The sequence below is a fragment of the Lissotriton vulgaris genome, chromosome 2_1, assembly GCF_964263255.1.
Source record: "Lissotriton vulgaris chromosome 2_1, aLisVul1.2, whole genome shotgun sequence".
Classification (NCBI taxonomy): Eukaryota; Metazoa; Chordata; class Amphibia; order Caudata; family Salamandridae; genus Lissotriton; species Lissotriton vulgaris.
The window spans coordinates 696,159,782-696,649,965 of record NC_141687.1 but is presented as its reverse complement, the minus strand read 5'-3'; the positions used below and the strand labels follow the sequence as shown (position 1 = coordinate 696,649,965).

The window sequence follows — 490,184 nt, the reverse complement described above, 5'->3', positions numbered from 1 at the left end:
TTTTGTACAGAGAAAACATTGTCTCAAGCAATTGCTAGCCGACTACTGAACAACAGGCCATAAATAATTGCTGTAGGTCTGTAAAGTTGCCTCTTGTCAGTGGTTTATGCTGTAGCTGAATTTATTTTGAAATGTGTTTGTCTTGATTCGAATCCCAAATTCACAATTTACACTTTCACCCACCTTTTTAAATATGTTATGCTCCTGTGTCTTTCCCCATCCTATTTCTGTTAGTTTGAGGTTACCCACATACACAGAACTGCCTTGCTTATCTAAGACAAATATCTAAGTTAACTAGGATAATGTGATTCCTTTAACGTTAAAACGTAACACCACCAATTTTACTTCAGTTTTGTTTTCTTTTGTGTAAGACGGTTGTTTACCTAGTGGCAGGTAACGCATGTTTTTCCATTTATTTCTTAAATGTTGAAATATAAAGGGATACATTCTCTAGTGGTATCGTTTATTGTTCATACATTGTTTTGTGGAAATGAATCCCTGTATCGAATTCTGTTTCAGTGGCCCCGGCATACATTTAAAGTTCCCCATGTACTCCGAGCAGGGTTCGGTTCAACCATTCATGCTACAAATACTGCTTTACCAGATTAAATATAGGTATATTTTTCTTTTTGGATATTTTCCTCCATCTTGCTTCACCATCTTCATTTACACGTTTCTGCCAGATGTGACTATTCTCCTTACTCTGTAACATGTAAGTTGTGGAATTATATGTATGGTACAGTGTTGATGGTTGTCAGCGTGACTTCATTTCCACAGGTTACAACTTCTTAATCAACCCCTCCTTCTTAAATCCTGAAGACACTGATTCTACTTAGAAAGTTGGTTGCCAGTTAAAATATTGTTGTGAGATTTGGAGCTCAACTATTTCAGACAATGGGGTACAGTCAGGATATGACCGAGAACGTGTGTGGCCCTTCACAGCGGCACACACTTCATTGTGTAATTCAGGATCTCTTAGAAAAAGCGGCTGTATTTCCAGTTCCGTAATAACAGAAAAAGCAAAGGGATTTACTCTATACTCTTTCTAATGCAGCAAAAGGGGGGTTTCAGCCCGTTCTCAAGCTAAAGAGGGACAGTTCTTAATGACAACTTTAAAATCCATTACAACAATGATCAAACCAGGGATACGTTTTGAGGTCCATTTATCTCCTGGATGTCTACCTTTATGTGTCAGTACTTCCCAGAGGTTTCTCAGATCTTGGTTTTGGGATGAACATTGCCAGTTTGAAGTACTTCTCTTCAGCATAATCTCTCTTCACAGGGTGTTTGTCAAATATTCTAGCTCTGTTAATAAGTATATTTCATTTTAAAGGGTTTCAGGTCTTCCTGAATCTTGATGATTAGTTACTTTGTTCTACCTCGTTTTCTAAGGATTGAGAGGATGTTGTGGAAGTTTGAAACATTTTCCAAATGCAACAATATCTATTGAGCAAGTGTTCCTACCTAATGAAAGACAACAGAACCTCAGGAGATGCCTATGGTAGTTGCAAAATCAGAGCCCTCAGTGAGGAAATAGTTAACTGTTCAAGATCACACAGGTGTTATGTGAGGACTGTTCCTTGAGCCAGCTTACATCTTCTTCTCTTAAAGCATCATCTCCTTCATTGGTGAATTCATGTGTCAGAGAATTACGATGCATTAGCCCTTCAAAGGAGGTTGAGACAGAAGACTTTTCTTCAGAGATGTCCATTAAACCCCCACCCCCACTCCAATATTGATGACAACAGATTTGAGTGCCAGGTTTTGGAGGAAACCCTGGAGGAGAGATTAGCAAAGTGTTGTTGGTCCAGGGAGGTAAAGCACAATTCCTTCCATTGGAAAGAACTGTCATTTAAACTAATTCAGAGAATCATTGGGATACAACATGTTTCAATTGCGGAAATTGAAAGGCAAAGGTTGAAAGCTTTAGGAAATTCTCGTATGGTAGTAGTCAGCATTCAACTCTCTTGCTATCCAACTACCCTTTTGATCTATGCTAGACACTGGAAAACTTCCAAAATTGCAAGCTTCTATTTAAAATTTAGATTTTTTGTAGGACTGATTTGCTTTAGCCCTCTCAACTTCAATTTTACGCAGCCTGTGAGCAGCAATTCAAGCAATCAGAGGAGCAGAGGTTCAGCCAGTCTCGGATTTAATTACCAGGGGCCAGATGTAGGTAGCCCTTTACCGATCGGAATCGGCCGAAAATACCGATTTTCGGCCGTTTCCGATCGGTAAAGGGCTATTGAGATGTAGGGGCACATTTTCGGTAATTTTACCGAATCGGTATCATTACCGAATCGGTAAATTTACCGATTCGGTAATATGTACCGAATCGGTAAAATAATTACCGATTCGGTAATATTTACCGATTCGGTAAAATTACCGAAAATGCAATGTAGGTAGGCAATGTACCTCCTGCACATGGCTTACAGAATCGGTATTTTACCATGGAAAACAAATCCATGGTAAAATACCGATTCCGGTGTGCATGCACATGTGTGCATGCACACCTATGCCATGTGACAGGCAGACCTGCCCTTAGGGCAGGTATGCCTGCCACATGGCACCCACGCCTGTTTAGGGGGTGCCAGGGGGTGTCAAAGTGACACCCCCTGCACCCTTGTGAAATTCGGTATTTACCGATTCGGTAAATACCGAATCGGTAAAGCCTATTGATTCCTATGGGCTTTGAAGCCCATAGGAATCAATAGGCTTTACCGATTCGGTATTTACCGAATCGGTAAATACCGAATTTTACCGATTCGGTAAAAGGGAACATCTGGATTCCCTACATACCAACCCCTCACATTTACCGAATCTTAATTACCGAATCGGTAAAATTCGGTAATTTTCGGTAATTAAGATTCGGTAAATGTTACTTACCTACATCTGGCCCCAGGTTCTTACTAAGGGGGTCATTAGGATCGCGGACGGACTTGAGTCCGTCCGCGACCCCTGAGGAGGAGGGAATGTCCGCAGGGGCTGCGGCGTTCCCTCCGAGTAGATTAGGATGTGACCGCCAGGGTGGCGGTCACATCCTCTATCTTTAACATTGCGGCGGGTGCAGCTTCAAGCTGCACCCGCCGCAAGGTTAAAAATGCATGCATCCAATAAAACAAATTTGTAACTAAAAATGCATGCATAGCATTTGCATTCACAAAGCAGCAGGCACTGCGCAGTGCCTGCCGCTTTGTGCACGCAAATGCAGGGGGGTACCATAGGTACCCCCCATGTGCACCCCGCACCCCCTCCTTCACCCAGGGGGCCCGCAACGGGCCCCCGAAGTGAAAGTCCGTATGCTTTTCCTACGGCGGAAAAGCCGCCGTGGAAAAGCATGTATTCACCACCATCCTAATATGGCTGGTTATACCGTCAGCCACGTTAGAGCTTTTCCGACGCGGTGGGAAGGCGACCGCGGCGGAAAAGCTGCGGACGGAATTCCAGACCCACCAGCCATCCTAATTTGGCGGTGGGTCTTTGGAGGCTCCGCAGCGGTTTTTCCTCATCCTCCGGGCCGGCGGTGGCTTCCGCCGGCCCGGAGGATGCGGAAAAACCGCTATAATAATCGGCCCCTAAGTTTCTTCTTGAATCCCATCTTGGAACCTCCAGGTTGTACTTCAACTTCTTGGAACCTGTGGAGCACTTGTCAGACAACATGTTTTTTTAGGGGTTATCTGGTCTTGTCGGCATTAAGGTGAGTTAAGACCCTTAATATCCATCTGACAATTCTCATGTTTTTTAAGAACAAAGTGGTCAAGACCCTTCTTTTTTACGCAAAATTCCCTCCTAGTTTCATTCTGAACCAGAACTGGTGGTGACAGCCTTTGTTCCATCTCCTGCATCGGAAGAGGAACAACTTATTCACACATTTTCATTCCATCTTGCACTTTCTATGTACTTGAATCACACTGCTTCTTTTTGCAAGATTTTCTCTTTGGTTTTGGATCTTCAAACCTGGACTCTACTGAACGAAATTGACTTTGAGTAGATGGTTGTGCTTTGCATGAAATTATACTCTTGTTTAATTGAAGTGCTTCTAGTCCTAGTCCAGGGCAGGCCAACAAGGGTGGGTAGCACTTTCCAGGAATGTGTTTAAGGTAGCTTCAATTAAGGAAATTTGTTTGGCAACTTCATTAGTACTAGTGATACACATGCATGTTTTGCTATGCACAGCAAACTGTTGGTGGTTGTTTAGAAAACCTTGGAATACGTGTGTTAGCAGCAGTGAGCATTTCTGTTTAATTCAGATTAAATACCACTGGGTGCAGAAGTATTATATTTCTGTTTTTTCTGTTTTGTTTAGGTTTTGTGGCTGCCTGTTTATAAGTTTCGTTATATTCTCAAATGGTTAGGAATGGGACGAAAAAGATGAACGAGGAGTTAATATCCTGGATACCTACAAGTAATATTCATTGTCACACTCCAAATTCCCACCAGACCCTCTTCAATGATGGGATCTGAGGTATCCACAAGTTGACAAATTGGTTTTATATTCTTGGAGAAAACAGGAAGTAAAATTGTATGGCTCCCCTTTATGAGGATGGCCATAATATTTTGGTTATTGAACTTATATATTTGACTTGGATATGCAAGGCAGTTTTTATACAAGCAAAACGAAATACATTTAGGACTCTGATGAGGAAGACTAGAACTAAGAGCAATGAAAATTATTGGTAACTAGCTGGGACATTATTCCACACCCTTTTAGCAAAACTGGAATAATGTTTTGGAGGACATGTAATTAATTTTAGAAGTGTGCTAATTTTAGAAGTATTATTTTTACGTATTTTATGATGTGTACCCTTTTATAGGCATCCTTGCCTGAAATAAAATATATTTTATATGTTGAGCTCCTTATTTCAGCGGATAAATACATTTCTTGTAAAATCATCATGTCTTGCTTGCCAATGTGCATGTTTAGAAGTCACCGTCCAAATTTGGGAATGGAACATTGGGTTCTTGCAAATCAGGCGTTTCTGAAACATCTTTTTCCAAGTCTTCCAATTCATTATTCATTGCTTCAATGATCTTGCTCTTATCATAATCATTAACAGCTTCTATGGGTATTTCACTGAATATTGGTAGATCCTCCATTTCAAAAGTATCTTCCTTGCCATTGCTTCTAGTTTCTTCGCTGATTGATGGTTTCTGGCAAACAGACGCCAGATCATCACTGGAGGCCAAATAGAAAAGGCAAAACGTAAGTTACTTGTTACCATACACACAACTATTTACTTGAAATTAGTGTCAACTCTAAATATTTTTTCCTCATCTTATCAAAGTTTCCCGTGATTATAACAATACAAAAAGTAAATACTGACTTTAAAACATCACAAAAACATTACTTGCACATAATCAATTGAAATAGCGCTTTAGGCATTTCAAATAATACACATCCCTCTTACACAGGTATGTTAAGTTTCACAATACTGTTATGTTACAACAACAATCCACATAATTTCAGAGCTAAAGTCAAACATCTGTTAAGGTTGGTGCTAATAATGTGAGCCCAGATATTTTGTTTCACTGTGGCAACATAAGATCATTGTACCGCAGTTCATAATAATGTGATGCTGTGTTTGTCTCAGTTCTTCAGAGGCGGCCACTTTCTCGCCTGCCCAAGCCCCCACAGTTAAAACAAGTTCTGGCATTGGCTGTAGGCCTTTTGGCAATTCTTGCAATTTTTGCAAAACGATGTCTGGAAAGCTGCCAGGACCTCATAAAATCGAGAAAAAAAACATTAACTAAATACAAATGTGTTTTTTGTGGTCTCATAACAGTGCACATTACCTTGGTACACCCAGCACTGAACGGAACTACCTTGTGCATAGATGTGCACTTTGTGAAAGGGCAGCATGTCATAACTCAAAGTGAAGTCAGTCAATGGTTGAAATGGGCTAACACTGCCCCTTGATGCATGCTGGAGCGGGTGGAAGAAAAATGTGAATGACACAATCATGGACTAATAAATGAAGTCTGGTTGAAAACCCCTATAAGTAACTATGTTTTATGTACTTTTGGTAAAAGCAAAAGGCCTCGGCTAACCTAAAACAGTCAATGGTCTGGAATTGACTGCTAGCCTCTCCTTTGAGAAAGAAGGCAAACAAGAAAATAAGGAATAAAGGAAAGAAGCAAAACAGGAAGGAAGGCAGACAAAAAAAGGAAGGCAGGCAGAAAAAAAGGAAGAAAGAAAGGAAAAGAAGGAAGGAAGGCAAGAAACAAGGAATGGAGGGACAAAAAAGGGAAGGAAGACAAAGAGGAGGAAAGAAGGCAAAAAGAGGGAAAAAGAAGGAAAAAAGGAAATGAAAGAAGAGGGCAAAATAAAGAAGGAAAGAAAGCAAGAAAGAAGGTAAAACAAGGAAAGAAGAAGCAAAAGAAGGAAAAGAAAGCCGGTAAAAAGAAAGAATAACAGAAAGAAAACAAAAAGAAAAAGGACAGAAAGTAAAAAGAAGGAAAGAGCAAAAAAGAAGGAAGGCAAAAAATAAAGAAGGAAAGAAAGGGAAACTAGCATAGAAGCCAAGAATTAAAGATGCAAGGAAAGAAAAAGCAATGAAGGCAAAAAAGAAAAGAATAAAGGAAATAAGGAAAGAACGCAAAAGAAGGGAAAGAAATGGAATGTAGGCAAAAAAGAAAAAAGAAGGAGCAAAAGAATAAAAGAATGCAAAAGCGAAAAAGAAAGAATGATAAAAAAGAAAGCAAGAAAACCAAAAATAAAATGAAAGAAGGCAAAAGAAAGAATGATAGGTGGAAAGAAGGTTAAACAAGAAAAAGGAAAAGGAAAAACAGTAAGAAGGAACAAAAGAAGTAAATAAGCCAAGAAAGTAAGAAAAGAAAAAAGGAAAGAAGAAGGGAAGGAGTCAAAAAAGGGAAGGAAAGAAAGAAAAAAGTAACAAAAGACAGGAAGAAGGCAAAAAAGAAAGGAAAATTGCAGAAATTAAAGAAGGAAAGAAAAAGTAATAGAATTAAAGTAAAAAGGAAAGTAAGAAGATGGAACAACGTGAGGAAAGAGGGTTTGCACTATAAAATATTGGATACTAAAACCCAAATTACAACCCACCCATGTTTAAATAAAACTGTTACAAGAGTGAGGCAAATTAAGCACCATCAAGTTTGGATTTCTTCCTGGGCAAAGTTTATAAAAGAACAATTGGTGAAACCGAATCCATGAACACAATAAGGTATTGTGTGAAATAGCACAAAATCCTCTTCAAAAGGAATATACAACAGCATTGGAAGCAGACTGGAACTGATAAAAGTGAAATGTGCCACGTCCTCACTTCAGATGTTTTCTACTATCACATCAGACAACACTGGCACTAAAGAGAACTCCTGGTGTGCACCTTGTGAAATAGCAAAATGCAATGACTCAAAGTGGCATTAACCAGAGGCTTAAGTAGACTGATCTATTACTCTATGCTCTATGCTGTATAGGCAGATGCAATTTGGGAAGGATACAGCAAAAGACAAATGGGTGTCAAGAGGTGGCTGAAAGTCTCTTTGGGTAGCTATGCTACACATAGTATTTTAGTGAAAGCAAAAGGTCTTGGCTAACGCTAGACCAAAAAAGGAGAACCCCAAGACTAAACATCATAAGTGTACATCTAAACGTGGGTTTGCTTTCCAGAAGGTACAGAGGTGGAGCAGTGTGGCTCAATGGTTAGAGCGGCAGACCCTGATGCAGAGGTCTGGCCTGGACCAGGGTTCAATTCCTGCCTTGGCAGGTCTTGGGCTCAATTTTCCCGGACCTGATATTCTCGCCTCGGTGCCTATTCTAATCATGGGTCCCACTCTGCAACTCTGGGCAATAGCTTGCTTAATCTCCACAACGGCCCCAACAGCGCTAGGATGCCTGGCTTCACCTTAAGGGTACCCAGGAGTGGGCACGTCACAGGGAAAGGCCAGGAAGGGTTCCACAGCGGTATGTGCACAGCGCCTTGAGACCCCTTCGGGGGTGATACGTGCGCTATATAAAAGCACTACGTTTACATTTACATTTACAGAGGTGCAATCCTGGATACTTTACTTGAGATGACAATCACAGGGGAGTTACTTGTCTCTTAGACATACTAGCTGTAAAAAAAAAAGTCCCTTAAACAAAGGACTTGATTGTTAAATCACATCTCTGCTATTGATTACAGCGGAATTTCTTGAATTCATTTTCTCAGCTTTAACTGGAGAGAAGTGTAACAAAAGATACCTGTGAAACACTTTAATGTCCATTCAAGTGGGAAGCCAAAGAGCTTTCCAAGGCGGATTTACAAGACAATTCCAGTGTAATTGTCTCAGAGGAAGCAGAATTTCACCTCCACATCGGTGCCTAGAGTACGCCATGATATATATTGCAGAGGGGAAAAAATTAGCAGCCCCATAAACTATGGTAGCCAAGATCTAAGTCAAAGCTGCCCTCCTATAGGCAACGACCGAATAACCTCCATGATGCCCAATTAAACCTTACAAACATCACATATCCTCTCCACAGAGCAACTTTTTTTCAAAACAGATTTTGTTAGTGTTACAATTCTCAAACATCAGCATAACGTACATTTAACGTATTTTGGATGTGATTAAGCAAGGATGGTCAGGGCATAGTGTAACGATCTTTATAGAGAACTAAAGGCCCCGTCTAATCATTAGTGAAAACAGCAATAGTGCTTAAACCCCCTGCCCTGGTGAGCAAATACAATCCCATGCCCTTCCCACCAGATGCTTCCGTTCAGCGCCTACTATGGCCGGTTACAAGCCAACACTCAATCTCATCAGCATCCTGGAACCTTAAAAACAGGTTTATGCAACTTACTAAACTAATCCAGCCATTCTGGAGAGGTTTTCAGGGGTGAACATATAAGTCAAGATTTATGAGGAGCTTGGTGCAGCAGATTATCAGTTTCACGGATTGTAAATCTCACGCATTGCTCCGTATCCTAGATATTATTGTATTTGCTGCCCCAGTAAAGAAAACAGAAGCTAGGTGTTGGAATAATGTTGCAGGAGTACCCTGCGAGTCGAGAGCTATCTCAGCGTGCTGCCTTATAGCCGTTTTGCCCCCAAGTGGAGAGAGGATCTGTGGGATTCTTGGGGAATCAGCCGTGCTTCTTACACCTTCTTTATGCTCTCTTAATGTGGTCATAATTGTCTCCCAGTATCTAGCAATATCCGTTTTGCCCCTGCCCCTTTTTGTTTCTTTCAGTAGCAGCATGCCTTATGGACTGCCCAGCAACTCTCTGTTTTTCTAGCAGCTAATGCTAGGTCCTACAGTCGTTTTCCATATTATGGTAATTTGATGTTTGGCTAGCAACAACGCCAGTTCTATTTTGATTTGATTTTTATTCGTTTGTAGAGCACGAAAAAAGCCCGAAGGCATCTTGGCGCTAGTGTCTAATAAGGTGGTAATGCTGAGAAGCCTAGGTTCTATGAACTTACTTGTCACTTTATTAGCGGCAGCGCGCATGCGTTGCTCGCTCTGCGGGGCATGCAGTAGTAGAGTATGGGATACAAGCTACCCTCACTCTCCGCCAATATTTTTCATTGGCTTCTGTCTTTGTCCTTCGTAAATTCTGTCTTCTGATTGATTAAGAGGCTCAGTAGTCCCGCCTTATTATGGCTTGTCGTCAATTGTACCCTCCCATGGCTATTGGCCCCTTTACTTGGGGTGTTACACTGTAAGGTACGTGTTATTTATAGAACTGTTTTTCCCCCTCCCCGCCGCACTTCCGCTGTCCGTGCCTTCTCGCACCCCCCCGCACTCCCGATGTCCCTGCTTTCTCAGCCCCTGTTACCCCGCCCACCCGTTTGCAATGCAATAGGTCGTGCATAAATGCGTGTCTTATTGCATTACAAATGCATGTTTTTTATAACGGTTGCTTTAATTCTGTTTGAGTGATGGAGTTTGTCACTTTCCACTTGTATGCTTCTTTAAATGCTGTGCTTAAATTAATCCCTCAGTTTCTCTCTCTGCAAGAAAAGGGGTGTACTTGGAACCTGTTTAGGAGTAAAAGACCTGCACCATTTGCTACTTACAAATTTTGTGTGACAAACGCGTCACGTACCTTGAAAAGTAGTGGCGGGTGGGAACACAGGCTGGCAACTTTACGGCAGACAGAGGAGGATATTTGAACTGTTACTGGTTGGTTGAAAATGGAAGCAAGCAACGGGGGAAAATGTCTGTCTGGCAAGAAAAAAGCGGGTGACATGCTGCAGGCTGAAGAAGAAGCCCTGGCTGGCAGCGATGAATGGCGTACATTCACGAGTCATGCACAACAATTCACCAATGTGCTAGGCATAGTGAAAATTATACCATGCGCCCTTTGAACTGTGATGACATCACAGACTTGACCTCTGAGCATCACAGCAGTCCCATCCATATTTTGCTGGTTAAGATTTATGGGGAGAGAAAGAGAGGAAACTACAGAAAGCTAATAGAGCCCTAAGATCTAAGGTTTAGATTATGTTCCTGAAACTGCTTGCCTGACCGTTGAATCAAGGGGTAGCAAAGGTAGTGGGGTGCCATTGGCAAGGCAGATAGAAGATGCAACCCCTGGAGGCCACTCACCTCCTTGGATATTGGCAAATGAAAGCAGTGACATGTGGGTGGTGGATGTGGGGAGGGGAGAAGCAACTTGTGAGGATGAGGTTGTGGATGTGGTAGGGGTGGGGTAGGTGAGTGAAAGGAAGGTTGGAAGGATCCAGAAGTCTAGCTCTGAGGTGGTCAGATGACAGTGAAGGGAGTGTAGAGCGCCAGACAGGCAGTGGGTGGGCAAGAAAGCTGTGGCCAGGAGCGGGTGGAAAGGCATTTGTGATAAGATAGTGGAAAGGGCAAACGATAGCAAGTGCATGAAAAAGGCCAGTTGCAGGGGATATGTGGAGAGCGATCACAGTGAAAGAAAGATGCTGAAGTGCACATTGTGATGGGTAAAAGGCCGGGCAGTTTACCAGGGGTTCAAGATAGGCCATAACAAGAGGGAACAGTAGTGTTAAGAGGAAGGGAGTAGAAAGAGCAGTGAGAGAAAAGTAGGAAGGAGTTTTGGGGTATGGTGAGCCACATGTAAGGGCAAAGAGAAACGGTGCAAAATAAAATGGCTCTAGGTGAAACGATCATTGCAAAATGACACAAGGTCTGGTGGGGATAGCACCAAGAAGCAGGACAATCCTGAAGTTCTAAGCGCTTTCTAAAAAATATGGGCATTTAAAATTAGGATTTGAAAATGTGTAAATTGGTGGCAGCCACGTAATCATGCTTTACTTTAGAGTAGACTACTACTGTAAAAGATAACAAGTTTAGGTGTAAGCAGCTTGTTTCAGACAGGAAGGAAAGCAGTGAAGAAGATGATGTAAAGGACAATTCCATCACATCGAAGATACCCCATAGCGCATTGTTTGTAGGTACTGTAGGATGGATACACCGGGAAGCATGGCCAGAGCTATAGGCAGTCCTGGAGAAGTTTTATTACTAATCCCAAACTGGACCAAGTTTGGGGTATTCCACTGAAAAAAATGTTTTAGGTCAAGCCTGGGCAGTGCATGTGCTGCTCTGCGAGGCATGCTGTATTCAGGTAGGGTCTTCAAGCTCACTCTAAGCCCATATTTTTCATTGGCTTGTGTCATTGTCCACTGTAAACTGTGGCTGTTCATTGGTCAATAGGCTTAGTAGTCTCTTCTTAGTACTGCCTTGTCTCATTTTGTATCCTCCGATGACAACAGCCCCTGTTACAAGTGGTGTAACTCGGTAGGCTTTAATTACATCCTCCGAGCACTATTTTCTCAAATAGCAATAGGTCTCGAATTTGCAAGAATTTAAGCTATTGGCATGTAAATTTTATTTATCTTTTTTAAAAACAACACATAAATAAAAGTCATTGCCATTTACAATGTTAATAGCTCAAACTCTCGTAAATGCAAGACCTATTGAATTGCAAATGCTTGTTTTTCTTGGCACTGTGGAATATTCCCAGTATACAACTACCAGGCCTCAAGGTGAGGTGTCCGTCTGTGGCTGTCGCAATGCGCTGGTTTATTTCCTGTCAATATTGTGCTAAGTTGGGACAGGGCCAAACCATATGAAACAGGCTTGCTCCCTTTTCATTACACCTAGTGCATTGCGCCGGGGCACCAGTAAAGTATAATTTTTTTCTGGGGTGTGATGTATCAACTTTGCATATGGTAAAGGTCAATCAGTTTGACTCAGACCAACTAATCGCTCTATATCCTCCACCCATATTTCTATCAACCCATCTTTTGTAGTTTTTGCCTATTGTAGATTTCACCTGACTTACAAGTATTTTGTATACCTTGTATCGTGCATGACTCACCTGTGTAATTGTTTAATGTCGACTATTAACAGAGTACATTAATTTCACACCTTAGTATGTGCTGGGTTCACTATTTCCTTCCTTCCATGTATGTGTTAAAGTAGCTGTCACAGACAAGTAAGGGGAAAGATTCTCGGGGGTAACTCAAAGTAATCCATTGATTTATGGTACTCCAGTAGCGTGCCCCCCCTCCATAGGTCCCTTATTGCCTGTATGCCTTTATCCCAACAGGTCTTAGTGCATCTTGAACAGTGTGCATGATGCAAGCCTGCACACTTCTCACCCCTAGTTTGGCTAACGTTGAATGTGCTGGATTTTCTCCAGTTTACCCGAAGCCCTAAATAATCCCCAAATTAGTTGAAGGCATTAATTGCATATCTGGCCTTTGCATTCAAATCCCGTAAGAATAACAGCATATCATCGGTGTACAGGGAGTTGTAATGCGTTCTACTGTGTTCTAGAGTACCCTTGAACAGGGTCCCCTGCCTGGCTGTACCAGCTAGTGATTCCATCACTAGTCCCAAGAGAAGCGGGGAGACAGCCAACACCCTGTCTTATTCCCCTCTCCATCTCATATAAGTACAGGCCATCTCAAGCTGTGGGATGCATATATACTAATTGCACCCATTTCTTAAGTCCCCTTCTATCACAAGTATTCCATGCAGAAATTCCAACCTCAGAATATCGAAGGCTTTTTCTATGTTCACTGTTAGAGTCAGGGCGTCTGGGCAAGTGCCATCTGGGTAAACAAGAATGTTTGCTGCCTTTCCGATGGCAATGGTTTCTCCAGAGTATAAAGCCATCCATGTAGATCGTTGCTGCAATTAGGGTAATGGCCTAGTCACAAGCACCCTACTCGATGTCTATTAGTCAACATTGAGTATTAACAGAGCTCTATAGACTGTGACGTTCTCTTGATCTCTGCCTTGTTTATGCAGTACATCTACCAGAGCCTCCCTAGTGAAGGGGGTAGGGCACATCCTGTTTGCACTATTAAACATCTCTACCACAATGGGGGCCAACTAAGTAATGTAGGTGTTTGAAAATTCTACTGGCAAACCATTGGAGCCTGGAGTTTTTCTTGCAGCCATCCCCCTCACAATTGTCTTAATCTCCCTTTCTGATATATCTTCCCCAGCATGTCCGCTTCATCTTCATCTGGGAGTAAAGCATGAAGATCCACCTCTCACAGAAAGGAAGGGCTAAGCCTGTTTCAGAGTTCAGAACCTCATAGTAAGTTTGGAATACTTCATTTATTTCATCTTGTGACTGCACCAATATCCTTCGTTCTGTGTGGATTCCCTGTATCTGGTTATACCTCTGGTGGGATTAGCTATCCATACTAACACCCTCCCTGCCTTGTTCCGCTTGTCGTGTGACTAAATTCTGTACTCTTGGTAGCCGTAACTGTGTAGCTGTTCTAATAATTCTAAAAGCATCTCTTTCTGGGTAGCGTATGCAGTGTGTGATTCTGGGAAGTCTCTGACTACCTATTCCTGTTTACCTATATCCTGTAGTAGCAAGGACCTCATTCCGTAGGCTGTATTAATACATTGGCCACAGGTTACGACTTTAAAGGCTTCAAACTCTATTAATCCAGAAGAGGTTGAGACCTTATTCTCAGCAACATATAGTTGTATACCCTCCCCAAAAGTCTGACGAAAGGCTGGACCCTCCACTGACTTTAAATTTCCAGGTGGGAATTGCTGTCTACAATCACCCTCATTTCAAGGCCAGAAGTGAGAGGTTGTGTCAACTCAGACTGCCTTTGGAACTATCTGCCAGTATTGGCAAAAGATGGCGGCCGTGTAGAACGGCTGTGTGCGATGAGGTGGTGGAGATGAGCGTCTAAGCCCTGGCCGTAACCGTAAATGCCGAACACCGAAGGGAACCACAACACCGAACGGAACGGAATACATGACTGAGAATAAATCTACACTTTGGTGAACTTGTCTACAAAGCTCCGTGAATTAATTGCAGAAAAAACGGTGCAGTACGGCGAGATCAGTAATCGACTAATGATCCTGCCTCATACCTGCCGCGGTCCATCGGACGTCTGCTCCAAGAGCTAACGCTAGCGGTGAGAGCAGTGAGAGGCAAGCTCTACGCAGAGGGGAGGTACTCGGAGCCTCAAAGTCCGCGGAGTTCGTGGAGCCAGCTACGCAGGCAAGAGATCCCTGCATCTGCAAAAAGTGAAGTCTACCGGGAGGTAAGGAGCACGGAGGCACGAAATCCTGCACCGAGAGAAGGCTTCCAAAACCGGAGCGTAAGCAGGATCAAAAACCGGAGAGGAGCTACGGCGCCGAAACTGAATACCACTTCAAAAGCTGCCACGAAAAGGAAAGCAGCTGCTGAAGCCGCAGCTGAGAATCAGGAAGAGGACATACTTCAGGCGAAACAGACTCCCCCGGTAAGGAGACATCAACATGGGGGTAAAATTAAAAAGGCAACCACCCTAATTATCGACATGTTAGCTAAAATGGGCAAAGAGAAAGACTTTAAAGATGGTGCGGCAGATGTGGAAAAGGGGCAGGAAAAGGCGGCCGCGGAATCCATAACAGGAGCGATTGCTGAGTGGAGGGGGGGAGCAGTCATACCCCCCAATTGTCCAGAATCAAGTGTGGAACCTCTCATTAGCACAGCAGACACCAGTGGCCCTGTCTCAAAAAAGAAAACATTTGAGGTTCAGGAAGAGGAAGGTGAAAATACGGAGGCTGGAATTTCGATCTCAAATAAAACAATGGTAATGAAATCCGCAGTTACTCAAGATGGTTTGGCGGATAATATTGATAACATGGTGAACCATCCTGGTCACGAAAAGCTAATTGATAAGGATAAGGACAAGGAGAAGCCCCCTAGCGAATGTTTCTTTTCTGTCTCAGAGGGTGGTGAGTGGTCAGAGGAGGATAGTTCAATACAGGAAGGAAGCTTTTTGGATTCAGAAAGTGAGCCTGAACACGATCCTGACCCTCATATTTCCACAGCTAGACCACCTGCGGGGATTAAAATCCAGGAGCTTAGTTGGGACCACTCGTCAGACTCTCCTTTACTCGGGAGCCCACACGAGGAAGCTGCGCAGATGTCCCTATTAGAGGTGATACACAAGGAGATCCTTGCTCATAGAGAAGAAACTCGCCAGGACAGCCGCAAGGCTCAGACAGCTGTTAGGAAAATGCAAGGCGCTGTAAGGAAATTGTCTAAAGTGTGCGTCAACCTAGGCGATCGAATTTCAAACTTAGAAGAAAGAGTAGTCTCAACGGAGGCTGAGTCAGCTGCAGCCACTACCAAGGTGGACGCCCAAAGTGCCCAGCTAACGGATATACAATGGAAGCTGGAGGATTTGGAAAACCGGCAAAGGCGGAATAACCTTCGAGTCCTAGGAGTACAGGAGGGGGCTTAAGGGTCTGATGTGAGAGCTTTTGTTATCAGGCTTTTCGAGCAATCTTTAGTCGATCTACCAGGTTGGAACTGGGCTGAGGAAATTCAACGAGCACATCGCACCCCGTTTAAACCAAAAAAACATGCAAAGGAAACGGATAAGCCTAGAGGTATATTGATATTCTTGGGCAATTTTTTATTGAGACAAGCAATATCGGAAAAAGCGAGACCAGATGCAAGAAAAATAGTTGGTGAGATATCGTTTTTTGTCAGACCAGATTTCTGCCATATAACAGTTGAGAGACGTTGGAGATTGAGACAGTTGATTGTACCTTTTCAAGCTAAAAAGATGCAGGCTTTTCTGATCAATCCGGTGCAATTAAAAATAATTAACGCTGGCAGAACCTTGTATTTCACATCGGAGGTGAAAGCTAAAGAGTATCTGGACTCTCAAGGGACATGAGAATGATAAGTTAATGTGGTTGGATATATTGATAAGTCTCGTTAAGTTGGTCAACAGGCTAATCTACTATTTCCTCTGTATGATACTATTGTTATTTGAAGTGTGGTATGGTGTGTGGTTATCTTAAGGTATTCGGCTATCAAGCTACAAAGCATTGGTAGTATATTATTCAGGGTATGGATCTTTTGAATGACTATGAGAAAAATTAATCTCCACCACTTCAATCGACTTTCCATCACGTGCACAGACCAGGTCTGAGCGCCCTAATTGAGTGGGTGTGTGGGTGGTGGGCGGTGTTGGGGGTGGGTGGGGGGGGGCGAGTGGGGGCTGGGTGGGAGATTGCTGGGAAGGGAGGGGGAGGGCGGGGAGGGAGCAAAAAGAAAAATTAAAAATTGAGAAGTTTCGGTATGTAAAGGTTTTTGGCTTCAGTCAGAGAGTAATAATAATCTTAGTCAATAAATCAAGGTTGTGTCTTCTATATTATCAGGAAAAGAAAACACTAGATTATGTCACACATTAAAATCTGTTCTATGAATGTCGCTGGGCTAAATGATTGGAGGAAGCGTCAGAGAGTGGGTCACTTCGCGAGATATAACAACTTTGACATCCTATGTCTGCAAGAGACACACTTACCCTGGGCTAGTAAAAATCTATTAAATATTAGGGGTTATGAGATACTGGCCTGCTCTTCACAAACCTCAATGGTTAGGGGGGTGGCTATTCTCGCCAAATAAAATCTAGGAGGGGCAAAGAGAGTGAAGGCAGATAGGTCAGGAAGATGGGCTATAGTGGAATTGAACCTAGGCTATACACTGTGTACAGTGTACGGCTCAAATTTTGACGACCCGGAAGTCTTCGATATCCTAGAGGAAGAGCTGGTAGATTGGCCAACACCGATAATAATGTGTGGGGATATGAATGTCTCTGTCGATTGGAATAGGACAGGTAGTTACGCGGGATCTAAGCCAAAAGTGTTCAGGGCGCTTACCTCACTTATGAGATCACATGGGCTTGAAGATGTGTGGAATGTGAAACATCCAGTAGAACCGTGTTTTACTTACTTCTCTTTTCCGCATATGAAATACTCTAAACTAGACTATTTCCTCTCTCCTCAGATAAGCTCTGTAAAGCTAATATAACAAAACTACCCAAATATATCTCTGACCATAACCCTCTGATTTTAACCTGTGTAGTAAATAATGTTAAAAGGCGGCAAACGAATTGGTCATTCGAAAGAAAGCTTCTCGCTGATGATAGGTTTGTGAGACATATAAAGCAATGGACAAAGGAATTTTATGAGATGAATCGGTGCAGTGCCTCTCGCAACACAGTCTGGGATACATTCAAGGCGTCTCTGAGGGGGGAGACAATTAGTCGCTCAGCCAGATTGAGGAAGGAAGATAGGTTGAAGGTTGAAACTCTGATCGGGGAGTTGAGCATAGTGGAAACACAACATATTAAAGAGATCGGGCACGGGGCTGATGGTCAGGCAAGTTTAAATAGAATGATTACCATCAAAGCGGACCTTCAGGGGATAGCGACACAGAAGGAGTCTAGGGAATACCAGTCCTCAAGGGCGAATCGATATGAGATGGGGTAGCAGGCAGGAAGAGTGTTGGCACTCCGGATTAGGCAGGAGAGATCTAACAATCTGATCTCCAACATACATGAAAATGGGATCGAATATACCGAACCGGAGGAGATTTTGAAAGTCTTTCAGACCTTCTATCAAAAATTATATGATGAAGAGGGTGGGGGGCCTGTACAGAGCCCAACACTTAAAGATGATGGCCCAAAAGTGGATGAAAGAAGTAGGGAAATATTGGAATGTGATCTGACTCTAACGGAGGTAAAGATAGCGCTTCGGGAACTAGCTGCTTGTAAAGCAGCGGGACCTGATGGGATTCCCCTTGAGGTCTATAAGTGTCTAGAGGAGGAAATTACCCCAATTCTGCTGGATTTATTCAATGGTGTAGTATGTTCAGGGTTAATCCCTGAAACGTGGAAGGAGACAAACATCGTCATATTTCATAAAAAGGTTAAACCCAAGGATAATCCAGGATCCTACCGTCCGATTTCCCTCATCAACTCAGACACAAAACTATATTCTAAGGTTTGGGCAAAAAGATTGGGAGGGATCATCGGCCGGTTGGTTTCCCCGTGGCAACATGGGTTTGTACCAGGCCGTGGCACCACAGACCATATAAGACGTGCTATAGCCCTCTTTGATGCCCATGCTGCCACGGGTGAAAATATGGCCATGATCCTTCTTGATGCTGAGAAAGCATTCGACCGTGTGACATGGGAATGCTTGTGGGGGATCATGGCCGGAAGAGGGCTTGGAAAGAAGAGTTTGAAGGCAATCAAGGCAATGTATAGTGACCCGATCGCGAGGGTTATGGTTATGGGTCAAAGCTCGGATAAGATAATAATCAGAAGGGGAACCCGACAAGGTTGCCCCTGCTCCCCGATATTATTCTCGCTGTATATAGATCCTTTGATCCAAAAAATCCTGAACTCGGAACAGATCATTCCGGTGATACTCAATGGCCACACTACCAAACTCCTGGCATATGCTGACGATCTGGCAATAATCACAACCGCCCCCCAACAAGCAATGGTTGAGATATGTCAGTTGGCTAAGGATTTCGGGGCACGGTCAGGGTATCGCCTGAATGAGGGAAAAACACAGATCATTTGTACGACTAATATCATCAAATCAGATCAAAGATATGTCGACTCAGCAGTATACCTGGGGATAAGGGTGAGCGCCAATATGAATAAGATCATATCTGATACCTATTCCCCATTGATAGAGTCAATTGAAAAGGAGCTTAAGAGGATTGACGTGTTACATCTATCATTGATCGGTAGGGTAAACGTTCTGAAAATGACTATGTTCCCGAAGCTGCTCTACTTGTTTCATGCCATACCGCTGTTATTGGAAGAGGGGACAATTAGGAAAATTGAAGGAACATTTATCCATTTTATCTGGCAGTATGGGAAAGTCAGAAGGTCGATTGCACGTATGTCTCTACCACTTGAAAGGGGTGGCCTGGCGATGCCCAATATCAGGTTATATCACTGGACTTGTTTGTTAGTACATATGAATATATTGTTTCAACATGATTCAGGAACAGCAGAACCCCCGCTTGACGCTCAAGCTCTCCCCACTATATATGAGCTTTTAGTAGGGAGGAAGGCAGTGGGATTGCTGATGCGCGAGGTTGAAAGAAGATACTATAAAAGAGCCAGATATAAGATTTTGATGGGTGCATGGGGAACTTGGAAGTTGGTAATGAAATTCTTAAACATTCCAAAAATTCATGCTAATATTGATTTATGGAAATCGAACATCTTTTCCCATCTAGGCCAAAACATAAATAGCTGTCGTTGGAGGGAGCTGGGAGTTAAGTGCCTGGGTGATGTTATATTAGTTGACGAGATACTTGGCTTTAATACACTGCAACAAAAATTCGGGCTCCCATCTAGTCAATGGCTATTATATGCACAATTGGCTCAAACAATTAGATCACTTAGGCCTAGGCTATCACCTTTGTCGAGCTCTCCAATAGTGGAATATCTGAAAAAAGGAGGTAGCAAAATTAAAATATGCTACAATAATCTTCTGCAGGAACTAGAGGATGATATGGAAAAAACAGAAACCATCTTAGCTCAAAAACTTGGTGACCCAGATGTGGACCTAGATCGAGCCCTAGTATTAAATAAAAAGATCTTCCGCTCCTCAAATTTAAGGGCTCAGCATTATAAGACACTTTTTAACTTGTATTTTACCCCATCAAAATTGTTCGCCTGGAGAGTAAGGGATAATGATAGATGCCCTAGGTGTAATTCAGGCCCTGCAGACTTACTCCATATGTTTTATAATTGCCCAAATTTAACACCAGTTAATAAGGAGATACAGGTATTTCTGGAGGGGTTGCTAGGACAAAACATTGTTCTATCCCCTTCGGTGGTCTTAGTGGGCATGGATGGGAAACTGAAGGCAGAAGGTGGGGCGGAAGCCCTAGTTTTTATATCTGCGGCTATATTACGTCTATTAATTTCAGCCGGATGGAAAGATATCTCTGCTCCCACCTTCCAACAATGCATCTCAAGGTTCTTATGAATGCACAATAATGAGGAGGGTTTATATGATTTTAAGGGGAAGAAAAAACGGGAATGGGGTAGGAATATATGGGCACCAGTCAGAAATAGGAGGGAATCTAGACACTGAAAATATAAGACGAATGTGTATAGGGTGGTCTGGTTCTCACGTATCCGCCAGTCTATTGCAGTCTATTGTAGTATATGTTTTAATCTTGTTTGTATCCCCTTTTAGTCAAGTCGATTTTTCTACAGTTTTTTCTACTGCCTATGTATAGTTGATGATGTCTATATTTATTTTGATCATTTATTCTGATTGTGTAATGATTATGTAATGAACTATTATATGTAACAAATTTTTTATACCTTAAATGCCTGAAACTTCTCAATAAAAAAAAGGGAAAAAAAACAGAAGTGAGAGGTTGTGATCAAACAGTATTGTAGTCAGACGTTCTATATATCTACACGGTATTGTAGTCAGACGTTCTATATATCTGCACAGTATATCCACTTACCCATGTATTTGTGGAGAATACATAAACATATTCACTGGCATACAAGTCATGCATTCCAGAGTAGAACGGACAGTCTTTATCCTTGGTATGATGTACCCTCCAGGAGTCAATCAATCCACACAGGGACGGTCATCTCCTTAGTGCTTTTGCAGCCTTAGTTACAGGTGATTCATATAATGGAGGGTGAGATCTGTCCAGGGTTAAGTGTTATGATAGTTGGATTTGTACCACGCACAATTGCCCGGGCCAGGAGTTCCCTGCGCTCACTAACACCAAACTAATGCCAACAAACATATACGTTCACTACTCAAAAGAGCTAGGTTTTCATGAGTTTGAGAAAGGTAAACCAATTTGGACTGGAGTACAATTGAAAGGGAAGATAATTCCAAAGTTTGGAAGCTAAATAACTGAAGGCCCACCCTCCGGGTCTGCTTCTTTTTAGTGGAATAATTACAACTAATTTGAGATGTGATGATCTTGCGAGAACGTGGGTGGGGAATAGGATTGAATGAATTGTCTGATGTACCCAGACCCCAAATTACTGAGAGCTTGGCAGACAAATAAAAGAGATCTGAATTGTATTCTCTTTTCAATTGGAAGCCATTGTAGCTGAGTATTTGTAACATCGAATCATTGTAACTTCTGGTTGCATTGTGCTTTCTTATGGAATATTTCTTATCTTTCTGTACCCTTTGCAATTTTTGGCTAATATAAATAAATTCTTTAATTACATATACCTGTGCTAAAAAAAATCTTTAAAGATTTGTTCAAATGTAAACAAGCAGAATTGTATCTGAAGGAACTGAATTGCAAGGCCTTTTCGAGGAAGGAAGCCGTTTTTGCGTGGTGCAGTACAAAGAAGGAGGATGCGGGGAGTCTAAAAACTTTATCAAGAGTTATCCCTGATGGAACATCTATCCTCCTGTCCATCCTCCTTTGAAAATTAATCTATATTACAACCTAAGAGGACTACTCATAGAAATCTTGAAACATTATTGAGGACGAAACACATTGTGACAACTTGTCTGTATATACAGACGTCCTTGTGGCTTCCCAATACTTCCTACTAAGAAATCGTTTGGAAACGATCATCCGCAAAGAAATTTTCCATCATTCACTACGACTGCATACATTCAAAAGACTTTGTCCTGAAGAAGTCCCTTGAGGACGAAACGCGTCGGCTGCGAGCACCCGTGTTTTGACTGTACACCCTCTTTTTGGAATAAAGAAAATCACAATTAAGAAAGACATACGTCTGTGATTATTGATATTGTATTTTTGGAATTGTGTGGTGCACCTTTGCTTTTATGTACTAATTCACTGAGTTCTTGGATGAACTATCACTGTGCCAGTGGGTGTTAACCAGTGTGCACACACCTCGCCCATACAAACTATCTAGGGCGTGTTAAAGAATTTTGGGGGTGATTTGGATTAGGTGCTGTAATTAGGAAGTTTCCACTGTCTCTTCTGTCCTTTAGAAATTGCAAGCTACATGATAGAGTTTGCCAACATTGAATGCAGAAATTAATGTGAATATATGGTTTAGCAAATCCCTTGTAGGCACTCATACCTGCTAATGATTGCAATCTTGGCGGATCTGAATCTCCGGCACAAATGCGGCAGATATCCTGTCCTCCGTAGTACAAGTTCCAAAGGATATAATGGAATTGTAATTTGGCGAATGGGATAACAGTCATGTTGTGATTGAATATCCCATCTGCCAAGATCGTAATCAGGCACTAAGTTGAGCAATAAAACAGCAACTACACTCACTGCTCAACTTGTACTCTTTTTGGACTGCCAGGTCAATACTAAAAATAAAAAGAAGGCATACACGTGGTGCATGTAACACTCTGGCCGACCACTAGACCATCCAATATTTGCACAGCAATTAAAATCTAAAGGTGGCAGGACATCGTTTGTTCTAGGCTCTGCATGTTTGGTAAGTTGCCTGATTATGCAGTTATTCGGGGTTCCTACATAATTTCATCTACTGTGATTGGGGTGAACCTGGGCATCTGTTCCTCTTTACGTTCTGACAACAAGTCAGAGTCTGAGCCTTACCCATTCTGGGGTATTGGCTTGCTACCCTATTAGACATAATCACTTTAAGGCCAGCTGCTACCGCCATAACGTCACTTTCTCTGTCGACTTCAAGCTGACGTCAAGATGGGCGTTTAAGATATCACTTTTCCCTGCTCCGTTTTTATTGTTTGGGGATCAGGAATCCTGTGACTCTGACTTAGAGTGCCTCTTTGTTGTGTTGTCCTTTTATTCAGTTCCATACCTCCTGGGTGTCTGTGAACAATCTCCAACCGAAAGCTGTCAGGATCTTTAGTTTAGCCAGAAAAAGGAGGGCATATTTCACTCCTCTTCACCCGAGTCTGCATTATGCTTCACTGAAAAAGGTCCCCTTGCTGCTCCACAGCCCGTAAATAACTTTACTTTATTATTGTCACACCTATAGGACCCATATATCGTAATTGCAGTTATGTGTAGTCCCAATTCCTGAAATGTAGAAGCATAGAAACCTCATGTCGGGGGGATATTCTAGGTGGGGGTGCAATCACCAGGACCCTGTTCACCCTCTTCAGTGAAAAGAAGGCTGACAGCCCCCCCAGGCCCACACCTGCTTCAGGCATACTTCCAGAAATGTAACCATGCATTTCCCTTTAATGCATTCAGGTATCCCCCCCAACCCAGTTGATACTTGCCCCTCTGAGTCTTCAGCCCTGTATTCTAAATATCAAGTTTTTTTAGTCAAATCTTGCATCTGTGTTTGAAGGTCCTCGTGGCTGGTTTAAGTTCTGCCACTACATGCTCGGCTTTTGTGAGGTGTTCTGACATCCTTCAATTTTCATCTCGAAGAAGCCCCAGGAAAAACATCATCATGGTGTCTTTTTCTGCTCCTGTGCATCCCTAGTCACCGATGCAGCCACAAGAATGTTGACTGGTTTGTCAGTGTTTTCCATTTCTATCTGATGGTTAGAAGGGGGTGTTGGTGAATCTGCAACTATCAGGTGTTCTACTTCGGCCAATATTTTAAGCCTGATGGGCCTGTCCATGACGGCTGAGATCACTCCGCGTGAGTCCCTCCAGTTTTCGTATTGTGGTGACTCTCCGAACCTGACACTTTACCATGAGGGACATTTCTGCTCCTTCCTCTGTAATCTATGGGTTCTTTTTCAGTGACCGTCTAGTAATTTATTTTCCACCAGTAGAGCATGGTGTGATTGCCCCCCTCTTGCTCTGTGGTTTTGAGCCATTTTATTTCTTCTGAAGCAACACCCAATAGAACTTCCTGCAATTTATTTGTTCTACACATCGCACCGAGTTGGCTTTTCTTCATGTAACCATCTTTTCAGAGTAGACAAGACTTAGAACCAAAACTTATTATAAACCAACTGATAAGAACAGCCAATCATGCTTTGACAGCTTCCATTCATATCCTCTCAGGGAGCATCTTCCATATAGTCATTTTTTGAGATTTTGCCTTAATTGTAGCAATCTCCAAGAATACAACAAACATTGGAAATGCAATAGGGCTCGCATTAGGAAAGTTTGAGCTATTGGTCTTATAAATGAAATTTTTTTTATGTGTTATTTTTTAAAATAGCTAAATTAATAGCTTTGTTATTTACAATGCCAATAGTTATAACTTTCGCAAACACTTATAGCATTTGTAATGCAACATGTTTTGTATTTACGTGACTTAGATGTATTGATATTACAAATAACAATGGCTTTTAATTTTTAAAAATAATTAATACTTAAATAATTTATTTAATTTGTAATGGCAATAGCTTAAACTTTTGTAAATAACTTTTGTGAAGATTATGTTCAGTGTTTTTTATTGTGACGAAAATCCAAGAACAGAAGTGAAATATTAACATCTTTTTGTGATTTGTAATAAAGCATGAACGCTTGAAAACAGCTTGAAACATTGAAAGAACATATTTGAACCAGTGATGCTGTGGTTGCGCTGAGTGATGCTGTGGTTGCGCTGAGTGATGCTGTGGTTGCGCTGAGTAAGGCTGTGGTTGCGCTGAGTGATGCTGTGGTGGTGCTGAGTGATGCTGTGGTTGCGCTGAGTAATGCTGTGGTTGCGCTGAGTGGTGTGTGCATCAGTGGAGCTTAGTGGGTGCATTGGTGGAGCTGTGTGGTGGGTGTATTGGTGGAGCTTAGTTGGAGCATCGGTGTAGCTGTGTGGTGGGTGCATTGGTGGAGCTGTGTGGTGGGTGCCTCGGCGGAGCAGTGTGGTGGGTGCATCGGTGGAGCTAGGTGGTGGGTGCATCTGTGGAGCTGTGTGGTGGGTGCATCGGTGGAGCTGTGTGGTGGGTGCATCGGTGGAGCTGTGTGGTGGGTGCATCTGTGGAGCTGTGTGGTGGGTGCATTTGTGGAGCTTTGTGGTGGGTGCCTCGGTGGAGCTGTGTGGTGGGTGCATCGGTTGAGCTGTGTGGTGGGTGCCTTTGTGGAGCTGTATGGTGGGTGCCTCGGTGGAGCTGTGTGGTGGGTGCATCAGTGGAGCTGTGTGGTGGGTGCATCAGTGGAGCTGTGTCGGTGGAGCTGGGTGGTGGGTGCATCGGTGGAGCTGGGTGGTGGGTGCCTCGGTGGAGCTGTGTGGTGGGTGCATCGGTGGAGCTGTGTGGTGGGTGCCTTGGTGGAGCTGTATGGTGGGTGCCTCGGTGGAGCTGTGTGGTGGGTGCATCGGTGGAGCTGTGTGATGGGTGCATCGGTGGAGCTGTGTCGGTGGAGCTGGGTGGTGGGTGCATCGGTGGAGCTGGGTGGTGGGTGCATCGGTGGAGCTGTGTTGGTGGAGCTGTGCGGTGGGTGCATCGGTGGAGCTGTGTGGTGGGTGCATCGGTGAAGATGTGTGGTGGGTCGTTCGGTGGAGCTGTGTGGTGGGTGCCTCGGTGGAGCTGTGTGGTGGGTGCATCGGTGGAGCTGTGTAGGTGGAGCTGTGTGGTGGGTGCATCGGTGAAGCTGTGAGTTGGGTGCTTCTGTGGAGCTTAGTGGGTGCATTGGTGGAGCTGTGTGGTGGGTGCATTGGTGGAGCTTAGTTGGAGCTTCGGTGGAGCTGTGTGGTGGGTGCATCGGTGGAGCTGTGTGGTGGGTGCCTCGGCGGAGATGTGTGGTGGGTGCATCGGTGGAGCTGGGTGGTGGGTGCATCTGTGGAGCTGTGTGGTGGGTGCATCTGTGGAGCTGTGTGGTGGGTGCTTCGGTGGAGCTGTGTGGTGGGTGCATCTGTGGAGCTGTGTGGTGGGTGCCTCGGTGGAGCTGTGTGGTGGGTGCCTTAGTGGAGTTGTATGGTGGGTGCCTCAGTGGAGCTGTGTGGTGTGTGCATCGGTGGAGCTGTGTGGTGGGTGCATCGGTGGAGCTGTCGTGGAGCTGGGTGGTGGGTGCATCGGTGGACCTGGGTGGTGGGTGCATCGGTGGAGCTTTGCCAGTGGAGCTGTGTGGTGGCTGCATCGGTGGAGCTGTGTGGTGGGTGCATCGGTGGAGCTGTGTGGTGGGTCGTTCGGTGGAGCTGTGTAGGTGGAGCTGTGTGGTGGGTGCATCGGTGGAGCTGTGTGGTGGGTGCATCTGTGGAGCTGTGTGGTGGGTGCCTCGGTGGAGCTGTGTTGTGGGTGCATCGGTGGAGCTGTGTGGTGGGTGCCTTGGTGGAGCTGTATGGTGCGTGCCTCAGTGGAGCTGTGTGGTGGGTGCATCAGTGGACCTGTGTGGTGGGTGCATCGGTGGAGCCGTGTCGGTGGAGCTGTGTGGTTGGTGCATTGGTGGAGCTCTGTGGTGGGTGCATCAGTGAAGCTGTGTGGTGGCTGCATCGGTGGAGCTGTGTGGTGGGTGCATCGGTGGAGCTGTGTGGTGGGTCGTTCGGTGGAGCTGTGTGGTGGGTGCCTCGGTGGAGCTGTGTGGTGGGTGCATCGGTGGAGCTGTGTGGTGGGTGCATCGGTGGAGCTGTGTGGTGGGTGCATCGGTGGAGCTGTGTGGTGGGTGCATTGGTGGAGCTGTGTGGTGGGTGCATCTGTGGAGCTGTGTGGTGGGTGCCTTGGTGGAGCTGTATGGTGGGTGCCTCGGTGGAGCTGTGTGGGAAGTGCATCGGTGGAGCTGTGTGGTGGGTGCATCGGTGGAGCTGTGTCTGTGGAGCTGGGTGGTGGGTGCATCGGTGGAGCTGGGTGGTGGGTGCCTCGGTGGAGCTGTGTGGTGGGTGCATCGGTGGAGCTGTGTTGTGGGTGCCTCAGTGGAGCTGTATGGTGGGTGCCTCGGTGGAGCTGTGTGGTGGGTGCATCGGTGGAGCTGTGTGGTGGGTGCATCGGTGGAGCTGTGTCGGTGGAGCTGGGTGGTGGGTGCATCGGTGGAGCTGGGTGGTGGTTGCATCGGTGGAGCTGTGTCGGTGGAGCTGGGTAGTGGGTGCATCGGTGGAGCTGGGTGGTGGGTGCATCGGTGGAGCTGGGTGGTGGGTGCATCAGTGGAGCTGTGTGGTGGGTGCATCGGTGGAGCTGTGTAGGTGGAGCTGTGTGGTGGGTGCATCGGTGGAGCTGTGTGGTAGGTGCATTGGTGGAGCTGTGTGGTGGGTGCATCGGTGGAACTGTGTGGTGGGTGCCTCGGTGGAGCTCTGTGGTGGGTGCATCGGTGAAGCTGTGTGGTGGGTGCATCGGTGGAGCTTAGTTGGAGCATCGGTGGAGCTGTGTGGTGGGTGCATCAGTGGAGCTATGTGGTGGGTGCATCAGTGGAGCTGTGTGGTGGGTGCATCGGTGGAGCTGTGTCGGTGGAGCTCTGTGCTGGATGCATCGGTGGAGCTGGGTGGTGGGTGCATCGGTGGAGCTGTGTGGTGGGTGCATTAGTGGAGCTTAGTTGGAGCATCGGTGGAGCTGTGTGGTGGGTGCATCAGTGGAGCTATGTGGTGGGTGCATCAGTGGAGCTGTGTGGTGGGTGCATCGGTGGAGCTGTGTCGGTGGAGCTCTGTGCTGGATGCATCGGTGGAGCTGGGTGATGGGTGCATCGGTGGAGCTGTGTGGTGGGTGCATCGGTGGAGCTGTGTAGGTGGAGCTGTGTAGTGGGTGCATCTGTTGAGCTGTGTGGTGGGTGCATCTGTGGAGCTGTGTGCTGGGTGCCTCGGTGGAGCTGTGTGGTGGGTGCATCTGTGGAGCTGTGTGGTGGGTGCCTCGGTGGAGCTGTATGGTGGGTGCCCCGGTGGAGCTGTGTAGGTGGAGCTGTGTGGTGGGTGGAGCTGTGTGGTGGGTGCATTGGTGGAGCTGTGTGGTGGGTGCATCGGTGGAGCTGTGTCGGTGGAGCTGTGTGGGGAGTGCATCGGTGGAGCTGTGTGGTGGGTGCCTTGGTGGAACTGTATGGCGGGTGCCTTGGTGGAGCTGTGTGGTGGGTGCATTGGTGGAGCTGTGTGGTGGGTGCATCGTAGGAGCTGTGTCGGTGGAGCTGTGTGGTGGGTGCATTGGTGGAGCTGGGTGGTGGGTGCATCGCTGGAGCTGTGTCGGTGGAGCTGTGTGGTGGCTGCATTGGTGGAGCTGTGTGGTGGGTGCATCGGTGGAGCTGTGTGGTGGGTCGTTCTGTGGAGCTGTGTGGTGGGTGCCTCGGTGGAGCAGTGTGGTGGGTGCATCGGTGGAGCTGTGTAGGTGGAGCTGTGTGGTGGGTGGAGCTGTCTGGTGGGTGCATTGGTGGAGCTGTGTGGTGGGTGCATTGGTGGAGCTGTGTGGTGGGTGCCTCGGTGGAGCTCTGTGGTGGGTGCATCGGTGAAGCTGTGCAGTGGGTGCATCGGTGGAGCTTAGTGGGTCCATTGGTGGAGCTGTGTGGTGGGTGCATTGGTGGAGCTTAGTTGGAGCATCGGTGGAGCTGTGTGGTGGGTGCATCGGTGGAGCTGTGTGGTGGGTGCCTCGGCGGAGATGTGTGGTGGGTGCATCGGTGGAGCTGGGTGGTGGGTGCATCGGTGGAGCTGTGTGGTGGGTGCATCAGTGGAGCTGTGTGGTGGGTGCATCGGTGGAGCTGTGTCGGTGGAGCTGTGTGCTGGGTGCATCGGTGGAGCTGGGTGGTGGGTGCATCGGTGGAGCTGTGTGGTGGGTGCATCGGTGGAACTGTGCAGTGGGTGCATAGGTGGAGCTGTGTGGTGGGTGCATCTGTTGAGCTGTGTGGTGGGTGCCTCGGTGGAGCTGTGTGGTGGGTGCATAGGTGGAGCTGTGTGGTCGGTGCATCGGTGGAGCTGTGTGGTGGGTGCATCGGTGGAGCTGTATGGTGGGTGACTTGGTGTCCTGGTATCTGACTACAGAGTTCGTTACTAGAGGTCTTTCCTGCAATTATATGATTTCAGAGAGACTAGATACTAACTAGTGCACCAATTAAAGGCAACTTTTAAGTTCAGTATTCTTGTTTAGGTTTTGATGGAAATAAATGACAAAAACATTTCTGACTATACAAACATAAAAGCTGCCATGTTAAAATAAACGGGAGACACGGCCTGGCGGCCGTGTAAAGTGAAAGTACGACCGGCCTGGGCAGTGAAAGGGGAGGAGGGAGGAGAAATGCGAGTCACCGCAGCAGCAGCCTTTGATGTTGCCGCCGGCCGTGCATTGAATAATTAGGGGAGGAGAAATGCAGGCTGGGGGAAGCTGAGATACCTGTGGGAGGGAGGCTTTGATGTGCTGGTGGCTTTGATGTGCACGCGCTTTTTGCCAATGCGCTTGCGCATTGAGCTTTTTTTCTCGGGCACTGCAACAAATCGCCGAGGTGGTTAAGCTCTGTTTAAGCCACAATATAGCTCGCCAGCTATGCGCAAGCGCATCAGCAGGCGAGCCCTAAAAAAGAAGCCTGTGCCCTGACGGGAAAAGTAGCAGAGAGGAACTGCCCAATTCAGATCATAAAAAATGCAACAAATATGCAAGGAATCAAAACAGAAGAAGCCTCCTGAAACAGACAAACAGATTCACAAACAAAATCATCCTGACCTGCGCTACCACCTACTGCACAGCATCCAACCAGGTTAAGAAAGGGATCAGTAAAAATTGGAACATTATCACCTACAGAGCTTTAGCCTGGGCCAAACCCAGGTTTGCCCACACATGTGGAAAACATACAGGACTACCTGGTTCACACTAGACCCACATCACACCCACAGCAGAGAAGCACAGTGTCTACAGCTTGGGTTTTACAACCTGTCAAGGGACATTTTCCATGTGGAAAATGCTCAGAATGCCACCTCACAAAAAGAACCAAACCCATTGACTTGGATACAATAAGAAAACATACCAACTGTAACACCATGCACGTTATTTATATAATCACCTGCCCTTGCCAGCTTAAGTACATAGGAATGACCTTCAGGAAGGCAAAAGTACGGAGAGGGGAACACCTCAGTAATGTCCGATGCTGCAAGATAACCACACGGATGAGTAATCATTTCTGCCTGGAGAAACATACAAAGGATGACCTGGAATGGATTGTTCTGGAAACACTTCACAAGATCGATACAAACGCAGAGAGAATACTCTTTCAAAAAGAGTAGGAATGGGCTTATCGACTCAGAACCTTTGATAGAGGCCTGAATGACAACATTTTCTGGTTAGCATTCAGCAAATGGATCATAAGTCATCAACAAACAATGGGCTCCCACATGAAAACATGAATACACTAGAGAGATAGTACTGCAAAGGGCTACATGATCTGTTGATATATCAAGCCAAATGTTCTACCCAAACCTACATATTGTACCCCATTACAATATACAGACCATGTGATAGTCTTCATATACCCTAGAATGTTAATGACCACAGAGGAGTCACACGTAGTCAGTAATAAGCAAACAGCACACAACCACAAGTGGATCTAGAACCTACAAAAACGTAATCAAACTTGATATATATACAAGTCTCACTTTTACTGTTTAAGCCATAGCCTGGGAATTTTATGGTAACTGTTCCCACCACCAAACATCTGCCCCTTATTGGGAACTTCTATGTCCATTACTACTCACTGAACTATTTTCTGTAACCCATTAGTGCCATTACTGAATAAAGGGAACTTTATCTACCGACGATCCTCTACCTGACATCACTTCAGTAATTTGAAAGTGATCTACTAGTGCAGGGGCTTTCAGGTCATCCCAGGGAGGGGGGGGGGGAGGGGGGTTCCACCAGGCTCTGGCCAAAAGAAACTTCATTTTGATAGCAGTGCTTTGTTTCAAGTGGGGGAAAAATTGCAGCAGTAAACCTCTCTGTAATGGACCATCATTAATATCTTTTGTCATTTATAGCTTAGCAGGGAGTATGTGTCAAAAGGGAAGGGACTCCAACTGTACTTCAAAACCCCCACACCCCAATTCTAAAAATCACACTGTGGATTCTTATACACATTAGTAAGGCCTGTCTGACCAGAACATTATGTTTGGCAATCAGGTATTTGATTGTATTTTTAAAACAGAACTTAACTGCAATGTTTACAGTATTTGAGACATATTTAAACATTGCCAACTTAACAGAATAAGTATGAAAAACCTAAGGAGGGCCAGATGAATTTTATTTATTTATTTTTGTTTATTTATTTATTTATGTGTTTTTATATATCGCGGACTTCACCCGAAGGCGTCAGAGCGCTTCACAATAGGAACAGAAAATTACAAATGAACAAAATTACAAAAGCAGACGATAAGTTACATGAGGTAAAAGTGACAATTGTGAGCAAACAAAATACATGAGGTAGCAAACAGTGCAATACAGGAGGAAAAAGTGACAATTGTGCAGGTTACAAGAGAAAACAAAGTACTATTAGAGGTATAATACTGCAATATATGCTAGACACAGAGAGCCTAGACGCTGTTCTAGGCTTAGGGTTTAAAAACCGCTCCTTCACAACAACTCATCCTCCCTTCAGGACAGTTGAGAATTTCCTAGGTGGGGACAACCGGGGGGCCTTAAAGTGACAAGTAAGTTACGAGCCTGTAGAGACTTTTTCTCTTTCACCATGTCATGTAAATTAGCCATCACGCACCATTTTGTATATTTTTACTACACGGAATGCAATTTATTTTAGTGGTTCCTCGTTACTGTAGATTTACATTGGTGCCCTGCTAGATGGCATGGTGATTTGCCACACCCTCTATGTGCATAGCAATTGGCACTTCTCTAACCGGAGTTGAAAATCGGCACGGAGTACACTTTGATTAGTCATAATATATGGCCCCTGGTGATCTTTGACCCCCCCATGCCCCCCTATGAGCACAGCAGTTGCAGCTACCAGAACTGAAATTAACAAGATTTGCAATGCAAAATGTCTCGCATTTGCGAGCGTTTAAGCAATTGACATTGTAAATGACTAGGGGCCCGATGTAGGTAAATCCCATTTACCGATTTTGAAATACCGAATCTTACCGATTCGGTATTTCAAAATCGGTAAATGGGATGTAGGTCCCAACATCTGGATTCTTTACCGAATCCTTAAAATTCGGTATTTACCGATTCGGTAAATACCGAATCGGTATTTGCTATCGAATCCTATGGGCCTTGAAGCCCATAGGATTCAATATCAAATACCGATTCGGTATTTACCGAATCGGTAAATACCGAATTTTGCAAGGATGCAGGGGGTGTCACTTTGACACCCTCTGGCACCCCTGTTTTAGGCTTGTGTGCCATGTGGCACACATACATGCCCTTAGGGCATGTATGTGCGCCACATGGCACAGGTGTACATGCACAGATGTGCATGTACACCTGAATCGGTATTTTACCATGCAATTGTATTGCATGGTAAAATACCGATTTTCAAAGCCCTGTGTCAATGTTAAAATTGGCACCTACATACCAAACATGCATTTTCGGTAATTTTACCGACCGGTATATTTACCGATTCGGTAAAATATACAGAATCGGTAATTTTAACGATTCTGTAATTTTACCGATTCGGTAAAATTACCGAAAATGCATGTTTTTTACCCCCTACATCTCCATTTACCGGTCGGTAACGGCCGAATTCGGCCGTTACCGGCCGGTAAATGGCCAAAATCTCCCACCTACATCTGGCCCTATGCCTTTTATTTATGTTTTAAAAATCAACCCATAAATAAAAGGCATTGTCATTTACAATGCAAATAGTTCAAACTCACGTAAGTGCGAGATTTATTGCATTGCAAATGCTTATTGTGCCCTGAGTAATGGGGACTGAATATGAAAGCTCCAGCAAACCATGTGACTGTTGGATGAGCTCCGAACACTCTTGTCTTTCTGTAGGGCCGCTGCCTATCCTCTCTCATGTTTACATTGCTGTTCTTCCTCCAGTATCTCAGTGCACTTTATAAATAAAACTGATATTAATAGCTCCTGGCACACTTTGGGTATGTTCACTTCACTGAAGAGCTCCCTCCTCTTTGCTTCGTTTCATGCACTTCGAGGTGTTGGGCGGGTAACATTAGGGGGCACTTTGCTTTGTGTGAAAGAAATGCAGGATTTCTTATAAACCCTTCTGCTGTCTAAGGACTGACATTCAACAAGCTTCAGCTGGTGACGAGAGCTGCATAAAGCACATCACGGAGCCTCTCTGTAAATGAGAGGTGATCCTATATGTGCTTTACAACACCTCTCTGCTGTTTCTATTTTATTTTATTTATTTATTTTGAAAGTTTTATATAGCGCGAACAAGATCTTTGCAGATATCAGAGCGCTTTACAAAGCAGGGAATACCAACAAGCGAGTGAAAAGCAGGTCATCAGGGAGTAAAGTGGAACAGGTACATCAATAATGCAAGTATTACAGATAAATGTGTGCATAGATAGTCAGGTAAGTCAATAATACAGGTAAAACACATAATCATAGGGATCGAGCAAAAAAAATTCATATCGGTGCAGAGGCTTACAGATCCACATTAATAGGTCAAGTGTATTTGGCCATGAGAATAGCTTTTACTTCTTTCTTAAAAAGTGTGATGGAGGAGATGAGCCTGGTTTCAGGAGGGAGTGAGTTCCAGATCCTGGGTGCCATTCCTGAGAAAGAGCGTTTATACGTTTTTTCCTTCCGGAATCTACGAGGTTTTAGCAGAAGATTGTTAGTGCCTCTAGTGTTTCTAGAGCCGCCAGAGATTGACAGTTTCTGAGTGATGTATCCGGGAGAGCTCAGGTGTACAGCCTTGTGTGTCATGCAGGCGATTTTCAGATGTATTCTGGCTTCAAATGGCAGCCAGTTCAAGGATTTCAAGTCAGGGGAGATATGCGAGTGTTTTTTTGACCCAGTGATGAGTCTCGCTGCAGCGTTTAGAGAAGCTCTTAAGGGTGCAGTAGTCATTAAAGGAAGACCGCAGAGGGTGATGCTGCCGTATTCAATTCGCAGGATTACTAGTGCTTGTACTGCAGTTTGGAAGTCTTTGGCTGGCAGGAAGGGTTTAAGTTTCCTCAAGGTATTGATTTGGAAGTTTGCTCCCTTAGTAGCCTTGCTGATGTGATGCTGCATGTTGAGATTGGAGTCGAGAGTTATGCCTAGAGATTTTGCTGAATCCACTATGGTGGGTTGGACATTGAGTGCAGTTAGCCGTTTAAGCCAGGTTTGAGTGGTAGAGATCTTCGCGGGAGGTGAAATCAGAAGGAACTCTGTTTTCAGAGCATTGAGTTTGAGATGATTATCGGCAAGCCAGGATTGTGTGCTTCTGATCGTTGAGTTCAGGAGTAAAATGTAATTGGGGGATTGTAATTTGAGATATAGTTGGGTATCATCTGCGTACATGTGAAAAAGTACTTTGGATGCTTGTAGCAAGGTGGTGAGAGGTTCCATAACTAGGTTGAACAAAGTTGGTGATAGGGAAGATCCTTGGGGGACGCCTAACGAAACAGGTATTGGCGAGGACATCAGGTTGTTACTCTTGAATTTCTGCGACCTGTTGTGTAAAATGGAGGTGAACCACTTGAGAACAGTCACAGATATACCCATTCTTGTGTTCAAAAGTTCGAGTAAATTCTCATGTTTAACAGTGTCGAATGCTGAAGAGAGATCAAGAAGGATGAGGAGGCAGGTATCATTTTGATCTAGTATTTGAAGGGCGTCGTCAATTATGTGAGTCATAGCAGTTTCAGTACTGTGTCCTGCTCGGAAGCCTGATTGATGAGGGTTGAGGAGATCAAACTGATCAATGTGTTTAGTCAGTTGTAGTTGTGCGCATTTTTCCAATAGTTTGGCGAGAGTGGGAATATTGGTAATGGGGCGGTAGTTGTTTAGGTCGGATGGGTCAGCGGTAGGTTTCTTTAGTAAAGGTGTGACTTGTCCAACTTTGAGGGAGTCTGGGATGGTTCCTTGTTGGAGCGAGCTGTTGATAATTTTAGTCCAGAGTGGAAGGAGCAATGGAGAGAAATATTTGACAGCGTTAGCAGGGAGGGGATCCGTGAGGTGATTGGAAGGTTTCAAGGTGCTGAGCAGTTTGCCTATTTCTTCTTCGGAGTAGGTGTCAAAGGAAGACCATGTAGCATTGTTTTTTGGTTCGGTGGGTGTTATGCAGTTGGGTGTGGCGAAGAGGCTTGCATCAGTGCGGAGATCACTCTTTATGTTGGCAGTTTTTTGGGTAAAGAAAGCGGCGAAGTCTTCACAGGAGGGTGCTTTGCATAAAGTACTTAGAGGTTGGGGTTGTTCCTTGGCTAGTGTTCTGATTAGCTCAAACAGTTTTCTTGGACGGTTTTTTGCTTGGTCGAGCTGGAGGCTGAAGAAGTTTGCTTTTGAGCGCTTTATTTTCCTGAAGTAGGCGTTTCTCTTTTTCTTCAGGATTTTCAGGTGCAGTGCAGAGGGAGCTGTTCTCCAGGTGCGCTCTGCCATTCGCCTGGCTCGTCTATCTTCATTGAGACTCCCGTCGTACCATGAATTGGAGATTTTAGCGGAGACTCTTTTTAGCTGCATGGGAGCCGCCTCATTAATTATTGAGGTCATGGCGTTGAGATAGTGGTCAGTCAAGGATTGGACATCTGTAGCGCCCGTAGGAGGGAGTAAGAGGTCGCGGCTGTTCGGGGGTAGGGAGTATGGGTTGAGTTTTTTCAGATCTCTTTTCCAGACTTTAGGTCTGGAGGATTGACCCGTATTGAGTTTGACTTTTTCATTGATGAAGAACGTGACAATATGATGGTCTGACCAGTCACATGGTTGGATAGACTCAAGTTGGATAGCGTCCTCTTTGGCGATGATAAGGTCGAGGATAGAGCCTTTCTCGTGGGTCGGGCTGTTGCATATTTGGGTGAGGTCCAGGGCGTCGAGGAGGTTTTTAAGACTATTTACCACCGCATCATTGTAATCGTTCCAGTGGAGGTTGAAGTCACCAAGGTATATTTGGGTGGGCTGTCGTCCGGCGTTGGTTGACATCATGTCCATGATTTGTTGGACAAAGGAGAGGTTGTCTCTGGGTGGGTGGTAAATGCTGTGAAGAGAGCATATCGGTTTGCCCTCACTGATAATATCGAAGCAGATGCATTCGTAGGAAGTTGGGGAGGGTAGGGACGATGCAGAGATTTTCAGAACAGAAAGGTTGTTCCTGTATATGCATGCGATTCCACCACCTATCTTGCCAGACCTGTCATGCCTAATGATGTGGTAGTTGGGGGAACCAGAATGTCCATTATAGGTGTAGAAGATTCGGTTAGCCAGGTTTCAGTCAAGATGATTAGGTCAAGGTCCAATGTTAGGATTAGGTCAGCGATGGCGGAGGAGTGTCTAGAAGCCGATCTGCAGTTTAGGAGAGTGCATTTGAGACGGGGTGTGTCAGGGGAGGTAGAGGGTACTAGAGAGAGGGGGACTTTTCTAAGGTTATTCGCGACGGAGAGTCTGTTGTTTAGTGTGAGGGGTCTACGGGGATTTGAGTGTATCGTGGGGAGGTGCAAGGCTGTTGGGTGGTTTAGGGCAGCTGGGTCGTAGGAGCGGAGGAGGGTGAGAGTGTCGAGATCCGAAAGAGGGTTGCATGTGCGACGGGGGCGGTTGTTGCGATTGTGGGCAGGGATCGCTGTCCAGTGTGGGCGACGGGTGCGGTTGTTGCGATTGTGGGCGTGGGTCGCGGTCCTGTGTGAAGGATGTAGCTTGGAAGCGCCAACAGGACGGGTGGAGAGCAGGTTGAGAGAGGGGGTGGTGGTGAGTGAGGTGTGTCTGGGGGGTGTGATGAGTAGCTCTTTGATGGTGTAAATGTCTTCTTTGATGGTGTGAATGTCTTCTTTGAGCTGGAGGAGGGAGGACATAATCTTGTCCAGCGTGGGATAAGTGTGAGTGCTGGGGGTGGGAGTCATGGGTGAGTGGCTGACCTGGGGATTATCGTGCAAGTGGGGGGTGGGTTGGTGTTCACGCAGGGCTCCGTGGTGTCGGCGTTCGGGATGGTGTTAGGGAGGAGAGAGGGTATGGGGGCGATGGGAGTGAATGAGGTACGGGGAAGGTTGGTGGCGCAGAGGAGGGCATTGGTAGCGGGCGGAGAGAGCGGGGTGGAAGTGGAGTGTATGTTGGTGGTGATGGGGGAGCCTGAAGGGTAGTGAGGGCTGAGAATGGGGGGGAGATGGGGTTGGGGATGGTCCTGTCGTGGGGAGGGGGAGTTATAATAATAGGTGTGGTGTGCTCTGCGTGGTTAATTAGCGGGTGGTAGTGGGGACTGAGAGTGGGGGGACAAAGGGTAGGATTTGTCGTTATGTGTGTCGTTCTGGTGTTGATCTAGGTTGGAGGGGTTGTGGGTGGGGGTTGTTATGTCAGGGGAGTGAGGAATGGGAGTGGTATGTGTGGGGGTCAAAGGGTTAGTGTTAGAGGGGCGGCTAGTGTAAGAGGGGGAGAGGTTTGTGACTGTGATTGAGGAGTGTGGGGTGGTAACAGCAGGTGGGTGATTGACTAGGGTGCTGGGGGTAGAGGTGAGGTGCATGTCAATCTGATGCTGAGCTAGGTTAGACAGGTTGTGGGTGGGGGCTGTGACGTCAGGAGTGATAGTGCTGAAGGAGTTATGGGTGGAGGTCCGCAGCTTGGAAAGGTGTTCTTTGAACTTGGGGAACAGGTTGTCTAGTAGTTCCAGGTTCTTGTCTGTGGATTGAATTAGGACAATCCCGTTATTGTAGATAGTAATGGTGATTTTGCCAGGGAAGAGTTGGGATGGTGTGATGGAGAGAGTTAGGCCATGAGCGGTTTTCCTGGTGGTGGAGACGGTGAGTAGGGGGAGGAACGTTTTTCTCCATTGAGCTCTGCGTGAGGTGTGGAAGATGAAATCAATGTTCAGGGCTCCATTGACCGGTGAGAAGTAGGTGTCGGCAAAGGGGGTTTCAGGGTGGGACCTCAGGAAGTTGTGTTTAAAGCATTTAGCAGCTTTTTTGGTGAGAGTGGATGGGTAGTTGATTCTATATGTGTGCTTGCCGATGAGATCCATGTTGGGATGGCTGTATAGGTGGGTATGGGAGGAAGAACGATAGTAATACACATATGCAAAGAACAACTGCCAATTGTAGGTTACATAGCACAAGAGTGACACTAGTGAGTGGCCAAAAATAGCCAAAAATATAGGAGGTAGCAATCGGTGCCGTCCAGGAAAAAACAGTGAGTGGGTGCAGCTTACAAAAAATGTACAAGATATATGAGGTAGCAATCAATTAAATGGAACCAAAGTGACACTAGTGAATGGCCAAAAATAACCAGAATGTAAGAGGTAGCATCGGTGTAATCCAGGAATAGAAAGTGATTGGGTGCAGCTTACAAGAATGAACAAAATATATGAGGTAGCAATCAGTGCATAATAGGGATAAAAGTGAGATGGGTGCAGCTTACAAAATATACAGTAGACAAATAGGAATAAAATACTAAAGAAATACTGGAACCAATATAGGTGCAAACAAAAGGCTACAAAAGACAAATAAGACACTAGTGAGCAACTGGTAAAATATGAGGTAGCGATCAGTGCACCACCGGTGAGGAAAAAGTGAAAATGGGTGCAGGCTACACAAATGTACAAAATACCAGCAAAAGTATAATACTGCAACAAAAGGCAGACACTCAATCGCATGAAGATTTAGATACAGAGCGATGTAAAGTCTGTGGTAGATGAGATTGGTCTAAAAGGCCAGTTCTTAGGGTATGTTCAGATAGTGGGAATGACTAGTCCATGATGGCCGCCAAAGCGAGAGAGAGTCTAGCCCAAGATGGCCACCAAATAGGGGAGATCGAGATGATAGTTCTCTTTTAGGTGTTGTTGCTTTTAGAGCAGGGGAGGACAGTTTCAGTTTCTATATGAGCAAGTCCAGTTCCTAGCTTGCTGGGAGGGAGTCCTATCTCTGCTTTGCTGATCCCTGACCGCGTTGGTATGCAGCCTCATGGTCAACTGTTGGGCAGGAGGGCGATTTATGACTCCAGTTTATGGCCCCAGCCATATTGGCCAATGGTGAGTGAGGAGACCGCAAAGCCCGCGAAAATGCAAAGCCTACAGTGCATTCCGGGCATAAAATGAAAGACCGGCATGAGTGTTTGAATTAGTAGTTTTGCGTGCAAAAAAATTCCGGGCAGAAAGTGAGAAACCGGCATGCGTATATATTGAAAAAACGTTTTGAAATAGTTTAGCGTTCAGTTACCTTCTGGGTCATCAGGCTGCACTAACGCTGCTTCAAGTCAGGCATCTCCAGAGCAGAGCTGCGCAGTGGCCGCCCAGACACGCAAACAGGGCACACCGGAGACGCTCTAACAGCCGGTTGCTCCGTTTTCGATGTTCAACTGGGAGGGGGGAAGGGGGGTGGCCCTTTCCTGCAGATCCCCTGCCCAGCTCGCCTGTGCAGAAGCGGGCAGTAGGGGGCCGCCTCAATTTCCACATCTCCTTTATTGGGGAATCCTCAGGCTTGGGGAGAGCTGGCAAGAACTGTTCTCCGCGAGTACCCAGGTTTGCAAAAAGAAGAAATGCAGGGTCGACTCCGCCCGCCACCTACACTGTCTGCCTCCTCCGGCGTCGCCGTGATGCGCGGGACTCAGCTCGCAGCGAGCAGCCAGGCGCAGGGCCCAACGGGCGGGGACGCCCTTGCTCGCCCGCGTTCGGCTAGTCCGCCATGCCTCTCACCTCCTCTGCCTCCACGACCGCGGGGCGCCTACTTCCTCTGATGTCGTGATGCGCAGGAATCAGTCCCGGAGCAAGCAGCCAGGCACAGAGCTCAGCGGGCGGGACAGGGTGCACAGCTACCAGCGCGAGCATGACACCAGGGGTCTCGGCAGTAAATGCAAGGCATTGTAAATGCATTGTAAATGCAAGGGTTACTCTTACCCCATATATTGTTTCTTTGTGGGCACACAGGTTTATTTAGAAATGGCTCGTTGTTCAGGGAAATATAAAACCAATTGCAAGTATACACAAAGAATGTGGGTGGCAGTATGAACTGTTTTTGATGCCTACGGAGGCAGGTAGCCTTCCAGCCTCGTTGTGTTAGCCGTCTAAATACATAAAAGCCCGAGCCCTAATGGTAACACAGAGAACAAAACACAGCCTAACAACAAATCACTCCCAAGAGCAGAGTTTAATGCCTGGCAGAGACCGGTTCTTCAGTGAAAGTAGATGCCTTTCCTGCCTTAGCTCCCCTCAGCGAATGGGTTTTGATTTTGGAAGTGTGCCAGGCACATGTGAATTACGAGTGGGAGTCAAGTCTGACAAGCACGAGCGTCGGGTGAGGGGGCGGGATTAGTAATTAGATCTGTCCAATCGCGTGCGCTTCTGGTTAGTGTCTAAAAGCTGTGCACGCCTGAGATAGAAGAGTGCTGATAAAGGCTGCAGTGAATAAGAAAATAGTTCTCCCCAAAAAATATAAAGCAGCAAACGGTAAGGAGACTAATCAGCCGGTGCTGCTGAGTCTTGAACGGAAGTGAACTATCAGCTGGTAGAACAAGTGGGGACGCACCATTTAAGAGGGGCACTGGAGGGAACCTATCACAAGCAGCAGGCGGGAATAACGTTGTGTTAAAGCACAGCTTTCCAAACTTTTCATGTTGGTGACACACCTTTTAGACAATGCTCATCTTGCGGCACGGTTCGGGGGAGTTGTCCCCCGAGAAAATCTTGAAAAAAAAGTGGGCAAATGGTGCATTTTCAAGCAAATTTGAGAAAGCAGGAAGGTTAATAAAGCAATTGCGAATCTGTTCTAACAAAGACAGTGACTGGCACAACTGGGTGTAAGCAAGGTATGGTTGGTGCCTGTCCCTTCTGGGGGTGGCACAAAGACTACTATAAAACCCACCATGCAACATAGAGGCGCACGGGAGCCTTGTTGTAAAAAGTTTCCGGATCCTGCCTGGCCCCTGAGGAATATTATCAAGCTAAGAAATATATGTTTAGAATTATCCACCAGAAGTAAGGGGCTTGTAAATTAAAATCTTGCCCCCCCTCTCGTCATTTTAAATAGCAGAACAAACAAAAAAACATTATATTAATGTGACAAATCCCCAAAGCTTTGTAACATTCTATTTTAAAGGCATTTTCAAATGTTAACCAATGTATTTATACAACACCATTCTGGATTTTCTGTCAGTTGTGTCACCATGGCATATGTCTGTGCAAAAAATGATGAGAAGATACTCAACGCCCTGGCGTCCCGGTGTCAGGTTTAGCATACCAAGCCATATTAATCTCTACCCAAAGGTGGAACGGTAAGGGAAAGATGGGAATCGGTGGAACGGAGGCACAGTAAAGTAAGTGGACCACATGAAAGCAAAACTAAACCAGTCAACAACAGAATTACAATCAACACAATGCAGCAGTATGAGTGATTGGCTGAACTATAAGCCATGGAGCGAACAGGCTAGAAAAGTAGATTGGATACATCACAAACTGCTTCCAAAGATATGGAAGGAGCAGAATGCAGTCAGGCAGCTTGGAAGCTCTCTAATATGCATCACAAAATAATTATAGGTACTGAACAGAAAGTGATAAAACTTCAGTCTCTCTGTCTCTCTCTATCTCCCTCCCTCTGTCTGTCTCCCTCTCCTTCCCTCTGTCTCCCCCTGTCTCCCCCTGTCTGTCTCCCTCTGCCTCCCTCCCTCTGACTCCCTCTCTCTCTGTCTCCCTCCCTCTATCACCCTCTGTCCCCCCCCCTTTCTCTCTCCCTCTGTCTCCCTCTCTGTCTCACTGCCTCGCTGTCTCGGTCTGTCTCAGTCTCTGTCAGTCACTGTCTCTGCCTCTATCTGTCTGTCCCTGTCTCTGTCTGTCTCTGTCTGTCCCTGTCTCCCTCCCGCTGTCTCCCTCTCGGTCTGTCTGTCTCTGCCTCTATCTGTCTGCCCCTGTCCCTGCCTCTATCTGTCTTTGTCTGTCCCTGTCTTTGTCTGTCTCTATCTCTGTCTGTCTCTATCTCTGTCTGTCTCTGTCTCTCTCCCTCTCTCTCTCTGTCTCCCTTCCTCTCTCTCCCTAAGTCTACCTCCGTCTGTCTCCCTTTGTCTCTCTACCTCCCTCTGTCTCCCTTTGTCTGTCTACCTCACTCTGTCTCCATCTGTCTGTCTACCTCCCTCTGTCTCTCTCAGTCTGTCTCTCTCCATCTGTCTTTCTCTCTCTCTGTCTCCCTCCCTATGTCTTCCTCCCTCTATCTGTCTCCCTGTCTGTCACCCTCTGTCACCTCACCCCAGCTTTGAGGAAGATGTAAAGGGCTTTTCCGAGAAGACCATGCCACATTAGTACTCAAGTGCAGCATTATCTGAACTCATCAGTGCCCCTTTGTTTAAAAATCTAATACTTTCGGATATGATTACATTTGTCATCACAGGGTGAACTCTAGCAGGTGTGGATGTCGGCATCCTTTGCTATCTGCAGGGGGAGTTATAAATACTGAGCAGTTTATTTGATACTTTCAATTATGTAGTACTTACCACACCACACTATCTTTTATACAAGGCGTACGATCTTATTACCAAGCTATTTCATACTGTTCGAACAGTAAATATCTAGATCTGCAGCTTATGGAGGTCGTTAGGAGCAAGCTTTACACCTGTAATGAAATCCTTGGAGCTGCGAACAAAGATGCAGTGCAAATATAGATTCTTTAAAATAAAAAGCTATGAATTTATTGTAATTTATGAGGAACCGTTCGTGCATGCATTGTGTTGGTTACAACCATGTCATTGTTCATCATGCCACTTTACTTGTGACTAATGTTACTTATAGATTCTACTGTGGAGGGCAGGACAAGTGTTGCATGGGTGTTTGTAGCTTAGTCATTTTAATTATTTATACAGTAAAGAATTGACGTAAATAGCTTCTTTGATTTTTCACGGGTGGTCTGCAGGAGCACTGTCGCTGTGCCAGGGCTCCTCTATTAGATTACCTTGTGACGCATTGCCCAAAGGGTCTATGACACGGTTAACCTTCACAGTCTGTTGAGTAGTCAACGGCCACGATATATACGGCAGCTTCCCGGGCACACACACAGACGCACCCGAGTACTTCACAGGTCTTTAAAAGACCTTTTACTTGTTAATGAGGCTTTCTTGTGAATCGCCCGGCCCCTATAGAGCAGACTGTCTCGGAGTCCACGCTGCTGCGGCGGACTCCGAGACACTCTTTCACTCTCACTCTTACACTCTCTTAATTAGCAGCAGTTATGTACTAAGTGCCCGTTAATACCAGTGTCATCCCGCGACACACCCACACTTTGCAGGCGACACAGTACTGTGTCGGGACACACAGTTTGGAAAGCTCTGTGTTAAGGGATCACAAAAGGTCTTGCAGACAATGCATGCATGCTGGTGCGCGACCTAAAAACCAACTCAGAGGAACACCTTGTAACACTGTGATTAGTTAACATTCGGCCCCTCTTGAAAAAAAGATTACAATACACCTTAATCACAACAGGAGTGTTATGTTATGTTATGTTAAAAAGATTTGTAGTGCGCACAGCTACTCAGGAGTGTCCCGGCGCGAAAACAAAATAGCAGGAGGAGCTGAAATGGGAGACAGTGAGTTAAGAGAAAAGCCAAGTTTTGAGTTGCTTCTTGAAGAGCCTGTGGTCTTGGTTTCGCCTCAGATAAAGAGGTAGAGTGTTCCAGGTAGATGCGGCCTTAACCGAGAGGGAGCAGCCTCCCATCCTAGAGAGCCGGAAACGAGGAATGGTTGCCAAAAACTGGTTGGAAGATCTCAGATATCTGCTAGGGGCATAACAATTAAAACGTGTTCTCAGATAAGATGGGCCCTCATCAAAAAGAGCTCTGTGAGCAATTGTGAAAGCTTTGAATTTAATGCGTTGGGCAACGGGGAGCCAGTGAAGCTCTCTCAGAAGAGGGGAAGCGCTGCAGGATCTGAGTGCCTAACAGGAGTAGGGCAGCTGTGTTTTGGACAACCTTCAGCTTTTGGATTTGATAGGCAGGAAGGCCCACATAAAGGGCGTTAGCGTAATCCAGGCATGAAAGTACAAGTGCTCTGGTCACCATCTCTCTTGCGCCTTTTGGAAGAAGCGGCAAGAAGGTCCTGAGTGATTTCAAGATTCCAAAGCAGGAACCTACAAGCTTGGTTATCTGGGTAGGGAAACGAAGATCCTCATTAAACCAGACACCCAGATTGTTTGCAGAATAGCTAGCGGCATCTGGGTAGGGAATATTGGGGGGTCAGAGATCTTGCCTGAAGTTGTCAGGAAATGACCCATAAAGGAGGACTTCAGATTTAACCTTGTTGCATTTAAGTTGGGCTGCCGTTAACCAAGCAAAGACAGTCGAGAGGCAGAGCCTCGCAGCGACTGGGGAGAGATCTTGTTTTCTCCATGTGAACAGAAGCTGAGTGTCATCAGCATAGGCCACTATCTTCGCCCCTAAGGCTTCTGCAATATAAATAAGTGGAGTAATATAAACATTGAATAGAAGGGGACTTAGGGACGAGCCTTGGGGAACTCCTGTTTCCACAATTTTAGGGTCAGAGCAGTACGGTGGTATCCAGACCTGTTGAGATCTATTGTTGAGAAAGGATCTGCACCAGCACAGTACCTGATCTGAAATGCCGATCTCCATCAGCCGCTTTAGAAGAAGGAGGTGAGGAGCCGTATCAAAAGCGGCTGAGAGATCCAAGAGAATCAGGGCTGCTCTTCCACCACCGTCAAGACATTCTCTTATACCGGTCATGCCAGAGACACTGGGACCACAACATTATAGTAGATCTGAGCACCTTAGGTTATACAGCATATAGATGTGTTTTATTTTTTACTACATCCATGTCACAATATACAGTCATAAGGGCAGAGTGTCCATGCAGGGTTCACATTTCAATGGTGAAAAATACACATATACTATTTATCAAAGCCTCATTATGTACAACATATAAATTCCCAACTTAACATCAGCGACTCTTTGGGATTTAGTCTCACTGCTTAAAATCCATACTACTAAGTCGTACCATTTGTGGGCACATCCAAGCTTGGTACTCATGTATATGAAAACCTCTATTCAGATTGATGCATCCATGGTCATACTCACTTTTTAGGTTGCCACAACGCCACCTGCCTCACACAATACCTATGAGGCAGATCTATGAATATGAGAAGGTACTTAAGATAATTTCTACATCTAACTAATATACTTTTTTCATAATGTATTATTCATTTGTTAATAGCACAATACCTGTACATAACAAGCGTGTATCTGTAATCACATTGGCTCTGTACTGAAACTGAAGAAATATATTCTCTCCCTCTTTGCTTTTCCACCTCTGTTCACCTTATTCCCTCACCAGTCATAAGAGGACTGTTTTAATTAAAACCCCACATCCCCCACATGTATGGGTAGCTGTTTTCAAAGTACCGCAATGAACACTGTTTGATTGGATGCACAACCTGAATACAGGTGCCTGTTGTAATATGTTTACTTAAACACACAAGATTGATGTATGGCACACTAATAGGGTGCCACTCACTCTCTCCAACTGCAATTCTCTTTTTCCTCTAAGTCATTGACTCAATGAAAGCCGACATATCTTTTCGACTTAATTAGTCAGAATAAAGACATGTAAGTAAAGACTTATGAGTCCACAATATTCAACAAATAGGGACCCGTTAATTTGGTCCTCACAAATGCCTAGACCCTCATGGGCACCAGAGGATAAAACATGTTGAGGGTTCACATGTGATGCTAAGGACAAATAACTTGTCTGAATAACATCACTAATTCACATGTAATCTTACCCCTGTATACTTCACCTATATTAAAACGTAAAGTTTTAGACATAGAAGGTAATTTCATGCACCACCACATGGATCCCACCAGTACTTTCCTTCGGAAGGAGGTGGTACTCACCTGTGGAAGCGAGTACCTAGGAGCAAAAACCAAAGATGACGTCACCCAACAAGACACCATAGTGGTGATTACTTACAGCAGCAGTGGCAAAGATTGGTTGACAGTTTTGCGTTGACACATGAGACACCTAGACTCCTGAAAACCAGCAGAGCTCACTTTCCTTTGATTACAGATATTACCCATGTTTATTTATGTCATGTTAGGGTGGGCCCTCCCTCTACACATGACTAGTTCAGCACTCAGCTCATTGACTAGACACGCTTATCTTTCTCTCAGTTCCACCTTTCTTGTTAGTGATAGTAGGGTGAGCAGGCTTCACAGCATTACCAGTGGGTCCCATGTGCTACAGGGCTACATCCTCCTCAGTCCTGCCTAGGACGGCTGTAATTAATAGTACAAGGTCAGGAAGGAGTCTTACCCACCTAGGACAACCAGTATGAAGGCTAGGTAGTTCCTTGGTTCTCACATGTATGGCCTTGTGAAAACTACAGATCAACTTAAATAAGTGCCTGACCTCAATGGGGAGCCATTTTAAGGCGACAAGGATCAGATCAATGTGCTCTGATTTCCTGGCGACAGATATTACTCTAGCTGTAGCATTAAGGGCTGAGTTTATTTGTGCCAGGAGTTTTGTGGGGTATTCCACACAGTAAAAAGTTGATGTAGTCGCATCTTCAGAATATCAGTGATTGGACAACTGTTTAAAAGTGTTCTAAAGGGATAAGGGACTTGATTCTCTAAAGAAGTCTGATCTGATGTTGTCCCCATGATCTAATGTGTTAATGAGGGTATTTAGGTTCAAATTTTTGTCTACGGTCAAGCTCAGGGATTTCACATTTTTGACAAAGGAAGGAGTTAGAGTTATTTGAGTAGAATTATTTGAGAAAGCCAGTCTTGAACATGCAGTGCAGTGCAGAGGGGAGAACATGAAGACATTTGTTTTCTGAGGGTTCAGATTGAATTTACCTACAGACTTCAATGTCTAGAGATCTCCTGGTCCATGCTTTGTAATGATAGGTGAGTGCTTTAAAATCAATTCAGCGATTTTCACAGGGGACCTTTTTTTGTAAGTGTCCACTGCTGAAAGCAGCAGAACTCTGCATGAAAGTCTGGCAAAAATGAATAAATACCTTTGGAATTGTATGAAAATTACCAATTCCCATAGTAATTCCTAATTTCTTATGGAAACCTTAAGGTTCCACTGTAATGCTCATTATCTCTGCCCCATTGGAGTTACTGATTCCGCTTGGAGTTACTGGTGACCCAGGGTGGCGTAATTAAGTTGCAGAAAATCTGCTTACCTTCTAATAAGGCCCAGTGAGGTAAGTTTAGTGATTTCTGTCTGCTTTCAGATGATTCACTCAAAAGAGCAAAGACATGTGAAGTCCATTTAGAGATGGCTGTGCTGAACACAGTACTGAGACATCATGCTTATATACCGTTCTACAAGATGCGACAGGTTTTGTGAACATTTAACATTCTGGATAAAAAGCTGCTCACAAATTAAATACTACATTAATATTAAATATAATCGCTTACCTTTGAAGCTGACAGGTCAGTCCAGCAGCACAGGGGCATCTATCCAGCACACTCTCCAATTCCATTTCCCACGTGATCACATCCAGGAGTTTGCTTGAGGGATCATGACACTTTTCTCCCTCTGTGGGCCAGGGGGTGCACATAGGAAATAGACTATCTGCAGTAAAAGAATACAAGGCATGTCATGAAAATACATTTTAATCTATTTATATACTCGAGGTCTAACCCTCCAACAGATGTCAGACTGCCACATGCACATCGCCACGGCATCCCTGTATAGTATAAATGTATACTAACACTACTTACACAGGTATGCTACAGCGGCCAGTATCCTACAGTGCCCACAGCACATCACTTTACGGCAATCAGCTCACAGTTTAATCCTCGAGTCTTCAGACAAGTACCAGTGAGTATTTTGCTTCCCACTCCCGCGATAGTCTAAATGCATACTAACACTACCTGCACAGCTATGCTACAGCGGACAGTATGCTACAGCGCCCAGAGCACATCAGTTTACAGCACTCAGCTCACAGTTTAGGCACACGCTTTCATCCCCGAGTGTACCAGCACCTCTCCTCAGCACAATCTCACTGTGGGCAAAACAACACTTTCACACCATTAGGGGTAAATACTTCGCTTCACACTCCTTGTATAGCACACCCTAACCACCCACCAGAGCTCACAGCGCTCCTACCCTCCTCTTTCCTACTTTTTTCACCTTACTTGCTTCAACGGAAACACAAAATGGCTGCCAACACTTCCTAGTTGCAACCGTTCGCAGCCAATAACCAGCAAGCTCGTGCTCGTAATGCCTCAGCCAATCAGATGGCAGAATTCCCAAATATCAATATCTGTAAATTTCGATATTTCTCCAAAACTACAGAACGAATTTACACCTAATAAAAAATGATTGCTTTCTAGACCAAGACCCTTCTCCCTGCCGAATTTGGGGTAATTCCGTTCACCCGTTCAACCTGTAGCCTTGTCTAAAGTTTCCCATGGAAATTGCATAGAGAAAACATGTTTTGGGACCCCCTTTTTTTCTCGACCCCCCTTTGCGAATCACTCCCAAACTTTCAAAATAGGTGCTGATAAGGACAAAGAATTAGTTTGGAAAATTTCATGAAGATTCATCAAACGACGTCAAAGTTATAAGCAAAACAAAAAATGTTCTTCCTATGGAAACTTGGTCCTAACTATAACTACCTACTATACCTACTATATATATATATAACAGCTCTCATTAACTGTATACTTGTAATAGTGATTTTATAACACACTTAGTATGAGTTACTATCTATATGAATAAATAAAGTGGTTTTTGTATAAGTATTTAGCTAAGTAAAAGTAAGTATGATCAATTGTTTGCATAAGTGAGTAGGATGACTGCATAAGTGAATAGGATGTGTGCTGATGTGCTGATGTGTAATGTCGATGTAGGTGTATAAGTAAATTTTTTATTTTTTTTGGTGTTCAAACTGCTTTATTGCATTGCATATTCAGTACACTGCTATTACGCCTACAACCCGGAGGCCGGCAGCGTCGTGTGCAATCAGTAGGAAGCGATCTTCATGGGTACACAGCCTTGGAACCGGCATCCCGGGGGCCCGGTGGCGCAACCAATGATGTTGAAGGGGCGCTTGTCAGCACATGTAGTGAAACAGGAAATATTTGGCAGGATGCAGTGCAGTAGAACAGGGTTTTTTGTTTTGCAACCCCCAACAATCAACAACCCCCCCCCTCCCCCCCCCCTGTCAGGTATGAGAATAAGGTGGTCAGTGAGTTGCGTCAGACTCGAGTCTGTTCAACACCAGAAATACTTTGCAAGGCACAGTGCAGGTATGTAACGCTCAACAGGGAAAGAAAAACGGATTAGTCTATGTCTTCGGGGCCATCCCGTGGGACTTGGGGAGGCTCACATATATAACCCCTAAATTCGTTCCAGTTTGACCAGATTTCCCCCCATTTACGGGGGCATCCTCTTGCTGTGTATACCGTCTTTTCTTGCAGCATGCACCAATCCATATCGCTTTGCCAATCCCTCAGTTTTGGTGGAGTGTGGGCACCCCACAGTCTCGCAATATTTCTCTTTGCCACCATTTGCCCAAGAGTCACCCAAATTCTACCTCTGGACGACAGGTCTGTGGGTTCCCAAATGTTCAGGAGACATCTCTTGGCCTCCAGACGGATTTCAACGTCCCAAACCTCCTGCATGCAGTGTACCACCCGTCTCCAGTACCCTTGCACTTTTGAACATTCCCAGAGTGTGTGGAAGAAGGTACCTGTCCCTCCACAGCCCCGTCTACAGAGACCCTCTCCCCCTCTCCCCATCGCTGCCAGCCTGGTACTTGAGACGTAAACCCTGTGAAAAATTTTCAGCTGGATTAACCTTAATCGGGCCGAGATCGCTACTTCCCGCGGTGAGGCGAGAGCATACAACCATTCTTCCTCATCTATCTCTAGCCCGTCTGCGACCCACTTTGCTTTCAGGGGAAGGAGGGTGTCTGGGGGATTGTTTATTAACTTTTTGTATGTGAGGGAGATAGCATGTTCTGTGATGTGACCGTCTAGCAATCTGTCCTCCAGTGGGGAGGCCTGAGGAAGAACAGTATCTGATGGAATGTTCGCCAGTAGGGAGTGCCGCACCTGTAGGTATCGGAAGTGTTCGGTGTGTGCCAAATCGTATGTTTCTTGTAAGTGTGCAAACGAGTGGATTCCCTTCGGTCCCAAGAGGTCCCTGACTTGCGAGATTCCTATCAGGTCCCAGTTGCGGAAACCCTTGGTACGCCCTAGGGTACCAAGCTTTTCGGAGGCCCATAGAGGTGTGGACATAGTGAGGACATCAGACCATCCTAGCTTTTTCTGGGCAATGTGCCATACTTGCACTGAGTGTTGGGTCGGTCCGGTGAGGTGGTGTCTTCCCGACTTAGAGTAAAGCGCCATCTCGTAGTTCCCCCCTGGGAGTAGCCATCTGTCCATGTTGTACCCGGGGTCATCCGGGTACAACATGGTGAGTGAATCGCAATTCATAGTTCGGCTGATTTTAGAGGAATATTTGTAAGTTTCAAAAATCGACAGAAACTTTTTCAGCAAAAAGCAGGCAATGATAACCTATGAAGGAGATTCAAGTTACTGGTAAGCACAGTTAGAATTACTTTTAAGGATCAGTACTGTGCTCAAAGATGCAGCACTGAGGTCTCTCCTGATAACAGGTGAGTAAATCGGAATTCGTAGTTTGGCTGATTTTACTTTGGTCCAGTATATATAGAGCCACTTTCTTACACCATCCCCTCCCTTCACCACTGTGCAAACACACCCTGTGGCACCTTTTAAGTTGGGGAAATAATTCCCCTGCAATCCTGAGGGTCCCTAGGGTTGTACTAGCCCACTAGGTACATCCAGTTAGCGCCATAGACCTGCGTAGCAGAGAGATGTAAAAAGGGGCAGGGCCTAGACCACCTCTCTGCAACGCAGCGCAGTGGTGCTTACTGGAAGCATCTGATGGGCTAGTTGGCGCCCAGGGTCCACCAGGATTGCAGGGGAATTATTTCCCCAACTTAAAACGCGCCACAGGGCACACATCACCTCAGGCCCTGTCCACTCCCTTCACCACTATGTAAACGAACACTGTGGCCGTTCTAAGTTGGGAGATCAAGTCCCCTTGAATTCTGAGGGTCCCTAGGGTCAGACTAGCCTACTGGGTACCTCCAATAAGCGCCACAGAGCTGCATAGCGGAGAAGTGTAAAAAGAGGCGTGGCCTCAGAACACCTCTCTGCAACGCAGCACCCTGGCGCAGACTGGAGGTTCCTAGTGGGCTAGTTGGCCCCCAGGGACCACCAGTATTTAAGGAGAATTAGTTCACCGTTTTCAAACGCGCCTGGGGCGCGCTTGCAGAGTGCTACAAGAAGGGGGCATGGCCTCCGGCCCCCCTCCCAAGGCCATAATCAGCCCCGGGGACCCCATCCCCTGGGGCCTGGCCTTTTTAGGTCTTGCCTCTCAATGGGCATGCGCATTGAGCAGAGCGAGACTATAGGCACTTAAACAGACTTTACCCAACTGGCGATTTGGTGCTGTACCCGTGCGCTTTTAGGTCAATGCGCAAGCGCATTGACCTAAAATGCGCGTGCACAGCATCAAATTGTCAGCCATCTATAGCCCAGCTTGGTGCCCCTCCACCCCCTGCGGCATCAAAGGCTTTCACGGCCGGCCGGCCGTGCTTTCAGTTTCACGGCCGCCCGGCCGTGTGAAGTGCACTTCAAAGGCCGCTCTCCCTGCTCCGCCCCCTGCTGCGGCCGTGTCGCATTTCTCCTCCCCCCTCCCCACAGCAATGCCCTCCGTCTTGTTGAATGTTTCTTGGTGACGCTCGTGTTTCTCCTCGCATACCTGCCTGTGCGCGCCACGTTGTGCGACTATTGCCCCCTGTCCTCTTCATACCTCTGTGCCGTCCTGTCTCTTTCTCTGCCGCTGTTCTCACAGGTACCCTGACTCTCTGCATGTCTCTTCAACACTATGTCTCCCCGTCAGTTTCAGCCTGTTTCTCTGTGTGGGCGTGTGCGTCTCGGGGTTTTTACCACCTGTCTCTTTCGAACAGTGTCCCACTGCGTTTTCCACTGAGTGCCACTGTGACCCACATTGTGTCACTTTGGCCCGCTCCTCTGTTTTGTTCAACAACTTTCTTTCTATCTTTCCCCGTCTCCCCGTTAATCTCAGCCTCTTTCCTGTCATTTGTCAAGTTCCATGTCTCTTAGCTTCATGCAGACTTCTCGCAAAAAAGCACGCGTGAGCACACTCCCACTCTTTCTCACATTGTCCGTTTCGCTTTCCATCACTTGTGTTTCTCTCAGTCCTTCATCCCAGGCCTCCCCTGCCCCGACTCCTACACATGCCTTGCGTAACAGTCCTGGTTTTATACTGGGTTCCTTAAGACTACAAGTCCCAGAATTCAACGGGGGAAAAAATCTAGACTGGCCTGACTAATTACTGAGGGGACTTGGGAAACTTGACAGCTATGCAAGTTTCCCAGGTTCACGTGTGAGTAGTTCTTTCAGTTCAGTGCTTCTCTTTCCATTCTGGGTGCTGTAGTCTTCATTTTAGAAACGGAATCTGCAGAACTACGAATCCCGTAAGCAAAACGGGATGGGGGTGGGGGATGGGCTCTTCATTCATAGACCTCAAGAGCTCATCGTCTGCCTTTTCATGACAATGCGAATAACCTGTTACTATCCCCAGTTAAATTTTACAACCTTGTTCACTCTTTAAGGATGAAGAGCTGAGTTGACCCTACCAGGATTCGCACCATTCACTGGCAGGTATCACACAGGTTTCAGCAGGGAGCGCTTACCTGAAGATGCGATCAGTCGATATGAACAGATAGTTTTTAGACATGTGCCCCTCCCTCGCCCCCTCCCCCTTTAATCCACTAGTATGGAAGTGTTCTTCCCAGCCCACCGAGAGGATGAAGAAACCGAGTCCTTCCTCAATACAAACAGTTGTTTTAAAGAGCAACACTCTTGAAAGCACTCTCTTGTGCCGAGAGAACTCGTGTTTGCACATGTGATGGCGCACGAGCGTGTGCACGGGAAGGTTCGACCGCTGGCACTAATGCACAAGTGTTCTGAATCACTTCTGAAGCTCAGACGTGCAAGAGCAGCAGTCTTTAAATCATGCGGCCAGGAACCCACACCGTGACGTCAGCAGAGAGTGAAAAAACACTCCGAGAAGCCAGCCGAGGAGCACTGCAGCACTAGTCATACCCACCAACCCGCCAGTTAACCCTAGGAGGCCCTTCCGCCGTGACCAACCTCTGTTCCACATTTCTCTCTGGAACAAGCTGTAGCAGCAGAGTCAGCAGACTGCGGGCACCACAACGTGACATAGGCTTTCCTTGCCACTTTTGGCTAGTGTGCAAAATCTGAAGGCACTTTTGAGAACAACAGCGCCAAAAGCCTTTCTTTCTGCTTCACCATTCCCCCTCCGCCCCACACACACACCACGGCCGAGAGATAAGCTTGCACTGTTCCAGTCCATATGCTTGCTAAACTTATGACTGCCTTTTGCAGATGATGGAAGCTTGCACTGCTACAGCCCATGTGCTTTCTGAACCTACATCTGCCTCTTACAGGTGTTGGGAGCTTGCACTGCTACAGCTCATGTGCTTTCTGAACCTACATCTGCCTCTTACAGGTGTTGGGAGCTTGCACTGCTACAGCCCATGTGCTTTCTGAAACTACATCTGCCTCTTACAGGTGTTGGGAGCTTGCACTGCTACAGCCCATGTGCTTTCTGAACCTACATCTGCCTCTTACAGGTGTTGGGAGCTTGCACTGCTACAGCTCATGTGCTTTCTGAACCTACATCTGCCTCTTACAGGTGTTGGGAGCTTGTTAAAGTTTCTTGTTTGTTGCAAGGGCATTAAATATGTAGGCACAAAGAAAATTCAACGCTGCCTATGTGGAGCTTACACCGGGAAGGCTTTGGCAAGGGGCTGGGAAGATGGTAAAACTCAGTTTCATGCCGAACAAACATGGGGGCTCCATAACGGAAGTTTCCAGCAACTGATGAAAGACGCAATAACATGGCTATCAAGTCAAGCACAAATACCTCATAAATCATATGCTTGTCTCCAGGAAGTGCATACCTTAGCTGCCCTCGATCCAAGGACTGGTTAGAAAGGTGCAAATAAAAAAAGGTTTAGAGATTTTTTTAAAAGGCTTTTTGAAAAGTGAAAAATAACTCTCCCCCCTCCCATCTTCCCTCTCTCCTCAACCTCCCCTTCCCCTCTCTCTTCTCACTCACCCCTCATTCTCTCCCCTTTCTCCCCTCGCCTCTCCCCTCTCACCACTCTCTCCTCCCTCTCTCAAATCCCACTCTCTCCTCACTCACTCCTCTCTCCCCTCTCCTCACTCACCCCTCTCCTCACCCACTCCTCTCCCCATCTCCCCTCTCACCACTCACTACTACACTCCCTCTCCAATCCCTCTCTCTCTCCTCACTCACCCCTCTCTCGCCTCTCTCCCCTCTCCTCACTCACCCCTCTCCTCACTCTCTCCAGGCCTGACTCTCTCCTCCCCTCTCACCACTCTCCCCCTTCACCACCACTCTCCCCTTTCAACACCACTCTCCTCACCACTCTCCCCACCACTCTCCCCTCTCACCACCACTCTCCCCTCCCTTCTCTTTTTCCCCTCACTCCTCACTCTCCCATCACTTTCACCTCCCCCTCTATTCCCACTCTACCCTCCCTCTCACCACTCTCCTCCCTCTTACCACTCTCCACCCTCTCACCACTCTCCCCTCACAACTCTCCTCTCTCCTGTCTCCTCTCTCTCCCCCCACTCCTCACTCTCCCCTCCCCTCTACCATCTCCCATCTCTCTGCACACTCTTCCTTCTCTCTCCTCTACCCTCTCTCCTCTCTCTCCACACTCTCCTCCCTTTCTCCCCTCTTTCCTCACTCTCCCTTCTCTCCCCTCCCCTCTCCCATCTCTCCTCAAGGTACACACGATTGTCAATGAGCACTAACACAGCATCATTTATACCATTTCGGCATTAGTCAACACCACTAGTTTTTCCCTGTTGTTCTCATTTTCATCTCCCCCATGGTTACTCCTTTCCCAGGTCTATCTCCATTGCTCTGCCTTCCACCTCTCATGCCTCTCTCCCAAACTCATCTTCTCCCTTTCTATACTCAACTCTCTCCCTTTCTATAATCTCAGACTCCCTCTCCATGCTTCTGTCCCCTGCTGCACTCTCAGGCTCCCTGTCCGTGCATCTCACCCTTGCTTCACTCTTGGGCTCCCTCTCCATGCTTCTCTTCCTTGCTGCACTCTGTGCTCCCTCTCTGTGCTTCTCTCCCCTGCTGCACTCTCGTGCTCTCTAGAGATGTGGCCTAACGACCAGAGCTGCCATCTAAGTCACGTAAATACAAAACATGTTGCATTCCAAATGCTATAGGTGTCACATTCGCGAAAGTTATAACTATTGGCATTGTAAATGACAAAGCTATCCATTTAGCTATTTTAAAAACCAACACATAAATAAAATATTTGTCATTTACAAGACCAATAGCTCCAACTTTTCTAATGCGAGAGCTATTGCATTTCCAATGCTTGTTTTTTTATAATTTACATATAGGAGGGGGGCTGCCTTGCTCCCCTCCTTAGGCCATTTAAGGCCGCGGGGACCCCATCCCCTGGGGCCGGCCTTTTTAAATTATTTAATTTTTATTTTTACATTTTGGGGAGGGGGGCGCATGGCCCCCCTCCTGGGTCACTTGTAGCCCCGGGAACCCCATCACCCGGGGCTGGTCCTCTTCGTGGGGCACCGTGGCGGGGTTCCCAATCCTCCCACGGTCCCAGCTGGCTCCCCACCTCCTGCGGGAGCCAGTCATTGCTTTTCCACATGGGGAGCAGCTAACATGCTGCTCCCCATGTGGAAAAACAATCTGCTTTGCTTCATTGAAGCGAGAGCAGGTTTCCCTGCTCTTGCTTCAATGAAGCAAAGCAGTTTGCAATGACAGGGTGAGAGCCGCGAGACATGGCTTGGCAGTTCGGGCTGGACTGTTCCCATGAGGCACAGGGTCAGACTGATTTGCATATAGCCATGTCTGAACTGGATGGCAGAGTGGGATAAAGAACGGTGATGGATTAAACCCAGATCTTTTGACTGGGTGTGAGTGTTTGATTGATTCAGATGCTCCGTCCATCACCACCCCCTTTTGTACCGCTTTTGGCCGCCATAAGTGTAGCAGGGTATGCTCAGATGTGAGTCCCTTGCTCACTTTGCCACTGTATTCAAGCAAGTCGGGCTGAGGACGGCTGGAATGCCAGAAACCGGTCCTCGGAAGATTGTTTCCGGTCCAGGGAAGACATAGCTTGGCAGTTCGGGCTAGACTGTTCCCAAGAGGCACAGGGTCAGACTGATTTGCATATAGCCATGTCTGAACTGGGGTGGCAGAGTGGGCTAAAGAACGGCGATGGATTAAACCCAGATCATTTGACTGGGTGTGAGTGTTTGATTGATTCAGATGCTCTGTCCATCACCACACCCTTTTATACCGCTTTTGGCCGCCATAAGTGTGGCAGGGTATGCTCAGACGTGAGTCCCTTGCTCACGTTGCCACCGAATTCAAGCAAGCCGGGCTGAAGACGGCTGGAATGCCAGAAACCGGTCCTCGGAAGATTGTTTCCAGTCCAGGGAAGACATGGCTTGGCAGTTCGGGCTGGACTGTTCGCATGAGGCACAGGGTCAGACTGATTTGCATATAGCCATGTCTGAACTGGGGTGGAAGAGTGGGCTAAAGAACGGTGATGGATTAAACCCAGATCTTTTGACTGGGTGTGAGTGTTTGATTGATTCAGATGCTCCGTCCATCACCACCCCCTTTTGTACCGCTTTTGGCCGCCATAAGTGTAGCAGGGTATGCTCAGACGTGAGTCCCTTCCTCACTTTGCCACTGGATTCAAGCAAGCCGGGCTGAAGACGGCTGGAATGCCAGAAACCGGTCCTCGGAAGATTGTTTCCGGTCCAGGGAAGACATGGCTTGGCAGTTCGGGCTGGACTGTTCCCATGAGGCACAGGGTCAGACTGATTTGCATATAGCCATGTCTGAACTAGGGTGGCAGAGTGTGCTAAAGAACGGTGATGGATTAAACCCAGATCTTTTGACTGGGTGTGAGTGTTTGATTGATTCAGATGCTCCGTCCATCACCACCCCCTTTTGTACCGCTTTTTGGCCGCCATATGTGTGGCAGGGTATGCTCAGACGTGAGTCCCTTGCTCACTTTGCCACTGGATTCAAGCAAGCCGGGCTGAAGACGGCTGGAATGCCAGAAACCGGTCCTCGGAAGATTGTTTCCAGTCCAGGGAAGACATGGCTTGGCAGTTCGGGCTGGACTGTTCCCATGAGGCACAGGGTCAGACTGATTTGCATATAGCCATGTCTGAACTGGGGTGGAAGAGTGGGCTAAAGAACGGTGATGGATTAAACCCAGATCTTTTGACTGGGTGTGAGTGTTTGATTGATTCAGATGCTCCGTCCATCACCACCCCCTTTTGTACCGCTTTTGGCCGCCATAAGTGTGGCAGGGTATGCTCAGACGTGAGTCCCTTGCTCACTTTGCCACCGGATTCAAGCAAGCAGGGCTGAAGACAGCTGGAATGCCAGAAACCGGTCCTCGAAGATTGTTTCCGGTCCAGGGAAGACATGGCTTGGCAGTTCGGGCTGGACTGTTCCCATGAGGCACAGGGTCAGACTGATTTGCATATAGCCATGTCTGAACTGGGGTGGCAGAGTGGGCTAAAGAACGGTGATGGATTAAACCCAGATCTTTTGACTGGGTGTGAGCGTTTGATTGATTCAGATGTTCTGTCCATCACCACTCCCTTTTGTACCGCTTTTGGCCGCCTTAAGTGTGGCAGGGTATGCTCAGACGTGAGTCCCTTGCTCACTTTGCCACCGGATTCAAGCAAGCCGGGCTGAAGACGGCTGGAATGCCAGAAACCGGTCCTCAGAAGATTGTTTCCAGTCCAGGGAATACATGGCTTGGCGGTTCGGGCTGGACTGTTCCCATGAGGCACAGGGTCAGACTGATTTGCATATAGCCATGTCTGAACTGGGGTGGCAGAGTGGGCTAAAGAACGGTGATGGATTAAACCCAGATCTTTTGACTGGGTGTGAGTGTTTGATTGATTCAGATGCTCCGTCCATCACCACCCCCTTTTGTACCGCTTTTGGCCGCCATAAGTGTGGCAGGGTATGCTCAGACGTGAGTCCCTTGCTCACTTTGCCACTGGATTCAAGCAAGCCGGACTGAAGACGGCTGGAATGCCAGAAACCGGTCCTCGGAAGATTGTTTCCGGTCCAGGGAAGACATGGCTTAGCAGATCGGGCTGGACTGTTCCCATGAGGCACAGGGTAAGACTGATTTGCATATAGCTATGTCTGAACTGGGGTGGCAGAGTGGGCTAAAGAACGGTGATGGATTAAACCCAGATCTTTTGACTGGGTGTGAGTGTTTGATTGATTCAGATGCTCTGTCCATCACTACCCCCTTTTGTACCGCTTTTGGCCGCCATAAGTGTGGCAGGGTAAGCTCAGACGTGAGTCCCTTGCTCACTTTGCCACTGGATTCAAGCAAGCCGGGCTGAAGACGGCTGGAATGCCAGAAACCGGTCCTCGGAAGATTGTTTCCAGTCCAGGGAAGACATGGCTTGGCAGTTTGGGCTGGACTGTTCCCATGAGGCACAGGGTCAGACTGATTTGCATATAGCCATGTCTGAACTGGGGTGGAAGAGTGGGCTAAAGAACGGTGATGAATTAAACCCAGATCTTTTGACTGGGTGTGAGTGTTTGATTGATTCAGATGCTCCGTCCATCACCACCCCCTTTTGTACCGCTTTTGGCCGCCATAAGTGTGGCAGGGTATGCTCAGACCTGAGTCCCTTGCTCACTTTGCCACTGGATTCAAGCAAGCCGGGCTGAAGATGGCTGGAATGCCAGAAACCGGTCCTCGAAGATTGTTTCCGGTCCAGGGAAGACATGGCTTGGCAGTTCGGGCTGGACTGTTCCCATGAGGCACAGGGTCAGACTGATTTGCATATAGCCATGTCTGAACTGGGGTGGCAGAGTGGGCTAAAGAACGGTGATGGATTAAACCCAGATCTTTTGACTGGGTGTGAGTGTTTGATTGATTCAGATGCTCTGTCCTTCACCACCCCCTTTTGTACCGCTTTTGGCCGCCATAAGTGTGGCAGGGTATGCTCAGACGTGAGTCCCTTGCTCACTTTGCCACCGGATTCAAGCAAGCCTGGCTGAAGACGGCTGGAATGCCAGAAACCGGTCCTCAGAAGATTGTTTCCAGTCCAGGGAAGACATGGCTTGGCGGTTCGGGCTGGACTGTTCCCATGAGGCACAGGGTCAGACTGATTTGCATTTAGCTATGTCTGAACTGGGGTGGCAGAGTGGGCTAAAGAACGGTGATGGATTAAACCCAGATCTTTTGACTGGGTGTGAGTGTTTGATTGATTCAGATGCTCCGTCCATCACCACCCCCTTTTGTACCGCTTTTGGCCGCCATAAGTGCGGCAGGGTATGCTCAGACGTGAGCCCCTTCCTCACTTTGCCACTGGATTCAAGCAAGCCGGGCTGAAGACGGATGGAATGCCAGAAAACGGTCCTCGGAAGATTGTTTACGGTCCAGGGAAGACATGGCTTGGCAGTTCGGGCTGGACTGTTCCCATGAGGCACAGGGTCAGACTGATTTGCATATAGCCATGTCTGAACTGGGGTGGCAGAGTGGGCTAAAGAACGGTGATGGATTAAACCCAGATCTTTTGACTGGGTGTGAGTGTTTGATTGATTCAGATGCTCTGTCCATCACCACCCCCTTTTGTACCGCTTTTGGCTGCCATAAGTGTGGCAGGGTATGCTCAGACGTGAGTCCCTTGCTCACTTTGCCACTGGATTCAAGCAAGCCGGGCTGAAGACAGCTGGAATGCCAGAAACCGGTCCTCTGAAGATTGTTTCCAGTCCAGGGAAGACATGGCTTGGCAGTTCGGGCTGGACTGTTCCCATGAGGCACAGGGTCAGACTGATTTGCATATAGCCATGTCTGAACTGAGGTGGAAGAGTGGGCTAAAGAACAGTGATGGATTAAACCCAGATCTTTTGACTGGGTGTGAGTGTTTGATTGATTCAGATGCTCCGTCCATCACCACCCCCTTTTGTACCGCTTTTGGCCGCCATAAGTGTGGCAGGGTATGCTCAGACTTGAGTCCCTTGCTCACTTTGCCACTGGATTCAAGCAAGCCGGGCTGAAGACGGCTGGAATGCCAGAAACCGGTCCTCGGAAGATTGTTTCCGGTCCAGGGAAGACATGGCTTAGCAGTTCGGGCTGGACTGTTCCCATGAGGCACAGGGTAAGACTGATTTGCATATAGCTATGTCTGAACTGGGGTGGCAGAGTGGGCTAAAGAACGGTGATGGATTTAACCCAGATCTTTTGACTGGGTGTGAGTGTTTGATTGATTCAGATGCTCTGTCCATCACTACCCCCTTTTGTACCGCTTTTGGCCGCCATAGGTGTGGCAGGGTATGCTCAGACGTGAGTCCCTTGCTCACTTTGCCACTGGATTCAAGCAAGCCGGGCTGAAGACGGCTGGAATGCCAGAAACCGGTCCTCGGAAGATTGTTTCCAGTCCAGGGAAGACATGGCTTGGCAGTTTGGGCTGGACTGTTCCCATGAGGCACAGGGTCAGACTGATTTGCATATAGCCATGTCTGAACTGGGGTGGAAGAGTGGGCTAAAGAACGGTGATGAATTAAACCCAGATCTTTTGACTGGGTGTGAGTGTTTGATTGATTCAGATGCTCCGTCCATCACCACCCCCTTTTGTACCGCTTTTGGCCGCCATAAGTGTGGCAGGGTATGCTCAGACGTGAGTCTCTTGCTCACTTTGCCACTGGATTCAAGCAAGCCGGGCTGAAGACGGCTGGAATGCCAGAAACCGGTCCTCGAAGATTGTTTCCGGTCCAGGGAAGACATGGCTTGGCAGTTCGGGCTGGACTGTTCCCATGAGGCACAGGGTCAGACTGATTTGCATATAGCCATGTCTGAACTGGGGTGGCAGAGTGGGCTAAAGAACGGTGATGGATTAAACCCAGATCTTTTGACTGGGTGTGAGTGTTTGATTGATTCAGATGCTCTGTCCATCACCACCCCCTTTTGTACCGCTTTTGGCCGCCATAAGTGTGGCAGGGTATGCTCAGACGTGAGTCCCTTGCCCACTTTGCCACCGGATTCAAGCAAGCCTGGCTGAAGACGGCTGGAATGCCAGAAACCGGTCCTCAGAAGATTGTTTCCAGTCCAGGGAAGACATGGCTTGGCGGTTCGGGCTGGACTGTTCCCATGAGGCACAGGGTCAGACTGATTTGCATTTAGCTATGTCTGAACTGGGGTGGCAGAGTGGGCTAAAGAACGGTGATGGATTAAACCCAGATCTTTTGACTGGGTGTGAGTGTTTGATTGATTCAGATGCTCTGTCCATCACCACCCCCTTTTGTACCGCTTTTGGCCGCCCTAAGTGTGGCAGGGTATAATCAGACGTGAGTCCCTTGCTCACTTTGCAACTGGATTCAAGCAAGCCGGGCTGAAGACGGCTGGAATGCCAGAAAACGGTCCTCGGAAGATTGTTTCCAGTCCAGGGAAGACATGGCTTGGCAGTTCGGGCTGGACTGTTCCCATGAGGCACAGGGTCAGACTGATTTGCATATAGCCATGTCTGAACTGGGGTGGCAGAGTGGGCTAAAGAACGGTGATGGATTAAACCCAGATCTTTTGACTGGGTGTGAGTGTTTGATTGATTCAGATGCTCCGTCCATCACCACCCCCTTTTGTACCGCTTTTGGCCGCCATAAGTGTGCCAGGGTATGCTCAGACGTGAGTTCCTTGCTCACTTTGCCACTGGATTCAAGCAAGCCGGGCTGAAGACGGCTGGAATGCCAGAAAGCGGTCCTCGAAGATTGTTTCCGGTCCAGGGAAGACATGGCTTGGCAGTTAAGGCTGGACTGTTCCCATGAGGCACAGGGTCAGACTGATTTGCATATAACCATGTCTGAACTGGGGTGGCAGAGTGGGCTAAAGAACTGTGATGGATTAAACCCAGATCTTTTGACTGGGTGTGAGTGTTTGATTGATTCAGATGCTCTGTCCATCACTACCCCCTTTTGTACCGCTTTTGGCCGCCATAAGTGTGGCAGGGTATGCTCAGACGTGAGTCCCTTGCTCACTTTGCCACTGGATTCAAGCAAGCCGGGCTGAAGACGGCTGGAATGCCAGAAACCGGTCCTCAGAAGATTGTTTCCAGTCCAGGGAAGACATGGCTTGGCAGTTTGGGCTGGACTGTTCCCATGAGGCACAGGGTCAGACTGATTTGTATATAGCCATGTCTAAACTGGGGTGGAAGAGTGGGCTAAAGAACGGTGATGAATTAAACCCAGATCTTTTGACTGGGTGTGAGTGTTTGATTGATTCAGATGCTCCGTCCATCACCACCCCCTTTTGTACCGCTTTTGGCCGCCATAAGTGTGGCAGGGTATGCTCAGACGTGAGTCCCTTGCTCACTTTGCCACTGGATTCAAGCAAGCCGGGCTGAAGACGGCTGGAATGCCAGAAACCGGTCCTCGAAGATTGTTTCCGGTCCAGGGAAGACATGGCTTGGCAGTTCGGGCTGGACTGTTCCCATGAGGCACAGGGTCAACTGATTTGCATATAGCCATGTCTGAACTGGGGTGGCAGAGTGGGCTAAAGAACGGTGATGGATTAAACCCAGATCTTTTGACTGGGTGTGAGTGTTTGATTGATTCAGATGCTCTGTCCATCACCACCCCCTTTTGTACCGCTTTTGGCCGCCATAAGTGTGGCAGGGTATGCTCAGACGTGAGTCCCTTGCTCACTTTGCCACCGGATTCAAGCAAGCCTGGCTGAAGACGGCTGGAATGCCAGAAACCGGTCCTCAGAAGATTGTTTCCAGTCCAGGGAAGACATGGCTTGGCGGTTCGGGCTGGACTGTTCCCATGAGGCACAGGGTCAGACTGATTTGCATTTAGCTATGTCTGAACTGGGGTGGCAGAGTGGGCTAAAGAACGGTGATGGATTAAACCCAGATCTTTTCACTGGGTGTGAGTGTTTGATTGATTCAGATGCTCCGTCCATCACCACCCCCTTTTGTACCACTTTTGGCCGCCATAAGTGTGGCAGGGTATGCTCAGACGTGAGCCCCTTCCTCACTTTGCCACTGGATTCAAGCAAGCCGGGCTGAAGACGGCTGGAATGCCAGAAAACGGTCCTCGGAAGATTGTTTCCGGTCCAGGGAAGACATGGCTTGGCAGTTCGGGCTGGACTGTTCCCATGAGGCACAGGGTCAGACTGATTTGCATATAGCCATGTCTGAACTGGGGTGGCAGAGTGGGCTAAAGAACGGTGATGGATTAAACCCAGATCTTTTGACTGGGTGTGAGTGTTTGATTGATTCAGATGCTCTGTCCATCACCACCCCCTTTTGTACCACTTTTGGCTGCCATAAGTGTGGCAGGGTATGCTCAGACGTGAGTCCCTCGCTCACTTTGCCACTGGGTTCAAGCAAGCCGGGCTGAAGACAGCTAGAATGCCAGAAACCGGTCCTCGGAAGATTGTTTCCAGTCCAGGGAAGACATGGCTTGGCAGTTCGGGCTAGACTGTTCCCATGAGGCACAGGGTCAGACTGATTTGCATATAGCCATGTCTGAACTGAGGTGGAAGAGTGGGCTAAAGAACAGTGATGGATTAAACCCAGATCTTTTGACTGGGTGTGAGTGTTTTGATTGATTCAGATGCTCCGTCCATCACCACCCCCATTTGTACCGCTTTTGGCCGCCATAAGTGTGGCAGGGTATGCTCAGACGTGAGTCCCTTGCTCACTTTGCCACTGGATTCAAGCAAGCCGGGCTGAAGACGGCTGGAATGCCAGAAACCAGTCCTCGGAAGATTGTTTCCGGTCCAGGGAAGACATGGCTTAGCAGTTCGGGCTGGACTGTTCCCATGAGGCACAGGGTAAGACTGATTTGCATATAGCTATGTCTGAACTGGGTTGGCAGAGTGGGCTAAAGAACGGTGATGGATTAAACCCAGATCTTTTGACTGGGTGTGAGTGTTTGATTGATTCAGATGCTCTGTCCATCACTACCCCCTTTTGTACCGCTTTTGGCCGCCATAAGTCTGGCAGGGTATGCTCAGACGTGAGTCCCTTGCTCACTTTGCCACTGGATTCAAGCAAGCCGGGCTGAAGACGGCTGGAATGCCAGAAACCGGTCCTCGGAAGATTGTTTCCAGTCCAGGGAAGACATGGCTTGGCAGTTTGGGCTGGACTGTTCCCATGAGGCACAGGGTCAGACTGATTTGCATATAGCCATGTCTGAACTGGGGTGGAAGAGTGGGCTAAAGAACGGTGATGAATTAAACCCAGATCTTTTGACTGGGTGTGAGTGTTTGATTGATTCAGATGCTCCGTCCATCACCACCCCCTTTTGTACCGCTTTTGGCCGCCATAAGTGCGGCAGGATATGCTCAGACGTGAGTCCCTTGCTCACTTTGCCACTGGATTCAAGCAAGCCGGGCTGAAGACGGCTGGAATGCCAGAAACCGGTCCTCGAAGATCGTTTCCGGTCCAGGGAAGACATGGCTTGGCAGTTCGGGCTGGACTGTTCCCATGAGGCACAGGGTCAGACTGATTTGCATATAGCCATGTCTGAACTGGGGTGGCAGAGTGGGCTAAAGAACGGTGATGGATTAAACCCAGATCTTTTGACTGGGTGTGAGTGTTTGATTGATTCAGATGCTCTGTCCATCACCACCCCCTTTTGTACCGCTTTTGGCCGCCATAAGTGTGGCAGGGTATGCTCAGACGTGAGTCCCTTGCTCACTTTGCCACCGGATTCAAGCAAGCCTGGCTGAAGATGGCTGGAATGCCAGAAACCGGTCCTCAGAAGATTGTTTCCAGTCCAGGGAAGACATGGCTTGGCGGTTCGGGCTGGACTGTTCCCATGAGGCACAGGGTCAGACTGATTTGCATTTAGCTATGTCTGAACTGGGGTGGCAGAGTGGGCTAAAGAACGGTGATGGATTAAACCCAGATCTTTTGACTGGGTGTGAGTGTTTGATTGATTCAGATGCTCTGTCCATCACCACACCCTTTTGTACAGCTTTTGGCCGCCCTAAGTGTGGCAGGGTATGCTCAGACGTGAGTCCCTTGCTCACTTTGCCACTGGATTCAAGCAAGCCGGGCTGAAGACGGCTGGAATGCCAGAAAACGGTCCTCGGAAGATTGTTTCCGGTCCAGGGAAGACATGGCTTGGCAGTTCGGGCTGGACTGTTCCCATGAGGCACAGGGTCAGACTGATTTGCATATAGCCATGTCTGAACTGGGGTGGAAGAGTGGGCTAAAGAACGGTGATGGATTAAACCCAGATCTTTTGACTGGGTGTGAGTGTTTGATTGATTCAGATGCTCCGTCCATCACCACCCCCTTTTGTACCGCTTTTGGCCGCCATAAGTGTGGCAGGGTATGCTCAGACGTGAGCCCCTTTCTCACTTTGCCACTGGATTCAAGCAAGCCGGGCTGAAGACGGCTGGAATGCCAGAAACCGGTCTTCGGAAGATTGTTTCCGGTCCAGGGAAGACATGGCTTGGCAGTTCGGGCTGGACTGTTCCCATGAGGCACAGGGTCAGACTGATTTGCATATAGCCATGTCTGAACTGGGGTGGCAGAGTGGGCTAAAGAACGGTGATGGATTAAACCCAGATCTTTTGACTGGGTGTGAGTGTTTGATTGATTCAGATGCTCTGTCCATCACCACCCCCTTTTGTACCGCTTTTGGCCGCCATAAGTGTGGCAGGGTATGCTCAGACGTGAGTCCCTTGCTCACTTTGCCACCGGATTCAAGCAAGCCTGGCTGAAGATGGCTGGAATGCCAGAAACCGGTCCTCAGAAGATTGTTTCCAGTCCAGGGAAGACATGGCTTGGCGGTTCGGGCTGGACTGTTCCCATGAGGCACAGGGTCAGACTGATTTGCATTTAGCTATGTCTGAACTGGGGTGGCAGAGTGGGCTAAAGAACGGTGATGGATTAAACCCAGATCTTTTGACTGGGTGTGAGTGTTTGATTGATTCAGATGCTCTGTCCATCACCACACCCTTTTGTACAGCTTTTGGCCGCCCTAAGTGTGGCAGGGTATGCTCAGACGTGAGTCCCTTGCTCACTTTGCCACTGGATTCAAGCAAGCCGGGCTGAAGACGGCTGGAATGCCAGAAAACGGTCCTCGGAAGATTGTTTCCGGTCCAGGGAAGACATGGCTTGGCAGTTCGGGCTGGACTGTTCCCATGAGGCACAGGGTCAGACTGATTTGCATATAGCCATGTCTGAACTGGGGTGGAAGAGTGGGCTAAAGAACGGTGATGGATTAAACCCAGATCTTTTGACTGGGTGTGAGTGTTTGATTGATTCAGATGCTCCGTCCATCACCACCCCCTTTTGTACCGCTTTTGGCCGCCATAAGTGTGGCAGGGTATGCTCAGACGTGAGCCCCTTTCTCACTTTGCCACTGGATTCAAGCAAGCCGGGCTGAAGACGGCTGGAATGCCAGAAACCGGTCTTCGGAAGATTGTTTCCGGTCCAGGGAAGACATGGCTTGGCAGTTCGGGCTGGACTGTTCCCATGAGGCACAGGGTCAGACTGATTTGCATATAGCCATGTCTGAACTGGGGTGGCAGAGTGGGCTCAAGAACGGTGATGCATTAAACCCAGATCTTTTGACTGGGTGTGAGTGTTTGATTGATTCAGATGCTCCGTCCATCACCACCCCCTTTTGTACCGCTTTTTGGCCGCCATAAGTGTGGCAGGGTATGCTCAGACGTGAGTCCCTTGCTCACTTTGCCACTGGATTCAAGCAAGCCGGGCTGAAGACGGCTGGAATGCCAGAAACCGGTCCTCGAAGATTGTTTCCGGTCCAGGGAAGACATGGCTTGGCAGTTCGGGCTGGACTGTTCCCATGAGTCACAGGGTCAGACTGATTTGCATATAGCCATGTCTGAACTGGGGTGGCAGAGTGGGCTAAAGAACGGTGATGGATTAAACCCAGATCTTTTGACTGGGTGTGAGTGTTTGATTGATTCAGATGCTCTGTCCATCACCACCCCCTTTTGTACCGCTTTTGGCCGCCATAAGTGTGGCAGGGTATGCTCAGACGTGAGTCCCTTGCTCACTTTGCCACCGGATTCAAGCAAGCCGGGCTGAAGACGGCTGGAATGCCAGAAACCGGTCCTCGGAAGATTGTTTCCAGTCCAGGGAAGACATGGCTTGGCAGTTCGGGCTGGACTGTTCCCATGAGGCACAGGGTCAGACTGATTTGCATATAGCCATGTCTGAACTGGGGTGGAAGAGTGGGCTAAAGAACGGTGATGGATTAAACCCAGATCTTTTGACTGGGTGTGAGTGTTTGATTGATTCAGATGCTCCGTCCATCACCACCCCCTTTTGTACCGCTTTTGGCCGCCATAAGTGTAGCAGGGTATGCTCAGACGTGAGTCCCTTCCTCACTTTGCCACTGGATTCAAGCAAGCCGGGCTGAAGACGGCTGGAATGCCAGAAACCGGTCCTCGGAAGATTGTTTCCGGTCCAGGGAAGACATGGCTTGGCAGTTCGGGCTGGACTGTTCCCATGAGGCACAGGGTCAGACTGATTTGCATATAGCCATGTCTGAACTAGGGTGGCAGAGTGTGCTAAAGAACGGTGATGGATTAAACCCAGATCTTTTGACTGGGTGTGAGTGTTTGATTGATTCAGATGCTCCGTCCATCACCACCCCCTTTTGTACCGCTTTTTGGCCGCCATATGTGTGGCAGGGTATGCTCAGACGTGAGTCCCTTGCTAACTTTGCCACTGGATTCAAGCAAGCCGGGCTGAAGACGGCTGGAATGCCAGAAACCGGTCCTCGGAAGATTGTTTCCAGTCCAGGGAAGACATGGCTTGGCAGTTCGGGCTGGACTGTTCCCATGAGGCACAGGGTCAGACTGATTTGCATATAGCCATGTCTGAACTGGGGTGGAAGAGTGGGCTAAAGAACGGTGATGGATTAAACCCAGATCTTTTGACTGGGTGTGAGTGTTTGATTGATTCAGATGCTCCGTCCATCACCACCCCCTTTTGTACCGCTTTTGGCCGCCATAAGTGTGGCAGGGTATGCTCAGACGTGAGTCCCTTGCTCACTTTGCCACCGGATTCAAGCAAGCAGGGCTGAAGACGGCTGGAATGCCAGAAACCGGTCCTCGAAGATTGTTTCCGGTCCAGGGAAGACATGGCTTGGCAGTTCGGGCTGGACTGTTCCCATGAGGCACAGGGTCAGACTGATTTGCATATAGCCATGTCTGAACTGGGGTGGCAGAGTGGGCTAAAGAACGGTGATGGATTAAACCCAGATCTTTTGACTGGGTGTGAGCATTTGATTGATTCAGATGTTCTGTCCATCACCACTCCCTTTTGTACCGCTTTTGGCCGCCATAAGTGTGGCAGGGTATGCTCAGACGTGAGTCCCTTGCTCACTTTGCCACCGGATTCAAGCAAGCCGGGCTGAAGACGGCTGGAATGCCAGAAACCGGTCCTCAGAAGATTGTTTCCAGTCCAGGGAATACATGGCTTGGCGGTTCGGGCTGGACTGTTCCCATGAGGCACAGGGTCAGACTGATTTGCATATAGCCATGTCTGAACTGGGGTGGCAGAGTGGGCTAAAGAACGGTGATGGATTAAACCCAGATCTTTTGACTGGGTGTGAGTGTTTGATTGATTCAGATGCTCCGTCCATCACCACCCCCTTTTGTACCGCTTTTGGCCGCCATAAGTGTGGCAGGGTATGCTCAGACGTGAGTCCCTTGCTCACTTTGCCACTGGATTCAAGCAAGCCGGACTGAAGACGGCTGGAATGCCAGAAACCGGTCCTCGGAAGATTGTTTCCGGTCCAGGGAAGACATGGCTTAGCAGATCGGGCTGGACTGTTCCCATGAGGCACAGGGTAAGACTGATTTGCATATAGCTATGTCTGAACTGGGGTGGAAGAGTGGGCTAAAGAACGGTGATGGATTAAACCCAGATCTTTTGACTGGGTGTGAGTGTTTGATTGATTCAGATGCTCTGTCCATCACTACCCCCTTTTGTACCGCTTTTGGCCGCCATAAGTGTGGCAGGGTATGCTCAGACGTGAGTCCCTTGCTCACTTTGCCACTGGATTCAAGCAAGCCGGGCTGAAGACGGCTGGAATGCCAGAAACCGGTCCTCGGAAGATTGTTTCCAGTCCAGGGAAGACATGGCTTGGCAGTTTGGGCTGGACTGTTCCCATGAGGCACAGGGTCAGACTGATTTGCATATAGCCATGTCTGAACTGGGGTGGAAGAGTGGGCTAAAGAACGGTGATGAATTAAACCCAGATCTTTTGACTGGGTGTGAGTGTTTGATTGATTCAGATGCTCCGTCCATCACCACCCCCTTTTGTACCGCTTTTGGCCGCCATAAGTGTGGCAGGGTATGCTCAGACGTGAGTCCCTTGCTCACTTTGCCACTGGATTCAAGCAAGCCGGGCTGAAGATGGCTGGAATGCCAGAAACCGGTCCTCGAAGATTGTTTCCGGTCCAGGGAAGACATGGCTTGGCAGTTCGGGCTGGACTGTTCCCATGAGGCACAGGGTCAGACTGATTTGCATATAGCCATGTCTGAACTGGGGTGGCAGAGTGGGCTAAAGAACGGTGATGGATTAAACCCAGATCTTTTGACTGGGTGTGAGTGTTTGATTGATTCAGATGCTCTGTCCTTCACCACCCCCTTTTGTACCGCTTTTGGCCGCCATAAGTGTGGCAGGGTATGCTCAGACGTGAGTCCCTTGCTCACTTTGCCACCGGATTCAAGCAAGCCTGGCTGAAGACGGCTGGAATGCCAGAAACCGGTCCTCAGAAGATTGTTTCCAGTCCAGGGAAGACATGGCTTGGCGGTTCGGGCTGGACTGTTCCCATGAGGCACAGGGTCAGACTGATTTGCATTTAGCTATGTCTGAACTGGGGTGGCAGAGTGGGCTAAAGAACGGTGATGGATTAAACCCAGATCTTTTGACTGGGTGTGAGTGTTTGATTGATTCAGATGCTCCGTCCATCACCACCCCCTTTTGTACCGCTTTTGGCCGCCATAAGTGCGGCAGGGTATGCTCAGACGTGAGCCCCTTCCTCACTTTGCCACTGGATTCAAGCAAGCCGGGCTGAAGACGGATGGAATGCCAGAAAACGGTCCTCGGAAGATTGTTTCCGGTCCAGGGAAGACATGGCTTGGCAGTTCGGGCTGGACTGTTCCCATGAGGCACAGGGTCAGACTGATTTGCATATAGCCATGTCTGAACTGGGGTGGCAGAGTGGGCTAAAGAACGGTGATGGATTAAACCCAGATCTTTTGACTGGGTGTGAGTGTTTGATTGATTCAGATGCTCTGTCCATCACCACCCCCTTTTGTACCGCTTTTGGCTGCCATAAGTGTGGCAGGGTATGCTCAGACGTGAGTCCCTTGCTCACTTTGCCACTGGATTCAAGCAAGCCGGGCTGAAGACAGCTGGAATGCCAGAAACCGGTCCTCTGAAGATTGTTTCCAGTCCAGGGAAGACATGGCTTGGCAGTTCGGGCTGGACTGTTCCCATGAGGCACAGGGTCAGACTGATTTGCATATAGCCATGTCTGAACTGAGGTGGAAGAGTGGGCTAAAGAACAGTGATGGATTAAACCCAGATCTTTTGACTGGGTGTGAGTGTTTGATTGATTCAGATGCTCCGTCCATCACCACCCCCTTTTGTACCGCTTTTGGCCGCCATAAGTGTGGCAGGGTATGCTCAGACTTGAGTCCCTTGCTCACTTTGCCACTGGATTCAAGCAAGCCGGGCTGAAGACGGCTGGAATGCCAGAAACCGGTCCTCGGAAGATTGTTTCCGGTCCAGGGAAGACATGGCTTAGCAGTTCGGGCTGGACTGTTCCCATGAGGCACAGGGTAAGACTGATTTGCATATAGCTATGTCTGAACTGGGGTGGCAGAGTGGGCTAAAGAACGGTGATGGATTAAACCCAGATCTTTTGACTGGGTGTGAGTGTTTGATTGATTCAGATGCTCTGTCCATCACTACCCCCTTTTGTACCGCTTTTGGCCGCCATAAGTGTGGCAGGGTATGCTCAGACGTGAGTCCCTTGCTCACTTTGCCACTGGATTCAAGCAAGCCGGGCTGAAGACGGCTGGAATGCCAGAAACCGGTCCTCGGAAGATTGTTTCCAGTCCAGGGAAGACATGGCTTGGCAGTTTGGGCTGGACTGTTCCCATGAGGCACAGGGTCAGACTGATTTGCATATAGCCATGTCTGAACTGGGGTGGAAGAGTGGGCTAAAGAACGGTGATGAATTAAACCCAGATCTTTTGACTGGGTGTGAGTGTTTGATTGATTCAGATGCTCCGTCCATCACCACCCCCTTTTGTACCGCTTTTGGCCGCCATAAGTGTGGCAGGGTATGCTCAGACGTGAGTCTCTTGCTCACTTTGCCACTGGATTCAAGCAAGCCGGGCTGAAGACGGCTGGAATGCCAGAAACCGGTCCTCGAAGATTGTTTCCGGTCCAGGGAAGACATGGCTTGGCAGTTCGGGCTGGACTGTTCCCATGAGGCACAGGGTCAGACTGATTTGCATATAGCCATGTCTGAACTGGGGTGGCAGAGTGGGCTAAAGAACGGTGATGGATTAAACCCAGATCTTTTGACTGGGTGTGAGTGTTTGATTGATTCAGATGCTCTGTCCATCACCACCCCCTTTTGTACCGCTTTTGGCCGCCATAAGTGTGGCAGGGTATGCTCAGACGTGAGTCCCTTGCCCACTTTGCCACCGGATTCAAGCAAGCCTGGCTGAAGACGGCTGGAATGCCAGAAACCGGTCCTCAGAAGATTGTTTCCAGTCCAGGGAAGACATGGCTTGGCGGTTCGGGCTGGACTGTTCCCATGAGGCACAGGGTCAGACTGATTTGCATTTAGCTATGTCTGAACTGGGGTGGCAGAGTGGGCTAAAGAACGGTGATGGATTAAACCCAGATCTTTTGACTGGGTGTGAGTGTTTGATTGATTCAGATGCTCTGTCCATCACCACCCCCTTTTGTACCGCTTTTGGCCGCCCTAAGTGTGGCAGGGTATAATCAGACGTGAGTCCCTTGCTCACTTTGCAACTGGATTCAAGCAAGCCGGGCTGAAGACGGCTGGAATGCCAGAAAACGGTCCTCGGAAGATTGTTTCCAGTCCAGGGAAGACATGGCTTGGCAGTTCGGGCTGGACTGTTCCCATGAGGCACAGGGTCAGACTGATTTGCATATAGCCATGTCTGAACTGGGGTGGCAGAGTGGGCTAAAGAACGGTGATGGATTAAACCCAGATCTTTTGACTGGGTGTGAGTGTTTGATTGATTCAGATGCTCCGTCCATCACCACCCCCTTTTGTACCGCTTTTGGCCGCCATAAGTGTGCCAGGGTATGCTCAGACGTGAGTTCCTTGCTCACTTTGCCACTGGATTCAAGCAAGCCGGGCTGAAGACGGCTGGAATGCCAGAAAGCGGTCCTCGAAGATTGTTTCCGGTCCAGGGAAGACATGGCTTGGCAGTTAAGGCTGGACTGTTCCCATGAGGCACAGGGTCAGACTGATTTGCATATAACCATGTCTGAACTGGGGTGGCAGAGTGGGCTAAAGAACTGTGATGGATTAAACCCAGATCTTTTGACTGGGTGTGAGTGTTTGATTGATTCAGATGCTCTGTCCATCACTACCCCCTTTTGTACCGCTTTTGGCCGCCATAAGTGTGGCAGGGTATGCTCAGACGTGAGTCCCTTGCTCACTTTGCCACTGGATTCAAGCAAGCCGGGCTGAAGACGGCTGGAATGCCAGAAACCGGTCCTCGGAAGATTGTTTCCAGTCCAGGGAAGACATGGCTTGGCAGTTTGGGCTGGACTGTTCCCATGAGGCACAGGGTCAGACTGATTTGTATATAGCCATGTCTGAACTGGGGTGGAAGAGTGGGCTAAAGAACGGTGATGAATTAAACCCAGATCTTTTGACTGGGTGTGAGTGTTTGATTGATTCAGATGCTCCGTCCATCACCACCCCCTTTTGTACCGCTTTTGGCCGCCATAAGTGTGGCAGGGTATGCTCAGACGTGAGTCCCTTGCTCACTTTGCCACTGGATTCAAGCAAGCCGGGCTAAAGACGGCTGGAATGCCAGAAACCGGTCCTCGAAGATTGTTTCCGGTCCAGGGAAGACATGGCTTGGCAGTTCGGGCTGGACTGTTCCCATGAGGCACAGGGTCAACTGATTTGCATATAGCCATGTCTGAACTGGGGTGGCAGAGTGGGCTAAAGAACGGTGATGGATTAAACCCAGATCTTTTGACTGGGTGTGAGTGTTTGATTGATTCAGATGCTCTGTCCATCACCACCCCCTTTTGTACCGCTTTTGGCCGCCATAAGTGTGGCAGGGTATGCTCAGACGTGAGTCCCTTGCTCACTTTGCCACCGGATTCAAGCAAGCCTGGCTGAAGACGGCTGGAATGCCAGAAACCGGTCCTCAGAAGATTGTTTCCAGTCCAGGGAAGACATGGCTTGGCGGTTCGGGCTGGACTGTTCCCATGAGGCACAGGGTCAGACTGATTTGCATTTAGCTATGTCTGAACTGGGGTGGCAGAGTGGGCTAAAGAACGGTGATGGATTAAACCCAGATCTTTTCACTGGGTGTGAGTGTTTGATTGATTCAGATGCTCCGTCCATCACCACCCCCTTTTGTACCACTTTTGGCCGCCATAAGTGTGGCAGGGTATGCTCAGACGTGAGCCCCTTCCTCACTTTGCCACTGGATTCAAGCAAGCCGGGCTGAAGACGGCTGGAATGCCAGAAAACGGTCCTCGGAAGATTGTTTCCGGTCCAGGGAAGACATGGCTTGGCAGTTCGGGCTGGACTGTTCCCATGAGGCACAGGGTCAGACTGATTTGCATATAGCCATGTCTGAACTGGTGTGGCAGAGTGGGCTAAAGAACGGTGATGGATTAAACCCAGATCTTTTGACTGGGTGTGAGTGTTTGATTGATTCAGATGCTCTGTCCATCACCACCCCCTTTTGTACCTCTTTTGGCTGCCATAAGTGTGGCAGGGTATGCTCAGACGTGAGTCCCTCGCTCACTTTGCCACTGGGTTCAAGCAAGCCGGGCTGAAGACAGCTAGAATGCCAGAAACCGGTCCTCGGAAGATTGTTTCCAGTCCAGGGAAGACATGGCTTGGCAGTTCGGGCTAGACTGTTCCCATGAGGCACAGGGTCAGACTGATTTGCATATAGCCATGTCTGAACTGAGGTGGAAGAGTGGGCTAAAGAACAGTGATGGATTAAACCCAGATCTTTTGACTGGGTGTGAGTGTTTTGATTGATTCAGATGCTCCGTCCATCACCACCCCCTTTTGTACCGCTTTTGGCCGCCATAAGTGTGGCAGGGTATGCTCAGACGTGAGTCCCTTGCTCACTTTGCCACTGGATTCAAGCAAGCCGGGCTGAAGACGGCTGGAATGCCAGAAACCAGTCCTCTGAAGATTGTTTCCGGTCCAGGGAAGACATGGCTTAGCAGTTCGGGCTGGACTGTTCCCATGAGGCACAGGGTAAGACTGATTTGCATATAGCTATGTCTGAACTGGGTTGGCAGAGTGGGCTAAAGAACGGTGATGGATTAAACCCAGATCTTTTGACTGGGTGTGAGTGTTTGATTGATTCAGATGCTCTGTCCATCACTACCCCCTTTTGTACCGCTTTTGGCCGCCATAAGTGTGGCAGGGTATGCTCAGACGTGAGTCCCTTGCTCACTTTGCCACTGGATTCAAGCAAGCCGGGCTGAAGACGGCTGGAATGCCAGAAACCGGTCCTCGGAAGATTGTTTCCAGTCCAGGGAAGACATGGCTTGGCAGTTTGGGCTGGACTGTTCCCATGAGGCACAGGGTCAGACTGATTTGCATATAGCCATGTCTGAACTGGGGTGGAAGAGTGGGCTAAAGAACGGTGATGAATTAAACCCAGATCTTTTGACTGGGTGTGAGTGTTTGATTGATTCAGATGCTCCGTCCATCACCACCCCCTTTTGTACCGCTTTTGGCCGCCATAAGTGCGGCAGGATATGCTCAGACGTGAGTCCCTTGCTCACTTTGCCACTGGATTCAAGCAAGCCGGGCTGAAGACGGCTGGAATGCCAGAAACCGGTCCTCGAAGATCGTTTCCGGTCCAGGGAAGACATGGCTTGGCAGTTCGGGCTGGACTGTTCCCATGAGGCACAGGGTCAGACTGATTTGCATATAGCCATGTCTGAACTGGGGTGGCAGAGTGGGCTAAAGAACGGTGATGGATTAAACCCAGATCTTTTGACTGGGTGTGAGTGTTTGATTGATTCAGATGCTCTGTCCATCACCACCCCCTTTTGTACCGCTTTTGGCCGCCATAAGTGTGGCAGGGTATGCTCAGACGTGAGTCCCTTGCTCACTTTGCCACCGGATTCAAGCAAGCCTGGCTGAAGATGGCTGGAATGCCAGAAACCGGTCCTCAGAAGATTGTTTCCAGTCCAGGGAAGACATGGCTTGGCGGTTCGGGCTGGACTGTTCCCATGAGGCACAGGGTCAGACTGATTTGCATTTAGCTATGTCTGAACTGGGGTGGCAGAGTGGGCTAAAGAACGGTGATGGATTAAACCCAGATCTTTTGACTGGGTGTGAGTGTTTGATTGATTCAGATGCTCTGTCCATCACCACCCCCTTTTGTACAGCTTTTGGCCGCCCTAAGTGTGGCAGGGTATGCTCAGACGTGAGTCCCTTGCTCACTTTGCCACTGGATTCAAGCAAGCCGGGCTGAAGACGGCTGGAATGCCAGAAAACGGTCCTCGGAAGATTGTTTCCGGTCCAGGGAAGACATGGCTTGGCAGTTCGGGCTGGACTGTTCCCATGAGGCACAGGGTCAGACTGATTTGCATATAGCCATGTCTGAACTGGGGTGGAAGAGTGGGCTAAAGAACGGTGATGGATTAAACCCAGATCTTTTGACTGGGTGTGAGTGTTTGATTGATTCAGATGCTCCGTCCATCACCACCCCCTTTTGTACCGCTTTTGGCCGCCATAAGTGTGGCAGGGTATGCTCAGACGTGAGCCCCTTTCTCACTTTGCCACTGGATTCAAGCAAGCCGGGCTGAAGACGGCTGGAATGCCAGAAACCGGTCTTCGGAAGATTGTTTCCGGTCCAGGGAAGACATGGCTTGGCAGTTCGGGCTGGACTGTTCCCATGAGGCACAGGGTCAGACTGATTTGCATATAGCCATGTCTGAACTGGGGTGGCAGAGTGGGCTCAAGAACGGTGATGCATTAAACCCAGATCTTTTGACTGGGTGTGAGTGTTTGATTGATTCAGATGCTCCGTCCATCACCACCCCCTTTTGTACCGCTTTTTGGCCGCCATAAGTGTGGCAGGGTATGCTCAGACGTGAGTCCCTTGCTCACTTTGCCACTGGATTCAAGCAAGCCGGGCTGAAGACGGCTGGAATGCCAGAAACCGGTCCTCGAAGATTGTTTCTGGTCCAGGGAAGACATGGCTTGGCAGTTCGGGCTGGACTGTTCCCATGAGGCACAGGGTCAGACTGATTTGCATATAGCCATGTCTGAACTGGGGTGGCAGAGTGGGCTAAAGAACGGTGATGGATTAAACCCAGATCTTTTGACTGGGTGTGAGTGTTTGATTGATTCAGATGCTCTGTCCATCACCACCCCCTTTTGTACCGCTTTTGGCCGCCATAAGTGTGGCAGGGTATGCTCAGACGTGAGTCCCTTGCTCACTTTGCCACCGGATTCAAGCAAGCCGGGCTGAAGACGGCTGGAATGCCAGAAACCGGTCCTCGGAAGATTGTTTCCAGTCCAGGGAAGACATGGCTTGGCAGTTCGGGCTGGACTGTTCCCATGAGGCACAGGGTCAGACTGATTTGCATATAGCCATGTCTGAACTGGGGTGGAAGAGTGGGCTAAAGAACGGTGATGGATTAAACCCAGATCTTTTGACTGGGTGTGAGTGTTTGATTGATTCAGATGCTCCGTCCATCACCACCCCCTTTTGTACCGCTTTTGGCCGCCATAAGTGTGCCAGGGTATGCTCAGACGTGAGTTCCTTGCTCACTTTGCCACTGGATTCAAGCAAGCCGGGCCGAAGACGGCTGGAATGCCAGAAACCGGTCCTCGAAGATTGTTTCCGGTCCAGGGAAGACATGGCTTGGCAGTTAAGGCTGGACTGTTCCCATGAGGGAAAGGGTCAGACTGATTTGCATATAACCATGTCTGAACTGGGGTGGCAGAGTGGGCTAAAGAACTGTGATGGATTAAACCCAGATCTTTTGACTGGGTGTGAGTGTTTGATTGATTCAGATGCTCTGTCCATCACTACCCCCTTTTGTACCGCTTTTGGCCGCCATAAGTGTGGCAGGGTATGCTCAGACGTGAGTCCCTTGCTCACTTTGCCACTGGATTCAAGCAAGCCGGGCTGAAGACGGCTGGAATGCCAGAAACCGGTCCTCGGAAGATTGTTTCCAGTCCAGGGAAGACATGGCTTGGCAGTTTGGGCTGGACTGTTCCCATGAGGCACAGGGTCAGACTGATTTGTATATAGCCATGTCTGAACTGGGGTGGAAGAGTGGGCTAAAGAACGGTGATGAATTAAACCCAGATCTTTTGACTGGGTGTGAGTGTTTGATTGATTCAGATGCTCCGTCCATCACCACCCCCTTTGGTACCGCTTTTGGCCGCCATAAGTGTGGCAGGGTATGCTCAGACGTGAGTCCCTTGCTCACTTTGCCACTGGATTCAAGCAAGCCGGCTGAAGACGGCTGGAATGCCAGAAACCGGTCCTCGAAGATTGTTTCCGGTCCAGGGAAGACATGGCTTGGCAGTTCGGGCTGGACTGTTCCCATGAGGCACAGGGTGAGACTGATTTGCATATAGCCATGTCTGAACTGGGGTGGCAGAGTGGGCTAAAGAACGGTGATGGATTAAACCCAGATCTTTTGACTGGGTGTGAGTGTTTGATTGATTCAGATGCTCTGTCCATCACCACCCCCTTTTGTACCGCTTTTGGCCGCCATAAGTGTGGCAGGGTATGCTCAGACGTGAGTCCCTTGCTCACTTTGCCACCGGATTCAAGCAAGCCTGGCTGAAGACGGCTGGAATGCCAGAAACCGGTCCTCAGAAGATTGTTTCCAGTCCAGGGAAGACATGGCTTGGCGGTTCGGGCTGGACTGTTCCCATGAGGCACAGGGTCAGACTGATTTGCATTTAGCTATGTCTGAACTGGGGTGGCAGAGTGGGCTAAAGAACGGTGATGGATTAAACCCAGATCTTTTGACTGGGTGTGAGTGTTTGATTGATTCAGATGCTCCGTCCATCACCACCCCCTTTTGTACCGCTTTTGGCCGCCATAAGTGTGGCAGGGTATGCTCAGACGTGAGCCCCTTCCTCACTTTGCCACTGGATTCAAGCAAGCCGGGCTGAAGACGGCTGGAATGCCAGAAACCGGTCCTCGGAAGATTGTTTCCAGTCCAGGGAAGACATGGCTTGGCAGTTCGGGCTGGACTGTTCCCATGAGGCACAGGGTCAGACTGATTTGCATATAGCCATGTCTGAACTGAGGTGGAAGAGTGGGCTAAAGAACAGTGATGGATTAAACCCAGATCTTTTGACTGGGTGTGAGTGTTTTGATTGATTCAGATGCTCCGTCCATCACCACCCCCTTTTGTACCGCTTTTGGCCGCCATAAGTGTGGCAGGGTATGCTCAGACGTGAGTCCCTTGCTCACTTTGCCACTGGATTCAAGCAAGCTGGGCTGAAGACGGCTGGAATGCCAGAAACCGGTCCTCGGAAGATTGTTTCCGGTCCAGGGAAGACATGGCTTAGCAGTTCGGGCTGGACTGTTCCCATGAGGCACAGGGTAAGACTGATTTGCATATAGCTATGTCTGAACTGGGGTGGCAGAGTGGGCTAAAGAACGGTGATGGATTAAACCCAGATCTTTTGACTGGGTGTGAGTGTTTGATTGATTCAGATGCTCTGTCCATCACTACCCCCTTTTGTACCGCTTTTGGCCGCCATAAGTGTGGCAGGGTATGCTCAGACGTGAGTCCCTTGCTCACTTTGCCACCGGATTCAAGCAAGCCTGGCTGAAGATGGCTGGAATGCCAGAAACCGGTCCTCAGAAGATTGTTTTCAGTCCAGGGAAGACATGGCTTGGCGGTTCGGGCTGGACTGTTCCCATGAGGCACAGGGTCAGACTGATTTGCATTTAGCTATGTCTGAACTGGGGTGGCAGAGTGGGCTAAAGAACGTTGATGGATTAAACCCAGATCTTTTGACTGGGTGTGAGTGTTTGATTGATTCAGATGCTCTGTCCATCACCACCCCCTTTTGTACCGCTTTTGGCCGCCCTAAGTGTGGCAGGGTATGCTCAGACGTGAGTCCCTTGCTCACTTTGCCACTGGATTCAAGCAAGCCGGGCTGAAGACGGCTGGAATGCCAGAAAACGGTCCTCGGAAGATTGTTTCCAGTCCAGGGAAGACATGGCTTGGCAGTTCGGGCTGGACTGTTCCCATGAGGCACAGGGTCAGACTGATTTGCATATAGCCATGTCTGAACTGGGGTGGAAGAGTGGGCTAAAGAACGGTGATGGATTAAACCCAGATCTTTTGACTGGGTGTGAGTGTTTGATTGATTCAGATGCTCCGTCCATCACCACCCCCTTTTGTACCGCTTTTGGCCGCCATAAGTGTGGCAGGGTATGCTCAGACGTGACCCCCTTTCTCACTTTGCCACTGGATTCAAGCAAGCCGGGCTGAAGACGGCTGGAATGCCAGAAACCGGTCTTCGGAAGATTGTTTCCGGTCCAGGGAAGACATGGCTTGGCAGTTCGGGCTGGACTGTTCCCATGAGGCACAGGGTCAGACTGATTTGCATATAGCCATGTCTGAACTGGGGTGGCAGAGTGGGCTCAAGAACGGTGATGGATTAAACCCAGATCTTTTGACTGGGTGTGAGTGTTTGATTGATTCAGATGCTCCGTCCATCACCACCCCCTTTTGTACTGCTGTCATTGCAAACAGCAGTGTCCTGAGGTTGAGCACCCTGGGACACTGCAGGAGCCAGCCCTGGGGGGTGGCGGTCCCCACTGCCATCAATGGCTCCAGGAGGGGGGCCTCATGGCCCCCCTTTTCACATTTCAAAGACCTTGGGGGTGGTGGTCCCTGGGGCTGGGCGGTCGCGGGGAGGTAGCGGTCCCCGGGATGAGCGGGGGTGCTTGAGACCCCCACACATGGTTTTTTTTTAAAAGCCCCGGGGGTGGCAGTCCCCGGTGGCTGCGGGGGGCAGTGTGCCCCACGCAATGTTAATTAAGTCGAGCCTCAGGGGGTGGCGTTCCCTGGGGCTCGGGGGGGCCTTAGATGCCCCCCAAAATTAAATTATTAAGTGCCGGGGGTGGCGGTCCGCGGGGCTGTGGAGGGGCAGTGTACCCCCCCGCAATGCTAATTAAGTTGAGCCCCAGGGGGTGGCTGTCCCCGGGGCTCGGGGGGACCCTAGAGGCCCCCCCAACATTAAATTATTAAGTCCCGGGGGTTGCGGTCCCTGGGGCTGCTTGGGGCCGTGTGCCCCCCCGCAATTGTTCATACTTTGCCCCGGGGGTGGCAGGTGTGGGGCAGTGTGGGGGGGGAATTGGGTCCGCCACACTTTTTTTTCAATAAGGCCCCAGGATTTGGCCCCCGTGGGGGCTAATTAGCATTGAAGCACGGGAGCCCGCACTTCGTGTTTTTTTTTTTTTCGGCAAGATCCACGCACCCTGTGCGGATTTTGCTGATTAAAATTTTTTTTTTATAACTTTTTGGCCTTGGGGGTCCTTGTGGGACCCCCTGAGCAGGCCTAGGGGGTCAGGGTGTTTCTACCCTGCCCCCTTTTCGTGTCTTCTGCTTGTCTTATTAGGTTTCTTGTGCCTCAGTTCTACCAAGGCACAAGATGGCTGCCAACACTTTCTGATTTGGAGTGTTGACAGCGAATTAGTATACAGCTCGTGCAGGGCAGGGTGCGCGCAGGGTCTGCGGATCCACCGTGGCCATAGATATGTATGTGATTTTGATTTTGATTCTCTCAGGAACTACTGAACAGATTTACACCATCTAAGCAAAAGGCACAAGTCTAAACCAATGTCTACCTTTCTGCCAAATTCGGTGTAATTCCGGCCAGCAGTTCGGGCTGTAGCGATGAAAGGTTCCTATGGAAAATTGCATGGGGAAAACACATTTTGGGACCCCCTTTTTTCTCGGCCCCCGCTTCACGAATCACCCCGAGACTTTCAGAATAGGAGCAGACCGGAGCGCCCCACCAGTTTTTAAAATTTCGCGAAGATTCGTCAACTGCCGCCAAAGTTATTCCAAATAGAATGTTGCGGATTTCCTATGGATAATAGGTCCTTACTATAACTATATATATATATATATATATATATATATAGATATATATATCTATATATTTATATATATATATAGATATATATATATATAGATGTATATATATATTTATATATATATATAGATATATAGTTATAGTATATATATATATATTTATATATACATATATATAGATATATAGTTATAGTAAGGACCTATATATATATATATATATATATATATATATATATATATATATATATATATATATATATATATATATATTTATATATATTTATATATATATATATATAGATATGATTAAGCAAAATGCCCAAAGAGCTATATATATATATATAGATATATATATATATATATATATATATATATATATATATATTTATATATATATATTGCTTTGAATCTTCTAGCCCTCGGGTTCCCTTCTGGCAGAAGTCACGGCGCAGCAGCAAGTAAGATTTACAAAAACTTTATTTTTCACACACCATATGCAAGATTCCGTGCAAGATAGGACGGCCTACGCCTTTCAGCTTCTGCATCCTTCCACTGGACCATAGAGTCCCTGATGTCTAGACCTTCTTAAAAATACTTAGTGAGCGTGCCCTTTTTCCCTTTCTGTTGATCCTCTAGACAGTCAACCTTGATTACAGATTACGGCCAAAAGATGGGCGCCATTTTTTTGGGTGAAAAGATTCTAACTCCAATTTCAAACAATATTTACAGTAAAGTACACACATATTAATTGAATTTGAATTAGATCATACTGCAGCATGCATCAGCACTCTAATTTGAGTTATTGCATTCATAGTAAAGTACTTAATGATCAGCATTTTAAATTGAAATTATTAGCTATTGTCCATGCTGTCACTTCTTTTTCTCTTTTGATAAATGAAAAATGTGTTTTTTCATTGTCAGTTCCACTATGTACACTATTTACAATCATTTACAGAACTTCCCAAATTCTCAATCCATTCATGTACTTTTTGTACCTTATTTTTTTATATATATATTTCTCTTGTACTTCCTAGTACGATCTCATTATATTAGTCATTTATTCCTTTCTGTAAAGTACCACAGATTTCATGTTGTAACACGTGTATGGATTGAGTTATTCTTTTATATTTATCTATTATGAGTACATAGTTTATGGTGTTCAAAAGAGAAACTAGTGATGTTAACTTTTGCTATCTATCATTTTTGCAGCTGTTTATTTTTCATATCCACTCAAGTTTACCGGGTTAGTTAAGTCACTCATTTCTATGAAATTTACACCTATATACATTAATCTAATTGATTTTGGAAATTCATATCTCACTTTTCTGAATTGTTCATTTTTAAAGTCTTATAGTCTATTTACAGATGTACATACAGTTCCACATCTTGGTTATGCCCATAAGGATACTCCGTTCCCATTGCCAGGATCATCCTTGATTCGAGTTTACGAAGTTACATAGTGCGGTCACCTCCTCTTTGTGATTGTTTACTAATCTTTATCCCCGAGTATTGTAATTGGCTGCAATCACTTAGATGGTGTTCCTCAAAGGGTTTTGCCATCGGGTAATTTGGTTCCTTTTTATTAATCGCATGTAGGTGTTGCAATATCCTTAGTTTCCGTTTATTGATGGTACTTCCTATGTAGGACTTCCCACACGGGCATGAAAGTCTGTAGACTACATATTTCGATTCACATGTAATGTGGTCCATGATTTTTTCAGACCTGCCATTCTGCAATTTATACTCTGTGATATTAAGACCGTGTTCACAGGCCTTGCACTTTGCGCACTTCCAAAATCCAGGAGTTGTAAGCCAAGTTGACTTAGTTTGTAGTTTAATCTCCAAATGACTTTTGGTTAGGATATCTTGTAGTGAGGATGTTTTCCTGTAGGTGACATTTGGGAATGATGTTAAATTCTCCTTTAAGGTTTCATCCAGTAATAGAATCTTCCAATGTTTCTTTAGTGCCCTCCTCAGATCATCACTTTGATTGTGGAAATCCATGATTAGGCGAGTTTTTTCCATTTTCTCTCCTGATCCATGTTTCATTTCTCTTGTTGTGTTGGTTGTTGGTGTTAGGAGATCTGTTCTCTCTTTCAAGTTCATTCTTAATACTGCTGTTTCAACCACTTCTAATGAGTAATGCATAATTGTTTGTTCAAAATGAAGATTTCTACATCTAAGAAAACCAAGTTAGTTTCACTTATGGCTGTCGTGAAGATGAGATTGTAGTTGTTGTTTTCTAATGAATGTATGAAAGTTTGGAGTTCCGATTCGTTCCCGTCCCACACGACAAACAAGTCGTCGATGAAACGACACCATGCTTTGATTTTTGAGTGTTTCTCCTTCTCTTGTTCCACAACTTCATTCTCCCAGACGGCCATCAGGAGGTTCTCATATGTTGGAGCGAAAGATGTTCCCATTGCAGTACCCTGCTTCTGTAAATACAGGTTTCCTAAAAACAGAAAGATGTTGTGGTTTAAGCAATAGGTCAAAATATCAATCAGCATTGCGGAGTGTTCCAGTTGGCTGGTTGATCGCGTCTCTAGTATCTTCCTGATGGCCCTTATTCCATCCTCATGGCGTATCGAGATTTATAGTGATGATACGTCTATAGTTGTCATTAGATATCCTGTTCTCCATTCCATACTTGGCATTTTATTGAGAAAGTCCATTGTGTCCCTCAGATATGAAGGTTGTGATGTTACATAATTCATTAGGAATATGTCGATAAACCTTGAAGTTGTTTCCAGCAATGATCCTATAGAGCTCACTATTGGTCTGCCAGGTGGATTTTTCATTGCCTTATTCACTTTCGGCAGAAAATATATAGTGGCTATGATGGGACTTTCGGTTTTCAAGTATGAGTATTCGTTGAAATCAATCTATCCTCGATCTTTCCAGCCCAATAATAAGGCATGATATTCCTCCGTCCAAATATCCATTGGGTTGTTCTTGAGTATTGTATAATGATCTTGATTGTTTAGTTGTCGTTTTGCCTCATTGATGTAGTCCGTCATTTTTTGCACCACAATGTTTGCCCCTTTATCCTAGGATTTTATTATCATGGTGGGATCATTCTTAAGTTCTGACATCGCCTGATATTCTTTTGGAGAAAGATTGCTTGATTTGCTATTCCATGTTTCGGTTTTGTTACTGACGGATTTGCTCGATAGTCTTGATATTTCTTCCACTATTATTTCTTGGAATAGATCGACTTTATTCCCAGGTGGTAGTTGTGGACAGAATTATGATTGTTTCCGCAGACCACTGTCCCCTCCTTTGTTTGTGGCTAAACCAGATTTCTTACAAAAGTCTATATCTGATAGAAATGAATCCTCATTTTCATTTTCCTCCATTGAAATTGAGTTCTTCTCTAGATGTGTCAGAGCCCTCATGGTTGGTAGATCTTTTTGAGTAATGGATGATAGACTTCTATCTTCGTTCATTTCTCTGAGGTTTTCTCTCTGAGAACTATTTCCTTAGTTTACTTTCCGGCAAAGTTTGTATATTTCAATTTGTGCATTGGGAACATCCATATTTTTGTTTGGGCAATAGGACAATCCTCTATTTAAAAGTTTCAAGTGTGTCTCAGATAGTGTTTTGCTCGATAGATTGATAACTATGTTATCAGTTGTTTTCCTCTTCTTTTTTAGGATTACTTTTGCTTTCCTCTGCCTCTCTTTGGTTTTGCTCCTTCTACTCTCCCTTCTGGTTGTGGCTTTGGCTGGGGTTTTGGGATTTCTCTCCCCCATGTGTTCATCCTGCCTCGCCCTCTTTGCCGCGTTATTATCGGACTAGTTGGATTTCCCCACGAAAATCCAGAGGGGTGATTGTTGCATCCTCATCAGTTGAGGTGACTTCTGAGCTGTCAACCGTGTCTATGTGTTCTGTCCCTGCGCATTTATCCATCACAACTCGATTTCTCAATGTGTCATATTTACGAGCGAATGTGTAAACACGCCCATTAGCATAATCCAATCTGTCTCTTGTGAACTTGCTAGCTTTTCATTTTTCCACCTCTGCTTCATGTTTGGCGATTTTTTTTCTCCATATTCTCAATTAGTTCATTAGACTCATCTGATGGAGGGATGTTGGCTAATTCTGACTCCAGGGCTTCAATCACGCTTGTGATTTTTTCCAATTTTCTTTCCGCATGTATTATAAGTGTCCTCATAAGCTTGTAGGAACATTCAGTGGTATCTGTTTGCCATAGTTTAATCAAATCTGGGTCCGGGTCATTTAGGGTGGGCATAATGAGTATCCTTAGTCCTCGAGGGATTCTTTTGAACTCTATATATTTTTCTAATGTTGTTTTCTCCCACCATTTATTGATCTCTGATATTTTATTCTGCTGTAATACCCTCACAATATTCAGGGTATTTCTGTTGTCTTTTTCCTTTCCCCCTGTGGTTCCTCTTGTGCTTGTGTTCATTATGAGAGTGTTCTCATCATTGAGTAACTCACTCGCCCTTTGTTGGCGATTTCTTGACTTATCTGCCATCTGTGTAACCATGGTTTTAATATTTTTCTTATTTTTTTCGTTTTCTTGTTAACAGGTGTGTTAATTTATTCTGTTTCATGTTTTTCCTTTGTCTGCTCTTAAGACTTGACGGATTCACCCGTTTGTCTGCTGCTTCTTATGATCGCTCTCGCGCTCCTCGTAATCACAAGAATGCTGTTCTGTCCCTTTAACCTTTGTGCCCCTCGGAGAAAGTTCTTCCGGGCTTTGGGTTGTTTAGTTTGTATTCGTGCTTCGTTGCGCTTATCTTATCTGATTGTTCTGAATGCGCGGCGTTCCTGTATTTTCCATGTAGAAATTGCATCCAATGTATTCATAATGTATGCAGACGCTCTTGTGCTCCGCTACCTTTCCCGCATGGTTTGGTAACAGGCGGTAGTCACGGGACCCCGCTGCTCGTACGCCGCCTCCGCTGCGTTAACGAGCAGTGCAGACACCGCCCACCCTGTATCACTTGCCTGATATATATATTAACTACATTTTCGTTTTACAGGCATGTGTGGTAAAGGCATTGGGTAGTAAAGACTGTGTGGTAATGGTAATGCGTGGTAAAGGTTATTTCCCTCCAACAAGAACTCGAGCAGAGCCAGGCTTCAGGCTTGAGCCTGGTCTGAGTTTTCTGCGACTCGCCCACCTCTAAATTTAACCAACGGTAAAGGGAGCCAGGATCCCATAAGTGCTGTTAGTGTACAAGCAGCTGTTGCTAATGTGCTATTCAGTGGTTAATTTGTAAAAAATAAGTGCTCAGACTCTTGTCAGGAGGCAGCTTGCAGCAGCACATTTCTCCTGTTAGTGCCACCTAAAACAGAACCAACTACTAACCACGAAACTGGGGAGAGGATGTGGCATAATGGACAGAGCTGCCAACTTCGGAGCTGGGGAACCTGGTTCAAGTCCGGCATCGGCTCAACATCTTGTGATTCTGGGCAAATCACTTAATCTGCCCGTAAATTATTGTGTCCTTAACTGGTGCTCATAAAAAGTACCGGTGTTGATGACTAAGTGCCCATGCTGAGCACCGGAAACCACCGCCTCAAATTATGCTCTGGTGTTATTGAAATGCATATAGCATACACAAAAGGCTAGTGGAGTGAAGAGCTGTCAGTGTTTCTAAAACACAATAGAATAGTTCACTGAGTAGGAAGAGCGGACGTGACATCACACACGCCTAGTAATGATATCCAGTGATATGTTGTTTCAGCCCAGTAGTAAACCAGTGTACATTTTTGTGTACACTCTTTTGGGAATATGTCGAAGAAGCATGTTAGTTAACAATCAATTATAACATGTACAAGAACAGCAACTAAACTTGCAGTAGCTAAAGGTATACTTATTTTAAAGGGTCAAGATTAATCTGGTCGGTTCAAGCAAGGGTAATAAATCAGTCTTCATGTGCGGTAGGAACCAACATACAATTTAGCAATGCTAACTCAATTTAATCTCCCTCCATTTAATGTCCCTGGCCTTTACCCAGCCATTAACTTTCACTCATATAATGAATTCAATGGACAGCATCAGTGGCAGTGCGATGTAACAAGGCATCTGAGCGTCAAACCAATTGAAAATCTACAATGCAATCTAGTATTGTACCCTTCTACAAACATTAGCGAATATGAGAGGTATCCTGATGTGGTACCAAGAATGATGTGCTTCAGAATGTACATAATATATATTACGAGGACATCTGACACAAAGCACTTTACGAACTTGGACCCGAATGCCTCAACACACGACTTTCCTTCTACAACCCCCCCCCCAACTCACTTCCCACCCACCTTCGCCTCACTCAGAACCACCTAGCATTCAGAAAGCAACTTAAAACATGGATATTCGACAAGTAACTCCCCACCCTTCTCCAAGCGCCTTGAGACCCTCTGGGTATGTAGCGCGCTATACAAATTAACTGAATTGAATTGAATTGAATTGAAGGCCACTAGCACTCTTAAAGGTCCCATGCAGTGCAAAGAAAAAACACAAGGCTCTCTTTGATCAGTCCTGCATCTCTAACACGTAGCAACAAGAGGCACTCTAGAATGTTTGTTTGATGATGTCATTTAGGTTTTTGAAATCTATTGTGACATCCTTCAGCGGGTTGGCCCCTTTAAAACCGTTTCGATGGGGATATGTTGTTCTATATGATACAACAGCAACAATGGTATTCTGCGGTTCAGAAAGGCATTCTTTGGAAACGGCGGTTGTATGCAAGTTACAGGGACAAAGCAGCAGGCAATATTCTAGTGAGAAGTTTGAATGTCTTTTATCACAGTGGTGTGGTAGAGAGAGAGTTCTTGTGAGCAGTTGCCCAATGCTCTCCTTGAGCGCAAGAGAGAGTTATCAAAAATGAAGGGTTACCTGGGGTCCGGTCGTGTAAGGGATGATTTGAGATGCAGTCCACTTCTTTAGCGTGCGTTGTTGGTGACAGTTACAAAAGTGTAAAGTAACAATTGGCGTCATTACAGTGTATGGGGTATATTTACATGAAAATGGTGCAGTGCGGTGCCGCAAGCAATTCTGCAGTGCCGAGCTGAGTAATTTTAAAAACTAAGGGATGTGCCATATTAACAAGAATGTGGCGCATCCATGCGCTCACCCCTGCACCATAAAAGTTCCCTAGTGCCAATGCAGGCATTTTTGCACCATGGTGAAAGGGTGTCTGCGTTTCAGGGATGATTGTGTTTGTGCAGGAAAGGACACCTTCCTGTACAAAAGCAATCATTAAGGTCGTTTTGCTCCTTCTATGTGTGCTGGAGAATGCAGCACACATAGAAAGATCAAATATACGAACAGAAATACAAGTATTTTACCTCACTGTGTGACATTGATTCCTCCTGTTGAAAGGCGTTAGTGTTTAGGCTGCCTCAGATTTACAGATCCTTGTGAATTTAGAGCAGTGTCAAAAAGCCATTGGTGTTGCTGGGACCGCCCACAGCAATACCCATTGCATGCCCCGTTGTGGCAGAAAACTGAGTTACAGAGGGCCATATTTACAAGGCTGTGTTAAGCCACACAAAGTGGCTTAGCACGGCCTTGTAAATATAGGTTAGCATAGAGCGCAACTGGAACGTCGAAAAAAGTGACATTCCAGTGGCACAAGGTGCTTGTAAACATGCTACTATGTTTGAAATGCGAGCAAGTGTATGCCAGTACTAGAATGTTGAATTCCTATTGGATTTATAATGTGGATGTTAAATGTAGTCTTCCTTTTCGGTTGAGTCACTCAGACTGCCCACGCTCAAGTTGCTAGAACAAGAAAACCATAAGCGACGGTAAATGATGACTGGTACAGCTGAAGATAGCTGTGGTCTCATGGACTGGTCCTAGAGGAGACCCAGGGGGAATAAAGCCACGGGGAAAGACAGTGGAGCGGAATATATGTGTTAGTTGAACATGAAAGAGTTATAGAGTTGTTCTGAAAGAGAGTGGTGTCGGGTGGGATGCAATGTTGCCTGCGTTCTTGTCACTGGTGTAACGAAACTTGAGGTGGCCCCCCTGAAAGGTATGGGGAGGGGTACCCGTCGGACTAAATCGGGAGCTCTCCGGCCAGAGTTCCTTGCTGAGGGGGCCCTTAGAGCTTGGGGGCCCCCTGCACCGCAGGGCTGCGGGGGCCTGTGTTATGCCACTGGTTCTTGGTGCCTTTAGCAGCTTTGGCAGAGAAGCATCTTGCGCCCTTTTCTTGGAATTGTTTTTTAAATTAAAGCTTTTTTATTGGTTAAACGACTTATGATGCCATCACAAAAGACAGTACATTACAAATACATAAAAGGTTCCAGTTTCACACCATATCTGAATTTTCTAGTGTCCATGTCCAACTCCCTCGTAATCGCCACTAATCATTTCCCTGGTTTTTATCACCGTTGTACTTCAATTGTCGTCTGACAAAGGATCTCCCGGTGCGTGCAGACATTTCCTCTAAGTTTGTTCCACCTTCCCCACATTCGTTTCCATTTTTTAGGACACCCCCTATTTACATATACTGCTTTTTCGTCCAACATTGCCCAATCTATATTCATATACCATTCTGCATAGGTTGGTGTTGCCTGTGACCCCCAGTGTTTAGATATATTGCGCTTTGCTATCATCATGCCCAGCGTGGCCCAATCTTGGGCCCTGGGATTGAGATCCGTGGCTTCCCATATGTTTAGGAGACATCGCTCAGGCTCTGACGGTACCATAGCTCCGCCTACTTGCGCTCGCTATTGTGGCCATGACAGTTTCCCAGAGCATTGGGATCGTCGGGCATTCCCATATTGTATGATAGAAGGTCCCTTCATCTCCACAGTTACATAGACAGAGCTGGGTATCTGCTCTGCCTATTTTGGCTAGTACTACCCTGGACAAATATGTTCTATGGAGCACCTTCAGCTGTACCAATCGCAATCTGGAGGGGACTGTCACTTCTCGCGGTGATTCGAGCGCCTCTTGCCAATCAGTGTCATTATTTCTCCAATATCAACCTGCCCTTGTTCATGGAGAGTGTGTGTGGGGTCTGGTTGGTTATTGATTATTTTTCGGTAGGTTAATACTATGGCTCATTTATCCATGCAATCTGTTAACAGCCTATCCTCCAGTGGGAAGGCTTCCGGGAGGGTCATGCCTGGTTTAATGGTAGCCTCAAGTGTGTGTTTAATTTGAAAATATCGAAACTGCTCCGTGGATGCCATGTCATATTTCTCTTGCAGTTGTGTGAAAGTGATGACTTTACCCTTGATCCAGAGGTCGCCTACATTTGATATTCCTATCAAATCCCACTGTCGGAAACCTTTATATCTGCTCAGTCTCCCCAGCTTTCCAGTCTCCCAGAGCGGAGGGAGTTGCATTATAGTACCTTTCCAGCCTAATTTCTTAAGGACTGTATACCAGACCTGGACCGTATGTGCAGTAGGTCCCGTGAGGTCAGCCCTGCAAGCTTTATTATAGAGGGTCCTCATGACCCCTCCGTCCTCCAGTACCTGCCTATCCATATGAAATGCGGGTTCTGTCTGGGGAACGTGCAGCCATTAATTAATTACAATAAGTTGGCGGCCCAGTAGCATGTTTGTATATTCGGGTGTGCTATCCTGCCATCGTATCAGCCTTTAACCGACTTATTCATGGCTATTCAAGCAGGTTTACCATCCCACAGGAGGCTGCGTACTTCCGTTTCTATCGCTTTAAAATATGATGTCAGGACTGGAAATGTAGTGTTTTGTAGCGCATAAAGAAATCTTGGTAGTGCCATCATTTTGAAGAGTGCAGCTTTCCCTAACAGGGTCAACGGGAAGGATTGCCAATGTTTTGTGTCTTGACGTAGTCTTTTTAGGGGCTCTTGGAAATTTTGTATTCATGAATTCATCTGGGTCTACTGTAATGTAAATACCGAGGTAGCGGAAGCTGTTCGTCACCACTCTTATCTCACAGCCCCTGGGCATGATTGGGGAGAGGCCAATCAGTATAAATCGAACCGATTTATTCCAGTTAATTGTGTAGCCGAAGTATATCCCATATGATTCAAAGATGTCGAGTATTCTGGTTAACGATCATCTCAGGATGCCATATATTATGTTATGTTAAATGAATTTATTACGCGCATAGCCACTCGTGAGTGTACTGGCGCAAAACCAGCGGGGTGCGGCAGTATGCATCAAATGAATAGATGTGTTTTATTTTTATTTTTTTAATGCAATTGGATCCTGGATGGAACCCAGGACCGGAGGAAGAACATTCCATGCAACCGTTTCCCCCATCCTCTGACACTTGAGACGTGGAACTTGGGCAAAGTATAGGGACGAGGAGTGCAAAGAGCGTGCAGGAGCATAGAAGGCGACACTCCTCTGCAGGTAAACTGGGCCACACCCATGAAGCGCGTGGTGAGCCATAATCAATAATTTAAATTTCACTCTGGCTGCTACGGGCAGCCAGTTATATAGGCGCAGCTGGTTATGGGCACTGTTCCTGGCTGACAGTCCTGATAATCAATCAATCAATCAATCAATCAATCAATCAAGCATTTGTAGAGCGCAATACATACCCATGAGGGTCTCAAGGCACTAGGGAGGGGAAGAAGCTGCTACTGTTCGAAGAGCCAGGTCTTGAGAAGTCTTTTGAAGGTCAGAAGGTCTTCGGTCTGCCATAGGCGGATGGGGAGGATGATAACAGTCTGGCTGCGGTGTTCTGGACCACCGGTAACTTCTTTAATAGGTAGCCCGGGATGCCAGCAAAAAGGGCATTGGCATAATCCGGCCGAGACTGGGTCAGCACACACGTAATAGTTTGTCAATCCAGAGCTGGCAGAAAGGGAAGCAATCTTGTAAAGGATTTAAGCAAGCTGAAGCAGCCGCCGGCCAGCTTCTTGATATGTACTGCAAAGGAGAGTTCTTCCCCGAACCAAACCCCAAGATATTTTGCTGGCTTCCTAGTAGAGGTCTGACAAGGGTACTCGGGAGGCCAAAGCTGCTCTCTGAGGTTTGAGGGAAATGTGCCAAACAGCAGAATCTCCGATTTCCCTTTGTTGCACTTAAGTTGTGTATCCGCCAGCCGTTTAAAAATTGATGAAACACAATATTGGGCCTGAGATACAGAATCCGCCCCTTTGGCCCAGGTGAAGATCAGCTGGGTGTCATCCGCATAGGCCAACACTTTAGCCCCCAGCTCCTCTGCTAGATATATCAGAGGAGTCATATAGATGTTAAATAGGAGGGGACTAAGTTAAGTGAGGAACCCTGTGGGACACCCGTTGTAACCAGCTGAGGAAGGGATGAGAAAGGTGAAATCCAGATCTGCTCAGACCGCCCTTCCAGAAAGGAGCGAATCCAACCCCAAACAGCACCCGACAAGCCAATCCTGGCCAGCCGAGACAGAAGCAATGGGTGCGGGACCATGTCAAAAGCGGCTGAGAGGTCGAGCAAAATGAGCGCCGCCCTCCCGCCTGCATCCAGACAGTCCCGTATGGCGTCTGCCACCTCAACCAGTACTGTGTCAGTGCGTGTAACTGGTAAAATCCAGATTGTGCTGGATGTATAAGCGCCTCCCTTTCCACAAAATCGGTAAGCTGGTTATTTACCACCCTCTCACATACCTTAGCCAATGTAGGGAGAAGGGAAATGGGCCGATAATTTCCTGGGCAGAGAGGGTCTAGTGACTGCTTTTTCAAAAGGGGCCGGATCTTGGCCTCCTTTCAAGCCAAAGGAACCACCGCTTTCCGGAGGGAAAGATTAACGATGGCGTTAACTTCTACGTTAACAACCTCGTCTACCTCTGCCAGCATTCTAGTCGGACAAGGGTCTAAAGGTGAACCTGATTTTAAACCTTTAAGAATTTTAAAACATTCCATGAAGCTCTGGACAATCGCATACATTTCCCTGGAGTTATTGTTGGCAGCTTCAATAGGGCGGAGTAGAATTGCTCTTTGGCCAACTTAATTGATGCATAGTACAGCTTCTGCTTTTCTCTGAGCTTACTCTTGTCTACTGGACAGTAGCCACCACTCCTCCATGCCCGTTCACAAATTTTACAGTCATGCTTCAGACCTTTAAGCGAAGGATTAAACCAGGGTTTAGACGGAGATTCTCTAGCCAGCCTGGTAGAGCTAGGGAGGGCCACTGTCGCAACTGCGGACGAGACCCAGCTAGAAAAACCCGCAACCTGGTCCTCAAGCTCACCAGTATGGGTTTAGAGGCGGCCAATGCCATATTAAGTGCAGAAGAATCAATTTTTACCAAAGACTTATTTATAGCTCGGGTGTGTCAAAGGCTCAGCCTTGGACACTTCCCAAGAAAAATGGGTTATAAGATGTTCCGACCAGGTGACCGGACTAGGGTTCTTTAACTGAATCGGAAAATTAGAGCAAATAGGATCGAAAACATGTCTCTCTTGGTGAGTAGAGAGACTGACATGTTGTTTAACCTGGGCCAGATGTATTCCATCAAGCAGGGCGTGAGTGTCCCTATTATCTGTCTGGTCCAGATGTATGTTCAGGTCACCCAGGACCATGAAGTAGGCAAATCTGACCGCCCTAGTAGTGATTACGTCACCACAATCCTGGAGAAAAGGGCCCGCTGGGCCCGGAGGCCTGTAGATCAGTGAACCTCCAAGAGTAAAGTGTGCTGACAGGCTAATGCTAAAGTCTAGAGCTTCACAACTACCCCAAGAGGTGGACTCTTCTCTGCGGAGCTCCCACTTATTATTGCATATGATCGCCACTCCACCACCTCGCCCCATCGGACAATCAACTTGGGAGATTTTATAACCCTGAGGTGTTGCAAATGTGACAATCGGGTCAGAGAAGGGGTCAAGCCAAGTTTCTCTCAGGAACAATAAGTCCAGTGAGTGATCCTCTATAAGTTCAAAGACTTCAGCATAATGTTTCCTAAGAGAGCGCACATTGATCAAGGCAGCCCGAACTAACCGAGCCTGTGGCCGCTGATCAGGTATGTGCCAGTCTTGTTAGGGGCAACCTGACCCAGTGACAGTTTGAACCCGCAGGTATTGCAAACATGATTAGATGTCTCCGTCAGATCCAAGCGCCCCGCCTGACAATGATAGATGGATCAAGAGCCCGTAATGCGTCCGCCGTATAACTTCTTCCTATCCCTGAGAGCTCCCGGGCAGCATGACCGGCGCTGCCCGCTTCCGGGATGCTGATGGGCACAGACGGGCGCAGATGGGCTTGCCTTAGGCGTGCCTTCAGCGTGCCAGCAGTGCAAGGAACTAGACAGCCAACTCTCCAAGATGGTGGTTCCTCTTGGCACCAGAGAAAAGCAGGACGAGCGCTGATTAGGTAAGTGAGGTGTGCAAATGAGCAGAGATATTTATTTTACAGTGCAAGTATGCAGGGTCAATTCAAACATTCAATTTTAAAAATAGCGTCGTTCCTCAATAGCAAGTATGCAAAGTTAATTAAAACATTCGATTTTACAGATAGCGTCGTTCAGCAACAGCCTGGAGCGAGCGCGTTGTGCAGCTACCCCCTAAGGCACTCACCTCCAGCTGACGCGCATTAAAATATCAAGGAGGACATCATCAGCATAGAAGGATATTCAGTCTTTCCACTCCTCCTTAAAACGGAGTCCACGTATTAAAGGATCTTTTCTTATCCATGCTGCCAGTGGTTCCAGTATAAGGGCAAAGAGGAGTAGGGACAGGGGGCAGCCTTGCTGTGTTCCTCGCCCTAGGGGGAATGCATTGGATATTCTCCCATTAATCACTACTTGCGCCAGCGGTTTTGTGACAGCAGTCAAATCCAGGATTGAAACTTGGGCCCAAACCCCATATGTTCCAGGACAGCAAAAAGGTATGGCCATTCGACCATATCAAATGCCATACGCGCATCACAGGAGATGATTGCAGCGTCTTCCTGAATCGTATGTCTGCGACTCAGCACACCATGAAGGCACCGCAAGATAAGTGCAGTGTTTCTGCCCGGCATAAATCCAGACTGATCCGGATGTACCAATTTAATAAGGTGGGGAGTCAACCTAGTGGCCAGCGCCTTGGCCAAAATCTTGGCCTCTACGTTTAGCAACAAGATAGGGCGATAAGGTGTACATTCATGGGCTGGTTTCCCTGGCTTGTGAATGGCCACTATTGTCGCTACCTCCTGGTCTCTGGGAAGCTCTCCTGACTCTAGGCTGGCCTCGCACATTTCCAATAAATACGGAGATAGTTTAGTCACTACTTTTTTATAAAGCTCGACAGGGATACCATTTGGCCCAAGGCCTTCCCAGATTATATGCTGCCTATAGCTGCTACTATTTCATCCGCTGTGAATTCTGTCTCAAGTGATTGGGTTTCATCTGATGTGAGCCTCGTAATGTGGATATCTCTAAGAAATTCTGTAGCGTCCCTAGGTGTCACTATGGCCACAGGTGTGTAAACTGCCTTGTAGTGTAGCGCAAATGCGTCCACTATCTGTAGGGGATCCTTTGATGATCTCTCCTTTATTACTATGAAGTTCTACCACCCAACAGTCTGCCCACTCCCGTCTATATAACCATGCCAAAATTTTGCCTGCTTTATCTCCCACCTCGTATACTTTATGCCGTGTAGCTATTAGTTTCATTTTGGCTCCCTCCCACATGTGTTCCTTATACTCCTGATTTTTTGTATTGAGACGATTTGTGTTATGCTTTGAGGGATCCTGGGAATGTTCGGTTTCTAGTTGGCGTACTTCCTGCTCCAAGGCTTCTGTGGTTTTGGTCTTTTCCTTATTATCGCCTGCAATGAGGGAGATTACATGTCCTCTAATGACTGGTTTATAAGCCTCCCATAATACCACGGCAGAGGAGACTGAGCGTTCGTTTTCTTTAAAGTACTGCTGAGTGGTTATAATCAAGCCTTTCCGTATTTTGGGGCTCTTTAAATATCCCAGGTGAATCGGAAATATACGGCGTTGGGGTGGGACAGGAAGAGAATAATGGATATGGAGTGGGGAGTGGTCCGTAATTCCCCTGGCCAGGTGACTTGTCTCGCCAAATTTCCCCAGGCTATCTGCTAGTGTAAAAATACATAGACTATCCTAGACAGACTATTATGAGTGCTGAATGAAATGTCTATTGCTGTGTCATGGGAAATTGGGAATGCCACACATCCACTAAGCCCAGTGCTTCAAGAAAGTAATCCAGCCAGGACTGTGTACGATGTTGCTGTCCAGGGGGCTTTCGATTCATGGCATCATCTAGCATAGCATTAAAGTCGCCCCTACTATGATATCACCTTCAGGGATTTTGAGAAGGAATGTACTCAGCGCCGGCAACGCTATCGAGTGGAGTGCTTGGGGGGATGTACACCGTCACTATATTAATTATATGTCCCTCCCATTGAGCAGATATGACCGCGAATCGCCCCTGATTGCCTGTCCATGTGTGTTGAACAAAGAGTGGGAACTGTTTCCTAACTAGGATCACCACCCCGTGAGCTTGTTGTAAACCCTGAATGTGCCACCAGGTGAACGCCCCACCTATCAAGGGCGTTACATGTTGTTCCCACCAAATGGGTCTCTTGGAGTAGGGCCACGGCTGGTGCTTGCTGTTTAAGATATTGTAGTATAAGCCCCCTCATTAGTTTGTCTCTTAGACCATTGACTTTCCACGTAATGAGGGGTAGGTTTTGGCCCTTCAGAGAGTGCATCTGTGGTGTAGGTGTGGCGTGACTAACCAGCGTCGTCGAATGAGTCCGTTGATCTGGCCGTGCGGGTATTTCAAACAGGATTTCGAATATGGAACCATAAGTGAGATTCATTCGGTCGTGTCGTAAACAGTGTTAAATAAGAACAATAACAAACTATAACTATATGTCCCCACCACCACCCTTACCCCCTCCTTGCATGACGGATTCAGAACTACCCGCCTCCCCAACAGTGCAGAGAGCCTATTACCCAGCCCCTGATACCTCATCAGTGGGGGGGAACTTTTCCAGAGTCCCCACACAACCCCCTCTTGTCTTTATCGTAGTAATTCGGCGATGTCTTACCTATTACCGAAGTGATGTGTGGCTGAAGAAATCATTAGTGTCCATGAGTCTACACATTAGTTCAAATTCGGTTCTGCTGACAACTCTGGTACATCGCCGGGGTCGTACACGGCTGGGTTGTTGCAGTCACTTCCAAACTGTGCCTTTACTAAGTCAGTTCTGTCATATTATCGCCTCATTGGAAAATTCGTTGTGGCTGAGGCTCGTCATAACTTTCCTCAGCGCCTCGAAATGGGAGAACCTTCACTCTGACCCATCCAGGTCTCCTGTCACATTCCCTTGCGTTGTCTCCTCCGTTGCTGCCAAAGTCGTTGCCAATGGGTGTCTGTTCTGTTTTGTCATGCTGAGTTTCCTGGGATTTTCGATTTGACGCCATCCTTTAAACCATTTCTGGGCCTCCTCCGGAGTTGTGAAAAACCACACCTTCCCCTCTTTTTCCACTCTTAGCCGAGCAGGAAAGAGCATGGAATACATAAGCTCGCGGTTCCTGAGATCTTTCTTCACTTCGAAGAAACGGAGGCTTTGCTTTGTTACCGCGGCAGTGTAGTCCGTAAAAAAAGTTATAGTGCTATGTTCAATGCGCAGTAGTGGAGCTGCTCGGGCCGTTTGGAGAATTACATCGCTGTCTCGAAAGTTAAAGATCCGGGCCAATATGGGTCCCGGATGGGCTCCAGGTTTAGGCTTGCCACCTGGTGCGCTATATTCTCTCTTCACAGAGAAGTAGTGCGATAGACCTCTTGATTGTAGGTGTTCCTGAATGAGTTCCTCCACAAATATATCGGTAGCCTACCCCTCCGCCTTCTCCGGCATGCCAATAATTCTAACGTTATTGCGCCATGAGCAGTTTTCGTAGTCATACAGTTTTGCAGCCATCCCTTTAATTTCAGATTGCAGCTGTTGCACCTGACGTTTAAGGATATCTGTTTCTTTGCGGCGGGTCGCTGTATTTGTTTCTACCTCTTTCACCCTCCCATTCATATTCTTGTGGTCTGCACAAATCAGTGAGATTTCAGCGGAAACTGTGCCTATACGTGACTTTAGAGACGTGTGCACTTTATTCAATGTGGCCATAATGTCTTGCAGGGTTACTTCCTGTGCCGCTGCGCGATCAGTAGGCTTTGTGGTTGTGTGGTTCGTCATCTTCGACTGCTCTTTAGCCCATGTGTACTTGTCCAATTTTGTTTGCGGGAAGTACGTTGACGTCTTCCCCTGACATTCCAGGACTTGTGCTGCGCAGTGGAAAGTGATTCGTTAACAGTACTCGCCACTGCCTGCCTGTGCGGTACATCACCACATGCGGCCTTTCGGCTTTCCTGTACTCAATTGATGGTGCACTTACTTATACGCCTAGGAGGATGGTGGTGGAAGACTGCACTCTGCTCCTTTGGCGCCCACAGCCTCGGATGTTGGGGTACTTCTGGACTGTGGAGGATCCACCGCAGTGTTAGATCCTGTTCAATCTAAATGAGTTGGTTGCATAACTGTGCCTCTGCAAAATAGTGTCCACTCTGTGCCGTACACTACAACTTGCCAGGTGTATCATTATTAAATGGGTATGCCTCTGGGGAACAGCTTGTGTCTAAGGGCGAAAACTCGTTTCTTGGTCTGCCAGCACTGCCAGTGTTTAATCTGGGCTGGGTTGTCTCTTCTTGTTTCCTACGTTGTTTCTCCACAATGGAGCCCCACACCAAACTATTTATTAGTGGCGTAAATGCAACCGGCCCACTCTGCTGAAGACCGCTGAGTCTCACTAGGGTGATGGGTCTTCCTAAGCTACAGTGGTAGGAGGAGTTGACACTAGCACCTGAATAGGGCTGTGCCTGTCCCCACACAAAGAGCTGCATACCCCCCTGTAATATGTCCGGAGCCAGGGCCAGAAGTACAGGATCCTGTGCACTACAAAGACCTTTCTTTGAAGTCTCTAGACTTCAAAGGCTAAAATGGGTAAATGTACTTGACCTCTGACACCATATACTCGGAACACTTCTAGACTGAGGACATTCTGCCAAGAAGAAGAGCTGTTGTCCTGCCAGGAAGGACTGCCATTTTGCTGCTTGCTTTGCTGTGTTTGCCTGCTGCCTGCTGCTTCAGTCTTGGGAGTGGGAGGACTGTTTTTTGCTCCCTGCATCATGCTTTCTAAGGTTCTCCAAGGGCTTGAGTTAAGCTTGCCTCCTGTTGGAGGTCTCGCACCATCAAAGACTAACCCCTGCTGCACCTGGGCTTCTTTGCTGAGAGCCCTACTTAGTCAAGAGGTGCAAAATCCAGTTCCTGGGCCCTTGGAAGGGAGTTGCTGTGCTAAAAAGAAGATCATCAACACATCGACTTTTAGTGCCTCTTCGAATCGTTGCTGCACTTCGACACCCGTCGCAACCTGCACCGAAGCAGTAGTATCTGCTGAATGCAACGGCGCAACTTGCAATGCAGGCCCCAAATCAGCCGCTGTGCCTCCGAAGAACTACCACAACATGAGTTTTGAGCACAGTGTCACCGAAGTCCATGATGCCTGACTCCGATGTCTTTGTTTTGTCATCATTTCCAAGGTACTTTAAGCAGGGCATGTACGACTCCGTAGCTCCTCGTGGTCGGCCCCAAACTTTGAGATTTGACTTCGTTACGCACGTTGTAGTAGCCACAGCTGGAGGTATTGTGTTTCTGAGTATTGGTACTGCATTTAATATTGAAGAATTTGTATTTTGATTTGTGTATGTTGGATTTTTATCGGTTAGGTCTTGTTTTTAATCAGATAAATATTGGTTATTTTTCTAAACTGGTGTGGAGTACTTTTGTGGTGTCACTGTGTGTGTGTCTGCACAAATAATTTACACATTGCCTCTTTAGTTTAGCCTTTCTGGTCTGAGCCAAGCTACCAGAGGGTGAGCACAGGTAAACTGAGGGGCAGATTTACAAGGACTGGCGCATCCCTGCTTATCGGCAGGGATGCGCTAGTAAAGATGTGACACGTAGAAATACCCTTGCGCCACCACGGATGCATTGCATTTACAATGCGGCATACCGTGGCGCAAGGATAGTCAGATGCGTGTTGCATCTTTTGACGTAAGGGCAGCGCATTGCTGGAGTCGTGTCGCAAGCGCGACACAACTTCAGCAATGCTCAGGGGCGGCCTCTACCTATTGTGCCGCGTCATTCCTTACGCCTGCTTCAAGCAGGCATAAGGTTTTGACGCAGCGGGGTCGTAAAAGTGACTACGTGAAATCTTGTACATTTCACTGCGTCAGTTTTAGAGTCTTCCTTGCGATGGAACCTCCACCCTGCATACATTCTACCTGACGCAGGTATAATGTAGTGCAGGGCTTTACAACGTGACGCATCTTGCTAGATGCGTCACGTTGTAAATACATTGCATAGTGGCGCATTGTTTATGACTCATATTTATGGTGTCATAAAGAAGTCGCAAGCGGCTTGTAAATCTGCCCCTTAGTGTTTACTACACTTACCCTGACTAGGATTGTGGGTCCCTACGTGGAATGGGTGCAAACCTCTGTCAACTAGAGACCCCACTTCTAACATTGAACATAAATAGATAACATCTTTTGGGCCATATTGAAACTGATCATATATTTCAGGAAGGAAAAGCAGTGATATAATATTCTTTCACCAAATATATGTTGATAAGACAGTACATATTTTAGTGACGCCAGTGAAAATAGCAGCTTCCTCATTAGCATGAGGCTCCCGGTCCCAAAAGCAGATCCTCCAGCTTTTCGCGATTTCGCGGTTCACGAAAAAATCGCGAAATCGGCTGTCTAGTGCGATGGCCGCTATATTTACAATAATTGCCGCGATAATTATAAAAGAGTGTCATCAAAACAAACTATGCCCTTTTATTGGCTGTTCACGCACACGTCACTACGTGCCGCCGTCCAGCCGTCGAATAGATGCTTCCTCCTGACCAAGATTCAATGCTTTAGCCTATGCAGCTTTGATGTGCAAATGCAGCTACTGGCGCCTCGCTACGGTCGCTCCCACGTGAATAATACATTTACTCTCATCATGACGCCAGAGGCTCAGAGAGAGTGTCAGTCGGCTCAGGCTGTGGCAGGATGTTATCAGTTTCCTGCTGCCCGGGCATTTCTTGGCACTAATGTCTAGGAGAAGGTTGCTTAATAAGTGTACAAGTGCAGGTGGGCTGAGTCAGTGACGAGTTCCTGGTGAGCACACTCCATGCTGCACTGCCTTTTGTTGATTTTATTCTTTGTGTAACACTGCTTTTATTGTGGTGGCTCAGCAAATGCTTGCCTTGTCAGAAAGCAGGATTAGGAGACGGCTGATAGGCCTGAAGAAATGCTTTGTCAATTTAGGCTTCTGTCCATGTCTGTGGGTCAGGGAGTGGTCAGCGATCCGTCATCGACAGGGAGTCAAATTAAGTCACATCACCTGCTCTTCAGAAAACTCTGAGAAACTGACATAAGCAATGGAGCCTTTAAATACTATTTGTTATAATGCCCGCTGCTCAGATTGTTAATCGTGGTCAACATCCAGCATAGAAGGTGTTCGGTGTTAATTGCCCAATTATTAGCTGAGCTGATGGCAAGGCTGTACAGTGAGGGCAAAGTAAATTAATAGCTCCTAATGCGCAAACAACACGAGGATAATACAACTAGCAACAGTTGTTCCCCAAAGACCACACAAAAACAGGCAAATAAACATGCCCAATGTTTCTAATTCATGTCTTTTCCACTCAATTTACAAAGCAAATTGCAGAGACCGCCCCAGAAGGGGGCCTCGAGGGCCGGCGCCGTAATAGCCGCCTGAGCCCAAAAGGAACAGATCCGGTTTGCGCTGGTCAGCGCCGCCGGGAATTGCCGTACGGCGAAAAGCGCCTGAGGCAATTTCTCCACTCCCCCAAGAACAAAGGGAAGAGGAAAAGGGGGAGTGTGATATAAGGCAAAGCGCCCCTTGGGCAGCTCACCTTTTACATTAGGGAGCTGGGGGAGCGGCACCAACGGATTTTCGAGTCTCATCCACCCCTACCTACAACAGCAGCGTTGCAGTGCTGGCAGGGTCGAAAGGAACTAAAAGTGCAACGATTAACGATGGAGACACACCAGGAGTGAAGCCACGCACTTTCGGATGCCTCACGGCTGAGTGAAGTAGGCTAACAAAAGGGGGTAGAAAATGGAGATGGCACTCGCAGCCCAGCCCAGCCCCTGCCGGTCGGCAGGGCACAAAGGAGTCCAACATGGTAGCGAGCTGAGGCCTAACTCCAGCAAGAGCCTACCCCCATGCGGAGAGCGCAAAGCCAACCCAACAGGGTTGACGGCAGAAACAGAGGATGTTTTGGCTTGGTTATGGAAACACACCGACAGGGCGGTGTGTAGAAGGAGGGCCACCCACTCTGGGATGCCTCACGGCTGGGTGAGTACGCCTGACGAAATCGGGGACGCACACGGAGGCGGCACTCGCAGCCCAGTTCCCGCCAGATGGCAGGGCGCAGGAGAGACTAGCAATGTAGTGAGTTGTGGCATGGCTCCCGGAAAAGGCTACCCCCCACACGCAAAGGAGATTGGAAAACAACAAAGAACAATCTATAAGCGGTCAGGGTGATTTATGACCCTATGAAATGCAAATGAGCAAAAAGACAAACCTGTGATTTATGGCCAGCTGATGATTTATGGCTGATGATTTACGATGACCATGCAGAATGATTTATGACAACAGAATGATGACAGATTGGTGACAGAGGGCCCGATGTAGGTAATTCCTATTTACCTACTCTTACCTACTCTTAAATACCAAATCATACCGATTCGGTATGTAAGAGTAGGTAAATAGGAAGGGGGCAGATGTAGGTAATTCTTATTTTAGAATTACCGAATCTGTAAGATTCGGTATTTACCGATTCGATTACTATGGGCCTTGAAGCCCATAGGAATCAATGGGAAATACCGATTCGGTATTTACCGAATCGGTAAATACCGAATCCTGGAAGGGTGAACGGGGTGTTACTTTGACACCCTGTAGCACCTCAATTCCAGGCTTGTGTGCCATGTGGCACACATACATGCCCTAAGGGCATGTCTGTGTTTTACATGGCACAGGTGTACGAGCACAGATGTGCATGTACACCTGAATTCGGTATTTTACCACCCAATTGTATTGGGTGATAAAATACTGAATTCTGAAGGCCTGTAGCACTGTAGCACTGTAAACAGTGCTATCTACATCTGGGATTTACCGAATAGGTAAAATTACCGATTCTGTATTTTACAGAATCGGTAAATTTACCGATTCGGTAAATTTACTGATTCTGTAACATAATGGCCCCTACATCTCAATCACCAAATACTGGTCGTTAACGGCCGAATTCGGCTGTTACCGACCGGTATTTGGTGACCTAAATCGGGCCCAGAATGATTTATGACACCCCGATGATTTATTACCATAATTTATGACATTGATTTATGATGCTCCAGCAGAGCGATTTAAGACAACAGAACAATGACACAATGATTTATGATACCTGATGATTTATGACCCATGATTAATGATGTTCAAATGACACTGACTGATAACAAATTGTGATACTGTATTATAATGATTTATGACCCCGGCCCAGGAAGGTGTCCAGGGGAGTTGTACAAAGATGACGTATGTAAAGAGTAATAAACTGCGGCCAACAACCACCACAAAAACAATGACTGTTGGCTGTGTGTAGTAATGCAGATATACAGGTATGGTATGGTTCCTGGAATGGGCACAGTGAGGCTGTTACAACCTTCACACAGACAGCCAATAACAGCATCCTACATCTGGACCCAATTCGTTTTTTGAGTGCTGTCGAGGTTACCAACCGTACAGACACATTCCAAGTTAAGTGTGCTCCTTTCCTGAATCTTTTTAAACAAATGCAATTTTTATTTTGATACTATCAACCACACATCAAATCTGCTAACAACGCAGCCAAGCTTCAGTGTAACTAAGTTCTCTAGACTGCTCAACAGACTACAAGCTCAGTGCTATATAATACAAATATTTGTATTAAATATTAAATTATAAAAGGCATACAGACACCACCCTCCTGGTAAACAGCTCAAAGCAAAAGGCAAATAGTATAAGTGAAAATGCTTTGAGGCACCATATACCCAGCCGGGACAGTCTTCAGTTAGGGGGGAAGAGGTTTTTAGAACCATACAGAGAAACACTAAATTATCCATTTGGAAATTAACCATTGAGTGCGCAGGAGAAACTGTTATTTGTTGAAGAACACACACTCTTAGTGGGTAGCGGAGACTCAATATATTTTCAATGTTAAAAAGGGTGATAGAAATTACAGTTTTTTTAAATGGACGGGTCCAGGAGGCAGCAGTGCCCCGACAGGGGTGCCTACATGGGTCCTAGAACACCCTAGGGAGAAATAGGGCTTCCTCTCACGCGGTACAGAGTGGAGCTGTGCTTCTGTAGAGCCGCAGACTCTTTAAACATGCCAGTTTCACAGTAGAATTCCCTGTTAAATTAGTTTACACTGATTTAAGGCTGAAAAGGAAAGGTTACGAGTAAAATAAAGTGCTGCAAAAATGTCACTAAATTTCCATTTTTGTGCCGCTAAATTTTCATTGTTGGCCGCTAAATTTGCAAATCTATGCCGCAATATCCTGGGGGTCTCCAAAAGCTACAATTCCTTTTAGAACACTTGAGTCTATGTTATCCATCAACAAAACAACTAGTCATCTCTTAGTCATCTATCAACAAAACAGAATCCACAAGCGACTAAACCTGAAAACATGTAGGAATGAAACATGCAATGGTTAGATTCAGGGCACAAGTCCTATAAAAATAAGTGGGGGTACTGACAATATGCAAATGACCTCATGACGTCACGTGTGAACGTGTCCCGGTGTCTGAAAATTACACCGGGACACGTTCAGCTTATTTCTGTGGGGCCCAACTTCTAATGGCAGGGGGGACGGCATCCACCCTGTGAAAAGAGTGGGGGGACACCGTCCACCCGCGTGTACCCCCGACTTAAGCCCTGGTTAGATTGGAAATAGTACAATCTCAGTTTTGACAGCAACCATCCTAACTTCTATGTTTGTTTAGATATACCCTCTAAATTATTTTACAGCATAGGTCTTTATCTCTCTTTGTATAGGCATGCTTCCCCGCCTTGATGCAAAGGTAAGGATTTTTTTGTTGTTGCCAATTATGTAACAGTTTAATGTGTTCCTTTTTTTCCTCCCCGCCTCTCTCCTCGCCCTGTTTACTGTGCAGCTCGCCTAACTCGATCTTGACTGCACAGAACATATTTATTTAAAAGCAGGGCGACTAGTTTTGTGACAGGAACGTGCAAGGATGCGCACGCTGCATGTTCTCTTTTGTTAAATATATGTTAGGCTTGTCTCCCTGTCCCGTGTTTGACCGCCCCCACAACCCCACCGTAATTGCTATTTTTTTTTCCTTACAGCGCACAAACTACTTTTTTTTTGTTTTAACAACCAGTCATGGCGGCCGCACGTCTTGCTGTACGCCAGTCGTCCAAAAATATACCTTGATGTTAATAAACCATTTCATTCCACTGATATTTTGAAAACCAAGTTTACATTACGATGTGGGGAAACAAATATGGGGAACACGCTTTTCCGTAGCTTTCAGTAATTGCTTGTTCCTTTCATGTTTTATGCACGCTCCAGCCATTACATCGGGATCCTCGTCATTGCCCTGTTCTGCGTGACCCCTCCACCCGTGCTAATTAATTACAGGCATAACGGGGTCAGCATTTTGGTGAAGGCAAAGTTATCCATTGTATATGAAGGGCGCTCTTTTTAGGTGAGTATTGAGTTGCAAATTGTCCCCAATAACTTAGATGTTCCTGCTGATGAGACAGAACAGATTTCATGTCGAGCGACATTGACACCAAGTGAGGAGCCGCCTGGTTTGCATTTTTTACAGCGCAAACACGGCCCGAAGGTATTTCAGCAGAAACATAAAGTACAATAAATTGCTCATATTAACAATAGCCTAGTTCATTAAACTTACCTACAGTTTAATGTATATCTGACTCTTCAGCAACTCACAAGAATTTCTGCCATACTCATTGGAAGTTGTTTCTGCCAGACGATCACAGGAACACTCTTATTTGTGTCACTCTACACATGTGTACACTTCCGCTTCTAAAATTTGATATTACATGCATTTGTAACTGTTTTTTGTTTCTGTCCTAAAACTTATTTTTTCCTTTCAAAAACCCGCCACTCCGAAACCTCTGCCACTTCTAAAGATGTTCTCTCTTAACTCCCACCGTTAACCCCTTGCATGCTTGTGACGGAACCGTTCCGTCACAAGCCTCGGGTGAGCTGTGCTTGTGACGGAACGGTTCCGTCACGGCCCGCTCGGCACGCCTGCGCGGCGCTGATTTCACGCCTGCGCGGCGCGTTCCATTGAGCGGGCGCGTTCGTGACGGAACCGTTCCGTCACAAACACAGCTCACCCGCGAGCCGTGACGGAGCGGTTCCGTCACAAGCACGGAACCGCTGCGCGACCGCCCCACCCCCTTAGCGCTGCGGCGGAATAGCCGCCGCAGCGAAGGGGTTAAAATAGATTTATTCCTGCTTTTCACAATGCTATAGCTAAAGCTTTTTTAAAGTGGGAAACATCCTGCAATAACATCCTGCAATAACATTCAATTCCAAATGACTAGCAAACGTGTGGCTGTTGACAAACTTTTAAAGGTGTACCCACAAAACTGCACACGCAAAAATATTTGCTTGGAAGTAATTACAATCTGCTGGTGGGATTTTAAGTAAGTAAATGCCACCGGTTACATTTCTGCTTTAGTGACACCTCCGGATGCTGAGATGGTTTATTTCTCTCTCCTACTAATTCTAGCTTCCCTTGTGGCAATTTCATTTAGTGTTGGCATGTAGAGCCAGTACTGAATACGTCAGATGTTGCAACAAGAGCTGTGCTAAATACAGATAAAAGGGTTGTGTGTTTGCTGGTGACTTGTGACTGCATGTTTTTATTTTTTAAACTTTTGTACTCCCCCCTTCATTCACACTCCCCGTCCTAACTTTCAGTCCTCATTAGATAATCGCCCCTTTTTAACACTTCCCCTCCTGATTCCCCTCCTGAGAAAGTAAACTGAACTGCAGCTGCAGCAGAAGGGTTTATCTACTTTCTTTTGTGCCTACTTAGTTTTTTAGGTCTCGCTGAGCCAACGCGCATGCTTTGTCTCCAAACTTTAGTAAGGAGATTTAAAAAATGCTCGCAAAGGCTTTTCCAGGCGGATTGCCTACAGTGCATGTGTGCGGACACGTGCACATCGCACACCATTTGGCAGCCTTTGGGAGGAATTTCGCGTCCGCTTTGATGTTCTCATTGAGCTGCGTGGCCACTGAGAACATCAAAGCGCCGCGAAAGTGCTCACCATTTGCATCCCCTTCTCTTATCTCACTTCCTGCTTGTTGCTTCATGTACAGGCCTCCTTTGTTTTCTAAAGTTACACGCAGGAAGCTGTTCTCCAGGAATTGCCTGGCACGCACAAGTGGAGGCGCAGAGCATATTCCTTAGCATGGCAGAAATTCAGAACATGTTATTCTTCATTGATACTCCCAATTCAGAATAAGATACCAATCACTGTAGAAGCCTTCTATCAATCTCTGCAGAGAATGTAATGAGTTTGTTATTTTAGCCGAGAACTAGGGCAATTGTGCGGTTCTACAACATATGTCGCTTATGTTTTGCACTGTCCTGTCATTGTGCTGTTGTGTACACCTTGTTGTTTAATAAAAATCTATCAAATGATCAAGGCTTGTTTCGTAATGTTAAAAGATGCATACACAGCATACTCGCCTATTTAGAGTCTTAGTCTCTCTTTCCTGTAATATCTCTTAAAAATTTTAAGTGAGACATCTTGGTACCAATGCTTATATATCAAGTTATTTGCTTTGTTATGTTAGGTCATGTTATGTTATTTTATGCTTTGCTATTTTAACAGAGATTTGTTTAGCAGGGCATGGCTTTTAGTGTGGTGCACAGTGACTGTGGTGTGGGTATCCCTCACTGTGTAGGACTGCCATGTCGACTTGCAGTTTCCGTTTCTTCAGGGCCCTTTTACAGCGTGATGTTGACTCTGTCGCTCTTGGGTTTCCTGTTGGCGCATGGGTGAATTTGGTTGTTGAATACTATGCATGTTTTCTCTGAAGATGGTCCTAGTAATAGCTTAGGTTGCAGGTGGTGGGCACCGGTGCAAATTTTTGGCAACTGGGACTTATTGTTCATTATCAGACTTTGACCCAGAGCAAGAGAGGAAAAAGGACGAATAAGAGAAAGACAGAAATCAGTGACATAAGTAGAAAGCAGAGATTAAAAAAAACCTGCAATCACTCAACCAAACACACACACAACGACACACACACACACAACACACACAAGCCCACCCACACAACCCCGCCACACACACAACCCCACACACACACACAACCCCACACACACAACCCCCCACACACACAACACCCCCACACACACACAATGCCCCCCCCACACACACAACCCCCCACACACAACCCCACACACACACACAGCCCCACACACACAACCCCAAACACACAACTCCACATACACACACAACCCCACACAAACACAACCACACACACACAACCCCACACACAACCACACAACAACCACACACACACAACCCCACACACAACCCCACACAACCACACACACAACCGCACACACAACCCCACACACACACAACCTTACACACACACAACCCCACACACACACCCAGACCCCCCACCACACACACACCCTCATACACACACAACCCCCCACACACAAACCCCACACACAACCCCACACACACACAACACCACACACACAACACCACACACACAATCCCCCCACACACAACCCCACACACAACCCCACACACACACAACCCCACACACACACAACCCCCCCCACACACACAACCCCTCCACACACACAACCCCACACACACACACAACCCACCACACGCACACACAACCCAATACACACACACACAACCCACCACACAAACACCCCACACACACAACCCCACACACACAACCCCCCACACCCACCCAAACCTCCCTCACCACCCCACACACACCCCACACACACACAGCCCCCCTCACACACAACTCCACAAACACACACAACCCCACACACACAACTCCACTCACACAACCCCCCACACACACAACCCCACACATACACGACCCCACAATCCCACTCACAACCCCACACACACAAACCCACACAACGCCCCACACACATACAATCCCCCACACACAACCCCCCCACACACACACATAACTCCCCACACACACACAACCCCACACACACACTCAACCTCACACACACATACAACCCCACACACACAAAACCCCCTACATGCACACACAACCAGACACATCCACACACACACACACATACATCCACACACACAACCACACACACACAACCACACACACACAACCACAACCACACACACAAGCACACACACAACCACACTCAATCACACAACCACACACAGAACCCCACAACCACACACACAACCACAAACACAACACACACAACCACACACACAACCCCAAACACCACACACACAACCCCAAACAACACACAACCCCACTCACACAACCCCACACACAACCACACACACAACCACACACAACCACACACAACTATCTATCTATCTATCTATCTATCTATCTATCTATCTATCTATCTATCTATCTATCTATCTATCTATCTATCTATCTATCTATCTATCTATCTATCTATCTATCTATCTATCTATCTATCTATCTATCGCCCTTAATCTATCTATCTATCTATCTATCGCCCTTAATCTATCTATCTATCTATCTATCTATCTATCTATCTATCTATCTATCTATCTATCTATCTATCTATCTATCTATCTATCTATCTATCTACCTATCTATCTATCTATCTATCTATCTATCTATCTATCTATCTATCTATCTATCTATCTATCTATCTATCTATCTATCTATCTGTCTGTCTGTCTGTCTGTCTGTCTGTCTGTTTATCTATCTACCTATCTGTCTGTCTATCTATCTATCTATCTATCTATCTATCTATCTATCTATCTATCTATCTATCTATCTATCTATCTATCTATCTATCTATCTATCTATCTATCTATCTATCTATCTATCTATCTATCTATCTGTCTGTCTGTCTGTCTGTCTGTCTGTCTGTCTGTCTGTCTGTCTGTCTGTCTGTCTGTCTGTCTGTCTGTCTGTCTGTCTATCTATCTATCTATCTATATGTCTGTCTGTCTGTCTGTCTATCTATCTATCTATCTATCTATCTATCTATCTATCTATCTCTCTATTTCTCTCTCTCTATCTATCGCCCGCACTCTATCTCTCTATCTATCGCCCGCACTCTATCTCTCTATCTATCTATCTCTCTATTTCTCTCTCTCTATCTATCGCCCGCACTCTATCTCTCTATCTATCGCCCTCACTCTATCTCTCTATCTATCTATCGCCCTTAATCTATCTATCTATCTATCTATCTATCTATCTATCTATCTATCTATCTATCTATCTATCTATCTATCTATCTATCTATCTATCTCCCTCACTCCATCTATCTATCTATCTATCTATCTATCTATCTATCTATCTATCTATCTATCTATCTATCTATCTATCTATGTTTCTATCTATCTATCTATCTATCTATCTATCTATCTATCTATCTATCTATCTATCTATCTATCTATCTATCTATCTTTCTCTATCTATCTATCTCTATCTATCTATCTATCGCCCTCACTCTATCTCTCTATCTATTGCCCTCACTCTATCTATCACCCTCACTCTATCTATCACCCTCACTCTATCTATCTATCTATCTATCTATCTATCTATCTATCTATCTATCTATCTATCTATCTATCTATCTATCTATCTATCTCTATCTATCTATCTATCTATCTATCTATCTATCTATCGCCCTCACTCTATCTCTCTATCACCCTCACTCTATCTTTCTATCTATTTATCGCCCTCACTCTATCCATCTATCGCCCTCACTCTATCTCTCTATCACCCTCACCCTCACTCTATCTTTCTATCTATTTATCGCCCTCACTCTATCCATCTATCGCCCTCACACTATCTTTCTATCGCCCTCACTCTATCTATTTATTGCCCTCACTCCATCTATCGCCCTCACTCGTTCTATCCATCTATCTATCTATCTTATCTATCTATCTATCTATCTATCTATCTATCTATCTATCTATCTATCTATCTATCTATCTATCTATCTATCTATCTATTTATCTATCTATCTATCGCGCTCACTCTATCTATCTATCTATATATCACTATGTATCTATCTATCTATCTATCTATCTATCTATCTATCTATCTATCTATCTATCTATCTATCTATCTATCTATCTATCGCCCTCACTCTATCTATCTATCTATCTATCTATCTATCTATCTATCTATCTATCTATCTATCTATCTATCTATCTATCTATCTATCTATCTATCTATCTATCTATCTATCTATCTATCTATCGCCCTCACTCTATCTCTCTATCTATCTATCGCCCTCACTCTATCTATCTATCGCCCTCACTCTATCTATCTATCGCCCTCACTCTATCTATCTATCTATCTATCTATCTATCTATCTATCTATCTATCTATCTATCTATCTATCTATCTATCTATCTATCTATCTATCTATCTATCTATCTATCTTATATCCTCGGGTTCTTGTGAATTCAGTCCCACGAAGTGCATCTGATCTAACCGCAACGTCCTGCTCTCATCTATGTTTTTATTATTTATCGATCACAATTCCCCTTTCTAATAAATTAAAGAACAATTTCCATCTGCGGGAAATCTACTGATAGAGCAAAAATGTACATAAAACATATCTCCACGATTAAATCTTTTTGTTCCGAAATGAGCAGGGAGTGTGGGGGGGGGGGGGGCAAACATAAAGCAAAGAAGGCACTGTTCATTTGGAGAATCGCACCAGGCTTGCAACAGCACAGCCTCTGTCCATTTGTCCTAATCAATATTCGAATGCGTAACATATATCTACCCAAAATCCTTCACACCTGAACCCCTCTTCATTTACCTCCCCGTTCCACCCAGTTATACTTTGTGTTGTCAACACCCCTCAAACCGCACTGAGGCTATATAATCTTGGGTCTCAAAGCCTTTATTCCAACCTCACCCCAGCTTTCACATGTTTAACTTCATGATCATGTCCTACTCACACCAGTCACCATGGGCAGCAAAGAGCACGAGGGCAAAGCTCTTTCCAGCATGTTCAGGTTCCATGTTGTTTTACATTCAGTCCTTTGTCATGTATGTACTACATATAAAACCAGGAGAATAAAACGTAAAACTAGATAATGAAATGAAACTCGTTTTCTGTTCCAGTTGTCCATAACCTCTGCTTCCACAGCTATGCTTTAGGGTGCTGATGTTTATACCACCAGAAAGAACCCTCACCAAATTATGCTAAATTATGTGCCCACTCTTAGGACTGCTCCCTCTTTCGTGCAAGCATTGGCATAGCCAATAGGTCTCACCTTTGGGACCTTATAAGTGTTTAACCATGCAACAGTTGATGTTGTTGCACCAAGTATATTGTGCTGCATAACTAAATACTTATACGGTCCCAAAAGCAAGACCTATTGGCTATGCCAATGCTTGTTTTACGTATGTCAGTGATCTAACATGCTGTAGCCTCATTTTTAGTGCGCTCACTAGCAATAACAAAAAGGCATCTGCCTCAAAGAAAAAATTTGTAGAGACAAGGAGAATAAACAATAGCTTACTTGGTTGCATTGCACAGCACAGCCCGGGATTGCAGTCTTGTTGTGTTTCACAAAATGTGCCATTCTCCCCTTTAGTGATCGCATTGGTGCAGAAACCCCAGGCACACACCTCCTCATCACAGCATTCCCCATCTCGGGAGCACTGTCCGAAAGACAAAAGGAAGACCATTTTGCAAAAATAAGGACAGACAGGAATAAGATCAAAATAAAGTTCAATGGTGACAGAAAAAACACAGTAAGCGGATAGTAATGCTATTTACGGAACTCTGGGCTTGTTCATAAAACATTACAAATTATCACATGCATGTTTTATTTCTTTATACTGTACGCTGTCAATCTACAAGTGTTTTGAGTTTTACACGTATACCCAGTGTGTAGATTACATAAACCTATTATCCTAAACATGCATGTGTATGTCCTGCACTATACATTGCATTCCACGTACATGCATAGGGTTAAAAAAATAAATAGGCAAATGCTCCAATTTCTTGAAAAATAATCCTTTTTCTTTCGCTGCCCCCACTTTTAATACAAACATCTCTCCTTTTGTCCACACAGTGCTCATGTCGCCCACCTCGAAGCACTTTAACGTTTAGCATCATATGGTCCTGGCTCACTCTGATGTAACTTAGTGCGTTTGAGTGGGGCCAAGGAAACACCAGCTGCTTGAAAATAACAGAGTTGTGGACGTTCGTCATTCGCAGTGCATGTCCTCATCCTGACAATACATCTGGCTTCATTATGTCTTCTCCTCCAGCTGCCTTCTCCTCCAAATCATAACAATGCATCCCCATATTCTACAACTCTGTTCTAAATTTACAGTGATGCTCTGGGTACCATCTTGTGCTCTACCTTTCGTCTTTCATGGGTTTTCATCTAATCCACAAACTAGCAATGTGTACGGTCCGTGGCCTGGTAAAAGCCAAGCTGGATGTGGTGAAGAATTAGTAGAGGAATTGCACTTGTGCTATTACTGACTTCGCCCTCGTTTTGCAGAACGTGGGCTACCGGGCTCTAAGTTTTCTTTTCAGGAAGCATTTCAGGGTGGTGAATGTCATGTAGTAAAACCAACCCTGTTTTTCAATAATTCTGTGATTATACTTAGGTAGGCAATTATAGTAGTGCAGTATTTTACTAGGAGGACAGGGACTTTTTGGCAGTATAGTATCATTTCATGAAGATTCTATGGATGCCTTGCCTATTTAGAAGATGGTATGTGGATGGATTTGTCTGTTTTTATATATATATATATATATATATATATATATATATATATATATATATATATATATATATATATATATATATATATATATATATATATATAGGTAGGTACCCACCACCATATATTTAGGTGTGCAGCTTAGAATTTTTGGATACTGCTTCTCGAATCTTCACAGTTTATCTTAAAGAAAATTGCTAAGTCATTGCATAGCAATTGTGGTGGAGTAACTAAAAAGGAAAAATACTGGTGAGCTACTGGTGAAGAGAAGATTTGAACAATTTCCCGTCTAATTTTTTGGATCTGTGATATTGCTTGAAAAAAATATACTTTTTTTTACAGTTCTATACTTAAATTGTTTTGGTTTAACTTTTCATTAGGTATTGTACATAGCATGCCCACTGTTAGGACGAGAATGCCCCCTAAATGGTAAACGAGCATCTACACCTTCCCTGATTGCCTAATTGCATGTGAGATTGGTATCCTGACTTTTATGTTAGTGAGAGAGCGCAAACTGACCTAAATGTAGAAGTGCGTCACACTTACACGTAGTAAGCACAAGTCATGAAGAGAAATGCCATGAGTGCTGATAGTACCTACAGTTATATTCTGAAATGTGTAGTTAATATAGAGATTTAAGTAGAAGTGGAACTAATACAGAAATGTGTGAAATAATATGATTTAATTAGACGTGATTATTCCTGAATCCATGTTGTGTAGCTGCTAAAATGTAAGATGGCATACGGAAACGCTGAACGTGGTAGGCCTCAGGGCCAGAGCTAGAAGGGAGGGGGAAGGTGGTTCAATTTCACAACATGGATTGCACTAATGTTTAGTAAAAATGAGTAGGCCATGATTTATAGATGTGTTTACCGAATAGATAGAATAAGAGTATTAACATGCTAATAATTAAAGAAGAAGTTGAATACTATAAAAATGTTGTAGGGCTGGAAGGCTTTAACGTTGATTTACACATATTAGTCTGGGCCGGGGAATGTTGCAACGCGGTTGGAAGACTATGAGAATTGGGATTTGGCTGCAAATGTCTGTCTGTAAGAGAAAAGGGGGTATTCAATTATAAATTATATGAATAGAAGTTTGTTCAAGAGACGGACCAGACATGGAGGAGGGTTCCGGAATGTTTAAGGGGTATCAGCGGGCCGGAGAAGAGTCTGAGAAGCAAGGTCGACTCTAACCACAAGGCCTCATCATGGAAAAAGCCAGAAGCTACACCACGTGAGGGGCGTCTCACGAGGGGCGTCTCACGAGGGGCGTCCTAAATGTTGTTGTATTTTTGTATTAGGGACAGCACCCCTGGGTGGAGTTAGAGCAGAAGCCTGAGGACCCTTAAGAGAGCGGATGGGTAGGCAGAGAGGGGTCATGATTGGAGAACTATAGGTTTTCACCAAGAGACTGAGGGTGGATGACTTCCCTTGGGAGTCATTCACAGCTGACACCTTTTGTTAGGTAGGGACCTGGTTAAGTAGGGATACCATCTAGATCAGGGTAGGGACAGCCTAACCTGTATTTTCCCTCCGGCTGTAAATGACTGAGAGATCTCAATATGTGTCTATGCTAATAGCCTTATTATTTTTAGAACTGGTGCTTGTAGTTTCCGTTGCTCGTCTGAGGGCTTTCAGAGAGCACATGTATGTAGTTGGGCCCGTGTATCTTGTGAATCTCATTTTGAGATGCTTGTACCTGCAACTTATCTTGACTTTATAAAAAATCTTTGAAAGCTAGAAGTTGTTTGTGATCCTTTGGAGCGGAGTCCTTTATTGGGTGAACTAACTTGGTAAGAGATGCACTTTCTTCCCTCAATGACAGGCAATAAAGGTTCAGTCGACCAGATCGGGGTTTTAGATCGATAGTGATAAGATATCGATCAAAATCTCGCCCCTTCCAGTTGGTAGCAGAGGATGGTTGCCTTCTTGAGGAAGGTGATCTAGGCCAGGTTAGATTACCCCAAGGCCCCTAGAGATCGATGATCGGAAGAACCGCCCGCCGAAGAAGGACCGGATGACGTGAGACAGAAAAGCAGCAGTATCGGTCGAGAGTGAGTATAAAGGGTCATGCGTGTTAAGATTGCGGTGTTTTGTATTGTATCTATGTTGTAATGTCTGGCGGAGTTGAATGCCTGTAGAGTGACTGTGGAACAGGTTGTGAGCGCGCACAACCGGTGGAAATCTTAAGTTCAAGGAGAGCTTAAGTGGTTCGGGTGTATCGGACACCCAGAGTAATTGTTAACTAGAGTGAAGGGGGTCATGAGGTACCATTGATCACCCGGAAGACCGAGATAGGGGGAACGTAAGAGTGAGTGCGTGAGTAACGGACGCTGGTCGGAAGTTACTGTGTGTGTGTAAAGAACCTATCAGAGGGACGATAGACATCTCGTCAGTTGTGTTGACAATTACAGATAGACTGTGGACGTACAGTCGAGAGAAGTGACCGCTTGGTCGGAAGTAGTCATTTTTCAGAGTATGAATGGGACGCATGCATGACCGCGAGGAGAGCTGAGAAAGGAGGGGTGCTGCTGCGAAGCGGAGACTAGTGACGTCAGAAAGTGCCGCGCTGGGATTGGCCGGCCGGTGAAAGACCGCGCTGCGATAGGCCAGCTAGCAAAGCCGCGCTGGGATTGGCCGGCCGGTGAAAGACCGCGCTGCGATAGGCCAGCTAGCAAAGCCGCGCTAGGATTGGTGGATTGTCATCAGGAAGTAAACAGAGTATTCAAGCTGGAAATTTTGCGCATAATTATGAAGTGTTTTAAATGGTTAAGAGCGCTGTTTAAAAGAGAGCGCAGGGGATCGTATGAAGGGGAAGAAGCCCCGCCGGAGGGTACACCGGCTCGTTATATGGGGTCAAATGTTGGGCTGCACACGATTCTGTGGATCTCAGAGTGGAGTAAGATTACAGACGGAAATGAGGAACTCACGTTCCCGAAGTACGGGACGTTCAGATTAGAGGTGCTACACAGATTAAAAGCAATTATGACCTCTACGAGACCCTTGCCTAGACCAACCCAGTTTGAAGCCCTTAATGCATGGATTAGGGCAGCGCATGAAAAGAACATGAACAGACGGCAAGAAAGAGTGAAACGTTCGGTAAGGGCAGTACAGGATGCCAAGTGGGATGCGGATGCTAAAAGATGGAGGGTGCATAACATGGAAGTAAATAAATTATATCCAGTGTTAGAGATGCCCGGGAACAAAAGCCCCCTAGAAGAGGATGACGAGAGCGAGACAGAGGACAGCCTGATAAACAGATTATTGACAGACAGGCCACCTCCGTATAACAGAGCAGGGGGAGATGTCGAGAATAGAGAGAAAGGGGGGGGGCAATGCAGGAGAGCATGGGCCGCTTCCCAGTCCCGATTGGGATCCCGCTGCAAAGAAAGAACTGTCCCAGCCTAGCCAGGTGCAACAGGTAGTCGGGAGGTTTGTGGTGCAAAGGCCGCCAGAGACGGAGTGTGCCACATCCTACGCATTACCCGATGCACTACAGGTACCTGTTACCATAGGTCCTATAGTATCGATATATGACCCAGACAGGGCTAGAGGGGAAGAACGGGTACGGAGGGACAGAGAAAGAGCAGAGATGGCAAGGAGGAATGATACGATCAACTCCCCAAGCCAGTTGCCGATACCAAGAGAGTGGAGCACCCCAGTACACACCGCAGGGGATCTGGGGGACATTAGATGGCCGGAGGATATGAGGGGATCAGGACGGAAATCCTTTCAGGAGTTAAATGAGTACATGAAGAAGTGGGATGAGGCAGTAGAGGCTCACAAGAACATCATGACTGCGGAAGTTGAAAGGAAAAGGCAGGACAGCAGAGCCCAGACTCACTGCGGGGCTGAAGAGAGCAGTCCGGAGTGGGACGGGAGGCAGAAGGACAGGAGGGGAGTCACCCATTGGGCCCGGAGTGGAGGTAGATCAGACCTGGAAAACGAGGGCCCAGGAAGCGGGGGGGTGTCTCGCCCAATACGTAGTGATGAAGACAGAAGGGCTCGGGAGTACAGAGACAGCTTTAAGTGTATCCACTGCGTGCCAGGCAACAGAGAACAGAGTGGGAGTTGCGAGAGGTCGCACCATAGTCCCTGTGATGACGGGCATGAGCGCAGCCCAGGGAATATGGGAAACCAGGAAGGATCGTATCAGATACTGAATGATACGAGGCCAAGAGAGAATGGAGACCGAAGAGAGAATAGCAGAGAGGCCTACTGTGAAAAGAGAGGAGAGAATGGACAAATTAAGATAGGGGGTAACAGGCCCGTGTTCCATCACCTTCCAAGATCGGATGGCCGAGCATGGGACCTGGAGAGATGGGAACAAGAGAGAGCACTCCCCAACTCTCCCGAACCCAAACGTAGGGCCCGGAGTTGGGATGGGAGAGAAACCTGTGAACCTCCCTCGAAGGAGTTATTGCGAGCAGAAATAAAAGCCAAAAGACTCGATGTCTCCAGCTTAAAGTCGGATCTGGATGACATGGTAGACGGTACCCTGCCCTTAGAAAGAATGGACATGTATGAGCAGGATGAAATTCTGTTCATGGCAAAGGACGTAACTCGAAAGGTGAGGGCAATCCATGAGAAATTGGTAGAACTAGCAGGCAAATATATGGTGGACCTGTCAAGAACTAAAGCATTACAGGGCAACCACAGGCTACATTACTCAGACCGAGATCTAGATGAGAGGAGAACCATCGGATTGAAAACACACATAAGGGAGCTGATCACTGGAATAAGGACATGGAAGGCCCTAGATAAGTGGGAAGAGAGGTGGTCCAAGAGAGGGACCGTCAGGAGAAGCACACTTGGGATGACACCAGGAGGACAGCAGGGAGTAGAGACATACCCTTTGAGGGAAGTCGCAAATGGGACCTACGTCCACGTCCCTTGGAGTAGGGGAGATTTAGCTGCTTTTACCACCTCTTTCCCCAAACTGCGGGAAAACCCAGTGGAGTGGTATAAGCAAGTTGAGAGATTCGTAAAAATCTCAAAGGTTCTATGGATAGATTTGAACACGCTGTTTGACATAGTAGTGCCAGGGGATTTGTGGACCGCATGCAAGGTTAGCGCTGAGTGGCCCACCATAGAGCCCGAGAGAGATGCTAAAACTAATGGGCCGTCCGAGAGTGTGATGGCAAAGTTCGAGAGAGTAATGACTTGGCTGAAAGATAAAGTGCCAATGCAAGACATAGATTGGGTAAAAATTGACCGAACAAGACAGGAACCCAAAGAGACAGTTCACGAATACTATGAGAGATTGCTGAAGGCGTTTAAACAGTATAGCGGTCTGGATGTCATGGATCCGAAGGACATAGGGCAATTTGTGTCCAAGTTCGTCTTGGGCCTGAGACCGGATATTAGTTTAATGATACAGCAACACTTGATTTGTTGGCAAAATAAACCCCTAGACGAAATACTGAGGTATGCCAGGTACTGCTGTGATGAGATAGACTCCAAGGCTAAGAAACTAAAGGAGAAACTGATGGTGGTACAGATGCAGGCAGCAGGGAAGGGGGGACAGCAGCAACAGCAACCAGGAACAGGTACTGGAGGAAAGAAACAGTACAGTCAGAACAAGGGCAATGAGGAGAACTCCACCTTTAGACCCAGGATAGATATAGCTGCCTTAAAGAAAACAACTAGGTGCCACCAGTGTAACGAGGTGGGGCATTGGAAACGCGAGTGTCCCTACAATGTTGAGATAGGAGACCAAGAGGTAGAAGAGGAAGAGACCCAGAGTGCGCCTACAAGAGGGGTAACGCAATACCAGGGAAAGGTGCTCAAAGGGGGGGGCCCACCTCCCCGAGCTCAGTTCCCGCAGCCACCCAGAGTAGGGACTATGGGTAAGACCTATAGACAGATGCCACTGTTTGTCGGGGGAGAGGAATGCTATTATGTGGACCCACTAACTGGACAGAGGGTAGAAAGGGATGACTGCACCCTCGGGGCAGCTCTGGAGGTAGACCAGAGGGGACCCTATGTTGAGGCCGAAGTGGCAGGGTTCCCCACGACATTTCTAGTGGACACAGGAGCCACCCGATCCACGATCAGATCAGCCGCAGTTCCAGGCCTGCCCATGTCTGGAGAGACCATACAAGTGGTGGGGGTCGCTAACAGGAGAATGACCAGTCCTCTGACTGAACCCGTGCAGGTGAAAATAGGGAAGTACAGTGATGAGCATCAGTTTGTGGTCTGCGATTCTAGTCCTGTATGTCTGCTAGGAAGAGACCTTTTGTGCAAGTTAAATTGCACCATATACTGCACACCACAGGGCGTGGAGGTATTGACTAATGACGATGATGCTGACTTTAAAGTCGCAAATTCCAGAATATGTGTGGAATTGTATCCCACTCTGACAGTAGACGAGCTCCCCTGGGATCTGAGAGAGACAGTTGCTCCAGAAGTGTGGGATTTCACTGGGGAAGAGATTGGGTTGGTGAAAGGGGTGGACCCAGTGAAAATTGTAGTGAAACCGCATGCTGAGTTTCCAAGAACACCTCAATATAAATTGACTCCAGAAACGATTGCAGGCATCAAACCCGTGATCGAATCCATGATAAAGCAGGGAATACTGAAGGAAATCGTGGGTAGTCCATGTAACTCCCCGATTATGGGTTTGCAGAAACCAAATGGGAAATTCCGGATAGTGCAGGACCTCAGAAAGATTAATAACATAGTCGTTTCGTGTTGTCCAGTGGTACCGAATCCATCAGTGATATTGTTTCAGATACCGTTCCAAGCAGAATGGTTCACTGTAATTGATCTTTGTCAGGCTTTCTTCTCGATCCCTCTGGACGAGGAAAGCCATTTTCTTTTCGCATTTAAGCTGGAAGGTCGCGTCCTAACATGGTGTCGTATTCCTCAGGGGTATACAGAGAGCCCATCGATCTTCAACCAGCTTCTAAAGAAAAATCTTGAAAGTCTAGTGCTGCCCCAGAGGTCAGTTCTGGTCCAGTACATAGACGACCTCCTTGTGGCGTCAGAAACAGAGGAAGCTTGCAGGGAAGACTCTATTGCTTTGTTAAATCACCTAGCTGAGAATGGGCATAAGGTGTCCCCGGGAAAATTGCAGTACTGCCTGACAGAGGTGCAGTACTTGGGACACAGAATTGAGAAAGGAAAACGAAAGGTGTCACCAGACAGGATAGAGGCCATCATGAAGATGAATGCGCCTAAAACACAGAGAGAAGTCAGGATGTTCCTAGGAATGGTGGGATATTGCCGACAGTGGATTGCAAACTTTTCACTGAAAGCAAAACCCTTGCAAAAACTGACGCACAAGGAGGTGAGCGATCCGGTACCATGGGACAAAGACTGTTTGATGGCGTTCCTGCAGCTGAGAGAGGACTTGTGTCGTGCTCCGGCTCTGGGAATGCCAGATTACGATAAACCATTCTTGCTCTACTGTTGTGAGAGAGAGGGATGCGCGCTGTCTGTGTTAGTCCAAATTCATGGGAATGCCCGTAGACCAGTCGCTTATTTCTCGGCTACTTTAGACCCAGTAGCCGCAGCGTTGCCCGGATGTCTCAAATCCGTTGCCGCAACAGGTGTCAGCATTGAGAGGTGTGAAAATATAGTCATGGGGCACCCGTTAGAGGTGCATGTGCCCCACTCTGTTGAATTGTTGATGACCAGGACCAAAACACAGCATCTGACGAACAGCAGGCTCACGCGCTATGAGCAAGTCATTCTTGCTGCAGAGAACGTGACCCTCAGGAGATGCTCTGTTTTAAATCCTGCTACCTTGATGCCACTTCCAAACGATATTGAGGATGATGATGAATGTACAGACCATGACTGCCTCGATGTGACTGAACTATGCACCAAACCAAGACCCGACATCGTAGATGAGCCACTGACTGACCCAGATGAAATTTTCTTTGTCGATGGCTCATGTGTAAGAGATGAAGTTGGGCAGTTGAGAGCAGCTTACGCTGTTTGCACAATTACTGGAGTAGTGGAAGCTGGATGCCTGGAAGGAGTACACTCCGCTCAGGTAGCCGAGATTATTGCCCTGACACGTGCCTGCCTGGCAAGCAATCAAATCCGAGTCACCATATACACTGACAGTCAATATGGTTACGGGGTAGTTCATGATTACGGGCAGTTGTGGTCTCAAAGAGGTTTCATGACCTCTTCAGGCTCTCCCATTCGCAATGGAGAGTTTGTGCGCCTGTTGTTAGAGGCGTTGCAATGTCCAGCAGGTATCGCAGTTGTGAAGTGCACCGCACATACCAGAAATATGGACTTCGTGTCACAAGGCAATAGATATGCCGACGAAGTCGCGCGGTACTGCGCAGAAACAGGGTACTCTTTCACAGAGGTGGAAGTGGGTGGAATAAATGTAAGGACCGAATTAGCCATGATATTAGAAACTGTTGATACTTGGGACGAACTAAAAGACATGCAAGAAAATGCTCCTGATTGTGAAAAAGAAACGTGGCAAAAGGCAGGATGTGTGATGGGTGAGGCCCATTTCTGGGTTTCAGCAGATGGCAGAGCAGTGTTGCCCAATGAGATGGTGAGCCCAATGGCCAGACACATACATGGTCCCGTCCACTTAGGAAGAGATGCTATGCTGAGAGTGTTTAGACAGACCTGGTACAACCCTAAGTTCAGAGTAGCAGCTGAAGCAGTGTGCCAGCGTTGTGTGACGTGTCAGCAGTTGAATGTAGGGAAAAAGACACCAGTTGCACTGAGCCACATTGGGAGGTCAGGAGGTCCATTCAATCGAATGCAGATAGATTTTATTGAAATGCCAAGGTGCAGCCGCCTCCGTTATATCCTGGTGGTTGTTTGCGTTTTCTCCAGATGGGTTGAGGCATACCCTACACGTAGGTGCGACACCCTCACAGTGGCCAAGTTACTGCTTAGGGAGCTTATCCCGCGCTTCGGGGTGCCGGCCTCTTTGGAATCAGATAGGGGAACGCATTTCAACAGCTCGCTTGTGAAAATGATTTGTGCAGCTTTGAACATAGATCAGAAACTACATTGCAGTTATCGACCAAAGGCTTCAGGAATTGTGGAGCAAATAAATGGCACCATCAAGGCCAGAATTGCAAAGGTGTGTTCATCAACATCCTTGAGTTGGCCTGATGCGTTGCCATTGGTCCTTATGAGCCTCCGTAGTACCCCGGATAGGAGAACTGGTTTGTCTCCTCATGAGGTATTGATGGGAAGAGCAATGAGGTTACCTTCTGTCCCAACTGCTGCACTGATTAGCATCACAGATGATATGATCCTGGACTATTGTAAGGGGCTGTCTGACGCCATTCATTCTGTGTCCCTTCAGGTGCAGGCTGCCGAGGTACCATCGTGCCAGGACCCGTGTCATGACTTGCTTCCTGGGGACTGGGTCCTGGTGAAAAAACACGTGAGAAGGAGCTGCTTGGATGTTCGTTGGCGTGGGCCCTTCCAGATCATCCTGATCACGAACACGGCAGTGAAGGTGGGAGGACTGCCCAACTGGATCCACGCGTCGCACACGCGGAGAGTTCCAGCACCTCTGGAAGACACAGCTCCTCTCTCGGATAGACGTCCAGCTGCGGACCGAGAAGCCATAGAGGGGGCTAGCCAAGCTGTAGAGGTGCCAGCGGAAGCGAGGAACGAGTCTGACCAAGCTGAGGACGGTCAGTACAGCAGCGAAACAGACGACGCTACTGAAGGAGAAAGTAGCTGGGAGTACGAGTCAGACACTGACAGGTCTGACAGAGAGCGTGAACAGATGAGAAGGAGAAGGAGTAGAAGGGTACGTGGAGAAGCGGATTGGCCGCAGAGAAGAAGCTCTAGTCTGAGGTCAACTCCAGAGAGAACCCTTCCTCCGATATCAGAAGATTCAGACCCGGAAGAAGGTGCTCAGGGCGCTGAAGCACCGGTCTTGAGGAGGTCAAGAAGAGTGCGTGTACCTAGCAGAAGATACTCCACCCCTGAGTGGACATATCTGGCGACAGATGGCTTCGAAACCAGTGACAGGGAGGATCCGAGCGGTGGTGGTGTCCAGTTCTGAGCCCATCGTAACAGTGGAAATACGACTGTTAGTACCCGGAGTCGAACAAGAAGGGTCACTGACATTCATGGTTCCCCGACCTCCCCGCCTCAGCAAGTTAAAGCACATGTTTCTCACAGAATTGCAATTCCCCGATTTTGGTACAAAGATATCAGCCCAAGAAGAGCACAATCTTCGTATGGAAATATTGAACTTTGCTGTCGAAGCTGCAGGCGACCGCCTGATAGTAGATGCTTAAAAAACTTTGTAAATAAGCGAGAAGAAAAGAAGATTACCTAGCGCCCAGGAAGCAGAGAATCTTAGGGACCTTCCCTTGAGTTACTGGAGAAGGGCTAGGGTTGTCTGTATTGAACTATAAAGAACTTTTGCGAAGAAGGTTGTCAGCTTCCAGTTGTGTGGTTCTAAGGACAAAAGGAGTAAGAGAGACTGTAAAGGAACGAAAGGAAAAGAACTTTGTGCCAAGATATAAGAGAGCCATACAGTCTGACGAAATGGAGGCCGGCACCCAGAACCGCAGAGCGAAATGTATAATAGGTACACTAATAGTAGGAGTGATAATATTAATAGCTTTAGTAGTAACAGTCTCTTATGTAAAGGGACGTGAGGAAGAGGCAAAGGTAACTGATGTGAAATCTGTAGAGGCGCTTACACCCACCGTTGCTGGTGAGAAAGGGGAAAACACACAAGAAAAAGCGTTATTAGCTGCAGAAGCCCGCAGGTTACACGTAGATGAGTCCCAAGGTGACTTTAGGTCAAATGCTTATGCTAAACTATTATATGAATACGTGGATGCCATGGAGGTCAAGGACTGTTACGTCTGCATGCAGTTGCCGGCGTCTGTAGATGAAGGCATTCGATATCATCACCTCCCGCTGACATATGGCATTACATGTAGCTTATTGCTTAGTATATTTTATGGGAGAGATAGTTTTGAATACTATTTCTCCAATTACGATGCAGTGTTACCAGAAGTCCCAAATTATAAACAAATGAATAAATGGGACTACTGGAAGAGTGAAGACAGGTTGGCAAAGTTTTTCATTCCTTGGATTACCTTAGATACTTCACATGCCCGTAGAAATAACCTGACATGCAAGGTGTCAGAAGTCGAGAAAAAGTTCATAGGGCAGGTGGATGATCGAAATAGGAGACAAAAGATTTTGAAAAAATCAGGACAATGGAAAACAGATTGGACCGAGGAAGAGAAGGCACACAAGAGAAAGGGTAGTAGTGGTCCAATAGCTTTAGATAGAACGCAGAGAGGAAAGTTATGTCTTCATAGAGCCAAAACGTATTATGAAAATGTATACGTGGGAGAAGTTAGCTGTGAACATGCTTTCAATTTAGAGTACTATACTAAGGACTTCCTGAAGGGAATGCAAGCGATTCCAAATGTATATTTTGTATGTGGGAGAAATGCCTACGTAAGACTACCTGACAACTGGTATGGATCATGTTACTTGGCAATTATCTTCCCTAAAATATATCATGCCCAAGACTTAGAGATCATCGAGGGCAAGACATCATCGAGGGGAAGGAGAGATGTAGGAGGTGTAGAAATGGTTGGAGATGTCTTTGGAGCTGTGTTCCCTCTTTTGGGATTAATCCTTAATGATGTTAAAATTAGACGACTGGCAACAGTCGTAGACAGGTTGTCTGCCAGCACTGCTCAGTCCTTAATGCTGGTAGAAGGAGAGATGCAATCGATAAGGGCTATGGTTCTCCAGAACCGTCTTGCATTAGACGTCCTATTAGCAAAAGAGGGCGGAGTCTGTAAGGCTTTGAAGGTCCAGGAATGTTGTACTTACATTCCAGACAATTCGAAGCCCCTTGAGAAAGTTATTAGGAACATAACTGATATTCACAAAGAGATCGAAGACCTGAGCAGAGAAAATGTCTGGGAAAAGGTGGGCCATGGAATAAGTGAAGCTGGAGGTTGGCTCACCACCTTAGGCAAAAGCTTTGTGTGGAAAATACTAAAACCTATCATCATAATATTGATCTGTGGGATCGTGTTGTGGGGATTGGTGAGGGTATTCAAATGGTACAGAGCAAGAAGGTCAGAGAGGGCTCGGAGAAAACAGCTGCAGAGATTGGCTGCCATACAAGATAGTCAGTACCGGAGTCTGAGGGCTCTGGAAACACAGAAACGAGTTATGCTAGCAATCACTGCAGTTTAAATGTTAATGATGACCCCGAGAGGTCATCAAAGGGGGGAACTGAGAGAGCGCAAACTGACCTAAATGTAGAAGTGCGTCACACTTACACGTAGTAAGCACAAGTCATGAAGAGAAATGCCATGAGTGCTGATAGTACCTACAGTTATATTCTGAAATGTGTAGTTAATATAGAGATTTAAGTAGAAGTGGAACTAATACAGAAATGTGTGAAATAATATGATTTAATTAGACGTGATTATTCCTGAATCCATGTTGTGTAGCTGCTAAAATGTAAGATGGCATACGGAAACGCTGAACGTGGTAGGCCTCAGGGCCAGAGCTAGAAGGGAGGGGGAAGGTGGTTCAATTTCACAACATGGATTGCACTAATGTTTAGTAAAAATGAGTAGGCCATGATTTATAGATGTGTTTACCGAATAGATAGAATAAGAGTATTAACATGCTAATAATTAAAGAAGAAGTTGAATACTATAAAAATGTTGTAGGGCTGGAAGGCTTTAACGTTGATTTACACATATTAGTCTGGGCCGGGGAATGTTGCAACGCGGTTGGAAGACTATGAGAATTGGGATTTGGCTGCAAATGTCTGTCTGTAAGAGAAAAGGGGGTATTCAATTATAAATTATATGAATAGAAGTTTGTTCAAGAGACGGACCAGACATGGAGGAGGGTTCCGGAATGTTTAAGGGGTATCAGCGGGCCGGAGAAGAGTCTGAGAAGCAAGGTCGACTCTAACCACAAGGCCTCATCATGGAAAAAGCCAGAAGCTACACCACGTGAGGGGCGTCTCACGAGGGGCGTCCTAAATGTTGTTGTATTTTTGTATTAGGGACAGCACCCCTGGGTGGAGTTAGAGCAGAAGCCTGAGGACCCTTAAGAGAGCGGATGGGTAGGCAGAGAGGGGTCATGATTGGAGAACTATAGGTTTTCACCAAGAGACTGAGGGTGGGTGACTTCCCTTGGGAGTCATTCACAGCTGACACCTTTTGTTAGGTAGGGACCTGGTTAAGTAGGGATACCATCTAGATCAGGGTAGGGACAGCCTAACCTGTATTTTCCCTCCGGCTGTAAATGACTGAGAGATCTCAATATGTGTCTATGCTAATAGCCTTATTATTTTTAGAACTGGTGCTTGTAGTTTCCGTTGCTCGTCTGAGGGCTTTCAGAGAGCACATGTATGTAGTTGGGCCCGTGTATCTTGTGAATCTCATTTTGAGATGCTTGTACCTGCAACTTATCTTGACTTTATAAAAAATCTTTGAAAGCTAGAAGTTGTTTGTGATCCTTTGGAGCGGAGTCCTTTATTGGGTGAACTAACTTGGTAAGAGATGCACTTTCTTCCCTCAATGACAGGCAATAAAGGTTCAGTCGACCAGATCGGGGTTTTAGATCGATAGTGATAAGATATCGATCAAAATCTCGCCCCTTCCATTAGCCTTGGCATCACACTAATCTAGTGTGTTTGCAAAGGACTAGGCCTTTACAAGACAGTGAGACATCCTGGACAGGCCCTGTGACCTGAAGAGGTGCAACAAGTCTATTTTCGTAGTAGACAGTGAACAACTGCTCCTTTCTTATGTGCATCACTTAAAGTGGTAGTAGCATACCCTGTTTGTGATTTATGCTATGATCAGGTATTTTCCCAATGTAGTGACAGCATTGTCTACTGACCCTTGTTTTGTAAGTTCAACTGTTACATGAAAACTGGAACTTAGTGCTGACATCTCGTGTTCATTTAGTGTGCATATGCGATACACATAGGGGAGTGCGAGTGTGTGTGTGTACACTGAGGTCCGTTGCATCATGCCATATGATAGAGAGTGAGGATAGCTTCCCAAGGCAGTGGAAGTGTATTGTCTGCATTCCTGTGGCTGGAAGATGGAGAACCAGACACAACTGCATGAAGAATTTGTCAGCAAAGTGCTGTTGAATAGTTCTTCCTGGGCAATGCCATTAGTTGGATGATAGGGGTGGGGGATCGGGCTTTTGTTGTTCAAGGTGAGACAGTTTTGAAGCCAGTCATGACCTTTTGTCTGTCTCTGATTACTATTTCAGGAAGGCTGATTACAGCAGGATGCAGAGATATCAGACTTCATTGTGCTCATATTTTAGGTGCTGCTGCTTGGAGGTGTCCCCGGTGCTACCTGCTGTTAGAAGCAACACTGGATACAAAGGCTGTGTTTCAAGATCAGCCTGGAAATGACATTTGAAAGAAGACCAACCCAAAATGGTTCTGAAGCACAAGGCAGAGGATCCATATTGCCCTGTCTAGAAAATGTGTATAAAAGTAGAATCCAAACCAATATTCCAGCACCAAACGTTCTGAATAGGGAAGGGAGTGATCCATAGAGTACTACTCGAAGAGCTTTTGTGAAACCAGGGCTGGTGTTGGGGTGACAGTCATTCTCCCAGAGGTGACAGGACATCAGTTGAAGTCAAAACATTCTGCTGGACGAGCTCCCTAAAGGCAACAAAAGTCAGAACGTATTGCTCAGTAGTCTGCTGTGGAGAGATGAACACTAAGAGAAGTTTCATAATTCCCTGCAGCAGCACAGAATCCTGGCCAGCTTGTAGGCCACAACTATCCCCAAAGTAACTGCTGTATGATACTTGGCCTCAAGGCCACAACAGCCATTGCCCAGCACTGTACTGCAGTTACTCTGGCTATTATGCAAAATTTGGGTGCTGTTGTACACGTTGCCAATGCCCCCCAGGACAGACCTGGGAACCTTACTGTGAAGTGAGGCCAACACTGTGCCTTTACGGAAGAAGAGAAGAGCCACGCTGTGAAAGAGAGTGTGTCAGTCCAGATCACCGCAAACAAATGTATATAAACAGTGAGACTTAACCTGCACAGAGGGACAAGGGATTAATGAGTCTGAGCAAGCACGTTTAGCCTGCATGAGACTATTGTGTAAAGAAACGATAAGAGCTGTTGAACTGGGTTGCCCCTTGAAACATTGCAAACCTTTTAAGCCATCTTCACTTGAGAATAATCTTGCCTAACCCCATAGAGAGGTAGAGACAGTACTAGCAGGACATTTGACAATAGCAGGAGTGGGGGTGGGGGTAGAACCTCATTGTTAAGATACAATTTTGGTAACCCTGTGTAATGTACTTATTGAATTGACATTAAAGTATCTTCTTTTTCCATAAAAGATAAGCACTGGGCAGGACATTATATTGTTGTGTTGGTTGGTTAATTGTTGTGTTCTAAGCTCTTGCTCCTCACTCTGCCTTTCAGAGAAGCTTTTCACTGCTTGCGTGAGAGCCAAGTGTTAAAAAGGGTTGTTCTTGACAAAGTTAGCAGAGCCATAGTATTACAGACCCCAGGTCCCCAGCGACAAAGGACATCAACCACCAAGGTTGATGTAGTCCCTATCTATCCTGTGGCTGACCCAAACAATGTTTTTACGCCCACCAACAAATGCAATCAGGCTGGTAGGCAAGAAGAGACTATGAGAAAATAATCGGAATAGAGAGGGAAAAAGCTGAGAAATGCGACAAAAAAATGATGGGGGAGTTAAACAGGAAAAAACGCTTTGCATTTGACAAAAAGAAAACATTTCTCCTCTACTTCATGTCACAATTTTTGTAAGAAAGTCTGGAATGAGGGGATACACTCATGACAGGAGCAGTTACATTGATGCCTGCTAAGCATCGCATTCAAGCCTCGAGAATGTCTAATTTAATGCCCTAGAAGAAGGTTTAAGGTTCTTGCACTGAGCAGAGATATGACTTCTGTTCATAAGTCACTTTTATTTTACAGGCAACTGTATAGATGCTCAGACACACCAAAGTCAACAGTTGTCATCTCTTTCTTTGAATTTCCATTCCTACATCAGGGTAAGGAAAAGAGGCCATACCTGTAACTATACACCAAATATTGTTTGAGGAAGGCCAACTCTTTCAAAAGAGGATACTAAAGTATCCATGAATTATTCCCCCATGTGTGGTATTGTTGATGCTCTTGAAAGTGGCTCGATATTTTTTGTTTAGTACAGTCAGGGTAATCTGCAGGTGTCAAACAGTCCATAAACAAGGGCTACATCAGATCAGACATGTCATCCTCCAAGCACAAATAAGGGAATCTAATAATCAATAGGTGTGCTGCTGTCCACACATTCTCGTGTGCTTACAATTTAGACTTCAGTATCACCATAGTCTTCTTCACTTCGTGTCAGAAGTCCACTGACTCCTGTAGCTCAGACCACCTTTTATCTGATTGACTTCAGTTTTTTGCAGCCTCATCACCAAAGAGGCTATCGCCATTCCAATTTCAGACACACTGGAGTCCATTTTGCCCATTATGGTTTCAGCCGCAATCATAGTTCTTTCCGCTTTTTTTAAATCATGGAGTCCAATGTCTACATCATCTCCTTTTGGCTGTGACAAGGAATCATTATCTATACGATCCCCACTCTCCTCTTCCCATTTTCGACCTCCTTATTTATGTATGAAAGACATTATTTGTTCCCTCAGAGTCTGTTTGCCAGCCATTCTGCCACCAGTGTAGAGCATACTGCCTTCAGGCTACAGCACTGCCAATCAGTCCAGATTGCCACTATTCCAGCCATGGAAGCCTCCTCCTGCCAGCTTGACCCCCCAACCACTACCCTGTCCAAAGCTGCCATATGTATCTGTTCTGGTCATGCTAACACCTGCGGTATTCTATGAATAAGAGGACCCCATCTGTCTTATGGACTCCACACAGAGGATCTCCAACCCCGGTAGGGATTTGTCACTGCACAGAACACTGATCACGAGACGATCACTGCACTACACCCAACATATTGTAGTCCTCCTATGCCTCCTCTGTATGATTCTGCAGCCTCACCAGACCCTCAGCCAACATATACTGCTGCTTTGGCTTCTGCTACTCTTTCACTGTCTTATTTGGATTTGTAAGTTCTCTCTTCCAGTCTGTCTCACTACTATTGTAGCTCTGAGTTAGGACAGTTTGCTTTTATTTGGTATTAGAAGGTTCAAGTCAGGTCCAGGGTAGGGAAGGCACTGTCATGGACATTGTCTGTCTGGGTTAAGGAACAGGATTTACTTGAAAATGTATTGACGGGAAGCATAGTTCAAACATTTCTGGAGTGTGGGCATTTAGGATTGTGATGAAATGTTGGTGCTTGTTCAGTATAAAATGTGAAGATTAGGATGCTAGATGCATGATAGGACAGAATAAAAGAAGTGAAACTGTAGCTGGTCAGGAAATTTTTTGAGGAAAGGACTTTATTACATGAATTGTATTTCAATATCTATCTATTTTGGAATCTGTAGACTCAAGCAGTATGTTCTCGGTTTCTTATGCTTGAACTAACCATTCTATTGGCACAAACATGCAAAGTTGATCACCCTTTTATTCCAGTGAAAGGAGCTTCAATCTCCAAAGGGATGTCTGTGAAGATCACATAGAATGTTCTGCAGAAGAATACATTGGGCCCGATTCACAGAACTAACTTAAGACAAAATCCTAAACTTACTACAATTTTCGTATTCACAGAAGACACTTACTCATTTTGGTATTCACAGAAGACACTTACTCATTTTGGTATTCACAGAAGTTAGGAGTCCTAACTTTAGGACTCCTAAATGCCTTCTGTGAATACCAAATGTCTTAAAATTAGGATTTTTCTCAATTTAGTAGTAGTAAAGTTAAGACTCCTAACTTTAGGTCTCCTAAATGCCTTCTGTGAATACCGATAGTCTTACAATTAGTATTTTTCTCAATTTACTACTACTAAACTGAGAAAAATCCGAATTGTAAGACATTCGGTGTTCACAGAAGGCATTTAGGAGTCCTAAAGTTAGGAGTCCTAACTTTACTACTACTAAATTGAGAAAAATCCTAATTTTAAGACTTTCGGTATTCACAGAAGGCATTTAGGAGTCCTAAAGTTAGAACTCCTAACTTTACTACTACTAAACTGAGAAAAATCAAAATTTTAAGACTTTCGGTATTCACAGAAGGCTTTTAGGAGTCCTAAAGTTAGGAGTCCTAACTTTACTACTACTAAATTGAGAAAAATCCAAATTTTAAGACTTTCGGTATTCACAGAAGGCATTTAGGAGTCCTAAAGTTATGAGTCCTAACTTTAGTACTACTAAATTGAAAAAAATCCTAATTTTAAGACTTTCGGTATTCACAGAAGGCATTTAGGAGTCCTAAAGTTAGGACTCCTAACTTCTGTGAATACCAAAATGAGTAAGTGCCTTCTGTGAATACGAAAATGGTAGTAAGTTTAGGATTTTGTCTTAAGTTAGTTCCGTGAATCGGGCCCATTGAGATGAACATAGCTGCAGCAGTCACAGTAGGTGGAGCATAAGGCACAACGTTTTGTACAAGGTTGAATAAGACATGACTCAGACCTCAATAGAGAACTGCTGCAGGTGGAGTCTTCCAGGAAAGAGTGGTGACCTAAATGGAGTAAAGGACACCTATGCCTACAAGGTAAAAACAAGGAATAGTATGCCTTTAGGTTAGTGTAAAGACTGAAAAGCTTTGAGTTCAATTCATAGAGGTGTGTGTGTGTGTTTTGGTATATCTGTCTTTTCATATTTGTATTTTGGTGTATGATGTTTTGCCAAGCATGGTGGGGATCAGATAGTTTCTCTGTACTAAGCCTGATAATTATTTCCTTTCCCATCCTGGACTGTTTGTGCTTGGAGGACAGTGATGAGAACAAAAAGGTTCTAATTAATCCTGACCCCTTGCTATAACTTTGTAAATAAAAATGTGTCCAGAGATTTTCATTTTTTTTAAAATTTATGTGTATTAATCCATTAACAGTGAAATCACAGCACAGCATTATAAAAAATTCTCAGATGTACATTATTGAATCCCAGAACACAGTTGTATACAATTGTTACAGGCATATCGTCACCAGCACTTGTCCTCTTTACATAATCCATTCCTTTTTCATCGGCAATACTCCCTTCCATATTATTCATCCTCTGAGACCTCCCCATCTTGATCACTTGGTGGTTCACATATATCCCCTCTGAATTTGTTCCATGCCCCCCAGACTTTACTCCACTTCTGGGGACACCCCCTATTGACAAACACCCTTCTTTCAGCAACCATGGCCAGGTCCATTCTTTACACCATTGGGCCAGTGTCGGTAGCTCCGACGAGCCCCATTTTTGTGCGATATTACGCTTGGCAAACATAATCCGCAATGTGGCCCACTCCTGTGCCTGATAGTAAGGTCATTAGGCTCCCAAGCATTCAACAAATAGCGTCTGGGCTCCGGTATTGGCGAGACATTCTCTGTTTGGGAAATTGTCCTCATCACTTTTACCCAGAATTCCATAATTTTAGGGCATTGCCATATGGTGTGAAAGAAGGTACCTTTGCCCCCACAATGACATAAGCAGTACAGGTGTGATGTTTTTCCTATCTTGTGTAGGGTATGTCTGGTGTAGTAGGATCGGTGTAGTATTTTTAGCTGCACCAGTCTGAGTCGTAATGATATACCGATCAACCGTGGGGAAGCCAACCCATCCTGCCAGTCAGTCTCGCCAAGGTCATCCACGTCTTGGGCCCATGTTTCCCTAAGGGGCCCAGTGGGGTCCGGTAGATTATTGATCAATTTCCGGTCAGTAAAAGAGGCTGCTTTATTAAACATACAGGGCCAGATGTAGGTGTCAAAATACCGGTGGGAATCGGCCGAAAATACCGATTTTCGGCCGTTTCCGACCGATATTTTGACATTGGTATGTAGGGGCACTGAAAACATACAGATTCGGTAATTTTACCAAATCGGTAAAATTACCGATTCTGTAAAATTACAGAATCGGTAAATTTTACCGATTCGGTAAATTTATCGATCGGTAAAATTACCGAATCTGTATTTTCCTATGTAGGTAGCACTTCTAACAGTGCTACAGGGCCTTTAGAATTCGTTATTTACCATGTAATACAATTGCATGGTAAATAACGAATTCTTGTGTACATGCACATCTGTGCATGTACACCTGTGCCACATGGCACACAAGCCAGTTACAGGGGTGCAACAGGGCGTCAAAGTGACACCCTGTCCCCCTTTGCAATTCAGTATTTTTACCGATTCGGTAAATACCGAATCAGTATTTGCTATTGAATCCTATGGGCTTCAAGGCCCATAGGATTCAATAGCAAATACCGATTCGGTATTTACCGAATCGGTAAATACCGAATCTTACCGATTCTGTAAAAAATACCGAAATATTACCCACATCAGATTTACCGATTCTAAAATACTGAGTCGGTAAAATTCGGTATTTTAGAATCGGTAAATCTAAATTACCTACATCTAGCCCACAGTCTGTTAATAATCTGTCCTCCAGAGGAGATGCCCCAGGAACATCTGTGCCTGGTGGCAATGCCTTTGTCAGTGCGTGTTTTATCTGTAGATACCGAAAAGTTTCAGAGGAGGCCAATTTATAGGTCCGCTGAAGACACTCAATGTGATAACATCCCACTTACTCCACATATCCCCCACTGTAGATATGCCTATATCGTCCCACTTATCAAAGCCCCTACTATTCCTGAGTTTACCTAGCCTCTTTCTGTCCCATAAAGGTGTCATTTGAGTTAGAACTCCCTGCCATCCAAGTTTGGTCTGCGCTTTGTGCCAAATGGAGATTGTGTGCTTCACAGGTCCCACCAATACTGCGGACCTCCCCCGTTCATATAGGGCAGCCAGCATACCATTTGTTCCCAGTGCTGATCTGTCCGCCTCAAAGGCCGGGTCTGTCTGTGGGGCATGGATCCACTGGTTGATGACTTTCAATTGCGCAGCCCAGTAGTATAACTATATGTCAGGGAGCGCAATACCACCATAGTACCATCCCCGGACTAACTTGGATTGCGCTATGCGCGCCGGTTTATTTCCCCACAATTAGCTGGAGACCTGGGCTGCGATCGCCCTAAAATAGCTCTGCGGAACTGTAAATGGCATGTTTTCCAGCACATATAAAAATCTGGAGAGGACCATCATTTTGTAAAGTGCTGCCTTACCTAATAATGTTAAGGGTAGGGTTCCCCAGTGTGTTGCATCTCTTTTCAGGCGGTCCAATGGGGGTTTGAGATTGCGTTAAAAAAATTAATCAGGGTCGGTTGATATATATATACCCAAATATTTGAAGATCGTGACAGAGATTTGAAGTGGGCAGTCTGAGGGGAGTTGCGGCGGTGGGCCACACAAGACATATAGGACTGACTTGGACCAATTTATGGTGTATCCTGACGCCCTCTCAAAGATTTCACAGATGTTGAGGAGAACTAGTATAGAGAGTTTAGGGGAGGCGAGATACAATAGGACATTGTCCGCGTATAGGGAGATGCGATTTTTCCATCCTTCGGTCCACCCGAGACCTCGTATCATGGGGTCCCATCTAATCCACGCCACCAGTGGTTCCAGCACCAGGGCAAAGAGTAATGGTGACAGGGGGCATCCCTGTCTCGTACCATGCAACAGGGGGAAGTCATCTGAAATGTGTCCATTAGCCACAACATGGGCTATCGGCTTAGTGTAGAGGAGACGGACCCAGGCACAGAAATTAGGCTCAAAGCCCAGATGCTGGAGTACAGCAAACAGAAAGGGCCATTCGACCATGTCGAAGGCCATTCGGGCGTCCAGAGGCAAAATGACTGCAGGTTCTTGTATGCAGGGGGTGCTGACTAGTACCCCGTGTAGGCGTCTCAAGTTGAGAGCCGTACTTCTGCCGGGCATAAAATCGGATTGGTCAGGATGGATCAGGGTTGTTAAATGCAGTGTGAGCCTAGTCGCCAGCAGCTTAGCAAGAATTTTTGCCTCTGCAATAATCAGAGATATAGAGCGATACGAGTTGGTGTCGTCAGCTGGTTTGCCTGGTTTCGGTAATGCCACTATGGTAGCCGATCTGGTGGAAGCTCGCCCAATTGCAGGCTTTCCGAAAACATGCACAGCAAATGTGGGGCAGTGGTCCCCGCCATCTTTTTGTAGAGTTCTATGGGTATCCCATTGGGCCCTACTGCTTTGCCAGACTGTAGAGAACTAATTGCTCCTTGTATTTTCTCCACCGAGAGATCCGTTTCAAGGTCAAGAGCTGCTTCAGGGGTAAGCTTGGGCATGTCAATGTCTTTTATGTAACTCAGAGCCTCCTCTTGTGTCATATTAGAGTTGGACGTACATACCTTTTGGAAGTGGTGAGCTAGTGTGTGCACTATCTTCTGAGGGTCCGCAGTGAGACCATTCCCCTCCGTACAGATCTGCGCTATCCATCTAGTACCTCGCTCCTTTTTGTTAAGCCATGCAAGGAGTTTTCCCGCCTTATAGCCTTTCTCGTATATCTTGTGTTTCACTGCCGTTAACCGCTGCAGGGCTAAAACCCGGTGGTGTTCCTTGTATTGTTGTTGTTTCAGGCGCAGGGCTTGAGATGAAGCGAGTGTTGGATTGGTAGCATGTTGTGTCCCTACCCTGTGCAATTCCAATGCTAGGTCCTGCAGCACTCGCTGTTTTTCCCGTCTATGCTCCGTGATAGATTCGATGGCCTGCCCTCGCAGTACCGTCTTGTATGCCTCCCATAGGGTGATAGGGGAGTCAACAGACGCAACATTCTCACAGAAATAATGTTTAGTCGCTCTATTGAGGGCCTTTTTGATTTTGGGGACCTGTAGGTACCCAGGATATATCGGGTATATACGCCTTCGCACCCTATGGTGGTACGTGTAGTGCAAAAGTATTGGGGAATGATCGGAGATGCCTCTAGGTTTAATCTCTACGCTGTCAACATTGTTCAGGCAGTCTAGTGAAGCCAAAAAATAATAATATATTCTCGTCAGGCTATTATGTACCCCGGAGTGAAACGTATACTGCCACTCGGTCGGGTGGTGCCAGCGCCATACATCTGTCAGTCCAAGTGCCTCCAGAAATCCCCCAAGAAGAGATATGCCTGAGTCATTTGCCCTCACGGGGTATTGGTCAATAGTCCCGTTGATAGTAGCGTTAAGGTCCCCCCCTATCAGTAACTCACCCACCGGAAGGTCAAGTAGGAACTTACTGAGAGCCGGAAGTGTAATCCAGTGTAATGCAGGTGGAGCATATACTGAAACTATGTTGATAGTCCGCCCTTCCCACTGCCCGATCAGGGCTGCGAACTGACCCTGATTTACAAAAGGGGGGGGGGTGGTGATGAACAGAGTGTCTGAATTGAGCAGACCACTCTTACCCAGTCCAAAGATCAGGGCTTGATCCATCACCGTTATTTATCTCACTGCCCCATCCCAGCTCAGAACCTGGCTATATGCAAATCAGTCTGTCCCTGGCCCAGTGCATCATGGGAACAGGGCAGACTAAACTACCAAGCCAATTCTTTACCAGAAAGGAGACAAGCTACCGGGGACCGGTTTCTGGCATTTCAGCCTCTTCGGCCCGGCTTGCTTGAATCCTGATGGAGCAGTGAGAAAGGGACTCATGTCTGAGTATACCCTGCCACACCTATAGTGGCCAAAATCGATTTACAAAAGGGGGTGGTGATGAACAGAGTGTCTGAACTGAGCAGACCACTCTTACCCAGTCCAAAGATCAGGGCTTGATCCATCACCGTTATTTATCTCACTGCCCCATCCCAGCTCAGAACCTGGCTATATGCAAATCAGTCTGTCCCTGGCCCAGTGCATCATGGGAACAGGGCAGACTAAACTACCAAGCCAATTCTTTACCAGAAAGGAGACAAGCTACCGGGGACCGGTTTCTGGCATTTCAGCCTCTTCGGCCCGGCTTGCTTGAATCCTGATGGAGCAGTGAGAAAGGGACTCATGTCTGAGTATACCCTGCCACACCTATAGTGGCCAAAATCGATTTACAAAAGGGGGTGGTGATGAACAGAGTGTCTGAATTGAGCAGACCACTCTTACCCAGTCCAAAGATCAGGGCTTGATCCATCACCGTTATTTATCTCACTGCCCCATCCCAGCTCAGAACCTGGCTATATGCAAATCAGTCTGTCTCTGGCCCAGTGCATCATGGGAACAGGGCAGACTAAACTACCAAGCCAATTCTTTACCAGAAAGGAGACAAGCTACCGGGGACCGGTTTCTGGCATTTCAGCCTCTTCGGCCCGGCTTGCTTGAATCCTGATGGAGCAGTGAGAAAGGTCATCTGATTTTGTACTAAGGATTATCAGTGTAGATTGCTTTCTCACCAGGAAGCCCACCCCCCTATACCCAGAGGAGAATTCTGAATGTACCTTCATTGTATACCCCCACCTGTCCAGCGCCCTGCAGGTGGTGCCAGCGAGGTGGGTTTCCTGCAACAACACCACTGCAGGAGAACTCCGTTTAATACACTGTAAGACCAAGCTTCTCTTAATTTTATCTCCCAGACCTCGCACATTCCATGTGAGCAGGGAAAGAGGGGCCACCTCAGTCATCGAGCTCACTCCCTGCTTGGGGCTAGGCGGGATATGTTGTGCCATGGCTGATGGAATTTATGTAATGCCTTTCCGAATCACTGGGGTCACACCTATTTCTTAGACTGCGCTTTAGCGATGCACATCTGGCTACTGTACTTGAAATAATAACAACTAATAACCATAAACAAGAAAAACTTCCTGTGCCCTCCAGCCCCCACCCTGCCAGACGGACTCACAACTGCCCGCCACCCCAACTTAGCAGAGTGCTTAAGCCCATTCCCCATGAACAGTACTTGTGTGTAGAGGAGAGCGAAGTCCGAAGGAATCTACATCTTTCCCCTCCTCAAAGGCACTTTTTACGTAAAGGTTCAATGTCTTCTCGGAGCGACAGTTACCTCTGTTATGCACCACTGCAGAAATCTTTAATCCGACGTCAAACTGCATTATAGTCTCTCACTCTCCTGCCTCCTCCTAATGGGTTCCTTCCACATCTCGTTCTCGGTCGCCGTGGCCGTCCTCTGTTCTGTGGAGCCTCCGACGTCTGTCAGGCTGTCCGGTTCCCTCCACTCATCGCCATCCCTCCAACCAGTCGTGTGCCTACTCGGGCGTCTCAAAAAAACAAGTTTTCCCGTCCGCCACCACCCGTAGTCTCGCCGGGAATAGCATGGAGTAAGGCAGTTCTCGGGTTCTCAGTTCCTTTTTTACCTCCAAGAAGCTCCTGCGACGCGCCGATACCGCTGCCGTGTAGTCTGGAAAAAAGGATACAGTTGAGTTTTGTATTCGTAATGGCGGTGCCACCCGCGCCGTCTGCAGTATAACATCCTGATCCCGAAACTTGAAGATTCGAGCCAGGTTTGGTCTGGGGAGGCCCCGGGTCTGGGCCTGCCTCCCGGCACCCTGTGTGCCCGTTCAACCTAGAAAAAGGTCGAGAGTCCTCTGGGTTGAAGTCTGGTTTTTATTAGGTCCTCGACATACAGATCCATTGCCGGGCCCCCTTCACTCTCCGGAACACCCGTGATCCTTACATTGTTCAGACGAGCGCACCCTTCCTGGTCGTCCAGCTTCACCGCCATGCGTTTGTTATCCATCCCAAGCTGCAACACCTTTTTTAGCAATGTAGTAGTATCCTTCGTCAAAGATTGGGTCACCTGCTCGACCTCTGTGACCCTGGCGGTCATCTTCTGGTAGTCGGCCCTTAGGAGACTGACGTCCGTAGAAGAAATAGCCCCTACTGTCGTTTGAACATTGGTGAGGGCCGCCATTATATCTTCAAGCGTCACTTTAGGTGCCCCACCGCCTTCCGGAGTCTTTGCGCTGAGACAGTGGAGGGAAGTCGTTATTATATGCGTATTTTTCCAAACTACTCTGAGAGGTTGTACGAGGGCCCCTGCCCCCCATCTTGTGCTTGGCGGTACACCCCTAAACAACAGCTGCCAGCACCTACTTCGAGGCCTACAGGCGCGCTAGGCCTATCGTTAGTCTAACTGCCACACAGTCTGTTTAGGGGGGTCACGTAGCTGGTATATGCGATATTGAGCCGCACGCTGCAATATTTTCACCTTCCGGCGCAGTCCTGCGCAATAATGGGCGACGGCCTAGAAGGCCACCCGAGCTACAGCCACATCTCAGGCCCACAACCAGAGGGTCTCCTTCTCGTCGCGCTGTAGGCAGACCCCCAGGGCCCAGTAGCGGTCGCGCCCACGAGGCGTCAAAAACAGGCAAATTCCGCTAGTGCCGCCGGGCCCCTCTGGCCCTCACACAATGCTCTTCCTCACCCCACCACCCCCCGGGTCCGAGCAGCGGTCAGCCCCCGGCGCTCTTCAGTTCCTGCGCCTGCCCCAGGGGGAGGAGAGGGGTGGAGGCGTCCTTATCTCACCGGGGCGCCAGGTGCTGCAGGCCGTCACAGCCTCCGCCACCTCCGCGGTCGACTCAGTCCTCCCGGATTCGCCCAGGCCAAACGAGAGCTGCAGTGCACAGCCCCCCGGAGGTAGGCGTGTGCCAAAGTTTAATCCCCGGCGGGAGCCGCTACAGCAGGCCGCCGGCGTCTCCGGTCTCTCCACTCCGTCCAGGACCTCAGAGAAGCGCAGGAGTGGATTCAAAGGGCTCCGCTCGTCTACTGCCACAAACAGGTGCCTTTGGGACACACTGGACTTACGATAATTAGGCGGATTTATGGGGGAATATGCCTCTTACCCAGAGCTCTTCTAGGCTGCGGCCATCTCGATAGGCAGCAAGCCACGCCCCCCAGAGATTTTCATTTTTTATTTGTGTTTTTGTATCATTAGAAGTAACTTAGCTTGGGTAGACATTGCTAATCTGGGCCGAATTTGTCTGGACGACATTTTAAAAAATGGAAGATGTGTTTCAGTAATAATGTAATATTTCAGGAACATTGAGAACTATATACTTCATCTTGGTGTCAAAACATAGGTTTTGGGGGTCAAGTAGTCATATGGAAACAGAAATTAACTCCTCAGAGCAACCCTTCCACCATTTTCCAAAATGGCAGCTCTATAATGATGTTTTTTAGCCATCATATTGGTAATTTATTTTAATATTGTTCATGTTTCAGGTTTTCCGTTCATTTACATTAGTAAACATGAGTGAAGCAGGTGGTAGCAGAGGATCTTTACATCTTGACAGAGTGTTGCTATTTACAAAATCTGAGGACTCCTTCAACAAAGAAATGTTGTCAGATGCCAAACGAATCCAAAAGAAAATCTAACATCAACATCGACTGAACAGAAGAGAGTTTGAGATGCTGCAGAAATACGCCAAGAAGAAGTTCACAAAAGATTGAAACAGGTGGGCGAAGAGGATCAAATATTTTATCATTGTAACAAAAAGTGCTACAAGCCATATACAATGGAAAATATTTGTCAAAAAATAGCAGAAACCAGTGACTCACAACAAGAATCTGAGTCTTCTGAGAAAGTGACGACAACCAAGCTCAAAACCCATCCACTTAGAAGATCGATGGTAACCCCTCGTCCACCTTTAACAACTGACCAGAAAGCAGAGGATCTTCAATGTGTTATCTGTGGTTTAGCCAGAACAAGGGTGTAGGAGAGTGGGGTCTGCAATCCTATGGTCAAGTCAAGTCAAGTCAGAGAATTTATATAGCGCACTACATACCCAGAGGGTCTCAAGGCGCTTAGAAAGGGGAAGAGGATTACTTGTCAAATATCCACGTTTTAAGTAGCTTTCTGAATGCTAGGTGGTTCTGGGTAAGGCGAAGGTGAGCGGGGAGTGAGTTCCATGTTTTAGCAGCCAGGTATGAGAAGGATCTGCCTCCCATGGTGGTCTTGTTGATGCGAGGTACAGTGGCGAGGGCTTGGCTGGAAGAACGTAGTTGGCGGGAGGGGGTGTAGAAGGACAGTCGAGAGTTGAGGCATTCTGGTCCGATGTCGTAGAGTGATTTGTGTGCGTGGGTTAGCAGTCGGAAAGTGATCCTCTTATTGACGGGTAACCAGTGGAGGTCTTTAAGGTGACCAGAGATGTGTTCGTTGCGTGGGATGTCTAATATGATCCTGGCTGAAGCGTTTTGGATTCGTTGGAGTTTCTTCTGGAGTTTAGCGGTAGTGCCTGCGTAGAGGGTGTTTCCGTAGTCCAGTCGGCTCGTGACCAGAGCATGGGTGACTGTTTTCCTTGTTTCGGTGGGGATCCAGCGAAATGTTTTTCTGAGCATGCGAAGAATGTTGAAGCAGGAAGAGGATACGGCGCTGACTTGTCTGTTCATTGAGAGTGAAGAATCAAGGATGACGCCTAGGTTCCGTGCGTGGTCTGTCGGGATGGGTGCTTTTCCAAGGGCTTCCGGCCACCAGGAGTCGTCCCATGCAGAGGGGGAAGTACCTAAGATGAGGACTTCTGTTTTGTCTGAGTTCAGTTTCAGACGACTTTGTTTCATCCATTCGGTAACTTCTTTCATTCCTTCGTGTAGGTTAGTTTTGGCGGTGCTGGGGTCATTGGTGAGAGAAAGGATTAGTTGAGTGTCATCCGCGTAAGAGATGATGTTGAGGTTGTGTTGGCGGGCGATGGCCGCGAGGGGGCTCATGTATACGTTGAAGAGGGTGGGGCTGAGTGAGGATCCTTGTGGTACGCCACAGATGACTTCAGTGGCCTCGGACTTGAATGGTGGGAGGCGGACTCTCTGGGTTCTTCCGGTGAGGAACGAGGTGATCCATTCCAGTGCTTTTCCTTGGATTCCGATGTGATTGAGGCGTTGTAAAAGGGTGTTGTGGCAGACTGTGTCGAATGCTGCAGAGAGGTCGAGGAGGATGAGGGCGACTGTGTCTCCATTGTCCAGTAGAGTTCGAATGTCGTCTGTTGCTGCGATGAGGGCGGTCTCCGTGCTGTGTTTTGCTCGGAATCCAGATTGTGAGGAGTCGAGGGATTTGTTGGCTTCGAGGAAGGCGGCGAGCTGGTTGTTGACAGCTTTCTCGATGACTTTGGCCGGGAATGGAAGGAGCGAGATGGGGCGGTAATGTTTGAGTTCGGTGGGGTCCGCTGTGAGTTTTTTCAGAAGGGCGGTGAGTTCAGCGTGTTTCCAGTCTTCCGGGAAGGTGGCGGAGTTGAAGGAGCAGTTGATGACGTCTCGAAGGTGCGGTGCTATTACGGAGTCTGCTTTGTTGAAGATGTGGTGAGGACATGGGTCTCTGGGGGATCCTGAGTGGATGGAATTCATCAGGCGGATTGTGTCCTCAGTGGAGATTGGGTTCCAGTCGTTAAGGGTGTTCACGGGGGGAGAATGTTCAGCAAATGGTAGGGTGGGTTGGTTTCCGGGTTGGTTGTCGAAGCTGTTGTGGATGTCTGCAATCTTGTTGTGGAAGAATGAGGTTAGGGAGTCGCAGAGGGCTTGAGAGGGGGTGATGTCGTTGGAGTTGGCCGAGGGATTGGAAAATTCCTTGACGATGTTGAAAAGTTCCTTGCTGTTGTGGGCGTTGTTGTCAAGTCGATCCTTGAATGCTGTTTTCTTGGCCTTTCGGATTAGTTGGTGGTGAGTGCGGGTGGCGTTTTTGAAGGCGTCCTTGGTGCCAGTGGTTGGGTCTTTTTTCCAGGCCTTTTCAAGGGAGCGGCAGAGTTTCTTGGACTTCTTAAGATCATCGTTGAACCATGAGGCCTTTTTGCTGCTAGGTTTGCTTTGACGTTTTTTCAGTGGTGCTAAGGTGTCGGCGGTGTTGGATAACCATAGGGTGAGGTTGGCGGCGGCTTCGTTTGCGTTAGAAGAGTGGGCTGGGGTGTTTAGAAGGAGCGATGCGGAGATCTGGTCCGAGGTGATTTTGTTCCAGTTTCTTTGCAGAGTTGGTTGGAGGAGGTTGGTGGGTTTTGGTTTGTTGTAGGTGAAGTGAACGCAGCTATGGTCAGTCCAGAGGAGATCCGTAGTGTGGCTGAAGGAGACATGGTTGCTGGAGGTGAAGATGGGGTCGAGTGTGTGACCTGCGATGTGGGTGGGGGAAGTGACTAGTTGTTTAAGTCCGAGGTTGGCGAGGTTGTCTAAGAGGGTGGCGGTGTTGCGGTCGTTGATCTTTTCAAGGTGAAAGTTGAGGTCTCCCAGAAGGATGTATTCTTTGGAGGGGAGCGCGTGTGGAGTGATGAAGTCCGTGATGTCTTCACTGAATTTTGCGCGGGGTCCTGGTGGTCTGTAGAGGAGGGTGCCTCTGAGTGTGGTCTTGGGGTCGATGTGGATCTGGAAGTGAAGGTGTTCGGAGTTGGTGAGGTTGGCGTCAGAGCTGGTTGAGATGCGGATTGATTTCTTATGGACGATAGCGATTCCTCCTCCTGTGTGGCTGGTACGGTCCTTGCGAGTGATCTTATAGTCTTCAGGGATGGTAATGGTGATATCTGGGGCGGAGGAAGCGTTCATCCAGGTTTCTGTTAGGAAGGCGACGTCTGGAGAGATGGTGTTTAGTAGATTCCATAGGTCGATGGCGTGTCTGTGGACCGAGCGGGTGTTGAGAAGGATGCATTGTAGGTGATTGGGGTCGGGAATCAGTGGTGTGGTCGTAGCGGAGATGTTGTCGTTGCCGCTGAATTTGCAGGAGTAGCAGGAGAAAGGGCCATGGGTGTGTCCAGGGGCTGCTTGGACGCAGTTGGGGGCTCGACCGGGGTTGAGGGCTAGTAGGGTGGCGGCAGCGTAGGTAATGCGGGGGGGCTGGGAGGGACGGGGGCCAGGGGGTATGGCGCTGGGCGCGGTCCAGGCGCGGACGGGCGTAGACGGGCTTACCTTTGGCGCACCTTCGGCGCGGGTTGGGCGCGAACGCTGCGCGCGGGAACAACTGTCATATGTGGATGGTGGAGGGGGAGGGGCGAGGGCGTCTCAGCTGGGAGGCGGGTCGGGCACACGAGGACGACAACAAACAAACAAAATGGAGGCGGGGGGAGGAGCAGAGCGGAGCGCTGTTGGTAAATGCGCAAACAATGTAAGTAAAATACAAAAATCAATGCTAGAGCGCTAATTACACAAAGCGCTAATCAAAGCACACAGCAGGCGATAGACAAATGTAACTTTCAAAGATATTATTAAGCAGAGCAGCGCTACGATGTTTGAAGGCTACAGCGCTAATTACATAAAGCGCTAATCAAAGCACACAGCAGGCGATAGACAAATGTAACTTTCAAAGATATTATTAAGCAGAGCAGCGCTACGATGTTTGAAGGCTACAGCGCTAATTACATAAAGCGCTAATCAAAGCGCAAAGCAGGCGATAGACAAATGTAACTTTCTAAGAGATTATTAGGCAGAGCAGCGCTACGATACCGGGCTTCAGCCAGGGACACAGGGAGCGACCACTCAATCCGTGAGGAGGAGCGAGTCACAGCTTCTGCAGGGCGAGGAGCGCTATTATAAGTCTGTGGGAGGGCGTCTCAGCTGGGAGGCGGGTCGGGCACACGAGGACGACAACAAACAAACAAAATGGAGGCGGGGGGAGGAGCAGAGCGGAGCGCTGTTGGTAAATGCGCAAACAATGTAAGTAAAATACAAAAATCAATGCTAGAGCGCTAATTACACAAAGCGCTAATCAAAGCACACAGCAGGCGATAGACAAATGTAACTTTCAAAGATATTATTAAGCAGAGCAGCGCTATGATGTTTGAAGGCTACAGCGCTAATTACATAAAGCGCTAATCAAAGCACACAGCAGGCGATAGACAAATGTAACTTTCAAAGATATTATTAAGCAGAGCAGCGCTACGATGTTTGAAGGCTACAGCGCTAATTACATAAAGCGCTAATCAAAGCACAAAGCAGGCGATAGACAAATGTAACTTTCTAAGAGATTATTAGGCAGAGCAGCGCTACGATACTGGGCTTCAGCCAGGGACACAGGGAGCGACCACTCAATCCGTGAGGAGGAGCGAGTCACAGCTTCTGCAGGGCGAGGAGCGCTATTATAAGTCTGTGGGAGGGCGTCTCAGCTGGGAGGCGGGTCGGGCACACGAGGACGACAACAAACAAACAAAATGGAGGCGGGGGAGGAGCAGAGCGGAGCGCTGTTGGTAAATGCGCAAACAATGTAAGTAAAATACAAAAATCAATGCTAGAGCGCTAATTACACAAAGCGCTAATCAAAGCACACAGCAGGCGATAGACAAATGTAACTTTCAAAGATATTATTAAGCAGAGCAGCGCTACGATGTTTGAAGGCTACAGCGCTAATTACATAAAGCGCTAATCAAAGCACGCAGCAGGCGATAGACAAATGTAACTTTCAAAGATATTATTAAGCAGAGCAGCGCTACGATGTTTGAAGGCTAGAGCGCTAATTACATAAAGCGCTAATCAAAGCACAAAGCAGGCGATAGACAAATGTAACTTTCTAAGAGATTATTAGGCAGAGCAGCGCTACGATACCGGGCTTCAGCCAGGGACACAGGGAGCGACCACTCAATCCGTGAGGAGGAGCGAGTCACAGCTTCTGCAGGGCGAGGAGCGCTATTATAAGTCTGTGGGAGGGCGTCTCAGCTGGGAGGCGGGTCGGGCACACGAGGACGACAACAAACAAACAAAATGGAGGCGGGGGGAGGAGCAGAGCGGAGCGCTGTTGGTAAATGCGCAAACAATGTAAGTAAAATACAAAAATCAATGCTAGAGCGCTAATTACACAAAGCGCTAATCAAAGCACACAGCAGGCGATAGACAAATGTAACTTTCAAAGATATTATTAAGCAGAGCAGCGCTACGATGTTTGAAGGCTACAGCGCTAATTACATAAAGCGCTAATCAGAGCACACAGCAGGCGATAGACAAATGTAACTTTCAAAGATATTATTAAGCAGAGCAGCGCTACGATGTTTGAAGGCTACAGCGCTAATTACATAAAGCGCTAATCAAAGCACAAAGCAGGCGATAGACAAATGTAACTTTCTAAGAGATTATTAGGCAGAGCAGCGCTACGATACCGGGCTTCAGCCAGGGACACAGGGAGCGACCACTCAATCCGTGAGGAGGAGCGAGTCACAGCTTCTGCAGGGCGAGGAGCGCTATTATAAGTCTGTGGGAGGGCGTCTCAGCTGGGAGGCGGGTCGGGCACATGAGGACGACAACAAACAAACAAAATGGAGGCGGGGGGAGGAGCAGAGCGGAGCGCTGTTGGTAAATGCGCAAACAATGTAAGTAAAATACAAAAATCAATGCTAGAGCGCTAATTACACAAAGCGCTAATCAAAGCACACAGCAGGCGATAGACAAATGTAACTTTCAAAGATATTATTAAGCAGAGCAGCGCTACGATGTTTGAAGGCTACAGCGCTAATTACATAAAGCGCTAATCAAAGCACACAGCAGGCGATAGACAAATGTAACTTTCAAAGATATTATTAAGCAGAGCAGCGCTACGATGTTTGAAGGCTACAGCGCTAATTACATAAAGCGCTAATCAAAGCACAAAGCAGGCGACAGCCTAGCTTTCTCTCTCTAAATTGACAAACATGTACCTTAGATGCATATCTAATTGGATACTGAGTCACCTTATCAGTCCCTGTACAGTGTACCTTAGGTACCCAGGGCATAGGTGCACTCAGGGCCTACCAGGGGCTGCAGCATGTATTATGCCACCCCTGGCTGGTCATCCAAATCTGACACAACTGGCTGATCAATCAGCTGGGGAAAGGTGGTGTAATCACCCTCTGCTTTAGATATAGTATCTCTAATCTATCCCTATATCTAACCCTAAAATGGACACATATCCTCCTATCAGTCACTCCTATGGCAGGCCTTATCAATCCTGAAGGCAGAGTGCTTGGAATTATGTGAGATGGTGCTCTAGCATGAGCTGAGCCTGTCTGCAGCTTTCGGAACCAAGTCCTTTAGCTGTTTCCATGATAACGCTATACCATATACTCTTAAGTGCATTATAATCCTCGCGGCTATTGCTAACTTTGGTATAGCATTATCAAAACATGTTGAGTAAGGTGTCATACGAATTGGAATACTACCCCATCGCCAATTCTGGCGACGGGGGTAGCATTCCACCCTTCTAGAGGGACACAACATGTATGTAACTGTGAACTCAGGTTAAAGTTAACTCGAGCCTCAGCATCACAAAATGGATGCTGCCACCACAGACACAAGTCTGACCTCCTGCTGCTGGGAGTCCTTCCAGCGAGGGAGGCTTGGACAAAGGGTTTCCTGCCTTGAGAGGTGCTAGCACCACCCCAGACAGGATTTTGTGTATTAGGTAGGACAGGGCTGAAAGGAATGAGACATGCCTGGGGCACACAAGGTGTCCCTGTGCATACACCGGTCTAAACCAGTTCCTGGGGCTCTCCAGCCCCAGCTCTGGCGCAAGACCGGACAAAGGATAGGGGGTGTAACCACCCCCCTTTCTGGTCCCACCCAGAGGAGGGACTTAGTCGTAGTACAGCCCCCTTTAGCCGGATAAAGGTAGGAGCTGGTCCCATTCCAAATTAGATTATCCTGAACAACTTTACAAGAAGAAACTCTAGACTTCGACGTTCTGCTCCACAGAAGACTGAAGAAATCTCCCTTGTGGGAAAGGAGTGTCCACCGTGCACAAGCAGGCACCATCAGCTTCCCTTTGTCGTCTTCCCTCGAGGATCTAGACTTCAGAGCCCGACAAGACCCAGATTCCCAGACCTCTCCGACCTCTACCTACATCTGCAGCACAGCTGAGATCCGTGGGTGCGACGAGACACGTGGGACCGGCCATCTTGAAAGAAGCAGCACTTCGCTCCAGCACGACTTCTGAGGTAACCTCGTCCAAGTGCTTTGGGGATTGAGAAGCTCTGACCCCGAGCAGCTCCTGCACCGAATACCAGCCCTCCAGCATCCACGAGATCTGGGTGGGGCCCTTCTGCCTGTTTGCTGCTCGACGCCTTGTCTGGTCAATTGCCGGCTGGCTAGTGACCTCCTAGACGACAAACCTTGAAATCTTCACTGCTGGTAAGGTTGCTCCAGACTGGCCCTTGCTCCTTTCCAAAAGAGAAGCACCCCGGACCCTCCTGGTCCACTCCAGACGCCGTTTCCACTCACCGCGTGGGTTGCCTTTGCCAAGGCCTGTTGACTCCAAATCCGGATCCGACACCGCCGACAGCGAAAGCCTGTATGGGACAGCTCGTGCCTCCATCCTGGTCATCGAAGACACCACCTGATCCACGTGGCTGCAGAGACAAGCGTCCACTCTCACTTGATCGTGACGACGACATCTGGCTCCACTCCTGGTTCCACTCCAGTCACTGGCTAGTGACTTTGAACATTTTCCCCTCTGCTTTCAGGTTCTCCTCTTCACTGATCCACCCTTGGATCACACCGGACATCTTCCTCCTGATCGCCTGCAGCATATTTTCTTCCAGGCTCCATAGACTTCAACGCCGGAACCCGACACAACTTTGCACCTATGCACCTGCAGCCTGTGGGTGAGGTAACACAAGCATTTCGGTGCTCAATGGTAGATTGACTCTTCTAGTGTCCAGTTCCACAGTCGTTTTAGTCCTACATAGTCAGGATTGTCCGTACTCACCTTTTTCTTGAACTGTACTGTCCATAGATGTTGTTACGCATCTCGCGTGTGAGTTCACACTCTGCACACGCGTTCCGTGGGCCTCCTATTACTTACCTAAAGTTAGGGTAGCGTGGTCCCAGCGATCCTACAGCCTCTGGACAGCTCCATTCCTTTTATCGACTTTCACATTCCACTTACTTAGTATATGGTTTGTCGTGCCCCTAGGGCACCATTGTAATTTGTGCAACTTAAACGTATTTTTCCTAAGAGATTGTCATGTGCTTAGCCCTCTGATCTCATAAAGAGTTCAGAGGTGTATGTTAGTTAATAAATATATTGTTTATTTTCATAACAACCTGTGTAGTGTCCTTTCACTTGGTGTTCAAGGGGTTATATGTGGTAAAACAGCTGGCTTCACATGCCAAAAGAGTTTAGCCTAAGACTGCTTTGTCCATGCTACCATTAGGATAGCTGGTCTATAAGGTTGACTTTACAACCAATCACCATAAGGGTTGTTTGGACTGATACAAGGTGATCACTAGAACTAGTGAGCATCATATATCAGGCCAACTTCTCACATTGGTGTGCAGCGGTTGGGATTTAAGCTTGCTGTTGTTTTTACCAAATATAATCTTGAGATATCATTTGAAAGATAATATCAGGTAACATAGGTACATATAACAAGCTTAGAAATACTCTGAGTTCTACTGAACCAGCTGTTGTAGTAGAAAGGGAGTAGCACACCCTGACTACAACTCTTAGCAAGGGATCAGTAGGAAAACCCATAGTGTAGGTAAGTGCACCACTTACAACTCACTAGAAAAGCATGTCTATCACAGGAGAGAACACAGTGGCTCCCCTTGGTGATATTGACCCTCCACAGGTCATGTCAAGATTTGCAGCCCTTAGCATCCAGGAGATGAGACAATTGTGTACCTCCAGGAAGCTAAAACAGGGTTCAAACCCTACCCTTCCTTTTCTGATAGGTCTCTTAGAGACATTTGATGCCAGAAGGGCTTCTAATCCAGGCCCATCTGACCCTACAGAGGGAAACATACCCCCAGTAGAGGAGGACTCTAATCTCCCTGAAACTGAAGAAGCGGAGGAGAATGGAGACTCATCTGATGGAGAGGTAGACAATGGTCAAGAGGGAGTCAGCAGACTTACCAGGGCCAACTTAAGCAGGCATGAGAATGGAACTGGGGGAGCCCCAAGCCCATCCCCAGGCAGGCTTAACCTTGGGAATAGACAAGTTAGGTCTCACTCCAGAGGCTCTAACAGATCTATTCACACCCATGTCTCTCAGGCATCTTCTCAGAGAGGGATGACATCCCCTCAGAGAAGAGAGCATGAAGCTAAGATGAGAGAAGTCAATCTGAGGATTGAGAGGGAAGAACTTGCCCTTGCCAAAGAAAGACTTGCCTTTGCCAGAGAGCAGAAATTGAGTGGGGCAGACCCCACTGGTGGCAGCATTATCCCTACAAATAAAGACAGGAGTTTTGATACTAGACACCTGAGTAAAATAGTGCCCCCCTTTAAGGTAGGGGAGGACATCCACAAATGGATGACTGCTCTAGAGAGGGCATGCACTGTCCAGTGCATCCCCCAGAGTCAGTGGGCAGCTATATTGTGGCTCTCCTTTGAAGGTAAAGGTAGAGATAAGCTCCTCACTACTAGAGCTGAGGATGCTAACAATTACCAAGTCCTGAAGAATACACTGATTGATGGGTTTGGCTTAACAACTGAGCAGTACAGGTTGCTGTTCAGAGACACCCAGAAAATTCAGTCTCAGGATTGGGCTGACTTTGTTGATTGTGCCACTAAGGCTTTTAAAGGCTGGTTACTGGGAAGTAAAGTTACTGATTACACAGGATTGTATAATCTAATTATGAGAGAGCAAATCTTAAATAATTGTCAGAATCAGTTGTTGCAGCAGCACCTTATTGACTCAGATCTGACCTCTCCCCAAGAATTGGGAAAGAAGGCAGACAGATGGGTCAGGACAAGGGTCAAGCAGCAGAACCAGAACCAGGGTGGTGGCCAGAAGAAAGCACACCAGAAGGGTAATGAGAAAAAGCAAAATGACCAGAAGTCTTCAACAGGGCCCCAACAATCTAAGGAGGGTGGGTCCTAGAATTCCCAAAAGAAGAGGAATGATGGTCAGAGGAAAACATGGTGCCAATACTGTAAAAGTAAAACTCACTGGTTTAGTGAGTGCACCAAGAAAGGCCCAGCTCCTACCACTACTGCCCCTAAGGCACCTGCACCCCTAGTACAGTTAGTAGTGGTAGTGCTCCTCCCAAGGCTATAGTAGGGTTAACCCTGGGAACTGAGGTGGGTTCTGACTTAGTCAGGATACCTACTCAGGTTGTTCTTGTTTGTACTGGGGACATGGATATGACCCCTAAAATAAGTCCCAGTACTCTGGGCAAGTACAGGCAAATGCCTTTGATCAATGGAAAAATGGCTCAGGCCTACAGGGACACCTGTGCCAGTGTCACTATGGTGACACCAGCATTTGTGGACCCTGAACAGGTAATACTAGGTTCAGACTACCTAGTGACCAATGCTAGCAATGTCACTACCAACCATAGTAAGGCACTTGTTAATTTCTCCTGGGGAGGAGTAACTGGCCTCTAAAGGGTTATAGTTAGTTCAGACCTCCCAGTGGACAATCTTTTGGGCAATGATTTGGAATCCTCCTTATGGTCAGATGTGGAGTATAGGACTCATGTGGAAATGTTAGGTTTGTCAGCACATGTCCTTGCTGTGACTAGGTCACAGGCCAAAAAATGCCCAGCTGAACAAGTGCTGGATCCTGTAACAATGGACCAGACACTTCCCAAGAGAAAGAGCAGTAGGGTTAAGGCAGTGCCTTCCCCCCTGCCTCAAGTTGAGGATCAGCCCTCTCAGGAGGCTGACCCAAAGACCCCAGAAGGAACTGTCCTAGAAGAGCTTGAGCCTGAACAGGTTGAGTTTCTTGGGACAGGGGGACCTTCCAGGGCAGGCTTGAGGCAGGCACAGTTAGACTGTTCCTCTCTTGAGCCCCTCAGACAGCAGGCTGCTGCTGAGGCTGCAGGGAATGCTACAGGTACCCACAAGGTGTACTGGGATGATGGACTCCTATACTCTGAGGCAAGAGACCCCAAGCCTGGTGCTACCAGGATGCTGGTTATCCCCTTGTCTCTGATAGGTTTCCTTCTTACCTTAGCCCATGAGATTCCCCTTGCAGGTCACTTAGGCCAGAACAAGACTTGGGACAGGCTTGTCCCTCACTTTCACTGGCCTCATATGTCTGAAGACACAAAAGAGTTTTGTCGCTCATGTGTCACCTGCCAAGCCAGTGGCAAAACAGGTGGCACGACAAAAGCCCCCCTTATACCACTACCTGTGATGGGGGTACCCTTTGAAAGAGTGGGGATTGACATTGTTGGACCAATGGACCCCCCAACAGCATCTGGGCACAGATTTATACTGGTGGTAGTGGGTCATGCCAGAAGCTATCCCCCTTAGGACCACTACAGCTCCTGTTGTGGCCAGGGCCCTAGTTGGAGTTTTCTCCAGAGTAAGGTTTCCTAAGGAGGTTGTCTCTGACAGAGGTGCAAACTTTATGTCAAGAAACTTGACTGCAATGTGGAAGGAGTGTGGTGTCAATTACAAATTCACCACCCCCTATCACCCACAGTGGAATGGGCTTGTGGAGAGATTCAACAAGACCCTAAAAGGGATGATAAAAGGGTTACCAGAAAAGCTTAGGCGAAGATGGGACATCCTTTTACCCTGCCTTCTGTTTGCTTACAGAGAGGTACCACAGAAGGGGGTTGGCTACAGCCCTTTTGAGCTTCTATTTGGGCATCCTGTAAGAGGACCCCTGTGTCTTGTAAAGGAAGGATGGGAGTTACCTCTCAAAAAGCCTAAGCAAGACATAGTGGACTATGTACTTGGTCTCCGCTCCAGGATGGCAGAGTACATGGAGAAAGCATCTAAAAACTTTGAGGCCAGCCAGGAACTGCAAAAAGCTTGGCATGACCAAAAGGCTGTTCTTACTGTTTACCAGCCTGGACAGAAGGTGTGGGTGTTGGAGCCAGTGGCCCCAGCAGCTCTCCAAGACAAATGGTCTGGACCCCATACTGTCATTGAACAAAAGGGAGAGGTCACCTATCTGGTAGACCTTGGAACTCCCAGGAACCCTCACAGAGTACTTCATGTGAACAGGCTCAAGGCATTTGTCGACAGGGAAGACATGGGCTTGCTCATGGCTACAGATGAGGGGCAGGAGGAAGAGAGTGACCCTCTCCCAGACCTGCTCACTCAGAACCCTGATGATGGGTCAGTAGATGGTGTAGTCTTTTCTGACAGCCTCTCTGAACATCAGCAAAAGGATTGCAAACAAGTTCTTCAATACTTTAGACAAATGTTCTCTCTGACACCCAGTCAGACAAACTGGTGCACCCATGAGTCGGACACTGGTGAAATTCTGCCTATAAAGAGTAAAATCTACAGGCAACCTGACCAAGTCAGGGGCTGCATAAAACAAGAAGTACAAAAGATGTTGGAATTGGGAGTCATGGAACCCTCAGAGAGCCCTTGGGCTAGTCCTGTAGTTCTAGTGCCTAAACCTCACACCCAGGATGGTAAGAGAGAGATGAGGTTTTGTGTAGACTACAGGGGTCTCAATGCTGTCACTAGGACAGATGCCCATCCAATACCAAGAGCAGATGAACTCATAGATAAATTGGCTTCTGCCAAATTCTTGAGTACATTTGACCTGACAGCTGGTTATTGGCAAATCAGGTTAGCTGAGGATGCCAAGGCCAAAACAGCATTTTATACCCCAGGAGGTCATTACCAATTTGTGGTGATGCCCTTTGGTTTGAAAAATGCACCTGCCACTTTTCAAAGGTTGGTGAACCAAGTCCTTACTGGGCTGGATGACTTCTGTGCAGCATATCTAGATGATATTGCTGTCTTTAGCTCCACCTGGGAGGATCACCTGATCCACCTGAGGAAAGTTTTGGAGGCCCTGCAAAAGGCAGGCCTCACTATCAAGGCTACTAAGTGCCAGATAGGGCAGAGTCAGGTTGTGTACCTGGGCCACCTTGTAAGTGGGGCCAGGTTCAACCATTGGAGAGCAAGATACAGGCCATAAAGGACTGGGCTCCTCCAACCACCCAGACACAGGTCAGAGCTTTCTTAGGCCTGTCTGATTACTACAGGAAATTTGTCAGAAATTATGGGACAATTGTGACCCCTCTTAATGACCTGACAAGTAAGAAAATGCCAAAGAAAGTTCAGTGGACAGTTAGCTGTCAAAAGGCATTTGATGACCTAAAGAAGGCCATGTGCACTGCACCTATTCTCAAGAGTCCAGACTTCTCCAAACCTTTCATTGTCCAAACAGATGCTTCTGAGTTGGGTGTGGGAGCTGTTCTATCTCAACTGAATATTGATGGTCATGATCAGCCCATTGCTTTTATAAGTAGAAGGCTGACCCCTAGAGAGAAACGTTGGTCAGCTATTGAGAGGGAGGCCTTTGCTGTGGTTTGGGCCCTGAAGAAGTTGAGGTCATACTTGTTTGGAACTCACTTCAAGATTCAGACCGACCATAAGCCCCTCTTATGGCTAAATCAAATGAACGGTGAAAACCCCAAACTTCTTAGGCCCCGGCGCTGCAGGACCTCACTGGATCCGCTTCCGGATCCGGGTCGTCGCCCGTCGACCTCACCAGCGCCGGCCCCACGGGTGTCGCCCCCGGCGCCCACTGTGGACGCCGTCCCCAATGTTCCCTACGGTCCGACTCTGGCGCCGGAACGGCGCCGCTGGGCGACGCTTCGGACGGCCTTTGGAGATTTTTATTTCCACGAGGAGGCCCCGTCTACTAATCCTGTTTTACAGGTAACGGGTGACGAGGAGGATTGGGAGGGGTCTGAGGACACTCTGGCACTGGAGTGCCAGTCTCAACAGGACTGGACATGAGCTTGGGGAGGCCAGTGGTATTGACACATCCCGAGACACTGGATTTGTCTCCCCTCCGACTGTGGCTTCGGAGGAGGGGTCTACATATAGTGTAGTGTTGACGAAGGCAGCCAAGGCCTTAAACCTTGAGCACCCCGTCGCGGCCGTGAGGACTAACCTCCTCATTGAGGTCCTCAAACCGTAGTCAAGCTCCAGCGAGCCTCTGCTGCCGTTCAATGAGGCCTTGTGTGACGTTCTTGTGGGGACTTGGTCCAAGTCCGCCACAGGCCCGCCTGTGGATAGGAACGTGGCCAGACGCTACCGCCCGGCCCCAGGCGACCCATGGTTTTGTCCACCCACCCCACCCCCGAGAGCCTGGTCATCCAGGCCTCCAATTCCCAGATGGCATTCCCATTGGCCCCGCCCGACAGGGAATCCAAGAGATACGAACAGTTCGGGAAGAAGGTGTTCTCGTCTGTCAGCTTAGGGCTGCGGTCTGTAAATACCGCCTGTCTCTTGGGCCGCTACACCCACACTTTGTGGGACGCGGTTGCGGACGTGCTGCCTCAATGTCCGGAGGAGGTTCGGGCTAAGCTCGCCCAAACCCTTGCGGAGGGCCGAGATGCAGCGCGTTATTCCATCCGGTGTGGGCTGGATACAACGGACTCACTGGGCAGGGCAATGGCAACGACGGTGGCGGTTCGACGCCATGCCTGGTTGAGGTCCGCCAACTTCTCGGCCGATGTCCAGGCCACACTTCTGGACATGCCGTTCGATGGCCGTCGCCTCTTCGGCGACAAGGCAGACCATGCGCTGGAACGTTTTAAGGACTCCAGGGCTACGGCCAAGTCCTTGGGCCTCTCCGCCCCACGCCAGCAAACGGGTGCCTTTCGCTCCTTTCGTGGCCACGGAAGGGGCGCCCCCACACGTGCTGCCAGCCACGCTCCGTAAAATGTTCAACAGCGCGGTGGCGGCCGTGGAAACGTCCCTGGCGGCGATCGGGGACAACGGCGAGGCCAGTCCACACCTCCCTCCACAGCACCCGCCTCAAAAACTTCCTAGTCCGAGTTTTCAGGTCCATGTGACGCCTGTGGGAGGCAGGGTTCGCCATCACCTCTCCCGCTGGCGCACTATCACATCGGACAGGTGGGTGCTGCAGATCGTTCGAAGGGGCTACTCCCTCCCCTTCGAGGCGACCCCTCCATCCATGCCACCGCAATGCCACCGCGTGTCTGGGGATCACTTGCAACTTCTGCAAGAGGAAGTCACGGCCCTCTTGGCCAAGGGGGCCATCGAGCGCGTTACTGGGCCAGAAGTAGGGTGTGGATGTTACTCCCACTACTTTCTTGGACCTGCGGAAAGTCAACGGCTTCCTCCGGAAGGAGAAGTTCAAGATGCTGACTTTGGCTCAGGTCCTAGCTGCCCTGGACCCGGAAGACTGGCTGGTAGCGTTGGACTTGCAGGACGCTTATTTCCACATCCCCATCCTGCCGGCCCACCGGCGTTACCTGCGGTTCACGGTAGGCCAAGAGCAATTTCAGTTTTCCGTGCTCCCCTTCGGCCTCACCAGCGCCCCACGGGTGTTCACGAAGGTGATGGCGGTGGTCGCAGCTCATCTGCGCAGGTTAGGGGTGTCAGTCTTCCCCTACCTCGACGACTTGTTGTTGAAGGCGGGCTCGGCCCAGACAGTCGTCAGCCACCTCCAGACTACGGCCGACCTCCTGCATTTGCTGGGGTTCTCCATCAATGTGCCGAAGTCACACCTGTGTCCCTCTCAGAAGCTCCTCTTCATCGGAGCAGTTCTCGACTCGGCGCAGTTTCGGGTTTACCCTCCCGAACAGCGGGTTCGGGATATACAGGCTCTGAGTACCATCTTTCAGCCGTTATCCCGAGTCTCAGTCAGGTTGACGCTGCGGCTTCTGGGGCTGATGGCCTCCTGCATCCTTCTGGTGCATCACGCCAGGTGGCGGATGCGGACTCTGCAGTGGGACCTGAAGTTTCAGTGAGCCCAGCATCAGGGCAACCTGTCCGATCATGTCTTGATCTCGGAGGGCACTGCGAGACAACTGCAGTGGTGGCTCACGGACCGCGACTGGGTCAGTGGCAGATCCCTCTCCTTACCCCACCGAAGCACGTGGTTGTGACGGACGCGTCTCTCCAGGGCTGGGGAGGCCACATGGGAGAGGCGGAGATCAGAGGCCTCTGGTCTCCGGCGGAGTACCGGCTCCATATCAACCTTTTGGAGCTGCGGGCGATTCATCTAGCACTGAAGGCATTCCTCCCCTCTGTCCGGGGGAGTGTAGTGCAGGTGTTCACGGACAACACCACCGCCATGTGATACTGCAACAAACAAGGCGGGGTGGGGTCGTGGACCCTATGCCAGGAGGCTCTGCGCCTCTGGCAGTGGCTGGAACATCAGGGCGTGACCCTGGTGATTCAACACCTGGCAGGCTCTCTGAATGCCAGGGCAGACGAACTCAGCCGTTGGTGCATGATGGATCACGAATGGCGTCTGAACTCGGACGTGGCGCAAGCCTCTTTCAGCAATGGGGAGAGGCTTGGTTAGATCTATTCACCACAGAAGAGAACGCGCAATGTCATCAGTTCTGCGTGTTGGAATTTCCAAGGCGGCACTCGCTCTGAGACTCTTTTCGTCGCGAGTGGAGTTGCGGTCTATTGTACGCCTTTCCGCCTATACCACTTCTGCCCAGAGTGCTGAAGAAGATCAGGCGCGACCGGGCCCAGGTTATCCTTGTGACTCCGGCATGGGCACAAAGATACTGGTATCCCGAGCTACTCAGCATGTCAGTCGATCCCCCGACTCGTCTGCCTCTTCGGGAGGACCTTCTGTTGCAGCAGCAGGGGACGGTCCTGCACCTGAACCTGTCCAGTCTCCACCTACAAGCTTGGAGATTGAGCGGCGGCAGTTGAGGCCATTTGACTTGCCTCCCGAAGTCTGTGATATCATTCTGGCAGCCAGGCGTCCCTCCACAAAGTCGGTATACGCCTGCAGGTGGAACAGATTTGTGGCATGGTGCACAGCAAAGGCTGTGGACCCTCTCTCTGCACCCCTTTCTGAAGTTCTACTCTTCCTTCTTTCCCTTGCCCAGCAGGGCTCTGCTCTGGGCACTCTTAAGGGGTACCTTTCTGCTCTTTCCGCCTTCTTACGGCTACCTGATCAGCCTTCCTTATTCAAGTCCCCCATTGTAAATAGATTTATGAAGGGCATCACACACATGTTCCCTCCTGTTTCCTTTGTGATGCCCCAGTGGGACTTGAATCTTGTACTCACTTATCTAATGTGTACTCCCTTTGAGCCGCTCCATAACTGTCCTCTCCGTCTTCTTACCCTGAAGACTGCTTTCCTGGTTGCCATCACCTCTGCCAGGAGAGTGAGTGAGCTCCAGGCTCTTTCTTCTACTCCACCTTTCCTCTCTGTTCATTTGGACAAGGTGGTGTTGTGTACACGACCTTCCTTTCTGCCCAAGGTTGTCACGGCCTTCCACATCGGGCAGTCCATTACCTTGCCCACCTTCTTTCCGCCTCCGCATCCCTCGAAAGAGGAAGAGAGGCTCCACCGTCTGGACCCAAAACGTGCACTCTCTTATTACCTAGATCGCACACGCCAGTTCCGGGTGGATGACCAACTCTTTGTTGGTTACGTGGGCGCGAAGAAGGGAAAGGCGGTACACAAGAGGACCATTTTGCGGTGGATCATCTTGTGTATTCAGGCATGTTACTCCATGGCCAAAAAGGAGCCCCCTGCTGGATTGCGGGCTCATTCCACTCGAGCCTCGGCAACAACAACTGCCTTGGGCCGAGGAGTCCCCTTACAGGACATTTGCCAGGCAGCTACGTGGGCCTCGCTGCACACGTTCGCAAGACACTACTACCTGGACAGTCAAGTCCGGAGGGATGGCTTCTTTGGCCGTTCCGTCCTCCAGGACTTTCTGGTGTGATATTGGTTCGCAGACCCACCACCGGCGTTGGTATTGCAGGGGTATCTATTCTAAGGTAAGGAATCTATCACTGACGTGTCTCTTTCAGATGCACAAGTTACTACTTGTGTAACGTTATATCTGTAAGAGACATTAGTTAGTGATAGATTCCTTACCAACCCACCCATCCTCCCCGTTCTGCGAACCGATATCTAGGGTTAAGGTCATCCCCTTTCAGGGCCCTTGTTTCATGGCACCAGTGTTGGTTCTATCATGGCTCTGCGTATCTGGCGGGGAAAAGCTGTGTATCAGAACTGACGTCAGCGCGCATGGGCGGCGTCTAAGTACTCCGACGACATCATTCCGGCTCTAACGACGCCGACGATGGACGCGGAGCCCAGACGACGCCTACCAACGCGCAGGGGTATTGCTACGCAAAAAATTCCGGATCCAGCCTGACGCATGGGGATATTCTAAGGTAAGGAATCTATAACTAACTAATGTCTCTTACAGATATATCGTTACACAAGTAGTAACTTGTGCAACAGTGTAATACCGTATTTGTAATCACTGAATTATTTTCATTCATGAATATCTTGCTTTTGATATATATAATTTAATCAAAGCAATTCAACATAACTTCATAACAAGCGGCGCATATAAATAAGGTGCATGCAATGTGACCAGTGGTGCATTTGTGAAAAGGTGAATTATATGGAGAAGTGTGGCTCAAGTGGAGAAGTGTGGCTCAATGGTTAGAGCGGCAGACCCTGATGCAGAGGTCTAGCCCGGGACCAGGGTTCAATTCCTCGCCTCGGCGGGTCTTGGGCTCAAAATTCCACGGACCTGATAATTCTCGCCTCGGCGCCTATTCCAATCATAGAGTCCCACTCTGCAACTCTGGGCAATAGCTTGCTTAATCTCCACAACGGCCCCCACAACGCTAAGGATGCCTGGCCTTCACCCTGGGGGTGCCCAGGAGTGGACGCCTCACAGGGAAAGCCAGGACGGGTTCCACAGTGGTATTCGTACAAGCGCCTTGAGACCCTTGCGGGTGAGTAATGCGCTATACAAGTATCAATTTACATTTACATTACATATACATCAAGTGAGTGAAGGGAGGGGGAGGGGGAGGGTTTGTGGTGTTTTTTACTCAACACTTTACAGGCCAGTTTCCATATTTAATTGTAATACAGTCCGTATGCCACTTTCATTTGGCCTTAATAACTGAATGTTCTGGACTGGTCCGCTGGTGGTAATATCGTCGACGTTTCAACCCTTGGACGCCTTAGTTCTTGGTTCAGGGCGGGTCTTCTTCAGGACTTAAAAGCAAGATATTCATGAATGAAAATAATTAAGTGATTAAAAATACGGTATTACACTGTTCTCCTTGTTACGGGATTTGCTTTTTTCTTTTTGACAGATGCTGTCATCTGATGGTTGTACAAAATAATTTAAACAACCTTGAAAATATGGATATATATTTTGAAGTAATCAGCTTGCATGCCCAACAGAACCATTGTTGATACTGATCTAACCAGCGAGGTAAATGTATTTGTAGCGGATTTGCATGCCTACCAGAACTGCATGTGTGCATAGATTCTAAAATATGAATTTACACTGAGCTCCCAGCAGCAACATAACCAACAGCCTTCAGTTAAGTTTGCAGTTTTTGAAAAAGCAAATTAAGTTTTAAAGCCACAATTGAGTGCTGGATATGGGTGCACACTCAGTGAGATCAGAGAAATAATGGTCATCATCAATAAAACCGTATTGATCCGTAATAATGAAATTAAGATTTTTATGGTGAGAATGTTCAATGACAGAATACGTTTTTGTCAGTATAACAAAAAGAATGAGCCACTTGAAGTGTTTTCAGCTGATTTGACTCCTGAAGTTCTTGCTGCCAAAATAAAATCACATGATGCAGGAAAATCAGCAGGAACCAGTTTAAGAAATGTCCTGAAATATGTAGATTTTTGACTTAATAATAAATGGTGTGATGCCCCAGAGCTACGCAAACCATAGTAGTCAACAAGAATGCCTGATGTGTGAATTTCTTTTACATCATTGTTTAATATCAGCAAAGCAAAACTGTTACAAACGAAGGTTCATGAGTTTGGAACAGAAGCCGACAACACTGATGATGGCTTTGAAGATATAAGCGAAGAAGTGGAAGACATTCCCATGAACTGGCAGGCTTATGCTGTACAAATGTACTGTCTTTTCCAAATCACGTTTTATGACTTACATTACAGCAAAGAGAAAACTGTGCTACATATGATGACTGACCACATAATCTATGAAAAGTGCAACAGTAGGGAACTGATCACTTCAATTAATAGGACTGGAGTATCAACAAGTTATAATGACATAGTACGGATCAGGAACTCGTTAGCAGCTCATGCTGTAAAATTTTGTGAATCCAACAGCACACTACTTCCAAGTCATTTTACCAGGAAATGATTTACAATTGCTGCGCTCGATAATTTTGATTTTGAAGACAGCTCTGTTTTGTCTGGAACATCCAGCAGACATGATATTTCCATGATGCTTTTCCAAGACTGTTCCAGTGAAGGATCTTTGGAAAACAAGCTGTGTCAGCGGTAGGCATAGACAAACAAGGCTACAAACTTAAAACCCAACTTTCATGCTAACATGTGCAAAATCACTACAAGTCATCAACACATCCCAGTCTACCACAAAGTTTCAAAGTGTCTGAGGACATGGCTCTTCTTCTACCTGATTGAGGTCCGCAAAGCTGATTTAACTGAATTTATAATATCGCTTATTCGGTGCGGACTGAAAGATGAAGAAAAGCCAATTCCTCTGTGGGCTGGAGTTCATGCTCTGATCTCCCAGAATACCGCTCCACTGAAGAAGGTTGGGTGTTTACCAGTAATACCATCTCCAGTAACAAATTATGCAACAGTATACACAGCTCTAGAAAATTTCCAAAATGTGCGTGCTCAGCTTGAAGACCACCCTATTCTGCCAATTTTCTGCAATTAAGGTGTTTTCCATATTGTAGTTGACATTTGTATGAACAATCCAGTAGAATTTGATGATCTTTATCCAATGATGAGCGTTTTCCACATGACAAAAGTTGTGTTGCAGTGTTCAGGAAGTTATCTCAGTGGACGTGGCATTGACGATGCACTAATTGAGGCTCAAATCTTTGGGCGCAAAACTGCCAAGTCAGTATTGAGCGGAACTCATTATGTTTGCTTGTTACAAGGTATGCTCATCATATCTGAGGCTATAGAAACATTGCATTGGAATGCTTTCTGGAACAAGAATGACTAATTAGGTTTTGCATATCTTATCTCAGAAGTGAACAAGGCACAGGGTGCACTTCATTCAAAAGTCATAATGCAAAGCCAGGCAGTGTTCAATACACTCAGTTCGTACAGTTTGTCAAAGAATGTAAAGAAAAACTAGAACTTTAAAATACTGGGGAAATGTTTTACACATGATCACTCTAGTGAAAAACTTGGTACATGCTGATCGGGTCAGTGATTGGGAGCTGCATGTGAAGCTTGTGGAGTCACTGATTACTGTGCTCTGCGAATTCGATTTCATAAACTGCCTGACGTATGGGTCCTGGAATTTGGAAAGAGTGAAGAAGCTAGAGGTGGAAAAAACCATACCTCTACAGGAAATGAATTCAAAGACATTTTGTGGTAAAAGACAGAGAGGGAAGGTTCAATGCTATGGCATCCAGATATGAAACTGGAACAGATGATCCAGAGATCACAAAAAAGCTCCAAGGGAAATGTTGTTCAGACACGTAAAAGTGAATATGTTGCCAATGGCAGCTAGTTTACCACAATGTCCTTTCTATTTGCAATGTTTTTAGAGAGAGGGCAAATTCAAAATTAATGGACCATCATGAAACTGTTTCTCACCACAAACTTGTGGGAAAGCGAGGGGAATGTTTTCATAAACATATTGACAGCCTTTTTCATTTCATGCAGCAGCAAGGAAACCTCTTTGAAATGACTGAACCTGTGTGACTACACCGCTTCGTGACCCAACAATATGTGGATAACGATATAAAGACACATCTACATCTCTAGATGTTCTGGAACGCTGATCGATCCTATACGCAGAACTGAAGCAGAGAGAGATTTGTATTGAAAGAGAAAAAGCTATTTGACATAATCACTAACGCTAAACTTCCACCCTTTAATTGCCATCGTAAGAGTTTCGCCCAACCAATCACTGCAAAACAGGTTACAAAAAAACAACTTTCGCAAACACAGAGAGATGGATGTCGCCTTACAAAGGCAGTGAATTTATCAAGGACATTCTGTTGCATGATCTTCTTTCAACAAACGCATTATTTGATAGAGATGCTGCAACCAAACCAATGAAGCATAAACTTATAAAATTGCTCAAAAAAGAAACTTTTACCTGTAGAATTTCAATTTGAAAATGTGTCCTCATTGAAAACTGCAGTTGTGGACTTTATGTCACAATTGCAAATGGTCAAGATTTAATCCATGTAAAACTTCGGAGAAGTCATACAGACTGATCTGCAGATATCAAAGTCAGTGTGCACCTTCCAAGAACTGCACATTGTCTTTGAGTTATTTTGAACTATCTGTCAAAGAATGTGAGAGAATCAGACGAATGTCTACAAGTGGAACACATGACCTTGTCTGCATCAAAAAAACCTGTACATGTGCAACTTGGTAAGTTCTGTTCATCAACATCGAAAAAGATTAACTTGCCAAAACATTGCTGATGCTTCAGTGAACCCTGAATTTCCAATGAGTGTCAATGAGGAGTTGGTGCCTGCAGACTGATATTCAAAAGGTACTGGTCATATTGTTGAAGAACTTAACAGCAAATTGGAGGAAGCTGACCTTCGTGTTGTGCCGCATGCTGTGTGGGCTGCTCAAAATGGTTCCAATCGAGTCTTTGTACTGTCAAATGACACATATGTTTTTATTGTGCTACTTAGGTATGATTCAACGTTTGAATAAGCCAAGGATTGTCACAGTTATGGATACATTATGGAACAGGCAAAAAAAGACACTTAAACTTGTTTCATATTCTGTACAAGAAACTTGACCAATAGATGCCCAGTTTTCTTATCAATGCAAAAAGAACAACTGCTGGACACAATGCGGAACAATGTCATACATTCACCCCAGTACAGAGATCTGGGCCTAAATCCATATTTTTTTTGCTCACCATGCCATTCCAGTTTGGACCCAGCCATATGCAAATCAGTCTTGAACTTGTCCCCAATGGGAACAGTCCAACCCAAATTGCCAGGCCAGGTCCTCCCTGGACTGGAAACAAGCATCTTAGGACCGGTTTCAGGTTTTCACCAATCATCAGCCAGGATAGCTTGACTCCAGTGGCATAGAGAGCACATGACCCACGTCTGGGCATACCCGTCCCACTCGGGGTGACTAATGCGAAAAGAACAATTCATGGACAGAATACAGAATATTGTCATACATTCACCTATTGGTGGCTGGTGACATTTGTAAGTGGTGGGGTGTAAAATTATCACTGTTCAGCACTGTGGCATGCGAGCGTAGCAAGCGAGCCAGAGCAACCTACAGGGTTTCAAGGGGGTACTCCCCCCGAGAAAATCTTGAAAAAATAGTGGATAAATGGAGCATTTTCAAGCAAATTTGAAGAAGCAGGAAGGTTAATAATGCAAAATACCCAGAAAGGCCCCAGCTCCTCCTTATGACCCCCTATTATCCTCCCATCTCTCTCCTTTGCTTCTCTCCACCTCTCTCAAGGACCGGAAGAGCTGCAGCACTTTAATCAGGTCCTCTGGAATTATGTGACAGAAAGTACCAAATTATGCAGCAGGGTTGACTACATTTTACAGTGTAATGCAGGGTCACTTGTCTGGATGTGAATGTTTTGATTTGTTCTGTATTCCGTCCATCAACTGTGTGTCTTTTGCTTTCTTCCCCTAAGTGCGCCGGGTATGCCCAGACGTGGGACCCGGGCTCAATGTGCCACTGGATTCAAGCTATCTTGGCTGATGAGGGGTGAAACCCCGAAACCGGTCCTAGGATGCTTGTTTCCGGTCCATGGAGGACCCGGCTTGGCAGTTCGGACTGGACTGTTCCCATGAGGCACAGGGTCAAGACTGATTTGCATATGGCCAGTTCTAAACTGGGGTGGTATGGTGAGCAAAAGAATGATGGATTTGCACCAGATCTCTTTACTGGGGGTGAATGTTTTGATTTGTTCTGCATTCCGTCCATCAAGCTGTGTCAGCGGTAGGCATAGACAAACGAGGCTACAAACTTATAACCCAACTTTCATGCTAACGTGTGCAAAATCACTACAAGTCATCAACACATCCTAGTCTACCAGAAAGTTTCAAAGTGTCTGAGGACATGGCTCTTCTTCTACCTGATTGAGGTCCGCAAAGCTGATTTGAACAAATATAAGTAAAGGATGAGGCATGGCATGGAACGAACGAGAGGACGAGTTTTTTCGCGGAAGATGTTTGGGGGTTAGTTGATACAGCTGAAGTTTCCTGCAGGTCGTAGAAGAGGTGGTACCAAATGGTTGTGACCTGTAAGAGTTGTTGAGGTGTTGAATGGTGCGGTGAGAGTTGTTGGTGGATCAGTGTTCAATCAAAGTAGTGTTTCCCTATGTAAGAACTGGTGGGTGAGTGATGATACTTCATTTCATGATGGGGATAACATTCCAGGAAATGCGTTTCTTGTTTGGGAAAAGGGTCACACATTTTTGAGGAGTTAGGAGATGGTAGCAAGGTTGTTGCTTTGGTAAGTGTCTTGCGCCTGTACATTGTAAGGGTGAGTTCGTGAGGAAAAGCATGAGAAGTGCATCATAAAGTTTGGCTAGTATGTATTGGTATCATGTTGTAGTGGAGGTCGGTGTTGCAGCCATAGCTTTGTTCAGTTTATTGATGTGTCTACTTTTGTTCTTTGTTTATTAAATGTGGAAGCTGTCTGGTATATATGTATTGCTTTGTGAGTGATGGAATGTGTGGATAGAATGGAATGAGTGTGTTGAAAGTTGTAGTTTTAATGTGGGGCTGTTTGATGTTCACTGGCTGGTGGTCGTTTTCTTTCCCAGCCCCGCTCTTTCTTGCTGCTCCTTACCTGTGGATCTTGGAATCAAATCTTCTTTGTTCTACTTATGAGAAAAGACCTTCCTCCTTCCAACATACATAATGTTCATCTACCAATCATCAGACATTACACTTCGCAGTAAAGAGGTTCCCTTCATCGCACCTTGATGCTCTTGTAGTGGAACAAATGGTTCAGATGGAAGGGTTAAAGTAACGTATGAATCAGAGTGTTGATCAAATATGATCATACGTCTAAAAATCCTAAAACGGTATTCACTCAGATTTGAACTGTAAGGCTCGCTAAAACTGTATTACATGATGGTAAAAATGCCAAAAGGCTTTTCGGATCATAGTTCTGGGACACATACACCCAGCGACCGCTGATGGAGTTAAGTAACTACTGATCGTACGCAAAGAATAAAACATGCAAAACATTTACTTCACCAAAATATATACATTTAATAAAAAATCGTTCAGAAGAATAATTTTGACACAAGCCCAACCTTTTTTCCTATCGTTAGCCCCCATAAGGAATGTATGTCAACGTGCACTGCACTATAAAAATATACAATTACCTTTTCTTGAGATTTGCAGTTAATACATTTGTACTCAAACGTTGAAATTTGGCAATATTTCCTTGGTCCGCAATCTTCATCAATTAAACACTCCTAAAAGAAACACAGACACAGTGGTTCAGTTTGTCTACTTGATATTGTAAGTTTCACAGACACACATTTAAACATAGGTCTGTTCCCTGTAGTCCCAAACAAATTTAGTCCTCATTCCATTTGAGAATATTGTAAATTGGGTGGGCATAACTTCTCTAATTTACTGTAGTGTAATCACGTGGAATTACCTAAGAATTCTGCGAATAACACTTGAATTACACAAGAAGAGCAATTCTAATTTTAGCACTATTTCTTAGCACAAAAATGACCAGCGCAAAATTACATTTTGCTCTGAGAAATAGTGCACGGTTAGCGATCGCAAGCACCCTCTCCTGCTTGCCAAACGTGCTCTTGGGGTAGGATTTTCTCCCAATTTACTACCGGCATTTAGCGCTATGTTCCAAAATTCAAGCGAGGATGTATATTCAGTAAGAAACAATGCAAAATGCAGCAGAACACGAATAGCTTACTAAATGTGGTCTCGCACTAGGATTCCTCCCAAATTATTCTTAATTACATGAGCAGAAGTAATTGCATTATTATTGGTAATTCTGTGCTACAGAGAAATGGGGAATCACCAAAATTACCCTGGCGCAATTGAAATTCTGCCCAGGCCTAATTGTAAATTCTGTAGATAATACAAGATTACACAATAACCCAAAACCCTGCACTAATGTCTCTATCAGGTATTTCCAACGGTTTTCATGTTTAATTACAATACAAAACGGGACAGTTATATTTCCAGTAACATGTTCTCCGAATAAGTCACCCTTCTTTAACTCACAGCTTGATTGACCAAGACCACCGTGTAGTCATCACACAAAATATATTGTTTCTTTGTTCTAGTTAGGAGCCGGCACTTCATCATTAGCCACACTGCTTCGTCTTAGGGTCAATAACCTCTACTGTAAACTCAAGGCATATGCTCAGCGAGAGCTTGTGGGAGGGTACTTTTGTTTCTATTCAAGAAAGTCCATTTAACAACCATTGCCAAAGTCAATAGGTTGGGCTTAATAGTGCTAGCAAGACATATGGGAGAGAGAAAGCAGGTACAGGACAGGACTATAGGGGTAGTTTGTGATCTGGTGCAATTCAATGTAAGCATTCGCTTTGAGGCAGAAAGATGCACCCAGACAGCCAATGGCATCAGCTGATAGATAAACACCGCACTGATCTGAACCAGGTTTGCTGTTTAGGGAGCTAGTGCATCATACTCAAATAAGTGCACAGTGTTTGAAAGTGCAGCTTTAATTGACGAATATTCATGCTCACAAATAAATCCTACTTCACAATTGACATCCTCGCTACACCACTGAGATTCAAAGCACTTCTCCAGGACTTTTCTCTTTCTCTTCCTTGTCCCGCTTCTCTCTATGTGTATCTCCAACGGCAAGTCAAGGACTTCCGGCTCTTGGAAATTGGAGGACGTAGGAGCCAGGCAAGGGGCAGAGAGTTAAAAAGAATGGTGTAGCAACAGAGAAGGAGAAGTGGGAGACAGAAGTTAGAGACAGATATGAGGTGAGGTGAGGTAGGGAGAGATGTAAGTTAAAGGAGAATAGTTAAGTAACCCAGCAAGAATTTTACAAAAAAAAAAGAAAAAGGAATGCAAGCTTTTGGGGTGAGGCAGAAAGAGTTGAGGTTTGGGAGAACACATGTAGAGAGAGTGGTGGGATACACCAATGGCTGAGATACAGAGATGTAAAGTAGAAAGAGTGTTTAGAAAGAGGGAGAGGCAGAAGTAGACAGGTAGAGTGATAGGGTAGTGACAGAAGTATAGAGGGAAGCAACAGCAAGGTAGAACGAGTGGTGAGCTAGAGAGAGGGCAAAATGAGAACCGAGGTACTGAAAGACACGTTAGGTAAAGTGAGTAGTGCGGCAAGATGAAGGTAGCGACTTGGCTGTATAGGGTAGAAGCAGGGATGAAGTGCACAAAGAAAAGATGTGAAGTAGAGATGAGGTAAAAAAAGAGAGAGGTGGGTGGAGGTACATGTAAATGTAGAGATACAAGCAGAGTAGATATGAGAGAGGTGAGATAGAAGAGGTGATTTGAGGTAAAGAGAGAGGCATGGTGCTCGAAAATAGATGAATCAGCGACAGATATTTGAGAGTGGCTGACAGTGGTGACATAAAAGTAGTCAGAAAAAGGGGCCTTGGGGATGTGAGGTTGTGAGAAAGGCAAGGATTCAATGATTGGTGACACAAAGAGAGGAGAGGATACAACAGAAGGAGAGATATATTAAAGAGAAGTGAGATAGAATGAGAGGGGCCTGATAGACAGACAAGGTAAACCGAGAGGTAAGTATAAGTTAAAGGAAATTAGTCAAACATTTGCAAACTGGTTACGTGGGTTGGGCTTGAAAGAACAAGAGAGATGATCGAGAGAGAAATAGCAAAGATAGAGAAAGCGATAAATATAAAAGAAGAAAGTGGTGAGGTATAGATAGGTGGCGAAAGATGGAGTTGGAGATAGATGTAGAATGAGAGAGAAAGGTTTTGACAGAGAATTTGAAAGAAGGAGAACGAGAGGGAACGAGGGAGAGAGATTTTTCTGATTGTTCAGATCACTTTACCCGCTGGCCCTTGGAAGGTGGGAACCCTGCGTAAATGTTCACTTTGCCTGGCAAGAGCTCTGTAGGGACGATCACCCAGCAGAAATAAATGTGTAGGAGCAAGCAAAGCAGAAAAGGACACCCTGCGTGCTACTAGAATGTGAAGAATCATGTTCTTAAACTGTTTCTGGCAGAGCCACAGGTCTCGAACTACACCTCACTACTGACGCCCTACAAAGTCTTGGTTTGTGTGTGTTGCCTTCTAGAGGCAACTTGACCTGGCAGTTCTAGTCCGGATCAGAATGTCGCCTGCGAATGGACAGCTAATGCCCACTGGCTCTTACCCTGGGTGTGTACACATTGCTGACAGCCAAGCACTCCAGTTCTGCTGGCATCTCTGGTGACATGTCTGTCAATAAAGTCATACAGCTGGATTGGATACTCTGAGGCCTAGCATTTCAGACGATTTTTCCCAACTCATTATTGCACATATAGGCTTATGAGAAACTCGCCTTCACATTCTAAAACAGCATCCATGCAGCTGGACCGCTGCTTCTCTGCTGGGTATTCCTGACCGTTTACTTTTCCCTGTTTTCTCCGCATTTTTTGATTCATCACTGATCTCTAGCTCTTGGATCTGGCCCTGTGCCGTCTAATGAATTCCCAACTGGGTTATTTCTGCCTAAGTACTTGCATTGATCTTCTCTCATTTTGTCGGTGCTGCCATTAGGCAATCGCTTTCATGGCAAAGGGGTGAATGTTTGACTGAGCTCTTGGCGGCTTCGGTACATGGAGGAAGCAACGGTCTTTTATCAAGAAACTGCACACTAGGCCTGGGCGGAGATCCGCTACCCAACACTCTGCGAAGTGAAAAAAAAAATCGACCAAGCTACGTGGAATTCTGCAAGCTTCGGAATGCGTAACCTCACACCTTTGTTTGTCCCACACTGTAAAATCAGCGCAAACTGCATCATGTGCAGCGCAAGAGGGCGCTGCTTCTTTCTGCCACTCGAGTAGAAGTTCTACTCGAGGGGCAGCTTCCTCAACACAAACGGAAGGTTTCTTAACCTGAGTGGTTGTGATCATCCGCGACCGCCAGTGCTTAATTTGTAAAATATGAAGTGCAGGTGCTCACATTTTTAAAAGGCCACACCCACTTCCACGGCTCCACCCATAACCTCTTGTGGCTCAACCCACTTCCTTTATTGGCCTCACCCACATCTCCAAGCCCAAACACATTAGAGCCACCTCCTCATGTCTTGAGTTTCACAAAAAGCTGAAGACCCAGTTCTTCACATATCGAATAACTTGCAAGTACACACCTGCCCAAGGGCCTGGATACCCTCTTGGGTGATTAGTGTGCTATACGAATCAAAATAACATAACATATTTTAGAATTTGAGAAGCATATGACAACTTAAAAGTGAAATCAGATTAGAAAATGTGTGTAAATCTCAAAATGTACCACTATGTGATCTATATGTTGCAATTGGTGGAGAGACGTTTAACTGATGGGTCGAAATTTTCAATGAACTCAAATTGATATGTTAGGTACAGTATACTGGATAGATTCTTTGTAAGACAATTGATTATCAACCATATATTCCAACCATACCTTGTCTTTCAATGTTTTCTATACCCGGTCCACATAGAAACAAGTACCCACACTGATTAGAAGTGTCAATCCTAGTGAGAAGCACCGGTACTGGACCTTAATCTGGCTCTTAGTCTCCCTCTTTTTTATTCATGATTAAATCACCTATTAATACAGCAGAAGGGTTGGAAACTGAAATCCAAGTAGGGAGTCTATTTGTAGGTACTAAAGACCTTGAGCATCTCTAAAGATCATTATAAATCCCCTTTTTATAATCAAGAGAGGTCTTTTTATATGCTCACAGTAGGCAGCGCGTTGACACCTACAGGTATTCGTGCTCTCAACAAGTTAATTTAGCATAACATATTCACAGTATGGGACCCCTCACTCTGCTCCAGCAACATATGTTCATAACTTGTTCCAATCATAGCCCAGTCCCTCAAATTTCTAAAAACTCAAAAATGTACTTTTTCACCTGAAAATGCTATGCCATGTTCTTTTACTATTAGTCATCAGTCTGGGGTGACAGTAGTGGGTGCCCGTACCCAAAGTATGATATTTAACAGTAAATCCGTCCATCTTGCTGCTTCAAAGCATAACATAACACGTGGCACAGAATACCAGGTGTTTATTGCTACCCAACTCAATGGTGCTCATTTTTTCGACCACAGAAGGATGAAAGGCTGAGTGGATCTGCCCAGATTTGAACCTATGACCATGAGATCAAAAACAGGACCCTACAGTCGACTCATTAGTCCACTTAGCCACCAGACCAAGCTACATGTAGGCCAACTTGAATGAGTTCAGAACAGGGATGTAGGTCCTCTATGTGGCTTATAAAAATGTTTACTCTGTGACAGGAGCAAGGAGAAGCCGCATTGGCTCCTAACGCATTGCAGAGCCTGATTATATGTCGAAGAAACATAATTTGCAGAGCGCTTGCAGATATCTAAGATCTGACTGATGTTTCTTCTTCAGATTTGGAAGTAAGTAACCTGCGGCAGAGGCTTGGCGTTCATTGCCTGTGTCACTTTGCAAGTAATCGTCTCTTTCCGGTTTTAGCAAGGCTCTAAACACCTTCCTCTTCAATCAGTAGCCCATCATCGCAATAGGCTCTCCACTTTAGCACCTAGAAGCCAATGTCCGTGAACATGACTGACAGACTGACTGAGCTAGACTGCTGGAAAGCCAGGGAAGGTTGCAGGTTTTAGACCTCAGTAAACATGCCAATCACATATGTTTTGAAACCCAGAGAGGATTCATACCGGACTCAGGCACCGAGTTAGTTGCAGTACTGGAAAGACGTGGAAACTCTGGAAAACAAGGCAGTGCAGCCTGCAGGGCTGGTTCCCCGACCCCCCCCCCCCCCCCCCCCCCCCCTCCCTCCACCCACACACACACGCACGCCGGTGATCTTACAACCGGACGGATACCTCACGCACACTACCAAAAATAAAAGTACAGCGTTAGTTGTTTTTTTTGCACGGTATTGGAATTGCTAGAAGTTAGTTGGCTTAGTTAGCCGCTTAGTTAGCTTTGCTCACTCAGTAGTTTACTAAATACCTCACTCACTGTTTCGTTTATTTAACTTCAATCCTTACCTTACTCGTGGTGGGCGGTCCCGGTCCTGCTCAGTGTATAACTGTGTGTTTTACGATTAGGTGGCCTGGTGCACTGTTTGCTACCCGATGCTACCAGAACCACCACTCCACCAGACAGCACTGCACATCGAGGCCTGGCTGCCTACCTGCCCTGCATACACTTCCAGGCTGCCCTGCCCTGTCCTCAGTGCCCTGCCCTCAGGCTCAGCCTCAACGTCGTCGTCTGTGGGGGGCAGTTCTGGCACGCAGATGACTTAGCAGTGAGCTGCGGCGAAGAGGCGCGCGTGGTCATGTGAAATAAAAAAATCTGCGCGCGCTGTGCGCACAGCCCCTACCCCCCTAACAAAACAATACCGAAACCAAATCCAGCCCGCCCCTGATGCCCCAATAAATCAGTGTGTGTGTGTCAGACAGAATTACTGCTGTGGCCCGCCCGTGTGCGTACTAGTCCCGTGGCCGCCATGATAACACAAGCAAGCAACATACATAATGTATTCTGTCTGACTCTTGGACGAATGGATGGCACAGCACCACAGGCAGGCAGCCTCAGTGCAGGCAGGGCAGCTACCTGCATGATTGAACACGCTGAGCACAGAATATTATATTACGGGCAGACTCAGTAAATTTTAAAAACATCAATGTGCATGTGTGACGCACATGCGAGACGCGTAGACCCGGCCCTGTAAATTAAGTGCCGGTGCTAAGCACCGGAAAGCACCGGCACAAATTAAGCACCGCCCACGTTGAGAGGTCTCGCTGGGAATCGGTCTAGCATTGGATTTTCCTTGCTCGCGCTCGGCAACTTACTGTTGGGGAGAAAAGTTTTCCAAAACTCTGTGAGCTCTGCAGAGCGCGGATTGCAAAAACCTCTGCAAACTCCGGAAATGGAGCACAGTTCACCGCCCAGGCCTACTGTACAAATGGCCCCTTAAGATGCCTCAGCACAAGTGCAGTAAATCAGTGACAATGAGCTGATATGACAGTGATGATGTATTACTAGCACATTACAATCTGTCTGCAAGAGATCGATTTCTGGAACTTTAGTACATAGGACCCTCGGGCCCTCTAACTCATATTGCAGAAATCCCTAACCTGATTCTTAAATGAAAACACTATCTGGCAGATGCATCAAAGTTATGTTTTGCGAGTCCTTAATAGCTAATTTTAAGGAATCGCTATTAAAGACTCGCAAAACGGGATGCATGTAGGAATCGCAATGTTATTAGCGATTCCTACAGATTCCTTATTTGCGATTCGGTAATAGCTAATCACTAATAAGGAATGGCTTTCCCATTCATTCCTATGGGCCTAAAGGCCCATAGGAATGAATGGGAAAGCCATTCCTTATTAGCGATTAGCTATTACTGAATCGCTAATGTTTCGCTATTTCAAGGGTGCCAGGGTGTCCAAAGGACACCCTGTTGCACCCCTGAAATGGACCTGTGGACAAATGTTACACACACACATGCCCTAAGGGCATGTGTGTGCGCAACATGTAACTTTGAAAAATGCACAAAAGTGCATTTTTCAAAGTTTTAGCAAATTACCACGAAGTTCAACTTCATGGTAATTTGCTCCCCCTATTAGCGAAATCGCTATTTTTTTGGGTTTCATGCATTGCATTTAAAGAATATCATTTTGGGATTCCTTAAATGCAAGAGCAATTTAAGGAATCGCTATTTAGAGATTCCTTAAAGTGCGATTTCTGCATTTGGGATGATGCACCCCAAATGCAAAAATACCGGGAGCAAAAGGCCAGATTCTGAGAATCTGCCTGTTTGCTCACGGTATTTTCTTTGATGCATCTGCCTTTATTTCTTTTGGTTATAATTTATAACTGGGAACTCATAAGCTTCAAGAACCACTGCAATACCCTGGAGCATTCCTTAGGTATCAAAATAAATGTGTGTCATTTAAATGACACACTCCAAGTATAGCCGAGAGCCGTGTCTTTCATCCTATCTGATATCACTGCATAGGGGTAGTGTAGCTGGAAGCCATGTACTGGAGTCTAGTGAGGAAAAATTGATAAAAGAATATAATATTTGTTTGTCATTTTCTTACACAGATACATGATATACATAATCACATTTAAAAAAACTTTATTAAAAAAACTTTTCTTTAAAAACATTTTTTCCTTTATTAAAACACATGTACTTAATACAATATGAAAGGGAAATATGTTGTTAAAGAAAAGTTGTTTTAATAAAGTTTTTTTTAAATGTGATTATGTATATCATGTACCTGTGTAAGATAAAATGATAATGAGATGTTTATATATCGATACATTTTTGATTTTCAACAGGCATTTTTGATATGTGCCTATTACAAGAGAGATAATAGAAATATAAAGACATGTACTTAATACAATATGAAAGGGAAATATGTTGTTAAAGAAAAGTTGTTTTAATAAAGTTTTTTTAAAATGTGATTATGTATATCATGTACCTGTGTAAGATAAAATGATTATGAGATGTTTATATATTGATACATTTTTGATTTTCAACAGGCATTTTTGATATGTGCCTATTACAAGAGAGATAATAGAAATATAAAGTCCCGAGGAAGGTGGTGTTAAATTCTCTAGTCCACCGAAACGCGTCAACAACTTTTTTTAAAGAACATTTGAGTCTAATCATCCATGAATGGATAGATCTCTATGAATTTGATTCAATCGAATTAACAAATTGTTATGAGGATTCTCATTTTTGTCACTTGTCTTGTCTCTTGTTTACACTGAATGGAAAAATGTGTTTCTTTCTCTGTGTGTTGTTAGGAATTTGGTACGTATATGTTTTGTTTTTATCAATTTTTATTACAACAAAAACGTTTTTAATTAAAGGAACATATTTCAGAATCACACTTGTTTGATGTTGAATTTATAATTGATTGATAGGCTTTCTTGAATGTTTTCATACTTAGTAGAATGAATTGTGTATGACTGTGTGAAGATACCAAGAGAAACTTCTATTTCTACATATTCTGTACCTGGGATCCTGTCTCTTGATAAGTGGGGCTACTCCCCCCTTTGTTCGAGATTAGTCTAGTTAAGCCTAAGGCTGGAAGCCTCACCAAAATCCTCTAGAAGCCACAGCAGGATCAGTAAAGATTCCCTCTGGGCCCTCAAATAGAACACGCATCCTCAGGGTAGAGGGACACTGCATGTGTACTTCATCCCAACCCTATACCCCAGTTGTGCAAGACCCGCAGATCAGAATGACCAGCGGCTCCCTTCTGAGTCCCATGGTCAATGCCCGATTGATCTAAACCAAGCCTCTCAACCCAAACTCGTGCTGCAAGAGCCATATACAAGCGGATCCAGGCCCAGATCTCAGGCCGAATCCCATTGCTTCCATAACCCCCAAAAGGTACACCCAGTCCAGAGAATTGAAAGAATTTTCGATATCAATGGAGGCTAAGGCCATCATCTCCTGTGCACCCTCCACTTCATGTAGGACATGTGTCAGACGGCACAAATTCCAGGTCATACTCCGTCCCCGTGGGAAACCACATTGATCCGGTGGACCAATCCATATATTGAAGGACGCAAGCGGTTGGCCAACAATTCACACAGAATCTTGATATCAGAATTAATCATCGTCAGTGGATGATATGCAGTAAGGTCTGAACCATCTCCTTCCTCCTGGTTTGGTCTTCATGCAAATGAGCCCTTATCTGACACTAGGCGGAAGCTGTCCCAGCTCCTCAGCCTCCAAGAAAACCTGAAGCTATTTTTGAGTGTGAACTGCTGGGAAGGCTTGATAAAATTCAATGGGGAGCATATACCCACGCCCCTGAGCCGTGGTGCGCGGGAGCATCTGGAGCATCGCCAGCAGCTCCTCCAATGTAGTGCTACCTTCCAACTCTTCTGCCATGACTGCCCTGACTCTAGGAACCTCTAGATGCACCAGGAAGGCCCTAACTTTATTCAGCTCGCTACGGGTGCCACCACAATACACCCTCTCCAGGTGATGCCACACACGTGCTCTCATGTGCGCCAGCCTTGTCCCTCAGATTACGAACCGGCGGGACACCATCTCCCTGTGCAACAGCCATGCCAGAAGCCTACCTCGTTTGTACCCTACCCGATGTAAGTGCTGCCTATATTGGGTGCGCATGCATCCAGCCTACCCCATTTCCCTGTAATTCTCCTAAGCAGCTGCAGCTCCTCCAGCTGAGCACCCTTGTCCACTGTTGCGAGCCCCGATGATATCTCCAACTCCATCTCCACCTGACGCAACTCACGCTGTAGCTGCCTGCACATCCTGACGGTCAATGCTTGTGACAGTGTGTTCTTGCTCACTGCATCTGTCAGGATATTAGTCAGGAGCTTCCATAACCCCGGAGGTGCCCCGACCCCCCACGCCCTGATCCTGCTCATAGCACACTGGTGAATGATCCGATAGGAATCGCGCTAGCTGAGTCACCCCACGCAGATAACCTGACTGCACATTTGCCAGCAAAATCCTGTCCAGCCTACTATAAGCATTATGTGCTGTTGAGTAGCAGGTGAAGCACTTATTATTCAGCCTGCTGTCCTTCCAGGCATCCCATAGCCCAAAATTATCCATCACCTCTCGCAACACCTTCGACATGTGAGGTTTTTAGTCAAGTCTAGGGGGATGTCTGTCTACCTAAAGTAAGTAAAGTACTACCTCTTCATCCAGGACACAATCATAATCCCCCAACCACAGTATCGGAAACTCCAGTCCAGCCCCCATTGCTTCCTGAAGCTTATGGAAAAATTTGGCATTGTCCACATTGGGGGCATACAAATTAACCAGGGAGAGAGGCCTTTTGTCCATCTTCCCCTAAAGTGCCACGTACCACCCCTCGACATCTGCCTTCATGTATGTAAGCGCAGAAAGGGTTCCTAGGGCAACCCATATAAGCACCCACATGGCATAAGTGGAATGGAACTTGAGGAAAACCTGCCCCTTCCATTTCTTCCGCACCCTCTGAACACTCTTTATTTAGGTGCTTTTCCTGAAGGCACGCTATGGACACCTCAAGGCCCTTAAAAAAGGACATAATACTGTTTCTTTTGATGTGTCTTTTGATGTATGTACCCAGTCCCCACACTTTCCAGGTCAAGATTTTGACTCCACTCATACATGCATGCACTCTATAACCTGCTTGCTTCCCTGCAGCACCATTTGCGACAATCTGATCATGCATCCACAACAATACGAACTAAAACTATCAGAATAAAGAAGAGTTCCCCCCTCCCCGCACAAACATAGTGAAAACATTTTGCTACATAAGTCCACCTCACGAGCCAGGATCACCCATAAATACCCCAATCTATCCAACCGGGATAGTAACCCTCCCTCCCACTCCCCAGCTGGCACCGCCTAGGTCCTAGAAGAACAAGGAACCAGAATTCTGCCTACAGCCCCTTCCCAATCAAGCCACAACACAGTCATGTCGTATCAGTCTAGCCTAAGTCTGTGTCTATGCATAGACTTAGTGTCCAAGAGCAGGACCTTCATCATGGGCAATTGCTGGCCCAGTTCCTTCACCTGCACATCTTCTGACTCAGCCACCTGCATTGTACCATCTACCTGGATCTTGACCCTATGCACCTCAGAGAGAGGCCTCGAAATTTGTCCCTCTTGAAGCAGCCCCTCCAATTGCCCCAAACTGACTATGACCAAGGGTGTCCCCAGTGCCCGCACTTCATGCAGAAACCTTGTCCCTCACTTCTAGCCAGTTCCAGACCTCCTCAGAATACTCAAGGAAGTGTGCCTTTCCGTTGGGTGGGACCTTGAATTTAGAAGGATACAGCAGCATGTACTTATGGTACATGTTATGCAGCTTCTTCTTTGCCTCCAAAAACAATTTGCACTGCTCCTGCACTTTCCTGGTGTAGTCATGGAAAATCGCCATTGAATGATTCTCAAACCTTGGGGCTGCTTGTTCCTGGGCAGCCCTAAGTATGCAATCCCTGTCCCTACAGTTCAGTATCTTTGCTATGAAGGCCCGAGGGGAAGACCCAGGCAGCAGCGGAGGCACCAGCGCACAATGTGCTCCCTCAATAACAAAAATGTCTGAGAGGTCCTGTGGTTTCAAATCTGTGGTACCTTCGGTTCCAGTAAGCCTTCCACAGATGTCCGTTCCACCCATTCCGAAAAGTCTTAGATACAAATATTGCTGCGGGGGAAGAGGCCTTCAGCATCCTCTACTTTAGACTCCAAATCCCGAGCTACAATGGTCATTCAGACCATCTTCTGCTTAAGGTTTTTTTCTAAAAACAGTGGTTCATATGAGGCCATTTGATCCTAATAGTATCTCAAAAAAGTAACAATAAATCCAACTCATCTTCTGCTTATGAGCCGCCACCTCCACATGGAACATCTCAATGTTGCCCTCCGCCATGGTCACTTTCTCTGCTACCTTAACGAGGTCCACCCTGAGCAAATTGACATCATTAGACAATGTTTCGATCTTATGTTCCAGGGCGGTGCGTGACACATGTATGACTGCCAGGAGATCGACCCGACGAGGCTCCCCCTCGCACCCCGGTGATCCAGCACTGCTCAGCACAGCGGCACCCACCTACGCCCTGCTTGGTGGTTGCTGTGGGCTATAGACCATGAAGACTGCTTATGGTCTCAGGGGAGAACAAACATTCTGAAGCACAGCTTCATGTCCTTAGTGGACTAAGATGGACAGAAGAGTGCAGCAGATGTCACTGCACCGCAGGCCCAGGCTCATTCCTACAGGCCACTCACTCTGGGGCCGTCTTACTCCACGCTACCACTCCAACAGCTCTGGGTGATTGCCCAGGGCACCATGCAGGCCTCCAGATTACAGGGTGGACCCTCCAACATTCCCAGCATGTTCAACGGGGCCCCAGCTCTCCTCTCAGGACCCCGCAAGGCCCCGATGATGCCAAACTCCCCCGGAGCCCAGGGCGCTCCACCATCACCGGGCCGCAAGAACGCAGCAGCCCCGCTCAGCCAGCTGATCAAGCGTATTCCATCAGCCATCTGATGGGCAGCCACTGCCCCCGGCCGGCTCTCCCTGCTTCTGGGCCACCACCCCACGGCCTCTCAACCCACGATTGCCAGCAGGAACAACTCCACCATAGCCACCCTGCAGCTAGCAGCACGGCCCAGGCCCAGCTTACGTCGCTCCGGCCTCCCGCTCTGAAGCCGCTGCTTCCCACCTCGCTGCCCTCAACCTCGCCCCCAGGATCAGGCACAGCACCACAGGGGCTTGCAAGGCAGATACTTACCCCTCCAGGGCTGCAGCAGTGTTAGGATGAAACAGAATTACAGAAGAGCCAGCAGGAGCTGCAGGGATTCACGCCCTGTTGGTCATCTTGCCCGGCCTCCGGGGAGTGAAATGTTAGGTAACAATGGCCTTCTGCAGAGACACACACTCTTCGTTTGGATTTCTATATGCAGCAAGTTCATATGGATCTCAGAACTGACCGTATGAGAGACAAATGATAGAACACTGTCCACAGTACAGCAAAGTGTTGTGTTCACCAGAGGAACCTGTGCCATTCAGCCTTATATAAATACTCATTGAAATGCTTTCTATCTGTCTGTAGATTTTCAATGTTTTCTTTAGACTACTCAAAAAGAGAATCTAGGAAACTAAGTTCAAGGTCCACAAATTAGATTATTCGCAGAAGCAGCATATCCCAGTGATATGTAATTGCAAATTTCATGTCACGTAATCATGGGTGCCGCCAAAGCATAAGGAAGTTGCTTGAGAACCACGTTCCTTCCTTGTTACGTGAGACATTGTACCAGCAGGTACTCCGAGTCGCTTTCCCAGTAACAGAACAAAGTGATAGAGCAGACCCTTAGCCACTATCTGCACAGAGAAAGAGAGTAATGCAACAGCCAACTTCAAAAACACCACTGAGGTAAGAGGGCAGGACAGAAAGTAGCAAAGGGTACTATGAAGAGCTACAATCTCAACAGGGTTAATATTTCTCTGCCGCTATGTGCAATTCATAACCTTTAATAAACACAGCACTTCGACAACCAGTAAAAATGTTAGTTTCTACAATGAAAGTCCCAGGCAAAAAGCGAAAATGTCAGTTCTTGGAGAAAATCCCTTGATCTCTGGGCATATTCGGGTTTTGAAAACCAGGTCATTCAGGCAGTTGTAGATGTGCACCTCACTGTAACATATTTAGATTACAACCATGGTCATTATTTTAGTAAAGACCTGGATGTTAAGAAGAGCTGGAATGGCAGCACTTTGTAGTGGCAGTGCACCACCCTCACTTTTATTGGAGATATCTCATCTCTGGCTGCTATATTGCCATATGGATGCATATATCTTTGTAGTCTTTCGAATAGAAACAATCCCCCATCTGGATCTGGGCTATGGTGATCTTGAATGATTCATTTGGTGGGAATAGGTTGAAGAGATGGAGGTCTACCATAGTGCACAGACTCCATGTGAATAGGACTAGAATCCTAGAACAATATTGCTTGAAGAAGTAGCTTTATGAACTCCCAGTTCTAGTACCTCCTGCCTTCCGAGCAACAGCTAGAAGACATTTAGATGAACAAAGGGTGAAAAGAGAGGGGAAGAGATGATGAAGGCGATACCATGACTAATTACAGATTTATTGAGGTGGTCTGTTTGAACCTATCCATTTCTGGATTACTAATGAGGGAGGGTATAGAGGAAAACAGTGTCTTAACTCCTGGTTGACCACAGATAGTATCCAGTGGTTTTATTGGATGCTCCCTTTGGTCTGTTGAAACTAAATGGCCTTGTAGACCCGACTAACTGATTAATAGTTGATATGTGTAAAAAAAAAATTCTCACTGGATGTACAAAATGGGAAGAATGTTTTGAAGGACGACGGGCAATTTTGTTTCTGTATATGCAAAGACCGATCCTGTCTAATATGGCAATTAGTAAAGCCACAAAACGTATAAAATCCGGGCCCTGTTATACTTCAATAGCATATCTAATTACTGTGAAGGTGCAAGAGGAGGCTGCATAAAGAAAATAACGGCATGCAACATTGGTATTACCACCAGCGTCTTATATTGGTAAAAAATATATATATATAACTTTCACTTGAAACGAACAGTCCACAACTTTTGGGTTTCAATGGTGAATTGAGAAGAGTACAGACATTCCCACGTCTGTAATTACATGACTAATCCACGGGCTCCGGTGCCCACATGAACAAAGGCAAATTTAAGCCTAAAATAATGTGTCAAGTAGGTTATGCACAGTTTCAGATGATGCTCTTTGGTGTTTGGGAGGAAAAAGCTGCTGATGTCAGCAATCTCCTTCACAGCTCTGGCATCCTGGGACCGGTTTAGGGGTATCACCCCTCATCAGCCAGGCTAGCTTGAATACAGTGGCACAGTAAGCAAGGGACCCACGTCTGGGCATTCCGATCCCACTGCAGCAAGAAATGATGGACGGAATGTTAAATAAATCAAACATTCACCCGAAATCAAGAGATCTGGGTTAAACCCAGGATACTTGTTTCAAACCAGGGAGGACTACACTTTGCACTTCGGGCTGGACTGTTCCCATGAAGTGCAGGGTCAAGGCTGATTTGCATACAGCTGGGTCCAAACTGGGGTGGTATAGTGAGCAAAACAATAATGGATTTAACCCAAATCTCTTGACTGAGGGTGAACGTTTGATTTATTCAGCATTCCGTCCATCATTTGCTGCCGTAGCACAGGTGTAAATGAACCACACGTAAACAACACATGCATGGGGCAGTTTACTCCAAGAATTAAGCACTGTCAAGATCAGCATTATGCATTATACCTTTTTGCCCCTCTCAAATTTTCTCCCATGCTTTCTATTATTTGTTGTGAACCATGCAACATTACAAAACTGCTAAAGTAATTATAAAGAACCGACCCTTCTTCTCCTTAGAGTAAGAAAGGGGCTCATACAATTATTCGGTGTGCTAGAAAGTGAAACATTGCCATGTGGTTAAACATTTAGAGCAAGATTAATACACTGAGGGTGGTAAATTAAAGACCTACTATTGTGGCAGTATGACATGTGACTTAAGGCGCAGGTGGCGCCATCCTATACACACTATGAAAAGTACATGGGAATGGTTAACCTGCAAGCACACCTCTTGTGGAAGTCTAAGCAACACTTACTAAACATCTAATCACAGATGTGGGGACAGCGGACCGCAGACCACACACTGACCCATCAAGTACACAAGCCATAGATCTGAATAAAGTAACATAGCATGATGTATAATCCTATGTACCAACTACATTCCTCTTTAACCATGTAATGTGCATACACAGGGTCCTTCACCATGTTTGTGCTTTCTAGTCTGCATCTAAGAGGCCATGCTGTGACCAATGACTACCCACTCAATATAGAAAGTGTCATGCAGGTAATACAGCCCTGCACACCCTCTTCCATCTGCAAATAATGTTCCTTTGGCAGAGGACTACCTGACAACTTAGTTAAAAATACCCTTCACCCTTGGCCCGTGGATTTGTCTAAGGAAGGATCAGGCCCTGTAGTTTTAAGGAAAGTGGCACATACCAGTCACATTGGTGCAGATTACAAGACTGTGAAGAAAGGGAAAGCGGACTTCCACTCTGCACAAACTGTGATGTTAGCTCTTAGACCTACCAGTGCAAGACATTGGTGGACATATCCAGCACCCAGCGATCCACTCAATGAGCAGCCAATGCCACACCGAGGTGCAGAGATGTCAACCTGAAATGCATAGTCACAGGAATGGATCTGCTTGGTGATATTTCTTTTCAATCACACAACAGGTAATAGGAGGAATGCTTACATTAATTCAATCAATCAAGGGTTGATAAGTTGGTAAAACGCAACTACTCACCCAAATGGGCCTCAAAGTGCTGAGGGGGCAGGGGGACACACCTCTTGGAGGTTCACGGTGATTCATCGAAGAGCCAGGTCTTGAGGTCCTTCATAAACTTGGAGAGTGTTGGTGTCTGTTGGAGGTGGAGAGGGCTGGAGTTCCATGCTTTGGCTGTGAGGAAGGAGAAGGAACGACCTCCTGTTCTGGTCTTCTTGATGCATGGTACTGTGCTATGGGAGAGCTGCGCTGAGAGGAGGGATCTTTGGGGTGTGTGGAACAAGAGGTGGTGGTTCAGGTAGGCAGATCATGTGTTGAGGAGGGTTCTGTGGGCGTGGGTGAGAAACTTGTAGGTGATTCTCTTTTCGACCGGGATCCAATGTAGTGTCCGTAGGTGTTTTGTGGCGAGGTAGGTTGAAGACTAGTCTGGTGGAGGCATTCTGGATGTCCTGGAGTTTGTGGTGAGGTTCTTGTTGATCCCGGCGTAGAGTGCGTTGCTGTAGTCCATCTGCTGCTGATGAGGGCATGGGTGACGGCTTTCCTGTGCTCAAGAGGAATCTAGTTGAAGGTATTTTATAGGAGATGGAGGATGTGGAAACCGGGGGAGGAGACAGAGTTGATTTGGCAGTCCATTTTGAGTTCGGAGTCCAGGATGATTCCGAGGTTGCGAGCGTGGTCCGTGGAGGAGGGTGGGTTCCCGAGGGTGGGGGGCCACCAGGCATCAGGGTGTGGGCCCATGATGAGTACTTCGGTTTTGTCCGTGTTGCATTGAGGGCAGCTGTTCTTCATCCCCCTGGCATCAGCTACCACTCCTTCTTGAAGTGTGTTTGGTGATGTTGGCTTCGTTGGATAGGGAGAGGATGAGTTGGGTGTGGTCTGCTTAGGATACAATGTTGAGTCCATGGGATCTAGCAATGGGTGCAAGCAGAGACATGTAGGCATTGAACAGGGTGGGGCTGGTAGAGGATTAATTTTAATCACCGGCAATCACTCTGGACAGCATTCCAACCCATCATTATTTTGCCAACCATGCCATCTCAGTTTGGACCCACACTCTTGTATGTTTGATGTACTGCAGTAAGTGGCAAGGGTACGCCCAGACGTTGGTCACGTGCTCCCATGTGCCACTGGAACCAAGCTACACCTGACAGAAGAACCCCAATCAGGGTGAAACTGATCCTGGGTTGCTTGTGTTCCAGTTCAGAGAGAACCAGAACTGGCAGTTCAGGCTGGGCTCTTCCTATTGGAACAGGATCAAGACTGATTTGCATATGTTCTGTGTCTAAACTGAGGTGGCATGGTGGAACAAAGAATGGTAGGTTGTAATGCTACCCCAAGCAATTGCCAGCGGTTAGACTTATTGCAAGCATTACTCCCATCATCTTTTGTGTGTGGAATATTTCTTTTCGTCACAACTAACAGACTGAAGAAAAAGCATTCTTTAAAAAATGTTGATGAAAAAAAGGCAGCTTTCTAATTCCCTGAAAGCAGTGGGTGACTCACGCCATGTCTCGCCAATCTGACTAGATGTTTTCAGCTGGATTTCGCTGAACCTGGATGAGCTGTCGCAAGCATTGCTCATTGTTTCTGTTTTTTTTCCTCCAGACTTAGAACAGGACTCTTTCCTCGGGGGTGAGGAGGGATTCCTGTAAAAAGCTGATCTCTTCTTCCTCGATTGCACCTCCTTGATCAGTTATGACAGCTAATTACTTGCAGATATAGACTGACTAAACCAACCATTTACAACGGGCCGCTGCCTCGGAAAAATGTGCTCGCCTGATTTATTACTTTGTTGAGGAAACAAATTGCCTGACTGCAGATGTTCACATCTTTACGAAATGTTTTTGAAAAAACGATCGTGCATGGAACAGCCATGTTTTGATCATCTGAATTCTGTTTAAGCATTGACTGCTAAAATAGAAATTAAGAGTAAAACGATCACCAGTCCAGCCTCATTAGTGTTTTATTACAGTCCACATGCCGAAATTATCCAAATGAGGGTAAAGGCACAAAAACTGTTAAAAACAACTATTAATTCCTTGCAAACACATAGAGCAAGAATAGGCCCTAGATGGGTCTATCTTATCATATCGAAACTGACAAATGTTCGCAGTCCCTAGATCCATTGCCTAGGAAGGATCGCCTGACAGTGCACACTGTTATAGTCTTCTCACTGAAAACTGTCATATGCACACTGGTCTTTAAATGCTTAAGCGATCCAACATCCTCTATATGTAAAGCAAACCCTATTTAATCATTAGACAATAGGTAAAAAACATAAGTAATCAGCGCTTTAGAGTGCCCGTGGTGTGCCAAGTGATCATACAAAGGCAAAGGACATTACAATCAACAGTACTCGTGTGTATGTAGCTCTGATGCGCCTATTTGAAAAAGCTGGGTACAGTTATTAACACGCTTTGCAGATATGCTTAACAAACAGAAAGCAGCGAGCGACCAAGTCTGCGTGTCATTGTGCCCATGACTTCAGATCTCAAAATACATTTACGAGAACTCATCAGGACAAAAAGCATTGAGGCACACATGACCGGAGGCAAAAAGAAAGAGATAATATCAGAAATCATCTAAAGGAGGTTAGGGCAATAAAAAAAGCCATCGGTGAAGGGAACATGTAAAGGACCAAGCGGCGATTGATTTCCATTCCCAGGGCAGTGAAGTTAATTCCTGGAAGAGGCACTGTAAAAAATGAATAATGAAGAATAACAAGGAATGGAGTAATTCATTATTTTAGTGCACCTCTGTGCGATAAGAGGAAATAAACCTTACTCACGGATCAAGTCTGTCATTAGGATTGAAACAACCCTCTTGGCACCCCATTATTAGACTGCAGTTCTGTGGTGTTTCTGCTTACAAACATATTTATTTTCAGCCAGTGATCGGGGCTCCTCTGCTCTCGGAGCAGGGCAAGGGAGGAGTGGTTTGTTCACTCCTAAGTGCGTAGTGACTGTTTGGTCAGCCGTCTCCGGCCGCCCACATCAGTCATGCACGCTTTCCCCGTTCTCCATGCAGGCCGCATTACAGCCTGCACGGAGAACAAGCCCAGTCATCATTCCCTGGTTGAGTATTGAACCAGAACGCTCAAAACCAATCACAAAGCTGCACTGCAGCGATGTGATTGGTCAGGGGAACCTGGGTGCTTACCCTTTACAACGCTGCATTGCATTGCAGCATTGTGATTGGTCAGTAGGGCCTGCTTACTGTTCCTTGAGTTCCACAAGGAGGGCAGGAGCAGGGACTGGTGCAAAGGCAAGTTTTTGAAATTTTAAATATATGCGCATCCTCCCCCATGCGGCACCCTACATGACCTCTCCACCCGCACAACCCGCCCCATGAGCCATGCCGGCCGCCGCTGTTCAGGAAAAGCCTGTAATTAATTTGATTGAGTCAGAGTTATTAGTGTCAATCGATATAGAGTCCTTATATACATATACAAATATTCTCCAACTTGAAAGCAGAGCAGTAATACCTGGCAATAGCATTCCTTACAAGATTTACTTTAACCAAGGTTTCCTGTCCCTCTTGGCCCAGTCCTGACAAGTTTTCATGGTCCATAGTTTAAAAACTGCTCTAGTCTATCCCATTAGAAAAAGCACCAGAATGTGAAAAAATACATTTACTGGGACTGCTAGTCGCACAGGGACCTGGATGGCTTTTCGGAGGATGTCCTGGCCTTGCTCATAGACATGCCCTTTGATGGCACCCATCTCTTTGGAGACAGGGCAGACACGGCGCTAGAGCACTTCAAGCATTACCAAGTCCTTGGACCTCTCAGCTGTCCCTTGTCCCCAGTCTGCCTTTCGTTCCTTTATTGGCTTAGGAAGGAACGTTTAACTGCGACAACCCTATCCCAGGCACCGCACTGCAAAAGTTCAACAACCCCTGCACGGAGGAGGGCGCGGTTCGTTCTGACCATATGTGTCGGGTAGCCAAAAGTCCAGCAAACCACCACCCCCCTGGCAGCTTCCGCCTTCAAGCCCTCCTAGTCTTGCCCTTCCAGATCATGGGCATCTAGCCTGTGGCAGGATCAGCCATCTCCTCCACGACTGGCACAATATAACATCAGACAAGTGGGTCATTCAAATAATCTGAAGGGGCTACTCCCTCTTGTTTGAGACCACACCTCCCTCCATGCCTCCTTCCCATGACGGGCTGACGGAGGATCATTTAAGTTTGCTCCAGGAGGTAGTCATGACTCTCTTGCAAAGGGAGCCAGAGAGAGGTTTCCGGTGCTAGAAGTAGGTTGTGGTGCTATTCCCACTACTTTCTGGTCCTGGAAAAGGACAAAAGCCTGTGTCCTATCCTAGACCTTCAAGCCCACAACTACTTCCTCAGAAAGGAGAAATTCAAGATGCTCACCTTAGCTCAGGTCCTGTCTGCCCTGGACCCGGGGGACTGGATTGTAGTATTGGACTTGCAGGATGCTTAGTTTAATTTCCCAATCCTGATGGCCTATCAGTGCTACTTGCTGTTTATGGTAAGCCACGAGGCCTTTCACTTCACCGTGCTCCCTGTTGGCCTTACCAGCGACTCTCAGGTGTTATCCAAGGTGACAGCGGTGGTCGCAGCTCACCTGCTCAGATCAGGGGTGTTAGTCTTCTCGTATCTTGATGCCTGGCTTTTGACCTCCAGACTATGGCAAACCTCCTGCATTCGCTGCAGTTCACAATCAACATGCCGAAGTCACACCTGACTCCCTCTCAGATGCTCCCTTTCATCTGTGCTGTTCACAACACAGTGCAGCTTTGGGCCTATCCTCCTGAGCGGCGAGTCCAGGATATTCAGGTATGATACCGGTGTTTCAGCCTCTATGTTGGATTTTGGTGAATATTATTCTAAGGCTGTTGGACCTCATGGCCTTCTGCATCCTGCTAATGACACATGCCAGATAACATAGGTGGGCTCTGCAGTGGGAGCTGAAGCTACAATGGGCACAGCATCAGGGAAATATCTCTGGCTTGTTCCAGAGGAAACTGCACAAGACCTACAGGGGTGGCTGACGAACTGTGATTGAGTAAGAGGCAGACCCCTCTCCCCTCCCCTACCAAATCTCACAGTAGTGACAGATGCATCACTCCTGGAATGGGGCGGCCATCTGGAAGAGGTGGAATCCGGACTCCACATCAATATGCTGGAGCTCCAAGCTTTCTACCCTCCATCAAGGGAAGGATAGTGCAGGTGCTCACCAACAACACCACCGCCATGTGGTACTGCAACAAACAGGGTGGGTGGGGTCATGGAGCCTTTGTCAAGCGGTCATACATCTTTGGAAATGGCTGTGTATATCCCTGGTGATTCAAAACCTGGCAGGTTCCTTGAACTCCAGGGCAGACAAACTCAGCCGTCTGTGCCAGCAGATCACAAATGGGATATCCATCTGAAGGTGGTGCAAGGTCTCTTTCATGAGTGGGGAGAGCTTTGGTTAGATCTGTACACCTCCGCCAAGATCTCAATGTCAGCAGTTTTGAGTGCTAGAGTTTCCAAGGCAGCTCTCGCTCGGAGACGCTTTTCATCTAGAGTAGAGCTCAGGCCTCCTGTATGCCTTTCCTACCATACCACTCATACCCAGAATTCTCAAGAAGTTTAGGAACAAATGGGCCCAAGTCATCCTTGTGGCTCTGGATTGGGCACAGGGAGTCTGGTATCCGGAGCTTCCGCTAATGATCATTGATCCTCCGATCAGGCTGCCTTTTTGAGAGTATCTTCTGTCACAGAAGCAGGGGAGGAGTCCCCCACCCTAACCTGTCAACTCTATGCCTCCTTGCATAGAGATTGAGTTGATAGCTTATGAGTATTCCTTCCAAAGTTTGTAATGTTCTTCTGGCAGCCAGGCATTCATCCACAAAGATGGTCTATGCCTGTCGATTAAAGAACTTTTAAAATATTTTGCACAGAAAAGTTTACTGGCCCTCTTTCTGCTTCCCTTTAGGATGTATTGCTTTTTATTTTAAGCCTTGCCCAGCGGGGCTTCACTCTGGGCATGCTAAAAGGGTATCTTTCAGCTTTGGCTGCCTTCCTAAGGCTGCTAGACCAGCCATCCATATTTAAATCACAAATTGTACATATATTTCTGAAAGGCCTTGTAGATATGTTCCCATCTGCCCCTTTTATTATACCACAAAGGGACCTAAATTTTGTTCTCAATTTCCTAATTTGCATTCCTTTTGAGCCCCTGCATAATTGCCCTCTACTGCTACTCACAAAAAACTGCCTTCTTAGTGGCAATTACATCTGCCAAGAGGGTGAGTGAGCTGCAGGCTCTATCGGCAAGCCACCCTTTTTGATGCTATTCCCCGACAAATTGGTGCTTCTCTCTAGAGGCCTCGTTCCTCATGAAAGTGGTAACACCTTTCCACGTGAGACAATCTGTCTCCTGTCCCACTCTCCGCATCCTTCTAAAGAAGAGGAGTGACTCCACCGGCTGGACCCAAAAAGAGCGTTGTCATTCTACCTTGACTGCACAAAAGAGTTCTGGGTGGACGACTAATTCTTCATGGGGTACATGGGAGCGAAGCAAGGTCAGGTGGTGCAGAAGAGGACCATCTCATGATGGGGTCATCGTCTGTATCAACATTTGCTATGCTCTGGCAAAGAAGCAGCCTCCTGAAGGCTTAAGGGCTCATTCCACCAGGGCTAAGGCTGCTACCACGGCATTGCAGTGTTGAGTCTCAGTCCTGGACATCTGTCAGGCGGCAAGGTGGGAATCCCTGCACTTGTTTACTAAGCACTACTGCCTAGACACTCAAGTTTGTGGGGACAGCAAATTTGGCCACTCAATCCTACAGGATTTTCTAGTGTAACCTTGACCACAGTCCCATCTCTGGGGATGGTATTGCTTGGGTATCTATTCAAAGGTAAGCATCTGCGGCTGGATATCTATATCAGATGATCCAATAAAATAAAGAAGGCACCTGTAGAGATAAATGCAAAGGAAGGAGAGCAGGGGTAGAAAAGCTAATGCAAAACAAAAAAACAACCTGCCTGGTATGATAGTCAGATGGAATCTCTCACAATAATTCAGAAAAAGCTCACAATCGCAGAAGAGTCAAGCGATTCATATAACATGAATCAAAAATGATTCAATAATATAGACAGTAAATCAGATTTATTTTTAGATAAATTTGTTTTCCAATATTTCATATATATCATAACAAATACAACAAGGGTATACAAAGGCTTACAAAGTATAAACTAAACATGTATTTTCACATAAACTCATTTCATTGCTCTGAATGACTCTAGACGCTCTTCCCAATCATCACATTCATACTAATAGTCCAACTACACGCATATCATTCACACCACATACATCCATCCTCAACAGCACACTCAACTAATAAAATCTAAAAAAGAAGCAGAATAAAGAATGGAAGCATAGCAGGGACCAGAAAAGAGGTCCTTCCACTATAGGGGTTTAAGAATACTTTTCAAATATAGGTTGAGTAAACATATATATTTTTTTAATTTCAAAAGATGGTAATATTTAGCAAATGTTCTGGTACTTGTGCTTCAGTATAGGGTATGCACTAACGTGCATTTCAGATGAACAAGTTACTTACCTTTGGTAACGCCTTATCTGGTAGAGACATGATCTAGCCGCAGATTTCTTACAGATTCACCCATCCTCCCTGAACTACGGACAGGTTTCTTGGGTCAGGGCTGATCCCTTTCATGGCCTTAAATTTCAGACACACCAATGGCAGTACACTTCATGGCTTCACGCTTCTGGTGTGGAAATTGTGAAAAAGTATCTGACATCAGCGCGCTGGGGTGGCTCCTGTATAGATGGCGCAGACATCTCTTCCGGCACAGACGATGCCGACCATGCCATGCGGTGTCGGCCGACTGATGCGCAGGGGTCTTGTTCAGAGAAAAATATTTTGGATCCAGACTGATGTCTGGGAATTTCAAAGGTAAGAAATCTGCGGCTAGATCATGTTTCTACCAGATAACGTGTTACCGAAGGTAAGTAACTTGTTCGCCTATACCTGTATTAAAAAAAATATATATAATTTCAGTCATTAAGATTAGCATGTGCAAGTAACATTCTTCTCAACAGTCTTAAAACATGCTCATAAACATTCAAAAATGTGCCTAAGGCATGACAGGTATAAACATGCTCTTTGAATACTCAAAGAAATTGGCATAATGCAGTTAGCAGCTGCTTGTAGGGCTGGTGTTGACATCTTAATCAATGCATTCAATTGTTCAGTTCATGCAACAACCACTTGCTTTGTGGCTGTTGTAGTCTTCATTCACTTCAATTGAACACATTGGCCTAAAACGTCTGTTTGCAGAGATTTGAAACTTAAATCCAAGGGTTTTCAGGGCTGTCAGCAATGACAGGATCGAAGTGATGACTTTGGTCTGTACTGTCTATAGCACATACCTCTACAATGCTAAGGGCCAGATGTAGGAGCCCGACCGGTATTAGGGTTTCCAGATGTAGGGGGCCTATATTTTACCGATTCTGTAAAGTTACCGAATCGGTAAATTTACAGAATCGGTAAAATACCGAATCGTATATTTACCGATTCGGAAAAACCATATGTAGGTGGCACTCCTAAGAGTGCCACAGGCCCTTAAAAATCGGTATTTTACCACCCAATCCTATTGGGTGGTAAAATACCGAATTCAGGTGTGCATGCACATCTGTGCATGCACACCTGTGCACTGTGACACACAGACATGCCCTTAGGGCATGTCTGTGTGCCACATTGCACACAAGTCCAGAATTGGGGTGCTAGAGGGTGTCAAAGTGACACCCCCGCACCCTTGCAGGATTCGGTATTTACCGATTCTGTAAATACCGAATCTGTATTTCACATTGATTCCTAGGCCCATAGGAATCAATGGGAAATACAGAATCGGTATTTACAGAATCTGTAAATACCGACTCTTACAGATTCGGTCATTTTTTACCTACATCTGCCTCCTTCCAATTTACCGACTTTTAAATACCGAATCGGTATGACTCGGTATTTAAAAGTCGGTAAATCGGATTTACCTACATCTGGCCCTTAGTCTTTTATCTTTTTGAGAAACTAAATTTGTCAGTGGATTAAGGAAGGGAATGAAAACACAGACCATGCTCACTGTGTGTGGCTGAGCAATGTCATTTCACAGACACCTCAAGGAGAGTTCACACCACCGAGAACCGTCAACTACACACTAATGCGACAATGCCAAAGATTGCACCAGGAGTTCAAGTACATTTAGAATTAGGGGATATTATTGCGCTGTATGTCTATTTGAAAAATCGTATCTTTCAGACATTGTTTCCATATCGCTTAAGAAAGAGGCTGACTGGGGTCACCTGGTGCAGCTTGCATCAACAGTCTGTTTGTTCAGCTGGAGAAACGGACATGCAACTTTTTTTGGTAGCTGCTTAAAGAAGGTAAAACATGCTACTGGCTTTTTGAAGACATTTATATTGAGCTAAATGGCTACATCAGTCAATGTTACCCCGATAAATCTATCAGGGTAAGTTACTAGTCGGTTGAACATCACAGCCAGATAACTTACTCCTGGTTACTTCAAAGGGTTTATTTCGGCCACTGCACGGGCAAAGGAAATTTCCTACCTCAACCTTCTGCTACTGAAATAGAAAATGGTTAAAAACCACGAGAATTAGTGTTCTGCAGAAGTGAGTACCTGCTCGAGGTTACTGTTGCCCACCGTATGTAACACTTTGTTGGAGGGTGCCTTGGAATATGTTGCACAGTAATTGCTATTCACACACAATTGAAGAGGTAATTCCGTAACAACAGCGGATCTGTTAAAAGGCCCTGGAAAAAGCTAGATTCAGAATAAAGGCATTTACCTGGGTTCTCCATCTGAACTTATCCTCTTGACTAACTATAGGAGTCGAGCCCTAATCGCTTTCATAGGAGAAATGGTTCACAACATTTGCCATTTTATCTGGTACTAGCAGCCCGCCCCAGCGTTGCCAGGGGCAGAAGGGGGCTGGGGGCAGCATTTCAGGCTTGCGTGCACTCCCGCCCCGGCCCCCGCCCGCTACGACATTGTCTGTGTCCCGGACAATGTCGTGGCGGGCGGGGGCCGGGGCGGGAGTGCACGCAAGCCTGAAATGCTGCCCCCAGACCCTGAGCCTTACCGCAGTTGTTCCGGCCCAGCCTCCCGCACCGGCTCCCTTCCGTCCCGTGTCCCAGAGCTTTACCTGAGCCGCCGCTCCTCCCGAGCTCCTCACTACACCGCCGCTCCTCCTTGCAAGCCTGAAATGCTGCCCCAAGACCCTGAGCATTACCGCAGTTGTTCCGGCCCAGCCTCCCGCACCGGCTCCCTCCCGTCCCGTGTCCCAGAGCCTTACCTGAGCCGCCGCTCCTCCCCGAGCTCCTCACTTCACCGCCGCTCCTCCTCGTCATCACGTACATTGCGGCCAGCGCTACATCGTGGGCGTCAGCGTCGCGGCCGGCGCTACTTTCAGGGCACTACTTTTTTTTTAAAGTTATATTTTTAAATTTACGTTTTTTAAAAATTTTCTATAGCCTATGTCCATCTGCACACCCTAAGGATTACAACAATGTATTGGGTGTGTGAATTGGCGCTGTGTTTCCCGAGTTTACCTTGCCAAAAGGTTTGTGTTCTCTCTTTATAATAGTAGTATAGATGGAGTTTTATAATGAATAACTTGCCCCTTGGGCCACTTCAAAGCACTCATAGAAAACATACACAATGAAAGGAAGAATGAGTATTGGTGAGTATGTCTATCCAGTCTGCTTCTATTAACCCCTTATTAATTAGTTTATTTACTTGCTTGTAGCATCATTTTGAAGCTGGTATAGACAAGAGAGAAGTGCATCTTTAGTGTAGGCATGTTTTCTACTGTAACTCACTGTATTCTCTTCTCTAGCCATGCATTCTTCTAATGGAAGAGCTAGACATATGCTCGTCAGTGTCTATCTTTTAAGTTTCACTTTAATCTTGTGTTCTTCTCTCTGCAAACTGCATTGAAGAAAATATATAAAAGTAATGCGAGAATGTAATAAATCTTGCCTTATGTGCTCTAACGGTTTAACACAGTGAAGGGCTGGTTCATTGACATTTGTGGCGCTTCCTTTATTTTTTAATCAAATGTATTTTACTCATTCATAACATAAGCTTTCCTGCGAGTTTGTCTCTATCGCAGAACCTGGTGCATTGTGTGGCGCAACAAGCACAAGACAGCACTCCACACGGCGGCTTCAGCACCAAAGGTAAGGGAGAGCTTTCTCCATGGGGGCCTGTGGGTGCAATATAGTCAAACGATGGACCCAGTGATTTTGCTGGATAGTGTAAGCATGCTGAACTATTTAAAAAAATATATATTAATTAATTGTTTTTCATTAAGTTATAGTAACAAATAGATAAACATTGCATCCGGATCAAAACCCCATCCTCCAGCCCACCCACACATCCAGCAGATTATTCGGGTAGCATAGCATCATCAGGATTCCAGTGTAGAAGACAGCAGTGGCGGCTGGTGACATTTGAAAGTGGTGTGTCGGAAACTGATAATCATACTGCACCGTAGCGAGCGAGCGAGTCCGAACCACCCAAGGAGGCTTCGGGGGGAATTCCCCCCGAGAAAATTTTGAAAAAATGGTGCATTTTCAAGCAAAGTTGAGGAAGCAGGAAGGTTAATAAAGCAATTGTGAAAGTGCAGGTATTACATTATTAAAGAGCTGTCATATAACATAGGTAGCTGCTTATTCAGTATAACCTCAGAGCTTTATAACAGACTTCAAGATACAATGCTGAGAACCTCACACGTGTAGATTTGAATATGTGCACTAGTGTATAGTACCCGGTGTATGCATGGGGCATGCATGTGTGCACTGGCCTCAACCACTCGTACTCCGGTCGGCCCCGCAGGCGTGCTGCTGACTTCACCCGTGCAGAGGTAGTAGGAAGCAGCACATGGCGTCACACTGTAAGGACAGCCTAGGGGCGTGCTGCCAGACGAGGGTGACCAGGAAAACAGCGAGGAGTACCCATCTCAGCCAGCTCAGCCATTCAAAACTCCCACTCTGCTGGCACCAGATGCCCAACTTACACTACACAGACACAGGGCGGTGACCACTAGGTGTGGGGGCACATTCTGGACAGGGATTGTACACATTCAGGACAATGGCTCAAAATTCACGACAAAAAATCAAGCAAAAGTTCTGTTTAACGGACACATCAGAGGAGGTCGAGCAATTACATAAACGTAAGTGAATGGATGATCAACACAAACACAGGTTTACATAGGTTTATGTTCTTTGGTTTGTATAATACGTAGCAGTACTGAGCAAACATTCATATTTAACTGGGCTTACTTAAAGATTAAAACAACTGGCAGATGTACACACAAAGCAACATTTGACAGCCGGAATAAGGAACAGTTGTAAATAGGTTCTGCCCACATACCACTAATGATGGTAACTGATGCAAAATCAAACCACTGTTCCAACTAGCTTATACAACACCCCAAAAGCTTTACACAATCTCTCTGAATGCTTGTGCTTAAATAAGACCCCAGGGAAGTAAGGTCATTCTGCAATAGAAAGCCATCAAACTGGTTTTCCACTTAGTCATTCATTTACATTATTCCTCAATATTCTGAGGAAGGCTAGATCCTCAGTGGTATTCAACTCATCCTTCTTATGCTGTAAGATAGTGCACCCACATCCATCTGTATGCCACTATAATTCCCTTTTGCTCTATTAGATTCTGCCAGGTGTGACGTGCTAAAATCTAACATCGGCCACAGACTTAAGCACATCTGGCAATTACCAGTTGTTTTAAACTTTTCAGAAATCAGAAGCCCACCCCTGCACAAACAGAAGGTTATCTGCAACCAAAGCAGTAACCCACCAAGCTATCAGTAATAAAATAAAGTTAACACATTTGTGACCTGTATGTTATTCTCCATCATTTGTAATAGGCATATTAACATTCTATGCAACGATCAGTTTACCCTCATAAGTTATTTTACAATGCAGACTGTCTTTATAACAAAGAAAGCCAGAACAGACTTGCTATCACATTTGTCCTTGGGGCCAATCTGTGACCTGCATGTTATGTGCTGTGTTTTGCAGTGGGCACATTGACGAGTCAAGCCTGGGGCCATACTGCACATTGCACACAAATCACCTCAGCAAGTTCATGTACCAACAGTCAATGTGTTGCTATTCTACTGGAACTTTTGGGATATATAGTGTTCGCTGCAGTAGGAGCATTACCCTCATAAGATTTTTTTTTTAAATGCTATCCGTCTGTAAACAAGCCAGAACAGATTTGCTGTTACATTTGTCCATGGTGGCAATGTTTTAAAAAAAAATGCATGAAGTGTCACTTTCTGAATAATTCATCCATTTCCAGCGCTGCTTACGGGACATGTCCATTGTGGAAGCACCAAAGCTCTGGTGCATAGTGCAGAGGTGTACCGTACGTTCTGCCACAGTGTGTGGAGGTGGACACACACTTCACAAAGCTTAAAATTGATACCTTCTACACTAAAGTATTATGGTAACTGTGGGCCCAGTAGATTTCAGTAATGGCCAAACAGTGCGTATGACGCACTGAATACCTCTGGCTTAGTAGAATTAAGGATTATCAAAACCATTTGATCAAAGAATTGAAAAATGTGTATGGAAGAACAATCTGGAACCAGAGAACTTGTGCGTCCAGCTGTGAACTGTTCATTCTAGTTGTGAAAAGCCATTCAAAAGGCGCGGGGGTAGGTGGGTGGATGGTGTTTCAAATGCTGTGGGATGGTTCAGTTGCAGTGGGAGTGAATACCCAAAGAAAGGATTGCATGTTTTTATTCTTCAACCATGCAGGCACGTTTGGGAAACTGAAAGAGGGTTTATCAATAGGCTTGCCTGCCACCTAACCAGCACTTTAATATTCTACTCTGTTTTCCTATGTAAAGGTGACTAAAAAAGAATTGGGAAAAAAAGCAAAAAGACAGAACTTTTCCTATTTAAAATGTTATGTTATGATATTGAGTTTTATGTAGCTCTCGAATACCCGATGTCTTGGCGCTGCCTTGAAAAATTACGAGTAAGCAAAGCTGGTTGAAAATCCACAACTATAAGGGCAAATATAAGAACAAAGCAATTCACAAGTGTTTGGCAGCTGTCTAAAACATTCCAAAATGACTACAATAGCAGAGTCAGAAGTAAATGGAATACATGGAACGGAGTCGCTCCTATCCCTTCCAGAATCGCTAAACATGACCACATGGCCATAGTTTCTTTTTTCGTGGGAAAGGAACGTGTGAAGATATTGCTTCGAAAGCCTGCGTTTTCATCGCACAGCCTGCCCGACCACCGAACCCCAACCGGACATGCTATGCACAGCTGTGGATGCCAGAGGTCCCTGCTCGCCCCAGAAGCAGACTGTTGGCAGCACTTGTCTACTGTAGAAGAGCTGAGGGCTGAGGCCTGTGTGCATAGTGCAGATGTGCACGTTCTGTCACAAGGTGTGGAGGGGGAAGCACACACTTGACTACTGTAGAAACGCTGTGAGGCATGTTTCCATAGTGCAGAGGTGCATCTAGGCCTGTGTGCATAGTGCAGAGGTGCAAGCTCATTTATGTAGAAAGAACACATCGCTACTGTAGAAGAGCTGAGGCTTGTGCGCATAGTGCAGGGTTGCACGCGCACACTCGGTCACAAGGTGTGGAGAACGCACACCGCCTACTGTAGCCTCATCATCATAATAATAACAGGGTCGTAGAACGATTAAGGATCGATTAACGAAACAACAGATCAGTTTTTGCAATGTCATGATCTGATGATCATATAACGTACGTCACGTGGGTGCGGGACACGGTCCGGTCCTGCTAATCGATCATCGATGGTCCGGATGTAGTGAGATGATCAGATCACCATACCGTCACTGCAGATCACATGACTCACGCTGCTGCAGCAGTGCACATGCACGCAATCGCAAAGCTGCTTAAGCAGGCCCCGGCCCGTCCAGGCAGCAGGCGGTCAAAGTGAGTCAACACACACACGCAGGCAGTCACGACGACGACTCACTCAGTCCCACAACAGTCCTCGTCGACCTCTCCTCACCCAGTCACGCGCCCCACTGACTCTCTAGTCTACTATCATGGCATCATCACATGATCTCATCCTCGACTTACTTTTACTTTCACTTATGGTGTTGTTGTTGTCGTGACTGACTGGGCATCTGGGCCCTGACATGATTCCAGCACGCGCAGTGACGAGGGAAAATGGCCAATCACTGACAACAATGGCTCAGAGCAGCCAACACCCACGCGCGGCACCATCCTGCTGCAGCAGCCAATCCTGGTGCAGCGTTAGCAGCGCCACTGCGCCAGGATTGGCTAAAGAGCAGACTGAAATCTGCCCATTTTGAGACCCGGGGCCCCGGGTCCATACCAATATCTATAGTGGTAGAGGGGGGGAGGAGGTCTGAAGTGTGCGCATGCGCGGGCCAGTCGAAATCTGGACAACTCCGGCCTTTTACATGCGCACGGCACTCGCAGTACACTAGTGAGTCACCCTCTGCCTGCCCTGTGCGCTGCCTGCCTGTCACTCTGCGCAGCCCCACCCCCCACGGGCCGGCCCACTTCCTTACGGATGCCCGATCCTTTCGGGCTTCTCCCGGGGCCTTGGTGCACTCGGCGCTCCGATTTTTAATTGAATTGGAATTTGGTTTGGAAATAACATATTTTATTATGCAGTCCAGTCGGCGGCTGTCCATTCTAGTGGGGCAACGCCCCAACGCCCCCAATGGACACACCGCCACTGGAAGACAGGTCATAATACTCCCACCATTTATTCCAGATTTTGTAGCATTCCCATAAACAGTCACTAGTGATATAGATAGTTTTTTCTTGTTTGGCACACCAGTCCATGCCGGACCTCCACAAGCTAGGCGACCCTGGTGACTTCCAGGCACTTGATATATCTCTCTTGGCCACCAGTGCTGCCAAACCCATCAATATCCTGTCCTACGTCGTACCACTCAAGTACACCTAGAAGGGCCAATTTTGGGGTCCATCACAATGGGTCTGGCAAGATCGCTGGTAGACTAGGGGCAACTGACCAGTGTGCCCATGCATTAAGACGGCACCATGTCCTGGTCCACACATCACCCAGCACCGTAATTCCAATTAGATCTCAATATCTAAAGCCCTCTGGGTGCACAGTGTGTTCTAGCCATCATCCCCTCCACAGAGGTCTTTGTTGGGTCAGTCGCCCTTCCCCGCTGGTGAATCTATTGTCTACCTTCCACGCCAGGAATATCACTCTGGTGATATCAGGGAAGACAAGGGGAACCGGTCGGCCTTAAAGCCAGTGCATCATCCCACAAAAACCAAGGCAAGACAGGCTCGAGCTGGTATGCCAGGTCATTCCAGCCAGTCAAACAATTGTTGATAACCAAGAGATTGGATGCCCAGTAATATAGTCGGATGTTAACTTCTTCTAGCTCTGCGTTGTACACGTAGCCTGAGCAATGCACAACAGACAACCTTGCCACAGAAAGGACCTAAGTACCACAGCTTCTTCAGTGAACCAGTCGTTGGGAATTGGGAGTGGAAATTTCTGCTGGGACTAAAGTAAGTGGGGGAAGTATCAACATGGCCCATGATGTTTGGAGGCAGATTTTTCCAAGAGGCTAAGTTATTTTGATACCTCTTGAGAAGGGTGGTGAGGTTGGGAAGACACGTGAGATCCGATACTGTTGTAAAGTGGAACCCTAAATATTTGAAGCTCAGGTAGCGAGCAGGTATGCCAGTCTGCCACTCAAGCATTGCAGTATCTCTCTTTAAAGGAAATAGGAGTTATGTGTCCCAGTTCACCTGTACTCCCGAAGCCTCCTTGAAAAGTCGGAGGAGTTCAAGTACACATGGGCCATACATCGAAGGGTCTACAAGAAACAGGAGGACATCATTCGCATATATCACAACCCTGTCCTTCAGCACTCCGTTCCATCTCCAACCCTGCATCTGAGTATCGCAGCTGATTAATGCGGGCCAGGGGTTCAATAGCCAGAGCAAAGAGGAGTGTGGAGAGGGGATACCCCTGCTGAGTCCCACGACGGATCAGAAATTCACGAGATAGCACAACGTTGATAAGGACTTAGGCCAAGGGTTGCAAATACATGCGGGCCGGAAGAGTCTCAAACGGGATTCCGAGGCCCATATGGAGCAACGCCAATCAACAGTATCAAAGGTCTTTTCAAAGTCAAACAGTAGTAAGGCTGCTGCCTTCTCAATGTTTCTCACGTGAGCCAGGTCCATCTGCACTCGACAAATACAATATCGGGTGCTGCATTTGGGCATAAAACCGCATTGATCTGGATGGTTCAGACACTGTAGGACTGTTTACAGCCTAGTCGCCAGAATTTTAGCATATATTTTAAGATCTGTATTGATTAGAGAGAAGGGGTGATAGGAAGTGCATTTCATTACTGGGTGGTCTGATTTAGGGATATCTACAATGGATGCCAGGCCACGGTCTGGAGAAAAGGACCCCCTCTTCTCTGCCTCCTTGTACAGAAGGAGAAGGTGCAGAGTGACAATGTCTGGAGTTTAGAGTAGTATTCAAGAGAGAATCCATCTGGGCCTGGGGTCTAACCAGGTTTCAAATCTTGAATGGCTGTCTGAATCTCATCTTCTGTGATAGGGGAGTCTGAGGCCCTCTATTGGGGCGGCATCCGATGGGGAAGGGGTATATCCAACAATAACTGCTAGGCAATCCCAGAGGCAGGTCGAGGCTGACGGGTATAGGGTGTCTCATAATAGTCTGCGAACACCTTCGCAATGGCCTCCGCAGTCAGAACCAAGGACCCAAAAGCATTGTGAACCGACAGAATGAGATGGAAGCTGACACTCCTGCTGAGCAATCCGTAGATAAGTGTACTTCTTTTGCTGCTATATTTGCAAATCCTTTGGGTGGAAGCTCCCTAACATTAGCGGGCTTCATGGAAGGCCAAATGGCATAGTGACGTCCTGTCAATCTCTAATTGTCAGTTCAAGGATTCGGTTACATCCGTTGCTGCCGCAGTCTCCATCCCGAGAATGCAGGATTCAAGCTCCGTCGTGCGATGGCTTCTATCTCGGTTTATACGTTTGAAGTGTGCTTTTGCTACACCATGGATGACAGACTTAGTCGCCGCCCACAATGTTCCTGCCCAGTGACCATCCCCTCATAAGTCTCGAAATAAGATTGTAGTTTCTTGGACAGGTGGTTCAAGAGACCTTCGCCACATAGGTCTTTTATGCTTATCTGTAACCCAAAGAGAAGTAGCAGGGGAAAATGATCCGAGATACCTTGAGGGAGCAAATCGACAGCCGAAGTGAAGGACAAGTCAACAGCTAGGAGAAATATATGATCAATGCGAGACATAGCTTTCATGGAAGCAGAAGTGTGAGTATAAGCCCTCTTCCATGTGTGCCACACCCTAGAAATATCACAGAGTCCCAAGGAGTCCATCCAAGACCCCAGGATTCTGGAGAGAGTTCAGCGAGCCCGAAAAGGGGAGGGTGGGAGCAAAGACATCCATTTCAGGGTCCAGGATGGCTTTGAAGTCTGCCCCATAGAGTAGCATCCCGTATAGTATCCCCACTACCATCTCAGTAATATCATGAGGAGTTTACCTATATAAGTGGGGAGGTATATGAACGCTCAGCAGATTATGGGGTTTCCCCTCCTAGCCTGACCAATCCAACCTAACAGCCTTTGGGGTCATGTATGATCTGTTGTGCCACTAATGGCAAGTTTTTGAGTAGGAGGCTCTGCACTCTGTAAACCCTTTACTGAAGCCTGAGTAGTAGACACTGTAATAGCCGAACCTGCGCAGGACGGGGCAGAAGGTTCCTAGGAGGTGTGTCTTTTGCAGCAGTGCAACCCCGGACTTATGGCATCGGAGAAACTTGAGGACTGCTGTGCGCTAAATGGAATCCTGTAAACTGTTAACATTCCAGGAGAGAAGGGGGCGTGGCCAGCACCATGACTTGCTAAGACGTGACTCTCCGGTGCTCCTGCCGGCTGCCTTAATATCCGACTTTCAAACTACCCCAAATCGCACCAAACTGTAACCGGAGGTGCCCCTGGCTGGCCCGACCTTGGGGAACACGCTGCCTTGGGGAATTGCCCACGGAAGACGACGTGGTACCGGCTGAAAGGCGATCCCCCTCCCCCTGGAACCCTGCGATCCACAAGATGGCGGCATAATTGAAGGTCTGCGACTGGGGCAGCCCAGGATCCCCCGACCAGAGGGAAGTGTACAGGCATCCGGCGCCGCTCCCTGGCTTGTCTGCAGGTGCCCACACAGTGATCCGACCCTGCTGAGAGACGTGGTGGGGTGTTGCGGAGCCCCGCCGGGTCCGGTGACCCTTTACCAACATTGCGGCTATTCCGGCGCCGAGGAGCTGAGGCTGCCCTGGCGTTCACCGAGAGTGCGGACCCTGATGGTGAGCCGGTGGCGGAGGTGGGACGTAACCAGGCAGACCTTAGGGGTGGCAGAACTGTGGAAGTGAACCCCTTGACCACCTTTGCCCACCACCGCCCTAACCAACATGGCGGCTGCCACTACAGAATAGAGTGTGGCGCTCCGGGCTCTGCCGGCCGGCTCCTGTCCCCCCTTCATTAGAGGGACTACTATCATCGTATAAGTCTGCGGGGAAGGCTGAGAGGCTGCAGCGGAGAGACGGCGAGCCGCGATTGACTGCGCCGCGGAAGTTGCAAACTGTGAGGAGAGAGACGCGGTGAGGCTCCGGCCAGTGGTGTACCCTGGTCGGCGGTGGCAGATTGCTGAGCGCCCGGCCGGGTGCGAGAGAGCCCTATAATAACGTGAAGCCCCACAGGAGAGGTTGAGGAGGCCGGTGGGGGTCTCTCCGGAGAGATCTGCTCAGTACAATCCAACGGACCCATGACGACCTGTGTGACACGCCGAGGTGGCTTCTGAGTGGGCTCCCCCCCCCCCCCCGGTGGTATTGTGGTTTTCCATCTTGCTCCTGCCTGGCCCGGAGGCAGGGCCTTATCGCTATGATCTAAAGGACCGCTGGGGGTGGGCTACGGACGGAGACGGAGGCGGTCGGTCCCTCCTCCCGCCGCCAGCCGGAGATTCGACTAGCTGGACAGCCAAGAGGGCGACCCGTGTTCCGTGGACACTGCGGGCTGAGACTCCTACACCTGACACTCTGGGGTAGCCACAGGACCGGCGAGACACCCTCCAGATCACGAGTGGCACCCGGGAAGGGGAGTACATTGCGCCACACCTAGGATATTTGACTAGCCAACCATGGGGAAGAGAGATATCCTGCCGAAAGGGCCCAAGCAGGGAACCATAGACAATTTTACTGCCCAGCGCACGGCCACGGTGGGCCTCAGTGATACGTCAGGTACGCGCTCGGACACCGCAGTGCTGATGGAGGCCATTCAGGCATCACGGGCGGATATCCAGGAGTCCAGGACTGCTCTGGAAGTAAAAATAGGAGAAGTATGCTCGGAGGTAACACTTCTGCGGCAGGATTTTGGGAACCTGTCTGACAGGGTTAACACTGCAGAGACCCGGATGGGTGAGGCGGAAGACGCGATCACTACCCTGCGCAAGAACATGGCGGAACTGCAGGCTTCGCACCTCCAACTTCTGTGGAAGGTCGACGACGCGGAAAATAGAGCGAGACGGAACAACCTCCGCTTTGTTGGCTTTAGAGAAGGGATTGAGAAATCTGACATGGTGTCCTTCCTGTACAAGTGGCTTATGGCAACCTTCCCTACGGTGCAATTTTCCCCCTGCTTCATCATAGAGACGGCGCATAGGGCCCTCCTGGCTAAACCACCGGAGGGAGCAAGACCACGACCAGTCATAGCACGCTTTCTCAATTTCGCCGACAGGGACCTCATCCTGAGAGAAGCAAGAAAAATGGGCGAGATACGTCTGGAAAATGCTCATATCATGGTATTTCCAGACTAGTCAGGAGGTACAAAAACAACGCCGGGACTTCGACTCCGTGAAGGCGAAACTCAGAGACTTAAAGATCACGTATATGCTTCTCTTCCCAGCAAAACTCAAGGTGATATATAAGGACCAGTCACTTTTCTTCACCCACCCGGAAGATGCTTGGCAATGGCTGGAGGAACGCCCAATCCTAAACAGCAGGGAAAGAGTCAGCAGAGAGTCGTCGGACAGAGCCCTGCAAAAGGCAACCCACTGGGAAACACGGAAAGCACAAAGGCTGAGACTATCGAGGAGGCAAATCCAGACGACACCCTACCACGGTCGGGATCTGGGACCCTCACGAAAAGTGCGTTCGGCCTCGCCGACTGGGTCTGCCGGGAAGGGTTCACGATTTGCTGGGCTACATTTGAAGGCCCGGTCGGAGGACGGGGATGTAGATGAGCGGGAAGACCACACGTCTGGAGAGGAGGAAGAAGTAGAAGGAAGTCTATCTGCACACCCACTAGTGGAAGAGATCTGAGTGCTGGAACAGGACTTCTCTGGACAATTGAGTGCGCCTGAATCAGAGACACAAGGCTCCAAATCATGAACCACTGGGTTATGGTCCGCTGAAAGCACTTAGGGGAGCACAGAGGCCCCCTCGATGACACGCTCTTTGGACGATTGTGCGCATGGGCTATGGGAATGGCAGCCAGGCAGAGGAGAGGAGAGCACGCAAGTTGACACGCTTCCTTGTTTCACAAGTTCTACTATTGTTCTGTAATTTCTTGTTGTCTGGGTGCTTGATAGGGAGGGTGTTTGTGGGTGGGCGACAGGCCTACTCCTGCGGAAAGTTATGTCCTATCCAAGGATGATACTGGAATTGGAGGGAGGTGGGGAGTGGGGGGGGGGGAGGGAGTTCTAACTTTTGTTCGGACAACGGTCCGGGGGGGGGGGAAGTTGGGGGGGTTACAATTTCACTGAACTCGTGCAGCAACACACACTGAACACACGCTTCACCTACACGTGCCGGGGCCAGGCCATAGGCAGAGGCCATGTTCCCCAATGGCCAGTACCGTAGCCACTCCACGAGGGGGAGATAGGAGATTGAGCATCCTGACATGGAACGTTAATGGTCTGGGTTCTAAAATCAAGAGAGGCCTGGTGAATGCCTACATTAAGAGGGTGGACCCAGACTTTATCTTCTTGCAAGAAACACACCTCAAGGGTACACTATGCGCTTTTATCGCTCGGGGGAGATACAGGGTCTTGGCACATGCGGGATACACCTCTGACTCTAGAGGGGCGGCAGTCATTGTTAGGAAAACCTCCCCATTCAGCATCACCCGCACCTGGCTTGACCCACAAGGAACCTACGCAGGGGTACAGGGCACCTGGAAACGACGCACCAACACGCTTGTCTCGGTCTATGCACCGCCCAAATTGCAGCCCCGTACACTCACAGCACTTAACCATATACTATTGGACACCTCTGATGCGATACAAGTGGTGGGAGGGGACTTTAATGATGTCATGCACACCGGCCGTGACCGGTCTGGAGATCTGGCCAGGAGCGACCACCAGACCGCACTCTGCACTCAGATGTCTGCCATAGGCCTTACGGACATCTGGAGGTGGCTTCACACGACACAACAGGCATACTCGTACTTCTCCGGGGCGCACAAGGTGTTCTCGCGACTTGACTACATTTTTATGTCCCGCCAGTACCTGAGGACAGATGATATTGCAGAGTACAGGGCCAGGGGCATATCGGACCACTCGCCATTGTATGTTAGGGTAGAACAAGGCCAGCGTAGACAACCGGGAGCTTGGCGCCTGGCGGCCTGGGATTTACAAAACACGACTATACTTAGAGGCATACGGGCCGACATTAAGGTGTATCTGGCGGAAAATGTGGGTACAGTTGAATCCAGTGTTACTTTGTGGGAAGCCCTGAAGCCGGTACTTAGGGATAGGATAAATGCTAGGCTGGGTGAAGAAAGACGGAGACTCCAGGCTGAAGTGGTCGCCCAGGAGCAAGATATCCTGCTGAGGGAAAGGGAACATTTAGCCCAAGCAAACGCTGAGACCCTTAGAAGGCTTCTAGACGCTCAGAAGCAATACAGGGAACTAGTGACTGACGAAGCGAAGACCCAGTCCCTTGCTACCCTTCACAGGCTCTACGATGTGGGGGACAAGTCAGGGAAGCTCCTGGCGTGGCTCAGTAAGAAAGAACAGGCAGCGAGGTGGATCGACAGTGTTCAAACCAGCAAAGGCGATACTGTCAACACTGACACGGAAATTGCCGAGACTTTCGCCGCGCATTTTGAGGCGTTCTATGCAGCTCGTGATCTCGCCACTCAAGAGGAGGCGCTACAGTACCTAGGTACAACAGCCCTTCCGACCCTGACACCCGAGTCCATGGCCACCCTGGAGGCGGACATTACGACCGATGAAATGACTGAGGCCATTACAAGGTTAAGACCAGGCAAAACCCCGGGTCCTAACGTCTTCCCGGCGGAGTTTTTTAAGCGTACAGTGGACCTACTGTTGCGTCACCTTAAGGGCCTCTTTGCGGGTGCCTTTGGGGAGGGAAGGCTACCCCCAGACCTGACCAGGGCCATGATCGTCCCAATATATAAAGAGGGCAGACCCCAGGAGGACTGCGCTTCATACAGACCCATCTCCCTACTGAATACGGAGGTGAAACTGTTAGCCACCATCTTGTCAGCCCGCCTGAGAACAGTTGTTACTGGTCTGGTTCATCTGGATCAGTCAGGCTTTCTACCAGACAAAGCCACTAAATTAAACCTCAGAAGAACCCATAACTGGCTGCAAGAAGTACGGGACCGCAGCGACCCCCATTAGTTCCTTTCCCTTGACGCCGAAAAGGCGTTCGACGCAGTGCACTGGCCCTTCCTCTTTGCAGTTTTATGTAAATTCGGTTTCGGACCAAAGTTCATCCAGTGGGTGCGGCTCCTCTATACTGACCCGAGAGCCAGGGTACGAGTGAACGGGACTCTGTCACGTGAGTTCCAGATTCAGAGAGGCACTCGGCAGGGATGCCTGCTGTCCCCCCTCCTGTTCACGCTTACGATAGAGGTGCTCACCGCCAGGATCCGGCAAAACGATGACATTCGTGGATTTACGAGCAGCAACACCGATTCGATACCTGAAAAAATCTCGTTATATGCAGACGATGTTCTACTCTATGTCACTGAACCAGACACCTCGATTCCAGAGCTCTTCCGAGAAATAGAACGTTATGGCGAGATGGGGGGACATAGAATAAACTGGCACAAATCGGTACTTTACGACCCTGTGGGTGGCGACCGATGGGGGATTTTACCAGACGATCTATTGACAACCTCCGAGGGCTTTCAGTACCTCGGGATCTATATTACTGCGAGTGAGACTATTTCCTTCGGTAGAAACCTAGAACGGATCATACTTAACGCAGTGGCGGATATGAACCGATGGAGACAGCTCCCGCTGACACTCCTAGGAAGGGCGGCCATGTTTAAAATGGTCACATTACCGAAATTTCTATACGCGCTGCAAAATGAGTATTACCCGGTGCCGGCGTCGGTCTTTCGAAGGATCCATGCGGACCTACGATCCTTCCTTTGGTTGGGCAAACATGCCAGGGTGGCTCTGTCCACGCTTCAGAGGCATCAATATAGTGGTGGGATCTCCCTTCCTAACCTAGAGGCCTATTACTGGGCAGAGCATTTAACACCAATAAATGACTGGCTCCACGCCCCAGCGGATCACCCAACATACGCTCTTGAACTAGCGAAAATGTCGCCCAGAAACTTACTATACTTTCTTTATGGAACCTTTCGAAGGTCTTCCCTACTACCAGCAACAATCGCAACACTATCCACGTGGACGAAGCCAACCGTCACATGGGATGGGATAAGAAACCCACGCGACAGACGCCACTGTGGCATTGCCAGTGGCTGGCGGAACTCCACAAACTGCGAGGTTTCCAAAGGTGGGACGATATAGGCATCTCTACCATAGGGGATGTAATTGCCAAGGGGGTGCTCAAATCGTTCCAGGTCCTTCAGACAGACTTCGGGCTGCATGACACACAAAAGTTTAAATATATACAACTACGACACGCCTGGACGGCCCAAAACATCACCCTTTTAGAAATCCCTGAATACGCACCTCTTGAGGGGAGGCTCCTCCAGGAGCAGATGCCGGGAAAGGCGGTCTCCCTGACGTATAAAACGCTAACTAACCACATGCTGGGGGACCTGGCGAAGCTCAGGGCTACCTGGGAGGCGGATGTAGGCGAGATGGAGGACCTGGACTAGGATATAGTACTGATGCATCCCCGGGATGTAGCAATCAAGTCCCGACTGCGACTAATACAGTTCAATGTACTTCATAGAACCTACTATGATAGACAGAGGCTATGTAGAATGGGAAAGGTGGAGGACGCAAGCTGCCTTAGATGCCATCAAGGGGTTGGGGATTTCTACCACACGATCTGGTCCTGCAGTATCATACAAGCATATTGGACCCAGGTGTTCAAAGAATTGGAGGAGGTCCTAGGAGCCCCGCTACCACAAGATCCCAAGCTAGCACTATTGGGCATGACCAACGAGGTTGATCTAACGCGACCCCTGCTGATATTTTTGGTCCTAGCATTGGTAGTGGCAAAAAGAGACATTGCAAAGCACTGGGGGGCGCCGGAACCCCCAGTCCTGGAGGAATGGAGGACAGGGCTTGACCTCTACATGGCAGCCGAAAGGGTCACTTATAAGGCTAGGGGATGTCCCAAGAAATTCCACAGAGTTTGGTCTAAATGGAGACGCCACCATGGGTTGGATGGGGGCTGTGAGGGTGGGCTCCCCTTGATGGGCATGGTTTGGGCTGCCAGGTTGATTGGGACACTGACGCTGAGAGGATGTCGCTCATTACTGTATCAATGGACTATCATGGGATACCTGCGATCCGTGACTCAGAACTATGGTGTGTGTCCCTGGCATGGGCGGGGGGGGGGAGTGGGTGGGAATGTGTGATCGCTGCAGTGGTTTTGTAAGTATTTTAATTGACGAAAATACCATATGTTTTACGGTTATGGAGGGGGGGGGGGTTCAACAAAAGAGAAAATGCAGGGACTTGGAATACCACCTGGACGCTCAGGACTGTATATTGGATATGCCTTATGCGCTCTACCAACACTTGCCGCCCAACTCCGGGATGTGGGCTAAATGGCCGTGTATCCGTCTACTGATAGTGAGATGCGCCACTGGCAGCTCTTGTCTGAAGTATCTGAGTGTTTGTCACCTGCAATAAAAATAATTTAAAAAAAAAAACATTCCAGGAGAGAAGACTGAAATCCATCATGGGATGGTGTGGGGGGTCAAATGGGTTCAGGCAGGCCCTTAACATCAGGTGCAGGGAGTGACCTAAGGCAAATATGGGAGCAATCATGACAGAAAACAATATAACAAATAAACCAAAGAAAACCCCCCAACATTAACAGCCCGCCTACTCACACTTCTACCCGTGAAGCTTATATCGCCCAACTTCCCATAACAAGGTAAGTACTATACATCTCAGGGTACTCAAGGTGCACCTCCTCCTCTAATGGATCTCTAGTCAATGGTCAAGATGAAACTTACAAACCAAAACAAAACCAAAACAAATCAGTCAGACCATACACTACAATGCACTGCATGGCCCGAGTACAGGGCCAGTACAATTCAACATTGAGTACTGAAGATTTACTATCAGCCACTAAGGATTCTCCCTTCATCTGGGGGAGTTGCTTCATTCGGCTCTGGCGTCTTCTCAGGCAACAGGGACACAACAGGCATCTCAGTCGCCACCTGGGACCCACCTAGATCAATCTCTGAGGACTCAGGAGAGCGGCTGCGTCATCCCCACTTTCCTTTAGATTTAGGGCGTCTTTGGGAGCGGGTGACAACTGAGCATGGCGATTAGTGGTCTGCCTGGACATCACCGCCAGGGGGCTTGTATCACTGACGTGACCGCTTGTCAGTCGCACACTCCCAGTCCGCCTCTGGTGTACTGAAGAAATGAGAACAGGCCTCATGGATGACCACCAGCCAAGCTGGGAAGATCAGCATGTATTGAAGCAACATTGCCCCGAGCTTCTGCTTGACTGTGTTAAAGGCTCTGCGCTGCAGTTGCGTCGAATTGGTTTAGTCTGAGAAGTCCATAATATGGAACCATTGGAAAGAAAGCTTACCTTGGGCACAGGCCTCCTGAAGAATAGAGTCTCGATTTTGTAAGTTTAATATCTTGGCAATGACAGAGCGTGGTGTGGCCCCAGCTGGGGGATGTTGCATCAGGACCTGGTGTGCCCTCTCAACCACAAACTAGAGGGATAGTGCCTCTATGGGAACCCATGATTTAAGCCAGTTTTTAATTAAAGTTTCCGGGTGAGGTGTCTCGACTCCCTCCGGGAAGATCACGAATCAATAACTACTACAGCGGGAGCGGTTTTCCACGGCCTCAGCTCTGACCTCCTTTGTGCACACGGTCCAGAGCAGCGTAGTCACCTTCATGGGTGGACACCCTACCCTCCACCTCTGTAACTCTTCCAGTCACCCCACTCAGATCTTGGCGCAGGATGGTAACATCCACCCCAACTTCACAGATCTTTGACACAAGGGCCTTACATCAGGCTTGAATGGCTTGCAGTATTTGGGTCACATCTATGACAACAGGGGGCCCAATGCCTGCTCACCAATCACATGTCGCTTACCAGGAGTACAGGTGACCTGTCATGAATCTGTCCATTTTGAATAAGGTCTTGTCTTTCCTCACTATAATATGCAAATGGCGGCCTGAGTGCCACCCACTCTCACAACAGGCAAAAGGGCTCAACAAAATGTATACAATCATTTGTTCTTTGTTTGAGTGCCCATATAGATTAATTATCCGTTCTGTAATAACTGTGCCATTAATAGAATGTTTATACTCTTCCAAACACTGCCAGTTGTTCAAGTGTGTCGCCCCCAAGGCCTCCAGGCCGTGACAGTGACTTAGGAGAGGCCGCACCACTCCCAGAAGTATTGGCCGTAGGGCTAACCCAGTTAGGTCTGTTTCTCTGGGACTACGGGTTGTCGCTGTGTACAGAGCACAGCAGGAGAACCAGGGAGAAGGGGGACCAGGTCTCCTCCCTAGTGCAATGCAAGGCTTGTCACCCGCAGTCACAGACCTCCAGCATCCCCAGCAGCCAAGGCCCAATCGGGTGGGACGAAGAGCCACTAACAGGGGAGTCGCCCTAGGGCCATGCTGCATCCCACCAGCCACCACTGTCACTCCAATGGGCTCTCCGGGCACCTGTGGTCAGTGGGTGGGATGCTCCGTAATATCCCCATGAATCATCAGGCTGGCACCATTTTGAGCGGGGACACTGAAGAGGGCATAGTCCATCCCACCCCCACCGGTCCGGTGTCAGATGGGACCAGAGCAATAGCAGATTAGGCAGGATGACTAAGGAGGCCCAAGAAGCATCTCACGGATGCATCCACCATCTTGGCTGCTCCGGGCACGCCCCTGCTGAACTAAATTTAGGTGAAGCCTGATCATGTTTAACCCGTTCGGCGCTTATGACGGAACGGTTCCGTCACGCGCCTCGGGTGAGCTGTGCTAGTGACGGAACGGTTCCGTCACGGCCCGCTCGACGCGCCTGCGCGGCGCTGATTTCGCGCCTGCATGGCGCGTTCTAATGAGCGGGCGTGTTCGTGACAGAACCGTTGGGTTGGGCAGTTTCTTCCCGGAGGAGTAGTTCCCCCCGGCTGTTCCTCACTCCCTAACCAAGTCCCGGGCAGGCGCCCACTCTCCAGGCAGCCCGCTGTTCCACTCTTGCGGGGCTCTCACCTGGAGGGTGCGGCGGGTTTTCCTCACTCGGGTGCGGTCTCTGCAGGCGGGGGGAATCAATTGAGGGGCTCCCGCTGGCCGCCGAGCCCCTCTGGCAAAGTCTGTGTCTCGCCCCGGGTTCCAGGCCTTCTCGCGGCAGTGGGCACGTCTACAAGATCCAATGGGTGCGCGTCTCGCAAGTGGCGCGGCCAATGACACGGCCGGCGCCCCAGCCACGTGATGACGCCCTCACAGGCCCAGCGCGGCCTTCTTCAATACCGCTGCGGCCCTCCCCAGTATCCGGGGGCCACAGCGGGGGTCTCCAGCGGCACCTCCTCTTCCCTCAGCGGGGTGGCGCCCGCGCAGCTACCTTCATGCTCCCTGGCATGCAGCGCCCCTGGTATACAGCACTTCTTCCACTCCTCGGGGCCCTGGCCGCAGCGGTGATTGGACGGTTAGCGCTTCAAAGTCACAGCGCCGTGGCGGAGCCCAGCCGGAGCACACGAGGTGGGTGACAGATGCGGGCTGTATAGTGCGGGTTGGCCTCAGTGCTTGAGGCAAGGGCAACGTCAGCAGTAGAGCGCTTCTAGACACAGCGCTTGGTGATAAGGCCAGAGCAGGTCCTGAGTTCACCAAGCAGCAGCGCCAGCAGGCAGCAGCAGTTCCTTAAAGTCCTGGGCTGGGGCTGTGTTTACAGCCGGTAGTTTGCAGCAGCACAGATAGCGGTCTCAGAAGCACAGCGCTAGATCACAGGGGCCAGTCTTTACAGTAAAGCGCTTAGCAGGAGAGCAGCAGGTTGTTATAGTCTAGCGCTTCAGGGGCACAGTTATCTCAATAAAGCGCTTAGTTGGCACAGCGCTTATTACCTCATGATCCCCATCAGCAGTGCTCACAGCAGGCAGTCCACTTCTTCAATACAGCGCTGATCTTGTGGGAAGAATAGACGGCAGGTCTCAGTTGCAGGGTCTTGGGGGGAAGAAGGGGGGTTGAGTTGGCAGGCATAAAAGGCAGGATGGTTCCCTGGAGCACCCTGGAGTTGGTCCCCTGGGTTTCCCCTCACTGGGCAAGATCAGCAGGCTGGCAGAGTCCCTCAGCTAACTTGGGTACAGCAGGGCCTAAGCTCAGTCAGTCCTAGTAGTGTAGGTTCCCCCTTAGGCCCAACCGCCTATACTCCGGCATAGGTTCCCCCAGGTCCACTACTGACTAGTTCAGTTTCCCTCCTTTCCTCCTAAACCCCTAGGTCATGTGACCCTCCTGTAAAGGCGGCAAAGCATAACTCCTCCCAGGGCTGGAAGGTTCCAGGAGCTTCCACATGTTGGTCTATGGGACAAAAAGGCGGGACGGCAGAGATACAGTATCCGGATGTCCCAGCCTGCTCCTACTAGTGCTTGTGTGTTCAATGGCCACTCCGCAGTAGCAGGGGCCTGTGGCAGCCATGTTATTGGGGGGAGAGAGCACCTGTACCTCAGTACTCTTTGGCAGTGGTAAGGTGCCCAGAGACCGAGGTCCAACAAAAGATGGTGGCAAAAATGAGGCGAAAAGGGCAAAAAAAAAACTGGGTAAGACCACCCTAGGGCTGACAGGTCTAACAGTGCCACATTTACCATGTGGCAGGTGTTCTTTCTTTATAATGGGGACTTTTATCGGTCTATGGAGCTAATAGACGACCTATTTTCCACTTTCTCTGCCAGCACTGTTTCAGCATTTTCCAGGGAAATAAGCTATACACCTAGAGTGATGCAAGTGCTTACTTACTTTGAAATCTAGATCAGTGCCTGCCAGTCAGGGTGGAAATTGGAGAGAGGTCGTGCAAGTCTGACATCGTAAACGGCGCCTCTTAATTATGCAGCACGTCTGAGGGCCAGAGGATGGGCTCGAGGCCAGCTGCTGATCGCCACAGAGGCATGTTATCAACAGACCTGTCGGTGACACATGCTTCGCTTTTAAGGCATCTGTATTTCCTGACGAACAGCCAGCAGCATGTCCTGCCAGAGGCCAAAATACGCGGGGCATGACATCATTTCTGTGCTTATCGGAGACCAGCAGCAGCCGTGAAACGAATTTAAAACTTACAAACCATTATGCAAGAAAACCTGTTGTTACCTATATAAATCTCTTGGAGTCTGAAATGGTGCTTTGCACCAGTCCCGAGACTGAGGCAAACAGGTGCTCTTAGAATATGACGAGAACACATCAATCACGCATTGAAACTCGCCTATCCCGCCTGCTGCTGGCCCGCTGACATGTTTGTCAGACAGCTATGCTGTCAGTTTCCTCCTGGCACTTTTTCCCCTGCAACGTGACCTGCATTCACGCTCGGTCATAGATTGCAACATTGTCCCCAAATTCAAATGTCAACAGCTAGGACTTCCTAGGCACTATTCCAGGTTACATAGCTCTGAAGTTCCCCAGATACCAGAAAGAGTAGCTGTCCAGTTTGTTTTTCTTCTTTGCATTCTGGTACTTTTTTGGTGTTTTTTTTTTTTATTACAGCACACACCGGACTACATTAGCAAACTAATCAGAATATCGTTGTACACTGGTCTAACAACGAGACGTTCTGATTAGATGTGGTCCAACCCATTTGTGGCGTAACAGATATGTTTTTTTACCTCAAAATGTTCAAAGATCTCAAAATTCTACAACAGTTTTACATTTAAAGAAGTCCAAATAGCTTTTCGACTGTTTTGATGCAATACATATTTGCCCTTCCAGCCCTGGTGCTTCAGGAATCCATACAAAATGTGACAGGAAATCAAACAGCCAATAATTAAATAGTTTAAGAAAGTTAAACACACATTACAGAGACGAATTTAACATCCAATGCAGAAAAAGACAATAGCTAGAAGGACCTAGAGATCTGTTACATAAAGTCAAAAAGCGCTGGCTCAATTTTTTGACCCAACATCATTAATATGTTGTATGTAATGTTTAAAGAGGGAATCTTCCTTTTCATCCTACCACATGGTGTCAGATATGATGGCAAGCCTCAGGCCCTCATTAACTAATGTCTGTGCGTGTTCCTGCAGGTTTCCCTTCATTCCGGTACATTTCTCTATCAGATTTCCCCATGTTTTTCCTAAAGAAATGTGACTATATGCAGAGGAAGCAGGTACTACATTTTGCAATTCTGATTGAGCAGAAACTCTGCTCGATTGAGAACTATAAAGGCAATCATAATGAGGGCCCCAAACACTGAAATACCTACATTGAAATGCTACTAATGGACAACAATAGATTTCATGGTTGTTGGTGTTCCTCTGTTGTAGTGTTTTTAGTTACCAAACCAAATCTTTAGTTTATTTGGCCTTGTCTGTGAGGTGTCTAAATATAAGCAAAATGAACAATTGATGGACAGAATGTTGATCAATGTCAAACATTCACCCCAGGACAGAGATCTGGGCCTACAACCATAGTTTATTTTGGCTCCTCATGCCATTCTAGTTTAAACCCAGCATATGAAAATTAGTCTTGACCCTGCTCCCTACAGGAACAGGCCAGCCCGAACTGACTTGGGGTGAATGTTTGTATTGTTCAGCATTCCGTCCAACATGTGTTCTTTTTGCTTTTGTCACTCTAAGTTGCAAGGGTACGCCCATACGTGGGTCCTGCGCTCACTGCGCCACTAGATTCACGCTAGCTTGGCTGATAAGTGGTGATGCCACAAAACCGGTCCCAGTATGCTTCTTTCCGGTACAGGAAGGACCTAGTCTGGCAGTTCAGGCTGGACTGTTTCCACAAGGAACAGGGTCAAGACTGGATTGCATATTGTTCCGTCCAAACTGGGGTGGCGTGAGGAGCAAAAGAATGATAGATTAAACTCAGATCTTTGTGCCTGAGGTTGAATGTTGGCATTGTTCAGTATTCCTTCCATCATGTGTTCCTTTTGCTTCAGATTATAAACAGCTGAAAATGTTCCTCCTCAAAATTGTGGGCACTGTGGGAGGGGTTGTGCTGCAAGTCTTTTATCAGCACCCTGGTCCACACTGCCCTTTTCGGCCTTCCAGCTATGAGGGGGTTTGTACTTCTAAACTCCCTTTATGTCTATGGAATATCAGGGAGATCTTTGAAACACAAATGCCTTTTCATGAGCTCCCTGATGCTCCTTACAGTTGCGGAAATTTTTTCTTTGTCACAGCCTATATAATCAGGCAGTCAGTGTTGATGGATAACCCCATAACAGTTATGTTTTCAGCTGCTGAAAACCATAATAAGTCACACTAGGCATTTTCCTTCAATCAGGGATGGAGATCAGCCAGTGATCAAGCTTACCACTTTTCACAACAGAGGGTAATTTACAACAAATATGAATCCATGCGCATTACCGGTTATCAAGTATATCACATTTATGGACTTCTATATCAAGTTAGAGAAATGTGCTAAGCACAATTTTGTTATGATTAACCTGATGGGGACAGTTGCTTTCAACTGTCCTTAAGTGTTGGTTGATACTCTTTAGCTTGTGCATGTTGAGAGAGAGATAAAAACAAATTGCGCAAATCACTAACTGTGAGTCATTTGTTCAGAATTTACAATGATTAGATTTAAATAGTAATTCATTTGTGGAAGACATAAATATCTTTCACCTGCAGCGTCAGTCTTTTGGATTTCAGAATATCATCTGTGTTCAGTTGTTGGGTAGGTTTGGCGAGTTTATTGGTGAGTGTTTGCCTGCACAGTTTCCGATGTTGCCTGGACAATGGTGTTTGGCAAAACTCAATCCTCAGGGTGTGATTTCCTTTCATTACCCACGTTCATTGTACTGTTTGGAGCCATGTCTTATTCTAGGCATCTCAGTACATTTTGGACATTTACATCTATTTACACTGAATAGTACGTTCAGGAGCTTTCTGTTTTACGTTTTGTGAGATTCAATTTTCATCTTTCATGTTTCAATTAAAATGATCATTTCCTTTTGTGAAGGGGACTGTTAGTGAGCTTGTTTTAATGGTGAAGTTTAGGTCCTTTTCACTGAGACTTTGCAGTAGATCAGGAGCACCAGATGTAGTCACCCATTGATCTTTTCATCCATCACAGCGTATACCATGGGGCAACTAGGAAGCCCACTTCAGTCATCACTCACAGTGCAGACTCTCTTCGACTGTTACTGATGCCATTATAAATGTTCACTTGTGCACGACTCCTTAAATAGGAGTGCAATTCACTGACTGAGTTGTACTTTACTTTACCAATGCTTCCAATGCGTTTTCTTTCAAGTCTTAGGGGCCTATTAGGATGACGGGCGGACTTTGTCCGCCCGTCATCCTAGCGGGGAATGGGACCGCCCGCCATAAGGGCGGGGATCCCGGGTGTGGCATTAGGATGTGCCCGCCACTGTGGCGGGCACATCCTGCATTTCTAGCATTGTGGCGGGCGGAGCGCTCAGCCCGCCACAATGCTAGAAATGCTTGTCAGCATTTGCATATACAAAGCGGCAGGCACCGCGCGGTGCCTGCCGCTTTGTATATGCAAATGAAGGGGGGTACCATAGGTACCCCGCCATGTGCACCCCCCACCTGTACTTCACTCTGGGGGCCCACAGGGGGCCCCCAGAGTGAACACCGCATGCCTTTCCGTGGCGGAAAGGCATTGAGACCAGCCCATTGTAATATGGCGGGCGGTGTCTAACAGACACCGCCACCATGTTACTGGTTTTCCGCCCCGGCCGCAAGGCGACCGGGGCGGAGAACATGCGGGCGGTGTTTGTCACCGCTGCGGTTCCCTCCGCCATCGTAATATGGCGGGGGGGAATGCAGGGAAGGATGGCGGGCGGATTGCCTCCGCCAGGGTGGCGGTGGCCACCGCTACCCTGGCGGAGGCAATCCGCCCGCCATCCTAATGGGCCCCTTAATCTTATTTTTTATTTTAAACCATTCTTGTGTGTTACGACTATGTCTTCATTTTTCTGTAATTCAAAGCAAATACCACCTTTTCTTTCCGTCAATAAGAATCATATTATATCCTGTTATGTGCTTTCAAAATAATAACGAGTATCTATATTTGTTCTTGATACCATTGCAAGCTAAGAAAAGTTCTGGTAAATTACAAAAAATAATTCAATATTTTTGTAAGCTTCTAAACAACTCCTTTTGTTCGGCGGCACATTTACTTTTAGCATTAGCTTTGCCAAAGTGTGTTCTCCAAATGTGGCCAAACTCGGAAACTGTGTAGATGCAAAAGAACGTGCACTCTCTGCAAGCCTGGGTAGGAAACGATGTGTAAACATTTCCTTCAATAACTCAAGATCTGCTTTGAGCTGTTATCACACTTTCTGTTCGGCCTTCTCTTGAAGGCCTAGCTACTTTACTTTGATTAACTTCAGCGCATTTACTTTTTAACAATTGCTGAGCGTTGATATCTGCTTGTAAAATGAGAACTGGCAGAATACAAACCGCTACATGTTGTGCTGTCGTTATTAATTTAGTGCATTTCTAAGAGCACTGCAGGGATGTTAAAGTATTGATGAGACTGTGGTTGCATGCTTTTTATCTCTACTTTGTCGTTATGATATTTGAAGCAAATGGAGCCGTGGTATTTACTATTTTGCCATTAATTATCCAGGCCTGAATGTGTGTCGTCAGCTTATTAACCCACAAACGCGCACAGGAAACATTCAGAGTGCTCTCCAGAGGCAAACGCCCGTTCCCTTGGCCTCATTATGCGCTAAAATTATATCAGTTGCTGAGTGACGAATAACATGTTGTGTGCTTGGCTCCTGGGGAGCTTATCTAAAAGAGTGACCCACACCTCTGCCTCCGCCATTCACACCATGTTTATCAGTGTTTGATGATGCGGTTAACACTTGTCTGATGTACAGGGGCACTGCTTGCACCTTCAGTGCATCATTTCTCACCATTCTTGGGCACTAGAAGATGGAGGATGCATGTTCAGTAAGAGTTCATCCCTTGTGGGTACCTGCAGGCCAGATCCAGCTTTGCAGCCAATGTATGAATGCATTGAAAAACCATCAAGCGAGGACGATTTTGTCACCAATATAATTGTGTAAAGACCTAAATCATTCATTAAAAAAAAATACACGTTTCCGAAGTAGTTTTAAATGTAGGAACATAGTACACAGATTATTGTTTCAGGTCTTTCCTCTAGACAGCTGTAGATTTACCTGTGTCATTAGACGTGTAACCAAGAAAAAAAACACCCACCTTCTTCATCCCCATTGGCCTGCTGAACTATAATTCACATTTTGCTTTAACCCACCATAGTGTATAATATTAGGTAATACCTATATGAATACGTGTACACATAGATTGTGAGGTCTCATCTTCGTGGACTGTGCATTTTGCTGTGCGAGGTGGTAATGGTAGTGCAGGAAAGAGAAATATAAATGACATCACAAATTAAATACTAACACGAGAAAGAGGGAACTGTCTTCATCTGACACTGTGATTGTACAAGGCAGAAGATTCAGTTTCACACCAAATTGCTAACAGACCAATTTTGCTAGCTGCAAACCAGAGAAATTATGCAATCAGGACAGCCTACATCCTAGTTCATATAACATGTCTACCCCAAAAGCATTTTTTCTTCTCACTATTGTGATCTATGAATGTGGAAAATGTGAGTGTTAGAGTCGTTTTGGAGGGTATGGGGGTCGGATATGTTTCTATTTTAGTGTTTACATATTTATGACGAGAAACAATGCACATTTCAGTTAGAAGCATAGGAAGAAGAGGCATCATGGTAATCAGTGAGATTTGGGATTTTCGGGGAAAACAGCCCTGTTAGAAACGGGACCCTGGCCGGCCAAGACTCGCGTCGAGGTCAGTCAGGGATCGCCATCTCTAAAGTCAGGGCAAGGGAGTCACACACCAAGGCAACCCCCACTCGCCCTCTAGGTAACGTGGCGCGAGCAGTCTAGGCTAAACTTGGAGGCGGTATGAGTTAAGTATTTGCGCACGCACCCCAGCAACAACACCCAAGGCCCACCACAAAGAAGGACTCCACACAAGGATATATAAAAGCCTTTGTATTATAATAAACAACACATTAGATAACACACGCAAACTGTACAATGTGCCAGGGGCACGGGCAGAATTTACAAGGGGAATTATGTACAGGACAGGGCCACATGGACCACTGTCAGGGGTAAGCACTTGTCAGAAAATAATACTGGTAGATATACACTTATGTCGTAAACATAGAATGGTTAGCACCAAAATTATAAATGCAACACACATCCAGTAATCACTGGAACAGTAAAGACCTTCTACGCAACCCTAAAACACTGTAGGAAATCACGCAGGTAACTAGGACCTTCTCAGCAGGACCTAAGGAAGGAATACCAACACCTAAGCAATTCACTTTTAGCAAAGGGAAGGAAACCTAAACATAAAATGAGACATCACCAATCCTCTATGCAGGTCACATTTAGCTACGTGGATAACATAAAATAGGACATCACCAATCCTCTATGCAGGTCACATTTAGCAAAAGGGGATAAACATGAAATACCTAATCAGGTCACTTTTAGAAAAGGTAAGCGGACATAAACAATTGCACATGAGGCATTAAACACAGAGGTGCAGATTAGAACATTTTGCGCAAGAATCACATACACAGAAATCACAATGCGCGGGGTGCACACAGCACAACACTCACAAATGTCCCTCAGGCCAACTGGCCTCGAAAGGGGCGGAATGCCCTGAGTCTCAGTGTCAGGGAGGTCTGCGCAGGCAGCACAGAACACAAAGCCTAAACCTGGCAACTGTCCACTAAGTGCTGGACAGTTGTTAAACAGGACTGGGCAACGTTGGAGCCAGGAGGGCTCAAGAACACGGTGGGCAAGAAGCCTCTCAGGGGCTTGCAAAGCAAATGTACAAATAGAGCTTCAGCGCTCTCAATAGAATGAAAATGCCCCCCAGAGCCTCTGTCAGGGCTCTCAATCAATGTGGGCGTTGGAGCCTCGCTGGGCTCGCAGAATGAATCTGGCTGTTAGCCTCTCGGGGCTCTCAAGAACCAATGCGGGCTGGTGGAGCCTCTCACTCACCGGGACGGCGGGGACGCTCCGACACTGCTCCTGGGCGGCTCTTCCTCTGCCGGGGCTCTCCCTTCGCTCGGGAGCCTCGGGGACGGCCGGCTGCTTCTCTCCTCGCTGCTCGGCTCCGGGGGCGGGACTTCCGGTTCGCCTCACCCGGGCCGCGCAGCGATTGGCTGGGCCAACGATCACTTCCAGGTCGCCGCGGGCAGCACGGCGGCTCGCTTCAGACAGGCAGGCGGGCTCAGAGTATCCGAGGAGTGGGCTCCCTCGTGATAATTACACTATCCAAGTACGGGGCAATGCCGGGTGGGCTCCGGCTTCTAAATAAAATTATAAGGCGAGGTGGCACTCGCTATGCACAAAAAATCGGCAAAGTCGGCTCCAATGCCGGGTGGGCACCGGCAATGTCGATCAAGCGCTCCCAAGCGCTCAGGGGCTAAGGAGAAGCGCGCTCAGCGTTAAAAAGATAAGCAAAGCGCTATTGAGCGCTGGGGCACAAGGAAAGCGCTCCTAGCGCTACAAATCAAGATCAGGGCGCCTCCAGGCACAGGAAAGCTCCAGCAGGGTCTGGAGGCAGGCAGAGGGACAAGGCAGGGCCAGAGCCAGCACACTGGGTCTCCAGGCAGGGAGACAGCCAAGTGGCGGTCCTCTTGGCCCCTGCAGCAGCAGCAGCCCCCTCTGGCAAGATCCTGGAAGAAAACCAAAGACAGGACAAATTGTATGGGGACACAGCCCCTTCTTATACAGAAAAACCCTTTGTCTCAGGGTGCAGGGTGGGGGAAAACCAGTCGCAGCTGGTTTTGAAGTACTCTGTTTACCTCAACCACCCTCTCTATTCACTGGCAGGGCTAGGGCCATCAGTCGCACTACAGGGGGTGGAGCCAGCATTGTCTGGGGAAAGTCCAGGCCCATCAGGGACCAGGGGCACTCCTCCCAAGCCATCAAGCATGCTAATCTCGCACTCACCACCGGGCAGATCCATCCAGCCTTCCTGGAGCCAGGCTCACCAGCCAGCTCCAGCCAATCACACTGCAGACATATTTTACAGTAATATGCCAAGTACTAGAAATAGCATTTCTACACATGACACACACATGCCATATACACCATTGCAAAGCATTCATTCCCACGAACTCGCACATACCAAATTCGAGCATGCACTCCCCACACATCAGGAATTACTAGGGACACAGACATTCCCCATGCATCCCTATGGGAGAGCAGGCCAGCCTAACTACATGCACGCACTTTACTCTGGGACACAGAGAAAAAGTGCGCACAGACCAGAAAATCATCCACGCATATCACAGATCTAAAAGCAAAAAGATTAGGGGTGAACCTGCCTTAAGGGCCAAGTCCAACACAACCCCCTTCCAGCCAAAATGCAGGGCAGACCAATCACCACCTTGATGGACTTACCTGCTTGGGGCGATAAAACACGGACGCGGGCCCGCAACTGCAGGGACACCCTCCTGTTTTACGCCACTGTGAACCCCTGGGGTTCTTTCTAAAACGATGGTAGGGACTCACTGGATTACCCCACTGGTACTCTCCAGCTGCCCTCGGCGAGGACCAGGCCCTAGGCCATCCAGGTGCCACTGGATCCTGCCAACTCACCAAGTGGGGGGTAGTAGCCCCTGGCACATAACAGCCATGCTCCACTCTTCCTGTCTTCAAGACAGGGCTAGACTGCCACTGGTTCTCCAGCCTAGGGTCTACAACCTTAGGTGGACCAGGAGTCTCAGGGAAGGCTCTCCTCCCCTTACCTCTTCTCCTAGGGTTCCTCCGCCTCCTGTGAGGGATACCCTCTAAACACCACTCTCCCAACCTAGGGTTTAACCCCTCAGGTGGTACCGGGGTCAGAGGTGGGCTTTCCCACCCTCTGCACCCCCTTCCAGAGTCCTGCTCCCTCCCAACCGGGGCGGTACCTCTGGAGAAAGAACTGGTTAGGACACTGCTTACAGTGTTCCCACCCTTCAGGTCAGGCAAACCCTGAACCTGGACCTCCAACCTCTGGTCTAAAACCTTTGGTGGAATCACTGCCTGGCACTCCAGGACTTCTGAGGACTCACATCCTATCCCCCAATCACTCCTTTCACTGGACTTCTGTACTCTCCCTCCTGGAGCAGTACTGCCAGACTCCACAACTATAGAAGCTCCGCTCACAGATGCTCCAGGTCCCCCACACACTAGGAGATCTCCCTCAAGTGGACTAACAGGTAAGCATAGGTCCCCACCCTGGTGTTCCCTAAAGAAACCATCCAGGCTCTGAGGCAGGGCTTCGGGCATCTGGGGACTCTCGGTCTCACACTCACTTCCGCTCCACTGAGACAGACAGCAAGCCCCTACACCCTCCTCACTATACTGAGACCTAGCTGGGCTACTCTCACCCTCCTCCACCACGCTGGGTTGGAGAAAACCTGACCCACTATTATTGGAATCACTCAGTAGCGGAGCTAAAGAACCTCTTGCACTCTCCCAGCGCTCTGCTTCATCTGCAAGGTCCCAAGGACAAAAACACTTCAACTTCAGCAGGTGCTGACGCAACTCTGGACAAACAACACTGAGCAACTGCTCTTTGATGAACATATTCACCACACCGTCCACCTCATTGTCCGAGTTAGCCTTCAGCCAGCCCCACATTGCATCTGAACAGTCATCCACAAAATACTTCCATTTCTGGTGAGACGGTTTCCTAAGGTTCCTAAACCTCAACCTATTCTCCTCCTCTGGAGAAACAGGAACCATACTCGGGGAACTGGGAGTGGGACTGTCAACACCAACACTTAAAAAGCTGCCACCACTGGACTCCACCCTCCCTGGGGAATCCAGACAATTACACATGCACTCAGGGGGTAACCTACTCTCTTGGGCTACCTTCTCCCTGAACAAGGCCCTCTCAGCCTCTAGCTTGGCATGCTCCAACCTGAGCTGTTCCAACGCTAGCTGATACTCCCTCTCTTCCTTCCTATCCAACCACTCCTCTGGGGACAGGGAAAGGGATGGGGCGCTGGTACTGACACTGGACCCAGCAAGGGACTCCCTATCTATGGGGTCCTCACTCTCTGCTGACATCCATCCACTGTCATCACCATCCAACTCACATTCATCAACAGAATCTTCAGAGCTCCCCACAGACTCACCACCCTCATGGCGTGCGGCCCGGGCCCTATCTCTCACTGTGCTCGAGATCCCACTAATCCTTTTGCCACAGGATCAGGCTGTCCCTAAGCTGGGATTGAGTATCCAACTCACTCACCTCTATGCCTCCCTTTTCGCAGAATCTGACCAGCTCTAATCTACTGTACCTAAACAGACTACAGAGATCAAAAACTGGCTCCATTTTGGCGGACGTTCTCAGGAAAAGTTTGACACAGGGAACCTGGGGGTCTGAGCTAAACAGGAGAATACAATCACACAATTCAGCAAGATTCCTATCTCAGAACTTGCACTCCACTGTCCAGCGTAACACACACTCATTCACACACAACCCTCCCATCGGACTGGTAAGGCAGTTTCTACCACCCCTGATTCTCTCAACCTGACCACTAGCGACACAGGTACCAAACTCTGGGAGCAGGGCGGGGAACAAGGTACTGGACAAAATACAAATGACACCTTTCACGAGAAGCACAACTGAACTTCCCTAAAAAACAATAATCCCCAAAATGCGGTTATCTAAAAAATGCAGAGCTTTGAAGTGTGGCCTGTCGCCCCTGTGGTACAGCGCAAACACAAATCCTTATCCTCACCGCTTGCCGCCAATGTTAGAAACGGGACCCTGGCCGGCCAAGACTCGCGTCGAGGTCAGTCAGGGATCGCCATCTCTAAAGTCAGGGCAAGGGAGTCACACACCAAGGCAACCCCCACTCGCCCTCTAGGTAACGTGGCGCTAGCAGTCTAGGCTAAACTTGGAGGCGCTATGAGTTAAGTATTTGCGCACGCACCCCAGCAACAACACCCAAGGCCCACCACAAAGAAGGACTCCATACAGGGATATATAAAAAATAGCCTTTGTATTATAATAAACAACACATTAGATAACACACGCAAACTGTACAATGTGCCAGGGGCACGGGCAGAATTTACAAGGGGAATTATGTACAGGACAGGGCCACATGGACCACTGTCAGGGGTAAGCACTTGTCAGAAAATAATACTGGTAGATATACACTTATGTTGTAAACATAGAATGATTAGCACCAAAATTATAAATGCAACACACATCCAGTAATCACTGGAACAGTAAAGACCTTCTACGCAACCCTAAAACACTGTAGGAAATCACGCAGGTAACTAGGACCTTCTCAGCAGGACCTAAGGAAGGAATACCAACACCTAAGCAATTCACTTTTAGCAAAGGGAAGGAAACCTAAACATAAAATGAGACATCACCAATCCTCTATGCAGGTCACATTTAGCAACGTGGATAACATAAAATGGGACATCACCAATCCTCTATGCAGGTCACATTTAGCAAAAGGGGATAAACATGAAATACCTAATCAGGTCACTTTTAGAAAAGGTAAGCGGACATAAACAATTGCACATGAGGCATTAAACACAGAGGTGCAGATTAGAACATTTTGCGCAAGAATCACATACACAGAAATCACAATGCGCGGGGTGCACACAGCACAACACTCACAAATGTCCCTCAGGCCAACTGGCCTCGAAAGGGGCGGAATGCCCTGAGTCTCAGTGTCAGGGAGGTCTGCGCAGGCAGCACAGAACACAAAGCCTAAACGTGGCAACTGTCCACTAGGTGCTGGACAGTTGTTAAACAGGACTGGGCAACGTTGGAGCCAGGAGGGCTCAAGAACACGGTGGGCAAGAAGCCTCTCAGGGGCTTGCAAAGCAAATGTACAAATAGAGCTTCAGCGCTCTCAATAGAATGAAAATGCCCCCCAGAGCCTCTGTCAGGGCTCTCAATCAATGTGGGCGTTGGAGCCTCGCTGGGCTCAGGGAATGAATCTGGCTGTGAGCCTCTCGGGGCTCTCAAGAACCAATGCGGGCTGGTGGAGCCTCTCACTCACCGGGACGGCGGGGACGCTCCGACACTGCTCCTGGGCGGCTCTTCCTCTGCCGGGGCTCTCCCTTCGCTCGGGAGCCTCGGGGACGGCCGGCTGCTTCTCTCCTCGCTGCTCGGCTCCGGGGGCGGGACTTCCGGTTTGCCTCACCCGGGCCGCGCAGCGATTGGCTGGGCCAACGATCACTTCCGGGTCGCCGCGGGCAGCGCTGCGGCTCGCTTCAGACAGGCAGGCGGGCTCAGAGTATCCGAGGAGTGGGCTCCCTCGTGATAATTACACTTTCCAAGTACGGGGCAATGCCGGGTGGGCTCCGGCTTCTAAATAAAATTATAAGGCGAGGTGGCACTCGCTATGCACAAAAATCGGCAAAGTCGGCTCCAATGCCGGGTGGGCACCGGCAATGTCGATCAAGCGCTCCCAAGCGCTTAGGGGCTAAGGAGAAGCGCGCTCAGCGCTAAAAAGATAAGCAAAGCGCTATTGAGCGCTGGGGCACAAGGAAAGCGCTCCTAGCGCTACAAATCAAGATCAGGGCGCCTCCAGGCACAGGAAAGCTCCAGCAGGGTCTGGAGGCAGGCAGAGGGGCAAGGCAGGGCCAGAACCAGCACACTGGGTCTCCAGGCAGGGAGACAGCCAAGTGGCGGTCCTCTTGGCCCCTGCAGCAGCAGCAGCCCCCTCTGGCAAGATCCTGCAAGAAAACCAAAGACAGTACAAATTGTATGGGGACACAGCCCCTTCTTATACAGAAAAACCCTTTGTCTCAGGGTGCAGGGTGGGGGAAAACCAGTCGCAGCTGGTTTTGAAGTACTCTGTTTACCTCAACCACCCTCTCTATTCACTGGCAGGGCTAAGGCCATCAGTCGCACTACAGGGGGTGGAGCTAGCATTGTCTGGGGAAAGTCCAGGCCCATCAGGGACCAGGGGCACTCCTCCCAAGCCATCAAGCATGCTAATCTCGCACTCACCACCGGGCAGACCCATCCAGCCTTCCTGGAGCCAGGCTCACCAGCCAGCTCCAGCCAATCACACTGCAGACATATTTTACAGTAATATGCCAAGTACTAGAAATGGCATTTCTACACATGACACACACATGCCATATACACCATTGCAAAGCATTCATTCCCACGAACTCGCACATACCAAATTCGAGCATGCACTCCCCACACATCAGGAATTACTAGGGACACAGACATTCCCCATGCATCCCTATGGGAGAGCAGGCCAGCCTAACTACATGCACGCACTTTACTCTGGGACACAGAGAAAAAGTGCGCACAGACCAGAAAATCATCCACGCATATCACAGATCTAAAAGCAAAAAGATTAGGGGTGAACCTGCCTTAAGGGCCAAGTCCAACAAGCCCCATCTCATGAAACAGATAACTCCAACCGAATTTAGAAGTCATTTGATTTATGAAAATGCCAATTTTTACATTTGAGAGATGTACCATGATGGATGAAGGTGGAAATGTAAGTACACTTTTAAAGCAAACAAGCAAATATTAAAGAAGTAAAATATGTCTACTATCATCATGTTCTTTTTGTCCTATTCATAGTTACATTTTTTTCACGTTGATTAGCAATGTCAGACACAAGACAAATGGCTTAAATTCTGTTCAAGTTTCAGTTGCAGAACGGTGATTACAAAAAAACTGTGGGCTATAGTTACAAGGAAATGTGGAGTGCAGAACTCCGGGAAATTTGAGATTTCCGAAAATGCAGGGATGCACTGTATTTACAACAATACGTCGCAACCAAGTGTTTTCACTAGCGCTAAAATTAGCTGCCTAGCGCCAACGCAGGCATCCTTGCACCATAGTGCAATGGTGCCTGCATTGCAGGGAATGATTGACGATCAATAATTGCGATTTGTTACTTGTATGTGTGATGCATTCTGCAGCAAACATAGAGGTAGCAAATCATCATGATTTAATGATTGTTTATGTGCAGGAAAGGACATCTTCCTGAACATACACAATAATTAATGACGTTTTGCTCTTCCTATCTGTGCTGCACACATAGAAAAAACAAAAAACGAGCAGAAATAAAAGTGTTTCTCCTCTTTGGGCTATTCTAACGCCTGCTATTGCATGGCGTTAGTTTTTGGTGCTGCCTCAGATTTACACATCCTTGTTAATCTGGGTAAGCATCAAAATGCAATGGGTGTTGTGGTGGAACACACGCAACAATACCCATTGCAGGCCAAAGTGATGCGTGTAGAGGGGCTGTATTTACTAGGCGCTGTTAAGCCACTCAAAGTGGCTTAGCACCGCTTTGTAAGTATGGAGAAGGGCAAAGTGCCACCAGAACGTCACTAAAAGTTATGTTCTGGGAGCGCTATCCCCTTGTAAATATACTTCTGTATCTTTTTCTACACGTTAGTAATAAAACGTAAGACTTAATGTATACACATGAACCAGAGCTAAACTGCTACCATTTAAAGATTCGTGGTGGCAGATCTTTACTGAGCACCAACATCAAGGTTAGAGGTATTTGAATGACTCATTTCAAAGAACCACCAATGAGCCACCTCCTTAAGGTAGTTTACAGTTCTTACAGTAGTCCTTTAAGAAATGTGCAGTGCTTATTAGGGTGGAAATGAGAGGGTTCCACTCATGTAACCAATGCTTCCCAAGGGAGTTGCAGAGGTTTTGGGGATATTAATATGGAAGAAAGACGTTGAACTGGGGATGTAAATGAACTGCTTAGCACAATACATTGAGTCCTGATAAAGTAGAAATAACTATAACTTCCATTTAAGATCGCTAACAACACTATCTGCAGGGGTTAAAGAAGTAGAATTAAACAAAGGTAGCACATGCAGATACAACAGTAAAACCTGCGTTCCTTATCAATTAAAAATAAATATAGAATGTGCAATAATATTGTTGATGACATCAAAATTGAAATAGGCTAGTGGATGTATTTCTAAGGAACATCAAGGTGGAAAAGGGAGATTCCTTTCATTGTTTTAGTTTGCAGCACATGCTACTTAAAATCATTGGTAGTGGCTTTAGGAGGCACAGTAAGCAAAATCACTGCATGAAGTATAGTCCGAAAACAGGAAACAGATTTTTTATCTAAAAGCAACATGCAGTCCTAGATCAACAGATATTTACAACAAGGGGTGGTGAGGGACAGAGTCTCTGAATTAAGCAGAAAGCTCTCACCCAGTCAAGAGATCAGGGCTAGATCCAACACCGTTTTTTAGCTCACTGCACCATCCCAGTTTCAGAACCTGGCTGTATGCAAATTAGTCTGTTCCTGTCCCAGTGCATGATGGGAACAGGCCAAACCAAACTACAAAAGCCAATTCTTACACTGGGAAGGAAACAAGCTCCCGGGGACCGGTTTCTGGCATTACAGCCGTCTTCGGCCCGGTTTGCTTGAATCCGAAGAGGCTGAAATGCCAGAAACCGGTCCCCGGTAGCTTGTCTCCTTTCTGGTAAAGAATTGGCTTTGTAGTTTAGTCTGCCCTGTTCCCATGATGCACTGGGCCAGGGACAGACTGATTTGCATATAGCCAGGTTCTGAGCTGGGATGGGGCAGTGAGATAAATAACGGTGATGGATCAAGCCCTGATCTTTGGACTGGGTAAGAGTGGTCTGCTCAATTCAGACACTCTGTTCATCACCACCCCCTTTTGTAAATCGATTTTGGCCACTATAGGTGTGGCAGGGTATACTCAGACATGAGTCCCTTTCTCACTGCTCCATCAGGATTCAAGCAAGCCGGGCCGAAGAGGCTGAAATGCCAGAAACCGGTCCCCGGTAGCTTGTCTCCTTTCTGGTAAAGAATTGGCTTTGTAGTTTAGTCTGCCCTGTTCCCATGATGCACTGGGCCAGGGACAGACTGATTTGCATATAGCCAGGTTCTGAGCTGGGATGGGGCAGTGAGATAAATAACGGTGATGGATCAAGCCCTGATCTTTGGACTGGGTAAGAGTGGTCTGCTCAATTCAGACACTCTGTTCATCACCACCCCCTTTTGTAAATCGATTTTGGCCACTATAGGTGTGGCAGGGTATACTCAGACATGAGTCCCTTTCTCACTGCTCCATCAGGATTCAAGCAAGCCGGGCCGAAGAGGCTGAAATGCCAGAAACCGGTCCCCGGTAGCTTGTCTCCTTTCTGGTAAAGAATTGGCTTTGTAGTTTAGTCTGCCCTGTTCCCATGATGCACTGGGCCAGGGACAGACTGATTTGCATATAGCCAGGTTCTGAGCTGGGATGGGGCAGTGAGATAAATAACGGTGATGGATCAAGCCCTGATCTTTGGACTGGGTAAGAGTGGTCTGCTCAATTCAGACACTCTGTTCATCACCACCCCCTTTTGTAAATCGATTTTGGCCACTATAGGTGTGGCAGGGTATACTCAGACATGAGTCCCTTTCTCACTGCTCCATCAGGATTCAAGCAAGCCGGGCCGAAGAGGCTGAAATGCCAGAAACCGGTCCCCGGTAGCTTGTCTCCTTTCTGGTAAAGAATTGGCTTTGTAGTTTAGTCTGCCCTGTTCCCATGATGCACTGGGCCAGGGACAGACTGATTTGCATATAGCCAGGTTCTGAGCTGGGATGGGGCAGTGAGATAAATAACGGTGATGGATCAAGCCCTGATCTTTGGACTGAGTAAGAGTGGTCTGCTCAATTCAGACACTCTGTTCATCACCACCCCCTTTTGTAAATCGATTTTGGCCACTATAGGTGTGGCAGGGTATACTCAGACATGAGTCCCTTTCTCACTGCTCCATCAGGATTCAAGCAAGCCGGGCCGAAGAGGCTGAAATGCCAGAAACCGGTCCCCGGTAGCTTGTCTCCTTTCTGGTAAAGAATTGGCTTTGTAGTTTAGTCTGCCCTGTTCCCATGATGCACTGGGCCAGGGACAGACTGATTTGCATATAGCCAGGTTCTGAGCTGGGATGGGGCAGTGAGATAAATAACGGTGATGGATCAAGCCCTGATCTTTGGACTGGGTAAGAGTGGTCTGCTCAATTCAGACACTCTGTTCATCACCACCCCCTTTTGTAAATCTAGATCAACAGATAGACAACATTTTTGGAAATCAAACCCACAGTTAGTTGTTAGTAAGGAGGACATGAGAAATATGAATAAAAGACGTATGCAGAATGTTAGGTGAAGGATAAACAGTTCAACAAATATCCTAGTCATGATTACTTCAAAGGCATCTGCCCCTTAGCGATAAGACTACCAACTTAAAACCAAAGTTTTGCCATGTTATTTCAGCGAAAGCCCTACTAGAATTCCTGATAATGTATCCACTGAATTCGTTCACAGACAATGTTACTGTATTTTTACAGCATTAACATTTCATAGAGTTTGTAAGGTTGAGTTTAGTGTCAACAGCAATCCACGCCCACCACTACAACAGCTACGATCCGGCGCGTCAGAATCTACAGCTCAGAGAGGTTAATGCAGTATAGAGCGAATTCAAAGCCTACTCTTTTTTTTTTTTTAATTTTTGAAAACCTTTATTGTGCATAGTAAGCATACAAATACGGGCCTACAACCATACAGGCCGGCCTCGAGAGCAATCCGTAGCACAAAAAGTAAGGATAGGCCATCTCAGCGGTCCCTAAGAAAACCCAAACGATAAGTGTCCAAGGCATGAGAAATAAACAGGACCGCTAGGCTGAGGAGAAGTGAGGTTAATTTTTAAAAGTTTTGTAGGTAAGAAGGATCAGATGCATTCAATCCACCGAGAGCAATTGGCAGGCAACGAACCTGCGAGTTAGCAACAATACGAGGAAGAGACATGATATGCGACAAAGAATAATAATCATCAGAATAGTTGCACAATAAACAGTACATATTGGCCATCGCCCGCCCACGGACTCAGTACACCCAAATCCACTAAAATGACAGTATCAACAGCGGATAGAATAGGTATCACTACCCCAAGGCACCTGAAAACCCAAAGTGAAAGAAAGAAAAAGGAAGAAAGAGGAGATGAGAAAAATAAGGCCCATAGAAACTGAAACTGAAACTAAATCCCTACCCCCCACCCCCCACCCTGCACGTATGCCGAGGCTACGGCCAACCCCCCCCTAGTTACGTGCCTGTCGCCCACAAACCGAACCCGAAATTTAGAACAGAGAAAGGAAGAAAAGAAAAGCAAGAAAAAGAGAAAAAAAAAAAACGTGTTACACATAAGACCGGAGGAGGGCCATCGAATATTTCCAAGACTACTATCACATATCACTCCGGCCGCCCGATCCCAAGCCCCGCGACCAATACAATACCAATATTCACTATCTCCTGCAGTCCATCAGTGTCCCAGCAGTGCAAGCAAAAACAGTCCGAGCATATGAAGAGACAACCTCATCCCTCCCCTCTGCGATGCGAAGCAGCGACATAGTCTAGCCTCACGGTAGACATCTTGGGGGAGGTGAGCGAGCAAAGTGACCACATCCGAGCGGGGGGGTGTCCATCAAAGTACATCCAACACACAGCCGTGTTGATAACCACAGTACAGGAGGATGTAGCGCCCTTTAGTGAACCACCAGGATCGGTAAGCCAAGTCAGTAGAAACCATTCCAGGATAGATGAGCAAGTCGTATCAATAACCCTGCGAGGAGTTGCCAAACGTGGCACCCGGGCATCGTTCCTCAGCCACATTGCATCACCAGAGATTTCAAACCTCCTCGTAGGAGTAACAGCTGGCACTTCAGCAGGAGTAGGGTCTCGCACCCCAGGCGTGTCAGTAGCAACCGGAGAGGAGGGAAGGAGAGTAGAAGCCGGGTGTGGCATAGTGTCCTGCTCCCAGAGGCGTTCAAGCAAGGATGTCGTCGATAGAATCCCATCCAGCCGATCCCCCAATTCGCAACCAGCAATACCAAAAGCTGCTCTTAAGGTACATAGGGCTACCAGGATGTCACCAAGCAGTACCGGTTTATCAGGGAGAAAGGACATAGTATTTCCACTGGGCAAATGGTCGCAGTACTGACCCGGGATATGGCCGCCATCCCCCTCCACAGTCAGCTGGTCCCTTCGCCGATATATACCATGGCACCGCCCGACCGAGGGGACAGGGGAGGCAGACTCCATGGTCACTCAGTGCCGATGCAGTGTGGGCAGACGTCCGCGGTTTCAGGAGCAGCCCGGGAGCCGCCGTCACGGGAGAGAAAGGCAAGCTGCAAAAATGGCGATCGGCACTACTCGCCAAGAAACAAAGTAGCAAGGAAGCCGTCTCCGGGCTAAGGATTAAATACAATGTTGCCTCCGCGGCGGCGGCGCCCAAAGCCAGCAAAGCGATAGAGCAGGATCCAGGGGGCAAGACGCGCTTGCCACGTGTAGTCGGTCAATTCCGAACTGCCAGAAATGGCGGCCGTCGTTGTGGACAGGGCCGGTCAGCGAGAGCTCAAAGCCTACTCTTAAGGAGCATAAGGAAAGTAACGGTTGCATGGCACCCATGAAAGTCTTGGACTATTGCATTAGTGCCCTTTTAGATTTTCGGGCTTTTTAGACTATTTCTGTGGAAATTGTGTTCTAAAATGCACTAGTTAGTCTCCTTTTTCCAAACATTTGCCTGGGGGAGAGTTCACAAGAGCCCTGTAGGGGAAATGTAAGCTTTCATGCTTTGTTTGCTCATTCCAAATTCAGACATGGTTTTGAACCTCATAACTTTTAAAGGTCACTAGCCACCTCTGCATTTACCGATTTTCCTATATATTTAGTCTGAAGGATCCTCATTCCACTTACTGATTTGTTTTATTTTGATAGTTTCTTGAATTTACCCATACAAAAAATCACAGATCATGGGATACAATGAATTTATATATACCCGTCGGGAGACAGAGTCCTAAGAAGAAATATTAGAAAAACACACAATCTCGAACACTGCCAGTATACTGTTTCACAACACATAGTATAATAAATCGCCATTTCGACTCCTGGTTACAACTGGGGGTTTCTCAGCATACTATATGTACATTCACTATATTCCGATAACCTTACATCACTCATCTGGTGGGAATTGTAGTTTTTAGGTCTCGCCTGAGCCAGGGCATCCGCGGCTCTGGCGAGACATTTAGTAACTGGGTTTTAAAAGTGCTACCCACGGGCTTTTGCCGGCCACCAGCTTGCTCTTACACACACAAGCGCGCGAGACGTGCACAGCTGCCATCTGGCTTTCTGTAATGGCTCATTAAGCCTTACAGCGCACGCGTGAATCCCCTCCCCTACCCTCTCCCTTCTCCCACTCCCTCCTCATCGTGATCACTTTCACTTTCCCGCGCGGCCAATGCTGGTTGTTCCCTCCTACCTGTTCTACGAGGCAGGCAGGCTGACGGCGTTCCCGCGACTCCCAGCCCTTGTCTGGCGTTACTTCCTGCTTTTGCACTTGTGGGCGTGCCCTGATTGAAGTGAGGGAAAACTGGCTTGTGCGCACCTACGTGTGCAAGACTCATGCCTTTGTGGGTGGTTCCAGCTACACCTGCATCTGCCTTCTTACCTTTGAGCCACCCGCTCACCAAGCCAACCCTGCGAGAGGCTAGACAGGCTCACGGCACAAGACCCTGGAACCAGTTTGGCGGCGCCCCTCCTCTGGATCACATGTACCTCTGTTATTTGTACCGTTGGTTCAGGAGCAGTGCGACACACTTGCAAAGTCCGACCCTGCAGCACAATCCTCTACCTTACGACTGCCTGATACTCTTCCTGCGGACTCGGCGAACAGCTCTGGTGCAATCCTGGTTTCCTGACAGAGGCCGAAGCTGACGGCACATGACGAGATCCTGTGACGTGAAGTCAAAGTCTAACGACAAGGTTCCAGTGACCAGAGGTCAGGGCATGGCCTTCTTGCCCCTTGCCTCCTTTCTTATATTGGCTTCCACTCAGGTGCTTCGTTCCCATTACAGGATTCAAACCCCAGTAACCAATCACCTGCCTTCTTTTTCCAGGGCTACAGGCTCACTTTTCGCAGGCTTCGCCTCCGTGCTTTGGCAGACACCGCCCTCAGTAGGCGTTCTTCGTGGGCCCTCCGTAGTCAGGCGCTGCCTTCCTGCCCCGCGCAATACCTAACTTTCTTTTGCTTCTTGCGCTCTGGGACCCACTCCTCTCTTTTAATTTCTCTCCTCCCCCTTTACCCCATCCCTGTCTTATCATGTGGCTGTCAGTGATCTGATGCCTGCCTCTCTCTCTGCTTCACTGTCTCACCATCTGACTGCCTTTGCTGGATATCTGTCCTCTTCTCGCCCCCTCACAAGTTAGTCCCCTGGGCCTTCTGTCAGTATACTGTGCTCTTCTCCTTTCTCGCAGGGCACAATAAGATTATCTGTCTGACACCCCCTCCCTCATGCTGCCTCTCCCATCTCTGCTCCTGTATTACCATAGCTTTCTCCCCTTCCACTGTCCCTCCTTTGATCTCCTACTTTACTTTTATTAGCTGATCACCATCTCACACTCGTTCACCCAACTTCTTCTCTCATGGTCTCCCTGTATTTTTATTAACATCCATTTCAGCCCCTCATTCAATATTGTGTGATCTCTGTTGTCTCACCAATATTCTCAATCCACACCTCTTCATCGCTTCATGAATCTATTCCCCGATATGAATCTCTCCCTCAGATTACAGCACATCCTCTAGATTTACACTGCTCTCACAAGACTCTGCGTATATTGATTGCCATCCCATATATATATATTTAGCCACAATCACAAGCTATAATCTTTGGGAGAGACCTAGGGAGTTGTTAGAGCCTCTCTTTGTCACTTTGAGGTTGTATGGGTGCATTATGAAGGTTTAGGACACACATAATGTGTTGTATTATGTTTTGTTGTGTGGGCATTTGGGTGAGCGCAGAAGTTGTTTGGAGCCTTGAGGTTATTTAGACGCATCATAAAGAGTGCTTGATGGACATTGAGTGGGTCTCTGTAGGGCTAGGTGATGTGCTGGGACTACATAATTACACTCCACACAATACTACTCAACACAGTATGATTCAACTCCACATATTTACACTCTACTCAATACAACATAAAAACACCCCACGTAAAAGCACTATTTGCCACATAGCAACAATCCACATAAATACACTTCCAAACCATGTCACATAATTCCAATCAGCATAATTTCACTCAGTGCCACACAGTTCCACACAACACAATTCAACTCCACATATTTCCATTCCACAGCACATAATTGGATAACAAACCACATAATTCAAATCAACAACACAATTACACAACACACCACATGCATCCAATCTACACCACAGAATTCCACATCATGCCACAAAATTCAACAGCATACCACATAAGTAAACTCCACTACATACCTCTCCTCAACACAGAATACCAATCCAAATAATTACACTCCATGACATTAAATCCCACTCCGCGTGATTCCAGTGCACTCAATACCACATAATTACGATCCATATAATTCCATTGGAGACCATCTCACATGATTCCACTACACAAATCCACTCCACACCACACTATTCCACTGACTTGGGAGGGTGTCCACTGCACATGTGCAGATGACTCAGTCATTGTTACCTAGTGAAATTCGAGCTTCAACTGGTGAATATAGGAGAGATCCAGCTTTTCCCCCTCTGTTCAAAGACCATGCTCACTACTATTATTCCAGAATTCATTATATTTATCGTTCCTGTATGTCCTATTCAAGGCGGGCTTGGTACGCCACCGCCCACTAGTGAAATTCAAGCTTCTATTGTTGAGGGAAGTAGAGAGCCAGATATTTTTTTTAGTTCCTGCCCAAAGATCAGGCTTACTAATAACATTTCAGAAGTAATTACACCAATTAACCCTGCATGTCTGATTCAAGATGGGTCTGGCTCAAAAGAAACTCCCGCCCCTGCTTGACTTGAATATAAAAAACAAACGACATACCATGGAATATTGCTGGGTGTCTCGATGCTCTTTTCATGGAACATTTCGGGTCTAAGAACAAAGCTAGAGGATGTGTACTGGGGATTGTTCATAAATAATTTTGATGTATGCCTATTTCAGGAGACATGGGCTATCCCTCATATTTTTAGGCAAGGATTTATCTCACACAGTGACTATGCCATTTAAGCTACGGTGGGCATGCTGGTGGAGTGTCTCATCATTTGACTCTCCTAATATGTTAGCCCGCAGCCTGACGTTCAAGGATAGGCCTTCCTATTTGGGTATTAATTTTTATAACAGAACCACCCCTTTTTACCGACCATCTATTACTTTGAAAATTTTATATGCATTCTTGGCAGAGTGGCCCAACTCTCATTGAGTAATCATTGCAGGAGATATTAATTTATGTTTTGAACCTTCTACACCATATTTAGACCTTTTTGAGGAAGAGGACTGTCTTTAGGATATTCCAAATTTTGGTTCAACAGGCAAATTACCTAAATTAAGTGCAGCAAGTCTGTAGATTGTGGATACTATTGTCACATGTGGTTTTAGAACAGGGCACAGGGAACAGGTGATTCCCTTCAGATTGTGACGCAAAACCCACCTTTGTTAGAGGGAATTACAGTGACGATGTCCTGCCGGACATAAGGACATGGCATGAAATGTCTGATTTGACAGTAAATATGATAGCGATTATTTTACCATCCTATTACTTTTGGACAGGATGAAAGAGAGGGGCCCCAGTAAATGCAGATATCGCTAACCCAGTGGTGGTTACCGGTAATAAAAGACTCCTCAATTCTAAGGAATTCTAAGGAATTACTAGCCAACCTTTATCGACTTGTATCGAACAAACTTGCTGTTTTACAGCAAATAGAACCTACTCCCGGGCAAACAGTGGCTTTTCATATCAACTTTTTGATAAACTGGGGCTTCTATTTGGAAAAACTTGTTGGGAGAATTAGGGTCTTAAACCTCATAGGTCAAACAAATAGCCTGATCATAATTGTAAGACTACAAAGGGTGCTCTCACCAATGCCCGGAAAAGCAAAGATAAATCTCAGACTTTTCTAGCGAGGAGGGATTATACTAGCACTATAAGAGAAAGTAAAACTTTGTGGGAAGAGGGACTAAGGAAAAATGTATTTATGGCAACTAGAGCCAAAGATGGTAAGCGTTTTTGGCATTTGGAATCTCAGAATGGGCACACTGACAAGCAGAGGACAGATTATAATTTTTAGGGGTCTTTATAAGGTTAGCACATCACTCACCAGAAGAGAATGTGTTGCTGCTTGCCTCACAATTTTTAGTTTTTTTAATGTTTAATGTTTATTGTTGGCATTTTGTAGGTGCAGACGTGTATCATTATGCATGCGCAATTACAAAATGAGGCGGGCATCATATTTTTTTATTCACTGATCCAAAATGGACAGATTTAAAACAAAACAAGCATTGGCATAGCCAATAGGTCTCACCTTTGGGACCTTATAAGTGTTTAGCCATGCAACAGTTGATGTTGATGCACCAAGGATATTGTGCTGCATAACTAAATACTTATAAGGTCCCATAAGCGAGACCTATTGGCTATGCCAATGCTTGTTTAGTTAGGGACTGCCTCAGTCCCAAATCTTCCTCCAATTCCTTGTTTCACCTTGTAATTTTCATTCTGATCTCCTAAGCCACACACCATTCTGAAATGTCTTTTCTCCACCTAGAGATCTTGAGGGTTTGAGGGCTCAGCCAGTGAATAGCCAAACGCCTCCTCGCTAACAGGAGCGTGAAAAGTAAGCATTTCGACTTAATTTTATTGTTAGATTTTCTGGCACCCATGTACAGCAATTTTGTTGGCTATAGTGTAGTCCTTATTTGAATCCTACATGGTATCAGTGGAGTGGCGCAGTTGGGGCACATGGCACAAATATATAACATACACGTGCACTTAGCCCATGTTTCCTTTGTGGCCTAATTTCATTAATATGACATCAACTGCAACTTCGACCCTCAACCTACGGACCTCACTCCACCCTGGACTACTGATGACAGCCTGATCAATCACCTCGCCAACTGGACACCCCTCAGCACTGAGACTGTCATAATCATCATGACTTCCATACACTCTGGCACTCCGCCAGACCCCTGCCCACACCACACCTTCAACCTAGGACAGGAGAAGATCTGCACTCCACTCAGGCACATCCTCAACTCTGCAATCTACTCCGCCACCTTCTGTAAAACCAGGAAACAAGCAGAAGTAAGACCCCCCTCCTAAAGAAACACACCACAGACCCCAACGACCTCGAAAACTACTGCCCCATCTCACTCCTCCCATTTCTAGCAAAATTCCTTGAGAAAGCCATCAACCACCAGCTTACAAACCACCAGGAGAGAACCAACATACTGGACACCTCCCATTTAGACTTCCTCTCTAACCATATCACTGAAACAGCCCTTATAGCCGTAATGGACGACTTCAGGAGCATCCTCGACCATGCAGAATCAGCTTTATTCATCCTCCTCGACCTCTCTGCAATGTTCAACGACATATTCCACCACATCCTGTTTAACAGGCTGCATCACATCGGCATCAGTGGCAAACTCATCAACTCTTTTTCTCACAGGAAGCACACAAAGAATATGCCTCGCATCTGAACCCCAAAAAACTATCTGCGGCGTCCCCCATGGCTCGTTGCTGAGCCCCACCCTCTTCAACATTTACATGACTCCGCCAGCCACCATCGTCTGCAGCCATGGACTCAATATTATCTCATACGCTGATGACACGCAGCTCATCCTCTCTCTTGCTGAAGACACCCCCACCACCAGATCAAACTTCCAGTACGCTATGACGGATGTTGTAGACTGGATGAAGACCAACTACCTAAAGCTGAACACAGACAAGACGGAAGTGCTCATCTTTGATTGCACTTAACACCCCTGCTTCCCCGGGAAGACTACTGGGGGCCTGCTGCCCTCGGATTGGCACCACGCTCCACCACCCCCGCCAGGAACCTAGGCATCAAAGTCTCCATGAAGCGCTGGGTGAACGTAGTAACCTCTTCAAGATTCCACATTCTCTAAATGCTCTGCAAGATCTTCAGGTGGATCCCATCCAGCACCAGGAAACAAGTAACATCCCCAATCGGCTGGATTATGGTAACACACTCTATGCAAGAATCACAACCCAACTTCTGAAACAACTCCAGAACATCCAAAACACAGCTGTCAGACTCATCCTAGATCACCCAAAACGGTCAAGCATACCCCCTACTTTATGGACCTCCACTGGCTCCCTATCAAGCAGAGATGCCCCTTCAATCTACCCATCCAAGCGTTCAAGACCCTCTACAACATAGGACCAGCCTGCATTAACCGCTGACTGACCTTCCACCAGCCCACCAGACAACTCTGCTCCGCCCACCTAGCCCTTGCACATGTCCCACACATCCGTCGAGCTCGGGGGGATGCTGATCCTTCTCCTACTTCACTGCCAAATCCTCGAACGACCTGCCCCTCCACCTCTGAACCTCCAAAACCCTCTCCGAGTGGCTGTTCGCCTAATCAGGCCATCCACAGCACCTGGATACCATCTCAGGTGATAAGTCAAGCTTTACAAATACAGTTTGATATGAAGTGTTGTACTTGGCATCATGATTGAAGTGCATTCACTTTAGAATTTGAAAATTCATACATACGCTGTGTGCTTTAAGAGGTCTGCAAGGGGGGGCCAAATCCCCGACCATCTCCTTGCTTGCCAATACACTCCTCACTTGCCCCCCAAATTCTATGCCCATAATTGCTGGCAATTTTAATTGTACTTTTGAACTGCTAGCGGTGGACGGTGCTGGAGGCTTTTCTGACGAGAACACGAGATGGGGAATTCCGCAACGGACGACTGTGCCAATTAAAAAATGGACACCGGTCGTCATCCAAATGAATGCCTTGGTAATGGAGCATGCCCTGGTAGCTGTGAACGGGCACACACCATCAGATTTTGCGGGTGCCTGTACCTATAACAGGGTCACTTGCCCCAGCATAATAGACTACATCTTGGTGGATAGGAGACTGTGGAGACATTTGTGTTACATGATTGTCACCTCATCTATCCATAGCGACCACAACCCCCTATCTCTTAGTCTGCGGAACCTCATAATTGAGGGGAAGCCCCTGTCCAGTAACAGATTGAGGCTGGCGACCAGAGAAATTGTACCTTCAAACTGTAAAAGATTCATTAAATGGCAAAATTTTGTCATTAATGAACAAAAGAATAGCGCTCTGGGGGAGATTGTAAGAGCTCAGACGGAGAAGCTCTCTGCAATCTGTACTAATGATTTAGGTCCTGCCCAGGCTGATGTGGTTTATGCGGAGACAATTGACAGGATGGCCGCTCTCTTTCTTGGTTCTCGCGGGTCAAGCCAATCAAAGAGCAGGAAACCCACAGCCAAGTGGTATAACCAAGATTGTAGGGGGGCTAAATCCAAATTGATATGTGCCATCCAAACCCGTGATACAGCCGAGGTTCGCTTACCCCGAGCCGAGTACAGGCGAGCACTAATGGTGGCAAAGAGGGCTTGGGATGACTCCCACTGGGAGGAGCTGAAGCTGGCTAGCCAGTCCAAAAATGGCAAGCGGTTTTGGGCCTTAGTAAGAAGAGCAAACGGTGGCGGCACTGAACGAATACCCAATGATATTACTGATGGGGAGTGGTTTGACCACTTCAGGAGGCTCTATGAAGGGTCAGGGGCACCAGATAACGGTGAGTCATCCGTATACTGCACACCACCCCTGACTGCCACTGCGACCCTCATAGACCCTGAAGGGCAAAGAGAGGTTGAGCTAGCCATTAACAAAATAGTACAAGGGAAGGCACCAGACCAGGATGGCATCCCTGGCGATCTGTTTCGTGCCAGCACCAAGCAGTGGGCTAAGTTTTTTTCCCTTTTGATTAACGCCCTTCTCCATGGGTCCCCAGTTCCGAGTTCATGGAAAAGGGCCGAGGTGATTCCAATTCATAAGAAGGGACAAAGGGGTGACCCTGCCAACTATCGTCCAATCAGCCTCATTGATGCTGGACAGAAGGTAGTTGGCAGGGTCCTCTTGGAAAGGATCCTCTCCTGGGCGGAGGAGAATAACATCATCTCCCAATTCCAGGCAGGCTTTAGGGCATGCACAGGCACTGTCGATCAGGCATTTAGGCTGATACTACTCCACTGGAAGACAGTATCCACTGGCAAGGGCGGTCTGTACTTGGCCTTTATTGACCTGAAAACCGCATTTGACCAATTCCCCCGGGAGGGTCTGTGGGCGGTTTTGCAGGAGATGGGGTTCCCCTTGCCCATTCTGAACTTGTTGGCCCGCATGCATGACGGAACGTATGGATGCATTCGGTGGGGTACGCTGGAGCAGAAAACTGCTAAAATCCCGGTAAACAGAGGTGTCCGTCAAGGATGCGTCCTGGCGCCGACCCTCTTTTCTTTGTTTGTAAACGGGGTTGTCTCTTTTCTATCGGACATTGATGCTCATGCCCCTAGTTCAGCTGGTGTTAAAGTCCCTGCTATGCTTTTCACGGACGACACGTTACTGGTTTCTAAAACGCCTATGGGGCTCCAAAAGCTTTTGAATCGGTTCTGTGTTTTTTGTAATTCTAGGGGCTTGGTCATTAATACCTCCAAAATCAAGCTCCTGTATTTTAACCCTAGCAGGAAAGCCAATCGTACGCTCATACTTAATAAGGAGTCACTAGAGCGTGTTAAAACGTTTGACTACGTAGGGATTAGGATATCCGACAAACTGAATTGGAATTCACATATTGAGAAAATGGCCCTAAATCACAAACGTGTCCTGAGTATTATCGGTAGGGAGCACAGAGCCTCATTATCCAGACCCATAGCCCCTGCACTGGAGATATATTCCCCAAAAGCTATAAACAGTGCACTCTATGGAGCAGAGCTTTGGGGTTTCAATAATGTTGATTCCCTTGTCATGGCTGAAAATAAGTTCTTTAGGGAGCTGCTGTCATTACCCAGGGGCACCCCGAACAAACCTCTTCAATATGACCTTGGTCGCAGATCTATTAAAGATCTTATCATCTTGCGACCGCTTCTCTATTGGGCTCGCCTGTGGCGTACACCTGAGCTAGCTAGTTACGCAGACGGCCTTAGAGAAGTTATGAATATGCAAGGGTCGCATAAAATTGTATGGCTAACAAAGGTTAAGAAGTTGTAAATGGCTATTGGTTTTAATGTTGCGGGGGAGACCGGTGTATCGGTTTCTAAACTGGAGGTAAAGCGAGCCTACTGGTTGTGGGTTGATGCCCAAGAATCCAGAGCTACTAACCTGGGTAGACTAACAGACGAGTTTCGTCTGCACAAGACAGTACACTCTCTTGAACCGTATATGGATTTCATTAGAAAACCCAAAGACAGGGCCTTATTCATCCGGTTTAGATTGGGAACCTTACCGGTACGGGAACGTACTTCCAAGTGGAAACCCCCCAATCAAACACCTGCCACCTGTCCGTCTTGTAATGATGCACTTGAAACCATTCCGCATCTTTTTTTTGTTTGTAGCGCCTACAATAAACCAAGATCAAAATGGTTAAAACCTGTCTGTCGGCAGCTCGAGACCAGGAGCCATGTCTCTGCCCTAAGAATCCTTCAGACAGATCCTAGTACTACACTGGTTTGTGGGGTAGCTAAATTTCTTAGCTGGGCATGGGTGATCAGACTTAAAGATCTAAGATACATTTTATAAGGCAATTGTCTTTTTAAATTACGTTTAAAGCTGTAAAATGGTTTAATGATTTTTTTATTTCTATCCTTTTAATTATTTAAGAAGTGTTCTTAAAAAACATGTATTGTATTTTAACTGTTTTGTGCTTTTTAAGATATTTTTCATATCGAAATAAAGCTTTGTTGTTGTAGATATGCCTTTGAGTCTTAATGAATAACCCATCCTCACCTATTTGTAATGTGTTTATTTAAGAAATGACAATGATTTATGTAATGTATGCACTATTGGTTCATATAATTAATCTAAAATGTAGATCTTAGCAATACTTACACGAGTATTAGAGATTGTACAGTATGCCACATGCAATATGAAACAAATTTACTGACATTTATATTAATTTGTGTTTGAAAGTGCACACGCATATTAAAATGTGCACCATTTAATACTTTAAAGGTTACCCTGACTAGGCCTGTATTCCATTTTGCATAAACTACTGTTTTCCAATTCTGCTTGCAAGACTTTTCCCTGCAGATGCATTCCCAAGTTCAGTGTGGGACATTTTGTAAATACTGCAGCTTACAATGTGAGAATAGAAAAGGACTATGGAACCCCTGATGATACGAACAGAGGGACTGTACCTAATTGGTTTTGGTGCATATAACTGGATTCTAACCTGTCTGAGATGCCGCCATTTTTCCTTGGACTTTGAGAGGTTTAGACCTCTATGCTTATTCAATTTGACTCTTTCTGAGTGTGGCTTAGGCTAACATATATTCCTTGATCCAAGAAAACTCATGACTGAACTTCTGAGATGCTGACACCTTTCCTTATTACTTTTTAATTTCAGTGTTTTCCTATTTTTCTGCATTTCCCTGAGTTTTGAGATTTTTTAAAGTATTAAACCATGCTCTTAGGTGAGACTTTAACCTAGATGATTTTAGATTTTACTCATGTATGGAAGAGGGAACTAGAATCTCTTCTCTGAGCACACACGTTTATTATTGAACTTTTATATTGCAGAGACCAAACGTCTTGTTTGTCTCATACTGGTACCCCTAAACCTATTTAGGAGGTTTGGTTTCACAGTTGTTAGCCTGTAATTTTATAAAACAGTGCTAAGATTTGTCTACCTTAACGTGACTGCTAACTTGTAATAAACCTTTTTAACTACAATCACTGATTAATGGTCCTTATTGTGTAGCCATAGGAGTTACACTGTTAATTGAAACTGACTGATGCAATGTTAACTCCAATCACCTTTCAGGCAGGAAAGAAAAAATCTATTGATGGGCAAATGGTAAGAGGGTTCGCCCAGAGCACTGGATCAACTGTTAGCTATTATGTCCAGTATGAATGAACTAAAGGACAGTCCCATGTAAAGTGAAAATATGTAGCATCTATTATATGGCATTTGGAGAAATTTTGAGACTTTGTGGTATCCATCCTTTGCAGCGTCGCAGGTGTGACATACTTCCGGTGAACAAAATTGAATTATATTAATATGAACCTGGCATTGCTAGTGATTCTATGTATCAACGATAGGGTTTCATTTAATTAGTTATCAGTAAAGAAATTACCACAATATGCCTCCCATTTCGTTCTAGTTTTGAGGGGAGGATTCTGAACATATGCCTGCAAGGTCGAATATACCCGTGTTATGATACCCCTGCCGCAGTCTGTCTGGAGTAACAGTTGCAGTGTACGGGATTTATGTGCCGTTTCAGTTACTGTTCCCTACACCTCAATGCTGCATTGCATTTGGCAGAGTAATGCAAAAACTGTGGCCCAAGCTCAACTTCTCAATATCATGCTGCAAGGAGACCAGAAGGCCATGTTTGGAAAGATCCTTTCCTACCTTAGTGTAGTTCCTATATCCCTGATACGCTCTGTGCAATGGAATAATATACACTATAGTTTTGACATAGGGCTGAGGTCAGTATGTCTCTATCGAGTACATTAAACTTAATTACTTGTGTGTGCCAGCTAACTCAGAGGTCACTAGAAACGTCTTGAATAAACAAGAAGGGATTCGTTTCTGACAACTGCATAAACATGACAACTTTGTTTCTATTAGAATAAGAACAATCTCAGAATCATGGAAACAATAGTTTCACTCAGTCAATCGTGCCTCTGTAGTTTCTACAGAGTTACACAGAAATAGACAGATGGGCGTTTCAATAAAAAGGGTTTATTGAACAGTCTTGTTTCTCGTGCAAGAGATATGAACTGCTACAATCGTAAGACAGAATGCGAAGTATAATACGCATAGCGCTAGCAGTAAGATAAAATAATACTGCAATAGCATGGTTTGTAGATATGACATATATTCATAAAATACATAACTAAATAACACAGGCTAAAACGTGAATCCTCATCTGATGCTTCTACCTAGTTCTACCCCAGTGTACCTGACCTAAGTGTAGTACGAGGTAAGGAGTAGGTGCTGTTTGTCTATAGTCTAGTTGAGCTATAGTTTAGATTGGTGTTGCCAAGATTTTCCCTCTAGGTTCTAGTCCGCTCCATACCTTAGAATGAGTGAGGCTGAGATCTCTTTCCGGGTCTCGATCTCTAACACCCCGCAAGGGGAGTCAGAAACACTGGAGCTGGATTCTCTGCGAGGAGGGTGACAGCGTCTGGTCAGTGCATCAGGCGGGGACTCGACTTCCTTCCGAACTTGCCGTGGCGAGCCGTATCGTGCAATTATGCAGCTGAACCGTGGTTTGCCATGGCAAGTGAAGGTCTATTTATACCTTGGAAGTGTTTAGGAATGCCAGTATTGACGTAAAAGTCTGGTAGAAGAACGCCATGAACGAACCCTTAAGGAATAGATGTTCATGCATAATAAATTAGTTCTTGGAGAAATCAATAGTCCAAGCAAGGAGAAGTCCTAAAGGCTTAAGAGTCTGGTTTTCCAAGAGCTCATTGTGACGTTGATGGACGGATGTAGGTGGCCATGCCTGTATTTCGTTAGCATGGATAATGCCTAAATAAGAGTAGGATTCTTATGCCTAAATATGGGCAATGCGAATTGTGGCTATATAAGGTCATAAATCGGGAAACCTATATACGGTATCTAAATCGACACACAACAAAGTATCGAAATGCTTGTATGTCCCTTCAGGGTAAATATTTGGAATAGGGAATCCATGTACCCCATCTAGCCATAGTCATCTGCCAGGCGTGCAACGTGATCCGTATTACTCATGGGCCAGCTAGTTCAGTGTGTTTCCTTGTCATAGCTTTATAAGCGACTCTACTATTGGTCGCCCCTTCAGTAGTCATCCATTTTTACCATTATGCAAATGAAACAAACCCAAAGAAAACTTAAGCTGTCCTGCCTGATAGTACGCCTCAAGATCTGAGTCTGCCCAGAATGGAGAAGCACTATAATGTTTCCATAATGACCCTAATCCCCCACACACACTATAGCAGGGGTCTCCAAACCGGTCCTGGAGGGCCGGATACATGCCAGATGTTTAACCTCTTCGCCGCTAATGACAAGGGTAACTCGTCATGGAGTTTCCATTGATTTCAATGGAAATTGAATGAGCAGAGTAATAATGCCTTAGCAGCCAAGTGGTTAAAATAACTACATGTATCTCAATGGGGATATCCAAAAAATCTGGCATGGATCCGGCCCTCCAGGACCGGTTTGGAGACCCCTGCACTATAGTAATCAAAACTGCTTTAACACGCAGAGCATAGGGAACATAGAGCACTGAAAAAGATACAAACATCATTGAAGTACGAGCAACTTCAGTGTGGCTATTCTGCCAGCAAATGACAGGGGCAGTGTCAACCAGTGAACAACATTTTTACGTATATACATTAATAACTTCATTGGTTTCATTCCAGCCATTTATTTTCTTCACTTGTGACTATTATTGACAGACACCGGAACAAGTCTACATTCAAGGGTATAGCTGTTTGGGGCATATGCTGCAGGTGTTCCGGGGTATAAAGTGGACTTCTGCTTATTCGCTTTCAATACAGTCTGCCTACCAAAATGGTCCAGTTCATCTAGAAGGATCCCCAAAGCATTTTTGGGTCTGTCAAATAATCTAGTATGTCCTCTGCATATAGGGAACAACATGCTTCTGCGCCCATGTTTTTGTGACCCATTAGTCAGCTTACTTGCTAACGGCTCCATCTCCAGAGCAACCGGCAATGAGGACAAAAGGTATCCTTGCCTAGTGCCTCTCTCTAGCGCCCATTCTTTTGAAATATATTTGGTAGTTCTGACCCTGGCCCGTGGCCTCACATATCAAAAGGAAAACCATTTTTAAGAATTGAGGGTCAAAATTAATTGTTTCTAAACCAGTGAATAAGTATTGCAAGCCTGTTGTGTCAAACGCTTTTTCAGTATCCGATACCATAGGAGGATCTTTTATATTACTTTCAACGTCACCCAGCACATTGATCAAGCACTGAATATTTATTACAGTCTGCCTGCCTGGCATAAAACCATTATGTCTGTATGCTCTAGGACCCTTCTTGCACTTTGCTAATATTTTACCTAATATTTTATTATCACAATTTAACTTAGACATTGGTCTATACAACCTACAATCTGTTGGATATTTTGATTCCTTACCATCTTTCAATAATAGTATAATTGCTGATTCCGTCTTTTTTCTTAGAAAGTTCACTTCATTGAAGAGCTTCCTGATATACCACTAGGACATCTTCAGACAGTATTCCACGGAACATTTGGTACCATTCCGCCCGGAGGCCATCTGGCCCAGGGGTTTTGGAATTTATTCAGGATGGGTGTAGCTGCTTTAATTTTAGCTTGCATGATTGGTTCTTCTAGAGACTGATGCTGCTCATGTGATGGAGAAGAGGTGATTTGATGGCATTTACGAAATAAGAAACGACCACTGTGCGCTTGACTGAGTTGTTGAGCTCTTTCACATTAAGGGTGATAATCTTTGGGTTTCATGTATGGGAGAGAGAGAGAAAGAATGCGCAACAGCAGACTCTTACCCCGGTAGAGCCGCTGTGGACCCAGGCAGACACCATGCTTATAGAAACTGAAGGTGTATTGCATCCCCATAGACTGTGAGTACTCCCCCAACAAAAACACAGACTGTAACCTAAACAAAAACTGAACTCCATTAGAACTTAAGGCACTGCCGCAGCCATAAATGTCCCATTTATATCCCAGGTACATGGGTCCATTATAGTACCTCAATCACCTCCCATTGTGATCTCTGCCCTCCGCATCAGCCCTATCCATCCCCCAATACTGATGCCCCAAGAAGGGTTGGCGGTAGACCCGGGTGGCAACGGAGGGACGAGAAGGCACATTGTATCCATGCCCCTCCCCAGGACATTTTAAAGGCTCGGGGAGGGGGGCGTGAGGACTGCCTCCTATTCCCCTGGCCCAGGGGATGGGGTCTCCAGGGCCTAATAAGGCTCTGGGAGAGGGACTATGTGCCCCCTTCCCTTTAAAAGAGATATGACCCAGGGGGGATGGAGTCTCCATGGCCTAATGAGGGCCAGGGAGGGGGGCCACATAATCTCCTCCCCTTTTAAAGACATATGGCCCTGGGGGATGGGGGTCCCAAGGGCCTAATGAGGCTTAATGAGCTTTCGGGAGGGGGCCACATGGCTCCACTTCTTTTAATGTAAAAAAACAAAAACGGCAGATGGGATCCCCAGAGCCTAATAAGGCTTGGGGAGGAAGGAGCTGTGCGTCCACCCACACTTTTTTAAAAAATTGTTTCTGTTGCAGTAACCCTCCCACTTTTTCGACAGATTTCTGATGCACTTCGACTTGGTGTCCCTGCCAATCAGGTTCCCAGGGTCTGTGTTAGTTCCAAAAAAGGTACCTTTGTACTCCCAATTGTCACCTCTTTAGCCACATGTAAGTCCCTTGTAAAAGGTACCATGGGTACCAAGGGCACTGTGACCAGGGCCTCTAAGGGCTGCAGGAAATATTTTGCCATCCTTAGTTGTCCAACACCTTAACACACACACTGCCATAACAGGCTGCATGTTGTGGTGCGCAGAAAAGTGAAGAGTTGACATGGCACACATACCTGTGTGCCATGCCTGCAACCCACTGCCTATAGTATAGGTAAGACACCCCTCTAGCTGGGTGCACTAAACCACTGGTGAGGGTACAGTTGTATGAGCACTGTACCCCTACGCAGAGCTTTCCAAACTGTGTGTCCCGACACAGTACTGTGTCGCCTGCAAATAGTGGGTGTGTCGCGGGATGGTGCCGGTATTAACGGGCACTTAGAACATAACTGCTGATAATTAAGAGGCATTCCTTTGAAAGAGTGTCAGCAAACACTGCCGCAGCAGCATGGACTCTGAGACACTCTGCTCTATGGGGCCGGGCGATTCACAACAAAGCCTCATTAACAAGTGAATGGTCTTTTAAAGACCTGCAAAGTACTCAGGTGCGGCTGTGTGTTTGCCCGGGAAGCTGGGGTGACAGACAGAGGGTGACAGACAGGGTGACAGACAGAGGGAGACCGAGAGAGGAAGACAGAAGGAGGGAGACAGAGGGAGGGAGTCCGGGGTAGACAGAGGGAGGAAGAAGAGGACGGAGAGAGGGAGACAGATAGAGTGAGACAGAGGGAGACAGACAGAGGGAGGGAAACAGAGGGAGGGAGACAGAGGGAGACAGACAGAGAGGGAGACAGAGAGAGAGAGGGAGACAGAGAGAGGGGCAGAAAGAGGGAGACAGACAGAGGGAGACAGAGGGGAAGAGAGAGGGAGAGAGACAGAGGGAGAGAGACAGAGGGAGGGAGACAAAGGGACGGAGATAGAGAGAGGGAGACAGAGGACGACAGACAGAGGGAGACAGACTGAGGGAGGGAGACAGACAGAGGGAGGAGGGTGACAGAGGGATGGAGACAGAGGGAGGGAGAGAGATAGAGGGAGAGAGGTGGAGGGAGACAGAGGGAGGGAGACAGACAAGAGGGAGACAGACGGAGACAGTCAGAGGGAGGGAGACAGAAGAGAGAGAGGGAGGGAGACAGAGGGAGCCAGATAGAGAGAAAGGGAGGGAGACAGAGGGAGGGAGACGGAGAGGGAGAGACAGAAGGATGGAGACAGAGAGAGAGAGACAGAGGGAGACAGATAGATGGAGACAGACAGAGGGGTCAGACAGAGGGAGAGCGAGAGGGAGACAGAGGGAGAGAGCAAGAGGAACGGAGACAGAGCGAGACAGGGAGCGGGAGACAGAGGGCGACAGACAGAGGGAGACATACAGAGGGAGGGAGACAGACAGATAGAGGCAGAGACAGGGAGAGGGACAGACAGATAGAGGCAGAGACTGAGACAGACAGGGACAGAGAGACAGAGAGGGAGACACAGGGAGAGAGAGAGAGAGAGAGAGAGAGAGGAAGACGTGAGTCCCGTGCTCTCCACACCAATGGAGTCAAGCTATCCTGGCTGATGACGGCTGATAGACAGAAACCGGTCCTAGGATGCTTGATTCCAGTCCAGGGAAGACATGGCTTGGCAGTTCGGGCTGGACTGTTCCCATGAGGCACAGGGTCAAGGCTGATTTGCATATGGCTATGTCTCAACTGGGGTGGTGGGGAGTGCAAAAAAACAATGGATTTAGGCCCAGATCTCTGTACTGGGGTGAATGTATGACATTGTTCTACATTCTGTCCATCAACTGTTGTTTTTGCATTTGTCACCCCGAGTGGGACGGGTATGCTCAGACGTGAGTCCCGTGCTCTCCACACCACTGGAGTCAAGCTATCCTGGCTGATGACGGCTGATAGCCAGAAACTGGTCCTAGGATGCTTCATTCTGGTCCAGGGAAGACATGGCTTGGCAGTTCGGGCTGGATTGTTCCCATGAGGCACAGGGTCAAGGCTGATTTGCATATGGCCATGTCTCAACTGGGGTGGTGTGGAGTGCAAGAAATTATGGATTTAGGCCCAGATCTCTGTACTGGGGTGAATGTATGACATTGTTCTGCATTCTATCCATCAAGTGTTGTTTTTGCATTCGTCACCCCGAGTGGACGGGTATGCTCAGACGTGAGTCACGTGCTCTCCACACCACTGGAGTCAAGCTATCCTGGCTGATGACGGCTGATAGCCAGAAACCGGTCCTAGGATTCTTGATTCCGGTCCAGGGAAGACATGGCTTGGCAGTTTGGGCTGGACTGTTCCCATGAGGCACAGGGTTAAGGCTGATTTGCATTTTGCCATTTCTCAACTGAGGTGGCGTGGAGTGCAAAAAAACGATGGATTTAGGCCCAGATCTCGATATTGGGGTGAATGTATGACATTGTTCTGCATTCTGTCCATCAACTGTTGTTTTTGAACATATGTATGTGGCAGCTTTCTTTTTACCAGTAGCTCCACGACATACATGACCCTGGGACTCTTGCTGTTCGTAATAACACCAATATGAGAGCATCCCAGGACAGTGAGCACTGCTATGCCCCGAGTATCTCTGAGTACACAATACTAATGATGAGGTACACAATTATTCCGATCCACGTAGTGAGTACTCTCCACTAGTGAGGGACACATTCCATCAGGCATGTACATCACCAGCTATTGCCTTGACCTCCCACTCAGGTGCTCTCCACACCACATGTGGACGGATGTACAATGTTATATTGACGTTTCCGTCATACCACAGTCAATACTATGCGTACCCGAGCCTACCAGCATGGTCCCCTTGGGCTATTGGCCCGTTATAAACTACCTAAGACCCGCACCTCCATTGCATACCGTGGAAGCTCTGTTGCACACTCCAAGATGGCCGCTGTAATGGGCTGCGTACGTGTGACTCCCAGTGCGAGTAGCAGTCCATGAAGCAACATTGGCGCGGCCCGCCTCCCAACGCGCACGCGACCCGGAAACAATACTTGTACTCCGCCAGGAGACAGGTTCATTGATCCTGGTATGGGCGAAGAGGGTAGGTGGTCCCCTACGGTCCCCCCCTTGGACACAAAGGTACTTTTTGGGCGCATGAATAACGCCCGGCAAGGCAGCACCTGTGGTTTTTGCATTGGGTCAGTCAACGCCGCAGCCAACTGCTGTGCACTGCGCTCTCTCTCGCCCGGCGACCGTCGGCGCTCTGGGGGCTGGCCAGGTTCTGTCCAGTGTGATCTTTCGCACGGCCGGTGCCCGGCCAAGGCCTCCGGTTGTTGGTAGTTCTTGGTGGGAAGGGAGGGGTGTGCCACTCGGCGGGTGTCTGCCTACAACCAGTAAGGGAGCCTCTTCCAGCCAGATGGTTGCACCTTTAACCTACCCCCCGCCCGCTATAAACTTTTGTCTTACAGGGCACCTAATTTGGAGGAGCCCTTTCGACTCACCGTACCAGCTGAGGCGAATTTCCATCAATAGGGAGGTGAGTTGCAGCGTGACACTTCGCCCACCCTGTGTTCTTCACTAACACCACTTGCTGGCTCTGCCTAGGACGGAGCTCAGGTTGACGTGCTGATATAATTTCCTATGCCTCACCAACCAGTCAACGATGAGAGACATGTCTTCTGATGTGTGTTTGAACACCCTCCAACTACAAACACACCTCCCCCCTTTTTAATGTTCTCTGGGTTTACCACCACACCCAGATTTTAACACCACCGATGCACCACAATAGCGGACATTATGCTATAGGGCTTTTAAACACTTCTTATCACTGTCTTGTACCATAAGTGAATGAGGAGGGTGCATGTTACGACCATGATTGTTTAGGGATATTCACGATACAATAGAGGAGGACTTATGTGAACTGACATTCCTTTTGCATACTGTCTCCCTAGGTTTCCAATGAGCACTACTGGAGTGACCGGATGTAGTGTTTGATTTATGGTAGTTAGCAATTAGCTGCACCATTTAGTGTAGATATTTTCACTTTTCACATAATAGGTCCTGAAGAATTGCCACGACAACAGGCAATAAACATGTCGACCCTCAGAGCTGAGCATAGTTTCAACGGACCACCCCTCCAAAGGGGAATTGCCACTCTACACGTTTTTAACGAGGTGGATTACCAACCGGAATAAAACATTATTTGGAATATCCAATCTCTTTTAACGCACTCACTGCACTTTAACATATCTACACCTCCACGGGCCACACCCCCCACTTCATCATACGGCAAAGGAACAAAAGATCTCCGACAAAGAGCCCCTTCGCAGGTGCCTGTTGGGTACTGTAGCGACGACCCAACAAGGAGCAGGTCTAGATGATGAAGCATGACACCTAGCTTGCTGGGTGTGTGAGGACCCTAGTTCCGCAAAAGCGGGATCCCCATATCCCTCTTCCTCCTAGTATATTCCTTTCACCTCCATCACCACTCACTTGTTGGCGTTTTGTTCTCGCACCTAAGTTTTCTAGGCACCACCCATAGAGGAACAGCGTTCACTTTTTGTTTCAAGGATCTGATAGGGCACGTATGCTGGACCTCTTTAAAAAGCCCCACTGTCCCCATTGTTGATATTGATATCCAGATTCTCACTTAATTATATTCCTGTTGCGGAGATGACAGGAGTGTGCCAATACACCGTCTGCGGCCTGCTGCGAGCTGAGGCTTGGGCCTGCACCAGTGATGGTGACCGATGGTTGGCCAGCCGATGTCAGCGTCCGGGAGAGCACAGTTTACCACAGAGGGAAGGGTTGAAAGTAGAACACTGATAGATCAAGAGCGGTCTTATCGCTGGCAGGAAAAGGTGAGCCTGAGCATCGGCAGGAAATGCTGGCCTTCAGCACCACTAGGGGAAGCTGACCTGAGTCAAAGGAAAATACCTCTGGAAAGGTGCACCATAAATGTCTACCCTGTTTAAGTCTAAAAGGGCACACATTTGCACACTGCCATGAACACTTCCTGTCTGACTTAATGGGGCAAAGCGGACATCCAAGTACATTCGAAATCTGTGGACCATGACTCTTACTAAGAATTTATCTTTAACATAACTACAATTGGCTGCTGTACATAATTTAATGAAAGCCTTAGTCGCAGGGGAATTAGAATGTAATTCTCAGAGTCATCAGGGATAAGCCCCTCATTTAATCGTGCAAGAGAATAGAAAAATGAAAAGATGTCCCAACCACCAGGTCAAAACTCCTTGGCTTGCAATTTTCAATCAGGACAATCTGATTAGTGATCACTAAAAGCAGCAGGGGGTGAATATTAGCGGTAATATGGGACTCAACATCCAGGCCTCAATTTTGTTTGCTACAACTGTCAAGTACTTGTGAATGTACATATTCTAACAGAGTCTACAACTTGTGAGTTGCTGGAATTTTCTCTCTTGCAGTACGATTCTGACTACCTGTTTGTATGTGCTCGGCACACAGCCATTGGGCTTGCACAACTTGAAAAGACCAAGCACCAGGAAAAAGCCCCCAGCAATAGTAAATTTTGTTTTATTAATGGTGGAAGTGTGGTACGTCCACTTAGTCATAAAAAAGTTCCTGGTCTTCAAAGATTGGTCTCGGTTTTATCTTATTTTTTTCTCAGGATTTCCACTAACCCACTAATAGACTTGGTTAACTGTTCATGAAACCACTCAAAATGGGACAGCCTGACTCAATCCTGAACTTTCTGCTACTTGCTAAGGAATCAAGCAGTTTCGTCACTGTGGAGCTGGGAACAGTACTCAACGTGTGTTGCGTTCGCCAATGGTGAAACTCACAACTTTGTCGGCCATACAGACACCGAGGCACTTCAATCATTTCAAGTTTCTAAAAGCAGCAACGTCAGATAGACAAATGTGGCCATTTGCAGGTTATCAGCCTAGTCCACTTACCTCCAGGAATCAACATGGTAGAAAAATTCAGAAGACAAGTTCTTTAGAGGTGGGACCCAGCATGTATGCTTACACTATAATTTCAAATGGAAGAACCTTTTATATTTTGACAACCCCTAATTAATGTATAATTCTGAATCTAGGAAATGAATTGAAAACCATGCCAACGGTTAGACCATCCTAAAACTATAAAAATCACTAGCTCCAGATGAAGAAGTTACTTACCAGCAGTAAGGCTCTTTCTGGTGGCTAATCTATCTAACTGCAGATTTATCAACCTTGGGGTGGTTGGTCTGGTAAATACATAAAGGCTGAAAGGGGCAACAGGTAACCTTCCAATGGGGCCCAAGGCAAGACAGCACAAAAATCAGAACATTTGACAACTTTGCTTGTAATAGGTCTGTGTGGCGGGAATTACACCAGTTCTCGGTGTCATAATGCAGCACACATGGTAGTAACATTTTTCCATTATTTTCTCATTTTAACACATTAATGTTGACGGCAAACGTGTGCCCTCGTTAGTGCTAATTTAACACATGCAGACAGCAATTTGCAAACAGAATGCGACCAATTAACTTTTGAAAATGGTGTCTTACTGTGTGGCCAAATGTGTGGCCTTTTTTGTAACTTTCGATGTGTTGGTGCGCTTTTAGAAGGAAAAACGCTTAACATCTTGGGTTCATTGAGTACTTTCCTTCTCCTGTAAGTGCATTACTAGTGTATGTTCATGTTCTGAATGTTGCCATCCGTTTTATTGCTTTCGGCCATATCATTTTTCAGATTGCATTTTATGTTATTTGCGTGCGTGGGTGATGTCAAAACTTTGACCTTAAGCTGTGTAGCAAAGAAGCATTTTTCCTCTTGGATTTGGATGAGGATGTCAGGGGTAGACCTTGTGGGGCTGTCTTGTAATACCCCACTCTTTGGTATCTATGTTTTCCAGAGTATTCTTAAGTGACAGCTTCGGTTGACAGCCAGGTCACTAGGGTGAGTTTGTTTTGTTTGCGAGCATCGTTTGGGGATGGAATTCAATTTTTATGATTTCAGATGAGATAGTTCATTGTGAGCCATTAATAGTTTAACATTGTTCCTCCCATTTTAAGATAAGAAAACGTGTACAGACCTTTATTATGGAGATATTAGTAGACTGTTCGTACATTTCTCTTTTTCTCATGCAATGAACCATTCAATGTATCTTCTATTGTAGGCCCTTGCTGGTATTGTGTGGAGGCCCTGCATGCTGGAAGGAACTATTATAACTATAAAAATACTTTTTATTGGAAAGAAGCGCTATGATTAATGAAAAATGTGGTATTCAACTGTACATAATGCTGTTTAGTCGTGTTACTCTGTCACTCGCTGGACATTGTTACAGGTTTCCCACAAGAGAATGGTCCATGGCTAATCAGGAAAATTCATACCACTTTATCCTGCTTCACTGAGAAATCTCACTAAAAAATGGGGTGAATTTAGGTTTTCAGGACATTCTTGGTGCAGTGTCTTTCTGTGACTGAAAACAGCCAGAATTACAGCAAGATTGACTCACCCTTGCATACTTCCAAAACATTGGTAACTATAGTGCCTGTACATTACAGCACTTAGAAACAGAGAGCGGTCCCATCGGAGTTCAATGCGCAGAGACTAGCTGATAAGTTGCATGATTTTTTTACCACCCACAATTTCCCCTTCCTGAACGGATTGTTGTATAACTCATATTCAGCAAGGCAGCAGGCGGACTTCGTGTAGGGTTGAAAGGGTTGGCAGTGGGTGAACCAGCTCTTTTTGTGCCGTAAATCACTGGGGCATGTGTCAATGTGTGCATGATTATATTCTTGCTTCAGGCACAAACCTAACCTTATACCCAGTTTTGCCAGTCACTGTCTTTGTTAGAACAGATTCACAATTGCTTTATTAACCTTGCTGCTTTCTCAAATTTGCTTGAAAATGCACCATTTGCCCACTTTTATTTCAAAATGTTCTTCCGGGTGGAGAACCCCCCGAACTCCCCTTAGGTGATTCGGGCTCGCAAGCTATGCGCGCTCGCTAGACTGCCATACTGTGTCCCAAAATGATGCATCTCCAAAAAGTGTGTCCCCAACATGAAAAGTTTGGAAAGCTGTGCCCTACAGTGCCTAAGTCCATTCCTAGACATTGTAAGTGCAGTAAAGCTATAAAGAGTATATGGTCTGGGGGGGGGGGCGTGGCCAGCCGCTGACCATGGCAGACGTACTTTAAGGGAGCTCCGGGCCCAAAAACATCCTGAACTCGCCCAGTTGCCGGACTGCGAGGGTGCCCCAGCAAACAGACATTAGTGGCTGAGGGTCATGTGGGCGCTGCACTGGCTGGAAAGAGTACCGATCGGCGGTTCACGGGGCTCCCGGTCAGGAGCGATCTCAGCCGTCCGGCGGAATCATCCGATCGCGTGGGCCTCTAGGATCGGAGAGACTGCCCTGACAAGCGAAGAGTGACGCCGGGGCGTGCCCGCTACTGTCAGCAGCAAGACTCGATAGCGGCGGACACTGGTGAGAGTGGCGGTCACTGCGGTGCGGGGCGCATCACTGTGAGGAACATACTGAGGTGGCTTCTCACGGGCGGCGAATCTACGTGAGCCCAAGGCTGTGCGGCCTACTGCGGAGGGGGCGGAGCTGCGTGGAGAATGGTGCTGGAAACGGCATATGCGAGCCTGGACTGCTGCTGGTGAGACACACTGTAAGGGTGTAGAGGCTCATATAGGACGCAGAGGGAAGACCAGGGCCCTGAGGTGAAGATCTATCTGGGGTGGTGCTCTGGCTGATCTACCACCGATCCATCGGATATTGCCCGGACAAGTACAGACACACATCTGGAGGACAAGTTGGACGGAGCTCCCTTTCTCCCACCGCTGTGTGGACACTGGAGGGTCTCCCATCCCCCACCCCCTCCTCACATGCCTAACAAACGGAACGGTAACACGCGGCGGAGCCTGCACAATGGGAGAGACCCATATGAACTGTGTGGCCCCCTACTATCGCCTCGAAGAAACGTCACTTGCTCGGCCGCTAGCTGTGTCCCTGAATACGACTGGCGACGGCGTTGCCCCTATATCTGCGATTGGAGCTCGAGTGGCACCCGAGGGAGGACTGAGTGCGTGCCGCTCTTTATAGAACCAGAGACACTGACCGATTGCGACTGGGTGCTGCATTATACCGAGAGCCATGGGGTGCAATACGACGAAAAAGCAGGGTCAGGTTGGCTCAGACCAATCACTAGACACGCAAGACAGTGTGGATAATACGCCGGGGTCCGATTGTGTCCCTCCCACGATGGTGCCTGCACAATTGGATAAGCTGGACCTCACCCTACAGGAAGTAAGAGACTCCAGGAAGGCCATTGAATCCCAGATAGGATCTTTGACAACGGGACTGAACCTGCTGAGGGCGGACCATACAAAAGTAGCAGACGCGGTGACGGAACACACATCGACCCTAGCGGAGATGCTCCCACAACAGAAATAGACTGCAACCGAAGTGAAACTACTGCAGACGCAAGTGGCTGACTTAATGGACTGGGTGGAGGATGCGGAAGGGAGAGCGAGGCGCAACAACATCCGGGTGATCGGCGTGCCGGAGAAAAGTGAGGGGTCCGATGCAACTGGATACATGGAGCAGTGGTTCAGAGACCATGTATCGGTGGAGGGCCTCTCTTAGCAATATTGCATAGACCGGGCAAAACGAATACCTACTGGGCAGCTGAGGCCTGGTGCCCCTCCGAGGCACCTTATTGTGAAACTCCTAAATTTTAGAAATCAGGATACATTATTGCAGAAGGCTAGGGAGGTGGCACCGATTACCTTCGAAAACACGAAGATCTCACTATACCCGGACTATACAGTGAAGGTGCAACAACAGCGATCCTCCTTTATGGCAGTGAAACGTCGGCTGCGGGATCTGAATGTCCAATATGCCCTTTTATTCCTAGCCCGATTGAAGATCCTACATGAACAAAAATCCTACTTCTTTGAGAGTCCTGGTGACGTGGAGGACTGGATTGAGGTGATGGAACTGACAAGCGCTGCGGACAACACCACGCACAGGGAATTTGAGAATGGGCCTCAGCAAACTGTTCCGTTGAGCCGCAGGAGTGGCTGCCATCGGAGAAGCAACATGAATAAACGTGTCACAACGCAGCGGCTGCAAGAATCCAAACAACAAGCGATTATAGCAACAGCGACCTTCACCGGTGCCCCTCGTATTGGTGCTGGAACGAAATCTTCTACAGAAGGAGAGACATCCCACGGATTGGACTCTAAGGGCAGTGTAGCCCTGTTCCCCTCGGCTACACCGCAACTAATATCGGACTTATTTGGTTGATGCACCCACGCAAGTATATCTTGTGCCTTTGGTTAACGATGTGCAACTAGTATACACTGCTGATAATATATTATTACTGTATGGGTGATACATGCTGATAACTACTGTTGGGCCCGGGTACCATTGTAGCTCTAGAGTGTTAGCAAGCATTCGACTCGCTACACTGGGGTTATATGCACAGGGCGTTACCATGTTTTGGGATACCTGAGGGGTTTATGAAATGGCTACGGTTGCTATACACAGCCCCGACGGCGAGGGCGAGGATGGGCATGCACATCTCGAGGGAATATTTGATACACAGGGGGACGAGACAGGGCTGTCAGTTGTCGCCCCTGATTTTTATACTGGCTCTGGAACCCCTTGCGATAGCAATGAGGGAGACCCTCCCGCATATGGGAATAACACTCAGACACACGACACACCTTTTCTCGGCATATGCAGACGACATAATTGTTTATCTTCGGGACCTACGCCAACCCTTAGCTCCAATTTATGATCTGTTCAGATGGTTTGCGACAATGTCCGGTTTAGCAGTTAATATTGCCAAATCGCGTGCATTCTTTTTTGTAAATAACAATGTTTAAAAAATATATATATTTTTTTTAAAACAGACAATCCTCTCAACCTGCACTCACAAAAGCACACACTCTCTGCACCCACACAGATACACACCTTCACTTGCACTCATACATGCACACCGTCTGTGTCTTTTTACAGTTAGTGTATACTTTCTACTGTGTGTATTCATGAAAAATGAGGAGTGACATTTACACAAAATAGTCAGCAAATAAATGATAACATGTTCCCAAAAACAAAAACAAGAAAAAAAAAAAGAGTATATGGTCTGGGAGTTTATCATTACGTACACCACAGCACCACAATGGCTTTATTGAATTCTGGGAATTTTGGTACCAAACTTCTCATTATAATAAACCCACACTGATGTCAGAGTGGGATTTATTATACAATGCACTTAGAGGGCATCTTAAAGATGTCCCCTGAAAAACAACCAGCCTCTGGTGGATTCCCTGTTTACCACCAGCCTGTCACCACAAGACAAGTTTCTGGACTCATGGGGAGGGAGTTTTCGCTCCCTGAGCCCAGAAAAAAAACCTTTCCAGGGCAGAGGTGTTCACAACTCCCCCAGGTCAGGAAGAGCCATCTGTGGCAGGGGAGCTTCAAAGGCCTTGCCGCCTTTGCAACGTGACCCCCAGCCTCTCCTGCTATAAGGAGCTGGCCCCCTTCCTGTCTCAGCCCCTTAACAGTGGCAAGACATGTGGGAATATTTAGAACAGCCCAGAAGGTGTGCCCACCTCTGCCAACTCTACCCAACAGGTCGGGGAGGCGAAGTACCTGAGGCCTGGAACTACCAGTTCGGCCCGAGTCCGAATGGCACACCGGTCGCAGCAAGGTCCTTCAGTGCTCCAGTGTCCGAGTCCACTGTGGGTTGACCCCTCCAGGACTCCCGGACGTTGCCTGTAGCCTCTGCACAGAGACCCCACCAACCGCGAGTGATGTCATTGACCATGTCACGAGTGATGTAATATGTGAGTTCATAAGCAGTGCATTGCGGGGCGCAAGTTAGTTAAATCAGCTAACTATAACTCAGCTAACTATAATCCCCCAACCAGTAGAGCGCTAGGAGGCACGTTTGCAGAGTGGTGGAGAAAGGGGGCGTGGCCTCTGAAGACCTCTTAGCGATCCCACTGTGTGGGACTTACTGGAGGTAACAGGAGGGGTAGTTTGCCCCCAAGGACGTCCTTGGGGGCTAACTGCCCCTCTGATTACCTCCAGTAAATCCCACACAGTGGAATTGTTAAGAAGTCTTCGGAGGCCACGCCCCCTTTCTCTACCACTCTGCAAACACGCCTCCTGGTACGCTCTTGGTTGAGGGATTAAGTTCCCTTTGCTGCTGGGGGTCCTTAGGGGCCAACTAGCCTACCTCTTACCTGCAGTAAGCTCCACACAGTGGGATTCATCTCCGGTACTCAGCATTATTATGAAAGGAGAGGGGGCATGCAGACCCCCTTCCTGAGCCTATCACTGTTAGAGCATCCACAACCCCCAGGGCCCGGCGCACACCCCATCCCCAATAAAAAAAATGTAATATTTTGTATTCACTGCTCCTTGAAGGAGCGCCCCATAATGCCCTATGACACCTCATTTTTTTAAAGCTTGGTGATGTCCATAGAAGGGGTGTGGGCACCAGCAAGCATTTTATGTAATGTTGTGGGTGGCTGCAGAGAGTCTGGCAGCCCCTCAGCAACATTAAAAAAAAGCCCTATGCTCCTAATTTGGATGTTGGTCTAAAAGCCTCTATCTGAAGGTCGGAGACTTTCCGACCGACATCCAAGGTTTCAAATCCGACCGCTGTATTACAATGAAGGCAGTCGGATTTGAAACCAGCCGGTGAATCCGGCTGGCTTCCGACGGGCTTAAGGAGCCAGTCAGCCAGTCGTAAACTTAACATAATCCAGTGTGGACAGTGTTTCCGCCGTCTGGACTATGATGTCGGTTTCCGACAAGCTTTCAATGTCGGGGTTTCAGACATGAAAAGCCTGTTAGAAAAGCGACTCTGGGGGCTCCTAGCAGGCTCCCTATTTTTCCGCGGCCTCCGGTTGCCTGCCACACGGTGCAGGGAATTACAGTGACTCCCATTTCTATATGGGAGCTTGTGCTGTAGTCGGTTTCTGACTGCAGCACAAGCTCCCACATGGAAATGGGAGTCTGCAACCGCAAACATGGGCGGTCACATCATAATTGCAGTTACGGATCACCAACCCGTGGTCGATCGGTTCTGAAACTGCATGGTTGTTAAGCATGAGCGAATTTTGCGGATCTCGCGTTCGCGAATTTTGCGGATTTGAGGATTCGCAATCCGCAAAATCCGCGAATTCCCGCGAATTTGCGGATTTTTTTTTTTTGTGTTCGCCCGTGTTTCTGCCAGTTCGCGAGGGTTTTTCACAATTTCGCAATTTGCGAACTTACCTGTCGGGTCGCAAGTTTTGCGAACTTGTTGTTTCTACGTGTCCAGCCTGTTTGGGACACTCTTCTTCATCACTGCCACTCTCTGTCACCACTGCCACTCTCTGACTACTCATGCCACCCTCTGGCCCACCCATGCCACCCTCTGTTTCATCACCACACCCTCTGGTTGTCCAGTGTACATTATTTTCGGCAAAGCAAAGCACACCTTCCCTGCCTCAAGTGACCTGAATTAATTTGGGGCTGATTAATGTGTCACAGAATATTTTTTTAGCTGGCACCTGCTTCCTTAGTGCGCCCTGATTAGTGATCTTTTGCACTTGCTAAGTGCTTTCATTGTTGCAAAATTAGTTACAACACCTGCCCTGCCCCAACTGACAATAATGAATTAGGGGCTGATTAATGGATTTTAACTTCCAGCCTGGCTCCTGCTTGTCTCCCTTAGCTGTAATTCAGGACCTTTGTGGCATATGTGTAACTATTCTGAGGTTCAGAGCAGGGTCACATAATAGTTTCAACTGGCAACTGAACTCTGGAGGGGCCCCTCAGGAAGCACTACAGGAAATGGCTACTAATGATGAGCCTGAACTTTTGAACCTGGTAAGTAGTTACTTTCAGTTTTGCTAAGATCGTATTTCTGCAATTTTGCACTTATTCGCGGGGCGCGAACTCACGCGAACAGTGCGAGCAGTGCGAGCAAAATCCGCTGCTCGCGGATTTGCGGATTTTGCGGGAGATTCGCGAATCTCGCGGATTGCGGATTTCCCGAAAATCCGCAAAATCCGCAAGCGGAACGGATTTTCCGCCCATGCCTAATGGTTGTCAGTCGGGGGCAAATCGGACCAACATCCAAATTCGGCCCTAAGTCTCCTAGGTCTTTATATCCATAACCACAGGAGAACCTTACATATCTTTTTTAAAGCCCTCCTAACTGGAGCTTTAAGGGGAATCACTTTTATTAAACATTGAACTGTGTGAATTAATTAAATATATATTTTGTTATCATTTTTGTTAATTTTGTGTCAAAGACAATGTATATGCTTTATATATGAAGATATTCTGACCCCTTCATAACACCAATAGCCCACTTTTTATATTTTCCCTCTGAGCCTTAGACAAGGTCAGTATCTCTGCTCTACTTAAAATGAGACACCTTATAGTCAGCCATGTACGTCCACGGGAGTTTGGATGCCAGGCAGTAACTATAACTCGTACCATAAAGTAACTAAAACAAGCCCTCGCCATGCACTGCTAATTACCCTACATATTACATCACTTGCGGCATGATATATGACGTCATTGATAACATGACTGCAACATCTAAAATGACATTTTTTTTCCTTGGATAGACCCTTTTCCCTAAACCGTCTCCAAGTCAGGAGATGATGGAGGGAGACATTTCAAGACTTTTCCAGGAGTAAAACACTGACCATTTCCAGAGTTGGATTGAATGTTTATAAATGCTAACCTGGGCCCTCACAAACTTTCAAATCCGAATCACACCTTCATAATAATATTTTCCACCTTTTGTGTAGGGTTTACTACTGCACAATGCTCCTCACTGTGCCTGCCGGGCTTACTTTTTCACTATTCACAAAAGGGAAGGGTTCCCTTCGAGACTCCTTCTTTTTTGGGAATGGGTTACCACCTACTTGAGTTGGTGGTTAAAATTTTAATGCTTGGCAGCCAAATCTCGGTCTCGAAACATTACTACATACCTTAAAGAAGCAGAATTTGGAAGGGGCATTTTCAAAACACCTCTTGCAAAAAACATTTCCATGATGTTTCCCAAACCCTTTTAACGAAAAAAAAATCTTTTCCGAATCGTTAGATGGGTTTAGTACCCTTACAAAAGAGTCTAACCGTTCGCAACCCCTGTGGTCTAACGAATCAGAGGGTTTCTACATGACATGAGCCTCCCACTGTTTACTCTAAATGCCTTCAATGAGAGCCAAAAATAAGTAACAAAATCCGTATTTGCAGTGTCAACTACATTGTGGTTTTTGAGAAAAAGCAAACGCCATTGACAGCTGCATTATATCACAATGAGGCTGCCAGAATAAAAAAAAACAGTAAAGTCTCCATGCAAATTTCAAATAAAACATATTTAAATTACTCAAAAACGTCTGACTTGCACATTTTTCATTTATAATTGTATGAATTAATATTTCACCTAAGCTCTAAAATGTATGATTTCATTTTAATGGAATCTGTGGTAAGGCTTTCGGCCATACCGCCCTGCCCAGTGTCTCACAAGTTTCTGACAAAAGGTTATTTCCAGGCCATATTGCAGCTTTACGAGCAGCAGATATGCACTTTATTTTGTACTATGCACCGTTAGAAAAACTTATAATTCTGTGTTTATTTTTAATAGCATCTTGTCTGATCCTGACAGGAAAGTTTTTTATAGTTGTGTTGTGTGACTCTGGGCAGCCGCGGCCGGTAGTGGGAGTACCGGCCGGACGGTGACGTGGGGAGCGGGAGGGGCAGGGTGGGGGGTAGTAATGTATGGATTATGGACCTTACCAGGTAAGTAAACATATAAATAAAACGAATTTCGTTGCGTGCACTGCATCGCATTTGGTGATGCAGTGCACACAACGAAATTCGTTTTATTTATTTACATGTTTTGTAGAAAAAGGTAGGGCTAGGACCTTTCTCAAGATTTGCCCGGCGCTAACCGCCCTTGTACCATTCAAGTTTACCAAGCAATGAGGCAGGCGCCGGAGACCAGAAGGCAGGAAACAGAAGTTTATTCCGACGGAGCAGAACACATCAGATCAGACAACAAGGTATCGTCTCGAGGTGCTCTAACAGCCTCTCGGAGGCCTGGCCTCTTATACACTGGTTTATGGCATGTGACCTTCCTTTATTACAATCAGAACTTTGTAAAGCAAGGAAAAGACATCCCCGTAATCCTCGTGTTAATCCCACCCCCATATACCTTCACAATAGAGGTCCTCAACCTGCTGATAAGAGGAGGGGGTCATCACGCAGCTGAGTGTTCCGTCGAGTCTTAGGATGTGTGCGCCTGATCATATCACAGGGGGTGGGGAGGCCTGGATCAATAGAGGCTCCTTTGAAGGAGAGCGACCTCATACAATAAGGGGCAGTAAATGATATCTCCCGGCTTAGGCAGTGGCCTCGGACCTGTGTGGACAGTCGGACACGGGGTGAGGGGCCATCAATGGAGTGGTATTCATGCTGCGTGGACAATCCAGCGCAGAGGGGAGGTTTATCAACAGAGGGGCATTCATGGGAGGAGAGGAGGTGTTGGTCAGGCGCTGGCGTGACTCCCAAGGACAGGGTCATGCAGAAGGGTCATGCTCATAAGGAGGAGGGAGGGGAGCCAGGGTGCGCGGAGGATGCTTGCTGGGTCAGAGGGGCGCGCTGGCGATCGATCGTGGACAGGGAGACCATGATACCTAAAATGGCTGCTGTGCATGTCGTACGTGGATGACAAGCTGGCGCAGATGATGTTTAGATTGCAAACTAAAATTCCACAGTCCTCCCTTTTAACATGTCTCGCCAACTTGTCAGTTCGGATTTATCCCCATAAGGCCACGAATTTCTACTTCATAGAGGGGGCTCATGTGCTCATTTCGGAAGTCCAAAGTCTTTGGGCACATACAGTTAGAAACAAGGCCGCACAAAGGTGGCAGACATTGGATACCTAAGCAACACCCACATAATATCACAACAGGTATCAGCACGAAGGAAAACAACTTCCAACCCCAGTTCTTCAAAGCGTCCCAAAACCAGCTCCCAAGCGACCATCCTTCCTGTTCTTGGTGAACCTCTGAGGAAAGTCTGTGGAGGTGTTCAATGGCTTTGTAGACTGAAGGCGAGTTGTCTGGCACGTAGGTGCAGCAGCTGGATCCGATGATGCGGCATGCTCCTCCTCGGTCGGCTAGGACCACGTCTAGGACAAGACGGTTTTGAAGGGTCACAAGGCGGACCGCCTGGAGCTCCGCAGTGTTGTTGGCGAGGATGCCAGCCGTGATGTTGATCGTTGTTTCTACTGCCTGGGTCAGGTGTCGGATAGCACGGCTGTTTGCCATTGGGCCCCACAGAGGAACAAGTCCCTTTGCTGCATCCAGGAACTGTGCTCCGGTGGAGTCGGCTTGTCCAAGGTCGTCCGCACGCCTCTGCCGGTGGTGGTTGGCAGGGGCTACATATGTGGGTGGAAGAACGAAGGCAATATAACAGGTGCCCTTCCAACCTCTCGGGAGCCAGGTGTAAGCCTTGGTGCCACACACAAAGTACATATTCGGAGAAGCAACAAAAGAAGGGGGTTCAGCTGAGTCCAATGTTCTGGTGATTCGGCAGGCGCTGTAACCCACCAGCTGCGTTCCCTGGCCTTCGAGACACACGAGACCTGTGACATTGATAACAGACAGGGCCACAGTTAAAGTGGCGGTAGTTTGTTTTTGCAGATGAGTGAAGGTGGTTCTGGCCGGATTGTGGAGCACCTGTACTTCGACTCGTTCTTTGGCTGGAATGTCTTTGATGAAGGTGGAGCCTGCGAGCGCAGGACACAGGGCAGCTGGGGTCTTTCCTGTTTTGTTCAGCCAGAACCCAGAGTAGAAGTGTGACACTGTCCGGCTGGAGGTGGCGTTGTCCCTGTGGCTCTCTTGCATGAGGATCAACCAGGCGAGGCAAGAGCCGTGAACTGAGAAGGGTGAAGGGATGAAGGGGATGGAGTGTCCAGTGGCATGCGGGAGCAACCCGCAGATCCAACAGTTCGTAGCGTTTGCAGCAAGGTTGTGTTGGTGCAACAGTTGCACGAAGGAATTGTTCCAGAATTCCCTGCGCCTTTCTCGGAGCTGAGGCGACAGAGAGATTAGGTGATGCTCTTTCAGGGGTGTTGGCTGTGCGGTAGGTAGCAATGTCTCATGAGCCGGTGTGCTTTCCTCCAGAATCCAGAAGGAGGTCATGAGGAGGAGACAGAAGAGGAAGACAATGAAGAGTGCAATTGTCTTTGATTTGTGCAGGTTGTCAGTCTTTGGATTTCTATACTGGGTATTTCCCGTTGCTTCCATCATCTTCTTATCTGGCGCTTCCATCATCTTCTTATTTGGCGCTTCCATCACCTTCAAGGGGCTCGGTAGTGGGCAGAACCACAGACCTTGTTTAGCTTCTCTCCCGGCGACCCTTGATTGTGTGTAGGTCACCGTTCTGAGATTTAACTTAGTCCGTGGCCTACTTAGCCGAAGCTCCCTCCTTTCGACGCAGGAAATACCCTTCTCTGGATGGCACAGTGGGATCAGAGAATTTTGCAAGTTCGAGTGCCTCAGTATCGGGATAACAGTCCAATATCGGTCGGTCTTTGCTCAGGAGCTCTTCTTGGGTGCTGACGTTTTCTGTCGTGGCCAGGTTTGCAGAGACCTTCCGGCAATGATGCGCGTGCAGCCAGTGCTTCTTCCCCTCCACTCGGAGTGCCGTCCGGGTGGTGATCAGCACTTGCCAGGGGCCCGTCCACCGAGGTTCCAGACTCTTGGTTCGCTGGAAATTTCGTATCAATACGAAATCTCCCGGTTGGATGTCGTGGCCGGGGCCCCTGGAAGCATCGGGGATGGCCTGCTGCACCTGTTGATGAATGACAGACAACGTTTTAGTTAACTTGCACAAATAATCAGACAGTAGGACGTCCGGGACGTCATGAATGGAGGTCGGTTTGGGAGCAGTCCAGAGATTCATCGGTCGCCCAAACACGACCTCGTAGGGGGTCAGATGGTGCTTGGTGGGAGTGGAGCGCATTGATAACAAGGCCAGTGGGAGGGCATCCGGCCAGTTAAGTCCACAGGTGGCCACTATTTTTGCCAGTTTCAGCTTCAGTGTGGCGTTATGGCGTTCCACTAGACCAGCGGATTGGGGGTGGAAGACCGCATGGAATCGTTGCTTCACCCCCAACCCCTTTAGGATTAGTTGGATAACCTCAGCTATGAAGTGGGGGCCATTGTCGCTCCATAAAATTCGGCAAAGGCCATAGCGAGGGAAGAATTCTTTCAGTAGTACTTTGGCAGTAGTCATGGCAGTGTTGTCACGGGTTGGATAGGCCTCTACCCATTTACTGAAAGCACATACAATGACTAGTACGTACTTCAGGTTTTGGCATCTCTCTAGTTGGATGTAATCCATCTGAAGGACCTCAAAGGGGTGATTGGGGGTCCCAAACCCTCCCCGGGGCACTACAGTTCCTTTCCCGGGGTTGTGGTGCAGGCAGATAAGGCACTGCTGAACTAGACGTCTGGCTGAGTCAGGGATTTTGTCGTTATGCCAGACTTTGGAAATGAGTTCGATCATGGGTGCCGATCCTATGTGTGCGGGGGAGTGAGCCATTGTCAGTATGGGAATCAGATATGAGTCGGGCAGCAACCATTTGCTTGCATCCTTCGTTCGCCAACAGCCCTCCTCATCCTTCAAACCCACCCTTGCCCACTTAGTCAGCTCGTGAGGGGTGCTGGCCGATTGTATGTCTCTGATCATTATCCTTGTGTCACTCCATGTTTCTGCTTGTGACCTGGTCATGTACATGCGCGTCACCGTCCTATTCTCAGCTGTGGTTCGTGCAGTGATGTCGGCCAACGCATTCCCTTGTCCGACTAAGTCTGTCACCCTTTTGTGTGCTTGACATTTTATCACCGCTAATCGTTTGGGGAGGAGAACTGCTTCAATCAGAGCGGAGACTAAATCTCCGTGGAGGATCGGGGTGCCGTGGGACGTCAGGAATCCCCTCTCCCTCCACAGGAGCCCAAAATGGTGGACCACTCCGAAGGCATACTGGCTGTCCGTATATACGTTCGTGGTGGTCCCTGCGGCTATGATGCATGCTCGGGTGAGGGCTATCAGCTCTGCTGCCTGGGCAGATCGTTGTGTGATGCAGGCTGTCTCAACTACTGTTCGGGCTGTCGTTACTGCATAGGCAGCTGAGGTGGTGCCCTCTGGGAGTTTGATGCATGAGCCGTCTACCCATAGCTCTCCATCGGGGTCAGTAAAAGCAGTGTCTCGGAGGTCAACCCTACTCCTAGTTTGTTCGTCCGTGAGGGTCACACAGTCGTGGATGGGAGGAACGTCGGGGTCATTCTCAGGCAGGGGTAACAATGTGGCAGGATTCAAAGTCGTGCATCTTTTTAGTGTGATGTGGGGTGCAAGTAGCGTCAGTTCATACCCTGTCAGTCGTGCGCTAGTCAGGTGTTGGGTTTTGGTCTGGTTCAAGAGGGTGTCGACTGCATGGGGTACTAGCACTGTGAGAGAGTTGGAAAGTACAATTCCCTCGCTCTGACGGATAGAGACAGCAGCGGCGGCTACTGCTCGAAGGCAGGCAGGCAAAGCTCTGGCTACAGGATCAAGAGTGGCGGAGAAGTAGGCACAAGGGCGCTGCTTAGGACCAATTGATTGAGTTAGGACAGACAATGCGCATCCCTCCCTTTCGTGGGTGAAGAGGGAGAAGGGTTTGGAGTAATCCGGCGTTCCGAGGACGGGCGCTGAGCAGAGTGCATCCCGTAATTCCTTAAAGGAGGCTTGACACTCAGTGGTCCAAGGAAGCGGGGAGGGGACATCTTTGGTCAGCAGGGCAAGTAATGGTTTCACAATGAGGCTGTAATTAGGCAACCACTGTCTGCAAAAAGAGGTTAGGCCAACCAAAGAGCGGACCTGCTTTTGTGTTTTTGGTATGGGGGTGTCTAGGATGGTTTGGATTCGGTCGGGTGTAAGTTTCCTCCCTTCTTTGGACAGAAGATGGCCTAGGTAAGTCACCTGTGGCTGACAGAACTGTAACTTCTTTTTGGAGACTTTATGGCCATTCTCTGCAAGAAAGTGTAGGAGTTGGACGGTGGCTGTAGTTGCAAGCGGGGTGGTGTCGGCCGCCAAAAGGATATCATCAACATATTGGATCAACACCACTCCCTCTGGTAGCTGGAAGGCATCCAGCTGTCTTTTGAGGGCCTGGCTGTAAATGCTGGGACTTTCAGTGTATCCCTGGGGAGCTCTACAGAATCGGTACGAGCGGGATTTTAAGGTGAAGCCGAAGAGATAACGGCTGTCTGGATGAATGGGGATAGAGAAAAACGCGTTCTTAAGGTCGATAACAGAGAAGGTGGTGGCAGTGGACGGGATGAGGGTCAGAATGGTGGTGATATCAGAGACCACAGGATATTGGGGTACAACCACTTTGTTAATCTCTCGCAAGTCGATGATGAAGCGGTACGCTTTCTCATCTCCTTCACCTTGCTTCTTAACAATAGGTAGGATTGGGCTGTTGCAGACGTTGCTAACCACCTCTTCAACCACTCCTGCATCTACCAGAGACTGAATGATCGCTACCAATGCCTTCTCACCCTCTGGCGATATCCGATATTGCGGGAGTTTCGGGAGCATAGCGTCCTGTCGTACAGTTATGTGAATAGGATCAATCATCATTCGCCCCACATCAGAGTCATTTTTGGCCCACAGGTACGGAGGCAGGGTGTCAAGCAGGGACAGGTCAGCGTCAGTTATGGAGCACATGTGTCGTGGGGGACGGGATCTGGGCATGTCTGGGTTGTCGTACAGGATGACTCGTATTCCATCTGGGGAACATCTAATGGTAGCTCGAAAATGTTTCAGTAAGTCAATACCCATAATGGCGTCAGGGGAGTTGGAGGAGAGTAGAAATGTCGAGTCAGTAGTGTTGTTTTCTAGGTCAAAGGTAATAGGTACGGACAGGGGGTTAGTGGAGGGCGTCCCATCGAAACCTATCGACGTTATGTGTGAGCCAGACAAGGGTGCCCTTGGAATCAGTCGTTTTGATAACACACTACGTGTCACCCCAGTGTCTACCAAGAATGGAGACTCTGTACCCAAGACTTTAGCGGTGACATAAGGACCTTGCTGGTCAACACAGAGCTCGACTGGATCCCTCCCTTGCCCCTGGCAGTCCTATGCAAAATCGGGGGCATTTTCACCTTCGGATAGCTGATATTGGTTCTGTCGGGGACGGTCAAATGTGTTCAGTCTTCCTGATCTGTCATTGTTGGTGTCGTTGGGGTTCCCTCGTCCCTGTACTCTATTCCTCGGACCACCCGCCACATCCCTGGAATCCCTATTTCTATTCATCTCTAGCAGAACCGGACACTGGGATTTCCAATGGCCGAGCCCTTTGCAGAAGGCGCATTGGTCATTGCTAATGTCTCTCCGTCCAGTGTGGGGTGCTGGGGTGTGATCTTTAGGAGGTAGATCTCTGGAGGTGGTTGATTGGTAGTTCCCCCTTTGGTGTTCCCGTCCTAGCGCTATACCCTGTATCTGGGCTATCATTACCCTTTCCTTTAAATCTTTCTTCTTTTTCTCGGACGCCCTATCATTCTCATTCTTTTGGTGCTCGTAATACTGAGCCATCTGAAGGATAGCTGCGGGTTTGGAGGCCCCCCAACTACTCTCACTCGTCTGCAGTTTTTGGGAGACTTCTTGTGTTAGTCCCTTTACATAATTTTGCACAAACAGGTGCTGTCCGGTTGCGGTGGTCATGTCTTGGCCACTGTAGTCGGAGAACACTGTCTCAAATCGGGAGAAGTATTCTGACACATCTTCCTGGGGTTTCTGTCGACAGGCCGTGACTATCGACCAGTCTACTTTTCTTTCCGGGACCAGGGTTTTTAACTTCTGGACCAGTTTGTCTGGGAGTTCCAGTATGTCCTTCACTGGTTTACTCCCCGGCTCTCGCTGTCTATCTAGTTTACCGAGTTGGTCCCAGGTATGTCCAAACAGATCCGTGTGGTCAACCTTCCGGATTTGCTTCCACACATCAGCTGGCAGGCATAACCCAAAGAACAAGTCAATATCTGCTAAAGTCATTATTGTCGAACCCAAGGCTGTGCCTAATTCGGTATAAAATGCCGTCGGGTTCTTTCTTAAGTCGGGCAGGGTTTGCTTAAAGGTTAGGATGTCTTGTCGGTCCCATGGTTGGTAAACCCAATTGTACACAACCCTCCCCTTTGCATTTTCATTATTAATATCATCGCTCGTTCCCTGGCCCCGTGGCGGGATCCAGTAAGGAGCCGCTTCTCTGATAGGCATCATAGTATTGGCTACTTCTGCCGAGGTTGTTTCAGGGACCGTAACCTTGGCTTCTGGTTTCTGTTCCGCGAGGTGGCGGAAGACCTCAAGCATTTGCATGAAGAGCTCCGTCGCCTCACGTTCAGTCCCATCTCCAACATCAATCTTCCTATACAGTGTTGTTAGTGTAGCGGGACCCTTACTCTGATACCTATCTTCATACGCGTTCAGGGTGTGGTAGCTGAATCGCAAAATGAAATGCCGTCTGTGGCTGTCGGCATGTGAATTATATACGCTCATTGTGTATTCTTCGCTCTCCCTTCGTTCTACCAATGTCTTTGCTATTTCGTTGATCCCATCCCGCTCATCTTTGCTTAACCTACTTAACCTGGCTGATGATTGTTTGCTAGCCTCGGGGTCGTCTGACGAAGTTGTTAATATGGTTGGTGCGGAGGCCGCGAGGGCCGGTGCACTAGCACTAGGGTCACTTTCACTCACACTCGGGGCTTGCAGGTTTTGTTGGCTGGGAGCATATGGAGGGGGCATGTAGATGATTGGGGGACCTAGCAGTAACTCATCGTTTGCCCGTTGTTTGGAGGGTAGTTCAGGGTAGAGCGCAGAGGGGGTCCTAACAGGACATTGGCCTGTTGACCCTGATTCTTGGTTTTGTGTAGCTTCTTTTCTTTCTTTTATTTCTTCTTCTAGTTGCTTTGCGGCTAGGTGGGCTGCCTTTCGTAATTCTTTCCCTATTTTTGCTTCTTCTCTTTTCTTTCGTTGTTCCGTTTCCTTGCGCCACATGCCGATACTGTCGAACATAGTGGGCGTGGTCTTATTCTTCTGGAGCGCTAGTTCTAATGTTTTTATTTTATTTTCACTAAAGGAACCTATCAGTGGCCACTGGCTTTCAGGGTTCTTTTTCGTATATTTATGCCATAGTCTAGTGTAAGCTATAGTGACTAGTCCATACTTAGTGAACATGTCCTTATTAGGGGTGCCCTCCAGTGGAGCTGGATGGTTCATCTCTAATAAGCGGTCCGGGCTAAACAGGCTACCAACCAGTGGGGAGAAGATAGGCATGACGGTTTACACCGGGGACAAAAAGTCTGCACTACCTATCTTATCACGGCGGGCAAAGACTAGACAGAATATTTCTATTCTCCGTTGTTTGCCGGCGGTGAATACCTCAAACGAACCAATACCGAACAATCGGTCAATCAAAACAATTCAGTGGGGAGAATAAGTGGGCACGAAAAGTTATCGTTACCCACTCTTTCTCTACCTGCAAAGAGAGACCTTGTTCTTCCCTGTTTGCAGACAAAGAATCTCCAGACAATAATCCACGAACAACAGTTCGGGAAACAGTGGGGGAGGAAGATAGGCACGACGGATTACAATGGGGACAAAAGTCTGCGTTACCTATCCTTCACTGTTTGCAAAGAGAGAGCCTGTTGTTTTTCTCCGTTTGCAGACAGCGAATCTCCAGAGGTTTCAACAAAGCGTAATACTAGTATTATCCAAACAAAAACAATTTTTCCTCAATTCGTCGTGTTTACACGACCTTACCCGGACCGCATGGACGGTTTCCTGTCCTCTGGATCCAGCGCCCGATCGTCCTCTCTCCTTCGTGATGTTCGCGGCACTCCTGATGGTTCCCAGTCAGGACCGTAGATCACTCGAGAGAGGTCTGTTCAGAACTAGTGAAGGTCGGATGATCGGCTGTCAGACGAGGGTCTATCGGACACGAGCTCTTCCCGATCGTTGCAGTCGTTCACTCTGTCGTCGGGACCTCTCCCACTGGATCCACGTGTCGCTGATGGGCCCCACGCTTTGGGAAGCCAATTGTAGAAAAAGGTAGGGCTAGGACCTTTCTCAAGATTTGCCCAGCGCTAACCGCCCTTGTACCATTCAAGTTTACCAAGCAATGAGGCAGGCGCCGGAGACCAGAAGGCAGGAAACAGAAGTTTATTCCGACGGAGCAGAACACATCAGATCAGACAACAAGGTATCGTCTCGAGGTGCTCTAACAGCCTCTCGGAGGCCTGGCCTCTTATACACTGGTTTATGGCATGTGACCTTCCTTTATTACAATCAGAACTTTGTAAAGCAAGGAAAAGACATCCCCGTAATCCTCGTGTTAATCCCACCCCCATATACCTTCACAATAGAGGTCCTCAACCTGCTGATAAGAGGAGGGGGTCATCACGCAGCTGAGTGTTCCGTCGAGTCTTAGGATGTGTGCGCCTGATCATATCACAGGGGGTGGGGAGGCCTGGATCAATAGAGGGTCCTTTGAAGGAGAGCGACCTCATACAATAAGGGGCAGTAAATGATATCTCCCGGCTTAGGCAGTGGCCTCGGACCTGTGTGGACAGTCGGACACGGGGTGAGGGGCCATCAATGGAGTGGTATTCATGCTGCGTGGACAATCCAGCGCAGAGGGGAGGTTTATCAACAGAGGGGCATTCATGGGAGGAGAGGAGGTGTTGGTCAGGCGCTGGCGTGACTCCCAAGGACAGGGTCATGCAGAAGGGTCATGCTCATAAGGAGGAGGGAGGGGAGCCAGGGTGCGCGGAGGATGCTTGCTGGGTCAGAGGGGCGCGCTGGCGATCGATCGTGGACAGGGAGACCATGATACCTAAAATGGCTGCTGTGCATGTCGTACGTGGATGACAAGCTGGCGCAGATGATGTTTAGATTGCAAACTAAAATTCCACAGTTTACTTACCTGCTAAAATCCATAATCCATACATTACTACCCCCACCCTATCCCTCCCCCTCCCCACGTCACCGCCAGGCCGGTACTCCCACTACCGGCCGCTACTGACTCAGGGATAACTGAACCTCTAGAGTAAACCTACCTCCGCAATACCTCTGTCTTCTCTAAGAGCTGTTAGTGTTACTAATGCAATCATTTTGCATCTGGATTTAATCATACCATGCATATCTGTATTTCTGTAGTGCTATACAACCTTCAGGATTATAAGTATATTTGAGAAGATTGGTGCTACCGCACTGAGGGGCATATTTACAAGCCCTTATCACCACCATAACGTCACTTTTCACGACGTTGTGGTGGCAATAGTGTCTTCGCCTTATTTACAAGGCAGCGTTACTGCATAACTCAGGAGGAGCTACTGTTCGAATCTGGAATTCCAGCTATCACTGTTTGTAGCTGTTAGACCTGGCATCTTTGGCGTGGTTTCCCACTATCTTTTTACCTCTACCTCCTGTATTTTTGATGCTGTGCTGGATTTCGTTTTTGCTGGTTTAGATGCTTTGGACACTCTGCCACTGCTGATCAGTGCCAGAGTGTAAGTGCTCCCTATGTACATTGTTATCATGATTGGATATCCATGATTGGCATATTTGTATCACCACAAAGTTCCTAGTAAAGTGCACTGGGTGTGCCAGGGCTGGTGATGACAAATGCTACTAGTGGGCCTGCAGCACTGATTGTGCCACCCACATGAGTAGCCCTAAAATGGTGTCTCGGGCCTGCCACCGCAGTGCCTGTGTGCAGTCTGTGAACTGCCATGTCCTCCTGGTCAGTGTGTTTTATACTGTAAAGATTTTAAGTAATCGCACAGTTTAATAAAATTTACAAATCTACAGTGCTCTGGTCAGTGTCCCCACTGACCAGGCCTAACCCTTCCCTTTTTGTGCACATTAGTCACCCCTATGGAAGGCCCAAGGTACCCCCCTAGGCAGGGTGCAGTGTATGTGAAAGGTAGAGCATGTACTGGTGCAGGTGACATGCTCTGGTAGTGAAAGGAACAAGATAGGACATAAGAGTCTAGTATCCCTGAACTCAGAATTTAATAACACATCTTTTAGGAAAGGTGGTTTTTAAATCCTGTGTTTGAGAACAGCACTTTTAGAAAGTTGCTGTTCTCTTGTCTGACCCTTCTGTGTGCCTTGGCCTGTTTGTGTATTGACTGTCTGGTTTGAGAGTGACAGGGGCTGGGGATTCCCCAGGAGGCTGGCTGAGTCAGCCCTGCTGTAAATTGCCACCTGCCTAGTTAATATTCCTTAGGTGGAGCTGTGACCCCCGTGAAGTGTGATTTTGCTCTGCAACCTATCAGTATTGGTTGATTCAAAAAATAAGAGTCCGTTCACCAAACGTTAATGGGCAATTTGTTACCACGTTTTGCATATATACTCTTAGTACATCTGGCCCTAAATTACAAGTGCAAATGTAATGTTATACAAATATACATGACACCAATCTGCCATTCATATGGCCTTGCATTGCGAATTTTGGGGCATATTATCAACGGCCAGCGATAATTATCAGTGGCCGCGCTAAGCAATAGATTTTTTATCGCAGGCTATCGCAGGAAATGATCGCCATGCTAGCGCTGTATCAACAACGCATAGCGCAATGGCGATAATCATTCCTGCGATAGCGGTGTTTTCCATGGAACACCCATGCATTCACACACACACACACGTGTGCACACACACATTCACAACACTCACTGAAAAATACACATACATTCATACATGCACGAACCAAACTCACAAAAAAACTTAAAATTAATCTTCATTGTAGAGAGAGAAGCCTCAGAGGTCTCATGAGGGTTGAGGCTGACTTGTCATAGAGTGGGATGGGGTCAATGAAACTGCTGACACCACCCCACTCGGTGACGAGGTGTCACTGATTTACACTCAGCCTTGAACACTTCAGGGCTTTAAACTAAATGCCCAGGTCCTGGCAATCAGTGACTCTCCCCCTCGTCACGAAGGGGAGGAGGGCCTTGAAGCACTTTTGCCAAACTGAGAAGGTCTCACCCACAGGGCTGTGAAATCCTCAGCCTGGCAAAGTTCAGATCAGGCAGCCAGGAGCAAACACACTTAGCACATGTCTAGCTCCTGGTGCCTAGCCAGAATAAGAAGAGGGTCTGTAAGGCTGACCTTTGTTCAGCCTGACAACCACTCTTCTTGCCAGGAAAAAGGTGGGAGTTCATAGTCCCCCAGACCATATGGACGAGCCATTGCTGATAAGCACAATAAAGTATTAACCCCTTCGAGGCTAATGACGAGCTGGGCTCGTCATGGCGCTTACCTGCCGTGCGCGGATGACAAGGCCAGCTCGTCATGAATAATGGTTATTTTGGTGCTTCAGCGCAGAACGGGAAAACGCCTAGCAGCCAAGTGGTTAAGGTTAGAACTATGCTGGTGGTACAAATGGGAAACCAACTCACTCCATTTCTCCTTGTCTCTCTTTTCCCCTCACAGTCATCAACTTCTTTGAAACATTTCCCTCTCCCAGTCCTTCTTACTCCCTTTTTCTGTCCAAGTCTCTCCCAGTCCTCTCCCTTCATGGCCTGAAGTACCTCTTCCAACCCTTACCTCAAAAAACCTGAGCAAATGTTCAAACCAGGCACGAATATGAATCTATTTCGGGGTTAAGTCCAATTTCCAGAAAACCCTTCTTCATTGTGTTTGGCTATTACACATTGAATGAAAGAGCATTGACCAGTCAGGTATTGTAATTTGATCTTTTCTAGCCTTTCCTTCGCCATCATCATTTAGGTGTTTGGCTTAACACATATTTCTTTCTAGACGCCAAGGCCTACATTAACTAAAGTATTTAATGGCCACTAGCACCACACAAAAGATAACATCAGCGCTAAATTGCGTTGTCATGCAAGCGCCCTCACAAACTTTATTGAATGTTGGTACAAATTTAGCAAATTGCATGTAGGAAGATCACAGACCTGTTTACACATTTTTTGGATAACAGCCAGTAGATGATCTGACACCAATAAAATAAATCACAAGAAACCGTGCAATTTTAAAGCTGCCCTGCCACAGATGTTAACGCTAAATTATGCGTTCAGTACCAAAAAACAAACATGGTAATCAAATGGGCTGAGGTATTTTGGAACTGCAGATTCGAAGTACGCATCCACGGGGTAATCAGTATAGAAATGGGTTGTTATTATATTTAACAACGTTAGTGATTATTAATATGCATTACAAATCATTTATATGAAATGGGGTGTGAAAGCATACACACTAATATATCATCTCCATTTTAGTAATTTTCGTCCAAGAAATAGAAGTCTGTGTGGCAAAATGTATGGAGTATCCTGACATACATCAAATACACCAATTTAATTGCCGGAACCTGAATTATGAATTTTGCGTTTTAACTAGATCATTACAGAATTAATGTTACAGAACAAAAAAGTCCATCTAACTCTTTAACTGCGTGAACCAAACGTAGGGGTATATTTACAAAGAAATAGTGCAGCACTAAAAGCAATTTAGCAGCGGCGCTTTGCGTCATTTAAAAAATGCTGGGATGCGTCGTATTGACAGGAATACGGCCACCCTTGTGTTTTCTCTTGCACCGGTGCTAATAATGCTGCCTAATGCCAGCGCAGACACCCTTGCGCCATGGGGCAAGGGTGCGTACGTTGAAGGGATGATTGTTTATGTGCTGGCGATTTGCTCCTTCTGTGTGTGCTGCAGAATGCAGCTCACATAGAAAGAGCAAAAAACGAAGAGAAATAAAAGTATTTCTCCTTGTTCCGACACTCTAATGGCTGCTTTTCAATGGCGTTAGTTTTTAGCGCTGCCTCAGATTTACAGATCCTTGTAAATCTGGGACAGCATCAAAAAGTAATGGGTCTTGCAATGGAACGCCCCTGCAACACCCATTGGCAAACTCTTTTCATGCCGATACCAGCGTCAAAGGGTACAATATTTACAAAGCGGAGTTAAACCACACAAAGTGGCTTAGCGCTGCTTTGTAACTATGGAGCAGGGCATTGTACCACAATTTCGTTGGAAAAAGTGATGCTCCGCTGGAGCAATTCCCTTGTAAATATGCCCCTAGGGAGCACATTGGGCCAATCTATGTTCAGGTTACACCAGCAATTAGTTTTTATTAAGAGAGTAAATTCAGTTTTGCTATTCACAAACCCAGTTTTACACTCATAAAAAGATTTACTCATGCGTAATATTACCCAAGTACACAAGTACAGTAAACATGATAATCCTAATTAAATGAAGACATTTATGAACATCCGTCACTTAATGGTGAACTGAGTTATTTGGCCTAGATGAGCACCCAAGCAAAGAACCTCTGTCACATAACTGATAGTATCAAAGGAAGGTTTGTTCAATTTGTATAAATTAGTACCATGGGCTTTTATGATTGGTTGTCCAAACAAATTGCAAACTGTTTATCATCTTGGTACTTTGTTGCAGTCGTTGGGGCCTTCAGGCGACCGGGTGAGGGCCAGGCAGTGGGTGATCCGCTGCTCTGTTATTCCACGCTGCACTGTCTGCAGCTCATGGAGATTTGCAGACAATGATCAATTTTTTGCTAATTAGAGGCTCAGGCCCGGTGTCGTGTTTCGTGTTTCCAAATTGTAAATGTCCCCCAAGGTGCACACTCAACAACTAACTCTTCCAGGAAGAGTCTGGGGAACCTAAACTTTCCCAACAGTTTTTCCATGAAGACGCGTTTTTCCAGAGGATTAAAAGTGTTGATATTTGAGGGTTAGAGAGTAGTCAGGCTCAAGGTCTCACTTTGCACCGGTTAGCACCCTCACTGAGTTTGCTGACCAAGGGTGTGCACCCGCTTAACATAAAAAACACAGTGCTGTTCCTAGGCAACGCGTGCTATATAACGCAGAGCAGAGAAAGAGAGCAGCAGTTTATCTGCCACTTTATGTTTTGTGCAGACCATCCCCGTAACCATGAGACGAGCACCGAAGGATCCAACAAATGTGGGTGCCGCCACAATCTCGTGGCACTCTTGGTGGCCTTCAGCGGCCTCCTCAGGCTCTAGGGTGCAGGGTGTCCAAACATGTACAACAGCGTGATTGCAGCTGTATTGTCAGTGTTCCCACAGAGCCACACAGCCTTAATATGGAGAGAGGCCAGGGACTCCCTGACAGAGGATGGTGCAGTTTGTGACTATACCTATCTTGTCAGAGGTCCCTGAGATGTGCTTCGAAGGCCTGTCCTCCGAGGTACGTGCCTGCATTATGTCAAATGATAGTTATTCCCTTATCTTCTTGAGACCGCGCCCCTTTGTGAATAAGAGAACGTTCCCCCCACATTGCGTGGACCTAAAATTTGCTTGTGCACAGTTATCACAAATGCACATTCACAAATGTCCGTAGTTACAAAGCACCCCATGGGTGACGAAAATATATGCAAACACTTCTGGGTTACAAACTAGGGCATACTCTGGACAGGAAGGCCTGGTCACGTAAGACTTCCTTAAAACTTGGCAACGCTAAAGTAAGGTGTTAATACAGTTTATAATTAGTTACAAATCCAATAAGTAGCCATACATAATGCAGCGTCAAAAATAAAATTCTCATTTCTGGCTCCTCTGAGCAACATTCTCTGCCGGTATTTGGAAGGCCCAGATAGCATATTCAAATAAATACTGCTGGGTAACAAGAAAAATTGGCAAAACATTGGACACAAATTGAGTTTATGCGTGGTTTCCAAGCAACCAGCAGTATACCATGAGCACGAGAAAGACCTATTGATTTAGAGCACAGAAGGGATATATCTGATTGCAGCCAAAATGCTTCCCACAGAAGCAGAGAGCTGCTCTGTCCCAGTGCCAACTTCTCCTGAACACCGTTTAATGTGGTTTTCATATTCAGTGGAGAACACGACTGGTTAAGGAAATGGGGGATCTCGGAAGGTTGTTGTGTGGCCCCGTGCAGGGTGTCTCACTCTGTCAACAAGAAACCAACATATCGATTTGTTTATTTAACTTACATGGTTCCTTTTGCCTTCGCCACCTTTTACGGATGTGATTACAGATTCAGAGTAGATGGTTGATCCGGTTTGGTTATCTGTTAACTAGGAAGAAGAGAGATAAAAATTAGTTTACTACATTAGTACAACTCTGGTCAGCTTAGGAGGGGCCCATGGAGAGCGACTCCCCTGCATGTTTCATTTTGTCAGCATTGGTACATTGCCATTGTCAACATCTACAGCTGGGGAACATCGTCTGCTCTGAAGAAAAACAGAATGTATTTACTTAAGTTAGCTCTTCTATTTTAATATTAAAAACATATGATGCTTTCACTTTAGGTCATAATTCAAATGATGGTGTACAAACAGAATAGACATGTAACAATTGCACTCACTGTCTACTAACCTTAATTATGGAGTAGGGGTATTTGTGACTTCTCTTTTGTTCCCGGACAGAGATCAAAAGGCACAGTCACATATCCCTTTCTAACTGTACTGTAAAGAGCATAACAGAAAGCGCCTAGAAGGTACTACTTTGAAAAGATGACCTGAAAGCCAAGAGCATTGTGGGATGCCTTGCGTACACCAAGAAGCTAGCAGGGGTATTAGTGTTTATGTGCATGTTAATGTTTAGGATTTGTAAAGCGCCTGGCTGCTCTTAACAGGGTGTCTCAGTGCTAAACAACTGACAATAGAACCCCTTGGAGAAAAGGGTAGTATTGAGTTAAAACAGCCAGATATACAGATGCCTGGAAAAGATTGCTATGCTGGGGCTCTAGCACAGATAAAGCGGTATGGTGTTCCAGAGTTTAGGTGCCAACTACCTGAAGGACTGACCTCCAAACTGGCTCTTTTGTTTCTAGGAACCTTGCTTGAATTAGATGACCCAAGCGTCCTATAATGAGTATAGGGCTGGATCAATTAGCGAAGAAAATGGGGGCTTGTGTTGGTGAAAGAGCAAAATGCAAAGTAAACGGCATTGAATATGACTCAGCTTCCAAGTGGTAACCAGTGTAAATCAGTCAAATAGGACAAGTTGGAATAATATTTGGGAACATGCAAAAGTAGATGGCCGCCACATTTTGTATTAACTGAAGCAACTACGATAACGTCCTTAAGATGTTACCATAGTCCAGATGTGACATAATGATAGACTGGGTGACGGTTTTTTGAGTGGAGGGTGGGAGGTCCCGTAGCACTCTCTTGAGGCACCTCAGAAGACCGAAACAGCATGCAGTCCGGTTCATTATTTCATTTTCAAATGCTGAATTGTGATTAAGTCAGACACCCAGAATTTTCACTACAGGTTTAGAGGCAGGGAAAGTGTCCAGGTCCTCAGGTCTCAATGAAGTGCACCCACGGTTAGGCTGGTCACCAACCACCATCACTTCTTGCTACAGCCCATAGACTGGGGCTTATTTACAAGCCACTTGTGCCACTAGTGCGTCACTTTTAAAATGGGAAAAAGTGTAGTACTGGCAGCGTAAGGGGCTTGTAAATAAGCCCAGCAGTTTCTCAAATACGAGGAGTTGTTTGCCGAGTTGTAAATGAGTGAGATCACAAGCTGGGTGTCATCAACGTGGATGACCCGGGTAACGCCAAGCGATTTGACAATATCAGCCAGAGATAAGTGTAAAGTTTTAAAAAAGGGTGCAGCTTAAGGAAGATCCCTGGAGAACACCAAAAGACATTGCAAAGTGATAGATAATAATGGGTTAGCAGAAACTTGAAAAGAGTATTTGTCGAAAAAGGAGGCACTCTAAGGCTTCATTGCAGATCCGCAGTCCAGTAGCCTCTACAAAAGAGAGGTGTGCGACACCAAGTCAAAGTAGGAGCATAAATCGAGCAGGATGCCATGGAGCAACCTCGGTTAAGTATTCACCTTAGCTCTTCAGGAACAGCTAAAAGGGCGGACTCCATACTGTGGCATGGATCATAGCCTGACTGCTAGGGATGAAGTAGGTTATGAGTTTCAAGATAGCTAGAGAGTTGACAATCGATATGTCTGCCAAAGCTTTAGCCGGAAAAGGAAGACGAGAAATAAGGCAATCATTTTCAGGTTTGGAAGCATCCAGGGAAGGTTTATTAGGAGTGGATAACCACTGTGTATTTCCATCAATGAGGAACATTTGCTGAAGAGAACGAGGAATTAAATAGCTTTACAAGAATAGGATGGATAATATTTCAGCCCTTATCAATGACATGAGGTAGAACAAGGCCAAGAAGAGAACTCGATGTTGATAAGGACATAAAAGCCCTCCATCCAAATGAGACTGGGCGTAGACAGGCACGGACAGAGGCATTGCGAGGCTCGAAGGTCACCGGAACTTTGACGTTCTGAGCCCCTACAGGGCAGGCAGTATAAATAGCAGTCATTTTTGGCGAAAAGAATCTTGCAAGTTTGTTAAATCTAATGATAGTGTAACTGTTCCACATGACTGTGCGACCTGATACTTTCACCATAAGCTATGACTTGGTGTGGACTGTACACAACTATTTTTAGTAAGCTAATTCAAAGCTTGCTAATTCAATCAAAAGATGTACAGCACTGTGACGCAAGAGCACCTTCATCAGTAAGAGAGTGAACTGGCAAGGTGGGATTGCAGAGGTTAACAAAACCATATTCTAAGTTGTGAACAGCCAATGTGAGGAAGCAGGTAACAAATAATTATCTCTGTCCAGCTGAATCTGGCTACTTCGAGGACACAGACATATGTCTTGTACTCTTAGTGCTGCAGCTAAGCCGATCACAGGCTACAAGGTCAATACAAGTCCTTTGTACGGAGCTACAAAGAAGCGAGGTAGACTAGTGTTTTGCCACCCCTCCTGTGGATGAGTGTATAGCTCATGCATCTGCATTTTAAAAATTCTGCAAAGCCCACTTCCATTCATCGTTTCGGCACTGCATTCCTCACTTCACTGCCCATTGATGTGCTGCTGAGCATACCACTCTACCTGTTTCTATCCCTTCCACACTGGGATTGAGAGGATGCAGGGAAATGAATGGAATTAGGATGAGTATATGAAGGAGAGACTAATGGAATCACGCCAGATGGGCAGCTTGGGACTGATTCTACAGATACTCACAAATGTGCGGTGTTGTATATTTTCTCCTATATTACCTTCAGTCCGAATTCTTATCCCTTAACAGTGTCTTTCTGCCCCAGCTTCTGTGTTTCTCAATACAAAAATCACAAGACAATTTGTAAATCTCTGTGTGGCTCAAGAAGAGTTGCTGAGGTGGGGCAATAGTGCAGGTACTTGCCCAAGACATACCAATGTGGAATGTTGAAGCAGACAGTGAAGAATGATATTGTGCAAGCGTGGCTCTGATATTAGGTGTCAGTAGACGCTGGTTGGATCGTTGCATGATATTAACACAAATCTTATGCGAAAAAGCGTTCAGTTTCGAATTCCGGTACACATAACAAGGGATATCTTTTTAGCTCAGCAAAGACATTCCTGAGTTCACAATGCAATTTTCTTTAATATGCTACTTTCCACAGATATGAATGTTGTCTCTATATGAATGTGGCACCATTAGTAGGGGGATGAACTGTACAATATTGCCACTGATAAGAAGGTAGTTATACCAGTTTGGCACATATACGGTGGGCATTGCTTCACCTTAACAAAGATATAAAAGGAGGCCACTATACTGTAATGATACAGAAAACTCTTTCATATTAAGCTTCGTGATTAAAATTCAGCAAGTCAGGCTATATGACATATTTTGATAGTAACACAAGCAAATATGGTAGAAATGACAACGGCTCCATCTTGAGGACCACTTCCTTCCACTGTCCTGAAACTAGAACGGTAGACAGCTGGGAAGGGAGGCTATCCTGTTTTCCTCTGCAACTAATTTAGCCTCATTGCTTTTTTAAACAAAAGTAGTAAGACTAAATTAGCTCTTGACATTTTTTCAATAGTTCGTCTATATTTCCAACTTATGGGTACTTAATTGCATTAAGATAGGGCTAATCAGAAGTTAAGTTGACTGTGCTTGGAATTCAACCAGAAGACCTAGAGCTTATGGTGCAATATTTCTTATTTTATCTTATCCACAGATGGCCCACCATACTCAGCCATCTTGTTTGCAAAACATATGTGTTTGATTATGTGGAACTTAATGTAACATCCTTCTAAATAAAAATATCCCTCATAAAACATGGAAACAATTTTTGTTCACACAATGACAGTAAAAACCTATACAAATAGACATATTGCTCATACCTTATCAATTTCCTGATGAATAACAACTGTTTCGTTTCCAACCTTCGTCTGCGCGTTAGATTCATTATGATAGTTTAGAGGTAGCATACCAGGTTCCACATCTGGTCTTATTTCCACAGCACCACCTTCTTCAACTTCAATCTACAAATTTCATAATATGGAGGTTTTCATCATCTCGACTGGTTACCAATGAGCAGCACTTAAAACTGAACAGTAGAATAGTAGAGAAGTCTGTTTTCATTTACCCCATCCCAATAAATGTCAAAAGTAATTTTTTCATTTCTTGTGTCTCTTGTTTATATCCTAGTGCTGGCTCCCCACTGCACAATGAGTCAGGGCTGCTTAAACTAAAACAGCAGGAGCCGAATGCTTTGGGCAACCGGTTACCGAGCTTCATGGCACTGGAGGTCTGCAGACAGGAAGTAGCTGTAGACATTAGAGCTCACTATCATGGAAATGTGTCTGGAGAACAACACGTAGGCCGGTGAATGTGTATGTTACAGGCATATTACAATCTTTTTATGCCCAGGGTGTGGCAGAGAGTGTGAACTACGGACAGTCTCGCAAGACATCCCATCCTATGCACTGAAGTGACTTAAAAGTTACAGGCGGCATAAGACACAACTCATAAATAAATATATGCAGGCAGTGGGTGATATTAGGGTCTCTGAGCTGCCCTTGTTTGACTTTACTTGGCACTCAACACCACGGATCAGAGGAAAGCACTGCGGTGAGCTAGGAGCATTAGTAAATGAAGTGAGACCTTGTAAATGAGTTATTTTTCTAGTGACTCTAACAGTTTGCAACTCCAAGAACATCAGTAAAACCCCAAAAGTAAAAGCAAAGAATTTGATTCGGGTAGTGTGTCCTTGTTAAGGTATCTCTGAGGTTCAGTTCTCTCAGCTGTCTCATTTCAGCTTCAAAGCCCACCTGCTAATTTCTCTTCTCCTTCCCACTACAGGACCTGCTCACTGGAAACTTGATTTAAAAACGTAATAGCATTGTTGTAATAGCTATTAATTAAAATAGCTATGCTACTTTGTAATATAATTTAAATTAGATTTAATGATAGAAAGGTAAATCCAATGTATGTTTTGTGTTAGAATGCGTGTGCATGCTTATGTGTGCATGCTTATGTGTTTATTCTTACATGATATCAAAATTAAATAGCTGCGAAATTTTCAAATTCCACTCTGGGAGGGGAGGCTCTTTTATTGAATTCTCCCTTATTTCTCTTTGTTATACCCTTCGGACTTAAGACCGATTGACATCTTTCTGGGTCACTCGATTCTCTTTTTTATTGTTTTTTTCTTTCTTACCAAGTCTCCCATTATTTTTGGCTGATTCAGGGCCTCCTAAACTCAGAAATGCATTGGACCCCTGCAGCCAACTGGTGGTCCAGCTGCCTGCGTGCATGGGTTTGCAGTAGGGTTACTAGTGACTCAGTTACAGGATTAGGACATGTCTTTTCTTTGTTTTGCACGGTAATTCTCCCCTGGGGGCCCTCTTGTTAGTGGTGTCCCTAACTTGGCCGAGTTTGGATGTGGAAAGAGCTGCCTCGGAGTCATGCCTTCCCCTCACCACACAATCCTAAGAAAGCTGCTTCCAGGTAAGGTAAGGCGAGGTACACACATACCATAAAAGGCCAGGAAATTACAACACTATTTGATTTGTTTCGATTCCTCTTACTGCAGTGCATATTCCCTGCTTATAACCTCCCACAGTTCAGATGGACTTCCTGTGCTGTGCTTAGATTGGTATTAACTTGGTGCCTATCTGCAAGACATTATGCTATATCCAATATATTTTATATTTGACATCGCCACTGACTAGCACTACTCTCTCTTTTTGCTACAGAACTCTTCTCTCTCATTAGAACCCGAAAACGACGTGTAAGTAGAATTATCATCAATATAAGACCTGTGTCCTTTCTAGAAAACACACGTCAGATACCATAAGCGGTGTAGGGAGCCACAAAGAGCACCCTGCAGACACAAACTGGAGCCAACCACAGAAGGAATGTGCACATGGCAGGTTATACCAAAAACATAAAAAGATATACAGATATTGGGAGAGAAAAAAGAAAGAGACAGAGCGCCCTACCTTGGGGCCGAGGTAGGCCTGCTCTCTCAAGGCCCCCCTCACTGCGCACATGTACACCGGCAATCCCTCGTGGAGTCACTATGAACTCTCCCTCGCCTAGGCCTGTAGCCTCAGCTACTTAGTAAGCATCAACATAAACTCCCCCCCTTTTCCCCTCTGGTCACTCACCCCAGTTCTGTACCACAAGTTAGCTGCTGGTTATCACCTTATTACTTTTTTCTCGGGTTCACACACAGGAGGGTGCACTTTCCTCAGGAGTGATTAGCTTCTTCAAGGTGCTTCATTGACATTCTGCAGAGCCTGTTTTTGTGTCTATTGTATGTTATTCTGCCTCGGTATCATTAAGGTACCCATTATATTTTGACTGTACCTCTGTATGGTATACATATGTGATGCTTTTTGAACATCAAAAACCCAAAAAAACGGTTTATTGAAAAAAAAAATGTCTGTGGCCTTACCTCCTGCACTGCATTCCTGAGTTTGAGCTGCGTGTCCTCCATCAGTTCTTCCACCTCTCTGAACATCTCATTTAGAGTGGACTCTTCTCGAGTGAACCCGAAAACTGGATCCAAGGAATCTGTGACCACCTCATCCTTGCTGTTTTTGAGAATGCGTGGGGCCGGAGAAGGATCCACGCAGCCGAGAGCCAGGACAAGCAGCATGAGGGCCAGCATATTTTGGGGGAGCGTGACACAAAGTTAGGGTGAAGTGCAGACAGGATATAGAGGAGGTATTTTCACTACTGTGGAGTATAGGCACCAGAGCTGCAGGAAAAAAAAACAGGAAAAACTACACTTGTATTTTACTTTCGCTTTTTGGCTGTAGATAGATACATTATCCGAAACCACTAAAGCAGCCACTACCTCTAAAGCAACACACAACCATCACTTCTGCCAATTCACAAATACATTACCTAGACCTCACCATTGCAGAGCAAGCATTTGCAATTCAATAGGTCTCACATTCACGAGAGTTTGAGCTGCTGGTATTGTAAATGACAATGCCGTTTATTTATGTGTTGTTTTTAAAACAGATAAATAAAAGGCATTGTCATTTACAATGCTAATAGCTTAAACTAGACCTATTGCATTACAAACGTGTTTGGCGCCCATGCTATAAAGATTCATTTTTTTAAACATTAGGAGAGAGAATGTCCTGCCTGCAACAGCAGGCAGGACAAAGCTATTTGAGAAAATAGTGCTTGGAGATTGTAATTAAAGCCTACTGAGTAACAACACATATAACAGACGGTACCATCATGGAAGGTTACAAAATGAGACAAGGTGGTACTAAGGAGGGACAACTAAGCCTATTGACCAATAAAAAGTCAAAGTTTACAGTGGACAATGATACAATCCAATGAAAATATGGGTGGAGAGTGGGTGGAGCTTCAAGTCAATACCTGAGTACAGCATGTCTTGCAGAGCAGTGCATGCACTGCCCAGGGTCGACCTAAAAATGACCAGCAACGCATCTCGAATCAATAACCACCATCCCCACAGTCTTCAGTCACTGTCAAATATCACCATCCACGGTGGCCAAAATGACCAGTTCCGCTGCCCAATATCACAAAGCACTGCAACACGTGCTTTAACTTCTTTTATGGCCCCTAAGCATATATACCCGCTTGTTTTTATTTTATAGATATGAACAAAGCAGTGTATTTATGATTTCACACTTGCTTTTTCCTTTCACTAGACAACATATTTCTAAAGAATAAGCAGTTCCAAAGGTTTGTGTAAACTGTTTCTTCCTACTTTACATTTTTCAGAAAATCATCCAGGCTGAATCTCTGCCACATTAATCCAAACCATAATATTACTTAATAAATGAGTGGTTATATTAGCATGAAACACTGACCACGATACACATAAACCAACTATGTGGGTTTATTCATACTTTTTCATATCTCCTGACAGGTGCACGATTTGAATGTATTTATTTATGCAGTTTCCTACAGCCTGAAATTGGCCATTCGAGTATTTTACAAAGGAATAAAAAATAAGTTACAAATAATGGTAAACAAAATTAAATACATATTCAACACAGGGTGTAAACCAACCAAAACCTGCGAACATAGTCAAGTCGGTTCCATACAAGAAAGACAAATGAAAGGGAAAATGGCAAATGTGCAAAAAAAGAGAAAATGGGAAGGGCTAGAAAAATGTCTTCTAAAAGTAACTCAGAAGGAAATTAAGAGCCTCGAAGAAACATTCAGATTACAGTACCGAGGTTGGACCATCACAGTCAGTGGAGTGTGGGATTTGGAGGAGGGGTGTGAGAAGAACACTCACTGATAATGTGATCAAGCCTACACATTTGAGCTGCGGTTCCTAACCTCAGGTCTTCAATGCTTATCCGCAGATCAACAACTGATCACAAACTTAAATAATATTAGCACATTAATAATGTAAACAGACATACAAAAAAATTAAATATTTAAAAGCTCTATAAATGTGAAGGAATGTGAAAATTGAGGCTAAAATGAAGTTAGTATTCCTAGTTCGGTTCATGGGAGCAGTGCAGGTACAGCATTCAGAATCTATATGTGCAATAGATGGCCTTAATTGAAGCACTGGTGAGTGCAAACAAACAGGGAGTATACTTTAGGAGCAAAAAAGATAAAGTGATATGTTAATGTCCAGCATTTTATTTAATCTTTTAGAAACAAAACTACATTTTGAATAAAAATGTCAATTTCTGTAAGAATTATTTTTGCTGAGGAATTATAATACTTCATAATATATGTATTTGTTTGATGTATACTTCTGTGTGTTGTTTTGAGGTTTGATTCTTCGCAGCTTCTTAGGCTGCGGTCCTATCTCATAGATAGCACCGGAGCAACCTGTTAACCTACATGGACGTAGGTATTAATATTTGTTATCAACACTGTCCATAAAGGATTCATTATAGACCAATGGAATATTTTTTTTTAACTTTCTGCGTATTTGTAAACACGATAAATGTAAAAAGAGGAGAACATGACCAAATATGACAGTTACACAAGAACTGACTTTATATAAACAAATGTTCCAAGACCCATTGTAAACATTTGTTCAATAATAAAAATTGGGAAAATATTTGTGCTTAGTGTATAAAGTGGCAACACAGTGCTGATAGTGAAGGTAATGCGAAAAACTGATCACATATAAAATTTGATTCAAATACAATGAACAACTGCAAATTAACCATTTTAGAGAGCACTTTAGCAAGAATAAAGTTTGTAAACAGTCTATTTAGTGCTCCTCAGGAGTGTATTACAAATGTCTTTAATGCTGTAAAGCTGTTGACAGTGTTTCGGCCCTTATGCAAGTACATGGGTCATCATCAGCACAAGTTGAAATTTAGCTGAGCACATGTGGTATGGGCCACTAAATAGATGAAAAGAAAACATAATAAGTAACTAATATGATCTGAGAAATTTAAAGAAAAAGTCTGATCATGTTCAAAAGTAATAGCTATAATTCTGAACACACTGAAGGGATTTAATATTCTATATTGAGTCCCTTATGACAATTGCTGATAACAATCTTTAAGGCGATCTGGCAGTGCCTGAAGGGCTGGCCTGACAGATCAATGTGCAGAACTGTTTTATGGTCCAGTGGGCTTTTTTTTTTACTGTTTATTATCCTGATATTACCACAAACATTGCATGCACAAGCACAAAAGCATAAAGTCTCCCACACTAGCAAAACACCTACTCAAAGTATTTTCACAAATTCAAATATACCAGATTTGCAAACATTAGCTGCTTTTTTTTTTTTAGCTATCTAATTCTCTGATGGGGAACACCTATTTTGGTTCCAAGTGCAGGAAATGGGGGGTATCCTGCTGGATCCCAGTTCTGGCAGCTATTTCTGGGCCAGATCTGGACGACCAAGTGAAATATATTGAATTTGTCTTGATGTCATTTTCTGACACCAGGACAGAATTCACACGCAGGGCTGGCTCTAGGGGAGTGCGATCGTGCCACCCCACTGGGCGCTGACTTTGAGGGGTGCGCAATACAATATGGTTTTATAAACACCTGCTGCAGCTTTCCTTGACTCGAACAACCATAAAAATGTCAAGATAACTGGTGAATAATGACCCTACTGCAGAGAGATTGGACTTTTGTCAAGTCGAAGTTTTGACTCATCATAAAGTATACCAGGAGGTTAACATGCCTGCTGCAAAGCAGGGTGCACCATGCAGATCAAAACATGCATATAATGTAAATAGGTCAGTGTATTACTGCTTCAGTCAAAGAGACTCTTCTGTTACTTGTAGTTTATGAGATTAAATACTAATATATAGCAGTAAACTATTAACTGTTATCAAAGAGCTGCATGATAACTACAATATATACATTAGAGTGCATTATTTTCCCCCAGTCTTTCATTATCCTAATGTTGCAAAAAGGGTTCAATTGGATAAAAATCAATTCTTATTAGTAAAGCCAACCATGGAGTTACATTTTAAATTCTGAGTTTGTTCTTCTCCTGACCGAGCACTCTTGAACTATCCTGCCTACCAGTATGGATGAATGTGACTCCTACACTTTGCAGTCCTCCTGCTTATGTAACATTTCCTATACACTGATTTACACATGTATGATTGATTGTCTCTGTAATGTGTATGCAATGTAAAGTGCTCTGACACCTTACACTGGAATGAGAGGCACTATAAAACAAAACGAATACATGAGAGAGAGAGTGGTTATGGAGATTTGAGGGGCATTGTTGCAGGGTGGTAGTGAGGGAATCCGTGGAGAAGGAGGTCATTGCGGGGTGCCAACAAACATTGTCGCACTGGGCGTCACCAGGGCTAAAGCCAGCTCTGTTCACACGCACCTGCATGTTGCTTGCTTTCTTTTGAGTACAGCAACGTGTAGGCAGCGAGGGGGCTTTCTTATATTCACTACCAGCTTTGTCCAAAACAAAGGCCTGCATTAACGGTCATCAGCCCTTCTTTCGTTCATGTATCATCCTGGTTTGAGGGGAGCCATCTGGAGCCTAACACCTAGACACTAATGTAATGTAAGGAAACAATGGCACACAGCTTATCACTTCACGTGTAATTTAGAGAAGCTATTATTTGGAGGCAGCTTTTTGTCTTTGTTTAACCCCCCTATACATGCATAGGGGGAAGGCTCGAACTCTCTTCGAGGAGCCTTGATCAACGCCAGGTCAATATGCAAGAATGGGGCGCATGTTCATGACCTGATCACGGAGAATGATATTGACATGCTATTCGTAACAGAAACTTGGCTAAAATCATGGTGCAACCCAATTATAGCCCAAACAGTCCCCCAAGGCTACCTCATCCAGAGGACCGATAGACAAGAACGGAGAGGGGGTGGCTTAGCCATTATTCACCGGGACTTTATGAAATGCTCCACGTTCGAACTCTCGGATGTAAAGGGGGCAGAAAGCATGGGTTTCTGTATCCAGATAAATGAGGAGAACACCTTTGCTGGTGCCCTTATCTACCGCCCTCCAGGACCTCAGAACGGTTTTTTCGAAAGCTTTGAAGAGGCACTCAGCACTTTAACTCTGAAATACGCCAACTTCACAGTATTAGGCGACCTAAATTTCCATCTCGATAAACCCAACGACCCAAATGCAATATGGCTCAGTTATCTAACTGATGTCCTGGGGATGGAAATATTGACTAAAATGCCTACACACAAAGCAGGTCATATCTTAGACTGCATCTGCACCAATATTAAAACCCTAGCCGTTGAAACCCCCCTGGTTCAAACATGGACCGATCATTGGCTGATCCCCTTCAAACTGGCTACTAACAAGAAAAGAGTCAATACAGCCAAACAAAAAATCGACGTCCAGACACAGAGAGACTGGAAAAAACTTGCAAACTCCCCCAATCTGCACCTCATTGCTGAGGACTCTAAACCGCCCCTAACTGGAAGTACCGAAACAGACTACAACAACTTCTGTAAATGGATCACAGATTTCTGTGGTCCTGCAAATTCAGAAAAAGTGAGAAAAAAACAGAACAAAAAGTCCGCCCCATGGTTCTCCCTCCCTCTAAAAGACAAACGCTCAGAGGTCAGAACCCTTGAAAAGAAATGGCGCCTTACTTATGACACAACTGAACTTCTCGCCTATAAAACTGCTAGAAAACAATATCACGCAATGATAAAAAACGCTAAGAAAGATCACTTTCTAGAAGTCATCAACCTGTCTAACAACAAACAGAAAGAAATCTTCAAGATAGTTGATGATTTCATGAACCCCAGAATCCTTAGACAAGAGATTCCGCCCTCACTTGCACTATGCAACTCCATAGCAAACTACTTTGAACAAATTTTTTTTAATCTTATCAAAGACTTCCCAGATCCCCCAGAATCCCTCTCTTATGAAATCTCACTACCAACCAACAGGGAAGCTCATTAAATAATTTTGCCCCTGTCAGCCTCGACGAAACTCGTCAAGCTATTCTCTCCATCAAGTCAGGCTCCCCTTTTGACCCGTGCCCCCTCTGCTGCTTCGCACTTTAGTTGACACGGTCAATCCAGGTATAAATGCTATCATCAACTCCTCTCTGGCCACTGCCGCCATTCCATCTGAATGGAAACTTGCTGCCGTAAAACCTTTGCAGAAAAAGCCCCTAGCTGACCCCACTACACTCTCCAACCTTCGCCCAATCTCACTGCTTCCACTGCTGTTTAAACTTACTGAAGTGGCGGTAAACAAACAGCTGACCAAATATCTGGAGGATAACCACCTCCTCCACCCCAGCCAGGCAGGTTTCAGAGCTAAACACTCCACGGAGTCAGCCCTTCTACATACAGTAGAGACTCTCAAAATGGCAATGGATCAAGGAAAAAAAGCCGTCCTGATCCTGCTTGATCTTTCGGCGGCCTTTGATACGGTCTCACACCCCGTATTAATTGGCCGCCTGGCAGAATCGGGACTAACAGGAACTGCCTTCAAATGGCTGAAAAACTTCCTCAGTCATAGGAAACAAGTTACCATACTAGGAAGCCACTGTTCAGACGAAAAAGCACTAAATACAGGGGTGCCACAGGGCTCCAGTCTGAGCCCAATTCTTTTTAACCTGTATATGACCCCTCTGATTGAGCTCATTACATCCTTCAACATCAGCACGATATCCTACGCTGATGATACTCAGCTCATCCTTGTTCTGGACAACAACACGACTAAAGCAGAAGAAAATCTGAGGGACTGCCTTACCGCAACCTTTGAATGGATGAGAACCCACCACCTCAAGTGCAATTCAGGCAAAACTGAAATCCTTCCTTTTGGCCGAGACAATCTTTTCTCCCCCAAAAACTGGTGGCCCCAAGACGCCGAAGTCCCGCCGAACACCATCAAGTCGGCCCGCAACCTCGGGATAAGGTTTGATGAAGCACTTTCTTTTAAACAACAAGCAGGTACTGTGGCAGGGTCCTGCTTCAACATCATCAAGGGCCTCAGAAGGTTCTTTGACCTCCTTCCCCTGACAGCTAGAAAGACGGTAGCAGTGGCCCTCATCACATCCCGTCTGGATTATTGTAACAGCATATATGCAGGCTCCAACAAGGCTGTTCTGCACAAACTGCAGATGGTTCAGAACGCCGCCGCCCGCCTAGTGCTGAGACTGCCTAGGAAGTCATCTGCCTCGGCAGCACTTAGAGCCCTGCACTGGCTACCTATCCACAAGAGAGTGTTATTTAAAATCCTACTAATCACTTTCAGGGCCTACCACCAGTCGGGCCCCACATATCTGTCCGAAAGGTTTGGAAGATATACTCCCTCCCGCTCACTCAGAACTTCCAACCTAAACCTGTTAGTGGTCCCCAGGTTCAGACTCACCACAAAGGGAGGAAAATCCCTAGGAGTGTTGGGAGCCAGAGCCTGGAACAAGCTCCCAGCCCACATGCGTCTGATCCCCTCAGAGAACCTGTTTCGAAAGGCCCTTAAAACCTGGATTTTTAATGCCTCGGACACCTTTTGTCTAGCGCTTATTTAACCCCCACACCCCACAAACCCTTTTTAGATCCACTAATTTTCCCCCTCTCCTGGCTCTATGTAGTCTCCCAATATTCCCCTCTGTGACACGTTATGACTAGCGCCAAGATGCTCCATGGAGTGTAAGTCGCGCTTTATAAAAGCCTAATCATATCATATCATATCATAGTAAGAATGATTGTATCTGTGTGTTTGAGTAACTACAAAAATGATGATTTTGAGGACACTTACTAATTTATTTGTATACAATTCTTTTATAGTGCTACTCGTCATGGTGTAGGGTGTCAGATCGCTGTACATCACACACAAAGAGATAATAGATCATACAAGTGCGAAAATCACTGAACAGGAAATGTTACAAAAGACAATGAGGGTCATAAGGTCTAGCATTCACTTATAGACATTATATGTTAAGAATGCAAGGTCAAAAGAAAAAGTAAGTCAAGATTTAAAACATAACACAGTGTTTGAAGTAGTCTGTACCAACACAACTTTATTACTACTCAAAGGAACCCTTCTTTGCAGCATTAGAATAACAGATTGAGAAATACACAATAAGGATCTAAACTCACTAATATCAGTTCACTGGTCACTATGCTGTATTAGGACTGCAATTTATGAACTGGAAGTAATTTTAAAAACACTATGTGTCAAATAGAGTAACTCACTTCCCTATCTACATAAAAGACAGTATGTGATCTGCGTGCTACATGGTGTGCTATGCAGCAGGGACAATATCTCTGCTGGCTACTTTTGAGTAAAAACTGTGACTGAACATTTAATTTAACTCTCCTGAAAATTGAGTTATTTTACATGGGGCGGCTCCTCCGTTAAGGCATAGGAGGGTCGCCCCACTTTTGAAAGGCAGCAGAAGAAAATTAAATGACAATAAAACTATTTTATTATCATCTTATTTCACTTCCTTCCAGTTCACCAAGTCTAGGGCGGGGCAGGGCCACTGTTGCACCTTCAGGAGCAGGGGGAGGAGTGGTAGGCACTGAAAGTGCGCATGTCGGTTTGGCCAGCTGTCTTAGGATGGCCAAACTGACATGCGCACTTGGATTTCTCAAGGCTGTTCCTTAGCGATATCAGCAGGGCTCAGGAGCACAAGCTCCCAGTCCCTACTGGAATTTAACACCAGTCCGCTCTGCCTAATCCCAGCGCTTCTCTCATGCTGGGTAATAGCATGAGAGCAGCGCTGGGATTGCATAGGGAGTGTGGGAGCCTGTGCTCATGGGGATTGCGGTGCAGAGAGCAGAGGAGCCGCGAGGCGTGGTGTGGGAGCAGACAATCATCGAGGTGGCGTCCGGCAGAGGAAGGTAAGTGTACATTTTTTAACATTATTTTTTCCCGCACTGTGCTCCCCCCCCTCACCACCCCAAGTCGTTTTGGCAGCAACCCCCACTGTATTCTACCATTATTATAATCCCCTGAAAAATACTGGGCGCGCCAAGAACTGTGCTACAGCAGGTGCCTTAGCCATGTAGTATATTTTAAATGGAGCCTCAATGTGACCAACTAAGTAAGCTTTAACAGACTGACAGTCACGTTTATCCTTGTTGCTAATTTATTTTCAGCATAGTTTGAAAAAATAAATGTATACATTGATTTTCAGACAGTGCTTTTCACAACTCCGCGTCAAGTGACTCCACTCCCATTTTTCCAGTCACACCTTGACCCCCAGTTTATGACCCCCCCCCCCCCCCCTCACCTTAATTCCAACACTGTTGGTGCCCGGGCCTTATTTTCGGTTACATTTCAGAACCTTAAAATGAGAGACTATCCTGCCTGCCACGGTCGGTAGTGAGGAGGAGGAGAAGAGGCAGGCTTCCTTCCAGTCAGCACTGACGGGGATTCTGAGGGTACGCCGTGCACGCGCTTCAAATTCAAGCCCTTAGTAGATGTGGGACATGAATGAGTGCCGAGGCCTGCCCCCGGAGGACTACGATCGTAGAGGTGGAGGCGACAACAGAGTGACAGTTACGGTGAACTCGGGTTTAAAGAGAAAAAGACGGCTCCGTTGAGAGTAGAGTATGGAAGTTATTCTATGGCGCATACACTCTACGCTCCAGGGGGTAGGACTAGGAGGGCCGTCTCAGTTGTGTGGGTGGTGGGCTTGGTCACCGACACTGCAGCTCAGGTGATTCGAGAGAAGACAGACAGAAACCACAGAGCAGAGGATGTTGAAATGAGGAGTTTCAGTGCGATACAGATAACACCGTAGTTATAACAGTAGCGCCGGGACACAGGTATCTCAGGTGAAGTGAGAAGATACACAAGAAGCCACGTCTCCAATAATCTCAAACGAGGGGTACCACACCACTTCAGATGCTGTGAATTATGAAAATAGGAACCGACCCCGTTAAATAGACGAGATAGGGTGAATTGCAGTATTATACCGACTGCTCTTGTTTGAGTGTCTACCATTTTTTGCAGTATTATACCGCTACTTGTACTTTGTATACCTTTGTAACCTGCACACATGTCACTTTTTACCTCCTATAATTGTACCGTTTGCTACCTCTTGTACTTTGTTTACTCACATTTGTCACGTTTGCCTCATGTAACTTAATGTTTGCTGTTGTAATTTGTTCACTTGTAATTTTCTCCTTATATATATCATTACTGTTCCTTTTGTGAAGCGCTCTGACACCTTCGGGTAAAGTCCGCGCTATATAAAAACGCATTAATAATAATAATAATTATAATAATAATAATAATAATAAGGGACGAGAACTTGGGCTGTCCCTACAGGTAGAGGTGAGAGAATAGGGAGCACCTACGCGGTGAACACTGCAAGGTTCAGGAGGTGCCAAAATAGCAGCGTCTCTGGGATACAGGATGCTCCGGTGACGTATAAAGAGCGCCCGAGGGGTGCATGTATCTGGGCAAAACACGCCCGCTGTGGGCGTGTGAATGGAGCAGCTAAGATGATAACATGCGTGGCCGACCTGGGAGGGACACAGACAGCAACGCAAGTGAAAATGACGGCCATAACCGGGCACTTGAACAGTCAATCGCGCAAACATCAAGAAGCAGGAGCATTTGCTATAGAGGGGTTTGTCATTTTGAGCAGTCTTATTTCATCCCACTTCAGCAAGTTTGTTGTGTCCTGTCCTTGACAACCTCCCCCTGGGTAGCCTCCGAGCCTCAGATGCGGGAGGAGAGGCTGCAGTCGTATAATGCTGCGGGTCCTAATTACCGCCCGTTATTCTCACCTTGTACACTCTGCTGTCCCAGAAGACCCTCCGCTGCAGACGTCTCGCGCACCTCTGCGGAATCCGAGGGGATGTAGTGCGCGGTGAGCTGGGCAGAGGACAGGGCACTCTGCTCTCGTCTGTCCGCGGCTCTCTGAGCGGTGCTCTCTGCAGACTTCAGCCTCCTCCCGCCGCTCGGGACCAGGATTATTCAAATGAGGCTTGCAGTCCGCGCTTGCTATTGGTCGCGCTGCGACGTGCACGTGCAGGTGGGGTTGACTGCGCACCCTGTGTGTGGCCTTCTCAAAGACAATAGGGTCATACATTCCGGCCTTGTCCCGTTTGCGCAGCTCCCCACCGTTGCGGACTATGACGGGCTTCCCTAAACATTTTGGTTGGAAATTAAAACATGTTGAAAACGCTTTGCACGCCCGGCTGCAGCGCAGTGTGTGCTTTGGCTGAGTGCATGTTGGTGGTATGTGCCAAGCTTCCGACGCCTGAAGAGCCAGGGCTTCCAGAAATAAGTATTTCCAAACAGGAAAGAGTTCTCTCTGTATTGGCCCCGAAGGTCCCTCGCGTTGCAAGAATGATGAACATGTCAGTGTGTGGTAAATCCGATTCCATGTCATAGTCGGCTAAACCTTTCTAGGTAGGGAAGATGAATGCTTTCTCAGTTGGGATCGTCGATATTGGGTTTGTGTTTAGATATTATTAACCCTATGAACATACGATGACTGCATGCCCACGGAGCTAATTCAGTAACATTTTTTATAAAATACAACAGTTGGAATTCTACACATCATACGTTTCCTCCGGCGATTTGCATAGATTTCTGAGTTTTAGTAGATTCACTTAAACTCCTGAAGTGAGCATGGACATCTTTTCAGTTTATAGATTACTGTGTGCACTCCTACCAGGCTACACCTGTTTATAATTACTTAATATTGTCTGAATAGTCACCAACCCACAAGTGTAAGTAAGGCAGACAAGACACTAGTATATTTACTTTTTCAGTTGTCACTTCCGTATTGCGTGCATCATTCTGTCGTTGAAGACCTGTTATGGACAATGCCAACACTTTGGCCCTCATTTACCATTGGTTGGCTTTTTTTTGCCAACTTCCTGTGCTTGCTTGATAATGAATTTCCTTGCTCTTCTTGTGCTTGTCCTGGACCATAGCTTCTTTACCATCCTTTTGACAGGTTGACTTGTATTGCTCACATTCAGGGAGCTACTTTTTTCTTTCTCTTTTTGCACTCCATGGTGGTGTATCTGTTTTTATACTCTCTTCCTTGTGTTCTGTTTTCAATCCTTCAAATCCCTACCCACACTGAAGGTGTTCCTTACTCAGTTTGTCCGCTTCTTGCCCCACTGCTCTGACAGCCTTGATCGCAGCCACCAGTGACATCAGGGCCCTACTGGACCGCAGTAAAACGGCAGCCCTCATCCTCCTGGACCTGTCAGCCGCATTTGACACCGTCTCCCGTTACATCTTGACCAACAGACTCCCCCATCAAAGGGGAGGACTAGTCCCTCTGATTGTCAGAACCTTTTTTTCCAGAGTCCACCCAAGAGACTCCACTCCCTTTTCTCTGTCATGCCTTAACCCCCAATTTATGGTTATTTTAGTCCCCCCAATTCCAAAACTGTCAGTGCCAGCACCTTATTTTCTGTCTCAGTCAGAACCAGTCCTTTAAATGGGCCGGTACTCACCGGTACTGAGTACCAGCACTTCTTATTTTTATCACCTGAGTACCGGCACTTCTCTACAGCCATGGAGAGTACCCTACTCATGGAGGGTAGACGCATTGGCCTCTAGTAGTAGTAGCCTATCTCTTTGTTCAGCCAAATCACTTTTATAGCCCTGAGCTGAGCCCCTGCTGAACTATTCAGCGTGGGCTCATTTGCATGATCTCCGGGTGTTCGCAGTCATGATGTCTTGCAAGGAATCGAAGCAGCCCACTGACAGCGCAATGAGAAAACCATGGGAGGTTAAAAGGGCTTTAATCCCACCTGATTCTTTTGTGTGAGTGTCTGCCTATGTGTGTCTGTTTACCTGCTTGTGTGTGCGTGTTTTTGTGAGAGAAATATTACAATGTAAGGGTTAAAATATCAAAGTTTGCCTTTCATTTTGTATAACAAATTAACCTGATTTGTTTATAGAAAGTCAGTTCTCATCTGTAGTGCAACTAGTATATAAGCCAATAAACTTCGCATTTCTTGCCTTTAGCCCCTCCCCTAGCCCCGCCCATTCATCACATTTTAATAAGTACCTGCACTATTTTTTTCCCATTTAAAGCACTGATCAGAACCTTAAAACAAGACAATCTTGCCTGCCACGATCAGAACCGAGGCTAAGGGGAGGAGGAAGAGGAGAAATGCAAGCTACCTTTCAGACTGCACCGAGGGGGATTCTGAAGGTACGCCGTGCACATGCTTCAAATTCAATCCATTAGTAGATGAGGTACATGAGTGCCAAGGCCTGCCACCGGAGGATTGCGATCTTAGAGGTTGAGGCGACAAGAAAGTGACACAGTTATGGTAAACTCGGATTTAAAGACAAAACAACGTCTCCATTGAGAGAAGAGTATGGGAGTTATTCTATGTTTTTCAAAGTTCACCTACCCCATGAAAAACTGAAGTGCTGCATACCATTTCCAACTCTGAATATACACTTCCACTGCTTTTACAAATACCCTTTGCTCACTGTGGAAATAGCCCTGCAAACTCAATTTTGTGGGCGTTCCCAGTATTTACACCATCATTGACACTCCCTATAACCTCCATTGCTTAATTTGAGTCAGTGGTTGCAGGAAGTGCCCCTCAACACTCATTTATGGGGACCAGGAATTATTTTATACCATCAAACTTTAACCCAGAACAACAGAGAGAAAGTCAGAAAAAGAGGAAAGATGGGGGACAACGTAAGAAAGAAAAACAGTGACAATGGGAGAAAGCAGTAATGAAAAATAACCTGTAATAGTGAAATAAAGGAGGGGGGTGTATGGTGGTGGATGAAAGTGGGGTGAGGAAGAATCACGAACCGAGAGCCTTGGTACTTGGCAACCCTGACATTCTGTTGCCCCGGCGGCAGACTCCTAATGCAACTTTGGGCTTCAGCACTAATTATTTACTTATTATTTTACAAATTAAGCACTGAAAATGTCCCCTTTCCCACCCCTACCGGTGGCTTAGAATTGACGAAAATAAGTCCAACTTGCAGATTTTTGCCATTTGCAAGTGGGATCTGCAGATCTAAACAAATCTACAAAGCCTGATTTTAGGAACCAGAATTTTGGATTAGTAAAGTAAAGAGCAACTTTCTGAGTGCCTCAGTGTCTTGTAGATAAAATATATAACAATTACATTTCACACCAAATCATATCAGCTTTTTGACTTGCTAGCAGTGAGAAATAAACACCTAGGCATATAAAAAGGATCACTGACAGAATATCGACGGACCGAATATCGACCTACAAGAATATCGAGTGCAGAATATCGATGGACAGAATATCGACATCCTATCTCTACAAAGGTAAGTGCAAAAATATCAAAACTAAAATATTGTTTAAAATATCGTTGTTTAAAAATATATTTTTTAAAATGTCTTAAAAATAATATACCATTAATTAAATAATACATATAATTAATAAAAACATAGTTAGAATTATTTAAAAAATTTAAAAATGATAAATAATAAATGTAATATAAAAAATTTAAACATACTCTTTTTGAAATATATATATCAACTTAATAATATTAAATAATTGTATTTAATTATAACATGTTTGAAACATAGTAAACATTATATATATATATATATATATATATATATATATATATATATATATATATATATATATATATATATATATATATATATACACACATAAACCTGTTATATGAATATATAAATATAAAATGAATATATACAAGATTAAATTATGAAAATTAATATTTATTTGTCAAAAAATATTTTACGGTGCACCAACTATAGCAGTAGGAAAAAAGTTGGATAGCGTAGGGGATACATTTACTATTTCCACTCTAGAGAGTGCAACATTAGGGAAAGTGTAGAATATTGGAGGTTAATATTTACTATTCCCACTCAAGCAGGTGACACAGTAGGGAAAGTGTTGAATAGTGGATGGGAAAAAATTACTGTTCCCACTCCACGGAGTGTAACCGTAGGAAAAGTGTTGGATAGCGGAGGGGTTAAAATTTCTATTCCCACTCCAGTAATTGCAACAGTAGGGAAAGAGGTGAATAGCGGGAGGGTAAAAATTACTATTCCCACTTCAGTGAGTGCACCAGTAGGGAAAGTGTTGGATAGCGGGTGAGTCAAAATTACTATTCCCACTTCAGTAAATGCAACAGTAGGGAAAGTGTTGGATAGCGGGTGGGTAAAAATTACTATTCCCACTCCAGTGAGTGCATCAGTAGGGAAAGTGTTGGATAGCGGAGATGTATACATTAATATTCCCACTCCAACAAGTGTAACAGTAGGTAAAGTGTTGGATAGTAAAGGGGTAACATTTACTATTCCTACTCCAGTGAGTGCAACAGTAGGGATAGTAATGGATAGTGGGTGGGTAAAAACTACTATTTCCACTCCAGCGAATGCAACAGTAGGGAATGTGTTGGATAGCGGAGAGGTATAAATTAATATTCCCACTCCAACAAGTGTAACCGTATGGAAAGTATTGGATAGCGGGGGTGGGGTAAAAATTACTATTGCCACTCCAGTGAGTGTAGCAGTAGGGAAAGTATTGGATAGCGGGTGGGTAAAAATTACTATTCCAACTCCAACGAGTGCAACAGTAGGGAAAGTGATGGATAGCGGGTGTGAATAAAATACTATTCCCACTCCACCAAGTGTAATAGTAGGGAAAGTGTTGTATAGCGTAGGGGAATAATTTACTATTCACACTCCAGCAAATGAACCAGTAGGTAAAGTGTTGGATAGTGGAGTGGAATAATTTAGTATTCCCACTCCTGCAAACTAATTAACATAAATTAAGAAATAATTAATTGGTCAAAAATAATTTACCTCCCACCATATTCCCATATGAACAACACCACCAATATTGTAAAATAATACACAATTAACAACATTAATTAACAATTAATTAATCAATAACAATTAACAAGCAATTTAAAAACCATCAAAAATAAATTCACTCCAGCGAATGCAACAGTAGGGAAAGTGTTGGATAGTGGAGAGGTATAAATTAATATTCCCACTCCAACAAGTGTAACTGTAGGGTAAGTGTTGGATAGCGGGGATGGGTAAAAATTACTATTCCCACTCCAGTGAGTGCAACAGTAGGGAAAGTATTGGATAGCGGGTGGGTAAAAATTACTATTCCAACTCCGAGTGCAACAGTAGGGAAAGTGTTGGATAGCGGGTGTTGATAATTTACTATTCCCACTCGGAGGGGAATAATTTAGTATTTCCACTCCTGCAAACGAATTAACATAAATTAAGAAATAATTAATTGGTCAAAAATGATTTACCTCCCACCATATTCCCATATAAGCAACACCACCAATATTGTAAAATAATACACAATTAACAAAATTAATTAACAATTAATTAATTATTTAATAACAACTAACAAGCAAGTTAAAAACCATCAATACATTATATCACATAATTAATACTATAAAACAACTTTAAAAAATTATTATTTACAAAAATAATAAAAATTGTATTTAAATTAAATTACTTCCCACCCTACTCCCATATCAACCCACAACTCACTCCTTAAAAACTTACACAATTAACGTATTTACCAATTCATTATTAATAATTATTACCCAATTAATAACACATTCATAATATTTTTAACACAATTAGCAATATAACATATTAACAACAGAATTAATAATTATTACAATTAGTAATTAATTAAATATGATTAAATTACTTCCCACCCTACTCTCATATAAAACCAAAACCCACCCCTGAACAGATCCCACAATTAACATATTTACCAATTAATTATTAATTATTAATAACCAATTAAAATGATTTAATAAATATTTAATTAACAATATAAATTACTAAATACAAAAATATTAATTTATAAAATTATTAACCAATGAATTTCAATTAAATTACTTCTCACCCTATTCCCCTATAAACCCACAACCCGCTACTGAACTAAAACACAATTATTTTTTTTAAATTAATAATTTCTAAAAAATTATGAATTAATGTATTATAATTAAATTACTTCCTACCTAATTCCCCTATAAACACACAACCCGCTACAGAACTAAAATACGCAAAAATTAATTACCATAAAATGAATTACTTGTAAAAAATTCAAACATACATTAGAAAAATAAGCTATACTTTTAACACATATACTAACATACAGAACACCCCAAAAAAATCGATTTATAAACAATAATATTTTTACTTACCATAGTACTAACTTCAATATTAAGTGAAAAGATATTTCTTACCTGCATGTCGATATTCTTGTTGATGATATTCTTGCAGGTCAATATTCTTTTATATCGAAATTTAAACATCGATATTATGGCATATCGATATTTTAAACTCATTATTATGACTGTATACCATATATATACCGTAGCAACACCAAAGGCAAGGCTTTAGAGCAATAGATTGCGTTGACAAACCACCATATTTGGAAACAGCAAAACCATACCTGAACTACAGGGAACAATCTGGGAAGCCATCCGTCCACTTTTTCTTATGCCGCAAATATTAATACTTCTAATTTTATTTCTAATTCTTTTATTGCTCGCAGAGGAGACAGAAACAGGGATCTTCCCTTCATCTGCCAAACTGATGAAAAGGATCCTGTAGCCCCCGACAAACCCTACAAAATCAATACACAAGGCAAACAGTCTGATCGAAGCACTTAAAAAATGGATGCACATAATTGCTCTCTCCTTTGAACACCAGAATATATCTTAAGGGGTTAACTTGACCTCTAATTACAGGCCTCATCTTCAGGCTTCTTCATTCTTACCATGAGCTGAGAGCTCTGAACTCAAACAGCATTGAAGGAATTTATTTTCACAAACGGTGGCACCATTTCAGGGAAGAAGTCTACAAAGGTAATTTGGTTGGATCTCGAAGCAGCTAACCTGGTTTGGTGACAAAAAGGAACGTTTGAGATATGGGGCACTGTCAATTCCAAACCAATTGCTACAGGAAACCCTGACCTAATTAACTCCAGCATAACATTTGACACAGGCAAAGCCCACAACTTAAAATCTACTTTAAAAGGCACCGAGGCACAACAAAGCTTCCTTTTCAACAAGTTATTCATCAAATGAAACCCTAAATCTGGAAGGCAGGTGCAAATATGACAACCACAGATCCAAAATTACACTTCAGAAGCTGATTGAAATTGACTGGCTTTTACACTGTCTTGAGACTCTTAACAGTAAAGGTACAACCGATCAAATAACAACAAACACTATGTGCTAAAATGCCTTTCTCTGTATAGGGGTGTGAGTGTGTGAGTCAGTGCTTCTGTGAATGATGTCATCAGTGATGCCATTTGAGCTGTCATGAGTGATGTCATCAGTAACGTCACTAACCGTGTCATGAGTGATGTAATATGTGAGGTCATAAGCAGTGCATTAGTATGTCATAGTTAGCTCAGGTAACTATAACTGCTGAATTTCACAGGTTTTGTATGAGTAATGTGAGGCTAACTATAATGCTTCTGTAACCTTTGTTTTATTCAGTGAATTACTAAGGTTTGTTTAAATTCAATTTCCTAACTATAACGTCCCTGTAACCTTTGTTTTTTTCAGTGACTTTCTAAGGTTTTTGAAAATATATTTCCTAACTCTAACTTGTAACCTTTGAAAATGTGTGTTTTATTAAGGGCAACAGTGTCTCAGTTGGTTTGTGACTAAGTGAGTGAGTGTCTCACTGGGTGTGTAAGTGAATGTGTGAGTGTCTGACTGGGTCTGTGAGTGATTGCATGAGTGTCTGAGTGTGTCTGTGAGTGGGTGCGTGACTCTCTGAGTGGGTTTGTGAGCGGATGTCTGAGTGTCTAGGTGGATCTGTGAGTGTGTGCATGAGCATCTGAGTGGGTCTGGGAGTGGGTGCATAAGTCTCTGAGTCGGTCTGTGATTGAATGCATATGTGTCTAAGTGAGTCTGTAAGTGAGTCATGGAATGTTGCTGGACTAGCCCGACTTTTTAAAGATGGGGACCCTTGTCTTTTAATGTTTTAAAATGACATAATCTGTACTCAAGAAAATTGTTGCTGCAATCCTCTTCCCTTTTTTGGGCTACCAAATCTATCATTTAACTGCCAGCAAACACAAGTACAGGGGCAGAGTGAAAGGTGGTCTGCCAGTCTAGGTTTCAAATGCTCTTGACTGTGTATTTGGGGATATTGACTAAGGTTGTGAAAATATCTAGGCATTACAGTTTAAGTGGAACAGCACGTTGACACCTTTAGTCAGATTCTTTTAGTAAACATATACCACCATCCAAGCCAATTACCACTGAAAAACTGATTGATTCACTGAACACGCCTCTTGATGGCAAGAAGAATGTTTGTATCATTCTAAAGGTGATTCAAACTAAACCTGGTGTACATCTTAATGGACTAGCCATTTTTCATGTACACAGATTCCACGTGGGGCATTCAAGTATTGATCGCCCCTCATCAAAGTGTACAACCTGCTAAGGATTTACACTCTTTTAATAGTTACGTTCCTTGAATGGAAGGTTTCCTAGTGATTGCTCCATGAAATACTCATACTTCCGAATTCACGGTTAACTCAGAACTTAATTATCTGTTTTTGCAGATCACTTAAACAACTTTGGGGCTTATTTACAAACCTCTTGTGCCACCAGTGCGTCACTCTTTCACCATGTTAAAAGTGGCGCAGTGGCGACACAGTGTCATATGGATACTTCATTACATATATTGCGTTAAGTTAGCATGAGTGTATTACATGTTTAAACAGCCGTTTTGCCTTCGGCTTCAGTTTTGCACACGACACGTACTTGTTGTTGTAGCTTTCACCCTAGAAGCGGCGAGTTGCTTTATTTGAGAATAATATGTTATTCCTATGCTATCAGCTTTGCCTGGTACACTTGGTACAACTGTCTGCACACTGAGAGCTGCACACTCTAAGATTAACCTAACACAAGGTTGCTAGGAGGTCTGATCCTCGCACCACATTAGACATTAGACATAACACAAATAATGTTGATGCCAACATTTTGGGCTCTACGCGGGTTTAAGATAGAGTTACACGGAATGAACGCAGACACTTGGTGCTGCGCATGAAGAGAGCTGGTAGCTGCTGATGTGAACTGCTCCTACTGACATTGAGAGGTATGGGGTCGCCCTGCTAAAGCCCGAACGAGACCTTCTTAGATATAATATAATATGCTAGATAGGGTGCGCGAAATATAGGTGATATAGATTTCTATAGAAATTGCATTATAACATGCTAGCACCTTTTGCTTACTATGGATTAGTGACTATGTTGCTGACTATGATTTTTATAATCTGCATTTTGGTATTATACAAGATATTGCGTTTGAGAACTTTGCATTGAATAATAAATATTTCAAACTTGCACGTGTGTTCTTTGACTCTCAGTTTTGGTTTGAAATGATTATATAACGAAAGAGTGTTCATGTGTTCCACGACTCCTGAGGTATTCTAAAGATCATGTTCTGGTTTGTCTAATACATGTATCATTCCATAATGATCCATGAGACACTGTAGCTAGCTAGGTAACGAGATTTCTGACACTGAGATGAGTTTTTGGATCATCCTAACTCACTAAGGTTCTAGATCTCTATGCACAGTTCTGTGGGAGAACGGAAACCCTGCTACATGGCGCCCAACGGATTGGTTGGCCGTATTTCATGACACTCGAGTAGTATATCATTCAGACCTTGACACCTTCATTCCCGTTTCCGGAAAACGGTGGTGTCGGAAAAACCTACCTATTGATATGATAGGTATTTTCAAGCTTGAATTCTTCTAAAACGGTTTCTTTGAATTACAACCCAGTTGTGCTACAAACTGCTCTTTGTCTTTTTTCACTTCCTGTGCTGATATGGCCGTGGACATAGCGCAGCATAGCCGTGTCGCGGTTCGCGACCATTTGCGGACATATAATGTGCCTGCGGAAGGCTTAGCTGTAGTTCTAGTGGTGAGTGCGGAACATGCGTACCCGTATGAATTGTTTTATTCCTGGGTGACATTTCCGGGTGTGGACGCTAATTCAGGTGTCTTCCATTCATACACTGCCACGGATGTACCGGCGGTTTACGCTCCGTACAGGGCACTGGAGGTACCTATTGACGCTTGGCAGCACGGTGTTTGGTTTGGTGGCGCCCTACCCCATTCTTTGAACGCTTCGAGGTTAGGTCCTTTGTCCATTCCGGGCACAAATTGGCCCGCCTTGGGTGGATTTACTCCTCATCCTAATCGCGCCACTTGTAACGTGGGTGACCTGAGGCGTCTTCATGAGGTCTCGGTTGGCGTGATTAGGGCGCTTGTTCATTACATTAGTCGTAATGTTCAAGGCGCAGCCCCCGCAGGTGCGCAGCTTCGAGCAGAACAGGCTGGTTTGAAAATCAGTCCTGTCTTGGTGAATTCCGTTATGGGCAGAAAGCCAGATAGTACGGATGAATTTCCTTACTGGCTTGCCGAGAAATTCGACCAGTTAGAGGCTGTGTTTCCTAATACGACTCCGAGTGAAAAACACCGGATTCTTACGCTTAGTTTACCGAAGGAAATAGCCCCGGACCTTGCTGACTGTGAGACATGGGGTAAGACTTTTGCAGCGGTTTACTCGAGGTGCTTTGGCACACCGTCAGTTTCGAACCTGTCTGCGATCCTCAAGCGTGTTCAGGATGATCACGGACCTGAGTCGGCGGTTGAGTTGGGTATGCGCCTGAACGGTTCATTTGAGACAGTTTGCGGTATTATCCTTGCCAATGTAAAAGGGGATGCAATGAACTTTCAGGTGGCCAATGGTCTGGCGTTAGTACCCGATGCCGAGAAACCCCGTCAGCTGGCAAAAATTATTGTGGCGGCTTATAAAACGGTTGGCCGCAATTCAAGGGGTGCGAAGGTTTTTCTTGAAAAAGAAAAGAAGCAACCCCAGGGGCAGTCTTCGGAAACAGGTGGACAGCCCAAGTCCAAAAAACAAACTTGGCCAAAAAAGCAGAATAGGGGTAAGCAACAGCAACAACAGACACAGGTCTCTAGTCCGGCACCTTCGCAACCTGCGCAGTCTGAGCGAGTTTATGAATTGCGCGATCGCGCTACGATTAAATCGCCTGACAGATATCAGGCAACTGACCAACGCTCTCCTCGTTCCTTTCAGGACTCATCGGCTCCGTCAACCGGTGGTGGAGGGGGCGGCAGGGGCAGGGGTGGTCAGCAAGGACGTGGCCAGCCCCGCACGCGAAGTGAAGGGGACAAGCGGGACGACTCTACGCCAAAGAGACCGCAGTTTGCCAAGAAGAAAGTCGCTGCCTTAACGGCGCATCGATATGCCCCAGATAGTGAGAACGCGGCTTCGGAATCTGACGTGGGCTCTGACCTTGCTGGACAGCGCGGCGGAGATTACCATAGTGAGAGAGGCCCTCCGTCCACTGTTGAAGGTGACAGCGACTGACACTTATGTTGTAATCGAAACAGCTGATACACATGTTGCTCCCCCTGAAAGACTTTTTGAAATTGTCCTGTTAATTGAAGGTGACATGCAGCGAACTGTAAAAGGGGTATTTTGGGAAAATCTTTCAGATACGTATGACATTTTGCTTTCGGAGGCTGACTGGCCCCCACCTTTTGTTCTCGCAGCTCCGCGAGGGGAGGAGGTAATCCTCCCCAGTTTCGCGCAGACTGTACCGAGAGTGGAAGCGCTGCATTTTGCAGAAGAGTGGGCTCTGGCGCTTGCGCCGGCTGTGTACCGTAATCAGTGTGGCTGGGATAAATTGTCCCCTAGCCATGAGATTCCTTTACGGTCACAGCCTCAGCCACAACCCCAGTACCCCATACGACGTGAAGCTAAAGCTTTGGTCGCGGCTATCCTTGAACAATTGGAGTATCAAGGTGTAATTGAAACATGTGTGTCACCAATGAATAATCCCCTTTTTACTGTTAACAAGCCGGACGGCTCTTATCGTCTAGTTTTGGATTACCGGCATTTGAACTCGCATTGCCGTAACTGTGCGGTACAGAATACTCACGGCTCTGCCCTAGTGAATAGTCTTGAGCGTAAACGGTTCAAAACCACGCTTGACATTTCCAATGGTTTTTATGCACATAGATTAGATGGTCTAAGTTCCCAATGGACCAGTTTTACATGCGGCGGCGTACAAAAAAAGTTTAAACGACTCCCAATGGGATATAAAAATAGTCCTGGAGTGTTTTCCGCCCGCATTGTCTCTCTTTTGGAGAGTTTCGATCCAGTTGCATGTTCGTATGTGGATGACATTTATCTCACAGACGACGAGCTTTGGGTGCATCTGTGTCGAGTAAACAGCATAATTTGTAACTTTGCAGACATGGGTTACAAGTTTAACTTTGCAAAATCACACATTGCGGAGTACACAGTGTTGTTTCTAGGTTATGAACTTGACCATGAAGGAAAGGGATTGGCTCCTCACTTCCTGGAGAAGTGCGCGCAGTTGCGCTCTCCGACAACACTGAAAAAATTACAGTCTTTACTGGGTTTTTTAAATTTCGGGAGGACATACATTCCGGAATATGCCCAGCGTATCAAGCCTTTATATGCCTTGGTACAACCATCTTTTTCCAAATCATGCTGGCTGCCTGAGCATTCAGCCATTCTGCAGTCTTTGCAGGCTGATTTGCTCACTTCTGACTACTTACAGACCCGTGATAACCAGACCAACCTGGTGATAAGAATAATCCCTGGGACGGTGGGTTTCACGTACCTGACTTTTAATGAGGGGGATACTGTACCTATTGCTTACAAGTCACACTTGTACACTTCGGCTGAACTGCGTTTTTCCACTGTGGAGAAAGTGTTAACGGCTGTGCAGATGGCAATTCTTAAAGAACGTGCCCTGTCGCAGGGAAAGCGCATGTTGGTTGTTACCCCGTGTCCTGCATTGGAGGCGGTCACGAAAGCCAGTGTACCGAATTCTAAAGCTTTGCACCCTCGGTGGATTCAGTGGGCTACATCCTTGACATCTCAGGATGTCACGTTTATTTTTGACGCCGCTTTACGGTCACAGGAGTATTTACAGTATGAATTTGTTCATCCTGCTCCTTTAGCAATGCGGCCGTTGGAGGATTTCCACTGTATCATTTACACGGATGGTTCGGCGCAGGTTGCGCATGGCTCTAAACATGCCTACGTTTCCGCTTGCGCCATTGTGGTCGGTGCCATGGTGAACGATGAGTTCAAGTCCAGTGTCGTGCACACGCAGACACTTGGAGACTGCACCGCACAATTAGCAGAGCTCCGTGCTCTTATGCTCGCATTGGAGTACGCAGATCCTAGTGTGACAACTTTAATCGTAAGTGATTCTTACTACTGTGTCCAGTCTTACAATGAGAACTTGTTCTTTTGGATTCAGAATGATTTTCGTGATTCCAAAGGTAGCACAATAAAACATAAAATGATCTGGGTCCGAGTGGCGGAACTTAAAGAAAAGCTGCCGCTCGTGTTTGTGATTCATACTCTCGGCCACCAGCGCGTGGGAGTCCACGCTGTTGGCAATTCGCTTGCTGATGAGGCAGCGAAGTCTGCGGTATCAAAATACTTAGTTGCAGCGGTCACGAGGTCCAAGAGCAAAATAGATGACGACATCTTGGCGGCTATTGCTGCCACGGCGAAGGGAGGTAAATATCCTGCGGGGTTCCCTTCGAAATACACATACCACTTAAGTCCCGATAAGGTTCCTTATGTGAAAATTCCTGAAGTTGGAGAGCGTCTGATTCCCAACTCGGATCGCAGAGCTTCTCTGATTACAGCGGCTCATGAAGGTGTGGCGTCTGCGCATGCGGGCGTCTCAGCCACTGTATCACAGCTACAACAGAGGTTCTGGTGGCGGGGACTGTACGAACAGACGCGCGATTATGTCCTTATGTGTGACATTTGTCAGCAGATTAAGCCTTCTACTGCTGCGCGTCCGCCTCAGACAAAGTTGTACATTTCTAATAAACCGCTTGGTTGTGTTTATTTGGATCACTGCGGTCCTTTCTCTTCTGATACTACGTATAAGTACATCTTAGTAGCAGTTGACTCATGCACACGCTTTGTGTGGTTATGGCCGCATCGCAGCGCTGATTCACGGACTGTCATTAAGGATTTGCGTGTCTTTGTGGGAATCTTTGCTTGTGGTGCTTTCCATTCGGACCAGGGTCCGGCTTTCGCCTCTAAGGCGTATAAGGATGCTATGGTTTCGTTGGGAGTACAGGTGAAGTTTTCAAGCCCCTACAGGCCTGAGGGCAATTCTGTGGTAGAAAGAATGAACCGCGACTTAAAGCAATCTTTGACAGCCCGAGTTATAGGCACTGGTAGTAACTGGCTGACCCACCTCTATGGCGTGCAGCGTGCGCTTAATAATCTCCCTAGAAGGTCTCTGGGTGGGCGGACCCCATACGAAATGCTCTTTGGTATCAAGATGTACGTCCCTGACCTTGATGGTGCAGACTGCCAGGCCCAGGCCGCGGCCTTTGACGTAGATGAACATTGCAATGTTTTACAGGATCTACAAAAGACCAGAGACAGTCTTGCCAAGGAACACTTGCCCTCCACGTCGGATGATGCGTTGCAGATCCCGGTAGTTGGCTGGCTACCCCAAGTTGGAGAACTGGTTCGAGAGAAGATCGATAACAAAAAGGAGTTTGGTCCCTCATATCGAGCGCCAGTTCGGGTCCTTGGAGTGAAGGGCACAAGAACAGTCATTTTACCGCCACTTCCAGGTCGTAAAGAAAACAGATTTATTTCTATTGACAATGTCAAGACACACAGGGTGGCCGATTCTTCATAGCATGACACCGGCTGTATCCTGTCCTTCCATGGTGAGGCACTCTGTACTGGCTATTACATCTGGTGCAGATCAGGAGGTGTCCCTCGAGATGCCTGCCATATCAAGTCCTTTATTAAATACTATTCCTGTTACTAACATTGATGAGGTGACCTATGCAGATCCTGCTGATTTATCCATGTCCGATTTACATGCACGTTTGGCTAACCAGTCCAGATTCTCTTTTGACTCTGTTTCGGAACTTTCAAAGAAACCATCAACTATTGCAAAATATGCCACGTTGTTTAAAAAACATTTTTTAATTCCGCCTTGGACATACGTTTGGCTTATACTATTTTCGTTTTATCTTTTTATGTCAATTGGTTTTGTGTTTTATTTTTTCCGCCTGATTGATGGCCATTATGTGAAAGAAAGAACAGGAATTCGGTACCTTAATGGAACATTGGCCCCTCACTCCTCCTCGCATTCAGCACACAGACTAAAGAGAGACTTACATTCAGTACAAATTACTGCTTGGCCTGTCCTTGATGGGATTGTGTGGGATGCGGTTAGGTTTCAGATACATGGCCCCACAGAAGTTATTAATGTTCCTAATGTGCTTAGAGTAAACATGGGAGATGTGATTAAGCAAAATATTCGTTCTGATGATTGGGATCTTCAGGCAGTAGAAGCATTGTTCTCTGATTTGAAATATTATGCGGCCTTTGATGATGAGGATTTGTATTTAGATTCTGTCAATTATGGTGATTTATTTTGTTACCAACATTATGGAAATCATTTCTTGCACAAGACAAGTTCCAGGCGGGTTCCTGTGAATTACACTCAGTGGGAACATTGCCCTGCTCCTTTACAGGGGAGCTCAAGTACTTTTCTGGGAAAATACTCTTACTTTACAGATTTTAATCAATCAAATCCTGAGTCTTTTTACTTCAAGGTGAAACAGAAATCCATGCCAAAAGTTAGACTGACTGACACAAAATTGTTGTATTCAAAGTCCTTTCTAGAAAGGTTATCTGTGGATGGCTATGAGTTATGGAAGGATGCTATTGACCTTAAATCGGTTTGGGGTACCAAAGATTGGCAGGTACAAGGCACTGAGGCTTTGCATCGTGCATGTCTCATCCCGAATCACATGTTGTTTTTAAATTCGACTATTTCCCAAACAACATGTTTTGGATTGGCTACATCTAAAAAATTAAATACCCCTACTATCCCTGATTTGGAAGAATATTCAGGTTGGAGTAATTTCACTACATTGCCCATAAGTGAGGTACAAGCACTTTTGCAGAATTCCTCCTTTAATATTTCCAGTTTTGATCCGGATGGGTGGCTTTTATGGCAAAGGAGCTCTGATTCTTGCCAAAGTCGTTTTTTGGGTTTGTCTGAGGGTTTTACACGCATCAGGCCAGATCCCAGGTTTGACTCAGATCACACTGTTACAACTTATTCAGTAGGCAAATTGTGTCAGAACTGGTTACAACATTCCACTTTAGCTGCAGTTAAACTGCATCTGTCCCAGTTGAATGAGAACATCGAGTTAAATGATTTTATAAAAGGCCCGACTATGGGTAGGTCTAAACGCTTTATTTATGCTATTTATAATGAAATTTGGAAATTTTCAAGAGTCGAAGCAGCTGAGGGCTATTGATCAAGCCAATTTGGAAAAAGTGCTTGCAGTGGTCGATAATAGTATTAACACGCTTTCTTCCAGAATTTACACATTGGATAATATTGTTTCTTCTGTTGTTGATATTGTACATGATGAAGTGTCCACGTTATACCATGGTCAAAATCAATTACGTTCTGTAATGCAGTTTGCCTGGACTCTACAGACAATTAAGGCTGGTCGAGTTCCCTGGACCTCATTGAACGTTTCATCACTTTTTGCCCCTTTTAATCTTACTGATAAACAGCGCATGCTTTCAATGCGTGATGCATCGTTTTCTATGTTACATATTGAGAAGCTAGAATCCTTACCTTTCTCTGTTGCTGAAACCACCACTGCCACGTGGCTTATTCATGGTTTAATTACATTACCATTTCCTTTATATAAATTTACTAACTGTATGCGGTATATTGCTATAGGACGATATGAGCCACTAGGCAATGCATTCCTACATGAGGCATGGTCATTACCATACACATACAGATGTCTGAAAGATGGAAAAGAAGTGAATCTTAATGGTGAGGAATGCACACAGTCACCTGACCATTCATTAATATGCAGACACATTCAGTTACACGGTTCTTGTAATCAGGACCGCCCAAATTTAGCATGTGTTTTAAAAGGCACGCCAGTTCCAGCAGTAGTTCCCACATTTACTTTATTAGCTAATGGTAGTTATTTGCTTTTAAACAACGAATTATGTTGTGGTTTATTAATTGGTGTGGCTTATATAGTTACTGTATCAGAGCGTGTAGTGTGCTGCAAGAACGTCCTATACCCACCCACGCATGGCTCTTCAGATGTCTCCATCTGGCCACGGATCCCAACCTTGGAAGCGAAATTCAATGGTTTAAGCAGAATAAGGGCTCTTTTGTCTCAAAAACAAGTGACCCTGAGTTCGGCCCGGGAAATTTATGTCCTTCACATAGCTAACACCCGCACAGAGGTGCAGGCGCTTTTAAACACTGATTTGCCATTTCATTTCTGCGAGCTGGTACACCAGATTTTTAATGCTTCTTCAACGACTGGCCTTGCACATTTTTTTAAATTAGTAAGCAGTGGCCTCGTGACTACGTTTGAAAAAGTTTTTGGTCTCATTCCCACGTTTTTCCACACTATTTTTTCGAGTTTGTTTGGTGGAATACCTGTATTGCTGGCTGTAGCCGCAGGCTTTCTGTTGGTGTTTTTCTTCATAAAACATGGATGCCCATCCTGCGCAAGACGCCGTTCAACGCCTCCTGACACTGTGCCGTAATCGGATGCTCAATTACTATGGAACATTGCCGCTTGCAGCATTAAGCACGGCCTATAGATTGTCATTTCGGTTCACCGACTTCACGTGTGTCCAACCTGTGTTTCACTGCCTAAACTGCGAGTTCGATTGGGCCATTGATTTGTGCCTATGCTTGAGGACTGCTCCTGACGTCGATTTTGATCAGCTAATGCGTCCCGTGGTGGCTCATGAGTTGATCTGTTCTGGCGAGAGAGTTATGGCCTTGGCAGCGATAAATGGAGTTCTAGGCCAATGGGAGATCTCTGCAGCGGCAAATGCCTTTCTGACACACAGCGATCTGGTGAACCCACCGAGTTGTCCTCTGACGTTGCAGGAGGATCCGATGCTGGAGGAGCACGTATGTTCTTTCCCATTGCTAAATTGGATGGCTGAACTATTTTCGGATGATGGCAGTGATTTCATACTGGAGGCTGTTGCAACTTTCTTTGCATATACTTTCCAATCGTGAGATGCCTGGGAGGAATGCTTTGTGGTGAAATATGACTTTCCCCTCGCTGAATTGGAGAGATGAACTATGTTCAGCTGATGGAGAGTTCACTCACGTGATGTCGCTGGAGATTACGTCTAGGTGGCACATGACTTTGGATATCGGATAAGTGCCTTGGTTTTTCTCTTACAAACATTTGAAAGGATGAGACCTGGTTCTACATTTCGTAATTTTGAGACCTGGCGGATGACTTTTGATTCAAGGGTTTTTGTGATTTTTTATTTAGAATTGAGGCCACTGTAGGCATTTATACATGTTCATTCATACATATTCATTCATACATATTTTTAGCTTATTTTTGCTCAAAATTATTGAATTTTGCTTTCAATTTTTGTATCTGATTTAGTATTGCCTTTTCCCTTATGATTGGCGGTGCTCGGACCAATGGGGGGGTGTCATATGGATACTTCATTACATATATTGCGTTAAGTTAGCATGAGTGTATTACATGTTTAAACAGCCGTTTTGCCTTCGGCTTCAGTTTTGCACACGACACGTACTTGTTGTTGTAGCTTTCACCCTAGAAGCGGCGAGTTGCTTTATTTGAGAATAATATGTTATTCCTATGCTATCAGCTTTGCCTGGTACACTTGGTACAACTGTCTGCACACTGAGAGCTGCACACTCTAAGATTAACCTAACACAAGGTTGCTAGGAGGTCTGATCCTCGCACCACATTAGACATTAGACATAACACAAATAATGTTGATGCCAACATTTTGGGCTCTACGCGGGTTTAAGATAGAGTTACACGGAATGAACGCAGACACTTGGTGCTGCGCATGAAGAGAGCTGGTAGCTGCTGATGTGAACTGCTCCTACTGACATTGAGAGGTATGGGGTCGCCCTGCTAAAGCCCGAACGAGACCTTCTTAGATATAATATAATATGCTAGATAGGGTGCGCGAAATATAGGTGATATAGATTTCTATAGAAATTGCATTATAACATGCTAGCACCTTTTGCTTACTATGGATTAGTGACTATGTTGCTGACTATGATTTTTATAATCTGCATTTTGGTATTATACAAGATACTGCGTTTGAGAACTTTGCATTGAATAATAAATATTTCAAACTTGCACGTGTGTTCTTTGACTCTCAGTTTTGGTTTGAAATGATTATATAACGAAAGAGTGTTCATGTGTTCCACGACTCCTGAGGTATTCTAAAGATCATGTTCTGGTTTGTCTAATACATGTATCATTCCATAATGATCCATGAGACACTGTAGCTAGCTAGGTAACGAGATTTCTGACACTGAGATGAGTTTTTGGATCATCCTAACTCACTAAGGTTCTAGATCTCTATGCACAGTTCTGTGGGAGAACGGAAACCCTGCTACAACAGGGGCTTGTAAATAAGCCCCCTTTTCTCTTTGAAATTATATCAAGAAAACACAGTGATCATGTAGCTTATCAGGTGCATCTCACAAATCATCCTTTGAGAAACCATGGACTTAATTTATGTTTTTTTGCCATAGGGCAGCGCAGCAGGCCTTCCTGCTGTGCTGCCCTATGGCAAATTAAAAGGGCAGGAATGCATCCGTACCTATTAGATATGGTGCATTCCTGTCCTTTTCCCCAGTGCAGGCGCACAATGGGCTGCCGTGCGCCAATGAAGGCCCCTTTGCAACATGGTGCAAGGTTGCCTGCGTTGCAGGGATGATTTTTTTTGGGCAGAAAGGTAACCTTCCTACACAGTCAGTCAGTCAGTCAAAAGTCTTTATTTCGATTAATTAAAATCATAAAAAGCAGCATCAAAACATTCATACATACAAGTTGCAAAAAATTTAAAATGTAATGTACAAATAAATAGGTGTGCAAAGTTTTAGCAGCTGTTCATACGTATACACAATATTTACAGTTCCTGATCTGTGCAGATACCAAACTTTATGGCACCGCTATAGAAACTACAGTTTAAAAATATGCTATGTACAGATAAATAGTTGGCAAAGTTTTACAGATTTTCGGATATATACACAAAATTTACAATTCATGATTTGTGCAAATGTTAAACTTTGTAACACCTCTATTAAGAACTGCAATTTTAAAAACAACAGTGCAACTATTGTATTACCATAATTTATAACTGAATGCCCCCTCCTCCTCCTACTATGCTTTAAAGCAAACAGGTGTTCCCGCTTTTTTTGTTAATCCTCACTGCTGCCACCAGGAAACCTGCTACACTAAAAATGGTGTGCACGCTACTCAGTAGTTGCAAGTGTAGGAGAGCTGGTCTTACTTGCAAGAAGCCTGCTTCTCGTAGTATGGGCAATAGGAATTTTTTACGGGCCACAGAAAACTTTTCACAAAACATAATTAAATGGAGTGTATCTTGTGTGGAAAAATTATCACAGGAGCATGGTGCAGATTCTTCAGGTTTAGCCCAGTGCGAAAAAGAACCTAAAGTGAAGTGTATTAAATTGAACATAAATCTTGTCAACAAAAAGCGATGGAAAGGTTTCGTGACAATCTTTAAATAGGGTTCTATTGAGGGGGACGACTGTAAAAGATAAATCCTTCTTGCACCCCTTTTTTAAGCTCCTCTTCCTCTCTATCTGCCTCCAACAGGATTCTAAAATTATGTTTGATCCAAACCACATCCTCTTTCTTAATTCCCTCTGGGGCTGTATATAGTTCAGGGCGACCCAGTCTGACACATGCCGCTCTAACGTATGCCAGCCATGGGATTCCCTCTGCCTTCTCCAGGGCTAAGCAATCTTTAAGGATAAGATGGTTAAGGGTGACTTCCTCATTAAGCCATGTATTTACCCAGCAAATCAGGGGGGCTGTTTTTAATTGATCTGTGATGTAGCCCAGACCTAATTCCGAATGTATAGAAAGAGTTGGGGTTGACTGTGGAGCCGACAACAAGGATCTGAGAAATATGTTTTCCACAAGTTGGATTTTGCTGACAGAGGCGTACCCCCATATAGAGGCCCCATAAGATGCGATTGCGCAGCATTTAGACATATATTTTTAGCATGGCCTCCATGGGTCTAGCTCCCAACCTTTTGGTAAAGCTAAGAAGGGCTGATGTAGATCTTATAACAGCATTACTCTTCTGTTTCTGCTGGGGGAACCAATTACCCTTTTCGTCGAATAAGACGCCTAGGTAATTAAACACCGGTACCCTAGAAAGATGGTTCCCAGGCATCTAAATGTGGTGACTTTACTGATCTTCCTGCGACCCCCCGCAATCATTACGTGGGATTTGCTACTGTTAACTTTTAGGTCTAATGACTCCATAAAGGTGCCGAAGTTATCCAGCAGCCTCTGAAGGCCCACCCCTGTCCGGGCAATCAGTACGGCATCGTCTGCGTACAGGAGGACCGGGATTCCCGATTCCCCCGCTGGCGGAATATCTGCCTTAACCCCAGCCAAAGTTTTTCCAGACCATTAATGTATATTGTGAATAGAAGGGGTGCCAGGATACAGCCTTGTCTGACACCCCGGCTAGAGTTAAAATGGCTCGTGCACCTGCCCTCCTGCGTAAACCTAACTGCTGCTGTTAGATTCTGGTGGAGGTCACTTAGGAAGTAGACTAAAGGTGCCTCTATCCCCATATCCAGGAGGATATTCCATAGTTTGGAGCGGTTCACCAGATCGAATGCTGAAGATAGGTCCATGAACCAGAGGTATAAATAGCCCTCTTTAGCTGTAGTATATTTATTAATCAAAAGATGTAAGTTCAGACATTGGTCCATGGTGCTTCTGTGTTGCCTAAATCCATACTGGAGATTCAAGAGCACCCCCCTGTCAGACATCCAATCCCCCAATTTCTGCAAGATGACTCTGCCCATGATCTTGACCGCAGAGTCCAATAGGGAGATTGGTCTGTAACAGGTGGGGTCCCCTCTCCTCCCTTTTTTAAATATGGGTACAATTATTGAAGAGGCCCACGAGGGGGGAACCCACTAAGGATGCTGCATTAAATACATTAGTTAAAATCTTAGCCCAAAAAGTGGGGTACAATATATATAGGTCCGCTGGAACCCCATCGGGACCTGGTGCCTTATGTTTCGTTGTTTCTCGGATGGCCTTTTCTACATCCGCTAATTCGAATTTAACAGGTTGTATGGGGCGACTCAGGGTGAGACCACCAGAATTTAAATCTTGATGGTCCTTGTCGCTATAGATACTCATAAAATGATTGAGCCAAGCATCATCAGGGATTACGCAATCTGTGTCTAGGTTGTCCTTTTCCGAGAAAAAGGACTGATTTATGGTAGCCCAGAACTTTCTGCTGTCCTTTAGCACATCAATTGACTGCAGGTTGTCCCATGCCTCCTCTTTAATTTAGTTTTTACGTATAGATGTTGCACGTTTGTATTCCTTACGAAGAGAGGAGACAAGGGCCCTGTCCCTTGGGGTACACTTAAGGGCCTTTAAGAGAGCCCCATGTGCCTTAGAACACGTGGAGTCAAACCATCTAAATGCCTTCTTAGTGATGGGCCTACTCTCCTTATGTAGGTTTTCAGCTATTTGATCACATATAACTGAGAAAGAAGTTATAGTTTCTGTACCCACATCATTCTCATCCAAGCATATACCAAAATTCGGCTCTACCTGATTAACTAAATTCTCAAAAAAAAGCTTCTGGAACTACAGCGTCCCATTTTATGCGTCTTCCTTGATCTTTTGAGGACAAGGACCGTGGTGCAACCCTGCCTACGTCAGTAGTGGCAGCCTTACACCTCATTTCAACTTCCAGTGCAAGTGGATTATGGTCGCTAAAAGTTGATAACATAACTTTATACACCCGAGTTTTGGTCAAGACACACGGAGATACAAAAATGTAGTCAATCACGGACTACGCACCTCGTCCTATAAAGGTAGGAATTGCCTCTCCTCCGTCATCCTTATCCGGTTCGGTTAAGTTTAGATTAGATAATAATTCCTCTAAGGCATCACCCTGTTTAGTGTGTTCGAAATGGGGTAATCTCCCATTCATGGGTCCCACTCTATCTTCCCCATAGCAGTCCCACTGGCAAGGGTGTAAATTAAAATCCCCCATAAAAATGATCTCAAAGTCAAAGGGGTTATTAGACTTATAGACTGACAGGCAGTGATCTAACGCACTAAAATGATCCTCTTGCGGGGAGTTTCCTATTGCATTATATAGATTTATTAGGAGGTAGTGCTGATCAGACATCAACTATTCTAATATAAGGAAATTATCTGACTCTCCCTTGAGATTTTTAAAAGTACCTGTTAGGTCTAGGGAAATAAGAAAAAGTAAGCCCCCCTTAGGTCTCCCCGCGGAGCCCCGGACCGTGGGAATAGAAAAACTGAGGTAACCATCTAAGATAAAACTGGACTCTGCATCCCAAGTTTCCTGGAAATCCAGGATATCAAACTGTCTTAAAAACTTTAGCCAAATGGGATCCGAGCATTTTGATCTAGTTCCCGCCACATTCCAGCTTATCATTTTACAAGTGGGCACCTGATTTTGTGTTGTATAGATTGCATCGCTTATCCCAATTCCTAGACCCGTGGATTCATCTCCCAGTCAATCATTTGAGTCCATCTGAGAGAGAGGTGAGAAGCGATTATGTAGCTCTATGTCATCCCTATGAGGAAGATGTACCAGGGAGTCTGGTTGTGTAGATGTTACTGTGGATCTTGGTGGGGCGGCAGTCTCCTCTCCCCTTGGGAGCCCATGTGTGGATCTCCTCAGCGCACTCCTCCTTGTCTGGTAAGATGTTAAAGATTTGTGAGTGGGAAGAGGGGTATAGCGTGTGTGGTGTTGTTTTGGTTGCTGAAGGTAATTGTGAGCACCGACTGGGGGATAGAAAAATCCCAGAGGGAGAGGTCTAATCCCTATATTATCAATGTTCGAGCCATCCCAGAATAACCTTTCAGCACTATGCCTATTGCTAAAGTTGACCACTACACAGTCTCCCGGGATTTTCTTAGGGCAGTGCCCCACCCAAGGGACCCTCCTTGCCATGGTAAGTGCGCAAACAACTTCCTCGCCACCTGTGCTAAACTGGTGGCACCACTGTCTAGCTTTGGTCATTAAATCAGCGGTGGTTTTAATAGTGTCTCCCCTAATTGGGGGTACCCCAGTGAACACGGCTACCAGTGGGGCTGCCTCTGGGGGCAGTTCCAGGTTGCGGCCACGCTGCTGTTGACCCCTACTCATAACCGATGACTGGCTATGCATAATATTTACTCCAGGCGGGCAATCCCCCACCAACTTCTCCACAAGGGGGGTTCCTGTCAATCTATTAGAGCCCCCTAAGCTGGAACTTATTTTCTGAGTATCATCAATGATCTGATTAGCAACAGATACCGCTGGCTGAATGGAACCCCCCATTGTCCCCCTATATTGCTTAAGTGTTTCATCAATTTTCTCACACTTTGACAAAAGGCCAGATACACATGTATTTAAAGTGTCAACAATGTCTTTGGCTATAGACACGAGGGCTGGTTTCAGATTTGAAATAAATAAATCCTCCACCATTTTTCCAATTTGTTCTTTAAGGCCGGGATCTATTCCAAATGTCTTAGTCATAGATAACTTTCTTCTGCCCGCCATATTTGTGATCTTTCGCCTCTGTTTCGGGTGGGGCTTGTGTACTACAGCAGCCGGTATGGAGGGCGATGGCTCGGGAGAAACTACCTGAAGGGTTGGAGAATTTGTGTGGGTAGGAATCACTCCCTGGCTGGTAATCACGACATTTGGCTCCAAAGGAATCGCCCGGCTGTTAACTGTCAGAGGCTCTTGTGTAGGATCAATTAATTCTATAGCGTTGAGACCCAGTTCTTTTTCAGCATTAGCGATCTCTTTGGACAAAACCCCCACAGTGGATGTTAAATAGGAAATAATCGATTCCGACTTTCTAGGATGTTTAGCTTTAGTCCCCACATCCTCATTGGCACATACCTTTTTCCTTTTGCCCATGACGGATTTTAGGACGTAGATGTTAGGGGGGGTCACCCGACCCGACCTCCTTCGACCCCTGACGGCCAAAGACGGCCTGCCCTCTGCCCAGGCTCAGCGGGAGGAAATGCTGCGCTATGAGGACCTCCGGGCAGAAGTGGGTGTGGACCAGCAGCAGCCCCGCGAAGCAGGGGACGCTGGGTAGTGTAGTCTTTGGCTGCCCGGCCCCTCTCGGCGGCCGCTGGTGGACTGCGGTGGCGGAGGCAGGTAGTGAGAGCGTCTCGTGGCGTGGCGTGGTCTTCTGCTGCGCCGTTCACCCCCAAGGCTGAAATGGTCCCCCTTCCTACACAAAAACAATCACAAGAGGCTTTTTCCTCTTTCTATGGTGCTGCAGAATGCAGCACACACAAAAAGAGGAAAAACTAAGAGAAATAAAGGCATTTCTTCTCGTTGTGCCTCATTATGCCTCATCAGGTGAGTCTAAGTGTTTTCTAAGAGTTTATGAGTGTTAAGCATATATACTAATCGGATCTATGACAGAATTTCGACAGACAGAATTTCGACCTACACAAATATCGGCGTAATTATATCGATAGCAAAAATATCGACGCCCTATGTACAACATGGTAAGTACCAAAATATCGAAAAAATAATATCGATGTTAAAAATATCGTTGTTAAATATATCGATTTTTTTTAAATTTAAAATAACATAAAAAAACTGTAAATAATACTTATTAATTACTTAAACATATTTAAATATATGTAATAATTGTTAAAAAAAAATAATAATACATATTTAATAAAAAAATAAAATGATAAATCATATATAATATATAATTACTTAACAATAATTACTATTCCCACTCCAGTGGGTGCAACAGTAGGGAAAACTGACCCTGAACACTAAAAATACCCCTTTACCCAAAAACCTAAAACTGACCCTGAACCCTAAAAATACCCCTTTACCCATAAACTGAAAACTGACCCTGAACCCTAAAAATACCCCTTTACCAAAGAACTGAAAACTGACCCTGAACCCTAAAAATACCCCTTTACCAAAGAACTGAAAACTGACCCTGAACCCAAAAAATACCCCTTTACCCAAAAACTGAAAACTGACCCTAAACCCTAAAAATACCCCTTTACCCAAAAACTGAAAACTGACCCTGAACCCTAAAAATACCCCTTTACCCAAAAACTGAAAACTGACCCTGAACCCTAAAAATAACCCTTTACCCAAAAACTGAAAACTGACCCTGAACCCTAAAAATACCCCTTTACCCAAAAACTGAAAACTGACCCTGAACCCTAAAAATAACCCTTTACCCAAAAACTGAAAACTGACCCTGAACTCTAAAAATACCCCTTTACCCAAAATTAATTAATATTACAAATAAATTACTTCCCACCCTATTCCCCTATAAACCCACAACCCGCTCCAGTAGTAAAACATATAATTTAGTTAAAAATATACATAAATTATCAACTAATTAATCAATTAATCAATTAAAATAAATCATTGCCAATTAATATTTAATTGCAAAATAAATTAATCATTGAAAAATAAGTATTTAATTACAAATAAATTACTTCCCACCCTATTCCCCTATAAACCCACAACCCGCTGTGGTAGTAAAACATATAATTTAGTTAAAAATATACATAAATTATCAATTAATTAATCAATTAATCAATTAAAATAAATCATTGCCAATTAATATTTAATTTCAAAATAAATTAATCATTGAAAAATAATTATTTAATTACAAATAAATTACTTCCCACCCTATTCCCCTATAAACCCACAACCCGCTGTGGTAGTAAAACATATTATTTACTTTTATATATTTTTAAATTATAAAAACATATTAAACACATATTATAACAATTAATTTAAATACTTAACTAATATTTCTAACACATATTAGTAAATCGAAATTACTTACATCGATATATATGCTATCGATATTAGTAATTTCGATATTACTTACCTTAGGGTCGATATTCTGGCCATCGATATTCTGGACATCGATATTCTGTCCCATCGATATTAGCAACTCGATATAAGTGTAGGTCGAAATTAAGAACTCAATATTTTGACTGTTTACCATACTAATCTACTACAAAAGTAAGATTAGTATACTAGTAGTACTACTAATGAGTGATACTATTTATAACATATGTGATATTAGTGGCTGGTTGACTATCTTTATCAGTGTGTGAGTGCGTGCATGAGTAGCTGTATGGGTGAGTGAGTGGGTTTCTAACTAGCTTTGTGGGTGTGTGAGTGGTTGTATGTGTGTGTGTGTGTGTATGTCTGAGTGGTTTTATGGCTGTGTGAGTGGTCTTGTGGGTGTGTGTTAGACCTGGCATGTTTTTCCCCTGTCTTTTTTGCTTCTGACCTCATGTTTTTGCCTGTGTGCTGCATTTAGTTTTTGCTGGTTTTAGAACTCTGGGCACTTTAGCACTGCTGATCAGTGCTAAAGTGCAAGTGCTCCCTGTGTAAATTGTGATTTTGATTGGCTATCCATGATTGACATATTTGATTTACTGGTAAGTCTCTGGTAAGGTGCACTGTGTGTGCCCAGGGTATGTAAATTAATTGCTACTAGTGGGAATGCAGCACTGATTGTGCCAGCTACCCACATGAGTGGCCCTGCATCCATTCTCAGACCTGCCACTGCAGTGTTTGTGTGTGCAGTTTTAATCTGCCATTTCAGCCTAAAAAGTGCACCCATTTGTTGGGCCCAAACCTTCCCCTTTTCTACATGTAAGTCACCCCTAACTTACACCCCAGGTATCTCACGAACAGGGTGCAGTGTATGTGAAAGGTAGGGCTTGCACCGGTGTGTTTTACATATCCTTATTGCAAAATATTACCAATTTCATTTTTCACTATTCCAAGGTCTATTTCTCCCATAGGTTTTTATTGGAGCTCCTTTGTAGCCTCTTACAAGTGTAACTTCCAATTGGGAGGAGGTAGAGATTTGGAGTTTGGGTTCCCTGAATTTATAATTTAAAAATGCATCTTTTATTGAAGTTAGTTTTTAATGCTTTACCACTCCGTTTCTCTGCCTTCCTGTGTAATCCACGTCTGGTTTAGACTGACAGATGGGCTATTTGTGTATTTACGCTAGACAGTCAGACAAAGGGAGCAGGGGTGTGCCCTGCAAGTCCTGATGGCAGTCACTAGGCTAATGGATAGGGCTGTACCTGTCCTCACACAAAGCCGTCTCCACCACCCTGTAGTGTGTCTGGAGCCAGGTAAGGGAAAGGCAGGATTTTGTGTACAACAGAGGCTTTTCTTTGAAGTTTGCCTACTTCAAAGGCAGAAACTGGCAATAAGTACTGGCGCTGTGGCACCATAACTTCTGAACTCTTCTGGACTAAGAGGAGATTCTGGCAAGAAGAAGAGCTGGAGAAACTGTAGCAGGGGAACTACCACTCTGCTTGTTGCTGTGTTGGGCAGGCCTGCTGCTTGCTCCTTTGGTCTTGGACAATGAAAGGACTGAACTTTGCTTTCTGTATCTTGCTTCCAAGGTTCTCTAGGGCTTGTGTGTGCTTACCTCCTGTAAAGAAATCTCAGTGCTATTAAAGACTTTATTTTCAGCCTCTGAACTCCTACAAAGCCGTCTCCACCACCCTGTAGTGTGTCTGGAGCCAAGTAAGGATAAGGCAGGATTTTGTGTACAACAGAGGCTTTTCTTTGAAGTTTGCCTACTTCAAAGGCAGAAACTGGCAATAAGTACTGGCGCTGTGGCACCATAACTTCTGAACTCATCTGGACTAAGAGGAGATTCTGGCAAGAAGAAGAGCTGGAGAAACTGTAGCAGGGGAACTACCACTCTGCTTGTTGCTGTGTTGGGCAGGCCTGCTGCTTGCTCCTTTGGTCTTGGACAATGAAAGGACTGAACTTTGCTTTCTGTATCTTGCTTCCAAGGTTCTCTAGGGCTTGTGTGTGCTTACCTCCTGTAAAGAAGTCTCAGTGCCATTAAAGACTTTATTTTCAGCCTCTGAACTCCTATGCTGGGAGTTCTGACCTGCCACATGGTGCCAATTCCAGTTCTGGGCCCTTGGAGGTGGTTTTACTGCAAAGAAGCCCAAAAATCCATGCATCGACCTTCATCGCCTGTTTTTTCCCCACCGCATTCTTGTCATGCAGTTGAAAATCCAACACATCACTGAAGTGTGGTAAGAATCGACCGTGTAGCTGAAAAGATCGCCACAGCCTGAGTCCGGAGCACCGTGTCCCCAACGTTAGAGGCACCTGTTCTGACTCCGACGCAGGTGCTGCTGTGCGTCTGAAGAAATCTATGCATCACCTTCTGATGACATCTCAAATGATATCACTCATGACATCATCCAGTGAGTGTGTGTTTTCTAAAAGTTTATGAGTGTTGAGCATGTATACCAAGGTACTACACAACTTAAAATAGTATACTTTCTGTACTACTAATGAGTGATACTATTTATAGCATATATTATGTGAGTGGCTGTGTCACTGTGTATATTCATGTTTGAATGGGTGTCTGAGTGCCTCTATGGGCGTGAAGGGGTGTGTGAGTGAGTGTATGGGTGTATAAGTAAGTGTGCAAATAGCTGTGTGAGTGAGTGGCTGTGTGAGGGACTGTATTGGTTAGTGAGTGGATGTGTCAATGTCTGTATGGGTGACTGAGTAACTGAGTGGCTGTGTGAGTGGCTGTATGGGTAGGTGAGTGGGTATGTAAGTGACTGTATGGGTGAGTGGGTTTCTGAATGGCTGTATGCATGTGTGACTGGCTGTGTAAGTGGCTGTATGGGTGAGTGAGTGACTTTCAGTAGGTGTTTGGTCAAGAGAGTTGCTGTATAAGTGGCTATATTGTAGAGTAAGTATCTGTGTGAATGGATATATGAGTAGGCGAGTGGAGGTGTGAGTGCTTATATGGATGTTTGAATTGATATGTAAGTGGATGTGTGGGCATGTGAGTGCTTGTATGGGTGAGTGAATGGCTGTGTTGAGAGGCTGCATGGATGTGTGACTGGATGTGTGAGTGGCTGTATAGGTAAATAAGTGGGTGTGTAAGTAGCTTTATGGGTGAGTGTCTGGCTCTGTGAGGGGCTGCACGGGTAAGTGACTGGTTGTGTGAGTAGCTTTATGGGTGAGTGAGTGGTTGTGTGAGTGCCTGTATGACTAAGTGGGTGTCTCAATGGCTTTATGGATGAGTGAGTTGTTGTGTGAGTACTTGTGTGAGTACTTGTATGGGTCTGTGAATGGGTATGTGAGTGGTTATGTCTGTGTGGGTGTGTGTATACGAGGTTGTATAGGGGTGTGAGTGGGCGTATCAGTGCTTCTGGGAATGATGTCATCAGTGATGTCATTTGAGTTGTCATGAGTGATGTCATTGACCATGTCATGAGTGGTGTAATATGTGAGGTAATAATCCTTGCATTGCGGGGGCATCAGTTATAGTTAGCTCATTTAGTGATAATTGCTGAATTTCACTGGTTTTGTACAAGTGAAATGAGCCTAACTATAACATCTCTGTAACCTTTGGTTTTCTCAGTGATTTTTTTTACTTTTCTTATTCTATTTCCTAACTATAACATCAATGTAACCTTTGTTTTTTTCAATGAATTTCTAAGGTTTTTAAATTTAATTTCCCCACTATAACATCCCTGTAACCTTTGGTTTTCACAGTCTCTCTCTCTATATATATATATATATAAATGTTTAGTATTTAAATAACTTGACTTTGCAAAAGAACGCTACAATTTATAAAATTAATGTATGTGCAATACACGAACATTTAGAAATATTTTATAAATTATTTTAATAGCGACTAAAGCATGTATTTATGTCAGGTATAGAAGAAGTACTAGGCAGTATATGAGAACACAGTCTTTTTTCAATGCCTTTTAATCTTGTGAATCTCACTGAAATGCAACTCAGGTGTGCACTTTCACTAATTGTTTATAAAGAAAAAAATGGCGCAGTTTAGCTGAATGTGATCAAGGGCTGCACAGCCCGAAACGCGTCGTCGTGAGAGGTGACAAATAAAATACTTCTTGCCTGAAACATTTGTTGCTGAGGTCTGAGTTTCCTTCTTCGCCTGGCGTTTGCTTGGAAGTGGTGGGAATCGTTTCGAATATATATACCGTATATATATATATATGTATATATATATATAGATATATATATATTTATACATTTTAATTTTTTTGAAAGATTAAGCATATAAATGACAGGCAACAAGAGAAAACAGGTGTGTTCAAAAAACAAAAGTCATACACAAACAATGAACCGATCAGACTCATAGGTCCTTTTGGTGTATATTCACCCTTTTAATTCTATTCTTCTTCAAAGTGCACAAACGCAGCTAACGTGTTTCGCCCCAAACAAAGAGGCTTCCTCAGTGCAATCTCATATAACAAATAAACATTATCCAGGGGGTAATAACACCGTCGTAGGGAACAATGAATTACAATTAATATTCTGAGATACACTTTTCAAAAGGTAGCTTTTATACGTAAAGTGCACTGTCAGGTACGTAATTTCTTAGTATGATGGAGATCCAATATTCCCAGTTCAGGAGTCTGTCACTCAAGCCGTGTTCATCCCCAAATCGGGCTCAACTAGTCACAAATTCAAAACAGGTATAAAAATATATGAAACATTGTATTTTCCAAATCTATCATGGAAAGTGTGCAAAAGCATTCAGCATTGTCCTCTGAGTAGCACATGAATCATGAGTTCAAAGTTCTCCACCAGCATAGTAATCAATCGATGTATTGTCAGGGTAGTTTCTGACATATCTGTATGTAAGCCCTTGCTAAGCCCTCAGAAGGCAAGGTATGTTTTGGCTACACTCACATCATCCTATCAGCCTGGATAAACAAACCATTTAATGGGCAACAACCACTGTTGCCTGTGGTGTCGCAGGTTTTTTCTTCTGTGATTGTAGTACAAGCTCAATATAGGTTCTTCCTACTATATACTGCCAAGATGTGTCAGACGGAATGCCAATAACAACTGATGAGTGGAGATTGAATGCAGACTCAGGAAGAAGAGTCAACTCAATTCTTCTCTTGGCCATGCCGCCCCAGAGCATGTGGTTTCAAGCTTCAGAGGGAGCTCTTTAGATATATGAAGTGGATTGACATAATGTTAAAGTTACTTTTGCACAACAGCTGAAAGGGAAGGATTGATGATGATGATTGATTGGTGTGCCCAACCAGACTGTGTCATTGCATCTGAGACTGTAATGCGCCCAGAAGCAAGGCAACTCTTGCCACTTAGACCTGAAACCTGAAGAGTACTGCATCACTGCTTTGAGCCATGGAAGGTCTGCCCATTTAAGCTGCCAACTCCAACAAGCTGCATGAGTGTAAGATTGTTCTGCCAAGACTCATAGGCTCTGACTTCCTGCTGACACAACATGAGCCAAGAACAGGTCCTAGGCCCTGGAGACAGCTTGTTTTCCTGCTTACAACCACCTCCTGAGTTTGCTTCATGGCCATGCATCGGATCAAGGGATCGGAGTAAAGGGTCAGTACATCTGAGACGGGTGCGGCTTCCCCAAGAAGAGGGAGAACATGGACTGCTGAATGCTGAGGTCTAGCCGAGGCCTATCATGAAAACTTGAAATTGGTGAGAAACTTAAAAATGATACACCAAGCACACAACACTGGCTGGGGGAGGCACGCCAGGCACAGGTAAGAACGGTGGGACAGGGGCAGGGTGGGGAGGGTGGAGTCAACAGATTATACAAACTGGACCCGAAATACTGGGCAGAGCAACTAAGCACCCTCTTCAAAAATATCTTAAAAGTAGGAAAAATCCCAGACTCCTGGAAGGGATCAATTATTTCCCCTATCTATAAAAAATGCAGCAGAAATCCTGCAAATAATTACAGGCTTATAGCATTAATCGATATAGACGCCAAATGTTTTGCAGGTCTCCAGCTGGAGGAACTAAATGAATGGGCATCAAAGAAAGGCATAATCCCGATCAACCAGTCTGGCTTCCAAAAAATCTCAGGGACAGTGACTAATATTCTAGCTCTTTCACTGTTAATAGATGCCACCATAAAAATTAAAAAGCCACTACTCGTCTCTTTTATTGACTACTCGTCGGCCTTCGACAGTATAGATAGGGAGAAACTATGGGCAAAATTGTACAGTTGGGACATAGACCAGAAACTTCTGAACCAATTGATTTCACTTCACTCTGAGACATGGGTGCAAAAAAAACTAGGATCAGGCAACTGTTTGTCAAGGAAAATAAAGACTACACAGGGGGTGAAGCAGGGTGGCGTTCTTGTCCCGGCTCTGTTGAACCTTTTTCTACCACTGTCGAACCTATTGTATGCGGATGATCTAATACTGATAAGCAGAACTCCAATTGGGTTGCAACATCTTATAAGTACCACAAGCAGGTTCTCAGATAAGAATGGGTTATCAATAAACTTAGAAAAATCGAAAGTGATGATACTTAACGGGAAGGACAAAAAACACTATCGTAAATGGGAACTGGAAGGTCTACAGCTGGGGTGGTCAAAGAATACAAATACTTGGGAATAACGTTTGACAGAAGGGGATCATTTGGACAACAAAAAGCATTGATTAAAACAAGAGGGATTACATTGGCAGTGGCATTAAAAAAACTCAAGCAAAAAATAGCAGGACCAAGTCTAATTCCCTTACTAGAAGTGCTCTGAGCAAAACTGCTACCATCCATCACTTACGACAGCAAAAGTATGAGAGAGAGAGACGAGTCAATCTTGGACAAAGTGATGTCAAAAACAATACCAATAATATTTAATCTTCTATAGTATACTTCGCCAGCACAATTAAGGCTAGAGTTAGGCCTCCAAAAACAACAATTTGCTCTAAAAGGAGCACCCACCAAATGCTGGCATAAGATAAAGGGAGCAGAGCAAGGCTCTCTAAATTAATTTTTATGGAAAGAGCTAGAAAAGAAAAAAGATAGTCCCGCAATGATATACCTCCAAACGGCAATAAGATCTCTTGCCCTACAAGATATTTGGGAACTCAATGGGCCTCATAAAATCTTTAAGAAACAAGTAAACAAAACTGTTAAGCTACTATCTCTGGAGGAGGATAAGGCCACACTAAGAGGGCCCATGGTTGGTTTGTGATTCAGAGTTATACAAGGTCTCAGCGACAAGCCTATTTGGGAACAGGGTTCTCAAGAAAAGTGAAGGAGTCCTATTTCAAACTGAGGATGGGAATTCTACCTGTAAATCAGCATCAGCCGTCTTGGGAACGTATAGAAACAAAAATAAACTGCAGAACCTGGGGCAATTTTAAAGAGGACGTCCTGCATAAACTGTGCAGTTGTTCCGCTTTAAATAATGAGAGAAGACTTTTATTAAAACCACGGTGGAACCAAAGAGGAATACGGACATGCAGGCAAGCACTAACAGCCAGCTTTGATGGAATCGACACTCAACTAGCATGCCGGCTAGTCCAATTTATGAATATAGCAAAAATCAGGTTAACCCCTTCGCTGCGGCGGGAATTCCGCCGCAGCGCTAAGGGGGTGGGGCAGCTGAGCGGCGCTCGCATGCTCGTGACGGAGCCGCTCCGTCACAAGCCGCGGTTGAGCTGTGCTCGTGACGGAGCGGTTCAGTCACGAACGTGCCCGCTCAATGGAACGCTCAGCGCAGGCGCGAAATTCGCGCCGCGCGGGCGCGCCGAGCGGGCCATGACGGAACCGCTCCGTCATGAGCACAGCTCAACCAAGGCTCATGACGGAGCGGTTCCGTCATGAGCATAGAACGGGTTAAATCTAACTACTAATTGATGATCCAATCACAGTAGGCTATCATCAAAAGACAGATTAAGCTGCACAAGCCAGAATTCCGAAACTCTGCCTAAATTTTCACACGCGAACTATAGTATCGATAGAGCAAACTAACTTTACGTTTTAAGATATTGAGAGAGGATTTCGACAAAAGTTTGACTGGAATGTTCTGGTTTGTTTATTGTACTTTTAACCTTGCACAGAAATGGAATGCCATATGTGTTTTAATTACTTTTTAATATGTCTATTTGTAATTTATGAGTATTTCTAACTTAGACTGCTTTGAATGTGTTTTTCCTATTGCAAGCATTTGAACTAATCACACAATTAAGAATTGTGGGGCATATTACCAACAACTAGCGATAATTTTTGTCTCTAACTTGTTTAGAGACAAAAATTATCGCCGCACATCGGCGATTTTTATCGCAGATAAACCTTGCTATGAACAAGGTTTATCGCAAATGCGATAAAAAACGGCCGAAATGCATGAATATCGCTGAAAAGTCAGCGATATTCATGCATTATCGAGCAAATGCTCTTAGCCATGTTATCCACCTCTCATTGGATAACATGGCTAAGAACTGCTCAGGGCAGGTGTTAGCTTTTGGAGATATTCGCGCTTAGCGCGAATATCTCCAAAAGTTGGTAATAGGAGATAGCGATGTTAGGGACTGTTTCCAGTCGCTAACATCTTGGCACGCCCACTTTGCATGTCATTAGTGATAAATATCACTGACATGCAAAGCAAGGCCCAAGATGATCGCTATCTCCTATTAGCTGTCACTAACTGGTGTTAGCGACAGCTTGGTAATAGGGAGATAATTTTATCTCCGCTTTCTTGGCTTTTAAAGCCAAAAAAGCGGAGATAAACCCCCTTGATAATATGCCCCTGGGTATCTTTGTACCTTGAATAGATGATGGGATAGGTAAAATTATATACAAAAATAAATGAAACCACTTACTTAAAGCTTGCCGACTCGGCAATGCGGTGAGCGCAAGGTAAGTTATTTTATTCATTTTTGTATTTCATTTTACCTATCCCGTCGCCTGTCGATTTCCCCCTGCACACTCCAACGGCCTCTCCCCACCGCTCTTACCAGTGCCAGCCGTGCCTGGGAGGGCCTTTGAGCTTGTGTCTGAGACCCAAATAAGATCTGTCCTATCGTAGAGAGAGAGAGGAGGTGAATAGTGAGCATTGGAGGTACCCCTGGCCTGTCCGTGGTGCGGTGGGATGTGCCAGAATCTCCGAATAACTGCATATTGTGGTGTGTTGTAGTACATTTTAAAGTTTATTACAGTGCTTCTCTGTTATAAAGACAACCACTGGGCTAGGCAGCAGAAATGATTATGCTCTTCGGTGTTTTTTGAGCGCTGAGCTTGCTGTTCACCTAACCTCCCTTAGTAGCCTGTGACTGCTCGCCGTCGCTACCAGAGTCAAGCGATGAATGGGTTGTACCTGACCTAGTTTGCAGAGCTAGAATAGCAGGACAGACCCCGGGACATCAGAAGCAAATGACGCCTGAAGCTATGACTGAGGCAGGTAGTCAATGAGGTCCAGCCACTACTCTTGATAATACCCGCTACACTTGCGCCTTTTGAATCAGAAGAATTCCCCACGTGATGTTTGCATGTTAAATTGAGCCCATATGTATTTCACACAATTAAAGCGCTGTTCACCACTATATGTTAGAAAGACATGGAAAAGATGAAAAAGTGTATTCGATGTGTTTTTACCAGCTCCAGCTATATGTCTAATTGGACTAAAAAAATATAAGGGGGGGCACCACCCTTCCACAAGGAAAGTAACATTTGAAATTGATTCTCGGCAACACCAGCACACCACATGATCCGAGGTCCTGCAGCGTACTCAGGATCTAATGTAACAAACGGCCCTTCTGTCCTCTCTAATGCAGTCTTTCTTTCTGACAGGAAGTGCAGTGGCAGGTGAGCCGCCCTGCCTCACATACACACACACACAGGCCTAGTCATACCTCGTTTACACTCGAGATACGCATCTCAATTTGTAGCTCTGACAATTAAAAACACACGGCCCTTGTGGATTTTACTGCTGTTAGTCATAGGTAGTAAAATATGCGCCTTCATTTTAAAGCGCTTTACAACAAATTCTGCATCCTCAACACAAAATTCGGGAACTAGGAACGTTTACATTTAATACATCTGCAGTCTCGAATTTGCTGCCTCTAAATATATATGCTAGTGGGACATTTACATTCGTTTTGAGCTTCACAAAGACCATTTCTTCATTTAAAATGCATACGGATATGTATACCTTACAAACACAGTCGGGTACTTCATTCTCTCAAGATAATAAAGCGAGGAGAACGCTGATACGTTGCTACGGAAATCAGACATTGTATTGTAATTAATCTTAACATACATAACAAAAAGATGAAATTATTAAAGCATACTATGACTGCTAACTGAAGGAAGTTATACAAATATTCATATGTATTCTGAGGATAAAACTTACATATTGCCTGTGAACAAGTCTATAGAACTTGTGCTCCTTTTCTAAATTCTTGGAGCCAATGACAATGAGGTGCTCTGTAACATAACCTATAACATCTTCTGTTAGCGTTTTATTATGTGCCCTTGGGGTAGTTAATACAATTTGCTTTAGTTGAAATCTTATTTCTTTCTGTAAACTTCTATTAAGAGACTTGGAACATGATACATCTCTGTTCTGCATTGTCATTAATTAACACATCTCCTATATGGTTTAACATGCGCATGCTTGTATTGATTTATAATAGCTTGTAAAGGAATTTGACAAAAGTGTTGACTATCCAAGCTAGTCGGCAATGTGATCATTTCCATGCGACTATAGCCCACATATTGGTGATTAGCTCATGACACTTTTATACATTTTGTTTTTCATAATGTTTTTTTTTAAATGTGTCATTAATCATGAAGTGATAATCACAAATTGTCAGGGTGAACCACAAGTGTCAATAATTTAACCCATGCTTAACCCTCCGGTAATTTGCCACAAAAACAGTCAGGCTTAACCTAGAAGTAATGTGTAAAGTATTTATGCAGCACTCAAATAGTAATACATTGAAACCACAATATAGGCAAAATCCACACCAAATTAGAAAAATAGAGTAAAATTGAATACATTATTTGACAGAAAAGTGACAAAAATACAATCAGTAGACCTGGAATTTTACAGATTTAAGGTAAGTATATTCCCTAAAAGCACAAAGCATCACTTGCGGTTATCTGTTTTTATGAGACCAGGTGAAAGTAAGACATTTATGCCGACCATGATGGAGCACGGGCTGAATTCAGGAACCAGGTTAGTCCTGCTGAAAAAGTTAACTTTTAATGTCCGGCACGAAGAGTTCAGTTTGCCGCAGAGGAGACCATGAGGAGCAGGCAACGCGTCATGGATGCTCTTTGCTGTAGAATAAAGAGCAGGCCAGGCGTTGCGGATGCTCGTCGCTGTAGTGTGAAGGTCCTGTAGGGTGTCACAGACGGTTATTGCTGGAGCTTTGTGTTGACGTTCACCAGGACTGTCGATACTGTAGCACAAAGTGCAGATCTGAAGTTGCCAGTCATTGCTGACGGTTACTGTAGCACAAAGGGTAGTGTTCACCAAAGGTTCATGCTTGCGGTCGTCGCTGGTGGCAAGATCTTGGCGCCCCTTAGTGGTTGCCAAGAGCCCAAATCTTAAAGGTTTCTCCTTTCCTTCTACAAGGAGCTTACCTGATGTCACAACAAAGGCCTGCCGGTCAGCTGGGCTCCGGCAGGCTCACTTGCAGGTCCAGTTAGCTCCAGTGCAGCAGGTCAGCTTGGCAGTTGCAGAGAGCCTCTGGTGCTTCTTGTGTCCCTGTCGTCTAGAGCGGGAGGTCAGTCAGCTGACCCTTGGAGACACTTCAGCCTTGGATGAAGGGTGCAGGCTCCTTCTCAGACAGCAGTGGAGGGCTCAAGCAGCAACACAGTCTTTTGGCAGGAGGGCAGTCCTAATTCTGTAGTATCCACAGGTCCAGGAGTGGACTGAAGAGTGGGTCAGAGGGTCCCATTTTATACCTGGTGACCATGATGAAGTGAAAGAAACCTCTGGGTTCTTCCCCTTACAGACGTGTATGGAATTTCCTGCCTCCCTGCCCTGGTCTCAGTCTGTCTGCAGGCACAATAGGCTAGTGTGAAGTCCTTTGTGTAAGAGCTGAGGCAGTGTCTTTGAAGTGCAGGTGTGACAGGCGACAGTTCCCATCAAGCCATGATGACCCCTGGTAAAGACAAGAGAATGCCACCTTTTGAAAAGTAGCATTGTCAGAATTGTGACTTAAAATCCAACGTTACCATTAAAGAGGGGTTTAAATTAAATTTTTTCAGACACCAAACATAATATTCATACCTGCTCCCAGATAAAAAAAATAGTCATTTATTAAATGTAATAAGGTAACCCAGTGTTATTCTATGGGAGAGATAGGCCTTGCAATAGTGAAAAATGAATTTGAGAGTTTTTCACTACCAGGACATGTAAGTACACTCCCCATCTTTTTAAATACTATGCACCCTGCCCTATGGACTGTGTAGAGCCTACCCTATGGGTGACATATTTGTATTAAAAGGCAGGTTTAGGGCTGGCAAAAGGTTAATTTGGCAAGTTCGAAATAACAGTTTAAAACTGTACAAACAGGTTGCAACAACAATGACAGTCATGAGACAGATTTTAAAGGCTGCATAAGTGAGTGGAGGAATAAATGCACAGACCTACTAGTAGCATTTAATTTTGTAGCCCTGGGAATATGGTATATCAATTTACTAGAGACGTACAATGACATTAAATATGCCAATTGGGTGTAAGCCAATTTTACCATGCTTACAGGAGTGAGCACAAGCACTTTAGCACTGGTTAGCAGTGTTGAAGTGTGCAGAGACCTACAGCCAACAAAAACATATTTAGCAAAACAGTTTGAGTGAAGGCAAAATGTTTGAGGGGAAAACCACACAGAGGATGTTGGGTCTAACAGCAGTCATTACAAATATATATAACATCTCCTCCAATTGTTCCATTTTCAACACTGACACCAAGACAAAGCACATAAATAAAATACATGACATAATTTAAATACATGACTTAATAAAAAATAAAAAAATACAACAAAACATTAATTTATTACTTCCTATTGCCATTACAGGATTTAAATACATGACATACTGCCAATCTGCAATGGACCCAAAAACAAATTACTAAGTAGCAAGTCATTGGTGTGAGTCCTAGTTTGAAGGGCCATCCTGCAGGGGGGTCAGCTAATCTGGACTAGGAACTCCTTCAATTTTACGATATGTGAAATCAAGACCAATTCCCCTGACATATTGTGTATCCAGTTAACCACAAGTAATCACTTAAAGATAATTATTCATAACATCTATGCAAGGGAGGCCAATAAGGGCTCAGTGTCAAAAAAACCTTTAAGCCCTTGTTGATGTTCTTGACTCATTCCCCCAAAATCATTATCTTACTATACGAGGGGGGGGGGGGATTTTAATACAACTTTTGAGCCTCTGGCTGACCAAGATGAGCTTACATTGGAGGAAGAGGGCGCAGCCTAGGCTGTTCCACTCCTCAAAAAGCCCCTGTATACATTTGGGCTTGCAATGCGGTTTACCTAAAACCACTAACTATTGAGTATGGCATGAGAGCACTCGAGGGTCGTGTTAAAACTGACATCCAAGGCGTTCACACATATAATAAACCATTGCATACTAGTCGAGTAGTTTCTCACAGCTGCGACTCTATGCCCACAAGCCGCATAACGGAACTCGCCGCTAATTGACCTACACCATTCTGTATTTTGGGATTTTTTTGCATAGTAACTGTTGTAAAGCACTCCGATACCCTCGGGTCAGGCAAGCGCTATATAAAACTTCTTAAATAAATAAATAAAATATATCTTGGTTGATCTAAGGTTGTGGTCAATTGTCATAGACATGGTCATCACAGAAAGAATAGACAGTGACCAAAATTCTCTATCTGCAACTTTCATGTCTTTCTGTGAATCTATTAATCTGGCTCATGCTTCAATAACCTATACCAGAGAGGCTGTCCCCACAGATGATAAACGCCAAATGAAATGACCCCAGATAGCTGCCTCCCCATAAATTCTGGCCCTGATACAAAACAACCTCTATGCGGCTCTTGAGCAGATTGAAGAAGTTGGATCACTGAAACAATATCGATGTCAACAATATCGAACTACAAAAATATCGAGGAAAAAATATAGAATACCAAAATATCGACCTCCTATCTCCAAACAGGTAAGTACAAAAATATCGAATAAAAAATATTGATGAAAAAATATAGTTAGTCAAAATATTGAATTTTTTAAAATGCTTTAAATTAATTAAAATTAATGAAATAATAAATATGGTAGGCAGACAAAATATCGAAATTAAAATATCGATATACAATAATATCGATGTTTTAATTTCGACAGTATAGAATATCGATGTCCAAAATATCGACAGACAGAATATCGTTTTTTTAAGGTATGTATGTTACTAATATCGAATTTTACTAATATCGAAAAAAAAATTTGTGTTATGTATTTTATTATGTAGTTTATATGTTTGTTAAACATGTTTTGTAATGTATGTTTGAAAATTTGTAAATTTGTTTACATTTTGCGTTTTAGTAGCAGAGCGGGTTGTGGGTTTATAGGGGAATAGGGTGGGAAGTAATTTAATAATAATTAATTAATTAATATATGTTTGTACATTTTTTAAATTAATAATTAATTGGTAATTAATTAATATTAATTAGTTAATTAATTAATATAATTTTGTACATATTTTTAATTAATAATTAATTGTAATTAATTATTATTAATTAGTTAATTACATTAATTAGAGTATTTTTTTGTATATATAATTTTTTGTTATTGTTAATTAATTAATTGGGAAAAAATAATATTAATTATTAAATTTAATTAATTACAGCTAATGTGCTAATATATTTACTTTATTGTTATTGTTAATTAATAATTAATTGGTAATTAAATAATATTAATTAATTTTGGGTAAAGGAGTATTTTTAGGGTTCAGGGTCAGTTTTGGGTTTTTGGGTAAAGGGGTATTTTTAGGGTTCAGGGTCAGTTTGGGGTTTTTGAGTAAAGGGGTATTTTTAGGGTTCAGGGTCAGTTTTCAGTTCTTGGGTAAAGGGGTATTTTTAGGGTTCAGGGTCAGTTTTCAGTTTTTGGGTAAAGGGGTATTTTTAGGGTTCAGGGTCAGTTTTCAGTTTTTGGGTAAAGGGGTATTTTTTGGGTTCAGGGTCAGTTTTCAGTTTTTGGGTAAAGGGGTATTTTTAGGGTTCAGGGTCAGTTTTCAGTTTTTGGGTAAAGGGGTATTTTTAGAGTTCAGGGTCAGTTTTGGGTTTTTGGGTAAAGGGGTATTTTTAGGGTTCAGGGTCAGTTTTGGGTTTTTGGGGTACAGTCGTACAGGGTAAAAATAAAATAAATTTAAATTAAATCAATTAAATGAAATAAAAAAAAAATTACATTACATTATTAAGTTTTTAATTTATTTTAAATGTATATGTATTATTTTTAATTTTTTAATTATGTTTTAATATTTTTATTTAATATTTGTAAAATTATATGTATTTTAAAATTATTTTTACATTATTATTAATACATTTTAAAAAACGATATTTTTAATTTCGATATTTTTGTACTACGATATTAATTTTTCGATATTTTTGTACTTACCTTTATGAAGATATGACTCCGATATTTTTGATTTCGATATTTTTGTGTCGATATTTTTGTATGTAGATATTCTGTCTGTCGATATTATGTCAGACATTCAAACACACATTTATTTGTTAATACATATATATATATTCCTCACAAATGTCCCCGTAGCAGAGGGAACTCCATCGGTTGGTGCTCGCGTTTGGAGACCGGGAGCGTGTCTCCTAGGTAATTTTATGAACAAAAGGCAAGGACGCGGCACTCCTCTTGAACACGATAGTTTATTTTAGGTCTCTTAGCAAAAACTCCTACGCGTTTCGAACTAACGTTCTTGGTCACGGCAGTGTTCTACAAGAGACCCTTTTCACTTTCCACCATTTATACTATTCACTCAGTTGAACAAAATGAGGAATTATGGGCCTTGTAGTATGTACATTAAACGTGTGTTTTTCAATATCAAAACAAAACATTTATGTTGGGCTTTGCGTGTGGGTGACATTCCTTATAAGAAATGTTCTAACATAAATTTTATAACAATAAAATTATATGCTGATGATTAAATTAAATTCGAAATTAAAGTCCATTTGTGCTTTCACAATAAACACTTTACATCAAGGACCTTTCTTATAACGTTTTGCGTTATAATTCGTTAGACGGGCTGAGTGCCCTATGTCCCACACTTTTCCCCTTGATTAAACGTTGCGGCCTTTATAATGTTCTTTCACACAGGTTTTTACATAAAGTCAATGATCAGTGTTTTTCAGAGGTGTACATGCATCTCCTCGTCTGCGTTCAACCCTCTTGGCTGTCTTGTTTTGAACTTTATTATAAGTTTAGACTCCAAACGTCTCAATTTCAGAAGTCTGTCTCCCCCTCTTTCCTGGGTAGGGATGGATGCTAGTCCCAAATATCTTATGTCTTCCCAGGTTTTGCCAGTATGTGTTCTTAGATGTTTCGCCATGGCATAGGTGTTGTCATTGTTTTGTATTGCCCGAATGTGTTCTAAAATTCTCTTCTTGAGAGGACATTTGGTGCTCCCAATGTATTCTTTTCCACATTGACACATGCGCATGTATACAACAAAGGAGGACTCGCACGTTATTTTTGTTCTGATTATGAAGTCTTTGCCTGAAGGGTCTGCAATAGATGTTGCGTTTTGACCTATTCTGCATGCTTTGCATGTTTTACATTTGGTAAATCCAATGTTTCTTTTCTGTAGCCAGTCTTTCTGTTTTGTCAGTGAGAAGTGGCTGTTTACCAAATGGTCCGAGAGATTTGGCGCTCCCCGATATGTTACTAAAGGGCCAGTTCCAATGTCATTTCCAATGTCCGGATCTTTCATTAAGATATGCCAATATTTTGCCAGGATTTTTTGAATTTTATAACTTTCTTTGTTATATGTTGCAATCATTCTCGGTTTTTGTTCATGCTCTGTTGTTTGTTTGTTTTCTTCAGGTTGTTCAATTTCTTCTGATTCACTAGGTCTTTCCAAGTTTAGTGTTTCCAATCTTGTTTTACATTTAGCTTTGTCTTCCCCAATGGTTATATCTCTGTGTTTATAACCCCTTTCAAGAAATCTATTTCTCGTGTCCTCAAATTTTTCCTCCAATTCCTCTTCAGTTGAGCAATTTCTTCTCATACGGAGAAACTCACCATAAGGTATGCTTTTAACCAGTTTTTGGGGATGGAAACTCAAACCGTGCAGGATGCTGTTTGTTGCCGTTTTCTTTCTGTGGGTAGTCGTCTCAATTTTGTTGTTATGTACAAAAACTTTGATGTCCAAGAACTCAATTTCTTTCTGACTTATGTTGTACGTGAACTTTAAGCCAACATCATTTGTATTGAGGACATCAAAGAAGGTTTTAAACTCAGATGTGCTTCCCTTCCACAAGAGAAACAGGTCATCTATGAACCTCACCCAAAGTGCTACTTTGGCCATGTATTGGTCGTTTTCTTCTCTCCAAGCTACGCTCCTCTCCCACCACCCCATCATGAGATTCGCATAGCTTGGAGAGAAGGAAACTCCCATGGCTGTTCCACACTTTTGCTGGTACATTTTGTGGTTGAATAAGAAGACAGTATTGTATAGGCACATCCTGATCATCTCAGTTAGCATTTTCGAATGTTCTCTTTCTGTTATAGGCCTTTGTTTCAGAAAAAACTCTATGGCTTTGATCCCAATTTCGTGGCTGATGGAGGTGTAGAGCGACACCACGTCTATCGTTATCAATGAGTAGGTTGGATGCCAATCTGTGTTCATAAGCACTTTTAAGAAATCTCCAGAGTCTTTTATATAAGATGTCAGGGTGGGAACAAGTGGAGCAATAAAATAATCCACATAATTTGCCACATTCTCATACAAACTGCCACAGCTGGATATTATCGGTCTTCCCGGGGGTTTATTGAGTGTCTTATGAACTTTCGGTAAGAAATATATCGTGGGTATGATTGGATTTTCCACCATTAAATATTTCTTTTCATCATCTGTTAGAAGGCCATTCTTTTTCCATGTGTTGAGCTTATTCTCCAATTCTGTTATGAGTTTGGGGATTGGATTGGTATTTAGCGGCTCATAGTTCTCTTTTACAGTCAATTGTCTGAGGGCTTCTTCTATATAATGTTGTTTGTCCATTATGATGATGTTTCCCCCCTTATCGGCTGGTTTTATTTCGATATTGGCATTGTTTTTCAAAGTTTGTATTGCTGCTCTTTCTTTTTTGGACAGATTTTCTTTTTTCCGAGGGTGGTTGTTTGTCATTTTCTCTATGTCTCCTATTACAAGGTCATGAAACAGGTCGATTTTATTGCCTGGATGGAGAACTGGATAGAATTTCGATCTTGGTTTAAAAGGAGTTTTTTTATGCTTGTCTGTCATTATTTCCATCTCGTTTAGTATTTGTGTAGAGGTTATTTGGGATCCACTTTCTTCATTTGCCAGTTCGTATGCAATCCGAAGATGGGGAACATCCTCAATGTTATATTCATTGCTAGTTGTTGTCTGTTCAAAGTTTACATTTGTTTCTCCGGATTGGTCAGATGTTCTGTCTTTTGTTTTTGATGTTTTACTGAAAAATTTCTTTAGTTTCAGTTTCCTCACATATTTATATATGTCGATTTTAGTGTCCACTTCATCATGGTGGGTTTCTGGGCAAAATGATAGGCCCTTGTTTAGTAGGTTTATTTCTTCTTTTGAGAGATTATATCTTGACAGATTGATTACTAAGTTCGGTGTTTGTTTGATTTTCCGACTCAGCTTCTCGCTTGCCGCGATCTCAGGTTGTATCTGTTGCCTGTGTTTTTGGCTTCTTCGGGTTTTGTGTTTTGTCTTCCTGAGAAGTAAGTACCCCTTCCTCTTGCTCTTTGTCGCTGGGATCCTCGTCCGCGACCACTTGGAATGTATTGGGGCGTTTGTTGCTGGTGGTACAACAGTTCTAGTTCCTCTAAAAAAGAAAACCTACGTATTCCTGTTGCTCTTTGTTCCCCATCACTTATTTCTGACTCTGATCCACTCATTTGTTGGGTAGTTCCCTTCTTCGTTTCATCCCATTGTTTTTTTGCTGTGTCGAATTTTCGTGCAAAGGTTAGGATTGTGCCAAACTTATAATCATCCTCATCGCGATGGAATTTACGTTCCTTTCTTTTTTGAACCTCGTCATCATGTTTGTCCAGATTTTTATTCATCTCCGTTCTCAGTTTTTTTGTTGTGGCATTCTCTTCTTTTAGTGCTGCTATTTCCTTTTCAGTATCTGTTATTTTTTGTATCAGCTCTTCGACTTCTTGTTTAGCATATTTTATAATTATCAACATCATCCTCTTTGAGCATATATATATATATATATATATATATATATAAACATAATATTAATAAAAAAATTACAATATTTTTACTGTAGGATAGCGGAAAGGGTAAAATTTACTATTACCACTCCAGTGAGTGCAACTGTAGGGAAAGCGTTGGATAGCGTAGGTGTAAAAATTACTATTCCCACTCTAGAGAGTGCAACAGTAGGGAAAGCGTTGGATAGCCTAGGGGTAAAAATTACTATTCCAACTCCAGAGAGTGCAACAGTAGGGAAAGCGTTGGATAGCGTAGGGGTAAAAATTACTATTCCCACTCCAGAGAGAGCAACAGTAGGGAAAACGTTGGATAGCGTAGGGGTAAAAATTACTATTCCAACTCCAGAGAGTGCAACAGTAGGGAAAGCGTTGAATAGCGTAGGTGTAAACATTACTATTCCCACTCCAGAGAGTGCAACAGTAGAGAAAGCGTTGGATAGCGTAGGGGTAAAAATTACTATTCCAACTCCAGAGAGTGCAACAGTAGAAAAAGCGTTGGATAGCGTAGAGGTAAAAATTACTATTCCCACTCCAGAGAGTGCAACAGGAGGGAAAGCGTTGGATAGCGTAGAGGTAAAAATTACTATTCCAACTCCAGAGAGTGCAACAGTAGAGAATGTGTTGGACAGCGTAGAGGTAAAAATTACTATACCCACTCCAGAGAGTTCAACAGTAGGGAAAGCGTTGGATAGCGTAGGGGTAAAAATGACTATTCCAACTCCAGAGAGTGCAACAATAGGGAAAGCGATGGATAGCGTAGGGGTAAAAATTACTATTCCAACTCCAGAGAGTGCAACAGTAGGGAAAGCGTTGGATAGCGTAGGGGTATAAATTAATATTCCAACTCCAGATAGTGCAACAGTAGGGAAAACGTTGGATAGCGGCAGGGTAAAATTTACTATTCCCACTCCAGAGAGTGCAACAGTAGGGAAAGCCAGCGACGGCTCGTGGAGGGAGTTACGGTGGGGCAGGCGGGCGGGGAGGGGGAGGGGCAGGGCGGAGGTTGCTAAAAACCGGCATATGGATAATTGCAGGTAAGTAAACAATTTAATTAATAAAACGAATTTCGTAGTGCGCCTTGCATCTCAAAATGCAATGCAGTGCGAGCTACGAAATTCGTTTTATTAATTAAATTGTTTACTTACCTGCAATTATCCATATGCCGGTTTTTAGCAACCTCCGCCCTGCCCCTCCCCCTCCCCGCCCTCCTGCCCCACCGTAACTCCCTCCACGAGCCGTCGCTGGGGAAAGCGTTGGATAGCGTAGAGGTAAAAATTACTAATCCCACTCTAGAGAGTGCAACAGTAGGGAAAGTGTTGGATAGCGTAGGGGTAAAAATTACTATTCCCACTCCAGAGAGTGCAACAGTAGGGAAAGCGTTGGATAGCGTAGGGGTAAAAATTACTATTCCAACTCCAGAGAGTGCAACAGTAGGGAAAACGTTGGATAGCCGCAGGGTAAAATTTACTATTCCCACTGCAGAGAATACAACAGTAGGGAAAGCATTGGATAGCGTAGGGGAAAAAATTACTATTCCCACTCCAGAGAGTGCAACAGTAGGGAAAGTGTTGGATAGCCTAGGGGTAAAAATTACTATTCCAACTCCAGAGAGTGCAACAGTAGTGAAAGCGTTGGATAGCCTAGGGGTAAAAATTACTATTCCAACTCCAGAGAGTGCAACAGTAGGGAAAGCGTTGGATAGCGTAGGGGTAAAAATTACTATTCCAACTCCAGAGAGTGCAACAGTAGTGAAAACGTTGGATAGCCGCAGGGTAAAATTTACTATTCCCACTCCAGTGAGTGCAACAGTAGGGAAAGCGTTGGATAGCGTAGGTGTAAAAATTACTATTCCCACTCTAGAGAGTGCAATAGTAGTCCAAGCGTTGGATAGCCTAGGGGTAAAAAGTACTATTCCAACTTCAGAGAGTGCAACAGTAGTGAAAACGTTGGATAGCCGCAGGGTAAAATTTACTATTCCCACTCCAGTGAGTGCAACAGTAGGGAAAGCGTTGGATAGCGTAGGTGTAAAAATTACTATTCCCACTCTAGAGAGTGCAATAGTAGTCCAAGCGTTGGATAGCCTAGGGGTAAAAAGTACTATTCCAACTTCAGAGAGTGCAACAGTAGGGAAAGTAAATACTTCATATATAAATAAAAATAAATTAAATATTAATACCAATTACTGATTAATTAAAAGTAATTAACAATTTTATATAATATAATAATTAATCAATTAAAAATACAAATGAAAATTAATTATTAAAAAAGTATTACCTATTAATACAAATTATTTACCAATTAACAATTAATTAATTAACAATTAAAAAATAATTAAAAATTTGAACAACAAAAAAAAACAATAAATAAATTAAAATATTTAATTAATTACTATTAAATTACTTCCCACCCTATTCCCCTACAAACCCACAACCCGCAACATAAAATAAGTTAATAAAATTAACATAATTATCAATTAATCAATTAATTAAAATAAATTACCAATTATATTTTATTTAATTACCAATTAAATATTTTAATATCAATTAATTAAAAATGAATACCAATAAATAATAAAAAAAATTAAATAATTATAATTAAATTACTTCCCACCCTATTCCCCTACAAACCCACAACCCGCAACATAAAATAAATTAGTAAAATTAACATAATTATTAATTAATCAATTAATTAAAAGAAATTACTGATTATACTTTATTTAATTACCAACTAAATATTTTAATTTCAATTAATTCAAAATAAATACCAATAAATAAATTAAAAAATTTAAATAATTATAAATAAATTACTTCCCACCCTATTCCCCTATAAACCCACAACCGGCTACAGAAAATAAATTAATAAAATTAACATAATTATCAATTTTTCAATTAATTAAAATTAATTACCAATTATATTTAAATAATTACCAATTAATAATTAATTAACAATTAATTTGAAATAAATACCATTAAGTAAATTAACATATTTCATTAATTATAATTAAATTACTTCCCACCCTATTCCCCTATAAACCCCCAACCCGCTACAGAATTATACTACACAAAAATAAAATACCATAAAATTAATTAATTAAAATAAATTAGAAAATAAATATACACTTTTCACACATATACTAACATACAAAATACTTTAAAAAATTTGATATTATTACAAAATTAATATTAACTTACTTACCTCAAATTCGATATTTTTGTTGTCTATATTCTGTCCATTCTATATTTTTGTAGTCTATATTCTGTCCATTCGATATTCTGTCTATTCTATATTTTTAATTCGATAATAATGCTATTCTATTCAATATTTTTGTAGTCTATATTCTGTCCATTCGATATTGTGTCCATTCTATATTTTTAATTCGATATTAATGTAAATCGATATTAAAAACTCGATATTTTGACTGTTTACCGAAGAAGCTCTTGATAGTGAACATGACCTATTCGCCATGATCCACAAGGCTCTTTTCAAACAAGTTTTATATTTTTTTATAATCTCTAAGATATCACATAGGAAGCCAAAAATTAAATGGCAGCCCTCGTGGTATAATAATGAAGGTCGTGCCATAAGTCGTTTATTAGTTAAGGCAGTAAAAATCAAAGATTTGGCTCAGATACCTGTTTTAAGGAAAGTATACAAAAAGGCTATCTTGCATGCAAAAAAAGAATCGGATGAGCAAAGGTGGATGGCCCTGCTGGACTTATGTTCCATTGGCGATTTGTCCAAGCTCTGGGCTTTGGTGGCTCAGGATTGTTCAAGAGCCACACAGAGCTGGGATAATAATATAGCCACCTCCGATTGGGTAAAATACTTTGGTAGTTTATATGCTGTTAATTTTGTGGAGCCGTCAACATCAGCAGCTTTGACACCAGTACAGATAACATCTAATAACATGCCGATTCTGAAATTGCAGATATTATTCAGGCCCTCAATTCCTCTTCCCGGGGCGTGCAGCTGGCCCAGATGGAATTTCTTCTGATATCTTTTTAAACAACATAGGACCCTGGTCCGAGTACATTTTAGCCTTGGCATAGATTGTTTTGAGAACATTTTTGGTCTCTGCCTACTTAACAAGATACAACATTGGATGGATGAGATTAATATTCTAAGCCCCCTTCAAGCTGGCTTTCGTACCAAGTTTTCTACTTATGACCAGGTTTTTCGATTTATGTTAATATATTGGAGCACTGTAGTGATCCGTGGTGTATGTATGTTGCGTTTGTCAACCTAAGATCTGCCAGATGCCCACTAGGTTGTTATCCCTTTTAATCCGCTTACATGAAGGCAACTATGCACGTATAAGATGGGCAGGTGACCATACTCAGTTGACAGAAAGAGTTTGGCAAAGGCGTTCAACAATGATGTGTGCTGGCACCCGCCCTGTTTTCACTTTTTATCAATGACATTGCTTCCATCTTGGCTCAAGTGGAGGTAGACGCCCCATTGTTGGCAGGTTTTAAAACTCCAATTATTTTATTTGCTGATGACACTTTATTGATTTCCAAGACTCTGTTAGGACTCAAAAAACATTTGAATCGTTTTAACGAATTCCGTGAGGAACAGGGCTTATAAATGAACACTTCAAAGACTAGGGTGATGTTCTTCAGGCAGCATAAATCTTTTAAGAGCAAATTAATCCTGGCAGGAACTTCTCTCGAGCAAGTCGATTCCTTTACACACCTCGGGGTTACCTTTGCTGAGGGTATGTCTTGGCAACCACACATAAGCAAGACTACAACCAGGCTAAGTTTCAAAACAACAAGGGACCCCAAGTAAATCAGCAAAGGACCTCAGGGAGCAATTTTTTGAAAACAACAATGGTCCCATGCAACACAGGATAAAGCATACAAATGTAGGCCGGCGGCCTACCACAGAGCGCATTGACGAGTAAGACTTGATGCCGACTGATCCGGTACTGCCTGCAACCATAACTACGATCGGACTTCCGATTCCTTCTGAACGGGCCCGATCCTGGTGACCTCCGTAATTCATTTTCCACTCGGAATCTTGCCATGGAATTAACATGGTTTTAGAGGCTTGTAACTATTAGGCATTTATCAAATGTCCTGATGATGATCCCTGTGATTTAAATGTGGGATCGAAACGCCGTCGACCAATTCATGTGCCATATACAGTGCGTATACCATGTACTATGTTGATGTAATGGCGAATCTTAGAATATCTGTTCACACTATGTTTTAAAGAACAATTTAAGCTTTTTGCCTAAAAGCCCTTTCCTGTTCACTTTGAGTGTACTAAAGTGTCTTTGTGTAATTGAGGTACAGGCTTGTGCCCCACACCGTGAGATTGTCGAAGGATATTCTCTCTGTATTTTGTGGTATAAAGTAAATATACTTGTTGACCACTGTCCGGCTGGGCAAGTCACTTATATACAGAATCCAATGTGTCTGTATTCATTTGTATGCTTTATCCTGTGTTGCATGGGACCATTGTTGTTTTCAAAAAATACAACCAGGCTAAAGCATATCTCTGCCGCAATCCGCAAGGAGTTTTCAACATGCTATACCAAACCCATTATTCCTGCACTTAAAATCCAAGATGCCAAGGGTCTGGGCTCAACCCTGTACGGAGCTGAGCTGTGGGGATGTTCCACACATGATGACATCACAAAATCTGAGAACAAGCTTCTTAGGAATTGGACTTCCCTCCTATCCAGTAAGCTGTTACTCACATTATTTAGTGACCAAGGTGTTACAAGGGCCACGTACAAAATTCATTTATGGCCATTTTTGTACTGGAGGCGCTTGTGGACCACTCCTGAGGTTGCTCAGTATACTGATAGCTTAAGGGATGGCATGAAGGCTGACCAATTTACCATAATTCCATGGCTTTCAAATATGAAGTCAGCCTTGCATTCATTAGGCTTTCACGATTTGTGGAACCAACCCAACACATCCATTTTTCCATCCAAAAATGAGCTCAAAATGAAACACTGGTCGCATGTAGATGATGAGGTTGTTCCGAAGTCAGATACTGCAAAGCTGCCACGCAACTACATGGACATCAAGATACAGTGGGGGCAGGAACTATTCTGGGATGTAATAACAGTCCCTCTACATTGGTAACTTTATTTCCAGTTTCGTATAGGTACCCTGCCCTTTAGGTCATTTACTGCAGGTTAGAAGGGTGAAGGAGGTAGCACCTGCCCTTCGTGTGACCATCAGATGGAAAGTGTTTCACATGTTATGTTAGCCTGGCCAGGCTATTCATCCATCTGACACAAATGGGTGGCATTAGGTGCACTGAATCATCAGGATGCCCTACGTATTCTCAGATCAGATTCCTCTATCACACTAGTCATTTCTGTTGCAAACTGTTTGGGTGCAATGTGAGTGCTATGCAAGAAAGTTCTAGGTCGATCACCTATCTAACGATCCAACTCTCAGTTGTATTATACGTACCCTATCTGAGGTATTTCTTGCAATACTCCATTTTTTAAACAATATTTATATATATATATATATACATATATATATATATATATATATCGGTTCACAACTGTATGTAGATATATATCCTATATGATTTCAGGAAAATGTATGTGTTTTAATTGTTTTACTGCGTATGCTGCTGTTTGATTAATTGCTCTTTTATGGCCCTGGTGGCCAAAATAAAGAGTTTTTGAACTTGAACATTGGTCTGCCACAGAATGATGCCAGACAACAGCTTTTTAACTGTGATTCATAATTTGTCGCGGAAGGTGTTGAGCAGGATCTGGGAGACAGAGAGGGTAGTTGGTTTCGGGGCTGCTTCTTGCAGAGGTCATTGATTTCTTCTTCCCTTATATTATTCTGTTTCTTGTTTTGGATGGAAATCATCTTTGTTTTAGTGCGATGGCATACCAGATGCTTGAGATTTGTGAGCAGAACCTTAATTAAACATTGACCAAATTACCATTGAGTTTTAGCAGTTAGCAGTTTTGTTGCAATTTTGTGTGTAACACAAGGGCCAGGGTGTGACGGTGCATTTGAGGGAAATTGATTCCTTGCGTGAGCTTTACTGACTGACCAGAAATGAAGTTTAGCAGCCAAAGTAGAACTACATTGTATTGGAAGCTTTTCAGCTTACAAAAGTGTGATACACATTCATGCTAATTACAAAAAGCAACTGATGCTAAAACATTAAGAAATAAGTGGGGGCGCCAGAGAGCCAGTGTGCAGGACAGTCACACTTCTGTGATGCTCTGGCAGCTTGGGGACACAATCTGCCATCGTCCTACCTCACCTGGCCTTACTGGCACTAAATAAATGGAGGAATATGATCCCGACACGCACTGTGATCTACATGTGAATGTTTGGGCCAGTACCCATTGTAAATATTACGCTAATAGCACAGGACGCCCTGGGCCACGAAATCAACATGGTGTCCACCTAAGGATCTGGCGAGGTCTTGCAGCTTGTTCCTGATGTGTGAATACTTGGCTGGCGCAGCTCTCGGAGGTATGCATTCCCCGCTGCTGTGCAGTGGGGAGAGGTGTGCACCCCGCAGTGCCTATAGTGTTTATCTGGGCCACACTACCTGCTGGAGCCCGGGAGGAACCTATGTCGGCCGACCCTTGCTTACACATGAAAACTGAGCTCCGGTAGCTGTAAGACTACAGGAGGGAATATATCAGGCAAACTCACTTCAGGAGGGAGCATACAAGGGGAGAAGAGCACAACCTGGGGTGGCGGCCCTTCGTCCTGGTTCACAAGGGGCTATTTAGAGGTCCTGTGCGGGGAGTGTAGACCTCCGACACTTCGTGTGACTCCTGGGAAGTGGTGTTTGAAGGAACATTTAAGATGCCTGGCAGGCCAACAACACTGAGACGATCTCTGAAGGGTGTGCATGCCTGCTCTCCACTGCCTAACCACAGTTTAATCCTGACCAGTCTCAATGAGGCACCCTCATCGCATGGAAATTATCATTGCCGGTCTTGCCCAGTGTTCTCCACCAATGGCTTGGAGCTGCCCCAACTGTAATTATTAGTCTTCAGGGCTGTTCCTTAAAATCATTTAGCTTCTGAAAAGTATAATGTACGTCATTTTTGTGGCCACACACATGAGCCAGACTGCGAAAGGCCTACCTATTGTCACCTTCCTTCAGTGGTCTACCGTCCCATAACATAGCTTGCATATCCTACCTTTATCCATCTTGTTGACTGGGCTTGCAGAGCAGTGCCCCACCGCTATCACTGCTGAGGCCCTGGTATCTTGGGGGATGCAGGCGTTTGATGCTGCTAGCCGTCTTGATGCAGTGGATGTCTAAACTTGTCCACAACTAGTGAGACCCGAGTCTGGTCGTGCCCCCCCGGTGTGGATTGGAGGGGGTGCGGCAGGAGTAGGGCGCACCCCTCTCTACCATTGCAGAGCCACTTTTGCATTGTGGAATTTAAGAAGAGGCAACCAGATTGTAATTGTCGCTGATGTTTAACACAGAATCCTTAGGTCTGTGCAGGGGCGATCTGGTGAACCGGCCTGGTGTGATGGTGATTATAGAACCATGTGCCTCCACCTTTGACAACCTAGATACACCCAGCTTCATCACGTCCTGTGAAAGCATCAGTGACCGCTCCCCAGTACCCTACACTTCGCGGCTGGGACCCTGGGAGCAAATTACAGTTACACCAAGTTGCAGTTCAACCCATGCCGCTCCATGTGTGTACCTAATGGCGGAGCTGACCAACCTGTCACTGATGCCCCCCCCCTTCGTAATCGCCTGCAGATGCAGTAGATATGAAAACATTAGTGATGGCAATGCAGCAGAGTTGGCCATCCATCGAAACCAAAATGGACACTATGTGTAGTAGGAAGGATTACATAACGCGCAAGATAGAGAAGCAAGATGGACACCTCAAAGAAGCAGAACAACGTCCCTCCACAGAAGAAAACAGTATCTTTACGCGGTGACCCAAAGCTCAACATGGAAAAAGTCCTGAAACTCTTTGCTGCAACCAATAAGGACCTAGAGGTGAGATCTTGCAGCAACAAACTGCGTATTTTGGGAGTGCCAGAATCTATTAATATGGGCAAAATGGAGGACTACATTGAGCAACTCCTTTCCACTCCGTAAGATCAGGAAGATCAGCCGCATGCTCACCCCTCGGCCATGGTCCAGGTTGTGGTAACCCTGGTACTGTCACACCTGGGCTATGCCAATTCTATTTACCTGGGCCATCCACTCTTCCTTAGCAAACGCCTTCTGCTGGTCCAGAACCAGGCAGCCAGACTAATTCACCAGCAACCTCGCTGGCAGTCTGCTAGACCCCTGTTAGGAAAACTCCATTGGCTTCCAATTTCCAAACGCATTGCCTTTAAGACGGCCTGTCTCACTTTTAAGTCCCTCCACGGCCGCAGCCCCCAATTCATCAAAAGCCTTCTTCCTAGGTACACCCCCTCCTGCAACCTTTGTTCCGCCAACCTCCACCTCTTGGGCACCCCGACTTTCAAGCTTCAACGTCAGGGCGGTCGCAGGTTTGCGACCCTTGCCCCCAGATTATGGAACTCCCTTCCATTGGAAATCCGATCATGTAATAATCTCCTAGGTTTCAGGAAGATGCTAAAAACCTGGCTATTTACGCAGTCCCAACAGTAATTCCTGCTTGATTCCGCCTTTCGCTAGAAACAGCGCCATGAAACCTCCCGGTGTACGTGCGCTCTACAAGTAATTACCAACATACCATAACATAACATAACTCTATTTGGCATAGATTCCTTGTGTAAATTGCTCATAATCAAGAGCGTTCACCGTGCGCTGCTGGCCCATCCACCTCTTTGAGCCCTTGTGAGATTGATTATAGCCCGGCTCCTGAATTATAGAGACTGCAACACTGCACTGGGCCTGGCGAGAGAAAACCGCCCCTGAAGTGACCTTCAACATTAATGTGGCAGGCCGCCATCCCCTACGAAATGATCTATCCAGCTCATCTTTGTCTTTCCTTTCAGAGCATAGATCTTTTTTTCAAAAGTCGTCAACTGGTTGCTGAAATGCTATGCAGACACTCTATCTGCACCTTTCCGATAAAGTAGCTTGCCTCGTCTCCTAGGCCCTCCTTGCTAACATCAGACGTGGGCTGAGATGGATATCACTACAATGTTATCATTTTACTCGGTGGATGGTCGTGATATATACATCTGTGATAGCTTGGTTAGCTCCTTTGGTATAAGTCCCAATCCATGCATACTGAGCCAGGTGAGACACAACTGGACCACCCTGGGCACTCTTGAATAAATGAGGATGACCACGCCTGGCCCTCTGGACTTCCTTTACAGGTTACCCCTGGTTTAAACAGTTGATATTGAGTTTGTATATTTTTCTTGTTTCTCTTTTTTTGTCTTTACCGTTGAAGGCTCTTCTGCTATAATCATCTCACTCTGACCTCTATTGCTCTTTCTTTCTTCCTTATATTCTTCTTCTTTAATTTCATTCTTGTTCTTCTGCTTTATCTCTATACTGTATGCTGCATACTGGTGATAATCCCATATCCTCAGATATGGTTGCTTTTAGGCCTGCAGATTTTAGTGGGGTTGATGGAAAAGGATATGTATCTCTGGCGGGTTTGTGCAGTCAGTGTAGATTGGAGGGATATGGGATTGTTAAGTATGTTCTCATCTTCTCACCGTGGCATCATGTTGTTCCTGCATTGCTCGCGTTCTGCACTCTCCTACTATTCAACTTGCTGCATTGAACAATTCCCTAATAACCGGCTTTAACGTGACCACTAGGACTGCCACACAAATAACGTCCTCCCACACATCATATAATTGCCTCAGATGAAATATCTAACAACAAGGGGTGGTGATGGACAGAGTCTCTGAATTAAGCAGAATACTCTCACCCAGTCAAGAGATCAGGGCTGGATCCAACACCGTTTTTTAGCTCACTGCACCATCCCGGCTCAGAACCTGGCTATATTCAAATTAGTCTGTTCCTGTCCCAGTGCATGATGGGAACAGGGCAAACCAAACTACCAAGCCAATTCTTACACTGGAAAGGAAACAAGCTTCGGGGGACCGGTTTCTGGCATTTCAGCCGTCGGCGGCCCGGCTTGCTTGAATCCTGATGGTGCAATGAGCAAGGGACTCACATCTGAGCTTGTTTCCTTCCCAGTGTAAGAATTGGCTTAGTAGTTTGGTTTGCCCTGTTCCCATCATGCACTGGGACAGGAACAGACTAATTTGCATATAGCCAGGTTCTGAGCTGGGAGGGTGCAATGAGCTAAAAAACGGTGTTGGATCTAGCCCTGATATCTTGACTGGGTGAGAGTATTCTGCTTAATTCAGAGACTCTGTCCATCACCACCCCTTGTTGTTAAATATTTTGTCCACCATAAGCGTGGAAGGGTATACTCAGATGTGAGTCCCTTGCTCATTGCACCATCAGGATTCAAGCAAGCCGGGCCGACGATGGCTGAAATGCCAGAAACCGGTCCCCGGAAGCTTGTTTCCTTCCCAGTGAAAGAATTGGCTTGGTAGTTTGGTTTGCCCTGTTCCCATCATGCACTGGGACAGGAACAGACTAATTTGCATATAGCCAGGTTCTAAGCTGGGATGGTGCAGTGAGCTAAAAAAACGGTGTTGGATCTAGCCCTGATCTCTTGACTGGGTGAGAGTATTCTGCTTAATTCAGAGACTCTGTCCATCACCACCCCTTGTTGTTAAATATTTTGTCCACCATAAGCGTGGAAGGGTATACTCAGATGTGAGTCCCTTCCTCATTGCACCATCAGGATTCAAGCAAGCCTGGCCGACGACGGCTGGAATGCCAGAAACCGGTCCCCGGAAGCTTGTTTCCTTCCCAGTGTAAGAATTGGCTTGGTAGTTTGGTTTGCCCTGTTCCCATCATGCACTGTGACAGGAACAGACTAATTTGCATATAGCCAGGTTCTGAGCTGGGATGGTGCAGTGAGCTAAAAAACAGTGTTGGATCTAGCCCTGATCTCTTGACTGGGTGAGAGTATTCTGCTTAATTCAGACACTCTGTTCATCACCACCCCCTTTTCTGAATCGTTTTTGGCCACTATAGGTGTGGCAGGGTATACTCAGACATGAGCCCCTTGCTCACTGCACCATCAGGATTCAAGCAAGTCGGGCCGACGACCGCTGAAATGCTAGAAACCGGTCCCCGGAAGCTTGTCTCCTTTCCAGTGAAGAATTGGCTTGGTAGTCTGGTCTGCCCTGTTCCCATGATGCACTGGGCCAGGGACAGACTAATTTGCATATAGCCAGGTTCTGAGCTGGGATGGTGCAGTGAGCTAAAAAACGGTGATGGATCAAGCCCTGATCTTTGGACTGGGTAAGAGTGGTCTGCTTAATTCAGACACTCTGTTCATCACCACCCCCTTTTCTGAATCGTTTTTGGCCACTATAGGTGTGGCAGGGTATACTCAGACATGAGTCCCTTGCTCACTGCACCATCAGGATTCAAGCAAGCCGGGCCGACGACGGCTGAAATGCCAGAAACCGGTCCCCGGAAGCTTGTCTCCTTTCCAGTGAAGAATTGGCTTGGTAGTCTGGTCTGCCCTGTTCCCATGATGCACTGGGCCAGGGACAGACTAATTTGCATATAGCCAGGTTCTGAGCTGGGATGGTGCAGTGAGCTAAAAAACGGTGATGGATCAAGCCCTGATCTTTGGACTGGATAAGAGTGGTCTGCTTAATTCAGACACTCTGTTCATCACCACCCCCTTTTCTGAATCGTTTTTGGCCACTATAGGTGTGGCAGGGTATACTCAGACATGAGTCCCTTGCTCACTGCACCATCAGGATTCAAGCAAGCCGGGCCGACGACGGCTGAAATGCCAGAAACCGGTCCCCGGAAGCTTGTCTCTTTTCCAGTGAAGAATTGGCTTGGTAGTCTAGTCTGCCCTGTTCCCATGATGCACTGGGCCAGGGACAGACTAATTTGCATATAGCCAGGTTCTGAGCTGGGATGGTGCAGTGAGCTAAAAAACAGTGATGGATCAAGCCCTGATCTTTGGACTGGGTAAGAGTGGTCTGCTTAATTCAGACAGTCTGTTCATCACCACCCCCTTTTCTGAATCGTTTTTGGCCACTATAGGTGTGGCAGGGTATACTCAGACATGAGTCCCTTGCTCACTGCACCATCAGGATTCAAGCAAGCCGGGCCGACGACGGTTGAAATGCCAGAAACCGGTCCCCGGAAGCTGGTCTCCTTTCCAGTGAAGAATTGGCTTGGTAGTCTGGTCTGCCCTGTTCCCATGATGCACTGGGCCAGGGACAGACTAATTTGCATATAGCCAGGTTCTGAGCTGGGATGGTGCAGTGAGCTAAAAAACGGTGATGGATCAAGCCCTGATCTTTGGACTGTGTAAGAGTGGTCTGCTTAATTCAGACACTCTGTTCATCACCACCCCCTTTTCTGAATCGTTTTTGGCCACTATAGGTGTGGCAGGGTATACTCAGACATGAGCCCCTTGCTCACTGCACCATCAGGATTCAAGCAAGTCGGGCCGACGACGGCTGAAATGCTAGAAACCGGTCCCCGGAAGCTTGTCTCCTTTCCAGTGAAGAATTGGCTTGGTAGTCTGGTCTGCCCTGTTCCCATGATGCACTGGGCCAGGGACAGACTAATTTGCATATAGCCAGGTTCTGAGCTGGGATGTTGCAGTGAGCTAAAAAACGGTGATGGATCAAGCCCTGATCTTTGGACTGGGTAAGAGTGGTCTGCTTAATTCAGACACTCTGTTCATCACCACCCCCTTTTCTGAATCGTTTTTGGCCACTATAGGTGTGGCAGGGTATACTCAGACATGAGTCCCTTGCTCACTGCACCATCAGGATTCAAGCAAGCCGGGCCGACGACGGCTGAAATGCCAGAAACCGGTCCCCGGAAGCTGGTCTCCTTTCCAGTGAAGAATTGGCTTGGTAGTCTGGTCTGCCCTGTTCCCATGATGCACTGGGCCAGGGACAGACTAATTTGCATATAGCCAGGTTCTGAGCTGGGATGGTGCAGTGAGCTAAAAAACGGTGATGGATCAAGCCCTGATCTTTGGACTGGGTAAGAGTGGTCTGCTTAATTCAGACACTCTGTTCATCACCACCCCCTTTTCTGAATCGTTTTTGGCCACTCAGGGTATACTCAGACATGAGTCCCTTGCTCACTGCACCATCAGGATTCAAGCAAGCCGGGCCGACGACGGCTGAAATGCCAGAAACCGGTCCCCGGAAGCTTGTCTCTTTTCCAGTGAAGAATTGGCTTGGTAGTCTAGTCTGCCCTGTTCCCATGATGCACTGGGCCAGGGACAGACTAATTTGCATATAGCCAGGTTCTGAGCTGGGATGGTGCAGTGAGTTAAAAAACGATGATGGATCAAGCCCTGATCTTTGGACTGGGTAAGAGTGGTCTGCTTAATTCAGACAGTCTGTTCATCACCACCCCCTTTTCTGAATCGTTTTTGGCCACTATAGGTGTGGCAGGGTATACTCAGACATGAGTCCCTTGCTCACTGCACCATCAGGATTCAAGCAAGCCGGGCCGACGACGGCTGAAATGCCAGAAACCAGTCCCCGGAAGCCTGTCTCCTTTCCAGTCAAGAATTGGCTTGGTAGTCTGGTCTGCCCTTTTTCCATGATGCACTGGGCCAGGGACAGACTAATTTGCATATAGCCAGGTTCTGAGCTGGGATGGTGCAGTGAGCTAAAAAACGGTGATGGATCAAACCCTGATCTTTGGACTGGGTAAGAGTGGTCTGCTTAATTCAGACACTATGTTCATCACCACCCCCTTTTCTGAATCAAATGAAATATCAGCTGTCTTAGCAACCCCAGAAAGCGCAGACATATCTTATATTTGAATCGACATGGCATTCACAAAGCCCTATTGCAAGAAACCCATCAGCTTGAATCTTCTGCTGCAGCTTTCGCGCACACAATGAGCTTCCCATAGGCCATTCTTCACATACTCCTCATACATTAGAGGTATTTTTACACTCATTCATAGAGGGGTACTCTATATTTCACGGTGATCACTAAACGATACTCAAGGCAGTTGCTCAATTGAGTGGAGTAGTCTAAATCTGTATGGTATTTTACTAGTGAATTGCTATGGCCCCAACACAGAGGACCCCATGTTCTTTGACTGTCTTTGGGGACAAATTACAACTATAGGCCTATCCCTTATTCTCAGGGGGGGTGATACCCTGAACAACGCCATAAACCGCTCTCATATCTTTTCTACTTCTCACAATGTCGCTGCTTGTCATCTATGAGATATAATGGAAGACCATGATTTATTGGCTTCTGGAGAACTTTACATCCATCTGAATGGGAGGGCACATTGTATTCATGAGTGCGTAACAGCTGGTCTTGCCTAGACTATTGGCTTGTCTCCAGAGGGGCAGGGTCTCGGATCCACAAAGTCTTTCATTTTGCAAAAACATATTAAGATCACTCCCCTGTCCTAATGGTTAGAACTACCAACCCAGGCTCCAATTAGTGTGACATGGCAGCTCTTCCGTGGACCTGGAGGCCCTCTTTTGCGATGAATTATGACAGTAAATTGTTGACTTTTTTCCTAAAAACACTGATTTGGTGCCTGGGATGGGCACCGTTTGGGAGGCATTCAAAGTCACAACCAGCTGAGACTCTGCCTTGCAAAGAGTGGGGGAGTGCTGTGCTCACTGTGCAACCACCTGAGCCAGATTAAGGGAGAGCTTAAATGACTCGAGGCTTGACTGGGAGGTGCAGATGATCCTAACTTATCCCAACAAAGTAGAAAAACCTCTCTGAATTTGAGTAAATTGCCAAGAGGGGATGCTTCTATCGAGGTAAATATGCGGCCAGGAATACAGAGAAGGTGAATGCCCAGGGCACATCCTAGCTACCATGACCCGGAAACCACCGTCCACCAATGACATTCTGGAGTTGCAAGGTGAAAAAGGGCTATACTAAAGAGAAATACCGGAGATCCTGCAAACATTCACTCTATTTTATGGTTCTCTCTATACATCTCGTAGATCGGGCCCACAGATGCAGACTCTTATGTAGACGGCGTTGCTCTGGGCTAGCTCAATGATGCATAGCGGAACTTCCTTGCCCAAGAAATCCCTGAGGACGAGATTTTAGAGGCGAGGCTGCAACTGCAAAGCGATAACGCAACAGGGCTAATGGCTTACTGGCAGACTTCTATGAGGCCTACGTTGGCCTATTAATATGAAACTAAAATCCGTATTTCAGGAGCCGAAGACGAATGACCTATTCTTCCCCTCTATACGTGAAGCCATGATCATTGCCCTGCTTAAGTTGGAATAAGCCGCCAGACAAGTGCGAATTGCATAGAACACTGTCTCTAACTAACTGTGACGTTAAAATCTTAGCTAAAATACGTGCTATCTGACTCTCCCTTCTCATCCCATTCTTAGTAAGGCCTGATCAATCAGGCTTTATACCAGGGTGGTCCACAGTCCACAATCTACTGACCCTCTTTGCTTTGATGCAGGCATTGATCCTGGCAGTCTTTGAAGCCTTCCTGGATGCCACCAAAGCCTTCGACACACTAGAGTGGGACTTTTTAATGACTGTCTTCTGCCGGATGGCACTCCCAAATTAATTTCTGGCTTGGATTGCCCTTTCGTACTTAAAAGTGGTAGCAAGAGTTAGGATCAATGGCGCAGTCACCTATCCCCTCAATATTACCAGGGGCACGCAGCAGGGTTGCCCACTCTCACTGCTACTTTTTTCTCTGGCAATGGCGCCATGGCAGCCACACTACCCCAATGCCAGCGAGAGTACGGTATGTAATTTGTTACCCATCTAGGTATATTTAAGTCTCACTAGTCTATATACAGACAACATTACCCTCTTTTTTAGGGCTCCACAATAGCCTTAATAGCTTCCTCCATGAATTTGTCAGATTTGGGGGTCTATCTCGTGTTCAGATTAACTAGGAAAAGTCACATCGGTTTCCCCTCACAAAAGCCATGCAACTTTTCACCCCAGACTTCCCTTTCCAATGGTGTTCCTCTGAACTTAAATATCTCTAGGTAGTAATCTCGAGAGATAGAGAGGAAATATTCACAGCAAACTATGGCATGGTGGTATCAACAACCACTGACAGTAATACTCATTTGATTTCTCTACCCCTGTCCCTTGCTGGTTACATTGCCCTCATGAAAATGATTACACTACCCACATTTCTATATCCATTGCTCAACCTGACTTTCACACTGGGGCGAACCTTTTTTCAGGTGCTCAAAACTCAGACGATAAGACTAACGTGGGAGGCGAACAACCCCGTATTCAATGGGACACTCTCACACTACCAGTCTAGAGGGGAGGGTTTGAGGCACCAGATATGGAGTTGCACTATTTGTGTGCCCAGGCGCATTATGCCATACACTGGTACAGACCTATCCCATACCTTCCACATTTGGCAGTAGAGCAGGAATATATGACCCGTGTTCCACCATCATCATGCTTGGGATCCTTATCAGCCTCAACTGCATGAGGGAACCCCCGAGGTCGCATGTACATCTTGCACCTGGCCTAGACTGGCCCAAAAACTAGGCAAACCGTTGCTGTACTCACAGCTCATTGTGCTCCTTTATCATCCACTACTGCCAGTCACACACAAGAATACCTGCAGACAACTACTCCAGAAACGCGTATTTCAACATTGGGGGATCTCTATTGGGAGGGCTCCTTTGTGTCTCGTGCTGAATTTTTTTATGGAGGGTTCGCCATCCCCATTGGACAATTTTCTGCACATTAGGCTAGACTTCAACGCTACCGGCTTCACTCAGATAACAAATGTGCCTGATGTGGAATGTTTGGGGTGGATTTTCTTCACCTTGCATTAGCGGCGGCTCCTCCTCTAAGGCGGAGGAGCATTGCCCAATTGCTTTTGAACAGTGAAACATGAAAAATAAAATGATAATAACAAAGGTTATTATCATTTTATTTTTCCTCCCTTCTCCCTTACTTCCTGCAGCCGAGGTCGGACCATCCATTCCGACACAGCTGTAGTAAGGCGGAGGAGTGTTGGCACTGCTTGCTTCAAGTGCGCATGATAGTTTGGCCAGCCGTGAAAGGCCGACCAAACACTCAAGCGCATTTTGATCTCTCCATCCGAGCTGTGCTTTAATGCCGGGTATAGAGCAAGCGGAGCGTCATAGACCCTTAGTGAGCTCCTAACTAGGGCGTTCACACCAATCACTGCGCTACTCTCACGCCGGGTAATGCCTGCATAAGAGCAGCATCTGGATTGGTGTAAGAGCCCCTGTGGCATGCCGGGAGTTGAGGTTGAGAAGCTGAGGCCAGAAGAGCACCTACACTGTAGGTAAGCATTATTTTTTGTAATTCATATCCCCTGCATTGGCCCCTACACTGCCCCCCCCCCTCCGCTTACCTCCCTGCATCCCGGCTGGCCTCCCCTGTGTTGCCCCACCACTTAAATGCTGTAGCAGCCGCCACTGCCTTGCATGGGCATACAGACTAATACAGGCTTTCTGGTGAGAGGTTTCCACAGCACTTGCTGCCATGATAGGTTGGGATCTGATGGTGCTAGCATGGGTCACTCATCCCTTCACAGCCATGTTCTGTACCCAGGAAGAGCTCATATCTTTTGTGAGAAGAGCCCTAGGCTCCATATTATATTCAAAATATTATCTTAACAAAATATTATGCCAAAATGTCGAGGACCAAAATATCAACAAGGTTAGTATATATCAGCAAGTATAGGCTTACTTTACTTGACTCCACATAGATGTGCAATGTCAATATACATCTTCAGTGTACATAGATGTGGAGTTAAGAATAGTAAATCTATAATTACTTATTTGCAATTCCTTCTCGATAATTTGGGCCTTGATATGTTGGTGAATATATTTTGAGCTACAACCCTCTTTCTCTACAAGGTGCTGCTCTTTAACCAGCCATGTCTTTGCAGAAATGTTAATCTCGATGTGCTACATCATCTACATGTATTTATCTATTGAGTCATCTTGGGTTTACATGCAATAAATAGCAGGAGGAATCAAGTTGTCAAACACAGCCCATATTCAGTACTGAAAATAGATAAAACTGCAGCAAGTTAAAAAATAGCTCTCCGAAAGAAATAGAAAGCTATGCACTCCCCATTCCTTCTGTCACAATGTATGCAGCCTTCAATGTGAGAGAGGAGGAATACACAAGAATACTCTTACATGTGAGGCTCAACGACGAAATAATCAACGACGAAATAATCACTTCCTGAAAAGTCCAGTAAAATCAAGAATGTTGCTGCCATTGGTCAGTGGCTCGTAAGGACTGGTCCTTTATAACCACCAATGCATATTCAATCAGGTGACCTTGATAAAAAAATTGATTGACTTCTATCAAGCATCTACTAGTTTTCAATGTGGATTTGGAACTGTTCACATACAGTAGCTTTCATAACCTTCCTGGTGATAGGAAGAATTAATACAGGTGGATAGATTGACAGCTAAGTGGGCAAATTAACTTTTTTTTGGAAAGCATTACATGCAGCTTGAAAGGAATCTTTTCTTGCACAAACAGTTAATTTGCTCCTCTTTGTTGGGCATGGTGTCCTGAGTAATTTGTGTCAGCTACTCTGAATCAACTGGTGTATCTTGGACTTCCATATGTCTAGCATAGCTACCTATACAGTTGCAAATGTAGCAATGGCCTTTCCCTACTTCGTATACACAGGTAGGAATGGGCAGCAGCCTTAAGTCTACAGATGTTCATAAAGCCCACCAGGAGTTGTGACACCTTGAGGGAGCAAGTGGGGAAGACTAGACATGAAAATCTAGTCAGATGCATTTCCAATGGAGCAAATAGAGTAGGCCAGCCTAATTGAGGGATGCTGCTTTCCACCCATCAAGCCAGGAGGTGGGGGAACCTCATGCGTGTCAATTCACCAAAATGCCTGGGGTAGTGACATCACATACCCTTTGACCTTAATGACATCACAGGAAGTGACATTATATGATCTTTGACCCTGAGCGAGTAAACCAGACCTCTTTTAAGAGGTTTCTTCCCTCAAGAACAATTTTAAAAGAATAGAGTGAAGTGCATTTTACTGTGTTCAAAATATTTTATAGAATTTTATGATAAGGTAATACACCGAACAAAAAAGAGCACAGAAGAGGTAGATTACATTTTACAGTATTACATTGATATAATAATTGTACCTATTCAATGAGAATTGCAGTATAATAGAAATTAAAACTGAAAAAGAAAAATAGGGAAATCAATAAATATTATTTTTACAAGTATATCATACTAGAGCTACTTACTAACATCCAACAGACTTTACTTAATAAATAATATATAATAATAATACTTATTTATAAAAATAGTGCTATATAATTATCACTCGATTCCCAAAATGATTGATAATCAGATGTGTTGTGAACAACATCCAACATAGGGGCCTATTAGCATGGCCGACGAATCGCCTGGCGATTCGCCCATCAACACACCCCACCGGACGGCCTTTTACCCCCCGCCACATTAGCATGGCAGGGGGTACCACAGTGGACGGAAAGACCGTCCACTGCTTTTTTCGCCAGTAGGCAATCGTCCCGATTGCTTTCCAGACTGAAAAAGCCCATAATGTGGTGGCGGTGCCTTGCAGGCACCGACATACATATAGGCAAGTGGCATTTTCAATGCCTTTCCATGGCAGAGATTCCACTTATTTATTTGTGCGATTTTATATAGCGCGAACTTTACCCGAAGGTGTCAGAGCGCTTTACATAGGACCCAGTTTCAAACATAAGGACTGAAGGTTACAAGCGGACAAAAGAATTTGCAAAATTTTGACTTACATAAGAACCAGTTGAAAACATACGGACTTAGGATTACATACGTTATTAAAAGGTACAAACAGAAAAAATTGCAAATGTACAAGAGATAAAGTCACACAAGGAGGAGATACAAATGGATAAATTCTAGGCATATACTAGCGATATCTCTATCTACGTAGGGAGTGGATACACATGGATATACTCTAAAGTCACATAGGAAAGGTAGAGAGCACAGCGGACTCCTGCATAAACTAGTGATTAGAGTTATCTCTATATACATAGGGAAGGGGTAAGACTGGATATACTCTAAAGGTCACATAGGAATGGTAGAGAGCAATGCGGACTACGGCATGTTCTAGTGATTAGAGTTATCTCTATATACAAGGGGAAGGGATACACATGGATATACTCTAACAGTCACATAGGCGACTAGTCGTTAAAGTTATCTCTATATACATAGGGAAGGGATACACATGGATATACTCTAAAAGTCACATAGGAGACTAGTGATTAGAGTTATCTCTATATACATAGGAATATGACTGGATATACTCTAAGGGTCACATAGGCATGGTAGAGAGTACAAAGGTCTACTGCATACACTAGTGATTAGAGTTATCTCTATATACATAGGCACTTGGGGGGTACCTATGTTACCCCCCAACATTGGCATAGACAAGGTGGCAGGCAAGCAACGCGCTGTGCCTGTCAAGTTGTTCATGCCGTCGCAATGCAATATATGCGGGATGCCACCACCACTGTGGTGGTGGCATCATAATTGCCATTTCGGGACCGCCGCACCTTTTGCAGGTAGTCCCGTTTGCCGTTGCGGAGCCCCCCATCGTAATGGACCCGATAGTCAAATCGGCTCCTTTTCTAGTAAAAATTATCCATGCCCTCCATGTAGGAATTGATAATAATAATAATTAATAATTAAGTGTTTTTCCAATTGTCTGTAATTGGTTTGAGAGCAGCAGTCGATAAGAAATCAAAGAGCTTTTTATTTGAATCTGACAGTTTTGTTGAAAGTAAAATCGATTTTCAAATCATTATATTGTATGAAAGTTTATCTGATAAATTAAAATGTTTTATAATAACATCCCAAACCTCTTTCCAAAAATTAGAGACAATATTACCCTAAAAAAAAGCACATGTTTTAATGAACCTGGATTGTATTTACAGTACCAACAATTATGAGAATTTAGTGGTTTAGCATCAAACATTTTAACGGGGTCAATAAACAATTAAATAATGTGAAAGAATTAGTTTGGTATGAAGACACAGGTAACAATCCAGGTAACCATCCAAAGACACTATTCATCCATATTTTCTCCATGAGTCTTGAAAAATAGATGTATTGAGTTCATTATTCCAAAAGAAGAGATACAATTAATGTTATTCCTTTCAAAATGATACAATTTTTTGTAATATATTGACACAGCAAGTTATGAAGTAGCTATTGTTCTAAATCTCTAAATCAGATATGTTTATCACAGGAAGATTATTGGGAAATGAATCAAGGGTGGAATTCCATATTTAAAAATATCTAATGGGGGCAATACATTTTTGTTGAAGTTCTTCAAAAGTTAAAAAGTGTTGTTTGATATACATCCTTTGAGTAAAAAAATACAAGCATTTATCCAAGATTGCCAAAATGTTATATTTTGATTATGTTTTAACAAAGGACATATTTAAGGTATGGGAAATAGGTGCTTGAAAGAGAGAGTCTATATCCTGCGATATTCATTTTGTGGATTTCAGTATTGCAGATCTTCCTAATAAAGTAGTAGAAGAAGACATAATCACTAATGCAGGTAACGGAAACTGTGATATCAAACTTTGCGCAATGAGAAGCCATGAAGGTGTGTTTTGAACGTTTCTATTGGTGAACCAAAAGGTGCTTTGTTTTAATATAAACGCTTGCTATCTGATAAACAAATACCGTCATTATATTTTGGAATTTTTTATTTTTTATAGCTTATACCAGGCGTTTTGTTATTCCAAGTAAATGTAGATGTACGTTTATCTAATGATTTATAAAAATTAGAGGAAGTTGAGTTGCCAGCACCTCCCCAGACAGGGTGTTGTGTTATTGGGACAGGGAGGGCTGCATCAGCAGAGGCTTTTACAGACAGTGGCTGGGGCACACAAGGTGATCCATGCATAGCCCAGTTCAAACCAGTTGCTGGGGCAGTCAGCCACAGCTCTGGTGCGAAACTGGACAAAGGGAAAGGGGTGTAACCACCCCCTTCTCAGGTCCACCCATAGGAGGGACCAAGCCAGGTAGTCCAGCCCCCATCCTTAGTATAAGTATAGGAGCTGTGTCCCTAGGACTTTAGATTACCCTGGACGGATGTATGACGTTATTACGCAGTCTTTACACGGCACTACCATTACAACGCTGGTTTTAAAACGCAAGTCGTTACCACGACTCGCGCTGTAGGGTGCTGGACTTAAGAATAGTAAGATTTACTATTCCAACACCAGCCTACGTACAGTAGGTAAGGTGTTAGAATAGTAAGTCTACTATTCCTTAACCTAGAGTGCCCTCCAGCGCAAGTCGTGGTAACGACTTGCGTTGTTAAAGCAGCGTTGTAATGGTAGTGCGGTGTAAAGACCCGTAATAATGATTGTTCCCCCCCTGGACGAATCTTTGAAAGACAAATCCTGGACCTTCAATGTTCCATTCTGACTGGAAGATGGAAGATATCTCCCTTGTGGTCAAGGAGTGACCACCCTGTTCAAACAGGCACCAACAACAAGTTTGCCAGTCTGCATTTTCGAGGCTCCCATCAGATGCCGAAGAATCTGCGACACAGGAACTGGACTTCCAGACTTCTCTGACCTCGACCCACATCCACAGCAAAGCTGAGACCCTTGGCGGACACGAGAGACGTGGGACCGGAACTCCTGGACATCCTGCATTATGCAAGCTGCACTCCTTCAACGAGGTATCTCGAAGTTGTGCTTTGGGGTGCTTGAAGCCCCAGCCCGAGCACCATTTGCACTGAAGCCCAGGCCCCCACACTTCACAAGTGTTCTGTCGGCCCCGCTTTTGCATTTGAGCTTGACGCGTCTTCCAGGTTCCTAGTCCGTTGGCTAGTGAGCCCCCTGAAGACTCCATCTTGAAACTAACTCGCTTTCCTGGTTGCTCAAGGCTTGCTCCAGCTTCCCTGCAAAGTAGAAGTACCACAGACCTTGCTGGTCTGCAACAGAGCCAATCTCAACATCCTGCGTGGGTAGGGGTTGCTAAGGTTTGTTGGGTCCAATCCGGATACCCACACCGCAGTCAACTAGATCCATTGTGGGACAGCTCGAATCCAGTGCCTGGTCATCGTCGATGCTTCCTGGACCTCGTGGCTGAAGAGACAGGTTTGACTACTTCACCTGAAATCACCCCACATCGCCTGGTTCCTTCCTGGCCTCTGGCTAGTGACCCAGACTCTGTCCCTTCTGCTTTCAGGTTCTTCAGATCTTCGATCCACCCAGACACTTTTCCTCTGGTCGCCTGCAGCACTTCTCTGCAGCTCTCCATAGAAAACGACGACGAAACCCGACACGAAAAGACACCTATACACCCGGCTTCCCTGGGTGAGGTAACACGAGTACTTTGGTGCTCCTGTGGGTCTTGACTCTCGAAGTATCCTAGTTTAAAAGGGTTCCATCCTATTCCATCCGGAAGTGTCGTTAAATTGTATATTTGGAACTTTTACGATCTCCATAGAAAGTCAATGGTAACCCGCATCTGTGTTTAGACACTGCACGCGTCTCCCGTGGGCCTCCTACTTCCTAACCTTTGGTCGATTAGCGTAGCCCCAGCGATTCCACTGGCGGCAGGCCTGCTTTCTAATTCTCTCGTGGTTCTTATACCACTTACTTAGTATATGGTTTGTGAGGCTCCTAGGGCATAACGTATACTGTGCAACTTACCGTATATTAATTGTGTGATGTGTGTTGTATTTTTACCTCTGACCTCATAAAGAGTGCAGAGGGGTTGTGTTTATATTAAATACATATATATTTGATATATACCTTGTGTGGTGTCCTTTCATTTGGTACTCAAGGGATTATAATTGGTAAAACAACTTGCTTAACTCGCCTACTGAAGTCTTAGCCTGATGACTGCTGGCCATTGCTACCCCTAGGATAGCATTCTATAAGGTTGACTTTACAACCACCATCAATAAGGGTCGATTAGACTGGTGAAAGGTGCCCACTAGAACTAGTGGACATCATATGCCAGGCTAACGTCTCACAAAGATAACACCGGTGATTAATCGTCTTCGTGGAAAGACAACGGAGGTTTGTCTAATGGAAGTTTTGACTCATCCTATGGAAGCGCAGAGTGTTAAAATACCTGCTGCTAAGAATGTGTACCATGCAGATAAAAAACGGCATATAATGTAAATAGGTCAGTGGGTTACTGCTTCTTCTGTAAGAGAGCTACTTTTGTTACTTGTCCTTTATAAGTCAAAATCCTAATATAGAACATTGTGCTATTTACGGTCATCAAAGAGCTGCATGCAAGCTGCAAGGTATATGTCAGAGCTAAATGTATTTTTGCCCAGTCTTTCATCATCTTAATCTTCTGAATAGGGTTCATTTGGGTAGAAAACAATTATTTTTATTAACGAGAACCCCCAACACTGATGTTACATTTTAAATTCTGAATTTGTGCTTTGCCAGAATAAGGACTCAAACTATATTACCTATCAATTTCGATGACTTGTCACTCCTACCCTACACCTTGTAGTCCTGTCTGATGTAACATTTCATATACAATCATTTACACACATATGATTGTCTCTGTGCAATGTGTGTGCGATGTAAAGTGCTCTGCCACTTTACACTGGAATGAGTGGTGCTATAAAACTAAATGAATCTGAGTGACAGTGGATATGGAGACTTGAGGGGCCCTGTTAAAGGGTGCCAGTGAGGGATTCCGTGGCAGAGGTGGTCATTGGGGCGGGGGGTGCCAACAGACATTGTCGCACAGAGCGCCACCAGTGCTAAAGCCAGCCATGGTTGTTTCTGGGGAGATCTAGCAACTCCCACATGAAATCCTCATGTCTCGCAATCTCTGAAAGGCATTGGTGCCGAGGCAAGCACATCCGTTGGGATTAGGTTGTCCCTTTCCCACAGCCTTTCCTTGCATCACTGCCTCCCACAACCCAGGAGGGTTGGGGCTGCCCATGTGAGTCTCAGTAACCGGATAACCCTGTATAGGGCAATGGATATGCACGCATGAAGGGAAGCACATATCAATGTTTGTGCATGCATGTATGCTTTCACTTGGACGGATGAATCTAGATGACCAAATATTTGTGATTCCCTAATTTGTTTGCGTGAGCAAGATTGACTTATTTTCTTCCCTTTCTCTGTTTGGGTTTGTGCAAATTGGTGGAAAACTGTTACTTTAGTGAACAAAAGAAGCATGCTAAAGGGACATATGAATGAAGTTGGAAACTTGTTTTTTTTCTTCCCAGTTGTCTTTCATATTGTTAGCTGCTCCTGTCACTTAACATAATGGTGTATGCTCCAGTGATAGTTAAAGGAAAACGACACTAACAAATATTTCCATGAATTTAGTGCAAAGGAAAGCTGTTCCCTGAAACATATTTCAGTTGGAGAAATTAAAAATTTCTGATGACTGAACTGGTCCCAGGGGACACACCCCTCTACCCTTTACATATAAATTTGCCCCAAGTAATGGGATCCTCGAGGCCTCTGCAAGTTATGGGAAGGGGGGCTGCATGCCCCCTACCTTTTACAAATTAATCATCCCAGGGGATTTGGTCCTGGGTCCTGAAAAAGGCTTGGAGTGGGGGGCCACAGCCCCCTCTTCCCCCCAAAAAAGGGACCCTGGCACCTTATATGTTTTTTTTACTGTTTGGCAGGAAAGAGGGCTGAGTCCCCGAATCCTAAAATGGATTCTGCCACATCTTTGTTGATGTGGTGGCAGCCAATCATCTTATCTTAAGCTCTTTCGACTCCGCAGATCCTCTGTGACATTACATTTGCAAAGTTTGTAAATCTTAATTTCTCAAAATCTGTAGAATATATAATTACACCAAATCGCAACAAGCAGTGGAAAATTCAATATGTCCAGCCTTTAATTTACCAACAACTATTGGTTTTGTCAATGCTTGTTTGTTGCTACCTACAAATAGGAAAACATTTAGAAAGGAAGACAGCAGAGGCAAATGGAAGACCATTACACTGGTGCCAGAGCGGAATGCAGTGCACTACAAGTAGCAGTGCAGCAAGTGAGTGGCTCAGTAGCATTGTGAGGGCATATGTCAAACATGTCAAACTCGCCCCTAAAATAGCCCCTGGGAAACCCAAAGGGCAGGGTGCCATGTACTTAAAGGTTGGACATGTATTCTCAAGTTTCATATTTCACATGTCTTGCTAGTGAAAAAGTCCTACATTTGTTTTTCACAACTTTGAGGCCTACCTCTCTCTTTGGACAACATTGGGTTGCCTTATTACATTAAGAAGTGGTAACATTTGCTTGGGAACAGGCAGGAAATTAATGATTATTGTATGAGAAATTGTAATTTAAATCCTTCTTTAATAGTAAAAATGAATTTTAAGTTATAGATTTGGAAAATCCACTTTTAGAAAGTTGCTTTTTTCGTGCCCTAACTATTTGGTGAGTGCAAGCTGTTCCTGGGTCACATGACTGAGTGTAGTTGACAGTTAGACTTTGTGCATTTCTCCAAGAGAGCAGCACAATAAAGTGATTAGATGTGTCTGCATGGGCCATCACTGACAGGTTGGGGGGCAGAGCTGGACACAGGCCACTTGCATCTGAATAGGTTGTGCCCTGCCTTCTCACAAAAGACCTGTCATCACTGCATTGTTTATGCAGCCAGCTTGAAGCCAGGACAGGGGTGACAGGAAACTTCTAGCACTTCAAAGCATATTCTCTAAAACTTCTCCTACTTCAAAGAAGGCACCAGGTATAAACTGAGGACTCTCATACTCACTTTTCAGTTCACTTTCTGGACTTGCGGATCAATCAAGCAATCAAGAAATTTGTATAGCGCGCTACTCACCCGGAGGGTCTAAAGGCGCTTGGGGAGGGGGATGGTCCTCTACTGCTCGAACAGCCAGGTCTTGAGTTGCTTCCTGAAGGAGAGGTGGTCTTGGGTAAGACGGAGGTGGATGGGGAGGAAGTTCCAAGTCTTGGCTGCCAGGTAGGAGAAGGATCTTCCTCCTGTGGTGGCTCTTCGGATTCGTGGAACGGCGGCGAGGGCGTGGCTGGTCGATCGTAGCTGGCGGGTGGGAGTGTAGAAGGTCAGGTGGTTGTTGAGGTATCTGGGTCCCAGGTCGTGGAGGGCCTTGTGTGCGTGGGTGAGGAGTTGGAACGTGATTCTCTTGCTGACGGGGAGCCAGTGCAGGTCTCTCAGATGTCCGGCGATGTGGCTGTGTCGGGGGATGTCCAGGATGAGTCGAGCGGAGGCGTTCTGGATGCGTTGGAGTCTTTTCTGTAGTTTGGCTGTGGTTCCGGCGTAGAGGGTGTTTCTGTAGTCCAGTCAGCTGGTGATGAGTGCCTGGGTGACCGTCTTCCTGGTTTCGGTGGGGATCCATCGGAAGATCTTTCGGAGCATGCGTAGGATGTTGAAACATGACGATGAGACAGCGTTGATTTGTCTGGTCATCGAGAGGGAGGAGTCCAGGATGAAGCCCAGGTTGCGTGCGTGGTCCGTTGGTTTGAGTGCGCTGCCCAGGGCAGGGGGCCACCAGGAGTCGGCCCTGAGAGCTGCTTTTGACCTTGTCCCGCGTAGCAACTTGTGGAGGGTCTTAGGTAAAATGGGGGTCCCGCCAAGTCTTTTGAAGGTGTTAATTCACCTTCATACTGACAATTACGCCCGGGTCAGGTGTGGCAGGATTGGGGGCCTTTCTGGTAAATTCCCCGTTGGCAGGGGGGTAAGACAGGGTTGTGTGCTTGCACCAACCCTGTTTTGCCTCTATGTCAACAGGGTTATTGACCACCTCAACAGGGTTGTGGACAGTGATGCACCAAGGCTCGCTGGCAGCAGGGTGTCGGCGATTATGTGCGCAGACGACACCCTGCTGCTTTCCAAATCCCCAATGGGGATACAGCGTGTCCTCAACGGGTTTGTGGATTTTTGCAGTGAACATGGGTTGGAAATTAACACCGGAAAGACAAAGTATATGGTCTTTAATCCTACTCCCAAATCCCGTTTCGTACCGGCCATTGGCCCAGTTAAACTCGAAAGGGTTCGTACCTTCGATTATTTGGGGGTCACCTTGAATGAAAACTTAGCCTGGGGCCAACAACAAGAAAAAGCGCACCTCAAATTAGTACAGTGTGTAGGTGGGATTTCAAAGATGATAGAAAAGAACAAGTCATCGATGAGACCCGTTGGCCCATCCCTAGAGATTTATAAGATCCAGGCTAAAGGTGCAGCAATGTACGGTAGCGAACTGTGGGGACATCTACCCTGTAAAGATCTGTTAAAGGTGGAGAATAAGATGATCAGGAGGCTCCTGTTACTTCCCCCTAGCACACCGTTAACCCCACTGAGGCTAGACCTTGGCTTGAGACCAATAGATGAAGAATTATCTCTGAGACCACTGATGTTCTGGCGTAGGATTTGGGCAACCCCGGAATTAGTTAGTTATAGGGAGGCCTTGCAAGAGATCCTTTCCCTGCCTAACGCAGGTAAAATTCCCTGGCTTAAGTTTGTCAAATTGGGGTTGGAGAGCCTTGGCTTACATACTATATGGTCTAACCCTCTGGTCACCTGTCCGGTGTTGCCCAAGAAGCGATTGGCAAAAATCTATAATGACCATAAATTAGCGACACTACTGCAAAATAAAAATATCGGGTCCTGCACTGAGTCTTTTCTGCTCTTTAAAGACTGCTACTGTTTTGAACCAGTCTTAGACATTATTTATCCGCCTCCTATAAGGAAGCTTTATGTGCAGTGGAGGCACGGGTCACTACCGACACGTGACCTTACAAGCAAATGGAGTAAGCCCACTGAGAGTAGCTGCCCTGGGTGTGGAGTGGATAGAGAGACAGATATGCACATCCTCTTCTTCTGCCCAGCGTACAGTGGAGCCAGAAAGAAATGGATAGTCCCACTGTGCAAAAACTTAGGCTTTTCTGAGTGTCTGGTGGCTTACAGGGTACTTAAAACCGACCTTGCTGAAAACATCGTGTTTGCTGTGGCAAAATACCTGGGCACTGTCTGGAATAGGAGGCGTTATTGTTTGAATCTAGCCCTTCGAAACTAGGAAGTATTTTACTAAGAATGTGGTCAACTTGAGTATTTGATTGAAATAGTTTTATATTTTTAACTGTGGGAATTTTAATATTGTAATACCATTTTTAATATTGTATGAATGTATTGTTTTTTGTATCTTTTATGATGAACAATCATCGAAATAAAGATTATGAAATGAAAAAAATGAAATGAACATGTCTTGCTAGTGAAAAAGTCCTAAATTTGTTTTTCACAACTTTGAGGCCTACCTCTCTCTTTGGACAACATTGGGTTGCCTTATTACATTAAGAAGTGGTAACATTTGCTTGGGAACAGGCAGGAAATTAATGATTATTGTATGAGAAATTGTAATTTAAATCCTTCTTTAATAGTAAAAATGAATTTTAAGTTATAGATTTGGAAAATCCACTTTTAGAAAGTTGCTTTTTTCGTGCCCTAACTATTTGGTGAGTGCAAGCTGTTCCTGGGTCACATGACTGAGTGTAGTTGACAGTTAGACTTTGTGCATTTCTCCAAGAGAGCAGCACAATAAAGTGATTAGATGTGTCTGCATGGGCCATCACTGACAGGTTGGGGGGCAGAGCTGGACACAGGCCACTTGCATCTGAATAGGTTGTGCCCTGCCTTCTCACAAAAGACCTGTCATCACTGCATTGTTTATGCAGCCAGCTTGAAGCCAGGACAGGGGTGACAGGAAACTTCTTGCACTTCAAAGCATATTCTCTAAAACTTCTCCTACTTCAAAGAAGGCACCAGTTATAAACTGAGGACTCTCATACTCACTTTTCAGTTCACTTTCTGGACTTGCGGATCAATCAATCAATCAAGAAATTTGTATAGCGCGCTACTCACCCAGAGGGTCTCAAGGCGCTTGGGGGAGGGGGGGGGGGTCCGCTATTGCTCGAACAGCCAGGTCTTGAGTTGCTTCCTGAAGGAGAGGTGGTCTTGGGTAAGACGGAGGTGGATGGGGAGGAAGTTCCAAGTCTTGGCTGCCAGGTAGGAGAAGGATATTCCTCCCGTGGTGGCTCTTCGGATTCGTGGAACGGCGGCGAGGGCGTGGCTGGTCGATCGTAGCTGGCGGGTGGGAGTGTAGAAGGTCAGGCGGTTGTTGAGGTATCTGGGTCCCAGGTCGTGGAGGGCCTTGTGTGCGTGGGTGAGGAATTGGAACGTGATTCTCTTGCTGACGGGAAGCCAGTGCAGGTCTCTCAGATGTCCGGCGATGTGGCTGTGTCGGGGGATGTCCAGGATGAGTCGAGCGGAGGCGTTCTGGATGCGTTGGAGTCTTTTCTGTAGTTTGGCTGTGGTTCCGGCGTAGAGGGTGTTTCTGCAGTCCAGTCAGCTGGTGATGAGTGCCTGGGTGACCGTCTTCCTGGTTTCGGTGGGGATCCATCGGAAGATCTTTCAGAGCATGCGTAGGATGTTGAAACATGACGATGAGACAGCGTTGATTTGTCTGGTCCTCGAGAGGGAGGAGTCCAGGATGAAGCCCAGGTTGCGTGCGTGGTCCGTTGGTTTGAGTGCGCTGCCTAGGGCAGGGGGCCACCAGGAGTCGGCCCCCTGAGAATCCCGGAACCCCGGAAGAACTCTTAGAGGACTGCCTGCTGCTATGGCCTGTTGTGTACTTCAGAGGACTGCTTTGCTCTACCTAGAAGGACTGTTCTGATGCCAGAAGTCTGCCCTGAACCCTCAGCACCTGCCCTAATGTTTGAACCCTTTTCCACTTCTGGAACCCAGGGCTACCAGAGTGACTCCAAGGCCTAGTTGGCTTGCCTCCTGATCAGAGCCTCAGGGAGAGAAAAGGCTCCAGCTATCTTGAACCAACACCTAGACCTAGTCTGAATTAGTCTTAACCCCCCAAATGTTGTCCCTCCAGTCCTGGGCACTTGGTAATGGTAGTATAGGGAACCAAAAAGCCAAAATCCAAACTGGTTAAAAACTGCTCTGACAACCGAGAGAGGACCAAGGAAAACTTGCTTGTTTATCCTCCCAAGGTGCATCGTGGGTCAGCATGACTTCATGGCAGCTCCTGCTACGTTCTCCACAGAGGCAAATCTTGTTCATCTGTCCTTCGGCAAAGGGGTATCCATCTTTGTGGAACTCTCATCGGCTACAGCCTCCAGCTTTATCCTGCTAGACCTTTTCAATTTCCAAAAAAGAGACTAAGTCTAAACTTAGAAATCTTCACTGCAACTTCACCAGTGGCTTCCTGATGACAATGACATATTGCACACCGCCTGCACCCTTGCCCAGCTGAGCTTCTATGTTCTCAGAGATTGTTTTCTTCAAATCTCTTCTAAGTCCAAAGGTAAGCACTGACCAGTTCAATCCACTTTTTGTATCTGATCCATGCTCCATCGCTGTCGGATGTAGTTTTCGACTTTGACCCAGTCTTGTGCGAATAGTCTGCTGTTGGCACTGTAATGTTTTAGGTGCTAGTTTTTACCCTAAACTTTAAAAATTCATCACCCCATTTCTACTGATTGGACTTTTGTTGTTTTAGCGTCAAATAATTTATTAAAATGTACTCTATTTTTGTAAATTGGTGTTGGATTAATCTTTTGTTGCATTGTCACATTATTACTGTATGTGTGCTGCAAACATACTTTACCTATTGCCTCTAAGTTAAACCTGACCGATTTTGTGCCAAGCTACCAGATGGTTAAGCACAGGTTAATTTAGTGACTATTGTTGGTCACCCTGACAGAGATTGTTGCTGTTGCTTGAGCAGGGTTAGCACTCCACTCAACTAACAGCCACATTTCTCACAAATACTACTTTTAACTCAAGATTTCCAAGAGTGCCAATTAGCATCGGTTTAAAGTGCTTTAAACAACCAACAACCACAAAAGTAATAATGTGGACATGCGTGTCTCAAACATTTAAGTAATGATTGATAACAAAGCAATGTCTATGGTGCTTTTTTTCTGAAATAAACTCAGATAACATTTTTGACCTCTACAAACAAACGCAACAATAGTACTACTCTTCACTGCCTTTGAAGTAACTTCAAAGAGACTTGTTATAGTTCTGTAGTGTAGTTCCTATTTTCCCTATAGGCCCTGCGCATTGGAATAACATAAACAGCAGTGTAGACGTAGAAGTGCGGTCTTCTCGGTCTCTACTGACTATGTTAGACTTAATTGGGTTTGTACCAACTAGCTCAGAGGTCACTGGAAACTTTCTTGACTGAATAGGAAGTGATCAGCTTCCCTGGCTCAAACAAGAAGGGATTCAGTTTTCCAACAACCGCATAAACATGACAACTTTGCTCCTCAGAATAAGAGTCAATCTCTAGAGTCGTGTGAAACAATACACAGCTATTTCACTCAGTCAGTTGTGCAAAATTACTTTCACCTGGATGCAGAGAATAGAGAGACGGGCGTTTTCAATAAAAGGTATTATTTATTGAACAGTCTTTCTTCTCATGCAAGAGAAATGAATTGCCACAATTGCAAGACTTGTTATTATAAAAAGTGCGTACAGTAAAAGGAGGATTGCGAAATAATACTGTAAAAGCATTGATATGGTTTCTTAGCCATATGATAGTTAAAATGAGTAAAATATATACATTCATATATACATTTGGCTAACGTCCTCAACTGGTGCTTCTAACTACGCCTACCCCAATGTACCTGACCTAAGCCTAATACGTGGGAGGGAGTAAGTAAGTAGCAGGTTTAGTTTTGCCAAGGGTTTGCTTCAAGAATTCTCTCTAAGGGTTTAGTCAGCACCGTACCTCTGGAATAGAATGTTGGAGGTCTGGTATCTCCTCTCAGGACTTGATATTCCAGTCACCTGAAAGGGTAGGCTGGAAACGCCGGAGCTGGATTTTCTCGGCAGGAGAAAAGACAGCGTCTCTCTCAGCGCGTCAAGGAGGAGGAGGGGCAGCGTCCGTGGGCTTCTCGCATCTGCTGGGCTCTGCAAGGGACAGCTGTTCTGCTCCTGTATTCACCACCACCATCGCATTTGCTTAAGGCAACATTGGTATTATTTATACCTGAAAGGTGCCTTGTTTGACGTAAGTTTTTGGACATAAGACGTCAATAAGGATGTCACTAAGAACTGGTCGTTCTTACAGTGCTCGTTAGAGTTCTATTACTAATCAAAACAAAGCAAGCAGGGCTTTCCCAGGTTGCTGGGGGTTTTATCTGTTGAAAGAACTCGGAGTGTTATCTAGGAATCTAAGGAAGTGGCTTCTGCTGTGTCATATACTTTAATGAGCTGCAGAGACGAGTTACTGAAATATGTCTCTAATCGTTTATGCCATTATAGGGATATCTATTGATTATAGCCGTATAGGGGCACAAGGTCACAATATTGATCGGGGTCCTAGATAAAACACAACAGTTCTTTCAGTCTCATCATTTCAGAACTGAAGTATTTTCAATATTATATACTATGAAGTTGTAGTTGTTGCTTATTTATCTTATGCAACTAACAACCATTGGCAAAGGCAATAGTACTGGCTTGTTTCGGGTTTAACGTTAATTGTTGTATTATATATCTGTATGCACTGACAAAAACAGAAAAATACCTGTAGGCCGACACACTATGATAACCACAGATTTTCAGTTTATGTGTTTTTAAGTCACGCCCTTAATTAAATCGGGCACGCCCCTTTGAGAGACCCCTAGATTTTCATCCAACTTAAAGCACTGATAGTGCCTATCAAGCAAGTGACTCAGGTGCCTTATTGTGTAGTTAGTTTGTGTTCACTTGAATTAAATCAATTCAGCAGCCAATACCTATGTTCCATGAATGTACTGCTGAAGTCAGACATGCAGCTGTTGAGATGTTGGCTCATCTCTGAATACAGGTCTGTCGTTTCGCACATCCCAAAGCCCTGGGAGGGTCTCTACATGCATTTGGAGAATGTGCATTGAAACATAAAAGCAGGTAGAGATTCCCTGCGCATCAGCAAGCAACTATTTCTTCCATGAGAAAACAGCTATTGCTTTTTGACTAGGCTGTAAAATGTCCCTCTCTTGTACTAATATTATTAGTCACTTTTCGAAGTACGCAAGTCTGGTCAGACCTAGAATGTACATTTTTGGCAATTATCTTCAAAAGTAGCTCTACTCTTTCAGTGCACTGAGGAAGAAAGGTTCAAGCACCAGTGCTGACCCTGATGGCCCAGTGTCAGCCAGCCTTATGCTCAGGAATACACCTCTCCCTATGACACATCCAGGGTTTGCAAAAAGACGTCACCCTGCCCACCTGCTGTTTATTTGCAGAAAACATGTCTTCGGTGCACTTTAGCCACATTTGACTGAAATAGTAAACCTTAATTCACGTCTTGTGTGCATGGTGTACTCATCTGTAAACAGCCAACCTGTTAAATAATCAGCAGCTCTGCTTTGTTCCCAAAGCGACAACCTGCAGCCATAAAATGCATGATAAAACACTGCACAGAGTTCCAAACTGACGTGCAGCCATGTTATGGAGTGTGCGCAGGCTCCATACCAACAGACCCGTCTCAGGCGAAAATGGCTGAACTTTAGCTGTCTCCTGCCTAAAATTGTCTGTGCTTCAAAGTCCTTCAGTGTGGAAAATTAAGGGGCATATTATCAAGGACGGAGTTAAAATTATCGCCGGTTTAGCAGCAGAAAACTGCCGCTAAAGCAGCGATAATGGGCTCGATAATATGCCCTGGAGACTTCAAATAGAAGCCCATGTTCACACCAGAACATGAACTTCTATTGGAATTCTCAAGGGCACATTATCAAGCCCATTATGGCCGCTTTAGTGGCAGTTTTCTGCCGCTAAACCGGAGATCATTTTTAACACCGTTCTTGATAATATGCCCCGAAGTAAGTCCCTCGATTTACTATTCAAACGCTCCCTCTTTGTAGTGTCGAAATGTTGGCATGGATGGAGGAGTAAACGTACTGCCCACTGTTCACAACACTGCCCCTAAGTGCTTCAGATTTTCACACCACAAAGTTAAAATGTGCACCGAGGATCCATAAAAAAATGTAAGCTAGTGCCTAAGTAGCATTAGTGTTCTGTGCAACGAATTACCTCACCATGCCCCGCCCCTCAAAAACAACGCAACATGTGTAGGGTGGGATTGGGATCACAATTAGGCCCGACACACTAAAAAAAGTGGCCCACATTCCCTTATCATCCCTATCATGGATCACCATCTGTTTAGTCTCACTGACATCTGGCTGGTTAGTTTTTATAGTTTTGTACAGTGTGAACTCAGCCCAAAGTCATTGGAGCAATGTACATGAGCACCAGTTACATTACACAAGATCATAATAATTTTCATTTTCGGTATAGAGATTAAGTGATTTGCCCAGATTGACAGGACATTGAGCTGACACTGGGACCCAAACCTAGTTTCAAGGTCTGCAACTCTGACCATAGCGCAATTTTATGCAACCCTCTCCTCTCTCCGAACAAGTCTTACTAGACACTGAGGAAAAGGTCAAAACACCTGGCGGCAATGGAGGCAAAGGAGGCCACTTCTCTAGCTCAATTTTTGAGCTGCTTAAAACTAAACATGGAAAAAACTGAGTTAATGATACTCGCGAATAAGACAATTTCCAGGCCGCCCATAAACTGGCCTGAATGCTTGGGCAGCCCACCCATGCCTAAAGAATCAATTAAGAACCTAGGCTTTTGGCTAGAAAAGGATCTTTCAATTACATCACAAGCCAAGAAAGTCGCTTCCACCTGTTTCAGACTACTCAGAAGTCTTCAGAAAATCCTAGATTGGATTCCAATACAGCTTAGAAAGACGGTTGTCCATTCCTTGGTCACTTTGTGTCTGGACTATGTAAACTCACTATTCCTAGGGGCGCCGAAATATGTGACCAACAGACTTCAAGTGGTCCAGAGTGCGGCAGCAAGGCTGCTCTTCAATGTACCAGCTCGGGAGTTGACAAAAAAGCACCTCAAATAAATGTAAATGTAAATAAATGTAAAAATGTAAATGTAAATGTAAAGTATTTGTAGAGCGCACTGCTACCAAGCGGTTTCGTGGCGCTATTACTCATACCGCTGTGGAACCCTTCCTGGCTTTCCCTGTGAAGTGTCCACTCCTGGTCATCCCCAGGGTGAATCCAGGCATCCTAGCGCTGTTGGGGCCGTTGTGGAGATTAAGCAAGCTATTGCCCAGAGTTGCAGCGTGGGACCCATGATTGGAATAGGCACTGAGGCGAGAATATCAGGTCTGAGGAATTTTTGAGCACAAGACCCGCCAAGGTGGGAATCGAACCCTGATCCCGGGCCAGAGCTCTGCATCAAGGTCTGCCACTCTAACCATTGAGCCACACTTCTCCAGAGGCTACATTAGCTCCCTGTGGAGGCCAGAGTCAAATGTGAGGCACTGGTCATAACGCACAGAGCCCTGCATAACAGGGGCCCTAGGAAAAACAGAGATCTGGTGTCCCCTTATATCCCAAATAGGAATCTGAGCTCAAGCACAGAAGGACTCCTAAAACCAACAGGTGCCAGGAAAGCGAGGTGGTGTGACAGATCCTTCTCCCACCTGGCTCCCAAACTCTTGACTCTCTACCACGGGAATTTCGGATCATGGACAAAGAATTGGAATTTCAAAAAGCAATCAAAACGTGGCTGTTTAAACAATACCTCTAACTTCTGTCCAGCCTCAACCTGCACCCTGTCTCTTAGCGCTGGGAAGCCCCAGAGCAGCTATGCGGTCTACAAGTCACAAAATAATAAGAATAAAATAATAATATATTAATTTTCAAAAAATGAAGAGTACTGCTGTAAAGAGGCAAACCTATTGTTCAAGATCGTTGGAGTACGATCATGTATAACAATATCATCCGCAGACAACAAGCATGAAAAATGACACCCATCAATTCTAAGGGCACCGCCCCTTGTTGTTTGCTAAACTGTCAGGGAGGTCTGAAATATAAAATGAAAAAAGTATAGGAGCCCACAAACAACCTTGTTTAAAACCATTTTTGGTTGGGATTATGGAGGACAGGCCCTAATCCCTAGCCAGCAGCACCTGGCACAAAGTGGAAGAATGAAGAGCGATTAATAGAGTGAGAATAGTTTTAGGCATATCTAAATTCCTCAATTTTTGCCCATGTTGTTGGGCAGTCCACTCTATTGAAAGCCATGGAGAAAACTATAAATGCAGCAAATCCATTAAGCCCACGAGCCATGGAGAAAACTATAAATGCAGCAAATCCATTAAGCCCACGAATAGAGACATACTTTTCTACAATATGAAAATGTTATAAAGTGTAGGCAGAAGATTTCCTCTTTAACCCACTCCGTTAGGTGTTTCAAAATGCTCTTTGCAAATATTTTTTGCGTCAAGCAGGGCAATTTAGTAGTAATTACTGGGGAGATTTCTGGGGCCAGTTTTGTCTAGTGGTATTAGGATACTTCCAAACCAAGAAGGGGTGGAGGGTTACTCAAGGTGGATAGCTATAAGCAATAAGAGGTGTGAGAAATGTGGCTCATTGAGGAGCCTCCCTCTTAACAACGATAATGGGGATCTCATCGGGCCTCATTGCCCTAGAACAGGGGTCTCCAAACCGGTCCTGGAGGGCCGGATCCATGCCAGATTTTTTGGATATCCCCATTGAGATACATGTAGTTATTTTAAAAATCATGCATGGATCCGGCCCTCCAGGACCGGTTTGGAGACCCCTGCCCTAGAAGGTCTAATTAATAAAATAATAACCTCCATCTCTTTCGTAGTCGGAGCACCACATACTTTAAAACAAAGAGGCAATGTCAGGAAAAGGAATAGGCGACAATTCCGGACCTGCATTACATGAATTTAATTGATCTAAGTAAACTCCCCATTCAGCTTTCTTAATGTTATTGAGAAGGGTTTTATTGTAGTACCACAACAGCTGCAGATGATTTCCCAAAATCTTTTAACATCTTTGCGTGAAGCATCTTTCTTTAACTAGTTATGGTCGTCCTTCTCTTTCTTGAGAGAAAATTTCAATCTCCACCTTTTTCTTTTCAAGAGGTTAATTAATTTACTTCGTACTGCAGAGAAAGAAAGAGAGAAATTGGCTCCTGACTAGTCTCTCTCCCTATTTAAATGAATGACAAGGTTAGAATGTGGTCTGCTTCAAGAAACTGGGATGTTATATTTACATGTAGCTACCAAGGACTTCAAGCAATTTTCATATTCAAGAAAAGGGTTTGGAAACAAAAACAGTGGCTCCATTGTTAATGCTGCCAAAAATACTTTCAGTTTGCCAGACGACTTGGAATTCCAATGGGTTTTACCATCTCTCAAACCCTACTGTTGTATCTTTGAAATTCCAGGGCCCTACTACCTTCAATACTGAGTAAAGCTTGCAAGAAACAACCTTGTGACCACTATGTGGGTTATATTTATATAAGATATCATTTTGAATGTTGATACAGGTGTGGGAGCAGGAGCAGCCATTCTTTGTCCCCTGCTCCCCTGACTTTTGCACACCGAAGCACAGCGACTCTGGTTTGAGGTTGGTATCGGATGCAGGAACAGCATCTTCTTTGTCTCTTGCTCTGTCACTCCGAGGTAAGGCGTCTTTCCTCCCTCACCCGCTAATTCTCCGGTATGTTCTGTGCATACCAGAACGATGTCTCAGTGCTCAAAGAACTGGGTTCCCAATATGAAAACTGAATGGCTCCCTACATAACTGAAATGTTGCATTCAAATATTTAGAAACAATCAACTAATCATGTAAGTCAAGGTGTTCTACTAGTTTTTAAACAATGATCGGAAATAGAGCTATTCTAGCACTAAAAAAAATCTTTATACCAAACATTGGTTTAGATGGAGCCATACCTCAAAGTGACAATGGATTTTAATGGGCAAAAAAATTCAATACTGAGGCATGTTTTTAAAAAAACGTTCTGTCTAAAGTCTATTGGTGAACATTTGTAAGTGAGCAAAGCCTACAATAAATGTGTTAAATAAAAACATATATAAATGTAAACACAATAAAAAATGTACTTTTATGAAAAGTAACCATAATGATAATTGGAGTTGTGTGACCATTTTATTCTGAGTCATACATACCCCAACCTTTCGAAACAGGGAACTATGAGACATGTGAAAAACAACAAAAACACATACCTGATTATCTGTCGCTGACATCATGGCCCGTCATCCATATTGAGCAACAGATAAACAAATTCTGACAACATCAGATATGTGGTTGTTAGGAATGGGGGTCTCTAGTAGGCAGAGGTAGGTACCTTTGTCCAAGTAGGGACCCTTCTTTCTATTCAGGGTAAGGGGCATACACTTCTAAAATAACCCCTGCTCACCCCCTTGGTAGCTTTGCACGAGCAGACAGGTTTATCTCAGAGTAAGTGTGTAAAGCATTTTTAAACTCGTACAGTAATACAATGAAAACATTACAAATGGACACCACACCAGTTTAGAAAAATAAGTAATCTTTATTAAGCCTGGGCGTAGTTCGCGTAGCCGCACTCCGCGAGCTACGCGAAGATGCACTTGCACTCCGCGAACTACGCATAGCTCCACGAGCATGCGTAGTAGCTTGCTTGACCAGTTCGCAAGCCATTTTTCGTCTTCGAGAGCGCCGTGGAACTCTGGAACCTGCTCAACACCACATCTCCAGACGTCGCCTTCCTCACGGAAACATGGATGAACGCCTCCTCAGCGCCCGACATCGCCGTCACCATCCCGGACGGATACAAGATCACCCGGAGAGACCGCGTCAACGAGACAGGAGGAGGCATCGCCATCGTCCACAAGAACACCATCTGCATCACGACCAACTCAGACGACACCCTCACAGCCGCTTAACATCTTCACTTCCAGATACACACCGACCCCAAGACCGCACTCAGAGGCACCCTCATCTACAGACCCCCAGGACCTCGCACACAATTCAGCGAAGACATCGCAGACTTCACCAGCCCGCAAGCCCTCGCCTCCGCTGACTACATCCTCCTAGGGGACCTCAACTTCCACCTGGAGAACAACAACGACAACCAACACCACCACCACCCTGCTGGACAACCTCGCCAACCTCGGACTCATGCAACTGGTGAACACCCCCACCCACTACGCCGGACACACGCTTGACCCAGTCTTCTCCTCCAGCAAGTACATCTCCTTCAGCCACTCCACCGGGCTCCACTGGACAGACCACAGCTGCGTCCACTTCAGCTTCAGAAAGACCACGACTCACCACCACCCGCAACAGGTTCCCCGCAGGAACTGGAACAAGATCACCACCGACCAGCTCACCACTTCACTGAGCCAGAACCCACCCGCCAGCTCAACGGACCCCAACCAAGCAGCCAACAACCTCACACAGTGGATCACCAATTGCGCTCGCCCAACCAGCCTCGACCACTCGCAGTCCGGCTTCCGCACCTACCACAGCACCGAGACCGCCCTCATCACAGCCACTGACGACATCCGAGCCCTGCTCGACAACTGGGAAACAGCGGCCCTCATCCTCCTGGACCTCTCCGCAGCATTCGATACGGTCTGCCACCGCACCCTAGTGCAGCGCCTCAGCAACATCGGAATCCAAGAGAAGGCACTGGAGTGGATCATCTCATTCCTCACCGGAAGAACCCAGAGAGTCCGCCTCCCCCCATACAGATCCAAGGCCACCGAAGTCATATGCGGCGTACCACAAGGATCATCACTCAGCCCCACCCTCTTCAACGTCTACATGAGCCCCCTCGCAGCCATCGTACGCCAACACAACCTCAACATCATCTCCTACGCCGACGACACCCAGGTGATCCTCTCCCTCACCAACGACCCAGGAACTGCCAGAACCAACCTACACGAAGGGATGAAAGACGTAGTCGAGTGGATGAGGAACAGCCGCCTGAAACTGAACTCAGACAAGACGGAAGTCCTCATCCTTGGATCATCACCCTCCGCCTGGGACGACTCCTGGTGGCCCCCTGCCCTGGGCAGCGCACCCAAACCAGCGGACCACGCACGCAACCTGGGCTTCATCCTGGACTCCTCCCTCTCGATGACCAGACAAGTCAACGCCATCTCATCATCATGCTTCAACATCCTACGCATGCTCCGAAAGATCTTCCCATGGCTAGCCACCGAAACCAGGAAGACGGTCACACCGGCACTCTTCATCAGCCGAATGGACTACGGAAACACCCTCTATACCGGAACCACAGCCAAAATCCAGAAAAGACTCTAACACATCCAGAACGCCTCCGCACGACTCATCTTGGACATCCCCCGACACAGCCACATCTCCGGACACCTGAGAGACCTTCACTGGCTCCTTGTCAGCAAGAGAATCACGTTCCAACTCCTCACCCACGCACACAAGGCCCTCCACGACCTGGGCCCCAGGTACCTCAACAACCGCCTGACCTTCTACACTCCCACCCGCCAGCTACGATCGACCAGCCACGCCCTCGCCGCCGTGCCACGCATCCAAAGATCCACCATGGGAGGAAGATCCTTCTCCTACCTGGCAGCCAAGACTTGGAACTCCCTCCCCATCCACCTCCGCCTGACCCAAGTCCACCTCTGCTTCAGGAAGCAACTCAAGACATGGCTGTTGGAGCAGTAGCGGACCCCCCTCCCCCAAGTGCCTTGAGACCCTCTGGTTGAGTAGCGCACTATACAAATATCCTGATTGATTGATTGATTGATTGCCTGCATGCTCGGGATGTGTAGCGCGCGAGGTTTGTCCCGCCCGCTCGCGTCCCCTTATTTCCGGTCACTACTAACGTGTTCGCGAGTTATTCTGTGCCAGATTGCAGTTTCTGCGTGTTCGGCAACTCGATCTTACTGACAAGCATCCTCGCGCACGCGAAAATGCTATTGAGCGCGCGAGAACTACGCTACGCAGCAGTTTGCGGAGTATTCAACAACTTCGCGTTCTCCGCGGAGCGCGGAGTTGCCGAAACTCCGCAAACTCCGCGAACGGAGCGTAGTTCTTCGCCCAGGGTTAATCTTTATCTAAACCAAAAAAGACCAAAACGACAAAAATCCACAATACAGTACTAAAAATATGATTTTTTAAAGGTAGAAACAGTTCTGTTCCAAGAAAATGTTGGATGCGACACATTTACACAAAGTAGCTTGGATGGGTCGAAAAATGCAAGCAATAAGGGTTGCAGGGAAGGTGATGCATCAGTTCCTTACACTCAGGGAAGGTGATGCGTCGGTTCCTTGCCCCGGGGAAGGTGATCCATCGGTTTCTTACTGCTGCGCAGGGGAGGTAATGCGTCAGTTCCTTACTATAGAGGAGGTGATGTGTTGGTTTCTTACTGCATGGGGAGGTGATGTTTTGGTTTCTTTCTGCGTCCCCCAACGATGCTACAGACTTGACGCTTCAATGTGATACGTGACAATCCAGTGCAATGCGATGCGTGAAGACCCGGTATGCACTGCGATGATTTCAGCTGTGTCCCCTTGGTGCGTCGGTTCTTCCACAACAGGGCCTGCATCAGAATCGGTGCTGTGATCTCGGACGTCAGAGATCGGTGCACAGGATTCGTCGCAAGGCAGAAACTTCAGCCGTGAGCAGGTGCTGCAATGATTCTTCGGCGGCAGCGATGTGTCCGAAAATTCTTCTCGCACCGCTGTGATGCGTCAGAAACAGGCGATGTGTCGATTTTCACAGTTTTTGCAGTTTCCAGTCCCAAAAAAACCTCCAGAGGTCCAGAACACTGGCAGGCACCTCTCAGCAGATCAGAGCATTTTTTCTCTCTTCCAAATGGCCTCTTTTATACCCTTTCCCCCTAACTATCTCACTAAAATTTGAAACTTTAGGATCCACACTCATTTCCCATTGGTCCATTCGAGGGGTGGATGGAGGTCACCTTATCTCCTCATTGTCCGAATTTTTGCTAAGTCACTTCCATCAGTCTCATACGGTCATAATTGTTCATGTTGCAATAATTCATTTCTGTCCTTATATCGAAACTTCAGTCAACTTTCCTAGGCTCATAACTCGGACAATCCATTTGGCATCATTCTGCTCTTCAGGCCACGCTGACCTTGACATCAGCAGCCCAGGCCCAGGCCGCTCGCACATCTCTCGAGCACAATTGCGCATGCATAGTAGTACACTCACCTTTGGAGTCTCACAAGCCCTCCATTTTTATTTAGGCCGCATGGGCCACAACGGGAACTATTATAGAAACAAACACAATTAAATGTTAGATTTCGGAGTGAAGCCCTTCTGTTTACCTCCCCCCATTCTAAGTTTACCCTGTTAGTGATTACCTAGCTTATAAGCAACAAATAGGCGTTGTTTTCTTACCATTCTCCTTCGTTTTTGCCACAGTGAATACTTATAATAAGCAGACATACATAGCTTTTGTTATATTAGGGCGTTATTGCACTATATTAGTATGACGAATTCACATGATTAATATATTACGATTTGCAACACAAGCAATTTAGTATCCCACATGTATTTTTCTGTGTGTGTTTTCTTTTCGTTGATTAGTACTAAAATTCACTTGAGTAATACATATTATAGTTATGAGAAACTAATTTCACGAGGGGTATGCAGAAAATGTTTGTTTTCACCCAAATGTTTGTAGAATTTTTCAAAAACATGTTTCAGGTTCTTTTCAGTTAATATGACTTAAACTCTTGTACCTTCCATTTTCTTTCTATCAAAGTATAGTCTTTCTTTAAACTCTTCCAAATCTATTTCCCCCTTCTCACGTCCTCTTTCTTTACTTTCCTCAACTTTCTTTTTTATAGACTTTTTAATGTTTCTCCTTTTCTACGTTTACAAGTTAATCTTAGGATTAATATCATTACTATCACTACAGTCAGTGGAATTAATACTTTCCCTATTATCGATCTACCTATTTCAAGAAACCATTTCTTTACAGCTGAAAAACTCCTATCAAGTTTCTCAAGAACACCATCAACCTCCAGTGGAGCAACTTCTTTATGCAATTCTGTAACATTTGTAATATACCTTTGAATATTTTGGCTTTTGTCCGGAATATAAGTGCAACAGTGTTGCACCTTCAAAATTCCACAGACTCCTCCTTCTTTTGCCAATAATATATCCAGAGTAAGTCGATTTTGCATCACCATAGCTCTCATAGCAACCATTTCAGTATTTATCATTAAAAATCTTCCTGCAGTGTCTGTTGATAAACGATCTACTATCGTTGACAACTTTCGAATTTTGTTTGCATTAAAAGATATGCCCACTGCTGGTATCAATGCTCCAAAAACATCACCTATTCTTTCTAATACACTTTCCCTTCTTCTACGGGTTAATGGTTTACCAAATTCATGAATTCCATTAGTTCCTCCATCTACATGGAAAATTTTAGGAAAGACCAGACCTACATAGCAGGATCCATACCAATGGTCCGGCAATCTATAATAAGCTTTGTTACCACACAGATAGTAAATACCAGGAAAAATAGGATCATCACCACCTTTAAATCCCCATCCCCCTTTTATAAGTATCTTCACATTGACTTGCACCCACAAAATAATTATCGTACAAAGTGTTATCTCTCCGAATACATAATTTCCCTATTTGTGGTGAATCTATACTTGTTGCCACATTCACATTATTTCCCTCAATATTTTCATCTCCAAAAGTCCACATTGTTGATTTTGCTTTGTTTGCAGTTGCTTTTCTTTTGTATTGGATTCTCCTTTCCTCTACCATGTCCAAAATGGCTTTTTCTTCATTGCTCATTTTACAAGTCAAATTATGTTTGAACGCATAATCAAAAATCAGTTCTTGCTTTTCTAAAAAATATTCACCAAAAACTTTGCCAGGTTTAATTTTGTTCAATTCAGGCACGAGTTTCAAAGTTGCAAAGGTGTCATCAGAATTTGAATAATAATACTCCAATTTACCTTCTTTTTTTTTTATTGTTTTTATTGCCAGCGTAGAGTCAAAATAATACAGTAGAGTCATAATATCCTTAGATAACACACATCCAAAAAAAAAAAGATTTTCATATAATTGATTGATTCAAGCATAAAAAAGAAAAAGCCAATTAAGTTATTTCCTAACAACTGGCAGATCAATAAATTAATCCTCTAAATATTCCTTAAGTACCCCCGATGTCAATAAACCAATCTTTGTTTTCCTTCTCCCTTTTAAAGCATATAAATTCCATTCCAGTTCATATACATTCAAAAATGTTCTTCTCCAAAATTCAAAAGCAGGTGCCTCGGGTTGTAGCCACTCAGTAGCTATACATGACCGAGCTATAATCATTGCTACAAACAAAAAAAACTACAATTTACACAAGTCCATATTTTCATTAATCGAGTGGGTCCACCCCATTAACATAAGTACAGGGGATATTTTTATAGGGAAGTGAATAACTTCGGAGATAAATCTTTCTATACTTAAAATAAAAGGGGTCAATTTAGAGCAATTATAAAAAATATGAAGTAAATCTGCCTCCTCCCCTCCACATCTAAAGCATTTTCCATCATATTGTGATTCCCATGTAGACATTCGTTTGGGTGTATAATATATTCTAAATAGAGTTTTATATACTTGCACTTTCATGTTAGCTGACATACATATTTCTTTAGCCACCAATATAGTGTCTACAATATTCAGATCGCTTTCTTCCAATTGATTCTGCCAGTAGCTGTTGTATTTGTTTAAGTCATCCGGTTTATACTCCAGCAGTAGTCGATATATCAAGCCAATCTTTTTCTTTGTTTGTATTGCCTCTATTAGTTTGTTGGGTGTAGAGTTACTTACTTTCTTTAAACAAAAATCCCTAAGTTGTAGATACTTAAAAAAGTTGAACTGTGATATATGATATGTGCTAGTCATTTCTGAAAAACTCTAAAAGTTCCATCTGGCTGGTATAGATCTCCAATTTTTACCACCCCTTTTTTGCTCCATTCCTTGACAACATAATCCCAAAAAATTGAAGGGAGATTCTTCTCTGCTGAAAAGGGAGTATGAAATATAATTTTCTCTAGTTTCATTATATTTTTAACTTTCCTCCACACTTTATATGCTGAATCAATCACCTTGAATCGTGTATGTTTACAGTAGTTCCCTTCTAACTCTTTCAATAAGCACCCCTTTGAATATTCTCCCAATAGTAGATAAAATATTGAGGGAGCCTCTGCCGGATCCTCTATTTGTTCACCAGTCAAGAGAATGCGCATTCTCTGTAAAAAACATACATAGTAATGAAACAAAAAATCTGGGATCCCCCGCCCTCCTCTCTCTTCCGGGAGTGTTAACCATTTCATAGCTCGCCTAGTTTTCCCGGGTGCCCATAGAAATTTAGTACACTCTGATTGCAGTTTATGTATATAATTTTGAGGTATTTCTAGGGGGATACTGCGAAATATATATAGTATTTTGGCTAAAACATTCATCTTGATGATATTGCCTCTCCCAATCAAAGAAAGTTGAAGTCTCCCCCACCTATCCAGAGATTGTTTAATTTGTTGCATTACCTTACTCCAGTTAGCTTCCACTATCTCTTGTGTATGGGATTTTATAATTATTCCTAAATATGTCACTTCTGAGGTTACTCTATTGTCATTGAATTGAAGACTATCAGTACATAATACCTGCGTTTTCGAAGCATTAAGTTTGAAGCCGGAACTGTATCCAAATTCAGTGGCTAGGTGCTCAATCTCTATAATTGCTTGTCTGGGATTTGTAGTAATAATAGCTATATCGTCCGCGTATGCAAATATTGAAAAAGGTATATTGGATGCAATGAATGGTTCAATGTGCAATGATTGTTATATGTTATGTTATGTTATATTTACTTTTGTATAGCGCACGGCTACTCAAAAAGAGTGTCCCGGCGCTTTGAGTAAGGAGAGCTACAGCACAATAACATAACACAGTAAAAAGAGGACGAAAAGCAGAAAGGGAAAACAATAAGACGGCCTACTGGGTAAACAGCCAAGTTTTTAGGCCTTTTCTAAAAGCAAGTAGGCTGGTGGCTCCCCGGAGTATGAGCGGCAGTGAGTTCCACAACTGTGGCGCCAGTAGTCCAAAAGAGCGGTCTCCCAAGCGGGCTTTCTTCACTCGTGGGACGACCGCCAGGAACAGATTCTTGTAGTTTAGGAACAGATTCTTGTAGTTTAATTAAAAAAGGATTAATGAATAACACAAAAAGGAGTGGAGAGCAGGGGCATCCTTGATGAGTACCTCTTGTGATAATTATCCTATCAGATTTTTGCCCCATAGCTACAACTCGCGCATTAGGCAATCGATAAAGCACCTTAATAGCTGTTAAAACTTTTTTACTGAATCCTGTCCTGTCCATAACCTCCCATAAATATGCCCACTCTTCACGATCAAACGCTTTCTCAGCGTCAAGTAATATCAGCGCAAGATCTCTTTTTTTAATTTCTGCTATATCGATTAAAGTGATCACCTTGTTGATATGAGATACAGTTCCTCTTTTTGGGATAAAGCCATGTTGGTTTAATGATACTAAAGGTGTTATTATTTTAGAGATACGGTTGGCTAACATCTTTGAGTAAATCTTACTTTCGCAATTTAATAAGGATATAGGCCTATATGAAGCAGGCTGTTCTGGGGGTTTCCCTTTTTTTGGGAAGACAACTATTGAGGCATCATCCCAAGATTGTGGGGCTTTCCCTGTTTGTGCCCTTCTAAAAGTTTCCAGCATGAGGTTCTTTAGAGGATCAAAAAAGCATTTATACACCTCCCCTGGAATAAGGTCGGGGCCAGCTGCTTTCCCATTGGACATATTTTTTACTGCGCTCTCCAATTCCTCCATTGAGAAGGGTTGATCTAACACTTCTTTTTCTAATTCTGTTATTTTGTTCAGTGTAGCTTCCTGCAGAAAAATATCAGGATTTATGTTAGCTTGTTTAGTGTATAGTTCTGTGTAAAATTGATAAAATATTTCCAAGATTGTTTGTGGATCTTCAGATATCACCCCATTTTTATCTTGTAATCTAGTAATTTTGCGAGTTGATTCTTTCATTTTCAATTTTAAGGCCAGAGCCCTACCTATAGCTTCCCCATATCCATGCATATATCTCCTGTATGTTAGATATTTCCGTGCTATCTCCTCGGACCATATTCCTGTGATGTTCGCACGACGCTTAGCAATTAAGCTCTCAAACTCTTGGATTTTGGATATATTGGATATATTATCAAATCCCTTCTTAATTTCTATAGTTAATAATTCTTCCGCTTTAGCCACCTGATCATATAGATCTCGCATTTTTTCACGTTGTAAATTTTGGTGATGAAAACCATAACTCGCTGTTTCCCCTCTAAAACATGCTTTCCATGTGTCCCATATTATTTCAATATTGGCTGAGCCCATGTTGTTCTGTATAAAATCTATAACCCATTTAACCATGGTTTCTCTATATTGTAAATCCAAACATAATTTCCTGTCAAACGTGAAGTTCCTAATCTGTTTCATTTCTCCTATATGAGCAATCTCAATGATCATTGGAGAATGATCTGATGTTACTCTCGGAAATATCTGGATTCTTGTGTTCACTAAATTATATAATGCTTTAAAGACTTGAGGCTTTCTCCCCTTACAGCCTCTATTATCAGCGTCTAGCTCTCCTACCTTCAAGTTAATATAAAGTCTCCACATAAGACTAGGGGGCTTCTCCAATAAGCCAATTCAAGATTTAAGTATTCAAATATTTCCCCCTCATCCAAGTTGGATCCATAGATTGAGCATATCGTTAAGTACATACCTCCAATACTTAATGTTACTATCACCCACCTGCCCCATTTATCAGTTAAACTATTTACTAATATGCCTAGCCGTGGTCTAGTCAGGATCATTACCCCTCTAATCGTACTTGTTTGTTGAGATGTTGCAAGTATATTATATCCTAAATCTGATGCTAGACCTCTTTCTCCCAGGGTAAATGTGTTTCTTGTAAACATAATATGTCCGGTTTCAAGAATCGAACTTCTGATGCGATCCTCTTCCTTTTATTTATGTTATTAAGGCCAGAAACGTTAAAAGAGCATATCTTGATGTTTTTAGCCAATACAACCATTTCCGATCATACCTCTATTTACATAGTTAACGTTAAGGTATCCCATTTTACTCTTTATGACTCTATTAATACTGAATCTATTCTTTTTTATTAATTGTATACAGTCATTTGACCTCCACGTGGCATTTTCTTCCTTTACCCCCCGTGCCCCCCTCCACCAACAACCCCGTTGCCCTGTAACCCTCCCCCCCGCCCCCCTCCATTACCGAGGCTTTCGGACTCTTGGTCCTGGTGATGGTACTGAGCTCCACTCACCACTGAATTACCCCACAAGTTAACTTTTCACTCATCATTATATGAATACTATATCCAACCTTACTTATTTCCAAAACATATGCCAGTGGATACTACAAACACGATATCCCTATCTGGTATTTTTCATGAGTATTTTTAAATCATATAAAGACAACAATTTAGGAGTCTTTTAAATCATGCAAATATCCTTTTGCTGCTGCCACATTGGTGAAAAATCGGATGTTCTCTTTATAGATGACTTTTAGCTTAGCAGGGTTCATAATATATGCTTGTGCGCCTTTTTTTTGGAATAGGTTCACCAATTGTCTTAACTGCCATTGAGTGTCCACCGTGTATTTACTGTAGTCCGGTGTTGCAAAGAAGGTAAACCCTTCCCCTCTGGTTTTACTGTTTGGTCTGGTGTTTATATAAACATCTTCTCTAGCCCAGAAACTGTTAAAGGTCACCAAAATCGGTCTAGGCTTGCTGACGTTTCCCCCAGGCCTAACTTGAATATTAAATGGGTTTCTATGGGCCCGTTCAACCTCTCGATCCCAGTCCCACCTCTTCAAATCAGGGAATGCCCTTTGAAATAGTTCAACAATAAATTTGCGTGGGTCTTGTCCTTCTTTGCCCTCCGGAATTTGCATTATCCTTAGATTATTACGTCGAGAACGATTTTCAAAATCGGCCATTTTCCAGAGTAAATCCTCCTTATTTGCGTTTAAGTTTTCAGTAACTGTTTTTTGTTTTACTAGTTCATCTTCAATATTAGACACTCTGGTCTCAACCTCAGTGAATCTTTCTCCGAAGTCCGAATGTGACGTCGCCAGCCTGCGTATAGAACTTTGTAGCTTCCAACAAGAGTTTTGAATTTTTTGACTGTCTCGCTCTGTTTTGTCCATATGACTTAAGATAGTCTGGTATATCATAGCTAATGTGATATTGCCGGTCAAATCCTCTTGGTGACCTCCTGTAGCTCCCTCTGTTAAGGAGGCATCTCCCTCGCCTCTCACTGTGTTGGGGCTGTCTTCAACATAATCCTCTGCCTCTTCTTCATCGTCGATTTCGCTCTCACCTTCCTCCAAACGCATTTGTTTTGAGTACTGAGCGGCTAGATCTTCACATGAAGAAGCAGAGTTCTCAGAAACTGAGTAAAAATCCAATGATTCTGTCTCATTAATCAATTTTGTTTCCTGATTTTGATTTTGATTTATCATGCTGAGCCCTTCTAGAGAATCTGCAATAGCCCCTCCCCCCCGGTTGACCGGAGCTAGAGTCATCTCCTGAAGGAGTAGTGGTTAAATCTTCATTTATCGATACAGCAGTTGCTGGCGTTACAACAATTTGAGGCGTCACATTAGTTATACATTGACCTTGCAACCCTTCTCCTGCAATTGCGAGTGTATGAATCTCTCCATTAACATTAACATCATTAACTGCTAGTAAAGCTGTCTGAGGGCTACGCAGCGCTTCCTTCCGTTTTTCTTTCCTCTGCTGCCATAAACAATGTAGTAATCGTTTGCATCGATGTGTGAGAATTCTCGGCTGATACCACTCCACCCGTTTTTTTCTGTACAGCCATGTTCCCCTCATTCTCCATAACACTCGTACTCACATTTGAGCTGGTCTCCGGTTCCCGTTTTTTGCGTGTTCCTTTGGGAGCCATGGCAATTCTCCTTTTACCGTTCCTCTCCTTCCGTGCCTCTCAGGACGTGATACTCGCGGCGTTTTCAAAAAACGAAACTGACTTGCAGCACATGAGACAGCTGTAAGGGAAACCGCCCACCACGCTCTGCGAATCTCGTTGCCTCTTCCAGAGCTGTACTCAGATACAGCTTCGGCGTTTAGCGTTCGTCACCCTGCGTGTTCGGAGTTTACCGGAGTCTACAGCGTCTTCTAGCTTCCAGCTTGGCAGGTACGAGAGAACATACACTCGCTGGTTCAATTGCTTGATTTACTCGAATATTTTACACCATCGCAGCTTGCAATCTTTTCCCTGTATCTCACTGGGTGCTCACATCAGGGAAACCTGCGGGTCAGTGGAGAACAGTGCTCAGACTTCCGACACGGCTCGGCGTTCGGGCGCCATCTTGCCTCTGCGTCCAATTTACCTTCATACGTCAAAGAGAGATGGTGATAAGTCACACCCTCTAATACAGATGCTGGCAACTTCACACAGACGTAGCAATCGCTTGCGTCCATCGTTTTCACATATTCAGAGAATAATTTGGAAAAAGTATTTTTTGAAAAATCACTTACAGAATTATCCTTATGCAAATCTGGATTATATACATGTTTCACATGGTACACAGACAAAATATCGAGTTTTAAATTTCGATATACAATTATATCGAAGTTTAAATATCGATGGGACATAATATAGAAGGTAAGTAATATCGACAGTCTTAATATCGATATTAGTATGATATTAGTAATTTCGAAGTTTTAAATATCGATGCCAATAATATCGAAATAAATAATTTCGATGTTACTAATATCGATTTTTAAATTAATTTTGTGTATATTATATTGTATTTATTATGTTTTATTATTTATTTTTAATATAATTTAATTAAATATTGTCTTTTAGTACTGTAGCGGGTTGTGGGTTTATAGGGGAATAGGGTGGGAAGTAATTTAATTATGTTAAATTAATTATTAATTAGTAGGAATTATTAATTAATTAATTGAGAATTAATTTTTAATTAATTTTAATTAATTGATTAATTGATAAATATGTTCTGTAGCGGGTTATGGGTTTATAGGGGAATAGGGTGGGAAGTAATTTAATTATGTTAAATTAATTATTAATTAGTAGGAATTATTAATTAATTAATTGAGAATTAATTTTTAATTAATTTTAATTAATTGATTGATTGATAAATATGTTCTGTAGCGGGTTATGGGTTTATAGGGGAATAGGGTGGGAAGTAATTTAATTATGTTAAATTAATTATTAATTAGTAGGAATTATTAATGAATTAATTGAGAATTATTTGTAAATAATTTTAATTAATTGATTAATTGATAATTATGTTCTGTAGCGGGTTATGGGTTTATAGGGGAATAGGGTTGGAAGTAATGTAATAATGTTTAAATAATTATTAATTAGTAGGAATCATACATTAATTAAAAATAATTGGTAATTATATTTAATTATTTTGGTAATTATTTTTAATTAATTGATAAATATGTTCTGTAGCGGGTTATGGGTTTATAGGGAAATAGGGTTGGAAGTAATTTCATTATGTAGAATTAATTATTAACTAGTAGGAAGCATACATTTATTATTATTAATTGGTAAATACATTTAATTAATTGGTTATTAATTTTAAATAATTAATTAATTGATAGATGTAATTTATAAGTATGTAATTGTTACCCCTACGCTATCCAACACTTTCCCTACTGTTGCACTCTCTGGAGTTGGAATAGTAATTGTTACCCCTACGCTATCCAACACTTTCCCTACTGTTGCACTCTCTGGAGTTGGAATAGTAATTTTTAAACCTACGCTATCCAACACTTTCCCTACTATTGCACTCTCTGGAGTTGGAATAGTAATTTTTAAACCTACGCTATCCAACACTTTCCCTACTGTTGCACTCTCTGGAGTTGGAATAGTAATTGTTACCCTGACGCTATCCAACACTTTCCCTACTGTTGCACTCTCTGTAGTTGGAATAGTAATTTTTAATCCTACGCTATCCAACACTTTCCCTACTGTTGCACTCTCTGGAGTTGGAATAGTAATTGTTACCCTGACGCTATCCAACACTTTCCCTACTGTTGCACTCTCTGGAGTTGGAATAGTAATTTTTAATCCTACGCTATCCAACACTTTCCCTACTGTTGCACTCTCTGGAGTTGGAATAGTAATTGTTACCCTGACGCTATCCAACACTTTCCCTACTGTTGCACTCTCTGGAGTGGGAATAGTAATTTTTACCCCTACGCTTTCCAAAACTTTCCCTACTGTTGCACTCTCTGGAGTAGGAATAGTAATAGTTACCCCTACGCTATCCAACACTTTCCCTACTGTTGCACTCTCTGGAGTGGGAATAGTAATTGTTACTGCTACGCTATCCAACACTTTCCCTACTGTCGCACCCTCTGGAGTGGGAATAGTAATTTTTACTCATACGCTATCTAAAATGTATTTAGCTTTTTTATTAGTATTATGTTGTTATTAATTGTTATTTATGTGAATATTTTATGTAAATAAATGTATTAGTAATTTATTACATTTTTATTTGTTTTTAAGTTATGACAATAATTAATTTAGAGTTATTATTAATGAAAAATATATTATGTATTATATATTTATTAACATTAATTTGTATTACATTATGTATTAATTTTAAATATTATAGTACATTTTTAAATATGTTTATTACATTTATAAGTATTATTTTGTTAATATTACATTTTTATTATATTTAAAAAAAACAATATTTTACAAAAAACGATATTTTTGTCATTCTATATTTTATTTTCGATATTTTTGTACTTACCTTGTTAGGGATAGGATTCCTATATTTTTGACTTCGATATTTTTGTTCCGATATTTTTGTATATCGATATTTTTGTTTTCGATATTTTGTCAGACATTCGTTTCACATCACTCTTTGACTCATAAGCCTTTTCTTTTGTACTCTCATTTGCCTTTATATTCTCAAATACAGGTCTAAAAGGAATCACAATTGCTAATATTAACCATACTACCATTATTAATCCTGTACATATTAACCACATTCTACACCATTTTCTGAAAATAGCACACTTTGATCTTTGTACGTCATTAGTAGGCATTTTTTTCACACCAAAATATTCACAGCTTCTTCCAATCTTATATTGTCCTTTCAACTCCTTTTGCACTTACAGTAGTGTCTCTACTATCAAAATCAAGTTTAATCTTGTCTCTTTCCTATATCTTTCTCTTTTGTTTCCCTGTTTAGCTACTCTTTTGTCTCTTTGTTTTTCTTTACCCACTTTGACTTTTACTCACTTTGAAAATTCAGATTTTCTCGGCTGCTATTGATTTCCTCGATTGGAGGCAGTGCAACATAGGTACATTCAGGTGACTTATACTTTTGATTTGGTCTCCTTACTCTTTTTGGCCTTTGTAAAATCTATTTTTTTTCTCCCAACAACTCCTTTTCACTGGTTATCTCATTTACTTCCTCTTCTTGACTTTTAGCTTTGTTAATCAGTTTGAATTTCAGTCCATCATTTCCTTTAGGCCAATTGTCTCCTTTACGTGGACTCTTACTTTCAGGTTCTACAATACCACGTTCCAGTCTCCAAGCTCTTTTTCTTGAGCTTCTTCTCAACTGTGTCTCATCATCACTGTCATCAGACACAGTTTCAGATTTCTCAATACTTCCTTTGATTTTAAACTTTATAATGTCTGTTTCATTCACTGAATCTGTGTTTCCTTTTGTTAGTTCAGTTACTCTGTTAGGAACTCCTCCATAGCTGGTACTTGGAAGCTCATCCTCATCGTGAGTCTCTTCCTTCTCCCCAGTTTCAAGATTTAAGTTCCTGCTTCCAGAGTTTTCAAATTGTCCTTTAGAACTTATTTGGCTACCAGTTTTTTCTTTGCTTTGATCAGTGTTCAAACTGGTACTAGGCCTTACCAGATCTCGACTTTCAGGTCGATCTTCAGAATCTGGTATTTCAATGACTTCACTCTATCTTTCAGATGCTGAACTAGTATCTGATATTTCCAGATGTCGACGAACAGGTTGAGCTTCAGTATCTGGATTTGTATCTGGTTCACCTTCAGAATCAGAGTCAGTAGTGCTTTCTGCTTCTTCTGTTTGTGGATATTCAGGTGCAGGCACACAAATTGTATGGCTGGCATGCACCCACCTCTTTACTCCAGCACACTTTACTGCAGTGATGCTGACCAGAATAACTTGCCTCTGTTTCCCCCAACGAGGAACTAGACAGTTTCTTCTCCTGTGCACTTTTATCCAAACCCAATCTCCAGGGAATAGATCATGAGCTGGATGTTTTTTTTAGAGTTTGCCTCACTTCCCACCTGATGGAATACAGAAGTCACCACGTCAGACAGGTTATTGCAGTAATCCAGTATGATATCATCATTATAGCCAACAGTTTACCAACTGGTACAAATGCTTGTCTCATAACTCTTCCCATTAGTATTTCATGAGGACTTAATCCTATCTTTCTATCAAGCGTACTCCTCAGGGTCATCAGAACAAGTGGTAAAGCATCAGGCCATTTCAGTCCAGTAGCCAGACACATTTTTGCAATTCTGTTCTTCATTGTTCCATTTACTTGTTCAACTACCCCAGAAACCGCTGGTCTGTAAGCACAATGTAATCTCTGACGAATGTCCAGTGCTTCACAAATAATTTGAACAAGTTCATTCTGGAAATGTGTACCTCACTCTGACCCAATAGTTACTGGGAAACCGAAACGTGGAATGATTTCTCTTAACAAGAGTTTTGCAACAGTCACTCCATCATTCCGCCCACCGTGAAAATAGACAAATTACAAGAACATATTGAAGTCGGTTGCAGGGTGGCAACTCTATGAAGTCCAATTGCGTTTTGGTAAAAGGACCTCCCTCCCGTCCTATTGTTCCCAAACTCACAACCGTTTTCCTTGTTGGGTTTAGCTGCTGACACACCAGACATCGCTGACAAAGGCTCTCAGTGATCATCTTAAACTTGGGATTATGCCAGGTGTGTGTAAACATCCTTATCATGGCATCCCTACCTATATGCGCTTGACCATGATACATTTGAGCCATGTTGAAGATCATGCTATCAGGCATTACTGGTCTTTCATCTTTGTAAACCCACATTTCATCCTCTTCTCTTTGTCTACAGCCTGCCTTTAACCAAATGTCTTTTTCTTCCTGCATTTGTTTTACTTCCTGCCAAGTTTCAACTACTGTTGTTAGCATTAAAGGACTTGAAACATGTTCTTCTTTCCTGTCCCAATTTATAGATGTAACATTTTTAGCACAATATTTAGCAATGGAATTAACAAAACGATTGCCTTTAGTGACGTAGTCATCTCCTCTCATGTGAGCTGCACACTTTACAACAGCAATTTTCTCAGGCAACTGAATTGCATCAATCAACATTTTCACAAATTCAGCATTTGCAATGGGAGATCCTGCAGACGTTAAATAACCTCTTTGGGACCATAGTTGACCATAATCATGGACAACCCCAAAGCCATATTGACTGTCGGTCACTATGGTTATCTGAATTTCCTTTTCCAGGTCACATGCTCGAATCAAAGAAATCAGCTCTGCCAATTGAGAAGAATGAATTCCTTTCAGACAGGATGCTTCTAGGACATCTGCCACTGTACACACAGCATATGCAGCACTCAGAACACCTTCATCAGTTCTCAAACATGAACCATCTACAAACATCACATAATCAGATCCAGGCAGTGGTTCATCTTTAATGTCAGGTCTTGGCTTGGTACAATACTCAAGTACATCCAGACACTTGTGATCAGCTTCATCTTTCACTTCCACATCCAAAGTGGCAGGTAATAATGTAGAAGGATTCACATTTACACATCTTGCCACTGTCACATTATCTGCACCGAGTATGGTACATATACCTTCACTGGGTATCCCATCACTATACATTCACTCTTCTCCAAACTCACACTTGTAGCAGCAACTGCTTTCAGACCTCCTGGCAATGCCTTAGCAAATGGATCGAATACTGCTGAGAAATACGCAATGGGCTTTATCAATTTCCCATGTCTTTGAATTAGGACTGACAATGCACATCCCTCTCGCTCACTGCAATACAGTTCAAATTCTTTTTCATAATCAGGCACACCTAGTGCTGGTGCTTCACATAGACTAGTCTTCAATTGTTCAAAGGCCTCCATTTCCGTTTTGTTCAACTCTATGGGGTCTCTCACATCTGCTCTAGTCAGTCTTTGTAATGGTTTGGAATCAGTGAAAATCCACTGATCTATTGTCGACAGTACCCTACCATTCCTAGAACCATTCTCACCTGTTTCTGTGTTTTAGGAGGCTTCATTCCTTGAATGATTCTGATTCTTTCTATGGTAACCTGCCTGGTTCCCTTTGCTATCTTATGACCTAAATACTGTACCTCTTTCTGACAGAACTGTAATTTTGACGGATATACCTTATGTCCTCCTTCTGCCAAATGATTGAACAAAGCAATGGTATCTGAAACACAGGCATCTTTGGTTCTTGATGCAACCAGAAGGTCATCAATGTATTGAACCAATACAGTTTTCCTGGCATGTCTAGACTCTCAAATGACCTTTTCAGCAATTGATTAAAGATGGAAGGACTCTCAGTATACCCCTGAGGAATTACGCACCATGCCAAAATACGATCTCCAAACCAAAATGCAAATATCGGTTGGCTGTCAGGGTGTAACGGAACTGTAAAGAATGCATTACATAGACTGTATACCATTCTGCATCATGTGGAATTTGATATAAGATTACTGCTGGATTTGGTACAATGGGATAACATGGGACAACAATTTTGTTTACCTTTCGTAAATCCTGCACTATTCTGAACATTCCATTTGGCTTTTTCAGTCCCATTATAGGTGAATTACATGGACTACTCAATATTTCTAGTAAATCCCTTGCTAAATCATTTCATTAACCCGTTGCCTGCTGATGACGGAACCGCTCCGTCATCAGCTGCGGTGGCGCTGTGCTGATGACGGAGCGGTTCCGTCATGGTCCACTCGGAGCGCCTGCGCGGCGCGAATTCCGCACCTGCGCTGAGCGTTCCATTGAGCGGGGCTGGCCATGACGGAACCGCTCCGTCATAAGCACAGCGCCACCGACGCTGGTGACGGAGCGGTTCCGTCACCAGCATGCGGCCGCCGTGCAGCCGCCCCACCCCCTTAGCACTGCGGCGGAATAGCCGCCGCAGTGAAGGGGTTAATGACAGGGGTTATTTCTTCAATTATTTCTGTTGTCAATTTATACTGGGGTGTATTTGGATAATTTACTCCCTTCTTCACAGAAATCTTTACAGGACTCACACCTTTTATTAATCCAATCTCCTCTCCTGTAAAGTCCCACACCTCTTCTTTGACTGTCTCCTTTAGTTCACCGGGTATCTTTTGTTTGTCAAACACAGGAAACATTCTATTTTGCTCTGAATCTGTCATTGACATGGTCAATTTATACAATCTATCTTCATCTGCAGTTTGGAATTCAATTCCATCTGGTGAACAATAAATGGCACAGTTCATCTTGCACAGTATGTCCCTTCCAAGTAGATTAACAGGACTACTGTCACAGACCACAAATCTATGCATTTCCCTAAAATTGCCAATCTCAACTTCAACTGGTTCAGTAAGGGGTGTTTTAATCTGCCTATTCGCTACACCTACTACTTGGATAAACTCACCTGAGAGAGAAAGGTTCTGAAATTCTACTGATCTAACAGTAGAAAGGGTAGCACCTGTGTCCACTAGGAAAGTCACATTTACTCCATTCACCTTTCCAATCACAAAAGGATCAGATTGATCTACCTCTAGAGTTGCGCCAAGTACGCACTCCTCTTACTCTCCTAGGCACCGTCAACAACTTTCATCTGATTCATTTCCATCTGACCTCAGCCAATACTATGGAATCGCATTCACACGGGGTGGTCTTGTTACCTGTTCTCCTCTGTGGAATCATGTCTCTGCACTGTATTGCTGCAGATTTACACTGTGTGGGAGTGGTGGTTGTGGCACCTGACTCTGCTTGTTAACTACCTGTTGGGGTGGTGACAATTGTTTATTTACAGTGCTATGTGTAAAGAGGAACGAACTCTTCACGGAAGGCCTGCGCTCTTCTTTTACATGAAACTCGAGGTTTTTCTTCTTATATCAACGTGTTTAAATCACATCATTTAATCCATGAGCCTGTCATTCAGTTGTAATCACTGTTTATTTAATCATGATTCTTATTATTTTTCTTCATAAGAAGTACTTCGTATAACATACAATCTTCTCTTTCATCACATTGCCCAATGCATTTCGGGTCAAAGCAAAGTAGTGACCCTTCGTCAGGGGCCTAAAAATAGCAAAAACAGGACCTTAGCATTTCAATTCATCATCAAATTATATGGTTAAACAGATGAAATAGGTAAATGATTCATTTCGTTAAACAATTCAGAAAGAACAAAGATTACATGATTAGTAACTCTGTGTGTGCGTCAAGTTTAAGGAACTCCATGCTCAAAACTAAAGAGAATTGTGCATGAAGATCGCAATGGAAAAGTGCTCAAGTACGAGGTAACTTGTAGGTCAATATCCCGAAGAGACCGTAATACAGTGCTATAATTAGTACGTTATACGAAGTACTTCTTATGAAGAAAAATAATAAGAATCATGATTAAATAAACAGTGATTACAACTGAATGACAGGCTCATGGATTAAATGATGTGATTTAAACACGTTGATATAAAAAGAAAAACCTAGAGTTTCATGTAAAAGAAGAGCGCAGGCCTTCCATGAAGAGTTCGTTCCTCTTTACACATAGCACTGTATTAGATAAGGCACGGCAGGCACCGTGCAAGAGACCTAGCGCCTTACCTGAAAAAGAAAAATTCCAGGATTAACCAGAACAATTCAGAGTGCAGAAGGACAATATACTTTATCAAATTGTTTATTTACCTCATGCTGCACCTGTGGATTCAATTATGTATTTTCGGAATTAACCTTTGGCGGTAACTTACACTCGTTCTTCCAATGCCCTAACTTGCCGCGGTTGTGACATGGCCATTTTTTCTTTGCCTCTTCTAAATTTTTAAATCCTTTCCCTTTATTTTGGTTACCTTTAGTTTTGAACTGACCTCCATCATTAATTTAGCTCCCTAACTGTGCTACTTATTGTTCTGCCACTTTCACTTGTGCCCACATAGCTTTTTCTTTAAGCTTTCTTTGTTTGGCCTCAAGCTCATCACTGCAATTTTTTGCATATCTCAAAACCTCATCCCCTGAGCAGGATTGCCAACACATCATATTGTGTTTTATCATATCACCTTTCTCCGGTCTTAAACCAAAGACAAATCGATATACAAAATGGCTCATATCCTTTTCGCTCAGCTCTTCATATCCACTGCACTGTTTGAACACTAAGAGCAATCTTTCATAATATGAATGCGCTGATTCTTTGGATTCCTGCAATGTCCTGTCAATCTATACCCAATCTGTTTCCTTGGAGGAATTTTTTTCTTCAAGAAAGTTATTACCTGATCATATTTCCGCATTACTTCAGGTCCTGGAGCACCAGTTTTAGTATCCCTTGGATACTCTGCTTTTGGCCAGTCGACTGTTATCTTACATTCAGCCCACAAATCTGCCAGTACTACTATGTCAAACAATCCATCCAAATCTTCCCACAATACTTTTGAGACTTTCACAAATTGATCCACTTGTCTGTACCATTCTACTGGTTTTTCTCGTAATCTGGGGAAATCATTTGTAAACAACAATATATCCTGCCTAGTCCATGGAACATGCACATAACCTCCTCCTGGAATTTTTCTCATAGGGAACTCATTCACTACAGGTTCCTTTTCTTTAACTGTAAATGCTAGTGATGTTTTGTCACTGCTCTCTTCTTGTTTCTTTACCCATTTGCTTCTCCATCGTTCCACATCTCCCCATTTTCTCAACAACACAATCAATTATTTTATCTGAGTCAACCTTCCTGCAGTATTCAAATTGTCTATATCTTTTTCTGTAAAATCTACTCTAGAAGGCTTTTGCAGCATTTTAATTTTTGCAAATTCTATTCCAAGTTCGTTTTCTGTTTCCTCTAATCGGTCATGCAGATTTTTAGCTCTCCACGTAATACTTTTGCACATAAACATCAGTTTATCAGCTTGATAGGTTTTTAGCCTTTCAGTTCCAATTGTTCCAATTATTAATTCTTCTGTATCTATTTTTAATCTGACCACATCTAACATTTTAGGTTCCTGATCTTTTAATTGCAACGTTTTAATCCAATCACTTAATTCTTCTGCAGTTGGTCCTACTGGGGTTCCTGTTAAATCAATTTTATCTACACTTCTTCTGGATGTTGCTGATCCTGATTCTACACCCATCGGAAACTTGTACGGAAGACTTTGATTTATAGTCAATTCAGGTGGTGTCATACAGCTAGTATTCCTAACTTCAGACAAGTCTGGGTAAACCTTTTCTCTTACTTTTTGTAAACTTTGATTCAAAGGGATAGTTATCAGTGGTTCTTTTATTCTCTGATTTTCAAATCCAGGAATTACAGGGCCTATTGTTACAGGCACAGTTACAGCTTCTATTTTTTAGTAAGTTCTTGTATCTTTTCAGTTAATTCATTTGTAGATCGCATAAATTCAGAGGTATTTGGATTTTCTTCAGGTTTTTGCTCTCCTTTATCAGAACTACTCCTAATTTCAGAAAATCGTCTTGGAGTACCAGAAACTCTAGTCTCCATGGGTGGTGCATTTGGAGTTGCTACCACAGAACTCGGTTGATATGGAAGGGGTCTTCTATTTAATATCTCCTCCAATACCTCATCCTCTGTATCACTGATCCCATATCTCTTTCTCTCTGGCTTCACATTATTCCTCTTCTCCGTACATTTCCACCCACTAATTCATCAACTGTTCTCACCGGATACATTCCATCCCACATATCAGCATCCTCCATCTTCTCATTCTACTCTCATGAGTTGTTACCCATAAACCTCTCAGTCTACACTTTGGTTCTCCGAACCCTTCAAATCTTTCTCGCTCTAATTCATGCATTTCATCTTCCCATTCAGTCAATGCCTCAAATTGAGTCGGTCTAGGTTTTGGTTCAAGCTTCATCATTTTCTCTCTCAAATTTTGCAATACTGCAACACTAAATGTACCTACTTCTGGAAACGCCAATACTCCATCGTTCTTAGTGTACCTTGCCCAATTTCCTAACCAAATACAGGTATGATAGCCATATTTGATCATCATGTATGATGCAGGCGTTTTAGGTTGAGGAAGCAATTTTCCCTCTCTAGTAACGATTTCCTTGTCCTCTTTAAACAGGTTCTTAAATTCCTTAAACCATGTAGGTTTCTCTCTTTCTTCGCCGTAATAAAATTCCATTCTCCTGCTGATTCTCGACTTCAAAACAACCACACGCTCTTCTGTAAAACTGCTTTTCTGCACCAACCTATCACAGCGCGATTCACACTAATGCACCAATCAGAATAGAAAACGTCATAATCATTTTCAACCAATGCCTACACAGTTCTCGCTAACGCACCAATCAGTGCTCAAAACGTTTTAGTCACGCGGACCAATCAAAGCGCGACACTTCTGACGTCAGCCCTACTCCAGCTTCTGCAGCATCAGCTGACCCCTCCTTTACAAAATGTATTGCACACTGTATTTACACTTTTTACACTGAAATCAGTTAGTAACCACATAAAGCATTTCCATTTGTCTGTTTCGCTAAACCAAAGGGATAGTTTCCTCAGACTCACAAGAATTCTGTATTTCCAGTAGACAGCGCTTACCTCTTCTCTACCACACAATTTTAGTTTCGCCGATAAAGTAGCACTTCCCTCTACCTTACCCTTCTCTCAAGCTTAGGAGAAATCTCTATTACTCTCTCAGGGATAAGTTTTAATCGGAATACCCAATTGATTCCTGTGCTTAAGCCCAAGATTTTATAGGTTGCCTTCGCTATACATTCCCCACTTTCACACGTAAAATGTCCCTAACTTGTAACACACGATGATGTTACCACTTTGAAACAGACTATGTAATGTGTGACTTCACTTGCCACTCTTGCCCTCTGTCTGCAAACAGAGTAACCAGCTTCCTACTTCCCAGAAACCTCAAAATTTCGACTGCACATAACGTGATACAGACTCAACATATAATGTTAGTCATAATTTCTGTATATCTAAACTCTATACATTGCTTATCCAAACTAACCTATAGCAACCAGACTCCTGCTACCAAGAAAACTGACCCAGCGCTGCTCTCACAGAACCCTCCAATCCTTCACTGAAACCCTAGGAACTACCACACTTTACTCATCGGTGGGGCCCATAGCACAGCGAGTCATTCATTCACACAAATCACACTGCTCCTAAGATCAGCGAAAAAAACAAAGGATGAGCTACTGGATAGCGGAGTACCCTACCTCATCTATTTAGTCAAATTCTATACATTATATACATATGCAATTCATTATTTTCACCATGGTATTTAAATTTATGAACAGCATTTAAGGCACCCCACTGTTTGGTTAATGGATCAGCTAGTAAAACTTAGTTAATGGACAGCAAGACCAGCTTAATTCTTCATTTATTTAATTTTTATTTCTTTAAAGTCTCCTAGCATGACCTTACGCTTAAAAATTCTAATCTTTATTCAGACAATTTAGTTAAGCACTTCTTTAATCACTTCAAGTAAAGGATAAAATAAGTTCAATTAGTTTACATTTATTAGCAGTATAGTTCAGAAATGAGAACATTCGAAAACATATTACCTATCTTCTTGGACAAAGAAATCAGGATTAAACGAAAAAGTTCCCAAAAACAGCCTCTCTATCTTCCTCGATGTTCTCCTCCCATCAGGACTCCGACCATCAAAAGTTAAAGTCAGGAAAAATTTAAAGTCTTTGCACCCAGAAAAATCGATCAGTCCGACAGTATGTCGTGGTGTGAAAAATAATTCAAAACAAGCGTTTTTTCTCTCTTCCAAAGGGCCTCTTTTTTACCCTTTTTCCCTAACTAAAATTTGAAACTTTAGGGTCCACACTCATTTCCCATTGGTCCATTCGAGGGGTGGATGGAGATCACCTCATCTCCTCACTGTCCGAATTTTTGCTGTCACTTCCATCAGTCTCATACTGTCATAATTGTTCATGTTGCAATGATTAATTTCTGTTCTTTCATCGACACTTCAGTCAACTTTCCCAGGCTCACAACTTGGACAATCCATTTGGCATCATTCTGCTCTTCAGGCCATGCTGACCTTGACATCAGCAGCCCAGGCTCAGGCCCTCGCACTTCTCTCGAGCACAATTGCGCATGCGTAGTAGTACACTCTCTTGGAGTCTCGCAAACCCTCCATTTTTATTTAGGCCACATGGGCTACAACAGGAACTATTATAGAAACAAACACAATTAAACGTTAGATTTCGAAGTGAAGCCCTTCTGTTTACCTCGCCCCATTCTAAGTTTACCCTGTTAGTGATTACCTGGCTTTTAAGCTACAAATAGACGATGTTTTCTTACCGTTTTCCTTCATTTTTGCCACAGTGAATACTTAGCTCAGACATACATAGCTTTTGTTATATTAGAGCGTTATTGCACTATATTAGTATGATGAATTCACATGCTTAATATATTACGATTTGCAACACAAGCAATTTAGTATCCCACGTGTATTTTTCTGAGTGTGTTTTCTTTTAGTTGATTAATAATAAAATTCCCTCGATTAATACATATTATAGTTATGAGAAACTAATTTCACGAGGGGTATACAAAAAATTTTGTTTTCACCCTCGCTCCATCAGCATCAATGGCCCAAGATGCCAGTGGGCTCGCTATTGATCCTGCTGATCTATACAGATATGAAGGCGGTGTGTGTTCACCATAGAAGACCTATGTGGATTAAACCTGGATTGATCAAGATGAAACAAATAAGAGAGTTTAGATAGCAGCTGTTTCTATTATGACCCCATCATTAGCCTTAGGGACTTGAACTGCCTAACTGAGGAAGTCGCCGGTGCAGCTATCACCAGTGGCAGGAACACCGGACACGTGCCACCACAGATGGCAAGTTTAGATAGCAGCTAATTTGCAATATCCTTATCCCAGACTTTTGTTTTCTGCATTGATAAATGAAATAGGCCTCTCTGAGAAACATAGATTATCTGGTTTCCTTCACTGATACATCTTAACTACAACCACATAACACATATCTGGAAACAAACCCCCCTCCTATCATGCACTGTTAAACGTGCAGAGCAGTTGCCTACTGAGTCTTCTTGAGAGACATTTGCACAACAAAGGGGACCATTGCGTTGTAAAACGTTCCCTGACTGCATCGGGGGGATGGCGATGGAAATCTCCTCAATCAAGCTTACTTCTCCCAGCAGCAATCAATCTGTGTCAGTTAATAGAGATCGGTTTATTTTTTTCAAGAAACGTTCTCTACCAGAGCTTTTCATTGGAACATCGGAGCTGCTCAGTCTCTCATTTTAAGGCTCCAATGCATGTGCCTTGTCTTTGTCAGAGGTGATCGTCTATTCTGGTGAGGTTGTTAGCTTTCATTTCACCTGGAAGTTTCTTCTCTCCTACTGAGCAAACCACAATTTTAACAACTTTACTGCCAATTTCATAAACCCCCCATCGAATCCCCTTCTTGTTGTCCTTGGCTTAATCTATAGGCACTTTTTTAGATACATATACCTTTTAGCCTATTCAGTGTTATTTTGCCATTAACATTAATAGCTTTCTCAAACTTAATGATCTTCATTTCATATAATATTAGGCTCTCCCTTGATGTAGGAACTCCGGTCATGTTGGTATTGTTTGATCTGTCAGCTGCATTTGACACACTCTCCCACTCTATTCTTACCAGTAGGCTTAACGAGACTGGGCTACATGGCAGGGCGCGGCATTGGCTCATTGACTTCCTTGCCAACCTCAGTCTCGACTGATGCATATGGACTAGGACGTTCCCTTGGGATCGCGCCTGATCCCTACTTTCTTTAACATCAATGTGGCACCATTAGTCAGAATCGTTAGAGCCTGCGGTGTGGATGTAGTGTCATACACAGAGTCAACTACTGTTCTCCTGATTCTGACAAGATGAAGAGTAAATTTGCAAACTGCATGATGGAAGTCGCTGCTTGGATGAGTATCAACTATCTCCAATTAAACAGCAATAAGACAGAGGTCATGCTATTTGGCAAAGCGACTGAGATGTGGTCAGCTGACTAGTGGCCCATACAACTTGGCTAGGATTCTGCACCTAGGCAGGTAGTAACAACTTTTGGTGTGAGGTTGGACCAATCTCTTTCCATGAAAGATCAAGGTAGCTCCACCTGTGGCATCTGTTCCGCTACCATGAAGCTTTAAAAAAAACTCTTCCGTGGCTTTCGGGCACCGCTATGAAGACACTTGTGTAGGGTCTCATCACCAGTCACCTGGACTATGGGAACACAAACTGCAGGTGGTCCATAGCACTGCTGTGCAGCTGATCTGTAATCTATATTCTCGCTCGCCTTCTTCTCTGATCCTTAGAAAGTTTCATTGGCTGCCTGTTAGGAAGTGTGTCATCTTTAAACTCTGTTGTTTGACACACAAAGTTCTTCTCAAGTCTCTGACAGCTTATTTGTCTTCTCAAGTAAATCTTTACCTTCCCTCAAGACGTCTGAGATCTTCGGACAAGGCTCTTTTGGTGATCTCTCGGATCCATACCTCAAGATATGGAGGCAGATCTTTCTCTTACACATACCCCTATCACTGGAATAAACTCCTTCTTAGTCTTCACTCTTGCCCAGATTTCCCCTCCTTTAAGAAGGGGCTTAAGACTTGGTTGTTTTAGATTCCTCCTTTTCACTTCTCGTACAGTAAAGCGTCGAGATACGCCTTCAGGAGTGAGTCATGCTGGATATCAAATGACCAAATAATAATAATAATCTCCAGACCCATTGTCACCTGAACCCAGGCTTTTTTATAAGCAACGTGCAACATAGCTTGTACCTTCATGACGGTTTCATAAACGTCTCACAGGGTGTTATGTTATGAAGGTTTGAATGGCACTCATGTCACCCAGGGGATAGCCTGGTGCCTAAGAAGTGTAGAGCTACCCTCACTGGAGCCTATTGGAAAGCCAGGTTTCAGTTTCTTGCAAAATTCTAAGCGGCAGGTGGTCTTTCTAATGTGTAAGTAGAGGTCGTTCGGGCTTTAGGAGCCAGGTATGGAAAGTCATGCCCTAAGGCTCTGGCTCTTCCGATGTGGGGAACATGGGCAAGCAGGAGGTTGGAAGAGCAGAAGTGTCTGTTCAGGGTGTGGATGGTGATGTGAGTGTTCAAATATGCAGGGCCTTGATTGTGTAGGGCTCTATAGGTGAGGGTAAGGAGTTAGAAGGAGGCTTGTTTGTGTATGGCGAGCCATTGGAAGTCACTGAGGTGTTTGGATGTGAGTGCTGAGTGGGAGGTTGAGAGTAAGTTCCGCTAACCTATACGTTACCCTAGACCAGTCGGCTGGTGATCAGAGTGTGAGTGACAGATCTTGGAGTGTTTAGTGGGAGCCATATGGATTCTCTTTTAATGTATTTGAGGGTGTAGAATCAGGTGGAGGCGACTGTGTTGACCTGGTTAGACACTGAGATTTACTTGTCAACCTGATATCCAGGTTTCATTTTGAATTTGATGATGGGAGGGGGGTCCACATTTTGAGGGCCACCGGACTGCGGACTGCGGACTGCGGACCATAGGGCGGTGTTAAAAAAAAGACCACTTTCGTCTTGTCGGAGTTGAGTTTTATTCATTTGGTTGACATCCAGTTTATGCCTTCTGATATACAGTTGGTAAACTATAGTTGAACACTGGAGGTATCACTGAACATGGAAAAGATGAGCTGGCTCTCTTCTGTGTAGGATATAATGCTGGGTCCATGGGAGCAGATGATGCTGGTTAGTGGTTCTATGTAGACATTGAGGAGTGTTAGGCTGAGCAAGGAACCTTTAGCAAATCTGAAGATCAAGTTGTAGGCAGAGGATGAGTACAGGGACAGACTTTCATGATGGGTGTGTCCCAAGATAAAGGAACTGTTCCAGCACAGCGCATGTTCTGGGTGTTCCATTGTCATGGAGGTGTTGGATGAGGATGGAGTAGGAGATGATATGGAAAGCGGTGAAGATGTTGATTACTTTAAGTGCCACTGTGTCTCCTTTGCCCTCGATTAGATGATTGTTGTCTGAATCATGATTGGGAGGGGTCCAGGAGATGATGAGCCAGTCCCTTGTTGATGATGGTTTTTTCCAAGACTTTGGTCAGATATGGGAGGAGAGAGATGGTCCTGTAGTTTGCTGGTGATTTTGAGTCCGCTGAGGGTGTTTTCAGGAGAGCTAGGATATTGCCATGCTTCCATGAGTCGAGGAAGAAGACTGGTGAGAGTCATTGAGGATTGGTGTGAGGGATTTGCAGATGGGGTTGAGTCCTTTGTTGAAATGCAGGCATGGGTCCCAGGGAGCTCCTGAGTGGATGAAGTGCATAGTGGTGGCAGTTTTCTGTGGAGAAATAGTCAGCCAGCATGTTAGGGTTTTTTCTTGAGTGTTCTTCTTGTGTGAGTGGAAGACGGCGAGTGCGGAGGGATCAGTTTGGGATGAGAAATTGTTGTAAATGTTGGTGATTTTGGTGCCGAAATAGAGGGAGAGCTGGGTTCAGAGTTCCTGTGACAGAGTGATGGTCATGGGGCTGATGGAGAGGGAAGGAAATTCCTTCACAATGTCAAAGATTGCTTTTGTGTTGTCGGTGCTGTTTTCAATTCATTTGGTGATTGCGATGTGCTTGGTGATTTTAAGTCAGTGGTGGTAGATCGGGGGGCTGCTTTCTACATGTCTCTTTCAGCGTTGTCATGGGAGTGTCTCCAATACTACTTCCATTATTTGCAGTGGTGTTTTGAGAGTCAGATGTCTTCTGTGTACCAGTTCATCTGTGGCTTGTTACGTGCTGTGGGATGGATTTGAGTGGTGCTAGTGTATCTGCACATGAGGTGATCCAGGTGTTAAAGCTCAAGACAAGTGGGGAAGTTTGTGGTGGTATAGTAGACAATGAGATAGGACTCGAAGTTCTGAGGTCCAGACTTCCTCAGGGGCCTTGTTGCAGTTGTGTAAGGAGGTTTTGGTGAGCATGGACCTGTGTTGATTGTATAGGTGTAAACTGAAGCAGAAAATGACATGGTCAGTCCGGGTTATGGTGGTTGTTTTGTCTACAGTGATATCTGAGAAGTTGGTAAAGACAGGATCAAGGGGTGTCAAGCCATGTGTGTGGGTTTGTTTACTCGTTGGTTGAGTCCCATTATGTTCATGTCTTCCGGGAGGAAGGTGGTGTTTGGGTCGGTGATGACCATGAGGCGAAAGTTGAGATTCCTGAGAAGGATGAAAGAACTGGAGTTGACGCAGGGGGATGAAGAGGTCCATGTGGGTGGTTCTGAAGTTGTCCCTAGTTCCAGGAGATCTGAGAATAAGCCCCCCACCCAAGGTGATGGTGCTAGAGGTGCTGATTTTAAAGACCATTTGTTTGAGGTGGTCTCTGAAGTTGGTGAATGAGCTGGTGCAAATTATGTTTGTTTTATATGAATGTGATTCCTCCTCTAGGTTTGTTTTTTCTATCCTGTGCTGCAATCTTGTAGCCAGGATGTCAGGAGCAGAAGACATATTGATGCAATTGATAGTGTTGTTAAACACAAAGTATGTGCACATTGTCTGCTGCACTGCCTAATCTAGAAATATAATTTATGTGGGAATCATGCAATGGGTATCAGTGCCGTTTGTTTGTCAAAACTTAGTCTCCAATGCATTTTTTTCATTTACAGTTTTCTTTCAAATGTGCATAATCTTTATGCAAATGATTCAATAAACTGTGCAGAATAAATAACTCTGTTATTTGTGATCAGAATATGTTTTCATATTTCTGGTTCTTGAGAATAATAAAAAACAGATTGTTCAGACCTGTCTTCACCATTAAAATAGGGTAAAGTCCAGCCCGAACTGCCAGGTCAGGTCCTCCTGGACCATAAACAATCATCCTTGCTCGCTGTGCTACTGGATTCAAGCCTGGCTGATAAGGGATGAAGCACCGAAACCAGTCCCAGGATGCTTGTTTCCAGTCGTGGGAGGACCTGTCTCGGCAATTAGGACTGGACCGCTCCCATGAGGAGCAGGGTCAAGACTGATTTGCATATGTCTGGGACCAAACTGGGGTGGCATTGTGAGCAAAAGAATGATGGATTAAACCCAGATCTCTTGCCTGGGGATGAGTGGTTGAAAAGTTTCAGCACTCCGCCCATCATCTTGTTGTGTTTCCTAATACTTGTCTAGGCAAGTTATTTACTGCTTTCTGAACCCCATACAGGCTATGTAGCTATGTCAATCCTGTATCTAATAGCCTAGTGAACAAGGGTTGTTGAAGTGTACTATTAGCTTCCTGTTCCATTACTGGTAGAATGGGTGCAAATATGGCAATCATACTCCCAGAGCAGATATTGCTCCCATAAACGCCTTAGTGAGTCATGCAGGACCATTGTGTGAAAGAAATGTGTGAGCTGCTCTTGCTGATTCTAGGCAGTGTCATTCTTTTATGACCGCTCTAGCAGTAGCAGTTTTTTGTGGTCAAACTCAAAGTATTTTAGAGTATGAATAGACTTCTACCAATATGTACATGCATTCATTGGTATTTAATCCGACATAGTTGAGGAAAATTACAAATAGTAATGGGTGTCAGTGCTGGTCTTACAATAGTTGAATGGTTTATTTATTGATAAATGTTGCATTGCTGGTCATATTCTTTTGTATTTTTTGGTAAATATGGTCACAGTATCATTGATGGAGCATTCATCCAGTAGCACTGATGCAGTGTGTTGACACTAGCTTTGATAATCTGATACATGGTAGGTAAAGCCTTTTCGCAGGACGGGGGGCACTGTTATCCAGAGGAATAGCTGAGGTAATGTGCCCCTAACAGAATCAAAACCATCATTAAAGTAGGCAGAATAATCAGTAAAGTAGGCCTTCTAGAGTTCAAGTTAGAAACCATTAAGGTTTCTTGATTAATAAAATTCATCACAGAAGGCAAATATAGGGGCAGATTTACAAGCCCCTTGCGCCTCTTTTACGCCGCCATTTTGTGACACAGCAGCAGCGCAAATGATGCGCCATGGTGCGGGATATTTACAACGTGACGCATCTGGGAAATGCATCACGTTGTAAAACCCTGTGAAAGAAGGAGGCGTTCTGGCGCAGGGGGGACGTTCCGGCGCAGGAACGCCTCCTAAAAGTGGCTGAGTGAAATCTACAAGATTTCACTCAGTCACTTTGGGGCACATGCTGCGTCAAAACCCTGCGCCTGCTTGTAGCAGGCGTAAGAATTGACACAGCATTGTAAGAATAAGCCCCCCTAGAACATTGCTGGAGCTGCGTCGCGCTTGCGATGCAACTCCAGCAATGCGTCACTTTTATGGCACAGATGCGTGACGCATCTGTGCGGTTTTTGCCCCATGGTGCACCGCATTCTAAATGTGGCGCATCCATGGTGGCGGAGGCAAGGCGCACAATAAGAGGCGCATCCCTGCTAATATGCAGGGATACGCCACTTATTGTAAATCTGTCCCATAGTTAGTATAGGGAATTAGCATAAGACTCAATCAAAGCAGCATAAAGTCAGACAAAATATTATAAGTCCTAAGCATGAGACAGCTGACGTGGGTCTGCTCTCTACGAATCAAGAGCTTGATTTGTGGCTCATCTCCAGTTTGAGTTCCTTTCATAATAAAATTCACAGTGGCAATGACACTGTCACTGTAAGGTGATCGAATTGTCACACAGGTTTAGCAAAACAGAATACAGAATGCAATGCATCAGCATCCATCACCATCCAAACACAATCCTCTAAGTGAATATTAATGAAACCCCTATTGGCCTTATCTCATAGAATGCCACAGTATAAAAATACTTACAAGAATGACAGACTAATACTATGAATAGGCTTGCTATAACAGGCAGGAAACGGCCTTGAACAGTTGCTTTTTCACAGAAGGCTTTCTCTGAGTTCACCAGGAACAACATATCAACAAAGCATTTCAGTTGTGTTCTGCTACATGTGGAGACAGAGTGAGATGAAAACAAGGACACCTAAAAATACCAGGAGTTGGGCCTAATTGAGGCCTTGTTCAGCCAATGGCAAGAAAACGTAGTTATGTACAGTGCAACATTTTTATTTTTATTGCAAGACATTTATGTCACTAAGCAAACATAATGTATTAATCAGATAGACCTTCAACACCAGCATGAGCAGAAGCTATCCCTTCATGATCTGCCCTGATTGATTCTAATCTAGACAGTAGGGAATGGGCAATTTTTCCACTGGCCCCAAGCTAGCTCTGCCCACTAGACTGGTGCCGATAGATAGATAACAAAGTATAGGTTTCGTGGGGAACTTCAAACCAATAACACAAACCAACTTATTGATTCTTCATTGATATATATTTCATACTCTTTGCATTGAATGTAGACTTTTGTAGGATAAATGACAATTTTTTCACAAGATATTGGTTCACAGGTTTACACCAAAAAAGTCAAAAGGAAATGTTTTGACAACAAATTCTGTTATTACACTTATACGCATAAATAGCATCTTTCTGAAGAAGAATGTTCACCCACATCATAAAACAATTTCAGCCAACACGTGTTTTGTGGCACTCCATGCCGCTTCCTCAGGGCTAAAAATAGCAAAACACAAAAAGAGATTTACATCTGTGATATAATAAGCATGATCGGGTTCATTCATATACAACATGTTTGTTTGTGTGGTCCTAAAATGTCCAACATAAATGACCATCTTTAACATTACTACAAATGGAAAAGGCAACCTGACACTGTTGGGATGGAACAAACAAGAGCAGGGGGAGGGATTGGAAGGAGCAGAGAGGGTACTCTGCCACAAAGAGTCACCACAAGGAGATCAAGAAGTCTGCACCAGCTGATGGATGATCCTCAGAGGCACAGTACAGGCACACCACAGATCCGGCAAAGAATTCTCAGTGAGGCAGGCTCTGCATCAACACAATGTCCTTAAGGTGCTCCAGGCACAGCTCAAGATGAAGAGTGAACCCTTTACTGCAGCCCCCTGCGTCTCCTGAGGGCCTGAAGAACCTCCGCAGTCCTGACTGACCCTATGTGGTGCCAGATAACGAGAGAGGCGGCGAAGCACTCTTTGTGCAGAATTCGCGCCATACTGTTACCAGTGGCGGCATGCTCGGAAGGAGGCAAAGCGGAAAATAAAGAAAAGCAACAGCGAGAACTGATGGACAGTCCCTTCATGGGGCATAGTGGGGTCGGATTGAAAGGATGGGAGTGCACTGCACCTGAGACCCTGCTCCAGACACAACTTTCCCATCATCTGCATCCTCAAAGCCCTGGGTGTCTATCCACTCATACCATACCTGACTGCAAGGCCTCAAAGTGCAAGCACTGCACCATCAAGAGAAGACAAGGAGGACCATGGCTCCCCACTGTCCAAGGAGTGGGTGCTCCAAATAGGTCCCTGAGGAGGGAACAGGCAGCACGCGGCCTGCAACCACACAGAGCTAGAGAAGAAAAGAGGAGGGGATCGATAAGGGCCTGCACAGATCCCTGCAAGAACCGAGTCCAGCACCCCTAGGGACATTGGCCTAACCCCACACAGCACTAGAGATGAAGCGAAGGGGAGTGGATCAGTGCCTGCCCTGAGCACCACAAAGATGGAGCCAAGTACCCCGAGGCCCATTGACCTGACCACAAAGACAGGTGACCACCGAGAGGCCCTGTTGGCCGGTTCTAGAAGACGGCACACCTTGAAGAAAGAGAAGAGGCTCACTTGACTAGAAGTCTCACTGGTGTAGCTGAGAGGAAGGTACATGCCGGAGCACCAAGAAGAAGGAAGGGGAAGGAGTGTTGACCATGCTGGGTCACAGGGCATCCTGACAACAGAGCAAGCCTTGACAGAGAGAAGATCACAGAAGACCAGCCCTGAGCAGGTGGAACCAGGCCTAAAAGCCACACACCTGTTTCCGACTCGCGCCACTGACTGAGTGCATCGCTTGAAACGAACAAAACACCAATGTGGAGCGACGAGGGCCTGGCGACAGCGCAGCTCGGGAACCAAGAGTAAGCCTCCGGCAATCACACATGAACCGAGGGGCAAATTTACAATAAACGAATGCAGCACGGCAGAGCAAGTCATTTTGCTGCACCGTGCTGCGTTAGTTTGGAATGCATAGGATTTGACATATTTACAGCAATATGTCTCATCTCTGTGCTTCCTCCTGCGCTGGCGCAACTGCTGCCATGCGACGACACAGGCACCCTTGCACCATGGTGCAAGGATGAGTGCATTGTGGGGAAATTGTTTTTGTTCAGGAAGGGAAACCTTCCTGAACCAATATAATCATTAGAGGTGATTTCCTCTTTCAATGTGTGCTGCAGAATGCAGCACACATAGAAACATGAAAACAAAAACGAGGAGAAATGAATATATTTCTCCTCGTTGCGCCTCCCTACGCTGGAGGCGTAGCATTCATACGCATTTACAGAGTCACGATTCCTCTTAAATCTGGAAATGTGTCTCGTTCCATGGGTGTTGCGTGGGAACACCCACAGCAACTCCCATGAAATGCCCCTTTCATGCAAAGTGCTGCGTGTTAAGGGGCCATATTTACAAGGACAGGAAAAGCCATGCAGGGTGGCTTTTCCTGTCCTTGTAAATATGGGGCAGTGTATTGCGCTGCCAGTGCGTCACAAAAAGTGACATACTGGCAGCGCAAGGGGCTTGTAAATCTGCCCCCGAGTCTCTACACAAAGCCCCCCAGTGAACAGATCCAAGCACCGTCACCATTCCCTTCACTGCTTTGGATGTTTTCTGGTGTCCATTTCGTGCAAATTCTAGAACTGTCTGTTTTCTGCAAAGCGTCTTCTTTTTCAAAGTTTCCAAGAAATTATAAGGTGGGGGCGGGCTTTTTTGAACTGTGGCACTGAAAGAATGATGCCGTCCTTTGATTGAATTGTTGCTTTCGGCTTCCACTTCCATGGAGCTGGTGCATCAGTGTACTTACTACCTTAGTACTCTTTCATGACCAGATCTGCCAACCCTTCCAATCCAGTTGTTCAAAATATTTCAACCAAGATTCTAACTTATCCTAATTGTGTACGTGCTACTCACATTTCGCTAGTCGTTCAAAGTTCTCTGCTAATAAATGAGGAGGAACGAAGACCTTTTTGCATCTGGTGTTGTAATCCAGTGCCTGATGTGTATTCTTACTCAAAGGGGATTTTTGTATTTTCTGCCAATTTGCTTGTAATACGTGTAAAAAGTACACCTGGTATGTATGATCTACTTTTTGCTCGTGTTTATTCTTGATAGTTTATTGTCTATTATTAAATCTACTAAGATGTTCACTCTTGGGGTACACATCAGCTGATTTAAATAAAGTGTGCTGGCCGCAGTACGTAGCATATTAAAGAACCCTTACCCCTCAAATAAATAGGAATTCCATAATCTTCTTACAAAATGTTATACAGAAACAGTTTCACGCTGTGACCAGTGGAGGGTGCCAAATACCAACTCGAAAACTTAGAATGCATACTGTGCAGTTTCTTCATTTAGTGCATGTTTTTTTCTGTCACGTTCCTGTGAGAAGCTTCAGCTGCCTGACGTGCCCTACCGTGAGCCCCTGTAAAGTATAACTTTCCCGCCCTTGTATACCCTCTCTCCCAGTGCAGCGCTTTACTCTTGAAGCTCGCGCTTTCCTTTTTCTTATAGTTTTTGGCTGTGGACATGGGCTGGGCACCCTGAATCTGCACCTGCCTGGTAGCTCTCAACCAAACCTGCCACGGCTAGGTGGCTCATGACCCTGGATTCTATAGTTCAGACATTCAGAGTTGACTTTGGAAGGCGTCCCTCCTACAAAAAAAAAAAAACTTCACAAAAGCACATATGTTAAAAGGGTAGCTGAACCTGTGATCTAGGGCTACAACACCCGTCAACGGAAATGCAGTGCTTCTGTGCTCTCTCCAGCTAGAGCACTATATATTTTGGGGCATATTCTCAAGGAGTAATCGCTGAGTTATTGGCACTTTATCGCAGCCAAAGTTGCGATAAATTTATCACCCCATTCACCAGCTGGTGCTAACAGCCCATAGCACCAGTTTACCCGCGATAGCAGCTGCAAAAAACATCGCCACAGATTACCCCCGTCTATCGCTAATGAGATGCAGAGTAGGGCAAAAAGCAGCAACAATACCACTCCGCAACATTCTCAACGACCAGCCAGATCGGCGATGAGAACCCAAAACAGGCGATAAGGCGCGTTAGCAGCAGGAAATTAACACCTGCTCTGACCTGGTGTACAATCGGACCCCAGCATGCACCAGAAAAGGGAGCCAAGGCCAGAGCCACAAATGAAGGGCAACAGAAGCCATGGAGCCACTGACCATGCAGATGGGAGCCCCAACAGGGTCACAACACCCACCAACTCCCCCCTCTCAGAAACCCCCCCGGACCAACACTGAGGCAGCGCAGACAAAGACAGCGGCCCTCAGAAAACGCCCCAACCTCAGACCCAACACCAGAGAATGTCATTGCCCAACACAGGCTCGAAAGGACAACCATCCTCCACATCCCGACAACCATTGTCCATAGGCTGACGGTACCAACACAGCTGACAAGCAACATCCCACCTCAGACAAAGCTGCTGGCTGTGCTGCACCTGTTGGCCCCTGGTACCCTACAACCAAGAATCGCCTGAGTCGGAGGAGTCTCACTCACAGCCAGCCCAATCCAAGTCCTGCACAATGGTCATGGATGACACCATGAGCTTGGTACCACACTATCTATACTTTCCCCACACTGCGCAGGAACATCCGGAGACCAAGCAAGGTGTCTATGACACAGCTGGCAACCCGCACATGTTGTGGGCCAATTGACTGCATACGTGTCCTACTTGTGCCCCCTGGCAACACTGCACACAATAACCGCAACAGAAAACACATGTATTCCATCAATGTTCAGGCAACAGTGGACCACCAGGGAATTTCCACCAACGTCAACGCCAACCCCCCAGGCAGTGTGCATGAACCCCATATACCAAATGTACACATCACACACCTCAAGTCCACAATCATGCAACTCACAACTCTGGGGATGCACACATCACAAGCTCACATACAACATGCCAAACACCATGGACACACACCAGACATGACAGCACAACTTACTGTGGGAACCCGGGTCAGCTATGCACAGAAGCCATCAACGACATGGCACCTCAGCCACACAATAGCAGATTGTGGCAAGAGGTGGGGCCCAGGCATATCCGGAGGCAAGTGACCCATGAATAAGAATGTACACAATGCCAAGTGAGGTGTGGATGAGCTGGCCAGACTGCAGTATGCTGACCACGGACATGTCCATGTCGACATATAACGCTGGTGTTTGGAGTGTAGTGGTCAGTGGACGCGACCATGTCACACCAGCCAGTGGGGAAGATCGCAGGAGTGTAGCTCCCCCGTAAGCGTGAGCGGAGTGGGCTGGCCCGGCGTATGCCAGGCCAGCGTAGGGGTGTGAATCAAAGGGACGTAACTCTGGGCATTGTCCTCTTCCGGAATGCCCAATGTGTCTGCCAGGGCGGTGCCTCGCACCTCGCCACAAGGCTGACGCCGACGCCGTTGCTGTGAACGGTGTTGCCTGCGATCCTGTGTGCCTGCTGCACCCTGGGACATTGGTCGCCGAACCAGTATTGCCCGCCCCTGCGCACCCAGGCCTCAATGCCCACCTCTCAACACGGGCGTGTGTCGACGAGGGCCCACAACATGCCGGTGCAAGATCCACGCCCGAGGCCCCTGACACTGGCATGACCATCACGGACTCTGCAAGCAAGGCCCACAGTTCTCCTTTCTCGTTGACGTACTCTACCAGCTGACACAGCGGACTAGTAGGTCACACATTTGGATGTAGGTCTTGATTACACCTTGGCAGTGAAGATTATTTAAGGCAGAGTTTATGTCACTATACTCCCTTCGATGTGGTGCCCCCAAGTCTGTGCAAAGCATTACAACCATATGTGTCTGTGGGCCCACGTGGACTACTGCCCTCATGCGTGCCACACAGCGCTCAGGTAGGTCACACAATTGGAACTGAGCATTGATTTTTCAATGGCAGAGTACATATCATTGCACGCAAGGAGAGGTGTAAGAGGAAGATGCATTGCAGTCAGGAGGAAAAAAGGATCATCGTTACGGAGGTGATCGAACCCTACCGACAACTGTCCTGGTGTCACTAACTCTGTGCATTTGGAGCCAATGACACGTGGCTCTGGGCCATTGCTGACCGCTGCCTCTGGCCTACACTGTGGTCCAGAAGGCCACAGAGTCTTGATTGAGCAATGGGGGAGTTCATATCAGTGTACCGGCATCCTCGCAGACTGCAACCACTCTCAGCCCCGGTGCCACTAAGCCTGTTCCCCAACATTCATGGACACTCTCAGGTCGAACTTTGGTGGTGTCTGAATCTATGGACTAGGGGGTAGTTGTCATCCTCATGTAGCTGATACCGAATTGGTGGTGGCAATGAGGCTCTAGCATTCCACTACTCCATTTGCTGCTTCCGGACGGCTACTGCCCTCTGCATCATGCCCTGGAGGACACCTTCCACTGTCCCCAGTGAGCCTCGGTCACAGTCCCTTGGACATCGTCGAGGACCCGCTCAGTCTGCATGGCCCTACCTCAGTGGACCGCAAGTCACCGTCCTGTGGCGGTGTGCCTGTGCCGGCCGCTGTGCATCCGGAGCCACTAACTCTGTGCAGCTCAAGTCAGGGACCATGTCTGAATGAATATTGGATGGCCTCGGAGACGATGGCCTTGGGGTCGTCAAAGCCATGTGTCTGTGGCCCTGCGCTGTCCGCTGCCTCTGGCCTCAACTACGGTCCACCAGGGCTCACACGTCCAATCGAGTCCTGACCAGCCCTGACGTGGCATCACTGCCGATGAGTGCCACCATTGGCAGGACCACCCCAAACCGCCATCTGCCAGAGTCGATACAGTGGTACTGGCAGACTGACGGAGTTACTCACACCTGTTGTGGATGCCATCGTCTGCCTGATACCCTGCTCAGCACTCCAGGCGCCACTGACTCAGTGCACCGCAACCCATGGACCGTTACTGAATGAGATTTGTGCTGTGGAGAGGTTGCGCAGAAATGTCACCTCAAGCAGTGTGGGAGACCTGGGACGTTGGTGAGGAAGATGATGCAGGTTTAACACACCCCACTGCATCTGTATCAGGAATATCTTGAAGGGATACAATCCTAGACATTTTCTACATATGAGCCCACTCAGCTCTAGTTCTCCAACCTCAGTGCACTGCAACTCACGGACACTTCTGTGTGCATATTGGGTGACCTCTGTACTTTTTCCAGCTCCCTCCATGTTTCTCAGCAGTTGGCTCTGTTTTGCTGGTGTTTTCTGTTTCCGTTTCAATGGTGTCCACTGTCCAAGTTGTTGCCAGCACCAACCACTCTGTGTGGGCTGGCTTACACTCACCCCACACACATCCAGCACAGTCATCACTGTACATGTGGCCCTGCCAATAAAGGGGCCGGGCGCACATGCTCATAGCCAGTTCCACATGCCCCTGTGGTCTTGTTGTATACATGAAGGCCCTGGGTCCTACGATATGACATTGTGCTGTGTACAGCCGACGCAGACATGTTACCGCAGGAAGCTGGTTAGACCTTGGATATGTAGCTTTGTTTTCACCCACTCTGTACATAAGAGGAGTGCACTGGGCTATCTTACGCAGAGCTAACATGGGTGTGTGACTGATATGTGCATGCCCCTGGGAGTGGGGCTGTACTGGGAATGTGCATCTGCATGTGTCTCAGTGGCAGTGTGGGTCTCCTTTGTGGGGTGTACGTGGTCCCCGAAGGGTATTAGACACCCAAGTATGTGATCTAGTTTGCCTTCAATGGGTTCCGACCCCACCCTCACCTGTTCAGCCAACTCCCTTTTGGTGTTCTGACATCTGGCATTGGGATACCATATGTGGGTCGGTGAGGTGTTGGGAGCCAGCCGTGCTTGCGGGTGGTTCCTGCTGTGAGGTCTGTCGAAGGGGCATTGTTCTCCTCTGTGTAGCTTGACTGCCCTGGTCCTGGTGGTGGGTTGGGTGGGATGTCCATGAGCTGTTGTAGGGAGTCGGTGTCGAAGGTGTGGTGGTCTTCTCTGGCATCACTGATGAGTGGTCTTCTCTGCTCTGCTGGAGGTGTTGTGTGTCCCTCTGCAATATGAAGGTGAGATGCATGATGACATTGTGTTGACATGTATGTTGGCGCATTGTTCTTGTTTACAGGCAGACTGTATGACAATGTACATTGTGACTGTTTGGGAGGTGCTAGATTTAGATGTGGGACAGTGGACATTTGGACTACATGATGGATGTGAGCTTGTACGTGTACATTTCCATTTCACAGTTTTCAGCTCTGTCAGATGTAGTTGGCCAGTTTCAGCGCGTTTGCGGAGCTAGTTGTGTCCTCTGTTCTGCAGTATTGGGTTTGCGTATTGTACCACACTGTCGTCAATGTGGATGTGCTGTTATTGCTATGTGTGTGTGCTGCAGAGTGCCACGGGGATCAGGGACATGATCCAGGGTCATGATCCAGGGTCACTGTGGGTGTGCAGTGTGCCATCGTTGTGCATATGTGCCATTGTGCCCATCTCCCCCTGTCCCCCACAGTCCCTGGTTGTTACTCACACTGTTGTTGTTGTGCCAGGTCCTCCCAGCTGTGTTCGGACTCCCGACTTCCGTCTTCTTGCACCTTCTCCACACTGATGATTGTGGCCATCATTTCCTCCAGCTCCTCCTGTGGCGCAGGACTCCCACCTCCAGTCGCCATTGCTGCTTTCTTGTTGGCAACGGCTTTGTACCTGGTTTAGGTTTTCCCATCATGTCAGCGCCTCTTGGTCTCCTCCATTGGCCTCCTCGACACTCCGACAGCATTCACGGTAATCTAATTGTGGGTCAAATGATGGTAGTGTTCTATCACCTCTGTGAGGCTTATCTGCTTTTCCTGCGGACTGCACCCCGTCTTCCTCTCCCTTTTCTCCTTGGCCTTCCCTGACCCTGTTGCTCCTTGCTGGTGGTCTGTGGGGCTAGCGGTTTTCGCGTTGGCCTCTGCGCTCGGTCAGGGTGCATCCATGTTGCTACGCACGTTGGATTGTTTCTGGTGTGTTGTTTTGTAGCTTTAATAATACATTTCCCGCCATACGCGTGGGATCTGCTGGCCTGCCGCTGGTTTTCACTGCTTTTTGTATCGCAATTGGTGTTTTGCATTTTTGCGGCATGGCATTGATTTTAACGTTGTCATTTAACACGTTATCTGGAGACTATTGGTACCGCCGTGTTGCGAATACTTAGTTAGCACAGCGTAATTTTGCCGCATTAGACTGCAATGTTGAGGGTTGCATTGAGTGTTGTGTTGAGTTACTTTTGCGATGGTTATCACACATTCTTGAGAATGTCTCTTGATGGGATTAAGACACATGAGATTGGAGATCCCTTTTTAGGTCGAACCTTGGCGGCGCACGCGCTGCCACAAGGCATGCAGTATTGGCGTATGGACTTGAAGTCCCGCCCACTCTCCGCCGATATTATTAATTGGCTTGTGTCATTGTCCTTTGTAAAAGGTGGCTTCCGATTCGTTATTAAGCTTGTCAGTCCCTCCTTGGTACCGCCTTATCAGCATTTGTTAACTTCCATTATGACTGGACCTTTTATTTGTCTTGTTACAGGGTCTGATTAATCTTGGCTGTGAGAACTATTTTGTTTAAGGATTGTTTAATTTGCAGCTCGGTTCGCTTCCCATTTAGCTGCTGCGCTTCTTCATTTCATTAATTTGCAAAGCAGTCCGGTTTCACTTTAGCGGCCACGCTTCTTTATTTAATGCTCACTTGCAACCGTTTCTTTGGGGCCATTTTGAAAACATGCCTTGTTTTTTTTATTTTACTTTGACAATGCGCTTTAACTTTAATATGGCACACTCCCGCATTTCTGTTGTGCACTTGCACCTAAACATTGTTTTTTTTACTTAAATGAACAGCACGGTGCCCGCTCAATAATGGCACCTGCCACCCTCAGTCCCATCCCGCTCCTGGACGCCGTGCTTTAGGTTTCAGCACTGCGCCAGCTTTTACAATAACATGGGCGTACAGATCAAAGGATGCCGCCGCCCACCGCCCACTCCCACCTCGCTATAATTGAATTTCATTTTTACATTTAGAGAGCATATGCTAGCGTTCAAGCGGCTGCAATGTAAGTAAAATATTTTTTTTCTTTTTGTTTTGCAACACTCTATAACTTTAATATGGCACACTCACGACTTTCTTTTGTTGTGCACCATTGTTTTTTTATTTAAATGAACAGTGTGAACACAACAAATGCTGCCTGCCACCAGCAGTCCCCTCCCGCCCCAGAGCGCTGTGGTTTAGGTTTTCAGCATAGCACCCACTTTTACATTCTTTCAAGTGGCTAGCAGGTTGACTTTTACTTTGCCAAATGCGGCCTCAATATTGACCAGAGAAATGCAGGCGATGTAAGTAATCCCATACCTGACTTCAGAGAGCACGCTCTCACATTCCTTAGTGTGTGGCACCAGCCATAAGGTTTCCCTCACAATCCAGGAATACAAGTGCTAGCAAACACTTAGGTGTAGACACAACTATCGCTGCCCTTTGTAATGTGGCAGATCTTCCACGCCACCGACAGAGTAACCAACAGTGGGATTGTTTACTTCGTGAGCCATCTGTGTTGAACTTATGCAAAAGGAGAACTTTGTCCTACACATATGTCATATAACCTGAGAAGAAAAAAAGTTGAATGGCTTCCCTACACATGCATATGCCACAGAACTGGCAAACAGACATATTGGAAGGATACAGTGCATATTTTAAAACAAGCATTTGCAATGTAATAGGTCTCGAATTTACGCGAGTTTGAGCTATTGGAATTGTAAATGACAATGCTTTTTATTGATGTTTTGGGTATTAAAGCATAAATAAAAGGCATTGTCATTTACAATACTAATAGCTTAATCTCTAGCAAATTCAGGAAATATTGCATTGCAAATCATTGTTCTTCGTCTGCTGTGTGAACCGGGCTCATCCCCTGCCCTTCAAAAGGCCAGGGAGTTGATGGCGAAAGCCTAACAGGCTATAGATTTTAGAGGCTGCACACTCACAACAGCTAAGTGTGATGTGTCTGTAGTTGTTTTCTTGTTGTATCGATAGGCTGTGGTTTTAGGGGGGGGGGGGGCAGAATGCCCTACCCCCTCAGAATTTTCGGTGTAGTGTTAGGTTCCAGGAGCAGGGGACGCAATGTTTGGTCTGGGGTTGCAGAGGCGGGGTTTTCCCAAGGGTCTTAGGCACGTAAATTAGGTCTATGGTGCCATTTTAGTTTGGGGTAAACCCCGACTGACATGGACCCCATAGAAAATGTCTCCCTCCCACCCACCATTTTGCCGGGTTTTGAGGAGGCAGGTGCTGTTTTCGGAGCTTTCTTTAGGTTTTGTTGATTTACGTGTGTATGTTGTCGCTTTGTGAACAGGTGCATGGCGGTTTTGATATGCACCTTTAAGTTAAGGCATAGAAACGTTGGCCATGTTGAGACCCAGTTGAAGCTTGGGTGGGAGGAGATGTTTATGAATGGGCTGTATGCACGAGGTTTGGATGCAGGGGTTTTTGACTGAGGAAAGTGGTGTTTGGACTTTGCTTGGGTTTTCGTGGGTAGGTTGGGTTTAGAGGAGAGGTAGGGGTTTTGTGGTTAATTATGGACATGAATAGTGAGGCCAAAATTGCTTTAGTATGTACGGCTGTGAGCCACGGTTGTTTTATTGATTTGTGCACCTGTTTTGTTAAAGCTGCCTTTTCCACACTAACCAAGTAGTCAGTTGTCCTTGGATACCTCATCCCCAGTAGCGTAGCAAGGGGTGGGGGGCCGAACGAGTTTTGGGCGCGGCGGCCTCCCTGCTCTTCTCTGCCGTCTCAGGTGGCAATCGCCACAACCCCTCCCGCTCTTCAATGCGGCCATCGGGCGGCAATGGCAATCAGGGTGTTCGCCAACGGTCTCCCCCCGATCTTCAATGCGGCCTCGGTCTAGCTCTCTCACTCTGACCTGAATACCTCGTACTTTCTCGAGATTTCGGTTTTAATATGTAAAGGCATGAATCTAAATGTCCTGATGATGATCCCATAAAGCCAAAATGGGGCTCGAAACGCCGTCAACACATTACACTAGATGATTTGATTGCATTATATGTAAAATCACAATAGTGTATTTCTTGAATTATTCGTCTGCGAAACTCTGAATGTATGCAGACTTCCTGTTCTTGCCTCACACCTTTTCTTCTATATCATAATTGTCTCTATGGGGTAGTAGGACACAGGCCGTGTCCCACTTGATATTGTACAGTCTGACTGACCATACTTGAATATATGTTATTAAACCCTGTTCGGCTGGACAGTCATTATAGATTCCAATTTTGATCTATATTTATTTCCTCCAACTATTCCTGACTTGTTGGGGACCACTCCCTTAGGATCACAGCACAGGAGACTTCCGCCCTCTCACTCCAACTGAGCCATCTCAACTGTCAGAATTAACCTTTCATCAAAAAGGCTATATTACAGATCCTTCCACCCATTGAAACATCAATCATGGACAATGGAAATTAGGGTTAATTTACGAACAGTCTTTTAAATTATGGATGGGTAGTCACCCAAAAACAGTGCTTAATTTGTAAAAATAAAAAAAAATACAATGCAGGGCCCATGCGATTTCACACTAGGCCACTGCAATTTGGGCAACCTGCTAGTACTGCCAAATGCCAGGGCCAATGTTACCTTATAACAAAAATACTGCAATAAAGCGACCATTTGTATTGGCCAAGGTCACTCAATCTGAAAGAACGGCCTGAATGAGGTATTGTTATTCTAATTCACATGTATATTGCATTTTTAAACAATTTGCATATGAGCTAGCTCCAAACTAGACTGTATGTGGTAGACTGTCCGAGATTAGTTCTTGTGTTAATAAATAAGAGCCTGTGGGAGCACTGGAAAACACCTGCCCAAATTAAGCACTGATTCGGTAGGATCACAATCAATATGCTGAGCATTTTACAGTTAGCCATGTGACAAAGGCGGCATGATTTGTAGAACCAATCACCATGGTGGGGTCTCGTAATTGTCAGAAAAACAGGTTAACTGTGGTTATTGTCTTGATAAATAGATTGTGCGTTATCTTGTCACATTTGTATAGCGTTTCACACCTCAGGTGTATATACCGTTTGTTTTGTTTCATTCACACAATAAATTACCATATCATATCAATACAAAGAAATAAATATAATGTATATCACAGAAATATCATGCAACTCTGTAAAACTTTAATAAATGTACCATGAAAGAATTGTGTCTGAAATGCCCGGCCTCACTTGTATGATGTAAAGCAATTTCTTGTTTGTCATAGTGTTGCCATATGTAACACATAGACACACTACTATTTATTGCTCATTCACTTTTTATAGTGCTAGCATACCACAGAGTGTGCTTCGGGGCACTTTTGTTTATTATTATTTGGATTTTACTCACATCTCAAATCCTGCTTGCAACCTTTGGTCTGTCACTGCGCTGTATATTTTTAACCAGTAAAAGGTCTACCGGAAGTGCATTTCTATAAGCAGAAGATCAAAGGCAGGGTCAACTATGCATGTGTCACACTCTCTGAACTGAGCTAACAATGTAACACTTTATGCATAAGATTCTCGCTCTCTCTCTCTCTCTCTCTCTCTCTCACTCTCTCTCTCTCTCTCTCTCTCTCTCTCTCTCTCTCTCTCTCTCTCTCTCTCTCTCTCTCTCTCAATGCGTTTCTATACAAAGTAATTGCAGGAATCAGTTATTCCGCAGTGTATATTTTCCCTGAGTTAAAGTCAAGGAGGCGGTTTGGCAGCAGTGAAATGAATCCACAAGTTCAGAGGACGTTTTTAGATGGGAATGTGCTGGTGAAGCGCTTTCCTAATGGCAGGCACATGCTGCCTGCTGCTAAGAGCTTTGCATGTAGTGGTCAGGGTGTAACATTCACAGGCCCTCTGTCATTACCGCCTAATCAACTTGCATAAACGAATCTGCTATGTTGACGCTGTCTTCCGCGAGCCGCGGCGTCACAACCGAGATCCCTGCTTTTCGTCTCCGGAAGAAGGGCCCATTCAAATTCGGACCAACAAAAAGTGAAACCTATATTATCCACAGCTGAAACTGATGTTTGGCAAATGGGAAACTTTTAAAAACTCATGTAGGTATGAATATGATAACTATTACTTAAACAAAAAGGTATAATGTTCACATGGATCAAAGTTCAACACATTCAATTCCAGTTCTGATTTTTTGATTCCTGTTATGCCATTCAGTACTTTAAGCAGTGTTGTCTTAGTGATTTTGGGGACCCGGGCAAAACATAGGGCCCTTGTACGGAACAACTTTGATTTTTATTATTCATTTCCTGATAATTCAAGACCTCCTGATGCCAAACAGTTTTAAATTATATGTTAAATTTTTTTTTTTTTCAAAACCAGTTTTATTAGAGGTTCAAGCAAATGCAGGCACAGCCCTCCACAGTCAGGAGGGGACTGTCATCAATAATCACAACAAAAGGCAAAAGCAAGGCATAGCATCAAACCTCTCATATGAAGAAATTTCTATCAAAAAAGAAAGGGAACATACCGCCATCCACCACCCCCCAGAACGACCCCCAACTCCCAGCCACAACCCACCCCTTATCCCTCCCTAACCCCGTGCACGTGATCATGAAACAACCAGGACAAGAGATGTACATAGATAGGGCCGGCCACCGGCCTAAGGCGTAGGGTCCACGTCGTGAGGCAATGCATCATCCATGTCCACAGGGGGATCGAGGGGGAGGCCCCTATAGTCCGCCCACCTTTTCCAAATTTTAAAATGTTTGCGGGGGCATCCCCGAGCCTCGAAAACAGGCTGCTCCAACCCCATAACGAAATCCAGGCCCGCCTTCCAGGCTCCAAGAGAAGGGGCGCGCTCACTTTTCCAGGCCTGCGCCAGGTCCCTCTTTGCCACCACCAGTCCCAGCAGCAGCAGGTGGCGCTTGTAGATGTTGCCCCCAATATTTTCCAGCACATGCAGAAGGCCCAGCCGAGGCGTACGGGGCAGTTCCCATCCCAGCACCTCAGACAAGCAATCCCAAACCCCGGCCCAAAACCGAGTCAGCCGCTCACAAGACCACACAGTATGAAAAAGGGTGCCTCTCTCCGAACCACACCGCAGACATTCAGGGTTTGCAATCAGGCCCGCCCGCCACAGTCGCTCCCTCGTAAAGTACGCGCGATGCAGATATTTGAATTGAATAAAGCGGAGGCGCACCGCAATGGCAGTCCCCCTAGGGGATTCCAGTGCTTCGCGCCAATCATCCTCGTCCAATGGGCCAACATCGGCCTCCCACTGGGCCTTCAGCGCCGAGAGCGAGGGGGAGCAGTGTGTGACTAGGGAGCGGTAGATCTAGGAGACTTTTTTGGCACCCAGGTCACCCATAAACAGCTTCGCTTCTATGGGACTGAAGTCCGGGAGCTGCTCCAGTCCCACCAGGCTAGGAGCAAGGGCATGTCGGAATTGGAGGTAGCGGAAGAACTGGGACCTGGGCATGCTGAATTCGGTGCGAAGCTCCTGAAAGGATTTAAGAGTGGTGCCGGAGAGGACATGCCCTAAGGACGAAACCCCGATTGCGTCCCACCCATCAAAGCCCTGCAGCGACGCCAGCGCCGGTAGCAGGCCATTGCGCCACAGCGGGGTCTCCGCCGTCAGTCTACCCCACCACCCCGTACGGTGAAGAGCCCTCCGCCAAACGGCAAACACTAGCTGGGTAACACGCGGGAGCGCTCGCCTTCCTGGCCGAGTAAAGCAGAGTGTGAATGGAGGCATCACCCATCAAAAGGTGTTCCAGGGCGTAGGCCGGGTCGCCACGGTCCCCATACCACCACTCATTAAGCACCAGGAGATGGGAGGCCTGATAGTAGGACAGCATGTCCGCGGTAGCCAGGCCACCGCAGTAGGTAGAGAGGAAGCACGTCCGGAGCACCACCCGAGAGGCACCCCCCGCCCACAAGAACCTTCCCAGCACCGAGTCGACACTGCGGAACCACTGCGGGTCAATCGGATAGGGGTGATTCTGCAGCTGGTAGAGAAGGCGGGGCAGAGCCACCATTTTGAAAATGGCCGACCGGCCATAGATGTTAAGGGGCATACGAGTCCATGTTTTAATGTCCAACTGGACCCGGTCCCAGACCGGCTGGATGTTCCGGCCCCATGCCTCCGCAGGCGAGGCGGAGAGGAAGACCCCCAAGTATTTTACACCTGCCACCGCCATCCGAAGGGACGCTGCCCATGGAAGGTCCTCTGCACCACCGCCCAACACCCATAGAGTCGATTTGCGCGGGTTAAGATAGAGGCCCGACACCTGGCCGAAGCCCTGCATTAGCTCCAGGACCCGGGGGCCCATAATCCGAAGGTCGGTCATAAAGAACAGCACGTCATCCGCGTAAAGAGCAATGCGGTCTGTGTGGGTCGCACTCCAGATGAAGCCTCGATACAGCGCATCAGCGCGGACCCTGGCAGCCAGCGGTTCCATGGCCAGCGCGAACAGGTAGGGAGAGAGTGGACAACCCTGCCGCGCGCCCCGAGTTACCGGGAAGCGCGCCGAGGTCGCCCCCGAGATCCGCACCGAGGCAGTAACCTCCGTGTAAAGCAGGCGGACGTAGGAGACAAAGACCGGGCCTAAGTTCAGCAGTGGCAGAAGCGTGAACAGGAAGGTCCAGCTGACTGAGTCGAAAGCGCTGTCAATGTCGGCCAGCAATAACGCAGCCTGGTCCTCCGACACCCCAATAGCGTCAACCGCCACCTGCGCCCGCCGTATGTTGTGCCGAGTCGCCCGGTGCGGCATAAAGCCGGCCTGATCAGGATGGACAAGGGCGGTGATGTGGGGAAGCAAGCGGTTCGCGAGTGCTTTGGCCAAGAGCTTGGCCTCAAAATTAATGAGAGATGGGGCGGTAGGAGTCGTGCCGGTCCGGGGACCTCCCCGGCTTCTGGAACACAACGATCTCGGCATGTCGCCAATCCGGTGGGAGGCGGCCCTGCCCACGCGCCATCTCCAACGCACGCAAGTAATGCGGCCCGAGCTGTAGGTGGAACTTTCTATAAAACTCACTGGGGAAGCCGCTCGGTCCAGGGGCTTTGCCCGCATTCAATTGACCCAGCGCATCTCCAAGCTCCTCTGCCGTCAGGGGGAGGTCAAGAGCATCACGCACCTCATCAGACACTGTAGCCGGGGGGACCGAGGCAAGATATTCAGCGATGGCAGCGGGAGCGACCGCCTCCCGGGAGGCGTACTGACACCTATAGTAATGCGCAAAGCTGGCAGCCAGCGCAGCCGGGTCCGTGATGGCAACACCCGCATCGTCCACCAGGCCCGGGAGCGTAAGTGGCTGCAGGGTTTGTTGACACAGCCGGTGAAGCATGGTACAAGACTTGTCGCCCCACTGATACACCCGGCTACGGGTGGCCAGCCACGCCTGTCGAGCCTCATTCAGTAGGACCGAGGAGTGCGTCTGTTGCGCCTGCAGGAGTTGCCTCAGTGTGAGGTCATCCGCCCGAGTTCTGTGGCGGGCCTCCAAATCCTCCACCCGCCCTGCCGCGGCGGCAATACCCTCCAACCGTGCCCGTCGAGCCGATGTGCACCAAGCCAGGTCGACACCTCGCAGAGTGGGTTTCATGGCCTCCCAGACTGTCACCGCATCCACCCCCACACCCAGGTTATCTTGCCAGTACTGGGCGATAGCGCCGCGAATATGCTGGGAGTAGTCAGGCCGCTGCAGATGCCACGTGGACATCCGCCAGCGGAAGGGTTGGCGCGGCTTATGCAGGTCTATCCGGACTGCGACCGGGGAATGGTCGGAGAGCCCGCGAGGCCGTATAACTGCCCCCTTCACCCTTGCAAGGTAGGCCCGTGGAACGAAGATGTAGTCTAGGCGCGAGAGGGAGCCATGAACCGCTGAGACATACGTGTACTCGCGGCGCTCCGCATGCAAATGCCTCCAGACATCAGTCCAGCCTAGCGCATCCAACATAGCGCCCAACCGCGTAGGAGGGGGGGCAGGTGCCACCCCTTGCCTCCGCTGCCGGTCCATAGCCACGTTCACAACATCATTCCAATCGCCGCCAATCACCGCCAAGGAATCAGGGAGGTCAGCCCATAGAGCGAGTATACTTTCGGCTAATGCCCATTGCAGAGGGGGGGGAGCATACACACACCCAAACACCACCGGTTCCACACCCACTCTCCCTTGGATGAATACAAAGCGCCCCTGAGGGTCAAGCCACTGGCGCTCGTGCGTATACGCCAGGCGCCTATGAACAAGGATAGCCACCCCTCTAGAACCCCTGGCAAACCCAGCATGGAATACCTGGTGAAAACCAAAACGCTGGAGACTGAGGGCCTTCGTGCCAAGCATGTGTGTTTCCTGGAGCATGAGCACATCCACAAGATCTCTTTTGGCCCAGCGCAGGACCGCCCCCCGCTTGATCTTATCCAAGAGACCCCGGACATTCCAGCTAAGAATATGCATAGTGGCGCTAGGAGGCGCCAATCGAGTTGCATCAGCCATCATCCCGACACAACAAACCCCACTGACCCCGGCCCGGAGCCCTGGTCCCAATCCACTTAGCAGCAGTATTCAGAGAGATCACGTGCACCCCAAGAAACAGTACCCCACTACCCTTACCCCCCACACTACCAGTCCCCCCAACACCCCAACAAGCCATCCCGGACCCCCCACCCCCACCCCAATACCTCAAAAAACAATGAAGTACCTGTCGCGGCATACGGTAGTTTAGGTGCCAAACGAAGCACCGAAAGGTAGGTATGCCAATGGATCCCACTCAACCCTTAAGGACTAACCAAGCACACACCCCAAAACAAGAACCTCCCCAACCCCAACAGCAGGAGGCAGCCCACGAAACATGCCCCCCTCCTCCCCCCCAAGTTAGCATCAGCAATAACAGTACAAATACAGTGCAATTGTCCACCAGAGTCCCAATGAGGCCCGTAATGGCCAAGCAATACTGCACCAGACCCAGCCTGGGCCGCTGAGCTGCAATCCGTCGTCACAGCAGGTGGCCCCAAACGAAATGCAGAAATCAAGTGTCAGCCATGGGGAATCACGACCCTCCGCCGGATTGATCCGTCTCAGGCTGCGTGTCGCCCAAGAGAGGGTCTCGAGACAAGGATCGCCGCCTCGACCGGGACTTGCGGTGCCGCTTCCCGTTGGCACGCTGGTCGCCCCGCTCCTGGGAAGAGCTACGGGAGGCGCCGGAGTGGAGCCCCGGCTGAACATGAGGGCGAAGCCGGACCGCCTCATCGGTCCAAGCAAAGACGGCCTCCGGGGTATCGAAGAAGTGTGTCCTCGAGTTGAAGATGACCCGAAGGCGGGCCGGATACAACAGGGAGTACTGAAGTTTCAGACCCCGGAGCTTGGCCTTGGCCGCCAAAAAGGAGTGTCGCTGCTGTTGGACCAACTTAGTATAGTCAGGGAAAATCATGATTTTGCTGTTGTCGAACAGTAGAGTGTCCTTGAGCCTCGCCTCCCGAAGGATGACATCCCTGTCGTGATAGTTCAGGATCCGGGCTATGATCGGGCGAGGCCTCTCTCCAGTCGGGGGCTTCTGTATCAGGGCCCGATGGGCACGTTCCACCACGAAACAGCTCGATAAAACGTCCGGAGGCAACCAACTCTCCAGCCACCGGGAGAGGAAGACGTCCATGGGCCCCTTTTCGCAGTCCTCCGGAAAGCCCACAAAGCGGAGGTTATTGCGCCGCGCCCGTCCTTCTGCGTCCTCCACCCGGAGTGCCAGGCCCCGCTGCGTCTGTTCCAGATCGGCGACCCTCTTCTTCAGAGCATCGACATCACCCTCCACCGCCGTGACACGGGTTTCAGCCTCTGTGATGCGGGCCACCGCATTGCGGAGATCCTGGCGCAACAACATTACGTCGGCGCCCACCGCTCCGATCTTCGCGTCCAACATGTCTCTGGATTGTGTGATGGCCGTGAGTAGCGTTGCATTGTCCGGGCCTGCCGGTTGACTTCCCCCGGCCGCCCCAGCACCATTCCCCGGGCCAGTGAATTTGTCGATGGGCCCCTTCGTGGTCGCAGTGAGGCCGCCTCTGCCCCGCGTCATGGCCGCCGAGGAGCTAGGCCGGAGGAAGGGCTCCGCCGCAGGGCACCTCGCTGAAGCAGGCAGCCGGAGGGACGGACTCAGATGCGGGCCGTTCCGCGTCGCCGGGAAGGAATGCAGACCCCGGAGTAATGGAAGTCTCTCCTCGCCCCCGCGGCGCTGGGGCCACCAAGCCTGGGCCCCACACCGGAACCTCCGTCCCGGGCACGCCACAGCCCCGCTAGAGGCAAGACAGGGCAATCAGGATACGCCGCGGGTCCCCTTCACTGGTGCGCTGGAACCTTCTCCTTGCAGGGCACGGTCACGAGCCCCTAGCTGCGACTCCGGTGACTCCGCCCCAATAGGCCGTGCAAAGATGGCTGCTGCCCCGCCGGCCACCAGCGGGCGAATGGAAAATCGAGGCCCCGGCTCGCCACGCGCCAAGTAGGCCCAGAATGGACGGCCCTCGATGGTCGCGCCAGCGGGCGCCTGGAGCTCAAAGAAGCACACCACCGGGATCCTCAGGACTCCAGCAAACTTCCACACTAGCAGAGACGGGGGAAGAGGAGGTAAGGCCAGGATAAATTAGCGGATAAGGAACGGGCTGGCAGGAGCTCTACAGAGCCGCGTCCGCCATCTTCGCCCTCGAAGCCACGCCCCCTATATGTTAAATTTTAAGAGGGTCACATTAAAACAGCTGAAATGTGTCGTGCCTGGAACACCAAAAATCCTCAAGATGACATTGTGTACAGAGACAGAGTCATTGATAGAGGTAGGCAGAGAGGGAGATGGGTTAAGATAGAAAAACAGAATAGATAAGTGTCAAATAGAGAGAAGGTTCACTTTCACAGGAGGACACTTGGAAGGTGGAGGCCCTGGGCAATTGCCTACTTTGCCCATGCCTTAGAATGTCTCTGACTTCAAGTAAAAAAGTACAAAAAAACTATACAGCCTACAATAAATGTACTGTCACCCAATGTATTTGCTGTAAAAGGAAATCAATCATGGTGATTACAAATATGGCTTCAGCACTAAAAAGCAAACTCTTATTTAAAAATAAAAAAAGAAACCACTTTGAGAGTGTTTCTATAGATGTCATCTGATGATTCGCTCCTTTAAATAGAATGTTGCTTAGGCTGTTATGGCGACGGAGGAGACCGGCGTCTGGCATATATAACTGGAAATAAACAGGCACGCTGATACATATAAAAAGATGAGTAGTATAGCATATGTTCAATATTTCAGAGAACAAGAAAGGAAGAGCTGTAAAACAAGTTTAATGGGGCTTTGCGGGGGGTGGCCGACCGGAGGGAGGCTCGCCCCCCCGGGGAATTTTGGGGCCCCGGGAGGAAGGGAGGGGGGAAGAAATTAGACAGGACACAGGAAGGGACTTTGGGCTCGTTGGGCTAGTCAGTGTGGTTTGGGCTCCTTTTGGGCTGGGGGGAATAAAAGCGGCCATTTTGGGTCACTGTGCACCATTTCGTGGGACAGTGACCCAGCAGCCGTGGGGGCATAATTGGAGCGTTGTCGTTAAGTCGGAGTTTAGCTGTTTTGGGGGGTGTGTGGCTTGTTGGCAGTAGCGGTATTGTGGAGGGCGGTGATCCGGTGCATCGGCTGCTGCGTGTGGTGTGCGCCGGGCGGGGGTTAGAGAGCTGACTGCGAGGCGGCGGGCCGAAGGCAGAGTGTACCTGCTGGTTGATGTCGGCCGAGGCGATGGCGGATCCCCGGGTTCGTGAGGCGTTACGTCTCTTGGGGGAAGCTGGCAGGATGGATCTCCTGCTCGACGATGTCCGGGTAAGGCCCCCGCGGCGCGCTGCTGACGGCGCCGCGGCGGTGGCGGCTTGCGAGCCGACGCGTTCTCGTGCGAGGAAGGGGGAGGGGGCAGGAGCGGGGGGTGGAGCGGCGCGAGGCGGCGGTCGGAAGGCGGCCGGGGCACCAAAGAAGGGAGGAGGAGCAGCGAGGGGGCGCGGTGGCCGTAGGAAGGCGGCTTCCAGCGCAGCGAGGAGGACATTCGGCGGCAGGGGGGAGAGGTGGGACGGGTGGGTGGGGTGGCGACGGAGTTGGTTTTGCCCCGGCATGCTGGACTTCCCCGTTTTTCTCTTGGCAGGAGCAGTTGGTAAGGGGCTCGGGTGAGCAGCATGCGGCTCCAACCCGCCGAGAGGATGGGCCGGCTCTGCCTAGTACGGGCGGTCGCGCTCCACCGAGGGACCATGTGCGTGCTGACAGCGGATGGCAGGGTCATAGGTCTCCAACGTCCCCCTCCCGATGGGTCGCTCCGGCCGCCGGGGGACGGGGATGGAGCAGCAATCTGGCAGGCGATTCTGATTACCAAACTGGGGAAAGGAGAAGGGAGAGTGTGGACTTAGGGACATTGATGGCAGCGTGTAGGGACAAGGCAGGTCTGAGCAGAATGTCCACAGGAAGGGTCATGGGGGGCGGTGATGGAGAGATGGAGTCGGGAGGGCGGGGGGGAAACCTGTAATGTTGTTGGCAGTGTTTTGCAGGTATGCCCCCGGCAAACGGTGCCGCGAGTGACGGCCCCCCCAGCAGACCTGGTTAGGCGGCGGGATCCGGTGAGGACGCAAGCCTTGATGCCAGGTAAGACCAGTACGGGGTCGGGGAGTGGCTTGGGCGGACCTCATGGAGGCCAGGCATGTGGGGGTGCGGATGGCGGATGTCAGAGGTCAGTGGGGACGGATGCCGGCGGCGGAGACGAAGTGCGATTGGTGAAGGGCAGATACGTGGCGGATGCTGGAGTGGGTACGGAGGCGGCAGGTGGCGCGGCGTCGGCAAGTACGGGGACGGGGGAAGCGGCGAAATCCGGCGGGTCGTCGGCGGCCGGCGCCGGGGCGAAGGAGAGCTGTGAGGTGCCGGTCAGGAAGTTGCCGTACATGGGAGTGGCGAAGCCACTGGGGGCACATTTGTCGCTGGCTACCAAGGAAAAGATATGGAAAGGGGAGTATGTGGAGATCTTGAGGTTGCTCCACAGGGAGTTGATGGCCAAGGAGGGGTCGAAGGAGGAGGAGCAGGAATTAGCTAGGCGTCCAAAGGTGCCTGTCACCATTGAGAATTGGTCGGCAGCTTTCCTGATATATGCCAGTGTGTACTGTGAGAAGTACCCTGACAGGGCGGTCGCACTGTTCAAGTACATGGATGTGGTGCGGCGGGCACAAGTGGCTTACGGAGGTAATGCTTGGTCGCATTACGATGAGGAGTTTCGGGCGCGCATGGCGTCGGATCCGGAGGCGAAGTGGGGGGAGTTGGATGCGGACCTATACCAACAGACGATGAGTGGGGCAAAATTTGGCCGCACCATTTACACGGCCAGTGGGTTGCCACTGGCGCCGCCCCCCTTTTCGGCCCGCCCCACCCGTGGAGGGGTGGGAGCGGGGGGGAGCTGGAAGTAGGCAGAGTGTCGGGACCTGCTGGGATTTCAACAGGGGTTCCTGTCTCCGGCAGGTGTGCCGTTTTTGGCACGAGTGCTCCGCATGCGGGAGATGCCACCCAGAGGCGCGATGCTGGGGGCCGGGGGGAGGCCCAGCACCGGCTCAGTACCCGGCTCCCGGGCCCAGCAGGGGGAGGGAGGGTAAGGGGGGCGAGTACCCTGGGGAAAGGCTCGTACGCCGGTTAGGCTGGATCGACTGGAGCCGTTGTTGGAGGCTTATCCACGGGCGGACGATGCGGCCGTGCTGCGTCGGGGCTTCAGGGAGGGTTTCCGGTTGGGGTATGAGGGTCCACGGATCGCTCGGTGGGCAGAGAACCTGAAGTCCGTGAACGCGCACAAGGGTATCGTCCGGGAGAAGCTCTTTAAGGAAGTGAAGGAGGGGAGGATGGTGGGGCCTTTTGAGGAGGCGCCGTTACCGGATTTGATCATCTCACCCATTGGAGTGGTCCCGAAGAAGGAGCAGGGTCAATTCCGGCTGATTCAGCATCTCTCATGGCCGGAGGGCGCGTCGGTGAACGACTTTATCTCGGCGGAGTTGGCGTCCGTGTCGTACTCGTCCGTGGACGTCGCGAGGAGGTTGGTGACAACGGCGGGTCAACGGGCGCTCATGGCAAAATGCGATGTAAAATCGGCTTTTCAGTTGTTGCCGGTTCACCCAGCGGATCATCGGTTGCTGGGGATTCAGCTTGATGGGCTCATTTTTGTGGATAGAGCGCTTCCTATGGGGTGTTCCGTGTCGTGTGCCTTGTTTGAACGATTCATCTCCTTTTTGCAGTGGGCTTTTTCCTGGCGCATAGGCTCTGAGGCGATAACGCATTACCTGGGCGACTTCTTCCTGGTGGGTCGGCCCGGTTCGACGGACTGCCAGCAGCGTCTGGACAGTTTTACGGACCTGATGGTGCCAGAGAAGACGCAAGGGCCCAGCACGGTGCTGTCGTTTCTCGGGATAGAGCTCGACTCAGCGGCCATGGAAGCGCGCCTACCGGAGGAAAAGCGGGCGGTTATGGTGGACTTGGTGAAGAGCATGTTGGCCAGGTGGAAGGTGTTGGTGCGCGAGCTGCAGGTGTTGCTGGGGCATTTGGACTTCGCTTGCCGAGTGGTGCGAGCGGGCAGACTTTTTGTCGGCGGCTGGGGTTGGCGTTGTCCGGTTTGACACTGCCTCATCATCATGTGCGGCTGTCGGCGGGCTCGAGAGAAGATCTGAGCATGTGGTTGGCGTTTTTGGAGCGCTTTAATAGTGTGCCCATGGCGCCCCCGGAAGACTGGGAGTGGGACGTGACGATGTCGTCAGATGTGGCGGGAGTTGGAGGCTTTGGACTCTATTGGGCGGGCAGGTGGTGCGCGGAGCAATGGCCGGAGCAGTGGCAGGCAGGGGGTAGGAGCATTGCGTTCTTGGAACTGTTCCCGTTGGTGGTGGCTGTGACAGTGTGGGCACGGGAGTTGGCACACAGGCGGGTGTTGTTGAAGGTGGACAATATGTCAGTGGTGCAGGTGGTGAACCGGCAGTCCGCAAGGGAACCCCGGGTGCTGAAGCTGATGCGCGTTTTCATCTTGAGGTGTTTGGAACACGATATCCTGTTCCAGGCTCAGCATGTGCCGGGAGTGGACAATGACATTGCGGATGCTTTGTCTCGTTCTCAGTGGCAGAGGTTCCATGGGCTAGCCACGGAGGCGGCGGCGGACAAGACGGAGGTGCCGAAGGAGCTGTGGTTGGTGGGAGAGCGCGGGTCGTTCAGTTGGTGAGGTCGTCCCTGGCAGCGTCCACGTGGAAGAGTTACGAGCAGGCCTGGCTTGAGTTTCTGCGCTTTGGAGCGGTAAGGCAGCGGGGCAAGTGGCGTCGGGAGGAGCAGGTGGTGCGTTTCATGCTGGGGTTAATGGACAAAGGTTTGGCGAGAGTGACCATCGCTGGTAAACTGGCAGGAGTGGCTTTCATGGGCAAGCTATTGTGGGGGTATGCCCCCTCGGCGGGAGAATTGGGGGGGTGGCTTCTGGACGGTTGGGAGAGGGAGAGAGGGGCTCGGGCGCGGAGGAGACGGCCGATTACGGAGGCCATGTTGGAAGGCCTGGTGGGCCGTTTACCGGTGGTGTGCAGTGATCGGGCGGAGACGGTGCGGTTTTCCACATTGATGTCGTGGATGTATTTTGGAGCCTTTCGGGTGTCGGAGTTGGTGGGTTTGAAGGGAGGTACGGGGCTGACGTGGCGGGAGGTGGAGAGCGGAGGCCAGGAGGTTGCGGTGCGGCTTCGGCGGTCCAAGACTGATCAGCGGGGGAAGGGTACTTGGGTGTTGTTGGGTCCTGGGGGAACGGAGGCGGTGTGTCCGGCGGAGTGGGGGAGACGGCTGGCAGAAGGAGGGGTGTAGGATGGTGCGGAGGTTTTTGGCAGAAGAGGGGGGGACGTGTGACAGCGGCGCAGTTGTTGTGGGTCCTGCGGCACGCCCTGCGGTCTATGGGTGAGGACCCGGAGGAGTTCGGAACGCATTCATTTCGAATCGGTGCGGCGACGGAGCCAGCGCGGAAGGGCTGGGGGAAGGAGGAGAATAAACGACTGGGGCGCTGGAAATCAGACTGCTATAAGTCGTATGTCAGGTTGCGAGGGGTAGTGGTGGAGTAAACTTGAAGTTTGGGCTCGCTGCTTACATGTGTCTCTTTGCAGGTGCGGTGGCGGGGCCTACGGCGGCAGCAGTGTCCATATATGTGGTGGGCCATTCGTTTGTAAAGAGAGCGGAGAGGGCCGAGTGGGAAAAATGCAGGAACCTCAATCTGGAGCTGGATGAGCAGTTTAGGTGTCATTGGAGGGGCAAGGGGGGCATGCGTTGGCACGAGTTGGTGCCGGGTTTGAACTATGTTGTGCGGGGGGGGTCTGCCCGGATGTGGTAGTCATTCACCTGGGTGAAAACGATTTGGTGCAGTGTAAGGGACTGGCACTGGTGAAACAAATGAGGAGGGACTTGCTGGAGATCAAGAGACAGTGGGCAGGGTGTTATGTCATCTGGACAGAATTCATACCCAGGAGGTGTTGGAGGGGAGCGGAGAGACCAGGTGCTATTGATAGGACTAGGAGGAAGATTAACAGGGAGATGCGGGCCTTTTGTGACAAGGAAGGAGTGGGTAGGATGGAGCACCCAGAACTGAAGTATGGGGCGGTCTATTTTTTCATGGAGGATGGAGTACATTTGTCGAGATATGGGATGGAGCTATATATCGTACAATTGAAGGAGGCGTTAGACCAGGCAATAGGGGTGCGCAGGTATCCAAAGGTGCAGGGGTCCTAGGGGGGGGTCGAAAGCCGTATGGGGCTTTCGAGTGGCACTTTTTCCTAGTTAAACGGGGGGGGGTAGGATAGGAGGAAGGAGTTTTACTGGCTGAGGGGGAGGGAGTGTACATATGCAGATGTTGAAACAGTTGAGACAGGCGTTTGGGTAATTGATAATGATGTTTATGTTGTTGGCGGGGAACTGTTTAGGGGAGGGGGTGGGGGGTTTTGGTCAAGTACATGTATAATTAGTTAGGCCTAGTTTTGTACGGCAAAGGCCAAGGTTGGGGTATGTTTTCAGGATGCACCTGTTTCCCAATAAAGCGGCCTTTATCACACCTACATCTGTGTCCGGTCGGTTCTTCCCCTCCCCGTCTCCCGATGGGCCCCAATGGGGCTTTGCGGGGGTGGCCGACCGGAGGGAGGCTCGCCCCCCCGGGGAATTTTGGGGCCCCGGGAGGAAGGGAGGGGGGAAGAAATTAGACAGGACACAGGAAGGGACTTTGGGCTGGTTGGGCTAGTCAGTGTGGTTTGGGCTTCTTTTGGGCTGGGGGGAATAAAAGCGGCCATTTTGGGTCACTGTGCACCATTTCGTGGGACAGTGACCCAGCAGCCGGGGGGCATAATTGGAGCGTTGTCCCACGCACCGCCCCTTAGGGCAGGTTTTTGGGGGGGAGGAGGGGAAGTTTTCCAGGGGTTGATGCCTTTAGGGTTGCGCAAGGGATGTTGAGGTAAGCAGGTGCTTTCTGGGTTAGGATGTTTCTGGTAGTGTTGTCGCTGGGGGGCAGGTGCTGGAAAGTTTATTCGGATGGCGCTTTTTCCTAGTTAAACGGGGGGGGGTAGGATAGGAGGAAGGAGTTTTACTGGCTGAGGGGGAGGGAGTGTACATATGGCAGATGTTGAAATAGTTGAGACAGGCGTTTGGGTAATTGATAATGATGTTTATGTTGTTGGCGGGGAACTGTTTAGGGGAGGGGATGGGGGGTTTTGGTCAGGTACATGTATAATTAGTTAGGCCTAGTTTTGTACGGCAAAGGCCAAGGTTGGGGTATGTTTTCAGGATGCACCTGTTTCCCAATAAAGCGGCCTTTATCACACCTACATCTGTGTCCGGTCGGTTCTTCCCCTCCCCGTCTCCCGATGGGCCCCAATGTTCTACTGACTCCATCTCCCAATAAAAGATGTTTCAAGGGATGCCTTCCTTTTGAGAATTTTCAATTTGAACTTTTGTGGTTATATCTATTTTCATAACAAGCTTTTTTGATTTGTTCGGCAGCTATAAGGGCACACATCTTCCCACTCCCCTTTCACATCCCCACCATGTCAGTGTTCCATCACCACAAGTTTTAGCAGCAATACCTAACGTCTAACACATTATTTGGAAATAACTAGTAACCTGCTGTCGCTGAGATTGTTAAATATCTCAGAGGTACATATATTACTGTTGAGGCAAGGGTACCCAACTACTTTAAGGGAACTCTTACTTATTAATTGTGCTCCAATGGACAGAGTGACTTTTATTGATATTTATTTTCTCAATAAAGCACTCATATCCATAGTATTCACAAAATACGTAACAAACAAAACAGGAATAGGCAAAGATAATAGTTCTTGAATTAATGCGCTAATGCATGCAGTGTTTGCACATTGGAGACAGCCACCCAGAAGGGAGCTGACAGAGGGGGCCATAGTGCAAAGTAGTCTTTCAGGTGGTTCAATTCAAGAACTCAAGAGGAGGCAGACGGATAAACCCAAATGACCAATATCAGTTGTTGAGAAATGAGTGCTCCAGGCTGAGCCAAGATGTAATTGACAAAGCCGCAAGCAAATGGCTGAAAGAGGCTGGTTAAAGAAAGTCAATGGTTCAAAGGGGCAGGGTTAAAGCCCAATCCATGTACATAGGTCTAATTGACAGTTGCACTGTTAAAACAAGTACTTTTTAGGTCGAGCCTAGAGCAGCGCATGCGCTCCTGCTCGACTTTTAGTAAGGGGCTTTTCGAAGTGCTACCGACAAGCTTTTCTTGGCCTTAAGCTTGCATGCATGTGCGCGTGAACGCGCACAGACGCCATCTGCCTATCTTATCTCATTAAGCCTTGTTCTAATGGCTCCTCTGCTTGCACTCCCCCCTCCCTCCTCGTCAGCTTTATTCAGGCTCTTTCACTTTCACTGCCGCTTTGCTGTTTCCTAATTGTCTTTCTCACGGACATATAGATAGACCTGCTGTGACGTTTTGTATTGGTTGCAATTGTATTCAAATTGCGCTTACTATCCATTACGAGGCGCTGTGTGTGTAAAGTGAGTATTGTCCTTCATAAACATGACAGGCCTTCCCTGGAGTGCTGGTGTTTTTATTTTTTTGTACATCAGTCTATCTATGAATTGTTAGTAAATGTAGTAGTATTTGTATAGCTCCCCGAATCGACGCCCGAAGGGGTATCTCAGGCGCTTGTACGCATACTGCTGTGGAACCCTTCCTGGCTTTTTCCTGTGAAGTGCCCACTCCTGGGCACCCCCAAGGTGAAGCCAGGCATCCTAGCGTTGTTGGGGCTGTTGTGGAGATTAAGAAAGCTATTGCCCAGAGTTGCAGAGTGGGACCCATGATTAGAATAGGCACGAGGCGAGAATGATCAGGTCTGCGGAAATTAAGCCCAAGACCCGCCGAGGCGGGAATTGAACCCTGGTCCCGGGCTAGATCTCTGCATCAGGGTCTGCCGCTCTAACCATTGAGCCACACTCCTCCACACTTCTCCACCATTGAGCCACACTTCTCCACGTAATTATAAATACGACAGACCATCTTTAAGTGTTGGAAGTAATAAGCATATATGCACTGCTGTGAATGCTGATAATCTTAATGATAAGTGCAGCCGGCCTGTTGAAAAGTGCCTGTACGGTTCACTGTGAACACAGCAGCCCTGCTATAAAGCGTTTGTACCGTTCAATATAAGTAAAGCAGTCCTGCTGTGAAGTGCTTGTAGAGTTCTTCATTAATTCTGTATCCCTGCTGCGAAGTGCTTTTACTGTTTACTATTAATGAAACAGCCCTGCTGCGAAGTGGTTGTATTATTCATTATAAGTACAGCCGCCACTATTTCCATTCTTACTGTTTTTTATTTCTTTACTTTTTTCTTTTTCATTCTGTATCCTAGATTGCATATCATTCCACTTTCTTCCCACCTCTCATCTTTTATTCCTTCTCTCCTCTCTGGCTTTCATCGTCCTATCTTTTGTTTGCAGCTTTCTAATTCTTTAGTTTTGCCTTCTTAAATATAACATTTTCTTTTTTGAGGCTTTATCTTACTTTCATTGCCTTTCTTCTATTTTGCTTACTTTTTCTGCTTCCTTTTTTTCCATTCAAAAGTATAATCTTTCCTTATTAACTTCGGTCATTGCTTATATGTTTTTTTATTTTCCTCGCACTTGCTTGTTTTCCCCCTCTCTTCTGATTTTTGGCCAATTTTCATTTTTTTCTACTCTCTCTCTCGGTCACAGAATTTGCCTTCTTTGGAACCAATAGGCCTCATGCTTTACCTAGGTATGCCTTTCCCTTTCTGGTTGTTATTAGCTTCTGTGCAGAGATCTTCCAGTCCCATATCAAAGTAAAGAAGGCCACAAATAGCAATTAAATCAATTAATGTGACAGAGCAGCAAAGGTCCCAAGGAACCTCCCTACCACCCTGCGGCTACTAAAGCCCTTCCCTGCACAGCTGCAACGACTAGTATAAGTGAAGCTGCGATGCTGTGAACTACTGTTATACTTAATTATATGTGCAGCAACACTGCTGTGAATTGCTGGTATTCTTGATATGTGCAGCAACCCTGCTGTGAAGTGCTGGTTTACTTAATGATATGTTCTAACCCTCTTGTACACCTCTACCCCTCTTGTACCCCCATACCCCTCTTCTACCCCTCTATTTAATTATTTTATTTTAAGGTTTTGTATAGCGCGAACAAGAATCTTATGGGTATGTAAATTGTAAATGTAAATTGATACTTGTATAGCGCACTACTCACCCGTAAGGGTCTCAATGCGCTTGTACGAATACCGCTGTGAAACCCATCCTGGCTTTCCCTGTGAGGCGTCCACTCCTGGGCACCCCCAAGGTGAATGCCAGGCATCCTTAGTGTTGTGGGGGCCGTTGTGGAGATTAAGCAAGCTATTGCCCAGAGTTGCAGAGTGGGACTCCATGATTGGAATAGGCACCGAGGCGAGAATTATCAGGTCCGTGGAATTTTGAGCCCAAGACCCGCCGAGGCGGGGAATTGAACCCTAGTCCCATCCTGGCTAGACCTCTGCATCAGGGTCTGCCGCTCTAACCATTGAGCCACACTTCTCCACTAGGTTTCAGAGCGCTTCACAAGATAGATAGTTAGACAAAAGAAGCATTGTACAAAAGAAACATATTATATCGAGGTAAAGACATATGTTCCAGCTGGAGTGTTTCAGGAATCCAAAATAATGTTCATGTGATTCGTCATGAGAAGAGATTTAACTTCTTTTTTGAAGGAAGCAAATGATGGGTTGAGTCTGGTTTCTGGGGGTAGTGCATTTCAAATCCTTGGAGCAATTCCAGAGAAGGTGCGGTTATAAGTTTTCTTCATAGCAAATCTTTGAGGCTTCAAAAGAAGGTTGGTGGCACTCCTAAAGGATCTGTTTCCACACGAGCGCTCCAGTTTCTGGGCCAGGTAACTCGGGGTGTTGTGGTGTAGGGCTTTGTGTGCCATGCAAACGATTTTTAGTTGGATTCTTGCTTCGAAGGGTATCCAGTTGAGCGTTTTGAAGTCGGGGGAAATGTGGCAATGTCTTTTGGAACCTGTGATAAGTCTGGCCGCTGAATTAAGTGATGCTCTTTGCGGGGCAGTTGTCGATCTGGGGAGTCCACACACCGTTGCACTACCATATTCTAGTCTGGGAAGTGCTAGTGCTTGGACTGCCAGTTTGAAGTCATTTGCTGGGAGGAAGGGTTTTAGTTTTCTCAGGGTGTGTATCTGAATGTTTGCTCCTTTTGCTGCCGCACTGATGTTTTTGCATGTTTAGGTTACTGTCCAGAGTTACTCCCAGTGATTTTGCTGAGTTGAATAAAAGAGGTTGGCAATTTAGCGCTGAAAGTTGTTTAAGCCATTCTTTAATGGTGTCTGTTTGGTTAGGTGGAGCGATTAGAAGGAATTCGGTTTTGAGGTAGTTTAGTTTGAGGTGGTTATCCGTCAACCAAGACTGCGTTTTTTGTAAAGTTGAATTGAGAGCTTTGATGTCGCCGAGTGAGTTAATCTTTAAATAAAGTTGTGTGTCGTCCACGTACATGTGAAAGTGTATATTAGAAGAATTGAGGATTTCAGTAAGAGGTTCCATGAATAAGTTGAACAATGTAGGTGAAAGGGAGGAGCCCTGCGGGACACCGAATAACTCAGCACTACCACAGCATCACTCAGCACCACCACAGCATCACTCAGCACTACCACCACATCACACAGCACTACCACTGCATCACTCAGCACCACCACAGCGGCAGTCAACACCACCACATTATCACTCAAGGCCACCACAGCATCATTCAAGGCGAATGTCTGACATAATATCGACAGACAGAATATCGAACTACAAAAATATCGGAACAAAAATATCGACATCAAAAATATCGGAATCCTATCTTCATAAAGGTAAGTACAAAAATATCGAAAACAAAATATCGTAGTACAAAAATATCGGAATTAAAAATATCGTTTTTTTAAATGTATTAATAATAATGTAAAAATAATTTTAAAATACATATAATTTTACAAATATTACATAAAAATATTAAAACAAAATTAAAACTAATACATATACATTTAAAATAAATAAAACACTTAATAATTTAATGTAATTTTATTTTTTTAAATGTTATTTAATTGATTTAATGTAATATTTTTTTGTTTTTACCCTGTACACCTGTAACCCAAAAACCCAAAACTGACCCTGAACCCTAAAAATATCCCTGTACCCCAAAAACCCAAAACTGACCCTGAACCCTAAAAATACCCCTTTACCCAAAAGCTGAAAACTGACCCTGAACCCTAAAAATACCCCTTTACCCAAAAACCCAAAACTGACCCTGAACCCTAAAAATACCCCTTTACCCAAAAACTGAAAACTGACCCTGAACCCTAAAAATACCCCTTTACCCAAAAACTGAAAACTGACCCTGAACCCTAAAAATACTCCTGTACCCAAAATTAATTAATATTATTTAATTACCAATTAATTATTAATTAACAATAACAATAAAGTAAATATATTAGCACATTAGCTGTAATTAATTTAATTTAATAATTAATATTATTTTTCCCAATTACTTAATTAAGAATAACAAAAAATTATATATAAAAAAATTACTATAATTAATGTAATTAACTAATTAATATTAATTAATTACCAACTAATTAATACTTAAAAATGTGTACAAAATTATATTAATTAATTAACTAATTAATATAAATTAATTACCAATTAATTATTAATTAAAATATGTACAAACATATATTAATTAATTAATTATTATTAAATTACTTCCCACCCTATTCCCCTATAAACCCATAACCCGCTGCAGAACATATTTATCAATTAATCAATTAATTAAAATTAATTACAAATTATTTCTCAATTAATTAATTAATAATTCCTACTAATTAATAATTAATTTAACATAATTAAATTACTTCCCACCCTATTCCCCTATAAACCCACAACCCGCTACAGTAGTAAAAGACAATATTTAATTAAATTACATTAAAAATAAATAATAAAACATAATAAATACAATATAATATACACTAAAATTATTTAAAAATTGATATTAGTAACATCGAAGTTATTTATTTCGATATTATTGACATCGATATTTAAAACTTCGATATTACTGATATCATACTAATATCGATATTAAGACTGTCGATATTACTTACCTTCGATATTTTGTCCCATCGATATTTAAACTTCGATATTATTGTATATCGATATTTAAAACTCGATATTTTGTCTGTGTACCATTCAAGGCCACCACAGCATCACTCAGGGCCCCAACAGCATCACTCAGCACCACCACAGCATCACTCAGCTTCACCACAGCATCACTCAAGGCCACCACAGCATCACTCAAGGCCACCACCGCATCAGTCAGCACCACCACCCATCAGTCAGCACTACCACAGTAACAGTCAGCCCCACCACAGCATCACTCAAGGCCACCACAGCATCACTCAAGGCCAACACAACATCATTCAAGGCCACCACAGCATCACTCAAGGCCACCTTCAGAATCACTCAAGGCCACCACAGCATCACTCAAGGCCACCAAAGCATCACTCAGTACCACCACCGCATCAGTCAGCACCACCACAGCATCACTCAGCACCACCACAGCATCACTCAGCGCTACCACAGCATCACTCAGCACCACCACAGCATCACTCAGCGCCACCACAGCATCACTCAGCACCACCACAGCATCACTCAGCACCACCACATCATCACTCAGGGCCAGCACAGCATCACTCAGGGCCAGCACTGCAGCATCACTCAGGGCCAGAACAGCATCACTAAAGTGGCACTTTTTATTCAAACTTTTTAGCATGCTGCACAGCAGCCACACTTCTCTACAGAACAGCTTAAACACATTGGCAAAGTCAATAGCTCTGCCTATACACTTATAAGGCCCCAAAGGTGAGACCTATTGGCTATGCCAATGCTTGTCGTAAAAGAACTGGGGTCAGATGTATCAAATTGCATGTTTGTGATTTCCTAATAGTGAATTTTTGCAATTCACTATTAGAAAATCACAAACTGCGATGCACAACACAGTGTGAGCGATTTGCAGTGGGTCGCAAATGGACCTGCCTCATCAATACTCAAGAGGCAGGTCACAATTTGTGACCCATTATGAACGGCTACAATTACAGGGATTGTGGCCTGCTGGGGTCAGCAGACCACCATGTCTGTGGATGCTTTTTAAATAAAGCAATATATTTTTTTGTAATGCAGCCCGTTTTCCTTAAAAGAAAACGAGATACATTTCAAAAATAAAAATAAATAGCTACCTTTTCATTTTTTAAGAGTAGGCAGTGGTTCACGAGCACTGCCTGCTCTTAAAACAAGTTTGCGCCCTCATTCACAAAGGGGAAGGTGTCCTTTGAGGACCCCTTACCGTTTACGAATGTGTTGTCACCAACTTGAAGTTGGTGGTAACTGCGAATATTTTGCGACCATATTTCTGGCCATACAAGTGCTATTCGATATTAGGAGGGAAAGGCCTAAACAGACCCCTTTTACCGAATCGCAAGTGAAAAATGCGATTCTGTAACAAGTTACAGAGTCACATTTTGCCTTCTGTACATGGCAAAATGTATTTTACCGGTCACAAACGTTAAAATGCTTTGTACATCTGGCCCTAAGTGTCTGGCCCAAAGGTTTTCTCAAAAGTATGTGTCCAGCACTATAGAAAGTCAGGATGCCAAATCAAATACCATGGCTGCAAAGTCTTGATTTCATCTCATGCATCTTTAATCTACCATAAGACACCCCTACCCATTTATCTCACTCTTGCATGTTCTTTTTCGTCCCCGTTTTACCGTTTTGGCACAATTTTTTCAGTTTTTCACTTGTTCCATCTTTTCCACTTTTGTGTTTTTCTCTCTCGTGCTCTGGATCAAAGTCTATTGAATAAATGCTGATTCCCAAAGAAGAGTGCCAGTGGTCCCACCTCCTACCACTGACTCAAATATAGCATCGGTCAAAACGCAGATCTAAAAACGAAAGCAAAAGAAGTCGAGTACACACAAATTATGGTGGCTAAATAAAGAGAGGGTATAATGCAGGCAGGCGGAAAAGGTAATGGGTAGATGGGGTTGCAATGAAATGTATAGCGTTCCTGGTGCAAAAGGATTGCAGTGAGAATGAGTGCAACCTGCTGAGAGCTAAGGGCCATATGTATCATAGTTCCGTTTTGCGAATTCCAAATAGCGAATTTTAAGGAATCGCTATTTGGAATTCGCAAAATGGTATGTATGTACAAAATCGCTTTTTTTATAGCGAATCCTTACCATTCCTAATTTGCGATTAGCAAATTGCTAATCGCAAATTACCCATTCATTTCTATGGGCCAGGAGGCTCATAGGAAGGAAGGGGCGATTAGCAATTAGCTCATCGCAAATTAGGAATTTTTTCAAGGGTGCAGGGGTGTCTCAAGAACACCCTGCTGCACCCCTGAAAAAGACATTTGGGGGCATATGGCGCACATACATGCCCTAAGGGCATGTATGGGCTTCATATGGCACCTTTGGTTTGTTTGAAAAAAGCATTATTAAAAGAATTCGCAACTTACCACCAACTAGAAGTTGGTGGTAATTTGCGATTCCTTAATGGCATTTTTTTTCTTTGATACATTGCATTTAAGGAATCGCAAAATTTGCGATTCCTTAAGTGCAATCGCAAAATAAGGAATAGCAATTTTTGCGATTCCTTATTTTGATGCAAAAATGTTTCATACATACCATTTAGGTATTTAGCATTCGCAAAGGCCGAAATTCGCAGAATTTCGGCCTTTGCGAATGCTAAATAGCTTGATACATATGGCCCAAAATGAGAAGGTGCTGGAAGAAAATGCAAACTGGCGGATCTATGACGAAGCATAAGGAGACGTAAAATTGATTAAAAAACAGTTGTTTGAATTCTGCTTTTTAGTGTGTATGGTGCAAAAAATAAAGAAGAAATACATAATTCAATATTATATATATATATATATATATATATATATATATATATATATATATATATATATATATATATATATGTATGTATGTTTGTATATATATATATATATATATATATATATATATATATATATATATATATATATATATATATATATATATATATATATATATATATATATATATATATATAGTAATAATTTAACAACATTGAGCTAAGATTACCGTGAAAGGCAATTGGATGGAAAGACGTTGCAAGAGGTATGAAAATGTATGTGAATGGAAATGCTGGTAACATATTACTCTCTCTGCTGTTAACTAACATGACCAACCAGGAGTTACTATCACGATACATCGGTCAATCAGAGCGCGCATAGGGCACCAGTGGTGCAGTCTCTAAGGCAGTGGTCTTCAAACTTTTTGCTGCGCTCCCCCAGTAAAGAAATGCAATTCATCGAGTGGTGCGCAGTGCTCCCCGGGAACAGGTGCAATACAAGTGCGTAATGGTTTCTCTGGTGGCTTATCACATTGAGCACTGCTTTGGAAAGTTAATCTGGACAGACAGACAGACAGTGGTACTGCCGCTGCTAACCCAGGGAAATCTGAGCATGTAGCTGTGAAGCTGTAAAACTGCCCCTCTCAACTTGGCTCAAAGTAACACGGGTTTCCGATCGCCGTGACATGACCTTTCCAAGGGCAGGGTGTTAGCCCTATGACTGCTCAGCACTCGCAGCTAAGCCCTGGTCGCACAAACATCACCAACTCCATGTGTTCTTGCATTCAAAGGGTAAACACAGAGCATTTCCATTGCGCCTTTTACCTGGACGTTATTGCATTATGACTTGAAATTCTGAGATTTTCTGAAACTTTCCAATGACTTAAAAGGTGTTTTATGGCAAGAACTTTTCATTTGTGTGCCTAAATGTCGGTCATTAGTTCAAAATATTTGGAAATATTTGGAAACCAGACATCTGGTCATTTGCCTAAAATTGTGAGTGGAAAATAGTGACTTATCACCCAGTTGTCATTAAATGGAGGTAACTACAGTATGCTAATTCGATGAAACTGGTCACATATTGCCTATTCTGTTCAAGGGGAGCAATGGCAGTTCTATTGAAATTAGCATCCTAGACTTTATTTTAACACCAGTCCATGTTGTTAAAGTTGACTTTAAAAAAATATAGATTCGGGTTTCTGTCAGTGGAGTCAGTGCGCCACACGCTGAGAAGCTAGTTTCTCGAAGGGGGAGTCATCCATTCATCCACAGATCAGGGACAGCACAGCAGCAGCTGATGATTATTCATTATGGTCCAGATGTGCAAAATAGCAGGTTTGCAATTCCCTAATAGGGCATTTTAGCAATTCTCTATTAGGAAATCCCAAACAGCAATGTACTACAGTGTGTTTAACACTGTTAGCGATTCCCAGTGGGTCGGAATTGAACTACCTCATTAATATGCATGAGGTAGGTCGCAATTTGCGATCCATTGAGAATTGCTAAAAGCACAGGAACGGTGGCCTGCTGGGGACAGCAGACCATCATGACTGTGTTTGCTTTTAAACAAAGCACATTTTTTTTTTAAAATGTAGCCCGTTTTCCTTGGGATGTGTTTCAAGAATAAAAATGAAAAGTTTTCTTTTTATTTATTTTTGAGTAAGCAGTGGTCTACCACTGCCTGCTCTTGAAAACGTATTTGCATACATTCACAAAGGGGAAGGAGTCTCCAGGGGCCCCCTTCCTGTTTTGGAATGGGCTACCACCAGCTTGAAACATTCATACATACCCTTGCGATTCAGAATTAGGGATGTATGCCCTCAAGATGCCCCTTCCTCATACCGAATCGCAAAACCCAAATTGCAATTCGATAACAAGCTACTGAATCACAATGTGGACTTTGTACATCCCCGAATACAGTTTCCCTGACTCAAACACACCGATTCTGCAAATTGGACCATTTTTGACAGGAGAATTTCGTCGTACTTGTTGTGCATCGTTCTTCCTGTGGTCCGTAGAATTACACCAGACTGTTTACAGTGGGTAGTTTAGTCTTTATGAATGGCAAGAACTACATTGAAGCAATTGTAGGTGCTGCTCAGCCATGTTGCCGGGGCTGGGTACCACATTCTTTTTTTTATAAATGTTTGAGAAAAAGATGAGGAAAAAAGATTTTTTTTAGTTGGGGTGTTATGGTCGGTATGGGTGTGTGAGAAGGTGCCTGTGTGTGAAAGGGTGTGTATGAATTTATGAAAGTCATTGTTGTGGATTTGATGTCCGTATAGGTGAGCAAGGTCCTTGTACATGGATTCTGCATGTTGGGTCTGTGCGTTATATTACAGTCTCTATTTATGTGGGGTGTCAGTGTGCCGTTGTTTGTGTGTGGAGAGACGGGTGTATTTGGGGAGGGAAGACTGCATGTATTTGGGAAGGGCGGTATGTGAAATCAAGTGGGATCTCTATATGTGGGGTCTGTGAGTACAGCTTCTTGAGTGTGAGCATCTATGTATGCTGAAAAACACGTGGAGGCAGGGTACACAGGGGCTACCAAGTAGCCTTTCAGGAAATCTTCCATGCGATACTGTGTTCCTATTTTTCGTTCCTCTTCTTCGGGTCAGCTGCTGTGGATACATCTGAACATCAGTTGCCATAATTACTTGAAGTGTTCATGCTCATTCATTGTATTCGACTAAGGTTTTATGTAACAGCTATAAAGGGCGCGAGCTTTGAAAATGTTCCACGTTGCAGTTTGGATAGCATGTGGCGGTTTTTGTGAAAGGCGGAGTTGCCTCTGCTGTCATTCAATCTAGGTTGCACCTTATTTCCCACCACAGCCTGTTCTTCTGCGGCTCTACATACATGGTGCATTGGAATTCTTTAAGAATGAAGGAATAAATGTGCGATAGCTCAGGCCACCACCAATGTCCTGGGGTCATGTTCTGAGATTGCCGTTGGCTTCTGCATTGAGAGCATTGTCAGTGCTACCGGCAATATAGCAGTTGTCTCTTGAAACCCTTTAGCATGTTGCTGCCATGTGGTGGTCTACTTGCTCCACTACACCTTCCTTGTGCCACTTCAGTGCTACCACTGAGAACTCTGAAGAGCTTCCTCGGTACCCAGACTGCAGGCATCCTCTGCCTTCTCATCCCTTGGTCTTGCCATTAAGTAGCATGCAGGTATTGTGGTGCTTGGCACAGTGTTCAAAATGTAAAGCCTGATCCTCTTGGCTTTTGACAGATGGTTCACAATATAAAAGCGCTTGCTATTGCATTTGTCGGAGAGTTCCCAATGTCAACCCACTTCCTATTACATTTGTGAAAGGGTCCACAATGTAAATCTCCTTCCTATGGTGTTTGGCAAAAAGTTCAAAATAAAAACCACTTCCCATTGCGTTTCTCAGAATGTTCACAATGCAAAATCTCTATTGTATTCGCCAGAGCGCCTAATGTAAAGCTCTACCTATGGTTTGACAAGCATTTGGTATTCAACACCTAAGTGCACTTTGGTAATCTGTGAGTTTCCATGTAACATAATACCTGTCTAGAACTGTCAGGATATTTTTAAATGTCTCCTGAGTGGTATTGATGACAATCTGCACCACTCCCCAGAGCACAGCTCTGCCTCTACAAGTGTTCACATGCCAAGCAGAACCCAACAAAAACATGCACTTGCAATGCAATAGGACTCGCATTAGGAAAGTTTGAGCTATTGGTATTGTAAATAACAATTTTTTTATTGATATGTTGGTTTTGAAAATCGCAAAATGAATAGCTTTGTCATTTACAATGCCAATAGTTATAACTTTCGCAAATGTGACACCTATAGCATATGTAATGCAATATGTGTTGTATTTACGTGACTTAAATGTATTGGTATTACAAATAACAATGGCTTTTATTTTTTTTAATAATGAATACTTAAATAAAAGTTATTGTAATTTATAATGGCAATAGCTTACACTTTTGTAAATAACCTTTGTGAAGATTATGTTCAATGTATTTTATTGTGACGAAAATCCAAGAACAGAAGTGAAATATTAACATATTTTTTGTAACATTTGTAATAAAGCTTGAAACATTGAGAGAACATATTTAAATTAGTTGTTGCTGAATGGTTGCACAGGTTGATGCTGTGGTGGTGCTGTGTGATGTTGGGGTAGCGACGAGCAATGCTGTGGCGTTCAGTGATGCTGTGGTAGCGCATAGTGATGTTGTATGTGCCACTGAGTGGTGCTGTGGTGGTGCTGGGTGATGCTGTGGTGATACGATAGATAGATAGAGTGAGTGCGATAGATAGATAGAGTGAGGGCGATAGATAGAGTGAGGGCAATAGATAGATAGAGGGAGGGCGATAGATAGAGGGAGGGCAATAGAGGGAGGGAGGGCGATAGATAGAGTGAGGGCGATAGATAGAGAGAGGGTGATAGATAGATAAAGTGAGGGCGATAGATAGATAGAGTGAGGGCGATAGATAGATAGAGTGAGGGCGATAGATAGAGTAAGGGCGATAGATAAAGTGAGGGCGATAGCTAGAGTGAGGGCGATAGATAGATAGAGTGAGGGAGGGCGATAGATAAAGGGAGGGCGATAGATAGATAGAGGTAGGGCGATAGATGGAGTGAGGGCGATAGATATATAGATAGAGTGAGGGCGATAGATAGATAGATAGAGTGAGGGCGATAGATAGATAGAGTGAGGGCGATAGATAGAGGGAGGGCGATAGATAGAGTGAGGGCGATGGATAGATAGAGTGAGGGCAATAGATAGATAGACAGATAGAGTGAGGTCGATAGATAGATAGACAGATAGATAGAGTGAGGGCAATAGATAGATAGATAGATAGATAGATAGATAGAGTGATGACAATAAATAGAGTGAGTGCGATAGTTGTTATGCTATGTATTGTTATGATATGCCATGCTATGCTACGTTTTGTTATGCTATGCCATGCTGTGCTTTGTTTTGTTATGCTAATCTATGTTTTGTTGTGTTTTGTTATGCTATGCTTTGTTTTGATATGCTTTGTTTTGCTAGGTTATGTTATGCTATGCTATGTTTTGTTGTGCTATGTGTTGTTGTGTTTTTTATGCTATGCTGTTGTGTTGTGTTTTGTTAAGCTATGCTTTGGTATGCTAGGTTTTGTTTTGTTATGCTATGTTATGCTATGTTTTGTTATGCTATGTTATGCTTTGCTATGTTTTGTTATGCTATGCTATGTTTTGTTATGCTATGCTATGTTTTGTTATGCTATGTTTTGTTGTGTTTTGCTATGTTTTGTTATGCTATGCTATGCTATGTTATGATATGCTATGTTTTGTTATGCTATGCTATGTTTTGTTATGCTATGCTATGTTTTGTTATGCTATGCTATGTTTTGTGATGCTATGCTATGTTTTGTTATGCTATGCTTTGTTTTGTTATGCTATACTATGTTTTGTTGTGTTTTGTTATGCTATACTATGTTTTGTTATGCTATGCTTTGTTTGTTTTGCTATGCTATGGTTTGCTATCCTGGTGTGTGGTTGTGTGTGTGGGGGGGTTGTGTGTTTGTGGGGTTGTGTGTGTTGGGGGTTGTGTGTGTGGGGGTTGTGTGTTTAGGGGTTGTGTATGGGGGGGTTGTGTGTGGGGGGTTGTGTGTGTGTGGTTGGGTGTGTGTGTTGTTTCCCGGTATTCTGCTTTTTGTGGTAAACCAATCACATTCTGGGGTACTCCATTAGACTAACACACCTGATAGAAAAGATTTGTAGGGGAAAAGCCCTACACTACAAACACGCTGCAACGACGTGCCTTGAGGATGTGAACAACCTATTATCATCGGAGGGTGATTCCTCAACCCAAAGAAAGGGCAGCTCCTGTTCGGAAAAAATCATCGAGTGTAATCAAGATTATTGGTAAGTAATCGGATCACTCCTTTCTTTTCAGCCAACATGCCAGGACTTGTAGTTTTGTTTTGCCTTTTATTAGTTTGTACATTAAACACCCAGAATGCAAAGTGTTTTTAGTTACAAGCCCGGACAGGGTACAGGTACTGCAGTTGGCAACTCCTGAAATGCAATATTTTGAGATCTCTGAAAACTATGCGGCGTCTGGCACTGAAATGCATGTCTACAGGACACCGTCTTTTGATTTATGGCTTTTATTGTAATAAATCAGTACATTCTGGGAGCTGGTGGGTTGACTATTATTTTGCCTTCTATTCGACTTACACATTTGATAACAATGATTTTAGAGGGAAAACCCAAGACTACAGACATTTTGCCGACATGGTACGCCCTATCAACCCCAGCTGCAACTACTAGCTGAAAAAACATAATCCAATTCGCATTTTTATGCCTTTAAGCACCCCTCTGCAGGTTTGTTGCATCAACCTCAGGGCTTGTCTATTTCTAATTACAAAACCAAATGCAGTTAACAGGGTTATTCTTAAAATCTTAGACATTCATCAGGTCACTTACCGCAAGTGCTTTAATAAGCGGCGTCTCGTCTTTAATGATACCCGAGGCTTCTGTCATTGCAGCCGGCGCGCCCCTTTGAGGCCCTGGACCGCGAGATCTTCGAATGAATGACGAAAGCCTGGGCATGAATGTGGCGCTGAGAGCTGCACAGATGCAAGAGGTGCTGGGCATTGCGGGAAACCTACGGCCCGGCGGCAGGAGCTGATGTGAATTTTAATAAGAGGGGGATGACCCCGCCGGGGCCTCCCCTATTTTTGGCACTGAAAAGCGCCAGATAAGAAAAAAACCAGCAGTGAATAGCAAGTGTTTCAGCAGTTGTGAGCGAAGGACGGGTTACGGACGCTTGGAAGTGCTTGCTTTCCAAGAACCAGGTTTGGAAATGAATAAAAGAGCCAGGTTTCTCTTTACACACTTACTCTGATTCCCATTGATGAATCACTCTGGTTCGTGCTCGGAAAAGGATAGACGGTGGTATTTTGGGCATCAAACAAGAGCCGGGCCGAAAAGCGGAAGTTCGGCAGCATCACGCCTGTTGTCGGGCGGGACTTCCAAACTCTGCGTGAAGCCCGAGCCCATGGCCGAGAGGAGCAGTGGTGACGCGGGGCTCCCATGTCTGAAAGAGAGCCCCGCGTTGGCTGCAGACGTAAGGAGGGCCGCCGATGCACGTGCGGGGCTCCCATGAGCGAAGGATGCCCCGCGTGTGCCAGGTGATGCAGAGATGACACAAGATCCCGGTGAGGTAAGGGGGGGTGGGTGTGTGTGTGTCTGTCTGTGTGTGAGTGTGTGTGTGCATGCGTGCATGCATGTGTGTCTGTGTGTTCATGTGTGTGTGTGTGTGTGTGGGGCTGTGTGTGTGTGTGCACGCATGATTGCGAGAGGCTAACTTGCTCTGGAAGTGGAACAGGAGATGTGCACGGCGAGTGGTTGTACGTGCGCGAACACCCGCTGAAATTGCAGACGGCCCTGCGCATGCCCATCCCCTGTTCCACTTCCAGAGCAAGTCAGTAACAATAGAGGCTTCACTGGACAGCAGCGCTTCGCTCTACTTACACCAGCTCGACCTAAAAAGAGAGAGAGAAAATATGAATATGAATGCACAGCTCTTTGGCATAACTCTCTCTGGTGTTATGCCTCTTATTACATCAAGGTTGTAAGCAAACATTCTCTATTTTCCAGTAAGGAAGTGGCTTGCTATGCAGAGACAGAGCACACAAGAATTTACAATGAATCGTACTCATAAGACGTTTGAATTAATAGAACAACAACAAAGTAAACTTACCAGCCTCAAAATGACAAGCCACGGTTAACTTGAGCCAAGCTGGAAAGAAGTCTATAAGTCTCCAGATAAATAGAAAGACAGGAATCTTCTGCAAAGGATAGGGAACAAGGTAATGGCACAGCAATTTTTTCAAAACCAAATTATAATCCAATAATCATGGTCAGTTGCCAGGCAGAGATATGTGAAAGAGAGGGACAGGAACAGTGAATTAACCCAACAGCAAGTGGAAAACCAATGAGGGGTGGAAAGTTACCAGGCAGCTTACCTTCACCTTTTTGTTTTTGATAAACTTTTTTTTATTATTTGCCATAAAGGTACAACAAGTCACATTGAAAACTGACACCAAGCCCCTGTCTGAGGGGATCTATGACGTTACAACGCGTTATTTTACAACGCAGACCGTTACAACACAATTTTTACAACGCAGGTACCATTACAATGCATGCCATTACAACGCATGTCATTACATAGCAGATACTATTACAACGCATGCCATTACATCGTAAGTATAGGTAAGTATATCTTTTTAAAAAAAATGTAATAAAGTTAATTTAATTAATTTAAATTAATAAATATAATTTAAAAAAATTTAAAACAGTAATTAATTTAATTTAATTTAATTATTGTAATTTAATTAATATTAAAATTGTAATTAATTTAATTTATTTAATTTAATATAATTAAAGAAATTTAATTAATTTAAAAATTGTAAATAATATTATTTAATTTTATAAATTAAATAAATTAAAAAAAATGTAATTCATTTAATTTAATATAAGTAATGTAATTCAATTAATTTTATAATTGTAAATATTGTAATTAATTTAATTTAATTTAATTTAATTAATTTAATTAATTTAATTTATTTAAAGTCATAATACCCCTGTACCCCAAAAACCAAACCCAGCCCTAAAACCTAAAAATACCCCTGTACTCCAAAAACCAAACCCAGCCCTAAAACCTAAAAATACCCCTGTACCCCAAAAACCAAACCCAGCCCTAAAACCTAAAAATACCCCTGTACCCCAAAAACCAAACCCAGCCCTAAAACCTAAAAATACCCCTGTACCCCAAAAACCAAACCCAGCCCTAAAACCTAAAAATACCCCTGTACCCCAAAAACCAAACCTAGCCCTAAAACCTAAAAATACCCCTGTACCCCAAAAACCAAACACAGCCCTAAAACTTAAAAATACCCCTGTACCCCAAAAACCAAACCCAGCCCTAAAACCTAAAAATACCCCTGTACCCCAAAAACCAAACCCAGCCCTAAAACCTAAAAATACCCCTGTACCCCAAAAACCAAACCCAGCCCTAAAACCTAAAAATACCCCTGTACCCCAAAAACCAAACCCAGCCCTAAAACCTAAAAATACCCCTGTACCCCAAAAACCAAACCCAGCCCTAAAACCTAAAAATACCCCTGTACCCCATAACCCAAACCTAGCCCTGAACCCTAAAAATACCCAAAAACCCAAAACATATACCTCAGTACCCCAAAACATATACTCCTATACTCAAACTTATTTTTTTTAATTACTTAAATTAATATATAATTTTATAAAAATACATAAATTAATATTTTAATTTATTTTTAATATTAATTAAATTAATAAAATAATGTAAAATAAAATAAAATAAAAATTATATACTTACCTATACTTACGATGTAATGGCATGCGTTGTAATAGTATCTGCTATGTAATGACATGCGTTGTAATGGCATGCATTGTAATGGTATTTGCGTTGTAAAAGTTACGATGTAATGGTAGTGCGTTGTAAAAGTTGCGTTGTAACGGTGCAATACCCCAATGGAATCATCATGGTCCCATGGCAAGTGAGCAGACAAGGCAGTGGGAGTCCCAGGGCCTCGACCCTACCGGGCTCCGGTCAAATAAACGATGGGGTGACCCAGTGTCCCTCAGAATCTGGGTGTTTATGAAGAAAAAACAATGGTTCTGTCGGGTAGGCGCAACAAATTTCTTGTATGGTTAAATCAATTAACTTATTATTTTTGAAACAACAAAAAAAATTCATACAGAAGGAACACACAAAAGCGAGCACAATTTTGTGAGAAACACGCTGTTTTTCATAAATTACATCATTTATAAATTACCCATACTTGAAATAAGGCTGTCAAAAAGGTGACATTGAGTGGCGACGAGTGATCATGTAGTGCTTAGTGATACAGTGAAATGTGTATTCTGTACAAGGTGGTTTAAAATATGTAGAAGGAGAGTAAAAGTGAGGCCAGGTTAGGAACAATGACTCTGCTATCAGCCCAATTAAAATTTTTACACAGAGCCTTGATCAGGACCAGGGAGTAATGTCGACGTTTCAACTCAATCTATGCACTATTGGTAGGTCATTCCAGGTCTTCATCAGGACAGCGGGGGTAAAGAGAAGTGACAGCCTAATGTAGCCAGAGTAAATCCTGGACAGTTAGACAAAGGGCTCAGGTCAGCGTGGTCATGGCCCCAGCTGAGAATTCCAGTAAGAAGTCAAGGGAATGGGAAGCAATGGGTTAAATTCACTTTCCCATTCGAATGGGTTAAATTAACTTTCCCATTCGAAGAAAGCAAGTAGTGCCGGGCTTGTAGTGGAATGAAGTGCTGTGAGGGCCGGAGGCAGTTGGTTAACTCTGTATCTCTGATTGAGAAAGACACTCAATGTCGGGCATAGCGTAGAAGTAAATTCTAGTGAATGATTTGTATCATAAAAGCGATGTCGGATGCTAAGGGCAGCGGCAGGCAAAAGTGCTGTCTATCGGCTGCGGTTCCATTCACCTTTAGGATGTTTAAATAGTACCCTTGACTGTTATGACCTGAAATCCCCACCCCTTGCCCTGGTTTAGCACCCTTGTCTCTAAAGGCTGGTCCGCCAAAGTTGTAAAGAGAAGTGCTTCCAATGTTTTCTTGCAGCGGTTCACTTACAAGCTGATTGGCTTTGACATATGCTTTTCAAAACTAAAACATCAGGTCTACCACATGTCAATCCTATGACATAAATCAAAATGTTTCCCAATGAACTTATCAGGCATATTATTAGCTTTTCACTATAACCAATTCTGGCCTGCTGTATTTCCCACAAGGTAGCCATCAGGGATACATTCATACAATTACAAATATGGGCAAAATAACAATTGGCAAAATAATACACAACTCATCCTAAAAGGGCCAAACCTTCTGCTACTAAGGGTTGTCAGAGAGGAGAGGACAACAAACACCACAATACTTGCACAGGGGAATACATTTTACCAATTAGCTTTTCAAGCTTGAACACCGTGTAATACCAATCCACTCTTGAAGGCCTATTTTCTCTAACATATGCTTTTCACTATAAATACTGCTTATTGCGGTAACTTTTTATAATAAACAATAAATGGTATATGACAACCTTTCCCAATAAACTAATCAGACGTACGGCCTTGATCACTGACTTGTAACCATAACCAAGTCAGGCCTACTGAACTAACCAGAATCTGTGTAAAACAAGCATTATTTTTAGTAGAAACACAGAACTTCTGCCCAATGGAATGCTGTGAAGAGGAAGATCAACATGTGTGTGGATTCTTGGTCTGGGCTAAATTTAAATTACGCTGGAGTAATCAGAGCAATTCCAGCAATTACGCATTACTTTGTGATGCAAAATTATATAAATTATGTGATTACGCCACCTTGAGTAATTAAGAGTAATGTGGGGTAAACATCCTACAGCAGTAGCACAGGAGCAATGATCCAAGAGGCTGCCAGCTACTGCTGTTCGTGTCCTGTAGTATTCAGTGCTATTTTCTAAGTGCTAAATACATTGCCCAGGCCCATTTTGGACTCTGGGTTATGCTTTTCACATGATAAAGCATAATTACGAGTAATTTTGTGATAACTACAAGTAATTGCCCTAAAGAGAATTACACCAGTTACGCTCACAGCTAACGGAGGCAGGACCTGTTTCACAGTGGTGATTCTTAAAGTACTTTTCATATTTATTATATATGGTCAGGTGACAGCTGTGCTGTCATCCAGATCTAAAAAGTGTTGGATGTATTAATGCTATCAAATATTCACTAAGCCTAACAATAGACAATAATGAGTATTGATCTAATAAAGATGTCAAATGTGTGTTCTCAACTCATGACCTATGCGTTTTGGGTGTGAGTGTGCTTGGAACTATGTGCATGGGGATCTATTTGGAGGGTGTTGAGTATATATTGAGTTTACATGCGGCACCAGCATGTGCACTTTACATTTGTGTGAAACCGAGTATGGGGTCTGTTTGTGAAATGGAGATCTTTAGTGCCCAGATTTATAAAGCACTCATTTGGAGTGTGTCAGAGTTTGAGTGTATGGTTCTATGTGTAGAGAGAATAAGCATGTGTTTGGAATTTATGTGCGTGATGTTTTGGGTGGTTTGTTTACAAGGCTTGTGCGTGGGTGTCTGTTTATTGAGGTCAGTTTGTAATGAGCCTCTCTTTGGGGGGATTTATGTGCACACATATGATGATGTCTGTATTGAGGTGGATTGTAGTAGGGAATATTAAGTCCTGAATCCCTGCGGGTCAGACTATTGTCACAACACTGTTGAAGGGTAAGTGCACAGAGAAAGGTAAAGATTTACTAATATTTACTCCACATCTATGTACCCTGAAGATATATATATATATATATCACAAAGGTACATATACGTAGAGGTAGGTATAGAAATTTTGTCCATCAATATTGTTGCAATGATATTCTGTGTTGTCAGGATTCTGGAGTTGATATTCCAAACCTGCACCATTTTAGTGGCTTTGTGTAGGAGATTTGTACGGGTGTGTGAGAGGGTGCGGCCACTGCTAAATTTGAGCCGGTGGTTGCCAGTGGGTACCACTGGCACTCATTTTTGTGGACCAGCCCTGATTTTTCCACATCAAAAATTTCCTGAGAGCAAGAGAAGAGAAACACACACAAAGGGGAAAGAAAAAGCTGGAAAATTCGTCACCAATGGACAAAGCAGGAACCTGGAAGAGAGAGATAAAGGAACAGGGAGTAATGGGGCATGGCCAGCCACACTCCAAGATGACCACACACTACTGGAGCTCTGGAGGCCACCACAGATTCACGGGCATTGCCAGACCTTTTTTTGGACCACCGGCCCAGGCTCCCTGAGCAGGACGGTGCTTGTGGAGTGTATGGTGAAAGAAGCAGGCGTCCCCAGAGGGCCCTGCCGAGCAGCTTGGGGTGGTGAGTCCGTACCTGGCTGTGGAGCTGCACCTATGAGCGTGGAGAGGAGCAGAAATGAGGAGCCCGGACGCCTCGGAGCTGGACAGATATGGCTGCGGCACAGGGCCCTATCGCCTTTAGCGGACCTGGGCCTGAGGAAGCCATTTTTATTTTGGTATGAAGTTCATCTTGTGTTCTCCTCATCCTGTGATACTCAATGATGACAAGGCCTGCAAAACGTTTGCAGAGGTCGGATGACCTCAGATAAACTAATATACCCTGTTGAACAGCTTGAAACCCAAGGCTTGCTCAAAGACACCTCACATGACACACATTATTCTGCTCGCCCAGCGACAGCCAGACATATTGATGACCATATATAGCTAAGTAAATGAATTGTGTTAGGTTCCGCACTCAGAGTGAATAAAGTAAATGAGTTTAGTTCCTTATGTACTTATTTGTCGTTGGTGCATAGGATGGTAATCTTGCTGGGCTCCCAAGATTAAAGTGTTAATGAATAAAGATATGGATCCTGTATCACAAGATGCATTCCATCCATGCACTCTTTTCTACTTTTCATGAATTTACATGAAACGTTATTCAATGATTGATGATTCATTTATTCATAGCGAAGATTTTCAAAATTCATATTTTTCAAAAGTATTTTGCAAAAATATTGTATATCATATTTCAAAATAATTATGATGCCCAATGCATTTCAAGCATTTCAAGTTAATTATGTCTCAAAATAAATCTTTATTCATATATAGCTAAGGCCATGGGTCTGCATTTGATTGGACAGGGATTGTGCAAATACTTCTTGTTGACGCATTAGATGGTCCCACATGTTCAGCATGTAGATATCACACCACCCGCCATCTTGTATCACGCTTGTATCACTAGATGTTATTCCACTGTGATGGGCTGTATGCTTAATACTTGTGTAATTCTTGCATCTTCTGATCAGCAATACACCATGTATTTGTTCATAATGTTGAAGAAATGTTATTCTCCAATATCATGATTGGATATGTATCAACATTTCTTTTGTGATTTTTATGTATAAAATACGCAGTGAGGGTTCCACAATTTGGACATGCTGCTGCTCAGGTCATGTTCCCATGACATACGTATAAACTCTGCTTATGAAACTTGACAATTTTCTGTGTTTCTTTAATTGAGGCTCCACATTTAGATGAGAATACAGTCCTTGGCTTGGTGACCAGTCCGAATACTGAACACTTTGTTTTGCCTTCACTTCTCTTCGGCCTTCATTCTGGATGAGTGGACGGACGACGCCTCTGAAGTGGCAGCACTGCCCTCTATGCCAAGAATTTTGAAAATATGTGGATTAAGAATGACAAAAATAAAGGCAAACAGGGGTAGATGCAGGGGCAGGGTAGATATGGAGACAAAAGAACAGCATCCCAGCTCCCCCCATGCATCACTTGCTTGAAATGCAACAAGCCTGGACACTGTTCTGACACCTGACCTCTTCCACATCCTTCAGGGACTTATCGTCGGAGGTTGACACCACAGCACACCCAGTTTGTCCAGACAGCTCCCTACACCTCTAGTGCTCTTGATAACTCATTATTGACCGGAAGCCCGAGGAATTGAGTTTACAAGATTTGCAGAAAGAGTTTCCAGACTTAGACAGCCAGGATGTGAGAAAAATGATAGAGGAGCATGATTGGTTGGTCAATTACGTTATTAGGGCTCTGGAGCTCAAATTAGTGCCACATATTATGGGAGTTGCAACAGGCGCGATACACACTGAGCAGCCCCCTGAACAGCACGCGATACATGGTGCTGCAATACTGGAAGAGGTTATCCTTTCCATTGATTATCTCACTGTCTCTCTGTTGAGGGAGATTTATAATTTAGCTCAGTTGGCATGTGGCTTACTGACAGAGGGTCAGGGACTATTACAGAGGATGTATGCAGCCCAAACCAAAATGCAATCTGGACAGACTAGTGACTGCCCGGGTGTATTAATGGTGGTAAAATCTCCACCTCATGCTTCTAATGTCTTTCTGCATGATGATGGTCTGCTCAAAATACACAAATGACCCCACTAATGTGAAAAGTGCATTTGCCACAATTCATGCAATGTTAAATAAATTGTGATGTCAACACAATTAAAAGAGGCCAATGCCTTCACATTAGCTATGTAGGCGAAAATTAACTTCCCTTCCCAACCACACAGCAAGAGGCGAGATGTGGGCTTCCTTAGACAAGCAGTAAAACACAAACAATTGAAGAAGGGTCTGAGGGAAATTTTAAAGACCTGCCCAGTTCGTATCCCCCTAACTGTAATCCTAACAACAAAAGAACCGGGGGTCTATAACGGAGCTTCAAGTACTCCGAGCTGCTGCAAAACTCCTACATAAGTGAGTTAGGCGCTAATAGAGCTATATAAGTCTCTATATCAGAATGTGTGCCAGGACAAACCTGTTGAAGGACCTACTGAGATTGTTGGTAAGACCCGTACAGAGATGTGTTGGATTCCCATCAAATAGGTATGTAGATCAAGTGTTCTCATTTGGTCATCCAAAAATGGGGTGGTATGTCTCTTGATCAATGAGACCCATCCATCGCCCTTACTCAATTGGGTCACACCATCAATCGCTAAGGTACCCATGAACAAATGATAAAGATGGGATCGAGTGCAGTGCAAAAATCAAAAGATGTGTGAGTTAAAAACAAGGGGTAAAAGGATCAATAGGCGAAAAACTCAAATGTAATTTGTCCTTTCCCTCAAACAAACAAGAACAATGCAGAGGAAGCAGTCTAAACATATAACTGCATTTACAAGGCTAACATGTTTCAGCCGGTAGCTTGCAAACACTTGCGCTATGGTTATTTAAAGCACCTTTATTTCTGAACTAGTTCAAACTACAAAGATGGCCGTAATGATGTCATCTTGTAGTTCTTGGGTGAACTACAACACAGTGGATTGTGACATCACTCTGTAGTTCAATCGAATCCCGTGAGAGTACGTGATACTCCGCCCCTATCTCCTTTATAAGCTTCCTGTGGGCAGCCATTTTTGCCTCCCACGAAGCTCGGGTCCTGCAATGAGACAACGCCGGACAGGTTAGTGGCTCATTAGGATTTATTTTTGGCCCTTTATTTCTTTTGGGGTGGCATAGACTGGTTCACCTATGTTTCTGGGAAATGAGACCAGGCTTGGTCTGTCAAACTTTTGCTAGCCCAGATCTAAACCTGCTACAGTATAGCTCCATCCTATTGAGGACACTCATATTTAGAGGAAAGCTTTTTACATTATTGATGGATCTTGGGAACCTGGGACTTTTATGGGCTCTGTGACTTATTATTACACCCTTAGGATTTTTTGTGGCTCTGTGAAGCTTGACTGTTATAGGGGCTATATTATGTATTGGAGGGAGAGATAGAGTAGTACTGTCCACCCTTCCGTTCATTACCCCTTCCTTGCCTTCACAGAGCGGGCCTCCTTTTTCCTGAGCTGGGTTCCAGGAGAGGTGAGGTACACTCCCTGTACTAGTCAGGTGAGTAACATTAGTAAAATAAATTGGCTTAATTAGTAGAAGCCAGTGCCAGGTCTTTCCTGTTTTGATAGGACTTACTACAATTTATTTCTTGTTTCTTGTTAACAGATGTAAGAGACACCGTTTGGTACAGAGGAACACGATTTTGGACTATTTATGTATATCCTTTACAAATTGTCGTTACGTTCACTTTATGTATGCAGTAGCTAATGCTTAGAACTCTGGCCCTGAAGAAAGCCATGGGATCATGTCCCTACCGGCTGAAACATGTTGGCCTTGTAAATGCAGTAATATGTTTAGACTGCTTCCTCTGCATTGTTCTTGTTTGTTTAAGGGAAAGGACAAATTACATTAGAGTTTTTCGCCTATTGATCCTTTTACCCCTTGTTTTTAACTCACACATCTTTTGATTTTTGCACTGCACTCGATCCCATCTTTATCATTTGTTCATGGGTACCTTAGCGATTGATGGTGTGACCCAATTGAGTAAGGGCGATGGATGGGTCTCATTGATCAAGAGACATACCACCCCATTTTTGGATGACCAAATGAGAACACTTGATCTACATACCTATTTGATGGGAATCCAACACATCTCTGTACGGGTCTTACCAACAATCTCAGTAGGTCCTTCGACAGGTTTGTCCTGGCACACATTCTGATATAGAGACTTATATAGCTCTATTAGCGCCTAACTCACTTATGTAGGAGTTTTGCACTAGCTCGGAGTACTTGAAGCTCCGTTATAGACCCCCGGTTCTTTTGTTGTTAGGATTCCTTAGACAAGCACCTGGGGTCACACAAACCCCCTTAGGCAGCCCGCCATTAGTGACCGCAGGTTCTGGAGGTTCGGCGGACAACGAGCGCCCTTACCCCCCTCCCCCCCCCCACCCCCTCACCGCTCCTCTCTCCTTCCTTCTTCTTCCCACTTTTACTATCCTCTTCTCGTGGGTAATACAATATCAAAGCGAAACAGGACACGCCAAGTTACCGATCGCAGATCAGTTGTACATCCGACCATTCATGTTTGTTGCACGCCTACTGTAACCCCAACGGCGTCTGGAACATACGGCGCCTGGAACATACCTGTATTGCCCTCACTGTATCGGTACTGTACATACAATAACCTTCTAATAAAATCCTTTGAAATAAAAAAAAAAATAATCACCACAGGTTCTGGGCATTGCTCCAAAAGCAAGGCCATAGATGTTCACAATATTCCTTGACGGGACAAATAGATGCATACTGTATAGGGTAGACAGTGTAGGCTAGTGGGTATTTTGTATTTGTATGGTTATTTGTAAAGCGCATCTATCGCTCCGAAAGGAGCATCCTGGCGCTAATAAAACAATGTGCATACAGTTACAAGTACAGCATTACGAACTCGTCTGGAAGATGGAAAATCCAGGTTTTAAGGAACCTCCTAAACTGGTTTTCCTGAGTCAGCAATCTAAGGTTCTTGGGCATTGCATTCCAGGCTTTAGATGACAGGGTCCATTGTTTGTTTTTGGTAGTGAAGAATGAACAACGAATGTACAAAACTGAATGTTGATGGATGCCTCATAAATATTTTGACTTTATTTATTTTAGGGCTCATATTGTTTTCCATACACCATGGATGCAGGAATGTACATATACATATTATATTGATGATTAAAATAACTAGTTGGTGCAAAAGTATTTTTCCTTCCATGTTTTTTCTAAGTTTCAGAACATGAATAAATAGATGTGTTTTTCTATATAAATCTGTCTGTGTCCTGTTTTCTGTTGTTTTTATTGTCTTTGAATGTTTTGGGGGTATATCCTAATATATCAAGTAAAGTGACATGGATTGACTTCACCTGTCAGCACATTACAACTGTATTCTGTCCATACTAGCCTTGAGTATTAAAAATACCTATAATTGAATATTCTTTCTCTTCTTTCGTGTCCCATTCACAATTGTTTTGTTCCCTAGAACATAAAATGCCTTAAATGTGTCAACGAAAATGAACATACTTGAATGTGTAACTCAGACGGGATAGTGTGGTGGAGTATAGGATTATTTGTTCAAGTGGGAGATAGCCTTGTGCAACATGGACTTTGGAAAGGAAACACAAGGGTGTTTAGTAGGATATAAAGAAAGTATTGTGCTGGGAAAGGGATGGAAAGTTGAAATGGTTTTTGTGATAGAGAAACAAAAGCAGCTGCACCACTGTGCAACTATAATATTAATATTAACTAAGCACTGACTATGTAACGATTCTTGGCCCTTCACATTGATTGTTGTTTGTTTTTAAATTCTATATCTTTCTTTCCTTTTCAAGTATAATTAGAGAGGTTTCTATTGCAAATGTTGTGTCAAGCAGTCACCAGAGAAAAGAGAAACATTTGTATTTCCCTGCACAAATTAAAGTAATGTTTCAATAAACCTTAATCTCCCACAGTGATGTAGTCATTGACAGAGGAGGGAGCCTGCTCCCATCACACACCTAGACTGGTTTAAATCAATGAATGAATCAAATAATAATTTATATAGCCTGGCAACTCACCCATTAGAGTTTTGGGGCACTTGTGGCTGCTGCCAATCATATCTCATTCAATTATCAATCAATCAAAAATCATTTGTAGAGTGCGCAGTTACCTCAACAGAGGTGTCCCAGCGCGAGTCGCAGACTGACGAAAAGACTGGCCAGGAGACTACACCTGAGAAAAGAGCCAGGTTTTTAAGCCCTTCCTAAACTCTTGTTCTGTCTCTATCTGGTGCAGGTGGGCAGGCAGAGGATTCCAGAGTTTAGCTGTCCTTACCAAGAAGGACCTGCCGCCTTGTCAGGTTTTGAAATATCGCGGGACATGAAGGAGTTGCGGGTGATTTAATCTCAGGGTCCTCTCCTGTTGATAGAGGCTGAGCCTCTGCTTAAAATAGCATGGGCCAAAGCCCCCTTGTGGCTCTAAAGTCCAAAGTCTCAAGCGAGGGGAGATGGGGTGCCGGAAGGGTATCCGTCCAATTAACCCCACCGCCTCTTTCTGGATTATCTGTAATCTGTGAATCACGTAAGCAGGGAGCCCGAGATAAAGGCTATTAGCATAATCGAACAGAGAGGTCACCAGAGCGTGGACCGTGATTTTATGGCTCTCCTCTGGCAGAAAGAGTATGAATTTTCTAATAGATCACAGCTTCCAAAAACAGATAGAAGAGATGTCGGATATGTGCCGTAAATGAGAGATCCGTATCCCACCTGATTCCCAGATTTCTTGCCTAATCAGTCAGGATTGGGGGAGGGTTCAGCTCCGCAGGCCACCAGAGATGAGACCTCGGTCTTATCAGTTTTAAACAATTACCATTCATTCCGATAGAGATATTCCTCAGGCATTCCTTGAATTTATAGAAGGCTGCACTGGAGTGTTCTTTAAAGGAAAACACCAGCTGCGTGTCATCCGCATAGGAAACTACCTTTACGCCCCAAGATACAAAAAGGGTGGCCAGCTGGGCAAGGTAAAGAATGAAAAGCAGAGGGCTCAGGGCCGAGCCCTGTGACACTCTGCACACCAATGGTTTTGATGAAGATGAAAAAGGTCAAAGATAGAACTGTTGGGAGCAGTCCTCAAGATAGGACTGGATCCAAGAAAGTACTGTCCCTTGCACGCCAAGGTGGCTTAATCTCTTCAGCAAGATCGAGTGTGCAACAGTATTGAATGCTGCGGACAGGTATGGAAGTACTATCATAGCAGAAGTGCCACTGTCCAGTCGCTCTCACTGATTGGGAGACTTTAGTAGAGCGGTCTCCATGCTGCACCCAGCTTGGAAGCCCAATTGAGAATCCTGTAGGAGGCCATCAGCCTCTACAGATTCAGCTATTTGTCTCTGAACCACCTTCTCTAAGATTTTGTCAGGAGCTGGGCCATAATTCTAATAAACTGCTAAGGGCAAGGATCACCTGGAGAGCCAGACTTGCACTTCAGGTGTTCCGCCAATGAGTCCTCATTTGATATAGGGAGAAATTCCAAAAAAGAGATGAGGGAGTCGGTGGACAATAGTTGCTGGTTAGCAGCTAGCTCCACATCCAGTGGGAATGATGAATAATGTTTTTTTGGAATTGTTCCTCCAAGAAGTCCGACAGGCTTGTGCAGAGAGTAGGAGAGGGATGAAAGGTGCTATCCATTGCTGCTGGAATGGAAAATAATTTTTCAATATTCAACATTTCTTTTATGGAGTGATCTAAGCTCTCAATACGACTTGCAAATTGTTCCTCATCTTACTCCGCATCAGTTTGCAGAATTTTTTCAGAGCCTCTTTACTGGCACTTTTTGCTGCAGGGTTATTAAACTTTCTCCAACAACGCTCTTACTTCTTGCAGAGGCTTTTCTTTGCCCTAAGTTCAGCCGAGAACCAAGGGGCCGATGGTTTAGATCTGTTAGAAGTAACTGACCTTAACGGGGCAACTGTATCGAAAGGTATTTGTGACCCACGAGTTAAAACAAGATGAGTCACTATCAGGGTTGCCTGTCAGCTGTAGCACAGATTTTTGAAGCACCGTCCCCAAGATCTCTTTAGTGACTTTTCTCCAATTTGTCCTTGTTTACACAATTTTTCTGTATATTACTAGCTTAGCCTTGAAACTAAAAGTGAATGAGACTGTGAAGTGGTCCGTCCATACCAGGCGGTAAGGTTAAGGACATCTAATGTTGATGTTAGCTGGGAGTCTGGGGGTAACTTGGATCATCAACATGTAGGTTGAAGTGTCCCAACCTACATCTCTTCTGAATTGCAGGAGTGATGGAAAGTTCCTTAGGTGTTAGGGAAGGGAGTTCCATGTCTTGGCTTCCAGGTGAGAGAAGGATCGCCCTCCACTATTGGTTTGGCAGATCCGGTGGGTGTCTGAGATGAATCAGGAGGTGGACCGGTAGTGTCTGGTTGGTTGGTGGAAGGTCAGTCGTTTGCTGAGGTATGCTGATCATTCATTGTTTAGAGCTTTGTAGACGTGGTCATCATCTTGAACTGGCATTTCTTCTGTATCAGGAGCAAATGTATTATCTTGAGGTGGGGTGTGATGTTAATCCTTCTGTGTAGGTCGAGGATGAGTCTTGCTGCTGTGTTCTGTATTATCTGTAGTTTCTTCAGGAGATGTGCTGTGATTCCTACGTAGAGAGTAATTCCATAGTGCAGCCTGCTGGTGAATAGGGCCTGTGTGACAGTCTATCTAGTATTTATTGTGAGCCGCCTGAAGATCTAGTGAAGCATACAGGGAAGTGAAAACAGTCTGATGAGACTGAGTTGACTTGTTTTCCATCAAGAGCTTGCAGTCCAGGATTGTGCCGAGGTTGTGGGCATGGTCTGTTGGGGCCAGTGGTGGGCAGAGGCTCACTGGCCACCATACATGGTTCCAGGTCGATGTGTTCTTCCCGAAGTTGTTAACTTCCGTCTTTTCAGTGTAAAGTTTCAGACAGTTGGCTCTCATCCATTCAGTGATGTCCATCATGCAGGAGTGGAAGTTGGCTAAGTCCATAGAAGGGTTTTTGGTTAGTGAGATGATGAGCTGGGTGTCATTGGCGTATGAGATGATGTTGAATCCATGTGATCTGATGTTGTGAGCCAGGGGAGTCATTTAGGTGTTGTGGGTGGAGGGCCAGCATGAGGAAGTGGGCCTGTTGCTTCATTGCTGGAGGTGGTTTTTCGGTACTAGAATGACCTGCTAGGCTGTCAGCAAATGATCTCCTCTGTGCATGTGTGCGCATGACCCGACAGTGGGTAGTGGGCAGTGGCACTTAGTTAGGGCAGGAGGCTAAGGGAGACCATACATCTAAAGTTGGTAGCCAACTGGGGGTGTATGAGCACACCCGATTGGGGGGTTTGGGCACCTTCTCTCCCAGTCACAGCTGGGTCAGGCCAGCCATGACTATCAGGGGCACAAAGCAGTGTCAGCAGTGATGCAATCATTTTATTTGTATTTTATAGAAAGGGTGCCTTAGTCCAGCATACATTGCTACAGGCCCGCGGGCGTCTCAAAAGCAGGGATCCGGTCTGCGCCTCGGCTGCGGTTCAGACTTATGGCTCTGGATTGGACACATGCCAGAATTCATAGTGCCAGTAGGATCCGAGTGTTCGCAGCCTGACATTGGAGCACATGGATCACTCTGCTGCCAGAGTGAGGCCACGACAGTGTGGTCAGATATGAACCAGCACCGCGCATGGATATACGCTTACGGTTTAGGTGACGGAACACAGTTCAATCGGCAGTTCGGGTCGTGCATCATCATGATTTGCGGCCAATGGTGCACATATTAGATGCCCTTCGTCGTTTGGGTGCATTGTACAGCCATGTCTAGTGAAATGGGTGCTTTGGTTCATGCTCCGTTCGAGCTCCGCCCACGGTGTCGTCACGTGAATACTTCTCTGTGCACACAGCGTGGGGGTGATTGAGGGCTTCTGAGCGGTTTCCTAGTGCTCGGGTTCAAGAGCCAGCTGCTGCGCAATCCCCGCCAGGTGGGGAGGGAGGCTCTCAGCATTGGAATTGGATTTGGCCCACCAGCTGGCCTGGGCATAGACCAGTTGGACATTGGCAGGTGCCCCCAGCTGGGCGACATCTGCAGTAATGGGGAAGGGAGAGAGAGCACGGCACATAGCAATTGGGCTGCTCTAAACCTACACACCACCGCTGGCAATGCCTCCCGGCTCACAATCATGTTATTGTTCGGCGGGCAGCCCTCTTGCCCGGGGAGCCCATGCTGTCTGCGGGGATGTTTTCCTTGTGGTTGGGTTCATAGCGTGATCAGAAATACTTTTTCACCTGCAGCTACAACTGGATAAACTTTTCCTCCATCTTGCTATCTTGAATAGACCTATGCTCGTAGAAAGTTTTCGATAGTGTTGATGAACTCCACAACACATCTCAGCACTGAATACCCCTTCATAGGTTTCTGTCAACTACCTTGCTCTGTAATTTGCAGGGGGTAGCTGGCATGGGTAGGTTGGATATGTACTGTATCATTGTTTGATTTGCTTGCAAAAAAGTGTAATTCATGGTGTTTTGAAAGTCACTCACAGTTGCACCGAAATGATGAAAATGTAGCACATAGCAATCGGAAACCTGGGCAGCTATGGATGGGAGCAGCCCACTTGTTTGGCTATGCAATGGAGCTACAATTGCGGCTTATTTCATCTTATGCAAATAAAAGCAATGATTAGCCAATAGATGGACTTGTTGTAGGTAGTGCCCCTTTGTAGTAAGTATAGGGATGCAATGTCATGTGCTGATTATGTAATGTAACTGGCGCTCATGTATAGCTTTTAAACACCTTTGCATTCACATACACGTTACATTTATATAATTAATAATGTAATTCTCAATGCATGTTAGATTACCGCTATGCATGGCGGATCGGTCAGGCTGTCTAGGGAGCGGAACACCTAGTAAATGCACGGTGTGCCGGTGGCCGGTCTGATTGCCATAGTCATTGCCTGAGCAAGCTGGGTAGCCCTGCAGATTAGTTTTAACCCGTAAACAATCCTTGTAGCTTGCACAGGGCTCCCTTAGCTCTGTTGGGGTCTTTTATATTGGCCGGGTCCTTCTGGAACTCTTTACCACTGTCTGGGACCAGGTGGAAGGTGTACACATCGTCTCCAGCACCTAGGCTAACTAAAGATTTGAGTTTAAGTAGTGAGCGTGATATAATGTTTTCTGGTCTCTCTGAGGGGCTCCATAAGGTAGGATGACCCAGTGGCAAGGGACAGCTAGGGTAGTTACATGTGCATTATCAACCATGAAGACAAGTATGCATCGCAGATTTCTGCTCACTCTAAAGAGCTATAGCTCAAAGGTAAGGCTTGTACATTTGTTGGTGCCCGCCTTCACAGGCCAGGGTTCAAATCCTGCCAATGCTGTAAAAGTATCCCCAGGTGGTACATTTCAAAGGGCTCCTGCTTTCCACTTTGGGTACCTGGCTTATGTGCAGGGGACCTGTCTGGCGGTTGTGGAAGTTGATTAGTGTAATGGTCCCAACTGCAGTTGAGCTTGCTACCTATCGAAGGGAGACACTTAATGCAATGGTCAACACGTTAAGGTGACAGTCCCACCAGTTCAGACAGAATGAATGCATGTTCAAAATGCTACGCAGCGAAGCCTGAATTTTGGCTTTAGTTATCTTATGCAACTAACACGCATTTTTAAAGCCAATGGTACTGGCGTGTTGTAGGTGTACTGTGGTCTTGTAGTATATAGCCAGAGGTAATGTCAAAAGCCACACATTAACAGTCTGCCTTTGCCACCAGTTACCAGCCCAATGGTGGGAAAGTATAATTTTACACGTACTCAGGAAATTTCAGTGCAAAGAGAGGCATTGCGAAATACTGAGACTGCATTATTCACTTGGCTACGAGGGCCTTCATTGGGAACACCTGCGGGCACCATATAAAATCAGGTACCATGTACACTGGGTGGGCATTTCTCTGCAGCCAAGGGCAGGTATCTGGTCGCTTTAGTTAAAACATATTCACCCACGCTTTAACCAGGGCGTCAGGCGGGTGGTGGTAGTTGTCAGCTAACAAGTGTTCTGTGGCACAGAAAAGTTTGGTAAACACTGTGTTAGTGCCAAATTCACGACAGGGTATTATAGACCTTTTGGCGTCCCAATATTCAGGAAAGGGCAGGTTTTTGCACAGTATGTTCCCCCTGGTTCCCAGAGATATGTCCGCTCCCTGGTTATCTTTCTAGGGGCTAGAACATGAGACTGGAAGGGGCATCTTCTGCGACCGGTGTCCCAAATATGTTGATAGTCAATGCTGGGGTAGATGTACCTTGAAGGGCATGATTACTTCTTGGCCTGTCCCAAATTTTGGGATAAAATTGGGCTGGAGTATTAAGTCCACAGTCCTTAGGAATCATTCAGCATTCCTTCAATCCAAATAAGGGCAGTTAGCGATACATCAGCGAGTGGGTAGCATACACTGGTTATCAGAAACATCATGCCCCGGGGGCACGCGCGCTTCTCATAAACATTGAGCTGCAACCAGTAGGGTACCAAGTAACAGAAACCAGTAAATAGGTTGAATATATGTGTCTCTCTGGCCTTACGAGGTACACACAGTGAGCAACCCAGTATACCCTTGGGGGCTTCTTAAAACATAAAAATACTTTTGGAACAAACTCCCTTGGAGGCACTCCGTACCCATTTCTCTGGCCTTACAGCTGTGTTAAGCCGGTCTCATTGACGGATTCGCCCAGGTAAAAATGTTGTGCTTTTTAAGGTTCTCATGACCAATACTGTTGGTGGTAGCACACCAAGCTGATTGTTTAAGGTCCTCCTGGACCGCAATTGCACAGCCCAGTAGGAGCGTTCTAGCTGGGTGGAGCCAGTCCCATTTAGAGGTACGTCCGGGGGAAAACGGGGTGCTGTTTAAGGTTCCCATGACCTAGGAGGTGTGCGGCATCTCCAACATCAAATGTTAGGCACCATATTCAGACAGTGTGCCCTGTATCGAATCAGACAGATTCTCCAAGCGGGAATGCCTAGGGGGCTTCACCAGAGGGAGCTGAGCAGGCGAAATTCCCATAAGGAACAAGGGATGCAGGGCAAGTACTGGAGGGCAGCCTTGCTCATTGTCTCATACGCCTAGTTATGGACATTCCTGTGAGCCTTGATTTAGCAAGTGAACGGTCTGTGCCAAGGTTAAGTATAATCCTTCTCACCCTATTAGCCTAAGTAGGTAAGCGGGGGTAGGAGCGGTCTCCTAACAAGTGAGCGCTTGTCCCAAAGATGGGAGACACAGGTGTCCAGTCACACACGGTGCTAGAAGGGCAGCAACTAGTGTGATCAGCAAATACGTGGGGCATTGTGAGCCAGGGTGTCTGAAACTGTCCCGCCCAGAGTGGGGCGGGCTGAGTCATGTGACGCAGTGGAACTTTCCCACGTGGGGTGAATAGTGCTTGTCACAACTTCACAGGCCAAAACGGCTTTTGTTTTCATCAGACAGTAGCTGATCCAAGCTAACATCAAGGGTGCACTGCTTAAATCGGACAGATTCTCTAAGCTGGTATGCCTAGGGGGTTCCACCAATGGGGGAACTGAACGGGCAAAATTCCCATAAGGAATAAGGGATACATGGCAAGAGCAGGAGGGCCCCTTGGCCATTGTCACACACTTCTAGTTATGAACACTCCTGTGCGTCATCATTAGCAAGCATAGGGACTGTTCAAAGGTTAAGTGTAATCCTTCTCACCATAATAGCCAAAGTAGGCAGGCGGGTGGGGGAGTGTGGTCACCTAGAAAGTGGGCTGCTGTCTCATAGAAGGGGCACGCAGGTGTTCAGGCACACACAGTGCTAGAAGGACGGCAGCTAGGTGAGATCAGCAATTGGATGGGGCAATGGGAGCCATGGTGTCTGCATTCGTCTCGCCCGGAGTTGGCACAGGGCTGAGGCATTTGATGCAGGGGAACTTTCCCGCATGAGGGTGAATAGTTCTTGGCACAACTTCACAGGCCTAAAGGGCCTTTTTGTTTCATCCGACACTAGCTGACCCAGGCTAACGGCAAGGGCTATTGGGATATAGATGGGGTCATCTATAATCTTCAGGGATGGTTCTCTTTCATCTAGATTTGCAGGAGGCTCTAGACAGGAGAGTTTGCGGGTAAGACTATAGCTGTTTTGGTGGGCGTCACTGGCGGCGACGGTGGCCGCCTCTAGAGCTGTGGCGGAGTTACAGGGCGATCTGGAAGCAAATGGTTACAGAAGGGTACCTCTGCAAAGCACATAAGGGTGCCAGAGCCCAGGAGCCTCATGGGAGGTTCCTGGAAACCGTGTCGGCACCCCGTTAGTCCTTCTGGCAATTGTGGGCCTGAACAACCGGGGGCTTGCCTTGCCACGCTCCGCCCTGAAAGGGGCGTGAGTAATAAGGAACCAGGTCTCACGTGATCCAGGAGGAGGATCACCAGAAGGGGCAGCACAGATGGATTTCGCCCCAGTGCTGCTTGGCTCATTAGGCGGGCAGGAGGCCCAGATGGTTGCCTGCCATTGGATCGCCCGTAAGATAACCCACCATATTACATAACGATGTATGTAATAAACCTGCAGCAACTTTACTCAAACAAGAAATGTGTTGTGTGTTTATTTATTAGCATGCATGTTATGTTGGAGGGGTGGGGAAGGATGCCAATGGTGATACTAAGTGCTCCGGCCGCGATCCCCTTGTCTCTAAGTTTGGTGTGGAGGCTGGCACTGAGCTGAACTGACGCCAGGTTAATAAACCTGCTGTCCGGCTCATAATTCAGTCTGATGTCCTGGGGGTATCCTCCGACAGAGAGCACTCCTGGCTCCAGCGCAACTCCGAAAGCATGCAATCCCCCTCATTCACCCATTATCAAGTCCGGGTCGTGCCTCTTATTGCCATACCTTCCCAAGCGCGCCCTCTTCATTGACTTTGATCCTGTGTCGGATCAGAAAGCAGTTTACAAAGGATTCCCACACAAAGGCTGAGGAGCTGTCCATTGTCCAGCGCCATCGCATTTTAAACTCTGAGATTAATATGTGAAGATCAGCGTGGAAAGACCTGTTCCAATATGTAATTATGCAAGATCATAACTGGGAGTATCTCTGCTCCATCCTCCCCGGATTTACAGATGGCCCTGGTATTGGTTACTTCAATGGGGAGAAACTAGTCTGAAATCCACCCATCTTGGAATGATCTTCTCACTTAAATCAGTTGTTTAAACCCGCCCTGTAGGGATGATGGATACACCTCTACTGCCGTCCTACCCCCGTCCCCCCAGCAGTCATCCCCACCGTTTTTAAAAGGTAGTTGGGAAATCGCAGTAGCACCTGAGTACTTCACAGGTCTTTAAAAGACCATTAACGTGATAACGAGGCTTTGTAGTTTTTTACTCCTTCATCTCCATTCTGCTTATTGCTGGAAGAATTACCCCCCTCCCCCTCGAAAGTTTTTTGTAGCACCCTACCGAAATTTGGCTCTAGTTGTGCCTCTGGTTCCACCTCACAATATTTTCCAGAAATCTTGCTGCAGAATGGAAAAAATAACCAGTAACCAGATTATTAGACATTTTCTTTTTCTTCACAGCTTTACCTGCGGATAATATTGCCCCCTGACCTCAAATCAGTCAGCAGTTGTTATTTAGTATTGAGAACTCAACTGGGGCACAGATACGTGTGCAAGAGGTTCTTAGGTATACAGTCAGCTTGAGGACTGCTAACCTGCTGAAAATCAACCCTGAGAAGACGGAGGTTTTGGTGGTGTCGGCGGGCATATCACCTTGGGGTGACCTGTTTTGGCCACAAGAACTTGGGCCCACTCCAATACCAGTGTCGAATGTAAAAAGCCTTGGTATAAAAATTGACCAAGAATTGTCAATGACCGCCCAGATTTCAACCGTCGTGGGAACTTGCATTGGCCTAATCAGGCAACTGCGCAGATTAGTCCCTCTCTTATCCGAGTCTATGCTTCGGACTGTGGTTTCGGCCACAATTATATCAAGACTGGACTATGGCAATGTCCTTTATTTAGGCCTGCCTAAGAACCTGATTAACAGATTGCAGGTTGTCTTGAACGACGCTGCACGTTTAATCTTCAAGCTTCCTAGAAGATCTCACGCATCCCCTCTATTGCTCAAGCTTCACTGGCTCCCCGTGAAACAGAGGGTGGAGTTCAAAAGCCTGTGCATAGCACATAAGGCAATATATGGGCAGGCACCTGTCTATATAAAGGATCGTTTGATGCCTTATAACCCGAAACGATCTCTTAGATCGTCTGATGCTCAGCTGTTGGCCTGCCCTCGTTTTAAAATGGCTACAAAGGGCGGAAGATCTTTCTCTTTATTAACTCCACTGCTGTGGAATAAGTTGCCAGATCCCCTTCGTAAAGAGGCTAATCTTTTACGCTTTAGAAAGCAGCTGAAAACAATTTTGTTTAGGGAGGCTTTTGGATCCATATGATGGTATGTCTACTACTATATCCCCCCCTGCTGGTAAGAATGTGGGTGGTTCCTTTGGTCTAAAGCGCCTCGAGACCTGTAGGTGAGCTGGCGCTATATAAACCAAAGTAACATAACATAACATAACATTTATATGACGCATGTGCTGATGTCTTAGGGTTCCCCAGAATAGTGGGCGGAAGTACAACAGAACCGGACACAGTAGAGCAGGGTGAGGTGGAGTTGTGAAGCCCTACGAGGCAGCAATCACCTTCCTTGACTGTGATGATTTGGTTCCAGGCGCTCCTGTTTGCTCCTCTCAGTGGGCCGAACAGAAGACAGCAATTCATGCCACACAAATACCCACCGTGCCTGCAGACTGCAGTGTGAACCCCCTCAAACTGCAACATGCTGCAGCTGCTGCCACTGCTAACCACAGGGAACACATTAATCAGATGGCTTAACATCTTTCGTTAATTAGGCATATGAGTATACAGTTTTGATAACATTTATCCCGATCTTTTTCCCTTTTACAAGATATACAAAAAGGCACGACTGACCTTCGTTCCATTGTAAACTGATAGTCTGAAAATGTCTTGCGTTTCCAAAGACATGTAGCCTCTTGTCCATTTTCCTGTTTTCCTGCAGCAAACAGTTCACTTCTGCCGAACCAGGCCTAGGACTGTTTACAGAGCTGCGCATTGTAATTAGCTTGCGGTGTTAGATATGTCAGAAAATACCTGAATTTTGATGTAATTGTGGTGTAAACAGGATACACAAATAACCAAGTACAGGGAAGGCACAGACATTACATGTGTACTTGCAAATCCCTGTGGCCGGCGCCGCCCCAGAGCCTCACAAGGCGCCTGTACTCCAGGAGGCCGGTCGTTTGCTGAATTTACAGTGTGGGTGTCTGTAATCATCGTTACAACCACAGAGGAAACAAAAATGCTCGAAAGCGTTGGAGGTAGTCAAGTGCACAACTGAATATTAACAACTGTATCCTACGGTAAAGGAAAGCGTGTTGTGTTTTCTGCGTAGGGGACCCCTGTTTTGAAGCGCCTCTAAAGTACGCTTCTGACAGAGAACGCAGGGCGTGAGTTGACCTAATGCGAACGCCAGGTCGTACTTTGATGCCGGAGTCGGACTGGCCATCCCGCACTCGGCATTTTCCAGGTGGGTTGCTGTCCAGCAGGGCTGCACTCTGTGCCGCTCATGTGCCATCACCCCAGCCATTTCCCCACTGGACACATTCTGCTTGCGGCCTCCTCCAGTGTGGGCCTGGTGTGAATATCTTCCCTGCACTGAGTGTCCAGCTGGGCCCTGCTCATTGCACAGACCAGCAAAGCGAGAATCCCGTGGTGCAAAACGTAGAGCCCAATTTCACATTCTGGGTCAGGTGCACATTGTACTTCTACCCTTATTGTTTCCCTCTGCAAATCTTTCGAGGTAATACATGAGGATTTATGGTGGGCAAAAACATGTTGGAAAATGTAATGATGTCCGGTTTTAACATTCAGAAAAATAAACACGAAACCTCATCTCTCTTTATAACTCGTGAAAATTGAATTCAGGAGGCAGGATACCTTCGGCTATACCATGATCTTGCGTTAACAGTTTGCTTGTTCCAGGAGTCTCTAATTGAGCCTGATAGCATTGGAAACAGGGTCATACTTAGATGTTGAGAATGTGAAGGCCAGAGTACTGGGCAGCGGACAGAGAATCACCCTCCCTCCCCCTCCGTCAAATATAAATTAACATAAGGTTCTGAATGTAGAATAGTCAAAGGAACCTTCTTAGTGGGTGGCCTAGTGTGTAATAGCTGAGGAAGTATCTGGAGTTCTTTGGCAGCTGACATGCCCAAAGCAGGATATCTGAGCCCTAAGGAGTTCCATAAATCAGTGCCCCCAGGAGAGTTGTGTATTTAACAACAAGGGGTGGTGATGGACAGAGTCTCTGAATTAAGCAGAATACTCTCACCCAGTCAAGAGCTCAGGGCTAGATCCAACACCGTTTTTTAGCTCACTGCACCATCCAAGCTCAGAACCTGGCTATATGCAAATTAGTCTGTTCCTGTCCCAGTGCATGATGGGAACAGGGCAAACCAAACTACCAAGCCAATTCTTACACTGGGAAGGAAACAAGCTTCCGGGGACCGGTTTCTGGCATTTCAGCCGTCGTCGGCCTGGCTTGCTTGAATCCTGATGGTGCAATGAGCAAGGGACTCATATCTGAGTATATCCTTCCACGCTTAGGGTGGACAAAATATTTAACAACAAGGGGTGGTGATGGACAGAGTCTCTGAATTAAGCGGAATACTCTCACCCAGTCAAGAGATCAGGGCTAGATCCAACACCGTTTTTTAGCTCACTGCACCATCCCAGCTCAGAACCTGGCTATATGCAAATTAGTCTGTTCCTGTCCCAGTGCATGATGGGAACAGGGCAAACCAAACTACCAAGCCAATTCTTACACTGGGAAGGAAACAAGCTTCCGGGGACCGGTTTCTGGCATTTCAGCCGTCGTCGGCCTGGCTTGCTTGAATCCTGATGGCGCAATGAGCAAGGGACTCTCATCTGAGTATACCCTTCCACGCTTAGGGTGGACAAAATATTTAACAACAAGGGGTGGTGATGGACAGAGTCTCTGAATTAAGCAGAATACTCTCACCCAGTCAAGAGATCAGGGCTAGATCCAACACCGTTTTTTAGCTCACTGCACCATCCCAGCTCAGAACCTGGCTATATGCAAATTAGTCTGTTCCTGTCCCAGTGCATGATGGGAACAGGGCAAACCAAACTACCAAGCCAATTCTTACACTGGGAAGGAAACAAGCTTCCGGGGACCGGTTTCTGGCATTTCAGCCGTCGTCGGCCTGGCTTGCTTGAATCCTGATGGTGCAATGAGCAAGGAACTCACATCTGAGTATACCCTTCCACGCTTTGGGTGGACAAAATATTTAACAACAAGGGGTGGTGATGGACAGAGTCTCTGAATTAAGCAGAATACTCTCACCCAGTCAAGAGATCAGGGCTAGATCCAACACCGTTTTTTAGCTCACTGCACCATCCCAGCTCAGAACCTGGCTATATGCAAATTAGTCTGTTCCTGTCCCAGTGCATGATGGGAACAGGGCAAACCAAACTACCAAGCCAATTCTTACACTGGGAAGGAAACAAGCTTCCGGGGACCGGTTTCTGGCATTTCAGCCGTCGTCGGCCTGGCTTGCTTGAATCCTGATGGTGCAATGAGCAAGGGACTCACATCTGAGTATACCCTTCCACGCTTAGGGTGGACAAAATATTTAACAACAAGGGGTGGTGATGGACAGAGTCTCTGAATTAAGCAGAATACTCTCACCCAGTCAAGAGATCAGGGCTAGATCCAACACCGTTTTTTAGCTCACTGCACCATCCCAGCTCAGAACCTGGCTCTATGCAAATTAGTCTGTTCCTGTCCCAGTGCATGATGGGAACAGGGCAAACCAAACTACCAAGCCAATTCTTACACTGGGAAGGAAACAAGCTTCCGGGGACGGTTTCTGGCATTTCAGCCGTCGTCGGCCTGGCTTGCTTGAATCCTGATGGTGCAATGAGCAAGGGACTCACATCTGAGTATACCCTTCCACGCTTAGGGTGGACAAAATATTTAACAACAAGGGGTGGTGATGGACAGAGTCTCTGAATTAAGCAGAATACTCTCACCCAGTCAAGAGATCAGGGCTAGATCCAACACCGTTTTTTAGCTCACTGCACCATCCCAGCTCAGAACCTGGCTCTATGCAAATTAGTCTGTTCCTGTCCCAGTGCATGATGGGAACAGGGCAAACCAAACTACCAAGCCAATTCTTACACTGGAAAGGAAACAAGCTTCCGGGGACCGGTTTCTGGCATTTCAGCCGTCGCCGGCCTGGCTTGCTTGAATCCTGATGGTGCAATGAGCAAGGGACTCACATCTGAGTATACCCTTCCACGCTTAGGGTGGACAAAATATTTAACAACAAGGGGTGGTGATGGACAGAGTCTCTGAATTAAGCAGAATACTCTCACCCAGTCAAGAGATCAGGGCTAGATCCAACACTGTTTTTTAGCTCACTGCACCATCCCAGCTCAGAACCTGGCTATATGCAAATTAGTCTGTTCCTGTCCCAGTGCATGATGGGAACAGG

The 490,184-nt window shown here is 45.7% G+C and overlaps 1 protein-coding gene across 1 annotated transcript; it reads right to left on the bottom strand.

Annotated features, from left to right (window-relative positions):
- Positions 1–4,476: 4,476 nt before the first annotated feature.
- DKK3 (dickkopf Wnt signaling pathway inhibitor 3) lies at positions 4,477–300,461 on the bottom strand. The gene is made up of 8 exons (XM_086955944.1): positions 300,187–300,461; positions 289,451–289,756; positions 286,890–287,030; positions 282,675–282,758; positions 167,751–167,843; positions 113,438–113,579; positions 47,510–47,666; positions 4,477–5,176 (listed from the first exon to the last, which is right to left on the bottom strand). Exons 2-8 carry the CDS (start codon positions 289,664–289,666, stop codon positions 4,921–4,923), a joined length of 1,089 nt encoding a protein of 362 aa, XP_086812070.1. The 5' UTR covers positions 289,667–289,756; positions 300,187–300,461; the 3' UTR covers positions 4,477–4,920.
- Between the last annotated feature and the right edge of the window lie 189,723 nt (positions 300,462–490,184).

What these genes read in the sequence shown, in the direction of transcription:
- DKK3 (XM_086955944.1), bottom strand. Translation starts at nt 289,666, where the DNA reads ATGCTGGCCCTCATGCTGCTTGTCCTGGCTCTCGGCTGCGTGGATCCT. An exon ending in ACTGCAAATCTCAAGAAAAG is followed by an intron (nt 113,580 to 167,750) that starts GTAATTGTATAT and finishes TCTTTCGGACAG; the next exon opens with TGCTCCCGAGATGGGGAATG. An exon ending in CTGACCTGTCAGCTTCAAAG is followed by an intron (nt 5,177 to 47,509) that starts GTAAGCGATTAT and finishes TTTGGCCTCCAG; the next exon opens with TGATGATCTGGCGTCTGTTT.